Here is a 576,716-nt window from a genome sequence, read left to right as displayed (position 1 = left end):
TATATTGGTATTTGTTGATAACTGCCTACAAATAAACTGTTAGTATAATCTATTACTCTGAAACATCAATCATAGCTGCTGTTTAAGCCAATTATCCTGTAACCATTAAAAACATTCTTAGATTATGTCAATATTATACATAAGGTATCTCCTACTCCACTGGACCCCAATTCCATATTTGATGATAAAAAACCAGTACTGTTTTTCTTTAGGAATTAAATATAATCTTTGCTTCTCAGAAATTTTTTTTTTTAATGAAAGACAGTTTCCCAAGTGATTTTGAACTGATCCAGTTCTCCTGTTTTCTTGCTTGTAGTTTTCAAGAATAATTGCAGACTGTGTTGTGATTATGGCATCCTGTGATACCTGTATCTGACCAGAAAAGCAAGGGCTCTGCTCCATTTCCTCCTAGAAACTGGATGTCTTTTAATGCATCAGCCCTGAAGTCACATTTCTCCAGGGTTTTAGACTCAGGATGAGATGCTTTCTGGGGCCTCACAGCTTCATAAGTGGTTACACAAGCAACAAGACTCCATCTGCCCTGGACATCTTTCCTGAGCTTTTGAAGACTCAAATTCATAAATCTGAGTTATATGTCTCTTGCTGGCTATCCATGACTGATAAATCTATTTTATGGAGCCATTTGTATGATGGTATTCTCTCTCACCAGGTTCAGCCATGTTGGTAATCAATGCACAGTGAACCTACTTTATATCTATGCACACAATTTAAATATTAGCAATTTTTGTCACTCAAGTTCACTGTCTATAGCCTGACCATGTTGATGAAAAATGTATAGTCTCAACAATGTCCACCACAACATTAGCCCAGCCATAAGAAAAGAAATTAACAGATAATCTAGGAATGGCCAGAGAACTTGCTGCCCACCAAAACAAAAAACAAAAAACACAAAAAAACAACTTTCCCTATGGGACACTTCTGTTTTTCCCTTTATATTTCCAATCTACTGCTGTAAGCTTCTGTTTCTCCATTATTGTTATTGTGGGTCTTGCTACAGGGCAGGTACCTCTGTTAGGTGATCTAGTTATCATGTGTCTCTTTCTCCCCTCTATCTCTGTCTCTCCCCCTTCTCTTCCTCCCTCACACTTCCTTTTTCTCCCTCCCCTGCCCCTCCTCTTTTCTCTGTTTCTCCCTGACCTTACATTCTTCCCTCAGGAGTAGAGGTTTCACTGCTCTCTCTTATTGAACAATTGAGTTCTCCATTGGTTTCCAAAGTTATTTCACTTTCATCCATATGATACTGTGGTGTCTAAATTGCATGCTTGTGTTCGGTGAAATGAGAGAGTAGTATAGTTCAGTAGTAAAATGTTTGCCTATTATGGGAAAGGCCCTGTGTTCCATCCACAGCATGCAGGGGGGCAGTGGGGAAAGACAGACAGAGGGAAGCAACAAAAAATGCCATTGGAACAGCATAATTCTCACACACTCTCAAGTTCAATATTAAGAAAGTGCTACTCTGTGAAAATAATTGGGTTTGTACATCTGTGTGGTACATGTTACCTCCCAATCCATACATAACGTCTATGTACCTTAGGTTAATACAGATATTGCATCATTCATGTAGATGTTTATTACCCATTCTCTCTCATTTTTTTTTATAAAAAATAATAGTCCCATTGTTCTTCTTCATATGGAGAACCTAAAAAAACGTTAAGTCCATAGAAAAAAAGAATAGGATAGTTGTCACTGGAGGCAAGGAAAAGTTGGAGAGAGGACAGGAGGATGAATAATGAGTACTACAACATAGTCAAATAAAAGTAGCAAGTATTCATTTTTATAGAACAGTAGGGTAAATATAGTTAAATGAATTAGTGTAAATTTTCATTATAAAAAATACAAATACCATAAAATATATCATAAAGAACTATAAAAAAAGCATTAAAATTGCCAATACAATGAAATTATACATATTTAAGGAGAGGGATACACTAATTACCCTGATTATATCTTTATGCATTGTATATATGTGGCAAAGTATTATACTGTACTGAATAAACATGTATATTTATTATGTCAATTAAAATATATTTTAATTAAAATGAATACTTCCTAAAAATTGATGATCTTATATGAAATTGTTAAAGTCACCTGTGAGAAACGATTTAAACAGGAATAAAACTGGGTTTGTAAGTAAAGAAAGATATGTAAGTACATTAATGAGACTTGGCCAGAATTAAGGGATCCTTTATTATTAGAAGGAAAGCCACAGAGCTGAATGTTTACTCTGAACATTAAATGTTTTGTCAAATGAGCTTTTGGAACAAATTCTTCTATCAACTTTGAATTAATATTTATACTAATATTTATACTATTCTCTATAGGGTACTTGGAAAGTGATTTTTTATTAGCATTAATTCAGATGGTTCAGGATAATTACAAACAGGTAATATGATTTTTCTTTTAAAACGTGCCTATTCTAGAACACATATGGTATTTACTGCATTACTAAGTTCTTTTATTTTTGCCACTTGAAGATCTCATACAATAAATTTTACTTGCATTAATTCTATTAGAGCATTTCAAGATAATATAACTTTTGTTTAAAACAACATGCACCTATTGTAACAAGATGCTCCCTGAAACTTAGACTCAAAGGAAACAAGCATTTGTTCTACTAAATCTTATAGTAAGAACACTTGTCAAGTCGTTTGGGTACAAAACTTCACTTTTTTTCAATTTTTTAAATGCTTATTTAAAATGCTTATTAACTCTCTCAATTACATAACAAGTGGGTAGTTTTTCTTGACATTTTCCTCCACAATAGCTCATAAAAAGCATTTAAGTAAATAGCCTAGATATATCCAATTTAAAGATGATTGCTTGAAATTATTATTTTTTTAATATCAGTGATTAAACACACTGATTTAGTTCTCAAGATGTGATTTGAGCTGATGACAAGGTCCTTTATATAGAGACCCAAAAAGCTCCACCAGTAAAATTTATAGAAATCATAAACAAATTCAGCAAAGTAGCAAGATATAAAATTAACACGTGTAAATTAATTATGTTCATATACAAGAATGATGAATCAACTGAAAGTGAAATTAGGGAAAAAATCTATTCATAATAGCATCAAAAAATTACTTGAGAATAAATCTAACAAAAGAAGTGAAAGAAATCTACAAGGAAAGCTATTGAATGCCAAGGAATCAAACTGAGGAAGATCTTAAAAGAAGGAGGGATCTCCCATGTTCTTGCATAGGCAGCATTAATATTGTTGAAATGACAATGCTACCAAAAGCTCTAGACAGATTCAATGAAATTCCCATCAAAATTACAATGATGTTCATCATAGAAATAGAAAAAGCAGTCATTAAATCATTTGCAAAAATAAGAGAACTATAAAAGACAAAACAATCCTTAATGTGAAAAGTAAAGCAGGAGGCATCACAATACCAGACCCTAAATTATGCTATAGAACTATAGTAACAAAAACAGCATGGTACTGGCATCAAAACAGACATGAAAACCAATAGAACAGAACACAAGGCACAGAGACAAAACCACGTAAATACAGTTATCTCTTACTAGACAAAGGAATCATAAACATAAATTGGAGAAAATTCGGCCTCCAACAAATGGCACAAGAAAAACTAGAAGTCCATATTTAGCAGAATGAAATTTAACTCTCTCACCCTGTACAAAAATTTATCTCAAAGTGGATCAAGGACCTAGGCTTTAGGCCAAAAACACTGACCTACTGGAAGAACAAGCAAGCCCAACTCTGTCCTGTTGGCTTAGGAAACAAATTTCAAGCAACAACAAATAGTATAGTAGTAAACTAAAAAGCTTCCTTGTCAGCAAAAAAAAAAAAAAAAAAAAACAACAACAACAAAAAAAAAAAAAAAAAAAAAAAACAATCAAGCGCATGATGAAAGAGCCTAAAGACAGGAGAAAATTTTTTTGCCACCTACACTTCAGATAGAGCATTAATCTCTAGGATATACAAAGAACTCAAAAGATTAAAAACAAACAAACAACAATAACAAAAAAAAACACCCAATCAATAAATGGGTAAAGGAATTGAACAGATACTTCACAGAGGAAGTATAAATGGTCAGCATATGTATGAAAAAATGTTCAACATCTCTAGGAATTAGAGAAATGCTGATTAAAACCACACTGAGATTTCATCTCACTCCAGTTAAAATGGCAATAACCAAGAATACAAGTAACAATAAATGTTTTCGAGTGTTTTAGTCAGCTTTTTTCACTGCTATGACTAAAAGACCCAATCAGAAGAATTGTAGAGAGGAAAAATTTATTTGAGGGCTCAAGGTTTCAGGGGTGTCTGTCCATAGACAACAGCTCCATTCTTTAGGGCTGAGGTCAGCCTGAACATCATGGCAGAAGAGTGGAGCTTGGGAAGCAGGTCACATGATGATCAGAAAGCAGGGAGAGTAAGCTCAGCTCACCAAGCATATAACTCAAATCTATGCCCTCAATGACCCACCTCTTCCAGCCACATCCTACCCACCTTCAGTTACCACTTAGTTAATCCTATCAGGTGATTAATTTGCTGATTGTGTTAACACTCTCATAACCCAATCATTTCTCCTGTAAACCTTCTTTCATTGTCTCATGCAGAGCTTTTCAGGGGCACCTCACATTCAAACCATAATAGGGAGGATGTGGGGAAAATGGTACACTCATACATTGTTGGTGGAATTGCAAATTGGTACAATTACTCTGGAAATCAGTATGGGGATTTTTCAAAAAAAAAGCAGTAATGGAATAGCCATTTGACTTAGTTATACCACTTTGGGTGTATAACATCCTTTGATATATATACAAAGGATTAAAATTATCATACTACAGTGACACAGCCACATCAATATTTATAGCAGCTCAACTCACATTAGCTAATGGAACCAACTAAGGTGTCCTTCAATGGAAGGATGGATGGATGAATAAAATGTGGTATATATAAACAATTAATATTATTCAACTATAAAAAGAATGACTTTATGACTTTTGCTGGTAAATTAATGTATTTGGAGATGATTGTGCTAAGTAAAATAAGCCAATCCCAAAAAGACAAAGTTTGAATATTCTCTCTGCTATGTGAATGCTAACAGACACGAAGCAGGAGAGGAGAAGAATAGAAGTTCAATGGAATAGATAAACTGGCATAAAGGGAAGGGACGGGAGATAAGAATAGGAAAGACAGTGTAATGTGTCAGACATAACTCTCCTATGTTTATACATAAATATAACACTAATGAAACTCCACATCATGTACAACCACATGAATGTGATCCTAATTAGAATAAAATTCTATTAAAATTAGAATTAAAATTAAAGCTATAATATGATATAGTAATTCCGCTACAAGGTTTATATTCAGAGGAAATGATATCAGTTTGTCAAAGAGACATCTGGAGTCCCATGTTTATTGCAGCACTATTCACAATAATTAAGAAATGTAAAGAAACTTTGTGTCCATCAAACAATGACTACATAAGGAAAGTGTGTTAATAAACATGGTATTGCTTGCAAATGTGGTGTCCCCCAAAAGTTCATGTGTGAAACAATGCAAGTACATTCCAAGTAGAAATGATTAGGTTGTGAGATGTGTAACCTAGTCAAAGGCTTAATGCACTTATAGATTAACTAGTAGGTAACTGTAGGCAAGTAAGGTATGGCTGGAAGATGTAGGTCACTAGGGTTGTGCCATTGAGGTTGAGGTTTTATCCCTGGTGAGTGGTGAGCTCCTGTCTTCCTGATTTCCATGATCTGAACTGTTTTTTTCCACCATACTCTTCCACCATGATTTTCCTCTTCACCTAGGTCCACAGCTAATGTGTCAGCCATCTCTGGACTGAGACCTCCTAAACCATTGCTCCTCTACATGGTTTTTGTCAGGTCTCCTGGTCACAGCTATGAAAAATATGACTAAAAAAACAAAAAGGGATAATATTCAGCCTTATAAAATAATGAAAATATGTCAAGTGCAACAACATCATGGGAAGTGAAATAAGCCAAACACAGAAACATGAAGTGCTGCATGATCTCACTCATATGTGTAATCTAAAGTAGTCAATCTTAACAATAATTGAGAGTAAAAATTGTGGTTACCAGAGTCTGGGGACAAAAGAGGAGAGGGAAATATGGAGAAAGATTGATCAATGAGTACTAAGATACAATGAAACTGGAGCAAGAACTTCTGTGTGCTATTGTACAATACGATAACTATAGAAAACAAAAATAAATTGTTCATTTCACCATAAGGAAGTAATAATTGGGCCAGCTCAGTGGTGCAAACCTGTAATCCCAGGGGCTCCAGAGGATAGCAAGTTCAAAGTCAGCCTCAGCAATTCAGTGAGGCACTAAGCAACTCAGTGAGACCCTGCTCTAATAAAGTAAAAAATAGGGCTAAGGATGTGGCTCAAGTGATTTTTGAGTGCCCCTGAGTTCAATCCCCAGTACCCCCATAAGTAATAATTGTTTAAGAAAACAAATATGTTTGATTATTTTAACACTATATAATGTATACATTTATTGAAATATCGCAATGCCCCATGGTATTTTACATATTCTTTAAATTTTTATGTTTTTATATATCAGTTAGAAAAAATGCATTCTACTTTTATGTATACCTAAAAAGAACAAATTTTTAAAAAAATTAGAATCAGGAAGGAAAATGCAGGAAAAAAATCTATTTCTAATAAAATATATTAATCAATGTTTTTTAAGTAGAAGGAAAATTACCATGTGATGCATTAATCTCACCTCTGGATCTATTTCCCAAGGAATTGAAATCAGTATAATTTACCAATTACTTATTAATTCTTTAATTTTCAAGTAATGAAGTTTACTTAAGTATTTTCAAGTAATGAAATTTACTTAAATATTGTTTAATATTGTTTAATATTGAAAATGATTATAAAACTCAATGAAAAAAAAGAGGAAAAGTACAGAAAGAAAAACATTTTTGATTGCCATCAGTTTAAAAATATATAGCATAACCCTAGGGATCTCTTTGGATGCCCAACAATACATCCATTATTGGATATACCACACAAAGTTCAGAATAAATCTCAAGCAACTACTGTATATACTGACATCTTTTGTGCTTTATTATACCTAGTCCCCGCTTACTTTGCATAGTAACCAACCTTTTACAGTTTTAACTAGTTCTCCAGGGGATGCTCTATCTCATTATCCTGCACATAGCTGCAGGCCTATCAGTCATTACTCAGTCCACAGTAATTATTTCAGGAGACGGACATTTGGCCTGAAGAGATCCAATATGATTTTCCTCAATAAATTTATTTTAGTTTTGATATCTTCCTGTATGTTCATCATCTCTAAATTGCCCAAAGAACTATTTTTATTCATTAATTGAAACTGAGAACTAAATTATGGAAAAGAACTTCAATCCAAGTTACAAAGAAAGAGAGACAGTAATTTGAGGATATTGGGATCCTGGTTCATGAGTGATCGTATTTGATTAAGTCTTTGTATGTACCAGAGATATGGAAAACTGACTATGCTAAAGTGAGGGGGTCTTTTTTTTTGAAACTGAGAAAATCCTATTCAATATGATCTACTACTCATTTTGTCCACAAACTTATTTCTTCTCCTTCACTAATATGGAATTTAATATTGTCATCCTAGTTTTTCTTACTGAATACTTGTATAATCTAGGACAGTCTCTTAGAGGGTAAGGTACTTTGCTTATTTATAAAAGTGGAAATGCTATATTTGAATTACAGCCCTTGGAAAATAAAATAAGTTTAGTCCTTGCATTTTCAAAAGCACTGAGTTATTCAATCAGTGACAGAGAGTCACCTTTGATATTTTTGGCATCCATTCTTTTTAATCATTTATGTTTATATCTCTTTTAACCCAAGATTTCTTCACTCCTACTGATGCAACTTCAAGTATGTGATTTTTTTTCATTATATTATAGGAGTAGCAAGAAACCAAAATTAAAGTGGCCTTCAAAGCAAACATTTCTTTTTCCCCTCATGGTAGTTACCAGTAGCTGCTGTTATATGGCTGCATCTTCTGCTACATACATCTTCATGGTAGTATTCACACATTCCAGATTGTTTAAGCAGCCTTTGTTTGGTACACACTGTTCTTGTTGTAGAAAGAAATGAGTGTAAAGAGAATATAATCCAATGACTCTTAAAATATCTGACAGAAGTAACCCATTATTCCTTTGCTCACATTTCACATTAATATAACCAAGCCAGTCAGCATCCCAGGGTAGTATACTTTGCTGACATGAAATCACTGTGACTCATATAGCAATGTACAGGAAAATACTACTTTCCTAGAGTGTAGAATAACATAATCTACCAAAATAAGGTGCCAATCAAGACTCATCTGATTTATAGCAATGACCTCTTCAGAGTACTCCATGTCTTTACTAATTTGGGCTTTAATTCTGTTCTCCCCAAAAGAAACATAAGATACAAAGAGGAAGAATGACTTTTCTAGAACACAAATCTTTTTATACCAATTTATTATCTTATTCAGCTTAATAATCACCTTAAAATTAAAATTCAACTTATTGTGGGGAAAAATCCTCCAGTTTACTTACTTTGACCTATTGATAATATTCATATGTAGATTCTATCATCTAAATACTTTGTATTTATTTTATCTCAAGCCTTTACATATATAGTTCCCTCTGCCAGAAATATCTTTTTCATGTCAACTCCTTCTGTTATTTTCAAGGGACTAGAAGAGGATGAAAAAAATAAATCTCAAAACCAAGACAAATGTTCTTTTAGTGACCACCTTTTTGCCATCCAGTCACTGTCAGGCATTGAATCATTAAATCCAAGCAAATCAATGACCTCTATCAATAAATAGTGTTGAATGAGTGCTTATATCAATGAACATTTAGTACTATGCTTACCAAATAACACAATAGAATCCATCTTGGATCCTAGGAGATCATCTTGTTATTTTTTTGTGGTATAAAGTTGCCAGCTTGGACTGAAAATCTATTTATAGTTCCCACATTTAACTTGTCATTTTCCCTGTAAACAACTAGGGAAATGAAGTAGAGAACAGATTTTCATTTTTGATGTGACACTTGAGGAAGTACCATCTAAAATTGTCCATGAACTAATTGAGATTTTCAGTGTATGCATAATATAATTTCTTCCTCATTCTCCACCCATTTCCTGTGTTACTATTTTTCTGCCCTTGGTCTTCAGTTTCACTCAATTAACTGCTATTCTCACTATGAGTTTACAATGCAAAAAAAAAGGGCTCACATTTATAAAGAATTTACTAACTTGAAGAATACTTTTAATCATTATTATTATAAGTTCCCAAAACTATCTCATAAGATCATTTCTTTTATTACCTATACTTAATTGATGTGGAATTGACTAAAAGATATGTCAATTAATTTCCCCAGATCACACTGTTGGTAATCTTTATGAAGGGAGTAGTGGTAGTCTCTCAGGAGAACAAAGGACATTTTATTTTGTTTCTGAATTCTATTATAAACCAAGTGACCAATAAGATAAAGGGACGGTAGACACCATCTTTGTTAATGATAAAGTTTACAAAGCATAAGGTGAAGGACATGTGTTTGGTTTCAGTCATAAATGTTTCCTAAAACTCCTGTATTGAAGGCTTAATCTTAGCTGATGGTGCTATTGGTGGGTGGTGGAAAAATTGGGAAGCAGGCTCTTGTTAGAGGAAGTAGGTTATTATACACACACTCTTCGGCATATATTAGGACCCAGGTTCCCTTTCTCCCTTTGATTCCTGGCCACCATAAAGTAAAAAGCTTTGATCTACCATTTACTTTGCCCCATGGTATTCTGTCTCACTAGAGGACCAGAGTGTCAGAGCCACACAACTGCAGACTGCAACCTCTGAATCCATGAGCCAAAATAAAGCTGTCCTCCTTGTAAACTGATTACCTCAGATGTTTGTTCACACAGATGGAAAGCTGACTAACAGAACATGGCCTATATTTAGAAGCAAGTATCGTTCATAATAAACTCCAGTGTGGGATGATTCTACACATGAAGGATGGTAGTGAGGGACCAGGACAGATAAACTTGGAAGAAGATTTAACCCAATTACTTAATGCCATGACTGGGCAAACAAAAGAGATCACCTATTCACTTCAAAAAGATTACCCTCAGGAAGAAGTTCAGGTCTAACCGGACTACATATACCTAGTGACTTACTTCAAAATTTGGCATTACACTATTTGGGGTAAAAATGGGAGTTCATAACTCCCTTGAAACTAATGTTTGAAATATGATATGTTAAGAGCTTTGTAAGGTTTTGAACAACCAATAAAAAAAAAAATTTGGCATTACACAATGCTTGGCTACCTCTCTAGGAGTAGAATGAGTACAGATTCAGAAGTGAATCAATAGAGTCATGTGAAATAAGATTCTTCACATGAAAAAAAAAAAGAAAAGGAAAAGGAAAAAAAAAACAAACTCTAAGAGTAAGAAGTGCTGCTTCCAATGATTACTTCACATTTTCATTTTCCCACACTTTTCTACCCGACCTGTTATTTTTCAGCTGATGACTTTGCTTCATACTTCATTGAGAAATATAAATAGCTAACACTTACATTATCCTTACTTGGGCCAGACTCTGCTCTAAGAGCTTTACATATATTGAGTCTTTTAATGAAACGGAAGCAACCAGGCAGAAACTCCATGTATTACATAATGCTAAATCTACAAAACATATTCCCCTTTTTTTTCCCCTTCCTTCTTCAATGTTAGAGTGGGGAAACCTTTCTACTTTTAAAATAAATTTTAAATTCAGCAATAAGACACAAAAATCCAATTAAAAAGAAAACAAAAGATCTGAAAAAAATGCCTCTCCATTGAAGGTATATTTATAACAAAAAGCATTTGAAAAAAAAATGTTCAACATTATATGTACTCAGTGGAGTATTTATAAGCATTTAGACTCTATCATCATATCCTGCATTCCAAACTGAGATCCTCTAACCCACTAAAATAAAAGGTTTTAATACACATAGGTTAAGGCTTATATGTGAACAGAGGATCTGCTTAGAAGTAAACAGGACAGTTTGATTAAGAAGTCATTCTTTAGGAGGTGTTGTAGGTAAAAGGAAAATAAATGTCCCCAAAGACTCATTTGTGACTTGACCTATGTTCAGAAATGCTCTTTTTTTCCTTTCATATTCCACTTTCATTTAGAAAACAACTCAACCCAGTCTTAATTCAGTTTTCGCTCAAAGCTTACACAATCCTTCCTACTGCCCAACATCTCCCTTTCCTTCCTTGCATTGATTGGAGACCTGGGTGTGAAGGATAGATAGATACCCTGCCTTGTTTTTCAGACATTCCATCCATTCATGTTCTTTTCGATAATAACTAAGGCTGATTCTGTTCACCAGCTTCTCTTCTCTTTTTAATGAAATTTCTTTTCAAACGATACATAAAATATATAATTTTTACAAACTTATGGGGTACTATGTGATGTCTTAATACATGTATATATTGTACAATGTTAAAAGTGAGTTAAACATGTCTATGTCTTCAAACGTGAATCATTTCTTTATGGTGAAAACTATCAAAATTCATTCTTCTAGCTTTTTGAAATATACAGGACCTAAATATTATCTATAGTCACTCTACTGTGCAATATTTACTCCTAATGGTAAATTTGAGCCCACTGGTCAACTCTCCCCCTTCTTCCTTTTCCAGTATCTTCCCCACCTCTGATAAATACCATCTACTTTCAATTTCTATGAGATCAGCTTTCTTAGATTCCATAGTCAAGTGAGCTCATGCTGAGCACTGAATTTCTTTAGGGCTTTCCAGACAAGAGCATTCTTCCTTCTTTCCTGGTTAATATTAGCTATAGCTCCTTATGTCCTGACTTCTCTTCCAATCATGAAACAATCTTTTTGGCATTTTCCACAAGTTCCTTAAATTTCCTCTTCTACCAGCAGCATACTTACTTTTTTCTTTTGGTATTGTCATGTTATTGTTTTTTTCTCTACATTAAAATAGGATTCTTGGGTGGAGTTAGGTATTCATGAAGATTTTGGTTGAACTATAAATAAGAAATCTCTAGGAGAATAATTTGTGAAATTGCTTGAAATCTAATTTCCTTGTATCTATCATAATCTGATATCTATATAAAATTTCAATATATTTGACTTAGAATGAGTTCTGCTGGCCTGATATATAACCCAGAGACAGAAGTTATCTTGAGAATAAACTGGTATAGCCTGGAACAAAGTAAAACAAAAGAAATATTTTATCTCAGCTTGAGCATTACATGAAATAGCAATGCACTGCTAAAGTGCTATCAAGAAATGTATATACGTGAAACATAAATATGAAATTCTTCACATTGTTTTATTCATTAGACAGTCTCTTTGCTTTTTCTGCTTATGTGTCCTCTAGCAAAACTCAAACATTCATATAACTTTTCACAAGGAGGAGAATTTGCTCTGAAGGTAAAGGAATGGTCACTGATAACTTATTTCAATCAGTCTCTACACATAATATGGAGAATGAGTATCCGATTTGAAAAATACCGTCCCCATCTTTTGTTATATTATTGGTTTCGTTGCTTTTTTTTGAGATTTGCACTTTTGATCTTTTTGATTTTTCAATTAACCAATAAAAGTATACATATTTAATGTGAGCAACATTATTATTTGATAAAATATAAAATACAACATTATTTCCATAATCAAGTTAACTCATTCATCACCAATGGCTAGGTCAGGGTCTCTCACTAAACTCCTCCATGATGACTTCATTGAGTTATATGTAAAAAATTCTTTAAAGAGAAATTATTTCATCATTCATCTACTATTATATTAAATTATTTTCATTATAACATGCTTTATTGCACAGAGATATCAGACAAAGATTAGTTTACTTAATATTAAAACAAAATAAAAGGGATGGGATTGTGGCTCAGCGGTAGAGCGCTTGCCTAGCACTTGATTTAAATTGGTCATCCAGATAACTCAGAAAATATTCAGATGAATGTGTATATGATGGTCAAAAGTAAAATTACATATTTTATATACATATGTTAATATGTACATGTGTGTATCTTAAAAAATAAACTGTGAAATTTGGGAATCCCTCCCCACTTCTTCTCTCAGTCATTGGAGGATTGGTGATTTGGTTGTTAGTTATATTTCTGCTACTATACCAAATGCCTGAGAAAACAAACTTAAAGGAAGGAATGGCTTCTTTTAACTCACAGTTTTATAGGCTTCAGCCCACGGTAGGTTGATCCCATCATTTTTTGTCCGTGGTGAGAGAGTACTACATGATAGAGGAATGTGTGGCAAAGTTGCTCATTTCATGGCTGTTGTGAAGCAAAGGGAGAGAAAAGGAGGGACCAAGGTCCCAATATCATCCTCAAGGGAATGGCTCTAGTGGTCTAACTTCCCTTCACTAGACCTGTGGTTTTAAATGTTTTGTCACCTCCCAATAGCACCACTGGCTGCAGTACACACTTTTAACACATGAGATTTGGGGGAACATTCAAGTCTAGACTCTAGCAATTGGAAATGAAAAAAATAACATCCTACAACCCTAACCTATGTAACTAGCAAGGTATAAAATTTATAAAAATTTCTCTATAAAATGTGTTTTATTAATATTTGAAACTATGATTATGTAGCTGAAAGAATAATGCAATGATATGGACAGAATACACTTTACCAATCACATAGAAGTCACTATTTTACATGTTGGAACTATCTTGAGATATTTTTCACATTGAAAGAAACCATCTGAGTTACTTCCTTGCTTGAAGGATATCTAATTATCACATTGAAAATGTCAGAATCATTCATTCTGTCTTTAGCTGAATATTGTCAATTAAATGTGCCTCACCAGCAAAAATCTTGATTGGTTTGTATTTTAGATATGTTCTGGGACAGCATTAATTTTATGTCATCCAGAGCTATCTATAGTGATAGAATTAGGGGCAATTACATTTTTCTTAATGAGATTCTTCCTATGAGAGTTGGGTAGAACTTTTGTACAGAGAGATAAACTAGAAGATTTAATATGGATATTTAAAAAGATAAAATTACCCTGGGGAAATATCGTTCCTTCAAAAGTTTAAAATTAAAAAAAATTAGCAATAAAGTTTTGCCTGGAAGTATCTCTTCACTGTATTTTATACTTAAATATTAAGGTTATTTTAATACAATGAATGAGCTAGTTCTTCCTTTCATGAATTGGATACTATATATTCATTGAGATAACAGTTATACATTTCTATTTCACAGTAATTAAATTAATTGTAACTGGTTTTAAACTATATGCATATATATAAACAAATACACACGTATGTATTGCTTAAGCAATATTATTCTTTAGTTTACATTGTTTTGTAGCTTTACATTTACATTGTTTATGTATCTTCGAATTTTAAAGAACACTTAAAATTTGCAATAAAATGTCATGACAACAAATACATTTTGACTGGAAAAACATAAATGAAGAAATTGGATTAAGCTATCAAAATAATTTGCACATACTTATTTTTTAAATGTATTTATTAATTTTTTATTCTAATTAGATATATATGGTAGCAGAATGCATTTTGATTCATTGTACACAAATGCTGAAAAACTTTTCATTTCTTTGATTGTACATGATGTAGCATCATGCCATATGGGCAGTCACCTAGGTACCTAGAGTAATGATGTCCATCTCATTTCATCATCCTTCCTGCCCACATGCATCCTCCTCTTTGCCCAATTAGAGTTCCTCCTTTCTTCCCATGCCCCCCAACGCTATTATGGATCAGCATGTACTTATCATAGAGAACATTTGGCCTTTGGTTTTTTTGTAATTGACTTAATTCGCTTAGCATGATATTCTATAACTCCACCCATTTACCTGCAAATGCCATGATTTTATTCTCTTTTATTACTGAGTAATATTCCACTGTGTATATATGCCACATTTTTTATCCATTCATCTATTGAACGGCATCTAGGTTGTTTCCACAGTTTAGCTATTGTTAATCGAGCTGCTATTAACATTGATGTAGCTGCATTACTATAGTATGCTGATATTAAGTCCTTTGGGTATAGACCCAGGAGTGGGACAACTGGAACAAATGGTGGTTCCATTTCAAGTTTTCTAAGTTCAAGTTTTTCATTTCATGCTTTCTATATTGGTTGCACCAATTTGTAGTCCCACCAGCAATGTTGGAGTGTGCTTTTCCTCCACATCCTCTCCCACAATTATTGTTGTTTTTATTCTTGATAACTGCCATTCTGACTGGAGTGAGATGAAATGTTAAGGTAGTTTTGATTTGCAGTTCCCTAATTACTAGAGATGTTGAATATTTTTTTCATATTTTTTGACCTAATGTATATCTTCTTCTGAGAAGTATGTGTTCAGCTCCTTAACCCATTTATTGATTGGGTTGTTTGGTTTTTGGGTGTTAAGTTTTTTGAGTTCTTTATGTATCCTGGAAATTAGTGCTATATCTGACATGCCTGTGGCAAAAAAAAAAAAAAAAATGTGCTCCCAAAATATAGGTTCTCTCTTCACCTCATTGATTGATTTGGGCCTAATTTTTCCTCTGTTAGGTGCAGGGTCTCTGATCTAATTCCTAGGTCTTTGGTCTACATTGAGATGAGTTTTGTGCATGGTGAGAGATAGGGGTTTATTTTCATTTTGCTGCATATGACTTTCCAGTTTTCCCAGCACCATTTGTTAAAGAGACTACCTTTTCTCCAATGTATATTTTAGCACCTTTGTCTAGTATGAGATAACTGAATTTTCGTGGCTGTTGGTCTCTGTCTTCTATTCAGTACCATTGTTCTACTTGTCTATTTTGATGCCAATACCATGAAGCTTTTGTTACTATAGTTTGGTAGTATAGTTTACTTTCTGGTATTTTGATGCCTCCTGCTTCACTCTTCTTGCTAAAGGATTTCTTTGGCTATTTTGTGTCTCTTATTATTCCAAATGAATTTCATGATAACTTTTACTATTTCTATAAGAAATGATGTTGGAATTTTAATTGGATTGCTCTGATTCTGTACAGTGCTTTGGGTAGTATGGCCATTTTGACTATATTAATTTTGCCTATCCAAGAGCATGGGAGATCTTTCCATCTTCTAGCATCTTTTTTCAATTTCTTTTTTAGTGTTTGGTAGTTTTCATTTTAGAGGTCTTTCATCCCCTCTGTTAAATTTGCTTCCCAAGTTTGTTTTTTTTTTTTTTTTGAGGCAATTGCAAATGGGAGAGTTTCCCTAATTTCTCTTTCAGAGGATTCATCTCTGATGTATAGAAATGGATTTGATTTATGGGAATTGATTTTATATCCTGCTACTTTGATGAATTCATTTATTAATTCTAGGAGTTTTTTTGGTAAAGTTTTTTGAATCCTGTAAATATAGAATCATGTCATCAGCAAATAATGATAGTTTTAGTCCTTCTTTTCCTATTTGTATATATTTATTTTGTCTGTCTAATTGTTCTAGCTAGAGTTTCAAGGACTCTGTTGAATAGAAATGGTGAAAGAGGGCATCCCTGTCTTGTTCCAGTATTTAAAGGGAAAGCTTCCAATTTTCCTCCATTTAGAATGATATTGGCCTTGGGTTTAACACAGATAGCTTCTACAATGTTAAGATATACTCCTACTATTCCTAGTTTTTCTAGTGTTTTGAACATGAAAGGGTGGTGTATTTTGTCAAATGCTTTCTCTGCATCAATTGATATAATCATATGATTCTCATCTTTAAGTCTATTGATGTGATGAATTATACTTATTGATTTCCTTATTTTGAACCAACCTTGCATCCCAAGTAGGGAATAAGCCCTACTTGATCATCGTGCACTATATTTTAAATATATTTTTATATGAGGAGATTATCCAGAATTTTATTGAGAGTTTTTGCATCAATGTTCATCAGGGATATTGGTTTGATATTTTATTTTCTTGATGTGTCTCTGCCTAATTTTGGTATCAGGATGATACTAGCTTCATAGAATGAGTTTGGATGGGTCCCCTTCTTTTCTATTTCATGGAATAATTTGAAGAGAATTTATATTAATTCTTGTTTGTAGGTCCTGAAGAACTTGGCTGTGAATTCTTCTGGTCCTGGGATTTTCTTGGTTGGGAGGCTTTTGATGGCATCATCTATTTCCTTCCTTGAAATCGGTCTGTTTAAATTGTAAATGTCCTCTTGACTCAGTTTGGGTTGATCATATGCCTCTAGAAATTTGTTGGTGTTTCCGAGTTTTTCTGTTTTATTGGAGCATAAATTTACAAAATAGTTTCTAATTGTCTTCTGTATTTCTGTATTTCTTCTTCTTGTAGTGTGTGTCGTGATATTTTATTTTCATCATGAATTTTAGTAATCTGAGTTTTCTCTATTTCTTTTCATTGGGGTTTCTAAGGATTTATCAAAATTATTTACTTTTTTATAAAACTAGTTTTTAGTTTTGTCAATTTTTTGAAGTGTCTGTTTCAATTTCATATTTCATGTCTTCTACTACTTCTGGCATTAGTTTATTCTTCTTTTTCTAAGATACAATATAATATATGTAAGATATGAGACATAATTCTAGGTCATTTTTTGTTAACTTTTCATTATTTAAATGAATAAACTTAATGCAATGAACTTTCTTCTTAGCCCTACCTTCATGGTTTCCCAGAGATTTTGATGAGTTGTATCGGAGTTCTCATTTACCTCTCTGAATGTTTTTTTTTTAATCTTCTCCCTAATGTCTTCTCTTATCCATGCATCATTCAATAGCATATTATTTTGTCTCCAGATGTTGGAGTATCTTCTATTATTTATTTTATCATTGATTTCTGATTTTATTCTTTTATGGTCAGATAGAATACAGGGTAGTATCTCTATTTTTCTGTATTTGCTAAGACTTGCTTTGTAGTATAACATATGGTCTATTTTGGAGAAGGACCCATATGCTGCTGAGAAAAAGGTGTATTTGTTCATTGGTGGATGGAATATTCTATATATGTCTGTTAAGTCTAAATTATTCATTATTTTAATGAGTTTTACAGTTTCTTTAGTTTTTGTTTGGAAGATCTATCCAGTGATAAGAGAGGTGATTTAAAGTCACCCAGAATTACTGTGTTATGGTTTATTTGATTATTGTAGTTGGAAGGATTTGTTTGATATACATAGATGCCCCACTATTTGGGGCATAGATATTTATACTTGTTATGTCTTGTTGATGTATAAATCCCTTAAGCAGTAGGAAAATGTCTTTTTTTTATCCCTTTTCAATAATTTTGGTTTGAAGTCCACTTTATCTGATATGAGGATGGAAACCCCCCGCTTGTTTACGTGCACCATATGAGTGTCATGTTTTTTTCCCATCTTTTTACTTTCAGTCTGTGGATGTCTTTTCTTGTGAGGTGAGTCTCTTGAAGACAGCGTATTGTTCTCTCTCTCTCTCTCTCTCTCTCTCTCTCTCTCTCTCTCTCTCTAATTCAATCTGTCAGTCTATATATTTTAATTCATGAGTTTAGGCCTTTCCCATTCACAGTTAGTATTGAAATATGATTTGTATTCTCGGACACTTTGGTTTATTTTTGGTTTTTAACTTTATTTGGTTTCTTCTTTGATTGGTCTTTCCTTTAGTGTAGTTCCTCCATTTGCTGATTTTCATTCTTATTTTTCATTTTCTTTTGAAGAGAATGCTCTGTAGTGCAGGCTTTCTCCCTGAAATTCTTTTAAGTTTTGTTTATCAGGAAAGGTTTTTATTTTGTCATCAAATCAGAAGCTTAATTTTGCTCGATATAAGATTCCTGATTGGCATTCATTTTCTTTCACTGCTTGGTGTAAGTTGTTCCAAGATCTCTTGGCTTTGAGGGTCTGGGTTGAAAAATTGGCTGAGATGCAAATTGCTCTCCCCCTGTATGTAATCTGATTCCTCTGTTTTTCGGCCTCTAAGATTCTATCTTTAGTCTGTATTCTAGGCATTTTCATTATAATGTGACTTGGTGTTCATCTGTTGTAGTTTTATACATTTTGTGTCCTGTAAGTCTCTTGTATTTGATTTTCCAATTCATTCTTCATGTTGGGAAATTTTGTGATATTATTTCATTGAAGAGACTGAGCAAGGAATGATTTGAATCTCTGTGATTTCCTCTATCCCAATAAATCTTGGATTTCATCTTTTGATGTTTTACCATAATTCTTGGATGTTCTGTTCATGGTTTCTTACCATCTTCACTGTGTGGTCAACTTTATTTTCAAGACTGTATATTTTGTCTTCATTATCTAATGTTCTGTCTTCCAATTGATCTAGTCTGTTGGTGATGCTTTCTAGTGAGTTTTATTTGTTTTTTTTTTTCCTTTCATTTCAAGAATTTCTTATTTTTTTAGAACCTTTATCTCTTTCTTGAAGTAATCTTTTGCTACCTGTATTTGCTATCTTTTCTCTTTGTTGGAGTGATCAATTTTTCCTGTATTTGCTCTCTTATGTTATTCTTTAATTCAGAGGTCATTTTCATTATGTTCATTCTGAACTTCTTCTCTGAAATTTCATCAACTTCACTGTCAATGGATTCTATTACTGTAGTATCTTAGTTTGTTTGGGGCACTTTCTTCCCTTATTTTTTTCATGTTGTCTATGTGTCTTTCTTTCTTGCCATGTGGATCTGAGATATTGCAGTGTCTACCCTATAATCTTGTAGTGTCCCTGCAGATTACATGTACCTCACCTTAATATAGGGCTTCCAGTATCTAGCCCGGTGTCCCATGATGGATGCTACTGCAACTGAAGATGATGGGGGCAGTAGTGGAGGTAACTCAAGATAGTAGTGGGTATGTCCCAAGATGAATGCAACCACTTTCAGAGATGGGGCTGAAAGGCAGACTTTACAATGACTTTAGGCTGCCTGTTCAGAGATACAGTGCTGGGGTCTGCTGTGCTATGGGCAGCTGCCTCTAGGCCCTGTCTTTTGTCTCCAAGATAGAGGATAGGATGTGGGGAGGGCTATGGCAATGGCTGCAGTGTCTCAAGATGGAGGCGGGCTGGTCCCAATGGTCCTCCGCTCTGTACAGAGGTGGTCCTGGGCCTGGGCTCTCACATATGTCAGCAGAGGCGGTCCTGGGTCTGACCTGATCCTAGGATCTCATGTGGGTCTGCAGAAATAGTCCTGGGTCTAGGCTCTGGACTGACTGTATTTACTTATGACCAAAAGGACTGATGAAATTTTTCAGGTTAAACTTTATAAATAATTTAGTACATTAAACCTAAACAAATCCAATGTACATTAGACAGAACAGTGATATGAAGGTAACAGGTAAGTAAATAATGAATAAAACTCCAGGTAGTAATATGACTTTTACAATGTTCAAAAGTAGAAAAATGGGTGGCTGTTAAGAGTAATGTTGGAGTGTAAGCAGCAAATCATACTTGTGGCAATAGAAAAAAAAGAGCTCAAGTAAATGAAATAACATTTAAGAATTTTTGGCAATTGGCAGAATCTTCTACCTATTGCAATTTGTCTTCTAGCCTACCTCCTCCCTTCTTTTGAAATATTTATCAACAAGATCATCAATGAAGTCCTTACTGAAAAATCTCAGAATCATTGAACATAGTATCTATTCTCCTCTTGGAAAAAACATCATGGTGTAGTTTCTAGTTAAATCAGAATGATTGTTTTTCCAAATTCTTCCAAATCTTTTCATAAAGTATTTTCAACAAATTTATCTAAAGTCTCACTCTTGCATCTAATGCACTCTGTAAATAATGCAGGTATATAAAAACTAGCACCTATTCAGAGTATAAATCATACCTTGTGTTTAATGTAAATTTTCAAAATGACAAGTTGAGAGATTCACTGGGCTATTTATGATAACATAAATGGCTAGTGAGGACTGATTAACAATCCCAATAAAAATAAAATGACAGGGAGCAATGTATTTCATTCAGAAATATTTTTAGTTTTATCTTTTGTTATCTATCTATCATCATCATTTACCTCTCACCCTGCAAAAGAATGACAAAAGAATGACTGTCTATATCAAAAGCTCTCCTAAATCTCTAAATTTGTTCATCACTGTTATGATATAGCATAACACTAAAATTATCAGCTGTTTATATTGAAAAATGTTACATGTCAACTAAAAATTACCTGAATCAGTTGTTTGCCTTCTTCATGTATCTTTTATTTAGAATCTAGGAGTATATACTTTCCACCATAAAATTTCACAATGTAGGAAAAAGAGCAAGAGAACTGGTAGAAACACACAATGACTGTTAAATTATCTGTTCAGATGTGGTATAAGTTTTTATATCTGCTCCCTGATATGGATAAACCAGTGTCATTGAGGTAGGAATGTAAGACAATCAGTGCTATGGGAGGCTCTGCCCTTTTACTAGAAGAGAGAATAATAATTTGAAGAAGAAAAAATACTCTAACATTACGTACTCATTTTTTTCTGCCTATTTGTTCCATTTCCTGAGGGGAAAAATATTTTCCATAAGGGTAACATTTCTTGATTATATCTGAATTGATTTTTAATGATTTTGGCTCAGAGGATGTGTTGTAGTGATGGGATAGGCAGACTGAGTGCACTCTAGACTTATTTTCACGTAAAAGTACATGAAGTGAGGAAGCACGTGATAATTTCCTAAAGGAAATTGGAAGTTGATTTGTAAAGGAAGGAGAACAAAATAAAAATTGATTATTATAGTTAATCATAAACCACTGTTTTTTTACTTCCCCAAAAAAATATATATCCTGTGTTATTTACTAAAACATAAAAAAAATACAGGGACAAGCATGAGCATACATGATAGAGAGATATATTAGATATTTAGATAATACATAAAAAGAGACAGAGACGTGATGTTTTTATCACACAAATTTATCTAAACAAAACCAGAAAGTTAATCAGAGCTTCTTTATATGTAAAAAAAAAAAATGTTGAAAAAAATTCATTGAGAATTTTCACCTACAAGTTCTATAGATAAGCATGAAATTTTTCATTGTCTGTGTATCTTTGTATTTATGTTGAATAACTCAGAAAATTTCAGAAGACAAAATGCATATATTCAATAAGCAAATGTCTTATGTTTTAAGCATTTTCTGCAAGTATCTAACTATCTTTGTTGGCCTTGTTCAATATTTTTCTTTCTTTTTCATACATTTTTTTAACTAAATCCTCCATTTTAGCTAAAATATATTTTTAAAAAACTAATATTTCACACACATACATTAAATGCCTTCCATTTACACATGACTACAGTGGTAATACGGGCATTCTAAAAAATTGCTAAAAAATAAATATTTTTTCATAACATTAATATGACATAAAATGAAGCTATTTTTGTACATGGTGTTCAAATTATTATGCTATGTATATTCATCTATTTGCTTAATAAAAATATTTATTATTTATTCAAATTATTATGCTATGTATATTCATCTATTTGCTTAATCAAAAAGCTACCATATAAATTTCTTTTTTAGTCACTAAACATATGGTAATAGAGAAAACAGATAATCTTGATATCTTAGATCTTATATTGTAGTAGGAGACATCAAAATATCTTTTAAAATATGCCAAAATTCTAATTTAAAAGAATAAGTATGTTGTCTGAGGGAGCTTAATGATGCAACAGAGTGATTTGATGGATATTCTATACTGAAGGGTCAGAGACGTCTTTTTTGAATATATTGTATGAGTAAAAGAATACAAAGTCATATGAAAGCCCAAACTTAAGCAGCAGTTAATTGAAAAGAAAAAAAATGGAATCCAGATTTTTTGAGTTTTTGTTTCAACATTTGTGTTGATGGTAAGGCCATTTATAAAAATAGGAAAAATATAGGGAAAAGCAGGTTTGTGGGGAGGGTTATCTAAAGTATACTATGATGAGGCTAAAACCAAACAATTGATGGTACTAGGGAGTAGATAGAGGGAAAAAGTTATTTTGAAATATAATAGAAGGCCTTATGAAATGTTACATATGCTGAAGATAAATGCATTATCAATTTTAAAAAATGGAGGACAGTGGACCTAGAAGCATGTTCTGGGGCATCTCAACATTTTATTTTGGAAACAGAACACTGCAAAAAAGAATTTATTAGTGGTAATGGAGTGCAAAACAAAAGAAATACAAAATATTGTCATGTTAACATATATAAAGAAAAAATGTGTTTCAAAGTAGATGAAATGATAAATACAGAAAATTATGTAAGGTTAAGGAATGTACCCCCCAAAAAAAGTCTTCATAGATTTTGTCATAATGGAAGCTCCTGCTCCTGATAGGATTAATTTCATTGGATTACTTGAAGGGGAAGTAATTTGAGGTTAAATTAAAACCATAAGCTAGTTGAGGAAGTAGTAACAATGTTTTCAGTTGTTCTTTAAAATATATCATTTGAAAGGAAATCCCACCATTTGTAACAGCCAGAATTAATTTGGAGGACACCATAATAAATTAAATCAGTCAGACACAGAAAGACAAATACTGCAGAATCTCATGTATGGAAACTCAGAAATAGAAAATAGAATAGTGGTGCACAGGGTGTAAGAGTGAAGAGTTCTATTGTATAACAATCCAAGAGCTCTATTTACAACATGGTGACTGTAGTTAAAAACACCATAGCATATTCTTTACAAAAGCTGAGAGTAAATTTTAAGTGCTCTCAAAAATAAGTATGATCTAATGCATATGATAATTAGCTCAATGTAACCATTCTACAATGTATGTATATTAAAACTATTACATACTGTACACAATAAAGGTATACAATTTTATCTTCAACTAAAAATAAATTAAAATATGTAATTTGAGAAAAATTATTTTTACAAACTGATGTTATGACTACTCTTGAATAGTAGGTATGCTACATATATGTTCAACTGAATTGTTATTTCAAAGTGCAGAAAGTAGTCCAGTTAAATTAACAAACATTTCCTCTATAACTGGCATTCATCTATTTATAGAAATCAAGAAACACAAATTGATATAAGGAAAATGGTCCATGATGTAGTTTTTGTCATTAAAGATTCAGTGGTAAAAATAAAATAACTGTCAGAGTAAAGTTCTTGAGAAAAGTAAACGCAGTTGGGGTAAAAATATGAGCATTAGTTTGGGGTAGTAGAGTTACCCTCCTTTATTATTATTGTACATATGAGAAATGCTATTTTCCTTGAATTCTCCAATTATCTATAAAAAACAATAATTTCACAAACACACCAAATTGGCCTTATATAAAATCCAATTTGACCTACTTAAGTGTATAGAACAGATTGCTGTTTTATTAACATTTATTCATGTATTGCTTGTTAGACAGCTGAAGAAGATCTATTGCTTTATAATCACTATTCTTAATGGAGTTTATTATACCAAATGTCGTGTAATAAGATCAGAGAAAAAAATTAAAGGTGTTTAACTTAATTAGTTTGTCCATTAACACTAAGCCTAGGCTTTTGTGCAGATAATATAAAAGTTCTTTTTGAACTTCCTATATAACTTATTTTTCATTACTGATACAAACTGATGTTATGAATATATTCAACTGAATTGTTATTTCATAGTGCACAAAATAGTCCAGCTAAATTAACAAACATTTCCTCTATAACTGGCATTCATCTATTCATAGAAATCAAGAACACTGATTGATATAAGGAAAATGGTCCATGATACAGTTTTTGATACAGAAGCAAACATTTCATTACGATTGGTGTTCTATCTATCTTCCAACTTCACATCCAAATCCAAGTTCCACACTACTCTGTTCCATCACAATGAAGAAATCTTACTTGATATCTAGATACAACATACTGTGCATGTGTTCAAAAATACCATACATAGTTCTCCATGTATTTCTGTGAAAAAAAATAGTATATTAAATTTATGTAAAGAATCAATAATGGACAAAATCCTATAAAACTATGGATATTCTTTCTGTTACTTGGAATAGTAACAGATTTGTTCAATTCAAAAAACAGATATATTAAAACAAAAGTATGTAAAATATGTTTTATTTGCTCCCAACTGTCTTAAAAAATCTTAAAGTTCTGTTGAAGATGACTTTCTCAACACATTATGTAAAGAATGTGTAATAACTGACAACCAAAAGTCAAAATACCTTTACAAATTATGGGTAAAAACTCACAATATGATATTAATATTTGAAATATTTTGTCATAATAAAAATAAAATATTTTATATTGCTTATCTCTTTTTCTTTTTACAAGATATACCCTGCAGGAATAAATGTTAACACTCATGTACAAGAAACTTGTATATACACATTTTATATCAAGTGGCACACAGTAAACAATATTATATATTATACATATATATAATATTTAGCAGATATTTTCAAATTAATTTAAAGCAATGATAAAAATAATACATAAATGAAAAGACCATTATGTATAATTTGATTAAATAAACAAAAAGGTTTACATCTTAATTTGGATCAAATTCTGCTTAAGTTTTTAAAAACTTCAAAGTTTCTTTTTTCTTTTCTTTTTATCTCCTCCCTTTCTTACTTTTTTTTCCTCTCTCTTATCTTTTTAAAGACAGGCTATCACCCTGTTGCCCAGCCTTGGCTCTAGCTTAACTCTTGGGCTCAAATGATCCTACTCCCTTGGCCTCCTGAGTAGCTGGGACTACTGGCATACACTGTTTGGCCCACTCAAGTTTTCTTTCTTAGCTGAATTTATTTTTGTATATTCTTTGTGTTTCAGCAGTAATCATGTTCTAATAATTATCTTGCAATGCAAAAACTGAAAGTTATGGATTATTCTTTGTATATACTACTGAAAATGTTTATATGTAGAATAATGTCTAGATTGAATTTAAATATAAATCACAATTATTAAATAGTAGTAAACAAGCACAACTTTATAAAAAACTTAAATTTTTAGATATTAGAGGAATCAAAATCCACGATAAGTTTAGCAATCTAATTTCGACTACAAATACATTTTTGTTAATTATTATTAAAATTTGACCATGCTCTTATTTCATTAAATCAATATTATGTTAAATTAGAAATTTGTTGCTGACTATTGTCTTCTTCTAATACTTTTCTTTTTACCAGAAAACTGTTTTATGTCAATTTTACTTAATTTAATCCTTCAGACTTCATTAAATTCTGAAATACCATTATCTAACTTATATAAAGTTATAACAGGGCCTATTCCATGGGTTATATTGCTTCTGGCTATTTTTTCCAAAAGTTATTTTTATGGCTACTTTGAACCCACTCACATTGTCAAAAATTTGTTAGAAGTTATTTAGCAAAAGTTTGACAAGTGTGTGTGTGTTTTTTTAATAAATAATGCAACAAAGTGAAGAAATGGAGACATCCTTCACAGTCTCAGCAAAGTGTTCCATGAAGGTGTAAAATGTGAACCATCAGAAGGGAACAAATACACAATGAAGAGCAGCTTCATCCTCAAATAACTAGCATACAGAATTCAAATTTATAGTTTAGTTGTATTGTTTACCCTGGAGATTAATTTTATATTTTGCACAATACATATTTTTTATTAAGAACCTTTTATGCTCATCTCTTTGTTCCAATGCTGTTTTATTTCCAGTGTTAAGTTTCTGTAAACCTAATTTGGCAGAAGTAGTTAATCCTCTCTCTTCACAGATTTATTGAAACAACTTTTTTATATTCTATAGTATCTCTTGAATATCTCTCAAATACATCCTCATGTATATCATTATATATGTGAGTACTCCTTTTATTTGTTAAATATAAACAACCCCCTAAAATTACCTATTGGATGGTTTAAATATAATAATTCAAACAATCAGCATGAAAATATACTAAAATATTCTCAAGTCATTTGTTATATAACAAAGCAAAAAATGAAGAAATTATGCAAACATGTATATAACAAGGAGATTATGTGTGCATTAGACATACATTTTTGTCCTGGAAGTTATTAAACAAACAAAATTTTTAAAGTAGAAATATTAGAATGTTTACTACATTTTTCCAATGGTCTAGTCCCTTAAATTTAAATTGGCCCAATTATGAATATTTAGATTTTTTCATAAGTAGATATGTTAAAGTAATATTTTATCTATTCAGAAAGAATCATATATACATACATATGTATTTATTTATAGATTTATTCTGCAGCACTAAGGACTGAATCCTGGGATACTGTACAACTGGGATAAATCTACCACTCCTTTTTTTTTTGTGTGTGTGTGTCCTGGGGATATTGAACTCAGGGGCACTTGGCCACTGAGCCAAATCCCAGCCCCATTTTGTATTTATTTAGAGATAGAGTCTCACTGAGTTGCTTAGCACCACGTTTTTGCTGAGACTGGCTTTGAACTTGCGATCCTCCTGTCTCAGTCTCCAGAGCCACAATCCACCACTCCTTTTTATTCTTTACTTTTAGACAGGATCTTTCTAAGTTGCTGAGGCTGGTCTTGAACTTGCTATCTTCTTGCCTCAGTCTCCCAAGACACAGTAATTACAGGCATGTGCCACTATGCTCAGCTCAAAAAGAATAGTGTTTCTTATTCAACAGTACTCTGGGATGCTTTATTCATGATGAAATATTTTAAGGCACAGTGTGCTCCCAGATTTGTAGTGTTAATATAATACTGTGCTGATACAATTTCAAGTTAGGATTGTGAAAAGTAAGAATTTAAAACTAGGTAAATAAATCAAAGCTTCAATAATCATGATGCCCAACCCTCACTTGAGAGTATGTGTTTTTAATTATGAGAACAAAGTAATGGCAAATCTAAGACTTGAACTCAGATTGTCCAGAGAACTGTCTCCAAAAGAAAAAAAAAAAAAAAGGTTTTTCTTACACTTGTACTACACAATAAAGGTGGTATTTGTAGCTGCAATCTACTAAATTAACCAAGATTATTTTTACTATCTTGGTGATATAGTTTGGATGTGAAGCATCTTCCAAAAGCTCTTGTGTGAGACAATGCAAGGGGTTCAGAGGAGAAATGATTGATTTGTGAGAGTCTTAACCCTATCAGTGAATTAATCCCTTGATAGGGATTAACTGGTAACTGAAGGTGGGTAGGGTGTGGCTAGAAGAAGGGTTTATTAGGGGTATGGCTATGGGATATATATTTGGCATCTGGTGATTGGAGTTTCTCTCTCCACTTCCTGATCATCATGTGAGCTGCTTCCCTGTGCCACACTCTTCCTCCATGATGTTGAGCTCACCTTGAGCCCCAAGGAAAGGAGTCTACTGTCAATAGATTAAAACTTCTGAAACCCTGAGTCCTAAAATAAACTTTTCCTCCTCTACAATTGTTTTTGTGAGATCTTTTAGTCACAGCAGCGAAAAAGTTGACTAAATAGAAATGGATACCAAGAAGTGGGATCATTGCTGTGACTAACCTGAGCATATGGTTCAGAAGCTTTCTGAGCTTTTTGGACTGGTGAGAGGAATTTTGAGATGGTAGAAATAAAAGTGAAAGTTAGAAATGCTTTAGATTTTAAGTGGAGCTTAATGGCTAATTCTGATGGAAGCTCAGAAAACCAGAATGCCAATAGGACTGTGGGCATTGAAGACAAGGTTCAAAAGAGTTTGGAGCAAAAGGAGGACACTATTGGTAATTGGACTATAGGCCAAAATATTTTCTCTCCTCTAAAATTGTTTTTGTTGAGTCTTTAGTCACAGCAGCAAAAAAGCTAACTAAAACACTTGGCATTTGTTATGTCTTATAATTAGATATTTTGTAGACATTATTTCAATTTAGATATGTAAACTAAAATTTGATTTTAAAGAGCATGAAAGACAGGTTTCGTGTTTAAAGAAAATACTAATTTTGAAAATTCAGATTTTGGTAAATCAAATATAGTGCGTGTTAAATATCTAATGTGTGAGTATTAATGTTCATCAACAAATCTTTTAATTAGAACTTTTAAGTGGATAGTGACAAAGTTTACAAACTGTCCAGTTATTCTCTTTTTCTTGCTCTGCTCAGGGTCAGTTGAAGAACTCCTAGAAACAAATTAATTAATATTAATTATAGTTAAAGTTAATGATCTATTAATTATTAACAACATTTTTATTGTGACATATTTAGAATAACATATTAATTTTGGGCATTATACATTCCGAGTATTTGTACCATCAAGTATTCCAATGTACTTTCTCAAGTGTCGGGATAACTTTCCAGGTAGATGTAATAATTGCTTATTTTTCCCTTCTAACTTTTTAAAATAATCAGTTTGTTAAGATACAATTTTCTTTTCCCAAATTTACCCTTGGAATGCTAAAAAATTTTCACTTGTAGTCTTATTATTGTGTAACTGTTGCCACTAATTTTAGATTGTTTTATTCAGTCCCAAAAGATATCCTGAAACATTACCAGTCCTTTAGCTTTTATCCCTTACTTCCCTTGGTCCCTGGTGCTGTCCACCTGTTTTCTGCCTCTATAGATTCACCTCTTCTAGAAATACCACATCAATGACATCACTGAATATGTATAATTTGAGACTGTATTCTTTCATATAGAACATTCTTTCACCCATTACTCTGACAAGAGTATTCTATACCTTTTTTGTTTTCAAATATTATTCTATTTTGTGCAAATATTTAATATTTGCATCAGTATTACAGATGCCCTTCATAGGTTGAGGAAGTTTTCTTTAATTTCTAATATTTCAAGTATCCTTATTGTGAATGGCTATTGCTTCTCCAGCACCTATTGATAGGATTCATTGATTTTCCCCTTGGTTTCAATATTTTACATGAAAGAGAATGCCTTTTATGTGTTAAGTCAAACTTATATATCAGGAATTAAAGCCCCTGATCCTAAGTGCATAGGTCTTTCATACATGACTGAATTTAGTTTGCTATTATTTTGATAAAGATTTTTACATCTATATTCATAAAGAATATTTATTTGTGGTATTATCTAATTAATATGTCTTTAATTTATTATATCATGGCAAAACCTCATAGAATAAGTTAGAATAGTTTCTTTCCTATTAATACTTCTGGAAAGTATCTGAACAATTGAATTAAATATTCCCTAGGTGTTGGGTAGAATTCACCAGTGTAGACATAGGGACCTTGAATTTCCTTTGTGGGAAGTCTCAAATTTACCAAATTCCATCTATTTACCTGTATAGAACTATTCAAATATTATTTGTTCTCGAATAAGTTCCAAAAGTTTCACTCTTGGAATGTGTTCTTTTCATCTGAAATATCTGATGTGTCTTGAGGGGCTATGATAATTCACAGTATTCCAGTTTTAATTTTCATGAGATGGGCTTTTGTGAAAACTCAATCCCAGTCTACTCCCATGGGACACTAGTTTGCATAGTTACCTTTACTGAAACTGCTTGTTCAAGGCCCACCTGGAGTTCTGAGGGAGTCTGGAATACAGCAAGCTAAAAAACCTGACACTTTTAATTTTCATTTAATGCAATTTATATTAAAATTTTCTCCGGATATTCTATTATGGTAAAGGAAAACTTTTAGAAATGATAGGCAATAAAAAAATTGAAAGAATATGCATGAAATACAATATACTACAGCTAATGATTGACTTCAAAAAATCTTTCTTTCTTGGTCATCTGATATGATTACTTATTAAGACTCTTTATTTCAATAATTTTGGCATTCAAATTCTGAGATCTACCTTTCCAGATAAAGTTATTTCATCCATAGACTTATGATGATAATGAAATAAGTATTTTTTTAATTTAAAATGGGGGATTGATACTGACCAGATTATATTATTATATTGTGAGCATGTACAAATATGTAACAATGAATCCCATCATTATGTACTTCTGTATTGTACTGATAAAAATGTGGGAAAAACAAAACATGTCATATAAGCCAGGCACAGAATGACAAAAGACTACATCCTCTCATTCGTATATAGCACCTAAAACTGTTTGTCTGATTGAAGTTAAGAGTAGACTAGTGGTTAAAATACTATGGGCAGTAGGATTGGGAGAATTTCCTCAGTGGGTACCAAATTATAGTTAGAAGGAAGAATCTTTCTGATGCTCTAATGCAGTAAGCTAATATCAGCTAGTGGTAATATAAATTTCAAGGTGGCTGAAAGGGCAGATTTTTGTCCTCACAACAAAGACATAATAAACATTAGAGGTTATGGATTTGTATTTATCTATATTTGATCATTACATAATATACACATTATAGATTAATATGCAAATATCAAAATATCATACTGTACCCCATAAATCTGTACAGTTATTATTTGCCAATTAAAAATAAAACTTGTTGGGCTAAGTGGTGCATGACTGTAATCCCAGAGGCTTGTTAGTCTGAGAAAGGAGGATTGAGAGTTCAAAGCCAGCCTCAGCAACAGAGAGGTGCTAAGCAACTCAGTGAGATCCTGTCCCTAAATAAGATACAAAATACAATTTTGTATCTTATTTAGGGACGGGGTCCCTAGATGTGGCTCAGTGGTCAAGTCCCACTGAGTTCAATCCCCAGTATACATCCCCCCCCCAAAAAAAAAAACCTTGAAAAACAAAAGTAGGTCTGGGGTTGTGGCTCATTGGTAGAGTGCTCGCCTGCCTCAAATGTGTGAAGCACTGGGTTTGATCCTCAGCACCATATAAAAATAAATTAATTAAATAAAGGTATTGTGTCCATCAACAACAAAAAAAATTAAAAAGTAAACATAAATATGTGGATAAATATATAAAAATCTGTTTAATTTTTTGTATATGTACCATTCATTTAAAGACTTGGATGTGTAACCAATGTGATTCTGCAATCTGTATTTGGGGTAAAAATGGGAGTTCATAACCCACTTGAATCTAATGTATGAAATATGATATGTCAAGAGCTTTGTAATGTTTTGAACAACCATTAAAAAAAAAGAAAAAAAAACAAACAGCTAAAAAAAATCACTTATAATAGCAACACAAGCTGTGAGAAAATCTAAAACTAATATTAGTACACTTGAAATCTCTTTTAATCTGAATATCATAATGTGAAAAACATGAAATGAATGAGAACTAAAGCCCCTAAATATCTATGATTGTCAAAAGAAACCTTCACATATGTATAAGTAGAAATTTTACATAGTACCTTGAAATTACATCCTTTCTCAATTTTTTTATTTTTGTCATTGTACTCACAAGTTTCTAAATGTGAAAATTTAGTTTTATCTCAAAAAGTCATATTGATTGTTCATTTTTTTACTTAGAGAGAATAAATATTAATGATAAAAATTTTAAAAAAAGACTTGACTGTTTAAAGCAAAAAATAATACAAAAATATTGTAACAAACACAATATTAATAAAAACTATATATCTAGATTCACTACTCATAATCATTAATGTTTATCAATCATCTGATAAAAAATATATAAAAAAGACTAATGTGTGAAAGGAGCTTACTGTTTAGATAAAAAGAGTAAAAACTAAAATTTTAATTCCTATAATCCCAGCAGATAGACTCTGCTTATGTATGTTTCTGTGAATTTTGTCATAGCTTTTAATATTTGAAATTTTACATATAAATTAATAGGTGATGTGATAAGTGGAAAAACATTGGAGCACAAAAGGAAAACTATAAATAATTTACATTTTTATTTTGTTTCTCTCCATATAAGAAGTTTTCATTACATTTTTTTTTTACATTCACAATAGCTGAATGCTATTTCAGTGTATACATTTATCTCATTTTTTTCAACCATTTCCTCATTTCTTTTCCCTGTACTTTTAGAGATGGCTAGTTTCAAAAATTATAATGAGTGGTCAAAATCTTTGATCACACAACATTTTGCATTGTTTGCTTAGGAAAAATTTTCAGCAATAGCTGGTCAAAGAAATGGTTAATTTAATACTGTTGTTAATCCTAGAAAATCTCAAATTATCATGTCATTTTGCTCTTAAAGTTTGTTCTATATTAAGCTTAACATTTATTTATTTAAAGAGAAGGTACTATTTGATGACTAATTTTCTTTCATAGTTGTAGAATGTCATTTTGCTGCAAACTTGAGTCTATTTATATTTTTACTTTAAGATATAAGCACCATTTAAGTACTTTTTGGTTTTGTTGCTTTTTCCTTTCAAATTGTTTGTTAACAAATTTTCATATCAATATAATTTTAAGATCCTCATAATGTCTGTGGTTTTAATAAAGATACTCCTCTTTTAATTGCTGATATTGGTTACTTGTGCTATCTCCTTTTAATTTTTAAATCTATTCCTCCAGAGGTTTTTTAAAATTTTTACTAGTTAAGTAAACTCTAATATAAAATAAAGCAATGAATAAATAACTATATTTCTGCCAAAATAACTTAAAACACTAGGCAATAGCAGTGAAGTAGCAAAAATTGTGTACAGCACAGAAACTCAGGATGGCTATATGAGGGGGGTGGATCTCACATCTGTCATCACTTTCCTAGTCAAAACCAAGAGGGTCTTCCCCCTGAAGGAAAAAGTTAAGGAAGAAGATTGTAGGAGCCCCAGTATCACATACCCCTGCAATATTCACTATGTTAGTCCCCAGCAGTCCTCACAGCTCCTGAGAGCAGTCCAAAGATTGACCTTCCAAGAATGCATAAGCCATCCTGTCCCCAAAGATCTTGCACTCTCCCCACTACTGTCCCTGATCTATGCTTCTACTACACAAACCATCTTGCATCTGGAGCCACAGGGCACATCCTGCTCTGTAACTGAGTCACCATAGCACCCCCCCATTCCTGAGGCTTCAACACCATTGCGCCACGCCCATTCAGTTGTCTGCCATCCTTGATCAGATTACTGCTATACTTTACCCAAGGAATGAAGCCAAGCTATTGCTAGCATCTCTATGATCCCCATCCCAGTCACAAGTGCACCCTTCAATTAGGACCTAAGCTGAAGTGTTGGCCTGTATCCTAGATATCTGGAACCTGTAACTACCCCAGAAGTCACTCCCCCAGCACCACCTGCAGGGAAGCACTCAGCACCATGGGAACTCTGGGCTTCTAGCATAACATCATAGAGTTATTTACGAAAACTCAAAGCTAGCAGTATCACCAGTGAGTAAGAACTGAAAGCTTTTCCATAAATATTCAGTATAAGGCAAGAATTCCCACTCTTGTCTCTTATCTTGACCACAGTACTAGAAAGAAAAAGAGAAAGAAGGAAGGAAGGAAGGAAGGAAGGAAGGAAGGAAGGAAGGAAGGGAGGAAGGAAGGAAGGGAGGAAGGAAGGAAAGAGAGAGAAAACAAATTGAAAAAGCATACCAAAATCAGAAAAGAAGAAGCAAAATCATTTACATTGCATATGAGATGATGTTGTATGTCAAGATACCCTAATGATTTCAAACACAAGCACATAAACACTCATGCAGGAACTGTAAGAACTAATAAATTAATTCAGTAAGTTGCAAGATACAAATTAACACAAAATAGTACCATTTTTAAATACCAATAGTAACCTGCCTGATTAAAAAAAAATGTCATTTACAAAGTCATCAGGGTTAGGTATAAACAATCAAAAAGTGAAAGACACACTAAAAATTGTAAGATATTAATGAAGAAATTGAAGGGGACAAAAACAAATGGAAGATCTAGGAATAAAAAAAACTAATATTGTTAAAATGTCAATATTATTCAAAACAATGTATATATTCAATAAAATTCTTATTAAACTCCCAATAGCATTCTTCATAGAAATATAAAAACAATTATAAAAGTCCTGTGAAACATAAAGATCCCTGAATAGGCAAAATGCTTTTGAGAAAGAAAAAACTGATGGCTTTATATTTCAGGATTTTAATGATATTACAAAACTATTCCAATTTAAAGAATATGCTATTGCATAAAAACAGACACATACTAGTGGGACAGACTAGATATCCCAAAATAAATCCAAACATATGCAGATGGCTAATATTTAACAAATCACCAAAAGGATAAAATAGAAATATTTTAGTCTTGTTTTGGTCAGCTGTTTCACCACTGTAACTAAAAGACCCAGAACAATCATAGAGGAGAAAAAAAAATTATTTTAGGACTCCGGTTTCAGAGGTCTCAATCCACAGACAGCTGGCTCCATTCCTTGGGGCTCAAGGTGAGGCTAAACATGATGGTGGAAGAGTGTAGCACAGGGAAGCAACTCAACCACTTCCTTCAGCCACACCCTACCTGCCCTGAGTCACCAATCAGTGAATACCATTTGGGATTAATTCACTGATTAGGTTAAGGCAGTAACCCAATCATTTCTTTTCCAAATCTTGCATGGTCTCACACGTGAGTTTTGGGGGTATACCACATCTAAATCAGAATGAATCTCAAATGGTGCTAGGAAAACTGGATTTTCATATGCAAAAGAAAGAAAGTGGACCCTTGTTTTTCATCACATATATAAATCAACCTAAAATGGGATAAATACCAGAAATTATAAAACTCCTAAATGAGTACACAGGGGTAAAATTCCTGGACATTGACCTTGGCAATAACTTTTTGGATATCACATCTAAATCTCAGGCTAAAAAGCAAAAACAAATATATTAGACCACATTAAATAAAAATAAAAATAAACTTCTTTACAATAAAGGAAACAATCCACAAAATTAAATGAAAGTATACAGATTGGGAAAGTATTTGCAAATCATTTATCTGATAAGGTATCAATATCTAAAATTAACAAAAAACTCAAACAACTATTTGTTGGAAAAATCAAATAACCTGATTAGAAAATTGACAAAGACCTGAAAAGATATTCCCTCAAAGAAGATGTGAAATGTCTGACATATTTATGAAAAGATGCTTAACATCATTATAGTAATTTCCCCTACCTCATGAAGAATTGCTCCAAGACCCCCAGTGAATCACCAAATATCACCAGATACCACCAAACTTTAGATAGGCTGTGGTTGGTTCTTTCTATACATACATATCCAAGATAAAATTTAATTTATAAATTGGATGCTGTAAAGGATCAACAATGAATAAAAATACATTATAAAATTTAGATTAACAATAAGTAATAAAATATAACAATATAACAATAGACTATATTAAAAGTTATATAAATTTGGTCACCTTCGACAATATAACAATAGACTATATTAAAAGTTATATAAATTTGGTCACCTTCGACAATATAACAATAGACTATATTAAAAGTTATATAAATTTGGTCACCTTCGCTCTCAAAAAACTTAATTGTACTGTACATACCCTTCTTGTGATAATGTAAAATAATGACAGAATGAAACATTTTATGATTTCTTTTTGGCACATTCAAATTGCCAGCATTCTTATTTAGCTCTTTGGGGTAATTATTAAATAAAATAAAGGATTTGGGACACAAAAACTGGTACTGTAATAGCCAATCTGATAATGGATGGCCATTAAGTGATTTAATGTTTGGATAGAGTATACTGCAAGGATACATTGAACAAAGGGAAAATCTTAACTTGGGTTGCACTGAGTGGGATAGTGGGAATTTATCATGCTATTCAGAATGGCATGCTATTTAAAATTTAAAAACCATTATTTTTTGTATTTTTTTAATTTAAATGTTTCAGATCATAGTTGACTTTAGGTGAATGAAACTATGAAAAGGAAAACAATGGATGAGGGATGCCTACCATAACTATTGTGATAATGTAAATCAAAAACCACAATGAGATACCACATCATATCCATTAAAATGGCTATTAACAACAACAAAGTATATAACAATAAGGGTATACAGAAAAGAGAATTTTGTACATTGTTGTTGGGAATATACATTGATATAGTCACTAAGGAAAATAGTCCAAAAGTGTCTATCAAAAGATTCAGAAATCCTTCCAGGCATTTGCACAAAGAGAGTTAAATCACTACCTTGTACAGTCATCTGTACCTTCATTCTCATTGTAGTGTTATTTGTAATAACCAATATATGGAAACAACTTAAGTATCTATCAGCATATGAATGAATAAAGAAACAGTGGTATATATGCACAATGAAATATCATCTAGCCCCCAAATTAATGAGTTCTTGGTATTTGCTGCAACTTGAATGAGCCTGGAGGAACATGATACTAAATGAAACAAGCCAGAATTAAAATGAGGCACATTGCATGATTTTGCTTATATGATGAGTAAAAATTAAATATATAAAATAAAGCAAACATATGCAGACATTAAAACAGTGGTTACTAGGGTGCAAAGAAATGGGGAGATGTATGTCAGAGGCTACAATGCAGTTGATATGTGGGATAAACATACGTAAACTTTTAATATGCAACATATGTACTATAGGTAACATAATTATGTTGTTTTTGGGATTTATGCTTCTGATACAAAAATGGCAAGGTAAATATATGATTTGATGAATATACTAATTTAGTTTAGTAACCTTTATGCAATCAATCAATATATATATCATATATATGTATCTGTACATATATATGTACATATATATCATAATATCATGTTGTAGTCTTTAAACGTACATGATAAAATTTATTTTAAATATATAAAGAAAAAATAAAATGGAAAATGAGGTAAAAAGTGAAGTATTTACCACTTATTAGTCATATCAATGAATTATAGCTTAGATATTTCTGTCACAGTATGGTATTTGTGTGTTTTAATATCATATCCTGTGAATCTGACTTTGTTCTCCTTCTCTACCAACTGAGGGAGAAATATTTTTCCATCTTTCCACTTAATTACCTCAGGGTCTATATATCTCTGTTATAACACTTCTATTACTATGTTCTTTTTTATATACATATATGTTTTATTTCATATAGTAAATATCCAGAAGACAGTGATATAATTTTAAGATGCAGTCCTAATCAGGACCTGGCACATGACACATACTGAGGTGAAGCTGGAATGGAATGTTCCATTCTCCTTGACTTATTTATGGTTCTGATTTGGGGACTATCTTTTAGGAAAATCATGCCTGACTTCATACTAGAATCCCTCACTACTGCCATGAAAAGTGAATGGTTTATTTGTGTGATAAATTTTGGAGTAAGAACTGAAAATGAATGTATGTCTTAGTTTCTTCTTTTCCCTGTACCTTTACACTTCTCCTACTTACAGAAAACACATGCTCTAAGTTCATTGCTATCCGAAAGCTTTTGGAATAGACTGCTTTGGAAAGGCCTAAAGTAGAGTGTAATATTATTCTAATTGTTCAGCTCTTTATGTATCCATAAAGTTACATAGGTTCATCACCCTGGAAATAAAATTCTTACCATTAGAGATTGAGTACACCTCCCATTTCCAGGTGTCCTCTCTTTCATCTTTAAAAGACAAAATTACTTTTAATGCTAAACGACAGATTTAGGAATACATAAGTCCAGATATAAAAAATGATACCTCATCTTCCTGAGCAATTTGAAGTAAGTCAACTGTGGCAATGGAGAATGTAAATGAAATTAGAAGCAGCTGTAAAGCAGACTGCAATTTGCTCCTCTTTTCCACAAGCTACACTAAAAATCTTGCCTGAGTCAAGCCACTTCAGAAAAAAAAAAGAAAGAAAGAAAAAAGAAAGGCAATTAAAATGATGTATAATGTGAGCAACTTAATATTTTATTTTCTTTAATTTTAGGAATCCAGTGAAGCAAAACAGAGATAAAATGTGTGGGGAAAGATTTGGAGAATGAGGTTAGTAATGAGAAATTTACATTTGTCTATCTTCTTAACATTCAAACAAATTGAAAAAATAGTTTTAACTATATGCTATAGTCTATTATATCATAGATACGACATAATCTATAATGTATCATAAAACTATATTATATAATCCATAATTTCTTAATCTTAAATCTATACAATCTAAGAGATGTAAAAGAAACATGAGCCAATGACATGAACAGGAAATCCCCAAATAGAAATCAAATGAAAAAATATTTCAAATAAAAGGGGGTTGAATAAAGTGGTTCACGCTAGCTTACTAATGCACCCTAGTTTAATCGTTTACTCCCTTATCCATTTGCTAATAACTTTGTAATTACACTATTACATAAATCAAACTTGCATATCATAATGGAAAAGAGTAGTAACTCAAAATGTTAATTTTTATAGGAGGAAGAATCATTCATATTCATCTGCTAATATCTTAACTTGTATAGGTTTGGAAAAAAAGACATGTTCTAATTGTTATGTTTGAACTGAAACTTGTGTACTTTCTTTCTTAGTCTGTGTTCATTTATTGCCATTCTGTTTCTCTCACATGATATGCATTGTGCTTCAAAGTCTTACTGTTGTCTCTTTCATCAAATTCATCTGCTGAAATCTCCATTCACAGTAGAGGTGTAATGCTGATAAAACAAACTGCAAGCTATATTTTCTCTCTGTACTCTTCTTGAAAAGGACTTCTAATTTTCTATATGACAGTGGTTCTCAAATTTGAGCATAAATTAAAATCATTTGAAGGGCTAATTAGTACTCACATTGTTAAACATCACCCTCATAAGTTCCAGTCCCATAACTCTGGCATAGGGGCTGGATCATTTGCATGGCTAGCAATTTCCCATATGCTATTGATCCCTGTTAAGTAGAGAACTCACCTTTACCACCACTGCCGTATGGGATAGAATTTCTTAAAAGTTCTTTTTGTGTCCTTCTCTGTTATTTTTATCTGAGTCCATTATCTTCCTCTACATTGTGATAAAACCCTTATACCTATGATATTTTTGTCTGTCTTCAACCAAGGCCCTGATATTATTCCTTTGAAATAACAATGAAGAGCTTAATAACCCATGATCCTTTTGTTTCATATTGCCCACTTTAAAAAGGGATTTTAAATTTTATTTTTTAATAATTGATATTACTGCTTATAAACATTTTGCTTATTTTTTATATAAACATAGAATGCCATATACAAATTCATAAAATTTGCTGGAATTACAGTATAATTATCTCAGAATTAAGCTCAGAGTTTGTTTTACAGGAATTTGGGGACCATGTCTACATAAGATATGAGACTATTTTAATAGTTTCATAAAAATTCAGAGTTATAGTCTGTTAAAAACAATATGGAAATTTAAGTGCATTATTCACTGGAATTATAAGTATTGTCACCAGTCACTACTTCCCCAGTTACCTATCATACTCAGTAGCAAAATCTACTAGCGCCTAGACCTCAATAAACTTATGGTTTCAAATGACCACAGTTGATTATTTATCTTTTGTAGTATATAAGTATATTTATCAGTAGTATATAAGAGTGCTAATATTTTATTCTGGCATACTAATTGTATTGCTATTGTTTGCTGCTGTTTACCCAAGGCAAAATTTTCCACTACCCATTTTTCCTGGGGGCTCTGTGGTCTATTTTATTAAGTGTGATTTTTTTTAAATTAATCACACTGCAGACCTTCTAACAAACCCACAAAGAACACTTTAAATAGTCCCACTGCGGGATGGAAACACCAGAGCCGTTATCCATTAAGTATGATCTCATTTGGCTAAGGGAAGTGTTTGTGGGATGTAGCTATATGCAGTTTAGATGTTCTTTACAGCTTGTGGAAGTCAGCAAGGTATGCAACTATCAGCTCTGCTGTAGGATTCAACTCTTACAATGTAACATGTTATCCCAAACTTACTCATTTAAAACAACACACATTCATTATTTCATGTTATTTATGGGCTAGAAATTTGGACTTAGCTTACCTTGGCCCTCTGCTTCAGGGTTTCTCAAAAGTCTTACATCGAGAAACTAGCCAGAGCCTAAGTCATCTTGAAGTTCACAGAAGAATGCTATGTTTATGTGTTGACTCATATGGTTATGGGTAGAATTAAGTTCCTTATGAGATAATTGAACTAAAGGTCTAACTGAACAAAATGCCTCAGTTCTTATCTGAGTAATAGCTACAGGCTTTCCTTGGTTTCTCACTATGACCACTTTTCAGTGTGGTAGTTTGCATCATCAAAACATCTAAGACAAAAAGGCGATAAAGAGGGTCTACAAACAAGATGGATGTGAATGTCTTTTGTAAACTAACTGAAGAAGTAACAACCTACCACTTCATAATTTTTCATAGTTTAAAGAAGGTACTAGGCCCAATTCATACTCAATTAGTAAAAATATAGAAAGTTATGAACACTATGCAATAGTGCTATTGTGGGCCATCTTAGATTTCTGTCCACTGTCCACACATATTATGCTTAGATTATATGTGATAAAGAAATGTGATCCAGTGCATCAAAACATCTGCTAGAATGAATTAAAATTCTTTAAATGCTTTAATGTAGTAAATGCTTATGAATTTGCATCATTCCACATAAGCATATTAATGAAAACATTCAGATATATAAAGCAAATTAAACATACCTTCATATCATAATACTTGTTCTCCTCAGAAATGAAGACAAGGAAAAAAGAACACAATGAAAGTTATTTTTTAATGTATTTGATTTTACTTTATATAATTTTTGTTGATTATAGAAAGGAGTTATTCTCTGTATATTTTCACTGGGAGACTCTGGATTCCAGGGATTGCCTATAGTTTTAGTTTAAGCTAAGGGTTTACAGAACTTCAACAGGCACACTAAAACAGCCAAAGTAAAAACAAATAATAAAGCAATTTCTCAATATCATTACTTGATTACAACCAATTAATCATGGCTAGAAAAAAAACCTAATCAAAACTTGTGAAACAAATTATATGCTAGAGAGATTTACAAATGAGTCAATCTTAGCCTAGCCTTTTGGAATCCAAATTCTTACTGAAAAACATTTAGCCCAGTAAATCTAAGTAAAAGGCAAGCAGAACAATAAATTCTTCTGTTTTTCTTTAATGAGGGTAGAAGACTAATACAATGAGAGCCATGATTTATTAATTTTAGCAATGTATGAAAAGTAAAGTGCTAACCTTTACTTTTAGAAAATTTAAACAAAAAGCTGTATCTTATAGACATAAAAATAAGTTTTTCTAGAACTTGTCCCACAAATATTTTTCCTATACCTTGCCAGCATTTGGTTTGACTTAAAAAATATATATATATACACACACACACACACACACACACACACACACACAACACACAAATACCATGAAGCATCAACTTTATTTTCAATCAGCTTATTTATTGAATTCACAGATGGGAAATATTTTTATGATTAATTTTAAATTTTTTTAATTTGCTCTTTTTAGATATACATGACAATAAAGTATATTTTGACATATAATACATACATGTAGTATATCTTATTCTAATTTAGATATCATTCTTATGATTGTATGTGATGTGAAGATTCACTGTGGTATATTCATAAATAAACATAGAAAGTTTTGTCTGATGTATTCCAAAATACCTTATTTTCAAATTACTTTATTTGGGGGTTTTGATATGCTCTATTTTCACTATTTTATTATGGTGCTGGTATATTTTAGACAATAATAACCTATTTTCACTTGAGAAATGATACAATTTATTATTATAGTTAATAGTGAACATTTTAATTCAGATAAAAATTTGTGGATTTCTTTCCTGTCAGTACTAGACTGTGTTTTTCATAGTAAGCTGTCAATGTAAATATATACATAATTTTTCACAGATTAGAAATGCACATAGGAAATTGTGTTAAGACAAATTGTGGCACTTGGAAGCATTCTCTTGATCAATTTTTTTTTAAAAGGGGGAGTTTAAAAATAAGCCTGATTATTTTTTATTTAATGAAGAAATTAAGCTTTTAGAAACATTACAGAAGGATCATAATCTTCACTGGTTTTCTTTCATAAAATCAGTTTTACAGCTAACCTTCCAAAAAAGCATATTACTAGAGGTTACTGCTGTGTAAAGCCTGTCACAGGCCATTTTTCCTCATATTATCAGATACTGGCCACAGTTAGGGAAAAATAGATATTGTGACAAGAAATTTGGAATTCAGGAAATGCATGCTGGAAGATCCATTTCCCTTTTGTCTTGCTTCACCTTGCTCAAGTTCAAAAGAATAATGAGTTAATTAGTTCAGGAACTGATCATTGTGTTCTCTAAAATATGAATTAATTAGCTGAAATATCTAGAGGATAATAACTTAATTGAAATATTTGTTTTAAGTGTTTCTTTAATTTACTTTTAGTATATATTTTTAAGTCACACAATATAATGTTTTTATATATACCATGACATATTCATAGTGAAATGATGACTATAATAAAATATATTACATTACACATCACATTCCATAGTTATTGTTGCTTTTGTGGAAAGGACACTTAAACTTACTCTCTTAGCAATTTTCAGGATACAATACAATAATGCTATATGCAGTCTTCATGCAGTACACTGTATCTAGAGATTTTTTTCATTCTCTAACTGTACATTTCTACTGTTTCATTAACTTCTCCCGTATTTCTTCTTCTTCCCAGCTACCGGTAATCACCACTCTACTCTCTGTTTATTTGACATTTTTTCTTTAGAGTCCACATAAGTGAGATCAGATAGTATTTTTCTATTTGTGTCTGGCTTACTGCATTTAGTATAAAATCCTCCAGAATAATTAAGTTGTTGCAATTGGCAACATCTCCTTCTTTCGTGAGTTTAAATGATATTTCACTGTGTGTGTGTACCATAACTTCTTTACCAATTCATCCATTAATGGATATGGTCATTTGCATATCTTGGCTATTAAGAATAATGCTCTAATTAACAAGGGGACATAGAAGTTTCTATGAGATTCTGATTTCATGTCCTTTGGGTATTTACTCAACAGATACTTTGTTGGGTAATATGACAGGTTTATATTCAATTTTTTTCCTTTTTTTTTTTTTTTTTTTTTGCCTTTAGTACTGGAGATTGATCCAGGCATGCTTTATGCTTTACTACTGAACTACATACTCAGTCCTCTCTTTTCTTTCTTTCTTTCTTTCTTTCTTTCTTTCTTTCTTTCTTTCTTTCTTTCTTTCTTTCCTTCTTTCTTTTCTTCTTTCTTTCTTTCTTTCTTTCTTTTTCCTTCCTTCCTTCCTTCCTTCCTTCCTTCCTTCCTTCCTTCCTTCCTTCCTTCCTTCCTTTCTTTCTTCCTTTCTTAATTTTTCTTGAGACAGGGTCTCACTAAATTTTTGAAGCTGACCTAGAACTTGCAAGCCTCTTGCATCAGCATCCTGAATCTCTGGCATTTACCATGGCACTTTTATATTTCTTTATGAAGAAGGTTTATAATTTCTCCATACTGTTTTCCTTAATGTCTGTACCAACTTAACATTTCCCAGATAGTGTATATTTTTTTTCTCCACACCTTCTCCAACAATAGGTGTTTTTTATATTTTTGATAATAGCCAACCTAACAGGTGTCGGGTGATATCTTATCATGGTTTTCATTTGCGTTTTCCTGATGGTTAGTGATGTTCAGCACTTCTTCATGTACATGTTGACCATTTTTATATCTTGTTTGGAAAACGTCTATTTTCTGTGGTCATATTTAAACCATGTTTCTTGTTGATTTTGCTCAACTTTTGAGTTGGGAGAGTTACTTATGCATTTTGGATATTAACTCTTATTAGGCATAAGGTTTCCAAGTGTTTTCTCCCAATCCGTAAGATGCTTTTTTATTTTTAAAAAATTTCTTTTGTTTGTCTTTGTTCTTCTGCACAGAAGCTTTTTAGTTTGATATAGTGCCACTTGTCTATTTTTACTTTTGTTGCCTAATCTTTTCGTCTGATATCCAAAACAAGTGAAGGTCCTGTTTGTTTCTTGGGTTTTATGGTTTTGTGTCTTACACTTAGGGATTTAATCAATTGGAGATTTTTTTCTGTGTGATGTAATACAAAGGCCTAACTTCATTCTTTTGCATGTGGAAATTTTAATCTCTCAGCACCACTTATTGGAGAGTTATACTTTCCCTACTGTATCTTCTTGGAGAGCTAGTAAAAAATGGTTGAGTGTATGACCTGGGTTCATATCTGGCATGTCTATTTAGTTTCATTGATCTATATGCTCAATTTTATGTCAGCACCATACCATGTTGATTATAGCATTATAATATCATTTATAATCACAAAGTTTGATGCCTTCAATTTCATTTTACTTTCTTAAATTGCTTTGGATTTTCAAGTTATTTTGGGGTCTTGGGATTCAGGGGTGTGTGTCTATATGAACTTTTTAATTGCTTTTTCCATTTCTGTGAAAATTATCATAAGAATTCCAATATGGGTTGTGTTGAATCTGTATGGGCAATATGGACAGTTTAATACTAATTCTTCTGATTCATGAACACAGGCTTTCTTTCTATTTTGTTTACTTGGTTAAGTGTTTTACTTTTTTTTTTTGATACTGTCATAATTTGCCTTGTTTTCAGTGCTGGAGTATATCAGAGTACTTGCATGCAAAAATATATCCTATTTTAACAAATTGTATTAGTGAATGGAGTTTTGTTATAGAAAGTCATACAGAGTTTCATTTTAATGGCATGCACAGATAAGTTTACCATGCATAATTGCCTTTCTAATGTATTTTAACAAATAATAATTAGATTGTTTAACATATTTTAAAATTTTTAAGTTCTAAATAAATAAAAATACAAAATTATATTATTCAGTTTTATTTCACTATAACATGACATAAATATCCATGAAAGTAACTTATACATGAAAAACATTATTTTGACTGACAGATCTGGAGGTTCCCCTCAAGTGGTCTCATGACTACTGGCCTCATATGAAACAGCAAATTATATCAGGAGCACATGATTGTATTGAGAATTCTTCTCATGATCCAGAAAGCAGAGAGAAAGGGGAAAGGCCAGAATTCCATAGTTTTCTTCAAGTGCACAACCCCAATGACTTAATCACCTTCTAGGAGGCCCCACCTTCTAAAGATCCACATCATCTCCCAATAATGCAACTCTGTGGAACAATTCATTCGTGCATGGGCCTTTGCAGTCATTACACATATTCAAACCATAGCACAAGATATATCTAAGTTAATGTTGAAAATATTGTAATGTATATAATATCATATACATTATAATGCATACTAACAGATATTTAATGGTTAATATTTTATTTCAGTTTGTATATATGTATGTGCATTCTCCATGCTTACAGAGTTGCACACACGTGTGTGTGTGTGTGTGTGTGTGTGTGTGTGTTTAAAATTAAAACTATAACTCAATCCTGGAATTCAATTCATATATTTTAATTTCAAATTTCTTAACTTTTCAAGTGTTAACTGCTATGTTAAATTCGTAATCAATCTTCTATACAAGAATATAAAAATTAATTCATTAACTTATTTATTTCTTCTTTATGTATTAATATTAGCCAATTTTAAAAAAAAAATGCCCCAAATTTGCTCCAAAATGAGAACTTACTGCACCTATACAATGATTAAATGAATTCTAATGAGGGTCTTTAAATTTTGGATTATAACTGGATATTAAACAAAATTTTGTATGAACTGTATATTCTGCTTTTTTTCATTTTAGGTTTGTTTTAATTTAGATATAAGTTGTTCCCTAAATGCTCATGTGCATGACCACACAAGAAAGTTCAGAGGAGAAATGATTGGGTTATGAGAATCCTAACTCAATCAGCATCTCAATACCTTGACAGGAATTAACTAGGTGGTAACTATAGACAGGTAGGATGTGAGTGGAAGAGGTGGATCATAGGAGGTATGCCTTTGGGTTTTATATTTTGTTGGTGGTCTTTAATGTCTCCCTCTCTGTTTCCTGGTGGCCAAGTTCTGAGTATTTTCCTCTCCCAAGATCTTCTACCTCACCTTCCATTCAGATCAGTGGAGTTGATGGTCTGTGGATTGAGACCTCTGAAACTGTGAGCCCCAAATAAACTTTTCCTTCTCTAAAGTTGTTCTAGTCAGGTCTTTAAGTCATAGTGGTAAGAAAGCTAACTCAAATAGGCATCAACTAAAAGTAAAACTTTTTTTTTTTACATTTGTTAGCTGTCATGATTGTAATTTTGAGTTTTGATTCTTAATAACTAATTTATAGTGTCAAACTTTATATTATTAAATTCTTCCATTTGTATTATCCTGTCTTACCCCTCCTTTCCTCTTATATGTCATTTTGTATAACCCTGAGGATCGCCTTCCATTTCCATGCGATTTCCCTTCTCACTTCCTTTCCCTCCCATCTCTGACCCCTGTTAATGTAAATCTTCTTCTCAAGCTCTTCCTCCCTACCCTGTCCTTGTTTCCTCCCCTTATATCAAAGGATAGTAGAGAATAAGACAGACAGCAGAATACATCAGACACTGGAAAGGCAATATGTCAATCAATGGAAGGGTAACTGATGTGATACAGCAATCTTTATACGGGGTAAAATTGGGAGTTCATAACCCACTTGAATCAAACTGTGAAATATGATGTATTAAGCACTATGTAACGTTTTGAACGACCAACAATAAAAAAAAAAAAAAAAGTCCTACAGAAGTTTGCAGCAAAATTATTCTTTTGCTTAGCAACCCATTGAGCCAAAAGCACTGCCCTGGTCACAAATAAATTATAGATAAATAAAAAAAAAAATTCAAAAAAATATGAATGACACAAAAGGCAGAAAAAATATTCTACCACACTTAGTTTAGTACGAAGCAAATAGCACCTAACTTTTATTGTAACAAAACTGAGCCTACACATTAACATTATTCCCATTTTATTGGAAGGTTTTCTTTAATGATCTTCAATTGAAATGGTGACTTTTGATATTTATTCAAATGACGACTTTTTTTTCTCTATACTTAGTTAATTACTTAGAATTACATTCAGAGAATCACTCCTATTGAACCAAACAAATGATACATGCATAATCTCATGATATGATTAAAACATGTATTTACAGATTCAATATTCTTACACCTTTGTAAATTTGAACCTCAACAATGAAAATTTTTAGTTTATCCTCCACATTAGTTTATATCCCCTAACTCATTCCAATCTATTTTTCTTTTGTGTTTACTTTTAATACTTTTGCTTCATTATCATATCGGAAACCAGTAGCACTCAAATTTTGATCAAGAAAAAATTTAAGAAAGTGTTTAAAAACAAAAAGTCTATAAATATGTGGAGAGGATGCATAGGAACCACAAGTTGCTACCACATTAAAAACTAGAGATTAGATGATAGAGGTGGTGCCAAAAGCCCAAGAAGTTCACCTCTAAAAATGCATAGCTCATCAAGGAGGCTTCCAGGAGGAATGCAAGGGATTAGTATTCTGATCATTCTCTAATTCCTCCTTCAATACCATTCTAGGGCTCGACATTGCTAGGGTGTTATAAAAATAATCGAAAGGATTTGTTAATTGTCATATTCACTGCAAATTTGTAAACAAGAGTGACAATGTTTGTAAAAAATTTTGAAAATGTTTGTGTCACAGCAAATACTGCACCATCCAAGGTTAACCAGTTAATGAAGATTTAAATCAAGATTAATGAAATAGGTAAAGAGAACACAGAGAGAGGCTGAAGTGACCCAACTAACACTAGGCAGGAGAATCTTTAGAGTTAGAATGAGTGAGATTTTAGGTCATGTGTGTTTATTAATTGACTTTACCCAAAGTAAAAGCAGATTTTCTTCTATATTTAGGACAGGAAGTTAGTTTTACAGGTTGGAGTAAATTTGGTACCCTCTTAGGGAAACTGGAAAATAGGGCCATTATCTTCTTTGATTATTACATTTCATAGGATGGCTCTTGGGTCCTCGAGAAAGATTGCTTTGGGTTCAAAAACCCACCAGTATCTTTTTGAAAGTTGTAGATCCCAAAGCAGCAGATAAATGCTTTTTAATTACAAGCTTTTGAAAGTAAATATTCTAACAAAAGGTTAGAGCGTCTGGATTCTTTGAAGGCTAACATGAAACGAAGAATAAGAGATAGGGCAGGAAGAGACCTGACTAATGTTTACTCACATGGAAGGTAAACTAAGTCATCTAGGCCAATGCTCAACTCTTCCTCAATAGTTATTTTATTTAAGTTGAGAGAATTTATATTTCCTCCCTAATTTTTTTTTTAATTTTTAACATTCAGTTCATTTTCAACCAGGTATGAGTTGCTCACTGGAACCTTGCTGATCATTCTGTTCTGGCTTAGCCTTGTGCACAACATTCTATACCACACAGGTCAAGTGGAACTTGAGAAAGGCCCTCCGACTGAATGTCTGGGATGAAAAACTGGTAAGCCATGGTGTTATTTGATCTCGTTGGAACAATGATGTCAAGTTCTCCTGTGCTAAATTTCCCTGTTTATTTGCAACTGAGACCTCTATTGTTTTTCACAGTGCTTGGCATGTTTTTTTTTTTCCTCACTGTATTACAAATAAAATTAATTCTCTTGTAGCTGCAGAAGAGCTTCTTCTGGTCCTTAATTTTTTTTCTATATGTTGGGGAGAGATTAGCAGTCCTTGGATGAAAAATGCAATGGACTCAATCTTACCAAGACTCAACAGGTTTTCTTGGATACATAATGATCCTTAATTTCTAAAATATTACAGTTAACTGTTTTTCACAACTTTGTTAAGTCTTATCACTTCTTGGGGGATAGAATTAATGTTACTAAAGCTTCTCCTGTACTCATTCTGAAAGCCCTAACTCTTCCTGTTTTACATTGCTTTCTAAATCCACAATTCTTTGCCCTGAAATGTATAGGATATCCCTTACCCTTGAAGTTAGGAAGGTCATTAAAAAAGAAGTATTTAAATAAAATACCTGTTTTATTTTCTTCTTTTCTTAGCATTTAAATTTAATTAATTACTAAATGTTCTTCAATTATGTCAGTTCATTCCCTACCTCCTCATTTTAGAAAAGTATTATCTCTCCCAAATGATCTGCCTGCTTGATCTCAAAACAATGTTACATCTTGTTGCCATCATTTAATCTAATGAATATGTAAATATAACCATGATACATCCTTGATTAAATACTTGATAGGAACTTTGACACTATCCCCAAATTACAATATTCTGCTATATTTACAAACATCTACTTCTGTACCTCATCTTTCTCTGAATCTGTGTCTTATAGTTTATCTTTCAATAACATGTAACTCCTTGCTACATGTCATACATTCACATCTATGCAACATGGAATTTTAATGATATAATAGATCAACTACCTTAACATGTTTATCTCATTATCACTTAGGCATCCTTTAAGAATCCACAAGTACACATTCTTAGAATACCCATGTTTGACTGAGCTAGCTCTCTTTTCTCTCTCATAAACCCTTGTGCATACATGTAATATTTATTGTAATTTTGAAATAATTTTGTTAAACCATCTGTTCCTGAGACTACTTTAATCACTTATATATTTGATCCTCAAAGATACATAATCCTCTTTCCTCAATACTTAGCATAGTGCCTGACAAAGAAAGTTGAGTTTTATTAATATTTGTGAACAAAATCCAAGTGGTTTTGGCTGACAGATATGTATATTGTATTTTATTTTCCTAATATAAATTTGCATAAATCTTTTTACAGCAATCCAATTTTTCACATCAGTTCTATGAACATAGGCCCAATGATTATGAACTTTGTAAAATGGCAAGAATGGGCAGATGTATGACTCCATGAGCCCAATTATCTTTCGCCTTTGAGGAGAAAGCAAGCTGTCAAAAGGGGGCATTGGATGCCCCACTGTTCTTTGCAATGGGTTAGAAAAAAAACAACTAATTTCTCCATATGCAAGATCAAAACTGCACCATGTCACCATGTCACTGAACCCATGTGCTTCTCTTGGCTTTTACAGTTTCCCTCCAAATCCATTGCCTGGGGCACTAAGAGTATGCACAGATGGTGTCTACTATTCACATAGCAACCTGACCTGTGTTCGTTCTGAGGATTTTTATTACAGTAATTTTTAAGAGAATTTATGATACTCCTCTGAAGAAAGAAAAACAGTTTTTAAAACATTAATAATGCAAAACACAGTATTTCCTTCTTCCCTTCTATTATCTTCTTAATACTAAAGATTAAAATTTGAAGTTTGGGAAATAAATGTCTTCTTTATTAGTGACATTATAACAATGCAATTTTATATCTTAACATTTTTGAATCACTCTTCATTAATGAAAAAAGTAGAAAATATAACATCAGTGTATGATGTATTTGAGGTTAGAACTAGATCACCTAAATTATGTATCAGTGTTTCTTGTTTCTTAAAGATCAAGAAACTAGATAAATCATGACAAGCTGGATAAAATTCTCAAATAATGAAAATCTTCAAGGAAGGAAAATTGAACAAACTAATTCTGCACAAAGAACTTCATAAAGAATATGGGTCAATAAATTGGCCTCATTTCTTAGTTTATTCTTTCCTTTATTTAATCATTCAATACATGTCTCATCATTTAAAATATGATAATACTTATCCAGACATTGTAACTACTGTGATTTGGGGCTGGGGTTGTGGCTCAGTGGTAGTGCCTAGCATATGTGAGGCCCTGGGTTCAATGCTCAGCACCACAGAAAAACAAAATAAAGACATGTGTCCACCTACAACTAAAACATAAATTTTTAAAAAAGAAAATTCTGTATTTAAAAAGTAAATAACATTGTGATTTTGTGTTCTAAATGAAGAAATAATACATAATTTTACCCGAAAAAGTCACAATTAAGAATATATGCTAACAGTGAATCTGTTCAAGAATTTCTGGGTACTATAATATAATAATAAAAGACAAAAATATAAGTTTTATTGGAAAATAAGAGCTAAAACTGTCATTAATCTTACTGGATCTCTGTGTATATGAACATGATCTGATGTTTTTTTACATAAAAATCATCTACACAAAGAGTCAATAAAATTAATCATTAAATAATTAACAACCTCTTCTAATTTGAAAATGTTCAACAAACTGACCTAATTCAAATCACACATACTAGGGCAACTACTTCCTACCTACCAGTACTATGATAGATACAGATGGAGAAAACTTCTAAAGTTTACTGTTGGATATTAATGAACATCTTTTATTCTTTCACATATTGTGAAATTCCAATAGTTTAACATAAATACTTCTCACTCCTAGGAGTATCCACATAGAGCACTTCCAAATGCTTTTTGTGGCAGAATTCATGCAAGTTTTGACTCAGAAACCCAGACAAATTTCAATTTATAATTACAAGAATTTTACCTAACTAGAACTTTGGCTCATAACCCAGACTAATATAACATTTATACATAGATATATGGGGAGGTGGGAAGTATCTTTACTTATTGAAACTTTTCACCTTCTAGACACTAGACTATATGAAAGGGAAGCAAGTGAAACAGCAAAATCTATTATTACCACTATTAATAGATCCACAAACTTTTCATAGCACTGAATCAAATTGTCCCACTAAAACCCCCAAAATGTGAGTAGATAGATAGATACTAACAGCAGTGAGAGATGCATTATAAATAACTGTACTCAAAGAGTAAACAGAAGAAAAGGTGCTTCCTCTCTATTGAAAGTTTTCCAAATACACAAAAATAGAAATTTGAATATTAAGAGTAATAGCATAAGAGAAAATTCAAAATGACAAGTGATCAAATTTTTCCCATCTGTAATGAGTTGCTAACACTACAATAGTGATTGTGAATTATATTCTAAATTGGTAATAGTAATTATTTCATGCTGGTTCACCATCTAGAAGAACAAAGCATCATAAAAGAAATTGAAGTAGAACTTTTTCTAACAAGTTTTCTGCTGCAGTCTTGGCTGGGCACAAGAATCAGGAGCCACTCACAGCTTTGTAGATTCAAACAGCAATTCTTTATTCCGAACTCACACCGGCCTCCCAGTTCTCCCCGCCCAATTCACCTACTCCACGAGGCTTTTATCCAAATACTTTTTGAATCTCACAAAAACTCAATGGGAACTCAAGCAGCAGGAACGCCCTATTCCCAGCAGCAATAATCTTCAACCTCCAACTTCCCTAAAACCCATATTGTCTTAGACCGGGAACGCCTTAAACTTGTCTTAAACAGGGAATGCCCTAAACCCAAGGACTGGGATACTTCCTCAAACCTGATCAGCTCTAAACCCAGATCCGCCCTGGTCCTTGAGCAAGGTCACCTTTCTCAAACACACATGTAAGGTCATAGCCGATTTCCAAGGCAAGTCCATTTAACATGGGGTACTCTGGCAAGGAAATTTCGATGCGTCATTCCTACTTGGCAATGGCCCTCAGCAGTTTTCCACTTAACTAATGAATCATTGTAAAACATCTTCTCTTGTGGTGCATAGTAAATAAATTTTAATCAATATAATAAAAATGTAAATGAGGAAATGGGGGTAAACAACCTACTAACCAGGCCTACTGTTTCTTATACAAATTACCTTGTGCAATGTCTTTGGGGGAGACAAGAGATGAAGCTGAGAAAAAGCAGAAAAGTCTATCATTTATGACCACAAAAAATAACAATTCGGCATTGAAGTGAGAAACAGACATTGTCATTGAAATCATGCAACATGTACATATTTAATACAGTCATAAATAAGATCAATATAACAAGCATTCTACAAATAAAATAAATTTTATAATAGCATTAGCTGTGGTGTTTGTAATGAGATGTTTCATTTATTGTTATCATTTTACATTTTTTTCTACTATATTGTCATTCAATTTTCACATGACCTTTGATGTTGCATGATTCTATTATATAAATAAACTATATGGAAGTGAATATTTATAATGTATATTTACTATTCCCCATTGTTAAGGGCCTGCTACAGTTCTACAAGAATGCTCAAATTTGTGCATGTTGTGTATAGGTTAAAAAAATTAAAAGATATAGTAGCATTCATTTGCTAACTCTTATGGACTTATGTTTTGGCAGGTTTTATTAGAAGGAGTTTACACACATGAGTTTATTTAATTTTTCTAAACATGAAGTTTGTGAGACTATTTTACACTTAAAAAAAAATGGTTGATTGTTCCAGGTACACCCAGGATATTTAAGAAAAGTGTCAACACGGAAAGTTGGGCTCTATTACTTTGTGTTTAATTTAGAAGTTGTTTCTCAACAATAAAATAATAAATATTTCTTTAATACATAATAAAGACAACATTATGTGATTGTGTCTCACAGTTCTGTGGGTTGAGTGGAATCAGCTTGGCAGTTCTAACTTAAGGTCTCTTATCTAATTGAAATTCCATGGTCACTGGTGCTGAAGCAAAGACTTCTTTACTCATGTCTGGAATCTCCACTGGGACAGCCAGAACACCCTGGGACTGGTTAGGCTTTTCTCTGTTCAATCAATTTGGGCATTAATTTCAGTATCACAGGTAGCCAGAAATTATTCTGTTTCTATCTATCTATTATCTGTCTACCTACCTACCTGATTTTGGTACTAAAGGCTGATCTTGGGGGCACTTTACTACTGAGCCTCATTCCAAGCCCATTTTTATTTTGTATTCTGAGAGAGGGTCTCACTAAGATGCTGAGGATGGCCTCAGATTTATAATCCTCTGTCTCAGCCTCCTGAGCAGCTAGATTACAGGAATGTACCACTAATTGAAGAATACATTATTATTTATCAAAAATATTTTGCCTAAAAATTGGTCTTGATTATGATTAAATCTGTAGATCTAACTACCATATTGTGATTAATTTCAGGAAGAGAGAAATATATGAAGATAAACCACCAGGACATAATCAATAAAATACAGAATGCAGGAGATTTACAGCTCCCATGGACAAGTTGCCCATATATATTTGAAGGAGGAATAAGTGAAGAGGGGAATACATGAATTAAGAGATATAAAAGACATGCTAATCAGGTATATGAGCAAACAATTTTTTAAACCCTGAGATGAAGAGATTCCTATTACCTGTTTATATTTGAAAAGATTAAGGGAAAGGTTAAATTAGTTGTGAAATAAAGTAAGGTATGAAGTAATGAAGCATTGTTTTTTTTTTTTTTTAATAGGACCTAGCAGGAGGTCTTTTATAATTTTTGTATATCAATACAGCTACTTCATTACCAATTATTATTGCCTATTTATGTTTATTTTTCTTGGATGAAAACCCTGTTAATGTTTTTTGCCTGTTTTTCTGTAGAATTACTTATTTATTCATGGGTAATTTTTATTCTTATGTATTCTAATAGAGATAGACTAATTTCAACCAAAATGATTTATATAGATATTATATAAATTCTGAGATTTTCTCTGGAAATGTGTGTGTGTATGTATACATATATACATATATATATATATATATATATATATATATATATATATATATATTCTTGGAATATGTATATGACTACATTTAGTCCTTTTTATGATTTTTTTTAAATAAATTTTATCTAGCTTTGGGATAGCTATAATATTTATTTTCTATATTATAATTAGATGTGGGTATAGATTATGCACAGTATTTACTTATTGAATCTTCATCTCAATGGTTTACCAGATGCTGAGAGATTCATATTTTGAATCACATTTATATTATATACAATGATATATGTATGTTAGTAGTATTAATATATGTAAATGAAGGAGATGACATGTTTTGAATGGAAAAAACAATTGTCTCATTATTTAATGAGAGAATAAATAATCAATCTGTATTAGGTTATCTACTCTGAAAAACTAAAGGTGATATACGTATATAAATCAAGCATGATTATCAAGTGGATATTAGCATTTTCTTATTCTTAGAATGTTTCAAAGTACATTTAAAATGCTGATCAAATTATCAATAAATTTATATTATAGTATGACTTATAAAAAGTTGTTTTTGTAGTGTATGGACTTGTTTTTTTTAAGCCCCAAAGTCTGTTTTATACCAACATATTTAGAATTTAACAATCCTTTTCTAAATAGAATGAACACACACATACCTAATAAAAACAGCACAGGCACATGTTCAACACCATGACGCTCCTTTTTCTGGAATGCATCTTTTAGAGCAGAATTCAGAAATTCAATTCAGAAAATAAAATAAGTAAATATTATGAATTAATACTCTAAAACATGTATATTAAAATGAATGGTTAGAAGTTGTGGTGACTTATAATTTAAAACCTGATATCTTAGTGGGTATATTTTTTTTTATAATTCTAGTACTTTTCTTTTTGAAATGCCTACAAAATTGTTAATTTTAAAGAACTGGTGATTTTAAAAGATGGACTTTGCTGAGGGCCATTGCCAAGTAGGAATGAGGCATCGAAATTTCCTTGCCAGAGTACCCCATGTTAAATGGACTTGCCTTGGAATTTCGCTGTTGACATTGCATGTAAGGTGACCCTGCTCAAGGACGAGGGTGGATCCAGATTTAGGATGTATCCTGCAGTTTGAGGAAGTATCCTGCTCCTTGGGTTTAAGGCATTCCCGGTTTAAGACAAGTTTAAGGCGTCCCCAGTCTAAGACAATATGGGTTTTAGGGAAGTTGGAGATTGAAGATTATTGCTGCTGGGAATAGGGCATTCCTGCTGCTTGAGTTCCCGTTGAGTTCTTGTGAGATTCAAAAAGTATTTGGAAAAAAGCCGCCTGGAGTAGGTGAGTTGGGCGGCGGAAGAACTGGGATTTTCACCAGAATGTGTTTGTTGAAGGCCGGTGTGAGTTTGGGAATAAAGAATTGCTGTTTCAATCTACAAAGCTGTGAGTGGCTCGTGATCTTGTGCCCAGCCCAGACTGCAGCAGAACTTCCATTAGAAAGAATAGTTCTGTTTATGTAAGGTTATAAGAGCCTGACATATTCATTTGTTCTGAATTTGAGCACTCTTTGTACTTGGGCAAGACTGAAAATCATAAAAACAAATCTGATCATGGATTTCATATTTTAAACATGTACAATCACAGTAACAATGAGCAGCAGAAACACAGAACATCTAATTTACGTCCTTAAGTTTAATAACTCATCATAATTAATATATTTAAGAGTAAAATTTATTTTCCTCTCTCTTCAATCCTGCAAATTTTAGTTGTTAATATGTGCCTGTCATTGTGTTGAGAACTGATAAAATAACACTACATTGTCTGCTCTTATTCATCTTTTCTATTTTCTAATTAGGTAGAAGAGTAAAGAATAAGAAAATAAAATAAATAAATATTTAATGGCTACAGTGATGCATAGAAAACTGTTACAGGATGCCATCTGCCTCAAACACAATGGTCTGAGAAAGGGATATTGACGGTGAGATATTGTGTGAGAGATCATGCATGAGAAGAATGGTGTACGCTATTGAACAAACAACTTCAGGAGTTCCTTTGCTCTGAAATTGTTCATCATACAATCATCATTTCTGATTATATTATGCCTACTCTACCCCAGAGTATGTGCTTGTGCATTTAGTTGCTTTTTGAAAATAATGGACCATTATGAGAATGATTAGGCTCATTTTTCTGTTTTTACTGAAAATTAATTTTGAATACCCAAAATTAATATTTTAAGTGTAATTATCAGTATGTTAAGGTGTCTTCCTGTTTCAATTTCTTTCTCTCTTTCTTTGGTGTGATGTATCACAGCTGCATCTATCCCTTACTACATATAGTATACACAGTGAGTCACAGGAGACAATAGCTATGCCCTGTGTGGAGATAGTTAAAAATAAAGAATGTATTATGAAACCTTAAAGAAAAAAATAACGTTTATTTTATTATATGATGGTGTTGGATAGAGAAGGTAAGGAATGAAGAACAAATGTAGGCAATTTCAGGGGAAAGAAATATTTCCACTTGGGTGAATATAGCACATTTTTTCTTATTTACTTCAATAACTTAGAGCATTATGTTGCTAAAGGGAAGATCTGGGAAAGTGAACAAGAAAAGCATGACAAATAGAATATATTACATTTATATATTTTAAGGACAAACAGTTTACCCAGTGAAAAGCTGGGACTTATGAAACAATAAAGAAAAGTTTTGTTGTTGTTCTTGTTCTTGTTTTTGTATTTTTTCCCCAAAGAATTGCTAGCAAATAGTGTCAGTAAATAGAAAGGAAGAAAAATGAGATGAATGTGAAACTTAGATATTTTTATGCAATTAGCTTACTTTCAATTGGATATATTAGTTTGGGAGTATTTTTGTTCATTTGAATAAATTAATATTATTTTATATTAGAGTGCAAGAAATGGTGTGGGTTATTCCATGCACATGAATTCTAGCTGGCACTATAGGGAGTAAGAATTTGGTGAAAGGTTAAAATATATTTTCAAAATTCTCTTCCTTATCCAGCTCATATTTTCTAATCATATTGAGCATTCTAAAGAATAGATTATAGATACTTTTATTTTTTAAAAAATCATATTGCTGTAATAGGAAGAATCATACCAAATTGTCATTCTCCTTAAGTCATGTTTGCCCCAGGGGTGGTCATTCTCATGGACTGTATGTTCAACATGTGGATGGTTGTACCTGATGATCCTGGTAGTATTATTGAGTTCACATGGACCACAAATTGATCAATATTTAATAGCTGTCTTCATTTGCCTCTTTGAAGAAGCTAAGGTATTAAGTCATCATGCAGCAAGTTATCTTAATAAGAAGAATGTTCAGACCAAGAGAACATATGAAAGGTGAAAAATTGGCTGAAACACTACTGGAATTAATATTAAAGCACAGCAAGGTGGCATGCTACACAACTCTATGCCAATCAGTATTTTTTCAATTGATTAGAAATATTTTTCATGTGAATAATTTGCTAACAGATAGAGGGAAAAATCTACACCAAGTTTAGGAAGGAAGTTATTAAGATATATGCAAAATCTCTATGAGGAAGGTGATGTACATTTATTAAAATAGGTTTAATGCCATGCCAATCAAAATCCCAATGGCATTCCTTGCAGAAATAGAAAAAGCAATCATGAAATTCATGTGGAGAAATAAAAGATCCAGAATAGCTACAGCAATTCTAAGCAGGAAGAGTGAAACAGGTGGTATAGTGATACCAGATTTTAAACTATACTACAGAGCAATAGTAACAAAAACAGCATGGTACTGGTACCAAAACAGGTGGGTAGACAAATGGTACAGAATAGAGGACACAGAGACCAATCCACAAAATTACAACTACCTTATATTAGACAAAGGTGCTAATAGCATGCAATGGAGAAAAGATAGCATCTTCAACAAATGGAGCTGGGAGAACTGTAAATCCATATGCAATAAAATGAAATTGAATCCCTTTCTCTCACCATGCAAAAAAAGTTAATTCAAAATGGATCAAGGAGCTAGGGATCAAACCAGAAACTCTGAGTCTAATAGAAGAAAAAGTTGGTCCTAATCTCTATCTCGTGGGGTCGGGCTCCAAATTCCTTAATAGGACATCTATAGCACAAGAGTTAAAATCAAGAATCAACAAATAGGATATATTCAAACTAAAAAGTTTTTTTTTCTCAGCAAGAGAAATAATAAGTGAGGTAAATAAGGAGCCTACATCCTGGGAAAAATATTATACCCCTCACACTTCAGATAGAGCACTAATCTCCAGAGTATACAAAGAACTCAAAAAATTAAACAACAAAAAACCAAATAACCCAATCAACAAATGGGCCAAGGATCTAAACAGACACTTCACAGAGGAGGATATACAATCAATCAACAATTACACGAAAAAATGCTCACCATCTTGAGCAATCAGAGAAATGCAAATTAAAACCACTCTAAGATACCATCTCACTCCAGTAAGAATGGCAGCCATTATGAAGTCAAACAATAACAAGTGCTGGCGAGGATGTGGGAGAATAGGTACACTTGTACATTGCTGGCCGGACTGCAAATTGGTGCAGCCAATTTGGAGGGCAGTACGGACATACCTTGGAAAGCTGGAAATGGAACCACTATTTGACCCAGCTGTTCCCCTTCTCAGACTATACTCAAAAGACCTAAAAAGATCTTACTACAGGGACACAGCTACATCAATGTTCATAGCAGCACAATTCACAATAGCTAGATTGTGGAACCAACCTAGATGCCCTTCAACAGATGAATGGATAAAAACAATGTGGCGTTTATACACAATGGAATATTACTCAGCACTAAAAAATAACAACATCATAGCATTTGCAGGGGAATGGATAGCATTAGAGCAGATTATGCTAAGCGAAGTTAGCCAATCCCTAAAAAACAAATGCCGAATGTCTTCTCTGATATAAGGGAGGTGACTCAAAACGGAGTAGGGAGGAAGAGCATGAGAAGAAGATTACCACGAAACAAGGAAGAGAGGTGGGAGGGAATGGGAGGGAAAAGGGGAATTGCATGGAAGATGGAAGGAGACCCTCATGGTTACACAAAATACATATACAATGGTGTGAGGGGGAAGGGAAGAAAAGAAAAAGAGAGAGAGATAAGTGTCACAGTAGAGAGAGGTGATGGGAGGGGAGTGGAGGGGAGGGGGGATAGGGAAGGCAGCAGAATACAACTGACACTAGGATTGCTGTACGTATGCACATGGATGTATAACCAATGTGATCCTGCAATCTGTACACGTGGAAAAATGAGAATTCATACCCTATTTGAATCAAATGTATGATATGCCAATCATTGTATTGTCTTGAGCAACTAATAAAAAAAGATTTATACTTTCACAATAAAAATAAAAATCACCCCTAAAAATTTGCATAAAATGTCATGTTAATGAATGTCAATAAGTCAATATCTTTAAGATTTCAGTCCCACTTAAATCTGATCATGGAGTTATGTCACCGGAATAATATTACTGGCAGAATAGATAAAATAAAGAAAGAAGACTCCAGTTACTACCTGGCCCAAATGTTCCCAATGGTTTATCTAGGCCCTCATAATGTCCAAAGGTATAAACATGAAATCAGAGAAAAAATAGAAAAATGCTTAGAATACATGTGAAAAAGGATTTCACTGTACTTGTATTCAGAGAAATGCTAAGTAGGCAGCAGGAAAATTTATGTTTATTAAAACAACCTAATTTTACATATCTAAACTTGATATGGTTAAAAAAATGAAATATTTATTTTTCAATGTTAATATATAAGATCCAAGAAGTATTTTTGAAAGGTATCAGTGGATATGCAAAAACACTCAACTAATCCATTTCTAGATAGCTATTATATAAATGCAGATATATACAGGGATTGGTGAAGATTTTAATTGTAGTTCAGTTTCTAAAATTAAAATAGAAAACAACCACATGTTGTATTCATAAACTGACAAATGTGTTTGATTATACAAAGTTTGTTAAAAATTTAAAGGAATCTCTTAAGAAAGAGATTCTACAACTTAACTGGTACTTTACATTAAAACTTCAATGTCATTAAAGGGACAGCAGTAATTGGAGCATGTTGATCACAAGGATGTAATAATCCAATTAATTGTAACAGAATAATTTGGGCTAGTGTGTTCTCTTTGATAACACACGTCATCAACATAATACATAATAAATTGTTTTCAATTAATTTCATTCTACAGTACACACACTAAAATGTAGTTTATTTACTAGCATTAAAATATATCAATATGTGCTATTATGTTAAAACCAAAAAGGAATTGCCAAGAAATTAAAATATTCAACAACAAATATTTATCATGTGCTTACACGGCAAACAAGTGCCAAATATCATGGACAAAAATGCTGTTTTTTTTGAGAATATTAAAAAATAAACATTGTAAATAATGAACTGTATGTACGATGATGACAAGTGTTGTGAAAAAAAATAATAAAACCTGTGAAACATATGGAGGAGTGTGTAGTAGTGGGATTGATTGCAATTTGGTTGGGGTGCAGGGCAAATGTCACTGAGAAATTAGTATTTAAACAAATACTTGGAAGCTGGGCAAGGTAGTGTAGCCTATAATGCTAGTAGTGGCTCTGGAGACTGAAACAAGAGGCTCCTAAGTTCTAGGCCAGCCTTAGGCAGTTAGCAAGGCCCTAAGCAACTTAGCAAGACCCTGTTTCAAAAAAATCAGGGCTGGGAATGTTGCTCAGTTGTTAAGCACTTCTGGGTTCAATACCTGGTACCAAAAGAGAGAAAAAAAATACTTAAAAAATAGAATGAACATACAGATTTCTAGCAAAGAGGTTTGTGGGGTTTTGTTGTTGTTGTTGTTATTGTTGTTGTTGTTGTTGTTGTTGTTTTGCTGCTGGGTGAGTAGCAGTATAAAAACTCTGAAGCATGTTGTGTGCCTAGTCATGTGACAGATGAGGAGGAGAGATGCAGCTGCAGCAGAGCCAGTGGGGAAAAGAAAGTAGTAAGAGAAGAAATCAGTACAGAAGTAGAAATCAGATTGTCCAGAGTTTTGTAGATTATTAATAGGAGCCATTGTGGAAGGGAAGTGGGGAGGGAAAGGGAAGGTGCTGAGGAATAAGATTGATATTGTTACCGATGTTGACCGGTGAGGAGTCCTTGCTTCCCCAATGTTGAAGAATAACACCAAAGAAGCACGCCGAGGCAAGGTCAGAGTAGAGATTAGAAGTTTATTAAAGGACAGCAGAAAAGACTTCTCCCGGAGGGAGAAGGGGACCCAAGAGGTGGAATCCAGTTGGCGGACAAATGTGTTTCCTTTTTTATAGGTTTGGTGATGGAATGCAAGGGGGAAGGGTTAGGACACAGGTGGACCTAATTATCACCTTTTGGGATGGGATTATCACTTCTCTGGGATGGGCTATCTCCAAATCTGTTGGGGCTGTTTCCTGGGCTCCATTAACATTTCTTAGAGGTGGACTTTGGCCTTTTCGGGCTGAGTTGTCCTGTGTTTCCCTGAGTCATTCTCAGCATGGCCTCCATTTTAGATTTCACTCGATATTAGACCCGATTTACCTAACTACACTGACTACCTAACTTTAAATCTGGCTTCAATATCATGTTATGAGTATGTATGAATATGCCATAACAAATCCCATTACTATGTGTAATTATACTACACCAATAATAAATATAGATTGACATTGAATAAGACAGGATTGATAATAAAACAGGCAGACACTTAAGGAAATGCCCCGCCCCACCCCTGAGAGAGAGAGAGAGAGAGACAGAGACAGAGACAGAGAGAGAGAGAGAGAGAGAGAGAGAGAGAGAGAGAGAGAGAGAGAGTTCTCTAAATAAATAAGCTACTTTGGGAAATTAGAAATATTCCAAACATTCCAGGCAACTCCTTTGTTCTGGAGCATCAAGAAAAAAAAAAAAAAAAAAAGCAAGTTAGGACAGATCTGAGTGAAGGCTACAGATACAAGGGCTAACCAATAGCCTTAACATTTTCATAATATCTGTTTTGCACAGATTTTGAGCAATAGCCTTGGCACTTTTCCAAGACTTGACTAGCAGAGATATTGATCCATGCCCCTACTCAGTTGCTATGTAAGCCACTAGACCAGTAGTACACTTAGGTAGCAATGCCAAAGGATCCTCTCCTGACCTGCGGGAACTCTGTCTCTTTTCTTCTCACTTGAATAAATCCCACTCTTTTACATTCACTCTGCCTTATCTGTGGGTTTCATTCTTGGAATCTGCAAGATAAGAAGAAGGAAAGAAGGCAGGTAGGGTCTGCTGCAAGACTATAACAGCAGAGTCTGAAAATCCTGTTTCCACAGCATAGTCCTCTATCAAAACTGGGTATTTTTGAAGGTAAAGGTGATACAAAGATAATGAAAATACAATAATGTGCAAAGTATTTATAAACTGACACATATGTTTGATTATAAAAGGTTTGGTAAAAATTTAAAGGATTCTCTTAAGAAAGAGATTATACAAATTACTGGCACAATTTACATTAAAATGTGTCATTAAACCAGCAGCAGTAACTAGAGCATTTTGATCACAAGGATGTAATAATCCAATTAATCGTAACAGATCAATTTTGACTACTGTGTTGAGAATTAGCATAATTATGCCTTGGTAAAATGTAGGCAATCATCTATATACAGAGGTAGTTTGTACATTCTTAGGTAAGTGTCTGAAAGTAGGCATGAAATACTATCAACAAACTTCACCTCTGGAAAGAAGAACAAAATGCCACTTAGTTCCTAGAATTTAAGAATTTTCAATCTAACTTTGTTTACTTTTATAAAAGGGAAGTAAATATATCTAATCAGGACAAATGTCTGTGGTATTTTATTTTAGACCTTAACTATTTTCTTTCCTACCCATGGCCATGCCGCATATAAGGGGAATATACCTTCCCCTTCCTCTTGAATTTTGAGTTTGACTGTTTGATTAATGTAATATGAATGGGCATTATCTTTGCCACATGCAAGCATAAGCTTGAAAAGTGACTACACATTTTGCCTCCCATCCTTGTTAATCATGTTGCCTATGACAAATATTCCTGTTGGACCAAACTGTAGTCAGGCTTCTGAATCGTCTCCTAAACCCATATGTGCACTTCCATACAATACCCAATTTTAGCAAAGAAACTTGCTTGGTCACTTTAGCAAGAACCCCCATCCTCAATATTTCATAAGGTTCCTCATCCTCCATCATTCTAAGGAAAATGTCTGATCACAGGGCCCCTCTTGAGCAACAACCTTCTTAGGCAAGTTTAGCCAGAATCTCCCTTAACTCTGATGTCTCTTCTTGAATTGACTGACTCCTATGCTATACTAAGAGTTAGTAACACAATCTAGATAACCAAGTTGAGGAAAGAAAAGTGAGGTAAGGAATGCAGAAAATGTTGGTGATTCTGATGACCTTTCTATGTAAGAAAGTGTCAGAATTGTCTCTCCTTGTATGCAGATAATCTGATACTTAACGTGACAATACACAACTTATTCTGGTTGCATGCACAGCAGTTCTAGAGATATGAATGTATTCCTTTCAATTTCATAAAAAAATATAAATGTTCTTTACAGGAACATGAAAAGACAATTAACTTTGTTATGCCTTAGGGTATTTTGTAGATCTATTTCTCAATACAGAAGATTAGAAAGCAAATGAATGGATATGAAAATGTTAGCTCTTAGATTACTTACAAAATGTACATATTTTACCAAATTTAATTTATTTTTAAAAGGTCATCTATCCTGCTTCTTCAATAGGTTCACATTCTTTATTCGTGTTTGTCTATCTAGATAATATAAAGTACCTAGTTGTTAATTGGTATATGTCAGCTGCTTTCAGAGGGAGGAAAATAGAATAATTTCCTTTACCTAAGAAAGGAAAAATGGACAGTATTTATCTTACCCGAAACTGCATAAATATATAAATTATTTGATTGATTTATAATTCCTGAAGTAACCTTTTTTTAGAGAATATTATCTAAATAAGTTTATTATTGAAAACCTAAAAGGAGTCTTTATAAATTAATGCAAATATCAGAAAAGCAAAGATTAATAAGAAAAACAAATTCATTTTAGAAATCAGACCTGAATGTGAAATACAAGCTGCAAAGCATATTAAATTCTCTAGAGCTGTCCATCAGCCAGCCAGGACAGGTTTGAAGGTCATTGTTGCTGGCTATTTGGCTAAATATCAACTCAATTTCAGCCCTGATCAGTGATTCGAAACTGACCCACACAGATGGGCAACCATGTGGTGCCCCACTGCATATTAATCAGAAGATTCCCCTACTCCATAAAGGAATAGATCAGATGTTTAAAAAGAAACTGTGTGAGGACAAAAATGCAGAAGGCTTGAGAGATGTGCCAAACCATTCTGAGACATTTTGCATATTGATTCTTCACTCCGTGATGCCTTCTTGCCTGTAGGGAATCCAGATCCTATGTAAGTCATTTTTCCATATGTGTGAAAAAAAGCAAATAATAAACATCCAGTTCAAATGATTATAGTCATTTTAGTTTTATAGAATATAAGACATCCTAACTTCATACATCATTGATTCTCCATAGTAAAATATAGTTAGTTTTTAGTTATTCATTTGATTTTTGCCTGATTTTTTATTCTTTTTTTCCCTAAGGATATGGAGAATTGGGCTTGAAGTGTTCAAAGCATGAAAGGCTACAACCTGGAAAATTCCATCTTATTTTAAATGTACATTTAAATAATAAAAATATTGGCTTAAATAACTTTTAAATAACTTTGTTATTTAACTTAATAACTTAAATAACTTTGTTATTTAATTACAAGTATCTAAAATTGGTTTTTATTTCTTAAATATGCTTTGGTAAAAATAGCTATCTGTAGGCCAAATACATGATAGATAAAATAAAAAATATAAAATGCTATAAGTTATTTGCATGTTTTATTTGCATACATTCTTTTATTTCCATACCAGATGCACTTATAAAAAATAAAAACCAGTATAACTTTAAGATCATTCAATATCACACAACAGTAGGGATGAAGTTGTGGCTCAGCAGTAGACGGCTCCCCTAGCACTTTCGAGGCACTGGGTTGGATCCTCAGCACCACACAAAAATAAATAAATAAAAATAGAGGTCTTATGTCCAACTACAATATTAAATATTAAAAATATTAAAAGTATACCTTGTATATAACCAGAGGTATAAAAAATTGTGCTCTATGTGTGTAATATGAATTGTATGTAATGCATTCTGCTGTCATATATAACAAATTAGAATAAAAATAAGTAAAAAAAAAGTCACCCAACGAAACAACAAATAAATGAAAAAAAATTGTCATTACAGTATGAATAAAAAGAATAACAAAAGTAATATTGACTAACCACACATCTAACCACACATCTGTAATCCCAGAGGGTAAGAACATTACCAAACCTCTATTCTTTTTAATCTTTCCTTTGCAACAATGACAAAATACAGCAGCATTCTTAAATGGAAATGTTCAACCACTTTAACAGATTCTAGAATTTCTAACCTACTACATTACCCAGAACTCATTTTCTTCCTTTTACACTTCTTTCTTTGTATTGCTATTTGGCTATTTTTAACTTGTCTACTAACATTATAATTCTTTCATAATACATATACTAATATGATATATATCTATCTTGAAAACTCATAGTTTTGTATCTATGGTTTTATCATTTCTCATTTTGTATGATGTTTTATCATATTCTCCAACAAAATATGAATAATCAGGACTTATTAATTCTTTGAAAGCTTTCTCCTTGTGAATCAGAAAAAAAATGGGTAATCTGTGGTTCTGTCCAATTTGGAATCACTCAAACTTTGTCAGACTTGACTTGTCCTATTTATCTCCAAAGCATGAGTAGTAATATCCTTTGTCATTGTCTATGCTCTCGTATTTGTTCTTCACTATAATTCTATTTTATTCCACCATGAGACTTTGTTTCTCTTTTCACTAATTTATGAAGAGAAACACATGTTTGAATGCATAAGCTTACTTTCTATTTCTTCCACTTAATGCGTAGCTGCATATTAAAGGTCCTCTTGACATGCATTTATATTGTTCTTGGGAAAATTCACAATAATATGACTGTCACAAAGCATTTGGTCATAAACAGTTGTTGAATAAATGAACTGATCATTGGAAGCGGGAGATATTGTTAATATTACAGTTTCAGGATTTGAAGCATCCAGGTTTAAGTATCTTGCTCACCATTACATATTTAGTAAGTAGTAGATCTGGGAGTCTAGAACTCATGTGTTTCTGTAACCTAGGTGAATTATGAAAGCTCTTGCAGTTGAACCACCACATTAGTCTGTGCAGATAAAGGCAATTTTCCTTAACTAATGGCTTATCTTTGCCATGACTCTTTTCCCAGATCTGAAGTTTAGATTTGTTTGTTGGCTTATTTGTTTCATCTTAATCTCTTTCTTCTATGTCTATGTATCCAATGGTTACTTTAAGTCAATGACGCGTTAAACATTTTCTCTAATAATAGAGGCAAAAAATTTTAGCAGTTTAGTATTCTTTCCATTCTGAAACATTACCATTGTTTTCTTATAACACCTTTTTTTGGCACTAACATTATACAGAGCTTCCAAATTGTACTGTGTAAGTCCTTAAGCTTAATAGTTTTTCTGAAGTGTGGGGCAGAATGGGGCCTGACCAAGCATAAATACCCTACTCCTCAATTCCCCCAATTTAAATTGAACCAAACTGCTTTTAACAATTTTTTATTTTCACTTTTCACTACGTTTTCATTTGAAGAAAATATTATATACTGTCAGTAGTAGCAATAGTAGCAGAATAAGGAATAGAAATGGTGAAAATATTTTTAGTTAATTATCCCAATACTTAATAATCCTAACATGGGGGCTGGGGATGTGGCTCAAGCGGTAGCGCGCTCGCCTGGCATGCGTGCGACCCGGGTTCGATCCTCAGCACCACATACCAACAAAGATGTTGTGTCCGCCGAGAACTAAAAAATAAATAAAATTCTCTCTCTCTCTCTCTCTCTCTCTCTCTCTCTCTCTCTCTCTCTCTCTCTCCTCTCTCACTCTCTCTTTAAAAAAAAAAAAAAAATCCTAACATGGGCCAAAAGGCTACAGATTAACTTCCTTTATTCTAATTATTATTTTAATAAGACACATAAATATTTTGTGTCCCTAGAGTGCTTTCCTTCTATTCATGGCCACATTCTTATTCAATTCCACAAGTATCTGCAGAAATGAATAACTACTGCAGGGAGACTGAGGGGCTTTGGATGTCCAAGAACTTTGACATTTAAATCATATACTCTAATAGCATTTTTTTTTATTATTAAATCTGAGAATCTATCACTTAACATAATTGACAATTAATGCTCAGCTTACCTGATTTGTATTCTTGCTGACCTGAGAGTTTGGATTGTGCTTCTTTGGTGGTGGATGCTACTACAATGAATTCCAAAGCCCTGATGCTTCTCTGTGCCCAAATATGAAACTCAATGAACTTAAAGAGATCCACATATCACCAAGTCCATTGTTAAACTTTGGCCTTGCAAGACAGAGCAACATGAAATAGGAACTTCTAACTACACTGAGCTTTTTTGCAAAAATCTTGGCTTATATTTTGTTAACAAGAACAATTATAGTTAGGGTCTTCTGGGTAGGGGTCTCCAGCCTGCTTTACTTGTTTTACTCTGATAAGCATGCCTGTTCTTGTACCTTCCACTTTATTCTCAAATAAATTTTCAATAACAACTTTTTTTTTTTTAAAGAGAGAGAGAGAGAGAGAGAATTTTTTAATATTTATTTTCCATTTCTCGGCGGACACAACATCGTTGTTTGTATGTGGTGCTGAGGATCGAACCCGGGCCGCACGCATGCCAGGTGAGTGCGCTACCGCTTGAGCCACATTCCCAGCCCTCAATAACAACTTTTAAGAGAGAACTAGTAACTGAAATTTTGAACAACTAGTTAGTATAATGCAGCACAAATTAAACCACCTTCAACTCCCCTATAAGTTGGAAATGAAAAGTCTAAAGTAAAAAGCCTTCACTCTGCAGCCAGAAAAAACTGATGAGAACTATCACCCTCAAGTTCTATCATCAGCATCAAGACTGATTCTCAAATGTCTGAATCAGATCAGGAATTTGATTTCCAAGGAAAATTTTAATTTTACTTTTACTTACTTTTTCAAAAACCCTCTGTTTAAATAAATGTTGTGTGTGGCTTTTTCTTATAGAATAATTTTGTGCTTATTGGATTTGTCTTCATTTTAATTGTTTCTGTCTTTGGGAATCAAATATGAGGCATTAATATTTGGCGCTTGTTAGGGTCTATAAACAAGTCAGGATGGCGCCTGGCATTTTGCCAGAGGGAGTGGTTTGTGAAGTAACACCAGCAAGCCATTAAGTGTGGAGATTCCTTATTGGTTGACTGCTGTATCTAGTTTATGTTAATTAAGATAAGCTGTGTGTAATGTATATATACCCCTCCTGTCCTACAATAAAGGGCTCCCACTCCTGGTGTATCAATGTACACAAGTTGTTAGTGTCCCCCCCCCCCCCCCCCCCCCGTTATTTTGCTGCAGCCGGACTGTTGCAGGCACTAACATCATACAGAGCTTCCAAATTGTACTGTGTAAGTCCTTAAGCTTAATAGTTTCTCTGAAGTGTGGGGCAGAATGGGGCCTGAGCAAGCACAAATACCCTACTCTTCCATTCCCCCAATTTAAATTGAACCAAACTGCTTTTATCAATTTTATATTTTATAAAAATATGAAGGAAATAAAATAGTTGATTTTGGAGTTTTGTGATCATCAGTAGTGTCTGGAAACTTCTCATCACATTGAATACCAATTCCTAGTGATTGACTTGGGTTTAAGTTATTATCAACTGTAGTTAGAGATGTATTACAAACCCTGTCTCAGGGATATATTGAGGAATTCTAAACCTGTTGAGGTATGCTATTAATAGCTAATTAAGGCTAGTTATTAGTAAGTATTTGAAATGTCTCAAGGAATACGAATCATCATTTGGACTTGAATATGGCAAATAGTGACTATTTTTACCCAAATAGACCTGACTACTGGGATAATTCTACTGCAGACAATTGATCTTAGTCCTGTAAATTAGGTATAATGTAGTCATGTATGTCTCTTAAAAATGATGATATCTATAGTAAGTTTAAACTTAGACTTCAGGGCTATATCTATTTCTGTGTGTGTGTGTGTGTGTGTGTGTGTGTGTGTGTGTGTGTGTAAGACAGAAAGAGCAGGGAGAAGGGGATGCTTACTTTGGGAATTCTTTAAATTTGGTTCCCCTTTTATTTCCTTAGTGTTCAGTTTTCTATTATTCCTCCTTTGAAAAATACCATCCAATCACCTAGCTTTAAATACCATGACTATGGTAATGGTGTTTATACTTCCTTCCAAAACATAGAATTTTATAACCAAATGACCACATGAATTCTCAATTGATGATGAAGAGATATGTCACACTGAATTCTTAAAATCTGCACTTTAATCTTTGTCCTCTACTTTTTTCAAAATTTAGTTTCTGAATTCCTCTCTCATGCTCACTTACCTAGATGTACATAGGAAATAGATTGAAATATTCAGGATAAAATATGTGTGGATTTTGTGGAATCAACTTGTTTTCAACAATATTTTGTCTTAATTTAAAAAAATTAAAAACTGCTTTCTCTCTCTTTTTCTTTTTTTTTTATAGTGAGATTTTGTTAACTGATTAGATATGGTTAATGATTAACAAGTATTCAGATGTTTCAAGAAAGCAAGTCATTACTTGGACCTAGATATAGCAAATAATGCCATTATTTTTACCTAACAAAAACAACAAACAATGAACAAAATATTTATAAAAAAAGAAAACAGAATCACTGATTTTATAATTCTTCGGTTACCCGTTGTCTCAGGGAAATATTAATTACATGGAGTTTCTATTCCTGGTTACTGAGTTGGGTTAAAGTACTTACCAATTTTAGTCTTCTTTATATATTTGCCCAACCAAAGTGTCCCAAATATTACTTCAGTTATAAAACCCAAACTGACTAACTAATACTATAATCAATCACCTTCTCTCACTATTAACTTCCGACACAATAGCCATTTTTTCTATTTAACTTATATTTGTTTTGAGTTTCTATAACCATTTTCTTTAGCATTATTATATACAGAAATTTAACTAAATTTGGAAGGCTGATCATCTCATCCTGTAATATAAATTTTTGTTTTGATATGAGGAATTTCTATACATCACTGTATTTATTTCACTTTGAGGATAGGCATATTAAAAGTTATAATTAAGATAATTTAGTCCACATTTTGAGAATGATTTTGATTGGAACATATAATGTGTGTGTGTGTGTGTGTGTGTGTGTGTGTGTATGGTATTAAATATATATATATTGGAGTTTGCTCTACAAAGGCACAGTATGGTAGAATACTTTTCATTTAGCATCTGCATTCAAAGTAGAATAGTATCTAACATCTTTCCTTTTTTGTTTGTGGATTTTTGGAATAAATAGAATAAAAACAATGAGAATAAGATAAAAACAATGAAAACCCCATCACACTCAAGATCTTGGAATCACAGTAATCCTCACAGGTGCTGTGGTGCACACCTGTAATCCCAGTGACTTGGGAGGCTGAGGCAAGAAGATTGCAAGTTCAAAGCCAGCTTGGGCAATTTAGCCAGGCCATAAGCAACTTAGCAAGATCTTGTCTTAAAATTTTTTAAAAAGGCTAGGTATATGGCTCAGTGGTTAAGTGTCTCTGGGTTCAGTCCCTGGTAGTAATAAGAAAAGGTAGTTGTATATATAATAAATTAAAAAGTTCAAATAGTACATTTATTGTTCTGACAAACTGGCACAAGTGTGACAGTGAGGTAGAGCAAAGCAGTGAAAGTGAAGAAGTGTGTTAGAAGACTCCTCCTTGTCGCAGCTAAAAGCTGCAGATTACATTTATTATTGACTAGATGGAAAAACAACAGTAACAATCCTTCAAAACTACAAAGGTAGAGTTAAGAGTTAAGTACCAATCTATCAGAGCCCATTGTCATTTACTTAAATGTAGCATCCAGTAATTATGACAATTTCTTTTAAGTTTTTTTTTTTTTTTTTTTTTTTTTTTTTTAGCTAAGTATAGGTTCACAAGAGTTGCAAAGAAATCTGCAGATAGGTCTCATCTACCTATCTTCTCCTTTCCTCAAATGTTATCATCTTGTATAATTATACTATAAAATCAAATCTAGAAAATTGACACTGCTAAAAACCCCAGAGATTATTCAGATTTCAAGATTTTTACATGAACTTGTTTTTTTGAGGATAGGCATAATATTTTTATATGAGTCCCTGAGCTGTAGTACTATACAATGTTGGCATTTTGTCTTATCTATGGTTTTATATGACTACCACTAAAGATTCATTTTTTATTAGTGCATATTCATTTACACAGAATACTGTGTATCTTTGTGTCATATTTGTATATGCATATAAAACATATTTTATCATTTACATCCTCTACTACCCACTATTAGCCCCTGAATCTCTTCCTCTTCACTGCCTCTTTTCTACATTCCTATCACTCCTCTATACACTGCTCCAGCTTTCACATATGAGAGAAAAGATGTACCTATCTTTCTAAATATGGCTTATTCGGCTTAACACAATGATCCCTAGTTCCATCCATTTTCCTGCAACTGATATGATTCTGTTCCTATTTATTGGCTAAATAACATTCCACTGTGTATATACACATGTTCTTTTCACCCATTCATTTATTGATAGGCACCCAGGTTGATTGCATAACTTGGCTTTTGCAAATTATGACCCAATAAACATAATATGCAAGTATCTCTATTGTATGCTGACTTAGAATTTTGTATATATACTGAAAAGGGGTATAGCTGGATCATATAGTAGTTCTACTTTTAATATTTAGAGGAACTTCAATACTGATTTCCCTAGTATTAACATTCCTTACCAGTAGTATATGAGGGTTCCTTTTCTCTGCATACATGCCAGTATTTGTTGTTACTATTTTTTGATGATGCCATTCTGACTGTGATAAGATGAAATATCAATGGAGTTTTGATTTGCTTTTCCCTGATGTCTAAAGTTGTTGAGAATCATTTTTTCACATAATTATTGGTCATTTGTATTTCTTTTGAGAAATACAAATTTCAGTTCATTTGACATTTATTGGTTGTGTGTGTGTGTGTGTGTGTGTGTGTGTGTGTTGAGTCTTTACATATTCTGAATGTAAATTCTTGGTAAGAAGGGGAGTTAGCAAAGATTTTACTCAAATTATGAAGATTGTCTCTATACTCTGTTTATTGGTTTCTTTGCCATGATAAAACTTTTTAATTTTTTTATTTGTTCCTTTTAGATATACATAATAGTAAATTTACTTTGGCATACCATACATACATGAAGTATAATTTATTTTAATTAGGATCCTAATCTTGAGGTTGTACATGATGCAGAGTTACCCTAGTCTTGTATACAAATACAAGGATAGAAAGTTATGTCTGATTAATTCTACTATCCTTCCTATTCTCTTCTTCCTCCCTTCCATTAATTTCCCGTGCTCTGATCCAATGGACTTCTATTCTTACCCTCCCCCACCCTTTCTTATTAGCATAGTTAAGCTATTGTAAATTGAGAATCAGATGGGTATAGCTGTGTGAACCTTTTTTTAATGTCCTTTATTTTATTCTGTCTGGCTATGTACCTGTTTTAATGCTAGTAGCATGTGATTTTTGTTACTATGGTTCTGTACTAAATTTTGAAATCAGATATTGTTGTACCTCCAGGATTATTGTTCTTTTTATTTTCTTTCTTTCTTTCTTTCTTTCTTTCTTTCTTTCTTTCTTTCTTTCTCAGAATTGCTTTGGTATTTTGGATGTTGTTTTGCTGTTTATTTGTATAAATTTTAGAATTATTTTCTTTAGTTCTGTGAAGACTATCATAGATATTTTGACAGGGATTGCACTGAACTTGTAGATAGCTTTCAGTAGCATGGACATTTCAACAATGTTAATACTTTCAATTCATGAACATGGAAAGGCTTTCCATCTCCTAGTGTCTTCTTCATTTCTTCCCTTGGTGTTGGAAATCATCTTTGTATAGTTCTTTCACTTCCTTAGGTAGGTTTATTCCTATATTTTTTAAGCTATTGTGAATAGAATTGTTTTCCTGATTTCTAAGAGAGTTTGTTATCGTGTAAAGAAAATGCATTGATTTTGGGTGCTGATTTTATATCCTGATGCTTGTTGAATTTGTTTATCTGATCTAAAAGTCTTCTTAGATTCTTAACTGCACCATTATCAAAAGATTCCCATATGCTCTCCCCTTTGTTGCCATGGTTACCCTTCATCCCAACCATTACTCTCAGAAACAAGAATTTATTCGGTATCTTTATAATTATTCACAAATGTTAGTTAATTGAGACCATGTGATTGATTTTGTTCACTCAACATAATTTTCTCCTTTAAAATTTGATTCATTGAATTTGTGTGAATTAGTAGTTCATCCCTTTTTGTTTAGCACTATTTCACAGTTCAGATGCATTACAGTGTGTTTAATCATTTACCCATTGAAGGATATTTGTGAAATTTCCAATTCTGGGCTATTAAAGATAAAATTTGACAAAGGAAACTTTTGTTTATGCATTTTTAAAAATGAAAATAGACCTTAATTTCCCCATGTATATGAAATAATGTAATTGCTGGGTAACATGGAAAGTCTACATTTAGTCTAAAATGGCATAGTAAAACTGTTCTTCAGAATGACTGAACTCATATAAAACTGTTAAAAAAAATTGAAAATTTTAGGAACCTAAGACTAGGCAAAAACTTAAAAGAATGATTAAATAAAAAATAAAAAAAATAGAAACTGGGCCTTATTACAGGTAAAAACCTTTCCTCTGCAAAAGACTGTCCAATAGATAATGAAAACAAATTATGGGGGGGGGAGATTAAAAATCACATATCTGAAAAATAACTTGTGTATGAAATATAAGGAGAATTCTCAAAACTCAGCATTTAAAATTATCCAGTTAGAAAATGAATATGACACCTTCCACCAAAGAGGACATACATTAAGCAAATAAGAACTCAAAATAACACTTAGCACATTAGCCATTAAACAACTGAGAGTCAAAACTGAGTACAAATTAAGTTAGAAGTTATTGTATAATCTATAAGAATGTTAAAAATAAAAATAAATAAATAAATAAACAAACATGACTCACCAAATGAGAAGAGATAGGCAAATACTGAATCAATTATGCATTGGTAGTAGAACTTTTTATTAAACATTTTTTTTTTTTATCGAGGACTGAATTGTGTCTTTAACAAAAAGTTCATGTACTGAAACCATCATCTGCAATGCGACTAAGAGAAAGTATTTGTAGGTAATGATGATTTGATGATGTCATACAAGAGTGGTTCTAGTCTGACAAGACTATCGTACTTAGAAAAAGAGGAAGAAACACCAGAGTCAAATTTGTCTTCTCATGTGCAGTGGACTGGTCCTGTGAAGTCACAGAGAGAAGGTGGCCATCTGCAAAGGATCAAAAGGCCTCACTTCCAACCCTGAAACACCTTAATTTTAGAATCTTAGTTTCCATAGCTGTGAGAAAATAAATGAGTGGCATTTAATAAAGTCAAGCAGTCTGTTGTGTTGACTCACACAGCCCGAGCCAGCTAACATATTTTGTTAATGTGAACGGAGATGTCTATTCTCATTGTACCACATATGTGGAACAAGATGAAAGAAAGAAAGAATGGGTCCAAGGATGAGAACCAGGAAAAAATTAACAAAACAAAAGCTCTGTTTTAACTAAAGACTTACCTCTTGATAGATATTCTGCATTGTGTTTTGGTGATACATGCAGTTCTCATACACTTGGGCCACAGAGAAGCTTTACTTCTAGGTGGAGTGACCGAAGTCTAGAAATTATCCAGAGACATAAAGTGTGAACAAAACATGGATGGTACAATTGCATGAACTACACTTTTGTGTTCATCAGTAAAATTATCTTTTTCCTTCTGTGATTTTCTGGAAGGAAAAAAAATCCCTTCAAAAATTTAGTTGATAAATTATAAAAGTTGGAAACATGCAGAATCACTTAACATTAAATTTATTGTTTCCTTATTTTGTATAAAGACTTAGTGCAAAATATCAGTGAGGGAAATGTCAATCTCCTAAAGTTTTCTTCTGAAAATGTAAGCAACTAATTTTTAAAAAGATATAAATCTAATAGAAGTAAAATTGAACCAGTGGTATTAAAGAAATCTTATGTGTACCCCTGATCCTTTGGATAATTCTAGTCTACAGAAAACTTACTCCTAAGAATCGAGAAATCACCTGCATATAAAAAAACACTAGGACTTGAACTACTGTGTCAAACATATATCTAAGTCAAAATTTCAAGAAGAGAGTTGGCAAAATGATCCAGTTTCATAAATGTTTACAAGATTATGGATAAAAATGATGTAGTAGACAGCTGTGTAGAAAAGATATCCTTGATAAGTTCCTCTAAAGATTTGATCAAGATAATAGAAATATTGACAAAATGTTTAGATGTTTCATTAGAGGTTAAGAAGAAGAAAATTCAGCCATAAAAAATAAACAGGATCACATAGGAATGTTTTTAGATAATCCTCACAATAATTTACTCATATATTTGTGTGTACTGGTAATACATGAAATTATAAAGTAATTCTTGAACATCTTTTCAATAGTATGCTGTGATCAAAATTCTCCAGCAGATGGTAAGGAGAACAGAGAGTTGGAAAAGAGGCATGTTTTCCATCACAAAAACCATTGGTGTATGAAGATAACCAAATGATTTTTTTTTTCCATATAGGGTCAAAATTTCAAGGAAATAGTCAATTTTAAACCATTAAGTCAGATCATCTTACTAGAATTAAATTGCTAACATAAATCACTAACAGAGAATGGATCAGAATGAGCTAAGTTTCCTTATGAAACTTCTAAGTAATTTTATTCATTGGTGAATATACGCCCACAAATTGATCTTTTCCAAATGATTTTTTTTCCCAATATTTCTCTTACCTAGTTTGCAGTAAATTTTATTGGAGCTTAGAACTTGTAGTTAAGTTCTTTACTTCAATTTTACTGTTCCCTTGGTCTCTGAAAAATGTCACAAAATCATGAAATTCTCTCTATTAAAAGAATTCCAAGTATTAAATTTTCCTCAATCACAATTTCATTTTTGTCTTTTTCTGGGAATTTGTAGGAGAGGAAAACATATCACAAAGTGGTAGAGATATCAGTTTTCGCCCACTCAGTGACTTTTTGTGTGTTCATATATAAATTATTTAAAGAATTTCATTCTGGCACAGAAATGATTCATCTGTTCTCTTACCAGTAGCTGAAGATACTCAGTAAAATCAACGAATTGGGATTATCCCCCAAAATGTGAATTGTAAAATGTTGTGGAGAAAATGATAGCAGAGGAAATACTGTTCATTTGATGCTAATTTACTGAATTCTTTATAAACTTATTTGTTCTTCACAGTTATTTCATATTTGATTTTGATGCACCCTCAATGACTATATCTCTCCGAAACACTGCTGAAGTCAGAACTATTCTTTAAATAAGTCAATGCATATCTTTAGAAGGTTCAAATTAAATAAAATGCTTAATTTTAATAGCACATTTTAATATTGAGAAAACAATACATAATCTTCATTCCCGAATGCATATTGATAAGGAGCATGAGGGTTACTGATAAAAAAAAAACCATCAGGTGCACTTTTTTAATTTAATATTTTTTAATTTTTTGGTACCAGGAATTTAATCAATAGATGCTTTACCATCAAGTCAATCCTCAGCCCTTCTTATTTTTTGAGACAGGGTCTCCCTAAATTGCTTAGGGCCTCATTAAGTCACTGAGGCTAGCCTACTCTCAAACTTGCTATCCTCCTGATATAACCTCTTGAGTCACCAAGATTACAGGTATGCACCAACATGCTCAGCCTAACTCTGTACATTTTTAACATGCATTATAAACATTTTGAACTGCAATAAAGTCAATATCTTAAGTAACATGCTTAAGTCTAAATGATTTATTTTCTTAAATTGGACATCTTTCTTTTCTTCTTCTACTTCTTCTTCTTCTTCTTCTTATTATTATTATTATCATCATTATTTTAAATCTGACATTTGTTATGTATTCATTATGAACTATTAGTTCCAACTAGTGAAAGAAAATAATCAAATTCGTCAGTTCTTTGGTAAGCATGCTCTCCAATTGCCATGTGTCTCTAGTTGCATATCTTTAACTGCCTACCAGTTTTTTTTTTACTGATCCTCATGGTAGCCTGAGTTTGACATATGTGCCTTGAGACTGCACCAGACTCTTTTTTTTTTCTTTTTAAGTTTTCATGCTATCCTGACTTTTAAAAATAAATAAATTTCTGAAAAATTATGGACATACTATTTATCCATTAAAATCACTTTTAATGACATGGAAAAATAACTATGCCTATTATTAAGTGAAAAAAATCTAGAATGTAAAAAAAGAATGTAAACAATTATCTTGGTTGTGTAAAAGCTATGTATTGAAAAAGTGGAAAATATAAATATAAAATTGTATTCATACTTACCTAAATTTCCCATGTATTCTTTTTGTTTTTAAATTTTCTTGATTTCTACAATGAAAGTTTACTGTAATTATTATTGTTAATATTACTAGCTTATGGAAGCCTTGGGTTCAGGTTTTAGCAAAACTTCCTGGAGCTATGCAGACTGGGACAAATCTCTCAGTATCTTTTAGTCTGTAGTTGCCACAAGCAATGAATAAAATAGCTGCCCTAGCTATCATAAGAGGTTGCTTTGGGGATTGAATCTGTGAGATAATAGATTTATTTGATGGGGCTATTTATTTAGTGGGGCTATGTCAGTTGTAGTCAATGCACACAAATATCATCATCTTTCTACATCAAGTAGAACTCAACTGGAACTCAAGGAGCAGGCGCCTGAGGCAGCAGGATATGCCCTATTCCCAGCAGGATTCACCTTAAACTCAGATCCGCCCTAAACCCAGACCCTGAGCAAGGTCACCTTTCATGCAATGTTACTGCAAATGACCTGGGTCCAAGGCAAGCCCATTTCCACAAAGGAGAGTCCTCCCTCTAAGCAACATTGGGTAGGCTGACAAGGAAATTGCCATGCGTCATTCCTACTTGGCTATGGCTCTCAGCAATAGATGATACCTAATATAGTTTTATACGTATTTGTATGTATGTAATCCACAGATAGTTATGTTCCTTTTGTATTTCCCACGTTACTCCAAAAGAATCCTCTCTACAACTTCATTGAGTTACTTTGCTTTTACCATTCTTTCCTATTTCCACCCAGATATGGTTATAGGATCAGATCAGTAATATTTACAGAGATAGATGTTATTCTCAATTTTATACACAACAGAGCTCTTATTATTACTACTCCTTGCTCAGAGAGTAAGAATGTCAACTTCATCTCCATTGCAGTGAGATAGATGAGCTGCAGGCTGCTGAAGGACATTTCCTTTATTTGCAACATAGCCTTGGAGTCATCACTAATGGGAACTAAGAAGAGGTTGGTAGCTCTATGACGCAAATACCAGGCAAATGATAGATTAGGTAAAAATGCAAAATAGAAAAAAAATCAGCAGAACTAAAATGAAACTTGTCTCAACAATTTGCCCCTACAATGGGGCGCAAATTTTACTAGATCCAACTGTAGAGCAATTTATGATCCATGATGTTGTCAGAAATAAGAAGGCATCTGCTAGCTATTAGAGGAGATTAACCACAGAATATGAAACAACAGAGGCAGAAGAGCAATTAGGTTTAACTGGGAGTGAGGGAAAACACAATTGAAAAGACCCAGACCACAGTCACAGTCATATTATGGTGGTCAGGGAGACTTTGTGTAGCCCAAGACTGCATTTAGGACCATTACAGGGAGCACACTGGGGAAAGTAAATTTCACAAGTACAGTTCAGCCAAATTTCTAAATAAACAAACAAGCAGCCATTCCTGTCTGTCTTTCATACTTCTCCATACTTTTGTTTTTAGTAATTTAAATGAGAAATACTTAGCTGGAATAGATTGATCTCTCTCTCTCTCTCTCTCTCTCTCTCTCTCTCTCTCTCTGTGTGTGTGTGTGTGTGTGTGTGCATGTGTCTTGTTTCAAATTCTCTGTGATCATTTGTTTTTTAATTTTTAAAATTTTGTTACCAGGAATTGATTGAACCCAGGCACACTCCACCACTGAGCCACATCCCCAGCCCTTTTTTTTAATTTTTTATTTTGAGACAGGGTTTTGCTAAGTTGCCTGGGACCTCACTAATTTGCTGAGGCTGGCTTTGAACTAGAGATCCTCTTGCCTCCTCTTCCTGAGCTGTTGGGATTATAGGCATGTGTTACTGAACTCAGTGAGGTTCACCATGATTCCAAGATCTCTAGTTTGATGGGTTTTTCATTGTTTTTATAAAATTCTCAACTATTATATCTTTAGATCTTTTTCACCTCTTCTTTTTTTTAGGATCCCACTTATTTACTTGTTAAAATGTTTCTCCTCTTCCTCCTCCTCCTCCTCCTCCTTCGTCTTTTTTATTATCCCAAAGCTTTTGAATGCCTCTTCTGTTTTTCTTCATTTCTTCTCCTATATATATTTAAATGCAGTTCATTTCCAATGAATTATCTTTAAGTTCCATGGTTATTTCTTGAACTATGGTGCATACTCTTATGGGACTTTCAAAATAAGTCCTCATCTTTGTTGCAATCATTTTAATTCCTGCATTTCTATTTGATCTTTCTTATTTCCATCTCTCTCTAAAATTCCCAATCAAGCTATGAATATTTTCTGTCTTTTCTAGTAGAGTATTTAACATATCAACAATAGTTATTTAAAATTCTCTCTTTTATAGTGCCCCAACATATAAGTCTGATTTTGTCATATGCTTTATATCCTGAAAGAAAATTGAAATTATTTGCCCTTTTTAGTTTCTTGTAAATTTACACTGAATGTTAGACATTGAGTCCTGGACACAGAACAGCAGAGGCTGTTCTCAGGTAAGCAGCATTCATGCCTGGAAAAAGGCATGCTTCTCTGCTTGATGGATTTGGTGGGGATGTAGTCAATCTAGTCAAGAGTTGAACTGAACTCCTGAGTTTTGCTGTTACGATTCCTTTCAAAGCAACATGCAGATAAAATTCTTTCAGAGTTACCTTCTATAGCTAAAGATGTTAAGATTGAGTTTTTTAAAATTAGCATTCCTTCTCAACCCTCAGGCTTGCCACCTACGTCTAAGACTGAGCCTTGGTTCATCCTCTTAAACCCATGGAACAGTAGAATGACATCCTGTGTGACTGTCCTTGATGAGCTATTGAAGGAACATAGCTATGTTTTTCTGTTGTCCATTCCCATCCTCCTTTACAGGCAATCCCTGTCTACATATACAAATGGATATTTAAGATTAAAATCATATACAAATTCCTCCTTATTAAGAAGTTCTTTTTATTCCTCCTAGATATCTACTTTCTCTTTTCTGGATCTCATAGAACTTGATTTATCTTATTATTGGTGAGTCTCACATTTTATTTTGTGATTAATATTGATAAGTTATATCTATTATTGAGACTTTAAGATCTTACAATATTGTCCTGCATACCATAAAATTCCTAAAAGAGGTGAACACAATGAATTACCAATAAATGTCCAAAGAATGAAGTCATCTTTTAAATAACCAATTGTGTGATGCATATCTGAGATATTTGCATGTAGAGCTCAGTACTATTAGTTTATGGCTTAAAATACTCTTTCAAAAATGAATATGCTCATATATAATAAGAATAAAAATATTAGATGGAGAAGAGGCTGAAGATTGAGCCATAAATTCCCTTCATACGTTATTGGCTTCATATTTCAGGCTAATTATTTCATTAAATTAAAACTCTTGGGTCACTCAATATAGGGTAAGGATCTAACCTTTTAAAAGATACAGTTTGGCTGACTCTGCAACACTAACATATTTTATTTCTTCATAGGACACTCTTTTCAACAGCAATGAAAAAAGATAATATAATATAGGAATTGGACTGGTGTTGGAGGGACACTGAATCTTTCATAATTGGAAGAATTGAGCACTTTCATTATGGACTGATGCCAGAATTGCACACAGTGTATTATAAATTATGTATACTTTCTTTGTTCCTTTCCATTAGCATTTACTTGCTGTTCTATTGCGCATGGTAAATGTAACTTAATATTTTTGTTGTTAGTGATAAATTTTTGGAAGATGCAAAAATTTGCTTAAATCTCTTTCACAATCAATTTTATAGTCTACATTATTATACAGTATTAGGTGAGTTTTCTGTTCATCAAGATGGCCTGAGTGTTTGAAAAACACTGATTATGCTATGTATAAAATTGACCAAAAAATAGTGCCATTCTCAAAATGTTTTCAGCATAACATCAACCTATTATAAAATAAGAACCAAAATAGTCAAAGTAGTCAATTAACTTGTACAACTTCTAGAAATATTTTGTTTGTGAAATTAAATGCATAATTAAAATAAATGAACCTATTAGAAGGTTGGCATGCTTACTACTTGAAATAAAAGATCAGCTAATTTTTATTTAGTATGAAGACACATGAAAGAGAAATAAACTTTTAAGTGAATTAAGCTAGGCAATATTTAGAAGAATGAAAAATAAACTATAAACTGTATGTACATTATCTTAGATTATATAATATTATCTTACTAAAGCTTAATGAAGTTTTCTACTTTAGGTCTGCTATTGATATGAAAACACAAACATACTGATTTCCAAAAAAAAGAGATGTGTATGCACACACACAAACACATGGAGTTCTGTCATTTTTTTTATTACTTTCAAAATAAGTACAATAATTCTTGGATTTTCTCCATGTGGGAAGAGATTACCATTGTACAAAGACAAAGAGCATCACTTTAAAACTATTTTATATCTGTAAACTTATTTTTAATGTGTATTGAACTTGCTAATTTGTGTGCTTCACAAATCATACCTGTTTATTCCTTTTAGTTCTAGATTAAAACGTTTAAAAAATATTTTGTATCCAACATGTCCCCTCCATGCCCCTCTATTGGTCCAAACTTCAGGCAGGCTAGATGGCATTTTAATCTATGACAATACTCTTTCCATGAATGTGAGTTACCTATAGATGTAGCAGCATTTGGTGAAATATATAATCTTGTCTTTTGTAGTTATTATTCCTTGGCATTTCAGCCTTGATGAAATGGTCCAACTAATTTATGAATAGGCAGTTTGCCACTCAGACAGATGGCTCTGACTGCAGCCCAGAGACCATGTATAGGCCAAAAATGCCAGTGTTGACAGGATTTTCAGACATAAAAAAATCAAATGTCTGTCAGTTTCTTCTTAAGATGTGTCATCCCTAATCCACTATTTATTGGACTATGTTCTATTACATTTTTTTCCATTCCCAAAAGGAGTGATTCTAAAAAGAAGAATTTTAATGAAAAATTAAGAGGTTTTGTGTTCCAAATAAAAAAGCAGCATTTTGTCTCAAAAGGTAATATTAAATATAAAGCATAAATCTTGTCCAGCCTTTTACACTAACAGGCCAAAGCTGACCATGCCACTAAAATAATTAGGTTACTGACTTAAGGAAAAGAAATTTATCATAACTTTAAGGAATATTGCTTTTGTTAATTTTTATCCTTCACGAATGACAAACATTGTTAGATTCTTTTTTAGTAATACTAATTTTAATATATGGTGAATCTAATGATCATAAACTTAGAAATCCGTTTATTTTTAATTATTTAAAAAAATAGATTTAGCTAGAAAAAGTTGAAGTTTACTAATAGAGACCAAATAATAAGTACCTAAAATAGCAAGTTTTGAAGTCACATTGGCAAGATTATCAATATAATCTTGCAGCTTTAGAACAATCCTACGGAAAGCAATAATAAATAGAGACTTCATTTAAGAAATCTCAGTATACCACCTCCTCCAAGGAGCCAAACTGCCAATATGAGCAAGATTGGAGCTCTTTACTCGAAATAGAACTGCAAATATAGATATATGGATAATTTTTTAATGATTTACAGATGTTCCTATATGATCCTGTGAGAGAACAAAATGATAAATAGATTTTGTGCTTTGCATGTTTAATATCCCATTTGTAAAACAGGACACATATTAAAATGAAGATGTAAAGTCAATAAATGAAAGAGATATAACAAGAAGTGATTGATAATGTATGATCAAGATTATTATTCAGGAGTAAGAGGAAGTTCAAATACTTAGCAAAAAAATATTAAAATTAATTGTCAAGATTGGTGATTTCCAAACAGTTATTTAATATGAGTGAAACAAATAAAATTCTTAGTTGCACAACCCAAAATTCTGCAAATATATTCTTCCCTTCATTATTCACAATTGTTATATTACCACTTTTCTTTTGAATTATAAAAACTTTCAATCAAAATATAAATATATCATTTACACATATCAGTGATTTCAATTTACTTATATTAAATATCAACATTACAGTCATTTAGAATCATGAAATTCCCTATACTATACTAGGGATGTTTACTAAGGTCCTATCAGACACTTCTTGAAACCAGTTTCAGATATTTTGAACTTATTGTTTTTCAAATAGTAGTGGCAAGCAACAAATATTTTTCTTTCAAATTTAGGAAATAAGAAAATAGTATTTTAACTAGTTTAAAGAGTTTTACTTTACATAGCATCTTATGTATGCAAGGAGACCAAACTCTCCAACATTTTTGACCATAATATCTTTTTCTCTTGAAGTGTCTTGCCACATTTTTCAATTATATATGGACATTTGTGAGATTTCTTTAAATATGTGAAGTTAAATCACACACACTAAAAATTATATATTTGTATCAAAATATTGTTAATAGATTAAGTAAAATTAATTTCCATCTTAATGTTTCCAGGTAAGCTGTTTCTCTTTTAAACCTAAAGGTTTACTGTAATGTTTCCTTAAGACTAAGTAAACTTCATTGATTAAAAAAAAAAAAAGAGTTTTGCAAGATAGTTTATTTTGTAATAAAGTTTTTAAAACAAGAAAATTACTCACACCTCTAATTTTAAAAAGTAGATATAAAAGTGTTAAACTCTATATATGGTGTGAAAATATGTAAAGCAAACAGACAAAGAAAATAAAAAGGGAATGTATTGGGCTTTGTAATGTCAATGCTGCACAAATCCACAGGCCCACTTCCTATGGTAATCACAGCATACTAAGAGGGACATGAGATTAACAAATATTCTTGACATGCTTTGCAACAAAACTAGGAATAGATGTTACCCTGGATTGTAGAGAGTATGCAAGTTCTTCCTAAGAGAAGCAAGATCAGGAAAAAAAGAATGCAACAACAACAAAAATCAAGTAGCCTCCGAGAGCCTTATTTCATTTTCCTTATGAAAATGCTGCTCAGTGTCAGATTTCAGAAAATGTGTATAACCTAAAGAGAAAAAGATACATGCCACAGTTGGTTTTGTTAGTGGGGTATATAGGGCTGATATCAATACTCCACAGACATGTTAGGCTTCAAAATATTATAGGAAACAAGGTTATCAAAGAACATAGACAAACCATACTTGAAGAAAGCACTAATATGTGGTTCTATGTAACACTGAGATTCTGGAAATGAATCATCTTAAGACAATATTTTGTTACCTTACCTAAATTGGAATATTATTGCAAAAGTTATTCAGAAAAATCCAACTATTTTTGTTAATAATAATAATAAAAGACAGTGATGTAGTATCAGGAAATAAACATGAAAAAGTGAATTGTAGTGGAATAACTTATGTTCCATGCATGTATGATTATGTCAAAATGAACCTCAGCAGTATGTATAACTACAATGAACTAAAAAAAAATATTAAGAAGTGAATTGAATAACATCAAAGACTATGAATCAATGAGAAATACTTACCAACTAACAGATAAGCATTTTGATCACATGATATTTTTCTTGAATTCAAAATGGTCAATGGAATTATGTTCCTATCTATATGTGTAGGTAATAAACTAACCCAACTGCATAAATGACCATAGAAAACTTGATAAGTTACAATAGCAACAGCTATGAATGAATTATAAAAATCAAAGCACAATATGAAATCAAAACCCTGCCTCTTTATAAGCATTTAAGCAAGTAAGAAAGTCAGATATAGAGAAACTAACTTCATTAACAGAAAAAATGACATTAAAATGTGCTGGACCTTTTGGCAGCTTTCCTTGCCTCCCCTGAGTGTGCCTAAGTATGAAACATATAGGTTAACAGAAAACAGGAAGATTACAGTAGTAAGACAGCAGAGAAAAAGACTGGCTTGGTAACAACTATGAACACATCTCTCTGTCATCAAATCCTGTGACCAAACTCCCTTTCCATATTACCTAATGTTATCTCACTCTATAGACATTTTTGTTTTTGTTTTTCCTATTGTAAATTCATGGAATTTTTTTTTTAAATTAGTTAAATTAATTTTATTTATAATTTAAAATTAAATTTATTTATAAATGGTAGATGATAAAACATAAGAATAGTACACATTAATGGGGTGCCATAAGATGATTTAATGCATTTATACATTTCATAATGTTTGATGCATTTGAATTTTTCAATTTCACATTACTGAAAATCATCAAATCCTGTTTCCTCTTAGGCTTTTATTCTACTTTATTCAGTTTGCAATTATTTTCTCACAATTTACTTCCTAACATACATATTCTCATTTAACAAAGGTATTCATTGTCAAACTTGAATGACCCATCAATAGTGAGACTCTGAGAAAGTCAAGGTTGTGACATGAAGCTAGGTAGGTTATTTTCCAGGCTATCTTTAAAGGACATCATTTCATCATGATCTTTGGACTGGCATTGTGGACTGCACTATTGATTGTCTTTATGATCAACAGTTCAGAAGAGTATCCCGGAATATATGAAATATGTGAAAATACAGCAACTGACTTTTGATTTATTTTTTTTTCTTTTTTATAATGCTTTAGAATTTTCTTCTAGGTAGGAAGTTAAAAATTTCTCATTGTGAAGCCTATTATTGCATTAGGGAAGTTAGACAAACATTTCAATGTGAAGTCCAGTTTCTCACTAAGGAAATTAAATAAGTTCACCCTTAATATTTTAGATTTTTATTCTATACATTGCATTTCTATTTCAATTTCCAATTGTGTGTTGCTAGTAAATAGAATATGACTTAATTTTATATATTAATCTTATATCTTGCCAGCTTGCTTAAATCACTTTACTAGTTCTAGCAGCTTTTTTGTAACTATTTTGGGATGTTCTACATGAACACACAGACTATGAATATAGGCACTAAATTATTTCTCCATTTCCAATATGTGAAACTGGTTCAGTGTCTTTAGTTATAAAATATAATCAGTCATTATCTCTTTAAATATAACTGCTGTCCCAGTATCTTTCTTTTTACTGTGGAATTCCAGATACTCATATGCTAGATCACTTCATATTGTAGTTCAACTTTTAGATGTTCTGGGTTTGATTGTTTTTCAACATTTTCTCTACGTTTTATCAAGTTATATCACCTCTTCTTATGTTCACTGCTCCTTGATTAACTCTTTTTTACTTAAGTACTATCTGTAACAGAATGTTTCATTTCTAGCATCTCTATTAGTTGCTTTTATGGAAATTTTCCAAGCCTTGTTTATATTCCCCTTATGTTTATACATATTGTTCATCTGTGCCTCTTATCTTTAGCATATGAATCTAGCCAATCTGAATTCCCTTGTTCATACGGATCTTTTAAACATTAAGTTTGATACAGTTGTTTGCTTTATGTATCGACATTGTGGAGTTTATTTCATTACTTCTTTATGTATCTTGTTATGTTTGGTTGAAAGTAAGACATTTGTATAAATTGTAGAGGCTGAGGTAAACAAAACAAAACAAAAACATTTACCACTGGAAATTTTCAAATTTCTTCTTTTTCTAGAAATTTAATATGGGGTTTGAGTCAATTTTACAAGGAATCAAGCAGATTTTTTTCCCTGTTGTTGCCATGGTTACTTTCAGTGTTTTGTAGGTTTCAAATTCCTCTCTTGCTACCTTGTAGTTTATGGTGGAGGCTGAATTGCTGGGGCGGTTTTCTCAATATCTGTTCTACCTTCAGCTGTAGATCTTCCCTTTGTGATTGTGTTTGTAAAGAAAATCATTTTACTACTCTTTCTCTCACTATTTGTGCTTCTGTAGCTGTCATCCAGTGCTTGATAGCTGGGGGCCTGCACTGGTTGTCTGTCTTTGGAAACTGAAATGTCTCCAGGTTTCAGGGTAGAGGAATTCTCAGGAATTCCACCTTTCTTGACACATGATAGACAATCACAAATAATTGGGGTCAAAACGTTTTTTTTTTTTTTTTTTTCTGTGCCTCTCATATGGGGTAGAGGGTACTTTTTGTTTGTATAATTGTCTGTCTGTCTCTCTGCTTATATTTTCTCATCAGTTGCAGTGAGACTTTACCTGTTCCCTGAGAGAGACAAATATTCCTACCATTCCCTTGGTAGTTGAAAGATGTTATTCCATAGAGAGATGAGGTGAGTAGGAAGGAATTCAAGCAGGTCTTAATGACTTTCCCAAGGTGGAGGATACTGCCCCTTTGAATTCTGGGTCATAATCAAATCCTTCTCCAGTTTCCTGTGCTACCCTGGGTCGAGAACCAGCCATGGCCTGTGTGTGTGAGCTATGCACATTTGAGCATATGAGGAGACTGACCTGACATTACTTCATGATTGGGCTATGTGGTGTATGTTATGTGTGCCTTTTCTCTCGTTCTGCCTTTGATCCCACACAGCACCTGAGAGGGGTATGGCTTTCCAAGTTGCCAGTCAATCTGCTGTCCAAAAGACATCACCAAGCAAGACTACACCCTTTGAAATCCAATCCCTTGCTTTATTTGGGTAGAACTTTCTCAAATGTCTTTTTCCCTATAAATAGAAGGTTTCAGCCATGCTCGCTCTCTTGTTCTTTCCAGTGTTGTAGCTGACCCTTGGGTCACCAGGCGTCTGCCTTAGAAGTTTATGTTTGTGTGCTGCGTGGTTTCTTTGCTGTTTTCTTAGTTATTGATACAGCTAGCTCCTTTGAAACCAGGTCATATCACCAGCCTGGCCAATTGGTGATAACCTTGTGCCTGTCGTGAAGCTTCGATGAGTGGATAAAATTGTGCACAATAGATAAACAAATTCCTCAAATCAATAGGCAGAAACATGAAAAATCCCCTTGGGAAGAAATTACTTCTCAAAAATACATTGGAGTACTAGTCAATAGTCATGGTCAAACTACCAGTTTGAACCATAATGGAGCTAACACTATGTACCTGCATATAGGTCAAAGGACTTATACAAATATTCACAGAAGCTTTATATGTTATTTCAAAAAATTGGAAACCAAATGATATTCAACATATGTGTATATACATATACATTTTTAAAAAGTGTTAAAAATTTCTTCATAAAAATAATAGACAAGAAAAGAAACCCTAAAAAGAAACCCTAAAAGAAACCCTAAAAATGCATTAATTATACTTTCTGGTAAAAGAAAAAAAAAATTCAAGAACATAACTTTTGGAATATTTTCTGAAATTAAAGGTTTGAATTTGCATATTGAAATGGCATTTTTTTTCCTGTGAAAAGATATCCAGAACACTCAAAACTGAGAGATTTAGAGAAATGAATTTCTGGGAGAACCAAAAAATCATAAATATGAAGTCGCTTACCAAGGGAAACAGTCTTATTTTTGCTTTCTGCTAGGGAGTATCCACCTTCAGAACTTAGTGAAGAACACCCATTGGATTATTAACAGAAAAAAGCCCAAGTTGAGGACTTTGTGTGTTACACAGTCAGCCAAAGTTATTTTAAAGGCATAAAAAAACTTGGTAACACATTCTAGCTAAAAATTTAAAAATAGCATTTTCATATTTTGTTGAAAAGTGAAATTTGGTACAAACAGACAGAATTTGGCATTATTTATTAGAATTATAAACACTTATGCCTCTTGACCATGATTAATTCCTAGAACTAAATCATATAGTCGATGCTGATATGATGCCAGTTGAATTCCTCATACTCAATTTATATTAGAAAAATATCAAATTAATGCAGAAGTCACAGTAGTTCACATGCTGTTAACATTTTATGGAGTGGGGAACCAGCAGTTGAATGTAAAGCACTTACATGGCTGAATATATCAAATGCCAGAAAAACAGGTATTACACAGAGTCCATGGATCCCAAATCCTTCACTTGGCTCACTTTGTCTTATAATGTTCATTTGATAATTCCTACTGATTTTGCCCATCATATTTTTTGTCCCAAAATAATCATATACATTGGACTGGTTAAGTAGATTTTGTTACCTTCAAACATGCTCCTATTTGAAAAAAAAATCATGCACATATAGAAACAAAAATATTTAAGCTAAGCTATATTTTTAATTTATAAAATACAACTCAAAGACCATTTTGTCTTGTGCATATTATGTCAGTACTTATATATAAGCTATGATAAGGTATAGACAATTAAACTTTTTACAAAAGATCCAGAAGATATAATTGTGTGATGGTGGATGAGAGTGAGGGTGAGAGATTTTTTTTTTAAATTTTCTATTGGTTTTATTATAACCTTAAGTCATATATAACATATTTATATATAAAACTAAGGGAAATTTAAATTAAATAAGATAATTTTTTATTTATCACTTCTTGGTGATGAGGAATTTTTATTTTTGAAAATTTTTGTGGTTCTGTGTTTCTTAATACAGAAATTATATTTTAAAAAATATTTTACTGATATACTTCAGTATATTTCTTTTAAAAGATATAAAGTCAAGATTAGTCAGAGTCTAAGTGTTAAAAGACTTTCACACTTGAAATACCCACTCTGAGACCAAAGCTCTTTGTGCATAGTATGCATTCCTATGATCCATAATCTTTCACTGAGAGTGCATACTCATCCTGCCACATGTAGCGGCTATCTTCACTTCTCTCAAGACCATTTGACAAGCCCTCTTTTCTCTCACCTATTCTTGCAGGCTAGTTTTTCTTTAATATGACTTCAACAAAAACAATCAACTCCTATCTTCTCTCAAGGATTTTTTTCTGATCTAATATTTTAGATTTACTGTATTATAGTCTTCTCTCCTCTTGAGAGTATAACTAAACCAAATATATATATATATATATATATATATATCAGAAATGCAAGGATGGGGCATGGTAGGGGGCAGATGTATCGTTTCATGTCAAATCACTCAATCAGACAGATACTGCTGCCTGCACCGACATTCATATTAATTCTTAGAAGATGTTCAAGAAAAATATGAGAAAAAATAAAGCAACTGGTTTAGGGTTATATCTTTCTTTCTTCACTGTCATTTAGAAAGTCTACTTAATCAGGAAACAACTTTCTCAACATGAATTCAAGTTTCACATTAAGGAAGTTAGGTAACTTAATGGCTTAATTCAAGCAGTGACATAAAATTGTTGAAGGGCAACCAAGCACATAATAGTACATTAACTTAGATGGTTTGATAGACAGGAAAAGACATTTCTATACTTTGGTAGTTAATTTTACTATAATTAATGCTGACTTCTTTTGTGTTGCATTTTGAATCTTTTAATTCCTTCAATTATGCCACTCAAACTCTTGTATTCACAATTTTGTCGAGAACACAAAAAGATTGATTACCACCAGTGGATAATCAGCATCTTCCTGTTCAAATGTGATTTCTGAGGACATGATTTAGAATTCATTTGAAATCTCAAGACCAGTTCCATATTGTTTAGATAATTAAATTCTCAATAGCTTTTAAATTTCAAATGTACTGTGCATGTTTTATTTAGTTACTAAATATGGTGTCATAACCTGTTTTATCACATGAAAACCAGCAAAGTGCCACTACTGTAAAAGTAATTCTGTCTGCTTCTATACTTGCTCTAATTACTTTGAAAATTCTCTTGGCAAAAATGTCAATGGAACAAAGTTCTTATTGTTCTGAACACAGATACCTGGTATTCTCCATAATACAATAGGGGATACTTTCCTCTGAGTAAAAATAATTCCTAGGCTTTATACATAAGCTTGTATGTTCATCAATTAGTTTATTATATAATGGCATGCATTAGTTGCAATGCCTATTAATTTCTAATTCACAAAAGCCCATTTTTTCTCTATTTTCATAGGTATCAACTTTTACAGGAGATAGATCTCACCCATAGTTTCAGAGGGTGAGGATAGTTACTGACTGAAATTTCTTTCATTATAAGATGTCTTTTGCAAAAGTTATAAATATAAATATTGACCACATAAATATTTCCTACTCCTTTCATATTATATATATTGAAATTTACTAATGATCAAATATAGTAATTTATAAAGATAATTTTGGTTCATAATGATGATTATCTCATAATATACAACACATGATTATGTTTAATGATTCTGCTACTAAAAGAGTACCATGGAAATTCTACTGTCACTTATCTCTTACTTAGGCCATTCCTTTAATTGACATTACCTTACACTTTACCCAGTCAGAAATATAAAAGTGTTTAGAAAAATTGTATTTCCTCAGTTTTATATCTCACAATAATGTAAAAAGAGAGAGATTTGTACTTTGTGAAAATTTCATGTTTTAACTTTCAATATAAATATAGAGAATTTAATAAATGGCTTAAATTTCTTTTTAATGTGCTCATATTTCTATTTAAAATAGAAATTAAAATAAAACATTTCAAATATCTTCCCTGATACAAACATTTTATTAGATTTCTTCAGTACTTTCAATAGTTTAATGTTTGACCTAATGTAATTTCATGTTAAAGATAATAATTAATGTGCATACATATTCAGATTAAACCATCATATTGATTATGTTTACAAAATTTCCAAGCAATTACAACATCTTTTATAAATTGGAATAAAAAACAGATTTTTAAAATAAATCTAGAGTATGTATGATAATACTCAAACGCATCAAGTGAAAACAAAACCTTCATGTTTATCTGGAAGAACTTTGGGAATTTTGAATAATGAAGAAAATATCATTCATTACATGTCACTATCTTTAGTTAAAGATTTAACTGTAACATTCTTGATAAATGTTGTGAAGGCAAATATTACTATTATAACATTTTAAAGTATAGATCATTGTACATTTGTTATTTTAAAATACTTATAAATGTGGCAAACAAATACATATGTGAACATACACATAATACTCGGTGAAACCCCAAGTGTTATTAGCTTTGCCAGTTAAGAAACAATCATATGTTAATTATTGTATTTTACAAATAATTTTGTGTCACATACATTCATCACATTCTTCTTTGATTGAAGAACCTATTTAGGAAAATTTACCAAAAAAAAAAAAATCCTGAAATAGGAGAAATAATGTTGAAAAGAAAATAAAACTATTTGAGTCCAATTATTGATCATTTTAAAAATAATAATTCGAAAATAAAACACCAGATGACCTCAAAGTGGGAATAAGAAAGTTAAAGGGGAAAATATTTTTCTAAAATCTTGCTATTGTTCATGACTAGAAGTTTATGTATTGAGGATACATACAAACTCTAGAAATTTATAAAGAAATGTAAACTAGAATGCATGTCTTGCTACATTAAAAACAACTGTCAAAAGAATACACACACAGTATTTCAACAACTTGAAAAAAAACAGCATTACATAGACAAAGCAAGATCAATTCATTTAAAAGTATTTGTAAAAGGATCCAAACTATCAATATTAAATTCAAAATTATCAGTAACCAGAATGAATTTGAGTGAGTTAAATTTGTCTATTACAGGTAGAGGTATTTAGTTTATATAAAATTAAAATTCAATATGATACTTTGCAAAGAAATTCTGAAATTAGACCAAAAGAAGTGTAATGCAATAAAGATAAACAAGAAAATGAAATAAGAAGACATCAACTTCTATTTCTAATATCTTACTGTGGTTAAGTATAATATCAGATAGAATTTTATTTTATTATGTTTATTCTAATATCAGATTGAATAATAGTCTAGTATCAGCAGAATATATTTTAGATTAAAAACTTTCAAAGAGATAAATATAAACATCATACTTTGGATAACATAACAGCTTACAGAAAGATAGATTATGAAACTGACGTTAAAATTACTTAGGTCCCTATTATATTGGGCATAATGCATAAGTAGGTAGAACACTGATTGGTGAAAATTTTCTATAAAGGTCAGATAATAATTACATTCTTGCTCTGTGGACTATGCAATTATCTTCCCCAACTACTCTACTCTTCTGTTGTGCAGTAAAATAAACCAAAACTAATGTATAGACAAATAAACATGGAAGTGTTCCAATAAAACTTTATTAATAGAAATAGTGACTGGTTTTAGCTCCAGTCTACATAGTTTCCAATCTCTGATAAAAATTATTTGCACAATAAAAATATACTCAGAAAAGTCTAAATAACAATCGTGATTTCTCTGTGCTGTGAAGTTAGTTTTGATTTTTAAATGTTATATTAACATATAACACACTTTTAAATATTTCTATTGATTTTATTTTTAAATAAACAACAACAGAATGCATTACAATTCTTATACACAATTTTTCATATCTCTGTTTGTATATAAAGTATGTTGACCCCAAATTCAAGTCCTCATACTGTAATTTGGATAATGATGTTCCTCACATTCCACCATCCTTGCTAATCCCAGGCCACCTCCCTTTCCCTCCCACCTCTACCCTATCTAGGATTCATCTAATTCTCCCATGCTCCCCCTCCCTACCTCACTATGAGTCAGCCTCCTTATATCAGAGAAAATATTCAGCATTTGTTTTTGGGGGATTGGCTAACATCACTTAGCATTATCTTTTCCAATGCCATCCATAATTGGCCAATTATAAGTACCTTCCTTAATAAATTTACAAATGGAATACATCTGTATAATCAAGAATGGATTAATGTTACTTTATATTTACAGAAATTTCAAAATGTATCTATTTTATATATATTATTTACATGTAATAGACAGTAAAATATAAAAAATAAATGTACCTTGAAAAATACTCCTTGTATATTAAGTAATATATTTCACTATTTGGTCACTCAACCTTTGTTTTAAGGCGGAAAATATTCTAATGATAATAACAGCAAATCATTACAGATAATGTATTATTAAAATAGTCTCAGTTTCCTAAGATGGATTGAGTGACTTCTGTATTTCCTGAACACCACAAAATCAAATACTTTTTTGAGATTTTAAATATATCATTTGCTTATTGTTTCTGCAAAACTATATTTAAACCCACCCTACCATCTCCTATAAAGACAGTGAATGATTGTTTCCTGAATTACACCCCACCTCAGAGTTTCTCAGAAACTTCACTATAATAAACATTTTTTATTTCTCCTGAATATTCAAGAACTCTTTCTCAATTAGATCTTTCCCAGTAACTCTTAATCATGGTTAATTCTCTCCTGAATTCAGTAAAATATTTATCTTGATAGAGATCCTAGCCTTGCCTTATAGATACCACTTTATTTCTTGAGTTCCACTCAATTTTTTTTTCCACAGTTGACTGAAAGAGGTGTAACTTGCTCAATCACTAATTCAAATTTAGAAGGCAGACTATTCTTTATATTTAGAATGGGCTTCTAATTTCTGACTTGGATTCCCAAGTCTGTCTAATGACAGATAACTTCACTGCTTTCAGTTAAATTTAGTCCAAACCAGTGATTAATGAATCAATTTGAGATGTATAAATTAGTCACAGTCTAGTTAAAACTTTCCATTTTTATTCTCTACCTCAGATCTTGGGCTTTATTTTCAGAAGTGAGAGAAGTGAGTGGAAAAGGAAGTCATGTACCTACTGCTAACACTAGCATAGTGTCTAGAAAATATTTTGCCTATTTTATTTGCTGTAGTCAAAAACAGAAAAGGTTCTGAAGTAGTCTGGAGAATGCCGGTTAAGAGTTCCATGTAAGCCAGGTGTGGTCGAACACCTGTAATCCCTTGGGAGTCTGAGGCAGGAGGAGCCAGAGTTCAAAGCCAGCCTCAGCAAAAGCAAGGCATTAAGCAACTCAGAGAGATCCTGTCTCTAAATAAAACACAAAATAAGGCTGGGGATGTGGTTCAGTTATTGAATGCCCCTAAATTCAATCCTCAGTACCCGAACAAAAAAGAGTTCCAGGTGGTCTTCTGGTTCAGATCATCTCATAGATATCCTTAGCACTCCCTGTCCCCAACAGGCTACTTTACTGCATGACATTTTGATCTGTAAGCCTTCTTGTAGCCCATTAAACCCTAAAAATCTTTTAATTTGATCTCCTAACACCAGGAACTATTCTTAGGTCCAAGTTCACCATTCCAGCATCTCCTTTGTCCCTAAATATATTGATGTGATGTTCATATAATGGTTACCATGGTAATGATGGCAGGTTACCATTTTACTCTAGGTATGCTAAATATTATGAAGCAGGTGTGTGAAAAAAATAAAACTGCTCATCTGGTTTTTTTTTTTTTTTCTTCAAAAATTGTGTTCTGTTCTCTCTAGCTGAAAGTAAAGAATAAACTTGAAAATGAAATCCATTCATTTGGCTCACACAGATGTACAGTATTTCCTGCCTGTAAACCAATTTATTAACAATTAACTATCTCAAAAGTCAACATGCTAACAAAGTGGTTTTCTTGTCTTTACAACTGTATATCTCAATTCAACTGAACACATGCTTTATGTTTTAGAAGGATACTGATTGTAGGAAAAAAAACACTTTGAGGTATGTTTTTGAGGCATTGTTACCCCATTTACCTGATCATTTCTGTTTTTTAATTTCATTTGCCATTCACTTGGTATTAACTTGATACAATCATTTTTCCATTGCATTTCATAACTACAATATAATGACATGAAATACAATGGATGCCTTTCAATGTTCTTGAATATATTTCAGTTGAAAGTTCATTAATATCCCCTCCATGTTTTTTAAATTTTTATGATGAAAATTTTTCATTATATGTAAAAATATAACAGTATAATTATTTTTAGCCAATTTCAACAATAACCACTTCATGATCATTCTTGTTTTGTTTATATCATCACCTGCTATTTCCTTCCACTCAATTTTTTAATGCAAATTATAGACATCTTATCTTTTTTTGACCAAATACTTCCACAAGTATATCTAAGACAAAAGGAATTCTAGTTTATAAACATAAGTTCAAATTTTATTGCATAAATAAAAATGTTTAGAATCAGAATTCAAAAATGGGTGCGATTTTTGACTTATTGGTTCATCTCTTAAGACTTGGTTAATCTATAGGTATTTGTTTTTATTTCCCTCATATTTTTTGTTGTTGTTGTTAAAAAAATGTCCCACCTCTCTTCATCTTTATGTCACATTTTCTTCTTAGATTCTTGAAGAATGGTTTAGTTTCCTCCTATTTTTTAAAACATTTTTTAAGTTTTTAATCTTAACATTTATCTAGGTTCATAGGGCACTACTATTTGCATACTACTTGTGGTTTTCGTACCACTGATCTATAATAAAAATTTAGAGATGTTGCAAAAGCAGAAATTAAAAGCTATCTCAACAACACGAGCCCAGAACAAAAAAATACACAGTAGATCAATTCTCAGCCAAGCAATATCTACCCACATTCCTCTCCTCAAACTCAGATGACAAAATGCACAAAATATGCTATAACAATCATAGTCTTTATATTAACTTCTCCATTTACAATATTAAAAAAATAAAGATTAAAATTGTTTGATATGTTGATAAATACTATAGAAAAAAAGAAGGAAATGTCTAGGAACATCATGGAGGGAGTAACATTAGGAAAGATCTCATTTGAGATAGAGATATAGGTGAGTAAGAAAGAAGACAATAAGTCTACAAAAAAGTATATTCCAGACAGAGGGTAAAATTAAAGGAATAATGATTCCAGTCTGATAGAAAACAGTAAGAGGAAAAATTGAGTATGAGATCTAATATTTCAAGGCAAAAGCATATTTTAGTGGGGAAGAAAGGCTCAGGATATCTATTAGATATGCAAGTGGACATGTCAAGTGGAAAGTTGGATGGTTCTTTGTTAGAATATAGATCTGGAAGCTATTAGTGTACAGATGCTATTTAAATTCAAGAAATGGAATGATATCATTAAGAAAGTGGGAGGAAGAAAATAGAAAAGGTCTAATGATTTATTGAGAAAATATTACAGAGTTTGAAATGTTTAAGAGATGAAAAATAAGCATGAAAGAAGATTGAAGAACAGTTATGGAAAAGAGAAGACAATAAAGCCTTTATTTATTTATTTATTTATTTATTCATTCATTCATTCATTCATTTTTGCCTAAAGGCAAAAGAAAAAAAAAAGCTTCAGAGAGAGAGAGGGAGGGAGGGAAGGAGGCTAATCAATTGTGTCAAATTCTGTTAATAGGATTTACTAACTAGAACACTGATAATTGACTTGGATTTAGCAATGCAACGTGTGGGTTTTTGATGATTTTAACAAGTTCAATTTCAGCATCATTGCATCAATAGGTATTTACAGTGGATTTAGGAGAAAATGGAAGAATAATTGAAAAGTGTGAATGTGAAAATTCTTTTGAGGAGATTTTCTACAAACAGAATTCAAAAATATTGTGGCAATAATACAAGAAGATGGAATTAACTGAATTGTTTAACTTATCTTTTTCCTAAAGTATGATAGTTTCACATATAATTATGTGAAAGTTCTGATTGAAAGGGAAAGTTGATGTTTCAAAGAGAAGTGAAAATAGATTTGTACAGGTCCTTTCTAGAATGGGATCTCGTAACCATGTAGAATCTGATATTTAGTTGTGTATAAACACGATTTATCCAACGTAATAGAAAAAGAAATGGAATTTAGAGGCAGGTAGGTTCTTAGATACTAAAGAAACTTTTTAAAAATACTTTTTAATTTTTAAAAAATCTCAGAGTAAAATAAGTCAAGAGGTAAGCAGAAGTTTTTGGAAAACATGAAATACTTACCCAAGACAATAAGAAAGTGATTACACTAAAGAAATAGTGTACAATTATAAGACATCATGAAAGATCCACATGAAATTAATAATTATGGAATTAACATATAAAGTGTTACATTAATTGATCAGTTTTCTTCAGTTTGATATGTCTCAGAGGTCAAGTTTTATTTATATACATATAATATACATGTGTATATATGTTTATATATGTATGTGTGTATATACATAGGCATAGACTTAGTTACAATTTGATTTTTTCAAGAAAATATGAGAAGCAAAGAAGAAATAAATGGATATGAGGAAATTAAGTGCATATTCAAGATGGGATTGTAACTGACTACAATATTTAGATTCAAAAAGAAAAAAAAGAGAGAGAGAGAAAGAGATCATGAGGGAAATGAGAGATTGTAAAAAGTAGAGCAGATAAAAACATTATAGGTCCCAATGAAATAGAAGGATCACCAGATAATAGAGTATGAACCCATTAAGACATGGGTTCATTGAAATTACCCAGATTTTTCAATGAAAAACTTTAAGGCAAATTTTCTAGAAGGACTTTCTATGATGATAGAAATGCTATGTGTTCTTTCTAATATATTAACCATTAGTTATATAGGAATCTTGAAAAGTGAATATGCAACCATCAATCCATTGCTAAAAACAAATCTAGGAAATATATTTGGTTCCTTCTTTCATGATTTTGTACATGATGTTCCCTCACCTAGAGTACCTTTCTTTGGTTTTTAATATATTTTTTAGAGTAAGTCTTCCGCCTCATCACAGACACATTTACTTTGTCCTGTTCTCCTTTCCATAGGTGAGTTATTAGCCTTTCCAAAATGGTTACATAGTATCTATAGCATGCATTGTATTTTACTGATCACTTGTCTGTCTCCTTAGTTGAGAGGAAGATCTTAAAATTGATTGTATTTTAATTGTGTATTCATACCATCTATTATGACACTAGTACCTGAGAAGTACTTGTTAGGTATTTGTGTATGACAGATTAAAAATGATAGACTTGAAGACAGAAGAAGGGAAGAAGAGAGTCAAGAGAGAAAAAGAGAAGGAGAAAAAGAAAGAAGGAAGGAAAAAAATGAGGAAGGAAAAGTATCATGAGGTTTCTTTTCTTTTTTCCTCTCCCATATCATTTGGCAATACACATTTATCCTGACTAAGCTTTAATGCCTTCTTAGAATCCACTTATTTCTAACCCACTTTTGCATATCCAATAGTATATTATATAGTATTATTACTTTAGGGCATTCAGATGTATAAACACATATATAAAGAAAACCTCTCCTTTTTAGATGCAAAACTCTGATGCTTTCTTTAAAAACTATTGCATTAAAGATTACTATAAAGTTTTTAACCTCCTCATAATTTATATTTCTTTCCTTCCTATTAAACATTAATTAGTAAAATTCACTGTGTAAGGATCTACCACAAAAACAGCCAAAGAGAGTAGGCTTGCATTTACCACAACATAAATTTACTTTATGGAAATTATTTCACTGAATTACATTTACACATACACTTGACTGTGTACCTCAATATTAAGATTTACTTCTGGGCTTGATTAATAATTACTCAGAGTCCCAGTACAATGAAATCCCATATGCAAATCTTTTAGTAAGTCACAAAGTATGATATTGGTGCTTTCTAATGTCTTTGGAATTAACCATCCCTCCCTGACCAAAAGCTCATGATCATCTCTAGCTTATCCAAGTCTTTATATATGTTTCTCATTTAACACAGAGTTTAACAGTGACCTTTTATGTTCTTGGTTCTTTATCACCAAGCATATTTTAAACTCAAAAGTCACTAATAATTCAATCACATAGATATTCTCTCTAGGGCTGCCTTTAAAAATGAACATTCACCAAGGAACCTTTACAAATTTGTTTCTCCCTTAACATCCCAAGAAACTTGTTTTTTAGCATGTATATTTAAGTGCTGGAAATTCTTATGTATCTCATATAATTTACTTCCTTAACTAAATCTTGATGCCTCGGCCCCATTTTTTTATTGTCCTGTATGTTACTTCTACAAGATCCTAGGAGTGTATCTTTGCTATATGTGTGTGTTTGGGGTGGGAAGTAGAGTGAGGGAGGGTGTTGTCATTCCATCTCTTTCTTAATAAAAGAAACTTTAACACATCAAATGAAAACCAATTATAATCTTCAGTTATCAAATTGCAAAAAGTTTTTCTTATAATGAACAAAAAATGTGTTTTGCTAGAAGTTATAGCCATTGGCCCTAATTCTGCCCTATAGAGTTAAGAAAACAATCTAATCCCTCTACCACATGATTCTAATAAAAGTGTTTATTAAAAAGTCTAAATTTTTATTTTCTTGTGCTGTAAGGGAATACAGAGAAGTGCCCAAGGGAATTTTTTTTTCTGTTGTTTGCCTGCATGCCAATATAAAGCACTTTTTAATAAAAAAAAATCTGCTATAACATGGTCAGGGATCAACATAATGAATACTGGTGCTATAAAAATGACTGGTACATAGAAAACACAAAATCAAATGCAGGGGAAATTATCTGGGGAATTCAAACTAAAAGGAATTCTGGCTACCTAAGAAAATACAGTTCTTCAGGGGTTTCATACAAAATTCTTCTTATATTTTTCAGAGACAGAAAATCAGGGCAAGTTTAGTAGGAAACTTTACAAGGCAAGTTTTAAAAAAAATGCTGAAACGAAATAGCATGCGATATATTTATTGAAATATTTCAGTGAGATATGCATTACATAGGTTGTAAATAATATTTTTGCATTGTATTAGAAGTAATAAAAATGTTAAAGTATAGAAAGCAAGGCAAAATAATATTTTTGCATTGTATTAGAAGTAATAAAAATGTTAAAGTATAGAAAGCAAGGCAATACTATACATTCATGTTACATTTCTATGTGATTCATATTTACATTTTGTCATGTTTACTTCACATTAGTTTACATTAAAGTCTACAATATTACTAACAATTCATTTCCCAAGCTGTTCAGCCTGAATCCTATCTCATTTCCGTCTCTTAAAATTTAAGGCCCTTTTAAATTGGGTGTGGTAGTACACACCTGTAATCCCAGCCACTCAGGAGGCTCAGGCAAAGGGATGTCAAATTCAAGACCAGCCTGGCAAATTTAGCAAGCTCTCAAAAGTTAAAAAATTAAAAATTAAAAAAGGATAGGGATGTAGTTCAGTGGTAGATGATCCCTGGATTCAATCTCCAATACTGCAAAACAAAAATCTAAACAAACCAAAAAACAGCATTTTGAAGTTTGTTATATATTATTCATGATAATAGCATTGTATATGTAATTTTTACATTTATATATCCATAAAATCCATAGTATGTTTGGTACTTCAAAATTTTGAGGGGCAGTAAAATTAGTTTATTTATTCAATATTCTCCTATATGACAGACATAGAGATACATTTGCTTTGGTGCATTCATTTTCATCAATACAGATAGCTATAATGAATTTCTTTGTCCATTCAGTATATCCTTGATAGGAAAGTGGCACCAAAATATTGTCACTATAGATAATACTGCAACAGAATTTTTCTAACTTTTGCAATTGTATTAATCAAATAAATCTTTTTTTTCCAAATAAATCTTGAAACATATTTTTAGAAAAACATTTTTTTAAATATTTATTTTTTAGTTGTAGTTGGACACAAAGGTATTGTACCTTTTATTTTATTTTATTTTATTTTTATTTTATTTTTTTATTATTGGTCTTTCAAAATATTACATAGTTCTTAATACATCATATTACATGGTTTGGTTCAAGTGGGTTATGAACTCCCAATTTTACCCCGTATACAGATTGCTGAATCACATCAGTTACCCTTCCATTGATTGACATATTGCCTTTCTAGTGTCTGATGTATTCTGCTGTCTGTCCTATTTTCTATTATCCCCCCTCCCCTCCCCTCCCCTTTTCTCTCTCTACCCCTTCTACTGTAAATCATGTCTTCCATTTGTATTATCTTGTCTTACGCCTCCTTTCCTCTTATATGTCATTTTGTATAACCCTGGGGATCGCCTTCCATTTCCATGCAATTCCCCTTCTCACTCCCTTTCCCTCCCACCTCTCATCCCTGTTTAATGTAAATCTTCTTCTCAAGCTCTTCATCCCTACCCTGTCCTTGTTGACTCCCCTTATATCAAAGGAGTCATTTGGTATTTGTTTTTTAAAGATTGACTAGCTTCACTTAGCATAATCTGCTCTAATGCCATCCATTTCCCTCCAAATTCTATGATTTTGTCATTTTTTAATGCAGAGTAATACTCCATAGTGTATAAATGCCACATTTTTTTTATCCATTCATCTATTGAAGGGCATCTAGGCTGATTCCACAGTCTTGCTATCGTGAATTGAGCTGCTATGAACATCGATGTAGCAGTGTCCCTGTAGCATGCTCTTGTTAGGTCTTTAGGGAATAGACCGAGAAGGGGAATAGCTGGGTCAAATGGTGGTTCCATTCCCAGCTTTCCAAGAAATCTCCATTTATTTTTCTGTGGTGCTGAGGATTGAACCCAGGGCCTCAGACATGCTAGGCTATGGATCTACTGCTAAGCCACAACCCCAGCCACATGTATTGTAGCTTTTAATATGAGTTCAGGAGTGTGCTTTATATAAGTTGAGTTACATATTTATTTAACCAGAAATTATTATAACTTAATACGTTTCTACAATATTCTATATAGTTGTAGAAATATGCATTTAGGAAATACAAATCTTTAAGAGTCCTAATCGTTCTAAATTTGTGGTTGTGAAAGCATAAAGGGTTATTAATTTTCACAGTCCTTTTGAATAGTTTTGTATTTTTATATCCTTGCATACTAGATTATCAAGTTTATGTTAATCTAGGCATTGAGTATACAAGTAAAAGGATTTTACAACAGGAAACAAAAGTGGTATGATTTCACAAATGTTTTTCTGGCCTTGAATCCCTGCATCCAGCACAATGTGGAATATGAGCTAGGCAAACACTAAGAATGACTTGTAAATTAAGACTTCATAAGTTGTAAAAAACCTAAGGGGGACTGGCAGAGGTACAATCTTGTAACTGACAGTGTAGATAGTATAGTATGACTTTTTTGCACTTAAATATTTCATTGTTCAAATTATAACTCTGGCAATTATTATTTGTATGACCTTGTGTAAATAATTTTACCTCAATTCTATGATACAGGAATAAGGGTTTTAAATTTATCCAATGGTGAGTGACAATAGTAAACAATATGAATTAAATATTCATTCATTCCAAGCACTGCAGTATATGTTTTTAATGCATGCATTCATTTAATTCTTTAAGACCTTTATGAAACAACTGCATCAAAACTCCCATTGAATAGATAAGGAAATGGAAGTATATAGAAACAAATTGCTGAAAGTTACAAAGTTACCATATGAAAGAGGTGGAATATGATCCAAGGTATTCTAGATCTAGAGCTATAACTCTTAATCCATTGAGAAATTGTGTCTTTTGTACTTTGTGTTTAATTTCTTCATTTGAAAATGAATCATTTTAGTTTTGCCTGTCTGCAGAAACTATGAAAGTATAGGTCCATGAAGTACTTTTTAGTATAGTAATTCAAACAACAGTGGGGGTACCTAGTACTTTGGGAGTCCTACACTAATTCACAAAAGATTTTGAGAAATTTTCTTAGTAATTGTGAGTTTCAGATTTTCTCATTTTTAAAATGTAATAGTTGAAAACTTTAATTTTTAAGCTAGTTTAAAATGTTCAATAATTTTATATGTGTTTCATTAAAAAATCTACATGTTGTAGGTTCTCTGCTGTTTTTATAAATAAAATTTATAATTTACAAGTATCATGTATAGTCAACAAAACACAGCATTATTATATTTTCTTTGAAAACAAAATAAATCCAAACACAAAATAAATGAAGTGAAGTAAAAATAATGACTTCAACAAAAGAACCACAGATTGCAAACCAGAGATGTTTTGGCATTAAAATTTTTGTCACTTTGATGACATTTTTAAATTCATTTGTTGCTTAGACTTATTAATTTTCTGCTTAGTCTAAGTGATCCATAGTTAAATGTCTACCACACAGAACTCCACACTGAATTTCTATTTTTTGAAATAAGAAGAACATTTTGTTGCTACAGGGGAAATATATATCTATTAGCATGCTGATAACCTATTTTAAACCCTATTTGGTGACTAGTAAAGGAGTCCCATTTAATGATTACAGAAAAATAACAAGAAAAGATGAAAAGCGGCTTGTAATATTGTTACATGTTTATAACGTCAAAACTTTTTATTTGGTTCTTAATTTTGTTCATAAATATTCACTGAAGGTTAAGCACAGTGATTGTAGATATCCAGTTATTAAGAAGGTGTATAATTCAGTGTTTATTGTGATTTAAGTATCTGCAAAGTTTTAACAGTAATAATCTAGTTTTCTTTTAGTTTCATACAGTCATATTTAATTAAACATGCAAATGTGTTTTTCCTTTCACAATAATTTCTATAATATAATCAGCTCATTATCTTTGCTGAAGGCTTGTCAACATTATCATTGTTATGGCAGAGTCATAATCAGGTGGATAATGTCAGCTTTCTATTGCAAATAGAAAATATGCAAATGATATATAACATTTCATTTCGAATTTCAAAATCTACTTGACCATTATGAAATCATTCGATAATATATTTATTGTAATATGAAGTCTAAGCATATGTAAGGTAAATTATATTATAAGTTAATAATTCTTATACTTCTTCAAATGCTTTAGGACATAATAAGAATGATCAAAGTTTTCTCGGTTTTATTACTTCAAACTGAATATAGAAAAAGAGATACATAGATACATAGATAGATAGAACTGTCTCATTCTCTATTGCTTCCTATAAATGTAAGTTAACCTCATCTATTGGAGAGTTAATCAAGTGAGAAATATCTGTGAACATTTTTTTATCAATGCCAGGAATTTTCAAATTGTTGACTCCAGACCAGCAATCTAAGCATCCCCTGGGTATTGGTTAGAAATGCCAATTTGTGGGTCCATGGAGTAGACTTGCTGCAAGAGAGTTTCTGTTAATGAATTACAAGATCTGTATTTTACAGACCTCTGTATTTTGTCTTGTGCCCATGAACATATGGGAACCATTGCCCTCTGCCATTCCCCAACCCCAGATATGACAAGTTTCTAAAGGGATCTTCCAAATGATTCTGATATATCAATCTACAAAACGGGTTTTTCAAATGTCTTAACCATTTGACTCATTTTTTTAAAAAATTTATTTTTTTAGTTGTAGTGGGACACAATACCTTTATTCCATTCATTTATTTTTATGTGGTGCTGAGGATCAAACCTAGGGCCCTGCGCATGCTAGGTGAGCACTCTACCCCTGAGCTACAATCCCAGACCCTTGACTCATTTTTTCATATAACAAGAAATATTTTTCCATATTTTTACATTTACTGGCACAGTTAAGGATATTTGCATCAAAATTTGAACTTTGTTTCACTGTTTATTATCAAATGAGAGGGTTTTTTTTCTCAGTACTACTTAATGTATTAACTGAATCTTAACCACTTAATAATATATTAGGTTGTAATATAGCCATCTACTTTCACAAATCCATGGAAAGCAAAAAGTAGCAATTTATTGTCATTTAGGTAATATCTGACAACCCTCAGCATAAGACAAATTTAATTTGAACTTGGGAAGATTTGTCAAAAAAAGATATAGACACATGCTGCAAATGGAATAGGCCAGATATTATTAGCCCATCCTTCATATATATTTTGTCAATTTTTAAAGAAGGGTTTTTTCCTCAAAATATACTGACTAGTTGCTTTTACACCTGGCCACACAGAAAGTTGCCAAAGCCATGGAGGGTATCTTTCAGCAAAGAGCACAAAAACCATAACATATTAGCAATAAGTCCTATTTTTATATAATCAAAATAAATGGGGCATTCATTTGTAAGGGAAATTTGAACTAATTGTATGCTATCCTATTCTGAATTGTAGCACCAATAATGTGGCAATGATTTTTGCAGACACATCTTAAGGATTAGTTAGCCAAAAGTGAAAACATTATTTTAAAAATGAATATAAAATATCTGTAATGTAAATATAAAGGTATATTTCTCATGGTACTTGTGATAATGTTGAAGAATGTTTAAGAAAGCATATGCACGTTGATGAAATCAAGAAGCATAGGATTTCAATGCAATGCCAATCAAAATCCCAACAGCATATCTTGTAGAAATAGATAAAAGAATCATGAAATTCATATGGAATAATAAAAGACCCAGAATAGCAAAAACAATACTAAGCAGGAAGTGTGAATCAGGCGGTATAGCGATACCAGACTTCAAACTTTACTACAGAGCAATAGTAACAAAAACAGCATGGTACTGGTACCAAAACAGGCGGGTGGACCAATGGTACAGAATAGAGGACACAGTAACCAATCCACAAAACTACAACTATCTTATTTTTGATAAAGGGGCTAAAAGCATGCAATGGAGGAAGGATAGCATCTTCAACAAATGGTGCTGGGAAAACTGGAAATCCATTTGCACCAAAATGAATCTGAATCCCTATCTCTCGCCGTGCACAAAAGTTAACTCAAAATGGATCAAGGAGCTTGATATTAAATCAGAGACACGGCATCTGATAGAAGAAAAAGTTGGTTATGATCTACACGCTGTGGGATCGGGCTCCAAATTCCTCAATAGGACACCCATAGCGCTAGAGTTAACAAATAGAATCAACAAATGGGACTTACTCAAACTAAAAAGTTTTTTCTCAGCAAAAGAAAAAATAAGAGAGATAAATAGGGAGCCTACATCCTGGGAACAAATCTTTACTCCACACACTTCAGATAGAGCCCTAATAACCAGAATATACAAAGAACTCAAAAAATTAGACAATAAGATAACAAATAACCCAATCAATAAATGGGCCAAGGACCTGAACAGACACTTCTCAGAGGAGGACATACAATCAATCAACAAGTACATGAAAAAATGCTCACCATCGCTAGCAGTCAGAGAAATGCAAATCAAAACTACCCTAAGATACCATCTCACTCCAGTAAGACTGGCAGCCATTAGGAAGTCAAACAACAATAAGTGCTGGAGAGGATGCGGGGAAAAGGGCACTCTTGTCCATTGCTGGTGGGACTGCAAATTGATGCAGCCAATTTGGAAAGCAGTATGGAGATTTCTCGGAAAGCTGGGAATGGAACCACCATTTGACCCAGCTATTCCCCTTCTCGGTCTATTCCCTAAAGCCCTAACAAGAGCATGCTACAGGGACACTGCTACATCGATGTTCATAGCAGCTCAATTCACGATAGCAAGACTGTGGAACCAGCCTAGATGCCCTTCAATAGATGAATGGATAAAAAAAATGTGGCATTTATACACTATGGAGTATTACTCTGCATTAAAAAATGACAAAATTATAGAATTTGGAGGGAAATGGATGGCATTAGAGCAGATTATGCTAAGTGAAGCTAGTCAATCTTTAAAAAACAAATACCAAATGTCTCCTTTGATATAAGGGGTGTAAACAAGGACAGGGTAGGGACGAAGAGCTTGAGAAGAATATTTACAGTAAACAGGGATGAGAGGTGGGAGGGAAAGGGAGTGAGAAGGGAAATTGCATGGAAATGGAAGGCGATCCTCAGGGTTATACAAAATGTCATATAAGAGGTAAGGAGGGGTAAGTCAAGAGAATACAAATGGAAGACATGATTTACAGTAGAAGGGGTAGAGAGAGAAAAGGGGAGGGGAGGGGAGGGGAGGGGAGGAGGGATAGTAGACAATAGGACAGACAGCAGAATACATCAGACACTAGAAAGGCAATATGTCAATCAATGGAAGGGTAACTGATGTGATACAGCAATTTGTATACGGGGTAAAAGCGGGAGTTCATAATCCACTTGAATCAAACCGTGTAATATGATGTATTAAGAACTATGTAATGTTATGAACGACCAATAAAAAAAAAAAAAAAAAAAGAAGCATAGGATACTATTTTATACATTGAGTCTATTCGGGACTATTTGGTAGAGTTTGAGAAATCATTTGCTTTACCTCTCATCTTAATATAGAATATATCACCCTGGGTGTGTATATACAAAGTATGAATGCAAATTTGAGTGACCATAAAATATTTTCAAGGCTTTCACTTCTGTGCCAAGATGAGAATGTGTCCTAAATGAGTAAGTATATGTGTGAACTTCGTTGACTTGGTCCTTTGTTCTTATCATTGGCAGGCTGATCGACTGATGTGGCTGCCTTGGCAATCTCTGGAATACACTCCTACAGAGAAGTTTATTTCACTACAGGTGATGTAAGTAAAAAGCAAGTTTATATCAGATTTACAAAAATACAAAAATTTACAATTCACAATATTTTATATATCACTGTGACAGATTTTAGAATAAAGAGAAAGCAAGCAAAGTATAAATAAAGCAAACCAAACAAAAGAGACAAAGAAACCACCTTGAACTTTAAAACCTTTTAAATGGGGAAAGTGGAAGGAGCATAAAATAGAAAGGTGAATAAATAAAAGCCTGAGTTTTATATAGAAACTAGAGTTCTAATGATTTCATTGTTATTGTTAGATAAAAAGAAAATTTTCTAACCAAAGTGGACTAAAAATTATCCCTCTGCCCACTTAGGCTATATGATGGAAGCTTGTGATCTGAATTGGCGAAAGGTGGATTATCAGAACAAAGGACACAATTTATTCACGTTTGTGGAAGCTCACAAAGAAAGTGGCCCAAAGAAATGGCTAGAATTTAGTTTACATAACTTCTTCATAGGGGAAGGGGAAAGGGAAAAGAGCTGCAGAACAACAGATGACTTCAGGACAGAAAAATGAATCTTTAGGACGTAAGACAGGATGTAAGATCTTTGTATTCAACTGTATTCATTCTGCTTCTCATCCTGCAGCACCAGTGATGGAGACTTCTTAGAAAGTGAATTTATGTCATTTGACTTTCTTTCCCCTACAGGATCTACTTTTAGGCAGATTCTAGTGTAGGGTAAGAGGGGCAGACAATCTCTTTTTATGTCTGTTGATTCTGAATGTCTTTAGTTTAAAATGATTTTTCACCAGAGAGGTGTATGTTGGGTCCCTCCATCACTGTATCTTCTTGTGAGTGGAGTGCCAACTTACACTAGGCACAGTAAAAAAGAAGGGAAAGAAGTCCTGATCATACTCCTTCCTGTTATTAATCTGGGATGCTTGGCATTCATATTAATTGTATTCCTGTAGGGATTGCTAATCATATCTGTTAGTTATCTTTTAAATTTATTACATTTTTTTACATGGACCTCTTTCACTTTCCAGACATTTTGTCAACAGAAAAACCAATTTAAAAAAAAAAAGAAAATCATTCTTAATCTAGCAATCTATGTTTCTACTAATAGTTTATGGGCCTTTATTTTCAAACATTTATGTGAAAAAATAATTCTGATTAACAGAAGAAAATGATAACAATAGCATTAATAACAATGGTACAAGTTTATAAAATATACATAAACTTGAAGTGCATGCTTGAATATCCTTGCATTTATCAATAATTTTATAGTGCTTTAATCATTTGTATCATTCACTGAAAACATCAGTCACCAAATAAGACAGCCCTGATTTTTAGTCACTGAAAATAGAGTAATGGTATGAAAATAAAAGCTTGCTATTAACTTTCAAAAGGAAAATGAAATATAATAGAAGGATTTTTTATTTTCCTGTCCTTGGTATAGCAGTATACTCATAATATCAGAATTAGTACATCAGAGTGTTGCTTATTTAGTTAGAAATTGCTTGACATATGGAAATGGAGCCCAGGTAGAAATCCATTTTAGTCAGCTGGAGAGAAATCTATGATTTAATAGAATAATCCATTAATTAAAAATTCTAAAATAACCAAAAGAATTATTGAATTCTAAATTACGTAGTTTCTAGGCTTGAACAAAAACATTCTGAAAGCAATGTGATTAGAAACTCTCTTTCTTTTTGTGCCTCGGTGATTTCTGAGCACAATCAATTTGACACACATCCCATGAGTTACCCCTACAGCAGATGCTCTCTGTCCTGTCTCTATCATCTGTCCAGAGTGCTTTGAAAATGAAGATAAAACAATTTCACACTTGTCCTTAAGACTCTCAGACACAGTGTTCTATTGAATTATTTTCAAATGTAGGTTATTATTTTCACAAAGCAGATGTTGTTTTAATAAAAATATGTAGACATAAGAACAGTTGCATTGGATTTCAAAGGCTATAAAGCTGCTTGAAAAAAAGTCTAGAAACCTGTAACAGTGGCTTGTGGTATCTTTTCTCTAACTTTGTTATATGCTCTTTTTTCTAAACATAATATCATGAAGAATACTAATCTATTGAACAAATTAAATTGCTTCAAGAAATAGTTTCATTTCCTACTCTGAAACAATCCATTAAACAACCCATAATTTACTGAGGTAAATGCAGGGAAATTGCTACATTTTACTGCAAATACTTTAATAATCTTGAACATGCACCATTTTAATATCCTAACCTGTAGTCATACTGGCTTAGTGCTACCTTGGCAGACACAATAATGAGAGTATAATTAAGAAAATGTCTTGAATTTTTCTATAATCTTCAATTTATACATAGCAATAAATTCCATTTTATCAAAGCAGTAGATTGAGGGTGAGAGCAATTTTCAGAAAACATAGACTAGATTCAAAGTTTAAAGAAACAAAAATGTCTTTATAATGCAAAGAATGTCTTCAGCAATTTTAAGATACTTTTAGAAAAAGTACACTTAAGCTTTTGACATTAAATCCACATTACAGATTAAAATACATTAAAAGAGCAGAAATAAGAGTAGTTATTTGCAAGTTTCTTAGAGAAGTTTCTTACCTATTAGTACAAAACCAAACCAATTTCTAAAAATCAGCCAAATTACTCATATCTTTGAATTCCTCCTTTTACTCTTTGTAATTTATTCTTACACATAGAATAATATTTAAATAAATTTGACAGCAATTAATGAATTGAATTGGTCATATAAATGTATAAGTGTAAAACTTTTAGCAAAAATATTCTGCTTAGCCTATAATATCTTTTTTCCCTTTATACTTATATTATCAACACCCATTCATTCTTGGTTGAGTGCTATTTGGGAGAGAACAGTCTTCCCCTAGCTCTTGCAGCTTGACCCATATACAAGCAGCATGTCCTGTATTTTTCAGAGAAAGCCCTGTGTGATGACTCTTTTCGATGTCTCATTATGATTAGACTTCAGTCCTCAGTTATTCAGTTTAACATTCATGTAATACTGATATTAAGGGATTTTGCAGATGAAATCTGTACAACTCTTAGTTGACTTTAAGTAATGATTATCCGGGATTGTCTGACTAATCCTGACTCAATCTGTTGGAAGGCTTTGCAAATGTGCCTGAGGCTTCCCTGACAATGAAAATATTCTACCTGAACAAGAGCTTTTGAGTCCTCTAGCATGTTCCAGCCTGCCATGTTCTCTTTCTATATCTGCCTGTCCTATGGATTTCAGAGTTGCCTAGCTAAATCCTGCAATTGTTAAGCCATGCAAATGCCAAATCCGTATACATACACATACATAGTGATACGTATGTATACATGTACATGCATTCATATATCATATTTTTTTGATTGTATCCTGACTGATGTTTTCTTTGACAATGAAGCAAAAGATTCAGTTGATGACAATTAGAGATTGGGCTGATGTACACAGAGATGATGTGTCAAGAGGAGATAAATGGAACATTGGTAGAATCCATGAACTATCCAATTATATTCATAGCCTACATTAAGTTTATTCTATCTTACTAATTTTTCAAGATGACTTCTGGTGACATTCTCTAAAAAAAAATGTTTACATTAAAAAATATCATAGAACAAGCTACAGAAAATTCTGCTATTTTGGTCCTGAGAATGCAAGTGATATTTACCATATCTTTTGCCACCTACTCTACATACTCCTTGGCTTAACATCAGTTACTGCCCATGTATCTTTCCTTGCAGGGTAACCCAAATTGCATCTCTGCAGGGTTTAATGTTCAAAATTCTCCATTGAAGACACAGAAGGCTCCCTATTCCAAGTATCTTTACTTTCTTTACTTTCAGTTCCATTACTTTTATGGAGAACATATATTGAATCTTCAAATACAGTTTTTTGTTTGTTTGTTTGTTTGTTTCTAATATCCTCACAATCATATTTTCAAGCAGTGTTCTCCTCTGCAGCTGCAGGAGATGAGAGTCTCCTTGGTATACAGCCTTAAAACTTTAAGGCAGTGTTCTGAGTTCATATTTGGTGCTGGATTCATACTAATAAAGCTGAAGCAATATACAATATTTGGTAATAAAATTGATATTGTGAAATAATTCTTTATTGTGTTATATTATAATCCAGTTTTTTTTTTAGAAATTCAGTGATTTGTGGTTTATGTTTGTAGAAACTCCTTTAAATTAAGAAGACTGTAGATAGAATATTCCTGATCTGACAGATAAGATTTCTTTTACTCTAGGTTTTTTAAAATTGCAATCTTGTAAATTAAAGAAGGATAAGACTAAATGACAGAATTTCTTTTACTCAATGTGGATTACTTCTGGTCAACAAAGCAGATGGGAGGAACTCTGTGCCTAGAAATAAAATCAAGAAATTGGTAAGAAATTGACTTGACACTAATCTAGTTCTTAGAAATTTGCGAATAGAGAAGAGATATTATTTCTTTTAACTATACCTGTATGAGTTTTATTTCCATGAATGATTTTCTGTGTTGTGTGCTTGTGTGAGTTGTAAATGTTTCTCCTCATAATTGAGCTAACTCATGAGACAGCCTAAGGAAGCCAGCAAACCCTCCAGTCCTCTCAGGTGTTAAACAACTTATTCTTAGTGAATGAGGAGTCTTTTTTGAAAAGTATTACAGCATAAGGGAGAATGATTTAGGTTATCCAATTCTATGTTGTTGCTTATTTATTGGCATATGGAAGTGATTGTCAAAAAGCTGAACCCTTGGTGGTGTAGTCCTGTAATCTCAGCAGTTCAGGAGGCCAAGGCAGGAGAATCTAGAGATAAAGCCAGCCTCAGCAAAATAAAATAGAAAAAAGAGGCTAGGGATATGGCTCAGTGATTAAACGTCCCTGGATTAAATCCCTGAACCAAGATTAAAATAAAAACAAAAAATACAACTCACCCCCAATATTCTGAGGCAATAATACTCAGACATTGTTGCATAAAACCTTTGGAATGACACTTCTAAAATGTAGGAAAAAAAAGCGCAGAAAATTCACTGACACAAATTTTAATCACATCTTCAAAACAGCAAGTATAAATAATTGTGGATTAAAAATTAATGTCCAAGAAATAATGCAATGTTAATACGATATTTCTAATTATTTAAAATAAATATAATCAAGTATTAATCTAAGAGAAATGAGCAAGTTAGTTCAAATACACATAAAAATGAGTTTTATATACCATATTCTTTGTACAATATTTTTGGTTATTTATAAATTCATGGTTTGTTGAAGTTCTAATATTACACAGAGATTATAAAAGACTAAAAAACTAGAGTAAAATATCAAGTCTTTAGAAAAGTTTTCATAGAAAAAGCACTTAAACCATTCTTTAAAAATAAAAACTGTTATTAAAAAATAGCTAATTGATAGCTGCTCTGCTATCAATTGAGACGTCTCACTACAAATAGCTATGTAAGAATGCAGAGCTTATCATTCAACTAACAATGTATATTGAATATTAGTTCTAATATTAGTTCTAATATTCATTAATATTCAATATACATTGTTAGCTGAATGATAAGCTCTGTATTCTTACATAGCTATTTGTAGTGAGAAGTCTCAATTGTCACAAGCAAATAAAATTATTTGATGGGAATTTAATCAAATTTGAAACTCAGGCAATTTAACCAAGACTTGTAACCATGCCTGAATAATACATTAAATTATTTGTAAACATAAAAATTCTTCAATACTATGATTCATTCATTAAATATAATTTAATGCTAATGTTCTTTATAAAATTTATAAATGCCTTATTATCTACACGTAAAACACTGTTGCACAAAGAAAAATAGTTATATTCCTTAAGGTGAGAATTCAAAAGAAATTGATAGTACTGAAATATTAGTTATCCAAATTATAATAATTTTGAATAAAATTTTTCACATATGTTTAAAAAATTAAAGTTTTAAATTAGATCATTTTATTGATATTAGTGGCTATTTTTTCAAATCCATCCTAGTCTATCCTGACATACAAGTAAGTTCAAATGTCAGCTAGGCATTATGTTATCAAATAAATAGATGTCATATTTTAAAGGACACTTAAATCTTCTCTCTTTTTACTTGTTTGCACTCCTCATAAACTGACCTTATTATAAATGAAGAAATGCAAGTCATCTCTGCTATAAAGTAAGAATCGTGAAAATGGCCTAACCTCAATTAATATGATTTAAGTGCAGGGAACAGGCCAATTTTAAAAGGTAGATTTCTTGAAATTTTTGTAAAGTCAGCATGTATTAATAAAATGCCTCCCCCCCCCCTTTTTTTAGCTCTTCCTTCTACGTATCCATGGTAGCAAGATCTTGGCTCATTCCCAGAAGTCTCCTTTTTCCTCTTTGAATTCTCTTTCATCCATGAAGAAAAGTGATATATGACTGCTACCTGTACTTGGTTGAATGTTGGAGCTGCCATCTAAGTTAAACATTTGGGGGCACTGAAAGTACCTTGCTCAGTTTCATCATCTAGCTTTCTCTATTTCACCATCTTTTTATGAATAGATGTGTACAATGGCTTGAATGTTTGTGACCCCCAAATTCATGTGTTGAAACCTAATGACTAATGTTCTAGAATTAGGAAGTGAGGCCTTTGGAAGGGAATTGGGTTGTAAGGGATGGACCCTTGCAAATGAGATTAGCGTCCTTATAGAACAGGATTCAGAGCTTCCTCATTCTTTCTACCATGTAAGGAAACAGCAAGGAACCAGAAATTGAGCCCTCAAGAGACACTGAAAGTAGTAAAGTCTTAATCTTGGACTTCCAGCCTCTAAAACTATAAGGAAAAAAAAAATCTGTTTTCATCATCTTTCCATTCTAAGATTCCTTTTAAATATGAACCTGAGTGCAATAAGAAAGAAAATTTAGCATGGAGAAATGTGGTGCTATTGTAACAACTACAACAAATTTGGGGAAAAAAATTGATCTAGATAATTGGCACATGCTGAAAATATTTGGAAATACATGCTACAAAAACTCGGTGTTTCTGTGAATTGACTGTTAAGAGTGATTCTGTTGAGATCTCAGAAGAAAAGAGGAATATAAAGAACCTCAGGCTGTTTAAATAATAACCAAGTGGTGCTGAACAGAATGTTGGTGGAAACGGACTGAGAAGGTCATTGAAATGACATCTAGACAGTGATGAGGAATTGGCCAAAGCCTTGAAGTTGGAATTTGCAACCTCAACGCTATGGGAAATCAACTTTCATTTTATTTTGGTATTGTATCCTTAAGGAATGAGGAATAGATAAGTTTTTAATTTCATTGAAGGAAAAGTTTGAAGTCTCATGTTTGGACTTGGGTAAATTTACAAATTGAACTATTACTTTAACTATTACTTTTATTTTATGACTTTCAAACTGATTGAGCTAGTTAATTTTAGTACATTTTCTTTAAATTGTTCAGAGAATTTTATAGAGTTCTAGGATTATATTATGAAATGTTTCATAATGTAGTAATAAAGTGTTATTTGGCAAGTTTTGCCACAGTCCCTTATACATCTATTCCTTGAAGACATTCTAGAGAGGAAAGGTGGATGATTAAATCATATTTAAAATATCTTAAATTATTTGAAATATTTTAGAATAACTTAAAATTTTAGCAGATTGAGATAACTTTTGGTCACTATTTTTATAAACAAAGAATTATTCAAAGGCCAAAATAAATGATATTATTAGGAAAATGTGTTGTTTTTAAAGACATTTCACAAAACAAATATTCATTGTTATTATTATTTTGTTTCTCTACAGCTTGCCATTAATTTTTAGATTTATTGTGCATTTGCCATTTTGTAGATATTATGCTAAGTAATACAGGACAAGTAATGTTCTCACATATCATAATTATGAAGTTGAAATAATAAGAAAAAAATAAAATAAGATATGATAAGTATCTCCACATATCTCTATTATTATACCTTATGTTCATACTCTGAATCACAGAAAAATAATACCATCTTTAACACATTCAGTATTAACTTAAAGGGCTCAGCTGTATCATTGTCAATGATGCAAGCATGAAAATTGAGAAATAAAACTAAAGCTAGTGAAATTGAAGAAGCAGTCCCAGTGAGGTTCTGACCAAGAAAAATATCATAAAGGAAAAAAAAAATAGAATTTCTTTTAAAACAATCTTAAACTTTTAGCTTAACTTAATAATAAATGACTTTCCTAAACCTGACATTATTTAAAGTGATTACTTCCTTTTGACATTCACAGATACACAAGCTTTTTAATTTGAAAATAAGGTTTACTTGTTGTATCTTTTAGTGTTATATAAATAAAATAAGACCAGAAATGTATTTAACAAAATGAATCTCCTCTCAGTACTTTTTATGTGAAGTAAAGCTTTTTCATTCTTTCTTTCTCTCAAGGCATGCCATACAGTGCTTAGAATCCAGGCAAGACATGTAGAATCCAGAGAGCCAGCTTAGTCTGTGAGCCCACAAGGTAGTCTGTGAGTACAGCAAAGATTTGCAATAATCATTCAAGTTCAGCTAATGAGTGTTGGAGAGCACAACCAGGAAAGGCTAAGGCTTCCTGTGTCTATGCTTCCTGTGTCTATGATGATGAAGTTCATAATTTAAGGAGCCTGCTTCCTATAGAGTACATTAGTAGATTTCTCCTCTCTGTATGTATGACTATGGTAGCTGTCTCACATCTTTTGTTACTGAATATGTTTGAAGTAAATCAGTGAATTCCAAATGTTGATGTACATTACAATCTACGAGTGTGTTTCTCTCTAATTCATGTTGCCAAGTATTTACCCCCTAAACTCTCTGTCAAAAGACTACAACAGTGCCTAGAAATTAGCAATGGTATAAATATTTAAATGATTTTCACAGAAGTGGACCAAGCTCTGCATTAATGTAGATGACATCAATATGAACTAAGCATGGTTTTGGACCTCAGAATCACATTAAATATGGTACTTGTAAATTTTGGAAGTACTATTTTAGGAAAGAGTTTTGGAAATTTAGGACATATTATTCAAATACTATGTTTTATATTTTAATTATATTCCTGGAATTTAGATTATCTGATTGACAGTTCCCTTACACTTTAAATGGAAAGAGAAGTTTTTAGCTTTAAATATGGCAGCAAGATGAATCAAAATCCAGCAAGCAAGGCCAAACATAGTGGCACAGGCCAATAATCCCAGCAGTTCTGAAGCAGAGGCAGGAAGATCGCAAATTCATTCTGCCTCAGCAAATTAGGGAGTCCCTGAGAACTTAGAACCCTGTCTCTAAATAGAAAAACAAAAGGGCTGGAAACATGGCTCAGTGATTAAGCCCTCCTGTGGTTCAATCCCCAATACCCAAATAAACAAACAAATGAAACAGCAGCCTTGACTTAAGTAACATAAATTGAACCTGCTGGATAAAAATCTTAGTAATATATCAGCTCTCATAAGAGGAGTTGATTGCATTTGTTTTTTTAAATGGCAATAATCTGCAATATGAAATAAAATGACCTCCTTAATTCCCGGCTGTTCACCTAAAGTAGAGCAACTAGGGAACAGATATAGATGGGATGTTGTTCAGGTGTCTTAGACAACAAGAATGAATAAGTTCTCTAAGACACTACATTTTACTACAATTATAATTCTCATATTTGCTGTGTATTGCTACATTAAGAAAATAGAAAACACTTAAAACCACCAAGTATATGATTTTTCTGCCAAAATTAATAAAATACTTCCATATTAAGTGGTGTAGGTAAAGCAGGTAAATACCACAGAAACTTAGAGAACATACTGTCACACTAAGACAATCTGATTTCACCAATTTCTCATATTTGGTTTCAATAGAATCATCATCATGACCACCTTCTTTCACTAAAATTGTTTGCTACATATTTAAAGATAAAAGTTATTTTTAGATTAGAAGGTTTAAGTTAGCATTACTTGTTTTATTACCAATAAAATCATATCATGAAAGATGAACAAAATAAACTAATAAAATCAATGCCCTAAATTTATTTTCTCTAAGTAGAAAGTTAATTATACCTTTCAAATATAGCTACATAGGGTAGTTACTTTGCCAGCTATTAAATATTCTATTTTTAAAAAAAGTTCTATTCACAAATGTATGCCAAAATTATAAATTAAGATAGCTGCTATTCAGCTTTTCAGTGTATGTCTAAGTTTATATGTAAACTGTATTGCTTTCATTTAATCTCATTTGAATTTGCAAAGCAGTCTATCTCTATTCATTGCTAAAAACAAAATACTGAGCAAAAAATGAAAAATCACTTTGAAAAATTTAGTAGATTTCATTAAAAAAAGCAAGGGTGGAAGAGAAACTGACAAAGATTGTCTCCGTTCTATGGGCTCTCTCTTTTCACACCAAATAATTCATTAATTGATGTGCAGAAACTTTCAAATTTGATGCTATTCAACATATTGATGCTTGGTATTATTGCCTGAACTGTAGGAATCCTATTCAAGAAGTAAGGGCCTGTGCTTATATTTCCACTATGTTTTCATCTAGTGATTGCAAAGTTTCTAGGATTATACCTAAGTCTTTGATAGATTATGAACTAACTTTGTGCAAGGTGAGAGAAAGAGGTCTAATTTCCATGTCCTGTATATGGATATCCAGTTTTCTCAGCACCCATTTTTTAACAGCCAGCTTTTTTCTCTGATGTATGCCTTTGGCACCATTGTCCTGAATTAGATGACTCAATTATGTGAGGATTTGTTTCTGTCTTCTATTCCACTGGTCTATGTCTGTTTTACTTCCAAGATTGTGCTGTTTTTATTACTATGGTTCTGTAGTATAATTTGATATCATGTATTGTGATGACTTGAGCATTGCTCTGGTTTGCTTTAGCTATTCTGTGTCTTATTTTTTTTTCCACATTAATTTAAGGAGTATTTTTCTAGTTCTATGAGAAATGTCATTGGTATTTTGATGGGGATTGCATTGAATCTGTGGAGTACTTATAGTAATATGGCCATTTAACAATATTAATTTTGCCAATTCATGAACATAAGACTTTTGATGTTCTTGAGAATATAAAAAAAAACTCAAAAAAATGGACTACAATAACAATAAAATAAAACCAAATAATTCACTCAGTAAATGTGCAAATGAACAGAAAACTGACATTTCTCAAAAGAGGAAGTGAAACTGGCTCTTAACTAAAACAAAACAAAACAAAACAAAAAACAATGTTCAAAAGTTTTAGCCATTAGCCATCAGGGAAATGAGTCAAAATTACATTTAAATTCCAGTTTACTCCAGTCAGAATGGCAATGATCAAAAATACAAATAACAATAAAGGTAAGGATATGAAAAGAAATATACTCTTATACACTGATGGGGATAGTATAAATCAATAGAGCCACAGTGGAAAATAGTATGGAGCTCCTTCAAAAATCAAAAGTAGAATTACCATGTAATCTAGGTAATATCAGTACTTGGTATTTAAATAAACAAAATAATTAAATTCAACATACTTTCGAGATACAAAGCTACCATTATAATTGAAGCAAAATTCACAACAACTCAGATACTGAATCAGTCAAGGTGTTCATCAACAGATAAATGAGTTAAGAAAAACATGGTGCACAACAGATTTTTATTCAGCCATAAATAAGAATGGAAATATGCATTTTCAGAAAATGGATGGACTTGTAGAGGATCATGTTAAAAGATATTAAGGGAGGTCAAGGGGAGGTGCTGGGTGTTAGGGTCTGTAACAAGTCAGGATGGCGCCTGGCATTTTGCCAGAGGGAGTGGTTTGTTAAGTAATGCCAGCGAGCCATTAAGTGTGGAGATTCCTTATTGGTTGACTGCTGTATCTAGTATATGTTAACTAAGATAAGCTGTGTGTAATGTATATATACCCCTCCTGTCCTACAATAAATGGCTCCCACTTCCCTCCTCGCCCCCAGTTATTTTGCTGCAGCCGGACTATGGCAGCTGGGGAATGAAATCATCAAATTATCTATATACATGTATGAATATGCCACAATGAACACACTATTTTGAAAATGAATATGTACTATTTTTTTTATTGGTTGTTCAAAACATTACAAAGCTCTTGACATATCATCTTCCATACATTTGATTCAAGTGGGTTATGAACTCCCATTTTTTACCCCAAATACAAGTTGCAGAATCACATCGGTTATACATCCACATTTTTACATGTGTACTAAGAAAGAAGAATGAAAGTCATACAAAATTTTATATTAGAGTGATGAAAAAAAATTTGCAAGAATAGGAAAGTTTAAAAAAAGAAAATTATGAAAGGTTAATAAAGAAGAAAGAAGAAAAGTAAAGAGGCACAAAAGATAGAAGCACAAAAAAATGTAAAAAGAACACAAAATAAGTGAAAGTCATTTGGTCCTGTCAATTGAAGTATAATTATTACTAAAAAGGCTTTTAAGACTCTGCAAAAATACTTTCATTCACCTTACTGTTATGTTACAATATTAACATTTAAAAATTAAACAACAATAATAATGAACTTCTGCTTTTTTGTGAATAAACATGAATAGTTCCTTTTTATTTTTTTAATTTTTCTTCTCTTAAAATAATTTTATCTGATACATAAAAAAACCATAAAATTGTTTATATTTGTGGTGTACCATGTGATGTTTCATTTCATGTATACTTTGCACAAAGTTAAATTAGGGCAAACATATTGCCTGTTCACACATTAAACATTTTTTTAATTAAAACATTCAAAATCCTTTCTTCTAGCTATTTAAAATGACAGTACATTATTACCTAGAGTTGCCACACTGTGCAGAGCACACCAAAGCTTCTTACTCCTATCTAACTCTTAGAACCTATTGCTCAACCTGTCCATTCCTCACTCCTTCCTGTTCTTCCCAGTCTTTACTAATGGCAATTCTACTTTCAATTTCTATGAGATCAAGTTTTTAAAAATGATTCCTCATGTGATTAAGATCATGTGGTACTTGTCTTTCTGTGCCTAGCTTGTTTCAATTAATGTAATGATCTCTACCTCCATCTGTGTTGCAAATGATGCAATATTATTATATTTATGACTGAGCAGTATTCAATGGTGTGTGTGTGTGTGTGTGTGTGTGTGTGTGTGTGCGTGCATGTGTGTTACACACATACAGAAACATTTAGATTGGGCACTTGGGTTGTTCCCATTTCTTAGGTGTTAGTGTGCCGTAAACATGGGAGTGGGAGTCTCTTTGAAACGTTGATTTCCTTACCATTGTACATACCAGGCAGTGGAAATACTGGATCATATGACAGTTCTATTTTTAATCTTTTGAGAGTTATCCTTTCCATTTTTTACAATGACTGGACTAATTTCCACTCACAACAAGTGTCTGCAGTGTTTCCATTTTTCCACATCCTCCACAGTACTTGTTATTTTCAATCTTTTTGATAATAGTCATTCTTACTAAAGTAAGGTGATATTTTATTGTGATTTGATTTACATGTTTAATTCTTATCCAATTACTTTTCTAAAAGAAAATCACACTACTTATAAAATTACTAAGCATTATCACATGTGACCTTATAAATTTTTGTTATGAATCGTGTATGACTGGGAATATCTTATTGTCAACTATTATGGTTACTCATTGTTGGAATATTCTGTGTATACATTATATCTTGGTTTGCAGATTCATATTAATAATAAAATGATTGCATTTCGTGTTTTCAGATTCAAGGAGCCATTTTAAAATAACAGTAACATGTCTTTCATGTAACAAATATATTTTGTTACATGAAAGCACATCATATATTTTATAGCTAAGGTGGTATTTGAAGGTTCTTGTTATATAGACTCTGGATCATTTTACCAATAACTTTACATTATCTTTCTTATATCTTTCAGTAAATAATCAACTGGTAACTCATATAAGTTACTCATATAACTGTTACTCATATAACTTTTCCAGATAAGAAAAGTTTTGTCTATTGGCTCATACAGATTTAATATTGTATTATTATTTACTTTAATGGAAAGGAATGGGTCTTATAAAATACTTGACACATCTAGTGATTTAATTGAAAGTTTAAATATCTTTTGTCAATTTATTAGGCAAAATTAAGTATGCCATTGATTTAAAAAGGAATTTTATTTTTTCACATTTCATTGTAGCATAGCTCAGAATAATATAATGTCAAAGATATGATGATACAACAGGGGAATGTAAACAATCCAAAAATCAAAATAAAAATGATGGAAGTAATACATTTGGAATTTCAGAACACAAACATAGACCTATGAAAAACCTGATGGTTATTAACCATAGAAGCCCAACCTAAATCAGCTATCACACTCACCATGGGTCAATTCTTTCCCCTACTTTAGAGCAATGACTGCTTATTCTTTTTGCAGCAAATTTCTGTGTTCTCATTCTACTTTTAATATCACCTTATATGAAGTTAAGTAATTAATTTAATAATGACTTCTAGAATTATCTCTTAGATTCTGTTCCCTTCCTTCATACAATCGTATATTTTAAAACTCAGTTATAACACAGCTCCTAACTCTTAACATGCAACTTAATACATGATTGCTATGTAGGGACTCATTCTTCTAAGTGTTTTTATCTTTATATTTCTGTAGCTTTAGTGTCTCGATTATGTAATAGTAAAATATATGAGGGCAATGATGGCTGCCAAATATTAATTATAAATATAATTTCTTTATTACATGTGCAAAAGGGTATTGCAATGTTATAGGTATCCTGTTTCTAATAGGATTTGTCATTTCTTACTTCACCAAAAGAATGTACTGATTTGTCCAAGTGCTTAAGCAATCAAATACACATATGTATTCCTTACTATAGACCAAGAAAATATTCTATCCTTGCACATTAAGCATCTTCTTTTCCTTTTCAAACATTTTCATAACTTTTTATTTAGGAACAAAAGTTACCTATAACTTTCAATGAGAAAAATCATTCTTCAATTGTTCTCATATAAACTTTCTAAAAAAAAACCATGCAAGCTTAATTGTCTCATATTTCATGGAGGACATTTTGAATATTTTCTAAAGAAGTAAAGATACCTATATAATAATGATATGTGAATTTAAACTATTTTGTTTAAATTAGATTATGATACTGTCTTTTTTATTTCAGCTGAATTTGGTGGACTTTGATGAACATCAACAGATGAATTAGAAAACAAGTGAAGCAAAGTTTATCAGCTGATAATTAGGAAAGTTATCCATGTGTTAGGGCAGAGGGTATATGGGAAATGTCTGTAACTTTCACTTTATTTTACTATGAACATAAAACTGGCCTAAAAATTAAATCTGTTAAAAGAAGAAGTCATTGTCCTGAATCTGCAAGTCTACAAAAATCATGCAAGATAAATAAGAAACTGTTGCAGATTGAAAAAAACATTAGTAAGCTTTTCATCATTATAAAACATCTGACATAAACAACTTGAAACAGTCAAGATTTGGTTTGTCTCGTCGTTTCAGAGGTTTCAGTAGATGGTCACTAGACTTCATTGATACCAGCCTGTAGTGAGGCAACATCACAGTGGGGGAGGGTATGTTAAAACAAACTGGCTTACCTTACAGGAGTCAGAAAAGGGGGAGGGGAGAGGTGCCAGGTACAAAATAAACAACAGTCTTTGAAGTAACACAATATTATATAATATTTTAAAATATATTCTAAAAATCCCTGCTTGTCACTTATAATTTAAAACATAATCACAAAGTAATTATTTTCGTGATTGGATTTTGCATAATACGAGACTAAAAAAAAACAACATGCCCCTAATGACCTGCTTCATCCAAGTAGCTCCCCACTTCTAAAGTTTCTACAACCACTCAATAGTGCTACCAGCAAAAGAGCAAGCCTCCAACACATGAGCCTTTGGCAACATTCCAGAGCCAAAGTATAAGAAAGATTAAAACAAAGTGACAACTAAATGTAACATGTGACCTACATTGGATCCTTGAACTGTAAAGAAATTATCAGGACAATGGATGAGATTTAGATTGAATTATATTACTGAATCAATGCTACTTTCCCAACTTTGAGTGCTATATTGCACTGAAGAAATACAAACTGAAGTATTAAAAGGCAATGTGACGCCTTTTCTACAATTTATTCTCTAATAATGAAGAAAAACAATAACAAGTGAAGTGTACACAGTGATTCTGAAGCCAGATTTAAAGTTAGGTAGTCAGTGTAGTTAGGTAAATCGGGTCTAATACCGAGTGAAATCTAAAATGGAGGCCATGCTGAGAATGACTCAGGGAAAGCAGGACACTCGTGGAATGTTAATGAAGTCCTTGAAAAGGCCCTAGGCCAAAGTCCATCCCAAAGAAGTGATAATGAAGCCCTTCCTGACCAGATTACTTCTTTGGCCCACCTGTGTCCCACCCCTTGGGGCCTTTTCCAACCTACATTCCATCACCAAAACTATAAAAAGGGGAAACAACCGCACTTCCACGGATTCCACCTTTTGGGTCCCCTTCTTCCTCCGGGAGAAGTCTTTTCTGCTGTCCTTTAATAAACTTCTATTTTCTACTCTGACCTTGCCTCGGGGTGCTTCTTTGGTGTTATTCTTCAACATTGGGGAAGCAAGGACTCGTCACCGGTCAACAGTGGTAACAATTCTGTACTATTTTGAAACTGCCACCTTAAAGTTATTTTCAAATAACATTTTAAATATAAATCTGAAGATATTTAATTTTACTCCCTTGGAAAAACTCTTCTAGATAACTGTGTGAGGACTCTTCTTCATTGTGACAAATACCTGAGAAAAACAACCTGAAGGAGGAAGGATTTATTTTGGCTCTTGTTATCAAATGTTTCAGTCCATGGTCAGCTGGTTCCATGATAGAAATATCATGGCTAAAGAGTGTGGGTAAGGAAAGCTGATAAAGCTCATGGGAGTCAGAAAGCAGAGAGAAAAGTAATGGGCAGGGAGAAAATATAGTCCCAAAAATAATGCCCCTAGTCATCTACTTCCTCCTAACATGCTTCACCTGCCTAAAGTTTTCACCATCCCCCAGTTGTTTATTCTGTTATAAATGAAATAATCTACTAATGAATTTAGAGTTCTTCTGATCCAATCACTTGCAAAGGCCCCAACTTTGAATATTGCTACATTGGGGAACAATCCTTTTGCAGGACAGTCCAGATCTAAACCATAACAGTAATGATTTAATAACTGGATAAAATATAGCAGCCTCATCTACATTATATTACTCCTAATGTACCTTAGTAGATAGGCTCACAGTCTTTGAAGTAACACAATACTATATACTATTTTTAAATATATTCTAATAATCCCTGCTTGTTACTTATATTTTAAAACATAATCACAAAGTAATTATTTTCATGATTGGATTTTGCATAATCCATGATGAATTATTTAAATCTTGGTTTTATCATCTATAAAATGAGAATGATAATTCCTAGTTTATAATTTGTTATGGTGATTACATAAAATCATGTATATAATACCAGACCAGCACAGAAGTGGCACTCAGCAAGGGATTGGTACATTTGTGTTTATGATTATATGCATTAATATATAGATTCACTTGCAATACAATAATTTTAGTTTTGAAACATTCTTTTTTTTTTCATTTTGGATGTTTAGAAATATTAAGCATCCATTAAATCTTTAATGATGTTTGATGATTGTTTAATGATGTTTGACATGCATCATAAATCAATGTGTTCTCTAATTTTTTTGACTATTTTGTCATCAGAGTTTGAGATATCTTTCCATATAATTCTTCTAGTTGTTAAGATATGTCCTACAAGACAAAGTTTGACTTCTATACTTTCATGATTACACATGTGCATGCAAAGCAAAAGAAACACAAAAGCAAAAATTATTTGGTCATCCAACAAATGAAGCATGACTTCCACCACAGTCAGAACTGCAGAGACTGGAATACAAAATTCACTTACAGTGTTCCTGAACTACACATTATTGAACAGGCCCACTGCCAGTAAGGGTAATGGTCTATAATTCCTTTCTCACTTTTAACTGGGAACAGTGTGGTTGCACCCCACACAATGCCAGAGAAGTTTGTGGGGTTGTCCCTAGACACAAGTGACCTACAGTCAAAAAGCCAAGGTGGATAGGTAAAGAAAAGGCTGTTGTGAGGACAAGGAAATCTGTTGGAAGCTAATGAGGCTAGGATCAGGATGGCAAATGTAGGAAAAGGAATTGCTTACTGTCAACCTTGCTTACTGCAAAGTTATAGAAAATGTGAATTGTTTTGCACTCACCAGAAAGCCCTCATTGGAAGCTATCTGGCACACAAACTTAATAGCTACTCACAGGGTACAACAAAACTCACAGTTGGAAATGTACTCAAGGAGAGATGCCTAGTACAAATTGCAAATTACCACCATCAACAAAACCGCCTGAGAAAAGAAATGTGCTATAGTAAAGCATCTACAAGCACTTCACTGTGAATCACAGAGAGCTGCCAATAGATATTTTATTTTGTTATATTTATTTATCATGTATATATTTATGGTACTGGAATCAAAGCTAAGACCTCATACATACTAGGCACGCGCTCTACTGAGCTACTCACTCAGCCCTCCCCATATGTCTTTCACAGAGAGGTAGGACTTGCTATACCCACCAGGGGTGGGGGTTGAGGGACGTGAAAAAACAGTCATACACTCTCCAGGAGCCCAAGCAGATAAGCATGTCAAAAACAGAAATAGAAGTCTCTGCTTCTTCAGTATCCTCTTTTCCCCTGATATCATTATAAATTTCTACTGATATTGCTGAATATTGGGCCAAGTAACAAGGAAGACATATTTTAATGCTTTTATTAGTGTATTATAAATATACATAATAGCAGATTTCATTTTGACATAGGCATACATGCATGTAAAGGAGAAATACTTACATGATTCATCTCTATTATCACAGGACATACAAGGGATAGTGGATTTGAAACTCAGGTACATCATTCACTGCTCATTAAGTTAATACAAACCTATTGAAATTCTCTTGACAGTTAATATTTTTTTAATTGCAAGAAATTCGGGAGGCTTTGAAGAACCAACTCCATTTGAACCAAGTATATAACAACACCTTATTCTTTTAGCATATAAATAATTTCATATGAACTTAAATGCAATGTTGATTCAATAGATAGTTTTGAGTTTTTAAAGAGTTCATACCAACTTGATGAAAATATGCACAAATCAAACTCATAGTTACTTGCCTCACTCAGTTTGAATACAGCATAGATGGTATTTTGGAGGGAGGGTGCCAGGGATTGAATCCAGAGGTGTTTAACCCCTTATCCACATCCCCAGCCCGTTTTTATTTTTTTTTTTATTTTGAGACAGGGTCTCACTAAGTTGCTTAGGGCTTAACTATATTGCTGAGGCTGGCTTCAAACCTGCAATCCTCCTGCCTCAGCCTCCCCAACCACGGGTATTATATGTGCACCACCACCGCGCCCAACCTTATTTAGTAGTTTGAAGGTAAAAATCCATAAAAGCTATTTAACAGTTAAAAAGTCCTGTGAGGTAAGGGGGGAAAATTTTTAAAAAATATTTCTATTATTTTTGTTTTTCTTGGGTCCAATCTACCTGTCATAGAATGAATTGCCTCCCTAACTTTATATCCTGACCCCCAGTGTATGAATGTATTTGAAGATAGGACCTACATAAAGATAAGGTAACTAAATGAAGCCATAAGAGTTAGTATCCTTACGAGAATACTGGAGAACTTGTTTCTCCCTCTCCTTGTTCTCTCACTTGAAATTTTCTCCAGGAAAATCTATGTGAGGTCTAAAGAAATGCAGCCCTCTACAAGCCAAGAAGAGATTCCTCATTGGAAACCCAAATCTTCAGTAGTATGAAAAAAACACATTTATTCAGGATTTAGATTCAGGTTTCATTTAGTTTAAAACTGCACTATAATTCCTAGTATGATTTTGAACAGCACATATATACTCTGCTTATAGAACAAGGAAGATAAACAATCCTTTCTGAAATACAGGGTTACTCCTTGATACTAACTGGGATTAGTGCATGATACTACTACTATTTGACAAATATCTGGCTCAGGTTGGCATACAGTCATTCTCAATCATACTTGAATCTTTCATAAGGAAAAAAAAAAAAATGATGATTCTTCCCCTAGCATTCAAAGCTTCCTAATATTGTCAATGTGTCTCAAGAGAAAGAATGGTCCCAGGCAGTCATACATTGTTAGTACAATAAATTTTGTTAGTCTTTAGAAGTGAACTTACTCCATGGGATATTATACAGCAGGTGAAAACAGTGACTCTTAACCATAAGTATCACCATATCATAAACTCTCTCTTCAATGCAAAACTTTGGAGAGTGCTATGAGTCCCTGTTTTCCTGATATTTATATAATCCATTTCCAACAAATTTTTAATACTTTTCCATTATTTTATTAAATTGACTTACTATGAAGGAACTTACTTTCATTACAGGACATCAAAATCTTTCAGACTGGAGGATATATGGAATCAGAAGAGTAACGAGACAGTAACTACATGAATAGGAGAGAAAAATCAATAGAATACCTGCAAACACATAAACATTTATTTATCTACATCATTATGTCTTAAGTATACTATTTAATCTCTAGTGTTATGTGAAGATGAGAAATAATCCTAAAGTGTCCCTGTTTACCTATATCACTTAGTAACATTCACCTTATAAATGTTTGTCTCTCTATTAAGAGCTTATAGATGGGCTGGGGTTGTGGCTCAGCGGTAGAGCACTCGCCTAGCATGTGTGAGGCCCTGGGTTCGATCCTCAGCACCACATAAAATAAAATAAAGATATTATGTCCATATACAACAATTATTTTAAAAAATAAATATTTTTTTTAAAAAGAGCTTATAGATATTAACCATACAGGTGCACATTATAAATCTATTTTCCCTAAGTCTGTACCGTGATTGTAAAAATTTACTTGTCTACTTTTTCTTTGACTGACTTATACAAGGATGAAAGTGTATATTTGGAAACATTTTCCAATTGATTAGGTAAAGATTTTTAGTCATACAGGGCAGATTTATAACAGAAATCCTGAAATAATCATTCATTTCATGTAAAGCCACAACTAGCTATATCTTTTTGTGTGTGTGTGTGTGTGTGTGCATGTGTGTGTGGTGCTAGAATTGAACCCAGGGCCTTGTGTATGCAAGCCAAGCATATACCAACTGAGCTATATCCCCAGTCCACAAACTATATCTTAATGCAAGCTTGACAGGCTTCTGGACAGCAGAGAGCAAGTGGACATACACATTTTAATATAATTTTTGCATTTTCTGTGTTATATTTGTTCAATAATTTAGTAATATTAAAGAACAATGATAAAAAGGAAATCCTATCTTTCTCTATATGAAGTAAAATTAACTTAATATAAGAAGACTTATTAAAGAAACTTTATGAAAGTAAGTAAAATACTATCATAAAATCCTCTGTTATATTTCAGTAATTATCAATATAATAAATTCTACAGAATGCAAAAGAAAGATAACAATACGTGTTCCTCCTAGAGAATGTTCATAACAGGGTATTTGTAAAGACTAATTATTATTATTTCATCATAAAACCCTAAGGAAAACCAAATGTCTGATTTAAACAAAACTATATCTTATGCTGGACTCTATGACTACACTTTTTTCAAGATAGTGAAATTATTTGATCTAGAGAGAGATCATACTTTAGCTCAGAGTTGTATTTAAATTAGGATTTTTATTCTAATATTTAGTGTTATGTACCATCCCTTCATGGTAAATAGTTTAAGAGGAATAGTTGATATATTTAATAATGATAAAATCTTGGAATGATAGTTTGAGTAAAAAAAAAAAACATGAGTTGTAAATACAGAACTCAAATAAGATTAATTTTTTAATTTTATGTTAGTATTAAAGTTATGAAAAGAATAAAACAGATGTTGTAATCTGCAAGACCCAGACACTAGTATGGAAAATTTTACTGTGTATAGAAAAAAAAAGGCAACTTGAAGAATCAGCTGTTTTGATTGATTTGATTAGAGATGTGTTTGTCACAGTTGAATGGCAAAGTACTATGCAGAAAGGGAAAGACAAGTGAGTGGACCAGGGAGAAGGAAGAGAGAGGTGAGTAGAACGTGGAATCTTAAAGAAAATTTAAGAAAATATTCAGTCAATCAATGAGAATTCATCTCAAAACTCTTCCTATAGACCAAAATTTAGCTTGCTAGAACTCACTATTAAATGCTACCCATTACTTATATTTTTTAGAAAGAAATGAATGGGTTTATAAAAAATAAAAACAATGCTCAACATATAAAGTATTCAACCAAAGAAAATGTGTTTGTTAACATGTGTGATGTACCACTTAGGAATTTTATGCGAGTTAGAGATGTCTGACCTTCACTTTCTGTGAGCATATGTGAAGTGGTTTATTGTGGGGAATGAAAAACTGCTTCTGGCTGCAGGGCCTCAAGATCCGTGTTCCCTACACAGCTTCATTGCTCACATTGTTGGCCATTTTTATTATGCCAAACCATCTACTTTTATCCTGGGAATACAAGGATTCATAACGCACATGTGATATTAAATATAACCCTGATATACCAAAAGCAGCAAAATACTGGAAACAAACTATAAATAATTAGTTTCAAAAATTTTAGGATTTATATATAGTTTAAGTAAAAACAGAAAATAATGGGAATAATACTACTACTTACTTTAGGTCAGGTATATTTTGATTTAGGAGAAAATATAAACTGCTCAGAAAATACATGTATGATGGACTTTAGATAGGGAAATACTGCAAAAACCTGTCATGATGCCTCAGTGTACCAAACCTGCCATGGTGAAAGTGATGAAAAGTCAATGTACCCAAGGTGTGTAGTTATACTGAGCTTGTACTCTCTTAATTGTATGTCAGATTATTCTGAGTGTGCTTGGAATCGAGACCAGGAATAATATTCTACATCATGAATAGTCTTTTTTCAATCTGTTTCAACTTCTTTACAAGTAATAAAGGAATAATTTAAAGATAGACTAATGAATCCAATACACATTCCATTTGGCAAGAGATATAATGGTAGGAACTATTCTATCTGCAAATTTCCCAACAGACATGCTGTAGTAGAAACAGTCTTGCATTACCTCAGACAGAAAATTCACAAGAACACATTTCTGCTATTTTCCCATATGTTCATATTTGAAGTTACTTGGTAAGGAGTTCTGATTTTTTGAATTTTTGTTATGTTCCCTAGAAAGTTTGTCCTTGACAAGAATTATAGAGAATTATAATCTTCATAGAAATGTTCAATATTTCTCTTGGGATACTTGTCATTGTAGAAAGAGAGAAATCAGAAAGGAAAATTATTCACTTTTCACTTTTTCACTGATAATGAAAAAGAGCATAATCCTATTATCTGAACATTTAAATAACATAAGACAAGTACCACATAGATACATTTTGATGAATATGAATGCTTCTGTATGATATGTAGAAATTAAAATTAGGCCCTAATATGTGTGAGCATGATCACTCTAAAAATCCCTAAAACAATTAATATAGCTTGAAGAGAAAAGTTTAATCTTTCCAAAAACAGTTCCTTATTTTAGAAACTTTAAACTTGCACATTTTGTCAATCTGATACATGGCTATCAAAAATATGGATTTACCCCCTTGAGATTTTACATTGAATGCATTTATCAAACTAGATAGTTGAATAGAAATGAATAAAACAAACATTATCGATATGAAAAAGGAAATAGACATCACTAAAAAAACACCAACTTAAAAGGATAATAGTAGAGTTTCATAAACAAGTATATTCCAAAAATATGACAATCCATGTGAAGTGAACAATTCCTTTCAGGTCACAAACTATCAGAGCTTACTCAGAAACACATGACTGGAATACTTTTTTAAGAAAAATTATATCAAACATTCTTACAATACAGAAAGCTCATGTCCTAGAAGGTTTCATAAGAGAATTATATTAAAAATTTCAGGAAGAAATAATACCTAGTTTATGAATGCTATCTTAGAAAAGATGGAGGGAACTCTTTCAAACTTATTTTATAAAGCCAGAGCAGTCCTGTACAAACAAAAGACAAAGACATTACAAGGAAATATATATATAGACACATATCCATTATAAAAACATGCTTGCAAAATAAGACCTAATCAAATCCAGTAGCACATGAAAGAGAATACTTCATCAGGAAATATATAGATTATTCTAGACTTTATGTATTCCCCCTAAAATCAGTAACAAGGGGAAAGTATTTCATCTCATTACTATTATTCAGCATTGTATTAGAGTGTCTCAGGTACTCTTCAAGGCAAGGAAAATAAATAAATAAATTTCATTCAGATTATAACAAAAACTTAAGCTGTCTCTACTCACATACAATATGAATTACTGTTTATAAATTCAGAAGTTATGGAAAAACTATTAGAACCAGAGAAGAGGTGAGCACATTCACAGAACACAGAGTCTAGATAAAAATAATTATTTCTCTATATAGAAGTAAAAACTGAAAGTTAAAATTTTTAAAAAGTCAAATATATTCCAAATGGTTCTCTACTTATTCACTAATCTTACATATATTTGAAAATGTTAAAAAGAAAAGAAAATGATAGAACACCTATGCTTAAAACCTCCTTTGTATCCCACTTCATTAACTGTAAAAGTTCTTTAAAATGTGAACAAAGTCCCACATCAATTTTCCTTTTCCCATCCTGTCTGACGGCATCTCTGCCTCTTTACTCTGTTCCAAAAAAATTATTTTTGAAACAGAAAGTGTGGTCTTGCATCAGGGCATCTGTTGTGTGCACCTGGGCTAGAACACTCTTCTTCCAACAAATCATGATTTTTTCTTTTACCTTTTCTAGCCATTCTCTGATCTTCTTTAATTACCCTATCTAAATTAGTGCTCATCTCTCAAATCCACAATAACCTATCCTCTTCATTGTCAGATGGTTAAAAACAACCTGAAATTGTAGTCTGTGATATTTCCATTGAGTTTCTAATCATTGAGATTATGAGATACATTGACTTCTATAATTAAACAAATCAGTCTATACAAAACTATGCTTTCTCATATCCACAATCTAAAACATACTAAATATCATACTAAATGTTAGAAAAGGTACTAAGAAGAGAGTGGAGTTTCTCAGAACATGGACTAACTTTTCAAGGATTTAAATGTATCTTATACTAGAAATTCAATTGTACAAAGTAATCTATATTCTTGTGTTTGTTATCGTAACTTATCTAAATTTCCTCATTGTTTTCAAATCCAACTGAAAGTCTAGGGTTAAAAAGTGTGATAGGATCAGTAGATGAGAAGAACTTTAAATTGACTAATAATCTATCACAATCTCTTTTTTTTTTAAGAGAGAGAGAGAGAGAGAGAGAGAGAGAGAGAGAGAGAATTTTTTAATATTTATTTTTTTTAATTTTCGGCAGACACAACATCTTTGTTTGTATGTGGTGCTGAGGATTGAACCTGGGCCGCATGCATGCCAGGCGAGTGCGCTACCGCTTGAGCCACATCCCCAGCCCCCACAATCTCTTCTAATATTAAATAATTTTCTAGGTTTATTTTTCCCTTCATGGGTATTCCTTTCCCACTAGTGTCTAGGTAGAGCAAGAAATTTTAATTTCTTCATTATAAATACACAAATAATATATATCAGATTCTCATTCTATCTCTTCTTTCCCATCCCCTTCTTTCCTTCTCCTCCCCCTCTCCCTTCCTTATTTCTGTTAAGAACAAACCAAATTGCTCAATTTTGTGTCTAACACAGTCCAAGGCATATTGTCCCCCATGGTGGTTCCAGGAATCTTGATCATCTTACCAAATAGATCAGACCTTCCTGCAGTTTTTGATGTCTCCTAGATTTTTTTTTTTTAAGTCAAAACATGACAAACATTCAATATCCATGGCCCATTAAACACTGGACAAGGTTCTCCCTGCTTTTGCTTTTACTTTTTCTCTGCTATTATTTTCCTCCATAAAAGTCACATCCTCCAGAATCAATGCCAAAATAAAAGGACTGTAGGAGAAAAGAGGAAAATTATTTTTAAGTATTTCCTTTTTGGTATTCCAAAGAATCTTCTCCTCCTCCTTTCTATCCATTGATAACTGTTCTCTAACTAAATATCCTGCTAGATAGGTTGTGTACATGTTTTCTTATGATTCGGACACCTAGGCCTCATTCCAAATAACATACAAAGTAAGAGAAATGAAATTTACAGTGGAGGTGAGTGAAAGTTAAAAGATTTTTTTTTTCAAAAGACACTATTCTTATTCTATAAAATGATTTGGTGATAAATGAGCAGATTATTATTCAAATTATCCCAAATTCTTTGTTGCTACTTCTTCATTTTATATGTTAGCAGAAATTTCTCTTCTAGGTAGTTTTTAGTTCCTGCATTCTTTAAGAATAACTATTAAAAATTCTCATCATTCAAATATAACAATTGTTACAGTTTAGATGTAAGCTCACATGTGAGACAATGCAAGAAGGTTTGGAGGATAAATGATTGGATTACAGTCTTGATCTAATCAGTGAATTAATCCCTGGTAGAATTAACTGTGGTAACTGGAAGCAGGTGGGTGTGGCTAGAGGAAGTGGTTCATTGAAGGAATGGCTATGGAGTATATATTTTGAATCTGGAATGTGGCCTCTCTCTCTCTCTCTCTCTCTCTCTCTCTCTCTCTCTCTCTCCTTTCTGATCATCAGCTAAGGTGGTTCCCTCTCTCATACTATTCCACCACAATGTCCTCCCTCACCTCAAACCTGCAGAAATACAGCTGGCCTTCTGTGGACTAATACCCCTGAAAACCATGATCCCTCTAAAAATCTTTCTGGTCAGATCATTAAGAAAGCTGACTAAAATGACCATTTTTTATTTTTACAATTAATGAATACATAGTTCTATGATGCTTTGCGATATCTCAATTTTTTTTTTCTTGTTCTCAGCTTTTTTTTTCACATTGCCATGGCTTCATATGGATTGAAACCATGTTTAGTTTTTGGTGTGGTTCAATAATCATACATCTGATCAGTTCACAGAAATATTCTTCTTTTAATATGCCAGCAAACAGCTGCATGTTCATCCTAGGATTCCTATCTTAGTATAATTTACTTTAATCATAATTTTCTCAAATTAATAAATGCTATTCAAGCACCATTCTTAATAGACAATAAATATTTCCTGTTAACTTACAGCCAGAAAATCTAAAACATTTCTTATTATAATGGTGTACATTTTGGTACAATACTCAAATTCTCCTACCCTTTAATATTGTATGAATTACAAAAATAAAAAATGCTGATAAGACAAACAGTTCAGAGACTAGTATGACTTATATACTCACTGTATTCAGCAGAGTTCTCCAGAGAAACAAAATTAATGGGATGTGTATATGTAGAGAGATTTATTTTAAGGAATTGGTTCGCAGACTTGCTGAGGTACAAATAGAAAATCTGCAAAAACTATGCAGAGTAGACCAGTAGGCAGAATACTCACAGAAGAATTTCATTTCAAATCTAAACACAGTCTAGATTTTTTTTTTAAAAATCAAAAATGAAAAAGAAAACAAATGAAGGCAGTCTGCTGCTGACCAAATTCCCTCTTGCTCCATTTTTATTGTATTAAGAACTTTAATGGATTGTGTGTCACCACATTGTAGAAGGTAATCTACCTTCATAATATTGTCTACATATTTACATACTAACATAATTCAAAAACACCTTTACAGAAATATTTTTTAAAATGTTTGACAAAATATCTGGGCACAATGACTTGATATATAAAATGAACATTTCTTTAAGTTTGGTATGAGATATCCTCTGAAAAACTTATGTGGAAATGCAGGAATGTTCAGAAGTACAATGATTCAACTCTGAGAGCTATAACATAATCAGTGGATTAATCCATTTGAAGGATTAATAATTTGATTACTTTGCAATAATTGTAGATCAGTGGGGCATGGCTTGAGGAAGTAGGTCACTGGGGACAAGTCCTTAGGGATTATACTTTGTCACTGGCTGGTCATTTCCTCTCTGTCTCTGGGCTGCCATGAGCTGAGTAGTTTTCCTGTATCATGCCCTTCTGCCATGATATTTTTTCTTACTTTAGGCCCAGAGCAATGGAGTTAACTGACCGTGGACTGAGACCTCTGAAAACATGTATCTAAAATAAACTTTTCCTCCTAAGTTGTTTTAGTGAGGTATTTTGGTCACAGAGATACAAAGCTGACTAATACACCATTACAATCACACTGTTCCGAAACACTTTGCACCTTTAATAAGAACTATAAAAGATTACTTTATATATAATTATAATCATTTATATCTTCACTTCTTTTTTTATTTTTTGGTTTAAATAGTGAAATCTGTAAGACATAACAAGTTAGCTTTTCTTTACAACCTTTCAATAACAAAGGCCTTTTGTTCACAGTTCTACTTTGCAGAAAGTATGAAGTTGTTTTGCAAACATTATTTACATGTGCTAGATTCTGTTACTACTGTTTACCCTGAGTCCTTGCTTCCCATTGTTGAAGTATAGCACCAGAAAAGCACAAGGGTAGCCTGGAATATGGAAGGCTTTATTAAAGAATAGCAAAAAGACTGCACCCCCCCCCCCCCCCCCCCCAGTAATAAGGGGACCTGAAAGGCAGAATCCCTGGAAAGGGAAGCTTTTCCTTCTTTTATATCTAAGGTCTTCTTTTGTTCTCACACATTCCTGTCCTTTATTTCCCTCTATCTTGCATGTGATGGGGAATGCAGGTACAAAGATCAAAAGTTGGGAAACAGGTGGACTAGGCAGGAAAGGCCTTGGGTGGTTTGACTATCATTTCCCTGTTTTGCTGGGAGTTAATTAATTAACAGTTCTTTAGGACTGCCCAGAGGCCTTGGGGATACTAACATCTCAATTCCCCAGGTGTTGTTCTGGTTTCCTGGGCTCAGGTGAACTCCATTTTCTTTATGGACTCCATTTTCTTTATTAGACTGGATATAAGACCCGATTTACCTATCTGTACTAACTACATATCTTTAAATATGGTTCCAATTAGACACTATAATGGGTATCCAGGTAACACATAAGAGATTGTAGTTATACCAATCTATTTTCCATCTCTTTTCAAGAAAAGGCTTCAAATATTATCATCTACTGTTTGAAAGTTATTTCAAAACAAGTCAAGGAAATTTGCACCATTTGAATCTACATTATGATGCATTTATAAGCTGTTGCTACTTTACATTTTCCAATAAGGCCAAGATTTAGCCTAGGTGAATATACAGGAAGTAATGTGATTTGAGCAATCAGTAAAATAATTGATAGAAATGGTCTTGAATAAAGTTATGGTTTAGAAGTTTAAAAACATCTTTATGCAATATGGCAGTATATATATATATATATATATATATATATATATATATATATATATATCCCAGATAATTTTTTTCAATCATTAAATTTTATTTTTGATGTCAGTAAATTTCAGTGGTTTTCAAACATATTTCTTTCAGCAATGTAATTTCCAAGTCCCAGAAAATAATTAGGTTCTGAGCAACCCAGAGAGGCCATCGCCATAGAAACAGCAACTAGCTAGTGGGCTACTGGCTCTCATTGTGGGGGAGCTTATAAGGAGGAGAGTAGGGAAAACAGGAAGATAAATAACCAAATTTCAGGTTTCTCAAACTTTGAAGGAGAAGATTGAGCCTTTCTTTAAGATTTTGTCATGAAAGATTGCAAAGAAGCAAACAAAAATCTCACAATAATGTAACCACTGTGAGCTAATAAAAGACTAAAATCTGATAGACTAAAATCTGATACTTGCAATTGTGAATACTGTATTTTTTTCATTTTATCACAAGTGGCTAAAAAATTTCCAAAATATTTGTGAATTCTGCCTTATGTAACTAATAATTTCTGTCTTTTCTCCTCCTCAGATGAGCTGGCCCTTTCCCCTTGGGGATATACATCACATATTCTTCTTTAAAACTCATAGTGTTGCTAACATTTCTATAATTCCTAAGAATCAGAAACATTTAGGTAAGCGACCCTTAATACTTGGGAAGGAAGGTTATGTGGCAGTAATGTTTTGGGGCTCCTTGAAACATTGGAACATATTTTAAAACGTGGAATATTCCAAGGGAATATACACCTTTTGATAAAAATACATGTTTACATATATCTACTGTTCAAGAGAATTCACAAATCATCCACTATAATTTCAGTGATCTTCATAAATCCTTTGGAGTCCAGGGACCTTGTTCAAACATGGCAGACAAATGTTTAATTATCTTATATTCAAATGGCTTCTTTGGGCCTCCCAACAGCAGTGATAAAAAAAAAAAAAATCTGTGCCTCTTTGGGTTCACCATTATAATATCCCTGAGATCAACCACATCAAATACACCAACCAGGTTAAGCTCACAAAACACAGGATAAGACACAGGAATGAGTGGGGTAACTGTCCTGGATACATTTTGTTACCAAGCAGCATTACAGTTGAGAGCTTTTAAAATTTAAATTTCAAATAAATATTAGTCTTAGGCATATAAGAGCTTTACTACATGGGGAGCTATGCTTTCTGTGAAAAAAAAAAAAAAGATCCTGGTAGGTATTTGCTATTTAAGTCTTTTCAGGTAATTAGTCCCCATGGTGCCATCTATTTCAGGCTCCAGCTGTTCATGCTAATGAGATGTTAGATGGTGTCAGGAGTTCCCATCCTCCAGCATTAAGTGGTTAACCAGTAATGGAGCGCCTGAGAAGGTGCACACATAAAAGGAGGTGAGATACAACTTAAACTTAATTATCACCACTTTTATTCACACACAAGAAAAAAAAAAAGAAGAAAAGAAAGGCAAATTAGAGCTATAGTACTAGTAGTAAGTCTCTCTCTCATGAAGCATATTTCAAAAATAGAAGCAGGAAGAAGGAAAAGTTAACATTTCAACTGTAATCAGAGAAATGCTGTCTTTGGATGTACAGCCTGATTTCTGAAAGTATCATACCTATAAAAAAAGATCAAGTATTTATAAAACATCACCTTTCATATTTATAATATAAACATTAAAATTTCTAATTAGTTAATGTAAACAGAGGACACAGATGAGTTGTGAGTTTCATACTAAATATACCAAAACGTTAACACATTATTTTGCCTGATTTGCTTCACAGATGGGAAGGTAATGGGAAACACTCAATGTTAGCTGCTGGACAATTGTCTTACAACCGCTTTTGCATGGTAAATTCATAGTTGAACATTCTCTGAAATAGGTTGGAAGACTCTCATTCCAGAAGTTCCCTCCCTATAGCAGAAGGAAAGGAACATGCTTCTCTCTGAAGACACAGGGACACACTTTAAGAGTTATCCAGGTTTTGCAGTGGTTTGCTTCAGGGTAATGGTGGGAGGAGAAGGTAAGACTGACCTTTTGTTTCTGCTTTTTCCTCAAATACCAAGGTGCTATATTTTAGGATAGTAGATACTGAACCTCTTTGTTATGCCTTAGCTCTAAGGTGTCCCCCTAAAGCTCATGTGTGATACAAAGCAAGAATGTTCACAGGTGAAATGATTAGATTACGAGGTATTACCTAATCATTAGGTTAATCCACGGATATGGATTAACCATATGGCAATTGTAGGTAGGGTGTGTCTAGAGAAGGTGGGTCAATGGGGACATGGGTTTTGAGTTTATATTTTGTCCCTGGTGAGTGGAGCTCTCTCTGCTTCCTTATTGCCATATCTTGAGGTGCTTTTCTCTGAAGTGCCCTTTCACCATGATGATCTATCTCATCTTGAGCCCAAAGCTATAAAGGTGGCCATCTATGAACTGAGGTCTCTAAAACTGTGATTCAAAACAAACTTTTACTCTTTAAATTCTCCTATCAGGTCCTTTGTTCAAAGTGATGAAAAAGCTGACTAACACATGCCTCAATGATTTATTCACATAGAAACAATCTAGAATGATCTTAAATCCCTGAAATGGTGGGAGAAGAGACTTTTCACTCTCTGTCTCTGTCTCTTTATATCTCTGTATGTATCTCTCTCTCTCTCTCTCTCTCTCTCTCTCTCTCTCTCTCTCTCTCTCCCCTTTGTTCAGAGTGTTCTGTTGATAATGGTTTCAAGGTGACAGTTTTGTGTAGAAAAATGAAGGAAGAGCTGGAACTTTAGAGATTCATATAATCCAAGGATCTTTAATGTTCTGAGAAATCTTTTGTTTTATATTAATGAGATTTTGGAATAAATAATGACATTTTTTCTAAAAGGAAATGTAATCACCATATTTATATTTATATGTAGTTCTCCTTGAGAATGTAATGAAAGGGCAGGGAATGCCTGAATGCTGGATTCTCGATTAAAACAGCAACATTGGGTAGATTTTTATATCATTATAGCCCTTTATTTTATTTTAGATTAATTTAGTTGTTTAATTCAATTCATATGGGCATTTGCTCTTTTAAGGCCCATTTCTACAAACATTCTTTTTTTTTAAATATTTTTTGGTTGTCAATGGACATTTATTTATTTATTTATATGTGGTGCTGAGGATCGAACCCAGTGCCTCACACATTCCAGACAAGCTCACTACCGCTGAGCCACAGCCTCAGCCCCTACAAACATTCTTAATAGTAGAACTTTGTATTAAGAACTTTAATTCTTAGCAGATGTTCTTTTGGTATAGTTTCTGTTTCAGAGTTCAGTGATGGTTCTGAAAATTTATGTTTGTTTTTTTTCATAGCTTGTCAATTTTCTAAGGTTCTCTGAAAATATTGAACTTATGTTAGATGTGTGAAAGCCTGCAGATTCCCATTCTAACTGATTTGTATTTATTAAATAAATTATCTCTAATCTTAGTTCATTATGAAAACAGAAGACAATGAATCTTTTACATTAGTAGTTGGGGTTACTTCAAATCATGTTTTGAAAATTTCTGGTAGCCACTTATTAAAATAATAACCTGTTAGAGATGACCTTTGAAAACAGAGTAGTTTCTCTACGGAATGAGGAGAGCAGGAGAGTAGGCAGAAGCTACAAAAAAAGGTAGATAGTTAAAGGAGGATTTAACATTTGGGGCACAAGAATTGTGTGGGAGATGAATTAAAAGGTAGTTGTTTCTGATTGTTTGATAATGCCCCTTTTTAATTTCTGGGATTCTATTAATTATATTGACTTGAAGCTTTCAGAATGAAATCCTGTAATCTTGGTGTCACTTGGCAAGATAATTGCAGGAATTTGGGTAACAGTGAGAAAATGTCTTGGAGCAGACATTCTGCTCCAAGAGCTATGAATGAGAGAATCACTTTCAGTTGCCCACACAATCCATTATAGCCAGTTTTACCAATATTTCATGAAACCGTATCATGAACCTTGATTATTTCTGTAAGACTGTATGATCAAAAGCCCAGAAATTCTTACTCTACATCTTATGGATATGGGGAAGAAAGAAAATCTATTCACAGTCTTTTCACATAGTGGCTTTTCTTTGAATAATTGAGGCTAAGAATTTCCTCATTATTTTTTTTTAAAGGATTCAGGCAAAGCTTCTTGCAATTTAACAGAGCATGTATTGAGGTTAATCGCTTAATCCAGTCAGGAAGTGACCCAGTTTGGGTTACAATCTAATTTCTAAAGTAATCACTTCATAATGTCCAACACAGGAAATAATTATCAACATGAAAATATTAACATTTCTGAAATTTGGTTAAAATTCTGATAAAATAGGAAATGTAATACTTTACTATATAGAAATTTTATCAATTTATTTTGGTTACAGCATACAGAGCCTCAATACTAAAACAATGCATACAGGTATACACAATACTGAAATCATTTTTGCTCATATGTGACATGATTATTTAAGTAGACTATCCAAGTGAATCAACTAAAAAAAGATCCCTGGATCTAATACATGACTACAAAAAAGTTCAGGGTCCAAGACTAATTCATAAAAGCCAGCAGCTTTTCTATGTGCCGTATGTCGTAAATAATTATAATTTTAAATTTAAAACATAACACAAAATACTACAGAGTAGGTGGCTTAGACATCAAATATTTATGTTTTTTCATAGTACTAGAGGCTAGAGGTCCAAGATCAATATGCTGGAAGATTTATTTTCTCTTGAGGCCTCTCCACTTGACTGTAAGATGCCCATGTTCTCACTTCGTTTTTGCATGGCCTTTGCTCTGTGTGAACACACTCCAGCAATCTCTTTTCTCTTTTTACACAAGCACTGATCCTCCTAGATTATAACCACAATCAACTTTAGCTACCTCCTTAAAGGTCAAGTATAATGATGTTGAGGGTTAGGGCTTGAAATGAATTTAGGAAGGTGCTATTTATTCCATAGTACGCAAAATAAAAATAAAACATTTATATATAAATCTAACAAAATATATATAGGATCTATAAAAAGAATCACAAAACCCTGTTGAAAGAAACCACAGATGACCTAAATTAATGGAGAAATATTATGTTTGTGTATAAGAAGACAACATTTGTTAAGATGCTTATTTTCAAACTTGATCTATAGATTAAACAAAATTCTAATCAAAATCTCAGTAAGCTATTTTGTGGAAGTTGACACATTTACTCTAAAGTTTATATGGAAATCAAAAGATCCAGAATAGCCAGCACAATATTGAAGGAAGAAAGATTGGAGAACTGATACTAGCTGACTTTAAGAATTACTAGATTTACAGTAATTAAGACTTGTGAAAAATTAAACCATCTAAACAGATTAGAAAGCCCAAAGAGAGATGCATGCAAATATAATCAACTGATCTTTAACAAATTTGTTAAGGCAAATCAAAGAAGAGGACTTTACAAAGTATGTCTGGATTCAATCCTTCTTTCAAAAGCATGTCTTACAACAAATGGAACTTTAATAATTGGACATTATATCATAAAAAAGATCTCTACAGACAGGTTTTCATTTAAAGATAAATTGAGCACATATTACAAAGAGCTCCTAAATGTACCCCTTTGCTATACACAATTTCTGCTTTTATTAACATCTTGCATTATTGTGGTATATTGGTTACAATTAATGATCCACTATTAATGCATTATCATTAAATGAAGTTTAACTGTCTCTTATATAATTCTGTGAATTTTGGTAAATGTAAAATTCTATGTATCCACTAGTACAGTATTTTCAGAATAGTTTCACTACTTTAAAAACTTCCTTCCAGGTGCAGTGACACATGCCTGTAATCCCAATGGAGACTGAGGCAGGAGGATTGCTAGTTCAAAGCCAACCTCAGCAAAAGCAAGGTGCTAAGCAACTCAGTGAGATCCTGTGTATAATTAAAATACAAAATAGGGCTGGGAATGTGGCTCAGTGGTTGAGTGCCCTGAGTTCTATTCCTGGTACCCCTCAAAAAATTTTCTTATATTTTAGTTTTTTCTCTCCCTCCTCCCAGTGAACCCCTTGATCTTTTTACTTTCTGTGTAGTTTTTGCCTTCCAGAATGCCATAGTATCGGAATGATACAGTATGGAGCCTTTTCATACTGGCTTCTTCATATAGAAATATGCATTTAAATTGTTTGGTGAATTTATATTCCTTCATAGCTCATTGCTTTTTAATGCTGAATAGTACTCCATTATATGGATGTACGACAATCAAATACAAACATGTACCCTATCTACTACTTATTTAGCAGATTATCTTGAACAAATTACTTACCCACAGTTTACTCATTAGTAAAATGTGATGTTAAATATTTCTGATACTATTTATTATGAAGATAAACATTAAATGTAAGAATGTTAAATATGTTAACTTTTTAATAAAAATTATTTATCCTCAGCTAATGTTTGCTTACCTTGTAAAATATGCCCATATCCTCATTATATAGGCCAAACTCTGTAAAGGAAGATTTCTTTCTGCTGAAATATGTCAAAAAGTAAAACTCTGATCTCAGAATATAGAAACAGTAAGGAAGATTATTGTCTCCTACCCTAGGAGTTTCACAAGGAGTGGTCCCTTAAAAAAAAAAAAAATGACTGTTGGGTAGGCATCTAGGAAGTGTTCTATAATAAATTTGGTTTTATTCAATGCTTTAGTGTTATGTGAAATATAGTCCTCTTGTTATGATTTATTTCAAAACTACTTCAATAATTAATATATGTTTGCCCTTTCCTTTACAAATCTTCACAGTCACAGTGTCTATAATGCTCTTTATTTTAATCTCTTCATCTGTTTCTGACTCCAGAGAAAGAGCAGGTTTTCTGTTGACACACAGGTGCACTGATTTTCAATCATATTATATCTTGCAGTGGCTCAGTTGGGGGTGCCAGAGATTTATAGCAAAGTCAAAACACTATTATTAAATCTGCTACAGTTTTCCAAGAGAATCATGGGACTAGAGCTAAAAAGAGTAAAGCTATATTGCTTTTCTTATACACATTTCTTTTTCTAAATGATTATGACCAATGCTGTTATTCTCCATTCATTCACAATAGGTTTTTATTCCTAGACTGTCAGAGAAAGAAATTGCCCCAGGTGAAAGGAAATAAATTAGGATTTTGGAAAATTTATATTTATATTTCAGATAAGCTGCACAACTGTTAAATCCTATATTCCCATTTGTAAATTATAAAGACCAACAGAGACCCACTTAATACACATCAGGTACAAGTAATCAGTCTATAAAGCAACTAAAATCCCCTATGTTCTTAACCAAGACTGTGCCTGAATGTAACATGCATTATATTCCATTTACCATTCTGGGTATGTGTTCTCTTTTAGGAGACTTGAGTCAATTATTTTAAACAAAGTACTATATATATATATATATATATATATATATATATATATATATATATATATATCACAATTTCTCATTGAGAGTTTAAGTGAGAGTTTTAGAATCAGGACACAAAGTGATGGATGGAGATATAACTTGGAACAACTGTAATTTCTTGTAAAATGTGGTCCATTCATTTAATTAGGGATCATTTAATTCAGTTCCTGCTTATAATGAGGGAAATCCCTAAACCACAGGGAGGTCGCTTTGTTAAAGATCATGTACTTAGTTATTATAATAGCTAGAATATAAAAATTTCCTTCCTGACCTACTCTGAGTCTTTTTTTCCCCTCTACAAAATGAGAGTGTATTCTACTATCCTGATAAATGAATAAACAACACATGTTAGTTTATGGTCAGTGCATGTAAGGGACCTTTCAAAATTATAAGCTATCTTTGTTCATTTGTTTGGAGAATTTCAATCTGTAAGACTTTAGTCCTTCCTTTCATCGTATGTGTCATTTTCTCTATCTTTCTCTAATCATCTTTGTTGATATTTTCAAAATGAATGCTTCCCATTAAATTTCCCCAGCATGGCTTAGTGGAAAGGATTACAACCTATTCTGGTGTGCTTCTTTAGCCTTCTCTGTACCATTGAATACCACATTCTTATCCATGTGAGTTAGTACCTTGCTGTGGACTTGACATTCCTTGATACCCTGAGGTACCTTATGCTTGTCATCTATTAACATACATGCAATTAAATAAAAAGTTGCATTCAATAAAGTAATTTTTATAATTTTTGTTGTGATTAAGCAACATATTTTGAGACAGAAAAAATATGATCAAATATTTTTAAGTTACTATTTTCTTTGTTTGCTTGTGTTTTGTTCATGGGAAAGAGACTGAAGACTGTTGGAGAAAGTGACTAAAAAATAAGAACAATGTGAACCAAGAATAAATGACATAAGCAATTTTATGACAAATCCTTTTGAATCAAAAGAAGAGAAGGGTCTGAGATTTTACCCTACTCAGCATGCCACAGTTGTCTGGATTCTGACAGAAGTATGAAACTCTGATTCAAGATAAAGAGCAATATTTGTTGCTTGGATTTATCAACATTTTTGTACAGATTCTCTGAGCCTCAATTCTGCGAGGGCAATGTAAAAAAAGGCCAGGTGACACCTGCACACAGTTAGTTGCATTAGAGAAGAGGAACACTCATTTTACCACATGTGATTTAAAACATTTTTAAAATAATGGACAGTCAACATGCCTTCCTGGAGAGAGAAACTCTCTTCCAAGATTGTTCACTATTAAAACATTCTTGAAACATAAATTAGAGCAAAAAGCTTTCAGTATCTCACACGGCATGCAGAAATGTGAGAGCCACATGGAGAGTTACCTCTTGGCATCTACCTTATAAAATGTTTTCTCAGGATCTCCTTCAACAGTAGAATAATTTGTGGAAGCTTTTGAAAATAGAAGAAAATTTAAATAAATCCCATTTGAAAACAAAAGTGTTACAAGATTGTAATGATGTAAAAGTGTTAATGATAATACAGTAGAAAAAAAAGCTAGTGTAGCAGACACTGGAATTCTCTGGCTTTTTTGCAATTTTATTTCTAAGGGCCTGAAATAGCAACTGTCTTCAGAGACCTTTCATTGGGGTAGTGGTACCACTCACTTTTCTTACACTTGCAAAGAGTAGAAAGAAGCTGGGGGTTCGTTCATGTTCTCAAGACCGCTCTGAGCCAATATTGATCTAGATTTGTGTTGAAAGCTCACTGTGCTTCTAATCAAGGCCAATACTCAAATGGAACTTACAACTCCAAGTTTTTCAGAGGGGTCAGGCTAAAGTCACCTTCCTCCATAAATGACAACCTTCTTGATGTCTTCCATTTCCTTTCCTGTTTTTTCTATTATCTTCTTAATATTTTCTGGGAGCATGTTTTTAGTAAGTCATTTGCACACAAAATGTCTATCCCCGATTCTGTTTGTGATTAGTCATGTGAAGACAGGCAGGAAAGATTAATGAAAATGATCGCTAATCCTTATGAGTGCTTATAATATGCCAGCAGTGTGTCAGAATTTTATCTCATCCTAATAACAACACTATGAAATACTTATCATTATTATTCCATTTTACTTATGGACAGCTGGGTTCAGAGAGGTTAACTGATTTATTTAGTACAATGGCTAGTAAATGTTCAGTCTGCAAATTAGCTTGTTTTCTGTTGCCCATCACATAATGCTACTGACTGGGTGAATTGCATAGAAAAGAGGTCTGTTTTAGTTCATCCTCCATGGGTGCTAGAATGAGGAGTGTTTTCTAGTGATTGTCAGCTTTCTGGTAGAGTCCCAAGGTGGTACATGGCATCACATGGCAAAAAAAAAAAAAAAAAAAACAGGGAGGGTGTGTTTGCGTGTATGTGAGAGTGTGTAAATCTTGTGTTTCCTCTGCTTCTTGTAAAGTCACCAAGATTCAAACATGGCGGTTCCACTCTGGTGAACTTATCTCATCCTAGTCAAATACAAAATTCCCCACCTCTAAACACACTAGTCAAATTAAGTTTCCACTCTCAATACCTCACAGGAGGAGTTAAGTTTCACCATACAGAGTCTATGAGGACATATTCAAATCCCATCTGAATCACAGCATTATTCTCAGGCTGCCATACCCAACAGTGTGGATGTGCCCCTAAATATAGATGGCAAGTTCTAAGGGAGATAAATCTCTTCTATTTCCTCACACACAGTTTAGGAACTTTGCTTCAATTTCTAATCTCTGAACGGCAGGCCATTGAGATAAGATATGCTGAAGTGTTCCCAAACACAGTCTTACCAAAGAAAGTATACATTTCCAGAGGCAAGGCTTAGAGACTCAATCTGTCTTAGTATCTGTAGAATTACTTTATCTCAATAGAATTTTTGTTTAATTTCAGCTCACTGTTCTAATTGACACAGAAGCCAATTTCTTGATATATTTGTATCATCCTCAAATAACTAAAATTACTTTATTGATTTATAAATGAATGAATCTTATAGGTTCTCTTTATTCTGAGGTCAGGAACAGAAGAAACACAAATCTAGTGCTACTGCAACCATTCCACAAAGGATTAGAAAATGCAAATTGCTTCGTTGCATCTCATGGCTAACAATATTTATGTAAAATTAAAATTATTTTTAATAAAAAAATCAATTACAAATGATTTTATAACATAAAAGTGTTTTAAATTTTAGGTCACTAATTAAAAAAATCAAAATTGCAACAAGAACATAGGTAAAAATTGAAAGTTCCTGTTTTCTAAGAAATATGGCAGAAACCTAATCCTGCCACAGGAATCTGTCTTATTATTATCATTGGTCAATAAATAGTAAAGGAAATTTTTTAGTTATCATTAAATGGAATATGTTATAGAAAACTGAAAATGAAAAAAAGGATTTTGCTTTATAGATCATGACTGATTTTAGTCTAACAGATGATCTCAATTGAGTAATCTTAAGTGATAAAGGGTCTATAATATTGATTCTCATAATATGCTACTATGCAAAATAATTTTAGTACATTGAAATTTAGGTTCTATGTGAATTGTAGAATAAGAGCTATTCATCTAAATTTTAAATATAGAACTTTAAAAAATTCTCAGATTTTCTTGTGTTTATTTTCATATTATTCAAACAACGCTTTTGTATATGAATATTTTATAGTTCTATTATCAGGTTTTCTTACATGAGGCTCTTTCCTCACATTCAACTATAATCTAAAAAGAAAAGTGATACAAAGAAAAAATATTCAATAAATTACCTTTGTTTTGACAAAAAAAAATTCCCTAAAATTCACTGAACTTGAAAGACACTAATGTACAGCATCAAACTGCATTATAGTGTTTGAGTACAGAGGATCCTCCAAGTATATGTTCAAAAGACTTAATTAGCATGTGTAAGATCTAAATTGCACAAAAACATAGATGGCTTTGCATCTAGTCAAATCTTTATTTTAACTGAGACTTTGGACATCATTTTAAAATTTAAAACTTTTTTTGTTCTCTTTACAAACATAATTCCACTTCTTTTTGCCTCTTAATAGAAATTCTAAAATGGTTTGCATATGCTTTCTTGCCCACAAATTCTCCTTTAAACTCAAGGTAACATTAATATCATTAATATGGCTGCTAGGTCTTCCCTTGTTGTTGTTATTTTTATTTTTATTTTTTTTGTATACTTGTGGTTAAACTCAGAGACACTCAGAGACACTACTGAGCCACATCCCCAGGCCTATTTTGTATTTTATTTAGAGACAGGGTCTCACTGAGCTGCTTACCACCTCTCCATTGCTAGCCTGGCTTTGAACTCTCCTTCTTTCTATCTCAGCTTTAACAGCCTCTGAGGTTACAGGCATGTAACACTATGCCTGACTCTTCTAGGCCTTCCCTTCTATGAAAATAACTCATCAGCAATTACAGGTAATAATATGAAAAATGCGTGATTTGTATTTATCTGACTAACAATATTAGTAAATCTTAACATATGATTTATTTATAATTATTTCTTGTAATTATATCCATGTTGCCATAATTCTCTAGCTTACACACTTGTTCTATGAAAACTCCTCTCTGTTTTTTATTAGTTTCTTCTTTCTCAAATTAAATGTTGGTTGTTATATCCAGAATTCACTTCTATATTGATTCTGTATGTTTTTCCAGGGGGAAATTTCAGGCCTTCCAACACCTGGATCATATAATGAGCAGGTTGATAATTACAAAATATTTTTTTAGTACATACCTATTTTGAATTTTAGACCTAGTTGAGTTGGGTGGCACATGTCTATAAGTATGTGTTATAAAAGAAAAGAAGGCCAATAATTTAAAAAGTTAAAACACAAATTCAAAGCAAAAGAGACAGATCTGTAACACAATGTTGGTGAAATGCACATAAAATATAAGATAATATGAATAAATGTATGGTGCTTGAACTGTGGCTGTGTGATTTCCCATTTTAATCAAATATTGACAGCAAATTAGACTTCTTGTTTCAGAAGAGACCATTTCTACTACCTATGGAACTGTTTTATAAGAGTGGTGTATTTGGATATAATCTTGGCACCTCAAACGTTTCTTTTAATAATCCTATTGTATTGAGATTATTGTACATTCAGATGCATTTGTAAGAAATAATATGCAGATATCCCATGTACTCTTTGCTCACTTTTCCCCACCATGTTGCATACTGACTTCCATTTCTGTCTTAAGTGATTCCATTAATTGCAAAACACCACATAGATCTTATTACTCTGGCCAGAATCCTAAATTTACTTTTTAATTTCTCCTTATGCCTCTTCCCAAACTTCTCCTATAAAGTCGACTCCTAAGTTTACATTATTTAACCTTTAGATAATCTAATGATTTTTCATCCTAATTGTTAGTTACTGCTTAAAATTTTCATCAACACCCACTGAGAAATGCACACACTAATCTACTCTTTCTTTTTTAATCCTAGTGATATTTCTAATCAGCTCCTCTGATAAGGGCTGTTCACCTCATTATGTAAAAATTGCCAATGACTAGCATATTACCTATAAATATAGAATGAGCTCACTTTTACCCTGCTTATCTCTTGGTCTGATACATATTGGACATGAATGATTATAAGAGCTCTGCCTAAAGAAATTATTAAATTAAGTGGATGCCTATAAGATTAAAACACCTTATGATATTATTCAGGCACGCTTTATCTCTTTCCTCTCACTGCTAATCAAAACATGGAGAAATGAATTTGAATAAACGTGTGTTCAATAATTGGTAAAGTAGTTATGGAGTAAATATGTTTGCTTTCTTTATTTTCAAAAATCTAAGAAAACATGATATTTAGTAATAGTATGGAAAGGGGAGAGGTCTTACAGTTTTCTGTGCTGTTAGAGATTATTTAAGAAAAAAAACAAAACTATTATACACTGTGGTGGACTTGAGAGTACAGTCCACTGTACCTTTTGCCTGAGTCTTTGTACACACAAAGGGGAGCATGCTGTTAAGAACACAATGTCCAGGAATTCCAGTCAAAACTATCAGGAAGTTCTTGGGAGAGATGCGTGTACAGCTGTATGAGTGTGTGTGTGTGTGTGTGTGTGTGTGTGTGTGTGTGTGTGTGCATGTGTATGTCTGTGTGTGTTTACAAAGTTTTTCCAGAGGGAACAAGTTATCATGGTCACTGTGAAGTATCTAACTCTGGACTCATGGAAACGGAAGTAGTGAAATCCAACAGGCAGCAGCCTGCCTACCTTCCTTGTGTACTAACCTAACCCTAACTGGATGATTCAGGTTTCAAATTTTATTATTTGTTGAAATAATTATTTGTCTAAATACAAAGAAAATTTGAAGACAACTTGAGAAGGTTGCAACATAACTGAGGGCAAGTGGCCGGGTTAGGAACTAAAACTACCTCCTTGCAAATGGCTGTGTATATTACCAGAGAAAATTAGAAGTACTCAGTACCTGATTTTAACATTTACACTCAGCCTTTATAATCACTCCTCCTCCCTCAAATTACTCCAGCTGGTCTGTAAAGTCACATTCTTTTTCTTGGAGGTCATTACAGACAAGGTGGCATAGAAGCAATGCGACCTCTTTATTGATTGTGAAGACAGACAGCATCATTGCCAAGATAACAGTATCTACCAGTTGCAGGGAATTACTAGCAAGCAGAACAGTGAACACTGGTTTCTGGGACAAAAGGGAAAGAGTACTGCAAAGGAACTTCCACGAAACCAACTCATGAAATAAATGTTTAAAAAATTCATTTTCTGTCACTGAATTCAAAGTTTGTAGGTGAATTTAAATGTAAATTAGTGTGTAAAAATAATATATAATTTTTTCATGTAGAAAATTTTATTTTATACTCTATCTAAAAATCTATTTTCAAGTCAAATTTTAAGTATTTTTTACTCTTAGTAAACTGTCATTTAACTCAAAATGGATAAACCAGCTCTTAGTATCAATGGGTACTGAAATAGCTTGTCAGTACAACTACAGTGAACTTTAGTTGCTATATCTAACTGTAGATAGATTTATACACAAGCAAATGCATTTATGTACAGTCCATTCTATGCTGACACATTAAGGCAAAAACTGTCCATATGAAACAATACTATTATATCATATCAATCCTGGAAAAGCATTCTGATTCTCTATTTTGCAAATAAATCTTTGTTTAACAATTAAAAAGAATTGTGCAAAGTAGTGTTATACAATAGCACAACAAATTAGAAAGTGCATAATTAAAACTTGGATAGCAGGAAAGTCAATGGTAATTATTAATATCTGAATTGTATTTAAAATACTAATTACTGTTTCATGCTATCTAATAAATGGTATGGATTTATTTACCAAGGTCATGTTCTGGACAGATGCAGTGTAGGACAGAAAACAAAAGATTTTTCATCTCTATAGAATACGCTAATATTTCTATCATTTTTGTTCTAAGTACAGCTGTTCTTGAAATGGGCAGCTATTTAGTGAAACCTATAATCTCTTTTAGGCTTATCATTTTAATGTGAAGATTGATTCCCTGCCAACTCACATAAGTTAAAGTAATAGCCACTTGTAAAATCATTGGATTAAAAAATAAGCTGAATAAGGTAAGAAGATTAGTTGAAACCCAAGGCATTAATTTCAAACTTAGTTGTTTTTAAAATGTATAGGAATTTTAATATAAGATTCAAAATTAAGGACACTCGAATATGGGAATTTAAAATATTCATTCTTTTTGCATTTAAGATGTTGTAACTCATGACAGTTCAAATTAGAGATACAGTAAGAATTTGCTAAACATGGGCTGGGATTGTGACTCAGAGGTAGAGCACTCGCCTAGCACGGGCGGGACCCAGGGTTCGATCCTCAGCACCACATTAAAAAAAAAAAAAATTGCTAAAAATAGGGGGAGGTGTAATAGAAGACATTAAGTACCCAAGCAGCTATATAATTAACTCAGATACAGATGGAAGATTCAGCAAGTAAAAATAAAAGGATCAAAAGGGGTGGCAAATTTATGTAACAGCAAGAGGTCAGATCTACTGGGGCAACAAAACCAGGGCAAACCAGGCAGCAGGTGAATTCTGTGCATGAAGAAGGAATAAGCAGGGTGGCTCGGGGACTTTAGCAATGACAAAGTTTTTTTCAGTTAAAGCCCAGTCATTGAACTAACCCAGAGAAGCAAGACAAAAATGAATTGTGTTGAACACTTTCATACAAATTTTGTCTCTAGTTTACTATGTTGTAGTTCCTGTAGGGCATGATATAAAGTAAGGTTTGGTTGATTGCTGATTATGAAAATTGAACATTAAAGAGAAGCAAACATATTTGGAGAAACCTGAAGAGTTAATGTTAGGCTTCTCATCACAATTCCTTTCATAATATGTGGGCATTTCCCCAAGAATTTGTTTCATGCTTACAGTATTGAAAAACATATAAAAGAATAAAAAAATAATAATCAATTAAATTATTAAGTCTTAATAACAATGAATAATAATTAGATATAAAATGTGACAGTAGTAAACAGAATTTTTTAGTTAAATTGAAATATGACAAAATGTGTTTTTTTAAAAATGTAAAATATGCTACATAATATTCTCAATAGAGTGAAGATGGTAAAGTAATAAAATCATACTATGTTAGGAAGTAATTTACAAAAAAAAAACCAAAAAACCAGGTAAAACCACGATTTTAAGAAGGAAAATATTAGGTGTTATAATTTGGATATGAAGTGTTCCCCCCAATGCTCCTGTGTTGATGCAGAAATATCCAGAGGTGAAATAATTAGATTGTGAGAGTAGAACCCTATTCTGTCTATCTCAGTTTGAATGGAGTGATAGGGTGATAAGCGTAGGCAGGTGAGGTTTGGCTGGTGGAAGTGGGCAACTGGCATGTGCTCTGGACAAGGCCCCTTCCCCTTTCGCTCTCTCTGCTTCCTGGTCACCATGGGATGAGCAGCAATCCTCTACCATACCACCACTCCCTTCTACCATGATATACTGCCTCTCTTGGGCCCAAAGCAGTGGACTCAGATGACCATGGACTAAAGCTCTAGAACCTGAAGCCAAAATAAACTCTCCCTCCTCTAAATGTGCTTATCAGGTATTCAGGTCACAGTAACAAAAAACAAAACAAAACACTAACACATTAAGTAAATATGTAGACATATATATTCAAACTATTAACACAAAGAGATCCAATCAAACATATCTTTTGGTTATTTATAAGGATCTAAGAAATTAAAAGGCAATAATAATTGGTTATTAATGCAACTCATGTTTTCAAATGTTGAAAACTGAAGGCAGCTGCTATTCTACAAAATGCCTGTGCAAATAAGTAAAAAGATCTTGCTCTGGGCATTGGATTCAATAAACAATTGTGCCTTTGTGAAAAGAAAAATGTTGTCTCTTCCTCTGTGACAACACAGTCGGTCCCTGATGGAGAGAAGTGCTCACAATCCACAAGGACAGTAGATGGTGGCCTTCATTTTAACCATACTCAACACTTTGGAACAAGCTGCACAGTACATACTGCTGCCTTTATAGCAGGACTGTGGACCTCAATTTATGACATAAGTCTTAAGACTTCATTCAGTTTTATATACAAGAATGCAAACAGCTTAAGGGAAAACTTCTTGGAGGCAACATTGTCTTCCAAGGATAGAGAGGTGACAACGGCTTTGCCAGGCAAGAAATTAGAGGTGGGGCAGAAAGACAAGGGGATGAAGCATGGAGAACCCAGGACAGTGAGGAAATATCAATGGTGAACAGAAACTCAATATATATTTAACTATTTATTAATTAAATAGCAAAAATGGTATAAATAAATATAAAATTCTGCATGTCTGCTACTCTTATCTCCTTCAGTTATGAATAGCAGTTGTGCTCTATTCGTCATTCTAGCCCTAAAAGCTGGTTTTGTGTCTAATGTATAATTCCAATGTATGGTGACAGGCACTAACAGGGAGATTGAAAAATGAAAGTTTAGATAGATGATAGGTAAATTGGTAGATAAACAGACAAAGTGCGAGAGAGATGCAGTTAGATTTTGACTTCTCCCTAGGACCGGGAAAGGTTCAAGTTATCCTTTGATTTTATTTCTGGAGTTCTATTTTAAATACTTCAAAATTTCATTAGAAAATAAGTTCATTGTGCTTAGCAGCTTTTTGAAGTCCTGAGTTATTGGAAAATCAGATTTTAATTTAGGTTAATTTAGGACTAGTTTAGTACAGAAATGGATAACAGTTCTGGAAGTTATCTGCATAGATTTTAATTATATTTTCCCAACTTATTTTATTCCTTCATTCAATAAATTTTTACTGAGTTTTATTGTGTGTCACATACTACATTGACTCAAGGTGCTTTTAATCTAGTGAATGAGACATATGGGACAATATTTCAACACAGAGAATATTTTATAGCAAAATTTGTGCACAGCATGTCATATGAAGATAAATTATGGAAAGCTGTCTTATCTGAGAAGGGGGAACTTGGGGGACAGAATTCCTAAAAGAAAACTATAATCTAGTTGAGTTTTGGCTCATTCAAGTGGAAAACAGGTATGGAAAGGAAGGCTTTGAGGTAATAGAACATGCTCTAGCAAGCTCAAAGAGGATTGGAACTGTATACATTAGAATGGTTGACCCATCAAGTGGATGGAGGCTGGCATCTACTTCATCACAGATTTTCTGTGACATGCTCAGGACTTTGGTATTTATCTTTAAAATAACAGAATCCATAGTAGGTTTTAAGTGGGGGAACCTATCATATTAAGATTATGTTTTTACAATTGTGGCCCTGGCAGCAATGAAGAAGATGACTTACAGAGATGGGGTATTGGAGAGAATGAAGACTTAAATTTAAAACAGCATTCTTTATGAACTACTAGGAGAAGAACTGTAGAAAGAATGCAGTTGGAAAAAGTGGACCTAGTGGGAAAGGATTTTTTAAAAAAATAGAGCCAAAATGTTTCATGTATTTTTTTATGTGGGCATAAAACCTTGGTTTCTGAATTGAATAATAGATTTTATTATAAAGTTATGCACAGAACAAAGAACAGGTTTTAGGGGTACTTATAAAATCAGAAGGTGATTTTGAGCTCTAAGCACAAAGTAATTTTAAGATATTCAAGTTGAGATGTCATGAGAACGGTTAAATGTAGCTATTTCAACCCATAAAAGAAACTGGAGAAAATACATCACTGACATATGCATAATAGATGAAATTATGAATGTTCCCTACCTATTATCTAAAGTCAACCTTTCTGTTAGTTTCATACAGTTACTTTTCATATTCATATTTAATTCTATATTCCAATTTGTTTTTGTTCTTCTATCTACATTGTAACACATGCTATAGTCATGTCTGGAACTAGAAGACTAAAGATGTGTGACGATCATTTAAATTTCCCTGGCTTATAGGTCATATAATAATTTATGCCTGGAAAGAACTAGTATATTAGGTTTCAGATATAACTTATAGAGAAGCCATCAGCCTGTGTCTCAATGAGCTTCCAGAATATGCCTGCCCTACTTGCTTTGACTCCTGTTGCCACTAATGTGCTTGACCAGTGATCCTCTAACAGCCCAGTTTTCTGATGACTCCTTCCTGACCCCCTATTCATATGGTGTTCATTTTTGGTTTATAGCTCCTTGACCTAATTCCCATGACTCTGGGGTTAGTGTTATCAGAATAGATGTATAAGTGCTTCATTGTCCATTCATTTTGAGTTTCTAACACATAGGGGATGTCCAGACCATGTGAATAATATCTTAGGAAGGTGTAAAATATCTAGAAAAAAATTATGACCAGAATGGCTTTGATAATTAACTATGATTCAAGTTTCTTGTCCAGACATTGATATCCATGAAGAAACAATTACTTTATCTAACAAGCTCAGTTTCAATTAATCTTAACTAAGAACTTTCCTCTCCTCATGGTTTCTAGATATTTCTATTATATATCTCGAAATCAAACATATTATGTTACAAGTAAAAAGTGAAGCATGCCTAGCCATATTATTTAACAGCAACAAAAAATAAGTTATCCACATAATTTGAGGGAAAAATAATAATATAGAGAAAAATGGGAAAACACAACATATACCCAAATTATCTCTACAATGACATTAAAAAGAGAATATATAAAGAAAAAAATTATAGGATAAAAATAAGAGCTAAGAAATGAACAATCAGGATAACAGTCAGAAGATGATGAAAAAAGAGGAAATCTGCATATTTTAAGTGCAGTATCTTGGTTTGATTTTTTAATGGCAGAAAGAACAATTCTGCTTTGACAGATTAAAAACAAACTGGGTCAGTATTTCCCAGTAGATATTCCTTCTACTTTATCTTCAAAGAAAGTTTCAAATATTGTGCTTGAGGAAAAATTATCTGTTCCAATTTAAGTTCCCATTTTTGGAACGTATTATCATAAAGCACTTGAAATGGAATTACTTCCTTACTATTTTTATCTTCTTATTTATCAATCATAAACTGGTGAATTCAGTCTTTCACAAGCATTTTTCAAAAGAATATATAAATCAATGATCATTATGACAGATTATCATGAAAGTAAATGGCCCAGATTTTCTCCCTATCTTCTGCTAAAATCAAATTCAATACTGAGTTTTATGATATGGAATATAATTTTATGTACTAAATTATTAATATATTTCATTTCATATAGATTAATGTTTCCTTATAATGAAATAACATTTCCTCAGATCAACTCCATTACAAAATTGCTCTTTCTTACAAGGAGCTCTCTTGAGCTACCTAATGTTCATTACCCAGCTACTCTAATCCTCTAACATTTGCACCTCATGAGGTGATCCCATTCAAGAAGGGATGGAGATTTTTGTTTTATGGAATTGCATGGTCTGGAAAAGGCAAATACTAAAAATGTCCTTAGGAATAGTGTAATATTTCCTGGTTTTCTATTGAAAGATTATTAAAGTGTTGAGCAATTGAATAAAGAATACTGCAGAAATAATGAAGCAGGATTTGGAAAGGTGATGAAAATTCTAAATATTCTTGGCTGATTTGGAAATGGGATTAAAACACAAGCTGTAGAAAGATTTGCAGAAGGAAGGATTGTTTTTTTTCCTCTATTCCACTTCCAGATTCCCAATTAAGAGCATATCAAATATATATTCTGTTTAATATACCCTGAATAGATGTTATGTAATGAATAGTAAATTGTTAAAATTGAAACAATCCATGCAGTATTCTCATGTCTCCTGTTACATTTGAAAACAAACATGATATGTTTGAGAATTTTAATATTCAAAATGTTATATGCACACTTATTTGATTATTTGCCACTTCTATATGAGAATTCCTGGTTGGATACGACCTATTTTGCAAGTTTTTGAATTATTATCCTTTCAAATACTAATATTACCTGAGCATATATTTTCATGGCTTATTGTCTAATTAGAGGGCCAAGAAATATAGCAAATTATAAAAAATATTAGAACAAAGAGAAAAAAAAGTGGACCCTCTGTTATACTTAATCAGATAGATGTTGACATCCAAGAACTGGATGTCAAGAATTGACAGAGCTCCAAAGATATTTTGTTGGGCCTTGGAGATTCAGTGATGTAACTGGACTGAAGAAACAATGTAAATAGAATACAACCTGTTACTCACATTCTGAAAATAGTGAAAACCACCTAAAAACCAAAGTTGGATTTACTTAAATATTTAACAAAAATTTATTGCAAGAGTATTTTTCACTGAATTTACAGTTTCAAGGAACATGGTACAAAACATAGTGCCATCAGCTTTGTCTAAACGTTAAATAGGTGCAAATACACAAAGATTAGAAATAAAAACTGGAGAGCATACTTTATAACATAAATTACAGTACTATAAATATATTTTATGTACATTATACATACTCTTAAGACATCATTTTAATATACAGCATATATTGTATTGATTTTCAAACTATTCAGTGCTTTAATAATGTTATATATCAGAATTTATTTGCATCATTACACTTACAGTAAATGAATTGAAATCAATAAGGCCATATTTTGGCCAGGTTTTTTTCATCAGTTATACATCCAATTATTCATTGAGATGAATTCCCACGCATATAGCCATGGTTTTAATGTATTTTCTTTTCCTGTTTATGGTAATGACTAGAAGAGGGGTTGCAGAGGGATGACAGCTGGGTGTGGGGAAAGCAGTGAAGGAAAGAGCGCATGAGGCAAAGGCGGGAAAGCCAGATGGCTAGGATGAAGAACTGAAGCTGGAATGATTGGCATCTGAGGAGGAGCAACAAAAGTTGGCTGATTCCCAGGACAAAGCCTGGGTCCTACTGTTCCTACTGAGATCTGAGGTATAGATGTTCTGGCGAGAGCTGGGACTTGGGAAAGAAACTGTTGATGTGGTTGAAGCACTTTAAAGGTTCCTGCAGCTGCCGCGGCAGCGGCAGCTGCAGCAGCTGCAGCATGTTGCTGCAAAACAGTGTGATGGATTGTGGTTACAGAGGTAGAACATAAGGGCTGCTGCAAAGGCAAAGGCTGCAGAGGTGTGCTCGGGGGAGGGAGAGGAGCTGGAGGAAAAGTAAATTTGACCTTGTTGGCCAGCATGTTTGGCTGTATAATGTGCTGGTAGACCTCACACGGTAGATTTTTGAATTTGTCATGGTTTTCTAGTGGGATCAATAATGCTTGCTCTGGTAAAGCTAATGGAGCCAGGATTTGCTCTGTTGTTACAAAGGTATGACCATTGACATGTGCTTCCTTGAATGGTAGTGGTGGTTGTGTGTTAAGTATTCCTGAATTATAACACAGCCACTCTGTTGATGCCTCATTCATTTTTCCTTGTGGAAGGGCCTCAGCCAATTCATAATGACAAAGGTATGATTTAGGCTGTGACTGTCTAAAGTTCCTTTCGATATTAGGCACCTTGAAAGGAATTTGCTTTTCATTAATATTTGTAGTCTCACTTCTTTCTTTGTGTTCAGGCAAAGCATTGCCAATTGCTTCTTTCGTTGGGGCACTATCTACATAGACAGATGTGGTAGGAGCATTGGAAGCCCCTGACAGTTCAATAGAAGTGGCCTCTGCTACTAACTGCTCAGTTTCATCATTAGTTTCAGAAGGCAAGAGATTGCTAGGATGCAAAATCAATTTGTTTGTTCCTTGGTCTGGTTGTTCTGAGTTCCTTTCAATATTTGCAACTTCTTGTGGTTTTATTTCTTCATTTTTCGCTTCACTCATTATCCCATCTGGATGACTTAAAGAAGAGCTCCTTTTCATGGAATAATCTGTATTTTCTTTGATTTCCAAAGGTTCACCTCCAGTGTATAATCTGCTTCTTTTTCTCCTTCTTTTCTTTTTAGGCTTACAGGGAGCAGTTGAAGCTCTTGCTGGCTTCAAAAATTCTTCTGGTAAATAATTCTGACGATTTAAACTTTCATCTGAAGAATAACAGTACGAATGTTGTCTACGTTTTCGATGGAATCTTTCTGATTCATTCATGAGAGAATTGTAACCTCTCTTAACAGGCTGATTCTGACTCACACACTCTGTGTTTTTCTGAAGAGCTATGCATCTGTGGTCCTGACTACAGCTTGACAGTCTGGATTTCCAACAGCAGTAAGTTCTGGAGTATGTTAAATTATGCTTCCCAGAATATATCATTGTTGGATGCGATTGTCCTTTTAAAAGTATTGTGTTCTTTTTGCAATGGTTTTTAGAACTGATGGTATCACTGTTACTATATTCGATATTCCAGGTTTTACACATTTCTTCATTTTCATTTAAGTATATAGATGATGACTTAGGCTTTTTTTCAGGTAACTTATGTGAGTCTAATAATTGCCCTGCAGCTAAATATTGTCTTTCTGAAATTGGTTCCAGTGGATTTTTCCTAGTTCTATCAGGATAACTATTTTCCATTTCCATTTTGCAGTGACTTTCTGATTCTTTGGTTTTCTGCCCATGATGATGCTGACATAACTTTCTCCTTTTTTTCTTTCTTTTACTTTTATGGAACCAATGTTCATGAGTATCTTTCAACCGGATTTTATTGCATTTCTCATTCATAGTGTCATGCTTTATTTGATTTCTAGTAAAATGATATTTTTCTGTTTTCCTTGTCCCACAGGAAATATTTTTAGACATCTGACCCATATTCTCATGTTTTCCAGACTCACAACTATTGGGAAGAGTATCATCAGCTAAAAGAGGAGTGACTTGTGTGTATTCAGTTTTGCTGACACCAATTTCACAATCTGCGATTTCTGTAAGCGACGTATCCTTGCAATCAGAAACTGATCTGTTGCAAAAGTCTTCTCCCTTCTGCTGAGAAGAAAGGTCATTTAAGGTTACCTTATTCTTATCTAGATTATTTTTTAGTTTGGTGGACTTAAAGTCAAAACAGAGAGGATTGCAGCTATAAGAAATCGATGGCTCGGTATTTGTGTAAACCAGCATTTCTGATGGCCACTGAAGAACTGTTGATCCAAGTTTGTTGAGTACAGGTACAAAGGGCTCACATGGTCTCTTATATAGATCTACTTTTTTATGTAAGATTGTATTACCCTCTTCAGTATTTGAAGGGTCCAGTATCTCAGAACCATTTTTATTTTCAATTTCAATAGAGGGTGAATCATGATTCTTAATGTTTTCTTCTGTAATAGCTTGCACAGATATACAATCCTTAGACATTTCTAAAACTGTGGATTGATTTCCTAACAACTCAGAACTATTATCACTCACAGGTATGCCTTCATTAATACTAACATCTTCGAGTGATATTTGATCTGTTAATGGGACTGAATTTTGGCAATCTTCTGCATTGGAAGTAAAAGGGAGTTGAAGCTGGCAAAATGAAGGGAATAATAATGGGTCTTTTTCATTAGAAACTTCTTTCATCTCTTGAGTTTGAGCAATTTCTTTCTCAGTGCTCATTGCCTCTGGTGGAGGAAAAGAGTTAGCTTTTTCCCCAGAACTCAAAAGCACATCTGTTGGTGAAGATAGTTGAAGATGACAAGTGCTGGGGACAAATCTACTTTTTCTGCTAAATTCTTTCTCCATAGAGGCATCATCATTGTATTCAGAGAAGGCTGCAGCCGAGGACTCCAGCTTTACAGATGCTTTCTTTGGAAATGAAAAAGAGAAGCCGATTTTGTGTCTGTGAATTCCCTGGACTTGATCCCCAACTTGGTTATTTTTTGCTGTATAATTATTTGTGCTTTCTGGATCTGCAGCAACAGTGGTAACATCTTTAGTATTTTCTTCACTGTGGATCAAAGTATATTTGAAATCTTGCTGGTTGTTAGCTGAATCCACAACTCTTTGAGCAATTTCATTACAGTTTTCTTTCACAGTAACAGTTGTTGACTTGAACATGGGGCCACTTCCAGGAGCACTACAAAAAGAAACCAAATGTACGTTAAATAGGACACTTCCAAGGAAAAACACTGAGACTCTTAAATCTTAGAAATGTCATTAAAATATATATAATTTATTTTTAAATTATTGCAAGAATTATTTTCATATGCTGCAATTGCTTTCCACACTGTCACATTAGCTCTTAGCTATTGGTTATTGTTTGGAATAACTAGGAAATATGTCTTATAAACTCTTACAGTAAAAAGAGCAATGTCTCAGACACTCCTGTGCTCTCGGAACATTGCTTCTTGTCCAAGATTTTCCACCTCCACATCCTATTCAGTGACCTTTTGGAGTGTTACAAAATTCCTTAAAGTAAAATTATTTTTAATTCACAAATAGTTGACTTTATTGATGTTATATAGTTGACTTTATTGATGTTATATGAAAAATATGAAAGAAATTGAAAAAATCACACAATCATGACCTTAGAAATGTTGAGAATTTGATTTAACAATTCAGTTCAACAGCATTTACTCAGAGCCTACTATGGCCCAAGTGGTTTGCTGTCATGCAAAGATATCTAAGAAATAGTACTGTCTTAACGATAACTTGTTGCTAGGCTCAATATTAATATTATCCTGAAATTGTAAGTTACATCAGTAATGCAGGACAAAAGACCACTTTTTAAAGATGTGAATTGTATTTATTTGGCATTACAGTATGCCATAAATAGTGAACATTGATTTTAAAAAATATATGTGGTCAGCACATAAATATTAGAAATCCTTCCATCTTGTGCAGAATCTTCCAGGCTATTTTAAAAATTTAGTTTTTTGGAAGTTATAAATGACTAAATATTTTTATTGGGATATTTTCTGTAATCACCAATAAAATGTACTCTTCCTTAACTGCTACTATGTAACAGTAGTAGCAGCTACTATTTGCACATCTTTAGAAGCACAGAGTCAATGATAAAATTATGTCTGTTTGCAAATATTACTTCTAGAACATTAAATCACATAAGTTCCATGGTTCTCTATAATATTTACTTCAACTGTTATAATTTTCCATTCATCCTCTCATAGATTAAAAACATATATCTGGTTAGTATATTTGTGTATATATATATATATATATATATATATATACACACACACACACATATATATATATATGCACATGTGTGTATGTGTATTAATAAATATATATTAGTAAAAGCTATCTGGTTAACTTATGATATATATGTATATATATTTTGGTAAAAAGCACATATTTGGTTAGTGTGTGTATATATATATATATATATATATATATATATATATATATATATCTATATATATATCTACTATATACATGTGCCCATGTATATAGGATTCATATAGGATTCTAAATATGTTCAAATTTTATTTTAATGATTTTTTCCTAAATCTGGCATGCCTAAAAATGTTTTGGTGCATCAGCAAATTTCATAACACTATTCAGTATAAAATACATTTGTTATAAAATAACTTTGTTATAGACAGTAACAAGAGAAGTTTTATTTATCAGGAGGGGAAAAAAGCACACTTTTAAAAGTGGTCTTCTTTTAATAACATTGCCCTGGCTGGGATTGTGAGGTCTATATAATGATACTTTTGACATCTAATAGTTGTTCACTGTGAGAAGCAGGCCAAAGTTTAAGAGTTGCAAACTTCTAACAGTCCACTTATAGTTTATTCACAGTGAAACTAATTTTGATCTGCTTTTGGTGTGCAGAGCATCTTCCTGACCTTTTTTTTTAAATGTCAAAGAAAATTTCAAATAAAAGTTCTCCAAAATTTTGTTTAAAAAATAAGATCCTCCTAAAACTCCCTTTGCAAAAAAGGTCATAAGACAGTCTCTTACTGTCTTCTTCAATCAAATGTTTTGAATTTCACCAAGAAATAGGATAGCTTTCAATCCAGATAGCTTAAATGGCAAAATAATATGAATCTACTTTTTTATAAGATAAAATTATAGTAATTTTGGCATTTTTATAGAAATGTGCATTAAACAGGTGTTTGCATAAAATTCAAATTCAAATGACTGTTTACAGCCTACAGAAGGCCATGAAAACATGTGTGTTTTATTCTGGGTACAGAAATAAATAGATTGTGCCCTTTATTTCTAACTCCCCCAAGGTTTTTTTTTTTTTTTTTTTTTTGGTCATGTTTTAAGAAAACTTCACATTTCATTTCATACGCACCATACAGTTTCCTTTCTTAGCTCGGCCAGCTTGTGCAGGCGTTGGAGTGCCTTTTCCTGTTTTCTTTCATCTTTTCTGGATTTAGATGCTACATTTCGAGCAAATTCCCTTTGTTTCAGTTCTTTGAGCCTCTATTAAAAAAAATGGAAATGATTAATAGTATTTGAGTCTATGGCAATTTTAAAGTTCTATTGCTGTTGGAATTTCCCAATGTAACATTTTTTTACTTCATCAAAGGAAAAAAATAATCATCACAACCCATTTTTAACAAAAATATTTTCTTCCACCTTGGCTTGTGAAAGTGTACAAGATTATTGCTACATTACAACAAAAAGTATATCTGTAGCTTAGGTAAATTTGAAATGTAATTTTCTTCTCTTCATATTGATTATTGTTTGCTAAGTTTCTCTGCCAAATTTAAATGAAGCATTTTATAGTCTTACAAACTCTTAAGTTTCATACAACTTCAATTCACTGTATATTTCAGTTATATATAATACAATCCCTTATATTTTGATGTGCTCTATACTAAAAAGTTATCTGGTCCTTCTCATATTTTCTAAGAGTGAATGTCTTATATTAGTTCATAAGGCAAATTATGATATGATATAAACGAGTACCTTCTCTCAAATATCAGACACATTTCCCAAATAACTCAAGACCTTGGAAGAAAATTAATATTGTTTTATAAGGGTTCTTGTTCCCTTGGGCAGTGTTCTTCATCTGTATTAAAGGAGTTTATTTTCTTTGTTGAATGTTAGAAAAAGAGCATACTGAGTTGAACACAGTTGATAGAGAGACATATATGTAGTATGATTTAAGGGAAATCAAAGTGGTCTTCCACCCCGAATATTTTCACTATGATCTTTCATGGAGATGATGTACCGTTTTTAAAATTATTAAAGGAGTATTTTCCCCTGATGTTTTATGTTGCTATGTTAATTGTGATATGTCAGTCTAAGACCAGCATTCTAAGAAAATTGAAAAATACACTTGTCACATTTTGATGAAATTAGTGAATAAAGTTTTAATAAATGTTTTGTACATATACACTGATGTGTATCAGGGACTTAGAATAATGCCAAATATATAAAAATGCCTACTCAATAAATATTTGTTATTAAGTTAATTTATTATATCCTCAAAATTAGGAATTTTCTATTAATCTTAAGAAAAAGTTAGTCATTCTGATTAAATAACATTAGACTCCTGGTGATCCTGGATTATAACTGGATTCTGACTGTACCACTTATATAGAGCATAAACACAACTTCAGTTTCAAATAATTTCTAATATTTAAGTTTATAGAAGATACATGTGTATATATATTTAAGTATCTATAATTTATCTACATCTGTATGTTTATTGTTGAATTATTTTTAATTATACAAAGTTAATTTTGAGACTTTACATTCATTTACATTGACACATAAGTACAAAAGGAGATTTTGCAAAGTAGAATTTGACAAAGGACAAACAATGTCATAAAAGTATAAATTGAACAAATATGTCATATAAAGTAGAACATTGATATCATTATATCAATGTGACTAATAAAACTAGCTACAACTTTATAATGTACATAAATTATTTTTATCTTAAAACCAGATCTGGAATTAAAGCATAATAACTCAAGAAAAGTTTACTTCTCAATTATAAGAATTTATAGTTTTGGTCATTTATATTTGTTTAAAACTTTACATAGACTCAATAAACAATTATTTAGCAGTAGCAACAATTACTCTGTTAGATGTTTAGGATTTTTAACTAATATTTTTATCATCATAGAATATGTCTTTAAAAGTACCTGAGGGCAAGTGTGTGGATGTGTTTATGTATACTCTGCAGAAATAAGAAGAGATCATACCCTGAAAATGTTAGCAATCCCTTTTTGGGATATTCTTACAGTGTTACAGTGCCTAAACACAGAAAGGCATGTCCTAAAAATAACAAGGAGGGCTACTAAGGAAAGGTGACACCTGAGTTCCTTCTTGAACAATTCACAGCAATAGCCTGAGGAAGAAAGGTTAGACATTGGAGATGGAAGGGTATCACCAGGGAAAATAAACTGTTTTGTACAAACAGAAACAAGAACATGCATTTTCTAAAACATATCTATGTAGGGAAATATGTCTAGAGTGGGGTATATGTGCAGAAGTGATAAGAATGGATAAATAATTATCTAGTCAAATCATGGGAGATCTCATTTGTTATATGTTTCTATTATATTTCCTTCACTGAGAAATACTTTCTGTCATTGCATGAAATAGATATCCAATCAAGAGTGGTGACTAATTTGGTTGCTAGAAAGAGGATACTAAAGGAGAATTGTGAAAGGAAATAGAGACTAGGTTTACTAAAATAAGTACTTAAAAGAATTAGAGTGCTAAGTGGTACAGAGTCAAAAAGTTGCTTTACTAATGGAAGAGTGAATCAACAAAGAATCTTTTATAAAATAGTATTTTATTGGGAAGCTGCAAGCAACAAACAAGGAAGGTAGACTTTAGAGTTTTTAATAAAAGTTAATTTCATATATATATATATACATATATACATGTATATATATACACACACACATATATACATGTATAATAAATAAGATACATCTAATAATAGAATGTTAAAATTAGTGGGTTTACATTTTATTAATAAAAGTACAATGTTTCTAACGAAAAGCAAAGCTTCCATTCTGAAGCAATTATACAAAGTGCCAAGACTTTTATGAATTATTCTTTCAAATTAATCACTGTGATTTGAATTAATCTAGTTGCATTGACACAGTGATGACTATCAGGGTGTCATTTTGAAATGTCAATACTGTTATCTTAGCCTTAGTATGATTGGCTTATAGACATAACTGAGGCCTCTGCCCAAATGCTGATTTTGAAAATGGTGTGTGTTTAAAGTGTTAGTGTGTCAGGATTGCAGAGCTTGTCCAGAATCGCAGAGCTACATCCACTTGATACTGCTAATCTTCATCATATCTAGACACATACTTCTCTGAACTTGACACTTCTTGATATTAGGATTAACTAGCTCATGTGACATTTTGGTAATATTCAATTGCAGAGCTTACAGACCTGAACAAACAATTTGGAGAGTGTTATGGTCATAATTTACCAGCGTTGATATACTTTCATGTAAGTTTTTATAGCAAAACCAAAATCCAAATCATATTTTATATAGAGATTAATTCTGAAATACACGTAATAGAAACTAAATAAATTCTTTTAAGAATTCCAAATGGAAATAGTATAATTTAAGTTTCATGCAAATAAATACACAAGACAATACCCATGAGGTTTACGGAATGAGGTTTATGGAAATACCAATATTTCAAAAAGTTCCCCAGCAACTTATTGAAAATAACTCAAAAGAAATTCTTAGTGATATATATCAAGACAGGAATCTCAGTTAAGTAGAATTTTAAAATAAGAAAGATTATTAAAAAGAAATCATGTGAAGAAATAGTCTAAGTATCCTATTCCAAAATAAAGTGTAATGGACCATGACATATAATTTAATATATGTATTGTAAATATTCAATGAGAAAATGGCAAAGCATAGTAGATCAATATTCTTTGATATTATCTTCTCAGCGGGCCTACTCTATTTTTTTTCCTGAGTTACTAGGATTGGTTCTTTTTTCAATTTTTAGAATTTTTTTTTTTTTTGAGAGAGAGAGAGAATTTTTTAATATTTACTTTTTAGTTTTCGGCGGACACAACATCTTTGTTTGTATGTGGTGCTGAGGATCGAACCCGGGCTTCACGCATGCCAGGTGAGCGCGCTACCGCTTGAGCCACATCCCCAGCCCCACGACTGGTTCTTTAGAGAGCCTAAGGTCACCAGGGCAACACAGGATAAGTCAACATTAGTCCTCAAATATGTTCTCAGCAAACCCAGGAAATGGAAGTGTTGTGAAGATCTTGGTCTCAGGGTAGCAGATAAAGTTGAGAGACTGGCCAAAATGTTATTCAATGCGAGGAGAAAGAGTGATGGTGAGCAGTAGCATAGATTCCAACCAACAAATGAGAAAACATAAAACTTTATGTTAGATCACCAGTTTGTGCTTAAACAATCAAGTCAACCATGTTGAGTTAAAATCACAAACCAAACTTCCATAAACATTCTTGTATTTATACTTTTTAACCCTGCCCAGTCACAAGACAGGTTCCTACAAGCAAAAATTGTGAGATAAAATATGTGCTTGTGCTGTTTTTGAAACTTGTATTGTTTTCCAAACTGTTGCCCATAATTTTACACCATTTTTACATTCCTCCTAACATATGGAAGTCTATGTATCATCCCCAAACCTGAGAAACAACTCTCATTTTTCTTATGTGCTATATTGTTAACTTCTTGCCTATAATTCCTGTGTTTAATGGGGACACTAAAAAATATCTTCTGTATTTCTTCATTTAGAATTAATATTGCTCCTTAAAATGGATTATGCACTATTGTGTACATTACTTTGTTTTATTCTGAAAATAAATATGTAAGTAGACAAAGCTTATATTATGTTCCTCAGTTTTTTTTGTCAATATATCCAAAATAACTTGATAAAAACAACTTACAGGACAAAATATTTATTTGGGGGTCATGGTTTCAGAGGATTCAGCCCATGGTCAGCTGGCTGTAAGGCATAATCATGGTGGAAGGGTACGACGGAGGAAAGGTGCTCAGCTCATGGCATCCAGAAAACAGAGAAAAAAAGAAACAGAAAAAAAAAGGCCAAGGACAGACACAATCCCCAAGGTAACTTCCTAGTGACCTACTTCCCCCATGACGTACTTCCCCCAGCCACTCATCAAACTGTTGTTTCTACCACCTTCCAATGGTTCATTCATATTATTAATCCATCAAAAAGATTAATCCACTGAAGAGGTCAGAACCCTTGTGATCCAAACTTCTCACCTTTGAACATGGCTGAATTGACTAACACATGAGCTTTGGGGGGATACTCAGATCCAAAACATAACAGTACTCGTATTTAGAACTGAGAAAATTGAAGGCAAGCAAAGTTGTCCAGAGTCATTGTAAGTGGTAGAATCACATTGGAATTGGGATGCCCTGGATCATGCCCTTGATCTTCTATATTTACTCTGCTGTATGTTATTCGAGCTGTCTGCAGCTCTGAATGGTGTGTCTGTGATGCATGTATTCATTTACCCTTCATTGAGTGGCCTCCATTTATTTGTCAAGTGCTGTGCTAGCACGGTTGCTGTGACAAAGATGAAAAATGTTCTCCTCTTTTTCATGATAGTTTCATCATAGTTGACAGAGAGAGATAAAAACCACATAAATATGTTAGTTGAATGAATCATAATGAAAAGTGATGTGGATAGAACAAAGTTAAGCAGAGACAGCCACTAGGAACTCAGTAAGGGAAGAGATAGCATTTTCAAATACAGTGATTGGAAAAGGTGTATTTTTGTTGTTGTTGTTTTGTTTTGTTTTGTGTGTGTACATATAACAAATTACCACAAATTCATTATCTTAAAATAAACCACATTTATTTTCTGTGGTTAGTATGTCTATCCTTTGATCAATAAAGGTTTGGGGCTATATTTTTATCTGAAAACTTGTCAAGGAAAAAAAAATCCTAGAGTTTCTGGCAGAATTTATTTGGGTCATTATTGCAGGACGGAGAGCCTGGACTGCCTACTGACCACCATTCAGGGACACTCAGCATCTAGAGGCTGCCAATAGTCTCTTGCTTAAGGAACTTTTCACAAGCTCTTACACCGGAACAGAAGCTTCAAAGTCAGCAGGAAGAGCTCCTTTCCCATTCTGTTAAGATGAACTCATAAAATATTGTATATGAAGCAACATAGTCAATGGTGAGACCATCCCTCACTTTTTCATATTTTATCCAGTTGGTAACAAGTCATGAGTTTTGTCTACACTCAAGGGAAGCAGTTCACAAAAAGACAAGACACACTGGAAATCAGCTTTGGATATTTTCACCAGTGGAGATCACATTGAGATGGGAAAATTTGAGCAAAAATTTGTAGGAGGTAAGGAATGAACTATTATGATATTTCAAGGAAAAAGAGAGAGGGGGGGAGAGGGGAGGGAGGGAGGAAGGGAGGGAAAGAGGGAGAGAGAAAGAAAAAAAGAAAGAAAGAAAGAGAGAGAGAGAGGGAGGGAGGGAGGGAGAGAGAGAGGGAGGGAAAAGAAAACCTTGAGAGAGAATAACCAGGGCAAAAGTAACATGAATTGCAGTCCATTTATTTTTGATCACTGCTCCTGGTGGTTTTATGCCTACTTGGTTGCATTGATGCTCCAGAGATGCTAGTTTATAAAGGGTGGAGAAAGAAGAGTTATCCAAATTACAACATTGGGCAGGTGACAGTTAACAAAGGGAGGGGAAACTTGGACCTAGTTTATAGATGGTTCTAGGAGAGATGCAAGCACTGTCTAAAAGTAGCAACCTGGGGTGCTACAACTCCTTTCTAGGACATCCCTGAAGGACAATGGAGGTGAATCCTCCCAATGGGTGGAATCTCAAACAGTGAATCTGATTATTCATTTCTCCTGAAATGAGAAATAGCCAGATATGAAATTATACATCAATTCATGAGCCAAGACCAACATGCTAGGTGGCTAGTAGGGATTTGGAAGGAACATGATTGAAAAGTTGGTGAAAAGGGGGGCTGCGTATGTGTACTGACTTCTCTGAGAAAGAAATTTGTACATATTTATGTCCTATCTGAGTGTTCCTCAAAGGATGACCTCAGATGAGAAGATTTTAACAATCAAAGGAAAAGGAGACTGTTCTATGGAGCCAGGTCAGTCTCCTTCTCCAGTCACATATGTCATTGCCTAATGGGCTTCTGAATAAAGTAGCCACAGTCGTAGAGACAGAGGTTATGCAGGAGCTCAGCAACATGGACTTCCACTCAGCAAAGCTGATCTGACTCCATCACTGCTGAGTGTGCCCTTGGCCAGCAGCAGAGACCACCACTAATCATGTAGCTCCCTGGGATGATCAATCAGCTACCTGGCAGCAGATGGATTGCTTTGAACTACTGCTTCTATCATGGAAGGGGTAATATTATGTTTTTCCTGGAGTAGACATTTACTCTGGGTATGAATTTGCACTCACTGTCCACAATGCTGCTCAATAACCTACCATCCACATTTAACAGAATGCTTTATGCAAAATTGTGATATTCCACTTAGACCCTGATCAAAGAACTCATTTCATAGTAAATAATGCTCAGCATTGAGCCCAGGCTCATTGAATTCTTGGGTCTTGCCATGTTTCCCATCGTCCTGAAGCATTTAATTTGATAGAGAGCAGAACAGTGTTTTAAAAATGCAGTGTCAGCTCCGGCTACATGGCGATACCTTTCAGGATTGCGGCAAAATTCTCCAAAAGGCTGTAGATGCTGTGAATCAGTGGCCAATCTATGGTGCTATAAATTCCATCGCTGGGACTCATGGTTCAAGAGATCAGTTTGTGGGTGAACCTGAGAGTGGCACCACTCCTTATTACTCCTAGTGATCAACTAGTAAAATCCGTGCTCTCTATCCCACACTCTATTCTCTGCTGGCCTAGAGCTCTTGATTTCAAAAGGAGAAATACTCTCCAAGGAGACTTATTAATGATCCCAATGAATGAGAAGTTAAGAATGTACCTGGTCACTTTGTCTCCTCATGCCTCTGAATTGATAGACAAACGAGGGGAATCACTGTGCTGGATGGAGATACTGGTTCTTATTTCCAAGAGACATTGGCCTGTTACCCCACAATAGAAGGAGGAGAAGTATATGTGAAATACAGGTGACCCCTGAGGGCATCTCTTCAATCTGTGATTGAAGTAAAGGAAAACTACAACTCTATTCAGGCAGGACTAATAATGGCCCAGTTCTTTTAGGACAAAGGTTCAGGTCACTTCATCTAGTACAGAGCTGTGATCAGCTGAGGTACATTCGGAGGGAAAAAGAAATGGATGGTGGAGGAAGGATGTTACAAATATCAGCTTTGTGTAACCTATGGATAAAGAGGGCAAACTGTGGGTATGTGTGTGTGTGTGTTTGTATGTGTGTGCCTGTATCTATCTATATCTACTGTATCTATGTCATTTTTATATATCTTTATCCTCTTTTCTTTCTTTTCCCATTATCATAAAGGATTATTGAATAATATAAGCGTTTTGTTATTGCTAATTTTGCATGATAATATTTAAGTTACACGATATTAAAGAGAAGAATGAACATCACGTGATACCTTTGCCTACTATTCTGAGGAAGGGCTTAATGTGTTTTCTGTTGTACGTAAGGTAATGTGCCATGTTAGGCAGAGTGTCACCTTATTATTATGTTTCTTTATCAATGAAGTATGGTTTAAGGGGATGCATATAGGTTCCAAATTAACAAAGATAGACTTGTGATGGTTCATTTTATGTGTCACCTTGAGAAGAGCATGGGACTCAGAAAGTCAAATGCTAGATTTTGGTGTGAAGGTATTTTTTAGATGAGGCTAACAATGAAATGACTTTGAGGAAAGTTGATAGATTACTTGCAATAATGTTTGTGAGCCTCTTTCAATCAATTGAAAGGTTTAAGAGAAAACAGCAAGATCCTCTGAAAAAGGAAGAACTTATGTCTCTAAACAACCTTCAGATTTTCGCCTGAGTTTTTACCTGACACCCTTTCCTGCAGATTCTGAACTTGTCAGCCCCTACAAGTGTGCACAGCAGTTCCTTAAACACACACACACACACACACACACACTTTCTCTCTCTCTCTCTTTCTCTCTCTCTCTGTCCCTCTCCCTCTCCCTCTCCCCCTCCCTCTCTCTCTCCCTCTTCCTCTCATGCACACATATATCCTAATAATTTTGTTTCTCTGGAGAACCCTAATAGAAGATGAGTACTCCACTCATGATGTTTGGAATTAACACTATAAGTTCCTATCATATTATTAATTATATTGTTCTATTTCATTAACAAAATTCCTTTTGTGGGGACAAAAAGGCATTGAATTAAAGTAATAAAAGTCCTAGTCTCTCTTGTAAATAAAAGTGGATATGTCACACAGTCCCCACTAATAGAATTGTAAACAGATGTCTCTGAAGTAGATATCCCTTTAAAAATATCTCATGAGAAGAAAAACTTTCTGATTTTTTTTTAAACATGATATCCTGTTCCTTCCCATGTATAATTGTAAGTCTAGACAGGTAGCAGATAATGGAATGCTATTAGTTTGAAGAGGCCAAGGTGCTAATACAGAAAAATAAAAATGTTCACAGTCCATAATAGCATCATTGAATTACAGCACCAGCCTTGTGCTAATTATTTATATAGTTTGAAAACAAAAGAGACTTTGAGATTTCTCTTATTTATAGTTGAAAATACTCTTAACTTATATATCTGGTTAGTAGACATATCCCTGGATAGTTTTCTTCATATTAAGAGACCTCTCTCTTCTCAGATGATATTGAAAGTTCCTTCCTATACTTAACACTCTAAGAAAAATGTTTCCAATGCCATCTTTTAAAATGAAGTTAATTGGTATCAAAATAAAATATATTTAGAGTAATAAGAATTATATTGTATGTTTCCTATTATAAATAACTCTATTAATTTTTGTTTTAATTTTTCTGTTAATAGTTTCATATTTTGTAGTTAATACATTATCCACTATTAATGTTATCCACTATGAATATAATATTCACTATGATTGTTTCCTCAAATATAAATCTCCCTTTCAATCCTAGAGAGTTTTTTCTATCAAGAACTATTTTCATTGGCTCTTGAAAAATCTAAGTTTATGCTTTTTACCTTATAAAGGAATAATACCCTCAAAATATTACAACTCAATCACCACCTCCATTTCCTCAATCAATTTAGCTCTCTTTGAAAGAGCCTCTGCAGAGTGTTCTATTAGAATGTTAGCAAATATACTTCTTCAAAGAAGGTTAAAATATTCTAGTGGATGTTATCACATTTCAAGGTGTAATTTCCTTCTAGTCATTATTTAATCAATGGCATTATGCTGAGTGATCCTGTAGAAGACTCTTTTTTTTTTTTTTTTAAAGTTCTTCTCCCATTACTATCACGGATGGATATGTATCATTTGGACTTTTCTCCTGGCGGCTTTAAAAGCATCTAATCTCTTAATGGCATATCAGATCTGAACAATATCTTTCCCCAAGGCCTCTCATTCTTTAGATTCCATTAACTTAAGGTTCCTTTTGTGGACAAAAACCTCATTCTCATTCTAATATAAAAGTTTTTGCAATCAGTATGTGTTATGTCTAAAACTGATTTTCCGACCATTGAGTTCATTTTCTTAAGTGCTGGATCATGCATTGTAAGTGCTCAAGAATGCTTGTCAAATTGAATTGGCACAGGATGGCAGTGATTAACTTCTTTTTACAATAGGAGGCTTTGAAAATTTGCTAACAAAATCTGGATATGATCTTCAGCCGTATAGGGAGAGCAATGGAAACTTGATTGTAAGAGATATTGACACTATTTTTTAGAAATGTCTGAGCAACTTGAATGGGCAGACATTGAAGAATGGTTGAATAACAGCTAACTTTATAAGGATACACTATCATTATTACAAATAATGTTAAAAGTTGCCAAATATTTGTGATATGTTTGGATTCTGCTATTATTTTTAAAAGAATATGCCAATATTTTTACAATATAATAAAAAAGTATCTTCATTTATATTAATAGTATCAAAATGACGGAAAATATGCAAGTTGCTAATCCTTTTTTTCTCTGTAAGAAAAATCTGAATATTTTATTTTCAATTATATAACATTTTCCATTTTTCTCTTACTATTATGTTTTAATTGGATAAGAATCCTTAAATTTAACTTTGAAATATAAGAATGTGATGTATTTTAAAACTGAAGCAACAATTACTCTTATGTGAAATCTTCAAACATATGTTTATCTTAATAAGTAACTAGATTGTTCCAAAGATTTCCAAGAATTTTGAACATTCACAAGTAAGTCAATATGTTCAATAAAATGGATAAAATTGATCTGGCAAATTTTTTATATATTTCATTTTTGAGAGTGTGAAATATACCTGAATTGGTTAACATTTTTATTATTTCTTTAGTATAAAGGGAAAATAATATATGTATCCTGTAGAAATACTGGTATGTGGGAAATATACTATATAAATTTAAATCTATCTTTTATTTTTTTGACTCTCAAAATAATTTGTACAGTTATAATTTATTAAAGAAATTGTGAGTAAACTATTAACAAATGTTTTGTCATCTATAGAGGAATTTTCACCCTGTATAAAATAAGAGCTCTGTTTCTTAAATATATAATAAAGGTGAAATACCAACTATATAATAGAAAACTTTAATTATGATTACAAGTAACTTCAAATTGCATTTGGACTGGCAAGAATGTGAAGAATTTATTAATTTTTGGTAGGCAGTGATAAGTGAGACTTGAGAAAACTAGGATTATTACTTGGCCAGGATCTCAGAGTCTTTTATAAGACATTTGGTTCTTATTTGTGAGATGGGGCTTCTGAGACATAAAGACTACCACATCCATTCATGTGATCACATCTCTCTGTAATTAAATTATAACTGGAATGTTAAAAACCCAGAACTACTATGGGAAAATTCTTGCTAGATAGGATGTGAGATGTTAGCTTATATTCTTCTAAGAGAATCTAATGTTCAGTAATCATTCGAAAATGCATGCATGACAGAATGGCCCATGCCAAAGAAAGCTGTGTCCTCTGGGCACTGAAATGAGAGCAGTGCTTGCTTGGTTATCATGCTAACCTTTATACAATAGCTATTTCAAATTCTGTCTCACAGCTTTTGAGGAAACAGATATTCTGACACAGGCTGCCACAGAGATGGAACTCAAAAGTGATGCTGGAACATTTGGAATAAAATCAGCCTGAGGAGTCTAAAGGTAGGGAAAACATGTACTATGATTTCAATGTGTCTCCCCAAAAACATTCATTGGAATTTTAATTCCCACTACAACTTTGTTGGGAAGCAGACACTAATCAGAGGTGTTTAGGTTATGAGGGCAAACTGAATAGATAAATGTTATTGGAATGGGCATGAATTTGTTAACTCAGAGGTGGCTCTGTAATAAAGCCCAGAGTTGATCCCCCTTCTATCTTATCTCTCATCTTCTCTATACACTTCCACCATGGGGCAAAGCAGCAAGAAAAGCTTTTGTCAAGTGTCAGCTCCTGGAATTTGGACTTCCCAGGTCTCCAGAACTGTAGGCAATATGTTTTTATTTATTATAAATTACCTAGGCTGTGATGTTCTTTTATAGTAGACAAAATGGCTTCTGAATCCATGATTCTAGAACAGAATCTTAGCCACAATTACAGAGGGATACACTGTTGGAAACAAATCCGCCTTAAGAATGAAGTTGAACCTCTTTTCAAATGTTTAGAAATTATTATTCAGTGACATCAGTGAAAATGATGAAGTGGAATTTCCAAGGGCCTGTATGGCACCTCCACAGAAACATGCCCTTGTATTTGCATGCATGGGTACATACACACACACACACACACACACACACACACAAATTCCAAATACAAACACACACACACATACACCAAACACAATAGGATAGCTTTATGGGATATTCTCCCTTGTTCCAGTGCCAGACCTAGAAAATGAATACCAACCAAAAATACTCTACTTAAAAATATTATCTTTTGGTGCCTGCAAGTTAGGCGGAACTCTGACCACCGGCACATCAGGCCCAGTGGCCTGCTGAGGGGCAGGCCCGCCCCCTCCCCCAGTGCCTGCAAGTTAGGCGGAACTCTGACCACCGGCACATCAGGCCCAGTGGCCTGCTGAGGGGCAGGCCCGCCCCCTCCCCCAGTGCCTGCAAGTTAGGCGGAACTCTGACCACCGGCACATCAGGCCCAGCAGCCTGCTGAGGGACGGAGCCGCCCCCTCCCCCTGCACCTGCGAGGTAGGCAGACCTGCGTCCCACCGGCAGGTCAGGCCCAGCAACCTGTGGAGTGACAGAGCTGCCCCACGCGCCTGCAGGGTAGGCGGACCTGCAACCCACCAGCAGAACAGGTCCAGCGGCCTGTTGAGGGGCAGGCTCACCCCCTCCCCCAGTGCATGCAAGGTAGGCAGAACTGTGACCACCGGCAGATCAGGCCCAGCAACCTGTGGAGAGACAGAGCTGCCCCACGTGCCTGCATGGTAGGCGGACCTGCGACCGACCAGTAGAGCAGACCAAGCGGCCTGCCAGCGTGGTACACAGATCACCCCAACTGGAGGAGGATCACAGCCACTACCTGCCCTGCAAGGGAGTTTTTTCAACTATACAAGAGCAATATAACTAAATAGAGGGAAAATTTCAAAAACACAACAGTTTCACCAAGCAGAAAGTAACACGAGCAGTATGAAAAGACAAGGAAAGAAAGGACCACAAGCAATGCAGGTCAACTCAACTCTAGAAGAGGTAATAGCTGCAACAGATGGAATGTCAGACAAAGAATTCAGGATATACATGCTTCAGATGATCTGGAGTCTCAAGGAAGACAGGAGACAGCAAAATCAGACAATGAAAGATCACTTTGACAAGGAACTACATAAACAAATCCAGGAAGTAAAAGATCAATTTCACAGGGAGTTAGAGGTAATAAAAAACAAACAAATAGAAATCCTAGAAATGCAGGAAGCAATAAACCAACTTAAAAACTCAATTGAGAATACTACCAGCAGAGTAGATCACTTAGAAGATAGAACATCAGACAATGAAGACAAAGTATTTTAACTTGAAAAGAACATAGACAGCTCAGCAAGTCTGCTAAGAAACCATGAGCAGAACATCCAAGAATTATGGGATAATATTAAAAGACCAAACTTAAGGGTCATTGGGATACAGGAAGGCACAGAGCTCCAAACCAAAGGAATAAACAATCTATTCAATGAAATAATAAGAGAAAACTTCCCAGACTTGAAGAATGAGACAGATTCCCAAATCCTAGAAGCCTACAGGACACCGAACGTGCAAAACCATAAGAGATCCACACCTAGACACATTATAATGAAGATGCCCAACATACAGAATAAGGAGAGAATTTTAAAAACTACAAGAGAAAGGAAGCAGATTACATTTAGGGGTAAACCAATCAGGATAACAGCTGATCTTTCAACACAGACTCTGAAAGCTAGAAGATCCTGGAATAACATATTTCAAACACTGAAAGAAAATCGGTTCCAAGCAAGATTCGTGTATCCAGTGAAACTAAGCTTCAGGATGGAAGATGAAATTAAAACCTTCCAAGATAAACAAAAGTTAAAAGAATTTGCAGCTAGAAAACCATCTCTTCAAAAAATCCTTGGCAAAACATTACAGGAAGAGGAAATGGAGAATAACAATGAAAACCAACAGTGGGAGGTAGGACAGTAAAGGGGGGAAAATAATCAAAGAGGAAAACAAATCAGGTTTAGTAACATTAATAAACAAATATGGCTGGAAGAACAAACAATATCTCAATAATAACCCTAAATGTTAATGGCTTAAACTCACCAATTAAGAGACACAGGCTAGTTGAATGGATCACAAAACAAGACCCAACAATATGCTGCCTACAGGAGACACATTTGATAGGAAAAGATATACATAGACTGAAGGTGAAAGGTTGGGAAAAATCATATCACTCATATGGACTGCGGAAACAAGCAGAAGTGTCCATTCTCATATCAAATAAAATAGATTTCAAGCCAAAGTTAATCAAAAGGGATAAAGAGGGACACTACATACTGCTCAAGGGAACCATACACCAACAAGACATAACAATCATAAATATATATGCCCCAAACAATGGTGCTGCTATGTTCATCAAGCAAACTCTTCTCAAGTTCAAGAGTCTAATAGACCACCATACAATAATTATGGGAGACTTCAACACACCTCTCTCACCACTGGACAGATCTTCCAAACAAAAGTTGAATAAGGAAACTATAGAACTCAACAACACAATTAACAACCTAGACTTAATTGACATATATAGAATATACCACCCAACATCAAGCAGTTACACTTTTTTCTCAGCAGCACATGGATCCTTCTCAAAAATAGATCATATATTATGTCACATGGAAACTCTTAGACAATATAAATGAGTAGAGATAATACCATGCATCTTATCTGATCATAATGGAATGAAACTGAAAATCAACGATAAAAGAAGGAAGGAAAAATCATGCATCACTTGGAGAATGAACAATAGGTTACTGAATGATCAATGGGTTTTAGAAGACATCAAGGAGGAAATTAAAAAATTCTTAGAGTTAAATGAAAACACAGACACAACATATCGGAATCTATGGGACACATTGAAAGCAGTTCTAAGAGGAAAATTCATTGCTTGGAGTTCATTCCTTAAAAAAAGAAAAAAAACCAACAAATAAATGATCTCATACTTCATCTCAAAATCCTAGAAAAAGAAGAGCAAAACAACAGCAAAAGAAGTAGAAGGCAAGAAATAATTAAAATCACAGCTGAAATTAATGAAATCGAAACAAAAGAAACAATTGAAAAAAATTGACAACACTAAAAGTTGGTTCTTTGAAAAAATAAATAAAATCGACAGACCCTTAGCGATGCTAACGAAGAGAAGAAGAGAGAGAACTCAAATTACTAGCATATGGGATGAAATAGGCAATATCACAACAGACACTTCAGAAATACAGAAGATAATCAGAAATTATTTTGAAGCCTTATACTCCAATAAAATAGAAGATAGTGAAGGCATCTATAAATTTCTTAAGTCATATAATCTGCCCAGATTGAGTCAGGAGGATATAGACAACCTAAATAGACCAATATCAATTGAGGAAATAGAAGAAACCATAAAAAGATTACCATCTAAGAAAAGCCCAGGACCGGATGGGTATACAGCAGAGTTTTACAAAACCTTTAAAGAGGAACTAACACCAATACTTTTCAAGCTATTTCAGGAAATAGAAAAAGAGGGAGAACTTCCAAATTCATTCTACGAGGCCAACATCACCCTGATTCCGAAACCAGACAAAGACACTTCAAAGAAAGAAAACTACAGAACAATATCTCTAATGAACCTTGACGCAAAAATCCTCAATAAAATTCTGGCGAATCGGATACAAAAACATATCAAAAAAATTGTGCACCATGATCAAGTAGGATTCATCCCTGGTATGCAAGGCTGGTTCAATATGCGGAAATCAATAAATGTTATTCACCACATCAATAGACTTAAAAATAAGAACCATATGGTCATCTCGATAGATGCGGAAAAAGCATTCGATAAAGTACAGCATCCCTTTATGTTCAAAACTCTCGAAAAACTAGGGATAACAGGAGCATACCTCAACATTGTAAAAGCAATCTATGCTAAGCCTCAGGCTAGAATCATTCTGAATGGAGAAAAATTGAAGGCATTCCCTCTAAAATCTGGATCAAGACAGGGATGCCCTCTCTCACCACTTCTGTTCAACATAGTTCTCGAAACACTGGCCAGAGCAATTAGACAGACGAAAGAAATTAAAGGCATAAAAATAGGAAAAGAAGAACTTAAATTATCACTGTTTGTAGATGACATGATCCTATACCTAGCAGACCCAAAAGGGTCTACAAAGAAACTATTAGAGCTAATAAATGAATTCAGCAAAGTGGCAGGTTATAAAATCAACACGCATAAATCAAAGGCATTCCTGTATATCAGTGACAAATCCTCTGAAATGGAAACAAGGACAACCACTCCGTTCACAATATCCTCAACAAAAATAAAATACCTGGGAATCAACCTAACAAAAGAGGTGAAAGACTTATACAATGAAAACTACAGAACCCTAAAGAGAGATATAGAAGAAGACCTTAGAAAATGGAAAAATATACCCTGTTCATGGATAGGCAGAACTAACATCATCAAAATGGTGATATTACCAAAAGTTCTCTATAAGTTCAATGCAATGCCAATCAAAATCCCAACAGCATTTCTTGTAGAAATAGATAAAACAATCATGAAATTCATATGGAAAAATAAAAGACCCAGAATAGCAAAAAAAATGCTAAGCAGGAAGTGTGAATCAGGCTGAATAGCGATACCAGACTTCAAACTATATTATAGAGCAATAGTAACAAAAACAGCATGGTACTGGTACCAAAACAGGCGGGTGGACCAATGGTACAGAATAGAGGACACAGTAACCAATCCACAAAACTACAACTATCTTATATTTGATAAAGGGGCTAAAAGCATGCAATGGAGGAAGGATAGCATCTTCAACAAATGGTGTTGGGAAAACTGGAAATCCATATGCAACAAAATGAAATTGAATCCCTTTCTCTCACCATGCACAAAAGTTAACTCAAAGTGGATCAAGGAGCTAGATATCAAATCAGAGACTCTGCATCTGATAGAAGAAAAAGTTGGCTCCAATCTACATATTGTGGGGTCGGGCTTCAAATTCCTTAATAGGACACCCATAGCACAAGATTTAATAACAAGAATCAACAAATGGGACTTTCTTAAACTGCAAAGTTTTTTGTCAGCAAGAGAAACAATAAGAGAGGTAAATAGGGAGCCTACATCATGGGAACAAATTTTTACTCTTCACACTTCAGATAGAGCCCTAATAACCAGGGTATACAAAGAACTCAAAAAATTAGACAATAAGATAACAAATAATCCAATCAACAAATGGGTCAAGGACCTGAACAGACACTTCTCAGAGGAGGACATACAATCAATCAATAAGTACATGAAAAAATGCTCACCATCGCTAGCAGTCAGAGAAATGCAAATCAAAACCACCCTAAGCAGCCAATTTGGAAAGCAGTATGGAGATTTCTTGGAAAGTTGGGAATGGAACCACCATTTGACCTAGCTATTCCCCTTCTCTGTCTACCCTAAAGACTTAATAAGAGCATGTTACAGGGACACTGTTACATCGATGTTCATAGCAGCACAATTCACGATAGCAAGATTGTGGAACCAGCCTAGATGCCCTTCAATAGATGAATGGATAAAAAAAATGTGGCATTTATACACAATGGAGTATTACTCTGCATTAAGAAATAACAAAATCATAGAATTTGGAGGGAAATGGATGGCATTGGAGCAGATTATGCTAAGTGAAGCTAGCCAATCCTTAAAAAACAAATGCCAAATGACTTCATTGATATAAGGGGAATAACTAAGGACAGGGTAGGGACGAAGAGCTAGAGAAGAAGATTTACATTAAACAGGGATGAGAGGTGGGAGGGAAAGGGAGAGAGAAGGGACATTACATGAAAATGGAAGTTGATCCTTAGGGTTATACAAAATTACATATAAGAGGAGAGGAGGGGTAAGAGAAGAATAATACAAGTGGAAGAAATGATTTACAGTAGAAGGGGTAGAGAGAGAAGAGGGGAGGGCAGGGGAGGGGAGGGGAGGGAGGATAGTAGAGAATAGGATAGACAGCTGAATACATCAGACACAAGAATGGCAATATGTAAATCAATGGATGTGTAACTGATGTGATACAGCAATCTGTATATGGGGTAAAAATGGGAGTTCATAACTCACTTGAATCAAACTGTGAAATATGATATATTAAGAACTGTGTAATGTTTTGAACTACCAACAATAAAAAAATACTATCTTTTGAAAATAAAGGAAAATTAGAATATTTCATATAAACAAAGCCAGGAGATTTGTTTCAAGTAAACTAACTTATGAGAAATGGTACAGGAAGCCCTTAAGACTGAAATTAAAGGACACAGGGTATAATGTGAAGTCATACAAAGAAAAAAAAGTACAGTGGTAAAGAGAAGTGCACAGGTAAATATAAAATCAAAATAATGGCATGTCTTTTGCAACTCCTCTACGACACCTATGTAATTTGAAAACAAATATATAAACCAAAATTATAAAACTTATAATGTACATGTGATACGCAAATTATAATTTATAGTGATAACTTCATAAACAGGGAGGTGTAAACCCATGCCAGAGCAGCTTTTTAAAATAAAACTAAAGGATATTTACAAAAGAATGCTATTAGAACACCTACCTCATACTATCAAGAAAACTCAAATCAAAATAGATTGAGAGACTAAAACTAAAAGCTCAATCTATAAAACCCTCAGAGGAAATCATAGGCCTAGAATTTCAAGACCTCAGATATAGCAGTGTTTCTGAGCCCAGAACACTAAAGTCTGAAAGAAAAGAAAAAATAGATAAATGGGACTTCATCAAAATTAAGAAATTTTGTGCAACAAAGGACATCACCAAGTTAAATGAAAATACAACCAAGAGAACGGAAGAACTGTTTGCAAATAATAGAATTTAAAGAAAATGTTCTGAATATATAAACAAAACACAAACAATCCAATTTTTTAAAATTTGGTAAAAGACTTGGACAACTATTTTTCTAAAAAGTTATGCAAGTGGTGAAAAAGTAGAGTAAAACCTGCTCAGCATAATTAGTAATTAAGTAAATGTAAAGTAAAGCCACAAGTGAATACCATTTCAAACTCACTATGATGCCTAAAATTAAAAAATATAGGGCAATATATGTTGGCAATGATATGGAGAAATTGAAAAATTTTAAACTTTTTAAATTGGTGCATTATATTTACACAAAATAGTGAAATTTATTGCTACATATTTGTACATACACACAAATATAATGATATGATTTGGTCACTTTCATTCCCCAGTACTCCTCTTTTTTCTCCTTTCCTCTCTTCTCCAGTCTCTTTAATGTACTGGTCTCCCTTCTGTTTTCATGAGATTTCCCCCATACCACTTTTTTGAATAGCTTTTAATTATTTTTGGAAATGTACAATAGTATAGAAATTATTGAAAATAGTTTGGAAAGTCCTCAAAATTTAAACACAGAATTTCCATATGACCCAGCAATTGTATTACTATATTTGTACCAAAACTGTTTGAAAAATAGATATTCAAACAAACATTTGTACACAAATGACCAGAGCGGTACCACTTTCCATAGACAAAGTGTGGAAACAAACCAAATGCCTATTAATAATGAAGAAACAAATATGGTATATTTAAACACTGGGCTATTATTCATAAGGACATAAAAAGCAGCATATATTGTGTTATAACTCAAAAATATTATACTGTGGGACACAAGCTAAATACAAAAGATTGAATATTGTACAATTCAATTTATATGAAATTGGCATGATAACTGAAGAATAGATACAGAGAGAAGATTAGTAGTCTCTTGGGACTGAGGGTAAGAAAATGGGAAGTGACTATTGAAAAATCCAAGTTATTTCTGGGGTAATTAAAAGTTTTGTAAGTTGATAAAAATGTTGGTTATACCATGTACTAAGTGCCACTAAATTATACACTTAATTATGGTTAATTTTATGTTATAAGAATTTTATCTAAAAGAAAATGCATTGATTTTTTTCACATTTTCTAATATAATTATGATTTTATGTAAGTATTATTAATTAGTTAATCAAAATGAATAAATATGGTTTCAAGACCATCAAACAAAACTTCCAGTGGGGAGAATACAGAATTAAAGTAGGAAAAACATGTGAAAAAGCAAAAAAAAAAAAAAAAAAAGAATACAAAACAAAAACAACAATGACCTTTTAAATCTTTTTTTTTTGCTTACCAATTCCTTTATTTGTATCTGATCTTTGCAGAAACATTAGCATTAAAACTACTACTTTGTCTTCCCTCTCTTTCTTTTTAAATAAAGAGACATTTTACATTGCAGAAAACTGGTTTGACCTGAACAATTGCCAAGGTCATATAATATCTCTGTGTAGTCCCATCAAGTAATAAGCTAAGGCTAAATTACATGCTCTCCAATTTGTTGGAGAGGAAAAGGCTCATGAACAGTGCCATTTACTATACCTGAGGCTAAGATAATATCTAATCTACTAGCAACACAGCTTTCATAGGGGCTTCAGAAGACTGCTAGGAATTCCAGACATATTTAAAAAATCTATATTTACTGCCACTTTTCCTCATGAAAATGTAGGATATCTCCAGAAGGCTGAGATGTTTAGCATTTAACTGTAAATGATACTGTCCCAGATAAAATTGAAATTGGGGATATATCCAGAAAATGGCCTCAATTCTGCAACCTATATCCAAGATGATATATTGTTCATCTTAGCTTTCCCTATAAACTTATGTATGTCTCTAAAATAGAATCTATTTAAAAAAGAATTTTTAATGGTATTATGGAAAACTTATGTGTTTGGGAATATTTCAAGAGATAAAATTTGATCCCACCATTTTCTGTTTTTGTGATCCATAATAATCCTTTCTCCACCCATCAAATGGGCAAGAAAATACCTGTGTAAAGCAAATACACTACCCACTCATTCAGTAAATTTAGTATGCTGAGATGGAGTGACTTTATCTTCTAAACCTGTACAAAAACTCTGATGAAAATATTCTTTAGTCATGTTGCATAATTGCTTGAAGAAATAGATATCAATAATATTTTGAATTAAAGCAGCTTAAGTATGAATAAATGTCTCTGTTCATTATTATTTACATATATTAGTTGTCCAAATTAATAGGCTTCACTTTGACATTTACATTTATGCATAGATCATGCCTGTTTACCTTTGTTTCTGCCCTATTTTCTCTTCCCTTTCCCCCACTTCTACCCAGAACCCCTTCTCCTTTCTAAATAATCACTCTTTTACATTCAAGTGTGTGAATGTGAATGTGTGTGTTTCTTTTTAGTTTCCATATGTGAAAGAATACGCATAGTACTTGTCTATGTCTGGCTTATTAAGCTCAACATGATGCCCTTCTTTTCATACACATGACAAGATTTCATTCTTCTTTATGACTGATATTCCATTGAATATGTATGATTTATCCTTTCATTTGTTAAAAGGTACCTCACCTCGTTCTACATATTAGGTAGCATGAATTGTGCTGCAATAATAATGGTAAGAATTTCTTTTTTGTATGCTGGTTTCATTTCCACTGGATATATGCTTAGGGTGGTATGGCTAAATTATATAGTATTTTAATTTCTAGTTTTTTTAAAAGAGTATCTTCATACTCTTTTTCATAGTGTCTGTAATAATTCTCTCCATATCTTTCATAGTGGCTATAAATACTTACCATATTTTTGCCAGTATTTGTTATTCTTTTAAAAATATCTATCTATCTATCTATCTATCTATCTATCTATCTATCTATCTATCTATCTTCCTATCGATCTATCTATTTAGATGGACACAATACCTTTATTTTATGCATCTTTATGTAGTACTGAGGATCGAACCAAGGACTTCACAATGTGAGATGAGTGCTCCACCGCTGAACCATAGCCCCAGCCCTGTTATTCTTTTTATAACAGGCATTCTGATAGAAGTGAGATGGAATCTCACTCCAGTTTTTTGATTTATAGTTCTCTGATAACTAAGGCACTAAGCATTTTTAATATATTTATTGGTCATTTGTAGATTTTCTTTAGATCTGTTGAGAATATTTACTCATATTTTGATTTGATTATTTATTTTTTGATGCTGTTTTTTGAGATATTCATTTAACTGTAAATGATATGGAGCCTCTGTCAGATGAATATTTGGTAAAGACATTTTCCAGTTCTACAGGTCATCTCTTCACTCTGCTGATTGTTTCCTTTGTTGCACAAAAGCTTTTAAATTTGATGTAACCCCATTTATTAGTTCTCACATTTGTTTCCCAAGCTATTAGAGTCCTATTTAGGAAATCATGGCCTAGCCCAATATCTTGAGATGTTTCCTGTATGTTTTCTTTTAAAAGTTTTATGCTTGAGATTTTGTATTAATATTTTTCATTCATTTGGAGCTGATGTTTATACAGGTGTGAGATAGGGACCTAGTTTCAGTCTTATACAGATAAAACCAGTGGAGGAAAAGTCTGTCTTTGGTCCAATGTATATTTTTTGATACCTTATTAGGAATCATTTGGTTGTAGATAATTGAATTTTCTTTTGTGTGTTCTTTCTCATTCTATTAGTGGGCATTTCTGTTTTTATGCTAATACTATGCTGGTTTTGCTACTTTGTCTTTGTAGTATGTTTTGAAATCAGATGTTGTGGTCCTTCAACATTGATCGTTTTGATCATGATTCCTTTGTTTATTCAGAGTCTTTTGTGTTTCAGTATGCATTTTAGAAGGGTTATTTTTTTTTCTACTTTTGGGAATAATGTCTTTGGAATTTTGATGTTTAGATTGATTTTGTTAGTATATTTTAACATTGACAACATTTTCCAAATTAACAACATTAATTATCCAAATTCATAAATCCATCTTGTAATGTGTTCTTCAATTATTTTCTTTCATATTTTTATTTTATAATGAGGTCTTTCACCTGCTTGGTTAGAGTTTTTCCTGGGTTTTGCCTTGTTTTCATTCTTCTGTATTGTTTTGTTCTTTTTGTTTGGTTTTGTTTTTTCTTGTTTTGTTTTTGAGGCACTGTGAATGAGAAAAGTTACTGATTTTTGTATATTGATATTGTTTTCTGCTACTTTGCTAATTTTTTTTTATCAAATCACAGAATCTTTTCATGGAGCCTCTAGTGTTTTCTAAGTATAGAATTATGTTATCAGTAAACAGGGATAATTTGACTTCCTCTTTTCTTACTTGCATTCCTTTTATATCTTTTTCTTGCCTCATTGATATGGCTAAAATTTTTAGTACTCTATTGAATATTGAGAATGGACACCCATTTCTTGCTCCTGGTATTAAGAAGAGATACTTTCAGTTTTCCATATTTATTCATTGACTTTGGGCTGGTTATCATACCCTTCATTATGTTGAAGCATAATTCTTTTTTTAAAAAAAAATTAGCTGTAAATGCACATAATACCTTTATTTTATTTACTCATTTTTATGTGGTGCTGAGGATCAAACCCAGTGCCTCACATGTGCCAGGTAAATACCACTGAGCTACAACCCCAACCCTGAAGTATGATCCTTATATACCTAATTCATTCAGGGTTTTATCATGAAGAGCTGTTGAATTTCAAGTGTTTTTGTTCTGCATCTGTTAAGATAATCATGTGATTCTTATCCTCAATTCTGTTTATATGCTTTTGTACATATTGAACCATTCTTGTGTCCCTAGAAGAAAACCAACTTCATTATGGTGTTAGGTTTTAATGTGATGCTGAATTGAATTTCCAAGTATTTTATTGAAGATTTCTGTATCTATATTCATTAGATGTATTAATCTATAACTAACTTACTTTCTCTCTCTCTCTCTCTCTCTCTCTCTCTCTCTCTCTCTCTTTCTTATGTGGCCTCATCAGGCTATGCAAGCAGGGTAACACTGACTTTGTAGAATGAGTTTAAATGGGTTGATTTATAGAAAATAGTTTAGGGAGCATTAATGTTTGTAATTTTTTTAAAAAAAGTCTGCTAAAATTTAGTAGTGGATCCATCTAGACTTAGGTATTTGTTTGTTGACAGAATTTTATTACTCAATCTCTTTACTCGCTATTGATTTGTTGATGGGCCTGAAGATTTTATCCTCGGTTTAGTTACTGGTGTAGTGCAGTTGTGTCATGTGAATAGGCAGGGGTTAAGGCCACAGTTCCCTCTCTGTGCCATATACTTCTGGACTTTTCAGCAATGTATGGCTAATGCAGTATGGGTGCACTTGATGGCTGAGGTCCCTGGTAGGTGAATTACCTACAAGAGTTATACTATTTATTTTTAATGTTGCTATCGGGGTCACAATCCAGGAGCAAACCTTTAGTCAACCCCCCAACTGTGCTTACTTGAGAACATGTTATTGGCTGGGGCCTTTTGTAACCCTGATTCTTTAAGTTGAATTATCCACAAAGAATCACAAAGGACTACATTGCAGTTGGAGCAAGGTGCACCTTCTCTCAGCTGGCTGGGAATGGAGCCATTCAGCATAGCACCTGCCCAATGTGAGTGAGGTGCCAGGCTTAGCTCTCATTGCAACAAAGAAAAAAGGTCAAACAAGAAACTAGAAAAAATAAATAAATAAAAATGAAGTAAAACAACAACAGCATTGACATGATCAACAACAGAAAAAAAAGGATTAAAAAAAGTAAAATAGCAATAAAAACTAAGAACATATTTGAAAATAAAAGAAGATAGCAAGAGAAAGCATAAAAAATTATAGAAGAAATGCGGTCCAAAAAAGGAATGGTGAAGAAAAGCAATAAAGCAGGAAAAAGCAAAAAGCATAAGAGAAAAGTTAAATATTAAAGATAAGAAAATAAAGAGAAAGAAACACAAAATGGTGAAAAAAATATTAATAAATATTAAAACTTCCTCCCTGCTGTGGAGCTTCAATGACTGGGCAAGAGTGGATATTTCAAACCTATGGCAATCAAAGCTTCTCCCATGTTTTCTTAGTCTGTACATTCCCTGGACACAGCAAAGGCCGGGGGTCATTTACCATCCTCTTCTTTGTGTGTGTATGTGTGTGTGAGAGTGTTCTTCAGGTCACTAGCAGGAGTGATTTGTGGCTGGAGTAGAGTAGAATACCTTTTAGCCTCTTTGCATGGAGGAATGAGCTTGGGCAGAATGCAGAACACACTGATAAAGATTCTTCCTGGAGCTATATGGGCTGCATACTGTAAGAACAAGACATTGATATCACAGGAAGTCAGCAAGCTGGGGCAAAATGCAGATGTCCTGAAATATTCTCTGTGGAGCTTTTTGTGCTGTTTTCTCAGAGGTCAGAAGCAACATGAGCTCTGCATCATGATCCTTTCCACTCCCAGGATAGACAGAGTCTATGTAATCTTAAGTATCTGTGCTGGGGGATTAGAGCATGTTCTCCACTATTTGTTGCATGTGATTATGCCATTGCCATCCTTGGCTTCTGTGGGAAGTCATACATCACTACTCACTTTGCTGGTCCCTGATAACTAGACAAAGCTTTGATTCCAAAGAAAAGCACTTTTTTTTTTTTTTGTATCCCATGAACCTATGTGCCCCTGTCTATTCTCTCACAACATAGAACTTGCAAGGATTCTGTATCAGTCTGCCATGCCATAGGCCAACTCAGTGCTATTGCACTGTTCCAGGGAGAAGAAAATGCAGAGTCCATTGATTTACAGAGTACAAAGCCTAAACATTTCTTTATTTATATATGATGACATTTCATTGAGTAACAGATATCAAAAGATTTCTGAAGGTAGACGACATTGTCGAATGTACTTAATTCCTTTTAGAAAATCAATATCATATCTGTGTTACTTTTTCAATTAGATTTTTATGTCTGTTTTGTAGCAATAGTTCATACATTTACATTTTAAGAAATTTAAAATATTTATTAAGTGTTTTTTGTTTTGTTTTGTTTTTGGTACAACTGAGCTATGTCACTGGCACTTTTTATTTTATATTATTTTTTTTTATTTTGAAATAGGGTTTCTTTAAGTTGCTTAGGGCCACACTAAGATGCTGAGTCTGGTTATAAAATTTTAATACTCCTGCCTCAGCCTCCAAAGTTATTGGGATTACAGGTATACACCCCTGTGCCTAGAAAGTCCAGGTAAATCTTATGGGTTAAATCTATTCTTTTTCCAAAACATCCTGCACCTTTTTGTTATGCTAAGTTTCTGCTATAAATAAATATATCTTAGGTACTGTATGAATTTACTATTGCTTCTGTAACAGTTATCAGATCTCTTTGCTATTTTTCAGTTTTCAAAAGTCACCTTCATTCTTTAGAGCTTGACCTTTGCAGTCCTCAAAGCCAGCAGTCTCTCTCTCACTCATAAGCTTTGGCTATGACTCTCTTGCATGCTTCTTTCATTTATAAGGACACTTGAGATTACATATAGTTCAGAATATAATGCAGAGACATCCAGAAGACTGTCCCCTTTTCAAATTCCTTAAATTAATCACATCTACAAAGTCCCTTTGCCATGTAAAGTGACATATGTTTATGTTCTGAGTATTATTAGAACATGAACATTTTGGTGGGGTCATTATTTTTTCCATCATGAGTAACTGATTAGAACTATAAGTTAGCTAACTCAATAGGTTTTATCAAGTATTAACATTAGAGAACTTTGATAAAGAACTCTTCATCAAAAGCACTACATTTAAACAGCAGAATATATTATACTTAAAAGATGAAATGGCATAAAAATGTGCTTTATTGAATCTATTTTGTTCATTGAGGTAATACATATTTTTAATTGACAACCAGCCCTACCATGTACCATAATTCTGCAAAACTGGATTATCCAGAATACAGGTTGTCACTCCCAATTTGAGTTCAATGTTAGCATGTTTCATCAGATATCTAATAAAAAATAAGTAATAAGATTAGCACTGGAGTCCTAAATATAAAGACAAAAAGTAATACTGTACCATAGTCTGTGACTTTGAGCAAATTTATAGCAAATTTAAATGTTAAAGGTGCCAATATCACATTTTTAAAAAAATTTACAATCTTGTAACTTGAAATTTTTATTTTTATACAATAGATCCTTTGAGAACTGTTCTAACTCACAAACTGATCAAATTATAAGCTACTTTTTCATTAAGCCTTTATATAACTCATCTGTGGACAATTGTACTGTTCTATTAGTAACTGATCTGTTTTCAACAGAAAGCAGTAATAAGAATGACTTCATTCCATTTCATTAAGGAAAATGAAGCAATTAGCAGATAAATTAAGGAGATAACTTAATTCCTTTGTTAGCTTCTGAGAGGATTTTAATTTTTTTCTTTGTGGCTTCAAATGTCTGCCAGGTAGTGAACTCCTGTGATCCCAGCTAGTCAGGAGGCTTGAGGCAGGAGGACTGCAAATTCAAAGCTAGCCTCAAAAACTTCATGAGGCCAATATGATCTTATAGAATACATTGTAAAGAAGTATTTGTCCTCATTTATTTAAAGTGAGATTATTATGTTTTAGAATTTTTTTGCATATCAAAAATCATTAGTATAATAATATTTATCAAACTATACAATGTGCAATTTTATGTTATAACTGTTACTATTGCCATTATTTAGATGGTTAGACCTTTGATAATTTGAATCCACAAGCCTAAACTACTACCAGTATTTACTTTTTAGTCAACAGTGTAATGTTTTTATTCAAATCTTCCACCCATTTAAGGGATTAATTTTAACTTGCTACCATTTTTGTCTCTATGCTGTCATGGTTTAATTGAACAGTACGATTGTTTATTTCCTAGGTATATAGCACTATTGAAGGTGCTATGAAAGCAAAGAGATTGAAAAGCAATGCTCTCAGCAACATAAAATTTCACAGAACATAATATTTCATATGTGGATATAAAATGATATTTTTTCAGAAGAAGTTAAAATCATATTTCCAAGAAATAAAAAAAATATGAAAATTGTAAATAAGCTTTGGGTAAACTGTCAAAAACAAAACGAAACAACGGAAAGATAGAAGGGACACTGTAAGTAGTTTCTAAGTTAGAAACAGAGACATGAAAAAGGAGAAGGAATGCTTAGAGTTTAACATGATAAATTTACTATGGTGAGGGAATGTATCAGTTTTATATTGCTGTATAAAAATAATCACTGCAAACTAAATAGCTTAAAGTGACACACATTATTAGTCACAGTTCCACAAATTACAAGTGAGATACAGAATGACTGTGCTCTCCCTAGGGTACACAAATATGAAGTGAAGAGTGTCAGGCAGACTGACTTCTCCTCTGGAGACTATGAGGAAAACCTGCTCCCAAGCTAATTTTTGCTGTTGGAAGTGTTCTGGTCTTTGTGGTTTAGGACTGTGATACCTGTTCCACTGTTGGTTACCAGTCAGACCAGATTGCCTCATGCCTTATCATGCAGTTCTCTGCTCTGTAAAGCTCGAAATGGGAGCTTTGCATGTGTCAAATTTCCTTCATGCTTCAAATCTCTGACTTTCTGTTTATATAAACCAGGGAAAACTGTTTTTCAAGGGCACATGGGATTAACACAGACCTGAAGGGATAATCTTAAAGTTTGCTGATCTCTGATCTTAGTGGTATCTCCAAAATAACTCCATGGTGGAATATGAATTGGTAAGTAATTGAAGACATGTGTACAACAGGGCCTGATAATCAAGAAGGCCAATCTGGAATCCCAGCTACTATGGGGAATAAAGAAAACATGCGTTCTTTATAAAAATAAATGCTTTTCTCTGAAAGACAGCCTTGAATATTATATTCCAATGCTTGGATTCTATTCTATGAGTAGACATTTGGGGCAATAATCCCTCTTGTATATTATTTTCTGAATCTTTTTGAGGACACTGGCAATATCAAATGACTTGAAAAATATATCACACAAACATTTTATATTTTCTTTTTTCAAATTATCAAATAAGATGAAAAAATATAAATTATAAATATGTTCTTCAAACTAAGGAATTTAGCCAGAAGAGGACCTAAATGTTGGAAGAAATCCAGATATGGGATTGGATAGATTAGAAAATTAGATAAGGAACACAGCAGTCTGGAATTCTGAGTTAAGTGTGTAATTCCAAAGGAAAATCCAGAGAATCTACCTGCTGGATCAATACATTAAAAAATGGGCAATGGACATAAATGTAATTATGTAAAATTTAAAATGAAACTTTGAATACTAGAGCAGTGGTTCTCCTCTTGCTAAACCAAAACATGCTAATTTAGTAATAGTAGAGGGGCCATTTCCCTCTAGCTCCTCACCATAAATTCACCCCTCATGGAAACCCACCTATGAATACTTTGTATCTCTATGAAAAAGCCAGAGTCTGAACTCCTTTTCAAGGAAGGAATACCTGGGAAATAGATATTCCACATTTCTGTACAAGTAACACCAGTTCTTCCAAAGGAAAACACATCTAAAAGAAGTGAGAATGAAACTGAGATAATCAGTATCACTGAATGAGACAATCCAACCAGAACTAAAGAAAACAAAAATCCTACATATTCAAATAGGTGAAGAGATAACATTTAAATCCAAAAGTCTACCTGGACTGAGGTGTGGTTCAGTAGAAGAACATGCTCTATGTGTGCCAGGCCCTTGGTTGAATACCCAGCAGGAAGGTAAAAACCATTATAATCCAGAATTCCATAATCAGCAAATGTAAAAGCAAAGAAATTATTTTGAAATATGCCAGAACTAAAACATGTCATATGATTATTCTAAATATGTCATCTCTTGCCAGGGAAGATCACAGTAAAAAAATTAAAAAGAAAAATAGAAACATAAGAAAAAAAAGCATGAAATATATGAATCAGTGGCTTGATCATTGTCAAAAAGAATCAAATAAAGCTCATACAAAGTGCAAAGGAAGTCGTTTGACTCTTGAAGGCAGCATTAGTCTCTTTCAAGCAGGAGGACTTAGTGACAAAAGACTACATTTCCCTCTTTATGTGTTCTGTTACTTGCTTGGTTCTGTAAAAAGAACTGACTTAGTCACCGTGACATATATACTGCTGTTGGATGTAAAATGATTCAACATAGAGACAGTGCATTGATGACTTAATTATGATTGCAGAATATAATAAATGTAATGGTATTCTTTTAACATTTTCAAATTGTATAACACAAATCTCTGAAGAAAGTAGGAATTTTAAATGCAGGCATACTGAGACTTTATCTTTTTATATCAATAGATCAATATATAATGTGTGATACTGATGAATCCTGAAGTTAAAAAAAAGGATCAAAGATTACTAGAAACCATAGAGATAATATATTTGATGAAAAAAATCATAGGTGGTTGCAGAAAAAATTACTAGGTAAGAGAAGTAATTCTTCATTTTCATAATGGTACATCAAGAAGCAGTTTGAAATTAAGTTAATGAGATTATATAGTGTATTTGTACACACATGTATACACATAAGTATATTAAGACAAGCATTTTTAGAAATCGTTAAAGTTGTTACCACTTGAAACTGAAAATGGACTTAAGAACAAAAGGGCCAGACTTATATATTATTGTGGGTCACTCTACATATTTGTAAATATTTATATATTTTAAAATTTGTTTTACACATCTACAACTTTAAAGTCTGTTTTACATACAAAAACTAACCCTCCACAATTTCAAAGATGGTCCAGGAAAAGTTTTGGAACATTAAAAAATAAATTAGGAGATATGATATGGTAGAGTTTAATTATCCCTGTGGAATACTAGCTGTTTTTACTACCTGTTTTAAAACCTGATAAAAATGGATGGAGTTTTATTTCTCAGTTTCAAAGAAAACTAATGAACTAATACTGTAAGAAGCCTGCCATTTAGTCTTACCATAGGACCAGTGCTAAGACTAAATCTTGACTCAATTAATCATGATTTGATAGATTTACAAGAAACTCAAGATAATGTTGTCATCCTTTTAAGGGCATTTAGATATGATTAGAATATTTGAACTCTTCCTGACAGACTTCCTTCATTGACTCAAATAAATAGATTTTATACCCTTGGTATTGTGCCATGACAAAGATAATGCTGTAATCATGCTTGTGAATCCAAATGCATATTTACATTCAAATTTCATGCTATGGTCAAAAAATTTAACCAGCTGGTTAGTTAGAATCCACAGCTCTAAATTGTCATCTGACAATGGTAAACAATGTATGATTAGATCCTAGTAAACAGTTGTTCAAACCCTCATCTGTAAGATTTTAACTTTTTAACTATTTCCCTTATCTGTAAGAGAAAATTTTATATCTACTTAACAAAAGACAAAAAAAAATTAATGAACTCTCAATTTTGTTCATTGTCTCCTTTACAGTTATCACTTATTTGTCTGCTTTAATTTATTTTATTGGTGTTTTATTATTTTCAGTGTATAAATCATTATTATTTTTAATGATATTGCTGCTGAATTTTTTAAAAGTTTATTTTTAATTTATTGTCAATGGTGATCACCACTGAAGGATTCATTTATATTCATTTATATTCATTTATATCACATGGATAAATCCTACTTGGTTGTAGTGTGTGATTCTTTTAATGTGCTGTTGAATTCAATTTGCTAATCTTTCACTGAGGACTTTTGCATCCATATCCTTCAAGGTTCTTGGTCTTTAGCTTTCTTCTTGTGTAGCCTGTGTCTGACTCTGGTATCAGTGTGATATTGGTCTTGGAAAATGAGTATTCTCTCTTTTAAAATTTTTTAGAATAATTTAAGAAGGATTGATATTAATTCTCCCATAATGTTGTCAGAATTCACCTGTGAAGATATTTATCTCCTAACTTTTCTTTTTGGGGAGCTTTTCACTACCCATTCAATCTCAGTATTGGTTACTGGTTTGTTCAGGTTTTCTATTTTCTCGTATTTAAGTTTTGATAGGTAATATGATGCTCAACAATAGTCTGTTTCTTCTAGTTTGTTCATTTTGTTAGCAAATACTTACTAGTAATTGTCCCTTATGATCATTTTTATTTCTGTGGCATCAGTTGTAATATCTCCTAAAAAGTTTCTGCACTGCAAAGGAAAACAATCAACAAAATGAAAAGGTAACTTACAGAACAAGAGAAAATATTTGCAAAGCATATATATGATAAACAGTTAATATTAAAAATATTGAAAGAAATCCTATGACTCAATAACAAAAAAATAAATAAATAAATAAGCAAAGGAATTAAACACATAATTCTCCAAAGAAGACATAGAAATATCCAACAGGTATATGAAAAGTGCTCCATATTAATAATTATCTGGGAAATGTAAATCAAAATGATGTATTACCAAAAACCTGTTAGGATGGCTATTATCCTTGTGAGGATGTAGATAAATGGGAAATCTTACTCTGCTAGTGAATATATAAGTTAGTGAAATCATTATGGAAATTGATATGGAGATTCCTTTAAACATCAAATACAGAACCATTTGATTCAGCAAGTCTAGTTCTGAATATGTATCCATATAAAAATATATCAGGAACTGAAAGAAATATGTATGTTCAAAAGTTCATTGCAGCATTATTTATAAGAGCTAAGATACGAAAACAGTTAATGTCCATGAATAATTGGAGGACTAAATAATGGTACATATACATAATGAAATATCATTCTGCCTTTAAAAATGAAGAAAATACCACCATTTTCAACAGCACAGATAGATATGGAGGATTTTATGTTAAGGCAAATAAACTAGATTCAGAAGGACTAAGAGTATATAATACTGTTTGTATGAAGAATCATACATTCATAAAAGCAGAAAATAGTAAGGTTGTTGTCAGGGACTGTAGTGGAGGAGGAAATGGGGGAGGCATTAGTTAAAGAATCTACTTTCAGTTATATAAGATGAATACACACACACACACACACACACACACCACAAACCCACACACATATGTAATATTTATGGCTTTATATGTCAATAGTACCTCAAAATGTTTTTCTGGATTTTTGTTTTGTTTTAAGTAAAGGAAATTGTGCCATTTGTAACAATCTGGATGAATCTGGAGGCTAGTACGCTAAGTGAAAGAAGATAGATTGGGAAGGATAAATACTACAAGATACCATTTTATGAGGAATCTAAAATAACCAAACTCAAAAGCAGAGAGTACAATGGTTGTTGTTCTGGACTGGTGTAAAAAGGGGAGACAAAGAATAGTGTGTACAGTTAATAATACCTTATCACGTCCTAAAGTTAGATCTGATGATGTATACTCTTATCACACATCAGAAGATAATAAATAAGGAGGGCAGATGGAAATTTTGGAGGGGATGGATATGTTTGCCCCACAGGTTGGGTTGGTGGCTACACTGTATATACTAAACCATTTAAAAACATTTAGTACAGTTTCTGGTGGAGAATAAGAACACAGAAATGTTAAAACTTAACACTATTTTTAAAGCTACCTTCATTCTTCATGCATGCATTTCTAATAACTCATATTTGAGAGCATTAAATCAGACACATGAATTTTGGGGGAATGGTGGAGAATAATAAAGACATAAAGGCTGGTAAAAGTAGAACAGTATAAATATGTGTTGTAGGGAAACCAGCCTTTTACTGTCATTGAGACATGGCCAAGCTGTAGCTGGTGACAGTCTATAACCTCTCTTAAGAAAACAGTTGGTACTAAAGTTCCTCACAGTTTCTTCTACTGCTTACTCAGTGGGGAATGTGTAATGCACAATATTTTAAATCTGATATAACTATGTACAATGTTTTAAATCCTGTAACTTCATTCCTTAGCTGAGATTAGAAGTCAGGTCCAGAGTACTGCACTAGCACATACTGTTCAAAAACAATAAAATAAATTATATCAAATGAGTTTCAGGTTGCTCATGAATTGGCTTTAAGTCTATAATATAACCAGTGAGGTAGGAAACAATATCACATGCAACATTTATGGTCTCTGTAAGGTAAGACAAAAATATTCAAAAGGACAACTCCATCTGAGCCTGAGACCAGAGATTTTTTTTCCCCTGCTTGGATTGCCACAAAAATGGCCCAGAAGAGCATAACTGAATATATCCTAGACACGACAAAACCAAAGGAAACTGAATTCCAAGATGGCACTGAAAGCAAAGACAAGAGCTCCTGTCCAAGCCACAACAGCTAAAGCAAAGCCTTCTAACACTGACAGATGTCCACAGTCATGCGCTCCAGAATGCATACACAGACACACACACTCACAAGATCAACCTCTCACCCACCTTCCACCCTAAAGCTCCTAAAGGAATCCAAATGCATCTGCCAAAGAGTGCTCCCAGGAAAGAGAAGCTTGATGTGCCATCAACAGGTTCAGCCATGACGAAGATAAGGACAATCACACACTGTGCTATTGCCAATGCAGAGTCCAACAAGCATCAGATCAAACAGGTGGTGAAAAAGTTCTGTGACACTAAGCTGGTCAAGGTCAACACCCTGATCAGGCCTAATGGAGTTAAGATTCATTCAACTTACTCAGGACTATGACACATAAATATTGTCAACAAAACTGGGATGATCCACACTAAGTCCAACTGGCTAATTCTATATACAATTATTTAATCACAAAAGTATTAATATGCTTTCAGAAATTTTCTCAGAAAATTTTTATATGAGTTGCATTCTGGCATGTTCTTATGTGCATTTATGTGTGAATGTAGCTAAATGTGTGGTATCATTTAAAAATTTTTAAAAAAATCAATATATGTATACATATGGAAAAAAAGTGGTATGAATATATATATGTGTGTGTATATATACATATACACACATCTATACATAACACAGACATGGATTAATTTCTTAGAATCTCATTTCTACGTGGCAATATGCCACTCTTATCTAACAATTTCCATGATAACATGCACAATCAACAAAACATACCAAAAAAATACAAAAGAGGGAAAATCGTCATTGCATCCAAGATTATTGGTGCATATGAATAGTTTTCTAGAGTTCACAAAAATTCTTACACCATTAATATTCATTGATATTTTATTAATCAAATAAGCCTTTCTTATCATAACAACCTGTCAATCACATGAGAAATTATAATTCACAATAGTGATCATGAAAATTCACTATTCAAATCTGTAGTTGAGGAAAGTATAATTTACCAATGGCCCCAGTTGCTTGCCTTCGAGAACTATGCCATGTTCATGCTAAGGACATATTCCCTGCCCCCTACTTCTCCCCTACTTTTCTGAGCCAATGACTAAGCATCGTATCTGCACCAGTGTAGGTACATTCCTTTAACACCTGTGGCTCCTGTTGGAAATGATCTTGAGGCAGAAGTCCCACATGTGTCTGGTCTAAACTTTCCAACATATCTCCTTACCACTGCTTTCTTTCAAACAGGTTTTAGTTCTGCATAATTATCTGTAGAAGCCAACCTTCGTTCAGTTCCTCTGCTTTATTTTTTATAGTCATTTGCTCAAATTCATATATTTCAGTTCTAAATCATTCTTAGAGTGAGATTTAGGTAAAACCAAAAGTTATTTTAGGAGTGTTCTGAGAAAAAGGTAGTAAAATAGAGTTTCGTCACACTGCTCAATGGATAAAGAACATGTCATCTTAAAAAGTTTAGGGGGTATAGAAAATTCTTGGCATAAGAGGGGAGCTTAATTGCCAAAGACAGAATATTCTGCTAGAACAGAATGTTCTTCTCACTAGAATGCTTCAAGCTTTTGGAGATGGACTGAAAGACCCCTGCAAGGACAGAATCACCAGCCAGTTGCAACTAAGTTGTTTTGAAGTCCTGTGGAAGGATAATGAAAAAAAATGAGGGTCATTAACAAGCAGTTACAGGCTAAATGCTCAAGCCAGAAGGTGTATTTTGTACTACACAGACCAAGTTTTATCTCTTGCTGTGGAAGAATAGCCAGAGCTACATCAGATAGAAGATTCCATGGACTCTTCAATGTTTTCTCATTTTGTTTCTCTTTCTTTCCCAAGTCCAAATTCTATACCCTGTTTCATATTCTAAAAGTTACTTCTTACGTCTGTAAAGCATTTTCTTATTTGAGTATATTGGAAAATATTTGTTTCCACTTCTTTAAATAAACATATTTAAAAATTAACATGTTTCATATTATTAGATGTTTAGATACACTGCCATACAAGTTATATATAAGGTTGGATGCTCTAAACCAAACCCTAAATTGCAAATCACATAAAGAAGACTGGAGAGGCCAATTGGTTTATGCCAATAACTGCAGACTCTAAGTATACAGGATAGGACAAATACTCACAAAACTGCATAACACAAAAAATGATTTAAACACCCACCCACACCACACACCCACACACCCAAAATATATGTACATAAAATGTATCTTATGTGGAAGAAATTTTAAAAACTACATGTACACTCTCATGCCTCTCAAATCTGTGGAACTCACACTGACCTCAATAAGTGATATCTGTATATGATATAAATACCAAAGCCAACATTTGATTTCTACATATAGTCACATATTCATGCATAGACACAAACATGCACACACACACAAACATATATACTCAAAATGTACACTTGTATTTAATAGACTATATATAAAAGAGGTTGTTAAGAAGTTACAGCCTCTGGGGTTGTGGCTCAGTGGTAGAGCACTCTCCTAGGCACATGCAGGGTGCTGCGTTAGATCCTCAGCACCACATAAAAATAAAATAAAGGTATTGTGTCCAACTGCAACTAAAACAAAATTTAAATAAAAAAGAAATAAAAACTGCTAATAGATTAATTAAAATGTTAACAATGAACAATGTGTTAAGTGAAATCATTTGAAATAGTGATTGTCATTATATGCAAATGTTGAATAATCTTACCATAGAAATATTAATAAATGTAAAATTAAACATATATATTTAAATAAAAAGTAAAATGTTTAATTACATTTATAATATAAGATTATTACTTTATTATTACCATGAATCATAGACATTATTTAAAAATAAGTATGCAATAAGAACTTGGTCAATTTTCATGAAAAACTTATATTGGTGACAGCAATATTTTCAAATTTGTCAATTGAAATGTCTCAATATGGAGGTACTTTCCTTAAGAATTTTTATCTTAAGAGGAGTTAGGGGGCAAGAAAATCATAAAAAATAATATTATCTCTATCTAAGCAAATTATATCCTATATAGAAATGAACTATCAATTATTTTCAAACTCTGCACTTCTATGCCACTTAAATCTGGAAGATTGTGAAATATAGACATACTGAAAAGATTTTTGAAATCTTCTCCAGTCTCTTTGTGCTTTTATTGTATATAAAGATTGCTTGTACTTTGTGACATAACAAGCAACCGAATAAGGAAATTGTTATCATCTTTCCAGGTCTAGTTTAGTTATGAACTGGAAAGACAATAAATTCAAGTAAGAAAACTGGTACTTTGCAGCTGATATTCTGTATTAAATTATGAGGTGAAAGAATAATTTTTAACAATAGTTTTCCAAAGTAAAGAGCTATTGAACTAGAGAATGGTTAAAAAAAATTCTTGTTGTTCATTATGGATGTATTCACTAGAAAGTAACTTTGTATTTTTTCTGCAGGTTATACAATGTCTGAAAATATAATTCACCCATATTCAGATATTACCACAAAAGCACATATAAATATTTTCTAATGCTCTACCATCCTTATTTTTTTATTATAGTGATCTTCATTAACCATCTTTTATGTAAGATTAACTGTAGTATTTTTTCAAGCATAAACATTGATCTTTTAAGATGCTAAATTAAAATAACAAAACTTTAAAATGGTTTATGATTTCATCCACAATATACAGTGAACACTTAAACTTTTTCAGTACGAAAACAAACCCCAGAATTTAAAAACTGGCAAAAGAACAAGCATGCTGGTGCACTGCTCTCTCTCAGCTATCAGCGAGGCTGAGAGATGAGAATCAAAATTTCTGAGGATGTAGTTCAATGGTAAAGTTCCCCTGTGTTCCATCCCCAGTACTCAAAACAAAACAAAATCAAAAAATAATACAAAAAAAACCCAAATAATAAATGAACAATGATCTAAAAAGACAACAAGTGAATTCAAATGACAATTATTTGAAAATGTGCTCAACATCTTTTGTCATTATGGAACAGCAAAATAAAACAATTAGATACCTCTGTATACAGTTAGAAAGACTCAAATCCTAAAATCTGACAAAACCAAATAGCAATGAGGACACAGAAAAACAAAAAGACCTCTTCACTCCTGTGGGAAATATAATGTCGTGCAGCCACTTTGGAATATAATTTGTGGTTTCTTACAGAAACAAATAACAACTTAACATAAAATTTAACATCCACATTCCTAGATATTTATCAAATCAATTGAAAATGTCTATTCAAAATTCTGCCCACAGATTTTTATAAGGCTTTTCTTTTGGTCACATCTGCCCCAAATGTGCAACAACTAAAATGTTCTCTAGAAAACTGCACTCAATCACAGTACCCACCTGCACACAAACTTGTAGTGTGTTCATATAATAGAACATTATTTCACAATAAAAATAAAAATTAATCAATCATCAAGACACAAAAATATATGGATGAACATTAAATACATGTTGGTAAAGGAATGAAGCTGGTCTGAAAAGTTACATAGTGTATGATTCCAATTACAAGACATATGTAAAGGATAAAACCATAGAGACAGTAAAAGAAGTGGTCATGAGGCATTTGAAGTGAGTGAGAAAAGAATGAGTAAATGAAACACAGGTAATTTTTAGTGCAGTGAAACTATTTTGCATGGTATTATAATTGTAATGCTGACATTAGGAATTTTCCAAAACCCAAATAACTTCACAATACCAAGAATGACCATTTAAGTATAAAAACTTTAAAAGTTCATTTAGGAAATTAAAGGATTGAAGAAAAGAATGCAGACTATGTCTAGAAAATCTAACAGCATTATACACATACAAATAATCTACCTAATTGGTATTAGAAAAGAAAAAGGTGTTTGCTATGGTCTGAGTATTTTCATCCCCACCAAATTTATATGTGTAAATCCTAACTTCTATGCAGCTATATTAAAAGATGTGTTGTTTAGAGAGGTGACTAAATCATGTGTATTGAGATGTCCTGATTGAAATTAGTGCCCTTATAAAAGAGACTCTAGAGAGCTGCCTAATTCCCTCTCAACACAAGATGACAGAAAAAAAGTAAAATTTATGGATTAGATAAGCTCTCACTAAATCTAAATTTGCTATGTTTTATGTGAGTCAGACTTAAACTAGCCATTTCAAAAAAATCTGAAACACTCAAAAATATTCATTTAATTATAGACAATAGGTAGAGAGTTATTTGAAGAATGCTATTGTTATTTTGATGGATATTGTTAAATCTGTATAGTGTTTTTGGTAGTATGACATTTTGAAAATATCTATTCTGACCATCCAATAACATTAGAGGTCTTTCCACCTTCTAAGCTCATCTTCAATTTCTTCATGTTCTATCTTTCATTCTTTGGTTAGAGTAATTCCCAGATTATTTTTTGTTGCTGTTAATATCTTTTTGTTGTTGTTGTTTCTATGATTATTGCAAATGGGATATTTATTCTGAGTTCCTTTTCAGAAGAATCACAGTTGAAGGTTAAGAAAGCAATTATGTACTGAGTCTGATCTTTTATCCTGGTATTTTGCTGAATTCACTTATCAGACGTAAAAGTCTTTGGGTAAAAAGTTTTGGGTATTCCAAATATAGGATCATATTATCAACAAACAGATAATTTTATTTATTCTTTATCTATTTATTTCCCTTTAATTTTCTTCTCTTGTCTGATTGCTTTGTATAAAAATCAAGACCTATGTTGAATAGGATTGATGCAAGTGAGCATCCTTGGTTTTTGTTCCTGATTTTAAAGGAAATACTTTCCGTTTTTCTTCATTCAGGAATTCATTTGAAAAAGATAAGAGACCCAGAATAACCAAAAAAATCCTGACTGAGCAAGAAGAGCAATGAAAGAGGCATCTCAAGTTATACTACAAAACTATAGTAACAAAAATAGCATTGTACTGTTATCAAAATAGGGATGAAGATCAGTGGAATAGAATAGAAGACACATGGACAAACCCACATATTTACAGCTATGTGATACTTGACAAAAGCAAAAAGTATTTGTTGGAGAAAAGTAAGCCTTTTTAGCAAATGATGCTGAAGAAAATTGGGTAGTAATATATAAAAGCATAAAAGTTGACTAATATCTCTCACCCTGCACAAAAGGGAACTCAAAGTGTATTAAAGACTTGGGAATTAGACAAGAAACTTTAGAACTACTAAAAGAATATGTCAACAATAAATCATATTTGTGCATGCACCAAATTTCTCATCAAGAACCTTAAAGCTCAGAAATAAAACCAATAATCAATAAGTGGGATACCATCAAATTAAAAAGTTTCTGCAGAGTAAAAAAAATGATTAAGATTGTAAAGAGAGAGCCTACAGAATGGGAGAAAATCTTTGCCATTTATTCCTCGGATGGGATTAATTCAATGAAACATATAATCTAAAAAGCTTAATACCAAAACATAAACAATTTAATGACAAAATGGGCAAAAGAGATAAAGACATTTCTCAAAATAATAAACACAAATTACCAACAGATATAAGAAAAAATTCAACATCTCTAGCAATCAGAGAAATGCAAATTAAAACTACATTGAGATTAATCTTACTCCAGTCAGAATGGAAATTACCAAGAATAGATTTTATAATAAATTCTGTTGAGGATGTGGTGAGAAAGGTACACTAATACATTTTTGGTTAAATGTTAAATTAATGCAACCACTCTGGAAACAATATGGAGATGCCTAAAAAAAATAAATAAATGTAGAACTGGAACCATCATGACTCAGCTCTCCCACTCCTTGGTATTTATCCAAAAGAACTAAAGTCAGCATTCAATACCAATACAGTCACTGCAATATTTTTGGCAGCATAATTTCCAATTCCCAAATTATGATACCCCTCCAAATGCCCATTAATAGATGAATGGATTTAAAAATGTGTTATATATACAATAGAGTTTTACTTAGCCATAAAGAAGAAGAAAATTATATTTGCCAGTAAATGAATAAAACTAGAGAATAACATGTTAAATGAAGCAAGCCAGACTCAGAAATTCAAGGGTCAAATGTTTTTGCTCATATGCAGAAGCTATAGCAAAATCAACAGAAAAAAAGGAGCAGAAAATCAGACAACATAAAGGTATAGGGAAGATCATTGGAATAGAAAAATGAGACTCAGAGGGATAAGAAAGGGGAGGAAATAAGAAATGAACTTAACAAAATCATACTTTGTGCATGTATAGATAAAACACCAGGAATTCCACAGTTATGCATATATAAAAGCACCAATCAAAATATATATTTATGAAAGAAAGACCAGTATAGTAGAGGAAGAAGAATGGAAAAGGGGTGAAAGGAAAGGGGATGGAGAACCAAGACTGAAATAGAGTAAATGAAATTCCATGCATGTATGACTTTGTCAACTGTTATGTATAATATATTAATAAAAGCAAAGCTCTAGGGGATTGTGAGTGATTTTTCACAATTTCCTCATGATTTTAATAAACTAGAATTTTCAGTATTTTGTCACACTGTTTACAATATCAAGAATACAATGTTTTTTATTTTAACACATACATGTTTAGAATTTTTTTTTTAAATTTTTTTTTCTGGGTACAAGGAATTGAACTTAAAGGCGTTCATCCACTGAGCCACATCTCAGCCCTACTTTGCATTTTATTTAGAGACAGGGTCTCATTGAGTTGCTTAGCACCTCATTTTTGCTGAGGTTGGCTTTGAACTGGCTATCCTCCTGCCTTATCCTTCCAAGCTGCTGGAATTACGGGTGTGCACTACCATGCATGGCTAGAATTTATCTTTGTTGTTACATGTCTAAAAAAAAAAAAAAGCTATATGCTTTTAGAAAGAAATGTAATGTCCATGCAGTCTGTGCATAGGAAAAACATACATTTTATAAGAGAAATTTTATTAAGGAGTTGAATTGAAGATCACATTTTTAGATTTATCACAGTGAGCTTGATAAAACAAACACTTAAACTGGACACACAAGAAAATGAAGGTATAAGTGAAGCCCCATTGTGTTTCTCTGCTAAGGCTGAGAATTTCCTTCTCCTAGTTCAGAATCACTTTAATTAAATGACCTGACAGTCTTCTGGGAAACATTAGCCACAGTTAAAACTGTGCTTTCAGAGTAGTATAGGGAGAGAAAATGACACAGCTTCCTCAGAAGTAATGTATCTTGCTGTTTATTCATTTCTGTTTTATTGAGCATCTAGTTGCCTTTCTATGTTTGTGCAATCTCTCTGCTTTGTTGAACATGTGGATACCCAAAGGGTGAGATGACCTTATTAATACCAATTAATTCCATTTAAAAAGGCTTCTCATAGATTCACAGGTAACTTATTAAATAACTGCTTACCTATGCTTTGAAGGCATTTTTTGACTGCTCAAATACAGAGAATTTTTTAAAAATTAGTAGGAGAAGGTGAATATAAAAAACACATGATTCACAGGTATACATGCACACACACACACAGTCTGATACTTCTGATAGTTGGATTAAAACATCAAGTGAACAAGTGAACATGTTTTTTTTGTTGCTGTTCTTGTTGTTTGTTTGTTTGTTCTATAAAGAGGAAGAACTCAAATTCTAGGCAACACAGACAAGTAGGTGTGAGATTGTATAGTGTCCTATCCGAAGTACCTGATGTAAAGACCTTGATTTGAACTCAGAGGAAAGAGAAAGTATATTATTGCAATTTAGTCTCCAAATTAAGTGCCATAAAAATTAAAAGAAAGAGGAAGCATGTTTGAATGAGCTGTTGTTGTTATTGTTGGTACAACCAAAAAAACCTAACAAGAACAATTTTAGAGGAGGAAAAGTTAAATCGGTTTACTGTATCAAAGGTCTTAATTCATAGATGGCCAATTCCATTGTTCTGTGCCTGAGTGTAGCAAAACATCTCAGAAGAGTATAGCAGAGGAAAGCAGCTCAGGATATGAGCTTCTCTATCAGGATACAGAGATAGCTGTCCTCACCAGGGACAAAATATACACCCCCAGGGGCAATCCCACAGTGGCCCACTTCCTTCATCCACAGCCTACCTACCTACAGTTACTACTCAGTTAATCCATTAAAGTGGATTAATGCCCTGATTTGATTTAGACTCTCATAACTTAATCATTTCACCTCTAAGTTTTCTTGCATTGTCTTACACATGAGCTTTTAGTGGATACCTTATATCTAAACCATAACAAAGGGTTATCTATCTATAGCTAGACCATTTTGTTTATGGAAGAGTTCTATGTACATAATATATTCTGAACTCTTACTAATCATTGGGAATCTATTTTTTTCATATTCAAAGATTATCTAGTCTTTTAGAAACATGAAGTTATAGAATAAGTCATCAAGCTTCAATTATATACTACTCCAAAGAATAAAATGAAACAATATTTAAAACATCCTACAAAATGCAAAGAAGAGTAAATACTTAAAAATGAATACATTCTCATCAAATTCTTTTCAAAATATGATCTTCAGGTATGTATTAAGGCTCATTCAATATGTGATTTACAATTTAATAACTTTTAATGTTGTATAATTTACAAGGAATTTACCTCTTTTAAAATTAAAAATATAATGAATTTATTAAACACTTAAAACTGTATGGTAAAATTTGGTTCCTCCGGGAAAATCACAGGTCATGTCAGGGCAAGGAATGGGAAACTATGAATTTAACTGATACATAATAATTTTAAAAATATACAATTGAAAATGTAGCAATCCATGCATATTTATCTCTTGCAATAATCCTAGGTCTTAAATTATCTCACCAAATTACAAACTTAAAAATGATTATTCAATGTACATCTACACCAAGAGAAATGAATATGATAAGCGTATAAACTCAGTATTTGCAAATTTAAAATTCAAATTAAGAAATGATTTTCAGAAAACATCATAAGAAATCATCTAAATATTAAACAGCAAAAAAATTAAATACATAAACAATTAGCAATTTACTTTGAGGCCTAAGTACAGTATTTCCAATGATAAAATATGTTATATATTACAAATTTCTCACATAGCCTGGAGTGAATACATTTTGAAAATATCAACAGAGAAGTGTATCTATTTCTTAGTTAATACAGAGATTTTTATTTATTAGAATGTTGAATGTTTTAATATGTATATGTTGATAACATCCCTTGTGATTACTAAATTTAACAAGGAAAAAAGCAATAAAAATATGTTCAAATATGTACTGAAAAATATTTTATATTTTATGAAACTTATATATGAAAATTTACACTTATCCAGTTATAACTGAAAAAAATGATAGTTTTGTCAACTCAAAAGGTTGCCCTCTTTAGGCAACTTTCTTTCATATTTATTTTATAAAGAAACATAAAGGTAGCTTACTGTACAGACATATGCATGCTCATGTTTATAGCAGCAGAATTCACAATCACCAAGTCATGAAACCAGACTAGGTGTCTGTCAACATATGAATAGATTTTTTTTTGAAAATGTGGCATGTATACATAGTAGAGAGGTTTTGGCCATAAAGAAGACAAAATTCATGTCATTTGCAGGAAAATGGATGGACATGAAGCACAACATGTTTAGCAAAAAGACATACTCAGGGGTCATGATTATATATTTCTTCTCACATTTGGAAGCTATGGAGAAAAAATGAAAAAAATAAGGAATCTCATTAAAATAGAAGGGAGATCAAGTGTAGTGGAAGGAGGTAAGTGGTGGGAGGAGGGGAAGACAAGGCGAGGTAATAAAGATTGAAATTAATCACGTTATGTTTGTGTGTGTATGTGTGTGTGTGAATATACCACATGGAAACTGACTATTCTGCACAATTAACATGCATGTGTAAAAATATAAAAATTCAATTAAAAGGAAACATTGGAGATATGATTCAGTGATTAAGTGTTTGCCTGGCATGCTCAAAGCCTTGGATTCAATCCTTAGTACTGCAAAAAACAAAAAAGTAACAATGAAACTGTCAATATTGATTATAACAGTTAATAGTGAACTAAGTATAATCAGAGACACAATCAGGCAGGATTTAAGTCCCCTTATGATTGTAGTAGACAGTGCGAAGAACTTCAGGTAGGTCTTTCATGTTTATTTCTAATGAAACAAACAATAGTATGAGGAAAAGAAAGTGGAGGAAATGGCTTGATGGTAACTTTTCTATCATTTCTCCTTCTCTCATTCACCCCATGCAGCCTTTTAATAATGCAAGAACTATGCATTAACCTTGTCTTTTCCTGACTTTAGCTCCTGGCACATCATATGGCTTGCCTCCCCTGAAATTAGTCAGTAAGGATCAGTCATTTCACAATACTTTTTCTACTAAATAATTTTTATGTGCTGTAAATTTGAGAGCAAATTATTTTATATGTGACATATCAATGTTATTTGTAAAAAGATCTCACTGAAAAAAATCAAAATTCATTTAAAAATGTTGCCTTGATTTTTAAAACCAATATACAAAATTTAACTGATGAGGACATGTAAGGTGACTTCTTGCAGAGGAAGATAATGTATAGAGAGGTCAGCCATCATCTGTCAAGTAAGATTTTTCCCCATTATAATTATTTTCTGCAATTGAACTATTTTTATTTGTTTTTCAATTGCAAGCAGTTTGGATTTTCTCAGAAAAGTTAGCTGAAGTCATTTTTTTGATTTAGGAAAACATTGTAATGAGACAAATACTTTGGTCAAAGTCATGTCAATGTATAATTTAGAATTACTGATTTAAAGATCTCTAGGATGGATACCATTCATCATAACAATGTAAATAATGTTCATCATGAATATCTTTATTTTTGCCGATTATTAGATATATGAAGAATATGGATAGGACTTAATAATATTAAGACAGTTTTTACTATTACTTTAGTAGAGTCTGGGTAGAAAGAAGATGGGCAAGAAAGTAGACCCTTTCCCTACAAGGAGACACTAAGAAAAACAACAATAATTGGTGAGTCCCTGCACAGAAGGTATCAGGAATAATGTGCTAAATAAATTTCAACTATATTTTAGTTTGTAATTCATTTTTATAATTCTTAAATAACAGAATTCATAAAGTTTTATTAAGCTTTGCAGTCTACTTTTAGCTAAGTGTAGGAGACTTCAGCAGGGCCCTCTGCCACCTTTGGTATAGATTGGCAATGGAGAAAATTTTACAGTCAAAGGAAGCCATTCTTAATTTAGATTGTAAGAGTAAATGTGTAGTTTAGACCAAGCCTGAAAAGAGAAGGTACAATCAGAATAGATGCATAATTATTGAAAAGTTATTTAGAACTCACTAAAATACTTAGCAGCAGGAAAACAAAGCTTACTGTAGTCAAGCACTTGGGACCTATAAAGAATGTCAACTGGGCATTGAAGACAGTAATTTATAAAGATGTAGAAACAGATTTCTTAGTTATATTGATTTGAAATTTCAATATAAGTTTTAATTATAGAAAACATAAAATATATACAAAGATTATAGTAATAGCATATGCTATTTAATCATTTACTGTTCTTATGGCATCCATAGTGCATAATCTCTCTTATTATGTATGTCTGTGTGTATGTAAACATAGAATGTATAAGCGTAACATACACATATTATATAATATATAAATCACACATATATGATATTAAAATAATATTATTGTTATATAGTATATGCTATAGAGTATAATAATGAATAGAATATAAGATGTATATAATAAAATATATTAAGGATTATATTAAATATCAACCTTTTTTTAACTAATGAGAATTTAAGAAAGTATTAGTTTTTTTTTTTTTTTAAAGAGAGAGTGAGAGAGGAGAGAGAGAGAGAGAATTTTTTTAATATTTATTTTTTAGTTCTCGGCGGACGCAACATCTTTGTTGGTATGTGGTGCTGAGTATCGAACCCGGGCTGCACGCATGCCAGGCGAGCGCGCTACCGCTTGAGCCACATCCCCAGCCCCCAAGTATTAGTTTTAAAAAGAAATCAACAAAACTAAAATTCTCAAGAGTGATGGACTATTATTGATGATTGCTATTGACCATTATTTACAGTTCTATCTAAGGTAAAATAAAATGTCAGCATGTTATCAGATAGTTTTTCATTGTCTTAGTATGATAACTTAATCAATTTTCTGAATGTTTATTGATTACTGTTTTAGTTCCTGAACTAACTAGCTGTGTTTTGGAGAAAATTTCTCACAAGAAAAAAGGTGGAGATATTTAAATTAGAATTAAAGCCAGAATTATCGTGATTAGTTACAGCAGCAAATGCAAATTAGAAAATAAATACTTAGCATATTTATAGTTGTGTAAGAATGGCCTCTTGCCAGAGACATCTAAATTCTCTGTGTGCTTGCATTTTTTATTATATGTTCTCAAGAGCCATTCAATTGTATGAAGCACTTGCTTCTGAGTAGCAGAAATTGAACTCACTTCACTTTTGCATCCTTGTATGAACCTACTATACTTACTTGAACCTGTAGTTGAGCATTCATCTCCATCATTTCACAAAAACACTCCTCTCAATTTCTTCACATTTTCGAATCCAAAATCAAGTAATCACCTTTATCTTTAATCCAGCTCTTCACCCCTTCTCCTTGACAGTTGTCTTGTTTTCCTTCCACCCTACTGTCCTGCCCATTCAAGTCCCATAATTATGCCGTCTTCACTCTCCCAAATTATCAATATGTGGAGTTTTAAGGATTCATCGCTCTTACACATCTCTGTATCATTGAATTCTCTGGATAGCCATCAATTTTTACTTTAAATACCTGATTACTATGTTTAATTACATACTCATAAAGTCAATATAGGAAAACTCAAATGTGACAAGTCTGTAATCTGATGCCTGACTCTGAACCCTTTGTAATTTTTCTTCAGCACCCTTCAATCAAATGCTGTGACAAAAACTTTGATGAACTTTCTTTCCTTTACATCCAGAGTCCAATCCATCAGTATCATGGAAATCCCGATTATGTAACTCAAATGACTGTCATGTTCGCCCTGGATTATAGCAATAGCCTCCCACTGATCTTGTTTCTGCCCTAAAACCCCCTCTTCCCAGTCTATTCTGCACATAACAACTAACGTGATTTTTTTTTTCCTGAAAAGCAATTTAAATGGTGTTACTTCTGAGACAGAACTTTTACAGTATCCAAGGGTATTTAAAAATAAATTCTCAAATCATTATTATGGACTACTAAAAGTTCATTAATCTGGGCTGAGTTTTCTTTTTTTTTTTTTCTTTCTTTTTTATTGATTGTTCCAAACATTACAGAGCTCTTGATAAATCATCTTTCATACATTTGACTCCATTGGGTTTTGAACTCCCATTTCTACCCCAAATACAGATAGCAGAATCACATCTGTTACATACTCACATTTTTACATAATGGCATATTAGTGACTGTTGTAATCTGCTACCTTTCCTATCCCCTACTATCCCCCCTCCCCTCCCCTCCCACCTTCCCTCTCTGCCTCCTCTGCTGTTGTTCAATTTTCTCCCTTTTTTCCCCCTCCCCCTTGCCCATCATAACCTCTTATACTTTTGTGTATCATTGAAGGTCTCCTACCATTTGCAAATCCTTTCCCTTCTCTTTCCCTTTTTCTCCCCCCATTCGTCTTTGTTTACAGTTAGTCTTTTCCTCATGCTCTTCCTTCCTGTTCTGTTCTTAGTTGCTCTCTTTATATCAAAGAAGACATTTGGCATTTGTTTTTTAGGGCTTGGCTAGCTTCACTTAGCATAATCTGCTCTAATGCCATCCATTTCCCTGCAAATTTTTACAAATTCATTTCCTATTGATTTCCCTAGCCTGCACATTTTGCTCATATTGGCTACCACCTAACCCCCCTCCCTGCTCTTTGTTTGTTAACTAGCTTTACTGAGGTATAATGGAAGGACAGTTACTCCTCCAAATCTGTGGATTATGCATTCATGTATTCATCCAGTTGCATATCAAAACCATTTTAAAGAACTGTATATGCACTGAACATGAATAGACTTTTACTTGTCATTATTCTCTAAATATAATACAGCATGACTACAATTTGCACAACAGTTGTGGAAAATCAGGTATCATGACAAATCTAGAGATGATTTAAAATATGGGAAAAGATGTGCCCAGGTTACTGGAAATACTATACCATTTTATGGAAGGGTCATAATTACCCCTAGATTATGACATCTGTAGGGCAAATATGGAACCAATTCTCCTCAGGTACCAAAGGGGGGCTTATACAGATAGATGTATTTATTTAATGCATACAATTCTATGTATTTAAACATTTGCAAACGCCTGTGATACCCATTACTCCAGTCAGGTTATAGACACATCCAATATGTCCCAAAGTGTCCTTATGCCTTTCTTCTACTTTTTGTGGTAAAAATAATTAACAAAGGTTTGTTTTCTTAAAAATTTTTAAATAAACATAACATATTCTTAATTATATGTACTGTCATATGTATTGGATCTGAAGACCCTATTCATCTCTCATAAAAATAATTCTCTATTTCTCCACATCATTAAATTCTAGTGACTTCTATTGTATCCTGGGCTTCTATGAATATAATCATAAGTAGAATAATGGAGTATTTTGATTGGTTTATTTCCTCCAGGTTCATCCATTTTGTCACAAATGGCAGACTAAATAGGCATCTTTTTGTTGCTGAAAGAATCTAGGCACAATTCTGCTCCAGGACATTCTATAGCATCCAGGAAGTACTCCTTTAGATATTTTTTTTATCACTCATTCACTTTATGTTTCTGCAATATCATCCCAGTGGTTTTAACTATTTCATCTAAACTTGCCCTACCTTTCATTCAATTTCTATCATCTTTTCTTCAATGTTAATAATATATAACCTTATATATTGAGACATTGAATTGTTTTTTGACTACCTTCATGCCACCAAATGTAAGTTTTTTGAAAGGAAACTTTTTAATTTGTTCATTATTGATATCACCTATGTTACTTTCTTATTTTTAGTAGGAATGTGTATATGTAAACTTATGTTTCATTACATAAAACAATTATAAACTTATGTTTATTCTCAATTTGTAGACTAAATGTGTATGGGAAGATGGTGTATGTGTACAGGCATATCTGTGTATGTCTAATGTATGTATACATACATACATATGTATGTGGGGAGGGGGGAGAGAGAGAGAGAGAGAGAGAGAGAGAGAGAGAGAGAGAGAGAGAGAGAGAGAGAGAGAGAGAGAGGCCTATCTAAGCCACACTCTGCCTGGTTTATTTTCTCTTCACTTTTTTTTTCTGTGTGTGTATTATTTTAAAATGTTTTCATTTTCTTTCCTAGTTTTCTCAATGAGAATTAGGGAGAAAGTGAGTTTATGATGATAGCACTGAGATGGACAGCTTTTTGCTCCTATTTTCCTTAATCATAATAAAATTGAGTCATTTTAAAGAACACATATTTTCTGCGTAAAAAAAGATGTTTCAGAAAGTATATACCATATTAATATGATATTTATGTCCATGTTTTTTGAATATATTTATAATATGCACCAGTTCTAATAATTGATTACATATTTCCTTGTTTTTTTAATTGATTTTTTTATGTATGACAGCAGAATGCATTACAATTCATCTTACACTTATAAAACACAATTTTTCATATCTCTGGTTGTATACAAAATATATTCGCACCAATTTGTCTCTTCATACATGTACTTTGGATAAGGATGTCCGTCACATTCCACCATCATTTCTAGCCTCCTGCCCTACTTTCCCTCCTGCCCCTCTGCCCTATCTAGAGTTCATCTATTCCTCCCATGCTTTCCATCCCTACCCCACTATGAATCAGCCTCCTTCTATCAGAGAAATCATTCGGCATTTATTTTCTTGGGATTGGCAAACTTCACTTAGCATTATCTTCTCCAACTCCATCCATTTACCTGCAAATGTCGTGATTTTATTCTATTTTATTGCAGAGTAATATTCCATTGTGTATATATGCCACATTTTTTTATTCATTAATCTACTGAAGGGCATCTAGGTTGGTTCCACAGTTTAGCTATTGGGAATTGTGCTGCTATAAACATTGATGTGGCTGTATTCCTGTAGTATGCTGTATTTAAATACTTAGGGTATAGACCCAGGAGAAGAATAGCTAGGTCAAATGGTGGCTCCATTCCCAATTTTCCAAGGAATCTCCATACTACTTTCCCTATTGGCTGCACCAAGTTGCAGTCCCACCAGCAATGTATGAATGTACCTTTTCCCTGACATCATCACCAACACTTATTGTTATTTGTATTCAGAATAGCTGCCATTCTGACTGGAGTGAGATGAAATCTCAGAGCGATTTTGATTTGTATTTCTCTAATTGCTAGAGATTATGAACATTTTTTCATATATTTGTTGATTGATTGCATATCCTCTTCTGAGAAGAGTCTGTTCAGTTCCTTGGCCCATTTATTGATTGGATTATTTGTGTTTTCGGTGTTTAGATTTTGAGTTTTTTATATACCCTAGAGATTAGTGCTTTATATGATGTGTGAGGGGTAAAAATTTGCTCCCAAAATGTAGGCTCTTTGTTCACCTCACAGATTGTTTCTTTTGCTAAGAAGAAACTTTTTAGTTTGAATCCATCCAATTTATTGATTCTTGATTTTAATTCTTGTACTATAGGCATCTTATTAAAGAAGTTGGGACCTAATATGACATGATGAAAATTAGGGCCTATTTTTTTCTTCTATTAGATGCAGGGTCTCTGGTTTAATTCCTAGGTCCTTGATCTACTTTGAGAGACAGGGTGTTTAATTTCATTTTGATGCATATGGATTTCCAGTTTTCCCAGTACCATTTGTTGACAAGGTTATCTTTTCTCCAATGTATGTTTTTGGCACCTTTGTCTAATATAAGATAATTGTAGTTTTGTAGTTTTGTGGTTAGTCTCTGTGTTCTGCATTCTGTACCATTGGTCTACCACTCGGTTTTGGTGCCAATACCATGCTTTTTTTGTTATAGTGATGCCACCTGCTCCATTCCTCTTTCTTCCATACTCTTCCACCAGGATATTTGGCTTCATCTTAAGCCCTGAGGAATGAAGCCGACCTTCTACTGAACTAAGACTTCTGAAACCATGGAACTTTAAATAAACTTTTCCTCCCTATACAAAATAATCTACATTATTTTCATACAGAGTTTTCTATATAGATCATTTTTAACTGGATTTTCTCATGTTTTCTATACTTTTATTGGATTTCTGTTTTTCAATTATGTCAAATTCCCAGCATTATTTTGCTTGTCTTAGTTTTTGATTTTTCTCTTTCTTTCTTTTATTCCTTCTCTTAAATTCTATGTTGTCTGTATTAGCATATCCTCCCCAGTTTTTATGGTTCTGATTAATTGGAACATCTTTTCTATCACGCTACCTATTTGTGTGCCAGAAATTAATATAGCTTATAGTTTTTATCTTTTTTAATGTAGTCTTACAATTTTTGTCTTTTATTTGGAGTATATAGTACATTTATATTCAAAATATCATGATATTTTTTGCAATAAGGTTTGTCCTTTTTGATGTGTTTTTTATATGTCTTCTTCTTCCTTAGATACATGGGTTAGTCTCTGTGTCCTCTATTCTGTATCATTGCTCTGTAGTATAGTTCAAGGTCTGGTATAGTGATACCTCCTGCTTCACTCTTCCTGCTAAGGATTGCTTTAGCTATTCTGGGTCTATTATTTTTCCAGATGAGTTTCATGATTGCTTTTTCAATTTCTATGAGGAATCACATTGGGATTTTGATTGGAATTGTATTAAATCTGTATAGTGCTTCTGGTAGTATGGTCATTTTGATAATATTAATTCTGCCTATCCAAGAGCAAGGTAGATCTTTCCATCTTTTAAGCTCTTCTTTGATTTCTTTCTTTGAGGTTCTGTAATTTCATTATATAGATCTTTCATCTCTTTTGTTAAATTGATTCACAAGTATTTTATTTTATTGAAAACAGGTAGTTTTCATTTCTGAGGATTTGTCACGGATATACAGAAATGCCTTTGATTTATGGGTGTTGATTTTATATTCTACTAGTTTGCTGAATTCATTTACTAGTTCTAGAAATTTTCTGGTGGAACTTTTTGGTTCTTCTAGGTATAGAATCATATTGTCAGCAAATAGTGTTAATTTAAGTTCTTCTGTCAATTTTATTTATTTTTTCTCAATGAATCAACTTTGTGTTTTGTCAATTTTTTCAATTATTTCTTTTGTTTTTATTTCATTGATTTTAACATTAATTTTAATTATTTATTGCTTTCTACTTCTCTTGGTGCTCATTTGTTCTTTTTTTCTAGGACTTTGAGATGTAGTGTTAAGTCATTTATTTGTTGACTTTTTCTGCTTTTGAAGAATGAACTCCAAGCAATGAACTTTCCTCTTAGTACTGCTTTCATAGTGTCCCAGAGATTTTGATATGTTGTGTCCATGTTCTCATTTACCTCTAAGAATTTTTTAACCTCCTCGTTGATGTCTTTTGTGACCCATTGTTCATTCAGAAGCATATTGCTTAGTCTTCAGGTGTTGGAATAATTTTTAATTATAAAATTTCTAAGTTTATTCCATTATGATCTGATAAAATGCAGAGTAGTGTCTCTGCTATTTTGTTTTTGCTAAGAGTTGCCTTGTGGAATATTATATGGTATATTTTAGAGAATAATCTATGTCCTGCTGAGAAGAAAGTTATTCTCTTAATAAAGGATGAAATATTGTATATATGTCAGTTAAGTCAAAGATATTGATTGCATTATTAAGATCTATAGTTTATTTTTTCAACTATGTTTGGAAGATCTATCCAGTGGTAAGAGAGGTGAGTTAAAGTCACCCAAGATTATTGTGTTGTGGTCAATTTGACTCTTGAATTTGAGAAGAATTTATTTGATGAACATAGCAGTTCCATTGTTTGGGATATATATATATATATATATATATATATATATATATATATATATATATATTGTTATGTGTTGTTGGTGTATGGTTCCCTTGAGCAGTGTGAAATGTCCTTCTTTATCCCTTTTGATTAACTTTGGCATGAAGTCTATTTGACAAGAGGATGGAAACCCTTGACCTTTTCAGCTTGGCTTATTTCACTTAACATAATGGTCTCAAATTCCATTCATCTTTCTCCGAATGACATAATTCTGTACTTCATGAGATTCATGATTTCACATGTTGAAGAAAAGGTAATATATATAATACATACACACATATATGTATATATATTTATTTCTGAGAAGTACTCCAGAAAATATTGTTTGTTCTCTTTTTAAATTATTTTTCCATAAAGATATTGTGGCTGAACATAAACTAAATAAACTGTGTGTAATATTTTCTTTGAAACATCATGTTTTTCAACCTTTTGATAATAATGATTTATTTTTCTCTTATTTTTTTTCTCCTGTGTAAACTATATTTGGATTAAAAAATTTATGGTAATTTCTTATGGACTTCAGAGTGAAATAGCTTTTGCAGCCCAAAACAATATTTGGGGTGAAACAAAGTTGGATTTAACATTTAGCAAATCATAATTTCTTTATGATATTTCAGTTAAACACTTAGCATTCATCTTTGTTAAAATGAGACAGCACGGTGACATATTTAAATTAAAAAGAAATTATCAATATGCTAAAAAAAGAAGTTGTTACTATTCTGCAGAGAATTTTGTTAGGAATTTTGTGAAATAAATCACACCTTCTTGCTTGGAAGACATCATTCTGATGATTTGACTTCACCTTTGGCTCTGAGGAATATCACTACAGAGGCATCAACTTTTTCACATTAATATCTCTTTATTGCAAAAATACAAGCAGCATGTACTCCTGAGCTGCATACTTAGGCAATATTTTCAAAATTGGTTCAAAAGCCTGAAGGAACATTTTAAGCAAATGTAAAGATGGGAGAATATTTTAATTAGTAATTTATTATATATGGCATAAATCACATGAATAAATTGGTGTGAAATTTAATTGCTAAAATGTAAATAACACTTTAAATTGATTTCATACTTGTACATCATATTTATAGTGCACTGAACATACGCATGTTAGCATGAATACATTTTTAAATACGTATGTGTATATATATACACTATATATACTATATTTAAGATGTGTGTTTGTGTTGATGAGAAAACCGTTGAAACTGTAATTTAATATTGTTTCTTATTCATTTGTACACCTATTAAATATATTTTATCCAATAGGCACCATAGAATGCATACAAAATACATTAAATTCAAAAACTGTGAAAATAAATATCTTAATATAGATTATTGTCTTCATACAATTTCCACTAAGTAGGACACTTTGTTATATTACACAGTATTCCCTACTCACAGTCTATATTTTCTGTGATTTTTTTTTTCATTTCAAAATCCTCCAATAAAGCAATCAAATAAACACTAACAAAGTCCTTAATGTTTCAGTGCCTGAAACACTGCTTTCTTTTGGTAGGCATCTAGCAGGACTGGGAGAGATTCTGGACTGCATGACTGTAACAGAGATGTTTAATTTTTATAGTAGTGCAGCAGATATTTGGGTTAGATTATTCAAAGTTTACACATTGCCTCTGGGGATTAGATTCCTATGGTGAGAATACACATCATAATCAGAGAAATAAGGATCAGCTAAGCAAGAGATCTGTCTTGGTAACGGGCCTGCATAAGCTTTTCAGTGGGCACATACATGTGTTTCTACACATTTACTTTTCACCAACCAGGCAAGGATGAATATGAGAGGTAGAATGTTGGTTAGAGAAAATTCAAGGACAGTTTCATTTGAAATTCTGCTTTAATTCTAAGGATAAACTTTATCATTACTTTTATGTGCTAATTATCATAATTTAATACTAAGTAATGACATTTGAATATATACCTAGGTACATTATATGTAAAGTAATTTTTACACAGAGAAATATTGGTTCTCTTAGACTCAAAAGATTTACAGTATGGCCTGAAAAAAATCTAACTCTCTGACAAGTTCACACATATTACAAGCACCCCCGATTTTTGGACTACAGCTTGAGAATCGGTGTTTCAATGACCAAGCAATAACAAAAGAAAGATTTGACATGTTTTCATTATCATATTTCTAAAAACATATAGAGATTGTATATGTTACAAATTCAGATAAAATAAAAGTGAAATAATTCAGTAAAACAACTTATTTAAAAGATACACTAAAATCTGATATATATATATCTTCTAAGGATCTAAGAATTTCAAATGTGGAGCATGAAATCACATTGTTCTGAAAACCACTTGGAGGGAACCAAGAGAAAGAGAAGTCTATCTACCCAATTACCCTGATTCCTTCCTGTCCAGGATGGGACCTATGCAATTTATCTTCCCAGATATTCATGCCAGCAATCTAGGCACTAGATTGTACTTTCTTCTTTCTGTCTTTAATGCTCAATTCATTTGTAGTCGTGTTGCTTCTACATATAGAATATTTCTGCTGGATATTCACCTATATCTCTCTCTACTGCTACCATAACGATCTGAGGCATCATTGAAGATCTATTCCTCTTCTTTTCCCATCATCTAACATTCATTTTACAAATAAACCAGAATCCCTTCATTTACTCATTAACATATCTCTTCAATGAACACTCATTAAAGATCATCATGAGGTAGATATGACATCAAAGGGTTAGAATAACATAGTAAGCAAAAACTAGAACCCTAGCTTAGGGAGTAAAAAGGGAGTTACTACTATTTCTAGGGATGGTCATTTGAGAATTGTTGAGATTATGTTTTGCAGCTATGAATAATTCATAGTATTAAGCTTATTTCTTACATTTTAGAAAAAAAAATTCTAGCAGAATCACCTTGAGGTCTATGTAACAGTATTATATTAATTGCACACTGTTCTTTGAGTGTTTGTCTCCTCCAAAACTCAAGGTGAATTTTAATTGCTATTGTAACAGTATGATGAGTTGGTCCATTTAAAAGGCGATTAGGCTGAGTGGGATTGACTCTGTGCTAGGGGAAGAGTCCAGTCCCCTCTTGCTCCTTCTTGCTTTACTGCCTTCCATCACCAGAAGAGCAGCAAGGATATTCTCAACAGATACTGGTGTTTTGTTTCCTGGATTTCTCCACTTTTAGCCCAAAAAATTCTGTTTATTATTAATCACTCAGATTTAGGTATTCTGTTGTTTTAGCATAAAATGGATTAAGACATATGAAATCTCAAATTTGTCCACAGAATAATGATTACTGTGATAAAATAAAATTTCAGCACATAAAGAATTGATGACAGCATGTCAACACAATAGCTTGTGCTTGCTAATTTCATAACTTCTCTGAAGTCCAGATTAAATTTTAAAAACATTTATACCTATGGCTGCCTCTGAAAGCATTGATGAGCCAAATGTTCAGTAAAAACAAAAGTCATTTATTTCAAGAAAGAAAATGGTTATTACAAATGGGATTTCAAACTTCACTGTGTTATTTTGCCAGAAGTTATGATAATAATCATGTAGCCAATTTCATGTAATTATTGTATGTTAAATATTTCCAGAATTTTCCTTTGTCAATGCTGCTTGCAATAACTAAATTACACTTCCAATACTAAATTACTAAGACTGCAAATATTTTTATTCCTGGGTTAAGGAAGAATGTAAACTGATTGCATATATGTATATACTCAAAATGTATATACATATATGTACTACATACATAAGTGATTATAAATGTGATATGCATACATATTTATACATTCATCTTCTTATTCTGTCTCTAGTCCTCCATGAGTAATGTTTTTCTTTCAGAAATAATAGCTGGTGATCTCAAAAGGTAATAATTCATCTAATGGCTAAACATAGGCAATTCTAAAATAAGCTAGCATAATGTAAATTACTAAGCATTATTAACTATTCATAGCCTGTTTACTTTTTATATATTCATGATCAAGTATGATATATTTTAGTACATTCTGGAAATTTGGGTATTGTCATAACTTAAAAAGCAAAATAGAATTATTGTTTATATTGTTAACAGTGAAATGCAGATTGGTAAAATATGTAACAGAGTGAAAAATTACTATTTGTTGTATCTTAACTTCGAAAAAGACATTTTTGCTTTCTTATTTTCTAAACAAATAACATTCCCATCTACCTGAACTATCCCAAATGTGTAGTAGAAAATGAATAGTATTTCAACCTATATAGAAATAGATTGTTAATGACATTTTTATAGTATAGTTGGTTCCTATTTATTTTCCTTACTCCAATCCAGATATTCTTAGTTACTGGGTATATATGTGCGTGTTGGGTGACAGGTGGAGTCGTCTTACATATTGTTTAGACAGCTGAAATTCACACATTCTCCATAGAGATTATCTGTTTTCTCTAATCATAGACAATACTAGTGCCTCCATTTCTGAAGTCAACGCCTAGAGTGTCCCACTGTATGTTTTTTATACCTCTAATTGAAGACTCATCAGCCTTCTGTTCCAAATTAGTTTCCTTTAGCAAGTCAGACATCTCTCAGTTAGCCATCCTTTCTGTCCTGCTCATTGACAAAGGAATCTACTTGCATCTCACCCCCATCTGTGGCAAGATCACCAGTTTCCAAATAGTTCCCTACAAGAGGGCAGCAGTAAAATTTGAGGTGACTTTATCGCATGTTTAAAGTAATATCCTAAAAAGCTTAACCAAACAATTTGTTTCTTAAATTCATTCTGCTGCTAAAACGTATTTGATATTGGCTGAGTTTCAAATAGATGTGGATCAAGTAGCCCCAAAGGCATTCTCTTTCCAGGGTTTCTACTTTCTCTATTTCTTTGTAGTACATTTATTCCTCTATAGCTCATTGTTTAAGAGGGAAAATCAAAATCTAGTTGTTTAACTGCCTGTCTTCACCCTCTTTGTTTCTCACTCCATCTTCTTTACATTGTTATAAAAAATTGTTTTGTAACCAAAAGGATTGCAATTTAGCTATTCTATATCCTCTAGACCACAGAAAGACACAAACATGTTATCAGAGTTCCATGTAATATTAACTTTACCACCCTGGCTATCCCCATTCTATTTCTCAACAGTAGCCTCATATTATAATTATCTGGAAATCTTCCAACATGAGCATGAGCCATGGATCTATACCAGACTCTGGAATTCTATTTTTAAAACTCTGGTGATTTTAACATTCAACTAGAATTAAAGATTTTTTGTTGTTGTTCTATACCATGACTGCCTCTTACCACAGAAGCAGAAATACTGAAGTCTTAGTTGCTAAAAATGCAAGAAGGATCTTGAAATATATTTTGAGATAATCCTTTCAGCAGATCATGCAAAGTTTGATTCTTGATAGGATTAGCAGATGAAAATTTTGGAGAGAAAAAATTTATATTCGAGAGGTGCTGCTCTGGAATCCTCACATTATGTTAATCTTAGATTTATATATTTCTTTTTTTCCCAGATGAATTTTCTTCTAAGAAACCTAATTAAAAATAATTCCTGGACTGGGAATATAGCTCAGTAGTAGAGCACTTACTCAGCATGCACAGGACCTAGGCTCAATTCCCAGTACAAAAACAAACAAACAAAGAAACAAACACCCAGAAAGTTTCTCAATTTCTTAAAAAAAAAATACTAAAGAAAGATAAATCTTTGCACACAGTAAAAATATATAATTAATTTGTAAATTATTTCTCAAAATAGATGTAATCACACAAAATGTATTTATTAGCAAAGTACTATAAAATAGTATGATAAAAGAAAAACATGCAATCTCATTGATAACACCAACCAAGTTGTCAAACAAACAATAAGAAGGATAAATTTGCCATATATGGTGGCACATGCATGTAATCCCAGCAGCTGAGGAGGCCTGAGGCATGAGGATCTCTAGTTCAAAGTCAGCCTTAACAAAAGTAAGGCACTAAGCAATTCCATGAAAACATGTCTCTAAATACAAAATAGGGCTGGTGATGTGACTCAGTGGTCAAGTTACCCAGATTTAAATCTTGGGTTCCAAAATAAGAATAAATAAATGAAAAAAAAAATATATATATATAGATAGAGAGAGAGAGAGAGAAAGAAAGAGAGAAATTGTCACCAAAAGTTGAATGTTTTTAATGAATTATAATGGCTAATTGACATTCATAAAATGAAATCCCTATAATTAGCTGTATTTTTCTCTTATGATTGTTTTTCAAGTGTTTTTCTAATGCACAATTATATTTAGGTAATATAGGTCAGAAACATTTGCTTTCAGTTTTTTTTTTTTTCCTGCACTCAACACTGATTGACTGAGTTCATGTTCCATCATCTCAGCCCGATAAATGATGGATATTAGAAGGGAAGCAAGAAGACTTGAAGTTGATTGGGAGAAAATTTATAAAAATGACAACCATTCAGATAGTAGAAATTATTATTTTTATCCAAAGTTTGGTGAAAACTCAAGACAAAACCTGCAGTTTAGTGCTGTATGAATCATGAGTGGCTTTAAATAAGAAATGTCAAAAGAGAACAGTAGAATGATGATTTATGTTTTATGATATATGTATGTATAGATAGATATATGCATACTTGGGACAATCATTTGAGGTTCTGGAGGTTGTAGAGGAGCGAATGATATGTTCTTCCTTTAGACTAAGAAAAAAATTTCAGAGTAATTTTTTAAAACACTAAGAAAAAAAGCACAATTAAACTGAACTACACAACACACAAGCACAAATAATGAATATCTCATAGAAGATATCTGAAGTGACTTTACTGTGTGTGTGTGTGTGTGTGTGTGTGTTGTATTCATTTTAAATTAACCATTAATTGATATGTGCTTTTATTCCACAGGTGAATATTTACACAAAAATATCAAAAAGTAATGCATTTCTCCAGTGTCATATCGCTGAACAGCAGTTTAAATTATTAGGAAATGTTCAAATTGAGGAATAAAGCTATTCCATTTCTATAGCAGTAGAAGTCCCTGGAGGAATAACACATTCCAACAACCCAGCCTGACCTTGACTTCCTCTGGGGCAGAACAAAACAGCAAGCAGCAAGGTACTGAATCCTGACTTGCTGAGGTGGAGGGCACTTCAGTGCCTTTTGGGAAGTATTTCAGCCACATTGCAGCCACTAAAGCAAAAATCAAGATGTTTGAGGGACAGTAGCAATAAGGCAATCATTCCCTTTTCTATCTCTTCATAGCATCAGTATGACAAATCTCTTACAGCGAAAATAGCTCTGAATTGCCCATAGGCTGCCAGGTGAGAGGACAGACACTGTGTGGCTTTACTTTAAGGGCAGATGAACAGGTGAAATGGTTTAGAGGAAAATCTTTTCTTTTACCTGATGCTGATTCTCTGATCTTTTTTATTTTTTTTTAATCTCAGTGACTAGAATTCAGAATGATATAACTTTACTAGAAACTATTTTATTCATCTTTTCACACGAGAGAATCAATTGTAAGGTGTGCAATTGAGTATATATGGATAATTTACAATGATGCATAGAACTTATTATTACACTTGACAATTTTGAATTCTAGAAATTGTGATCCAGACAGGCCAAAGAAAACCACCTCAACAAAATCCTCTGTGTATAGACACAAAAATAGAACTCTGAAGAACTTAAATAAAAAGCTCTGTCCATAAAGCAGTTACTGATAGAGCTACTGTGAGCTACATAGGTGTCTGGACTCTGCGGATGAATTTGTTCCACATGCAAAGATATGTTTATGTAATTTCCTCATGGATACATATAAATATAGTAACAATATGTTCTTTTAGATTTAAAATAACATTTCCTTTAACATTCCAGAGACTGGATAAATATATAACTAGAAAGAAAAATGAGGCTTGCTAGACCATTGCCTTTAAACTTCCACATTCATTAAATGTCCAAAAATATTGCTACTTTTCAATAAATATACATATTCTAACCATATTATTAATTACCCAAAGGGAGGACATATAAAAATTAAGCCAGGTCAGTGGGTATAAAGTGATACTGTTCTAGGTAAGGGGAGATATGGTTACATTAAAATACTGAGTTTATTATTACGTAAAACTATTTCCTATGTTTTAAAATAATAAATCAACTATTTTGTGTACATAGAGAAAATAATGATCGCATTTAAACTGTCATTTTTTTTTTTTGCAGAGTATTGAATTTTACATGTGTTAATAATATTACTTGCTTTTCTGTGCCAACGCCTGTGGCCTGAGCTGTTGGAACTGTTAGCTAAACAGCAAAGTAAACCTCACCACTCCTCCCACAGCAGCAGGCAGCAGAGAGTAGAATAAGACTCCACCTATGGAGGAGAAGGGCATGAAAGATAGCGCAGAAATTTGCCTTGCAATTCAGTGCTTGGTCCTAGCACAGTAAGACCTTGAAACAAAAAGAAATCAAATGGCCTTGCATAATGTCAAGACAGACTCAGGTTTTGACCTGCATCATCGCCAGCCCTGAGTGGTCATGGGAGCCCTCAAATCTCAGAGACTGTGCACATCCTTGTGACTGTGAGACTTAAGAATCACCCAACATAGTGTCAGCCATGGTAGCCAAAGGACTGTTGTGAAGTATCATCTAAAAACCTTAGACAGCACAGCTATCCCAAGCCAATACTTATATTGACAAAGCATTTAGACTTGCTCTTGAACCAGACAGACTTCTTCATCATAATAGGATGTACTTGGGGTTTAGTCTGCATCACCAATATCTATAGCATGGGCAAAGATATGTTCCTAAGACTATGCACATCCTTGAGACTGAGATCCAGGTGTAATCCAGCTTAGCATGATCTTTGGTGGTCTTTACCAATCTCAGACACCATACTGTAGAGCAAGACTCGATTTGCTAGGAGTAGGACAGTATAGTAAGCCTAGGACTTGCTTTGGAATTCAGTGCTTAGCTGGCAAAATCTAACACTGGTCAGCTTTTAATGGCTCCTATATGGACGAAGTCTTTGGAACAGGTGTGGTGCCAGGTTCCCCTAACTGATGGCAGTGTTCCCGGGTCTTGAGTCCATCTTAACTGTAGGCAATCCCATAGACTGTGGATTGTTCCAGCCGATATTGCACTGGACTTGGTAGAGTATAGTAGGCTCAGTGCAAAATACAGCATTGTGTAATCAGTGGCCACAGACATGGCACAGGGGCATGGAGTACATCCCTCCATATTGAGTCTGCCAAATGCTGGCAGAAAACAAATCCTGTACTGCTTAACCATAGGCCAGTAATTACCTTAAGAGGCTTATAGAAATAGATTGCTCTTTTTAGGTAATTCCCAAGTTCATGTTAAACAAGACACTGATGGTGGATTTGGGACAAATTGATCTTGGAGTTTTGTCTAGTGCTGAGACAGTGACCACTCATCAATGGTGAACTCCTAACAAACCTGTATATAAGCCATCATCCCATGCTGAAGTGAATACAGGCTCAAAGAAAACAAGCAGAGCAGCCTGCTTAGAATTTTTGAAAGGCAGGATCAAACAAAGCCAGATTAGGATGACTGGAATAAAAATTTAATCATTTAGTGCCCAGTTGACTTCACACACCAAGACATATCAAGAGATTTGAGGAAATCATGACCTCAGCCAAAGTTCAAAATAAAGGATCGGAAAGAGATCAGATATTAAACAGTATGCTGAAACTCAGAGAATTTAAGTCAGCTGTTTTAAGGAAATACAATGAGCCTGAAGAAACCACAGAGAAACAGTTCACATTCCAAAAAAGAAACTTTAAAAAAGAGATGGAAGCAACTTAAAAACAGAAATCCTTGAGATGAAAAATATGTGAAGCAAAATTTTAAAATGCAATAGATTGCATAGAAGAAAGAATTAGTGAGCTCAAAGACCAGCTATTTGTGAATGCAGCCTTGAAGGAGAAAGAATGTAATATATAGGATTGAAGGAAGCTTACAAGAACTTTGCATTATAGGGATTTAAGAAGGAATTGAGAATGTCAAAGGGATAGAAAGCTTATTTAAAGGAATCATTACAGAAACTTTCACAAAGCTAGAAAAAGAGACAAATAAACATATATAGAAATCAAAATTGCTATTTCTATACTCTCTCCATCAACTTTCACAGAGTGACTTTACATTTATTTCTCTTGTACATTTCTTTTGTTGTTGTTGTTGCTGTTCCATATGCAGACAGGTTGTTTAGTGAACGTAATCCTAAAAAACCTAATTTTCAAGAGTTACATCAAGCCTTATCAGACAGTAGGTAAACTTTTCTATGTTTATTTGTTTTTAATGTATCCCAACCTTAGGTTTTCAATAAAGAATACTCTAAATTGTCCACCTCTAGCCAGTTTCTGGTTCTTCTTCATTTAAAGTATCCAAGGAGTTTGGAATCAGGTGTTAAAAATATGGATAGCTGTCATGGGGTGACACATTTTTTCCTTAAAGGGAGAGAATTCCCTAGCCAAACACCCTCCAAGATGTACCCCTATCCTAAAGAGAAGGGACATAATGAATATATAGATTTTACATATTTTAAGCTACTATAATATCATCTCATGACAAATTGATCAATTGTAACAATGCTATCTACCAGAACATTTTGGAAGTGTCTCTCTCTATCTGGCCTGATGCCCAGAGTATTTTCAAATGTGAACCTCTGGCGCTTCAAAGTAACAAGATGGGTCCCCCTAAATTCCCTTAGCTTATTTGTATAGAATATATAGTAGGCCAAGTTTAAAAGAATAAGGAAATATAAAGATCCTCAGGATAATCTAAGTGAGTTTGACCTTTATGAAACCTTATAACTAAAATGTTATAATCTATTGAAAACCGTATTAATAGCTTTTAAAACACCCTTAAACAAACATATACATTTCTAAATACTTACTTTACATAATGAAACATATGTGTAACAACATATCTTGTGTTCTCAGATTCCTAGGAAAAAACAAGAGAACTACTTTCTCAGATTTGCCACCCTAGCAACAGATTGCAGATTATTTTGTGTGTGTATAAAATTAATGCCAACAAATTTAGAAAAAAATCAATACTACTTCCTGATGGATGTTAATGTTCAAATCAAGCAATGATAAATTTATATGTGTGCCTTTTTAGTAAGAAAGGAATATTTTTTTATATTTCTATTTATTTAGACATTACCAGAGTGCTAGTGGATCTACTACATACCAGGAGAAAAAGCCAAGGGCTTATTATTAAGCTAAATGTTCATTAATTAATCACTACATAATTAAAGGCTAGTTTCTCCCTTCAACAGCCTCCCCAAAGCACAGTTTAGTTAGTATGAAAAATTGATAGCAAAATAAAATACCCACAATTCATTTATAAGCATTGAAAAATGTGATCATTTCCCCCTACTTTTCCTTATATTAAATACATCTGATTTTATGGAATGGTCAAAGCTATGCCTTTCATTTATATCCAAATGAGTTCTTCAGTCAGTCTTTGTAGGTGATGCTTAAATTAGAAAATGCTTTAAAGTAAAGCAAAAAAGGCTATCATATCACTAGCAAAAAAACAAACAACAACAAAAAAATCAAAGTTGAATTGGTAAACGTAAAGCACACTAGAAAAATGAAATCTATATTAACTTCATGTCTAACATAATCACTATTTTAAATGCATTTTTATACAGTGTTACAAAATCAATCTTAGATTTACAATTGACAGAAGAATGCAAGAACATTAAAACAAACTACATTGTACACATTATATACTTATTTAATCCATAACCCTGGACCATTTGTAGCACACAGATTTCTATTTCTTTGTTTCCATGGTAGTTGAAACCTAAACTGCTTTCTATAATGAGCTACAATCAGGAGCTGTACAAATTTGTCAGTGATGAATGGCATGTGAAATGATGGCTGTCCCAAAAGATTATATTGCCCAGTGACTTTGTAGATGTCTTTGCCTGTGTAAGTACATGAGGATGTTTGTCTGATGATGAAATTGTGGAAGGACTCATTTTTCAGAACGTGTCCCTCATCACTAAGCAATGCAAGCATGTATGTATAAATATGTATTTACATTTGATGAATATGACATTGATTTAAATATTTAACACTTAATATATTTGAGGACATTTAGAGGATCATCACTTGTATAATATTGTTTTCAAGACACCAACACTCATGAAAAGGCAATCAAATGAAATTTTTTTACATTGGTCATTGGTTTCAAACTTTGTTTATGATGCTTTTTTTAAAAAATATATTTTGCTAAGTATCATCAAAACCTCATCCCAGAATAATATCTTTAAAAACTAGAGATCAGAGAAAAATTATAAAATATATATTCATATTTTACTGTCTACTATTCAAGTTCAGAAGTGTCAGCTTTTTATGAAAAAAAAATTTCTTACCTGTTTGTGAGCATGGTCATATGAATTAATGTGGTTGTCAAATTCCTGATGCTTATAGTACTGCTTATCACAGAGTTCACAGTAAAAATTAGCCTTCAGATCTTCCAGAGCTTTTGCTATGGTATTCTCCTTCTCAGCATAGTCCTAAAAAATAAAATTTCAGGGAAGTTAACTCTCTCCCCTGAAGTTTACTGTATTTTGACAGTTGTCAACTTTAGTATACTCATGAGAAATAGAAACAGAATATAACAGTGAGAAAAATAAAGCAATTGAAATTAAAAGAAATTATGAGTTTAAAACTTGCATATTAAAAGCAAATACAAAATATTTATTGTAAAAAAACAGCAGAAACATGGACAATAAAAGAAAATCCTAGGAAGAAATATAAACTGTTGATTTAAAAGTTTGTATTCCATGTTAGGATAAAAAATGAAACTCATACAGCTGTTTTGATTTAAGTGTAGATTTCTGGCAACAGCTTAGTTAATATAAAACTTTCCTATGCTGAACATCTAAAATGTATCCTTTTCAAAGTAGTGTATACTGGTGTGTATACATTTAATTTTAGAATGTTTCCTTTAATATCTATATAATAACTTATTCATCTAAGCTAGATTTCACTTGACTAACATTTTCATCTTTGCCCATATAAATTTTGATTGAGATTTAAAATGTCTTCTAGTCTTTGTGGAAAAAAGCACTTTTCTGCAAGTCATGTAAGTTATTTACCTAAACTAAATTGAAATAACCTGTATAGAACATGCATTCATGACGGTTATAGTAAATAAAGACAACTATACAACCATACCCCTGAAAAGAGGAAAAATATGATCAGTTATCATTAGCTTTTGTTTAAGAACCATAAAATAGCAAAGTGTTTGTGGCTTTAAGATTTTCCTAAATTCGAATTTACGTGCTATTTCATGCCTGCTTAACTGTTAATGTTGCCAGGCACAAATGAATTTTACATGTTGAAACACTGGCTGATTTTTTTCACTAAATTGCTGATGTGAGGAAGATGTAAACTGCAGTCTGCACCACAGGAATATATTATGTTTCTCACTTGCAAATTCTCTTATATACACCTCCTTTAAAATTCAAAATAACTATATAGTCAGTCCTCATATGCTTCCACAAGACACTTTCAGGCACTGGGACTTGGATATGAAATGATGTTACTCTGATTGTGGCAATGATAACTGTCTTCTCTAATATACAGGCTGGAAGGGACTCATAGTTTGAATGTTTAACTTACATGTTTCCATAAAGTCTGAAAGTGGTTTGCTAGTAATTTAATGAATGACTGATATTTTCATATTGTGTTATAATATATATTTGTGCAGACAACACATATAAAAATAAATTTACCACAATTTAGGGTGCATGCTTTAGAGTAATCAACCATTTTTCATAAGCTATAAATACCTAGCCTATTTCTCATTTAAGACAGTTTCCCATTGTTAAGTTTTATGAGAAAGAGATGATAAATGTAAATTGTTTATGTCTGATCCCATCGATTTCAAAAATTAATTTACCGTTTCTCAGCAGATTTTTAAACTATTATTAATTATTCAATTTCATTACTTCGAAAATAGTTTAAATGATGAAAATGAGTCCTGTAGATCTAAACTGCTTACTGAATGTTCATTCAATTTTCAAAATAACACTTTGTGGGAGAGTCAATCAGAATGAAACAAAAATTAAATAATACAATTTCATGGCTGAAGTGTGTGAAACAGAGATAGCATTCCAACCAGTATTGGAATTATGCTAGAATGACAAAAAATTTCAGTTCAAAGCTGAATTAGGGCTCAGAAAGATTTTGAAAGAACAGAAATTTCTTGATAAACTAGTTGACCCTCCTCATTAATTGTAATTTCTGTAAAGTCATTAAAGCTTCCTTCCTCTGACTAAATATTTGATTACTTCTTATGGCATAAGGGTTTTTTTTTTTCCTTTTTTAATATTGGCAGTCCTTCAAAGAAGTAGTAATTGTTTCTTAATTGTTCTACCTAGAAAAGTAGGAAAAATTTAAGTGGAAAAGAAACTGATTCAGGGCTGGGGTTGTAGCTCAGTGGTAGAGCGCTCTCCTAGCATGTGCAAGGTCCTGGGTTCGATTCTCAAAACCACACAAAAATAAACAAATTAAAGGTATTGTGTCCAACTACAACTAAAAAAATAATAATTAAAAAAAAAAAACTAAAAAAGGGGGGGGGTCTGGGGTTGTGGTTCAGTGGTAGAGCACTCCCCTAGCATGCACAAGGCCCTGGGTTTGATCCTTAGCACCACATAAATATATAATAAAGACATTGTGTCCACCTAAATTTTAAGAATAAATATTTTAAAAACCTCATTCTTAAGTAAATTGCATTCTTCAAAAATATTAGTAATGGCATAGAAAATGTTCTTTCAAATGAAATTCTGATTCCTAAGTATAATTCATATTGAAGAACACTTACAGTGACTTTGTTATTGTATGTGTACCATGAGGGAAAGGAGTCATGGGTATGACAATTAATTGTGCATTTGTATGGACAAAACCAGTCCTAGCTGGGCTGAGATACCCCATAGCTACTTTCCTTCTTTATTATGAATATTGAAACAGCCATTGAATGACTATAAATACATTAACATATTAATGCAACCATTCCACAATTTATCAAAACCATTCCACTGCAAGGAAAGAAGGATGATTTCAGAAAGATGGTGGAATAGGACACTCCAGTGTTCATCCTCCAGAGAAACATTAATTTAAGCAAATAGCTACCATTAAAAATACCTTCACAAGTACTAAATAAATGAGGCAAAAGATTTCAGAATATGGGTATAGCACAGAAATAGAAAGTGCTGCTTTAAAAGTGTAGAAAAGACAGTTTTACATTACTCATGTCACTTTTCCACCAGTTCCAAGCACAAACTATGGAGAGAAATATTCTTAGAAGTGGAGAGGGAGTGTGAATATCAAACTTTGCCTCAGATATCAACACCAGCTTCATCTTGTCCAAGTAAAATCTAGTACAGGGAAGACCCCCATTACCCTAAACTCCAGGTCAGTACCTACAGACTGAGCTTCCAGGCTCAACCTGGTGCAAGGATGGGTCTCAAAACCTTAGGCTACGGGACTCTCTGATGAACTGTATCATCAAAGCTACCCCAATGCTGGGCCAAATATGGATGCCCCAGGCTCCAGTCCATACCCAGCACTGGACAGTACCTAGCAGCTCCATACTTTTGGCTCAACTCAGCACCAACCAAATTCCTATACAATCATGCTTCAGGACATACATAGTTATCAGATTAATCCCTACAGATTCAATCTCTAGGTCTGCCCTTAAAGATACAGGAATTAGGTCTACACAGGCCCATGGGGAAATAGTCTTAGGTCTTTCCTATTACGAGCTTGGTATTTCTTGCTTAAAACACCAAATAGGCACTTGGGAATCACAGGCTTACACATTACAAAACTGAACCTTAAACACTTTCAGGCCAGCCTCAGAAGCTGGATTCTCCAGATCTAGATCTGTCCCAGTAAATTTTATTACTGAAAGGCTCTCATGAACCTAGGCTTCAGAACCATGCCATATACCCTGGTCATGTGTTGTTCTCCGAGGCCTCAGGACCCATGCCAGTCTGTGGGGCTATATCCTCTAAACCAGCACCTGTGCACTCATCCTACAAACCAGCATCAGTGGACACAGGCTATATACTGGTCTCCATAACCTCAAACCCTGAAGAACCAGGAGACCAGAGCTGCTCCAGAAAACCCAAGTAAGACCAGACCCACGATAGACCCCAGTACCAGATTAACGTATATAAACAGAAAATTATATATACATATAAAACCACAAAATTATGTATAAATATATATATATATATATATATATATATATTCATGTTTATAAATATATAGAGAGAAAATTCTCAGTTTAAAATACACAGAATGAAAGTAAAAAATATATTATACACCATCAGTAGCAGAATTGAGCAACTAGGGGAAATGTGTGAACTCAAAGACTGGGCATTTGAAAATATTATAGTTAGAAAAAAACACATTGAAAACAATGGAAAAGAATGAAGAATGCTGTTGGGATTTCGAGATCGGCATCAAAGAGGGAATATTAGCCAAAGAATTTTGTGAAGTACTGGAAAAAGAGCAGTAGGAAAATTTTTAAAAATAAATAATAACAAAAATATTCCAATTCTGAAGAAAGATATAAATATCCAGGTAAAGGAAGGTCAAGAGTCTCCAATCAGATTCAATCTCAACAACCTACAGCCACAGAAATTATAATTTGTCAAAATAAGACTGAAAAAGGATCCTAACAGCAGAGGAAAAAGAAGCGAAAACTACATAAGATAGTTTGAATAAGGTAAGCAATGAATTTCTTTCAGGCCTAGAGAGTGGAGTAAATTTCTTAGGATGTTGAAGAAAAATAAACAAATAAACAATAACAAGAAATCAATAATGTTGTGCCCAGTACTGCTGTCATTTGTAATAGAAGAACTAAATATTTTTCTAGAAAAACAAAACTCTGAGAGAGTATCTTATAGGAATGCTAATGAGAGTTCTCTAAACTGAAGAAAGGGATACTAATTAGTAATGAAAAACATGTGAATATATAATATAGATAAAATTAAGTACTGTAAAAGTAAGTACGAACTCAGAATACTCTAATACCATCATGTTCGGACGTAAATCACTTATAACTTTAGTAGGAAGGTAAAAGGCACAGTAAAATATAATAACTATAATGTACATAAAATATATAATTACAAATATAATTATAATAATAGGTCAAGAAATATACAAAATAGATATAAATTATGACATCAAAAATATCACAGGTGATGGCATGAAAGTGTAAAGGTTTCTTATGGAACCAAAGTGGTCATTATCTAAAGATATCGTATTATTAGTGTAATCTGTAGTTTTTAAACCTCAAAAATCACCACAAAGCAAAACTTTTGTAGTAAATATAAAGCATATAAAGTTAGAAATCAAAGAATATTATTATAGAAAATTATTAAATCAAAAAAGATGGGAGGACAGGAAAAAAAGGAACAAATCTGGTTCCTGAACACAGAGTTGTCATTGTTTTTTATCATGATCTTATAGATTAAGCTACCCACTTAAAATAACATTTCTGAAACTTTCCTAACCATATTTCCACTTTCATATCTGGAATTGATAATTTTTCTTAAAATGTTCTTATTCCAGATGTTTTCATTAAACACTTATTTGGTTCTTGCACAGATCTGCTAAAATGTCATTTGCTCTATGATTATTTTCCTTATCATTCTTCTAAAAGAGAAATGCTTTTTATTCTTTGTCTTTTTCTTTTATCTTTTCTTACAATAAAAAAGAAGAGAATATTTATTCAGGAAGAAAACAGTGACAGAAGACCTTTGAGTGTTCAAGTCTCAAAACTATATTAAAAATAAAAGAGACAGTCCTAAAGAAGGGATGAGGAAAAGTGATTATTGCACTGTGGTATTATAAGAAATATATATTTAGTCTTTGGCCCTAGCTCCTTGCAGAGCTTCTAAAATCCTTGGTATCTCCAGAGTGATAAGAGTGTCTTGTAGTAAGCAACACATATGAGTGGTGGCTGGGAGTCCCTAGAAAACTTCAAGATGGGGGCTGATCTCTGGAAAGACCAAGACATGATTAGAGGGTCAAAACTTTCAACCCCACTCCCCAAGCCCTAAGGAGCTGTGAGGGGTGTAAAGATTGAATCAATCACCCATGGCAGATGACTTGATCAAGCATGTCTATATAAGTAAACCTCCATAAAAATCCCTTCAGAGATCAGAGAGCTTCTGGTCTAATAAACACCTCAGAGTACTGCATCACCCAGAGAAATCATGGTAGCTCCACAACCCTACTCAATATTTCCTCTATGCATTTCTCACATCAGGCTGCTCATGAGTTATATTCTTACAATAGACTGGTAATGATAAGCAATCATTTTCCAGGGTCCTGTGAACCATCCTAGCAAATTATTAAACCTGAAGACGAGGTCTAGGTAACCCATGAATTTCAACTGTACAGGTGACATGGATTTGGACTAGCATCTGAAGTGGGGACAGTCTTGCAGAATGAGCCTTTAACCTGTAAGGTCTGATGCTAACTTTGGATACAGTTAGTATCAGAACCCAATTGAACTGTAGGACACACAGGTGATGCCGAAAGAGTTATATTAATTAGTGTGAGGAAGAATTTCTTTGTATTTGATGTCTGAAGTTTTGGAAGTAGAAATAAATCCTACTAGTACTGATGTTAGTCTCTATCTGATTTAAATCCTTGCCCTATTTGGCAGAAAGTAACCATTTCTGGGTAATAAAAGCCTAATTATTATATCAATATACATGTCATTTTGCTTTGAAATGCCAGGTTCTGTTGCCACAAAGACTATGTAATGAATCACAAAACACTTTGAGGGAGTTCAGGAGGGAAATCTAAGGCTTGAGGCAGAAAATCACAATTTTATTAAAAATCACAGATTCATTGAAAGGATTATGCCAGAAATGGGCTTATAAAAATTTTTTGTCCTTTTTTAAATTTATTCTAATGAGTTATACATGGCAGTAGAAAACATTAATGCACTTTGATATATCATACATAAATGGATGTAAGGATTCTGACTGTGGGAATATTCAGAACAGTGTTTCTCTGGTGAGCAGACTCCTGTAGAAAAACAGACACCCTGTTTCCTACTGCTGGAACACTCTGCAGTTTTTCCCAGGAACTCTTATAATAACCAATGTATGCTTAGCTGGATCACATATCCAATCATAAGCAAAACATCTTACATTGTTACCTAATGAAACCTATTGATATAAATAAAGCCAGCAGCTCAGATGAGCAGCCATTTTGCCTTTTAACCATTTTTCCTCTGCACCTTGCCTCTGTCTCCTTTTGATTTCTTTACACAAGGAGTATAATTTCTCATTTTTCTGGTTGTACATTTGGTAGAATCACGTCAGTCATGTAGTCATATATGTACATAAGGTAATGTTTGTCTCATTCTAGTATTCTTCCTACACTCCTCTCCCTCCCTTCACTCCTCTCTACCTAATCTAAAGTAAGTCTATTCTTACCTAGCCTCCCTCTTTATTGTGAATTGGCATTCACATATCAGAGAGAACATTTGGCTTTTAGTTTCTTGAGATTGGCTTATTTCCCTTAGCATGATATTCTCCAGCTCCATCCATTTACCATTTAATGCCATAATTTCTTTGTTCTTTAAAGCTGAGTAATATATTACGTGTGTGTGTGTGTGTGTGTGTGTGTGTGTGTGATTTTCTTCTTCCATTCATCTGTTGAAGGGCACCTAGGTTGGTTCCATAGTTTTGCTCTTGTGAGTTGAGCTGCTATAAACATTGATGTGGCTGCGTTACTGGAATATACTGATTGGTGTAAACTGAGGAGTGAGATAGCTAGGTCAAAGGGTGGTTCCATTTAAATTTCAAACTTTTTTTTTTTTAAAGATTCCACATAAAGTCAAACTCCTCTGACCATGATCAAAGTGAAAGCAGAGACTGAATTCTGGAAGGGCTGTACATTGAATATAATATGCCTATGGACAACTCTGATGAGCTCAATTAAGTACACCCCAACATCAAGCAAGAAGTATACCTCAAAGTTCACATTTCTGAGAAATGGAGCAAGAAGTCCCCCCCTCCTGCCTCTTTGGTGGTATCTGTTTAATTATTTTTTCCTTTGATCACTTGAGTCCTAACCTGTGACCAGTACTTGTTGAACTCTCTGATCAATTTAAACCAGTAATTACTGCAGCTCAGGAATGGATGGGAAAAACAAATTAGACTTTTTATTGGTTCTTTTAGTTATACATAATAGTAGAATTTATTTTGATATAATTATACAAGAAGGCAATATATCTTATTCTAGTTAAGACCCAATTCTTAATGGGGTGGGATTCACTGTAATGTTTTCATATATGTACATAGGAAAATTATGTCATATTTATTTGAATTAGACTTTTACTCTCATGCTTAGACAAATTATTTTAAGAAGAGGCTCAAATTTGAAACTGTCCTGCAGTATCAAGGTTGAAAGGGTGTCTCATCTTTCAAGGAAAATAAGAAAAATCATATTACATTTTCAAATCTGAATGCCAGCTGATGTGTCTTACAGTTCTAGTTCACACATATAAAATACCATAAATAACATTCCCCAAATTAGAATTGCATAGAAACAGACCTTATAGAGTCACACTATGAAATATGAGTGATAGTTATCAAGGGTACTTGTTTCACTATAGGAGTCTCTTAAATGACATCTGGTGTGGTCACACACACCTCTAGTCTTACCTCCTTGAAAGTTAGGAATCCTGACAAGACTTTCAAAGTCAGCCTGGGCAACTTAGGCAGCCCCTGTCTCAAATAAATTTTTAAAAACTCTGAGGATGTAGCTCAGTGGTAGAGCTCTTTCTGAGCAAGAGCCCTTTCAAACCTTAGTACTGGAAAAACCAAACAAAACCTCTTAATTTCTAGGCAGCATCCATTTTCTCTGAAAGGTAGAAGATAGGCATGTAAGGATGTAATGTGTATCTGTTGCTTTCTTAGTGGTCTAGGGTAAGATAGAGTTGTTTCTCTGAGTAAATTGTCTCATGTTGATACTAGATTAACTTCTTTCAAAAATAGAGACTGAGATAATGAGCTTAAGTGTTTATTCTAACCATGTGAGTTTAATTGGTTTATTTGGAATCTCAGGAAATATTGGTAAAAGAATGCAAAGCGAGCTTGAGTAGGAAGCAGATAAAGACCTGTGATTCCAACTCTGTGCGGAGCTTAAGAATCAACATTCCTATGTTAACACAAAGAAATCTGAAAACCACTTTTTTTAATTTGAATGATCAGAGAACAGAGACCATAAGGTATAACTCTACTTCAGACACTGGAGAAAAAAAAAGCACAATCAAAGAAATATAGAAAATAAGATCTAATTATTTGGATCAGAAGTGACTAGAGCCAAGAAATAGTAGGGTCTCTTGAATGTTAACTGACAAATTGCTGTAGGCAGACTGTGTTCCATTGGATGAGACAAACCCTTTGAAGCCATATCTTAGGGGAATGCCCAATATTTTTGTGGCATTTATTTATTTTTTATTTATATTAACAAATCCCATCATATTCTCCTAATGGTGATCAAAGAAAAGAGATTTTTGTGTCCTTGGCAGATGGATTTAAGATTAAGTGTTGTCAAATAAACCAGTAATAGGCTCTTCTCTGATAGAGACTTCCTTCTAAAGGATAGGGACTTTCCCCTTTTCTTTTCAAAGACCATGTACCAGCCAGAAGAGAGGATTTATATCCATTCCAGACCATGTAGGCTTTCTATCTTACCTATGTTGGGATGGGGGGGTAACACTGTCAACAGAGATCAGAGATTCAAGGACATAGATTGTGATTCTGCAGCTAAAAATTGAAGTAGGAGTCTGGGAAAACAATACAAAGTTTTACTACATTGAAAACAACAACTGTAACAGTCCTGACACTGAGACAAGACTAGTATTTAATCTTAATCAAAAGGTTATAGAATTTTCCCCTGTCCTACACAACTTACAATCAAGCAACAGAGCTCTGGTATGTTTTATTAATGCATTATAGAATGTAAGAAATAAATGTGGGAAAACAAAAAATTAAAAGGTGCTCAAAATCAAGAAAACAAAAGGGATTTAAAGCCTCCTGCAGTTGTAACTACAGAAGATATTAAACACAATCCAAGAAGTAGCCAGACGAGCACAAATGCTTACACTAAAGTCCCTCTTACCTCAGTTTCTATTACCTAACATATGTCAAGACCTAATAAAAAACCATGATAAATGTTTAAAAAAAATAAGAGTCTAAAGAGAAAAATCAAGTGTCAAGCTTTTATAATCCAAAGATATTGGGATTCAGAGAGTGAATTTAATGTGCTAAGGTCTTTAAAGGAAAAAGAATAGAGGAACTTGCAAGAATAGAGGAACTATGTAAACAGAGAGATAGAAACTCAAGAAAGAATAAAAGGAAAATGTTAGAAATTGAAGCAATTACACTGAAATAAAAAATGCACTCTTCAGTAAATATATTATGACTGTGGAGTGATCAGTGAACTAAAATGTGTCAACAGATTCTTATCAAACTGAAATGTAATAAGAAAGTAGAGAAGGAAGCAAGCAAGCAATAAAATGAGCAGAAGAGATCATTCAGTAACTATGGGATAATATCAAAATCTGCAACTTTGATAGTATGCATTTAGAATATCAAAACCAGAAGAGAGAGAAAAATGGAGTAGAACTAATATGAAATAATTATGGGTGAGAACTTATGAAAATTAGTAATAGACACTAAACCACAAATCCAGGAATCTCAGGGGAAACCTTAAAAGATAAATAACAATACAACACCAGGAATGGAAAACACATAGCATATCATATTCAAACTGCAAAGAGAGAAAATCACAAATTTATATTTAAAAAAAATGAAAATAAAAAAGAAGTAAAACCTTACCCAAGGAGAAACAAGGATAAGAATTACAAATATACTTCTCATTAGAAATCATGACAGAAAGAAGACAGTGGAATGAAATATTCAAAGGATTGAAAGGAAAAGCAACAACCTATAATTCTATATCCAGTAGAAGTATTCTTCAAAATTGAAGCAGAAATAGACTTTTCCCACAGCAACAAAATTCCTGAAATACATTTCCAATAAATCTGCCCTCCAAGAAATGGAGAAAGAGAAAAAAAATCTTTATTGAGGAAATTAGATTCACAAAGTTTTTGAAATGAAATAAGTGAAACTAAAGTGACACATTTTATTTTAAAAACTTTTAATTCATCCAAGAGAATAATTTTTTGTAAACAACAATTTTAACAATTAAGTAGGTGGTTATAGCATATGAATAAGTGAAATGAATCACAGCATGTAATAAGTGACTGGAGGAAAAATCAATAATACTTTCTTACAGGGAAGTGCATTATATGTATTCATAGTATTATGAGAAGTTAGATTTAAATTAATGAAATGTACAATGTAAATTCAACACTAGCCATTAAGTTGTATTAAGAAGTGTAACTGATAAACTAAGAGATAAAATTTAATCATTAATTGCTCAAAGAATACAGAAAAAAATCAGAAAAAGTTGGGGATGGGGAGAGAAACAAACAGCAACCATAATAAATAGAAAGCATTACAAACAGCAGATATTACTCCAACATTTCAATAATTGCCTTTAAAAATGAATGTTCTAATTATATTGATTAAAAGACAAAGGTGGTTAGAGTAGATGAAAAAGCCAAGATAACTACCTGTTATCCACAAGAAACCACCTTAAATGTTAAGAAAACAGATAGGTTGAAGGTAAAAAGTATGGAAGCCAATAAGATGGTGTTATCAAGGAAATTATTACAAAAGGCAAATTGAGCTTCCCCTCAGGGAGCTCTGGAACCCAGCAGAGGACATAAACCTTGTGCTTTTCAATCTACAGAGTAAGGCAGCTATGTCCTACATCCAACAAACTCCTTAAACATTATTTGATCAATGTCCATAGGGCATTAGCATCTCAGAACTTGGAATTTTTTGTGTTCTAGAAGGATGAAGTGATCCTTGGTGCCTGGAATAAGGCAAATAATTCCAGTTGAGGGGATCACAAGATTCTTTTCAAATAATGACTTATTCATTGAAAACTGAGAAAATATCAGAAGATGAAAGAAGGGTATAGTGGATTTTATATTCCAGAAAAATGAACAGTATGTGTAGAACCATGAAATATTAGAGTTTTGAAAAGTTACAAGGCATTTGATGTGGTTAGAAGACTTGGTGCATATTCTAGAGCATGGTGAAGGACTGCTGTTGACAATGATAGCAGAGGCCAAGTCAGACCCTGGAGGTGTTCATATCTATGCAATGAAGTATGATAAGTATAATCAAAGCTGATAAGAAAACTGTAAAGAATTTTGAGTAAGAAAGGAACAGATTGGCATTTTAGGCAAAAAAAAAATGGCTGTAGAGTAGAAAATGAAACAAGAGTTAAGACTGGAAGCAAAGAGTCTAGTAAGGACAATATTTTCCAGGAGCCAAAATATAAAATACTTAATGGAAAGAGGCTCAATCAGGACAAAGATGATGGAAAGGTACTGGGGATCTGAGAGACAACATGACATGAGAGTATGACTGATAAAATGAAGGTTTCAGAGGAGAACAGCTCCAGTTGAGTGATGGGGACAATTTCTTTCACAATGAAGAGTGATTGGGAGGTGAGATAGTAGATGTGCTATTTAAAGTATCTACCTTTAAAAGGGAATGAAAAATATGAGATTGTAGCAACTCATTTCTGGGGGGACCACCCTACTGAATTCATAAAATCAATCTAGAAGTTTTATTCTTTATCAAGATTTAAACTTTCCAGTGTTTAGATATGAGCTATTTAATCTTTTCTAACCCTTACTCATCTCATTTCATTCAATTGTAATGTTTATAAGCTATTTATTGCTTTTTGAAATTATTAAATTATTAGATATTTTAGCATAGCTAAGATAGTTTTAAAAGTCTGGAACTGTTACTTAATTACCATATTTTTTAAAAAAATGTTTAGGGCTGGGGTTGTAGTTAAGTGGTAGAGAACTTGCCTAGGACATATGAGGCCTTGAGTTTAATCCTCAGCACAACAATAACAACAAAATGCTTAAAAGACATAACAAATATTTCTTAAAATTCTAAGTACCCTGAAACTTGTTATACCTATTCAATAAAGATATTTTCTCTCTCAAGAAGGATCTAGCTAGTCTTACTTTGATCCTTGGTCTGGACTCATCCATGACTCATTTCAGCAAGGATTATTTGCAGGTCAACATTGTATGATGAGAAACTTTTGGATTGGATGAGAAATTTGTATATTTTCCAATATTGCCTTTTGGGAAGGGAAAATCTACAAAGTTTTATATATTTGTCAAATTATATGTTACTCTAAAAGATAGTTATGTGAAAATGGAGCAGAAAGCAGCTGAACAAAACATCAAATGCAGATATACAGCAATTGTCTATCATGAAAATAAAAAGATGGATTCCAAATTAATTTGAGACTAGTTCTACTGCTTCCTAGAATCATAAATTTCCTTTTCTCCCCATTTCCTGTCTATGAAGTGAAACTGTCTTGCTGAGAATAAAATAAGATAAAATAATAGTCCTCAAAACTTTTAGCTTTATGGATTTTTAGAAAATATATTATCAAAAAACAAACATGACACTGTCGGTGTCATATCACAGAGGTTTCCCAGATGCCTTATAAAGATCATCAAGCAACCACAGCTCCCATTATAAGAGGAACAATATATGGAAACCTGCTGTCCCTCCCATTAATGCCTGCAGGCTCTGTCCCTGTGGTTAATTCTGCTTTGTCTTGAACTCCAAATGGGAGTGACAGTCTGTGCATCTGATACATTGTTAGCTCAGCAGGGAAAGCCCATTTGAAAATAACCATATATTTCAGATATCCAAAAGAAAAGGGATATTTTGAAAAGGGAAACATTTGAACTCAAAAAACTTGCAACTAAGATATGAGTAGAGAAGACACAGTGAGGAGGAGAAGGACATTAACATTCATTGGTTGCTATAAATGACAAATACACTTGAACTATCTTAGCTCTGACAATGTGAACCCTTGGGTGAATATTTTTAGCTCTGTACAACACATGATGAAAACAAGACAAGAAGGAGGAGGATAATTTGCTCAAAATCATATATCATGTAATGTTGGATTCTGACCTAAGTTGACAATTGCTGACCCACTCACTAACCCTCTTCCTATGCCTGACATTGTTTCTCCATTGAGAAGAATCAATAGTGGCCAAAAAGATTAGCAGAAATAGGGGAAAAATATTTACATATATACAACACATATATAAACATATATATACACACATACATAACATAAATATCATAGATTTTAAAGCAAACTAAAATTTTAAGAAAAATTTACTTTGCTAAATGCAAATTTAGTTAAAATTTGAATGTTTGAAATATAAAACACTTAATCCTGCCTTAAATTAAATGAGTTGCAACTGGTCAGAGAGTAAATATTAGAAAAACGACATTTTAATAACACTTATATAAGATTAAGTTATCTATATAGTACAATAAAACTACTAAACCTGATAAATATATAAGGCATACAGTTTCTCCTAGACTTAACAAGTTATTAAAATAAATGTGGCTGTACAACCAATGTGATCCTGCAATCTGTACATGTGGAAAAATAAGAATTCATAACCCATTTGAATCAAATGGGTGATATGTCAAGATCATTGTAATGTTTTGAGCAACTAATAAAAAAATTCATTCATGAATATAAGGATCATAAATTATAGTAACATCAATTAGATAATAGAAACATGATAGGGGTAGAAGACATTCATAAATTTTAGCGGTAATTAAACACTAATCAAAATGTAGTAAAGAAATAACATTTTAAACTATGGAATTAGGATTCTGTTTAATAAGGATACTTACTGAGAAGATACACTGAAAACCTCTGTGGTGAAAGCAGATATTTTCCCACTATTCCTTTCCCTAGTGTTGCTGGAATGAACGAGGCTGAGGAAAAGGCAGGAATGAATTCCTTTTCCTCAAGAAGAGAGACATTACATTTCTATGGCTTGAGTAAAGAAAACAGGAATAAATTAAAAAAAAAAAAAAACTTGGAAGAAAGGGCAGGAATTCTACTGAGATGATTATGACAGGATTCCTAGGAATACCATGTACAGAAAGAGACTCATGGAGTTACAGATAACTGAAAAACCTTCATGAAATGGAAATTCTCATATTGAATTTTCAATTGTTCACTTGCGGCACTGGAATGAAACTTCTCTTAATTTATGCCAGGTTACAGTAAAATTCAGCTAGAGACATATGGTCAAAAATTATTGTATTTCCAGGAAAAAAACAAGAGTAAACAACTATGGTGTAAATTTGAATAGACCTAAGGTCAGAAACAAGAACTACTGCATAGAAAGCAAATAATTCAGAAGACTAGAAGCTGAAAAAGAGATTGCTGAAAATAACAAATTTCTTCTTTTTCTGAGATGTGTTTGCATGTGTGTGTGCCTGTTATAAGGGGGATTTCTTTGCAGGGTTTCCTGTTGTTATGAAAATAACAGGTCAGTAAATATTTTTGTTGGGTTTTGCTGAAAGTAAGAATTATTCCAAGATATTGGGGGACTTGCCAAATAACCAGCATTTGGTACATGAACTATAGATAATGTTTCTGTTTTAGAATATCACTTTCAATTCAGCTTTCAATATGCTATTTTCAGAATTATTGGTCATGAAAAATTTGAGTTTCAGCTAATTTATCAGAGAAGCACAGAAAAGTACTTGAAACTTGAGTCTCATTGACTTAATAATCATAGAATCTATTTTTAACTCAAAGGTTAGGCAAATAAGTTTCAATAGATTCATAAAGTCCATGCAATTACGACAAAATTGTCATCAGGGTGGATTAGCAACTGTGAAAGCAACTGAGCTATGGATTCAGGGGACTCCTAAATCCCAGCTTAAAATGTTGGGTATGGTTCCTCAAATCGATATTTTTTTTAATTTAAAATTTCAATCAGACCATTTTCTAAAAATGAACGAACAAACAAAAAAACCCTTATAAGTAATAATTACTTAAAGTTGGAAAAAAATATCTCAATTTTTACAACTGTCACTGCATAAAATTTTCAACCAATTGGATGCTTTTCCTGGAGAATATTACTTATTTATATTAACTGCCCTAGGTTAGAACAAGTATTATTCAATAATATAATGGATTCATTGCACAGAGCGTTACATGCATGCACATTTTTAACTATATGTATTCGATTCTGGTCACTATTTTTTTGTCCTTTAGTCTGCCAAAATTATTCTATGCTATAATCTTTTTTGAAAGACAGGTTAAACTATTTTTAGATTCTGTTCTGTGAATCAGTAGAAGTCAGCAGTGAGGTAGGCTATTAATAAGGAAATATAATTTTTTAATTATGGATTTATATTTTACTTTAGGAAATACATTTTAAATTAAAAATAGTTTTTCAAATTTTGAAAATGTATAATGTGTAATATAGCAAATTTCATTTTAAATTTGTATTCAGAATCTTAAATTGCATATGAATCACTAAAAACTTCATTTTTAAAAAATGCCATTATAACCTTATACAATACAATATTGTGCAGCTATAAAAATGATAAAGTACTTTTATTTATTTGGATGTATAGATGTAGTATGACTTCATTTACTTAAATTATTTGCATGTATCTATGTATGCATGCAATTTGTTTCTAGTGCTATATTTGTGCCTTAGAGTTGTAACAATTTAGATCAGTCTTATTTTTTTTTCTGTCTTTTAGAATACTTCTTATTCAGTGAATACATGTAGCAACAATATGAGAAAGCTAGATTGAATAGTGTAGCAAAGATGGTATGGACTTCAGTGATCAAAGTTCTGACCACTGGAAAAGGTATCATGTGACCATCATATATCCTTTAAATTGACTCACATTGCTAGGCAAATGAGTCAACTTCCTTCTCCTAAAATAGGAAAAAAAAAAACAACTATAAAAACAATGTTATTGATAAAATCAATTTATATGAAATATTTTATATCTGTATTTTAAGAACAAATCATATATTTGCCTAGTCAACAACTTCTAATAATGCTTTATTATTATTATTTTTATTAGTTGCTCAAGACAATACAATGATCTTGACATATCATACATTTGATTCAAATAGGGTATGAATTAGCATTTTTCCACATATACAAGGCTTTATTATTTTAATATGAAAATGTTCCAAAGCTTTTGTTACTTTTATGATACAGGTGTCTGTATTGTTCTCATTCATTCTGAGTAAACATTTTAAATAAGACATATGCAGAAAAAATCAAAATACTATAGGTTGCATTTAATAAGAATGATAATATGCATAGATATTGTTAACCATACAGTTACCAAGTGACCCAGCAATTTTATCTAAGAGAAATGATAACATGCCCACACATAAACTTGTATATAGATGTCCATAGCAGCATTATTTATAATAACCCCAAGTGGAAAAATGCATCTATCTATAAACTGATATATAGATATTCAAAATGTGATGGATCCATAATGAAATGTTATTCAACCATAAAAATTCAGTACTTATACACATTACAATGAGGGAAAACCTTAAAAACATTATGATAAGTGAAATAAGCCAGACACACACACACACACACACACACACACACACACAAATCGATTTTACAATTTAATTTATTTAAAAAATACAGAATACACAAATCTTTACAGAAAGAAATTGGGATGTTCTTTGTTAGGGATGGAGAAATAATGGGAGGGGATAACTGCTAATATTGTTTGTTTTTTGAAAGGTGAATGAAAAATTCTAAACTAGATAATGGTAATGGTTACACAGCTCTGTGAGAATATACTAAAAAATATCCCACTGTAAACCATAAATGCATGAGTTACATTGCATATGAATCATAGCCCCGAGAAACTGTTAAAATGACAATTTAAATTTAAAGTATCATTTTGGTGCTGCTGATAGAAACTTTATTGTATAAAATCAAAATTAAAGTACTACTGTTATTCAGCTATTCAGGCTGCTATAACAAAATACCACAAACTAGATATCCTTTAAATAAAAGATTTTTTTTTATACTTCTTATGGTTGGACATTCCAAGATCAAGATGCCAACAGACTTGAGTGCCCATTCCCTGGTTCGTAGGTGGCTCTTCTTGAGTTCTCCCATGGTGAAAGGGGCAAGGTAAACCTGGAGCCTACTTTACACAGGGGCTCTACTCCCATTCATGAAGCTGATGCATTTTTCAAAGCCTAATTAACTCCCAAAGTACCAGCTCCTAATACCGTCCTATTGGTAATTAGGTTCCAATATGTGAATTTGTGGAACACAAACATTCAGAATACAGAAATGCCTAACTATTGCCTCAGATTGCATATGAATTCTGTCTCATTGAGAAGTAGCTTAAAAATGTTGCCTTTAGAGATAAAATTTCTTACAAAAAATATGAGAGAGTTCAGTTTAAAAACTCCATTTCTGCTGGACATAGCGGTACACACTTGTAATCCCAGCAACACGGTAGGCTAAGGCAGGAGGATCACTAATTCAAGGCCAGACTCACCAACTTAAGGGGTCCTAAGCAATTAGTTATGTCTAGTGTCAAAATAAATAAAAATAAAATAATAAGGGCTATAGCTGAAGCTCAGTGGTAAAATGTCCCTGGGTTCAATCTTAGGAACCCTCTCCCCACAAAAAAAACCCTCCGTTTCTGTGAGAAAAACAATACTGTCAAACTATTGAGTTTGGGAATCCTACTGGAAATAATAGAAATGCTGGATAAAATATCAAAACCTCCTCTATAAAGCACTGCAGAGGTGATAAGATGATGAGAAACATTTAGAAAATAAATTTTAAAAAAACTTAAAAAGAAAAAAAAATAAATGAGAGTATAAAAGCTATTTTGCCATGAGTGCATCCTCGATATCTCAAGAACTAGGACTTGGTGTCTCCACAGCAAGATGTGCCATCAGAAATCACAGCTCCAGACATGTCCAGGTCATAGTCTCATAGGGGCTCCTCTGTCTACAAAGACTCAACCAGGAAAAAAAGCTTTGGGACTGGGGCTGACACTCAGCAGTAGCGCACTTGCCTGGCATGTGTGAGGCACTAGGTTCAATTTTCAGCACCACATAGAATAAATAAAAAAAAGGTCTATCAACAACTAAAAAAATATATTAAAAAAAATGAAAAGAAAGAAAAAAAGCTTTACCATCTGGATAAAAGTAAACAAGAATTGTCAGCAACTCAAGAGTACTGCAAGAAAATTTTCCTTATCAGAAAGCATAAACTTTTAACGAGAAACCACCTTTACAGATCCTTTATTAGTACCCCCAGGTTCCTCACAAAAGCAATGATAATTCTTGTTTAGAGATAGATAACATTACCTCAGGACTCATATAAATTCTTCAAATTATTACCAAGAGAAATAGAGTTTCTCAAATTAAAAACAAGAAAATAGCAAATACTATGTCTTCTTGGAAAATAGGCTAGAATTGAATACATCTGCATGAATCTTTTCAAGAGAGAGCCAAAGTGGGTGAGGAGAGAGGAAGGGGGGGAAATGCAAGTGAGAACACAGTGTGTAGGATACACGTATTATCTAGCTCTGCCTGTTCAATGAGAGCTTAGAAAAAAAGGTGTTCTGGCAGAAAACAGCCTACCTCTAAATTTTTTGAGGGCACCTTGGAAAAATTGCTGTTTCTAGGGCTAATAGGAAACATGGATCTGAAATATCATGTGTGACAGCAAGAAAGAGAATATCTGAAGAATGAAGTGACATGTCAGGAATTTATAGAATTCAGCTTGAAGGATCTCCCACTGATTAAATGATAGATGCATTTATTATCAAATAAACAATTATATTTGATGTAGAATATTAACCAAAATAGAAATGTATGACTATATTAACATAAATATATAAGTGAATAAATACATATTGTAGATGAAAACAGTACCTTTTAAACATAATATGATGCAAGCTAGTAAATGAAGAAAGGAGTTTGGACCTGGGAAAAAATGACTATTTCATTGCTAGGTGTGGTGGTGCGCACCTATAATCCCAGCAACTTGGAATGCTGATGCAGCATAATTGCAAATTTCAGACCAGCTTCCACAACTTTGGGAAACCTTGTCTCAAAATAAAGATGAGAAATGATTGGAAATGTAGTCAGTGGGAAAACACCCCTAGATTCAATCTCCAGTACTAGCAAAAATAAAAATAAAAATTACCATTTGACCAGCATCACAATAGTAGTCATTAATAGTAGTAACACAAATGAGTGAATGTTAATTAAAAAACAGGATTTTATGTGGTTTCAAAATATCTGTCCAGAAAATACTCACACATACAAGGGAACCATACACATTTTATAGTATAGATCTTTGGCAGGTAACACCTAATATATGATCAAAATTAGTGAAAGAACTGGTGAGACAAAGTGACACCATGTGCCCCCAGGTAATATCCAGGGAGAAGGAAATTTTATTGCTTCAATGATATTCATGTGAAGGAGTCAAGATTAGATCAAAATAAATAAATTGCATTGAAAATAAAATGGTTTAAATTAACAGATGATAAAAAATATTATCCAAAACCAACAAGCATCAAGATTCAGAACTGCATATAAAATATTCTATAGTCACTAACAAAACGTGACTAGGGATGTTTTAATCTACTATTCATTTAAAACAAATAATATATATTTTAAATTAAAATATATACACTTTAAGTCAGAATGTCTGCATTTCAAATACTAAACAGCTCAATGTAGATGTGGTGACAGTATGGGATAGCACAGACAGAACATTTTCAGTATTGTTGCATAAATACTGTTGAACAGCTGTGATCTACAACTCCATCCAAAAAACCCAGGAATGCAAAATCACTTGAAACTGAACAGAAAAGAAATGTCAATAAAGAATAATAGGTGGACTACAAAAGTGGGAGGTCCCGATGACTAACATGGAATATAGTACAAATTAACACAAAAATAATACAACATAGAAAGTAAATATTTTAAAAAGGAACTGGCGATGTCAGTGCTATGACAAATGTGGGAGGACAAAATTCTTGCACACTGTTGGGTTGTTTATAAATTATGAGAGTTACACTGAAAAACAATTTTCCAAGAGCATTTAGCTAAGTTAATTATGCATTTGTACTACAACTTTGGGGTTGCATTGCTGTGGGAACATTTCAGATATGTCTGACAAGAGCCCTATAAAATTTTGGGGTTGTTTATGATAGCATGAAATTGGAGGCAATCTAAGTAAAATATGAATGAATTCTGTTGACAATATGCAGAAGGAGGAAGCATGAACTAGTTATACAGAAAAAGTATAAATAATAAAATTTGGCACAGTGGTGTTTATATACATTTAAATATGAAAAGCATGTATCAAAAATGCACATTGTAAAACACTCATGTATATTTAGGAACATTTATTGAGCAAGTTATAATAGATGTCTATTTGGGGGGTGAAAAATGGTAGTGAAGATCAAGGATGAAAAATATAGAACTAAACAAGTGTGAGATCTTGCATAAATAAATGCTAATGCACTGTGCACTGGGAATATGATTAACTTATCTATTGACATCTAGGTCTCAGAATAAAAGGGGAAAATAACTGAAACCAACATTTAAGTGAGTAGTTTTTAAGACTAATGAATAATCATTCTGGTTGGCATTAACTGATTTTATTATAAATGATTTTGTGACACATTAAAAATAACAAAAAAAAGTGTTAGGCCGGCAAAAATACCCATTAAGAATATGCATTTAAAATCTGACATGGTATAATAACTTCTGGAAAGAACTTAACTTTTCTGTAAAGTAAGTTCTAATTATAGTCTTCCCACTGATCTTTTATACTACACAGACTTAAAATAAAAGTTGAATCATAAAGGAGCCACATAAGTCCACATTCTTTTAGCACACAGAAAATTCCTGCTGTGTCCATAATTGACAAAACAGTAGCTCTGTGGATATACAGGACCACCAACTGGCCAAAGAAACAAGTTTTGATAGGCCTTCAATAGGTTTTATAGACTGAAGGAATGGATGCTTGATTATGATGTGGATGCAAGAGAATGATAATTTGCATAAAGTTTTAGGAAAGCCCAGAACAGTTTGATGAATTTATAGATGATTGAAGTGAGAGAGGCTTCACAAAAGCCCTACAGAGAATAAAAATATTCTTGATTAACTTTTCATATTTGAGCCTGATTATTTTCTATATATGATGACGGCAAAACTGAGTTTTCTCTCCAGTCAAGTGTAGCTTCTGGTTTTAAAATCTCAGAAAGAATTTCTAACTTCCATAACAAGAAATTCAGCATCCCATTTATGCTCATGTCGTGGCCCAGGAATTTGAAATTGATGGAATATTTTCAGTGGAGGATGAAACTCTTTCCAAAACTGCCCTCTTTCTATTCCCCTTAATGACTTTTTGTTGTAGTCCTTGTTTTGCTGTGTCCCGTGAAGCCAACTTGCCATGTGAGAAAATTCCTTTTCTTCAAAGACGAGTTATTAAATCAACTGCTGACTATTTATATCATATTTCAAATATGAATATGCCCAGGAATTAGCTCTCAACATGTGGATTATGATTCATAAAGCCTGGCCTGGGACCTGAGATTCTGAATTTCTAACATGTTCTCAATCAACACTCATGCTACTAAAATGCAATTTGATGGGGAAATTAAAATCACTCAGACATCTAATATGTCAAACACTTAAAAATTTTCAGAAAGTATTTAAATATAATAAAAAAACATTATTATGTTTCTGGGTAAAACTTCTAACTAGCACAATTAATAATCAGTTCCATTCAGAAAATTACAATTGAATTACATGAGCAGGTGTTATTTGTTCTAAAAAGAAATTCAGGTGTATGTGTGTTCTATTTGTGTGCATGCACGTGTGTGTGTGTGTGTGTGTAGACACTTACAGAAACTTAAAGGAAAAACTGAGGAAAAAAAATCACTTTTCAAAGTTTCCCAAGACAAGGGTTTATTAACATTAGCTCTAAATATTAAGGTGAATAAAAATTACTTTTCTGTAATATGCAGGCACATCTATGCAGGTGTATAAATGTGTGATGCTGTGCCTTTAAAGGAAAATCTTGCTTTTTTATCTTGTTTTAAAAAACCAAGTATGCTTTCTTATTCTGAATACAGCTTTAAAAATTTATGGAAGGTAGTACTGTTTTCTGTCAGTATATAGAGATTACAAAGCATACTTTGTTGCAGAGTTTTATTCTAGCAAATAACTGTATTTGTGTTTCTTTTCCCCCAGCTTATTCCTACACATTTGGGCTACAGTTAAAAGAGAATTTACATTTCATTGTGTCATGTTAGTTTTTCAGGAGTATCTGGTAAAAATTATAGCCATTTGTACATCCAAGCAGGATTCCATCATCTAGTAAAAAGGTTTATTCTCATAGAAAACTTTTCAGTGCTACAGATAACCAATATAGTTCTTTAGGATCCTGGAAGGTGACTCACCATGAAGTACTGATATTAAAGTTTGGTGATGAGATCCTGCAAAGTACTCTCCATTGTGTACTAAGAGTTTTCAATTTACTTCTCACTCATGAACAACCAGACAACTCAGCTATTTGACCACTTACTAAAATGCAAAGTCCTATCTTAACATTCAATTAAGTTATTGCCGCACATGAATTCCTCATTTTAATCACCTCACAAGAAAGAAATCTGTATCAAACAACAAAATATTCTGGTAAACATCAGTGCAATCACTTCCATCTTTAATAACAGTAACAATTAAAACTGAACCAACAGTACATCAAAGAAATCCCCAAACCTTATCACTGAAGAAAACATTTCTGTTATTAAATCTGGGACTGGAAATCCACCAAGCAGATCACATATTATATCTCCAGGTAAATTATTGGTTTATATCATTTTGAAATTGTTTCCATCCAGACATCTCACAGTAAATAAATCAGGTGAATTTCAAAACAAATATTAAGTGACAAATTCACTAATTACCATATTTATTAATAGGCTGAATCTGAAAATAAATATATATTTTCACATTACATTTGTGCTTTATGTAATTAATATTTATGAAATAAAAAGTTATTATTCAGTGGTTAAATAGGATTATTCTATTCTCTTTCAGAATAATCCTATTTAACCACTGAATAATAATTTTGATCGTTTTGAGTTTCCAGAGATAAAAAAATATATAAATTGCCTAATATAACTAATAATTTATGTAAAATAATTTTTCATTTTTTCTATAAACTATTAGTCTATATTGATTTATATAAATATATACAGATTTATATAAAGATTTTCTTTTACCTGCAAATTGATACTTCACTGAAGGCTTTTTGGAAACAGTCTAAAGTAAGTATCATCTAGGAGGGGAGATTACACATTTTTGTAAGGCATCCTGTTCATATAATAAAATATCCTTTCATATATAGACAATGCTGTTTCAAGTACCCAATAAGACAATTCTTTTTTCTCTTATCTTTGTAATGACAGTGGCCAGCTCAGTAGAAAATTTAAGAAGATAATCCAAAGTTTTCTATTTTATTAATATTATATGTTACAACACTTAATCCTTAAATATTGCTCTAAAAATAATTTCACATTATAGAAGTACTACATAAAAGATTATGTTATTTCTTTTTGGGGGGTGTACCAGGGATTGAACGCAGAGGCACTCAGTCACTGAGCCACATCTCCAGGCCTCTCACTGAGCTTCTTAGTGCCTCATTTTTGCTGAGACTGGTTTTGAACTTGCAATTCTCCAGCCTCTGAGCAGCTGGGATTATAGGCGTGCACCAAAACAGGAGGTTGTTATTTCTTATAGTAGCTAATTAATTGTATAAATAATGCTCATACACATACAATCTAATTCTAAATCTACTGCATATAAGTTATCATATTAATAAAGAATTGTAATAGAATATAGTAATATATTAAGTATAAAAGATAATTCATTATTATAATACCATATTATAATGTTATATAATACATAGGATATTTGATTTAATGAATTCAAGTTTAATTATCTCCATTGTTGTTTTCAAGTATCTATGAAAAAAATTACAATCACTAAATTTTAATTGACAGGAAGTATTTAAAGTACACTGTGATGCATTATGTATAATTGACCATATTTAAGAAGACCAAATTTATTTGAATCTAATATGTGAAAAATTCTTCTTTTTTTTTTTTTTTTTTTTTTTTTTTTTTTTTTTTTTTTAAAGAGAGAGAGAGAGAGGAGAGAGAGAGAGAGAGAGAGAGAGAGAGAGAGAGAGAGGATTTTTAATATTTATTTTTTAGTTCTTGGCGGACACAACATCTTTGTTGGTATGTGGTGCTGGGGATCGAACCCCAGGCCGCACGCATGCCAGGCGAGCGTGCTACCGCTTGAGCCACATCCCCAGCCCCTGAAAAATTCTTCTTAAAGATGAACATTTTTAGTGACCTAAGGTTGCATTTTTTTTCTTTATAGGTCTATTAGTTGGCTCTATATTAAACATTTTCATAATAATAAAAACTATTATTAATTTTAGACAGAAATGGTAAACCACTCTAAACATACAATACAATAGAACCACTCTATAATAGAATAGCCACTCTAAATATAAAAGTAGTACAAATAGAAACAGAAAAATATTTACACAGCAAAATATCAAGGTAGTTAATAAAAATTTATGTATTAGGAAATAAGTATTGAAGTATAGTATTTAAATTTATAAAAGAAACCAATAAACAAAGCATAAATAACAGAAAATACTAAAATAAAGAGCACAAAATTTGGGAAAAAGATATACAAATCCTTTTTTATTTTTTTGTTTTAATTAATCAATTAATTAATGTTGCAGTATGTTTGATTAAACCTAGGGCCTCCTGCATATAAATGATCACTCTACCATTGATCTACAATGCCTATCCAACCTTTTAAAATTTTTTAAAAAAATTTGTTCTAATTAATTATACATGACAGTAAAATGCAGGTTGATAAATCATATATAAATGGATTATAATTCTCATTATTCTTTTGGTACATGATGTAGACTACCATCTGTTGTATAGTTATATATGTACATAGGGTAATAATGTCTGATTCATTCTACTATCCTTCTTACCCCCTTACTATCCTCGCCTCCCATCACTCCCATCTACTTAATCTAAAATAACTCTTTTTTTCCCTACCCCACATCCTTATTGTGAAATAACTTCCATGCATCAGAGACAAACATTGCTCTTTGATTATTTGGGATTGGTTTAATTCACTTAGTATTATATTCTCCAGTTCCATCCGTTTACCAGCAAATTCCATAATTTCATTCGTCTTTAAGGCTGAGTAATATTCCATTGTATATATACTATATTTTTTTAATCCATTCATCTATTGAAGGACATCTAGGTTAGTTCCATGGTTTAGCTGTTTTGAAGTGAGCTGCTATAAACTGATGTGGCTGCATCACTGAAATATGCTGACTTTAAGTCTTTCATGGGTCAAATGATGTTTTCATTTCAAGTTTTCTGAGGAATCTCCTTATTGCTCTCCATAATGTTTGCACCAATTTGCATTTCCACCAGCAGTTTTCACCTTGCCAACATTTATTGTTGCTTGTATTCTTGATAATTGCCATTCTGACTGGGGTGAGATGACAATATTAATTCTGCCTATCCAAACTTTTTAAATACGGGAAATTTTAAATCCATTGACAAATAAAGACCTATTTGAATAAGGTATTATTTATAATTTTTGCAATCAAAATAATGAAATATTGGAAGAGTAGAAGTTTGTTCCCTCTGGAAACAGGGAAGCAATATGAAATAGGAGATTTGTTTTTTTTTTTTACTTATAACACCTATTTCTATTGTTTTATGTTCTTACTCTTTTGTTATTATATTATAATTGTATGCCACCAAGCCTCTACTCTTCTTTGTCTGAGTTACCTAGTCAAGAATAGCTTTTTCAAATTCCTTTCATGAAAATATTAATCATTTTGAGATAAAATAATATGTCAAGCCTTTCTTTTATAAGTCTGCTGATTATTCATTTTATATGTACATTAATTTTTGTATTTGAATTATGTCTGTCTCCCTGAATGAACTACACATTTCAAGTAAAAAAGAATATATGTCATTTTCAAACTAGTTACTGTACACAAGTGGACCCTCTCTGGATACCAAGTATAGAATGAGAATAAACATGGTCACATTCATATCTATAACTTTCCTCTATTGCCATAATATTCGTTTCACTGATTTAAATAAAGGATACTTTGTTTTGTTCCAAACCAAATTGAATGACAATAGAATTACTTTACATTTCAGTTAAATTCATATGACAATTATGTTGGAACTTTGACTCTACACATAGCAAGTGCTTATCTTTGGATTTTGAATAAAGTGTGTAAAGAGGCAGTCAGATTGAGTATAAGGGTGTAGTTTGGTACACTTATTAAGTCTTTATATGTGAGGAATACTTGGTACTAAATGATTCTTTTTTAAGAATATTTATTTTGCTAAGCTATTGTGCTTATGTTTATAATGTTCTTATTGCTATTTCTGCCTAAAAATGAACTATCTCATATTAGTAACATAAAACAGCACCTTTTTATTATGATTCTAAACTCTGATCGTCACATATTCAGGACGAATATGGTGGGGATGGCTGTCTCTGCTCCATCATGTTCTTGGAATGAATCAAAAATTGCTGGCTGGACTTCTCTGAGTGCTTATTCATTCATACCTCTCTCAGGTGAGACTGCCTGGCAGCCAGAGGTTTAGTCAGAACCATCTGCTAGAACATTGAATGAGACCTTCCCTCACAACTGGTAACTGAAATAGGAACTGTTATTTTGCTTTTCTGAAATACAGGTGCAATTTTGACATATTCTAAAGAATACACAAACATTCACACACACACACACATCATAAAGAATATACTTTCTTTGAATCAAACTGAATTACCCTAAATAGACTTTATTTTAAAACTATTGTGGCTATTGAATATCCAAAATAAAATGGTTTAATGGAGCAGGAATGGATTTATCACTACATATACTATATTTATCACTATATATACTCATATATCTACTTGCTTATTTAGACTTGTGTTCTACAGGATTATCAAACAAGAATTCTACAACCACAAAATTCATCAACTTTCCTTACCCAAAGATCTATCTCATCTTCTAGAGTAGATTTTAAATGAAGATCAGTTAAGTTAGTCCAAGATTAAAATGAATATCAAGAGGCTAGACAGTACTCCTTCACTCACCTCTTAAATTCAATGTCATGCACTCAGCCTACTTAATACCTCTCCATTCACCTTCAAACACTGAACATGTTAAAAGTTGTCATTAATTAGTACTGAAGATCAAATTGTAAAGGAATCATGAAAATTGGGGTAAAAAAGCCATTGAATAATTGTTAAAATAAACACCCAGTAAAGAAGAAATTCATGAACCTAATTTGAAGTAGAGCAATCTTTCACAATCTTATAAGTACCTAAAAAGAGACAGAACTCACTTCTTTTAAACCTTAAAAAACTCCAATGGTGAAAATGACAAATGATAGTTGCTGCCCTCCAGAGGTAAAGGTAAATTCCGAATGCAATCATCAGGCCAGTGCAAGAAACCAGTTCCCATCCGAAAGGGCAATTTGGTGCTAAAGAGACACAAGTCACTGGGGAGATTATGCATCATTGCTGTTTAGCAGTTTGCTGAATCCATCTGGGAACAATTGCCATGTTCTTTGTTTAAGCTAATAAAGCTGTGGCCTGAAGCTGTGTGCCATTAAGGCATCTCTAGAGTCTGATTGCCTGAGGGGACCTGGAATCAGGAGCCAGGAGAGTGGGATGGTTAGAGATGTGCTCTTGGCTGTGTTCCCAATGCACTTGGCAAAGGGCAGCTTCTGTATGGCACTTGTACGTTTTTAAATGACATTTTAGACATTTAAGGCACTTGGTGTTTATATGTATCAAAACAAGAAAAACTGACAAGAGGCTGTAAACTAACATGCCAAAGTGACACGAATACAAAAAAAGTTTGCAGTCTTTCTAAAAAAAAAAAAAAAAACATGCACACAGTTCTCATTTCCTCATATTGGCAATGCCAATTTGATAGCAATGCATTCATTATAAGGTATTGACTCTGTTACATGGTACGATTTATATAAGTATTAGCATATTCTAGAAATTGGTAACCGCTGATCAAAGCACTAACATTAGTATTACTTACAAATTTTACATTGTTTAGATTGGATAATTTCCTCCAGCATAATTTTAAGATTCTAAAGAAGAGGCTTCCTATGAGGCTATAGGACTTCGAAAATGCCAGGGATTCCATAGATATGATTTTTTTTCTTGTACTTAAAAATCCTACCTAAACAAAGGACATGCTCAAAACCATATTTATTAACCCAACAGATAGGCGAGAACAACTACACAGGTGAAAGGGATCTCATTTACATATGTCAAATTAAGTCCCCATGTTCCAAAAAGATACCAGAAATTTAAGTGGGTTTTAAATAGGTCAGAAAAATCTACTCAAGTTTAGAAAGGCCTCTCAGCTACCAGACAAGTGATTACAACCCAGGCAGCTCTTGAAAGCCAGAAACTGCCATGCTGTGCTGAATAAATTCTCCTGAATGACCTTTCCATGACAACTTTCTCATTTCCTATAATGTGGAGACAATTAGGTGTTAAATTACGTGTTTGTGGAGCAAAGCAGCAACCTTTGAAGCAGAGGTTTCACTGCAGAATGTACTGGGTGGATGTGTAAAAATAGCTCCTAACAAGTAATATAGTTGTACAGTGTCCAGTTCCTTAAATTAACAAATGAGAAAACTGATGTCTAAATAATTTCACTGAGTTGATGAGAGCAACACAGCGATCATGAATCTGAGTAGCTCTGAAATTCACAATTAAATTCTGAAGCTGGAGACTTTTTTACCAACATGATAGGTTTGTAATTTTAAGTGCTTCCAAATTTGCCATTTTTCTACCCAACCAAACATTCGATTAATGATCGTTTAATACAGATGAGACTATGGAGATTAAAGGAAGCACATGGCATTTTCTAGCTTTCAAGAGATTAATAAAGTAAACTCTCTACACTCAAGGAGGTCAGTCCTCAGTCAATAGATAGACTTTTGAAAAAAAAAAAAATTGTACGTAGGCCAGTACTGTCTATAAGTAGTGGGATAGAGCAGTGAGAAAAAAAGAAACAGCATAACTGTCTAATTGAGCTAACCAATAAGTCTAAGTTTGCAAAACATGCTTTATTTAAAGTATCCACTAAGTGTTTCACTCACTTAGAGGTTAAAGAATTTAAGACATATACTGAATGCATGAGAAGGAAGAAGGTCAAAGGAGAGCTTCATCTTGACAGGACCAAAGATAGAGGCCAAAGCAAAAAGGTAACCCCAGGAAAGAAGTACCAAGGAGAAAGAGCAAGGTGTGTTTGGGTAACCATAATATATTTTGAGTGATTATCAGAATGATACATTGAGAATTCCAGGAGAAACACCTATAGAGTCAGGCAGTTGTCATAACTTTAAATCTTGCCTTAGAAGGCAGGTGGTTAAATGAAATAGCAAATAAATGACAAAGTAAAATCACAGATTATCATTCATTTATTAAATTTCTATTTCAATCAGAACAAAAAAAAAGAACTTGGACTAGCTCTCTTCAACTCTAATTTTCATTCCTTATTTTTTTAAAAAAAGTTGTCAAGTTAGACAAAAATCTTTCGTAAGTTGGCCAAGGAAGTTGTCAAAATCTTTCGTAAGTTGGCCAAGGAAATATTCATCACAATATTTTTTTCTTTCTAGAAAAAATATTTTTCTTTTAATTTTCCTATTAATTCAGTCTTACCAAATTTTTAACACCCAGCTCAAACCCTAATTCTCCCCAAAACTTCTGTGCTAACCATTCAGAAATGAGCAATGTATTGTTACAGGTTTCCTCACATTAGTACTCTCTACGTGACAAACACTTATTCCACAAATATTTTAAAAGAGCTTAAAGTTAAAGACCAGCCTCACACATCTTTTTATTTTCACAAAGCCTGCCATGGTACAGTACCTCTAATCTGCAAAATAAAATATTTAACACTTTATGAATCATTAGTTTTGATAGAAATGTACAAATAAGTATAAAATTCAACTATCTTGTGACTTTGACATTATTCTGTCACAGTGGACTCTCAGATATGGATATTCTGTTTAGTTTCCATGATGTTAGTCATATCACAATAACACAAACAAGAAGTTTATATGATAGAATGTTTATTTCAGCAAGAGTGATGAGATTAGGTCACTTGCATACTGGTGCCACATTTTACTTAAATTATTATTTTATTATTTATTTGATTTTATATTTACTACTGTTATCAATTTTAAAAACCTATTAAATTGATGTTCACATATTCTGGAGAGCAGAGGAAATTGTATTTCATTCTCCAAATAGCCCAAATCGGTCAACAGCCTCATTGTCAAAAATAACATTCTTATGTTTTCTTAATAATATATTTGCTCTTTTTCCTATAAAGAAAAATACTTAAAAATTCCAAAGGCTGCTCACGTTGCCTCATGTAAAGCCATGAGTTTGCCTCTATTTTAGAGGACATTATTAGGAATTTTGTCTCTTTGGCCCTCATATATGAAGACTTTGCTGGACACTGCCTGCATACTTCCTAATGAGAATCCTTCCCCCTCATTTCTGCTTAGTGATCTTCCGAGGTCAAATTTGTCAAATTAAGCAGAGAAAAATAATAAAAGATACTTTACTCCAATTTTTAAAATCTTTATAATTATTTAATAGTTCCTAATTCTGGAGAGGGTAGGGAAAGAAAACAACAAGAGGGTAGGGAAAGAAAACAACAAGAATTGCTTTTGATTCTCCTTCTTCCTTATGGCCCAGAGATATCCATCTATTGTCTCCTTTTAGAACTCAGTCCAGAATTCAAAGAAAATCCCACCTACAGTGTTCTGTTGGGAAACTGGAGTCAGCAGAACTAGAATGTTGTATGGTTCATTGATAGGCCATTTTCCCTTTTTATTGGACATATTATTAAGCTGGTAGGCAGGTGACTGACTTTCAAATTTGCATGAAAGTGACTGGCTTCCTAAACAGACTTCAAGAGGCAGCTTATCTTTACCATTAGCACCTGTTATCCTTCAGGGGTCTTGATTTGCATTTTATTTAGATATTTGAGTAGGCCATGAATGACTCCAATTACATAAAATGAGTGGTAAGTTGGTCCAAGTACAAGAGAACTCCAGTGATGGCAATATCGTTCTCATCTCTTCAAAAAATAAATAAATAACATTTTTTTTGGTAATGTTAGTTCTCTGCTGAATTAAACTGTAAAACTAGGAAACAAACTTTTTAAATGATTTTTGTCTGTTATGGTGTAAATTTTGTATTATCAAAATATTAATTAGGTAGAGACTGGAATTTTGTATGGATTAATTCAAACTAAATTTTGATACTTAATCTCTAACTCAATCTTAATATTATGATTGATTTATTGTTATGATTTACATATTGTAATTCAAAATAAGAAAAGTAAGCCAGATATATATTAAGTGTGTAGAAAACTATGATACTAATACTCTTAGTAACATTTATTGATCAGTTTTAGGATAAAACTGAAAATAAGTGATTATGAATTTCCTTGATTTAATTTGCAAAAATTTAATCTGTTACAATTAATTTAATCTGACATAATAAATTTAAGCTGATTTTATATGTAAAAAATTTTCAAAGTTAATTGCTAGTTGAGACTTCTGACAGGTCAAGGGAATGATGACTATGTCATTAGTATGCAGCCCAACTGGTGCTCTTGTATCATTTTCTTGTCAATGATTTTGATGTTACACACCTGATGGGCTTGGCTGAATACTGGCATTTCATTGTAAACATAATTTGCCACTTCCATAGTGTGCCATCCCCAAAGTGGAACATCTGACAAATGTGCAAACAGATTTTTTACTGCAAATTTGTAACACCTCAGTGCCTGTTATTGAAAAACTTATCTGCAGATCCGATATCTTATTATTATTCTATGCTTCGAAAGAGTCTGTAAAAAAATAAAGTTTGAATGGGGGAAAATTACATTGTAAAGGAAGTATTGGTAACATAAGATATTTAATGAACATTTCCTTTACTAGTAAATACACATTTTCAGAGATATTTTTGCATATAAACACTTTCTACCTTTCTAATTCTGGTGGAAATTCACACAGTAGAATGGTTATCATTGTACTGGATCAATTTTATGGGAGTAACAATATCTCTAATATTAGAGAGAAATAATCATAAATATAAATCAACTATCCTTCTCAGGTTGAATGTTAAATATACAAAAAGGGAGTATGTGTTTTGTTGTTGCTGTGAACATGTTTTTACTATATATGCAACAATTACATGCATTAATGGAAGTAACAGCTGTGAACACATAATTGATTTGTTAATAATCTAAAATACAAATAATTTGTATCACTGAGTATGAAAACCACCAATAGCAAGAACTAGCAAACTCTTTGTAAAGATAGAAAATATTTTACACTTTGCAGAACATATGATATTTGTTGCAATACAGTAAATTTGCTATGGTCAGAGAAAAATCAGCCATAGGCAGTACACAGGGAGAAAAAATAAAAGGTATGACTATATTTCAATAAAACTTTATTTTTCAAAAAAACTGGCTAGCCCTAGATTATAGGTTTCTTATGCTTGATCTGTACACAAAAAGGAAATGTGTTTTCTACTTAAGAAGGTCAAACATATAGTGAGAATTCATTGCCTTAATCTATTTTAATACTATTTCTTTGTAGTATAGTTTAAGGTCTGATATTGTAATGCTTCCTTATTCACTCTTCTTGCTAAGGAATGCTTTGGCCATTCTGGGACTCTTATTTTTCCAAATGAATTTTGTGATTGCTTTTTCTATTTATATAAGGGAATAATATTGGGATTTTAATTGGAATGCATTGAATCCGTATAGTACTTTGGATAGGATGGCCATTTTGACAATATTAATTTGCCTATCCAAGAGCATGGGAGATCTTTCCATCTTCTAAGGTCTTTGTCAATTTATTTCTTTAGTGTTCTGTAGTTTTTATTGTAGAGGTCTTTTACCTATTTTATTAAGTTGATTCCCAAGTATTTTATTTTATTTTTTTTTTGAGGCTATTGTGAATGGGTAGTTTTCCTAATTTCTCTTTCAAAGGATTCATCACTGATTTAGAGAAATGCATTTGATTTATGTTATTGATTTTATACCCTGCTACTTTGCTGAATTCATAAATTAATTCTGGAAGTGTACTGGTGGATTTTTTTTTTGATCCTCTAAGTATAGAATCATGTCATCAGCAAATAATGATAGTTTGAATTCTTATTTTCCTTTTTGTATGCCTTTAATTTCTTTTGTCTGTATAGTAGCTCTGGCTAATGTTTCAAGAAGTATGTTGAATAGAAATGCTGAATGAGGGCATTCCTGTCTCGTTCCAGTCTTTAGAGGGAATGCTTCCAATTTTTCTCCATTTAGAATGATGTTGGCCTTGGGATTATCATAGATAGCTATATTGAAGTATGTTTATACTATCCCTAGTTTTTCTAGTGTTTGGAACATAAAAAGGTGCTGTATTTTTTCAAATGCTCTCTCTGCATCAATTGATAAAATCGTGTGATTCTTATCTTTGTCTATTGATGTGATGAATTAGATTTATTGATTTCCATACTTTAGACCAATATTGCATCCCTGGAATGAATACCACTTGATTATTGTACACTATGTTTTTAATGTTTTTGTATGCATTTTCATCTTTTAATTCATTGGAATGTTTAATTGGACAGTTATCATAAATAAAAACTCTATATGCTTTTTGGAAAATTAGAGGTTTTAAAATGAAATGTATGCAAGAATATCTAAATGGTTTAAATATTGATGTCATCTGAACATTTTATAAACTACATGCATAAATTATCAATATAAATATATATATATATATATATATATATATATATATATATATATATACACAGGGATGTTTTATTATGACATTTTGAATGCCTACACTAGAAAGTAAATACTGATATTGACTATATTACTATGAAATGTGCAGTATATGCACTAAATCATACATATTTTATAAAGACTAATATTGTATTTGCAGGTAAAATATTGGCATGTGAAAATAACAAAAAGACTGATCATTGAGGATTCATAAAATACTTCAACATGACATCTTCATTACCAAATGAATAGAGCCAGAAAAACTGAATTTTCTAAATACATACATTGATCACATTTTCCACATTTCTAATCTTCATACCTACCAGTAAGTTCAAAATAGTTTATTTTTAGTTCAAATTGTTTTATATTGGTTTGTACCAGAAAATACTAAGCAGTTTTTTCCCTGCATTCATATTCTATTCCCTCTTTCTTTTGTTGGATCACTTGGACTTACACAAAAATGTTTAAAAATTTAATTTTTAAGGGCAAGCCATCTTGTAAGGAAATAGTAATAGAGAAAAAAATACCTAACTATACTCCTTAATTTGGGAGAAAGTACTATTAAAATATTTTATAACCAAGGAAGTATCCATATTTTGTCCTTATAAAATTCTATCCTTTATATTTGTCAAACCATAGCTTGCATGGGATATTTCTTCTGTGTAGTTTTTCATAAAACATTGTGTAACAGATACTCTCTTAGTGATAAACTACTTCAATTCTTGATATGGGTATCCAAAATATTCTATAGAGGTTTGATTGCACTGAGTTTGAGTTTATAAAACAATAGCTAGTACAATGTTTTACAATATTTTAAGAAGTAAAATTTTAGGAAATCAGAACACAAGTTTTTCATGTGTGTTTTTCTAAGAGAAAGACATATGTCTAAAATGAACTGTTAAAAAATATGCTTATGGGCATATGTGCTAGAGATGGAAAACAAAATTAATTATTACAAATAGATAATCATTTAAACATCAAAATTCACTATTTTGCTCTATTTTGTAAAGCATTTTTCTTAAAATTAATGTTTATTTCTGAATTCTAAAACCTGTCTTTATTGAACATGTGGGCTTCACATTTCCCTTGACTACTTTCTAGTTCTTCCAAAATTAAGGATTCAGTATGTTTTATCTATAGAATATATTAGTGCAAAAATTAAGAGTTTTTAAATGTAATCTATTTAAAATGAAAAATAAATTATATGTCTAATCATTAAGATTTAATCTAAAATTTCATATATGCATTATTCTGAATGATATCTCTAACCCATGAATCTAAATATTGAATTCAAGTCAGTGACATGCTACTAATGTGGTTTGCATTTCCAAAAATAATTTAGCTCTTTATAGTTAATTATTTAGTATCACTTCACCCCAAATCATGGAATTGTGTAGATACAAATCCAATCTTCCATCCATTATGGTTTGAATGTGAGTGTCCCTCCAAAGCTCATGCATGATACAATGCAAGAAGGTTCAGAGAATAAATTATTGGGTTGTGAGAGCTTTAACCTAATTGGTGTATTAATCACCTGATGTGATTAATTAAGTGGTAACTAAAGGCAGGTGGGGTGTGGCTGGAGGAGACCAGGCATTGGAGGCATGGCTTTGGGATATATATTTTGTATTTGGAGAGTGGAGTCTTTCTTTGTTTCCTCATCTTCACAAAAGCTGAAACCCTCTGCTACATTTTTTACCATGGTCTTCTGCCTAACCTTGGAACCTAAGGAATAGAGCTAACCTTCTATTGACTAAGATCTCTGAAACAGTGAGCCCTCAAATAGCTTTTCCTCATCTACCGTTGTCTAGGTTGGGTCTTTAAGTCACAGTGTCAAAAAAGCTGACTAAACAGAAACTGTTACCAAAAAATGGGGTTGTTACTGTGCCTAACTTGACCATTTGGTTCAGAAGCTTTTGAGCTTTTTGGAATTGGTGGGAGAAATTTTGAGGTGTGTAGCAGTGCAAGCTAGAAATGCTTTAGATTGTTGTAAGTAAAAATTAATGGCCAATTCTGGTGGGAGCTCAGAAGAGCAGAATGTCAGTAGGACCATGGTCAGTGAAGACAGGGCACGAAAGGGTTTCTAAAAGGAGGACTCTATTGGAATTTGGAATAAAGGCCATTCCTTTTATGTTCTGGCTAAGAAGTTGTCTGCATTATGTCCATGTCCTGAGACTTTCTGTGAGGCTGATTTTAAAAATGATGGACATTTTAATCTGGCCAAAAAAAGTTTCTAGGCAGCATAGCATTCAGGAAGTGGCATGGGTATTGATGGCACCTTTTGGCCAAACATCATTTATTGCGATGTTCAGAAGTAGAAAGCAGAGCAGAAAGATGTGGAGAATGTGGACTTGAAAGGCAGGAATAAAATAAGGCTAAGGAAGTTGCAGTTAAAGACATTATTGCCACTAAAGAAATGCTAAAAATTTATCCAAGAGATAATAAGACAGATGGCTTGAGGGCATCTCAAAAGCTGGCAAGATCACACCCATCTCAAGCTCCTGGGAGTAAAAGTGAAAATTCTCTTAGAAGAGACTAGTGGAGCACCCTTCTTGCATAAGGGGTCCTAGGAAGATTTTTTCAGCATTCTCAGCTACCCAGTCACTCAGAGGCTGCTACAGCCAGGGTCCCTGGTGGTTTGGCTACTGCTCCAGATGGTGGAAGACCCTGGTGTCAACCTTGTGGTGCTAATTCTGTAGGAATGCAGGATCCTGTAGTTAGGGGCTCATGGAGGCTTCAACCAAGATTTCAAAGAAAAGTCTTGGAAGCCAGACAAAGTGCAGCAGGGTCAGAGTCCCTGTGGGCACTCCTTGAGAAGGCAAGGTGTGAAGATTTGGGGAGGAAGCTGAAGCTGCAGTGGAGACCCCTGAGAATAAGAAATTCCAGTAACATGGGACATTGTCCTAGGAAAGCTGTGGGAATTGAGCCTGAGGAACCAACAGAAAGGTCACTTGGGCAGCAACCAACAAGGGCACAGGGGTGGAGCTAAACTAGTCCTTTGGAGAGAACATCATTAAGCTGTGTGCTGCAGATGCCAGACTTGGAGCTATAGAAGTTTTTTTTGTTTTGTTTTGTTTTCAGTTTCACAGGAGTTCACAATGAGATTGCCTTAAGCCTCAAAGAGGAATTTGGACTTCAAATTTGAGTAATTTCAGAACTGTTGACTATGGGGACTCTCAGAAATGAGAAAAAAAAATAATTTTGGCATTGTGAGATGGTTGTGAGATTTAGGGGACCAGGGGAGGAATGTTATGGTTTGGATATGAAATGTCCCCACCAAAGCTAACGTGTGAGACAATATAAGAAGATTCAGATTAGAAATGATTGGTTGTAAGAGTCTTAACCCAATCAGTGATTTAACTCCGTGATAGGGATTAACTGACAAACAAAGTGCAGCAGTGGTAATTTAAGTGGAAGAGTATAGCTGGAGAAGGTAGGAATTAGGGCCTGGCTTTGGGTATATATCTGTATCTGGGGAAGAGACTCTTTGTTGCCTGATCACCATGATATGAGCTGCTTTTCTCCTCCATACTCTCCTGCCATGATGTTCAGCCTCTCATTGAACGCTGAGAAATGGAGCCGACCTTCTATGCCCTAAGATCTCTGAAACTGTAAGTCCTCAAATAAACCTCTTCTCTACAGCTATGCTGATTGGGTCATTTAGTCACAGCAGCGAAAAATCTGACTAAAACACCATCCAATGAAAACTAGACAAAAAATAAATAGTATTTTTTTTCAAATAACAATTTTAACTTTTAATGAGCAGAGTAAAATATATTTATATAATTCTAAAATATACTATGCTATGAAATAGAAATTAAATCTGTATTATATAATAAAGTGTGATAGATAAAAAATTAAAGTATTTAATTGTACATAATGTTCTTATATATTAACTAATTAATGTAAATTAACATTAATTAATATAAAATATTATAAGTATTTTCATAATATTTAGATGAGTGAAAAATATAAAAGTCTATACAGAAGTATTTGATAGACTCATATTATCAGTATACATTGAGTTATTATATTCATCTCATCAAGTTAACAAACATTAGCTTTTCATTGCTACTTCTGAAATTTGAAGGAAATATATTTTAAAAATATAAACAAGTAATAATAATTCCATAGCACAATGCTCGAATCCCAAATTTATTCTTGCTTTCTAAGTTAATATTGAATTCATGTCCATTTCTTGCTCTTTCTCATTAGGTAATATTGATCTGTGTACAAATATGCAAGGCCAAAAAGAGTAGCTAGAAAATTGTGTGACTTAAAGAGTGCTTTTTGTAGGCTACATTGCTATAGTGGAAACTTAATTATAAACAACACAAGTTACACTCCACAGTGACAATCCTACTCATCAGTTCATCATTCAAATAGATTGGGAGAAAAGACTCTGTGGGACTGGTTGTGTATAATTTCAAAAAGAAGAATTTTTATGTAATGTCAGGTGGGCTTTCTTGCACTCTATATAATAGCATTTTCTTAACTTCAAGTTGAAATTGGATGCTTTTACCCCCAATTTTGAGGACAATAAAAAATCTAAGTTCAACAAACAAGCATTCATTTATTCACCATGCTAAGATTATTTTCTCATTGCATTTTGATAGGAAAAAAAAAGCCTTTAGACGTGTCTTTCAAACAAGCAGCTAATTTATCTACCCTTTTTCCCCCTCCTCTTCCTTCTTTCACTCAAAATGAAATGGCGAGCAATTAAACCAGGTTGCTATATTTGGTGCATCCAAACTTCACAAGTTGATAGCATAATGATTTTAATAACCACTTTAAATGTAACATGGTGACAAGCTGACACCTGAGGTTTGTGTCCTGCAATTTTATTTTCTACCATTCTATTGTTACACTACAGGAATAGTAATATGACTAGACTGAAGGATACAATGTTTTATTTGCTTCTGATTTAGATCTGATATACATAGTTAGCATACTTTTTAATATTCAAAGTAAAATTTATGTTAGGTTGGATGGGGACTATCTGGAAAAAGCACAGGCATTGTATGTTAAGGACAATTCATACCACAATTTTTTCTTTATTAAAAATAAAATATATAAACGTCATTTATTGATGGCCTTTGACAACTGAGAAGAATTTCACAAAAATATGACAATGCAACTACTCTTCTATTTAAATGTTTTAATATATTTAACCTTTACTTCCCTTTTTAGCTACTAATGATCTTGTGAGAAAATTTATTTTTTATTAAGGAAATAATAATCTTATTAGAACTTCAGTTTTGTACAATGTCATAGATGATCTTTTAGTACTTTTGTAAAAAAATACTTTGGCCTAAGTGTACATGAATTGTGTAGATGTTATATGTCACATATGAGTGTAAACACTATGTATTATTACACTGTCATGACAACTTGTTCTATTTTAGCTTGCTTGAAAAAAGATTTTGCTCATCATTCTTGATTGTGATGACAAATTAGCAGGATATAGAACAATCATCACTGAATATATTCTTGTAAGGAAATTGATAAGATTCCTTACTTTAAAAATGTTAATGAAATGTTTTCATGCAAATTAAATAACATAAATAACACATGATTTTTATATCTAAAGTTGTGTGCATTTTGAGGGATAATTATACTGAATTTCAATATTTATACTAATGATCTCTTAGTTGTTAAAGATAAAGCCAAAGCAAATATATATATCGAAAAATGGATAAAAAATATGACTCCTCTGCCAACAGCAATTATAAGTTCATTTTTCCCCTGTCATTGTTGGTCAGTTTGTCAGGGCTTGTCCATTTACTTATTTAGTGTTATTTATTAAATGCCTTCTAAAGTCAGTAGTAAGGATACAAAACATAATTACTTCTTTGCATCCCAGGGATCCAAAGTGGGTGTTTTCTTATTCCTTTTGATGTGAACTTATCTTCTTTGTTTGTATGGTTCACAAGTGATTAAACATTTTCAGCCTTAGTTCAGTTTTGTGATTCTCCACATTATTGTAAAAGATAAGTGCAAGTGCTACACTTCCTAATTGTTAACATAATAAACATCTCTTTTGGTTAGACTCATTATTTCTTATAATAGACTTATTATTTCCTGAATGTTTTGGGAATGACAAACTCTGTCTTCCATACTCACTAACTCAGTCTCTCTCTCTCTCTCTCTCTCTCTCTCTCTCTCTCTCTCTCCTCTCTCTCTCTCCTCCATCTATCTACCTATATTTAATCCCTTTCCACTTGTGAATAATTGTCAAAATCTCAAACTCCTCAAATATTTGAACATCTTTTTTTAATTGCTAATGACTTCCAGCCTTTAAGCTTGAAGCATCTATTGTTAAAGCATAAAATCTTTTTAGTAAAACTATGTTTCATTTTATTTCAAACTAATTCAAACATTTTGACCAACATAATGAAGTGCTTATATTTTATCTCCTGAAATCTTTTTACTTTTCTTTCAGTGACATCCTACAAGAAGGTGCTGAAATATTCAGAAAATATTTCTGATTGGATAATCTACTATTTCCAATTAAATTATGATAGGTAGTCTAAGATTGCATTCAGTAGCATTCATTTAACAATCCTTTTCCAAGAACAGGTCTCCAGCCTAAGTATCTGACATTGACAGTTAAGTACATACCAAGATACAACATTTCTTAAAATGAAAGACAGAGCAGGGCATGATAGCACATGCCTACTTTGCCTGTAACCCCAATGACTTGGGAGGCTGAAGCAAGACAAGTTCAAGGTCAACCTCTGCAATTTGGGGAGACCTGCAGTCACACAGTGAGACCATATCTCAAATTGAAAAGGTCTGGGATATAGCTCAATAATAAAACACCACCAACTTAAATCCTTAGCACCAAAAAGAAAAAAAGAAAATTTGAAAATACTGATAGACTATTAGGAAGCTGAAGATTTCTCAAGGAAGTTATGAATACCTAATACCAAATCTTTCATATCTAAAATTCCTTTTCATTAGTATATCTATATGCTTATTCTAAATAACTATAAGCAAAACATTCTCTAAATATTATCACCATAAACCAGTATCAGTTTTGCCTGGGGACATGTTAGGTATGAATCCTGTGGGGCCTGCCCCACCCCTCCTAAACCAGAAATTCTGAGGGTCCACATAGAAATATGTGTTTTCATACGACCTCCAAGTGAGTCTTAGTCGTTCCAGATCTCTCAAGAATCAAAGACAGACATAGCTCATTCAAACAAAGCTGTGGTATTTTGCTTGCCCATACTGTTATCTGTTCTAAGGTTATTTTCTTATTCCTATAACTACATGACTCTCACAGTCACAGGTCCCCCCACTACCACTATAAATTATCTGGGTTGTGTTTTCTGGATTCATTAAACTTCCCACTCTGTTCACATTTTCCATTTTTGTCAGTTGCCTGCCACCTGTTTTCATAAATCTTGCAGTATTTGTTGTTTAGATTCCAATTCATTCTCGCTCCTTCATTTTCATGTTGCTTAATTTGTTATCCACTCATTTCTACATTTGGACTTCTCCAACTTTAATGTGCACATGAAGCAAATAAGGATCTTGAGAAATTGCATATTTAATATTTAAATCAACTGCATGACTATGAAACCTGAAATTCCACATGTTCCCAGATGGTGTTCAGGCTGCAGATGCAGAGATCAGACTGTCAGTGGCAAACCAAATATGTCAATAATGTCCAGACACAATCCAGCAAGGGCTTAAACAATGATGTCAAATATATTCTCTGTGGTGGATTGAATGCTCACCCCCATAGCCAAAGGACATGTCTTCCTAAAGCTTCCAAATGTGACTGTATTTTTCAAAATAGTTCTTGTTGCCCACAAATTGAGGTCATTTTTAAAAATCATGAAATGAGATCATCTGGGATTACCTGATCAGGTACTAAATAGAGTGACAATTATCTTTATTAGAGACTAAAGTGAGGAAGACAGGCATGAAGAAGAAAGCCATGTGGACACAGAGAAGCAGAGATTAGAGCTTCAAAAAAGCTGGAAAAGCAAGGCAGTGTTCTCTCCTAGAGACTGCAGAAGAGCATGGCATTATGACAACTTGATTTTAGACCTCTAGCATCCAGAACTGACAGAACAAATATGATTGTGTTCAGTCAAAAGTGTATAGCACTCATTTTATGAATATCTAAGGAAATTAATACACTATCACATGTCCATGTTCTGTAAATACTTCTTTTGTATGCATATTATTGTCCAGCAGTATTCAAGTTTACATCAACAAGTTATCCAGCACATATGATAAGTCAGATATTGTCCTAGACAATGTTTACAGATATTTAGATCGATTACCCTGTGTTCATGTACTTTAATTTAAAAAGAAGCATGAAGACATTAAACATAATAAGATGAACAATGCAGAATGTTAGATAAAAACAAATGCTATGGGAAAATGGCATATTAGCAATAGAGGATATCAAAAGTCCAAGAAAGGATGATGAGTACTCCTTTCAGCTTTACAAAAAGCATTCAGGTTGGCTTCCATGAGAATATGACATTTGAAGAACACTGGAATAGGACATGAAGGAGATGATGAAGTTATTAATAGCATTATCTTGTGAAGATAACTCAGGTGGAGGAAATATTCATTCTGATATCTGGTGATATTTTCAAAGGTCCCTGGTATATTCAACAAACAATAGGGATCAATGAGATTTCTAGAGTGAGATTAATAATAAAATTAATCTTAGGAACAAATATTAATAGCTAATACCTATTTGGCATATCTGCTAGATGATCCATGTACATTATTTTATTGAATCTTACTCTACCCATTAAAGACTTATTTACACTCATCTGATGATCAGACCTGATGAAGAAAAATCACTTCTTAAAACCAGGTGACTAACAACAATTGTGTGAATCACTTTTTAATTAAAACTGACCATAGAGCCCATCTTGTGGATCAGAACACATTGGTTATTCAAAATTGGATGAAGTCAAGAAATATAATTTATTTGGAATATGAGTGGCTGGCAAGTACTTCAGAGTGAGTAATCAATTAAAATGTATGACCAGAGAATTTCTGTTTTAGCTCTGTCAGGTAAAGAGCTTGAAAGACACCATTCAAGAAGGAAAAAAAAAAAAAGGGAACAAACTAAAATCAACTACTTTCCTTGGACTCATCAGAGAACTGGAGTTGCAATGCAAACTGCCAACCTGAAGTCTGGAGATAGAAATTAATTCAAAGGGCCACACTCCAGATATTACCAAGAGTACCTGTCACTAGAGCCATAAACTGGGATGCTTACTCACTTCAGTGGTAATTTTGATAAATTGCTAGAGCTTGCACGTGAAATAGCACATGAATGCAAAATTTCTGCAGGCTTTCCTCTTAAGAGTTTCCCCACCATTTTTGTGTGTTTTATTTGAAGCTCCTCAACCAGATTCTCAAAATAAAGGAACAGGAAAGAATGTTGACTCAACTGAAGACATTCTGCATAACAAAGGTCTACTTGGCCTAATCTCACTGGAGAAAGAGCATTTCTCTAATTTCAGCCCCATCTATCTTCAAATCTCATGTAAATTGGATAGAAGAGGTAAGGGGGGGAAAAACTTGTAAAAATCAAATAATAGGGTCAAGGGACAATTAAATTACAAAGATTGAATGGGAGATTATATTCTGTAGCCCCTTTTCAGTACTTTACACATGACAATGGGTCTCCTGAATACTAAAAATAGATTGCAGCTGAAAGAGATACAGAAATCAGTCTACCTTTGGAGTGGTTGTCAAGGAATCCCAAAGACAGAGAGAAATAATAATAATAATAATAATAATAAATCAAGGAAATTATTAAACTTTTGATACAACAACATCAAATAAAAAGCACAACTCAACTCCTAGCAAGATTCACATAAAACCTCATGCTAAAGACATGTTTCTAACATTATGCCTGGATGTCTTCAAGAAATTACAATGCATACAACAAATCAAGAAAATCTACACTCTGAAGACAGAGAACAAACCTCAGAAGCATACTAACATGAGATAGAGTTTGGCTTTACCAAACAAGGAATCTGAAATAACAATAATTAAGCTGTTAGTAAACCTACTGGAAAAAGTAGACAACATGAAAAAAACAGAGAGTCGAAGTAACTGTAAGAATTACAAAGAAATGCTAATGTCATACACCATTACACAAATAAAGAATAACTGGTCAAATTATTGGTAGACAGGAAATACCTAAGGCAAGAATCAGTGTGCTTGAAGATAAATCCTTAGTTGCAAAGAGGAAAAACAAATAAAAAACAAACAAATATCTAAGAATTATAGCAAAATAAACATGTACATTAATTGAACATAATAGAGAACCCAGGAATCAGTACAAATACATATTGTCATCTGATCTTTGTCAATTGAGCAAAGGATTACTTTTCCAAGAAATTCTGCTGCAAAAATTATACAAATAAATACAACAAAATGAAGCTAAATACAGATCTCACATCTTTCATGAAAATTTACTCAAAATATATAAAACTCCAATGTATAAATTGCAAAGCTATCGAGACTGTAGAAGAAATCAAGAAAGAATTTATGTGACCTTGGGTATCCAATAAGTGTTTAGACACTACCTCAAAAGCATAATGCATAAAAGAAAAGTGATAAATTAGACTTTCCAAAATTAAAAAGTTTTTCTCTGAGAAACTCTGGTAGAGACTAAAAGAATGAGCCATAATTAAAGAATATAGTCTAAAAACACATATTTTACAAAAGTCTTATTTCCAAAATATACAAAGAATCCTTAAAAATTCAATAATGAGAAAACAACCCAATTAAAAGTGAACAAGATGTTTGTTCAGATTGCTACCAAAGAAAATATACAGATGGCAAATAAGCATATGAAAATTCAGCTAATATAAGTTGCCATTAGAAAATTACAAAATACAACAATAGTGACATACTAGTATACTTCAATTAGAATGGCTAAAATGCTAACCACAGACAGTATCTATTGCTAGAAGGATGCAGAAAAAACAACAGAACTCAACAGTTTCTGTGAAAATGCAAAATAGTATAGCTACTTCAGAAATCAATCTGAAAGTTTATTTCAAAGTTTCATATAATTTTAAGATGTAATATAGTTATCACACTCTTAGATATTTACTTAACTGGCTTGAAAACTTGTGTCTCCAATAACCTGCCTGTGATTGCTTACAGAAGCATTATTCAAATAGCTCAAATTTGAAGCAACCGAGGGTGAATGGTTGTTGTTGATGAATACACCTAAAGGAATAGTATAAAGCAATGAAAAAAAGTAGTTATCAAGCCATAAAAAGACACAGGGTAGTCTTATATAGTCATTGCTAAGTGGGAAGGAAGAAAGCAAGTCAACAAAAGCTCTTACCATTTTATCCCTATTATATAACATTATGGAATTCACAAAACTGTAAGGGCAGTAAGACCATCAATGGTTGCCAGGGTTCAAGGGAAGGGTGAGAGGGCTGAGTAGGTGAAATGGAGAAATTTCTATACAGTAAAACAATTTTCTATGAGAGTGTGATTGGGGATATATAACAGCAAGTATTTGCCTAAATACATGCATACGTATTCAACTTTACAGCACAAAGATTGAAACTTAATGTGTGCAATTCAAAAACGTATTTGTACCATAGCAGAATCACAGCACAGAATGCAGAATGCAAAATAAATCAAATTCTAACTGCAATATGAATGTATATAAGAACCTCACTGAAGGAAGTGAGAGAAAAGATGCCTTGCATCCTTTGAATTGACTGCAGTCTTAAAGATCAAAAGGAAACAAAACTACATATGTATTGTGTTCTCCAAGATAAATACAAATGTCTTATTCAGAAGCAAACATTTGGCACAGAATAATCCCAAATGTTTTGCATGCGTATTCTGCCCTCCAAAATAGAGATTATCACTACCAACTTTTTATGTGTGGACCATATACAGTAACTATTTTATGGGGGAGAACAATCCTGAATGAATAAGGAAGGAGGGGAATTAACAGTGCAGTGGCTAAACCTGGAAATTACTACTTCAGCCAGTTGAACAAGGTCAAAATCAGCAAAGATTGATCATGAAGATTGTATGTTGCTTTGTGTTGATGTGATGAAAATGATACCAGACCTCTGTAGCATTTCTTCTCCTATTTATCTCAGTCTAATCATGACAAAAATAAAAAAAATAAATAAATAAACAAAATCCCAGACAAATCCCAGTGGAGGTACAGTCTATAACACACAGTTGATTATCACTCCTCAAAACTGGAAAGATTATGAAAAAAAAAAGAAGTTTGGGAAACTGCCACAGCCAAGAGGAGCTTAGGGAAACATAAAAATTAAACATGATGCATTATTCATTGAGATCCTATAATAGAAGAAGAATTTTAGTTAAAGCTTCAGAAACTAGAATAAGTATAGAATTTAGTCAGTAACTCCATATTAATATCAGTTCAGTAATTGTGTATATGTGAACCATATTAATGTTAGATAGTAGTAGAAATTGGCTGTGTTGTATATGAAGACTCTACTATCATCACAATATTTCCAAAAATCTAGCAGTGTTCTAAATATAAAATTATTTAAAATAAGGAAATGTATTAAAGTTATGATGAAATTTGAATTTCAAATAAGAATTTAAAAAACTTAAAATTTGATCAGTAAAATTCATATGGGAGAGTAATTGATGCTGTTACTTTTGAAAGAATAATGAAAAAGGAAACGATTGACCCTTAGGAAATTCCTGATGAATTTTTCTGTTCTAGTGAATAGTCAAAATATGAGAGGTAAATAGATTGGGGAAAGGACCAATGTTTGGATTTTTATCAACTTACATTCCAATTCGAACTGCGATCTCTGAGCTAAATTAAACAAATTTTTGAAATTCACTATTTTTACCCAATGCAAAGGAGAAGATGGTCATTTTCCTTTGTGGCATTATGGTGGCTATTTAGTTATATACATTTTAAAAATGTTTAGTCATGAATTTTTAAGTGCTTAGCATTTATTCAAAATACCTATCCAATGTTGGTTATAGGTATTTATTTTAACTTATATTATTTTCCTTATAAATATAGAAAAAATCATAGGTAATTGTTTATGAAATGTTTTTTATTAATTTTTAAAATTTATATATGACATCAGAATGCACTACAATTCATATCACACATATAAAGCACAAATTTTTCACATCTCTGATTGTATACAAAGTATATTCACACCAGTTTGTGCCTTCATCCATGAACTTTGGATAATGCTGTCCTTCACATTCCACCATCATTTCTAACCCCATACCCTTCCTTTCCCCTCCCACCCTTCTGCCCTACTTAGAATTCATCTATTCCTTCCAAGATCCCCCTCCCTATGAAGTGTTCTTTATAACTGAATAACAGAAGAACACAAGAACCTGGATGAAAGAACTTAATTGGATTGAGAATTCCAAAGAAAAGCAAGCTTTCAATTTTTTTCTTCAGTTCTTTAATGTTTAGAAATGATATGTCGGAAAAAAATATTCAATGTAGAAAGTTAAAACACTACCTTATGTGAACTTTATAAAGAGCTACAGTCTTTTAATACCTCCTGAGTTAGAATTTTCTCTGGAATCATAGAGGTACTTTTTCATGGATTTTCTGAATTTCGAATCACACACTTTTGCTGATGTTCATACATTTCAAATATGAGATGCTGCTGACCTCAGATAGATCCACCTCTGACATCAACCAGATTACACATAACAAGTATTGATCATTTGTACTCCAAATTTTGCTGACTATCCCCGACATGAAGCATCCTTTCTCTCTGAGATGACAAGGTGATACAAATCTAAAAAGAGGAGCATTGCCTAAGCTCATTTTAATGAATTCTATATATTTTAAAAGCTCTAGTGCCAATAAAAGTGTATATGTGCCTACATGTATCTTCATATATGCATCTGCATGTTTATTTGTGTTATGTAAGTTTTGTGCATATGACTGTACTGTGTACGTACATATATATGTATTGTATATATATTTATTTTGCCTTTTGTAGACTCCTTGCTCTTTAGTTTCAGCCAAACTTTAATTTGATTTTCAGTTAATGACAAATAACCTGGCTATGTAGCCCGGCCATTCAAAATTTAATATAGAACTTAAAATGAAAAAAAAATAGACTATCTTCAGGTTAAAAAAAATTGTTTTAAGGATACTGAGGATTTAGCCCAGGGTGCTTTACCACTCAGCCACATCCCCAGTCCTTTTTATTATTTATTTGTTTGTTTGTTTGTTTATTTATTTTGAGACAGGTTCTCCTTAAGTTGCTTAGGGCCTCACTAAGTTACGGAGGCTCACCTCAAAAATGCATCCCTCCTGCTTCAGCCTCCTGAATGGCTAGGATTACAGGCATGCCGGACCTGCCCAGCCATCTTAAAATTTTTTTTAACAAAATTAATGTGAATTATACCTCCACAATAATACATGGGAATCAAAGGTGTTGATAAAAAGGTGGTTTTAACTGATGATAGATTATAGTTATTCAAGGCATATTATACTACCCAATGTGTGGTTGGATTTCATTAGTACTTCATTATATTAATTACACTTAAGAGCACTTAAAATAATCACAGAGTACTCGTGATTGGACTGCTTTTTAAATTTTTAAAATAAATTTATATTAATTTATGTAAATTCATATGTCAAATACTTTTTGGTATATTGCTGGCCAGTAATTACATTCCCATTGAAATTAGATTTGTAAATATATAAATAACAGATGAAGAAAACAGTTCACTTATAGATATTTGGTGTGTGGGGGAATTAATCCTTGAGAGAAAAATCCTAAAATAGCAAACTTGTGGGAATACCAGCCCAAAGCTACATAAATTTTCATGTGCGATAACAATCTTTATGTGGAGACAAACTTTTGCCAATGAATATTTATACACATATATTACATACAATGTAATATATAATATATAATATATTTATATATAATATGAAAAATAGAAATTACCACCCTGACCTGCCTGTTTCCCTGCCTTTGACTCAGAGGGTATATGATAAATAGATAATGAAGCCTACCTCTCATTTGATTTTGAAGGCACCAAAAAGTTCTCACCTAATACACAACTCTAAATTTACCCACCATTGATGTAGGACTTAACTGTCTTACAAATTATGTCATCATTATTTTTGCTAAAATGTGTCATACTTAAGAAGATATTTGTTATAAATGGAGAATTAATACATTTTAACTAAGCTTAAATATTTGAGAAAGTGTCAGTAATAACACTGTGTCAGAAAAACAAAATGTATAGGAAACCACAATATATTCCCCCCAAAAGGGAAAACTGGTATATTAAGACACTTTCTCCTACCCTATAGTTTTGTCCAAATGAAAACTTGGAAGATCATCCTAAGTTCCTTAAGATTTGTTTACTTTTGCAGCTGTTCCAGTACCTGCAGTTGCTGAAATAGAAGTGTATTCTCCACAAGCTTACATATTAAAAACAAAACAAATAACAAAAAAACTTTTTCAGAGACTGCAAAGGAAAACGAAGTAATGGGAAATAAAATATGTGCCAATCAGTCCTCCAACAAGAATAATCTTGCTTTTGTATTATTGACTTCATGATACCTATTATTTAATTCATATTCCTGTAACTGTGGGATATCTAGGTAGGTGGGTAAATAGATGTAAAAATACAGATGTACTTATATAAGCTTTCATGTGGCAAAAATGTCTTGCTACTGAAAATGTTTGAAATCCAGTACTATACTAGAATTATCTCAGAACACTTAATCTAAGATTGTCTTCAATGCTTAAAATGCAATAGACCTCACCTTACCAAAATCCTATGGAACTTGACATAAGACATGAAACAATGATTTCTGAGGAGCACCTTTTCATTTGAGTTTCTCTGTGGACCTGTGTAGTAGTTACTCTCTGATAACCATATTAGATGTTTTCATAATAAGAAGTTTACCAACAAAAAATATCTCAGAAAAACACTAGAAAATTGATGACCTAATTCTGGCAATAATATAGAATATTTAACATTTTATTCAATGAAAATATGGTGATTGCTTTGAATTATTTTCATATGGCCATACAATACTGCCAAAGAGGAAGCCTGTTTCTTTAGAAACTGACAAACCACCTTGTATAATTCAAACAACAGCAGCTTCATGCCTTAACAAAGAAGGGACAACAGCGATGTCATCTCTTTGGGAGCTACTGGTGCAGCAAGCAAGGAGAGAGTCCCAGTGGCTACACGTGTTGGGCGGAGGGCACTGTGGAAGAGGTGGCTCTGTCAGAAGTAAAGTGATGCTACAATTTTAGGACAAGATCTCAGAGTCTTACAAAGAAAAGCAAGAGAATCTGACTCATGAGAGGTTTCCTATTTGAGGTAAACCAGAAAATCATAAAGAAAATATAACAAGAGAAAGAAAAGATGAAAGGTAATAGAGATGAAAAAGACAGGGTTCCCAGTTTAAATGTGTTATGTAACATGAACTCACAGTTCTATAGAACTATGTTCTGTTCTAAAAGGGAGAAGAATTGAAATAACTTACAATTTATTTATAATGATTATTCAATGTATCTTTGTACTTTTTTTTCTAAACATATCCCATAGAAATGTCTTATCTTTAATTTCCATGGTCATTGTATTTTTGAAAGTACCTAAAGAGAACAGAATAAAGACATCTTCTTATTTTATATTAAAAGCCTGGAACCATGTGGTAATCAGTAACCTCATTTTTCTACATCACTTTTGGGTTAATTTCCTGTCACATCCTTTCCTGCACCCTACAAAGCAACTTAAAGTATAAAATGATTGCCTTGAAAAGTATTACATTAAGAAAATACTATTTATTCTTCTTCTTATGAAATAATTTTTAAAATATTAAATAAATTACTTTTTTTCCTAAAGGTTTTGAACACAAATCTATATTCATACTCTAGTGGAAAAGAGAGTATCACTACTAGAAACAACATGAACAATAAAGCAGAGTAGAGGCAAAGTGGAGAACACTCTAGGTTATCCAAATGTAATCAATACAAGTCAAACATATGGCAATTATAAACTCCATAGGCCAAGAAATTTGAGAAAAAAGAACACAGTGGGGGAAAAATCTTCATGTTGTAGAACCAAATATCAAAGTCCTCTACTATGAGGTAAATTATGTGTCTCCCAAAATTAATACTTTGAAATCCTCATACCTAGAACCTCAGAACATGACAGCATTTGGAGACAATTTTTTAAAAGGGAATTAAGGTTACATGAGGTCACTGGAGTGCATCCTCATCTAATGACTGGTTTCCTTTTAATAAAATATTTGAACAGAGATACATACAGAATGCAGATAATGCAATGGGATACTAATTAGAATGTTATACTCCATGTATGCATATGTCAAAATACACTCTACTGTCATGTATATCTAAAAAAATAAATAAATGAGAGAGAGAGAGAGAAGAAGAAGAAGGAGGAGGAGGAGGAGGAGGAGGAGGAGGAGGAGGAGGAGGAGGAGGAGGAGGAGGAGGAGAAACAACCTAGATGCTGAGAAGATAGGTCTCAGAAGATTGAAGCCATTTCATTGACACCTTGACTTTGTACTTCTAACCTTAGAAACTGAGATTATAAATTTCTGGTTTTAGGCTACTCCACTGATAAAATTGTGTTATGACATTCCTAGAAAACTAACAAAAACTCTTTCATGTTCTTTCTCTGTGCTCTTTTATTGCAAAGGCAATTTTTAGAAACACGTTTTCTCTTGTTCTTAGCTGATGCAAGAAAATACAGTGAGCAAAAGCCTTTGCATAATACTCCAGAGTTAGTCTCAGGCCAATCAAACTTCTATAAGGTAAATAGAGTCAGTATCAGAAAATATGTACATAGAGCATCTTTGACTTTACCCAAAGTATAATGAGGTAACCATGGGAATTTAAAAAACAAGAACTTCATCCAAAGAATATTTTCAAGATTTTTCTTAAACAAGAAAGAGCACTTAATCCAATATTGTATTATTGAGAAATAATTAATAAAATGTTACTTCATCTTATTTTTTAAATGTGATTTGATAGAAGAGATAGACAAATTAAATATATGTTAAATATTATTGAATAGTTATTCTTCCCTGTGGAAAAGTGTAGCAAGTTTTTCTTTATTGTCCAAACACAGCATTGTCTTATAAAAGTTTAGGATCTAGGGGAAAAAAATAAAGCAGCATGTACTTGGCCCATTAAAAAGCCAAAATAAAACAGAAAACGTCAGTCAATTAAGATAAATTTTCATGCAATCATATGCATTGGTTTGCTTCCTGCAATGACATCCCTGTTTCTTCAAAATATCTAGAGTTCCAGAATGAACAAAATGTATAATTTGATTGGCAAGATTTAAATATCAGTGAGCAGGGCTTCTGTTCATCTCTAAGGATGAGCAACTGCACATTTCTAATATTCCCAGGAAGAGAAGGACAAGGACTTAGAAGACATCTTCCAGGGTAAATTCCATGTAATTTATATCTGAGTTGTTACTATTAATCTGAAAAGGACATGACCTACTAAACTTTCAGAATTTCGGAAGGCAACCCCTCACCTAGACAGAAATTCAAGATTCGGTGGGGGGGTGGGGGGGAGTTAACTGATAGTGTTAAAGGACAGATTGTGACTAAAATCCAAGCGTCTAGCCCTTCAGTTCTCTACACATAATATTTTCTAAATGCTTAATCCTCGGTTAAAGAAAATTTTTAAAGATTAACCAGGAATTTTAAGATTTAACATTCCTGGTTTCAGGATAATGAGGAAAGGAATAATTTCCCCAAGATAGAAAAGCTTCTCTTTGTTCCCCTTTAGTTAGTGCATGAAACTAGTGTCAAAAACTGGCTCCAGAGTGTGCCTTAACTCCCACAAGGGTTAGTCTCTGAATTTTGCATCACTTTTCATTTTTCCTTTGATCCATTTAACCCAATCTGTGAATAAAGTTTATTCACAAACAAACAAACTAAAAACTTGGAAAGACTCCTATAAATTATTTCTTAAGTTTCGTATCTATAAAAGAGAGAGAATAATTTATATCTTAATCATCTTCTCATTTATTTTAGTTTTAAATAAAAAAATTCAGAAATACCACATAGAAACTGTTATATTCTTAATTCACTGAAAATTAATTTTTTTCCATGGTGATTTAGACTGAATCTTGCTAGCTCCTTTTGTTTAGCTTATTGTTAGTGATTAGTTAACAATCAGTTATCCTTAATGGCCCCACAAGCCTCCTGGCATGACATTTTCACTCAAGTACCATTTTTTGGAGGAACAGGGGCTACTGGGGATTGGATTTAGGGCACTTGATAACTGAACCACATCCCCAGCCCTATTTTGTATTTTATTTAGAGACAGGGTCTCACTGAGTTGCTTAGCATCTCTCCCTTGCTGAGGCTTTAAACTCTTGATCCTCCTGTCTCAGCCTACCAAGCCTTTGGGATCACAGACATCCACCACTGTGCCTGGCTTGCTCAGGTACCATTTAACATGACCAGTTGTAATACCTGACACACTGTAGGGGAATGTTTTGCAGAGAATATTGTCAATCAGTATTAAACTACTTTAATAAGAAGCTCAGATATTTTATATTTTATTGAAGAAGTCATATCCTGAGCTGTCCGTGAACAATTCAGAATGTCTAAAATGGAGACGAGCATCTGAGGTTCCTAAACCCAGGAAACCAATATATCTAATTGCAAAAATAACTGCAAAATTTATTTTTAGTGAATACTGTATTCCAAAATGAAGTCTCTTAAAACCTTGAGAAGTATACTATCTACTGCTGTATTTTCTACCTCTTTTGCAGTTAGGAAACTCAGTGAGTAAATTGGATCTGTGTAGCTAATTCCAGTATAATTTTCCTATCTTAATACAGCTGATTAACAACTTTAATTTCCCTTTTTTATGAAACCTAACATATTCATAGGTCTGTAAATTATGTTGTGGGCATCAGAAATGGTCACTTTTCCTCAAACTTATGGTAGAATACTTAGTAAAAACAACTCTAAAGCAACAAAAATTAATAGAATAGCCATAATAGTAAATATTTTGCTAACAAGAAACAAAAGTCCAAGGAAAATAAAATGAGACTGAAGGTTGAAGTTGTTTGGGACTCAGTTATAACAGATGAGAGACCAACCCAAATTCAGGCCCACACTGGCTATAATGTTCACACCTGGGAAGCCTACACAACATCCATTTTCAGTTTCAGAAGGCAAAGTGACCTGAAAAATTCAAGGATATTTTTTAGAAGAAAGAAGAATGATATCATATGGCAAGTCAGAGAGACTACAAATGAGAAACACTAATGAAGTTTTGTTGGTGAATGCTGAAATAGAAATTTACTATTTGCTTACTTCTCCTGATCATTTATTCTTTCCATTGGTTCTGCAGCCAAATAACAGTCATGGACTCAGAAAATATAAAAGATTCAACCCCTTTCCTGATGGTGATGATTTAGTAGGTGTGGGATGCTGAGATGTAAGATGCCACATTTGACAGGCGCCATCTAATCATTTAGTTCTTGAGCTTCTTTAGTTCAAGGTCAGATTCATTTTACTCTGAACTTCCAACATCAACCACAGAACCCAGCACATTATAAGTACTCACCAGTGTTAGCCTAATGACTACGTATAAAAGTACATTATTATAGAGCGCCTGACATGGCCTTGAAAAAGGGTTACATATTAAAAGGTAATTTCTGAGTATGGTTAACTATTCACAGATCCCAGGAATCCAGACAAATTCCTGTCAATGTTGACATTTAAAAAATCACCTGAGAATGATGAAGCTGGTACAAAAGCAGGCATACCCTGAAAGCTTCCTCCATAATAAAACCTATACCCTACCTTTCTCAGTCCCTTTGTCCTCCTTTATTTTTATAAACACTTGACACATGTGTCAGTTTGTTTATAAACTCCCTCTCTGCTACAATGAAATGAAAGAAAAAGCAGATATTATTAAGCATCTTTACTACTGTTTGCCTACCCTCTACAACAGTGCCTCCTTAATGGCAGTTACTCAAAGAATGAGAAAGTTATATATGATAGAAAAAAAAAAACATTATAATAAAAACAACCTGCTGCTATTCTGTGCATAGGAAAAGCTTCCTAACTTAACCCAAAGCAAGAAATACTCAAGAGTTAGGAACTTTACCACAGTTGCTCTATAGCATAATGTTAGCCACAGGCTAAAGCAGTGTATACATTCTTATTTGGATATAGATTCCTCTAAAACTCAAAGGGACATTTACAAGAAAAAAAGGTAAAATAATATTAAAAATATCACTTCAACTATTATTTTGTAAATTAATTATTAATTTATTGCATTACAATATGCTGTTCAGTCTATTACATTTTAATGCTCCCTGAATTTAGCTGATATTTTTAGTTAACTCATCAAAATCATTTTTTTGATGTAGATTAACAATGTAGTTCCTCAAACCACAGGATTACATCTGAAAAGAAAAAAAAAAAGAAAGACAAAAAGACTACAGGAAGATCTATAGGACAAATAACCCCCAAAATGAACACTTTATATAAAATCATCCAATATACAAAGAGTGATGAAAAAATAAATGCAAGTGAAACATTAGATTAATGACTTAAGAAACATTTCAACATCAACTTTTTGGGGATTCTGAATGGTTGCATGTACTTGTTTTGTTTTTAAAATAGTAATTAGTCTTCTTTATATTTTAGTAAAGAAAGTAAATATAGTAATTATTCTAAGTTAGGATATTTTAGGCTGTACAGATCAAGAGAGAAGTGCAAAAAAATCATGGTGATGCTGACAGAGAAACTCAGATATTTTATCATGCCATACAGATCACACAGAAAAAGAAATAGCAGAGGGTTAAAATAAAGATAATAATCTGAAAAAAAATAGATTTCAAATCTTTCTAGGAACAGAAACAGGTATAGTGACTGTATAGATGCAGACATTAAAGGATAAGAATTTGTTACCAAAAATGACTTTATGATTGTTTTTCCACAAATGACTAAGATTTTTGAGATTAGCTTTTACATATGAAAAATATATTGTGGCTTATACCAAACAACCAACCAAATATTGATTTCAAAAGTGCCATTTATTCACTCAGTAGAGAGGAGAACTTTTTAATAAAACTGAGAACACATTTTTTAGACTGGTTTTTCTGCACTGTTATCATTTTAGTCCAAGCCACTGCCATTCTACATTTGTTCTTCTCGTCATCCTAATATTTGTTTCAATGCCACACTTCTGATTCTTCCTCAAATAAACCTTCCCTGAATCATTATATTTCCACTAAGCACTTCCTATCACAATACTCTGTTTCATATGTCACCACAAGTATACTATATTCATTTATGTGTATATATACTTGTTACTGTTTATCTGTTCCCTTTCTGAAGAAAAATTAAATTACCTTACTGTATCAATACTGTCTCTCTTTCAGTGTTATTTAGAATGGTGCCTAGCAAAGAGAAGATCCTTAGTAAATAAATATTTGTAGAAAAATGAATGATTCTAGTCCTATCAGTATTATAAACACCATCAATAACTATAATAAAATACAATATTATTTCTAAGTAAAATTCTTGTGGAAGACTATAGAAATGCTAGAACTTTGTAGTTGTAAAATACTTATATATAAAACTGAGCGAACATTTATCTTCACACCCAAACATCTAGTGCTCCACTTTATTAAGCCATCTTGTTTCCTGGCTCAGAATGGCATTCACCATGGCATTATAGATACCAAGAATTCAAGCATCTGTGAAGAATTAACTGCAGGAAGTAGCTGGAGGCCAGTCGTCCAAGAATAAGAAAATAATAATATTTTAAAACTCATCTTCCTAATTTTCAAGAAGAAAACTCCTTTCTATGAATGTTTATTAAAATGAACTCAAAGGTTTATATTATGTTCACGTCCGATGTTGTTGTGTTCTCTAAATTAGGGGCATAGAACCCAGAAATGTCAGCTTCCACTTTCTTACTGCACAGTATGCAGCTAAGAGACCCATGTATAGAATAACATGTGCTCATTGTATGCAGTAGTGGTTTTCCTTTAAAATAACTTTCTTTTATGAAAATTTGGAGTCTGCTAACTTAGATACTTTTTGCACATGATTTCATATCATGGCTTTCTAAACTGGATCTACTTCAGTTAAGTCAGTTTTCAAAAAATTCTATGACTTTCAGTAAGATATTCATATATATTAATTGATATGTTAAAATTATTGCCTAAGTAAATATTTAATGTTTATTATAAATTCAAAATATTTTTATATAATATTTAGAAAATTATAAAAATTAATCATGGCCATAATTACATGTTTACATGATAATTTAAAATAACTCATAAAGAAATGCTAGGAAATGCAAATTAAAATAGCTATCTCCAAATTGTTCTTTCATAAATTATAAGGCAACTGTATCATAAACTAGAGTATTTTTAAATTTTATTTCCATATAAAATACAAATAAACAAAATTGATAAAGAGGAAAAAGAAAAAAGAGAGGAATCATTTTTTTCCCTCATAAGGTGTAGACACTTCCTTTTTGAATTTATGTATGTTTCAAGACATCAATAATGCTATTGACATCCAGAGGACATAACCACAAGGCTTTTAACTCCTACTGATTTTCTTCACACATTTTCATAGTCATTGATTCTTTCTTCTTTCATTAGCACTACCTCAAATAAGGCAAAAATATATTTCTGAGATTAAATGCTCTTATACAGAGTCAATACTCTTAATAAAAGAGTTAAAAAGTACAATCAATCCTCCAGTAAAATCTCTCATTGATGATATAATACATGCCATCTTTTTATCTTAACATGCAAAATTCAAACCTTCATAAACTTCAGAAATGGACCTTGGACCTTGAAAGAGCTATTAATGTTACAAAAAACAATCAGTTCTGACACAGTGAAAATATGCTGAAATCAAAGTTCCTCTTTGGAAAGGAAGGATCCCTTTTCACAATCTGTTGCCAAACCAATAAAACAAAGGAAAACAAGAGGTTTCACTTTGTTCAATTCTTCCATGACAAGATTTTGTTTTTTAGCTTCTTACTTCTGAAAACTATTCATAAGGAAAAAATGATATAGGATATAATCCTATATGATCTTGGAGTAAAGAAATACATTGTAACACTGTATGCTTTTCCCTTAAATGGATAGGAACAAGATACACCTTATCTGTGCATGATTTTTTTTCCAACTGTTATTGTTACCACTGTTTTATGTAAAGTACACATATACAGGAACATTATGATACATGCTAATTTTGTACATATTTGTGATGGTTAGATTCACCAGCATATATATAGTGAAATTTTGTCTATTCCTCTTAATATCTACTGAATAATAAAATACTAGGATTTTCCCCCAACATTTATCTACCTATTATCCAAATACCTCAAAGATTCAGGATTTCAGAGTAGTTATTAGGGCAAACAAACTTGAATAAATACTGTTAAAGACAATGGATTGTATATTTTCCTCACTTTTATAGAACACTGCTCTTGATGGAGATTCAATGTGTTCAGATAAACTGAGTAAACAGATGCTTCCTAAATTCTGACACCTTTCTCCTGGCTTTATGTTTACTCCAATGTTAAAGTGCCATATTGTGTTTTCTGTTTACTCTTCCATTTTCCTATTTCATACTAAATTGTTAGTGCTATTAGTCTTACTCCCTTACTTTGATTTCCTTCCTGATTAACACTCATAGGTTTGTTCTTTTCTCTCCCATTTCTTCTCCTTTTGATTTTAGTGAAGCATCAGGTGGAAGAGAGAGCAGAAGCAATTACTCTCTAATTCATGCTAGTGTATTCACACAGCAGAGGTGAGATGAAGCTACTGGTTGGAGGGAGATGACAAGAAAAAGTAAAAAAAAAAAAAAGTTGAAAAAACTATAGTATTCATATGGTGTGGATCTGAGGAACAGTATTTTTCTATCCCTCCCTGCACAAAAGAGTGCCTCAACCATGACACTGTTTTTAAAATAGTCTAATGAATCATAACACCACATCAAAGCATTCAAATCACAAGTAATACAATACATTTTCACGCAGCATGTTCATTTTTAATCAGTCATCAGTCTAACATGAGATACCATTTTAGATAACCACAGTGAGATACCATTCACATCCACTAATCATAGTGACATATGATTTCATGTTCACTAGAAATCTTGTAAAAAAGATGGATAATAACAAATATTCACAAGGATTTGTACACTAGAACCCTCATACAGTACTAGTGAAATGCCAAATGGTACAACTACTATGGAAGGAATCTGACAATTCATTAGAAGTGTAAAAATATTAACATAAGACCTAGCAATTTCTTTTATAGGTCTATGCCAAAGAGCCAAAAACACATCCACACAAATGTTGTACACACATGGTCAAAGCAGCATTTTTTGTAATAGCTAAAATGTGGAATTAATGCACTCTAATGACTGGAAAAACACATACTGTATATATCTATATAGTGTAATATTATTCACCCATGAATAACATATCCTGGCTGAAGCATGGATAAGCCTTGTAAATACACAAAATGAAAGAGGCAAATGGCAAGAGATAATACATTGTGCAGTTATATTTATAGAGCATAATAAATACTGATATAACTGATTTCCAGGGCCAAACACCATGAGATGTGATTTCTCCTAGGAAGAGAAACCACTTAGGAACACAACAACATCCTCCATGAGAAAAATGTGTGGCTGGTTCTTAAGCAAGTTTGGTCGCCCTATCAACTTCTCTGAAATCCTCTATCTTTGAGGTATTTGGATATTAGGTAGATAAATGTTGGGAAAATAATCCTAGTATTTTATACAGTAGATATGTAGATATTAAGGGGAATAGACTATATATATATATATATATATATATATATATATATATATATATATATATATGCTGGTGAATCTAGCCATCACAAAAATATTCAAAATTAACATGTATCACAATCTTTTTTTTAATTTTTAAATTTTATTTATTCTCATTTGTTACATATGACAGCAGAATGCAAAATTCACATTACACAAATAGAGTATTTTAATGTTTAAAGTATTAGTTTGTGTGTTCATTGTTTGAATTAATACACCAAATTTTTTGTTTGCTTTGTTGTTGATTCCCATGAGGTCTTCCATCATATTCATTATATTCCTCTGAATATTCTCATCCATATCTATGGCTTTTTTGAAATACATGTAAAAATGCACACACTTCTATATGATACACCTATCAATGGAAATTTTGAGTCAAAGAACAGAGAGTATTCACACATTCAGAATTGCTAAAATGGCCAATGGTATTTCAACTCTTCTCAGCAGGATATGAAAATTTGAGCTGCTGCTTATATTTGAGTTGTTAGCTACTTTTAATTTTATACATTCACAATGTTAATCTATAATTTCCACAAAATAACTGCTACAAAATAACACATTTTTATGTTTACTTATTTGTTTATAATTTATCTTTCTCTACTTAAACAACATATTCTCATCTGAATATTAATTCTGTCTGCTTTTCTTACACTTATTGTTCAGCATTTCATACCATAGCTTCATAAACAACTGATAGTTGTTAAATGAAAAAAATTAGTCACTCATACATAATTAGTCATTCCCTTCCCCATTATGCAGTTTTTAAAAGTACTTCTACAGGCAAATTAATAAAAACATTTGTATATTAATGCTTTACCAGCTTAAATTGCTGAAATTTCCAGTTAATTTTGTCAAATTTTATAACAAATTCAGTCTCATGAAACTTAAAATTTAAAGAACTGATATACTAAAATATGTGTATTATATTGTTCTGGGTACTTTGTACTTGAAAAGTGGTAGATTCTATATATATATATTTAGCAGGCAAGAGAAGAAACAAAATCCTCAGACATGTTATCATTGTAAGTTTCCTCAAACATTTGTGTCACATATTTCTGAGTAATAAAATTGTGCGGCTGGTCCTTAAACAAGGTAATTTCTAACATTTCTTTCAATTGTCCTCTCTGTCTTTAAATATTGAGTGGCATAGTACTATGTAGGTTGATGATACAGAAAATACTAAAACACATGTATGTATGTATATATATATATATATATATATATATATATATATATATATATGTGTGTGTTTATTTACCTAATTATAAATTGTACTCATTTCACTAATTAGATATATTGTCACTTGAAAATAACACAAGGGCGCATTACTTTAACTCTGTCCTCTTTGCTTCCTTTAAAGGAAGAATCATGTCTCTAGTTTTCCAACAACATGTACTTGTTCTCTTAAACTTGGCTTCTGAAAAAATGGCATTTTGAAGGTAATTAATGATATCATTTTATTCATTCTTTTTAGTTATACATGACAGTAGAATCCATTTTGATAAAATTATAAAGGCATGGAATATATCTTGTTCCAATAAGGATCCCATTCTTGTCTTGATCACTCTCTGAGCACTGAATAGCAGGCCTCATTAATATCAGTGTAATGCAAATTTAACTATGTATCCTCCTTTCTATTAGTTTCATATTTCTGAGAAGTGTCCAGGTCTGCTGGGTATGCTAGCTTTTCTTGCTCTCCTCCGACTTAACCGGTTGCATTACTTTACAAGATGGAAATGTCATTGAATTTAGGTGCTATTCTCTCCTTTATTATTTGCCAAATAGATGAATGATCTTGACCACTATCCTAAATATTGCCTTAGATATATCATGACTTCAATTTCTTCATGTAAATAAATAGAAAAGAAAGAAGGAGCAATGAAGAGTGAAAAAGAAAGAGAGAATGAAAGAAAAATAAAAAGATCATTGCATGGGGCTTCCCAAGTCCTTTCAAACTCTGTTATTCAACACTGCCTTGGTAGGACATCTGTTGTGCTCCTGCTGCATTTTCAGTTAATTCATTTTGGTTCCAGAAACAGAAAACATTTCCCCCCTCTCAATCCTGGGCTACCATGGCTCTTTTTTTTTTTTTTTGAGAGGAGTATGCATAAATTGTCCTGAACAACAGTGAAGACACTGGTCTGAACAAAGTTGAGACCATGCTAAAAAGGGTGGACATGTTTCTGGGAGCCTGTTGCCAGTACCTACATCCTGCAGTACTGACTTATAGTCGTGTATTCTTTCCTTAAATAAAGCAGAAAGGAGTGTTGCAAAGAGAGCATGTGTCATCACTTAGCAACCAGAAGGAGCATAGACAAGGTAATTGAAGACAGTACCATATCCTGTACATAAGACCTGGGGGCTGTATAAAATATTTGAATAAAACCATGATCAGAAGAAAAGTATGATACCTGAAATTTGATATATCAACATAAGATTGACATATTATTCATTTTGTAAATTATGGTGATGATTTTATTTTTGCACTTGTATACATGCAGTTAAAAGAGGGTGATTAAGAATATTTACATAATAGATGCATTTATTAGAAAATATGTAAACATCTACAATGTAGATATTTTGATATCCTCAATTGGAAATCATCCATTTTTAAAATGATTAAATTCATGTGTGAATATAAATTTAATTATTTTGGTAAATATAAAAAAATTTCTATAAAAATTTCAAGAATGAGAGCATTTTACTTCAGTAAGATATGTTTGAATTTTTATGACTGAAAACTTACCCCTTAGTATCTGTTTCTATTTTCTGTGAAAGTAGCCTAAAACTGTGCTCACTCAACTAATAGCATCAGTATCACTTAGAAACTCCCAAAAGTAGTTTTAACCCCCACTACAGGCCTAATGAAATAGAAACTGAGGAAGTTGATCCTGTGAGTTTTGCTTTAACATATTCTCTAGATAATGTTAAAGCAACCAGACAGACAAGTAAACTATTATTTGAAAAAAAAAAATTTCATCTTTACATGTGCCAGAAACTCACAACTGCTTATCTTTGAAGGATGTATTTTCAATATTCCATAAAATTCACTAGGAGTTGTGTACTAGTTTTGATTAAAATGCACTAGTAATATTGATCACTTTATACTAGCTCTATATTTGTTTCACTATTTATATTGATATAACTAGGAAATTCATTTTTTAATGTTTAATTTTAGAAATGCAACAACTTGTGACATGTGACAAAAGGAATTATAAAGGATGTTTTATTGGTGAACAGATTTGAAACTACCACCAATCACCTTATTAATTTGTAACAATCTTGAATTTCAGTTTCCACTTATGTTCTTTCACTTTGATATTCTTTAAGGGTTGAACTTCTGGACAAAAGGGGCACACAATAGGTTTTTACATTTTATTTGAGCTGCTTTTGACTCTAAAGACTGAAATTATTATGTAATTTTAAACACCAAAACGAAAGTGAGAAGAGCAATACTTTAAAGGCTCATCAATAAGTAGAATGACATTTTTATGATGTAAATGCTTACATTTCTTGCTTTTTGATAAATACAAATGTCATGAAATTTACTATCTTGACCACTTTGAACTGAAGAATTGAATATTGTTCCAAACACTTATGTCACTGGGCAATCTCCAGAACTTTCTCATTTTGCAAAACTGATATTTTTTATATGGATTAAGCAGCTCTCCATTTCCCCTTTCACAAACCTCTGGTAAACACCACTCCCCTGTTTCTGATTTTGACAATTTTAAATAATTCATATAAGTGAAATTCTGTGGTCATTTATTTTATTACAGGCTTATTCTATTCTGCACAATTTCCTTAAGGTTGAACCATATTGTAGTGTATATTAGCTTTTTTGTCCTTTTTAAGGCTAAAAAATATTCTACCATGTGTATATGCTACATTTTGTCTATTCATTCATCAGAGGATATCTGTGTAGTGTGTTAGTCAGTGACTGGGTAGAGCAAACAACAGAGTTTTTGGTTGGTTTTGAATCAGTTTTGGAGGCTGGAAATCCAAAACCAATGTGCTATTAGGCTCCTGTTCCTGCTCGGAGATGGGAGACTCCTCACTGTGCCTTCATATGGCCTTTTTTTAGTATGTGCAGGCACTTTTGGAGTCTTTTCTTTTTTTATATTAGGCACCCACTGGATTAGGGCCCTATTCTTATGACTTCATTAAATCTTATTACTCCTTAGATACCTCATCTCTAAGTAGGTCTCATTTAGGTATTAGAACTAATACGTTTTAAGGGTATACAATTCATCCCTTATAAGTTGTTTTCAGCCTTTGGCCACTGTGAATAAAGCATCTATCAACATAGGTATACAAGAATCTTTTTCAGGCACTATTTTAAATTCCCTTGGATATGTACCCAGGACTGAAATTACTGAATCATATGGGCAATGTCTTTTTTTTTATTTTTTTGAGGAATGATCACATTATTTCTCATAGCAGTTACACCATTTTTTATTCCTGTCAACTCAATTTCTCAAGTTTCCAATTTTTCCGTATACTGACAATACTTTTTTTTTTTTTTTTTTTTTTTTTTGGTGAGAGCCATCCTAGTGAGTGGGAGGTGCTATTTTATTTTTGTGTTTTGATTTTTGCTTCCCTAATGAAGTGGTTTTTAAAATATTTTATTTAGTATTAAGTGAAAATGACTTCATGTCACTGTTTAAAACACAGAAAGATAAATATTTTGAGTTAAAACTGAATATCTTAAGCAATTCACTATAGATTGAGTCTATTGGTTAGGGCAGGTGGTGAATTTAATAGAAACTGCTCTAGAATGCTGTAAACAGACTTCATCTCACAACCTCCCCTGCAAAACTTACATTATTTGTTCCTTATATATAGCTTGATTACCAAGAAGTTTTGGTAGTCCCTGAATGTTTCCCCTCTTTAGCTTGAGAGGGAAGCATAATTGTCAATTACTGCCAACTTCACCCTAACATTGCGACTCATCTTAAGTAGACTTTGATTTCTTTAGAATTTCAGAAATTTTTGAGTTACAATTAAGAAAAATGAGCATGTTAATATAGCAAAACATTTCTCACTTATAGCCCATATTTATAAATTAGTGATTAAAGACCAGTTTCTAAATTAAAAACTGTTATGGTTTGGATCTTGAATGTTACCCAAATGCCCTGGTGTTGAAGGCTTTTTACCCAGTCTGTAGCTCTATTTGGAACATTTAAGAGATAGGACCTAGTGGAAAGAAGTTAAGTCATTGAAGGCAGTATTGAGATCTTTGCCCCTTCCTATTTCCCTCTTTGCTTCCTTCCTGCCGTGGGTAAGTAGCTTCCTTTGTCATGTGCTCTTGCCATTATGTACTGACTCTCCACAGGCCTAAAAGCAATGGGAACAATCAATATTGGACCTCCGAAGTATAAGCCAAAATTAGCATTCTGTTTCTTAAATTATCTCAGGTATTTTGTTACAATAATAGATGACTAACATAATACCTAAGTAACTATAGATAAAGCATTGTTTAATGTGTTGAATATTGTACTTTAGTGAAGTGTTTTAACTAGAAATTTTAATTGCAATACAGTTTTAAAAATATATTTAATTACTGTGCTTTAGTGCTATTTAATCATATTAAAAAGTTTGTGATGCATATTTCAATCATCTTTTTTCTAAAAGAAGACATGTAATTATGGTAATAGCCATTTGAGAAAAATGTTTGCTGATTTGAACTATATGGTAAGGACTTAAAAATATAATTTATTTTAATTTAGCTAATTAATAAAAAGATTCCAATTAAAAAGGAAAGCAAAGGAGTGATATCATTAAAAGTGAGTTTTTTATATTTTTCTTATGTTCAGTCACCATAATACCTAATTATATATCTTTTTGGATTTTTGTGAATATATGTTTGTATGTCTCTGTGGGGATGAGACAACAGTAAAATCAACATTATCATTTCATTTAATTAATAAAAAATATAGGGATTATAATTACAGGATATGCACAGCAGGTTTCATCTGAAAGAATCTGTTTGCAGTTTCATTCTATAAATCTTCAATGTCCAAATAGCTGTCATGGCTTGTTTCAGATTATGCCTTCTTCCCTCACAGTTTTTTCACAATGCTTCTATAAATCATAGAATAATCTCTAAGGGTAGAATCAAGATAAAGTAAATTAAATTTTCACTGAGTAATTTACATTTCCACAGCAATTAAGACCACATAGTTGGGATATTTATCGATACTATGCTGTACACTTTGTTGGATCATCTTACTGGGTCCCAAGTACTCAAAGAACAGGTGGATTATGCACTTTAAAAGAGAATCCTCTATTCGCCTCTTCGCCCATACTTATGCTTCATAATAAAAAATGTAACAAAAAATATCTTAGAAACCTTATGAATATATTTGGTTAAATGTGTTTGTTTTGGAATCAAAAGTATTACTTTATTTTAATGAGTACCAACTCATTATTTAATCCCCTTTTCTATCAAATATCAAATGATTTCTATCCCAGGAAATACATGTACTTTTGTTGGCCACAATATAGCATTCAGATATTACCAGAAAGATCGACATAAAACCTAGGTCCAATGTTAGAGTCAAGTAAATATTCATACTAACAAGCTAGTTTAGCTACCTAGGACATTTCTTTCAAAATTTAAGTCTAATGATGGACTCACTTAGGTCCTTATTACATGACTCTTACTTCAAATGTCAGATCATATGAGGGTTCTACCAGACGATAAATATTCATCCTAATTTTGCATCCAAGAACAAGGAAAATAATCACTTTTCAGGGTTGTGAATTCATCAGGCCCATTCTGAGAAGGAACTGAGCCACAAATACTTTACTCACTCATCTTCATAAGCCTCAACATTTTTTTTAAGAAAAAATGATGGGACTTCAGAGCTCCTATATCAGCTCCAGCTAAGGTACTTCAATTTTTAGCCCTGAATATCAAGATATAACTTGCTCCCTGTGAATTTATATTTACCTGTGGCCACTTCATAACTATATTTACCTGTGGCCACTCCATAATTAATATTTACCTGTAGCCACTAATAACTATTTATAAACATTGGCATTTCTTACTGATGATGAAAATGAGTCTGTATAAGTGGCTTTTTTGCATGTTCCCTGTGTTAAAAAAAAATAGAAGAATAACTATGGCACATGTTTGGGGAAGGATTGCAGGATACATTCCTTAAGGATATCCCACATTCTATTCAGTTAGTGGGCTCTGGTCTGTGAACTGGATTGAATATAGAAAAAAGAGAAGAATTATGGCTTTTCATTTCAGCTGATGTTATGAGTATATTTGTGACTCCCTTGTTTAGCTCTAGAAACAAGGAATTGTCATTTAAATGATTTCCTACAAAAGTTTCAGAGTATAACTTTTACCAATTAATGTTTTTATTTATTAAAATTAAATTACCTAAATAATCCTTCTCTCATAAAAAATAATCTTGATATGACACCATAGAAATAATAATGTACCAATTAATAAGTATGTTCAGTAACATAAGAATTCCAGTAATCTAAACTTAAAAATAAATTAATAGGCAAGTTTGGGTATGCAAATACTTTTTACATGGTATGTTGTGTGATCAATAGTTTGGAGCAAAATACTGGCCACTTTCTTCAAATAAAATGGCACTTCATTCCTACAACAAAAACTTGTTTCCCTACTTTAGCCAAATAAAAAAGAGGCAAGTGTTATACTGAGTTTTCTAACTAATGTTTCAATAGAAAATATAATGGATACAGAACTCTGTTTGAAACTGTAAATTCACTAAGTCCTACAGATACTGTTCACTGTGGCAAATACTTTTGTTCTTTTCAATGGTATGTCAAGTAATAGAAATGAAATGAAATGAAATAGAAATGAAATGACTTTCAGTGTCAGTTTCTATCTGAAGTTGTGTGTTCAATCATGTTCCAATGTACTCTTGAATGTTTATTTGGTAAAACTGTTTTTAATATGCTACTGAAGTTGAAGATAAAAAGTTTACTCTTTTACAAAAATTTAATGATTATCTACTAAAAAAATCAGTAAAAAATGACTTCACCAAAACTATCTTTCATTCTGATTAAAAGAACATTTCAAAATCTGACTTAGAACTATTTATTTGTGGACTTGTCCCATATCAAAGTGAATTCATACACATTTTCTTAAGGCAAAGAAATAGACTTTTTAAAAAGATTTATTTTTTTCTGAATAAAAATGATTTAGCAATTTCTCTAGTAGCTTTAAATTTTCTTTAGTTAGATTTTTTTCTTAAAAAAGGAATGGCATAAATTGTATTAACTACAACATTCAGAAAACCAAAACACTATATTTTGCACATACATCATTTCTTGCATAGGTGATTATGATGATTTTAATTTTAGTTGTTAAATTTGCAATTGACACTGTTAGTGAATGATTTATCACTATGAAAATAATTTTACTGTTTTATGCCTTTATTTCATGGATAAACCATTTATTAACATTGGCATTTCTTACTTGTGATGAAAATGTATCTGTATAAATGGCTTTTTTTGCATGAATTCTGAATGACAGCAATAGCTTGCTTATGTCAGTCACAAACATTCAGCTGATGAAGTATGGCACTTGGTGTCTCAGTAGGGGCAAAACCCGGGTGATGACCATTTTTATATGTGCAGTTTGAACCTCCAAGGTCACACTTTTTCCTGTGTGTATATTTTATGGTTAATGACTTCAGAAAATTGAAGCATATTTATAGGAATCAATAAGGAACAGACTAAAACATATCAAAATCTCTCCAGTTTCTTTTAAATATTTTTTAATGCAAAGCATCGATTTTGATACATTTTTGGCTATAAATCTACCTAACAAAGTATGTATACAAACTTATGTTAAGATGGATTTATGGTTACTTTCATAAAATTCTATTTATTATGCTGCCATTAACCTATAGATAAAAGATATAGTTTCTGTGTTTGTCTTTACTAAAAAGTTGTTTTGAAATAATTCATTTAGGATTTCCCAGAAGTAACATGTGAAGCCTTGCAGTATAGTAGCCTCAAATTTACAAATTACTTTTCTCATTGTTTTTTTAACCCCCCCAAAATCAAGAAATATTGTGACTAATTTTCAAATATCTCAACATTTTGGACAATACTAGACTATCATTAAAGAGTAAAAACTTAATAAAATTCAAATGCTCCATTTAAAAATAAGGTGACGTGAATTTTACAAGGTTGTTTTGATTCTAACAAAGGACTTCTGAATTCTCTTGAGATTTGTATCATGGATCCATAGAATTCAACCAATAAAAAATAATTGAGCAATAATTATGTGTTTCAGGTAAAGGATTCAACATAGGGAAAACCAGACAATGTTTTCATGTGGTGGGGATGAGGGTGAGCATCATTTAAAGATGTATGCCATCAAAGAAGAAAGTACTCTGAAAAGAGACTAAAATAATAGGCAGTGGTGGAGAGGCACCCAACATGAGATATCAGAGAAGTAAATTAAAGTCCCTAGTAGTCTAGGGTTCATCTGAGCTGTTCTTGGAAGACTAATTTGTGCATACTTGGCAAGATGTGAGGGGAGGCAGTCGTAACAATGATATATAGAGAAAAATGTGCTTCCCATGAGAGAGAGAGAGAGAGAGAGAGAGAGAGAGAGAGAGAGAGAGAAATGAAACAATCAACAGAGGCTATACTGAGTCAGGGCAGTAAAACTTGCTTTCTTCACCTATTTCCTCATTAATAGTGCAGCACTGAAAAGTGTGCAGGATTATAAAAGAAATCATAGCCCTTGTGAAATCAAATATCAATTTAAGCATGTACCAAACACATTACCATTTCATTCATTTTCCAGATTCTGTTTGAAAGTTGTTGAACTTAGTTGCATATGATTTAAAATTTTGCCAATCCTACCTTATCATTAACTTTTAGTTAGAAGCCAATATGCTTACTTTGATAGATTAAATTATTAGTTATTATCATGTTGTTTTGGACAATTAACATGCAAAACTATTGTATGTATTTGAAAAAAATAAATCATTATAACTATAAAAACAGTTAATTATTTCACTTTTGAGATGGCCAGTTCATAATTTTATTACATTATCTGTTTTATATTAGCACTGAGTTATAAGTAAATAATACATCAACTCTATCTCCTCAAGCAATTTTACTCTCTCAGGAAGTATTGATATTTTCCCTCTGTGTTTCAGATCCTGTGTTCTGACTTCTTTCTAACTCACATTCTGAGGCATTAGGGATTCAGACTTCAATATATTTAGGAGAGGGTACAATTTAACTATACCATCTTAGCTCTGGATGGAATCTCTGAGAATTGAGTCAAAGAGGAAAATTTGAGAAGCTGTTAGGAAGAAGTCTTCATACATATGACAATAAAGACAATTTTTAAAATTATATGATGTATTTTCAACACTTCTTAATGATAAAATGGTAACACAAAATATTTATGATTTTAAAAAGAGTCAAAACATTCAGGATTCCCTTCATACTAATTTAAAAGATGTACTTTGAGCTTTTTACCTTGAGACTATATACTCTTGGACCATTTCATGTATTAGTCTCTTTTGAATATTTGTTTTAAAGTTTATTTCCTTTTTGCTTAGAAGTAACTGCAATATTGAAATTGGGCAAAACTGAATAGTAATGGTTTATGTATGATGAATAAATTTACACAATTATTGTTTTATTTGATCATTGCACTTCTTTAGATTTTTTGATACAATTCAGGTCACACATGTTCCCCAAATTTTGTATTCTCTTTAGAATACTCATCTTATAGACAATTCAGTCATCTCATTAATCATGTATTTAGGAGTTTATTGACTGTGTCAATGTCTGAGGATGATTTTGGATATAAGAGATAGAAACTATTCAAAGAGCAATATTTTTTTTTACCAAAAACAAAACAAAACAAAAACTAGACTTTAATCTCAAGATACCTCAAAACACTTATATCCAGTTAAATGATAATTATGTGTGACAAAAGAAGTAGTTGATGGAATAAGTTAATTTTCCTTGAAAATCAGACTCTTCCGATATATTAGAAATACATGGAATCCTATAAAACAAAGAATATCAGCCAGGAAAATATCATTCTTAATTCTTGTTATATTTTTCTTTTTAACACGTATTACCTTATGTAGTGTATTAAATTCATTTAGATGCAAGAGTATAAAATAATTAGTCTGTTTTGCATACTACTATATCCCTATCATTAATAATAGTAAATGTTAAGTAAATATTTGTTAAATGAATAAATGAGTCAATGTACAAAAATACCATTTCAACATTACTATACAAAGCAGAGAGATGAGACTAAGATAGACTGTGGGTTTGAGTGTAATGAGAAGAGCGAAAGAGAGGTACTGAAGAAAACAATCTGGAAAAGAAGAGTTCATTAACTGTGACAGAAACATCTTCCTCCATTCTTCCTTCAGTATCCACACTATGTATCAGTGGTTTGAAGGAAGACCTAAGCTAAAGATTTTGCTTTCATTGGATGGAAAGATTGAGGAGACAGCCTCCTTGAGAAGCTTGTGTCAGAAGACCAGTATTCCAGTCCCCAAACCTCATCAGGAGCCTAACATAACTAACTACAGGAATAATATCACATTCCTCCAACATCCCAGGTCCACCTCACTTCTAGGTCATAGAGGCTACCTAAACATCCTTGAGCCAGTCTCAGAAACTTCCAATGTATACACATATATACTTTCTTCAGTGTTTAAAAATACTTTTATAAATTTATTCTCACATCTATGTGATATCTAGAGAACTGAAAACTTATTTTATTTTGTTTAGGTTTTTGTTGTTGTTGTTGATGTTATTTCTCACTTGCCCTCTAAGGCCTTGAAAGTGACTAGTGCCTAAAAGATTCAATAACTAATTGCTGAATTGATTTTCCCATTATATTTTAAAATATGTACCAGGATAGACTGTTATTAGTACTAAATTGTATTGACAAAATTTCCTTAAAAAACTTGCATTGCTATTATAATCACTTTTTGTACTTCAAACCAACCTGTGCATGCCTCAAAGAACTCTTTAAAGCTTTAAGCTTCTGGTTTGAGCAGGATCTGCTTGAACACAATTTGATTTACAAATGTATCCTGAAATTCAAAGAAACAGATAACAGAACAGGGGGAAAGCAATTTTTTTCATAAAGCTTTACTCCATTTTTAAAAATGCAAACTTGACAGACTGAAAATACCTCAACTGTGCTTTGCCTGTGTGAATAATGCCTTTATATTACTTTTATGTTTGTCAAGATTTCTGAAGAAATCACAAACCAGCTTTATCTCCCGACTTTCCAACCTAGCTTGAGAAAAATATGCTGAGGTAGTAAAACCTAATTCAAGTTCTATGAAAAGTATTTCTATTAAGAATTTAAAAACCAAAACATAACCTGGCTTTTCAACATACTATCTAGCCTGATATTAACATAAAAATACAGCTGTAGTTAAACAATAAAGAAAAAAGTAAATTAAATGCAAGCCAAATTTACAATAGTAGCTAAAATTTATGCACATTCTGTTTGCCACGCAGTAAATTAATCCCTTTATAGATGGGAACAAACACAAAGTTAAAGGTCTCATGCATGTGAAAAGATCTTGGGTTTTGAAGTCAGGCTATTAATATGTTATAGTGGGAACATATGTTTAAGTAGTCTAAGAAACCCAGAGAGAAGCAAATAAACTTTCTAGGGTCTTTGTTATGAGACTCATTTAGCTTAAGGCATCTTTCTTTCACCTGTGTTATTAAATGCAGTCAACACTTGAAATAGCATCTCTCTTTTGAAGCAGAAGACTAAGTCATGGCTTTGGGATGCATTTTCCTGGTACAATATTCGAAGAATATATTTGGCTAGTGTAAGATATGGTACCTTGAAATTCTTACTTTATGGCCACTTAAACTCTCCCTTTAATACATACTATTCTTTTAAAATAATCTTGGCAACAGAGTAGAGACACTATTTAGAAATTAGTTTTTCACATCTGTGTTCAGCTACAATGCCCAAATAAAAAAAAATCAATAATTAGAAAGACCATCAGTGGAGGAAAAGGAAGAAGGAGAGGATAAAGAGGGGTTGAGAAAGGGCAAAATTCTCAGACTGAATTAGAGCACATTATATTCCATGCTTGTATAATTATGTCAATATGAAACCCAGTATTACATATAAGTATAATGCATTGATGAAAAAAATAAATTTTTAATACAATTATCTGAAATCCATCTTAGTTCTATTATCTCAATAGAAAATCCTACATATTTTATAAGTATACTTTTATATTACTTCCTTTGACCCACACATCACATTATTTTTAATTTCTTATGTCACAAAATAAAATGGAAATAAACTGATATATTTAACTGGTACATAATATTAATCTCCATGCAATTCCTTAAGAATCACCAGAAACATGGCAAGATGCAAAAGAGATATCAAATCTCCCTATACTTGTATCTAAACAACTTATAATGTTTTCTTTGAAAATTCAATATTTTGATAAACTTTCCTTCACAATGTTGAGCAATGACTCATACCTAGCTTTGCAATGTTTGAAGAAGGAAAAGCCAATTTATAAATTAAAAAAAACTATGAGGAATCTTCAAAAGTTTTCCCAAGAAAATCAGGAAAATCCTATATGAAAGCAAGACTTACATATTTACGTACTCATCATCTGGAGAGGTCAGCTTACATTTGAATTTTGCTGATAAATATTAATATGTAAGTGAATATAATTTATTGCTGAATTTAAATATGGTAATTTGGAAGATTGTAACTGAACTGTACAATACCCCCTCCAGGCTGATTTTTTTTCTGGAGAAGAAGAAATAACCAAACTTGTTGAAGTAAGTCATGGACACATTCTATAGACAAGACTTAAGGTAAGGAGTATTGAGGACATTCTTAATGGATCAAGCTTATGTCTCAAGTAAGGTTCCCAGACAAATACAGGATGTTAACTAAATTGAAATTTCAAATTATAAATATAAGTATAAAAAAAGAAATGTTAAAAGAGAGAGGGGAGGGGGAAGCAGGAAAGCAAGTTAGTAATCTTTGGCGTATATTTATACTAAAAAGTATGTATGCCTACCGTACAAATTTAACTGGATATTTTGAAGTTTTAATTTGGTAATCTGGCAACCATACCCTCATAATACTTAACAAGGAAGAATGATGAGATTTATTCTTCTTGTATATGTTAGCTTGAAGCCATAGACTTCAAGAAAACATCTGTAATAATATCTTCTGTAAGATCTTCCATAGCTTTGAATTTTTTTTCAAACTAATATTGGAATTAGAAGTTGGATTTAAATAGAACGTACTGACATTGCTGAGTTAGATGGTTACAGGTAATAACAGAAGGTTGAGAGACCTTTTTGTCATATACTGGAGAGAATATTATGGAGGTCATAGAGTATAACATACAGTCAAAGATGGGTAATTCTAGTCCCAAGTTTCACTAATTATCTATTTCACTACATTTTAAAAATGATGAACAGTGGTGCATTTTTATAAGTTAATGTGGAGCTTCGCAGTACATTGAGTAGAAAAAAGTAATATGATATGCATTCAGCAATTACATATTGTTATGTTTAAGTTTGTATGCATTCTAGGAGGTTATGTAAGAAAGAGCCCTCTGGGATTTTTTTTTTTTTTTTTGAGAAGAAAACTTTCTCAGGTTCAATAGACAAATTTAAAATTAGCTTCACTTTTTCATATATTTGTTGATCAATTTTATTTCTTCTTCTGTGATGTATCTGTTCAGTTTCTTTGTCCATTTATTGATTGTATTTGTGTGTGTGTGTGTGTGTGTGTGTGTGTGTTTTAAGGTTTTTGAGTTCTTTCTATATCCTGGAGATTAATGCTCTATCTGCGGTGCATGTGATAAAGATTTTCTTCCTTTCTGTAGGCTCTCTCTTCACATTATTTATTGTTTCCTTTGCTGTGAAGAAGCTTTTAGTTTGATTCTATCACATTTATTGATTCTTGATTTTACTTCTTGTGCTTTAGGACTTTCTTGTTAGAAAGTCAGTTCCTAAGAGACATGGTGAATATTTGGGCCTATGTTTTGATTAGGCAAAGGGTCTCTGTTCTAGTGCCTAAGTCTTTGATTCATTTTGAATTGACTTTTGTGCATATGTGCTACATATGGATTTACAGTTTTCCCAGCACCATTTGTTAAGGAGGCAATATTTTCTACAATGTATATTTTTGGTGTCTTTGTCTAGAATGAGATAGCTGTATTTATGAGCATTTGTCTCTTAGTCTTCTATTATACAACATTGATGTATGTATCTGTTTTGGTTCCAATACCATGTTGTTTTTATGACTATGGCTCTGTAGTTCAGTTTAAGGTCTGGTATTATGATGCCTATTACTTCATTTTTCTTGATAAGAATTTTTTTTCACTATTTGTGATCTCTTTTTTCTCATTCCAGTCAGAATGGCCATCAATAAGAATACAAGCAACAATAAATAAGGCAAGGATGTGGGGGAAAAGTTACACTCATACATCCTGGTAGGACTTCAAATTGGTGCAATCATTATAGAAAGAAATATGGAAATTTCTCAGAAAACTTGGAATAGATCCCCCATTTGACCCAATTATCCCACTCTTGGGTTTATACCCAAAGGACTTAAAATCAGCATATTACAGTGATACAGCTACATCAATATTTATAGCATTTCAACCCACAATAGCCAAACTGTGGAACCAATCTACGTTCCCTTCAACAGATGAATGGATAAAGAAACTGTGGTATATGTATACACAATGGAATATTACTCAGCCTTAAAAAGAATGAAGCCATGACATTTGCCAGTAAATGAATGGAATTGGAGAATATTATGTTAAGTGAAAAAAAGCCAATGCCCTAAACCAAAGGCTGAATGTTTTCTTTGATATGCTGATACTAATTCCCAATAAGGGGTGGCGGGGGAGGGTGTAGAGGTAATTTAGACTAGACAGAGGGGAGCCAGGGGAGGGGAGGGAGCATGAGGATAGGAATTATAGTACAATTAATTGAATAGTATTTCCCTACGTGCATATATGTTAAATGATCTATAGAAGTCTACATCATGTACTACCAGATGAATGAGAAGTTATAATCCAATTATGTATGATGTGGCAAAATGCATTCTACTGTCATGTATAACTAGTTAGAATAAATAAAAAAGACAAATAAAAAATAAAATTATCTTCAATTTAAAAATATTTTTCTCAAAATAAGAAAATTTGACATTCAAAATTATTTAATTATAAAGGTAAATACTACAGCTCCAAACAAATCATCATCTCACCATCAATTAATCTCATTCCAACAGTAATGGAGTCATTATCTCTACATTATCAATGTAGCCTACAATGTTCCAAGTCATCATTTTTATTATGTTAGTGCAAATATGCTATTTTCATAGTAGTTATACCAACTTATATACCCACCAACAGTTTACAAGGGTTGTCTTGCCTTCACATCTTTGCTAATTTTTATCTTTTTTCCCCCTCTTTTTACTGTTTGGTTTTGGGTTTTTTGTTTGTTTGTTGTTTGTTTGTTTCTAATAATATGCATTTATTAGGTTTGAGGTGCAATGTCATTATGGTTTTGTTTTCTATTTCTCTGATGACTAGTGACATGAAACAACTTTCCGTAACCATTTCTGTATCATTTTGTATCTTTCTTAGAGAAATGTCTATTTGGTTGCTTTGTCCAACCAACAAAGTAAAATTTTATTTAGAATATTTCTTTGCTATTTAGTCAATAAATTATTTATATATTTTGAATAATAAAACTTTGTTAGATATATGATGCTATAGTTTGGATAAGGGTCTCCAAAGGTTCATATGAAGAGCCTTCATCCCCAAAATGGCAATATTGGAAGGTACCATCAACTTTAGGGGATGGGGCTGACTTAGAGGTTCTTAAATCATTGGGATTGTGCTTTTGAAATAAATTGCAGGACCCCACCTGGCTTTTCTCTTTCTGCAACCTGGTTTGTGATGTGAGCAAACATTCTCACGTTCACTTTCAATACAATATGCTGCCCTTATCAAAGAGTCAAACCAATATGGTCATCTAGTCTTGTACTTGAATCTCCATAACCATGAGCTAAAATAAACTCCTGTTACTTCATAAGTAACCTATGTTAGGTGTTTCACTGTAGTGGCACAAAGCTGACTATTTCAAATGATTTGCAAATATTTTCTTCCATTCTGTTGATTAACTTTTCATTTTGTTGATTTTTTTTAACTGTATATAACCTTTAGTCTGATATAGTCCCACTTGTCTATTTTTGTTTTTTATTCCCTGTGGTTTTGGTGCTATATCAAGAAATCATTGAAAAATCAATGTCTAGAAGATTAATCCTTATATTTCTTCCAGGAATTTTCAGATTCAGATTGTATGGGCTAATCTCTCTTTTTTTTTAATTGATACTTGTACATGGTGTTTGGCTTTAAATGTGATATCTGGTTTTCCCACCATGATTTTGTGAAGATGTTAGAGTCTGTAAACAAGTCTGGATGGCGCCTGGCAAAATCCCAGAGGGAGTGGTTTATGAAGTAACGTCATCGAGCCATTAAGTGTGGAGATTTCTTATTGGTTGACTGATGTATCTAGTTTATGTTAATTAAGATAAGCTGTGTGGAATGTATAAATACAGCTCCTGTCCTACAATAAAGGGCTCCCACTCCTGCTGCATCAATGTACACAAGTTGTTCGTCACCCCCCGGTTATTTTGCTGCAGCCGGACTGCGGCATGAAGAGACTAGCCTTTCTATGTTTTTCACTTTTGGTGACCTTCTGAAATAATATCAACAATTAAAAATTGGAACATATGGTTTAACAATCCTTTAAATTTTGTTATGTGTTCAAAGGTATTGAAATTCAAAGGCCTTCAAGAGATACATGCCCTTTCAAGTTCATTACAGCAAGACAAGCCAAGACATTGGAAGCAACTTAGATATCCACTAATGGATGAATGCATAAAATACTGGCATGCATATACATATAATAAAATGCTATTCAGTCCTTCTATTTGTGACATCAATTAATCTGTAGGACAATATTAAGTAAAATAAGAAAGTCCAGGGCTGGGGTTGTGGCTCAGTGGTACAGCGCTTGCCTAGCATGCATGAGGCACTGGGTTCGATTCTCAGCACCACATATAAATAAGTAAATAAAATAAAGGTCCATTGACAACTAATAAAAATATTTTAAAAATAAGAAAGTCCAATAATATATCAAATCACTTACATATGAATCTAAAATAGGCAAACTCATAGTGGCTGAGAGTTGTAGAATGTGGGTTGCCAACAGCTGGTAGGAGGAAGAAACAGGAACTTTTTATTAGTAAAAGTTTATAAAGCTTCCATCATACCAGAGAAGCAATTTCTAGAGATCAACTATTTACTCCTATAGTTAAAAATATTTCAATGTATGCTTAAGGTTTTCTAAAATGTGACATTGTGTTTTTATCAAAAATAATAATAATAATTAAATATAAAAAAGAACAGGAAGAAACTTTGGGAGGTTATTGAATTATTTTATGACATTGAGGATTATGGTTTCATGGTTATGTACTTATCTCTAAACTCATGAAGTTGTATACATTTAAAAAATTCATGTTTTATGTATTATTCATACCTCAATAAAGCTTTTTCTTAAAGAATTAGAATAAACATTTACATATGTTGCCAGGTTTTTAACTCTCTAAATCATGTCCCATTGTCAATTTATTTCATGTGAAAATCAAATGATTTTTTACAATGAGATGTAAAACAGTGAATGGCATAATATAGCATATGGACACAATATTGGACACATAATATTTTTACACTTAAGATTTCAATAATTTCTGGTGCTTATTCAATGATAGCTAAAGTAAAACTGATCACTGGGCTGTGAACTGCAGCATTTTAATAATGATAATTTTTGTTGTCATTGTTATGCATACTTGTTGATTTACAGGCTCATCTAAAGATATTAATAAAGTGAAGTTTTCAGTCCTCTAGGAATTGAAAATTAAAAATCTTAAAAATGAACACACACAAACATAAACCATAAAAGTGAAATACAAAGAAAGAACAGCACATTGCACACTGTGTCTATCCTAATTTCAGTAATTTGCAAATTTTAAATTTCTTAGAAACCATAGTATTTTAGAAATAAATTCAGAGCTAAATAACATAAAAATATTTGGTATGTTTAGAGAAACCTTAATAAGATACTGTAACACCAATGAAAATTATCATCACTTTTATACTTTTGTGAGAACCTTAATATTTTGCAAGTTATTTAATATCAAGGTAAATCAATGAATAAGTATCTCTAGCAAAATCTAGAAAAAAAATCAATAGCAGTTTTAGTTGAAAACAATATTATTTTAACTTCAGTAGAACTTAGGAAGTCAATGTCATAAAGCCATAATTAGAGAAATTATTTCTCCTTCTAAAATGTAGTTGATATATTCCAAAGGCTAATAATAAATCTGTAAAATTGAGACCTATCCTTATTTATTATCATGTCAAAATACAACATAGGTATATATTTTTAAGATGTAGATACTAATAATCACAGTAGAATTCCTAATGTTATACATTATCTGAAATATCAGTAATTTGTGTTTAAAATAAATAAGAAATTATTTCATTAAATTTAAAACTATTAAAATATATCCCTCTTTTTATGCCTGTGTATTTTAGATAAAAGAGCTTCAGTTGTTTACAAGCTATGTAAAGGTATAATCAGTTTATTTAACATGTACAAAGTATACTTTAGAAACAAAATCTAAAGTCTGTAAAAATATATTTCAAATACTGAGAGAAAACTTTTTATTCTAATTTTATAATATTCACATTTTTAGAACTTGTTTTCCATTTCAAACATTTCCTAAAAATGCATTGTTGCTTTGTTTCCCTGTAACTAATTCTTCAAAGATTCAAGCAAAAAAAGGGGTGATCAGTAGAATTTTTCTATCCCTTTGAAAGACATAAGTGAACTTTTACTAATTTTACTGCTGAATTGGCTCATGAAACTACTAAAAATGGGAAGATACTGAAAGTATTTGGAAGGCTATGAAAACAAATCGTGAGTCTAGAAGAAGGAATTGGATCTTTTTAGTCAAGCTTTGAGTGAAGCATGCAATCCTTTGTGTAACTGAAATAAACTGAAAACTTCAGGTTGAGTCATCAAAAATGTATCCTTTCAGTTTCATGATGTTTTCTGGAGGAAAAAAAAATAAAGCTAAGCTGATTAGCAAAAGTACAAGAACAAAATTTTCATTTAATAATTATAAAAATTCTTATACGCATTATAGAAAATAATATCAGTATATATACATTGAATGATTCATGTAAGATTTGATATTTTAGATGGCATACACTGATTACCTTCCTTGTTATAATTTATTCATCCAATAAACATTTTACATTATCTGTTTTATCCCAACCATTATGCCAGGACATAAGGGCAAAATATGGTTAAGGCATGGTTCTTGCTTATGATTCGTTATAATCCAAGTAATCATTGTTGTTTCTGACATTGACTCCACATCTGTGCTAAGTAAATTAAATATTCTAAAAATGGGTTATTTGTTACTGCCTAGAGAAGAAAAATTAAATATGCATGAGTTTATGTTCTCTTTGTACATTTGGCTGAAGGACATTTTTTTCATATAAATAGGACTTTAGGCTTTTGTTCCTGATATCCCACACAAATAGCTTAAATATGATTCCTGAGGGGTTATGATAATTACGTTTTTTTAAAAAAACATGTCAGTAGAACATTGTCTTAGGCATATTGAAAACAAGTAAATAGTTGTTTCTGAAAAAGTTATGAAACTTCTAATTGTTCTTTAATACCGAATATATTAGCTAGTATTAAAGCAAATGGTAAGCAAAACTTGTATTTATGGAGTCAATCCATACACACAATTATTCCTGCATTATTCTTTAGAGCAGGCTTACTCTTATTAAAATCTTTTAAATCACTTCCAATTTGATAGCTTTATATTCAACGGTAATATAATATTAACAGCTAATATTCTTCAGTAAATACTGAGTATAATATATGCTATTTCTATTTTGTACTGCATTGACATAAAAATAGCTATAATACAGTAAGCATGTTTTTATGCACATGAAACAATGAAAAGTAACAGTGTTATATAAAACCCAACCCTTCAAAGAACATTTATGTAAAAGTATTGTTTTGTTGAATATATTTGATAACATTTTTCTTCTTCTCAAAAGACTTCATAGTAGACAATATTGCAATCCATGACTTTCTGAATGTACTGCCTGAGATATTAATACTGTTGTTTTCTTACTCCCAGATGATTATGTTTGTCCATGGGGCCATACAATTCAAATAAACCTAAAGTAATAATTGATAGTTAATTATAAAACATGTTAAGTTCATATTTATATGGAAACTTATTAGCTGAATAGATTATGTTTGGAATGAAGATCACTTATATCTTGGATCTACTTAATTCAATGTTTTACACAATAGTAAACTAAGAATTACTTGGGTTGTTACTACTTTGTTGAAGAAACCATATTATTTTTTAAAAATAGCTTCTTAACCATAGATGGTATTTCTGTTTCCATATATGGGACAAGGGGCAAAAGCCTACCTTGGGTATCTTTTATAAGAACACTAATCCCACTTAGGAGTGCTTTACTCTCATGTCTAAACACCTTCCAAAGTTTACCCCTCCTAATTCCATCACCTTTGTGGTAAGGAATTCAATGTAAGAATTTGCAGTGATAGCATCATTCAGATCTCCTCAATATACTTTTTCTAATTCATAGTGTTTTCAAATTTCTTCTGCTATAAACTAGAAAAATATCAGTTAAGAATAAATTAATGCATATACATATTAGGCCACCATTAAATATTTTAAGATTTGAGAGTCTCTGATTCTCCCAAGTTAAAATTTTAGTATTGTGTACGCATTCAAAATTGTGAAACATTCTTTTCCAAAATTTGACATTTATAGAGCCTATTAACTGTGTTATCATGCAATGAATTCTGTTCATATTTTTTTTTAATTTTCAAGGATGTTTTTTGCAATTTGCTCTTAATATTCTTCATCTTTCATTTATTTCAAATTGTGTTGCCCTTTAAGAAAAAAATAAAATAATGTGGGATATGCATGGTTAGATCTGTCACTAGGAAAGTCCCAAGAGTAGAAAAGAATAGTACATTTTAATTTATATCCAAACCTTAATGTTTAAAACTGTTCAATAAGACATTGTTTATGAGCAATATTGATAAAAGAGTGAAAAAGAGTACATATTTTAGATACATCTGAAATAAGCTCTGAATACAGAGTTGACAGAATTTGCTGACTTAGTGTTTATGTTGAATGAGATGGTACTGATTTAAACAAAATGGTAAAGAAATATAACTTCTGATTATAAGTGACTAAAAGGCAACAGTCTCCAAAATAGGTTTACTGTTAGAACATCATACAGTAACATCCCTCAAATATGAAACTAGAACCTATAAGAAATCTTTATTTATACATGATATGGTTCACTCACACCATGTTGTGTGAGATATGTTCCTACTAGAAACATCTCAGAAACTGGAATAGTATCTATTGTTTTTTACAGAACCCTATATATTTTCTTCCTAGGATCTAGTTAGAGAACAGTAAATGTTTCTAAATGTTCATTAACCAAATGGATAGAAAACATGTGCAGAAGCAGGTGAATTCAATGTGATAGTTAAAAAAATAAAAAACTTAAAAAATAAAGTAGCTACTGCAGTTTCATGCTATTTTTATCTAAGTACCATATAATACACAAAAATATCTTATTCTTTCTTATCACATGATAGGTTGTCAGAATCAACTTTGTTCTATCCTTTTTTTTTTTCATTTCTACCCCATACTTTACTCTTTTCAAATACCTACAAAACATATTCAAAGGCAGCTGTCAGGTACTTTTGTCTGAATACAAAAAATGAAATTGAATACAAGAAAGGGAATATATTACCTTAGAATTTTAAGCCATAAAACTTTTTCAGAATTATGGTAATTGAAATACTTGCACAGGTTTAACAATACAGAATAAGAAATAGAACAGCTTTTATCTCTTTAAGCCTATTATCATAGTGATTGAAATGAATGTGCAAAAACACTTGTCTGTATAGTTACACACCATATCTAAGACTAAATGATTAAAAAGAAAGGTTATTTCTTTCAAAATGATATGTAAATTAGTACTTTGCCTTTACACCAACAGTGCTGCTTTTTAAAAAGTACCCTTTAAAACCTATAGATAAAAATCAATACCGAAAACTCAACATAGAATAAAAAATAAAGATTAAACTGAACATATCAATCACAATGCTAAAATGTGTTATGCAAGTACAAAATGGCAGATATATCGTTTCTCAGTAATTTGAAGAATGTCATTTGGTATCCAGAAAGCAAATAAAATTCTAATTCATTATACACCATAGCAAAATTATTAATGCACAACTAATATTTTACTTCTAAAACTGACCAATTTATCTCAATCAAAAATCTATGACAAATGCAGTCTACTAACTACCTAACAGAATAGTCAGCAGCAATTTAGTGATTTTATTTTTGACTACAGGTTTAAATTTCCATATTGAGATGCTGATATTAGCATTCAAAGATTTGATAGTATTTTATCCTGACTCAAAGAGAGATCTTCCCTTTGTCATGGTCTTCTGTGAGGTAATCCATAAGCTTTGAAACACACTGCCTCCTAAAAATACCTTTGTTTGGGTAGACTTCATTCTAGTATTCTGATAATATGAGTTATGATAGAGTATTTGAGTCAAACTGCATCAGCTCTACCACCTGAGGGGCTGGAGTCTGGGGTTAGCCATTCCAGTTATCAATCATGTTTATGTGACACATCTATAGTAAAGGACATGGAAACCAAGGTGCAGTTAAGCTTTTCTGCCTGGCAATATTCCTTGAATATTATCACACATTATTGCCTGGAATGTTAATACTATCTGTGATTGTAGTAGGAAAGAACAACTGAGAGATGCATGTGTGTTACTTTCCTGTACTCAGCCCTATATATACTTTTTTTTTTTTTTTGTACCAGGGATTGAATCTAAGGGTGATTTACCACAGAGCCACATCCCCAGTTCTTTAAAAAAAAATTTCGTATTATTATTTTGACTCAGGGTATCACTAATTTGCTTAGGGCCTTGCTAAGTTGCTGAGGATGGCTTTGAACTTGAGATTCTCCTGCCTCAGATTCCTGAGCCACTGGGATTACAGGTGTGTACTATTGTGCCTTTATTACTTTTCTTGACTGATTATAATATATCCTTTCAATGAAATAAATGTAACTGAATAGAACAGCTTTCTTTTCCTTCAGGGAGTCCTTGTCCATTATTGAAACTGAAGATGGTCATGAGGGACTCTTAAAGTAGTACTTTGTGTCACAAGTAGTAATCTTGTGTATATTGAGTTTACAATTGGTGTCAGAGTAAGATTGTACACTAACTTTTCAAATATTAATATTACTTTATTTCTAATCTTTCTATTTCTATTACTAAGATTAAATATATTCATTGAAATTTAGTCCTTATCATACACTTCTGAGTTAAGTTTTCTTATTAACTCTATTATCCAGATGACACAATTTAAATAGCTGAATAATTTTCTATAAGTCTCATAATAGTTGGGAAAAATTATTTATGCATGTGTGCATGTATGTATATATTCTTTGATACTGGGGATTGAACCCATAGGCACTTAACTACTAAGTGACATTCCCAGTTGTTTTTATTTTTAATTTTCAGACATAGTCTTCCTAAGTTTCCCAGACTGCCCTTGCACTTGCAATCCTCCTGCCTCAGCCTCCTTAACACAGGGATTACAAGTGTGTGCCATGCTACCTGGCTCAAAAATGAATATTTAGTTCAACATGAATTACTTATTAAACTTTGTAGTTAAAATGACCCATACCAATTTAGTGATGCTATTTAATTTTGTGCACAATGAAATTATTGAGTTAGGCATAGGTAGAGTATGTTAATATTACTAAAATTTTAAATTTACAACATAAATTTCAATCTCTTATTAAAATAAACAAACAAACAGCTGAACCAACTCTTTATGAAAAATGTCTTTCAAAAAAGTTTCCTGAGGTTTTTAATAATAAGGAAATATAATTTGAGAAAAAAATGATAGTTTGATTAGCCAAAAAGTTGGCTTCTGAAATGCTCTGTTTTGAGACATTCTCCAGAGTCATCAGAAAGTCAGAGTGCAGCCTTTGTATAAAGTTCAATTAGCCCAGATCTCAATTCCCAGATCTCCCTTGCTTAAGGAAACCCCTGAGTCAATTGAACATTTCCAGAAAACACTAATCTGGTGTTAATCACATTTAATATCTGCAACAGAATGCATATAAGCCTTATTCTGGTTGAAGGTAACCTGGAGAGTCTTGAGCATCTACAGGAAGTATGCAATCCCATTTTCCCAGTTTGACTGGGACAATTTTGCAGTGTAGCTTGAGATTACAAATCCTTGCAATATTGATTTTAAAGCAGTGTAGAATGAGTGTCAGGCTTCATTTCCAAGTCATAAACAAAATCACTAGTGATCATTGACTAAAACACAGAAAAATAATTAGTGACACATGTAAGAAAGGAATTAAGTTTCATTCTATTTCAACTAATTAACCAATTCAAGAATTGAGTTAATTAAAGAAAATGTGTTCGGATATAGCCATGTATGGTGAGGAATATTTGCATTGACTAATAGTCAAATTTGAGATATTTGATTATGCTTCACATAAAAGAAAGGGCTGAAACATACAGGTAGAGATAAAAGGATAAAACATAAAAAGTTAACAAAAACCCCCAAAACAGTAGAGATTAAAGTATTGGGACATAAAGTGGTTGTGTGTACAGGGGAAACTTGTATTTTTGCATTTTACAATACTACTTCAAAGAAAAGTCATGCAAACATTGATCTTATTTGGTAATCACACAAAATAGGAAAGAATTAATAGCAAATAATAATTTCCTATACCTTTCAAGTTAGCACATAACTAGAGTACAAATTAATGTTTTATTATATTTGGTGAGTAAATGCCTTTTTTTTCTCTCCAAGTGTGTAATTGATTATATACATAATGCATGCAATAATGGATCAAATGCAATCAAATAAAATTGATGTAAAGCTTACAATCTTTGTTTATATAACAATATTTCAAAATAATTATGTTGGTTAAAATAAGGTCTCAATCTCTGAGGTTGTTCACTACAGTAAAAGGTTTATTGGGTCACTGTTCTTACTATGTACTTACAATCAAATAACAGAATCATGGGTGAAATGACAACCTTATATTTATTTGCTAATTACAATTAATTATCAATTGAACTAAATATAACAGATAAATGAAGTGCTCTAATAATAATGAAAGGGTTAATTGAATTTTAATGTATACTGATTTTCTTTGTTCTATCTCTGTGGAAATTAGTCTTCTTATATCTACACAACAGAGATAAAGTTATAATAGGCTTAGTGATTCCTTTTACCCACAATTTTTTTTCAAAAAGTATTTCTTCAATATTTTTAGTATATAGTTCTACATCTTGTGTTTGCCCAATTTTTCATGAACAAATGATATTTCAATTACTATAAAATTTTAGAATGAGTATTTTCCTGAGTTCCACTTTATGGTCTTTGAGATACTCACCAAAGGTGAAGTTATTGGAAATCAGATTTTAGATGAACGAAGGGAAAAATGCAGCAAATGGAGCAAATGGGAAAAAAAATACCTTAATGATAGGATGGTCACTGGTGCAAAGTGTAGTATATGCTGAACTACTAAAATACCTTTGTACAGTAACTAGTTCATTGTCCTTAGATAATGCAATTATCTATAGAAAGACATCAGAGATAATTTGATTTCAACATAGTCCATGAATTTTTAGTTCCCCAAAGTTCCTTTAAACCTCTACAACCACTTCTGAATCTGGAAACCCTAGAATGACAAATCCACACTTACACATATAAAGTCTCTGTTCTGAGAACTGATTATCCATCAATTTCTCAAAACTGGTCTTATCTTTCTGTTAATTTTCCTTGCTACTAATCTTTATCACACATTTACCAGCTATAAGTTTCACTTCATTATCTTCCACTTCTTGTTTCATCTGATATGTCCTTTTCTTTAAGAAAATACACTTATTTTTTAGTTTTATTTTTTCTTTCTCTAGTCTCAAATCCAGTTAATATTTATTTTGGCCAAATAGTTAATTTATCTAGGCTGGTCAAATGGGCATTGCCACTTTTAAAACACAGATCATGAGTGAATATTTATTGCACTGTTTTTCATATGAATGCCATGGACCAATAAAGTTTCAAACAAATGTTGAGAACAGTAAGTATATCTATTAATTAAAATTAAGTAAAACCACATCCTTGGAGCATATATTTATTTATCTTAAAGGCTCACTAATGATAAACATATAAAAGTATGCCAAAATCAAAATAATAATTTCTAAAAGCAGCTATCATTACAATTCATGATATAATAAAGGAGGAAATTAATTAAATAACATGACAAATTTTATTACTGTTTCATGATTTTTAAAAATAGAATACTAAAGGTAAATGGAATTTATCCTAATTCTATATAAAGTAATACCAAAACCTTTGCCAAACATCAAGTTTAATAAACATCTGTGTGAAGTATTCTCTTTAAAACTGAGAAAAAGGCAAACATTTTTATTAACACTACTGTTTAGTGTAGTGATGGGGTCCAGGTAATCACTTTATGGGAAAAAAGAAAAGAAAAAAGAAAGAAGGAGATGGAAGGCAGACAACTCTTAATTTGTAAATTATGAAATCATCTAACTTGAAAATGATTTAGTCAATGTAAGATTTCAAATATAAAAAGGACCACAATACTTATTCTTATTTCTATAACTGCATAAAGGGATGATCATTTAAATGTCAAAAATAACAAAATATAATTTCAAGCAAAAGTTATCAAGAAAGTGCTGCTGACAAAATTATCTCACTAGACTAAGAGATCTGTGAGATTGGAATTGCATCTCAATCACTTTGTCCTAGGCTATTTTTATTTTATTTTAATTTTTTCATGAAATAAGCCATCCATAAAGAGCTGAACATGTAGCCTAAAAATAAGAGTCATATGCATGTTTTGGAATAAATCTCAGGGTAAAATGAGTATAATAAATGTCAGAATGGAAGGAGCATGAAAAGTTTTATGTATTCACACAACCAAGATTTCATTCAAGGTTTGCTGTATTACCCAACTTTGTGGATATTTATATTTCATATCATATTACAATAAACTAAAATAAAAAAGAATGAAATTTTCATTGTATCCATGCATAGGTCTTAGATCCAGAGGAAATGCAAGGTAATGAAATAAATCTTATGCTTTGGGAAATATAGTTTAATAACAAGGAATGTTAAAACAAATATTGAATAAGTTTTGATAAATTGATGAATAAGCATGTTCAGATAAAAGGCTTTAAATTTTTTATTTAACTTAACAGTGTCTCTAACCTCAGAGACATGGATAATGCTTTTCTTTATAAATTTTTGCTTTTCAATTTCCCAAAAAATTCTTCTATATTTAGTATTTCCTACTAGTAAACTATGTATATATTTATATTATGTTCTTCAATTGACTTATAAAAGGAAATATGGATCAATACTGATCTAAGTATAGCTTTTGGATAACCAAAATATACTGTCATGATAGAGAGCAATTTCTTCAGCACTGATTCTCAAATATCATTATATTTTACCTTCAACATCAAGCAGTAGAAAACTAATATAGTAGCACATAAATTGCAAGTAATATTTTCATGTGTAATATAATTATTCATTTTATTGATCAGCTCCTTAATTGTTCTTATAGCCTGACTGAACCTGTACAACAAGCAGTAATAATAATTTTTAGAAATTAATTGAAAAAATGATGTAGAAGATATTACTCTAACCATATCAGCAATCACTGTATTTTATTTTTTAATTATTTTTTAATTTGAGAGTAGAGTATATTTTGAAATATTATAAATACATAGAATAAGTATAACTTGTTCTAATTAGGATCCCATTATTATGGTTGTACATGATGTGGAGTTACATTGGTTGTGTTTTTATATGCGAGGATAGGAAAGATAAATCCAATTCATTAGCAGTACAAAGAGGAAAGTTTCTAGCAATCAATACTCACATCAAAATGTGCAAAGATCTCAGATAAGAAATCTATCACTTCATCTCAACAAACTAAGAAAATAAAGACAAATTAAACCCCAAAAGTAGAATTAGAAAAATAATAAATATAAGGGTAGAAGTAAATGGAAGAGAGATTAAAACAAAAAAAAAAAAACAAAAACAACAACAACAAAAAAGAACTAGTCCCTTGAAAATATAAACTAAATGGATAAACTCTTTATATAACTAAGAAAAGGAGAGAAATCTCAAATAAATAAAATCACAGGTGAAAAAGGAAACTTTATAACTAATGCCACAGAAAAATAAAAGACCATTTGAAATTATTATGAACAACTACATGTCAAAAATATTGAAAATATAGAAAAAATGGACAAATTCTTAGACACATGCATATTACCAATACTGACTCTGAACACACCAATAATAATTAATGATATTTAATCAATAATTAAAAGTCTAACATCAAAGAAAAGTCCATACCAGATGGCTTCACTGCTGAATTCTACCAAACATCAAAGTAGTAATATCAAATTCTCCTTATGTTATTCCAGAAGGAGGAGGAGGAAGAAGGAAAAGAGGAGAAGGAATTCTTCAAAATGCATTTTGTGGTGGCATTTTTAATCTTAGAAAAAAACCAGATAAGGACATACACTCACAAAAGTAAAACAAAAGGCTAATATTTTTGATGAACATTGTTGCAACAATATCAACTAACTGACTCCAACAACATATTAAAAAGATAAGTCACCATGATAAGTATGATTCATTCCAGGGATGCAAAGAGTGTTCAATATATGCCAGTAAATAAATGCAATGCACCACATCAACAAAATTAAGAACAAAAAAAAAACATATGGTCATCTCTACTTATGCAGAAAAACTGTCTAATAAAATTCATTATCACTGCATGATAAGAACACTGAATAAATTAGGTATATAAATAATATACATCAAATAATAATGGCCATTTATAATAAACTAACATCTAGTATTATATTGAGTGGGGGTATGCTTAAAGGTTTGTCTCTAATATCTGGAATAAGATAAGGATGTCTCCTGACACTGTTTTTACTCAACACAGTGCTGGAAGTCCTAGCTAAAGCAATTAGATGAGAGAAAGAAATGGAGATATCCAAATTGGAAAACAAGTCAAATTTGTCTTTGTTAGTAGATCACATGATTTTATATCTAGAAAAGCCCCCAAATTCACCAAAACTATTACTTGTAATAAATGAATTCAGGAGAGTTGAAGGATACAAAAATCAATATGTAAAATCAGTAGTTTTTCTATATGCTAATAGCACACTATGTGAAATAAAAAATAAGCAAGTAATTTAGTTTGCTGCAGCTACAAAATCAATAAATAATACCTAGGAATAAATTTAGTCAAAGTGATGGAAGACCTTACAATGAAAATTATAGAACATTAATTCACCAAATTAAAGAGGATACAAAGCTTCTGTAATTACTAACATGGAGTGATATTCCATGTTCATGGATTGGAAGAATCAATTTTGTTAAAATGTCCATACTACCCAGAATGATTTACAGACTGAATGCAATACCTACCAAAATATCAATGGTATTATTAACAGTAATAGGAAAAAAAATCACAAAATTCACACGGAAGTACAAACAATCCCAAATATACAAGCCATTTTCAGCAAAAATAGCAAGGCAGAAAATGATCAGTAAACCAAAACAAATGTGGTCAATTGTTCTTTACTAAGATTCTAAGATCTTATTTTGAAAAAGGACAGTCTTTACAATAAATGGGGTTGGAATAATTTGATATCCACATGCAAAAGAATGAAGCTAGACCCCTGTCTGTTACCTGTTACAAAAATGAACTCAAAATAAATTAAATACTTAATCAACTGTGAACATACTGGAATAAAACATAGTGGAAATGATTCAGGATATTGGAATGACCAAAGAGAAAAAAGAAAAAAAATCTACAATAAAAAGAAAAAAATGGTTAAATGTGATTGGTAAAAAGCTAAAAAGCTTCTGCAAGACAAAGGAACCATTTCACAGAGTGCAGAGACAACTTATAAAATGTGAGAAAATATTTGTTGTGTACATTTCTAATGGGGCTTTGATGTTCAGAAAGTACAAGATGCTCTGAAAATTCAATGGCAAGTAAATGGAATCATATTCCATGCTTGTGTATAGGAAGGTTCAGTATTGCCAAGATGCTATTTAATCCCAACTTGATCTACAGATTTAAAAAGTAATCCCTGCAAGTTTTTTTAAGGGTCTCAACAAGCTTAAATTAATAAAGAGAGAAAAGCAATCTTGAACAGGCAAAAATTTTTTAAAAATTGCAAAGAGCAAAGTTAGCAGACTTATACTCCCTGACGTAAAGGCTCATTATAAATCTATAGTAATGAGACAGTAAGTATCTGTGAAATAATAGCTGAATAGACCAATGGGACAAACTACAAAGTCCAGATAGAGACACACATAAGTTTCACTGACTGATCTTTGACAAAAGCAACCAAGACATTCAGTTGGTTAATGGATAAATAAACCACAGCCCATCCAGACAATATAATATTATTCAGTGCTAAAAAGTAATGAGATATCAAAGCACAAAAAGAAAAGAGAGAAGCTTAAATATGCATCACTAAGTTAAAGAAGTCAATCTGAAAACTCTACATATTCTATGATTTAAACTATGTGCCTTTGCAAGAAGACTTGGAGACCATAACAAATACCAATAGTTCTCAGGAGTTAGAAGGGAGGGATTAATAAACACAGAACAGAGAATTTTAGGGCACTAGAACTACTCTATGTGATTGTATAATACTACATGCTTTTCAACATAAATTTGTATGAAGCCATAGAATGCTGAAGTCAAGAGTGAACTTAAATGCAAACTATGTAGTCCAGGTGGTGATGACACATTTAAGCTCAGCAACAGTTGCAAAGACGCTACTCTGGTGGGACTTGTTGATAATGAAGAAGGCTATGTGTAAATGGTGACAGGGCTGCATGGTAATTTTCTATTCCATCTGCTCAATATTGCTGTGAATATAAAACTGCTCTAATTATAAAATCTATTTAAAAGTAGTAACCAAGTTAGTGAAAATTGTCTTGTATTATAGTCAAGTACCTAGAGCACTTTTTAAAGCTTCTGTAATTACTAACTTACTAAATTTGAAGAATGAAGGATATCTTCATTCAGAATTTCTGAATTTTAACAAAATCTGAATTTTATCAAAGATCTTTAGGAGTTTGTGCAGCTCATGGTCACCATATTGGTATTTACACTAATAGTAATAGTTATCATTTCTTAATCACTATGAGTTAGGGCTAAAGGTAGTAATTTCCATTACATATTTTAACTACATGGGTACATAAGACAGAAATGTAAAGAGAATGTCACATTATGATAATCTAATAATAATATCCAATGTCTGATCACAGGGTAATTTATTTTTGTGTTTGCTTTGAATAGCTCAATGTGCCATACGGTTTTCTATAGCCTTGGCCAGAAAATATAGTGTTTTATGTTGGCATAACACACTTGTCAAGATATAACAGATTATACTAATAGGTGTTATATAAATACATAGAGTTAAGGAAAAATGTGTTGCAAGAAAATTATTTCTACAGTATATGTTCAATATTTGACTAAACATAGTTCCATCAGCTGAATAAATCTTTTTTTTTTAGTTTCACATTCACTGATTTATACGGCAACTTTAATTTTTAGATGGGATAAACACTTAGGTTTATAAAAATTAATATCGAGTATATTAAAATCCTGAATTATGAGAAGAGAAAATTAAGTATGAACCAACAGACTGATTTAGAATCATGGGTTCCATTTTGAATGGTCTATTTTTATTGATGGATTCATTATTGATATATACTCATATGTTTTCCTGAGAGATCATGAAGTGTTCCTACTTGGGCTAAGCCCCCATATTTTATAAAATAACATATTGCTTTCCTAAAAAAAATCATTTATTTTGTGACAAGTAAGATATTTATGTATATGTATATACATACATTATGTATTTATAGTGTACAACTTGATGTTTTAGTATATGTATACACTACACAATGACTAAAGAAAACTACTTGAAATATGCATTACATACTTAAATATTTTCACGTGAGAACGCTTAAAATCGACTTGGAAATTTTCATGGATATAATATATTTTTATTGTTTTACTCAACAAGATGCACAATAGAGTACTTGAAAATTTTCCTCATAACTGAAATTTTATATCCTTTGCTTTCATATTCTCAACCTCCTCTCACTTCCAATCCCCAGTAGTTGTCATTCTCTCCTCTGCTTCTATGAATTCAGCTTTCTCCTTTCACATATAAGTAAGATCATGTGGTATGTGTCGTTTTCTGTCTGGTTTATTTTACTTGACTTAATGTTCTCCAGGTTCAATCATGTTGTAGCAAATAACAAGATTTCTTTCTTTTTAAAGATTTGATTATATCCTATGGTGTGTAAAGAAAATGTGGTATATATAACACTTTACTTTTAAAGGGAAGCAAAAGAGATTAACACACTGTTATTATTTTCTTTTTTTCTAAAGCAAGCTAGATCAATCTCTCTTTGGAAATTATGCTGTCTTATTTTCATGTTTTTTTTTTATTTCAGAAGAGAAAAGCTTTCTCAAAAAATAAAATAATTACAGCAGTTATACACTTCTCAAATCTGCACTGAAGAATTAAAATACACCCATCTTCAGATACTTGTCACAATGAAACAAAACTGCAGGTGCAAAGTCCTAAAACCTCCTTTATTAACTACTTTGAAATCTTTTTTCAAATAGGCTTAAATATCAAAACAATGTTGATATTTTCTTGCTTTTGGCAGAATCTAGTTTAATAAGGCATAAAACCAATATATAATTTATAATTTAATAATATGAATATCCCACCTATTGTGATTAAAAGCATCAAATTATGGCATAGCTCAAAGTTGGGGAATACACTGTAATTTAAGTGTACCGTCCAATAACATTTTATTACTATTTATATCCTATAAAGTCTTGTTCACATTAGGCATTTGAAAAAGATTGAGGGTTTTTTTTTTTGTAAATTCTGATGATTTTAAGTATTATGTCTATCCTTTTCATAAAGAAACACATATTATAATTCTTTCTTGATTCTGTCTAACTCCTCATTATTTTATTTGAAGACAATTGCACTTCTTGGCATTTACTCAACTAGCTTATTATTAGGTTTGCACACTAAACTGCCAAGTATTGGTCATTTCCTGTCACTGCATCTGGTTGTTGATGACCACTGAGCATACTGAATATATTCCCAATTTACAGATCATATTTGCCATTTACCAAAAGAATATTCTTGGGCATGTAATTCCCTGAGTTTTTTTTCAGCATCCTGCAATAACAAAGATTCTGAATAGAAATCATCTAAGATGGCTCTGATACATTATAGATGATCATAAACCAATAATTTCTATCATTGTATTTGATGATAAGTAAAACTGTTTAGTAGTATTTTATGAATAGGATTTGGCATTCAAATATTCACTCTTAAAACACAAAGCATTGCAAAAATTGTTTTTGTTCTAAAAATCATTAATTTCTTGGTATAGAAATTACTTTCAATTTATGTTAAAATTATTTCTTCTGGGATATTATCACTAGATTTGTAAATTATCAGGAGATTCATAAATCTAAAATAACTGTTAGATGTTATTTATCAAATGTACACAAACAGGTAAATAAACTTAAAAGTACCTTATACACAACTACACGAGTACATCAAATAAATTAAGCATTATGAGTTAGTTCAAAATGATGAAGCATAGAAATGGTCAGATTATTACTGACTGTAGGAGTCTCTTTCATTCCTGAGGGAAGAGTCCAACAATATTTAATGATTTTAATATGTCTAGCAATATACCAAGACCTTTGACTTTAATTGCTTTGATTAAATTTTAGTACTCATACAATTCTTTCCTATTGCTCCTACTATTTATTTAATGATTAATACATTCTCTTAGAAAAAATATATCTTCCATGTTATGCCAAACTCTGCTAGAATGGTTAATGTGATATTTTATAATGCTCAAAATGTGTGAGATAGTGAAATTCTATTCAGGCAACAGAAATGCCAGGGCATTTTTAATAAGACCCTAGATGAAATGCTAACATATGTTATGAAAAAAAGTTCCTTTTAAGAAAATGCAAAATAAATGTTATGTTTTCTTATGTTATTTCGATTATAGATAAGATTTACTTTGGTGAAATCACCGAGGAAATTATTTTCTACTTCCATGTAATTCCACTGTGTTAGTAATGCTAGAGCACTCAATTTCTAAGTCCTACTGCTCTTATTTTATATTAATACATTCTATATTAAACAGAGCTGTTCTTTTAACATGTCTTGCACAGTCACCCATTTAAAAGAAAAATACGAACTGCAGAATTTGAATCTTTGGATTTCAATACTGCTACCACTTGTCTATTTTCCTAAGACTTAAAATATTCACCCAAGGAATATAAATGTGTAACCTTACAAAAATCTTTTTAAGATCTGTGTTCACAGTATAACTTCTGTAAGTAGTAGTATGGTGAGAAGATGGAAAACAAATGCATTTTGGTACAGAAAACACTGTTGTTAGCCCAACTTTGAAAAAAGTTGTCTAAAAGTGAATATAATATTATTTTTCTCATGAGAATATTAAATACATTAACTCTATTCCCAGAGTCTTGTTTCAATTTTATCACTTGAAATGTATATGTTTTCTTCCTATTTCCTCAGTTCTTCAATAATTCAGAGTAGAATTATATATATTTTTCTAGATTTCAACTTAATAATCATTTTAAGAAGACTAAAGGTTTTATGCCCATTCATAAATGTTATTATGAAATTTAATATTTTCATTTGATATAAAATATCTTACTATTACAATGAAGTATCACTGGACACCTGTTTGGAATGTAAAATTGTAAACAAAAGGTGACAATACAAAATGCTAGCAAGGATCTTGAGACACACATGTCGTTAGGTAGGAATGTAAAATGATTCAAAAATAATTGGCAAGACTTTTCAATACCTCAAAAATACATGACTCAGCAATTGCACTTCTCGGCATTTATCAATAGAAACAGAAAACTTATGTCCACACAAGTATGTGTGTGTGCACGTAATATATATGTAAATATGGATATATATGTGTGTGTGTATGTATATATATTTCCTAGCAATTCATTTACAATATTCCTGAACTAGAAACACCCAGTATTTCCTGCAATAGGTGGATGATTTAGTATATTGTGGTACATCCATATCACAGACACTATTATTCAGACCCTGTCTCAACATTTAAGAACAGGCTGGTGCTAAGATGTTGTTCAGTTACCAAGCACCTTTGGGTCCAATCCCCAGTATCACAGAAGGAAAAAAATGTTGTGTAGTGGAAGACTATTTTTGGAAATGAGAAAGTTTGTTAAGATTGATGTTATTTTCATCGATCTATATTTAAATTTACTTTATATAATGAAATATTATACTTAATGAAAAACACATAAAACATATAAAATTATATTATATTCAATAATAAACTAATGATAATTAGTTTTACCACTTAGAGAAGATAATGCTCATACTTACAAAGAAATATGATTTTAACATGTTCTTCATAATTAATTATATAAGTTATTTTGTATCATCAACTCTTACATACTTCCAGCAGTATTCTCTATAGGTGATTACATATAAGTAGTATTTTTGTCATGTAGAAGTTAAAAATGAATTTAGACAAGCTAATGAATATCCAAATGTCATTCTGTTTTTAACAGGTAAAGCTAGGACTGAAATGCAGAAATATCTTATTCTATAGTTACAGTATCCAATTATTTTATGATATTCTCACATTTGATGATGAACATTTTAATTCTTAAAAATAATTCTAGATATCCCTAGGCATAACTCTACATATTAAATATTTTTTAGAAAATACTCTATTACATGAAAAAGAAATAGAATTGTTTTACACTAATATCATAATTTAGACTTTAGCCTACTTCCCTAAATCTATCACATTGTTCCATATCTCTAACTAAGCCTTTTCTGATATCTTCATTACTACTTGAAAATTACTTTCCTATTTGTCTAATAAGCTTCTTTCCATTCTCCACCTTTTCTTTATCTGTGTTATATTTGTAGAAGTTACACATTTTTAATGTTGCTCGAATGTGTTATGATTCATTTCCTACATGTCCCTCTTATAGTTAGGTGGTAAACTCCTACAGGGGTGTAATTACTTCCTATTCATGTTTGTACAATCAGAAATCAGCACAGGTATATGTTCAGCAAGATTTCTCCAGGTTACCATTATTCACTTAATCTACTAACATTGGTATCAGTATCTTTTCTGAGTTTGTTATGTAGCACATATCCTCTCATGTTGTTTTATGCTTCCATGCATTACTGGATCAGAAGTCTCTGATTATTTGCTTGAATTCATTATTCTGTTATCTCACCATATCCATGGTGTTCTTTTTCTGCTTTCTAGGGGGAAATGTCATGATTTCAATGTCATCTTTAAAATTGCAGCAACTGTAATCTCATCTTAATAAATGCACATAGAAAACACACAATCATTAAGAGTACAGTGATACATATCTTTTAAATACTTCATTTACTTACACAAAGTAATAAATATAATACCAAGACATTTCTTAGTCTTTAAAGAATGTTTGCACATAATTTTATTAATGTGTTTCTTTGACTACATGTTGCTTACTGCAATAACACAATGAAGTTTTTCTGGAACATAGCTTAGAAAAATTTTGTTCATATATAATTGCTAAGAGATTTCGAAGAAGAGAAGTGAAATTAAAAGAATACGAGAAATTGTAAGGGATATATAATGACTGACCAAAATATATTCAATCTCCCAGGTGCCACATTAGATAAGAAATTTCATCAATTTTAATGTTATACATCAAATTGTGATAGTTTTTAAGTCAGTATGTCAACAAAACTTTTGAAGAATAAATTTTTAAAATTCATCATCTATCCAACAAGGGAGCTAGCTGGATATGTTTAAGAATAAAAATCTTTACATTGTAGGAATTTTTAAATAATGAATTACTGATATCACATGCTAAGCAACTATTTCATTGTGATGTGGCATATGAGGATTCATAGATAAAATAGAGGCTATCTTTATAATCTATCAATCATTTATGAATGAACAAAAGCAAAATAAACATTTTCTTGAATGTAGAAATCCCCGAGCATCTAGATTATTGCAGGCCAACCTCGTGATCAAGATATTCTTGGAAACACTGTAAGCATTAATGCTAATCATTATGGTTTGCCTATGAATTATACAATATTGCCACTTAACCGTATGGAAAGCAGTTGCTGTTTTCACAGTTATTAAAATGCGCACTTAACAGAGCAAAATGTGTGGACTAAAAGCAATAAGAAAAATGTATCCGAAAGAAACAACTTATTTAAGAAATGTTTTCATTAAAGTAGATCTTTATTCTTATGATTTCAATTTAAATATTAATAGAAAATCATTGAAAGGTACATTTGTAAGTTAATGAGATTGATATTCATAAATTCCAATATTTGTCATTTTATTATGCCCTAAAGTAACTTCTATGGTCTAAGAAATAAATAAAATTTTAATACAAATAGACCTGTTTCATTTCTTTGCTTTTTTAAAGTTTATGCAATTTTCAAATAATTATATGCTAATGTTGAATGATAAAATGACTATTTCTCCTTATATACCAATCACAAAAAATAAGTAAATAGGTTACCAAGCATGTGGTATTATCAGTAATTCAGTATTTTGAAACTCTTGTAAATCTTTTTATATTTAAATGTATTATTGTTTTAAACAGAGATTTTTGAAATGACTTCCTATTAAAAAAGAAATATTTTCTAATGTGCTTATATATCTACTTTATTTCTTAAGCTTGTCATAATTTTTAATATTATACAGTGTTAGTTAAGAGATTATTTGTTATTTGATTTTTTTTCTAAAAATTCATAATAAAACAAACCCTGCCCCCTAGATTCTATGTAATGCCAGATGGTATCTTCACAGTAATATGTTCTTAAATTGGAAAATTTCTTTAATAGACTCTGCAAAGTAACACTGCTTTGAATCGTTGCACACTGTAAATGAAGCTTAAACTTTCCTGTAGGGTAAATACTATTAACATGGAGCAATTTTAAAACTATTCTATGATCTCCATCAGTGCTACAGTTTCACACTTTGATGAAACTTTTTTGGGGGGAGAAATCTTTTTGTAGAATATCAATTTAGTTCTAAACTGACGATCAATCTAGGAAAAATAAAGGAACATTTCACTTCTCTGTGAAGAGCCATTTGTATCATCAAAGTTATGGACAAACAAATAAAAAGTGATAATTTTCATTTTTAATACATATCAATGGCATCATTTAACTTCCAGAACACACATTTAGTCATTTCATATGTCGGTATTGAGTTTGCATTGTTCTAACTACTCATTACTAGATGGAGTTTAAATTATTCACCCACAGACATAGGTGTTAAATACATATCACTTAAGCACAGTATGACTGGGACAGCAGTGGCAAAACTGGTTTGATTTTCATACAAGCATTTTTATGATAAATTATATTTGAACATTTGACTTTTTTCTTAGAAACATCACTTTAAGGGTCAGGGACCAAAGCAGTCACACTTTACTATTAAGAAAAATCTTCTCTTAGTCTGTTGCTTAACTTTCAGGTTATTTCCTAAAATACTAAAATACACAAAATACACACATTCATGAGTATATAACTGAAAAGGATCATGGGTTCCTTTGTCAACTTACATGTAATGTAATGACTGATTTTCAGCAGTTCCTGAGATGTGTGGTAGCAAAAGAGAAATGTATTTGTGTGAATTCAGAGCATTCCTTTTCTCCCTGTCTCATTTTCTTCTAGTAAGAATTCTAGCTTTGCCAAATTGGGCCCTTGGCATCTACTGTGAATCTCTAAAGGGCACTGTAATGACATGAAAGTTTCTTTCTTGATTTAATTTGGAAAGGCATTAAAGGATTACTGGTGAGAAGAACAAACATCAATAATAACATCAGAAAAGTCTTAAAGAAAGTTGATATGGAGAAAGGTAAGAGAAGTCAAAATAATTAGAAGAAATTGGGAGAAATCTGGAAAAAAATGGAAAGATTTCAGGACACCTGCAACATAAGAAACTGTTTCTGTTTCTTAAGAAAGAAACAGAAAAATTTAAGAAGCTTTAGCATGATATATGTGATTCCCTTTTACCATTTTTCAACAAATCCCAGTAAACAGTTATTTCAATGATTTATTGGTATTATGGTTTAGCTAAATGTGGTGTCCTCCAAAAACTCATGTGTGAGACAATGAAAGTTTAGGTGTGAAATGACTGAGTTATGAAAGTGTTTACCTAATCAGTGCATTAATCCCTGGATAGGGATTAACTGGGTGGTTACTACAGACAGATAGAGTATGGCTGGAGGAGGTGGATCATTGGGGCATGCCTTTGGGGTATATATTCTGTGCCTGGTGAGAAGTTTCTCTCTTTGCTTCCTGGCCATGTCCTGAGCGAATTTCTTCCACCACATCCTTCTGCTATGATGTTCTGCCTTACCTCAGGCCCAGGGCAATGGAGTCAGCCATTTTTTGACTGAGACCTCTGAAACTATGAGCTCACAACTAAACTTTCCAGTCTCTAAAATTTCTCTTATGAGGTCATTTGGTCACAGTAGAGAAAGAGCTGATTAAACCATCAGTGTCTAAACCCTGGTTTGCCATTTTATCTAAAACCCTGCCTGGGTTTTAGATAAACCTCAGATAACTACAGTGTTTGTGGTTTGCTGTGCTTTGATTTTAGAAGAATTATGGGAGGGTTTCCTCATAGGTTTTTCCAGAACATCCCTTATTGTGTGTAGAATAGAAAGATGGGCAGGGGTAGAAATGTTCCTTGACTTGATAGGGCTACATTCAAGAAAAACTATTCTGCAAAATTATAAATCAAAATGCACTTGATATTCCTAACCTAACAAACAGCATAGCTTAGCAACACTGTAAACTGTAGAATAATTGGTTGTTTACCCTCAAGATATCACAGCTGGTTGGGAGGTATGACTCATTACTGTGCCCAGCATTGTGAGAAAGCATCATAACATATATCATTAGTCTAGGACAATATAAAAATTCAAAATTCTAAATTCAGTTATTACTAAATGCCTATTGTTATTACACCATTGTAAAGATAAAAAAAATAGCCATTGTAATTTGGGGACCATTGAAATAAACTATAATAACATATAATATATCTGATATTTAACACTCATTTTAAATTTCTACTTCACTCTTTCCAGTCACACTAGTTAAAACACTAAATTTTTTACATGTGTGTGCAGTCACACGTGTATACATGCACACAAGTCAACCACATTTTTTATTAGATTCAATATACTGGGTGACTAGGTAACAAACATTGAATAATTCCATCTTTATATTATTCAAAAACTAATCCACAATAAGGGGTCAGGGGATGAGGAATAGAAGTTCAGTGGATTAGACAAATGCAGATGAAGAGTAGGGAGGGCAGATAGAAAAAGGACAGATGTTGGAAGGAACCTGATATAACTTTTTTATGTACATATTTGGATATGCCCCCGTGAATCTCAACATTAAGTACATCCATAAGACATTAATTTTAAAATAATAATGACTATAGGTAAATGGCAGACAGACCAAGCAAGGGGTAGGAAAAGAAAAGGGGAAGGGGAGGTACCGGGATCTTAGTTAAAATAAGATATATTACATGCTTGTATAATCATGTCAAAATGGAATTTACTGTTAGGTATAACTAAAAAGATGCAATTAAAAAAACTAATGTATTTTAAAATGATGATATTCTTCCCTTATATCTGAGATCTCAATTCTATTTTCCTCTGTTTTATTCAATCCTACAAACTATGAGCATAGTATTGCCAGGGGTCACTGAAAGAGAAATTATTTTAACCCCTTCTACATCACAGATATTTTATATGGTGTACCAATTTTTTGGCGGCTTGTAATTTTAGTGATCCATAATTTATGAAAAATTATGCAACTATTATTTTATTAAGATATTATGGTATTATTTAAATACATAATGACTAAAATTCTTATATTAAAACATTAGGTAGAAAACAATATAAATTTGCATTTTTAAGACCATTACAAAAATGTGGGGACAAGTGCATGGAGTACTGCATACATGGCATACGTTAAGGGTGTCTAAGTGGCAGGCCACTTACCCGGTAGGCACAGCCCTGGGCTTGAAGCCATGTGTTGTATTCCCTGCGCATGCTCCATGGCCCACTCCTAGATTGGTCACTGCAAGGACAGTTAGCAGACACTGCATTGGTAGCTGCCTGTAATCTTCTTAGCTACTGCTTGAGTATATATACATGGTAACTGCACAATAAAATCAGACCTGGTTCCTGCTTGGTCTCTGGAGGTCTTGATTAGTGAACCTGTTCCGTGGACTTCCTTGCTGGATGAGAGAGAGCCCATGCACAAAATGTGAGGGAAATCCTTGAAAGTAATACTACCAAATATTAGTAATCATAAGTATTGGTAAAGTTTATGATAATAGTTATATTTCTGAGTTAAACTTTAGCTACTCCAGAGTCATATTTCCTTGTTTTTCAAAATGGTTGTAATCCCATTCACTAAATTTAAAAGTAACATAATCCTTTTTGAAAATTTTCCCAATAAAATAATTTTAATTCAACACAGGCAACAACTTAAAAGTTACAGATCTAATAGAAATCATAGAATTTTGATGGGCTTGTTTGTACAAATGTTACCCTTATCTTCCTCTTGGAATGAAGCAAAGTATGAGTAACTGCTTGAATATAGTCATTCAGTAAACTTGTATATTTTTATTGCCTCTTAAGTGCCCAAACCTGTGTGACACAAAGAAGATTCAGTGAAGAACTACCAATGTGAAAACCTTCTGGTTACATATTTGTCCAAATCATATATATATATATATATATATATATATATATATATATATATATCGGCAATGTTTCTTTTATAAACACAAATGTTTATCAAGGCACATGTAACATCCTGGCACACTTTTTAAAGAATATGATATAATTGCCTTTTAGAAAACAGTGCACTTATATAATTTATTCTTATAGTCAATATTAGGAGCTACAAATCTCAGGGGCAAATTTGGACACATTTCCAGAGATGAGGTGAACACTTTGATTTCTCCTGAAGCATCATAGAGATTTATCAACTGTGTCTGTATCATGTAGTCTCCATTACCTAAAAACAAGAAGGTCTTCAGGTTACACTTATTCTACAGGTCTACAACTTCAATACCTTGCAGAGAAGCATTGGCTTTGGAGGAAAATATAGTAGAAATTATAAAACTTAGAACTCCTGCTTCACTCTCTATATAAATAGTAATGTGTATTTAATATTTTACAATCATTAAAATAAAATAGACATATTTAAATGCTGGCAGCAAGTAATTGTGCTTGTGTAACTTGTTTGTGTCAATGTGTGAGTGTCGGGGAATAAGATGAACATGTAGGTGGAATGCATTTGAAACTTCCTGGGTGATTTTAATATTTTAACTCAGACAAGGCTACCATTCTGATCAGATAAACCATTTTCCAACACAATTTAACAATTAGACACCCTATAGTATACAAGTAATTCTAGTTAATCAGAGGCGTTTAAAATTAAAATGTTAAACTAAAGTTGAATATTTATTACAACACTTAAAAATTTAATTCATTTAATCTCTGCACCAGAAATTTTAAACAAAATACTATTTGCTTAGCCTATTTAGTAAGCATCTGCATATTGCTAAAATGTCTTTAAATGACCTTATTTAATTTCCCATGTGTATTACCTTGAATATGGGATGACCCAAATAAAAATTTAATTTTCATTTGAAATGACACATTATCTCCTTTTTTGCATTATGACACATTTTTCCTTGCTTTGAACTGAACATATTTTATACAAATGGAAAAGGGAAAATAACACTATAAAAGTTAGTACTTAACACTTGATTCTAAAAAACCATTCAGTTCAAAATGCATAATTGACATTTTCATTATCTAAGCTATTTAGTAATAGTCTTGTAAGGCAACCTCACACTTGCATTTTCTCTTAAAATATTATCTAAAAGCATTATCAAATACACTGTATGGTGCACAACACTGTATAGTACATCATTGCTGTGTTTGAAACATTTATGATCTAGAGGGGAAAAAGTAAAATTTATGTGTGACTACATAGATATCATTAGGGTCCATATATGCCATATATAACCTACTGTCACTAATGGAAGAGGCTTTTTAGACATTTCATCTAAAGTCCTACATAATGATGAGACTTGAAGGGTAAGTTAGATAATTTGTGTAGTTAACATCAGTTGCTAAACAAAAAGAAATCTAAATATATAAAGCAAATAGGAAGTTTTAGGAGAGGGACATAGGTGCATATTAAATCAATGAGAGTAGGAAGGATTAACTTATTGGGAAATGGTTCCCAAAACAACATATAGAGTTGAGGCCATTCTGGTCACAATCAAAAAGCTGGGAAATCATGTCAGTATCCCAACTACAGACACAATACCATACCACCTCAAACCATAAGAAAGAACCTAATTTTGAATATAGTTTCATGAACACAATGGCAGAATGGGAAATGGCAGCCCTTGATTACAGATATTACAACACTGAGAGTAAGTGCATTGAAATGAATAAGAAGGTATCACAATTCCTGATTTCAAACTACATTGAAGCTACAGTAATAAAAACAATTAGATAATGTCATAAAAACTGACATACCTACCAAGGTAACAGAATAAAGAGCCTCCAAATAAATCAACACATAGCATCAACCATTCTATCAAAATAATCCAACAATCCTACTCCTGGGTACAAATTCAAATAACTGTGTGGTTTTCAAACTAATATTTTATTGGGAGCAGAAAGACAAGTACCACATAATCTCACTTATATCATTTTTGACGTCATAGAATTTAAGAGTAAAATAGTAGTTACATGCAATAATAGAAGACACAGAGGACAGGGAGAGATTCATCAGGAGGTACTAAATTACACTTAGAAGAAATAACTTTTGGTATTCTATGGCATAACAAAGTAATTATGATTAACTGTAATATGCATCTCAAAGTAGTTAGAATGAAAGATTTTAAATGTATTCCCCATATGGAAATAAAAATTAAGATTATAGCTACAGTAATTATCCTGTGTTATTATTCAATGTATACATGAATAAAAACATCATATTGTACCTCAAAATACTTACAAAAATTATGTGTCAGACATACAATACCTTCACTTTCTTATGAATGTAGCATTATTCACAAAAGTCTAGATATGAAATCAAACTGTTGAGGGCTGTGATCAAGTCAAGATGGCGCCTGGCAGTTTGCCAGGAGGAGTGGTTTGTGAGGCAACACCACCAAGCCATTAAGATGATGAGGATTCCTTATTGGCTGACTACTGTATCTAGATGATGCTAATTGAGACAAGCTGTGTGTAATCAGTAAGGTATATATACCTCTGTTGTACTGCAATAAAGCGGCTCCTGCTACCTTGAGTTCCTGCTCAGTTTCCCTGCAATAAAGCAGTTCCCGCTTTAACCTTCAAGTTGCTTATCACCTCCCGGTTATTTTGCCCAGCTGGATTGTGGCATCAAACTACATGTCCACTGATACATAAATAAAGGAAAGAGTATATTCATGCAATGGAATGTTATTCAGTATTAACACAGAAAGAAACAATGCCATATGCAGCAACATGGTTGCTGGAGGAGATTATGCTGAGTGAAATCAGCATGTCATAGAAAGACAAATATTATGTGATCTCGCCTCTAGCAGAAATCGAAAATAGTTGAATTCAAAGAAATACAGGGCAGAATGTTGCTTGTCAAGGATTATGTTGAGGGGAAAATGGAGAGTTGCTCTTCAAATGATATAAAGTTTCAGTTTACAAGAGGAATAAATTCTAGATTTCTTCTGTACAATGTTTTGCTCATAGTTCTCAATATGGTACTGCAGTCAAGATTTTTAAAAGGTAGATTTCATGTTGTGTTGAAGATACAAAAGGCTAAATTCAGATACAAAATTTAGATACAAAAGGTCAAAATCAGATACAAAAGGCTAAATTCTTTACAATTTCAGAAGAGGCAAACAACTAAATAGTAAAATTAAATGAGTGGTTTCTTGAGAATTTGAGGCTGACACCATTTGAGGGAAGTCCTTGTAAAGGGGTACCAGGTACATTTGAGGGTGGTGGATATGTTCATTATTATGATTTCAGTGATGATTACACCTATGTGTATGTATTTCAAAATTTGATTTATTCTATATACCAGATATGCTCTATTTACTGGGTATCAATTATATTTCAATAAAACATTAAAGAAAAGAACACTTTGAAGATAGTAACTTAAGGATTCTCCCTCCATATTCAAAAATGAAGATAGAAAAATAAATATATAATAGCTGTATTTGTGGAACTTCTTTTAATAAATGCTGTTTGAAATTCTGATATGAAACCTCTAAGATGATATCAATATTGTATATTTGAATAGAATGAATTATGCAAATGAATGTAAAATGAACAAAAATTCATAAAATTTTTACTTCTTAGAATATTATTTTTATATAGGCTTTTAGGTTAAAAATGTGTATTAAAATGTGTAATATTAAAAAAAAGGAAACTTGTAAAAAAAGTGTTATGTACTATAAAGTTTATGTTCAGAACCAAGAGTTAAAAATGAAAGTTCCCTTCAACACATAAACTTTTAGTTTTTTTGAAAGTCACATTTAGGGATCTTTTATTATAACTTCTTACCACTTAAAATAATTATTTTTCATCTGCATTTAATAAAGAGCATCAGTAGTATTTTAAAAACACATTAGTAGTGTAATGTTCACTCAAATGTATTCAGTATCATTTAAAAGTTTTTAAAACATAGAAAAGAATTAAGTCTTTCCTTTCTAGAACTGCCTTCCAAATAACAACAAAATTACAGGAAAACCAGATGTAAATATGTACATGCTCAGATAATGAAGCCCAAGAATATTCTCAACGTAGCATAACAATTAATGCATATCTACCTGTCTACATTTGCTTTATGAAATTAAAAGAAGTTCCTAAAGAACTTAGTTTCCAGGTCAATGCTTTAGTCCCAGAAAGAAGGCAGGCACTGATACTTGAGGCCCACTCTAGTCTGAGGGCAAGATTGGGCTGTATACCAAAGGTTAACACAAAGTTTTTCCAAACTTTCCTAATAACAACAAATAATACCAAAGTAATATCATCTGATAATACATTCCTCAAAAAAAGTAGAATAAGTGACATAATAGAAACTGGGTGTTTGGTGATTAGATTTTGTAGCCAGGAAAGCCTTGACTGGGGAGATGACATAGCATAGAGAACTGAACAACAAGAAGAGTCCAGGAACATGCAGGCTCACAGTGGAAGACTGTAGTTTAGAGGGTGTGAAGCGGATGGTGGGATAGCAGTAGTAAGCAGATTGGAGTGATGCATGTGTAGAGTCATAAAACAAAAGTATCAGTGCCATTTCAACTGCACTGGGAGAACTTAAAGCAGGAAGGAAACCTAAGGGTGCATGCTAAAATCCCATTGGGCCTTTTACTGAATACACAGAGACTTCTTTTGTATAATTTATGTATTTAGATAGCTAAATATTTCCTTGTAATAAATCATAAGACTACACACTTATGAAATGATGTATAAAAAATTCTCTGTGTAGATGTGTTAAAAGTATTCAGATTGATAATCTTCAGATAAGGCAAGAAAGCCTCCATCCCAGAAATGTTAAAATACTTTTAAGTTAAAACTTCCGTATAAGATTTGGATATAAAGATCATTCCTAATGAGGAAATTGGGGTTAAAATCAGTATAATATTAGTATTCCTCAATCTATTATTGCTATTAACTTAACAAATCCAGCATTGAGGTAAAGAATTCTAGCAGAAGTGGTAATATATGATGATATGGTCAACAGAGATGTTTTACTAAAACAATTGAAAGGCACATTTAACTCTGCTTGGTTTCCTGCCAAATATTTCTAGTTCCATTTTGTAAAGGAAAACAGTAAGTGTGCAGAAGATTGTGGCACATTCTTGGAAAAGTTCCAAATCATTAAATATAAAATGTACTCACACAAAAGTTGGATGCTGTGAAGACAAGATCTCCAATCAAATCAAAAACACACATTGTAAACAAAATAATTTTTGCCTTCACATATAGCACTAAAACATAGTTGTCCATAAGGTCAGGTGTTAAAAAAGAAAAAAAAGAATGATAATCTGAAGCTCCCCTGACCTCTCATTGAAATGCCAGGAAAGGAAACTCTTTCACCTGAATGTCATTAAAGCCAGATGCTGTTATTCAACCCACTAAGCCATAAAATCGGAAATGAACAGCAGCCCATCATATGAAATGGAAGAACTATATACATGATCAGGCTTAAGAAGACACTGAAGGAACAAGTATGTTACATGAAGAAAGGCCCAGATGCATAGCTCACACAGCTGCTACACTATTTTCTTCTTCAAACCTATATCCACAGCCTCAAAAATTAATTAACAGAGGAAGAGGAGACTGGGACTTGGTTTATAGATGTTTCTGGACAATATGAAGGAAACTTCTTAAAGTGGAGAGCTGCAGCAGTGCCAGCTCCTTCTGGGATATCACCCCGAAGTAGAGCAGTTGTTCATTTTTCTTGGAAATAGAAATAGCCTGATATGCAATTATATACCAATTTGGGGGCTTTATTCAGTGGTTTAGCTGAACAGCCAGAGAATTGGAAGGAACATGGCTGAAAAATGGTGATGAGTAAGTGTAAGGAAAAGGTTTATGTACAAATCTTTCTACGTGGGTGAAAACATGAAGATATTATTCCCATGTGAATACTCACCAAAGGATGAACTGAGGAGAATTTAAGTAATCAAGTGGATGGAATGACATCATTTGTGGAAGCCAATCAGCCACGTTCCCACGACACCCCTGTTATTGCCCACAGATTTGTTAAAAAAAAAAAAAAAAGACCATGGTGGCAGGGATAAAGATTGTCAGTCTTTTGTTCATTGCTCAGTTAAATTCCATGCAAAAATAGCCACCATCTTTTGTTTTTAAGCTCTTAATCACATTTTGTCTCACACCAGACATAAAGTAGTCATGTACCAAATTGCATTAATATTGAATTTGTGTGATTCTGTGTGCATAAGGTGTATATTTGTGTGTGGAGGGGATTTGCTTTATATTTAATATTCTGAATAAACATGTAAGTTCTTTGAAATGAACTTTTGATCATGCAACACAATCCTACAATTCTGAGAAGCAGAAATAATAGAGGTCATTATGCTTTCAGAAAAAATCATCCCCTGACCCCCTGGGTTATTGTGCATATGGCTGAAGTTGTGATGGTGATTGGATTCTGTTAAAAGAAGCAGAAAACATATTTAGCATATGTGCAAATGAGAATACATTCTATATTATCTGGTTTGCTAGTCTTTCTATATGCATAGTTAAACACTTTACTATCAAAATCAGAGCATTTAATTCAAAAAAACCCTAAAAAAATTTAGCATTTAACATCTACTCAGGAAATAAAAAGTCTCAGCCATAAAAATAATTTCTTTACTGAAACAGTATCACTACTCAAATCAGGTTTAAATATTGTGATGTATATTTGATTCCTTTTTATCTTCTCATATCTATTCTTCTGTTAGACTCAGAATTTTTTTCTATACCATTGTGTGGCATTTTTTTTTCTTACCTTTGAAAATACCATTATGATGATGAATGCACAATCTGACACTGCTTAGGATCTTGTGGAACTTAGAGTCTAGAGGAGCAGGGGTGTTACCAACTCACAAATGAATTTTTAACCTACTGTTTAACCAATGCAATTTGAGAATTTGTTAAATCATTTTTATCTTTCCTCTCTGTGAGAAAAGTCCTAATGTAATTCTCATGGACTCTCAGGAATTCCCTCAAGGTCAAACCAATTATTTACCTTTAGTAAATCTGCTTAATTCAAGTTCCCTTCTCTAGCTTCAAAGCTTTGCCCCCATTTCCCTTGTTTTAGATGCAGCCACTAAGAATAATAACACTTAAGCTTTTTCCTGTCTTTGCTTTCTTAGGAACTCAGGTTAAGATATTTTTCATTGGAGTTTTTCATTATATTTTCAAAACATTTTATTAAGAAAAATCAAGTCCCCTAATTCTTTAATTCAACAATTTTTCATCAACTAAGGACTCAGTATTTTTACTTAATTTTTCCACTATTCATCCATAAGAACAACTTACCCTATTATTTTGAGCATTTTTCAACACAATCTATATTGATTCACCAATGTTCTTGCTCCCTATTTATTTTTTAGGACTCTGACCTATCTTAGAAGGACTCATTTCCATGTCTTTTTAAAAGTGCTTTTATTGGTGCATTATAGTCATACATAATATCAGAGACTACCTCTTTTAAAAGATTTTTATAAAATCCAATCTTGACATATTCTGTCTCTTCTCTAAACTCCAATAATTATTTGTAGATTTGCTTATAGGCTATGATCTTATATTAAATGTAGAAAAATCTAGAATATGTTTTCACCTTTACAACTCTCTTTAAGTTCCTTAATGTGAGGAATCATGTTTTATAATTCTGTCATCTTTGATATAAGACTAATTTATGCCAAAATTTTTTGAATTTTTAAAAAATAAGTACACACTTCTGAACTTCATCATATTAAACATCTAGTTTTGTTTAAAATCAAGAAAGTTAACTTGGATTCTGGATTTTATATACATCATTTTATAGTTGACACTTCCTTCCATAAGTTAAATTCACCCTGATCAATCTATGTAATAACTTAGATACCTAGAGATAGTTGCTAGAAGACCTAAAATATTAAAATGCATATAACTCCCACCACCAATACAAGTTCTGAACCTAAGTACCAGCATTTATTAATATCATTGACAATTTAAGTGGGAATTTTTTATTGTTTGAGAATGTCCTGAGCATCCTTGGGCGTATAGAATTTCAAGTCCTTCCCACTAAATGCCCCTAGTAACCCACACTCATTGAAAATCCAAACATTTCCATTTACAGGATGATACAATATTGGTTGAGAACCGTTGCCAATAAAAGTCTTTCCTCATAAAAATTCAAGTGCATAGCTAATCCAGATTCTTGTATATTTCCCCCCCCTCTGTAGAAGTATTTATTTTGTTTGAGTAGAGGACTAAGGGAGAGGTATATACCTCCTATTGTTGGCAAGTGACTTAAAAACACAATCCCTCTCATCCTGTCAACATCAGGGGAATGTTAAGAGAAATAAATCATTAAGCAATTTTATCAAATGTAATCATCATAGAGTGCACTTATCAACCAGGAAGACAATACCATCTTATGGTACCACTATCTTATATGGTCTATCATTGAGAGAAATATCATCATGTGATATATGATGACATATGTTTATGTAAGTACATAAATATACACAAAATATAAATCTACATAAATATAAATATTTACATTTGTAGTGTATGCATGTTCATGGGTATTTTATATGCATATTTAATATATACCATATATATCACAATACAGCTAATAGTTATTGTTATTTATTTATTTAGAGACAGGGTCTCACTAATCTGCTTCAGGCTGGCCTGGAACTTGTGATGCTCCTGCTTCATTTTCCTGTTTATGGGGTTGCAGGTGTGCACTGTGCCTGGCTAATTTATCAAATTACTAACAAATTGTGAATTTATACCAGAATGAGAGCCTGGATATTTTGGAAGCAAGACAGATTTCTAAGCTTAAAAGCACAGTGTAATTTTGTTCAAAAACTGAAACACAGTGATATACTACACGGACTTCTAAATGTTACTTTTTCTAGTTAAAAATAATTGTGACTGGGAAAAACCCAAAGATTTGGTAGCTAAGCCTTTTCTGAGTTCACTGGATTAGGATCCCCAGAACTTAGAAGGAGCCACTAAAACTTTGTTTGAAAAGCACTGGTGTATGTCATAAGATTACTTCTTTGAAGCAGAAGAGATATGATTTATTTTCTATGAATAAAAGTGACATTACAGGGGCTGGGGTTATAGCTCAGTTGGTAGAGCACTAGCCTCACATATGTGAGGCACTGGGTTCAATCCTCAGCACCACATAAAAATAAAATAAAAGGTATTGTGTCCATCTACTAAAAAAATATTTTTTAAAAAGTGACATTACAATACAGAGATGAGTGACAGTGTACATTAGCTGCGTAGATTAAGTTGAAAGTCTTGTTTCTAGTCTCTTACCTGATGGACTTCCTCACTAATCCCAGAACCTCTCTATATCCTTCATTGTACTCTACCCTGTTTCTAAAATGATCTTTCTAACATGGCAGCTTAGCATTTCCCAACATAAATATTACAATGGCTTTTTTTTTTATCATTCACAGAATAAAAGCCAACATTGTCAACATTTCATACTATGACCCTGATGATCAAAAACTTATCTATTTTCCGAACAGTAACTGTCACTTGTCTGTCTCATATACTGTTTCAAAGCACTATAAAACACGGGGTTAGGTGTCATCTTCCCAGAAGGCATTTCCTGCCAATGAAGGTTAAGAGATTTTTTTCTCTACTTCAAACTTTCATCATATCACAACTATGACTGTACGACATTGTATCATTATTATCTAGATCTGTTTTTCAAATGGAATATAAGCTAACTAAAGAAATGCTTAGTGACTCACATATACAAAGTATTAAATTTATCAATGATAATTATATAATTTGCCTCCTATAAATTTTGGTAATATCTCCTGAATTTAAAAGAAATTTCTTGATCATATTGAATTTATAGTAACCATAGTCATAAATCTGATTAATTGAGGCAAAATACTAGATATTATATTTATTCTTGGGGGATAGTAGACAATAGGACAGACAGCAGAATACATCAGACACTAGAAAGGCAATATGTCAATCAATGGAAGGGTAACTGATGTGATACAGCAATTTGTATACGGGGTAAAAGCGGGAGTTCATAATCCACTTGAATCAAACCGTGTAATATGATGTATTAAGAACTATGTAATGTTATGAACGACCAATTAAAAAAAATATTCTTGTTAAAATTCTTATTATTTCAATTACATTTTATCAATAGGGATACTCATGATATTAATTCTATCACTACTTGTAAAATTCTTCCTGAAAACTTTGATGAAACTTGTTCACAGGCCTTTGTCCATAGTACTAATTCAAGTGTTAAAAGAAAATGTCAAGGCCATAGATTTGAGAAGCTATCAAGTAATATTAGAAAATGAAAAGTTTTTAAAAATAAAAATATTGGGCTGGGGCTGTAGTTCAGTTGTAGAGAGTTCTCCTAGCACGTGTGAGGCACTGGTTCAATTCTCAACACCATATAAAAAAATAAAAATAAATAAATTCTTTGTGGACATTTACAAGTAAAAACTATATTTAAGGCTGGGGATGTGGCTCAAGCAGTAACATGCTCTCCTGGCATGCACGGGGTGCTGGGTTCATTCTTCAGCATCACATAAAAATAAAATAAAGATGTTGTGTCCATTGAAAACTGAAAAATAAATATTAAAAAAATTCTCTCTTCTCTCTCTTTAAAAAAATATATTTAAAATAAAAAGATTATTGTTTAAAAATATAGATTTTTTTCCACAGGTATTTATAAACATATTTTTTTAAACTTTAGTTTAGCACAAGATTCATTTCTGAGGTTTAACTGAAATGAAACATACACACACACACACATACAAAGAGAAAGAGAAACATATAAATCTTAACAAATGAACCCATTCTTTTATCTTTACTGGACCCTGAAGCTTCAGAGTTTTGCAGTAGTTTTTGATTTGTTCTTGTGAAGTGTTTCATTTTTTTCCATTTCACATGTGAAGTCATATTTCTGTAGTATGTAACAGTTTTTAAATATTTTCATCCCAATTATCTCCTTAAGTCAAAATTTGACAAAGACTAATGAGGGGGATTGTCATGGATCACAATTATGTCTTTGAAGTTATTAAATTAAAATATATCAATGCATTAATTAAATAAGTATTTCCATACATATAGATACTTAATTTTTATGCAGACATATAAGCAGTGAAAAAGATGAATTTTTTCTGGTAAAAAAAATGTAGAATTTATTTTTATTCTATGATTAGCTTATAGAGAGTGATTTTTCTTAAAGCTCTTACGATAGAAATGCTGATGAATTCCTCAAAGGACCTATAATTACTCTGGATTTATGAGAATCTAAACTCTGAAGAACCTCTTTTGACACCAACGTGCTTTATCAAATGAAAGATCATTAAGTATATCCCTTTCCCCACCTCAGAGAGTCTTAATATTAAAGCAAGGAATGCAAATCCTGGGATCAGATGCCTTTAGTGAGGTAGAGTGGCCTTACAATACCACTCAGGTAACTCTGATTGCAGTAATTTGTTCGTGGTTAGCAATTCTGCACTAATAGAGTTTTCCCAGGGAGACTGTTCTACGAATTTATAATGTTTCATTTGCCTTCAAAGTTTTAAGATATTAAGTTAGAGAAAAAAATTGTACTTGATTTTGAAGAAAATGAAGATGTTAATGCCCACTTGATTATTCTAGAAATCTAGTGGTAGAACGTTTTTTTCCCCTCCCCAATCTCCACAGATTAAATGTTTCCTCAGCATTATAAAATGGTGCAAAGGACTGACAGCAAAGGTACTAATTTCATTTGAATCAAAGTACATGTTAATTTTGAGTCTTCCCAACAATCTTAGACACCAATATAACATGACTAAAACAATTTAAATAAAAATGCTTATATATATATTTTTTCCGAAACTTATTTTAGAAAACATTTTGCGATTAAAAGAAATAGAACATTTATTTGAACAGAATAACAAGAGCTTCACTGCTGTTTTCTGTTGTCTTATATGCAACAAGTTTTTAGCTATTCTCTAAAATTTTACCATAGAAAGGCTTCATGCCTTTGGCTATATTCTATGTAATCTTATTTTCAAGCTTCTTGATAGTACATTCACAAAAGCTCTAGTGATTTTAAAAGGATTAATCATTAGTTTACACTAAAACATACAGTTATAAAAAGTAAAAATATTGCCTTTTTAATCACCTTTCCATCTGAACAGTGATGGAGAGAGCTTTTCAAATTATGTGTACATAATTTACCCACTGTTTATGATTTCTGCATGTTATTTGCTAATGCTCTGTTAAGTAGGTTCAGATAACCATGCCCCATGTTGTGAGAATCACCTTTTCCCCATGTTTAATACATTTCTGATATCACTTTCTATCAGGGTTTTTTTTTTTTTTGTATTGTTGTTTATTGTATTTTTTTCAGAAATTGCTATCTTCTGGCTGTCTTTATATCATTCCAGGTTGTCTTCCAATGGATTTATTAGATAAAGCTCAAGGCTGCCCTGATGACATTTCATAACTCTTTGTGATTTAATCTTATATCAAATACGTGGTGCTAATTTTTCAATTGTCAATATTTTATTTTATATTTTCATCACTTTCAAGTTAACATGTTTTCTACTATCTGAATTTGACTATGGAATGCCTAGAGGCTTGGAATACAGAGGACTTTTGTGAGATGAAATTATCCTGAAAATGAACTTTCACACAGAAAAGTTTGTCATTAGATACCATAGTACTGATAGAAGTTTGCCTAGAAAGGATTTGTTTGTTACATTTTGTTTTAGTCAGTTTCTTTTCTGCTGCAACCAAAATACCAAAATACCTGACAAGAACAATTTTATAGGAGGGAAAGTTGATTTGGGGGCTCATAGTTTCAGAGGTCTCGGGGCATAGACAGATGGCTTTGTTTCTCAGGAACCCAGGGGAGGCATAACAACATGGCAGAGGGTGTGGAAGATCTAGCCCCAGCAGCATAGAGGAAGCTCAGCTCAACAAGGACAAAATACATTCCCCAGGAATTATGCCACCAATGACCCACCTCCCCCAGCCACACTCTTCCTGCCTCTAGTTGCCACCCAAATCCCTAACAGTGGATTAACACACTGATTAGGTGAAGGGTCTTATAACCCAATCATTTCACCTTTAAGTTTTCTTGCATTGACTGTAGAGAAGCTTGTGGGTGACACTTTGCATCTAAACCATAACACATTTCTTTAGTCAAACATACATTCAGCAAGTCATATATTCAATTTGTCCAATTAAATGTCTGACAAAATGCTTGATAATACCTTTAGGAGAAAATTAATGGCCCATGTTTAAAATAAATTTTACAAAATTTTATTTTGGAATATTGCCATTGTGAATGCCAATTGCCCCATAAACTTTTGCATGTTCTATAAAACTATGCAATCTGGAAATGGATGGAGGCAGCATGGTTTAAAAAGGTTTTATTTAGTGGTATAAATAAGCAGATGCTGTTCTTTGAACAGAAAATATTCACTATTTAAATTTCATACTAAAATATTTAATATAAATTCATTTTATATTTTCTTGAAGAATAAAAGATGCAGTATTTGTGAGAGTCTTTCTTGAGTGCTTAAAGTTCCTCTCATTAATGAAACCAGTTATTCTTATTAAAACCCCAAGTTTCTTCTCTTTTTTTTTTTTTGGTGACAGGGACAAAGTAGCACTGTATTAATGAGTATGTAGTTCCCAGCACCACATGACTCCAGTTTTCACGTCTTCAAAACGTTGATAATGATAATAGCATGTACCTTCTATTTTGCAAACCTTTTGTTCACTTAGAATACTGCCCAACAATAAACTACAAAGATGCATTAAATAATGTCTTTCATTTTGTATACCTCTATTTTGTATCTCAGTTGCTTTCACCAACCTCTGCAGTGGAATTATTTTGTATGATGACCATAGCAACAGTAGTTTAATTTTCAGAATTACATTATTGGTTATCCTGATGTGTCTCTCAGTTAACGTACAGGTCTCTGATAGAATCACTATGGGAAATACCAGAGCTGACTCAAAGGAACAGGTCCACATTGACAGTGAAGGCATGTATTTTGGCAGCAGCATTGGCCATCTTCTATGCAAAATTTCCTGAGGTCATTTGGTTACCTGGATTCAGACCTTATTTTTCTCTCTAAGCAATAAACCATTTAGTATAATGATTTCTAATATTTAACTCACTTAATACAGTTAGATTATTGATACAATGCAAATCTTCCATATTTTTTTAAGTTGATTCCAAGAAAAGTTTTAATTGTTAGAAAAAATGTAGGTAAAAATGGCCAGAATGATATTTAAGAACTCATTTGGCTTCTAATTAGATTTCCTTTGTCTGATCTCATTATCTTTCATAATCTCTGATTATAAATCTAGAGGGATATTGCTAGCAGTGTGTAGTGGACAGGATGATTACTTAATCATCAACTATTCCTGATCTCTCTTTAGTTACCATGCTGCCTCCATCCATATCCCATGCAGCACACATATAACAGTGTGCTTCATTGCAATGTGAACCAAGAGCCAGTACCAAGATATGACATGGCTGACTCAGTTAATCAATCTGCCTTGTCATTGACTGGTACATGAATGTACATGTAAACCAACTCTAACCAATCAAATATGACAGCAGTCAGCTGGACTGCTTCTTACAAAAATATTCTTTGTCTTCTCTGAGAAAATTATAAGAAAACATTTTTTCTTCCTATTGAACTTATGAGACACCTAAAATTTTCAGATTTCTTATTACCAGCCAAGAATATAGCCAACCCTGGAGTGCCAAATGTAGAGATGGAAAGATTTGAGGTCACACATGACATACTTGAGCTGTGAAATCCACCCACTGAAGAGTTATAATATGTATAATAATAAACTTCCTCATTGATTTAGCCCATTTATACAAAGGTTTCTGTCATTAGCCAGGCAAAGCATCCAAAACAATTTAGGATGGAGAACAAGTTAAAGATCATCCAGGGCTGGAGTTGTGGCTTAGAGGTAGAGTGCTCGCCTAACATGTGTGAGGGCCTTGGTTCAAAGCTCAGCACCATGTATAAATAAATAAAATGATATTTTAAAATATCATTTTATTTTAAAATGATATTTTAAAATATTTAAAATCATATATATATATAAATCTTCCAATCTAGGCCTTCCCTCATAATACAGAGAGATTCAGGCAGAATAAGTTACCTCTACCAACAAGAATCTTTATTTTTAGACTGAGAGATTATAAGATTTAAATGGTAGTAGTAGTAGTTGATTTCTTTTTTCAGCAATATAATTGAAACTTCTTTTACTTCTATAAGAAAATATATCTAAGTCTATAATTTCTCCCATCTATAGAAATGAATTTAGGTGATTAAAACTGTAACTTGAAAACTTTAAGAATGTCAATATTTTATACTAGTTGAACAGCTTGTGCTCTCCATATATCAAACCAGACTCTGCTAACGTATACATTATGACTTAGTGGGGAAAATATTGCCCTACATTTTTTGAGGATTCAGGTTCTAGTGTCAGTTTAAAATTAGCCAGGGTATGATATTGACTTGGACAAACTTCTAAGGCTCTAAAATGTAGCCTGTCACACATGCATTCTTCACATACAACACTGAATTGGTTCAAATTAAATTCACATTTTTCACCTCTTTTTCAATCCAGCTAAAACATTTCATTTTTTTTTCTGAATAACATTTCATTCAATAGTACACATATATGAAATACAAAAAAGATTTGCTTGATTCCAGAGAAAGCTGGCCACCCAGAGCCACTCAGTGAATATCACCATCAAACTCTGATGTCTCCAAGGTGAAACTTTCTGCTTCACTAAGGAAAGTTTAAAAACCACTGACCCAGATGATCTCAAATCCCTCTTGGAGCTTTCAATTGTCAAGTTCTAGCAGTCAAATGATAAACTAAGCTTTAAAACACTATAAATTGCAATGCAAGCTTGACAGTTTATGTATATTTGTTATTTTTTAGTGGTAATTGCTCACATCATTTAATTCTAGAAGAACAAGTAAATGCTCAGTTTGGTTTTGATAACTATTAGCTCTTCTCATCTTTCTAATAACCTACATTAGCCAATTTATGAAAACAATATCCAGCATCTGTTTTAATATAATATTTTCTTGTTCTAACTCCGAATTTAGATTTATATATTAGCAGATTAGATAAAATTATAGAATTAATATATTCTGATTTTCCAAAATTTAACAGAAGTGGAGGTTGTTAATTATCACCTGATTCATGGGATTTTGCAATTGTGTCATACAGATTATTTACCTAAAAACAAGGAGGAAACTGCAGGGAGTGATTCCACTACTTTTTTACTTCTTCATTCCTTCTCTAACAGAAAATTATTTTCTCAAGTTTAATTTTCCCCTTCTCAAATCTCATAGGCTTTTGTCATTTGTTAATGACCTCTTAAATCAATGCCATGTGCTTTTAATACTATATTAAATGATAAGAGAAATTTGCAACTTTTAAAATGTAGCCTCCATTCACACTTGCAGGGATTATCATATTTAATTTCCATTGTAAAATATAGTAATATTTCACATTAATAAAGTTCATACTTGATTACTGGAAACACCACTGATTTTTAAATGTTGAATAATAATACATATCCTAAATTACCACAATATCAATAGTTATTTTTAGGTTGTGAGTTTCCAGGTTATCTTTGTTTTTTACATTTGTTTCTATAGTTTTAAAATTACTTGTGAAAAAAAAAACTTTTTTATAACCAGAAAAAACAGATAGATTATCAATATAATTAATTTTATTCAAGCCATTTGATTGCAATTTATGAAAATAATATGCACAAAAGAGAGAATAAAAAAGGATTAACAATTATTATTTTGGAGTAATTAAATAAAAAAAGGTTTTCCTGTGTACATTCATATTTCAAATTTCTGTGAAAAAAATATATATTCATCTATAATAAACTTGCATTATAAATAAGTTTAGAGATGGGTTCATTGATTTGCTTGAATTATATAAAACATTATTTCAATGAAAAGTGTGTTGAATGGCATTTGATTAATTGAAAAAACAAGCAATTTCTTTATGTGTGAGGAGGCATCCCCAGAACATCTAGCCCTTTAGAACAACCTAACAAGACTCAGGATTCCAATACATAGGCAAGTCTCAAACCTTTCTGCAGATCTCAGTGATCAGCCATTTATTTATTTATTTCTAACCTGTTCTCATCACTGTGCATTGTCCCTCTTAGATTCCAAACTTTGATTCTATATGCATAAGACTTCAATACTAAGAAGAATTTGATGTTTTTTTTTTTTTTTGCTGGGTTTGCTAACATTTCACTTTTGATTTTTTTTCCAACCTGTATTAGAAAGTATTTTTTATTTTTGTGTGTGTATGTTTTATTTATTTATTTATTTTTAATTTTGCCACTTAAAAACTAATTCCTTATTCCTAGCATGGGAGACTCATGTATGTCTCATATTCTGATAAAAGAAGAATTTTCTGTGAAATTATCATTATTATGGATATGTAGAAATGAAATTTCTTTATCAATAGTAATATAACAACCCAATCGATATTAAAATGTAATTGGTTACTCCAGTTAAGTTTCATATTTTGCTTAAAATTACCATTGATTTATAGAGTACATAAAGACTAGGAGCAGATAATGGTCATCTTACCCTGTTCAGCAAATGGCACAGTATAATTTCTGTAGGAATAACAAGTGGAGGAGGCAACTGTCTCAATTATTAGCGAAAAATAGAAAAATACTAAAAGAAAAAGAGATAATATCATGAAAACAGGAACAAGACAAAACCTGTCTTTTGGTTAAAAGATTCCTGGATGCTTACTAAACAACATGTTCTTTATGTTTTCTTGATTATCTATATATTTACATATATAGAGAATGATAAAACAAGTTATTTTCAATACATGGAAAAGGAAGCATATTTTGCAAATATGCATGCAAGAGCACATAAATAGGTTTGTATATAATAATTATTATCCACTAATCATTCAAAGCTACCACCTTCTCTGGAGAATTACCATTTGCTGAATGTGAATTGAAGATTATTCCCCCAACATGCCAATCCCACCCTCTGCCTCAGAGTCTGCAGAAAATAACTGAGTGACAATGGTACCAAGGGCCAGCCTAAGGTGGGACTAACTTTATAGTGTAATTAGTATTTCCAACAGAAAAAGAGCATTCACATAATGAGGATGAATCTTTGCTTAGCTCCTTTTCCTCCTGTATATTTTCTTTTCTCCCATGAGGAGGAGTAATTTTGCTAGATAAAGGGCTCTGTCATTAATTTGGATTTCAGAAAAAAAAATGCATGTTGCTTCAGTATAAATACAGTGAAGATATTTGTATTTCAAATTTTATTTTATGTGCCATTTTTAAATATGAGAATCTTATTCCTTAAAGAAATTTTTAGAAAACTATATTTTCTTGCATTCTTATCTCAGGATCTACTTCTAGGGAATCCAACCTTAAATAATGCCAATTATATATTGTTCGGTTATTTTTAAAATGTATTCCAAACTATTTTACTATATATATGTATGTGCATACATATATATTCTCATCAGTTTATATAAAAGAAAAAATGTATGTTATATACCAAACATATATGAAAAAATATATATATATATATATATATATATTATACAGGATAGAAAAAATAAATTTGGGAATAGTCAATACCAATCTGCTAGAATAAGTTAACTCTAATCAAAGAAAAAGGATTTGTGAAAGAATTATTTTCGGTGGCCTCCATTTTACCTGTCATTTGTATTTACTTAATAAGAGAACATCTTAATTGTAGTTACTTGGACCATTGATTTTATTCTCATAGTTGTTGAGAACAGGTCAAATTTTGATTTTCTTATTTTGTTACTTTTATGTTATTTATTAACTCCAACTAATATTTATGTAGTGAAAAGTCCATGAAGATAAACAGTTACAGAAAAAAATAATTTATCAACAAAGAAACACCAGATATTTATAGTAACATTTTAGAAAAAGGGAAAGAGGGAAAGAAGAGAAATGTATAAAAATAAATGGGAACTATTGATTTTAAGGTAGATTTAAAATATATGTCAGTGCTAAGCCATGAATTCACAGGAAGTCAACATTGGGAAATTAATCTTAAATTTTTCTCCTGGGAAATAGATAAGTAGTACCATCTAATGGTATCATATCTTGCATGTGTGAGTATTTGGTTTGAAATTGAACTTCAGAAAAAAAACAACATGTGCATGTAACATGAAAACAGATAAAATTATGAGTATGAATTTCTAAAACACAACATAAATAGACATAACCCTAGACTGAGAGATAAATGGTATGAGATCTGGCTTTCCTACTATCTACATCAGGTGACTTTGGACAATCCTTTGTGAATATTTATTTGGTGTTTGTAATATATGTTTTTTGAAGACCCTCCACCTCATAACGTATAGCTGAGAAAGTCTCATTTCAATAAATTATTTTAGTACTGGAGTTTCCTCTAGTAATAAAGCAAATATAATAATATCAAAAAATAAAAATTTTACATTTTAGTAAAAGTGTTTGTAAGAGTAGTAGAAATAATAATAATGTCTAATGAGAGGGTGAATTATTCTACTTACTCCTCTAATCTTACATGATTGTCCTTATTCTAAGACTGTGGTATCATATGTGAAGGTTTCTACTCTTATAGGAAAAATACTAGCACAGGTATTTTCATTTATTAATATTCTATGAATGTAAGAAAGTCATAGAATTTTATAAGGAATAATAACTCAATAATTAAATCCTTCATTTAATGTAAGATTATATATATATAAATCATTTTTCTGCAAACATACTTATTTGGATCTTATAACCACAATGGTCTAGAGATTTCTGGTATTGGGTACTTATGGCTAAATGTCATCAATCACCATTTATTATTAGAATGATATTGGTAAATCTTTAATGTGAATTTAATTGGTTAAAAATAGATGAGATTGTTAAATGGAACTTTCAATGAATAATTAAATACACTTACGAGAAAATCAATAAAATAGACAGATTTCTAATGCCAGCATCCTTCAACTTTCTCTGAAGCTGTAAAATCTCAGGTTCTACTGTGAGACATTAAAAGGACATAGGATACTACACATAAATCCTGGGGGTTGTCACAAAACTAGAGTCAAGTGTCAGTAACTGTAAACCTCTGGCTTTACTGACTAGGATGAATGCTTATTATTTTTAATGCACTGCTATGAGTTATTTCCACTGGATAATTTCTTATCTTTGTGCTCACAACCAAGGCTAGACAGACCGTTATGGGTGGTTGGCAGTAAATCTTCATCTATGAATAAATTCTCTTGGGATCTTATGAAAGACTGTAATGAATTCAACACATGATTTTAATCCTGGGGGCAACCACATTCACACCATGACAGAACACACTTAGGTTTCTCTAATAAAAATTAAGTGCTGAATCAGTATGTGAAGTGCTGCTGCTACCAATTGCTATGCCCTGAGTTTAAATACACATGAAAATGCATACACATACCACACACACACACACACACACACACACACAAACATACACAAAGTTAATGTTTATAAAGACACATATTGTAGAACAACTGTCACTTGTCTGCTTTTGTCTCCTAAAGTACAATTCGATGCCATTTTTTCCTAGATAAATATACTTAATTGAATATCAAGTTTTTAGTTATATATATTACATTCCATTTTAAGAGGAGGCAAAATATATTACCTACTGTTAGCAACTGTCATTCTTATAAATCAGTTTGCCTACATGTTATCTAATGGAGGAGGTACGAAAGCCTCTGATTTCTTCTTCTATCAGAAACTATGGATCACTTTTCTGAGTTCTTTTCTGTTCTACCATCTCCAACTGGTATTTCTGACAGTATAGAAATCATGGTTCTCTCACAGTTGTTGGAGAAATATATAGAAGGAAAAAGTGTATTCTGAAATGCAAATAAATACAATACAAAATAAAATATTTAACCAATGCTAGAAATAAGCAAATCTTTCCTAATTTTCCCTTATTTTTATTGAGACAAGAACAAGTACTCCTTCAAATAGTTTAATTAAATTAAAAATAAAAGTCTATATTATTATTATATGCAATTAGAGTACCAGAATTTATTTTTAGAGACAAAAACATATTAGTTTATAGTTTGTATATTTGCATATGTGTTTATGTGTAGGTTCACTTTGGGAAACTAGTCTAGAGACGACATTTCCTAAATAGAAATTTAATAGTAAATAAAATCTGATTCTTTATCTTAAATATGAAATTTGGTAATATATATTTATGTATACTATATATGATTGTGTATTTCAAAGAAATTATCTCAGGACAAAATGACCTAAACCATGTAGCACATGGATTTCTTCAAGTATTGGCAGCTTTTTAAGGTTTGGATGAAGGGCACTTCTAGTAATAAAGATGAATGAAAGGGCTTGAAGTTCTATACTGAGCAAAATTTGTACAATTAGAATGAAGGTCTCACAACTTCTTCTTTGACATATACTTGGAGATAAAAACATGGGCTCTAAAATATTACCTAGTCAAAGTTACACTGTGGGAAATCATTAGCATCCCTTCCAAAGTGCTGACACAAAAGTGGCTTGCACGAATGTGTCATACAGGTGGAGTGGGACTCACTAAACATACATTATTTTCACAAGTTAATCTCACAAAGTATCTTTTACTTAGCATATTTTAATATGCCAACAAATATCTTTTACCTTAATAAATTATTGAGGAATTTTTTTCTTGTTTGCTTCACAAAGTCTGCATCATATTTTTTCCAAATTTTTTTTTTCAAAGAAAAACTTGATTAGATTTACCTTTTTGTACCTGTTTACCCAATATAGTTTACCATGGAAGGTCACAGAAGTAAACACTAAAAGTAATAGGAGTGATATTTTTATAAGTCACTCAGATTAAAATTAGTCATATTTCCAAACAAATGTTCTTGTTTCAGCAGATGGCTACATTTGGTGATAGAATGGACTTAGATTTCTTCATTGATGATTGAGGGAAAAACAATTTCCAACCTCAAAATTTCTATTTAGAATTAAAATTTTTAACCAAAAAACTAGTTGTTAGTTTGTTTCTGAACAACAGATATTTACTATGTACTTGAACTTACTAAACAGTAGTTTATTATTCACATATTTCCATATGAACCTGTAATTAAATGAGTAAAATACAATGCATGTAGGAATTTATGGATGAGTAGAAAGTAATAGCAAACATACTAAATAATGAAAAATTCCTCATATCATTGCAAACTGCATACTTCTTTGATAATCAAATTATGGGCCCAAGAAAACAGCAACTATACAATAGCTTGGAATCATGTGCTCCTCACAGATTCATGATAGCTTTAAATTATTCATTATAGAATATTTTTTTTTACATTGAGAGATGCTTAACCTAAGGTACATTAAGTATAGACATATTAATTTTTTTCAACATCTTCCTATGGATATTGCTTAAGAAAATGTATGCTTCTAGCTGGATGCAGTGGTACACATCTGTAATCCCAGTGGCTTGGGAGGCTGAGGCAGTAGGATTGCTAGTTCAAACCCAGCCTCAGCAATGGTGAGTCACTAAGTAACTCAATGAGACCCTGTCTCTAAATAAAATCCAGAATAAGGTCGGGGATGTGACTCAGTGGTTGTGTGCCCGAGTTCAATCCACAGTACCAAAAGAAAAGAAGAAAAAAGAAAATATGTACTTTTTAAGATCCACATACCTATGTGTGTACATACTATCAATTCTATAGAAAGTTTTATTTCACAATAGCCTTACTCCTTTGTTTTCAATTCCTAGTTTTTCATATACATACATATACGCATATACACATACATAAAATTTCATATTTGTATATAGATATATGAATATATAAGCTTTATGGTTACCAAACCCTAAAACATGAAGTTTTACATATTTACAATTTGAAGAGCTCATAACTCAGTTATAAATTCAATTGAAATTCATGTTATTAATTAGAATGTCTATATATGTTTTGATTTCAGTTATTTTAAAAGATAAGTACATTGATATGGATTATCTTATTAGAATTTTTATAAAATTCAGAGGTATTTAACTTTTAAATATAATTCTTAGAAAAAGGAAAATTATGTCATTTATTGGCTAACTACTTCATTCTTTTATTCTTGAATTACATGTAGTTTTACTTAGAGCATCACAAGACATCTTCCAAGGCCACACAGTTTAGGAGGAAAGGATCAGATGTTAACAAAATTCTAAGGAATATTTCCAAATATCCAATTTCAATTTTGGCACTCAGGTTGAAGGGCATAACTTTAGTTCAAAAAATAATAACTAATGAGGAGCTAAAGATTTTGTGTTCACAAAAATCTCGTTAAATATATCAAATTATATCACATATCCAATTAGAGCAAAGATTAAATCACCAACTTCTACAATTAAATACTTTCCTGTTGTCCTAAAGCATGTCCTAATGTTATATTTAGTAATTTTTAAGTAATTCTATCATTATTAATATTTTTGGTACTAGGGATTGAACTCAGGAGCACTTGACCACTGAACCACATCCCAGCTCCTATTTTGTATTTATTTAGAGACAGGGTCTCATTTAGTTGCTTAGCACCTCACTTTTGCTTAGGCTAGCTTTGAACTCTTGATCCTTCTGTCTCAGCCTCTGGAGCTGCTGGGATTATAGGCATGCACCACCACGCCTGGCAAATAATTCTATCTTCTTAAAATAAACTACTGATCACTATTTTCTTGTAAATACATTTTCTTATTATGTTATTAACATACATATTTAATAGTAGCTGTAGTTTGTAAAGTCAATGTATATCCATTGGTTACATAATTATTAAAGAATAAGTTCAAACTTCAACACCAGATTGCTAATATCAGATTTATTTATTTTTTATTGTGAGAAATATCAAATCACTGTCAGTTGGAAGCAAATAATATGGAATAGAATTGTATGAGAAATCCTGTTTTTGTAGGATTGTATTTTATATGAATGTTTTAAGGTAAGATATTTATTTTTGCAATAACTGGAATAGAATGAAATGGAGAAGTATTTGACTTTTAGAAGAATTAAAACTATAAAGCAACATACTCAATGCAAGTTTGATAGAATGACAAAAAAACCTTACAGGAATTGTGTTCTTTATAATCTATAAGGTGTATACATATTATGAAAAGTCATTTAATTATTTTTTCATATTCTACATTCTATATATTAATAATATTACTTGTATAACTCTATAAATTTATTGGTTATTATGGACCAAAGTTCTAGATCTCTCTGTATAAATCCTAAGTATTTCAGTGGCATCAGGTATATGCTATAGTCTATAACTCATATCTCTTCTTTTTACTAAAAATAGTCAAATATTTAGCTTTATTTGAATTGAGATTTTCAATACTAGTTTAAGAGGATTATTAAATATATTTTACTTTTAAACTTTTAAGAATATTTCTTTTAACATGAAGACATCATTATTTTATGTACTTGTTACTGACGCTTAATCCATTAAAATGAGTTCTTGCAGAGAATAAAAAGAATTTTATACCCCTAGATATACAAACATAAAAAATATTTTAATGCAATATTTACTGGGGAAAGTTTGAAGCATGAGTTTGTGGAAAGCCGTAAAAATAGTGAAAAAGGGAAGAAGGGTAAAGCAATCCTAACTTTCACCTTGAGAACTGCTGTTGTTCTAAGAGGGTATCCGAAGGAAAGAAAGCAATTTAGTATCCGTAAATCATGTTTAGTAGAATTTTTGAGCTTATTCTTCAAAATACAATGAATAATGTATGCCAAGTATTAAAACCTATTGCTGTACTTTAGAGAGAAAGGATAGTTCTCCATTGGTACATAAATTTTGCCTACACATCCTGCCTAGCATCCTCAACAGAAATGTGTTGGAGTAGGGATATAATGTATGTTGTGACCTAGAAGTGCTTAGTGCTTTTTTATTATGTATTCACAAAATTTTCTTTACATGTAAATGGCTGTCTGAATATTTTTATTGGGGAAAATATGTGTAGTATATAATTTACGATTTAAACTGCTTTAAATATAAAATTTAGTGACATTAATTACATTAATAATATTCTATCTTCATATCATTATTTCCAAGTCTTTTTCCTTACTCTGAAGAGCAACTGTAGCCATTAAGCAATATCCTTTCCCATTTGTCCTTCCTCTTAGCTCTCAACAAATGCTGATGGCTGAATTTTACAATTTCATTTTTAAACAAGGTAGGGAAATTTAGTCATTGTACTATGTCTTTTTTTAAAAGAAATAGAAATCCCAGTTTATATTCTGTTTCCTCAAAACCACAGCATATTCACATCTTTCAGATTCACTATTGCTTTACCTGTTGTATTCACTAGACTCAATAAATATTTAACAATGACCACAAACACTAAATAAATAAAAATAATTTATGTTGATTCTTCATAACTTCCTGTAATATATGCAATAATATTCCTCTATTTATGAGCACAAAATATTCCTTCAATAAATTCCAGGGTTCATATATGCAATAGACTGTAGAGTTTATTTGCAATGAGTTAAATGTTCCCAATAAAATCCGTTAAACTCCATTAACTCTTTAACTACATAAATTTAGTTTATTTAAAATTTTCAGTCATGCTAATTGCTATGTAACTTAAGTTAACAAAGGTATTATAATACTTCACATAAACTCAACTTTCTACTCATAAAATCTTGTTTATGAATTCCTCTGCCAGGAAACCCAGTATTCACATAGAAACTAAGGCTCTTTGTTCTTAAATTTCAGTGTCTTTGCTAAATTGTTTTTTTATTGTTTTTATTATTATTATTTTTTGCATGGGACTGAAGGTATCCAGGTGAAGCCTACAGGTCATTCATACTGCCTTGGGCCAGAATGACTGTAAAGCCCTGTTCAGAGTAAGTCAATTCCTTATCACAAAAGAATCACTTAAGAGCCATCTGCCTGCTTGTACTTACATCTGGCCAGACTTATGTTTTAAAGGAATATCTAACTGAATGAGGATCAAGCTAATAGACATTTCTGGCAGACAATAAAAGGTTACCAAGGAAAAATATTCACACATGCTACAAAAGAAACTGATGAGTACAGGATGTTATCCAGAGCAAAGGACAATGATGAGGCCCCAATTAGATGTTATTGATGACACTAAGAGGAACATATGATAAGAGTTCCAACAAGATTGGAAGTGACATAAACTAAGATGTTGCTATGTAAAGGAGAAACATTATAGGTTATTAACCTTATATAATTATTAATGCAATTAATAAAATGTTGGTCTACAGGCTCATATCCTTGCATGTGCTTATAATGCTCTTAAACCTAGAATTCTGCAATTTTATGTTTTTTTTACTCCTACCTATTTTTATACGTATTTCCATTCAGTAACTCCAATTTAGAAACTGGTCTCGCCATTGAAGCTAATCGTAGAGGGGAGGCCATGTAACATTGTGAAAAAAAAAATCAAAGTCTGAGGCGATGATGTAGGAAATTAAGCACAAACAAATGTGGAATGAAATTATTACAAAAATAGGTTGAGGGGCTGGGGATGTGGCTCAAGCGGTAGCGCGCTCGCCTGGCATGCGTGCGGCCCGGGTTCGATCCTCAGCACCACATACCAACAAAGATGTTGTGTCTGCCGAGAACTAAAAAATAAATATTAAAAAAAAACTCTCTCTCTCTCTCTCTCTCCTCTCTCACTCTCTCTTAAAAAAAATAGGTTGAAAATGAATTATTCTTTTGTCTCCAAGCATCAGGTATACATTGCTTAAGTGGAAAAAAGCCCTAAAATTCTGTGTTATGTAGTGAATAACCCTTACCTAAAATTTGGATTGGACAACAGAAGTTCAATTGGAGTATTTAAAAAGAAAATAAAAAATTTAACGCCTCATATACAACTAAATTAAATCTAGTAGTAATCATAAAATGAAACAGTAATATGGATAAAAATATAGATATTGCATTGCTGATTTTATTGAAATACACAGTCATTTTAGATTCTGATAACATCTCCATCACTGTGTGGACACAGTTACATGGTGAGTATAACAGATAGGCATAATATCATGCCATGAAAATGGCAAAAAAATAATGAATAGAGGCTAAAATAAATATTTTAGCTCAAATAAGAAAAAATTCAGTTACTTTTAATTACATAAACAAATGGATACAGAAAAAAAAAGCTTAAGAAAATGCTTCTGTATAAATTAACTCCACACAATTTATAAGGTAATTTAAAGGTAGAATGACAAAGTTTGAATAATTCATGTTCTTTTTTTCCCACTGCTCTGCCATTGCCTATTTAGAATCTATTTTAATAAAAGAGAATGCAATGTCACTAGGCCTGAAGGCATTATCTGAGTCTTGAAAGACTTCCACCCACATGAATTAATTCTCAAAAGAAAATACACAACAAAAAGAATCAGAGTCAACTAGTTATATGTATGTTATACTTTGGGAGTTCTTCAAATTTACATTCACATACAATACATTCGTAATAAATGATATTATCAACACTCAAACATCACAATAGTAATTTCTTAAAACTTAAAACAATAAAAGATACTAGGAGGAGTAAAGAACTTCAGGCTTATGGGCACAGTAAAACAATTGTATCTTTTGGCTTTAATTATTACTAGTATTCTCCTAAGACTATGCATTTCCTTATCCTTGTATCACAGGTAATTCATTCCCTCAAACTCATCCAAAGAACACAAATATTGGATAAAAATAAAGTCACTTTATTATCAGCTGTTTCTTGGTGGACAGAATTCAATTTAGACTCCTAGCATCATTTGGACTCTCTTCAATTTCTGCATGGTGACATGAGAATGACATTTCAATATTTTTTTCCACAGAGTCTGCATGTAATAGTGTTTTCTTTCTGGCATATAGTACTGTTTGAAGCCTTTCAAGGCCCTTAAATCTTGATCATGAGTTATTTTTGTGTGTGTGTTACAGTCAAGTGCTGCCTTATGAAGACTCAGTCAAAACTGGAGTACATATATTTCACTGCTCCAATAAGACTATAATGGAGCTGAAAAATCATAGAGATTGTACACTCATAGTGCAATGCTTTACTAAAGTGTTTGTGATGATGATGATGATGATGTAAAGAAACTGTGCTGCCAGTCATATAAGGATACAACTCATACAATTATGTAAACTACATAATATTTGATAATGAGAATATATGACTATGTTACAAGTTTGTATGTTAACTATAATATACTTTCAATCATTTTATTAGAGTGGATATCTTCTGCTTATATTTTTAAAAAATTAATGTAAAGGTTAATGTAAAATATTACACCATGTGATGCCAGCCAACAGAAGCTTCATGAACTTTTTTATTGCATCATTTTCTTTAGTGACATTTTATTTTATTTATCATGACCCCTCTGCTTACAAAAGCCACTGCTAGTATTGCCAAAAAGAAGTCACATCAAATGATTGACCTGGGAATGAAATCATACATGATTAAAGATTGCAGGAGAACTAGTGATTATTATTGCTCACTAGTGGCACAAGCTCCACTCCACCATACCTAAGATCTTAAAGAAGAAGTACAACAATTGAGAAGAGACTATATCAGATACAGAGAAACTGCTATTGAAATATATTGAAGAACAGACATGTACGCTTATCTTTTTTGACACCAAAGCAAAAAAGTTTGATTGCATTGTTAAAGCTCTGAGTGATTTAAATAACCCAGGAATTGTTTTTCATTACATATGTGAAAGTGAGTAGTGAGACTATAAGTGCTGATGTAAGGGTAGGTGAAGAATTTTTGAAAAGCTACATAAGCTGATTGTGAAGGAAAAATTACCTGTCAGAACAAATCTGGCAAGAGCGATATGGCAGAGCAAATCAAAGCAATCTGATAGAGAAAATTTGGCAGAACAATAGGCTATAACTTACAGTATAAGTGCATAACACCTTACCATCTAGGTTTGTGTTAAGTATATTTCTTGATGTTTACATAATGATTAAGTCACTGTGGACTTATCCAATGATAAATTTATCAGAATATACCCCCATTGTTAATTAAGTAAGGCACTACTGGATTTTCTAGTTAGTGTTAGGAAATCACTCCACCTAGCCAGGTGTCTGTTGCACATCCCTCCAAGTAAATACTTTCCGTTTCATTTATTTTTAGTGTTAATCCACAGCTATATCTTCATCTATATTCTCTTCTAAGAGATTACTGGAATGACAATTGGACATAAATTTTTGCTTACAGAGTTTCACTACATCCCATTGCTGCTAGACATTTTTGTTTTAATTCAATTTTCTATTATTATACTTAGCCAGAATTTTTAGTACCTAGACACATTAAGTTTAAAATTATATGCATAACTTTGCTTGCATATTTTGCATTTACAGTGTGTTTTTCACATCTGCATACATATCTGAGTCTATAAAAATATATTACAACAGTCTGCCTGCTTGCTTTCTCCAGAATATCCCTGGATCTTCCTAAACTGTTTCCATTCGAGGGTTGTCCATTGCTATTGGTTAATCCATAGCATTCACCCACTCATTTTAGCTCATGTTAATATTGGATTGTGTCTCCTAACAGTTCTTTAATATCTGACTTTGAGAGGTGGGCTGATTATTTAGAGAGAGATCGTTGGTAACTGTGGTTTCAGTCAAGAAAGATAATGAAATGCTCTTTTCTAACATCATGTACATATCTTTTGGTTAGCTATTCATTTCCAATCTGTTCTGAAACCAGGATCTTTATCTTGAAGAAGACATGCATTGTGCTCCTTGGTCTTTCATGTCCTTTGGGTACTTTTCAAATCCTACAAAGTTATTATCATGAGTGTTAGATGACAATATTTTTTAAGTTAACCAGAAAAAGTGAACAGTAGAAAAAAGATTTGAGATATAAATGAGAACTATATAAAGCCAACCTGTCATTAAATTTAATGGTTTTGTATATCAACACTGAAAATACCAATGTAGCATGTAGTCTGGTTTTCAGAATGCTTGCAATCCCGATGACTCAAATAAATTCATTAATTTAAAATTATTTTACATCACATAAAACTCATCTTTTTTAGCATTGTAATCCTTAACAATTTAAATGTCTTACACTTAAGAAATTGATTTTTCTATGGGGGTCAAGAGAGCACAGTAGAGGTTAATTTCTCAACTGCTTGGTGTGGGACCAGGAAAGTGGACAAACAGCTTCTCTTTGAGGTCATTAAAAGAAGACAAAAGGAAAAGAAAAGAAATCCTAGTAGGTTTCAATACTGGACTCTTAGCATGGTTTAGCAACTCAGTGGAAGAGTACGGTTAAATAAATAACAGTTGTTAATAAAATTAGTTAAGTGTAAAACTCATTTAAATTTATCTTTATGGTAGACATTTAACAACATGTTTTTTTTATAGTGTAAGATTTGCTGAACATAAAAGTATTATACTTCCACTTCCATGCTTCAGTACTCTCTAAAGTACAAACATGAGTGTCCCAGTGAAGTTTCAACATAGCATGGATCTAGAGGTTTTGGTTGCAAGTTTACTGGGAACATTAGTCATGGGAGAATACACCTGGTATTTTTATTTAATAGATTACGGAATTGACACATTTAATATAACGTGTACGGTCTCAAACTTACTGGAGAAAGCATTCCAATTACCATGTTTCATTTAGATCTATTTTCTATTGTATAGAATATTATTTATTTTAAAATTATGATCCTATTGACCCAATTATTTTGCTTTAATCATTTACTTTTTCAGATTACTATATTTTTAACTTTTATATTAAATAATACATCATAATTTATAGTATAGTTGATATGTGTGATTAAACAAATGTTTCAAGAATGGAAAATATGTTCAACTTTTTCTTTTAAACATTTTTTTCAAGAATGTAGAAGAGAATATATTGTATATGTTAGAGATTTATGCTTCTAAATGTTTTTAAATATTTTGAACATTTGACCTTTCAGACTTGAAAAAGGGTAGAATAAGGTATTCTTACTAAATAATTCATATAATAGTCATTGTAGAATATTTAATGCAACAGTAAACTTCATTTGGTATATTTTCTTAGCATATTTTTAGTAAAATAAAACTTCTAAACAACCTCAGGGGATAAAATTATATAAGTTTTAATCTAATAATGTAAATTATTAATAAGGAATATTTATAGTGGTATAGTCAGCTGGATCCAGCTATTGTTAAATAAATATGCAAATAAGAATATATGTGGTATAAGCATAAGTCATGTGCATATTATTACTCTTCCTGGTCTTTCATTATTAAAAGAATAACAAATACATTGTATTTCATACATTTCTTAATGTTTTAATGACATATAATAGCAATTAAGGCTAATATATACATTGATACATTTCCTTATAAAATTCAATAATAACATTTTTAAGCTTGTTCACTTTTTTATAGGGAGGAATAAGCTCATCCAGTTAAAGGATAAATGGCAGAAATGACCAAGGCAGAAAACTGATAATAAAAACAAAGTACCTGGTTGGAGACAGAATTTTACTTTCTCTTAGGTGTCTATCAGTATATTATTAAATATGCCTGTACCTCATTTTCTTCTTTTGAGAAATGAAGAGTAAAGTATGTACTCATCTAGCAGTCACTGTGAGGATTAAGAGACTTAATACAAGTGAAAAATAACCCCGATAGTGTCTGGCACACAGTAAGGTCCAAACATTTTTATATTTTAAAATGATATCAACAATAGTGTAGATATCTAATTTCTGTTCTATAAGAAGTGAATTAACTTATTATAAAACATTATCAGAAAAAAATAGGCATTGTGAAACATACCTGTAATCCCAGAAACTCCAGAGGCTGAGGCAAAAGTATTGAACTTTTGAGACCAGCCTCAGCTACCTAGTGAGACCCTAAGCAATTTACCATGACACTGTCTCAAAATGAAAAAAATTAAAAGGACTAGATGTAGCTCAGTAATAAAGTACCCCTCGGGTCCAATCCCATTCAAACCCGTCACACACACACACACACACACACACACACACACAATGTGTATATATATATATATATATATATATATATATACACACTAAATACATATAATATATATATATAATATATAATACAATGTATATAACCAATACATATATAGTGTTACATATATGTAACCAATATATATATATATATATGTATGTATATGTATATGATCACACAGAGAAAAAATTGTAATCTTTAATAATGTTAGGCTTGATGTGTGTGTGTGTGTGTGTGTGTGTACACAAATATATTGTTTTATACTGTGGAGAGACGATATAACAGTTGTTAATAGTAAAAGAAGATTGTTATAGATTGAATTTGAGGTATCCCCTGAAGTGTTGTTTGAGAAAAGGCAAAAATATTTAGAGGTACATTGATTGGATAATGAGAACTTTAACCCAATGGGAATGTCAATTGTTGTTGATTGGATTAACTGGGAGTTAACTGCAGAAAGACAGGGTGTGCCTGGAAGAGGTGACTCACTGGGGGTACTCCTTTAAGGCTTATACTTTGTCCCTGATTAATGGAAGTCTCTCTCTGCTTTTTTGTTGTCATGTCCTGAGCTGCTTTCCTTCTCCATACCCTTCTGTGTGATGCTCCTGCCTCACCTGGGGCCCTGAGGAATTGAGTAAACCATCTATGAGCTGAAACTTCTGAAACTGCCAGTGCCAAAGAAACTTTTTCTCCTCTAAAATTGTTCTTGCCAGGTCTTTTCCTCATAGTGATTTTAAAGGTAACTAAATAAAGCTTACAATGATAATAACATGAATTGATGTTAACAATAACAACAAATACATGTATTTATTACTTTCAATATCAAAATTATTTTGAATTTTCATTATATTATGATTTTTTCTAATTTAGAGATGAAAAAATTGAAACAGTAGAAAGCAAGTAACTTGCCAAGACGACCATATTACTAAGATATGCAAATATCAGTTGTAGCCCCACACATCCACACATAGGTGAGTAAATATAAATAATGTGTGACTTCACCTGGTGGGTTTCCACAGACCATTGATATTCTATATTTATCATTGACTCAACTTTACAGATAAGACATTTTCTTAATTTATTTTCCTTAATTTCTTGAGTTAAGAAAAAGTTTGCCTTCAGTAGATGAATGGATAAAGAAAGTGTGGTATTTACATATACACAATGTAATATTACTCAGCATTAAAAGAGAATAAAATCATGTCATTTGCAGGTAAATGGATGGAGTTGGAGAACATCATACTAAGTGAAGTAAGCCAATCCCTAAAAACAAATGCCAAATGATATAAGGATGCTGGTTTATAATGGGGATATGGGGCGGAGGGCAAGGGAGGAATGGAGAAAATTTATATAGGGCAAGAGGAGGAGAGGAGAAGGAAGAGGACATGGGGGGAGGAAAGGCATGGGATGAGATAGACATCATTACTTTAAGTACATGTATGAAGACACAAATGGTGTGACTCTACATTGTGTGCAACCAGAGATGTGAAAAATTGTGCTATACATGTGTAATATGAATTACAATGCATTCTGCTGTCATATATTAGAATAAATTTTAAAAATAAATAAATTACTAAGCTTTTAAAAAAGAAAATGCTGACATAGGGTTTATTTTTAAAGCACATATGTCATATTCTTTGTTTTTTAAATTTATTTTACATTTAGAAAATTGTCTATAATTTCCTTTTACAATATGTGTTCCTATTCCTTTATTTTCAGAATTAACTTGGAATAAAAAATGTCATTTTTACGTAGAATCAGTGTCTTTTTTTCTTCACATTCATGACATTTCACGGCCATCCTCTATCCTCATGGTCCTGCTCCACCCCCTCATTCTCTTCATCTTACACTTGTATGTAGTGAAATCCTCTCATTCCTCCTTGACTTACCAAAACAAGTTTCACAAAATTTGGAGTTTCCTATTATTACCAATGCAGCTTTGATTTTCTCTTTCAAATTTTGTTTTTTGCTTCTTTGTTTTTTGTGACTATTTAAAAAAAAGTAACAGGTTTGTTTGTTTGTTTGTTTTTTTTTTTAGAGCAACCTTATTATCACAAAAATATAGAAAGGAAGGTACAGAGATTTACTTATTGTGCTGTGCCTTTCTCCACACAAGCCTTCTCACTGATTGTGGTAGAACATCTTCTGCCAGAACATCTTCTGGCCAAACTATCCTATGTACATATACAACTAATGAGCCCAGGTTGACATCCTTATCAAAAGTCCACAATTTACATTAGAATTCACTCTTTTAAAAACTTTTATGAATGCATTATAATCATATGTGTTCATTTGAACATATTATACAATATATAATTTCATGTGCTCTAATTCAGTCCCCAGTATTTCCTCTTACCCTTTTCTCCTCCCTCTCCCTTCTCTTTCCTCTATTCTACCAGTCTTCATGTGTTCATACACACACACACACACACACACACACACACACACACATATATATATAAACACATATACACACACATAAATATATATGTATAATTAGTGCATTATAAATATGCATAAAGCTAAAATTTATTTAGTTTAAAACTAAAAAAAACCTGAAAAAATTAATAAATTGGCAAATGATCTAAACAGACACCTCTCAAAAGAAGAAATACAACTGACCAACAAATATAAGAAAAAGTGTTCAACATCTCATCTTCTATTAGAATGACAATCAAGAATACAATAGTAATGGGGGCCAGGGTTGTGGCTCTGTGTTAGAGCACTCACCTAGCATGTGGGAGGCCCGGGGTTCGATCCTCAGTACCACATAGTGATAAATGAAGGTATTGTGTCCATCTACAACTATAAAAATATTAAAAATGAATACAATAGTAATAAATGCTGGTAAAGATGTGGCAGAAAGATTAAATTATACACTGTTGGTAGGACTGCTAATTAATACAAGCAGTCGGAAAAGCAGTATGGAGATTCCTCAAAAACTAAGAATGGACCCAGTTATCCTCTTCCACTGTAGTTAAAAGAACTAAAAATCAATATATTATAGAGATATAATCATACCAATATTTATAATAGTGCAATTCATAATAGCCAAGTTATGGAACAAGTCCAAATGTCTATCAACAGATGAATGAATAAAGAAAATGTTGTATTTAAATATACAATGAGGCTTTATTCAGCCATAAAGAAAAATGTAATTAAGACATCAGCAGGTCGATGGATAGAGTAGCAGAACATCATGCAAAGTGAAATAAGCTAGACTCAGAAAATCAAGGGTCAAATGTTTTATCTCATGCAGAAGATAGAGCAAATGGAGGATTACAAAAAAGCAAAGGGATTCTATAAAAACAGGATACAGATCAATGGAGGGGAGGAAGGGAAACAATGGGGAGAAAGGAGGAGAGGAAAACAGAGGAGTGGTGGAATAAAACTGGCCAAACTATCCTATGTATACCATTTTCTAGCTCTAAGTCATACTTTATATGTCCATTAATCTCTCTTCTAAACTATGAATGAATGGGAAATAATCTCATTCTAGATTACAGACAGGAAACTGAGCGAAGAGGAAAAAAACACTTACCTAATAATGTTAATTTTAGATTTTTTTCTTTTTTCTGATGTATTTTTTTATTCTTTTTAGTTGTTCATAATACCAGGAGATAGATACCTGATCTAATCCAAAAAGCATGCAACACAACCCAATTCAGTACCCAGCACTCCCTGCCACTGTTCCCCTCCCTCTCTCCACCATTCCCCTTTAACCCATTTACAGTTTACTGTCTCCTCCTTTTATTTATGGTGTTCTGTTCTCTTTCTTCATTTTCAAGTCTATACACATTACAGAAGTATGTGTTGTAGTATTTTTGAAAACTACACTGTTTCTATTATGCTTGAAGATTACTATCCAAAGGCTGGGGATGTGGCTGAAGCAGTAGCATGCTTGCCTGGCATGCGTGCGGCCCGGGTTCATCTTCAGCACCACATACAAAGAAGTTGTGTCCACTGAAAACTAAAAAATAAATATTAAATTCTCTCTCTCTCTCTCTCTCTCTCTCTCTCTTTAAAAAAAAGAAGGTTACTATGCTATGGCAAGATACAATTTAAGCCAATTAATTATAGAAAGTAATAGATAATAAAATAAGCAAATATTAAATTTTGACAATATATTATTTTACCACACTTTTAGGTTTAAACTGTTGCCCTGAGATGAAAAATATAGAGAAATTAAGGAAACACACCAATCATAATAAATTATTTTAAACCTTCAAGTTCATAACAAAAACATTATGTGACAGCTGAGAAGAGCAGAATTTAAACTCTCAAGTATCTTCCTTGCATTTAAACAAAACAAAATCAGATCTGACAAGAATAAATCAGTAAAACTACAATCCTGTCAATAGAAGGTAAGATATTTTGTGTTGGCGTGAGTAACATAAACTGTCAAAGTAAAACTATTGATTTTAAAATAGAGTTTGTCACTTTATTACCTATTTTGCTGTAACATTTTAGTGCAATGCATTTACTTTTTTTAAAGTATGTATTTGGAAGTAGTGGCAGAAATCCAGTTTATCCTAATAAAGTCATTTATTTTCCTCCAAATTGTGAAGTTATCTTTAGAGTTTTCCCTTTATCCATTTTTCTTTGGCAATCTGTTTTAAAGGTAGTAAAGCATAAAGCAGTAAAAGAAGCAATAATAGAGTAAGAGACACACAAAGTGATACTTAATGGATTGTCAGCTCATGAAGGCAATTCACATGCTGTAGCAAAATGAGTTCTATGCACAAATATAATCAATACTTATTGTAGCATCTTTCCTGCTACATGCAATTTATCAGTAAACAGGATCTGTCACATCTCATAGGCCTTGGAAAGCTAGTTGCTCTCATGAGCAATATTTATTCTGCAATGATTTCATCACAGATGAATCTAATTTAACCCACTATGCCCCAGACTCTCATATATAGAACACCTATAAAAAGAAATTTAGCAACAAAATTGTGACTATTTACAACCATTTCTACCTGCCACATATATAGGATACGCAAAATCTTAAGCAATGAAGTTAACTTTTCATTATTTTTGTTTCCAACAAACTTAACTTTGTTGTTCAATATTTTAATGGGAAGTACACAAAATGATTTAAAATGCATTTGAGAATTGAATAAAAAATTATCTTCTTTGTTTTTTAATTTTCAACTTTCTTTTCCTTCGTCTTTCCCTCCCTATTTCTTTTGTATGATTTTTCCCTCCTTCCTCATTCATTCACTCCTCCTTTTTGCCTTCTTCTTTTCTTTCCTCTTTATTTTCTTTTACTTCTTTGTTTTCCTTTCTACATTTTTCCTTTTTTCGTATAATTAAATTTAATGAATACCTATAGAAAGTTTTCATCTGCCTTTAATGTTATTTTTAAAAGTAGCATCCTTATTCATACAAAACTAGCACAGAACTGATATTTAAGGAATAAATATAATAAACTATAATGCTTAAATTTGTAGCCATAATCTAGAATTCAGAAAGTTTATGATTAATAATATATTGATATTATATGAAAATAGTATCATAAAATTAATAAAATAATTAATATATATTCATATTTTATAATATTATCACAAAATATATCCATAGAATTGGTGATTGATGTTTCTAGGATCTGTGTGTATCTGGGTGCAAGTCTATAATCAACAATTTTAAATAATTATCTGTTAGGATTTAGAGCACAGTGTAATCGCAGCAAGCAAATATGGAAATAACTTTAAGAGTTGCTAATTGATGAGCTATCTCTTTGCAAGATCTCTCCAGTTTCTTCACTCTGATTTCAGATTCATGGTCCAATTCATCTGTGATTTCTCACACTAATTTGTTATTCTGTTTCTGCATCTATTAGGATCATAGCATGTGAAATACTCTATGGAACAAGCACGAATTTAACAAAACTGCCTACATTTATCTTCATACTTTGACACTTCTCGTGTTATTCAAGAACTCCAGTCACATCACTGAGCCTGTCTTTAGTGACATTAGCTTAATTTTCATACTTGTAAGTAACTTTTGGATAATTGGAATGTATTTTTCATCACTTATCACAGGTGCAGTATCATGTTTGCTGCACCTGGCTTTACTGAGCTCCATAGGGGTTCAGAGAATGTAAATACAAATCCATCAGGCAAAGCAGAAGAGACTTGAGAAAGAAAAGAGAAATGCAGACACACACACACACACACACACACACACACACAAACACACACACACAGCTAAGATACATCTATAACTGGAATCCTAAAATACAATAAGAACAATTAAAATTGAAAAAAGATAATCAATAGCTGCCATTCTGACTGGAGTGAGATAAAATTTTAGAGTAGTTTTGATTTGCATTTCTCCAATTGTTAGTGATAATGAACATTTTTTCATATATTTGTTGATGGATTGTATATCATCTTCTGAATAGTGTCTGTTCAGATCCTTGGCCCATTTATTGACTGGATTATTATTATCATTATTTTGGTGTTTAGCTTTTTGAGTTCTTTATATACCCTAGAGATTAGTGCTCTATCTAATGTGTGAGGGTTAAAAATTTGCTCCCAAGATGTAGGCTCTCTATTCACCTCACAGATTGTTTCTTTTGCTGAGAAGAAATTTTTAGTTTGAATCTAAAAGAGAATGGCATTTGCAGGTAAATGGATGGAGTTAGAGAGGATAATGCTAAGTGAAGTTAGCCAATCTCAAAAAAAAAAAGAACTTAGGTTTTCTCTGATATAAGGAGGCTGATTCATAGTGGGGTAGGGCGGGGGAGCATGGGATGAATAGACAAACTCTAGATAGGGCAGAGGTGTGGGAAGGGAAAGGTTAGGGGCATGGCGTTAGAAATGATGGTGGAAGGTGATGGACATTATTATCCAAAGTACATGTATGAAGACAGAAATTGGTGTGAATATACTTTGTATACAACCAGAGATACAAAAAAAATTGTGCCCTATATGTGTAATATGAATTGTTATGTATTCTGCTGTCACATATAAATTTTAAAAATTAATAATAAATAAAATAAAAAGATAACCAATAAAAAGACAATAAATATGTCTACTCTGGAAGATACTGAAGTGTAATATTAAATGGCTTATAAGTAAATCTCTCAATATATGTTTTTCCACACAAATAAGGAAAATTTGAATTATACTTAACAGTTTATAAATTAATATGTGAAAATTTAATTATTAGTATATAAAACATGAAATCACTTTAGTAACTCACTATATAACCATTAAGGATATTACAAGATATCCCACATTTATGCTCATACTTCTGCTTTTCTCCTGTCATTTCAGGACTTCCACACCAACCCTATAATATCTAAGACTACCATAGTCAAAACAGGAATTAGAGAAATAAAATACAGAATAATACCCACAATGCAGGGTACATGAATAAAGGAATAAACTATGAAAATGTGTGAGCATTGGAGTTAAGTAGACAAACTATAGTATAAGCCTTAACAGAATTTAAAAAAAAAATGAAAGAGGCAAGAGAGAAGTCCTTCTATTAAAAAAAATAGTTAAGAATTTTCTAGAAATATAAGTAGAGTATTTTGAATGCAACACCATGTACTGGGAAGGAAAATTAAAACGACCTAATCATTGAATGCATTCAGCTGATCATACATACATTCTGAAATGAAAAATATATATATAATGCTAGAAGATAGAAAGTGTGTATTTATTTAGGAAAGAAATATCAATTATGCTGAGAATAGACTACTCTTGCCATAGAGACAATGCCAGAAAATTATGCAGTAAAATCTTTAAAATGCTTCACGAAACTAAATATTAAGCTATAATTTTAATCCTGCTCTACTGTCTTTCAAAAATTAGTGGAAAATAAATAAGTTTCCATGTGAACACACAGTAGACTAGTCTGAAAGTGACAAACCATCACTGAAATAATTAACAAAGAATCTAACAGCACAGAGATAGATCAAGAAAACATATTGTGGGGCTAAAAAATACATTTGTCACAGAAATGTAACACAAATATAACAGTAACACAAATTGATTTGTCCTAAAAATCTCAAAACTACTTTAGGCAATAATAAATCATTCTGAGTGTGACTGATTCTCTGTGTGTGACTGTACATCCATGATTCATTAAGAAGTCAGGTTCCTTCTCTGTAACTTATGACTAGTGTGATAATTACCCGTATAACATTCTCCATAAAATTTTTGTGTTAAATTACAAAATATAGTTTCCATGTTTAGAACAATTTCTGACACTCTGTAATAATTTTAAAAACAATCCTATATATTCCACTTGTTGAAGAAGTATCCATTTCCACTGGAAACATGGATTAGAATGCATTATCAACTTTACACAAGATTGCTTTACTATATATTTGCTTTTTGATCTTTAAGAATCATGTCTAGTTTCATTGATAAATATCCTAATATATGGAACCAGCAGTAGGAACAAAGTCATCTAAGAAGACCGTAGATACAGTTTGAAGACAATTCATATGAATTTAAAATCTTGTTATAGAAGAGTTTGAAAATAATTCTATTATTGAGTTTATTAATCTACTCAGTTATTCTGTGGCTGATTGTTAGCCATTTTCAATATTTCAGTGCTGATAATGGAAATAAAAGAATGACAAAGAAGGAAGTTATGATATATTAGAATTCTTTTTGTCAGTCTTCCTTGTTCTATATAGTTTATCTTAAGAACTCTATCTTATTAATGTGATTCCATAGGAAGGAAACTGAAGCTCAGAAAAGGAACTACTACCAGAAAGAGGTAGAATGTGATTTGAAATGATGTCTAGTTTTTTTTAGAAGCCACAATCAAGAAAAGAAAAATATAGACACTTCAACAGCAAATAATTCTACAATCTGAAAGAATTCCATTTCTATGGAACATTTTATGTACTTGCTAACTAATAAAGACCCAGCACCTCATATAGCTGCATTTTAATAAACATAGTAATGGTTACTTAACTTGTAGTTACTCCATCATAATTATTTTTGCATGAATTGTTGTATAGTTTATTTTATGTTTCATAATACTCTTTGTTCATAAAAAACAGGAAGAGGCTAATGTGGCTATATAATTTTCTGCAACCAAGGGAGGAAAAACTGAGCAAGGTACGTATATGCCATAAACCAGACACGGGGCTCAGCATCTCTTTAGCAAAACAGATGAGGCAATGGTGTCTCTTAGGTGTTCCACTTACCCAGAAAGACAAGTCAATTTCAAATCCATAATCTAGTCTCAAAACCAATTAATTCTAGGGCAAAATTACTTACAATATTAGTAAACTAAATTCTCAAATTACATTAATGTTGGTATGTTATGTCCTCTTGAGTTTGTAGATAAATTATTGTTCTCCCTTGGTGTTTTTGATAATGAACTTGGGAAGGACATTTGACCTTTGGTTGGTACTCTACACTCTTGGTCATTTTAATGAAGAAATATAACTTTCCAAAGAGCTGTTAAAATAACTATATTTACTTTCCTCAAGGATCCACAATAGAATATCTCGTGATTTTTCAGATGTGAGTATCTCATGTTGCTTCTAGCAACTAAATTTCCTGCCAAGGTTTTACTGTGAAGAAAAAGAAAATCATAGATTTCTTTTAAAAATTGGTGGGTGGAGGGAAATAATAATGTTATTTCATTTATATAATCAACTAAAGGGTTAGTATTCCATTTTGGTGAAGTGGTAAAGAGGAAAAAATAAGCAAAAGGTCATTTTATTGTCTTTATAACTTTTTATAATCATAGAAAATAACAAGTCTCCTGAGATGTTTCTGGATCTTACAGATGTTTTGATTATTAATCTTTTAAAATTTATGTCTGAGATAACTAAAAGACCTTTATTTTTTAAAGCTGAATCTGTTGCTTTTTAAATAAAATTTGAACTAGATAATACTAAAAATGAGTTGACATTCCCAGAAAGCACATTGCTTCAAAAATGAGTATTGGTTGTAGAATGCTTGATCTCTTGATATTATGAAAGATTTAAAAATAAGTTAAAGACATTTTTATTTTAAAAAATTGGTTGGATACATTATGCAATAGCTCTTGAAAAATGTTAAAGAATTTTCACATGAAACATTTAATTTTACCCTTCTCACTAGAATTTTCTGATATGTGAATTAACATATGAATTACATATACAACAGACAAATAAATTGAGATTTAATTGTTTTTACTACCTTGATCAAGTTACAGATGAAATCTTTAAAAAGCTCATTTAATTCACATAAATGGTTGATATTGATTCAAATAACTATTCCTGTTTTTCTATTTGTATATAAATAATTGATGGTCAGCTTTATTATGCAATCCTCCTAAAGGGCAAATTTCCACTGTGTGATGCATTTATATACTCCTTTTGTTTCTAGATCAGTATGTTCTACATAGTAGAACCCAAAATTTCACATGAACTAAATCATTATATGCCAATATATGTGTAGTGAGCTTTACACAACATAAAATTTAATGTACTGACTAACCAGGTCAAAAGAAGAATGTTATTTTTTTAAACTATGAATTACTCAATAATGTTTCACAAGTGTTGAATGTCCATTAAGTAGAAGAAATAAAGTTACAGAATGTTAATAAAAGTCTGTATGCCATATCTAAAAAACAGTCAAGAAAACTTTAGAATGTGTTTTAACAAGTAAAGACAATTTTAATGGATGAATAATAATAGTAAAAAATAACTAAGTTAATAAGCAACACTTATTAAAAATACAATATATAGCACTAAGATTCAAATTACAGTTAAACTTTTAATTTCCCACCCTGATATCATGCATTTTATGGTAAATACTTTTGCAAAAGAGCTTAAATTGCTCTTTGGATTATTTACCTTTCTATATCTTCAACGTTATAAACATGCGAAAGTTAAATGCATTTTCTTTATAACTAAAACCAAAATTCATATGTAGTTAACAAAAATTATGTTCCATGAAATTATTGTGTAGGACTATTTTCTAGATGGCCAGTTTTCTGCAATTCAATTTTTGTAGCAATGTGTTTTGTAAACAAACACTTTGCTCAGTTAAGATACACTAAAAATTAAATTCTGATATTGATGTGAAGAGAATTATGACTACATTCCCCATGCACATGCACAAAATGATAAGACTACTGTAAATGCAAAATTAATGTCTTAAGTTAATTTGCCTCCCTCATGTCTAGCTAATTAGCAAAAATTAAAATTTATGCTAATCTGCATGAGAAGGTATATACAATTTGGAAACTGAGAATTTTTGCTGATCATGAGAAAACATATTCATACAAGTGGTGCAAATACAAAATTACCACAAAATCATTTTAGCAGTATTTAAAAGTATTACACTTTATGATTACAATAGAGAGTGTAAGGAAATATTTTATCTTGGTTATTCATTATTTTTATTTGCACATGTTGTTTCTAATGAATCTTAGTAGCTAAAGATTTAGAATACATGGATTTTGAATCTGGTGTAATCCATTAGCATGATGGACACATATGATATACTTCTTAGTAAAATTTTGTGTGCTTTGAAATGAACCTGTCTTCCTAGCTTCTGATATATTGTGACACTAGTTAAAAGAACTATTTTGAGGAAATCAATTGATATAAAGTATTAAATCGCTAATAAAATCTATATTTGCATTGAATTATATTTACTCATGCACTAAAATTGCTCTATGTATGATTTTAATTGGATAAAGGAAACAATTGAAAATAAACAGTATGCTGTTTCAAATGTACACATTCCCTTGGGAAAATAATCACAGTAGGCAGGATTTTGGCCCCTGTGATTTCCACTTCTTGGTATTACTCCCATGCTTATGTTATATGGCAAAGCGAGGTTGCAGATGTAACTAATTATACCCATCTATTAAAAATAGCAAAATTATTATGGATTATCTGGGTGTTAACAGTGTAATTCCATGATGCAAAGTGAAATTTTATATATACAAGAGAGAGGCAAAATAGAAAGTGAAAGAAATGTGATAGAGGGAGAAATCAGAGAAATTCATAGCACAGGAGGGAATCATCCAGATTGCTTTATCTGGTGTGAAAATGAAGATTGGACATCTGAGAAACAAACACAAGAATACAAGTCAGCTCTCAGAGCAGAGAGTGGCCCCTGGAGCACTGTCAACAAGGAAATAAGGATCTCAATCCTACTGACTCAAAGAATCTAAATCAGTGAACAACTTGAAAATGCTTGCAAGCAGATTTTTCAATCTCAAATTCTCCAGCTAAGAGATGAGCACTTCTGATTGACTCTGGTTCTGTGAGACACTGAAGAGAGAATATAGCCATGCAGCATGAGAATGTAGAACTATGGAAATTGTGTAATAAATGAGAATCATTTCAAGTTGCCAAATGTATTGGTGTACAGTAAGAGAAAACTAATATAGTAACTCAAGTCAATATCCCCAAATCCATCTTTGAGTTCTTTCTATTGGTGAGCTGTTTAGGTCAAGAGAGTGAATTTCTTTTTCTTCAAAGAAACTTGAGATGGAAGTACAGAGGTATCGTATTCCACACAAGAGGTAGATTCCTATGCATTATAGTTTCCTCATAGTAAGCTTTGTGATCATAAAATATTACATAAAAGCAGCAAGCATAAAATGAAAATAAACTGAACATTTAATGTTATTCATGCAAAATAATAAAAAAGAAATATTTTTAGATAATTTTCTTTGTGCTGAAAGTAAGTTTGTTATTTAAAATCAGTCAATATAAAGGAATATTAGAGGATTAAAAGTATGAGTAATGGATTGGGAATAAGTTTATCAATCTTCCAAACAATTTCAGATCAGAATTGTTATTTAAATTTGTATTTAGAGGGCTGAGGTTGTGGCTCAGTGGTAGAGTGTTCACCAACCATTTGTGAGGCCCTGGGTTCAATCCTCAGCACCACATAAAAATAAATAAATAAATATTGAAGATATTATGTCCCAATACAACTAAAAAATAAAAAAAATTTAGATTACATTTAGAAATAGAAATACTATTTAGATTCACTTGCCATATAACTGTGTCAATTTGCTTGTATTTTAATTGATTTACTTAGGCTTTATGAATCATTGAATATTTTAAAAATTCAAACACCAATAGAAATATTGTTATTCATCTCTGATTTATTTCATTAGCATTTTTCAAACCTAAATGAACATCCTCAAAAATGAGGTAGACAAGATAAATAAAACATGCCCTACACAAAGATCTTTAAATATGTTCCTTGAGACAAAATATATCTTCAAATTTGTCAAACTGCTTTGCGACTTCTATAGCTGTTTCTAAATCTTCTGGAAAAAGTTTTCTTGGCAATGTCTTACACATTCTCTAGTTCCATATGTATTCTCTGTATTTTGAAGATTGTTGAATTAAGCAGTGAAGGATACTGAGATTAATGCCTCCCAGATAAAACATCCTTTCATCTCCATTTTACAGTGTGTGATGTCTATCTAAGGAAGAGAACAAAGGAGTGGTAACATGTATGCATTTGCCACCTGACAAAGAAATGCATGCATCAAAATACCCTTGGAGTTGTGCCTTAATCACTGATCTTCATTCAAACTCAATGTAGTTTCCAGTTAACAATTAATATTTTATATTCAATACATGTGAAGTATTAATCTTACATCTCTATATGAATATATATGCACATATATACTTTTAATATATATATATATATTCATATATTATGTACATATATGGATATATATATATATATACACATATATATTCTCTTTTTCCACTAAGATCTGAGAAAGATTCAAAGAAAAGCTTGGGGTTTTGAGAGTTCATTAAAAAAACAGATTCAAGCCAGAAGATAAACAGTAATTTTCCTTACCTGATGTCTCAGTTTCATTCATTTCATTCATTTTTTTTCAAAAACAACATTCTGATGCTTTGTTTTCTACCAGTTTAAATATGATATGCGGTGAATGAGGACAGCCATCACTGTGTTGTGTCTACTGCGTGGTAGAGTCATCATGACAAGACGTTGGAGGACATAAGGCAGACAGCAATCCCTAACTTTACCTGGTATTAAAAGATACCTCATATGTGACTCACCTAGGTTGTAGCATCAAAAATAACATTGAATATGGGCAATTGTTACTATTTAGTTTAAAAGATGTTGCAAGTAGTCTGAACTCATGAAAGATGATTTGTTCCTGTTTTCATTAGAAAAGAGCTGGGAGGCTATACTACAAAGAGGGGAAGTGAAAATAAAGACATATATAGGTAAAGAAGAGTAGGCAGACTAATAAAGATGGGATGTATCCCTACATTCTCAGGATCCAGGTACTTTTTCCTGAAAACAATTGGACTTAATGCCTTGTCCTTCCAAATATACTTATTTTGAACCTCATTTTAGCAAGATCCTATTTTTTGACATCTATTTTAATAAACATGTCTAATAAAGTATATCAGTATTTTAATCTATTTGAGTAACCTTCACCATTTTAAGAAAAGCCTCCAACCAGAGTTTTGAGACTCATGTGATAAATACATTACCAATGGTTGGTATCAAAAGAAGAAAGGAAACACATTAAATCTAAAATACACCTACAATCTTATTCAGGATCTGAAAATGTTTTGAGAATAAACAGCACACACCCAAAAAATAAACCCTGAACATAAAATGTGATCTTTTGGGCTAGGGTTGTGGCTCAGCAATAAAATAAATAAATAAATAAAGGTATTGTGTCCAATTACAACTAAAAAATAAATATTAAAAAATGTAACTTGTTATTGAAATCAATATCAAACAAAACAAAGGGAAGGAAAGCACAAAAAAGGTACAATTTGGAACCATTGAGATATAGGTAGATAATAGATCATAATTACATACACAGATGCTACATAAAGATGGTATATTATTAGAACAAATACTACATCAATGTTAAATACTTAAAATGTGTTCATTTACAGTTACTTCTCTGAATGATCACAATTTTTGAGATAGATATTATAATATTTAAGGATGAGCTGGGTGTGGTGGAAGAAACCTGTAATCTCAGCGGCTGGGGAGGCTGAGACAGGAAGATCGCAAATTCAAAGCCAGCCTCAGCAAAAGTGAGGTTCTAAGCTATCCAGTGAGACCCTGTCTCTAAATAAAATAAAAAATAGGGCCGGGGATGTGACTCAGTGACTCAGTGGTTGAGTGCTCCTGAGTTCAATCCCCAGTGCCAAAAATAAGTAAATAAATAAGGATGAAGTATATGAAGTTTTCTTCAAATGGTTCTGCCCATAAACACATATAGATTATACATATATATAATATATATTTTATAAATATATTCATTAATATTTTCCTACCTTTGTTCAAATCCTCTCTCTGAGAGAGAGAGAGAGAATTTGAACAAAGGTAGGAAAATATTAATGACTGGATGATCTAGGTTAAGGTATATGAAAGTCTCTTGTATTAGTCATGTAACTTTATTGGTAACTTCAAAGCTTTTCAAAATAAAACTTGAGGAAATGAATAAAATATATACTAGACAAATTTTCTACGCATATCATTCTAAATAGTTGTCAAAATGTTTTTAAATGTTATAGTATTAAAAATGAATTGAAACGATTATGAATTAAATGTTTTCCCATGTATGTTTTTTCCTCCAGTGGGTTTGGTACTAGTTTACAGAGAAGTTATTCACTTCTGTATGTTGATTTCCTATGCTGCTACTTTTCTGGTAGAGTTTCATGGGTCTTCTAAGTAGAGAAACATATCATTTGCAAACATAGATAATTTGATTCCTCTTTTTACTTGTATACCTTCAATTTCTTTTACTTGAATACCTTTAATTTCTTTCTCATGACTAATTTCTCTGGCTAAAATTTCAAGAATTATATTAAATAAGAATTTTGAGTGGATATTCTGGTCTTGTTTCTTATTTTAAGGAAAATGCTTTAAGCATTCCTCATTCAGTATGATTATTGGCTTGGTTTGTCACATGGCTTTATCATATTAAGATAAGTTTTTTTCATCAGTGTTTTAGCAGAAATATGTAGTGAGTTATGTCACTTTTCTGCATCTATGGAGATGGTCATCTGACTTTTATTCTTAATTATATTTATGTGATGAATTGCATGTTTTGATTTGCAAATGTTGAACCAACTTGCATTCCTGGAATGTAACCAAGTTGATTATGTTGTGTGATCTTCTTAATATATTTTTAAATGTAGATTATTAATATTTTATTAAGAACGTTTACATTTATGTTCATCAGAGGTATTGGCCCGTGATTATCTTTCTTTTCTTTCTTTCTTTTTTCTTTCATGTTGTCCTTCCCTAGTGGTGATATCAAAGTAATGTTGGTTTCACAGAATGAATTTGGAAGGGTTCCTTCCCTTAATTCTTTGGTATAGTTCAAGAATTGCCATGTTGTTAAGAGTCTGTGAACAAGTCAAGTTGGCGCCTGGCATTTTGCAGAGGGAGTGGTTTGTGAAATAAAGCCAGCGAGCCATTAAGTGTGGAGATTCCTTATTGGTTGACTGCTGTATCTAGTTTATGTTAATTAAGATAAGCTGTGTGTAATGTATATATACCCCTCTGGTCCTACAATAAACGGCTCCTACTCCTGCTGTATCAATGTACACAAGTTGTTCATCACCCCCCAGTTATTTTGCTGCAGCCAGACTGCGGCACCATGTATGCCTTCTTGAAAAGCTGTTAAAATTCAGCAGTGTGGGGCATTAGTCCTGAGTCTCTCTTTTGCTGGGAGCCTTTTGTTGTTGTTATTGTTGTTACTGATTCAACAAACTTATTGTTTGCTTATTGGTCTATTCAGACATGTTATGTTCTCAGGGTTTAGTTTTAATAGGTTGTATTGCATCTACTTTATCCATTTCTTCTACATTTTCTAATTTGTTAGGGTATAGTTGTCCAAAATAGCCTTCAAATATCCTTTGAGATATTTGATTCTGTGACATTAGTAATAATGTCTTTTTCATGTCTGATTCAATTTAATTGGATCTTCTCTCCTTTTTCCCTCATAGACCAGGTAAGACTTTGTTGATAATTTTTCATTTTTTCAGAATGCCAATTCTACTTTATTTATTTGTACTTTATTTATTTTGCTCTAATCATCATTATTTCTTTCCTTCTACTAATTCGGTGTTTGGTTGGTTCATGATTTTCTAGGCCCTCCAGTTGCATCATTGTTACTTATTTAAAAATCTTTCCTTTTTTATGTGAGTGTGTATTGCTATGAATTTACCTCCTAGTGCAGTTTTTTTCTGTATCCTTAAGTTTTCATATTATGGTCTTCCATTTTCACTTGATGGATTTTTTTAAGTTTCTCTTTTGATTTCTGCAATAATCCATTTACTTTCAAAAGTGGGTTACTCAGTCTCCCTGTATTTGTATAATATATAAAATATTTTTGTCTCTATTTCCTGTTTCAATTTCTAATTTTGTTTCAATATGGTCAGAAAACATACAATATATGGTTGATTTTTTATCTGTCACACTTATTTTATGGTCCAGTAGATGGTCTATTAAGAGAATCTATATGTTGAAGAAAGGAATATATGTATACTCTACATTGTGTTATATAAAATGCATGTGAAGTTCATTTGATCTGTAGTATAGTTTAACTCTGATATTTTTTTTTTTTTTTGGTCTGGATTATGTGTTCATTGATGAAAGTTGGGTACTGAAGTAGGTCACTATTACTATATTTCAGCCTATCACTTCCTGTAGATTTAATAGAATTTTCTTTATAACATTGGGTTCTCTAATATTATTCCCATATAAATTTTAAGTATATGGGAATAATATTAATAATTATATATTCTTATTGAATTGATTCCTTGAGTAATATATAGTAAACATTGTCTTTTCTTACATTTTTGCCTTGAAGTTCATTTTGTCTGATATAAGTCTAGCTATCCTCATTTCCTTGAAGTTTCCATTTGCATGGAACATATTTTCTCCATTGTTTTATTTTCAGTAAATTAATTCAGTAAAGCTTCAGGACACAAATCAGTATACACAAAAATTAGTAATTTTTTATACTAGTAGTAAACTCTCTGAGAAATCAATAATAAAAGTCATTGAATCATAATGACAATACTATAATAAAATATCTTAGAATAAATTTAACCAAGAAAGCAAAAGAAATCCACAATGAAAATTACAAATGCCTCTAAAATGATAAAATAAATTGAAAACACATATAAATAACAGAAAGACCTCCTATGTTCATGAATCAGAATAATTAATATTTTTACATGTCCACTCCACCTGAAGGAATTCATAGAATGAATGCAGTCCTCATCAAAATAACAATGACATTATTCACAGATTAGAATAAATAATCCTAAAATTCACATGGAAGTAAAGGATCCCAAATACCAAAACAATCTGGAGCAAAAAGAGCACAAAGTTGGAGGAATTCCAACACCTGATTTCAAGATTAGATACTACAGTTCCATCCCAGCTGAAGAGCATAGAGCTGCTGGCAGCGTAAATCTCACCAACAATTCAGGGGTTTTTAGAACTTTGGCTATCAAAATAGGCAGAATTTTCCTTGATCATATTGTTGGTACTCTCTCTGTTTTCTTGTGCAAACTGTAACACAATCCTGACTAACCGCTCAGAACTCATCTTCACTTGGTTCACAGGCGCCATGGGTAGAATGTTTCTTTTTAACAAGGTAGTTAACCTACAGTACAGTGAAGTTCAAGATCGGGTCAGGCTTCATGGGCAACACATGATTTGTAATGTGATCTGCAAAAACTGCAAGAGCAAACTCGGATGGATCTATGAGTTTGCTACTGAAGACAGCCAGCATTATAAGAAAGGCCATGTGATCCTGGAATGTGTTCTAGTTCCAGAGATTGAGAGCTTTGAATAGAAGGTACCCTCTGATAACTCTTGAAGAAAAAGAGATAAATCCATCTGTTCTCAGGTCCCCTTCACTGAAAACAAAAATCTACTTATACACTGTCTTCTTAGCATCAGAGTGGGATTTGTGAACTGCAGAACAGAGGTTGTGAGAATGTTAAGTTGGAACCAACCTTCCTTCTTTCCTTCCTTCCTTCCTTCCTTCCTTCCTTCCTTCCTTCCTTCCTTCCTTCTTTTTAATTTTGTATTTTCCATCCAACAGCAGTGTGTAGAGAGAATACTATGCAGTTGCTTTTAGTTTTTTCCTCCTGTGTTTACATCTTGAGGCTGAAGAGTCTCTGCAGCTAGATGGTGGGCTATGTGGAGAAAAAAATCTGGGCTATTAGAGTTGAAAACATGTGTTTTCTGTAAATTTTGAATGGAGCATATATCCAGAGCATGTTTTTAAAACTTATTTGGGTTTCGTTTAAAATTTTTTTTTTTTTTTTAAACTCAGTGATTTCACTTGATTTGCTGGCTTCAGAGATGCGAAATCTAAGCTCAGCATTAAAGGCTCAGGGTTAGCCTGGCTTGTTCTGGCCCCTGTGTTCGAGATGAACCCTAGCACCAGAAGCCATTCTTCCTTGTCAGTCTTGATCTGAAGATGTCACCATTCCTACTCACTTGTCACCACATAACTCGTGTTGATTGGAAACATTTTCTGAAATGAGGCAGAACTGATGGGTTGTCTTTTTCCATGTAACTTAAGCATAGTGATATAAATAAAATAATAGTTGGGGGGAGGGAAGATGCACTACCAAAACAGCATGATACTGCCATAAAAGCATACACAAATCCATAGAACAGATTAGAGATACCATAAATAAATAAACACACTTAGAGTCATGATTGTCAAGAAAGGTATTAAAAACAAACTCTGAGGAAAAGATAGCTTCTTAAATAAATGGAACACTGAATATGCACATATAGAAAATTTAAATTGGATTTTACCTCCCACTCTACAAAAATCAATTCAAATTGGATCAACGCCTAAAAGTAGGACTTAAAATTACAAGAATACTAGAAAGAAGCATGGAAAACACTTCAAAATATTGGTAGAAGCAATTATTTTCATATGACCATAAAATCACAGGAAATAAAAGCAAAATTAGACAAATGGGATTATATCAAGCTAAGAAGCTTTAACAAATCATAGAAAAAATATCAACAGAATGATGAGACAACCTAGAGCATAAGAGAAAATATTTGACAATATTTGGTTATTGTCACAAAAAAAATAACAAAAGAGTTTCACTAATTTATCATTTGGTGTATTAAAAGAAATAATGATGTACAGAAAGTTATCCAGACTTAAAACTGGAATTTGATAAATTTTAAAAATCAATAACAATAAGCAATGAATAATTCTGTAATCATGGTTTGGCTCTAAAAATGATAACAATCATAGATAAACACTGTCATTAAAAAGCATTTTTAATGTTTGTTTCACAATGAAATCTAGATGCTAAGCAGAAAAGGCTATACATATACCCTGAGGACTGAATACTTTCTGTGGATATTTAAACATTCTCTTGATATAATTTGAATAGCCAAACAAAAAGGGAAATTTATTATGCATCATAGGGTGAAACAAAGCTTTGATAGTTTCTAATAATTCCAAGCAATGCCATACACTGCATATCACATTTTCAAACATACCATCTTAAAACCTTAGCTTCTATGTCAAGTATAAAATGAATATAGCAACATGTCCTTTCAGAACACGTAACAAATGATGTTACTATTTCTGCTTTGGAAGAGCAACAGAACAAAACATTCAACTCAGAGTGATAGGTTCCATAGATTTTCAGAATGATTTCAAAAAAGTACCACAATCATACATTTAAGCAAAAATATCCTCATTAAAATGCTTGAAGCACATAGGAGTTAACTAATGGTTTATTATGTAACTGAAAGTTCTCCAGGGTTCTCCCTCAAGAATGAATTATTAAATGTGTTCAGTTCCTAAATTTTTAGTATTTGTTTTAAATAAGTATACAACAGAGTTAATTTTTTAATATTTTTAAAATTTTATTGTATTTTTTTCATTTGTTCTAATTAGTTATACATGACAGTAGAATATACTTTGATACATTATACATAAATGAAGTATAATTTATCATTCTTCTGGTTGTACATGAAGTAGAATCACACTGGTCTTGTAGTCACATACGTACACAAGGTAATAATGTCAGATTCATTCGATTTTCCTTCTTACCTCCATATCCCCTCCTTTCCTTTCACTCCCTTTTACTTAATCCAAAGTAACTCTATTCTTCCCTAGTGCCCCCCACTACTTTATTGTGAATTAGCACTTCCAAGAAAACATTTGGCCTTTGGTTTTATGGGATTGGCTTATTTTGCTTAGCATGATATTTGCAGCTCCATCCATTTTCTGGAAAATGCCATAATTTCATTCTTATTTAGGCTGAGTAATAGTTCATTGTGTTTATATACCACCTTTTCTTTATCCATTCATCTTTCAAGTAATTTCAAATTACATGCAGGACTACAGAAGAGAGTTAAAACATACTGGTTGAACAATGGTTTCAACATAATATGATTAGTTAGAACACCTAATAAGTATATTTCATAAATAAACAATAATTTTGTTCCATCTTTCATTTAAAATTAAATAGCTGCTTTTACTTGTTGTCTACTGATTCATTCTAAACTTGAATGGAAGATTTAACTGATTTTTAATAGAGGACATAGGATCCCTTGCATATATGTGGAAGAAATTCTACCATATAAATATTACTCAAAAGAGTAATCAAAGTGATAGCTCAAAAACCATGCTAAGGTGATACCAGTTTAAACTCAGTATCTATTAACAACTTGCTAGATTCTGGTGCCTCTATGACCCACTCTTTAACAAGAATTCAAGGTGTCTTAAGAGGCTTTTTCTGGACAGCTCAGGTGTAACAATTATTCTTGTGTATTACACATTTTATGTTTGTATCTTTTACTTGTGTTTGAGAACACAAGTAGGTTGGTTGTTCTTTCTAGGACATTTGGCATGTTGTAAGAGATTAATAGAAGATTATTTAAAATAGAATAATTGTGTTTGGGACTTAGTCCGTTCACTAAGTTTGTAGTATGGGGACAGAAAGGAGAAAAGAGTCATTGTAAAATTTTCATCAAATATTGAAAGAGTGGAAGAACCTGTGGACTTGTTTTGTTTCTAAAAAGTTTAATAAGACAAATGTATGATTGATTATAGGTAGATAGATCTTTATCTAACATTTCTCAATATCTTTAAAAACAACTTTCAGAAATCATATAGAACAGATTAGATAAAGAATGCCTATTTTCAAGTAAGGACATTTATACTCTGACTATGTAAATTTGGAAATAATTTACCTATTTGCCACATGTAGACTAAATGTAGAATGAATTAAAAATTTCTTAAACAAATTTAATTTACAAGTCAACAAAGAAATTGACCTAATCACCCTCACCCCTCCCGTTTACTTTTGTTTTTATTTTTTGTGGTACTGGTGATCAAACCCAAGAACATTATGCTTCTAAGAGACATTCTCAGTCCTGTTTTTATTTTGAGATGGGATCTCACTAAGTTGTGGAAACTGGGCTTGAACTTGCTATTCTTCTGCCTCAGCCTCCTGAGTCACTGGGATTACATGTGTATGACATCATACCTCACTGACCTACTCATTTTTAAAGATTCTGAAGTGAATACATTTTCGCCTGTTCATTTCTGTTCCTGGAATGACATTAGAACTGCAAATTACTAATTAAGCACTTGGTAACCTGGAGGTGTTTCTTTATGTACTTTCTATGTGTTATCTATTCATTCAGTTTTATGCCCAACTACATTTATATGTAATATGATGATTAAATGCTAAAAGGTGGTAATGTTAAGCTGTATGTATGTAAAGAATATATATTTTTTCACAGGTTATCAAGGAAGACACCTTACAGCCAGCCATTCCTGGGTTTTGTTATTATATCACCTCCTAATTTATAATTTTGCTTTCAGAAATTTATATACAAACACACATATATGCCTTGATGGATATATTTAAAATCTCAATAAACTTAGAATAATAAGATTCATATTACAATAAGATTTATATCATAATGTATTTTATAAAGTCTCCAACCATATAGTAGTTGTTTGATAAATGTCAAATATTATTGTTATTATTGGTATTAGTACTAAGAAAAACATATACAAATGAAGAATGGCTAAACCCTATAAGACAACAGAATTCTAAATGCAATCTCTGCAACAGCCAGTCCAGCAAGCCATACCTCCAGCTCTGCAACAATCAGCCTGCTATATGCAGGGCTGAATCAATGATTGCCAATTTCCTTAGGTTTTGCCTTTGTTTCCAACTCAGGAGAAACCAGGAAAAGCCAAATACTCTCCCCAAGGAACCATAGTTTCTTAATTTGAACCTGACTATCAGTTCCTATGTGTTTAGCAGTATTGGTATTATCAGATCATTACTTTATCTCATTCTTTTGGGATAGTTTGTATTATACTATCTGGAGTACATTTGTTTTGGGGGAGTGTTGGAAGTTGAACCAAAGGACTCACTCAAGCTGCACAAGCACTTACTACACCCTGCATCCCCAGCCCCAAGTGTCATGCTGTATGGCTGTCTGAAAGTGCTGATTTTCATAAGGAAATGTCTAAGAATTCACGAAAAGAACTTCTGCACCTGCTCTCTGGGCTTTCAGAGACAAACTAGTTTGAGGTTCTTAATAGGACCAGTGTCCATTCAGATGAATTTTGCTATAGATCACTCATAATACATATATTCTCCTCTCCTCACTTTCCTCTCCTTGCCTCACCCCTCACCTTGCCTCTCTTCCTGCCCTGAAATTTAGGTTTCAATCCTTAGAGAGCATTAACTCTTACTTTTCAACTTCTAGGAAATACAGATTGTCAGGTTTGCTCTTGGACAGAGTTAGATGCCAGGTTAGTGAGTCAGTTTATGAAGTGCACAAGCATTAATTTCAACCAACCATTGTCAGTTCTTACAGAGCAAATCTAAACTTTCTTCACCTATTTGGTCTAAGTCTCTTCACAAAAGATACAATTCATTTGGGTCTGTGTGACCTAGAAATGGTACACATTGTTAGAAATCTCAGGTGGTAAATCCTGTATTACAAAAAGCCAAATGAAGTTACCCTCAAAGGGATCTCCAGAATCACTCCCTCCTAGTGAAAGAATTAAGGAAAGAAGGGAGGAAGGGGTGCAAAGTCTATTAACAGAAATGGCTTAAACATTTACAATAAAAAACAAATGAATCAAATTCAATCACATATGGAAAGAAAGTATGAAACTTATGAAGTTTTTCAGGGTAGATTAAAAAATGCTTTTCAATGGCATTCAGGAATTAAAGGCCTCAATGTTTAATGTCAGCTTCTCATCTTATTTTTTAAATGAACTCAAACCTGAAATCAGAGATCTGATTAGAAAATGAAAATTAGAATGAGAATCTGTTTCTTTACCTCAGCTACAACACTTTACAGAATATTTTGAAAGGATTCTATAAAAGCAGAACAAGACCCCTAATAAATTTATATTCCTTCCCCCATAGATCATCCAGGACACCTATAGATAATGAAGACTGAAGGGACACTGAATAAAAGACATCATCCTATATCAATAAAACAAAGATAAAGATGGAGAGAAATGTCTCAATTTGAATGGTAAGCATGTTTTGAGAAAAGAAAACAAATGCGATATGTGCCTTACCTTGAACACTTAACATGAACTAACTATAAACATAGATGTTCAACCTTATAAATCCCTGGTAGATGTGGGAACACTACTCCTTCTCAATTAAAGTTAGTCACCCTTGCTCAGAATCATCCTAGAAGTAATCATGAAGCTCTGTGGGTGTGTGTTTGTTTGCTTTTGTGAGATGGTAGGTATTTTAAATATCCCACAATTCTTCCTTATTTTTCACATATTTGTAATCTTAGGGCCCAAAATAAGAAAATATTCTTCCAAGCTGTATGATACTACTTCTATAAATCAAATAGGAAATGTTTTACTTTGCAAATGGAATTGTAACATTATATGCCTCCTGCAAGGTTTGTTAAGGTTCCAAAAGAAATATATAAATATAATTTGTGTGTGCTGTGCATATATTTTTACCTTCGCCATTATATTTAATACATTCCACAGTTGTTGATCTTGACATCATAACTTTCATTTTCTGGGTTAAAAAATACTACTAATATAGGAAAAATTGATTACAAAAGAACCCACTAAAGTTCAGAAATCTAAATAATTAACTAATAAATATTTAATTATTTGTAGGATAACAATATATATCTAATTCCTAGTATGATTTTTTTAATTGCTTTACATCTATGAAAATTTTACCTTCAAATTTTCCACAAACCAACACTTATTATCCACCCTTCATGGTTCTTTTTCTTTTTTTGTTCTTCTTTATGATAACTATTAGGACAAAACATACTTACTCTAATGATATTCTTAGACTGTCACAAATAGTAAAAACTGCCCTTAATCGTGCTGCCTGCTTGATGCCATCCAAAGCCTGATTTCTGTGATTAAAAACAACAATAACAACAACAACAAAACCCTCTAGAAAACTCAATTCTCATCAAATTAAACCAGAGGGAATTACATCCGCTTGAACTTAAATCTACAGATTAGATTGAATAAATCAAAATGTGACATTATTGGACACTTTCTTCCAGAAAAAGAATCAATTCTAGAATACTAATCAGACCCATAAATAACACTAAATTTGAATCCGAAAAATATTTCTCCGACATGAGCCAAAACTTTGCCACCTGGTACACATTAATAGAGATTCAGATAGATAACCAACCCTCTCTAAGGATTTGGATGAGACCTCATGCTGTGAACTATTCTTTTTCTGTATGTTCATATTCCCCTGTCCTATACTCCTTCTTTTGCAACCTAACATTGTTTTCCTCAAGGTAACACCTCGTTAACTTTAGCAACAGCATTCTGAGACAGGTGCACAGAACTACAATTTAGCAAGACTGAAATTGGTCATGCAAAAATGAGCTCCAAAATGATATACTCTTGATTTTATTGTTCTTGGAAGAATAAGTGACTTGTTTATGCAAACAAGCAGAGGAATAGTCCAAATGTGATACTCATACAAACAGGGAAATCTTTAAGAATTATAACACTAACTCTTTGGGTGTGTGTTTATTTGCTTTTGTGAGATGGGGTCTCCCTAAGTTGCCCAGGCTAGCCTTGAACTTGTGATCATTCTGCCTAGAACTCCAAGTAGCTGAGATTATAGACATATGCCACCCCCCACAACTATATTTGATTAACTCTTACAGAAGCTATTAACAGTACCACCTTTGCCACAGGAAGAATCTTATTTACTCTCAGCTTAGAGGAATAAATAGAGATATACAGTCATATTGCTCTAGATTTCCTGTTGACTAGTGATGGCATTTGTGCTATTGCAAATACTTCATTGTTGTACTTAGCTAAATGAAATAGGCAAGGTAGACCACCTTGAGAATAAAGTTAGCTGTTACACTAGGATTGGTCCTCACAATCTGTGAAATTTGTTCTCTTTCTACTCTCTCTACCCCCACTACTGTAGGGGGAGGGGAGGGGAGGGGGGATAATAGAGGATAGGAAAGGCAGCAGAATACAACAGACATGAGTATATCAATATGTAAATCAATGGAAGTGTAACTGATGGGATTCTGCAAGCTGTATATGGGGTAAAATGGGAGTTCATAACCTGCTTGAATCAAAATGTGAAATATGATATATCAAGAACTATGTAATGTTTTGAACAACCAACAATAAAAAAAAAAAAAGAAATTTGTTCTCTTGACCATTTAGATTCCTACTCCAAAGAGCTTTACAGGGATTATAATTGTTCTTATTTTGACATAATGATTGTGACTCTGCTTCACTTCATTCTATCCAGAATCAACATGCTTCTTTGCAGCTGTTTTCAAATGATTATAATGAGGAGAATGCAAAAAGAAATTCATCACAAAGTTCTCATGATATTTTTCAATAGAGGCAACTGAATGCCTACCAGCAATAATCTGTATACATAGATTTCCTTGAATTGATCAAGGAAAAGCAAATGACACTGCACATACAAAAGAATAATATCCAGATCAAACATGGCAATAGAATTAGACCATTATCTCTGCATTGAAGAGCACAGGAAAACAAATCACAATCTTGACAATAATCGACCCAGAATGGACAGGACTTGTCCATGACAGTTAAATTTCCTTTTCCTCTCCCTATTTCAAATCAGGACCAAGCAGGAAAAGCCAAATAAAATCCCCAAACAAATTTTGTCCGGTTCTCTTCTTACCATTAAGGTGCCTCCAGCTTCCCCATACCATCAACCTCCAGCAACAACACAAGACCTTGCCTTTTTTTCACTATAAATGTTTCCCACTTTTTTGTTTCTCTGCCTTTCTTTGCATCTCTGTCAAATACTAATGATGATATCTGAATCAATGGCTCTAGCAAAAGCTGAGGGAATCTGCTATATTTATTTCTTCTTTATTTTTGCTGATCCTCAATGACTGTGTAGTATTCAGTAAAATGTACATATTTAAGTGCTCAGGAAATGTGTGCATATGAATATTCAATTTTCAGTTTAATTCAAAGATCATTAAATAAAAACACCTGAGTACTGAGATTCTAATCAAGCAAAATTATTTCATTTGCCATTGTACTGATATATTCAAACATTAGAGAAAAAGGTAGAGTTACAGAAACAGATCAGAAAATAGATTAAACAAAAACAGGAAGAAAAATGCTTGGATAAATACTGAGTTAGCATAAAATTTAACAGAGAAATACAAAGAGCCCTCTTCAGAGATACTTTATTTTAACTGACTTAAGAATTAACCAATCGTAAAATTTGAGCAAAACCCTGTATTCTCAATCTCTGATAAATTAAATAATTAAAATGTTCCAAATATTATTTTAGTATCTTATTATGATAACTTATAACATCTACTTATTTGCAATACTCTAATAGACTAAGAAGTTTTCTAATTCAGCTTACATTTTCCCAACTACTTTCACTCTAGATCTTTATTTTCTAAATCATAAACAGCTATAGCAAAAAAAATTGATATTTAAAAGCAATTGGCTTCTCCATCTATGGAAAAGAAACAGCCAGTTTGTCTTGATAATTCACTGGTTTATTTGGTTACCATATCCTTAATAATATGCCAGAGAGAACTTTTTGTCCTGTTGATATTTATAGTATTAATGATTTCAAACTGTCTGCAATGTAAAATACAAAATTATGTCAAAAGTATCAATGGTGTTTAAGAAAATCTTATCTAAAACCATGTTTTTCCTATATGGATAGTGTTGCTTTTAGCATAAATGTCCAAGACATATATATGGGACAGAAAAAAAGTTAGGGTTAATATAATTGTATTAATATAATGAATGTTGCCTTAAGAATTCTTTTCTTTAGACTCCCAAATAATTGCTGATACATTCACTGAAAACAGAAGTAATGATTTGTTTTAAAAGGAAAGAATATTGAATACTGACATGTAGAAATTGTTTTAACAGAAAAAAAATGTAGAAATTAGTACAAATAAAACTATAGAAACCATCATATTGCCTTTCAACTTTGATTTTAAAATAAATATGAAAGAGATATATTAATGTGTTTATATTCTTTAAAGAATGTTATTTATGGGATGTTCATAAATCAGAAGGAGCTATGTATTAGCATCTTACACTTAAATTTTACATGAGTAATGGTTTTGAAGTCAAATCTAGGAAGAAATGTAAAACACATTGATTGCTAGCCTCTCTTTTTCAGTTTTTAGTTGTAGATGGACACAGTACTTTTATTTAGTTATTTTTATATGGTGCTGAGGATTGAACCCAGTGTCTCACACATTGGAGGCAAGCACTCTGCCACTCAGCCACAATCCCAGCCCTATTACTAACTAACCTTTTAAGTTAAAGCCAAACACCAGGTACTTGTGATAGACTTTTATTTAAGAAAACTAATCTTGCTGACTGCTGCCCCAGTGTGGTGCAATATTAAACATCAGAGATTTGAATATTAAAAATGAAGAAAAAAAAGCATGTATATGACACCTTTCTCTTCCATGGTACTTTTTGATAATATAAGAAATGGAAAGCAAACTAAGAAGTCAAGTTTTAAAGCTCTTTGAGACACCTGCATATTTTTTTATGTTTTCACATCACTTAAAAGCTTTCAAATAATATAAGAGGAAGTATTACTACATTTACATGTCATGCTAAAAAGGAACAAATTTTCCTACCTTAGGTGCAAATATTAAATATTTGTGTAAGAATAAATGAAGATGTCATTACAGGGCATAGTATGTTAACACAGAATTTTTTCAAAGATAGAATTTGAAGTTGTCAAACATATATGCATATATTTAGTTGTTTTATTAATAAATAGAATGAAGTTTTATGCATTTTAATATTTTATTTTGCAATTAGTTAATTTACAATTAAGAAATATGGGTTTGAAAAATGCTTAAACATAAAAAATGAAAATATACACTTTGCTTTTGCATTAGTATGTATTATATATATTATAAATACTAATTACATAATATATTTGATTACTATCATTTGACTAAACTTTATAAAATTTATCAGGTGTTATTTTACATATTATAAAATGTATGCTAAATATTATATATAAATACATATTTAATTGTATTTTAGTTTTATTATCCTTTGTAGATTCTTTCTGCCAATGATTAAAATAATACATCTTGACTCTGAGTGTTAAATTTGTGCCTTTTTGCTTCAATGTTTGTTTTTAGAAGGTAAGGAAGGGAATTTTATTATCCAATAAAAATAAACAGACAAATTTATATGATACACCTTCAAGACATTTAGTAATCTTAGAACATTATGGTAAAATAGTGTTTGAATCATGCCAGCTTTGTGAGTTATTTGGCATGAACTATTTTTGACCCAAGGGGACACAGTTGTTTTCCTTTCTTTTTTAATTATTATTTATTTTTAATTCTTATCTATCTATGTATATACAAACTTTTATGTAGATATATGTACATATTTACATACAAATATAATATGTACATAACAAAACTTATGGAATTATTTTGCTGTCTACAAGATGAATATTTACTCAATATGAAATATTAAGATTAGAGGAGAGAACAATAAAATTATTATTATTGATTTTATATTTTTCACTATGGGAAAGGCAAAAAATCTGTCAACATAATTTTATTTAAAATGCCCAGTAAATATATCATTACATCTTAGTTAATTATCCCAAGTATACTATAAAAAGAATTTCAAATCAAAAAATTAGCAGCATCTAAATTGTGTCTTTTTTAATTTTTCAAATAAATTTATCAGGAATATATTTCATGTATTTCATCAAATCACTCTGAGAAGACTAGAAAATATTTTTATTGTTTTATGTGGAAAAAGTAATCTGAGTTTTCATATATTTAGATGACTTGACCAAGATCTTATAACTAATAAGAGACAAAACCAAGGTTGGACCTGGATTTTCTACTTTCCATTCTATTCATTGTGTTACAACTTGCTGATCTTCATTAGAGAAAGAATATAAATGAAAAAATAATAAGTAAATGCTCAATACCAAAAAGAAAATAAACAATAAGGCATTTTATAATCAGAATTCCATTCTCCATGAATTGTCAAAATAACTAAAGTAATTTTCTAATGTAAATTTCTGTGTCCACCAACTTTCATTTAGAGTAATTATTCTACAAAAGTGTGTTCATTGTGGAACCAGGAGATGAACAAGACTATAATTGTTTTATGTTTATGTTAATTTCATATGAGGAAATATATATTTTCTTATATATTATATCTTGACATCACCCACCACCATATCAAGAAAATGTGGAAGCCATCATTCTAAAGGATCTTGGCTTTAACTTATAAAGAATCTAACTTTCTTAGAATGTAGGAACAAGAATTAAGCGTGGTCTTAGGTATGTGTTCAACTTCTTCCACCCTTGGCACGACAACAGCAACAAAACTTTAAAGATGAACTAAAGATACTGCCAGAGGCACTAATGATTCTTGGCTTGGCAAGTACCTGGTTGCCATATGCTCACAAAAGATAATGATGAAAGAGGGAAAAAAAGAAATAGAATGGAATGGGAAAGAAGTGAATATAACACCTTACTTCTACAGTTCTTTTTTTCTGTTATATTCTGTGATGTCTTTTGAAAACTATTATAGTTTGTTTTAGAAGATTTTCACCTAAAAAAAAAAGCAAGCTGCACTTTTAAAAAGATGTTTTAAAGCAAATATAAAGTAGCATCCTTTTTTTACAAAGAATAGTTATACAGCCAAGCCAGTACAAAAATTCAATAAATAAGAGAGTATCCATTGAATGGAAAGAAAAGAAAATGGAGGTAAGGTTTGAATGAAAGTCAAAGATGTTGGATGATGGCAACTTGAGAACACATTAAGAATAACTAAAAAGAAACAACATTCCTATTAGTAACGAAGTTAGGGGACTCAATAAAACATTTTAATACCATAAAAACATCAGTAAGAAAAACAAAACACAAATATATAATTTTATAATTAAACTTAGTATCAGAAAAACAATAGTACCTACAGACATTTCAATTTGTAGATTTTTTTAAAATATTTCTATAATGGAAGAAAATCCTTAGTCATTGAAGTGGGAACCACATTAAGAGTGTGAGTGTGCATGCACACACATGTATATATCGAGAAGACAGACATTAAGAATTAGAAGAGAAATCACTCCGATTATAAAATCAGCCAGAAGGAATTTTGACTTTGCTCTCAATGTTCCGAAAAAACCCATTAGACAAGAGATCCACTTTACATAATATGGGAATATGTAATTTCTAATCCCACATATTCATCAAAGGCAGGAAACCCATTGAAAATAACTTATCTCTATGATGAAGAAAACATCTCCTCATTATTTTGTATGTTGCAACTGAATTCTAGAAAGCTATAAAATACTGTGTAAGATGAGACATGCTATTACAAATCTTTAATATTTAAGAATCATTTGGATATGCTCTTTCAGAAATAATTTGCTTATCAAATAGGATATATAAGTGGACATATTCTTCTATAGTAGAAAAAAACAATGCAATTTCTTTTTTAAACATTCTGAAGTGTAATTTAATATAAAAAATACAGTTGTTCTAAGCATACATTTCTAAGCATTTTGACAAATTTGTACACCTACTCAATCATCACCATAATTAAGATGTAAAACATTTCCTTGATTTCATATAGTTCATTTATTTCTCTTCCTATTCAATTTCATCTTCATCTCCAAGCAATTACTGATGTTCTTTCTATCTTTTACTTCTATTTGTAAACACTTTTGCTCAGTGTAATTTTTAAAAATTTTTTTTTGTTGTAGAAGGACACACTACCTTTATTTTATGTATCTATTTTTATATGGTGCTTACGATCAAACTCAGTGCCTCATGTGCACGCTAGGCTAGCACTCTATCATTGAGCTACAGCCCAAGCTATTTCAAAGTCATTATCATTAATGAACTTAGTGCTAACCTATCTGCTTATTATAAAGGAAGTATTAAGTAATTTTTGGATGTTAAACCAATCATGTGATGACCCAAAGTAGTCAACAATGTCATTACGTTATCTTTTTCATTTATTGATGTGTTCAATTGTTTATATTTTATTAAAAATTTTCATAACATTGCTAATAAGGAACATTGGTCTGTAGTTTTCTTGTAATATTTTTGTCTATTTGTTTGTTTGTTTGTTTTTTACATCAAGGAATTACTGACTTAATAAAACATTTCCTCCTTTATTTTCTGAAAGAAGTTGTGTGGAACTGATTTGTATTATTTATTTGTTAAATGATGATAGAATTCTTCTTAAGTCATCTGAAAAATGTCTTTTTCAGATTTAAAAACAAAAGGAATCCCTAAACCAAAGCACTTTATGCAAAAGGAAAAGTTTTTAGTAAGGTCATATGAAGTAAAATCGACCATTTCTTCTCCTATTTGGTAAAAATGTTAACAATATCTCTTTTCTAGAATAAGGTTAATTCATTTGTATTTTGATATATATTGGAGTTCAGATCTATGAAATTACCACAGCTAGATTTGTATGCTGTAATCTGTTATCTTGATCCATACTTTTCTATGCTGCCCAAAGAAAAAATTCAACAACTTCAACACTCAGAATACAGATGCATTTTTAAAAATATCTTAATTCTTACTACTTATTAGTTTTAAAATATTTCCTCTCCTCTTCTTTTTCATTAGTTTATTTAAAAGCCACTTTTTGATAAATGTGATAGTTAATAGAAATTCAATGACAAATTGCCCTTTTTCAAGAATATCAATATTAATGAATCAAGGAGCTGAACAATTAAAAGTGCATGTTAATAACAGTGGTAAATTTTTCCAAAGCATATTTCGGTGACAAGGGGCAGTTCATTCCCTGAATTTTTAAAGCTTAAAGACTTCCTAGAGAACATGATACATGTGGTGAGTTAAAGAAGATACTTAACAAAGAGATTGAAACAAAGCTTGTGGAAATTTGTTTTGATAAGAAGGAACATAAACATATGCATATGAAGGGGAAAAAATGGGAAGAAACATAAAAAATCCCAGAGTGTCAATGTGGCTCAGAGCTGACATACATTGTTCAAAGCTCTGTCCTTCAAAAGCATCATTTAATTCTGGGGTTAGGTTCCATCTTAAAAGTAAACAATTTCTCCAGCCTTGAGGTTTCTTCTGGGCCTGAGAGGGTTGGAGCCTCTGGGATAGTCATTTAATGCAGTAACATATCCTAGAGTCTCAAGAATGCATTTACTCAAGTATGCATTTAAAAATGTATTATCTTTTGCAAATTTATACAAAACACTTGAAAATTGAAGTGTTATAGGTACAAATGGGCTGAAGGTAGTCTGTCCACTAAGAAACATGAAGCAAGGGTATGAGAGGGAGAGGACAGAGTGGGCTAAAGAAATAAGCAATTTTCAAATTGTGAAAGACTTTATAATTTGTATAATAAAGCTTGGATTTTTTTAATAACAAAAGTGAAAAATTGAATACTTTTCAATTTGAGTTCCCAGTTGAACGTTGTTTCATTTGGGAATCACTAGAGGCAGGAATGCTATTTAAGACCATTTTCTCTCCAGAAAATAAAAAGCTCTCCAGATTTTTTAATATACAACTCAACACAATGAACATATCTACATGTCTTACTGTTTGGAGACTATAAAAGACAAACTGTCATTGTGCACAATTCATTTCCCTTCAAGTACTTCATCTTCTAATGATCTTGGTCATAAAAATGTGCACATTAAAAATCTTCTGACCTAAGTAAGTCAGACAAAATTATTATTCATCTTCCCCAAGATTTCCTGAAAGCCTATTTTTTATAACTTGAGCCTTTCAACCAGCACCATGAAGCTTCCCTTTGGCTCATTAGTAATTTTAAAATTAAAACACTTGATTATAATGAAGATATATTATTACAGTTTGGATGTGAGGTATCCCCTGAAAGCTCATACATGAGACAATGCAAGAAGGTTTGAAGGAGAAATGATTAGGTTATAGCTTTACCACCAATCACTGGGATTAACTGAACTGGTAGGGTGTAGCTGGAGGAGGTGAGACTTGGGGCGAAGCTTTGGTATGTCTATTTGTATCTGGCAAGAGAAGTTTCTCCCTGTTCTTCCTGTTCCTCATGTAAGCTGCTTCCCTCTGGCATACTCTTCTGTCAAGATGTTCTGCCTTGTCTTGAGCACCTAGAAATGAAGCCAGCCTTCTATAGACTAAGACCTCTGAAACTGTGATCCCTCATAGAAACTTTTCCTACTCTATGGTTGTTCTGGCCGTCTTTAAGTTACAGCAGCAAAAAAAAAAAAAAAAACTGACTAAAACATATATCCTATTGATAGCATTTATTGGAAAGAAACATATGTTGAAACAAAAACAAAAACAATAATTATTTTATTATCAGATCATTCAAGCTAGTATTATGATTCCTATTTTAGGAAGATCCATATTAAAATATCTGTGATGCATAACTTTGAGGTGGAACGAGGTTTCTGTGACTAGATCTGCTTTTTCTGTATTGGCCTTACTGGAATTAATGACTCCAGAAGAGGAGTGAAGGAAGATGAACATGAGCATGTAGCATCCAGGAATATGAATGGTGGATGCTGAGCCTCAATGATGAGATGAAGATAGAAATATCTATCTTGTTATATGACTCAAACATCAATTATTTCTTTTCTTCACATAATGAGCAAAAGAGAGAGAGAGAGGGCATTGGAGATGAGTTTAATAAACCATACTCAGTGGCAATATATGATAGAAATCCATGAGACTATATAAGTTAGCTAATTAACTATCTATTTAATTGAGCTAATAAATCATATGTTATTATATAGTTTGCTGTATTCAACAGTTATGAATATATAGCTAAAATTTCAGGGAAATTCTTTTAAACTTCAAATCCTAAAGTTCATACTAACTTAAAAGAATACCCATAAAATGATCAGAAATGTATCCAAAGATCTAAGATATTTCACATGTGGCCCATTATAGTCTCCAAGAATAAGAGACCCAACTTTAAATCCTCTGGAAGTTTGTCCAGAACTAATGAGTCATAAAAGCATCAATGAGCCTTTGTGCAAGCTTAAGCCACACAATAAAATCTGCTCATTGTCAAGTACAGATGATTATTTTTTCCAGTAATGAGGATTGCACCCAGCGGTGCTCTACCACTGACCTACACCACCAGTCTTTTATATATATATATATATATATATATATATATATATATATATATATATTTAGTTTTAGACAGGGTGTCCCTAAATTGCCCAAGCTTCCCTCCAACTTTGTGATGTTTCTGCCTCAACCTCCTAAGTAGCTGGGATGACAGGTGTGCATCATCATGCCAAGTATATAGGGATGATTTTTTGAAGCTACAATTTGTCATTCAAATTGTTTGCTAATCATACCCAAATAAATTTATAAGTATGGGTTGAGAGAATATAATAAATAAATAAAATGAAAAGTGTCAAAATCTCTTTAACCTTAAGTTCTACAATATTGTATCAAAAATATGATCAGAGAACATTTGACAGAGGGGAGATAATAATTAACACATAGCAAATTGAGGAGCAGCAAATTCTGCATGAGCCAATTCTAGATAGGTTCTCTACAACACTCAGGACCTTAATGGACTGAGAACTCAAATGACCACCACTGGAAGTAAAAAAGAAGGAGGACACCATTCTCCAGTTACCAGGTGTTCAAAATGAAAAACCATGGATTAGTATAGAAGAGGGGTTCTTCATTTTTTCTGTGTGAGCACTAAATAAGAATGTTTGATTTCTGCTTTTATAATTTTGTTGCAGACTCAGGATACTGTGGCCCAGAGAAAAAACTGAATGTGAATTTTGTAAGTTTAGATTAAAATAGTTCAAACTATATAGCTTAATTATTGTTAAGCACCATTATTCTAAAATCTATTCAACATACTCCCTTCTAAAAATAGAAGGCTGTGTTATGCCTACAGAGTATTTTATAAGACATTAATTCTGTGTAGTAATGGACATCACATAAATCTGATCAAAGTTATTGCTCTGCTCCCATTTCTTCTCTGAACAGAATTACTAGTACATTAGGATCCTGGCCATAACTCATTTCAGATGAGAGCCCTATATTATCTCATTTTTTATATTAAGAATACCATAATAAAATGTTAAATAGTTATTGAACAGGAACAATCTTTTTTAGCAAATATGGAAAAGTCTTAAATATAATCATTCAGCCTTTATTAGAAATGTTCTTCTAAGTTTTTGTCTCTACAGACTATAAAGTAGTATGGTAGTTTTTACTCTAGTTCTGAGTTTCTTTCTGCCTAAACTATGTTGCAAGGTTGTGAAAAACACTTCATTAAAAAATTCACGCCAGCCTGTAATCCCAGCAGGTCAGGAGGCTGAGGCAGGAGGATTGTAAGTTTAAAGCCAGCTTCAGCAAAAGCAAGGTGTTAAGCAACTCAGTGACACCCTGTCTCTAAATAAAATACAAAATAGGGCTGGAGATGTGGTTCAGTGGTTGGGTGCCCCTGAGTCCAATCCCCAGTACCCCAAAAACAAAAAGAAAATTATGTCTTTGTGTGTGTGTGTGTGTGTGTGTGTGTGGCACTAAGGACTGAACTCAGGGCCTCTGCATTCTAGGCAAGCACTCTACCAACTGAGCTACATCCCTAGCTCAAAAAACTAGGAATGGAACAACCATACAACCCAACTATCCTACACCTTAGTATATGGCCAAAAGTTTTAAAACTAGCACACTACAGTAATGCAGCCACATCAATGTTTATAGAAGCACAATTCACAATAGTCAAATCATGGAGCCAACCTAGGAGCCTTTTAACTGATGAATGAATAATGAATATGTGGAATGTATACAGTCGAGTATTATTCAGCCATAAAGAAGAATGAAATTATGGCATTTGCTAATAAATGGATGGAATCAAGGATTATTATGCTAAATTAAATAAGCCAGGCCCAAAATGTCAAAGGACAGATGTTTTCTCTGATATATGGAAACATCCAAAATAAGGAGGGCAGGGATGGAGAAAGGAAAGAATAAAGGAATGGAAGTCTCATCAAAATAGACAAAGGATCAGTAAAGGAAGGGGATTGAAGAGGAGGAAGGAGGATGGGAAAAGAGAAGAACAGTGGGATGAATCTGATGAAACTTTTCGTATGTATGTACAAGAATATAGCATAGTGAATCCCAACTGAAGTATGTACAGAAGACACTAATTTTAAAAATACTAAGAAAGGTCAGTAGAGTAGACAGAAGGGAGCAGGGGGTGGGAAAAAGGGAGGAGCAAAGGGGAAGTCCTGGGGTCTACATTAGAGCAAATTATTTTCCATGCTTTTGTGATTATGTCAAAATACATCCTAATGTTTTATATATCTAAAAATCATCAATAAAAAATCACCTGGTACCCTATTAAAATTAAGTAAAATGTAACATGAAAAAATCATATATTATCCATTCCTCACTTCTATCTAATTATAATGAGTTCTAAAAGAACCACCTACAGTAGATGAAAATTGGTCTCTTAAACAACAAAAAAATGCCCATGCTTCTAAAACTAGATCTTAATTTAGAACTCCATCCAATCTGATTAACACAAAACAAGACATGCTTGAATAATTGGTAGGTTAAATAACTGATATTGTTTCAGAAACTATTGAAATCACTTTGTTACGCCATTATGAAGCAGTTTAAAAATATTCTAAACATTATTTTAAAATGCAATTAAAGTCAAATAGCAATAGTGTTTATTAAGGAGAATGGTAATTCTGATCTGATATTATAATTTCTGAAAAGTAATATCCATAATGAGTAGATTAATCAGAAGAGTGTTATGATAGTGAAAAGACTATATGAAAACATAAGAATGGCTCTACATCATTATATGTCAAACACCACATGAGGACATTATAGCAGATGCCATATATGACAGTGGTCCCATAAGATGATAATGATGGGGCACAGAGAGGTGTGAGTGATGGGAACTAAAGTTGAGAGAATAATTCTATAAAATTAGCTCACTGTCCTGTTTTTTTTTTTATTTCATGTCAGTTTTTCATTTTCATAAAATTTATTTCCAATAAATTTTGTATTTTATTATGTAATATCTTAAAGATATTAAAGTCTCAATACATTTTGAATTTTGACTGTGAAACTTTTAAGTATTCACTATTATTGAAGATTTTAACTAAAGAACAAAGATAACATTTCTTTACCTCTTCCCAGACTGGAATAAGAAAAAGTGTACTTCAAAGTAATTGTTGTTCAAAACACCTGTTGCTCACTTCCACCAAATATACAGAATAAATTTCTCTATGGCCTAATGTATACGACTTCTTACTTACATAGTAATGCCATTGATAGGTGGGATAGATTATTCTATTTCCACGTTTTTCAGTGCAATGCCACACTTTCTGTAATATGAGCACCTTTTCTTCAAAATGCTATATTCTGGTTTATATACAGGCAGTAATCAAATGACATTCCATTCACTGAAGATTCTTTTTTTAAATCTGTTTCTAAGTTCCAGTTGCTTTATCTTCCTTAGTTTTCTTTTATGCTTATTTACCTAAATGACTCTCTATGTTTCTCAGTTCCAGTTGCTTTATCTTCCTTAGTTTTCTTTTATGCTTATTTACCTAAATGACTCTCCAGGAGTAATTTAAAGAGACACTCTTAATTGATCTTAGCACACACACATGTACATAAAAACACACATGCACACATGTTCTCTACAAATCAATTGTTTTGTTTTCAGTGTTTCTGTTTTGTTCCTGTACACTTTATTTCATTGTGTTTTATAAAATCCACTTAAAACTAGGACCTGAAATAAATAATTTAATATTTCCCCAAATATAAAAGATATGAATGGGTTTCAACAGAGTAAATTTCTATTGAAGAAAGTAGGCAAGAATTTTTAATTTTTAATATATGTATTTTATGATAGTATATTAATTTTCATCGAAAAGGTGAGGTTCTTATTGGTGTAAATAATTTTTCTCACTGGACTCCATTTTGCCAAGTTTTGTTGCAGTTCTTAGCTTATGGAAAGGTTTGAATTTATTTTTTAATTTTTATTTGTTCTTTTAAGATATACGTGACAGTAGAGTGTATTTTGATATTATACATATATGTAGTATAACTTATTCTAATTATGATCTATTCTTCTGGTTGTACATGATGTAGAATTTCACTGCTGGTATGTTCATAGATGAACATAGGAAAGTTATTGGAAGGTTCAAATTTGATTCAATGTTTGATCATAAATCAAACAACATTGTAAAAGAATGTAATCAGAAAATTATAAACCAAAAGTGTGGGAAATGTGTACTTCACAGGTAGAGAGACTGCCTGTGTCTCACTGTCATGTTTTTGTTTTTTTAAAAAATAATTAAAACCAAAGAAAAATAAACAAATAAAATAAAGGCATTCTATCCATCTACAACTACAAAAATATTTTTTAAATAATTTATCTGCATCACTAACTGACTTAAGTGAACAGAATACGTAACATTTCTCAGTGCCTGTTATTTGCTGGAGAATTGCAAGCCCAAAATAATTCCAATAAAAGAAACACAGTTACCCTGAAGGTGGGACTCAGGTGATTTATACGCAGACCAGATCCCAGAACTAAGGGATATAAGATTAATTCCTCTTAACCATAAAATTTGTAAGAACATGTTTCAGTTAGACCTGGTCATCAGGGCCAAAGTGACCTAGAATTTCCATGGTAGTGGGAACTTGAAACGCTGATATCATCCTGTTGACAGTAAAAAGTCAGTAGGTGAACCTGGGTAAAACACTCTGGGAATTTTCCTAGGACCCCCAATAAATTGGAAGCCAGGAGAAGCACACTGTTCTCTCCTTTCTGAGAAGATTCTCTCCCTTGAGAGTGTTCCCCTTCCTCCTTTCCTATCCCATCTAATAATCCCATACATGTTACTCTGAGTGACATGTCTTAAATTTTTATGACTTGATCACAAGAACTGGGGTTTGAAGGTGGGGGTGAGCCCATGCTGCTTCAATTTCCCAGAAAGTACAATCCTTTTAGCAATAGTAGAGCTGAAAAGTTCCTGTTGCCTAGGCTGTTATAGCTATTATAACTCCATGCTATGCTTTGCTTGTGTTTGTGGTAACGCTTATATACATAAACTTACCATGCTGTTAGTCATATAAAAGTTTAACATACAATTATATACAGTAATAATATTTGATACTGATAACAAATGAATATGCTAATGTTTTATGTATTTATTACAATATACTTTATCATTGCTTTATAGTGTAATTCTATATATAAAAACGAGTTTTCTGTAAAACAGTGTTCCATGTTATGCCAGAAGTAGCCTCATACATTTGGTTTACTGTATCTCTTGATTGTATCAAAGCACTAGGTGGAGTGATTGACTTATATCACTAGGTTTGTGTAAGTACACTCTATGATTTTCATACAATGGCAAAATCATCTAAAAAGCATTTCTCAGAATGTATCTTATAATAAAGTTTTACAAGGCAGTACACTGGCCTAAACCCATATAACAGAACACCAATAGTAAAACCTAATGAAAATAATGCAATCTGGGCAATAATGATATTTCTCTCTATTTAATACTTAATAATTGTCTTCATAATGAGAATCATTGAATATGCTGCATACAGAAAATAATCTAGAATAAATAATAGATAAAAGAAGAGATGAAATGGAAGATACTTCAGGTATAGTTTACATTGTGTTTGGAGAAACACTCTTTTACCTCTGGAACTCATCTTTATTCTGCTCTTCCACAAGCACTTACTTGGGAATCAGAGAAAAGATACATTTATCATAAACATATCTCAATACCTAGCTTTCTGATACTTTCATATACATGACAGCTTTTGAAAATATGCTATACAAGGTATACCAAGGCAAATTGGAAAATCTGGTTTAGTGGAGAAAGCCAGATTTCAAATTGAAGAAAGCATCTTAATTTCTCAATCTGTCCTCAAACATTTGTTAGATCTTGATCAAATCATATAAACATTGGTAACACAAGTTTCCTAATCTCATGGATCAGAAGCCTAGAAAAAAAAAATAACTAAACTTCCTCTATTTAGAAAATCACTACTTTAAAAAGAGAAAAAAAGAGCACATACATAAACTATTATACTTTTCAAAATGATTATAATTCAATAGTAAACTCTAAGAAAATTTCCTGATATCTCAGAGTGGCAGTGTAGGCCTCTGATTCTATACCTTCACTCCCATAAAAACAGCTTCCTGGTCACAGAAAGCTTTCTCCTTCACTCTTGCTATTTGTCCTCTAAATAAAAATTGACTGCTGCACACTAATTCCTTGAATCGATGTCATTCTTATGTTGCCAATGCCAGTTGCAAATGTGAACAATATAACTTAGCTGGAAGAAAAGATAATATAATTAAATTCATAATATAATTAAATATAATAATATAATATAATTAAATTCATGATTACAAAGTATGAATAGATTCTTCCATAAAGAAATAATTTCCTTTCAAAATTATAAATTGGATAAAGAAAGTAAAATAGCTTCAAATACGAACTCAAGTATTTCAGTGGCTTTTACTACAGTGAAGTTTAAGAAGCATAGTGTTAACCAGATGCAGTGGCACAAGCCTAATCCCAGCAGTAGGGAGGCTGAGGCTGGAGGATCACAGTTCAAAAACAGCCTCAGCAATTGGTGAGGTCCTAAGAAACTTAGACACTTTTTCTATAAAAGATTTAAATGGGTTGAGGATGGTCTCAGTGGTTAAACACCCTGGATTCAATCTCTGGTACAAAAATACAACAAAAAAGAAGTGGGAGGAGGAGGAGGAGAAGGAGGAAGAAGAGGAGGAGGAGGAGGAGGAGGGGGGGGGAGAAAAGAAAGAAACCATTCCTTTCATTATACATATTTTTTTCGTTTAAGACCAAGCATATAAACTGAGAATGTACAGTGTTTTTTGGTATCCCGTTAACATGTCATTATTTATTAATGATCTCAATGAGTGTATACTATGTGTGTGACATGAAGTAACCTATTTGCATATTTTACTCAAGGTGTTTTGATAAAGATAATAAGATATTTAAAAATTAAATTCAGTTATAATACTTCAGCAATTGAGAATAAAATATTGAATTATTTAAATTAGCCAGACCCCATTTTATTCCACTCACTATTAACTAATTCAGATTTACTAAAATACAAGGGGTAAGATTGTTGAGAATATATTTTATTTGCTTCTTTAATAATACTTTCACTCTATAAATATAAGATTCATTGTTATTGTATTATCTCCCATACTGGCTCTCTATGCAAGGTGATTATAGTACCTGAACAGCAGTAATTAGTTACTTTACTGTAGTGCTTAATGACTTCTAAATAAAAGCAAGTAGACAGGTTTATAATGTTACTGCCAAGCAACTCCTTATTCGTGAAGTGGAACATCTGGTTTGACTTAATTGTTAAACTTCCATAGGAAATCCTTTCTGGTGTTAAAAACCAATATGTAGTTATTTCAGATAGAAAGGAATTATTTTCTTGTGTGAAATAACTATTTTGTTGAGTGTACTTTATTATTTGCCCAATGTGTACATACAATTAAAGAAGAGAGTGATTTACACTCTGACTTTCGTCTTTGAAAAAGTATTTCCCAAAAGAATTATATCTGCTTTATAAGTATAATATTGTAATCATTTTAAAAGAAAAAAAAAGATGCAAAATTTAAACAGTCTTCTATGCAAGGAAAGATACAACCTCTATAAGTCTTGTTGCAAATACATCTTTCTAAAGAGAGAGATCACAAAATTGCTAGTTCAAAGTTTCAAACTGAATGATATTGATTTCAATGAAGAACACCAATATTAAATGGAAATTTAAGGCTGACAAATACCATAAGCTTTTTTTTAAGGTTCCTATTAGTTTCCTATTGTTATTGATATATATTATCACAAATGTGTTGGCTTAAAACAAACACACAGGGCTTGGATGGTAGCTCAGTGGAAGAGCACTTGCTTAGCATGCACAAGATCCTAGGATCCACATGAAAATAAGTTCATAAAGTAAAAGATATTGTGTCCACCTACAACTAAGAAAAATTTTTAAAAAAGAAAAAAGAAAAACCCACCAACAACACAGTTATAGCAATCAGAGATCCAAAACCGGTTGTATTTAGCTTAAATCAAGGTGTTAGCAGGGCTGCCTTCTTTTTAAGAGCTCTTCTGGAGAAACCATTTCTTTGCGTTTCCTGCTGTTAAAGACTACCATCTTTCTCCACCTCTGTTTTCAAAGTCAACAATACAGCCCCTTCCACTCCCTTCCCCTACCTTTGCCCTAGGGGTTCCCACCACACCCCTATACCTTTGCTTCTTTCCTCATATCACCTTTGCCTATGACTCCTCTGCCCCACTCTTCTTATAAGGACCTATGTGATTCCATTAAACCCATTTGTATATCCTAGGAGAATTTCCTCATCCGAAAACCATTAAATTAAACATACACAAATGGGTTGATATTCCCATTTAAAGTAATATATGCACAAGTTTCAGGTATTGATATATGGACATTTGAGGGTGGCAGCCAACAAGAAGTTTTCAGGATTTGTTTTTTCTAAGACCTTTCTAACATAATTAAACTTGGGTATTGTTGATAATTCTTTGTACAAAATTAATCATAAATAAAGGTATGGAAAAGAACAACTAAAATGAATTGGTGACATATTACTACATTGTATTGGGCTATAAAATTCTATAAGCAATCTACTCTTAGGATACATCAACTGATTTACTGAAAAATTCAGGAACTTGAAAATATCAAATTTTTGACTTCAGTGTTTTCCTTCAGTCCTCTTAACTTATTGATAATTGTTCATGTTCTGTTTGGAACCATCAGACTATATACAGTACAAGAAATATTGTATATTCTAAGATATTCCTTATATTTGGTGAGAACTGTGAAGAAAACATATTTAATTAATTGCAGCCAAAATATCTTATATTTCCAAATATTTACAAGGACATGGCCATATAAGAAAATAGAACTGATGTAGTTTACAAGCTCACTGGTGGCAATGGCTATGAGCTTCCTGTCTGTGAAGCAAACACCATGGTAATAACCACAACTTGGAGCATCTTTCTGAAATCCTGTCATAAAGATCTGTCTATAGGGAAAAGGACTTCCAGAATCAAGATATTCTGTAGCTCATGGTCAGCAAAACTGAAGTTGAGTTAAAAACACAAAATTTTATCTGATTTATTATAGAATCATCTATTAAAACTATCAAGCATTATCTAAGAATTCAATTTCAACATCAGTCTGTTTGCTACCCAGAGGCAAATGTTGGTGGTCAATGTTAGACTGAAAACCTTTTACATGTGACCATAAGACCACACATCTGGCCAAATAAGGAAAGGGACACTTACTCTTTTCCTTTTCCCTGTTCTCATACCTAACAAAAGCGGACATCAGAGATTTAAATGGGAAATGCATGATAAAATTTAATTTGAAAACTATATTGACAATTAAAATCCAGTGGTACTTAAAATAATAACTAAAAGTTACCAAATGTAGTAGAATCTGCCAAAGTGGTCATTAAAGGTAAACAAAAGACAATTGACAGTAATAGTTAAACTCATTAATTGAAAGTAGACAATTATATAGTATTTATATCTCAGTGGAAACATACTACTCAAACTTTTATAACTACTATTATTTCTGAGTTACAATGTTAAATATTCAAAAAATTTCACAGATACATCTTTATTTACTTGCCAAAAAAGCAGTATTCTCATTTACTTCTACTACACATTTTTAATAGTATCTAGTTCCTAACACCAAAATGGAAATTAGGTTTTTATGTCTGATATTCCATGATTACTTAAGGCAAGTAGTTAGTTTTTACATCTTTATATTTTATTTTACTTTATACACCTGCTTCTACTGCTTCTACATGTTAGTTCTTTGTATACTTTATCCCTTTTCATGGCAAATTTTTGTTGAATCCAACCAAATAATTTATATTGACATTCTCCAAAATCAAGTGTCCTTTCTTAGTGATTAGCAAAAGTTGAGTTCTAGTTTAGTGCCCCATCCTATATTTAAATGCAGGCAATACATTTTTTGATGATTTGTATTTCATAAATCAATTATCAATTTTCTTGGAAGGGAAAACAAGAAATGTATGGATTAAAACTAAAGATCAATTTACTAATGAGATTTTCCTCCAACATTTCATGTAATCCATCTTGAAAATAGTGAACAAATCTTTATATCTTCAATCCTGAAATGAACTGTATTTCAAGTATATGTTATAAGCTATCTGTATCCACAGTATTTGGTTAGTACCAGCACTGTCAATTGCTCTTGACCAATATACTGAAAATTTTCTCAAATTTAGCATTAAATGAGCCCAACTAAATGTTAAGCATCAATTATAGGTAAAGATGCTTTGTGAATAACTTGTAGTCTTATTAGTTAGCATAACATTAATGAAGTAGGCATAACAGTTTGCAGTTTACAACTCTCATGGAATAGAAATTTAATGCAATAATGAGTAACTCCAAACTGCTATGTTAAGCTTTGTGATAAACTTCATGTTTTTTTTTTTTCATTATTGCTTTTGCTTTTACTAGGGGACTGGAGAGTGAATGGAGGTGCAGATTTTCTATCCATGCTTTGCTTTACCTTTGTAAAAGGTAAAATTTGTTTTCACTGACTGGAGACACACTTAATTCAAAACCTAGAAATATACAAGGCATACAGTCAGTTTGGGGTGCTTAATACCAGCCAATGTTTTATAAAATGTGTAGACAAGCCATAGTTTATAATCTAGAACTATTTTAAAAATTATCCAGTTATACTAAATGTTAGTATTATTCACTTCAACAGTTATTAGAATGTTTTCACAGACCGAAACATTTTCTTTACTTTTATCACATAGTTCTTAAACCTGATCTCTGATGAAGACCATAAATTGTGTCTCTCAAATTTAGTCAATATTTAACAATGAAATATTTTAAAATTTATTTTTGTTTAAAATGACTGATATTGTGAATGCATTATATGTTTAAAAGTGAATTTCTGAGCTACTCAGCAGCTCTTGTGATATTTAAAGTTTATTTTGTCATTTTCCAAATTTAAAGTATTTTATTTTATTGTAATAGCTTTATTGCAGTTCTCTGGATCTCCAGGCACTTAGCAGCCCAATACATTCATTGGAAATAGAATTTCAAGATGACGAATGGATCATTAGTTGCATAGCTTCCATTATAAGTGATAGATGAGTAGACTAAACCTTGGGCTTTTATAGCCCTTAGAATTTCTTTTTATGTCACTTTTGTGTGGGATTGCATTTAAAAGCAATTCTTTTTTTAAATGAAGGAATTTTGGAACACTTTTAAAAATTTGGAATGACGAAACACATAAAGCATTCTATAGACATTCTTATATATCTACATATTACTACTAAATGGAAATAAGAGGTTAAAGTGCTAAGCATTCAGAAGTTCTTGTCAAAACTCAAAGGGAGCCTTTAGTGTAGATTTCCTCCTCCTTATTAAAATAATCTGAAAGGAGATTGGAGGTGTCTTGACCTTAAGACTTACTAACTAATGTACTTGGACAGTCATAGCCGCTCCCTGGACATCAGTATTTAAATTTTTGAATAGAGGTTGAAAATTATCAGTAAGTTCTTATCTAGGTTTAAATGATTAGGAAAAGTATAAAATCTCCCAGGACCACCCTTAACAGTCCTTATCAGTCATAATAATAGGGATATCATAAGTATTCAGTAAGCCAGAACAAATTATTACACTGCACACTCTCTCATAGTCTTTCCTTCTGTGCCCACAATAACATGCATGTTTAATAAAGCCAATTTATATTTTGTCCAGCAAACAATCTAAGAATATTTAATGCATTTGTTACCAATAGATAGATTATCATCCTACACTTATTGGTTTTAATATTATATCTTGGACTAACTAACATCAATAAGCTTTCCATTTTAATACCACATATAATTCAAAATTTGCTTTACTTTGAAGTATCCATTGTACATATATATGTAACTATATTCTCTTATTTCCTCCTCTAACAAATCTTGGTATCCTGAAGTTACTCATATTTTTCTCATCTGTCTAGTTTACTATCAAATTGTGATATTCAACTTTTAAAAAGGCAAGAGGCTGAGGCTATAGCTCAGTTGGTGGAGTGCTTGCTTCACATACACGAGGCCATGGATTCAATCTTCAACACCACACACGAAGAAGGAGGAGAAGGAGAAGGAGAAGGAGAAGGAGAAGGAGAGAAAGAGAAAGAAAGAAAGAAAGAAAGGAAGGAAGGAAGGAAGGAAGGAAGGAAGGAAGGAAGGAAGGAAGGAAGGAAGGAAGGAAGATGGATGCAAGAAATCCTCCCTAGACTTTCAATTTTGGAAATTTCAGATGATCTTTATCAATGCTATGAACTTCCCTCTCAGAACTGCTTTTGCTGCATTCCATAAGGAATACAGGAAAATTATTGCTAAATACAGGTACATTATGTTTTAAACTACTGTTTGACAAGGGACACAATAAAGCAATTGGTAATGTAAAAATTTTCAATAATGTCTATGAATCAGTAAGAATAAGACATATTATTCAATGTAGCAAAAAACAAGTGAAGAACACCAACAAGCAAAAGATCTTTGTAACATTCTTCCAATTAGAAAAACTTAAATACTTAATAAAAGTGAATGTCAAAAATGACAGAATGAAAATAGGAAAAAGGAAAATTATAGTCTTAACAAGATTCCAATCACAGGCATCAAATAAGCAAAACTTTAAATACATTATTTAGTATGTAACAGGACAGACTCTTTCACTTTCTACTGACAGCAAATAGTATTTTCTCTTTGGAAAACATTTTCTACCTAATAAATTTGAATGTGCACATAACATACAACCCAACCATTCTATTTCTAGGTATTGAAAAAGCACAAGAGCAAGAGATGCAGGAAGCACAGTAGATTAACCTAATCCCAGGCAGCCATGAAGCTTAAACTAAAATTAGCCCAAACCATGACAGGTTGCTCTCCAGAACAGAGCCCAGCCATCCAGAAGAGAAAACATAAGGTTTTTGGGTCACTAAACAGTCCTTGACACACTTTGTACTTTACACTTCAGTGCAAGTTATCTCCAATTCAGGATGACTCTCAGAATTCCAGGGCATTCATTACCATCTCTATTCATTGTCATCTATATACCTTCTAAAACATCTTTATTCAATTTCAAACTGTCCTCATTATTGGTGTGTACCTCTATAACAGACATATATATGGACAAGGCACATACTCCTTAACTGCCATGTATTCTTCATTCTGCAAATAAAATGATGCTTTAAAAACACCAAAATAATTGTTTCATTCTGATGCTCATAATAACTGAGGAATGACTTTATCAAAAACATTGTTAGGGAAAAGTAAAATTATAGAGTCATTTGTATGTGATTTTGTTTATGTGTCTATGGGAGGAGGGTCCTTTAAAATCAATAAGACTCTGTTTTTATTTACTTCAATGACACAGACTTTTTCTTTTCACCTTCTCAGATAAAGCATGCTCTCTTCCTGCTCAGATATTTTCAATGATGCTTCATTCCTTCCATTTTCCAGCTATTATTCATACTACCTTTACTACCACTTATCCTTGTGCTATTGTATGTAGTATAACTTCAACAGAATTTAATGATCTCCTTGCTATAGGGAATCCTATTCTAAGATCTTATACCAAAGACCTTCCTTTCTGGAGCTCTTATAACAACAGAAATTATAAGTTTGCTTTGGTAATTATTTTCAACAATTAAAATGATTCAGCAGATCCAAATACCACAGGATAGGCAGGAGTAGGGGCTATTTGTGTTCATTATTTTGTTCTCAGAGCCTGTGACAGGTAAACATGAGAAATTCTGTATTTAATAACTATTAAGTAACCTGATTATCCTTCTTCTGTTGACTAATTCCCTCTAAACTCTCCTAGAAAGTTGAAGGTCATTTTACAACTATATTAGTTCAATGAATTAGGAATCCTAAAACTGGTAGTTCCAAGACTTGGATTCTTAACCTAAATGAGACACTGATTTGAAGAGCTTCTTAGAACAAACCTGCTCCTAATTTCTCTTAGACACCAATGCAATTTAAAGGATGTTTAACAAGGCAGCAGAATACAACAGACACTAGTATGGCAATATGTAAAACAGTGGATGTGTAACCGATGTGATTCTGCAATCTGTATAAGGTGTAAAAATGGGAGTTCATAACCCACTTGAATCAAAGTGTGAAATATGATATGTCAAGAACTATGTAATGTTTTGAACAACCAACAATACATTTTTTTAAAAAAGGAACTTTCCCAGCCTACTAAAAAAAAAAAAAAACAATCATGGCAAAATTTGAAATCACAGTGGTTTATGTAAACTATTTAAATAGAATATTTCCCCCTAACTTTATACATTCAGGATGCAAATACAAATGAATAATATATTTGTTAATGAACTTAATAATACCTAACAAATTCCAAGCTCATAATAATTAGACAGATTCAGTGTAGGCAACTGTAGATGCACTTCATTTCAAGGCAAGATCTTTGTCAAATAATACAGTTTGGTTAGAAGAAAAGAATGAAACACAGATATGAAAGTTTTCATGAAAAAAACAAAGTGCTCAAGTAAAAACGTTTCTGAATAACATTGGAGCTCTTCAGAAGCAAATCAATTAGAGAGCTAAATAATTAAATGAAATATAAACTCATCTTCATCTAGTTCACAATAAGGCAATTTTTTTTTCTTAAAAAGGCCTAAATACGAAATTTTGATATACTGGTTAAACTCAATTGTATTATGATTCACTTTATGTACTAATGAATGTAGTCAAGACAGATCATCATAATGATCATAGATGACAATAAAGTGGTAAACAGAGCATAATTAATGAATATCCTATTTAGCGTTCTCTGGTATTGGCACTATTCCAGACTAGATTGCATGCAATAACATCTTAAAGTGCATGTTTTGTTTCAAAATAAACCTATATGTTTATCCTCTGTAGTAGGATCTAAATTAGATATTGAATAACTTTTACTTAGAAACCTGAGATACTATAGTTTTATCTATGGTAGTTTGCAATTATTGTTAATCTGTGTTAATTCTTCTTTCTTGATCTTATATACCACATAACATCATGGATTGAATATTTTTTTTCTAATATTCACCTTAATTTTCAAGAAACTAAACTGATCACTTCTTTCAACTGTTCATTTCTTTCTTTCTTTCTTCCTTTCTTTTTATTTTTTTAAAATTTAAATTGTTTATTGTTTTCAGCCTTGAAGATTTAGAGAGGGCATAGGGGTATGAACTGTTAATTTCAACAATGGACATTTAGAAGAAAAGAAAAATAGTTCTGGGTATTCTAATTTGATTCTATAAAAAATATTTCTAATGTTCACTAATTGCTAATTATACAGTTGTGTCTTATAAACACAACACTCTAGTAGACACAGGGGCTGGGGACTGTGCTCTCAGATATAACACTATATAATTTATGGATTTGGTATTACAAAAAACTATTAAGAGTATAGCATGAATAGATAAACACAATCATTTTTTTTATTGAGCACATATTCTAAACATTAACAGATAGTATATTACTATGTAATTCAGATAGATCAATACTAATATATGGTAAAATGTATATATCTACCTGGCTAAAAAAATTATTTTCTAAGCTCATTAAATTTTAGATAAGGTGTGTATTTTAATTTCTCTCAGGTAACAAATAGCCAAAAATAGCTTAAAATTTTTCAGAAACATGAATTCTCTCAATAGTTTTTATTCAATCTTTAAAAGAGCTTTTAAAAAGGATAGCATACTAAAATGTATTAAATAAGCAAATTTAACTCCCTCCACAGTTCTAGAAAAACACTACTAAGGCTGCTCTAAAAACACAACTTAATCAAATCAATGAAGTTTAGGATATTATAAGAAAAGTGAAAAACTACCCTGCTCTCCATTTATTATACATTTAGAAATTTTCAAAGTTCAGACTGTTTATTGATATTTACTTGGACTAAATTTTAAGTATAATAAAGTTTATTTAAAATATTCACTTAAATTCATCTCTAGAAAATTTTAAGTAGTACAATATTAATAATATTGCTCATAATAAATTGATGAATAAACACTATTCACTGAAGAACTAATAATGGATATAATATAGTATAAATAATTCATTCCATTTACCCCCTTACTACAAAACCAAAATAGCTTGAAACAAGATTTATAAAAACTCTTGAAGAAAAAATTGCATCTTTCAGGTAATTATTTAACCACCTGATATATCTATCCATATATATTCTGCTGACCACTGTCAATAAAAATTTATACTGCATTCCCCATCATTTAATGAAAAATACTAATTTTTCTAGATTATTTTGCATAAAGCATCATTATGACTTGAAGAATGAAGAATACAGGTAGTTAAGGAGTATGTGTGTTGTCCATCTATATTGCCCTTATAGAAGTAAACACCAATAATAATCCCAGATGCAGATGATTTCTACTCTTTATCAATCTGGATATAAAATATTACTTAATAATTTTTAAATTTTCAGGTTGGTTATAATTTTCAAATGAATTTAGCAAATATGACTATGAGAAAGAGTAGGCAGAAAAGCAATAACAAACTGTGTAAGCTTTTGTATAATTTAAATGAAAGTTTTGATAAACTCATGGATGAAGATTTTATAAGCTCATGGATGAAGATTTTATAAATTTTAATACAACATGTAGAATTATATTCCTTAATTATTCTAGTATTAGGATTGATGTTTAACAAAGGGAATTAAAATAAATTTATTACCTTTGCTGTCCCCTCCCCCAAAACCTTAACATTGGAGTGCTCTTGAATTAAAGATTGAATTGTTTCAGTAACACCATGAAGGCCTTTTAGTTGTAATCAAAGAATCCTGTTTGGATAGGATAGAAGTAATAGGAGAATGTCTCCATCAAAGACAGAATAATTACTTACTGATGGAAGTAACATAATACTAGAAATTCATTATGTAGGTGCAGTTTGCATGCCACTCACTCACCAAAAAAATATATTTACAAAATGTATTCTGTAATATGGCATCACTTAATATCACTATTAATGCTGCTTTTTTTCCTGCATATAAATGTCAAAAATTACACAGAAATCAATTCTGAACGGAAACCAGTTTTCATGAAAAAAATCTGCATTATTAAAATAAATGTGAAATAGGTGTTTAGAAGTTTATGTAGAAAAAATAATAGTATCCCTCAAAGAAAGAAAGAAATCTACTCTACTATTGTGGAAGTTAGAATACTACAGGTGGAGCACCGTTTTTTAGCTACAACCTGGAACCTGTGTTATGAATAATTCAAATTTATGAAAATGTGTTTTCTTCACATTGTAAGCCATCCAAGTTGGCACATAAACTCAGTCAGAATATTCTACAATATAATCATTACTGCTGCTCTGAAAAAAAACTATGACACACAATCACAGAATCCTTCACATGAAGACACACATGTGCATATTCACAGGAGCACTGGAATTTATATACCTAAAATTATGTTTTTACTGAAGTAAGATGAAAGACATTTGCAGAAGGCTAGATAGATTTTGAACAGGTAATCTATAGTTTTCTATATTAATTTTTGTTTTTGTTATTGTGGTAAAATATATAACACAAAAATTGCCATTTTAATGATTTTAAGTGTACAACACATTGACATTAAGAATATTTGCATTGTACAACCATATTAGCAGTATTTTTAGTGAACATTACATGCAAGAATATCTGCAAATAAGGATACTAATTCAGCTTTAACATATTGGCAATTACAAATAGATCAATGACTCAGCAATATACTAACAACCCTTGTCAATCAATGAAAGGGAAGTTTAACATGCTGTAAGACTTTGATGGATTTACCTAAGATTTCTCAGTCCAAATGACCAATGTTCAATAAATACCAATTTCATCATACTATTATACAAGTATATTTTGATTGTGCTTTCCCCTTAAAGTCAGGTTGTTTATTAAAATTTTGAGGTTTAGTGAAAATGTTTTAAACTTAGTAAGGATGATTTGCATTTATTCAAACACCTTAATTAATAATATTGATATTGATATTTGCTATATATACTACATGTGGAATGTATATGTGTGTGTGTTTATAAATGTGATTCTTTTTTTAAGACCATGAACAGTGAAGTAACAATCACATTTTAAATGTAGTGAGTAAACTTCCTTCAGTGTTAAATGCTGGCATGGATGTCATCTTTCAGAACGTGATTTTTGTAATATTCAGCACTTGTCATTATGCACACTTGGAATGATTTTGATAACCATTAATCTGATATTAAGTCAATAAAAGAAATGATTCTTAGAATAAACATAATGAGAAATATGAAAAAGTGACTTTTACTTGTTTACATTTTTTATGAATTTAATAGAGTTCCACAAAATACTTAAGAAGCCTTCAATAATTTCTGTATTTTTTCCAAATCCTGTCAACCATCCATCTTACATACAACATTTTTCTCTAAATGTTATAGATATATAGTTAGGAAATATTTCTGTTTATTTTGCATTGGAGAGTTTGTTTTTATTTCATGCAAACCTCAAAATGAGCATTCAGTTTTATTTCATGTCAGTTTTTCATTTTCATAAAATTTATTTCCAATAAATTTTGTATTTTATTATGTAATACCTTAAAGATATTAAATTCTCAATACATTTTGAATTTTGACTATGAAAGTTTTAAGTATTCACTATTATTGAAGATTTTAATTAAAGAACAAAGATAACATTTCTTTACCTCTTCCCAGACTGGAATAAGAAAAAGTGTACTTCAAAGTAATTGTTGTTCAAAACACCTGTTGCTCGCTTCCACCAAATATACAGAATAAATTTCTCTACGGCCTAATGTATACGACTTCTTACTTACATAGTAATGCCATTGATAGGTGGGATGGATTATTCTATTTCCACGTTTTTCAGTGCAATGCCACACTTTCTGTAATATGAGCACCTTTTCTTCAAAATGCTATATTCTGGTTTATATATAGGCAGTAATCAAATGACATTCCATTCACTGAAGATTTTTTTTTTAAATCTGTTTCTCAGTTCCAGTTGATGCTTATTTACCTAAATGACTCTCTATGTTTCTCAGTTCCAGTTGCTTTATCTTCCTTAGTTTTCTTTTATGCTTATTTACCTAAATGACTCTCCAGGAGTAATTTAAAGAGACACTCTTAATTGATCTTAGCACACACACATGTACATAAAAACACACATGCACACATGTTCTCTACAAATCAATTGTTTTGTTTTCAGTGTTTCTGTTTTGTTCCTATACTCTTTATTTCATTGTGTTTTATAAAATCCACTTAAAACTAGGACCTGAAATAAATAATTTAATATTTCCCCAAATATAAAATATATGAATGGGTTTCAACAGAGTAAATTTCTATTGAAGAAAGTAGGCAAGAATTTTTAATTTGGCATAATATATGTATTTTATGATAGTACATTAATTTTCATCAAAAATATAAGGTTCATTTTGGTGTAAATAATTTTTCTCACTGGACTCCATTTTGCCAAGTTTTGTTACAGTTCTTAGCTTATGGAAAGGTTTGAATTTGTTTTTTAATTTTTATTTGTTCTTTTAAGATATACGTGACAGTAGAGTGTATTTTGATATTATACATATATGTAGTATAACTATTCTAATTATGATCTGTTCTTCTGGTTGTACATGATGTAGAATTTCACTGCTGGTATGTTCATATATGAGCATAGGAAAGTTATTGGAAGGTTCAAATTTGATTCAATGTTTGATCATAAATCAAACAACATTGTAAAAGAATGTAATCAGAAAATTATAAACCAAAAGTGTGGGAAATGTGTACTTCACAGGTAGAGAGACTTCCTGTGTCTTCATACAATGTAAAGACGCAAATAATGAAAAACAGATTAAAGGTTCTAACACCATATTGATTTCCTAATCTGATGAACTTGATGCGTGAGAGACAGACTATAGTAATATTTTATACATGTATATTACACGTACACAGTATTTTCTTTCTAGCTTTCTGAAATTACAAAATTGGCAGAAGTGAATATCTGTTATATTTGTCTATTACTTTTGTCTCTTTTGTTATCCATCATTCTTGATGATAAGAAATTAAAGATAAATAAATGCCATTGAATATTCAAAACACCCAATTGTGAAGCACAAAACCTCTATGTTCTTATTTAACATCTACTACAACTGAAAACTCAGTGTACATTCTTCATGGATACTGAAATCATAAAGATATTTGTAGGAAAGTTAAGTTTATAATTGAAGAAATTGATCAAATAATTATGATACTATACTTTTTATCCTAACAATAATTGTAACACTTCTCTATATAATATTTATTATCTCTCATTTCATTTACTATTTTGTCTCCCATCTTAAATTATCTCTTCCTGTGTCTCTCAATTTATTGCAATATTATGTTCTTCTTGAGCATGACTTTTGACAGACTCAAGCAAAGAGGATATGTGTAATCATACACCCTGATGATTAAGCAACTGCAGAGGAGAAAGGGAGACTAGCAGTTCATGTTATTATACTGTTTAATTTATTTAAAAGTAAACAATACATTTTACTTATAACTATGTAGGAAACTTAATTATACTCTTCATTTTTATAACTTGTGTAAAAGAAAGTTAATGAATTTTAACGCAATATTTAGAACAAAAAAAAACAGATTAGATGAATTTATAGACAAATATTTGACAAGTTATCATTAAGCATGATTACTCCCTAATTTTTAAATGTTTCCAGACAAACTCTTTTTAATAGGTTGTATTTTAAATTTAATGGAATAATTCATTATTAATTATTTGATAATCCCATATAATTTTAACATAAAATTTGTTGAAAAGCTTTATATACTTCAAAGTTCAACTTACACCCTTATTACTTGGGAAAATACATATATATACACAAACACACACATGTACACACACATGTATATATATGATTTGAGATGTTTTTGTGATTCATCATAAGTTGTTTTTAAGAGTAGAATATAGATTGTGTTTTTCAAATAATATATTAAATTTGTATTGTACGACTGACCTCTGACTGTCAATTTTATTCTTCTATGAAAAGTGGTAGTATGCACAGCTTTATTATTTTTATAAAATCAATATAAATAGCTTGCCCTTATTGTAGTTATGATGAGAACATAACCTAAGACAAATTCAGTAGAAAATCTTTATGGCACTTCATAACCAAGAAGTACTTTACTGAACACAGTTCCTCTTCAGTAAGATGGTGCTTATAACAATATCTGCCTGATTAAAAATCACGAGCCTTTTGTATTATAAACACATATTTATATAAAATGTAAATTTACATATATATGATTGAGAGACTTGATATTATCTTCTGAGTTTCTATTTTTAAAGATATTTACAATTAATTTTATTTTTTATCATGCAGTGTTTCTACCTTCTCTTTTGCAATGAACTATGTTGACTTCTTTCATTCTCTATCTCAAAAGTTATTACAATATTTTATTTGCATAAAGATCCTTAACTCTGGAAAATGATCCTATTTTACAAGCTAAGAACATTCTAGACCATAGAAATACCCTAAGTAAAAGCAAGAAAAAAAGTCTACAACGTGTTTTTTAAAAAAATAAAATAAATATATCTAACAACATTTAAAGATTTTTCTATGGCTAAATTAGTCTTGGAGAAGATGCATGAGGACAGAGATGATAAGAATCCTCTTTACAAATCTCCTCAAAGGGCTGCTCAAAGGCTTCTTCCTGATTCTTCCCTGTTCACACATCACAAGGTGCTTTCTTCCTCCCTCTTCTCATTCCCTATTCCTTTCCTCTGCAGCACAAGCACCAATTAGGAGAAAGTAAATTTAGAAGCACCATCATCTTACCAAAAACCCATATTAAAAGGCTTGAGACAGTCACCTTTCTGGTACTCTCCCTGAAAATAATCTTCTAAGAAAGATGGAAGGGTAACCTGTACATTATGAACTGTCTCAATTTGAAAGTCATCCTTCTATAAATGTGTGCTGCCAAGCTCAGTGATTAGAAAATGAACAGTTTCTTTTATTTTATTCCTACAAATGGCTAACCCAATAATATATTCGAGAAAATGATGCTGCACTTACAGCTATAAACAGCTTACAAATAATTCTCTCCTTTAGGAAGAAAACATTTATGACTCTAAATAGTAAATACAATACTGCAAACACCAAGAAAAAAAATGCTGAAAGAAAATGGCAAAATGGATTGAAAGTACTAGAAAAACCTTTTAACCTTTTAACCCCTGAATTTCCCTGAAAGTGTATCATCTTTTATTAAATAATATTTAGTTATTCTATATCATGGAGATATATAATGGCCATACAACATACCATTTGGTACTTGACTTAATCTAATTCACTATCTTCTCTTCAATTTTCAATATTGAGAAAAAATGGAAGCATGAAAATGTATTTGATAAAAACATTTTGATAAGCTAATAAATGAGTAAAAATTGCAATTTTAAATCAGTATCCAGATTTGGTAATAAAAATAGGAAAACAAAGGGAGAAATTAAAGAAAAAATGTTTACAAATAAAATCCTGATATTTGAAGACAATATTTAATTATTTATATATATACATATATATATATATATATATATATATATATATATATATTTCTTATATATGGTCTATATAAAATTTTATATGCACATATATTTCTAAATTCTAAACATCTATAGTTTTATATAGTCATTTTTTTAGTTTAGAAGGATATTACTTGTGTACAAAACAAAACAAAATTAAATAAAAATGGACATATATATGTTAAAATCTTATATTCATATGTATTCTTTGTAGTGTCCACAAGACAGATTTAATAACAAAGATGAACATTTATAAGATAAAACTTCTAAAATTGAAGTTTTCTTATGTGTAAAACAGCAATTGTTACAATACAAAATTAAATAGCTATTATGATTAAATTACACAATTAAGTAAATGTTTAGCCCTAAACCTAATAACGAATAAATACTAAATAAAAATATATATTAATTGGTTTATTTATAGGACTCAAAAATATAGTTTAAACCTGAGCTTGAGATAAGATTAGTACAGCCATTTCAAAGATTTAAAAAAGTACATCAAATAGCTGGCTCAACCAAAAAATTATTAATGTAGAACTTATTAGAATTGTAATCATAAAAATTCTAAACAATGATGAAATGAGTCCCTATATTCAAATAATGACTTTAGAGTATCAATAAAAAATTTTTAAATAAAATAATTTTATTCAAATTGGAAAGGATAATTGAAATGTGAAATCATTTGATTTTTAAAATATTATTAATATGCATAATTTTATTTACAAATCCAGGATGTCAATTGCTGAATCTTTGATACACTTTTCACAAAGTACCTAATGTATTACTATACATTCATAAAACTATTCATATTCAGATTACCTGATATTTATCTCAATTAATTCTTTCAATCTTTTGCTTTCTTATTCCATACAATGATTTTACAAAACAGCATATATTGAAAATTATTAAAAATTGTGAAATGCATTATGTTATCTAATTTCTACATGAATTCATACATTCCAAGGCATGGATGAAAATGAATTTGAACAAGCTAACTAAATTTTCTTTGGAAAGTTAAAACTACAAATAGATTTTTTTTCTTTTTACAAAGTGCAGTCTGACATTTTTATCACTTCTGTACATTTAGAAGATGAAATTTTAAAATTATGTCTTTTATGTTCTAATTAAACAATTTTTTCTTTCCTCTTCTTTTTCTTTAAAAAAAACACATGGAACAAATACATTACTTCTAGCTCTGTTTTTGGTGGGGGTATTGGGGATGACTCAGGGGCACTCGACAACTGAGCCACATCCCCAGCCCTATTTTGTATTTTATTTAGAGACATGATCTCACTGAGTTGCTTAGCGCCTCACTTTTGCTGAGGCTGGCTGTGAACTTGTGAGCCTCCTGCCTCAGCCTCCAAGCTGCTAGGATTATAGGCATGTGCCACTGCACCTGGCCTTTCTAGCTTTCTGAGGTTCTGTTGTAGAGGGTAAGAAGTGTGGGCAGAGAACTTAAGAAAGCATAGAACAAGGCTTCATCTCTCATTCTAAATACAAATATGTGATGTCCAAATTCTTCTGGAACACGTCCATTGAAACTCGGCCAGATGCATTTCATCCTAGAAAAGTGAAAGTCATCTGGGAACTCTTACAAAGCTAAATTCCTGGACTGCATCCACAGACATTAAGATTCAGTGTCTGTGATATAAGTTTTAAAATTCATTTTCTGTACCTTCAGGTAATAATTATCTATCTAGGTTTGAATCTGTGCTCTATAGAATTTTAGTATTCCTGCATAGAATAAACAAAAGTGTCTACTTACAGTATATATGTGTGTGTATATATATATATATATATATATATATATATATATATATATATATTTATATATATATATATAAATGCTGAACTTTTCCAATCAACTCTAGGACCTTAATTTCATTGGTCTCCCTTAACCACCTATTTCCTATTCTTTGGCATCTCATGTTCTATTTGACAAGCACACATTTATGCATTAGCTTTGGAAAGAAGAAGGACAAATCTCCTTTCAAGATAACTATATTTGTAAAAATTTCAATAGCATTGATTATGTGCCAGACACTGAAATGGACACCTCCCTTAATAATCTTTACAACAAGCCTATTCACCCAACTTACTCAGCTTGAAGCATTTCAGTCGTAATTCTATATGAATTAAATAAAATGTTTGATAATTTAGTATACATCAGGGATTAAATCAGTTGAAGTTCTGTTATTGATAAAGGAACAGAAACTAAAGTCAAATGACTGATCCAGTTTGGAAAGTCAAAATTTATACCTAGCTCTTTCTAGTTCCAAAGGCTTTAATACTTTTTATTAAAGAAAAACTAAAAAGGAAAATGGCAGGAAGTGACAGAAGAAGTGAAACAATGTGAAAATTCTACATAAAACCAGAAATTTTTGAAAAAAAAATTCTATAGTTATCCTAATTCTCTCCAAAATTAGCTTATTAAGTGAAGCATAAAAAAATTCTTATTGAAAAAATATTAGGCTACTGGCAGATTCAAAGGTGATCTTGTTGATCCAGGTTTGTTGGGGAAACAGAACCATTCATATTTGGGCAAAATTTGGCCATTGATATAGCCTGAAATAACAGTGACTATTCAGCCCCAGGAACCTCTTACTGATGGAGTTATTGTGAAGCCACTGGACACGCACTATGGTGCTCTCTTTACTATGCTTCATCTTCCTAGGATGAAATGCATCTACCTGGAGTGATCCCCATTGACACTGTGCGTCAGCATTATCCTGTCTTTGAATGTCTCTTCTTCTATTACATGGCTAAAACATGCCAGAAGGTAGGGAGAATGAAAACTACATTCCTTGCTTCACTGCCTACTACAGGGCTTGAGGTTGTTGAAAAAAATAACCAGATATCATATTAAAGTCACCATTCATAGCATTCTCATGTGAAATCTACAAATCCTCACAGAATGCAGAATTCCAGCTGGGTTAGAGAATGGGGAATCATTTTTGGCAGATTCCTGTCACTGTGGAAGTTTCTGTATTTTACAGTGTAATGGTATAATTTTTCATACAAATTTGAATAATTTTGAGAATTAAAAAGTTAAAAGAAATGCAACTACATTCAGGAAAACAGCTTAAAGTGATACTGACTCAGGTAAGTTTGTATGTATTATAATGCAATTATTTAAGTCTATATACCTTCTTAGCTGACAATCTGCTTAATTGCAAAAGAAGAGTTAATAACAATCTCTCCCTCTCTCCCTCTCTTTTCTCTCCCTCTCGTCCTTTTCTCCCTCCTACTCTTTTTCTTTCTCAATTTCTAGGATTATGATCCTCCAGTGTAATTTTGTCTATTGAGTTACTTCATATTTCCCCCAAATCTTACCACTATTATTTTTAGATCTCTGATACTATATCGGGTGGACACATAAATCATTGTTTTGATTTCTGGTCCTTGGACAAAGAAAGTAGGGTGCTATGGACTTTCTGACAATATATACTCAGGCTGAAGAGTGAAAAGCAAAACCCTCTACCACTATGGGATATAGAGAGAGATGGAGAGAGAAGAAATTCAGGGAACAGTGAGGGTGGCAGAGGCAGAGAGAGAAAATATGAGTGATTTTGCTATATGTTTGCCTATCTGTTTTGTCTTGAGCCCACAAATAGACACTGTCCTTATTTTATGTAGGGTACTGAGAGAAATCAGGAGTCTCTCCACTGACCTGAAACTATGGTTTTTATAGTTGCTAGAATTATATTTTCACTTTAATAATAATTTAAGATAGTAAGTATATTTGGATTCTGAAATGCAACTAAGTATTTATCCAATATCATATGTGAATTGAACATAGGCATATTTTAATTAAAGTGATTGGATATCTTAAGAAAATATCCTCAATTTCTCTTACATCATGAAATTATGCTTACACTATGCTAAGCACAATAGAAAGAGAATCAATTTGCTTAGATTTACTATTATTGTTTACTTCACTAACTTTTGCTGAAGACTAATGGGAATAGACTGCCTTAAATACAACTCATCAGAGCAGCAATATGTAATACATAAATCTGAAATTTTATTAAGATCAGTGTACCTGAAAAATAGCTTAATATGATTTTGAAAAACAAAATGTATCATTAATAGCAACTTTTCTAAGTCTAATTTATAAAAACGCATCTTTTATGTTGAATTAATATATCCAGTAATTGGTAATACAAATGAAACAGTTTATGCTATTTTATACAATCTAGACCTTTTCCCTAATAAATGTATTGTCAATTATTATGGAGGAAACACCATTATACGATAATAAAACTTCGATATTTGAATACCAAATATTTTTTCAATAGTTATCACTTGTGGCAATCAAGAAAATATAGGATGAGTTTCAAAATTTTACATAAACTTTATTTAATATTTTAGCTATTCTATCAACAAATAATGGTTATCACAGTTCACCTTTATGTTGTTTAATAGTGTTCATGAAAAGTGTCAAATTTAATTATAAATCAATTATAAAATGAAAAGTAAATTTGGCATTAAGAGTTATGAAACTAGTAGACTGGAGTTACTACTGAGCACCTAGAAACATCAACCTCAATAGGAAAAAACTGATACTTTTTCAAACAAGATCACAGTCTACAAAGATGTAATAAGTTACCAATTCAATGCCAGAATGTCCACATACTTCCCAAGTGAATGATGTGAATGAGGAAGAGTAGGATCAAAAATGATTACTTGGTAAAGTATAGGAACTGAGCTTGTAGCAATCACATCAAACCAACATCACAATTCCAAACTGAATTTTTAGATAATGAAGTTTTAGAGCGACTTTTAACAAATAAGACTGTGGTAACTATGTTTGATAAATTTATTATCTATGGTTATTTGTTCTGCCTATCTATATGAGAGAAACAAGAAATGTTATGCTGCCCCCTAGTGTAATATTACTTTTGTAATATCAGAACTGCAGTGGTCAAAAAACATTGCAAGGGAATCACATAGGATTTATTATTATAGATAGTTAAAAGAAATTCTAATCTTTCTTAAAGTTTCAGTTTCCTTTAGTTTTATGAGTTCTGAAAGACAAATAAATTACTAGTTCTGAACATTTTCTTGTGATTTTCATCTGTTTATCTTCTAAAATATTTAGGGGCCAGCCTAAGGGAGGAGACCTGGTACATTACTGAGATAAGTATAAGTAAGGGTATCATGAGTAAACTGGGTGCTATGGCACAAATTGTTTTTAACCACCCAGAATGCACATGTAGCAACCTTAATGCCAATGTGATGGTATCAGGAGGGGAGGCCACTGGGAGATGATGTAACCTCAGGAGCAGATTAGTGCCCTTGAAATGGAGGGCTAAGAAAATCCCATTTCCCTTTTCTTCCATTTGAGGTTAGAAAAGCCCATCTATGAGGAAACACGCCCTCACCAGATACCAGATTTGCTGGCAGCCTGTCCTTGAACCTTCCAACCTCTGGGTCTGTGAGAAATAATTTCACGTTTTATATAAGACACCCAATCAATGATATTGTGTTATAGCAGCACAAATAGACTAAGACACTGAGAAAAAAAAAACTAATATGGTTCAATATTAAAGGTGTTAGAATTATGTCATGTCCAGATATATTGAATTGAATGATAGAAATTCCAGTTAAAGAAAATAAATGATACAGCAAGAGATACTTGCAGTAGTTACCACAACTTATTGCAGGCTTCTATGGCAAATATTGTACAATCCAATACTTATTTATTATCACATTTGATTTGCAAATTAGTTTTCTACATAGGTATCACCACAGTTTTTCAATGTTAACATAACTGATAATGAAATAAGTGAATCTTACCAAGGTCTTAAAGCTAGGGACTAATCATGGTAGATGTCTCTTGTCTAATTAATTCCCTCTTTTTCTTACTAACCTAACATTGATTTATTGGAATTAGTATTGTGTTAGCTTAATAAACAATATTTTAACCTTTTCCTCCACTTAGGAATGGTTTTCTAAAACAGTTCTGGACAAAGAGATATAATCCAACATTATTGTGAAGAAATCATGCAAAGCAAACATTACTTTTTGTCCTTCCTCCGTATTCCTTTTTTTCCCTTCATTTAATAGTGTAGATGTGATGGCTAAAATAGTGACTACACTATAATTATAGGAAAATGCAAATAAAATCAGAGAATCTTTAGCCTTGACATCATCAAACCACTTAATATATCTAACTGCAGAATTCTTATATGAAAAAAAATATATATATATGTGACTAAGACACATAATTTTTATTCTGGGTTTGGATTACAGGCAGTGATCTTCACTATTTACTAATATAGAAGTAGAGATAGGATTTGAGTTCAGATCTATCTGGTGATAGAGTATTTGGATTTTCAATCATTTTGTAAATAAAAGGGAAAGTACTTTAGACATTCTAAGTTGGATGCAAGAGCACAATTTTGTAGTGAAAGTACTCTCTACAGTGAAATCACTTTGTCCATACATTGAGTGTCTTCAACAAAAAGCAGAGATTTGCTCAGCATCAAGTTTTGAAATGCTTATTATCATTTATATCTTTGTGTGTGCATGCATGTGTGTGTGTGTGTGTGTGTGTGTGTGTGTGTGTGCGTGTGCACGCGCTGGTGATACTGAGGATTGAACCCAGGACCTCATACACACTAAATACATATAGGCTAGCCCTCTATCATGGAGCTATGTGTCCAGCCCTAAATATCATGATCCTGCCATTCTGTCCTTGACCAGCACTAGAAAAAGAAAATTCTGACCCCTACAGCCTTTCTTTTCTTCAACTAGTCTCCTGAGTAACTTATTATGCAAAATTTTCCTGCTTCCCATAACCTAGTTAAAGTACTTAGAAACTCTCAAGAGTACCACACTTTATTTCTAAATTTTCTCCAGACAAAATTTAACTACTCCACATTAATATTCTTTAGGTGTTTTCTAAGGGACACATGTAATCTGATATGGATGGGTGATGGGATTTCATGTTTGTGTCTTCCAAATGCATATGCTAAAATTCTAACCCCCAATGTGCTGTGTTAGAAGAGGGGCCTTGAGAAGGTAATGGTCATGAGAGTGCAACTCTCATGAAGGGGATCTATGCTCTTACAAGAGAGAGGAGAACTTATCTCCTCTGTTCTCTAACATGTGAAGATACAGGCTTATCAGAATCAGGCATATCGTATTCTGTACCCTCAATGATGTTGATCACAAAGAAGCCCAGAACTCCCAAATTATCCTTCATTTCCTAAACTTCAATACCCATATGTTTAGGTTACATCCTCTTTTCTGACATAACTCTCTCTGTTTCCACATGTTCTAAAACTTTTGGTCTGTTTCCACTTGAATTCATAAGTTCCTATAATCAATCAATTTCCACAGCTTTAAGTTTTTTACTTAACCTCTTTGCTGAAAGTTTGTTTCTCTTGGAAACATGGTTCCTCTGTATCTGTCTCGGGAGATGGAGGTGTTTATTTTTCCAAAATCCTCTATTAATGTGGTAATATGGGGCACGCATCCTCCATGTTCCACCTTCATGCTTCTCAATCATTCGCCTACCTCACTCATCCCTAAGTCCCTAGCTTTGAATATCATTTCCCTAAGTTCCCCATTCTCTTATCCTCTGATCACCTCCGTTCTCTGATCATCTGAAACCTGGCTGTCCTTTCCATTAGCCGCCATCCATTCCATGGTCATATCTGAGAGAGAAAAGAGCAGCTGCTGAGAACTGTCTGTATTGAAAACGAGAGAAATGGTGTTCTCTTATTATGCATGAACAGTTTCAGGGTACACTAACATCAAATGAGGTCATTGTATGATAGTGATAGAGACAAAAAAAGACTATGCCTCAATCATGACTGATCACAGACAAAATATAACATCTGTTTTTGATACCAACTGTTTTTGTTACCCAACATCCCCATCTACCAGCCAACATGAGCAAAAGTAGATTTTCTACCGATAACAACTTTATATCCTCTCTGTTCCTTTTGCCTTCTATTTAAAACGTACTAAGAAACCAAGAGTAGAAGTGGCCTTTCTTTATCATAGTACAAAATCCAGAAATAATGATTTAATAATTTACCCACAGAATTACCTCACAAAATCCCAAATCCTGTAAAACTATTCTTCATGTCTTCTTCATGAGATGTTGCAAGGCTCCCCATGATGAACAATTTACCTCATTCCAGCAAACAGCAACATACTAATTAGATTAATTAGAGTTGCAGTCCTGGCGATATTGGCTACTGGACATTAACATAATTCTGTATGCTATTCATGAGAATATTCTGTTTATAAAACATAAATTCTTTATTCTACATAACTTCATGTAAAGCCCATTTTCTTAAATTTGGGATATCAAAATGTACACTTCTGAAATTGTATTGAAATATTTCTCTCATTTAGTGATATACTAACTTTCTTCAAGTACAATTAATGCATAATGAAGTAGAACTGATAAGAATAATTATGATTTTGCATAGCTATAGCAGTGTATAACATTGAATTTTGTGGAAGCGAGATTGAATTAGAGATAGATTGTAATCAAGGCAAATATTTCAAATAATTCTCAATTTGATTATGAAGAAAAACAGAAAATGTTTAGAATAAGCTCCATCAATTTTGAATCTATATAGTTATCAACATCAACTCACCTATTTCCTATTAAATCCAAATAGGATTCATATTTCCATCATTTAGCTGTCTTACTGTAAAAATGGTATTATAAACTTATGCTCTGTATCAGAGTTTTCCAAATAAACAGAACCAATAGTGTGTGTATGTGTGTATTTATTTTTAGGAATTAACTCAGTAACTGTAGGCCCTAGTAAATTTGAAATATGAAAGGCAGTTGGCAAGTTGGAAACTCAGGAGTTGAGACAGTAGTCTTCAGGAAAAATTTCTTCTTCAAAAAATTCTAATTATTGCTGAAAGAACTTTCAGCAGCTTGTGTAAGGTCAACTCATATTATAGAGGGTAATGGTCTTTAAAGTTAAAGTCACCTGATTCTAGTGGTTAGCTGCATCTCCTTCAAATACCTTCAAAGCAGCACCGAGATTAGTATTTGATGAAATAAACAGTTACTATTCTAGTTAAGACATGAAAGTAGCCCTCAGACTCAACTTAGCTCAATTTTCTAAAGCTATTAAGAACAAAAAAGTTATCTTATAGTTTGGACACAGGAATACCATCATAAGTAATTAGTATCTGAGAACTATTTTCATTCATTGAGAAAAGTATGTAACTTTCCTACAGTGGTGCCAAACCATTATGAAAGAGTTCTGGGTAGTACATCAGGTAATGGACTTTGTTTACTTTGACAACTAGGATTAAATTTTAATTATTTATTATCCCCACTTTATCTTACAGTGTGCTAGGAAGTGTACTATAATACATTTATAAAAATTAATGAATCCTTGCTAGCTGGAAACATTGTCATAAATATACTATATATTGCAAGGTTTTCTCAGATGCAATGGATAATTTAAAATAATACACATCAAGCGATATCAGGCTAAAAGTTTTAAAAGCTAAAAATAACAAAATTACACATCTTATTTTAATAGTTAGCAATATAAAAATGTAATAATTGGGAATAATTTTATGAATTTTGGCTGCAGTATACCACAGAGGATACTTGCTATTTTTTTTCCTCAAAGGATTACTTAAATGCTTAACACACATAAATCTTCTTCAAAAGAAGTATCACAGTCAACAGGGTCACTGGAGAAATCACTTCAACATTGTATTAATATCACAGATATAATTATTTATACCATTACCTTAAAATAACATTTCTGCTACCCATAATACTTTTTCACCTATGATACTTTTAATAAAGCATTTTTAAAATACTTTTTGTGACCTACGCATGTTTCAGTATAAATTAAAATTATATTCAAAAATTTATAATTAGTCTTGAAAAAGACAAAAACAATAAGAAAATACCCAAACCACCAATGTCTTGAATAAAAAGTCTGCAATTTTATTTTTATTTTGCTATTTATTAGTTTATTTATTTATTTTTGGTGGTGGGAATTGGATCCAGATCCTGGCACATCCTAAGCACATTCACTCTACCACTGACATGTACTCCAATCCCAAATTTGCAATTTTAAATGAAAAAAAAAAAATCTATTACCCTCAAATCTCTAAGTGGTTCCTCTTGTGCTAGCATTTCTAGATATTTGATTTGGGGAATACTGTTAATGAGTTCAACTAATATATAGTAAACAGTTAAGGAAAGTGTGAATATGCTGAAAATTTTGAAGACCGTTACTGTTTTGAAAGTTGGTACCTGAAGGGTATATTTTAAAAAATAAAAATACTTCTATATTCTCATAGGTAAACTTTGACTTTGACTTTAAGCCAGGAATAGTAACTTTAAGTTTCCTCATTGGTTGAGAAGGCAACATTAAAAAAATTAAATATCTACATAGCAAGAAAAAGCAGAGTAGAATAGTGGTAAATTACGAGGATAATTCCTTCAATGGCATCTAACCCCAAGTATTGTAAAACACTGTAAATACTGAACTCTTCCCCAAGCTGTGTTTGATCCAGAATAGGATCTTCTGAAACCTTTGGATTAGATGGGCCTTGAAGCTTTTGCCCATCTGTATTTTGAGTACAAACATAATTGTACCCACCAACAGCCAAGAAGACACCAGTGCAGATCTAATAAGACAAGATAATATGTCACTATTTGAATTTCAGCTGTCTAGAATAAATATTTAATAAGCTATCAAAGGTATGTAGGAATCATGGGTATTAATTAACAACATTCCTCTTTAAAATATTTCCTACATTTTTGAGTCATGATTACAAAAGTCCAACTCTCTCAGAGTTTCTTTAACTTGAATAACATGTTCTAAAAATGCATATGCTGTAAAATTTCACTTCACTAAAAAACAAATAGAGCAAAGAAGAAATGGCACATTAAGTTCAGGAAAATGAGACAGAAGATAACTTTTAATACTGAAGTAAGAGTTTGAAGGAAACTTGGAAGAATATATAACAAGATATTATATGCACAAGTTCATAAAGTGGGGAATTTGGTGATATATTAAGATAGCACATTAATAATTCACCATCTCTGCTAAACTCCCTTGAGGCTGTTTATCCAATAATATTAATTTTTTAACAACAATCAACAATCGGTCTTTTACCAATCATAATTGAGTTTGGGTAAGTGGAGAAACCTTTAAAATTACAATTTTTTAGGAAAGACTATGTGTGATTGAAAAGCATGAATAATATAACATTCTATAATGATAATTAAAACAAAAAGCCATATAGTATATTTCAAAGGCCTACCTAAATAAATTTGTGATTTCCTGTCAACACAAAGGAAAACAATTTTCCTACTTTCTAAAATTAATACACAAGAAAATATCCTGAGTGACAAGAAACCCTACAAGCATGTCAAATATATTTTCAACAGAATCAAAATGAACAGGAGCATCACTGAATAAATCTTAGCACGTAATATTTAGTATGTAATATATAGCACCTGTGGTGCCCATAATAGTGCCTTACAACTGAGGCACCTCAACAAAATCAAATGAACTAAACTACAAATATGTTGAGAACCAACTAATAACACTTTTTTCTTCCTAAATCTGGTAGTTCCTACACTGAAATTGGAGAAACGGGGCCTATATCAGACAGAACTTAGTGATGTTAATATATATGAAGATAAGAAGTAAAACAAATTTAAATTCAAATTATTCTATAACTCTGGTACTATTCTTCCTTACCTGGAGGCAAATAGAAAAGTAAAATTCCTTTGACAAATAGATTAACCAATACTATCTCTTAATCATACTATGATACTTATCCTTATGGATTCCAAAATTTGGATTATGTCAGGAAATTTGTATTATACTATTGACTCATTCTGTGACCTCAAAACTACCATTCAGTGAAATAAATGTAATGCTATTATATGAGAAACCAAAATGCTGATCAACAAACAGAATTAAGAAAATTAATAGTAACTTCCAAAAGACCAAGGGCAAACCCCAAATTCTATGTTACAAGTGATAGTGATTAGAAATAACTTATTCCATGCTAAATATATATTGCATATCTGGATAGCTGTTTTAAACTCTATAAATAAGGAAAACAAGCTTTTTGGCTCAATTGCAAGAAAAACTATAACTTAATGGGTCTATCCAAACAGCAGTTGCTTACACAGCAGTGGATTGAAAAAACTTAAAGAAAAATAATAAGAATACATAGAACATAAACTTTTTTCATAGTCGTTAAACCTTATAACTTATCCAGAAATCCTAGGGCTACTTTGTTTCATAAAAGTAAAGCTATATCATAGATATGATACAATTTGTAATAGAAATCAGGATAAGACATTTCTAAATGGAGATTTATATATTTTTGCTTAAAATGGCCAAGTGGAATATATTTAAAAGTTCATGAATAAGTTCAAAATTAATAACAGTCTTAATCTTTAAATGTGCTTCTTTTTTTCAAGATTTTATGTATGGGTGATAGATGGAAAGGACTGCATAGTTTGATAATCTCCTTAATATGAGTGGCAGGATTGCATTCTGAATTTAGGACTTAACAATTGATCAATGTCACTGAAACCTGAGTTACACTGGTTATTTATGCAAGTAACATTTTATTCATGACAGAATACTGTACTAATAGATATATATTATCTTAAACTAATCTTATAAATTTGTGACATTTTATAAAATACTTATTAATGTGAATTTAAAAATAAGTAAAATATTCATTAATTATCTAGTAATTGAAAATAATTCAGTTTCTTAGGGTAAAATAGTTTTGTTAAGTTGTGCTTTCCTGAAATAAGAAAAAAACACTTAAATATGTTAAATTCTTTTGAATTTAGTGTATATTTAAAATGCAGAAATGTGAAGATTTTTTAAAGGTAAAATTAAAGTATGTCAAAATCAAAATATAAAATAAAGTGAAAAAGTCTCATATTATTACTCCACAAATCAGAGGTTAAAACAATTGCACATGTGATTTTGTGTGTCAATTTTAAAATTTGAAAATACAAATTAAAAACATGACATGCATAAATCCTTACTTAATTTTAAAAAAACTTGACATGTATCTATTTTAAGTTAATATTTGTGCTTCTTATTAAGTTGTTAATTCAGACATTTGAGCTTCAATTTTCTATTTTTAACTATTAGCAAGTTTTAACTTTCAGCAAATCCTCACAACACCCTATGTGCTTTAAAATAGTACATTTTCAGGTAAGTATGGACAGCTCTTTTTCATATGTAAAATTATTCCTTGATGAATATTTCCCAATATGTAATTCTTAATGTTAGGCATAAATCTCATTGTCTTCAATAACAAAACTCATAAAAAATCTAGAAAACATACATATATATTATCAAGGAAAAAATAGTTTCAAACACAATTGGATCAGAATATAAAAATCTATATAATTTCAGTCAGTATAAAGTCTTATACAGAAGAAATACAAACTTGGGCAGTTCATAATCAACTTGGAAGGACTATCATGAAAGTTTCTGTAAGTCTCTTTCATTATAACTAAGATAAATATGGTCAAATATATTATCTGTATCTGTTAATTCTGACATTTACCTACATTTCAGAGTATTCATCTCATATAACTGACTGTTGTTATCATCTATTTTAACAAGGTTACACTGGCAAAATTAGACTTTAACTTATCTTTTGTTAATATGAGTGATAAAAAGAACTAGTCAACTTCAAGCATATGACAAAGAAGTCAGAATATGCAAACTCAACCATTGTTAGAAACCACAAGTTGACTTATAATCAAGATTAATAGCATCTTAACAAGAGGAGGTTGGGAAAATAACTATTTTTCTATGAACTCTAAGGTATGCTTTATCACCTGCACCATCACAGTAACTATGAAAATGAAGTCTCATTCAGTAAGTTTGCCTTTTCCCTCAGTGATACTTGATTTAAAAAACAAACTTGTGTTTACTTTATCCAAAATGAAAGTCTTTCCCCTCCCAATTCTGCCTTCCCTCCTAGTTGAGCTCTCTGGCCAGAACAATTTTAATACTCTCTTTAACCTCTGCCTACTTTATATGATACTCCAATAATGAAGTCACCAGAAGAGTGCTATTTACTTTCTTTTGTTCAGCAACAAAAACAACAACAGGCCACATCCAGAACAACAAAAGCATCAAACTTGCCCTGGCTTTTTGAGTCTTAAATGAACTGAAAAGAAGTAGATAATAAATTCAAGGGGAAAAGAATATATCAATTAATGCCAAAGTTCACTTAAAATTTTAGATGAGAATTTCTTATCATTGGAAAAAAACATACCACATTTTTTTTAATTCATGTAGTAACACATTTTGAGATATATTTAGAAAATAGATTAAGAATACTGTATTTACTTTTTATCTATTTGGTCCTTAAACTTCTATTCTGCACATTCAGGCTAAGTAACCACTGTGTGAAAAGCAGAGGAGAGGCTGCTTGCTAATGGGCCCAGACTTAGTGTATCAGACCTTTGTATATTGCACCTTATCTTACTCTCTATAGTGTACTTCTTTTTTTTTTTTTTTCTTTATGGATGTGTATATTTCTCCAGACATACAAGTACATGAGAGTTATCTGCAGGCAGGTTTTGTAGCCACTGGAATTTGGAAGGAATGAAGGAGATATCACCCAGCACTATTTCAGTGCTCAGCACATCTTCTCCCACCAATCAGGAGTGCTGTTTCTACTAGGATGCTGAAAGATGAAGCGTTGTGGTCTAGTGAGAACCTTCCAGCCACTGCATGGATTCTGTTTGTCTAATATGTTTTTTAATGATTCTAATCGTGATATAGCGATCGCCCTTCATGCTTATCCCCAACCTGTTTAGAATAACAAGCTGAAAGCTGACAGCATGAGTTTTGGAATCATTTTTAGTGTTAGCTTAGTACTGACAACTTCTCATGAGAGAAGTTTGCTGACAGTTGGTCCTTCAGGGAAGAGCCCCAATACAAACTCTTTCTGAGACCATCACTCAGTCCCTCCACTTCCTCTATGCTACCAGCCACATGGCTCCCTGCCTCCATCAGAAACACACATCCTCATTCACCTTCATCTTCCTAAATCAAAAGATGTTATGGGGTCACTTAGGGTTAGGGCTCCTTTCATTTCAAAAAGATCCTGTTGACAAAACATGCTTCAAATAAGGAAGGATTGTGATCATCTTCAGCATTATGGAATGAGGTGGAGAGAGTCTGGAGCGTTATGGAAGTGTCAATCAAAGCCACGGATCACAGCTTTACTGAGATTCCTTTCTCTTTCTATCTCTAATTATCACCCCACTCCCATCAGGTAAACAAATTAATATATTATAAACCAAATTGAATAGCAGCACTTCCAAAACCTCTCAGTAGTCTCAATCCTCCAAATGTCCTCTTAGATGAGAGAGAGAGAGAGAGAGAGAGAGAGAGAGAGAGAGAGAGAGAGAGAGAGAAGCGATTACCAGAGTTTTGTTCCCGTTCTTGCTGAGAGGGCCCCGGAAAACTCCCTTGATGTTGCGAAAGTGTCCGTTGCTGAGATGCGTGGAGCTGATGACAATGTAGTAACACTCCATGGGGCAGCCGCCGCCTCCTCCACCGCAGCCGCCGCTTCCATGCACCCCGCGCCCGCAGCCGCAGCGCGTCAGAGCCCGGGGAGGGTGGGCTGGGGACCCGCCAGGAGGGCAAACGGCCGCCTCTCTTGCCTGCCCTGGGGAGACAGGATCTCTACACCCCTCTGCCTTGCGCGCGGAGGCTCCTGCGCCTCCGCATGCTCGCTGTGCTCTCCCTCTCTGTGAGTGTTTCTCTTCTAATTCGCGGTGGGACTAGGAGCCCCACGGGAGGATCCTGGGAGGGGAGGGGTCCGAAGAGGCAGGACCAAGCCCAGGAGAAGTCAGTGCCCGTGCGGCTGCCGAGCGGAGCCGGGCAGCGGGAGCCGCCTGCGCGGCAGTAGCAGCGGCGGCGGTGGCAGCATCCCCCGCGCTCGGCGCCCGCACTCGGAGTTGCTGCTGCTGGCAGGCATGAGTGTTATTATAGTGAGCGGCGTTGCCGGTCCATTGCACTGAGCCAATGGCAGGGAGCCACTGGGCTGATACTGAGAGCTGTCAGAGGAGTACATCTGTCACCCGCTGCCTCCCCCCGCCCTCCCCCGCCGCCGCTGGGACCCACGGCCGCGCCAGCCCTGGCGCGAGTGGGAGCGCCCCGCACAGCGCCGCGGCCGCAGAGGGCCGGGGAGGCGATGGCCACCGCAGGCGGGCGGCACAGCGGCCCGCCGCCGAGAAGTGGGAGACTCCTGTAAGGTGCGGGCGGAGGGGAAAATGAAGAGACCGTGGTTTCTTGTCTACCAGTTGGGGTGGGGGTGGGGGCGAGGGGAAATAAATAAATTAATAATTCAATACCAAAGCCAATCGCTTCCAACTGCAGCGAATCCAGCCGCGGCTTCTCTCTCCCTCAAGATAATTGCTACCCGTTGGGGTTGGTTTATACGATTCTATTTGTTATATATATATATATATATATATATATATATATATATATATATATATATATATATATATTATGAAGATTGGTATCCTGTTCAGAATCTTAGAAAAAGGAGAGGGAAGAAAATGTCCCCCGCCCACCACCCCCACCCATTTATAGAAATCATATGTGCTGATAGTCTGGGGGAGGGGAGTTGTGGCAATGTGAGTGGAAGTGGATTGAAGGTAAAAACAGGGACTCCTGATTTATATGTTCCCTGTCCTGGCTTTCCCTTCATCCACCTCCTCTGGGAACGTTGGTTCTTCCTAAATTGCCAAAGCTGAGAGGAAAGGGATGCTTTGCGGCACATGAAGCTGCAGCCACAAGCTTGCTTTGCATTTCTCTCTAGTTCTTCTCCCACTACAGAGAGTGCTAGTGAACAAAAGCGTTCGCCCTAGAAGCGACCTGAATGGAAAAATCTCCCGCACAGGAACTAATGGGTTTGTCATGGAAAGTAGGATATGGGGTCTGCTGCTTTCCTTGGAGACAAGACTATTGGGCTGAGCTTTAAGGGGTCAAGGCAGCCATCAGCCTGGTCCTCCCACCCAGTGGATTCTCTCTTTGTGTAAGTTTAGCTCCTCTGAGGTGGTGGAGTGAGGGCATCCCATCAGGTACAAGCACACCATAGATCTGCTACTACTATACGACTCATTAAGCGGCACTTAAAAAGATCGATAATGGTCAGTGGGAGGCTGGGAGATGGTGCCTTCAATGGATTTACCTAAGGCTTTATTTTCCTTTTGCCTTGAAACGCTTAATTGGTTAAAACAGATTCCAGACATTCTGATGCCCCTATGTCAGAGTAAACTGCAGTTTGTTACAAACTGTGTTTATCTTATTATTTGGAGGTCAAAATGCAATACAGTCCCTTTTGTGTATCCTATATGGGAATAATTTTATGTAGCATTGACCCTGCAAATCATAATATGGTCCTTAATAAAGGTAACAGTTTGATTTCACTTTTTGAAGAAAGAAATAGAGAAGAGAAAGAGTCTTAATAAGAGAACCAGTATTCCTGTGAGTAAATTATAAATTATAGGTGATAGAACAGGGGAATGCTAGATTCATCAAAAGAAAAATTCTACATGCATCATGCTTTAATCTAAAAAAAGTTGATGTGGATTGATTAAAGCTCATTATAAAGTGCCAGAGTTATTTAGACTTACTTGGCTAAATTTTTCAGATATCCACTTGGGGGAGTCTGGAAGTCTTGAGAGAGAAGTGATAATTTACAAAACTTCTATACTCTGTAGAAGAACTCACCCAATGATTTGTTAGAATTCAGTATGAACACAATTCTACTGGGAAAAAAATTTCAATTGATCCCCACTAAATATTGCATGGAAATTAAATCAATTCCTGGCTCTTATCATTACAGTTTTTTTTTCTCTTTATATATTGAACACACAAGCATTATCTGCAAACATCACTTTGGGAAGAACTGCATGATTTTATGTCTTTTGAAATTTTGAAAACTCATTTATTAGACAGGAGAAAACATCTTTACTACTACTGAGCCACACCAAGGAGGTTCATAAGAAAATCGAAGAAGTATCCTATGTGAAAGGAAGAGATAATGTTGTTTTATGAGTGTGTTAGTTCGAATAATCTAAAGGGATTTTTTTGAAGTATTTCTGAATACTTATGACTAGATGTTCAAACCTTTGTAGCATGAAATCTCAACTTCCAATTCAGGAAACAGGGAATACAGTTATAATCACTTATGTGGAAATCCATATTGTGTTTCTAGTGCCAAAGTTTTTATCTGTGTATCCTGTCTGTGTGTGTACATACACATACCAGATAAAAATACACTTTAATGAAATCCCTTAGCCATCTCTGATAAAATTAAAAAGTTAGAGAAAAATATACCTATTCTACTTATTACTTTAATGATAAAGGGTGGCTTTTGGTCATATCTAATCCTATACATAAATGGTAACAAATATAACATAAATCTGCTATTAATCTATGTTACTAATTAAAAAAGAAAAGAGGAATTTTTGCATACAATTTGTTATTTTTCTCTCTATATAAGGCAATCTACTTTAAAATTAACTAACACTAAATGTGATCTGCAATAGTCTATGTCTAAACCTTGAACAAAGACATATTTTGGAAGAGACTTATTTTGTGCACCCTTATTCAAATTTAGAGGTCACAGCAATAATGGTCATTAAAATTAAATTACTGATTATGCTAAATGATAATCATTATGCTATTACCAAGTGAGCTCTGTTGCTAATAGACTCTTCATCACATCAACCTTAATGTTCAGAACAATAAGCCACCACCATGTAGAATCTGGTTTCTAACTTTAACTAACAACTAATACAGACAATAAAATTCTTATATTTAAATACAAAAAGTACTCTTTTAAAATTATTTTTGTAAAAAGAAAAAGAAAAAAGGAGGAAATGAGGACTTTCCCATCATCTCAGAGAAGAGATTATTTTTTCTGCAGCAATAAGTTAAAATCAGTAGCCAGTGATAAATTGTTGTGCCCTTGCATCTTGTTTTCATTTCTTTCTTTTTGTCTTGTTTTCAAGAGATTAAACACCACATGAATAAGCATCTTTAAATTTCTTATTGTGTCATAAGCTTTTATGATCTCCATGATACATTCCTATTACATAATTCTGATATCTTTAAGACTGTTGATAACTGTTTTGATATGAATTATTTCTATAAATCATGCCACCTTAATTTTATGAATAAAGTTTTTTATATGTATAATTTGGAAATCGTTTAATATATAACTTCTTATTATAAATATGTAGAATCAATATTTTTAATCAGTCATTTAATATTTTTGTAGAATAATGATAGATCACATGCTCAATTTGTAACTCTACAACTGAAAATATGATTAAAATTTGAAGTATAAAAGTGTCATCAGTCTAAAAATTTATAGTTCATTTTTGCCACCACTCACTTCAATTTTGTCCTTTATACAATTGTATTTCAAATCAAGATCCTTTGCTTTGTGTTTATATTTGTAAACTCCACTCTTTGCCCCTTATTTTGCTTTGCTTAACCAAATATGGACATTATGTTCATGCTCAGTAATTAAGCATTGCTCCTCATCTGTTCTGGAATCACACAAGATTTCAGGACAATGTGGTTTTAATATGTAAAACCAAGTTCATACCCCCTTTCCCAGAGGAGTACCTGGAACCCAGGGTCTTGAATCCTAACCCTAATCCATTCAGGCTAGTTCTTTCTGAGTGAGGTAAATCTTCCCTGAGTTTGCCTACTGATGTGTGATTCCACATGCTATAACCTCCAGATGTCTGGACTTTCTACTCCCTGTCATAGCAATCTCTTGTTACTTTTGTTATGTTTGTCCATATAACTCCCCAACATTCACTGAATGACCCCAAAATTAGAATGACTTCTAGGTTCCAGTGACTCAGCATTCCCTGAGCTTGTGTGAACTAAGTTTTTAATCTATTCGAGTACTATCTTAGAAAAACAACCAACCAAGTAAAATGCATATCCTGGTGTTTTTTAAATGTGTTTGTGATGCATTTTTAGTTGTCACTGAGTTCAATATTGAGATTCAAAATTTTTCTTTTCAAATCTATAGTAATCTTTAAAAAAAGGATATTTTAGATCCTCTATATGCCCATAAGGCTAGATAATTTGTAACTAAATTCTACCTGTCTATATTTTTGGTTTCCACTTATGTTTATTATCATATTGGTACTAAGTATTAATTTATATTATTTTGTGCTAATGAGGAAAAATCTTAGAATTTAATATATAAGAGATTAGTTTGCTCTAAGATAAGGTCAAGAAATATTAAGGCATGCTGATTTGATAGTGTTGCATAGTTAAATTGGAGCAAAGTTATAGAATGCTTCACCATAGAACCAGTAACCATAAACTTAATGCATGCTGAGATCAGTATTGACACACAAACACTCATAAACAAATTCATGTTTCAGATAGGGTTTGATTTCAGTAATGCAACATCATCTGTTGTATTAAATTAAGATCGTAAATTTGGATATTCTGCCTGTTGTATTTTCATTTGATTTCTATTTTTTTGTTTTGTGTTTACATAGTGCTATAAGCATATGGGGTGGTATAATTAGTTTGATGCTAGCATATTTAAGTAAAATTATGCCACAAGTAAACATATTCTGTGCTAGGGAATCTTTTAAAAAGGATCTATATGTATTCAAGTATGAGAAAGACTGGTATATACTAGTAATGAAAAATGTATTGAATAACTAGTACTAACCTTACCTTCAGGTGATAATGGTAATGTATAACTTAAGGGACTATGGCAATTTGTAAGGTATTTATTAGATTACTATTACCTAAAAGTAACCCTATATCCATGTTCCTGTTTCTGTACTATAATTCTACTGTGTTGAAATGTGGGACTTGTTACAAATGAAGAGTATACTTTACAAATGCAATTCCCTATACATTTTAATAAGTGCTTTTAAAAAAAGCCTCCACTATGAATGAAAACACACTGCCAATTAGCTGCATGAAATAATCCATCATGTGGCACCAATCATAAAATTAGAGATCTTACCAACTCAAAGGCATCTTAGAATCAATGAAGTTTAGAAACTGTACTTGGGTAAATACTATCACAAGTAGCACCTTACTCCAAACCACTTTAAGGCATCTCCAACTAAAGCAACTTTGTTAGAGATTAATAATGACTTAAACTCTCTTAACTTCAGTTAATTAACCTGTAAAAGAAAGGGCATAAGCAAGACCTTATCCTGTATGTTTTCAAGCTTTAATTTCTGATTTTGAGAAAATATGCTTACAGCTGATATTGATCAGTCCAGACAGAGGAGAACAATAACTTAACATTACTTGAGAATGTAAGTCTTGATAGCTGGTGGAAATAGGGGAACTATGAAAATAGATAAATCAATGAATTATAAAAATCATGAGAGAAATTTCAAAATTTTCTTTGGTTCAATCTTAAGTGAATGAAAGAATTTATATTATGCAGTTCTTTCACGTCTTAAAAAATGATTGCCTGTTGTTCTATATAATATATTTAGCTGATATGGATATTGATATTCTCAAAATATGTTTTTCCCCTCTTACTTTTCAATTCTAGTAAGTAGTTTTGGGATAAGTGCCAAAATAGTGCAAATTTAAGAGCCAAAATTGTATTTCTAATATGTTGCCAAAGAAATTAATGTAATTGGATGACACATAACTAAATTAACAAAAGAAAAAACATTGAAATATACTATTATAAATACTAAAAGAACAAACAATTATTACATTCCTGTTTTACAGCTTTTTGAAAGCAATCTGGCAATATAAATAAAAATTAAAATTGCATATAAATTTAAATTTTTACTTACTCATTGTGTTCCTGGGACATGGTACAGAGAAGTACTAGTATATAATGATATTTACAAGACCGTTTTATATATCAGCATTCAATTGTGCATAGTTATAAAAATTGAAAACAAGGGAAATGATCATCAATAAGTCAAAAGATACAAAAATTGTGTTATATCCTTTGATGCATCTGGTAAATAATAAAGCAAATCCATACTTATTGATTTGGTAGGATTATCTAGTTGTTTTATTATATAAAATGGTAAGGTTGACAGAACAAAGAGTATAAAATATGATTTGGTTGGTTTGTATAAAAACAAGAGCAAGTATATATTTTGTAAGAGAACTAACAGGCATAAATATAGATAGGAAAACACATGTTGTTTACATGGGATTTTTAGTGTCAGGTAATGAGCTCGATAAAAGTAACAAAAAAGATAGAGAAAGCTGGAAGAGGGGGAGGAAAAAAGATAAGCCTGACTTGCAGAAACATACAAACACGGATCTGGATAAAAGCAAAGAAAAGTAGAAGAAATTATGGAGATATACTTGGGAAGGAGAAAGGAAGATTCAGATATCTTCTCTACTTCTCAGTATGTGAATAACTGATTATATGTTAAAGCAAGCAGAATATTTAGAAATATTGAAATGAAAGCAATTGGTCTAAGATGGAAGAGGAAAGGGAAGTAGGAACAATGTAGGAAAATACTTCGGAGCTACAGTTGATGGGATTGACTGATAAATAGGGTGTTACATGATAGACTAATGAAATATTTCTGAGAATCTTGACCCTCGCAAAGGAGGGGTTGCTGATGGAGTTTATTGAGATGGGAAAGTATGGAAAAAAGTAAACTGGGGAAAAACTAACATTTAGATTTTTTTTTTTAGTAATATTTGGATTCCTTTTATACATGTAAATACAGACAGTGGAGATGGCCAGTCTGGAGTCAGGAACAGATATTCATTTCAAAGTGAGGGGCATATCAGTTCCATTTAAAAACTAGACCTGGATGAGGTAGATGATACCTTCATTTGGATAAAAACTCTCAGCTCAAGGTTTACCACAAGAACACAAAAAATGAGAAGCCAAAGAAGATTTTAGAACCAAGAGTTTAAAGCTGGGTGTGGTGCTGCATGCCTATAATTTCATCTAGTGGGGGAGGCTGAATAAGGAGAATTGCAATTTTGAGGCCATTCTGGACAACTTAATGAGACCCTGTCTCAAAATAAAAAGAATTTAAAAAAAAAAAAGAGGCCTAGGGAGTGTAACTTCTTGGTAAAGAGTCCCTGCTTTGATCTTCAGTACCACGAAATATGAATAAATAGTTAAATAAAAATAATAAAACTGAGACATTGGAATGCATCAGAAATCATTCCCTCCAAAATAGGGATTGATTTTAAGGAGAAGGTGTTCAAAGGTAAGGAATGTTAGTGGCTCAAATCAGATGAATCAGAAAAATGATCTCAAGTTGGCAATCTTGAAAGTGATTTGAGAAAGCAATCATTAGAAAAAAAACACACTGTAGAGAATTTACAAAATTAAACTACAATACAACTAAGAGCAGGTATTCACACTGCTCAAATGAGATAAATTTTGTGGCAAAGATTCTACATATATTGCAGATGTGACCGGGTTTAAGAAAAATATAAAAGATCAGTACTGAATACTCTCACCTAACATAATATATGTATTTCATACCTCTCTTTTCTAGCACATCTCTTTGTGGTATGAACTAGAGGACATGGATGCTTTCCATGAGACTTCAAGCTTATGTTTACTTATATTGACTTAGAACCAAATAAGTGCAAATTAAAACCATATAAATTATATTACTCATCAAAGTGATGCATGTCTTAGTAACTTTAAACTGCTATTATAAAATATTGTAGACTGAGTATATTAAACAACTCCTTTCAGTTCTAAAACCTAGGAAGTATAAAACCAAGGTTCATTCCCACTGATTCAAAATCTGATGAGGCCTCTCCTGGTTGGCAGTCTGATGCCTTTGGCTGTACAGTCTCTGTGTTTTGCTGTTTCACACAGCCAAGAGATCATCCCTTCCCTTTTTTCTCAGAAGGGCACTAGTTCCATTCATGAGGACTTTGACCTCATGACCTAATTACTTATGGAGGCCTCACTTCATAATACCTCTATATTAGGGATTACGATTTCAAAATATGAATTTTGGGGGACATAAACATTTAGTCCATAGATTAGAAATTAGAAAAACATGTTTCTCAGGGATTTATCAGGGCTCAGGAGGTAATGTGAAATGGACACCTCATAAAATTCAGATAGGGATTTTATGAAAACAAATTTGAAATTATGCATAATAAATTCCATTCCCATTTACAATCATCATAACTTTTATTTGTCAAATCACACAATTTCCTTCCAAATTGTTTTATCTGTGGAGTGCTCCAGAACCCACCAAGTCAAAGTGGCTTATTCTGAATTTTAGGATATGACATGGGCGTGGGCTTTTAGAAGCTCAGGAGAAACTGAGCTATTCCTATAATGTACTCTTCCACTTAGGTCAAAGACGGAGAATGTTCCTACAGACATATTCTTAAGGTCGACTTGCTTTTACATGTTGTTTGTATGTGATACCTATGTCTCCTTTTAATAAAAATACTTATTTAAATTATTATAAATTGGATATATATAATTTATTGAACCTATAACATTCAACTTTTAAACTTGTTTATAGCATCTGAACTATAGTTACACACATTTAGGAATAAATCAGATTTTATTTTTGTTGATGTATGAGAAGCAAACAGTATAAATGAACTGAAATTGAAACAACTAAAAAAAAATGAATCACATAGGTAATCCAAAAGATATATTATTATATACAACATTAACTATGACACATGACATGAAATTATATGATCATATTAAATAAAATGCAATATACAATCAAATATAACATTTGTAGGTCAGAGGATAAAAATGGGGGGGGAGATACTTATTCAAGAGGAATTTGATTGAGGATCACAAATATAAGCAGTCAGTAGATTTGATTTCAATGATACAGGAAATGTAGGAAATTAAATTTGCCAGAAAATTAGGTCTCATGGCTGTTTAACATACCATCAAGGACCAGAAATCCTCAGTATAAAGGAATAGATAGTCCTGGGATGTCTAGTTAGGTGAGTGCAAACATTTAGAATGGTAATGAGATGGGTGGGGGGTTGATGTGGGAGAAAAGAGGCCAAAGCTGAAGGGTAAAAAAAAAAAAAAAAGAGGAAAGAGGAAGGGACAGAAGAAAAAGTAAATCCATATCAGTGATGTTACAAATTGAATTAGGCTCCTTTGAAGGAAATTGAGATTGTTTTGTTTTGTTTCTGGTAGTTATAATAGTGCTATTTAAAATTCAATGAGAATAAAACCCTCAAAAGTTTATAAGTAAAGGTTGACAAAGGGGCTGGTTTCTTTAAAATTTATATAAATTCTCTAAGCTATTGAGTAAAATATGGAGGTCTACATAATATAAGACTTCTCCTTTTATATAGAAATACATAGTATATTCAGTATAACATGGTAATACACGTGGAGAGGGCTGTAGTGGGTGATGAATTTAAGTGCACATCTATGATTTTGTTATCTTGAGATATAGTGATGTGATTTACAAACTTAGATCAGCTTGTCTGTTATATTTCCAATAAGTACTTTAGGCATTTCTCAAGCATCTATATTAGACTATTTGGCAATATGAGGAGGAAAAGGGTAGACATAAATTTTAGCAACAAAGCATTGTTCTCATGATGCCCTGTATTACCAGCTGATTCAGCTAAAGCTTGGAGGTAAGACTCAAAGCTGCTCAAAGGAAAGGCTCACCATTCCAATGGCCTGAGAAATCAAGAGCCATCAAGAAATTATTCCTGAACTAAAACATTTCAAGCAATTCAATGTTTTAAGAATTCTAGATGGTCCTACATAGTTTTGTTTGTCATTATTGACTTTGGAAATTAGTAGCCAGACTTTTTTGAACCAAGGCAGAAATATACTAAAATAGTAACCAGACTTAAAATAAAGGAATGGTAGACCTTCCAAAAATGTCAAAAAATTAGAATAAAATAAAATATTGCTGAAGAACAGAGAAAAGGGTCTCAAGAATCAATTGTAGTAGAGGGTAGTATGATAATTTGATAAAAAGTAAATTAACTTTTTTATCATAAATAAAAAATAAACACTTGTGATGATAAACTAGAAAGTGTTACTTACATTGATGCTATTACCTCTACAGATATTGTTGTTTCTAGTGAGGAAAATGTTGTCATCTCACATATCTGAGTTAGGACAGACATTTATTAAAAATATAAAGAATCACATAGAAATATTCCAGAATGACAACCAAAAGAAATTTGATAAAATTCAAAACTAATTAAATACTGTCAATGTCAAATAATGTCAAATAACATACCCATGCACAAAAACACAGCACCAAAAGCACATGTAGAAAGAGTAAAGGCAAAAATAGGAGAGGTAGCTGAAATCCAACCTGATTTACCATGAAAACACAGTAGATGCAAAAACAGTAGAAAAGTCCAGGCATTCATTTGTTAAAAACAGTTCTAGAAACCCAAATTCCAGAGATAATTCTTTGGAGAGTCCAGCCAATTGCCTACATTCTCTTCTAGAGTAACAAAGAAAGTCCTAGATGATTGTAGATATTTAAGATAGTAAGAAATTAATGCTTATAAGCATGTTAGAGTTTCTTGAATATCTTCTTGCAACTTTTCATTAAAACATTCTTTCAATACTGTCATTAGAAAATAACCAAAAAAGCACAAATTGAGTCAAATTAGCAGTGCATCAAATATTGAATCACAGGGTTGACAAAAAGTTATTCACTCAATTTAATTTCATTCTACTTCCTTGGTTTGGTTTGAGTTAAAAATGTTCAATTATGTTCCCCATGATATAGTATAAATAGATACATAAACCTACAATTAATGTTGAATGGCCATTTTGAAATTTCCAGTATGAAAAAAGACAGTGTCTACAAATATCCTGTAGTTAATATCATTCCACAAAAACCTGGAGGGAGAATTTACATTTTTTTTTCAAAGCTTCATAAACTCTTTAGAAGTTATTGGTTTCTTAAAAGAAAAAAATGCTATTATTTCCATATCAATACAAAGTTTCATTTATGGTATTCAAAACATACCACAGTTGTCTCTTGCCATTTTCAAGAGACTACACTTTTAATTTATGCCTGAGCAAAATAATCTACTTATTTATTCAGAATTACAAGATAGTTTAATATTAGGAATCAAACAATCTATTGAATTAAAATTCAAATTAGAATACACTTTTCATGTAATATAACTTATCCTAGGAAACTTGCTAATGGAAACATCATTTATATATAGTCTAACTACAGTATGGCATTCTAGACATAATTTACCATCTAGTTAAGAAATAATTTACCTGCTATTATTAAGGATTTAAGCTTCCTAGATAAGTAAATTTTCAATACCCTTAAATTTTTAAAAACCTTATTAATTTTAAACATATTACATACTTCACTGACTTAGTAAACAGAGTATTTTAATAAAATTTGATGTGCCTATAAATTTAGAATTGTCATTTTGAATATTGATTGCCATGCTCTACTACAATAAAAACTTTGGTCTGTTTTTTCTGGACCCAATCATTAACTGCTCTGCAGGACAAAAGAATTTTTTTTTAAGAGAGAGAGAGAGAGAGAGAGAGAGAGAGAGAATTTTAATATTCATTTTTTAGTTTTCAGCAGACATAGCATCTTTGTTTGTATGTGGTGCTAAGGATCAAACCCGGGCGAGAGCACTACTGCTTGAGCCACATCCCCAGCTCCAGGACAAAACAATTTGAAAAAAAGGATGAGAAAAGTATAGTTGATGCTAGGTGAGGCTACCCTTTCTTCTATGTTGCTCCTTGTTCCACTGTCATTTAAAGTGGATATGTTTGTGTTGTTTCCTCAGTTCTAATTCCAAGAGATCAAAATTAATGACTCTCATAGGCAAATAGGAAACTTCATAACTTTAATTACACTTTTATACTTTTGAATAAATTTTAATTTACACAAAAGTTGTGACTGTACTACAGTCTTTCCATAGACAACACATTCCATATATATGTTAATATTTTAGATTCAATAATCCTTCTGTCTTGAAGAATAAACACATGTTGATGCATTATTATTTAAAAAGTTTATGCTGTATCCTGGCTTCTTTAATTTATATCTAATGTCCTTCTACTATTCCAAAATTCTACTCAAGGGTACCACATTAAACTTACTTATCATGTTTCCTTAGATTCCTTTTGTCTATGCCTGTTAACTCTTTCTGGTCACATTTAAGTACAATGTTCCTATTCAGGATTTATTTGATGTGTTCATGAAGAGTAGAGTGAGAATATAAGTTTGGTGAGGAAGACCACAGAGGCAAGTTCTCCTCTCATCATAATTTATTAAGTTATGTGCTGTCAACTTCAATTATCACTATTAATATTGACCCTGATCACCTGATAGAGGTAGTGCATCTCATGGTCTGCACAGTACACTACTCTTTTCTTGCCTTTTCCATACTGTTTTTTTTTTTTTTTTGAAAGATGTCACTGTGAGCAACCACACTTTAGGAGTGGAAATTATGCTGTATATCCTTAACCAGGAAGTATCTACATCAATTATTTAGAAATCTTTGGTGTGGGGAAATCATTCTCTTCCATGAATTTATTTAATTCTGTTTTGTATCATTGTGGATATTTACTCTGCATTTTGATTTATGCAATACTATGTTGTATATTGCTTCAGCAATGGCCATTGGGAAGTACTTTCAATTAGCTCTTCTGTCACTCTGAAAGAGGTTTTTTATTACCTGTTTTTTCTTAATGGCATTTCAAAAATTTTCAGGTTTATCATGAGCAAATGGTACAGCAACCTCAGAATTATCTATTCCTGCATGAGCTCTGGTTCCTTTTGTTTCAGAATGGATATTAATATTTGGTTAGGTAGGAGATCAAGTAAGTTCTTATGTTCTGTTGCTCATTAGGGTGATTATATATAAAAATAATCAACTGCATATTTTAAAAAGGTTATAAATATCCTAGACAAAAAGGATTTTAAATATTTTCACCATAAATAAATGATCAATATTTGAGGAGACAGATTTGATTAACCTGGGTTAAATATCACACTATATGATGTTTCACATATATTGAAAATTCACATGATGATGTAAAATTTTCATGCTTTATATATTTGTTAAAATAGAACAAGTAAATTAACAAAAATTTGTATCTGGACACCAGTTGTGCTCATTGCTCCTGAAATATTGTTGCTTGTTTGTCTTCCTAGCTGGAAGAGCAAGGGAATACATGTGTGTATACAAACATCTGTGTACTCACATGTTTATGAAGATTTTTGTATGTCACCATGATTACCTATATTAAATTAAACTTGGTTTTATACTAATGACTTCAGTTCCAATCTAGTGCCACATTCCCCTCTTGCTTATGTATATAATCTCCACACCAACAGTAAGAAACCTAGTCTCTAACATTTGTTATTCATTTACTTACTTGTCTAATTTCATTTTGTATAGTTTGTTGTTTCAGAGTTGTTAACTCTTACTCAAGTGGGAAATAACTTTATTAACTATAATACAGCATTCATGTTCGGTTAATTTTGCCTGTAGCCTTACAAAATCAATCCATTTCCAAAGTTACTAAGGTAAACACCTATTTCCCCACATGAGTAAGGCTTTTCATGCATTTATAATACAAATATATTCCCTTTTCACATTCTGCATTCCATTTTAGAATCTCAGACCTCCTTAACGACTTCTAAAATTTCAGGTATTAAATTACCTACAAAACTCAACAAGGCAAACACTGCCATGTATCCAATTGTTGTCATACAGAAATTTCATCATTGTAAAGAATCCCCTGTGCTTCTCTGACCAAATTTCCTCCCACTCAAATAACTGAAAACCACAAACCTATGTATTCTCTTATACATAATATATAAAAGAGACATGTGTTATCTTATACAGAATTTAGATAACTGAAATGGAAGTATATATAACCTTTTTAGACTAGCATCCTTCTCTTAGCAATATGCACTAAAGATTAATCCATGTCTTTGTTAAAACTGGATGTTATTCCATTATATGGATATATCAGTTTGTCTATTTACCATCAAAGGACATCTTGGTCATTTTCAGTTTCTGATAATCATGAATGAAGCTATAATAAAAATCATATGCAGGTCTTTGTGGGGACACAAGTGTTCAACTCTACTGGGTAACTATGTAGGACTGTTCTATAAATGTCAATTAATTCAAGTTGATTGATAGTGCTGTTTTAGTCTTCTATATTCTTACTGATTTTCTGTCTGCTTGATATATCAATTAATGGAAGAGGAGTTTTAAAATCTTCAATTGTAAGAGTATATTTGTCCATGTCTCCTTATAATTCAATCATTACTTTATTCATGTCACATTATTGGACATTTGGATGCTAGTTACATATATGTTTAGGGTTATTTTGCTTTTTTGGAAAATATATTTCTTTCTTATTGTGCAATGTCCCTTTAGTCCCTGATAATTTTCCTTCCTTAGAAGTCATCTTTGTAATGATTATGGACACACCAGCATTCTTTTGAGTTGTGTTACCATTACTTCATTTTCCATCTCTTCACATTTTATCTATTAAACTTTCTTTATTTAAAGAGGATTTCTTGTAGGCAACATACAGTGTCTTCTTGGATTTTTAAAAATAAATTTTGGTGATATCTTTTTAAATTGCTATATTTAGTTCATTTACATTTAAAATTTCACATACTTGTTTTAATTTATAACACTTTTTGCTTTCTCTTTTGTTGTGTTCTTTATTTAGTCGCCTCTTTATTCTGACTTCCTTGTTTTTAACTAAGTATTATATATTATTGAATTTTTCCTCCTCTTTTAATAAAACAAATATACCTCTTTCAAAATAATATTCTCAGTGGTTACAACTCCAATGGTAAAATTAATTCTTCCTTCCTTGGTTTAGACCCATATTTCTGACCTATGTCATTGTCCTTCTAAAATTTCCTCTCACCATCTCTTGTAGGAATGATCTACCTGCAATGAGTTTCTGCAGTGTTGGTTCAGCATGGAATCTTTATTTATCTCTTAGTTTGAAAGATACTATTTCAGTATATGTAATTCTGGATCATTGATCTTTTTTCACTTCACTTTCATCCTGCTTGCATAATTTTTCTCTAGAAGTTCACTGATCCTTATAATGTGTAAGCTGACTTCTCAACTTATTCATTAATCTTTTTTTTGTCAATGGTTTACTGTAGTGTGAATAAAATATGCTTCAGTTTGTTAGTTTCTTAGACTTGGTTTCTTGATTCTGTATGGTCTTGTTCTCTGGTCATGGTCATGAGCTTCATGGACCTGGGACCTGATTTTGTGTCTGTCATTGATTTTGGAATATTCTCAGTTACTAATACTTCCAATATTTCTTATGCTTTATTCTCTCTTTGTTCACTCTTTCTCTGGTATTTCAATTACATTTATATTGAGTTTATAACATATTACAATATATTATATTTCAGTTGCATAATGTTTTGTGCATAATATATTACAATATATTTTAAAATATATATTGTTCTTGAATGCTCTCTATTTTTTTCATTCATTTTTCCACATGCATTTTAGTTTGGGGAGCTTCTTTAATCTACTTTTGTGTTCACTGATTATTCTGTGAGTTATGTCAAGTCTGCTGATGATCCCCTTATAGGCATTCTTCAGTTATTAGTCTTTTTCATCTCTAACCTTTCCTTTTCATTCTTTCTTAGTGCTTCCACCTCTTATATCCAACCCAATAAATGCTATCCACTTTTTTCTCTATGCCCATTAATGCATTATCATGTTTTTTAATTCTCTTTTTAATTATTCCAACATCTCTGTCACATCTAAGTTTGTTTTTGAGAATTACTTCATTTCTTCAGAATGTATTTTCTTCTCCTTTTTTTTTTTTTTTTGGCATGCCTCAAGGTTTCATTGTTGCTGAAATCCCAGGCATGAAATGTAGTAATAAGTAATGTCAGGAAATGGTGAAAATTGAGGGAAACATATTTTAGTGTGCAGATTTATGTTAATGTGGCCAGGAGTCCAGCTGTCTTTGTTTGCTGTTGCAAATAGCAACTTGAAATTCCTTTATGGCTCTTGATTTTATTTCCCCTCTTCATTTTAGGCTTCCCTAAGTACTTTTCCTCAGATAAAGATTATATCTTGTTGTTATCTCAGCTATAACCACTCTTATTTAACTGGAGCATTTGTTGTAGGTATAGAGGTAAGAGCTGAAGGAAAAGCATAATTGGATAACATTGCAGTCAAATCCCAGTCTCTTGTGGGACTAATGTTTCAGAGGTTGGACCCTGATCAATGTTTCTCCAGTGATCTAGCTATCTTCGCTCTCTTTGCCCCTACTCCCTTACTTGGCTATAATGTTTTCAAACTATTTACTTGAAATATGTTAGTACTGACATTTTTTTCCATTCCTACTTTTATGTGACAGTGGATAGGAAGAAAGAACAAGTTGGAGTGAGAGGCATCCTTTTCCCAGAGAGGACAATTCTTTGGTAAATATTTTCTACTAGTGGGCAGGCTTTTGTTGTAGACCAGACATTTTAACACAGGAACATATTTTGCACTTATTATTCTTTTCTTCTTTATGAAGTATCAACACGAAGGTCTTTCTCAGATTCAGTATGAGAACATTTGTAGTTAAGTTGGATGTGTCAAGTTCCATATTCTGTTGGTTGGAGCCATGATAAGAAGCCCCCCCCCCCGCCTTTTTTTTTTTTTTTTTATAAGAGTTGATGTCATTTTACAGGAGTGCCTAAAGTATGTGTATTTGTGTGGTGACAATGAGTTAGGACCTGGCAGTAATGGTTGTGAGCACAGGAGTAAGTAATTTGATACTATTTTCATTGAATTTGAAACATTTGACACTAGTCTTAGATAATAGCCATTCTGAAATCACAGAATGTCAAAAAACTGATCATTGAAAACACATACCATAATGGAACATATAATTTTACACAAAAACGTTTTATCTTTAAGGAGCTCACTCATTAAAAAATAAAAAAAAAAAAAAGCTCACAAAGCACTCTCTATCTTTGTCTCTCTCTGTTTCTGAAAAATATAATGAGAACCTCTAGGGGTAAGGAAACCCAGTGAATAAAACTAACACATCATCCTTGAGCATCAGTTTTTCTTAAAATTTTGGTAACTTTCTATTTTTCAATTAAATGTGTAAATATTATGTATAGAAGGAATGCAAACAGTAATATGAACGTTGAAAATAAAATATGAGTCTAGGTAAGTTGTTTGCCTTGATATGTACTGATTATTTCACCTGTGTTCTTAAGAATATTTTGATAGAAATTTTGTGAAGTATTAGCCGATGAAATAAAATAGAAAAATTGTTAAGTGATGGAACCACTTTAATCTCCCCAATTACTCTCTTCCTTACTTCAATATAGTCTGCATTGTGACACTATCAATTTTACTCTGGAAGAGAGTAGGTTTATAAAATTACTCTATTATCACAGTTATGAAAACCAAAAATATTCATCTATGCATGCTTCACTTCTTGCCAGATAGACCTATTGAAATTTTTGATCAAATATTTTATTTATATAGTTCATTTCATTTCAGGATCTTAAAGAGGTAAACAGTATTTTTATTATGTATCTATTTTTCACTTTTCAATTTTTTCCTTGCTATAACACAACATTGCACAACATACTATATCCAGGGATATTTTAAATTAGATTTTCATTTGTCCTTATTCTGAAAATATCTTTCTACTTTGTTTGATATTTTGAATAGAGTCCTCAAAATTTTTGAATTCTATACAAAGTATAGCAAAAACTTTCTTTAATTTTACCTAGTAAGGAACAACAAGCAAAGAGATTAGAGACAGGAATAAGAACAAGACATTCTTTCCCTGGTATTGATGTACTTTCCAAATAGACTCAATTCTTGAAATGTTTCTGCTTATTTGTGGTTCCTTGTTATTGACAGTATCTAAGAAGGAAACACACTTTACAAATATAATTTTATCGAAAGCTTCAAATAAATTATGAATTATATTAGCTTTTATCAACCTATGTGGACTTTATACTCCATTTAATTTCTTTCTACTTTTTCATTTAGTTTTTATGATAAATTTTAAAACTGTAATGAAATAATTTTCAGTTCAACAGAGTAAGTCTCTATACACATTAGAGTGATGGGGGCATAATATTAAAATATATAGAACAACTTATTAATCTTACCTAGAAAAAGGACCATTTTTCTTCATTCATATATATTTAAGAAAAGTAGTTTACATAAGTTACATGGCCTAACAGTCCTGGTGTTGGAAAAACATGTCTGAAATAAAGCTGTAGAAGATACATGCTTGTCAGAATATATCCTGAAATGATTAAGCTCAAAAGATTGAGGCTCATTGCCTTCATTTAAATAGAAATGTATGGGTATTATTATCACATTATAACAAGGTGAACTATTTGAATTTACCTGTAGCAATTGTACAGTATCAATTTCTGCTTCTTTTGCATTTTATAGATACTGAAGTTTTGTTCTGAGATTATGATAGGCATAATGGTAGAAGAATCATAGGACAAATTAGGCCAAGGTTTGGTCAACAGTAAATTAATTAAGTTAAAGAGTCAGAAAAAGTAAAACAGTTTGGGGAAACACTTAGCAATAAATAACACAGAGAAAGTACAAGTGAATATAAACATACAATACATTATATCCAGAGAAAAAACAAAATCCTGGAATTCTTTCTTTAAAGACTTGGGAGATAAGATAAAAAGGGTAAGTTGTCTTTGCAATCATTACATTGACTTTAGCAGAATGCTAAAACTGTCTTTTGATGTATTTGGCTAGTGTACATGAGACTGAAGGCCATAATTTGTAGGGAAAGAAAAAGAAATTACCTCAGTAATTTAGACCTGATTCAATCAGTTTTAATACCTGAAATGCAGAACTAAGGCTGCCCTGCTGAAGAAGAAATTCTACTCCAGATAGCCACTTTATGCCATTATGATCAACCTATAAAATTGCTAAAATACATTAAAATAATTCCCCTTGTCCTTTCTCCATCAAACATTACCTCCACTACTAGCAATTAAAAAGCATTAATTTATTTTCTGTTATCATAGTTTAGTCTTTTCCAGAAATGCCATATAAATAACATTGTACAATATTACCTTTTATGTCTAAATTATGTTAGAAGAATTTGATCTTGGTTCAATCATGTTGTTAGAACATCAGTTCTTTGTATTTTAGTGTAGAATAGTCTTCCATTGCATTGATGGTTTGTCTAGACATTTCCAGATGAAAACAATTTAAATTGTTCCATATGTTTTTGCAATATTTTTAAGATGTTGATATACCTTTATTTTATTTATTTATATGTGGTTCTGAGAATTGACCCAGTGCCTCACACATGCAAGGCAAGTGTACTACCACTGAGCCACAGACCCAGCCCCAAGTTGTTCCATATGTTTTATGATCATAAATTAGCCCTTATAAACAGGCTTTTCCCCATTGTCTCTTGACCATATTCATTTATAAAACATCTACTATGCTCCTGTTTTTTGAGTAGTTTTATAGCACTGGGTTTATAGAGATGTATAAAGAAGTTACAGCTCAACAAGAACTTGTGGTAAACATGGATAAATAAACAATAATTCTGGAGGTGGTGGATGCATAGGGTACGTGAGGATCACATAGCCACAACACTAAGTGTAGCTTGCAGATTGAGGGAACAATTTCTAATTATGTGACCTTTTAGTTGATGTCCAAGGAACACGAATACAAATCTTAAAAACCAAAAAAAAAAAAAAAAACCAAAAAACAAAAGTTCTATTCTTGGCCATGACACATAACATTTTGTCAAGTCCTGAAGCTTACTAAATCTCAGTTTTCTCACTTGTAAAAGGAAAATGTTGGATAAGATAAATTCTATAGTTCTTTTCATAGCACTAAATGTTTAGATTTTATACTCTGTTATAATGGGTCCAGGTAATCAATTGAATGAAAGTAAATTCAAAGGACTTTTGTTAATAAGAAAACAAATAGTGCAAATTTTCCAGAATCTTAAAAGAATACTATAGAAGTAACAGGATCATTATAAAATTCAATTGTAGGATGTTGATACAGAACTTTGAACTGAAATCAACATTTAAATCCCTGTCTCTCAATATAGTTCACAGATGACTTGTTTTATAGAGGTATACATGTAAGTATTTGGGGATAATTCATTTTCTAAACTTTTAAGAATGTCTTTTCAGGGAACAAAAAATTAGTACAAGCCTTAAAATACATTCTGAATCAAATTTTGAGGCAGGCAAAGTGCAGAGTCTGTCTATTTTGTGTGTGAGGAATCACATTTTTAAATATTGACTTTGCCATAAACTAATGTATAGAAGCATTCCATATAAAACAATTGTGACATGGCCTTCAAATTCTATAGGATCCAGAAGAAAAGAATACATTTTTCAGGAGCAATTAATTCTTGTCTAGCAATTTTCATCCTTCAATAGCATAGTTTTTCTCTATTTCTGACAAATATATTTTTTCAAAAGCTTCTTTGCAAGTCAAACTTCAAGGAAAAAAATTAGGTAGGAACAAAGGAAATTCTCAGTCAGAACTTACATTATAATGTGTCTACAAGGGTATATGTAAATTATATAATACATATCCTGTACTAATATATCTCAATTACATTAAAAACATTGCTTGCATGAAATTTAAAAATATTTATATTGTAGTTTATGAATATAATAAATTTGAAATTTAAAAGTATTATAATTTAAAATGCACATTTTAAAATAAACCTGAATATGCATACATAATTTAAATAAAATTTGAAGATAAGAAATATACACTGGTCTTCAGATCATTTTTTTAGTTCCCTATTAATTAAAATCCTCAAGGTCTTACTAATAAATTTCTTTACAATTTTGTTCATTGTTTGTGCTTAAACAGCCATTTTAAAATCTTTTCTTAGAACTTAAAACTCATTTTCTTTGGATACTATGTTAAGTTTGTTTTAATATACAGTATCAAACAAAAATATTTCATTCTGTGTCTCCTCAGCAAGCACAGGTTTTGGACACTATGTCTGCCTTGAACAACAAAACTAATCAACTATAATTAATTATATGCATATATTAAGTGCATATACATATAAACACCTGTGTTGTGTGTGTACATATGTATGTATGTGCATATATATGTATATACATATACATATATATGAAATCACCAAAAATAACTTCAAGATATACATAGATTTTATTTCCAAGTATGTGTGTAATATATACTTTCTCAATCATTGGATATAAACTAGTTACTAATAAATGAAAATCAGAAAATTAATAACAGAATTTGATTATAAATAACTAATGTATTAACATTATAATGAAAATTTACAATGTATTTAACTAAAATAAAGTATAATATATAAAGAGTAGTGAGATTCAATAAACTCAGGCTCAGAAGAAAAATCTTCTCAGTAAATATCAGAAAATCTGTCAGGAGTTTTTTTCTCCACCTTAATTTCATCTCTTAGCACTACAGAATAACTTAAAGTTTGGGAGGTGGTGTGTTCTTCAAGAATTCTTGTCTCAGATTCAGAGCTAATATTATTAATGAGTGTCTCTTGGGGTGGGAGGGACTCAAACTAGATATTAGAGAATTTGGAGGCATTTTAAATAAGTGGAAGAAAATAGAAAAATTTTTCTATTCAAAAGTAGGAGAAAGAAAAATCAGTAAAACTTCAGCTTGATTAAAGCTAACAGATTATTTTTTAGAGTAATAGGACAGCAGTTTAGACAATGAAGGTAACATCAGATAGGACAACACAGAATTCCAATGTGGAGAATTTGATTTGGTTCTGAAGTAAATGAGATGGATGAAGTATCCCTTTGGAGACTGAGCAGAGAACAATTCCAGTAGAGGCTGGCTGTAGTCAAAGCATGATTGGTTAAATACATAGGTGATTATAAATAATGTAATATTTGACAAGTGACTGAACACAAAGAATTCTGGGACTTGCAAATTACTGGAAATTTTAAGATTTTAAGTAACTTAACTGAGCCAATATCTTTACACAACATATTCTCTCCATGAAGCGTGCTCCTCATTTTCCCTTGTCTGCTGATTATTTCAATGGTAGCAATTTTACAAACATTCCTAGTTTCGAGTGCCAAGTTAGCATCCATAAGCCTTATTCTTCTGAGCTATGGAGGAGAATAATAATGTTTATCCCTAAGACTTACATTGGATATAATTTACCATATGATCTCAAGTAATTAGCATAATACACAAAATATTATACACAATAATTGAGCCTCAGAATTACAAATTTGTTCATTGGTGATATGTATCTATCTCTATATTTAAATGATGTTAACTATATCAAAGTAATAACAGGTAACTTCTATTGAACAAATACCATAAGCCAGTCATTGGAACTACAATATAATGTATGGATATGTAAATACCCATTTTACATGTGAAAAGGCTGAAGCTAAGAGAGTTTGAGTGACTTTTCCAATATTACAAAATTAGTAAGCTCTACTAATTTTGTAATATTAAGTTATAGAGCTTGAATTTGAACTCCGAGCTACTGGGCTTGCACACTATGTAGAATCATATACACTACACTTAAAATTTTATTCAGTTTGGCTTATAAGATTTCTGAACTGTACAAAAGAGTATCCATGTTTCCTGTCTAATGTGTACCTAATGACTCCCACATAAAAAGTGTTCAATGTGTTAGTGGAATTCAATTTAACTTGGGGTCAAATAGCAATGAGCTGCTGCACTTCTTTTTCCAAGGCAGAGGTAGTTAGACATTGAACATCTACTCTGGACTTTCTTATGATATTACAAAAATGATTCCATACAAGTGACAAGCATTGATTAAGTATACAGTTACTCAATGTATACATATAAAACTCTTAACAGTTTTATATGTTAAGAGGCCAATATCATGATAGTATTTTGCAAATGGCACACTTAAGTAATTTTCTTTTACCCCAGAACTAAGCCTCAATAATACAAAGAAATCGGGTCAATTTAATGATTTATTCAAATGGATCAAATACAAAGTAAAACACAAATTTCTTCGTTAAAAAAATAAACAAAAACTTAGAGTGACGAATAATTGAGAAACTTATCTGTAAACATGAATTCTCAATGCTTACTAACCCTAAATATAGATCTTGTAGTTCTAAAATTATATTTAACCAACTCTTAAATGAAACATAGATCTTTACTTTTTTATTAATCTTCAAATATTTGGTTTAATGAAGTGAAATTATTTCCCTTTGTCTTATTTGAGAATTTCTCATGATGCTAAAGTCATTTATCTTTTAATGATATAATTTAATATTATGTGGAAGAATCCTATAATATATCTGGCACTAGGTATCTGGAAAACACCATCAAACTAGTTCAACAGTTGCCTTTAAAATACACATAAATTCTCAATATTTTAAATAAAAGAAATAGTGGCTGTTGATTGAGAGATAAAGTAAGTCAATTCTGCTTATCAGAGTTTAAGAATACTAAAATAAAAAACAGATTCCAGTTAATCCAATTAATTTTGTAGAAAAAAAAGGAGATCGAGTTTTCCCACAATAATGATTGAAGCCATAAAGTTTCAGAATGACTGTAGATTGTAATATATATTTAAAAATTATAAATTCCCCTTTATTCATTAACATATAAACCTGGTTAATTAAATTTTAAAAAGGATACCAGAGGAGCAATCCTGTCAAATAAGTTTATATTATATATTTTACTTTTTTAGTTGTATGCATTTAATTTTCAGTTAATGAAACAGTTTCTTTTGTCTATTTCTTATAATATTATTTTACATATGAAAATTATCCTAATGAGAAAAATGTTTATAAAATGAGAACATGTTTATAAAAATACTACTCTCTAGTCTGTAATTTTAAACCAGATATAAAATAAACAGTTAGTATGCTGGGGTTTTGAATAGAAAAATTACCCTTAAAATTGTTCCAAGTGGCCCATGAATGTGCAGTAAAAAATTTCACTCATTTAATGGATAACAAGGGTGAAAGAAATTCCCATATTTCTTTTGTGCTTTAAGTACCAATCAGTTGTGTGAATTGTAAATCTTTCCTTACATTCCGTTTTCACAGTGCCAAGTCTGCTCAGGAATTAAACATTGCTCTCAGAGGCACCCTCAAAGTGTGTACCCTACATCTTTGATTGTATCCATATGCTAGTAAAGGGCTGTTTCAATGGATATAGAACATAGCTCTTCCATCCACAAGAAAAATTTGCACCTAAAAAAATTATTCAAGGCAATGCTAAAAAATGATAGCTCTTAATGGACTGTCTGTTCCTTCTTCATTCTAAAATTTTGTGTTACTATATTTTACTATCATGAGACTTTATGTCCTTGAAATCCAAATGTTCTAGTTAACACTATAAATCAAGATCCAGAGACTATTGAGCAAGTTACTGACGTTAAAATATCAAATCATTTGGTTTAACAACTGTCATTATTATATTTTTTTCAGAAAAATATGGTTTTGGAGATCATGCTTGCAGAACATACTCATGATTTCAAACCCACACAATATTTTAATTCCATAAGGTGTGTGGGTGGTTATTTCAAATTGACATAGTTTTGTGTTATTTTTTACATGCAAAATTATTATCAGATCGAGGGGTAATTAAATATTCTGGATGTGAAAAAAACCTCAGTGTTCTTGACTTATATTACCAATTTTTAAATACTGCTAAATTATATCCATTTTTAGAAAATGAACAACCTTAGCATCAACTTAATAAAAAATAAAAATAGAATTTTGAGAAAACATTCAAAAGGAAATTCTTCCATTAAGTTGTTAGATGTATAAATGTTATCTCTACTTCTATCAAAAAATTCACTGATACATAGTGAAAAAATATTTTATAAAATTTAAAGTTAACTTTTACATAGGTGAATATTTTTAGGTTAATTGTGATATATTTTGTTATACATTTCAATAATAATAATGTAACATTTTATAGAAGATTTAACCCTTATTTTTCGGTCATTGGATGTCAGAGGTAATCAGAAATTAAGTGTCTTGTCAAACAAGGTTATCACAATAACCTACCAAAAACCTAACTTATAATAATGTAGGATAAATTCAACAATTTTTAGTGTCTATTGTTATAAGTAAACGAATGTATCTCATATTGTACCTGATATTTTGTCAGGTTATCATACATGTACCATTGTTTTTTGAATATTAGTGAATTTATAAAATCATAGAATTTTAAAACCAATATTTCAAACACTATTAGGGAAGATATTTTATACTATCATTGGCAGAAATGGAACTTCATATTCCAGATTACTGTGCTTTTCTATTTTAAAGATTAATTTTTTTTTCCTAACGTGTATGGGAAAAGAGAGTGTATTATCAGTGTTTTTTTATTGTTTTTGAATTCTAGGGAAAGGAATTAATTTCTTGATTTCCAATATTTTGAGATTTTTTTCCCCAAAGCTTTATTTTGTTACATCTTCTGTTGAATGCCCTTTTTATACTTTAAATGTAAATTTTCATTAAATTGTCCTATTTTATTGCCATATTGGAGTCTCTAGCTATGTCACAAATTTTAAGTCCTTGTTTATCAACATGGTGAAGCTTTTTAAAAATTCTCTGTAAGTCTGTAGACAATTAACTATCCAGAGCAGTCTTCCTCCCTGTGCATGAACCCTCCTCACTAGTCTGGAAAACAATATCACAGGTTCACCCCCAGACTATTCCAGGGCAGCAGTGACACCAGAAAACCTATCTCTAAGTATCACTAGAGACATGAGATTCCTTCTTTAAATTCTCAGGTACTAATTATCTCCTCATCCACTAAACAACCAATGTGTGCATCTGCCAGTACAAGAAGGTTGTGTCATCTGTGTTCCTAATCTTCCCAGCCCTTCTAAAATAACCAGTCATCTTTAATGACTAAACTACTTCCCAAAATTCAGATTCCATTTACTGAGATGTATTCAAGTTATCATCTTTACTAAAGTCCTTAATCATCTAAATGATTTTAAAAATAAATTTAAATCTTTGCTTTAAAAAATAGAATCAAAAATTTAAATTATATTCTATAATTTTTAAATTTGCGACTGGGTATTGAACCTGGTGTCTCAGGCATACTAGCAAGTTCTCTACCTTTGAACTATACCTCCAGTGCTCTACTATTTCTTAATGAATGTATCTTTGTTAGATTATTTAACAAAAAACAATTTTAGAATTTATGCAAGTATTCTTCCATGCCCTGAGAATGTTGGCTGCTGGCAGCTTTCAGCTAATATCTTTTTTAATTTGTTTTTTCAGTTGACCACTATTGACAAATCTACCATGCCTGTGCTCAGGTCAACTCCTCAGGAATAACTCCTTGGTTTCTTCCAAATTTTTGTGGATATGGGGTTTCTTTTTCCCAACTGGGACAACACTGCAAAGCCATCAAAGATCCAAAATGTCACTAGAAATTGACTGAGGGTTTGAGTAGTTTGCACCCCATCATCTCCCTTTGTCCAATTCAGTTTGTAACCCCTTCTCATATATATTGATATAATATTGAGATCATTGTACAGTGAATTCTTGAACTTAAATCTGTATTTCAATCTATTTGATGGAAACCTGAACCTAAAATACAGCAATTGCCAATATTAAACAACACTGGTACTATGTGTATTTTGACTTCCTATTATTATTCTCTCAAATAAACCATATTTGAAAGCAGGAAAAATAACACACACAGGAGCTGTAAGTTAACAAAATAGCCTCATAGAACAAAAAATGTAGTAGTCACTACCAAGAATAGCATGAACCAATCACTATCAGTAGACTCACTTTATAACATAATAGAGAGTCGAACAGCTATTTATCAGTGTTACAAAACATAGAAGTACCATTCAAGAGTACATTTTAAACAGTAGTTTATCCAAATGCTTCTAAAAGAGACCTTACAAAAAGAATAAAACCTTTATCATCTAGCGGATAATTATCCAAATCAGTCTTCTAACTTTAATAAGGTACAAATTAAACATATGTAATATTTAACAATGATAAAAACAAAAGTGAAAATATCCTTATGAAAGATTATGGGTTGTATAAAGTTGACATTCTGGTTTAAACTAATTTCACAATTTAAGGATGAAATAAAGTGTAGATATATAATAAAAACTATGTTTTAATTATATAGATACATTTATAGTTAATAAATACATTCAAATGTAATACAATAATAAATAATAAAAATATAATTAAACCTAAGTCAAGAATGATTTTAAAAGTCTGATATAACAAATAAAGTATAATGTTGAAAAAGTTAGCATAATCTCAGTCTAATTATAAATGACTTTTTTTAATTGTAAATTTCTTTGAGAAAAAAATTAATGTGGTTCTGGGCCCAGAATAAAAATCAGTGGATTGATAATCCATGTCCTATAAAGCTGGCTGCTCGGAAGTAGTTAATCTCTACATTTTCTTGGAATATTACTATAAAGTAAAGTATCAAAATAAATATCTTTAGATATTTAAGAAGTTATAAATGAGACTATATAAATACTGAGAATGTCTTAAAAAGATAGACATTTTAGAATAGGTTATAGTAACATACCATGTAAGAATTACCTTTCTTTATTTGTTCTCTGCTATTTAGGATATTATATATTCAAAATAACCAAACATATTAATGAATTCCATTGTAAATAGCTTAAGACAGCTAATTGTTGAAGTTTATTTTTTAACTTTAAAATTTTTACTTATATGTATACACACATTTAGTAAAGTATACATGACAATGCATTGGAATTACAGTATAGTATGTTCTTGTAGGTTATTTTCTTTAAGTATGTAACTTTTTGAAGATTAATTCATTAAACACATGAACATAAGCTTTCTTTTAAATTCCTTTATACATTCACATATATACATATTATTAGAACCTAATTTGCATACAATTTATCATTATTATACTAATATGATAATAGCATACTTTCCCAAAGCACACTTTTAAATCTTACACTGAAAGACCCTGTCTTAATGCTGGCTAATATATTTCTAGACTGAATTGGAGGCACTCACTTACTAGTTCCATTGTATTCTCTGTCATTTCTTGACTAAAAACTGCATCTTTTCTGATATTCAGTGTTTAAGACATCCTAATAAGTGCTAACTGAAAAATTTCTCAGTTAGTTATTGCTAAAGCTCACTTCTCTCTTATTTTCATATTTGCTGTAGAAATGATAGGATTACCAATTTGCTCCTAAATGAGTGTTTTTCCATCAGGCACATTACAAAATATGAGTATATTGGGAACATTTTAAATAATAAAAGAAGAATATAAGCATGTAATTTTTTTCATGTAACAATGCAGTCACAATTGATAAGCTAAAATAAGTTCTAGTACATACCAAGCTTCAGAAGCCTTTATCTGCTCTTTATTACATCCTGTTAACATCATGCTTTGCTCCTGCCTGCCTAATACAAATAACTGTATTTTATCCTAGCTCCTGATCACTGGAATTTAATGAATCACATTATATTTTTCAAGCAGGCTGTATTTTTCTGGGAAACAATACCATAGTTTATAGTTGAGTTGATGTTTTAATTAAAATCAAGTTTTGAGATATAAAACATTGACATACAGTCCAAACTAAATTATTTCTGTTTCAATTAACCTTAATTGCTGAAATCTATTCCTCTTAGATTCTATCTCTTCTGTATTGCCCTTATTGGATTCACATGTTGTCAACTATCCTTTCCAAGTTATGAACAAATCTGTCATAAGAATTATAGTGAATTTCATTATTAAGATAGGTGCCTGCAAATGGGTTTTTATTTTGGGGGGGGAGGGGTTACCATGGATTGAATTCAAAGGCGCTTAACCGTTGAACTTCATCCCCTGCTCTTTTTTTTTTGCTATTTTATTTGGAGACAGGGTCTCACTGAGTTGCTTTGTACCTTGCCATTGCTGAGGCTCGCTTTGAATTTGAGATTCTCCTGCCTCAGCCTCTTGAGCTGCTGGAATTATAAGCATGCGCCACTGCACCTGGCTAAAAGGCTTTTTTAAGAAATACAATCTCACTTAAGTCATTCAAGGGGGACAACAATATGTTGGGACAGCAGAGGAATTAATGTAAATACTAGCTTTAACTCTAATTACTTTGGACAAATATATAAGCATTTCTTAAGCCTTAAGGTATTAGAAATAGGGACTTTAAAATAATCAATAACATATAGGCATTTAATATCTTTTAGGTCTATTCTAAACAATTTACATGTATTACTTAAACTCATGACAACTAAAAGACTGAAATTATTATATCTATATTTTCTAAATGAGTAAATGGGATAAGAATACCTGCCTTAGGGTCTGGTATTCTTATCTCAGTTGGTAGAGTGCTTGCCTCACATGCACAAAGCTGTGGGTTCAAATTACGCACCACACACACACACACACACACACACACACACACACATACTCACACACATAATAATAATAATAATAAGCCTCTCATACTCTTTAGAATTTCAGAGGAAACAGATTTTATTAATGTAAATGAAAAATGTTCTTTCAGGACCAGGATATAACACCAACATCACAAAAGAAAAATAATCTTGTTTCTCCTCCTGCTTCTCCTTTTCATCTCCAAACACTCATCATGTTCATGAATTTATATATAGGGTATATATATTATATATATAATATATAATATATATATATATATATATATATATATATCCATCCTATAACACAGCTTCAATCTTCAGAGAGAAACAGAGAATCAAGGTGTCTCAGCATCACAATTTTGCAAAGCATTCTTGGATATTGAGGGAAAAAAGATATTAATAGAATAAAAAAGCTTGAACCCCCAGCACAGAAGACCAAACATGAAATTTCTTTAAGATGCACAAGTGAAAGGAACAATATATGTACCAGCACCACCCTTCTTTTCATTTTTCAGGTGAAGACTCTCTTTAGAGTAAGACTTTGATACTAAAGCAAACAGATAGAAATTCTAGCAAAAAATGTGTATATTTGGGTTCCTTCCAAGTGAACATATTGATCATAACCCAAAATAACAGTGTTTGTTTGCCATCATCTCAATACTCAATATTTACGGTTTCACAGCCTGCTTCTGTACAGGTGTGCACACACATACACACACACACACAGTACAGATAGGAACAATTTCTCTAATGCAGAGAGTCTGAGCATAAAATAGTTGTTAGTAAATACGAGGAGTAATAAATAAAGTGGTTATTAAGCAATTGAAAGCATCTTCAGCAGAAATTCCTAATAATTCTGTTCCTAAGATAAAAAAACACTTTGCTTTCATTAGTGTTAAAGTGATTCAGTACTAATGTCAGAATGGTTTTATAAACTATCCCTATAATGTTCTTAAGCCAGAATACTACATTTACAGGTCCAGAAATACAATTTTATTTTCTATTTTTCTTCTTAGGTATTTGAAGTCTGGGACAGATTTGTACATAATGTAATGCGAGTCTTAGAATTGAATTTACAGAGTAAAATACATCAGTACAAGAAACATCCATTCATGTGTTCACCCAGTAACTAATTATTATATTATTACTTGTGTCAAACCTTTTGCAGGGTTCTAGGAAAACCAACTGGAGAAAGTCATATCCCTGAATCAAGAGGCTCAGAGATTAATTTAAGTGGCCAATATAAAACAGAAACTGTAAAATAATGAGGAAAGAAGCAAAGTGAACTTATGTACAGTTTGTGATACGGTATTTTTCTAACCATGGCTAAGGGCATGCTGTTGCATCTGCTTTAGTGAAGACTTCTTGAGGAAGGTTCTATTTGTGTTCTATCAAAAGATGCAAGTTGCTGAGACGGGCAAAATCTGTAGAGTAGACATGGGCAGTGCCTGAGCTGGCCAGGAAGAGAGCAAGAAGTACAGTGGACAGGAAAGCAAGAAAATCATTATATTTGTCAAATTATAAAATGTGCCTCTGGAGCAATGATGAAGTGTGAAGCAGGGAGGGGTGGCACTCGGTGTCTACTGGGTTATAGTTCAATACCTTAGCATTGATACAAGAATCTTGTATTGTCTGCAGCTCAATCTCCTATGCTTCAATACCCTCTATCTTTTAACTTTGGTCTCATCAATCATATTCAGTTACCTACTCCCTACACTGGGTTTTTGTCCATTGTGTCCCCTCCACCCCAAAACCTCCCTGCCACTTACTTAAAGCATTGTCCTTCAGATCTCAGCTCCAGTGCCCAGTTTTACAGTGAATATTCAGATAATTCTCTTCCCAGTGTTACATTTATTATATGATCTCACAGAAGGGTATTCTTTAAATTATAGTTGGATATTCTCTTCATGTTTATTGCATACAAGAATGACTTCCTCACTAGAGCATGAGCTCCCTGAGAACCAGTGCCAAATCTGACTTTGCTCTTTAGTTTTTTAATCTGGAGGCAAAAACAGAGTGAGAAGTCAATGAACATTTGCTTAAAGAATAAAATTATAGTTTCTGATATAGTGTCTGGTCCAGTTCATGCACACATAATACATAACACAAAATGCATAATGTAAAATATTTAATATATTTATTTAGTATGCACATGCTATTTAATATGCAAAAGGAAAAGATTTTTCACAATCTGCATGATAGATATTTATATTTCAGTTTTATTATAAAAACCCTAATTTTATTGAGGGTAATGATTGTCTGATTAAAATATTTTATTCTTTTGTCTTTCTTGCATTTTCTTGTAACACAGGATATACAAGTGTGTTGTCTGAGATTTCCTGGAAAGTTTCTTAAAGGCAGCTGACTCAGCTGAGTAGTCTTTATTTATTTTTTTATTTTTATGTTCCTCCTCATTCTTTTTCTTTAGAGCTACTTAAAACTTGCACATTATGTTCTAACTTATTTTGGATTATGAAGTATCCATAAGAATAGGAGCCATGGGTCAGAATTTGACAACAAAACGATACAAAGAAACTGGACCTTATAGATCCTGAGAGTCATTTTACCAGAATCCCTCCTTCTACTTTAGTAATTATTTATGTGAGAAATAAACATAGACTGATATTAAGAAACTTAATTCAGTTTAAATGAATATCTACCCTGTAATAGGAAAAAATGATGGAGGAGAAACCAGTAAGGGGATATTTTAAAGAGTCAAGTAGTGATTTAATGATTTTCTAGATTAGTAAAGAAAGATGTGCTAACTACAAGAGCTTCATGAAGAAATGACCAAAAATACAATATGATTTGTCAATTTGTGAAAGCATTGAGGGACTCATTAATTGTATTTTTTTCTAAGAGAATCATTACAGTGATACAGACTTCTAAGGATATACACTTTCTGGATAAATATGAAGCTTTTAAAATATGTTGAAATTAAAATAATAGATGGTTGACAAATAAAGGTATTCTACGTTTGCATTGGGAATGCTAGAACCTACTAAACATGGCATGTCAGTTCATGACAACTTTTCCCAAAGATTTTGACCAGCAATATAAAGAGGAGTTTAGTCCAGATAAATACCCTGCCTGGTAAATCCGTGCTCACTAGTCCTCTTGAGAAACTGCTTCTGTATTTTTTAGGTTCTTTTTTATTGAGGTTAAATTCATATGGCATAAAATTAACTACATTGAAGTGAAAAATTCAGTAGCATTTGGTACATTCACAAGGCTGTACAGTCATCTACTCTATCAATATAATCCATTGTGACCAGTGCGATGGATGGACAGTTAACTGACAGGCAATGAGCCAGATTGAAAAAATTAATTAGAAACTATAAAAATAAGAAAAAAGGCTCAGTTATTAGAGAAAAGCAGGGGCTCTGTCAGATGAACTAGCACCAATGGAGACTGGATCTAATAACTAAATGGAGGCCTCACAGTTATGTAACTGTATGGGTTGGTACATCAAGGGGAGTCAGTGTGAAGAATTTCTTCAAGAAAAGAAGATGAATATGGCAAAAACAACTTGTTTGGGGCTTAGCAAGTTACTTCACCTCCAGGCAGCTACATTTGAATGTAGGGCTGCTTGAGCCAATGGGTAAGGTGTCAGCATAATCTGAGCGGTCTCCACTCAGTGGATTCACTGAGAGTTCCCAGAAAAGGTATCCCTCTGCCTTGGGATGCCTCAAACAAACTCTTAATTCATTCACTGCCCCCGACATCTATCTATCTCTAAGGGTTGGGAATATAGCTCAGTTGGTAGAATGCTTGCTTTGCATGCACAAGGTCCTGGGTTCAATCTCCAGCACTGCCAAAAATAAGAAATGTCTTTCTTATTCCAAAATAAATTCCCATAGTGATTCAACATTCACTCCCGAATTTTTATCCTTTAACAGCTGCAAATTACCAATCTGATTCTATCTTCATGGATTTATCTTTTCTGCGTACTTCATATGAATGGAATAATATATTATGTGTCCTTTTATATCTTCTTTTAGTGGAGATTAATATTTTAGAGGTTCACCCAAATTGTAGTATATATCAGCAATTCATACCCTTATATGGTTGAATGTTCCTTTACTCCTTAAACTCTCCTCTTGATTTATATGAGTAATAACATGATTTTTTTTCCTTAAAATTATTTTATTTTACCTAGATCCATCAAGTTCTCCACTGCTGTAGGTATAAAGTATATTTATTTCCTATCTCAATGTCTATGCTTAATGCCATGCTAGTAATCTAAGGTCCCATCCTCTACCACCACAATTTGAATATTCAGACTTTTCCTATGCTAACATAGATAGTTTTTATTCTATATTTTCCAATGAATCGCACATATTATTTCTTGGAAAAATGCACTGTAATAACTTCTTCTGCCAATTAAATGTTTTTGAGAGAGTATGTCTTATTTCCATGTCAACTGAAAGCTTATTATGGGGAGAAATAATGGAACTTATTTCTACATCACCGTATATATAGTTTCATATACATTGCAAATGATTCTAGAAAAAGTATAATTTATACACTGTTACAAATATTAAAATTACTTTCCTATTTATGAAGTAGTTGCACATATTTCACCTCAGTTTACTTGTAGTTTCCAAGAAGGTAGGCAAGTCGAGGCTAATATTTTGTTTGATTCAGACTTAAATTCTGATTTAAAGATTAATTTTTGATAGTAAATGGCAGGGCTGAGGTTGAAAACAAGTTTCCCCTTATTTGGTGGGCACGTATCTCAGTCCAAAAGCTTGGTATAGGGAATGTATAATTGATTTCCTTTTTCTTTTTTTTTTTTTAAACTTAATTTACTCGGAAGGCTTTTTGACTTAAATGCTATAAACTCAATTAAACTGAGATCAAGGGACAAGATATACATGGTGGTAGTTGTGAATTACTATTTGTTCTTAATTTCATACCATCCTGAAGCTAGCTTCAGGGATTTCCATCATTTTATTGATGGTCTCCATAAATAGCTGCTTACTTATCTCTGTTCCTATCCATAGAATTCCCTCAGATCTCATGGTTTAATATCACTTCCCAAGCCCACTCTTGGGAAAGTCTGACCTTTTAGTCCTTCCTCCATGTGGAAACACACACACAAAAAAACAATTTTCAAGCACCTCAGTTGCTTAGCCACCTGAGGGGACATCCCCTTTAGTGTGTTGCAGGCTGATGTCCTTCAGGCATTTGAAAAGGTTTGTGTTAACAGCTCATAATCCTATCTTGAACATGTGGTATGTATCCATAGGCCTAGTACCTAAAAATGGATCTACCAGCATTTATACAACAATTTCTTCTTTTTGAATTTCCACATCTCCTTTCTCTTGTGGATTTTTTTTTTCACTGCAAACATGTATGATAGAGGATCATGGTGGGTAGAAAGTTTGTTCATCTCTAATGAACATTTTTTCTAGATTTTTATTCTAAGCCATTAGTTCTTCTTAGTATTCTGGAAGGATAAACTTTTAAAACCCTAAGTCCAGAAGAAGAATACTGCCTTCTGTGTTTTTGCTGAGGAATATCTTCACATATACAATGAACTAAATGTTCTTTAACAAGTACCTACATTAGGAAGAAAATGGTACCAATTGAACTATTGATAGAAGACAGAAATCCATCACAATTAATATAATCAGTATTTCAGACTTATTGAGCCTTGAGCTAAGATCGAACATTAAATTGCCTTTGCTTCTTTGTTGAAAATCAGATGATGTGATATGTGTGGGTTTGGTTCATGCTCACAGATCCATAGATCTGTATCTATTCTTTTTCAACACCATGTTGACTTGTTATTATAGTTTTGTAATAAGGACTAAAGTCAGTAGTGCCAAACTTCCAACATTGTTCTTTAGTATGTGACTATTCAAAGTCTTTTTGATTTTCCATGAAATCTTTAGAATTAGTTTTAGAGTGCTAGCAAAATAATTTTCTGAGATTTTGATTGGTAAAATCTGTACGTTAAGCTGACAAGAGCTGACATCCTGCCAGGCACAGAGGCACATGCCTGTAATTCCAGTGGCTTGGGTGTTTGAGGTAGGAGAATCACAAATTCAAAGCCAGCCTCAGCAACTCAGCAAGGCCCTAAGCAACTTAGCGAGAACCTACCTCGAAATAAAACAAACAAATAAATAAATAATAAATAAATAAAAAGGACTGAGGATGTAGCTCAGTGGTTAAGTGCCTCTGGGTTCTATTCCTGATTACCCACCTCCCTGCACCTCAGAAAATAAATGATTGACATCTTATCAATACGAAGTCTTCTAATTCATGAATATGGAAAAAGTATTGATTTTGTTCATTAAAGTTTATTAAATTTATGCATCTAGGTCCTGAATATACTGTGTTAGAATTAGGATTATAAGTATTTAATTTGCTAATGCTACATAAATATTATATATACACATATAAATATATCAATTATTTTTTCATTACTTAGGTAAAATAGGCCAATTTCTTAAGAGATACAAACTATCAAAAGTTGCACAAGATCTTAAAATCTTAATAGCTAATGCCTGTTAGAGTATTTGTGACAATAATTTATAACCTTTGAAAATCAAAACATACTGCCTAGTGGTTTTATTGGTAAATGCTACCAAACACTTAAAGGAAAAACAATATTGGTTATCCACAATCTCTTACAGAAAATAAAGGCAGAGATACATCTTTCAAAACATCATGTTGCATATATTTAAAAATAAGCAAAGCAATGTGGTAACTCCTGTCATCCCAGAAGTGTGGGAGATTGAGGCAGAATGATCACAAGTTCTAGGCCAACCTGTACAACTTAGACCCTGTCTAAAAATAAATGAAATAAAAATGGCTGAGAGTGTAGTTTAGGGTTATAGCAACTCTAGGATCAATCTCTAGTACAAAACAACAAACAAACAAACAAAACCAAAACTGTATTTTGCTGGGATATAAGAAAGCAATTAAGTTGTGTATTTTAATCTTGTGTCCTTAGACTTTGCTACCAGACATATTTATTCATGTCAGTAGTTGTTCTGTTTTCTCCCCTATGTTGAAAATCATGTAATCTGTGAACAAAACAGTTTTATTTTTTTATTTTTTACTTTCTAATAGGCTTATCCAGTTGTCTTCTCTTGTATTTTTTACACTAGAAAAAATTCTAGTATGATGAAGAATAAGAGTGTTAAAAGAGCATGTACATGAATTTTTCAATCTTTATGGAAAATGATGTCAACTATTTTGGTTTGGATCTGAAATATCCCTGACAAGCTCACAATTTGAAGACTTGATCCCAATACTGCAATGATCAGAGGTGTTTTTTTTTTTTTTTTGAAAAGAGTGTGCATTATGAGGGCTCTAACTTCATAAGGGGATTAATCTATTTGCTGTAGTAATAATCTGATGGACTACTGGGAGGTAGTGGAATCTGTAGGCAGGTGGGGCATGGTTGGTGGAAGTAGGTCACTTGGGTAATGCCCTAGGGGTCTGTATCTTGTCCCTGGTCTTGTCTTTACTTCCAATATTTTAAAATTTCTCTCGAGACTTTTCCTTTAATCTGCATATTATTTAAAAACAATCTTTAGTCTTGAAATATTTTCAGGCTCTTAATTTCAGCTTAGTCTCATTGCAGTCTGAAAACATATATTGTTCCTGTTCTTCTGAATTTCTTAGGATATATTTCAGCCTACAATATTGTCTATCATGATGAATATTACATTTGATCTTGAGAAACCTGTGCAGTCTGTTGTAAGATGGGTTATTATGTAAATGTTAACTAGATTAGGTAACATATTATTTAAAAAAACTATGCCTTCACTGATTTTTCAACTTTTTGATCCTTCAATTCTGAGAGAGGGATGTTGTTGCTCACTGAGTCATCAGCCTTGCCTCTCGTAAGTTGACTTTTCTTTTGTACTACACACCTATTTAAGTTTTAGGCTTTTTTTTTTAACATCTCTTTAGTTAATTGACCCTTTAATTATTATATTCTACTTCTCTCTGTGTTTATTTCTTTCCTACTTTGTTAAATGCCAACTTTGTTGTTAGTAAATTAAACATATACTAAGTTAAAGCTTACTATTGTATGGTATTGAACATTTGAATAATAAAGAAAATTTAGAAATTAATATTTTCCTTCAACAATCCCAGTATTTATTTATAAAGAAGTTCCCAGAGTATAAGGTTTAAGAGATCAGTAAACAGGAATATATAAATGAGATTGTAGACTAGGCACTGATACCTCTTTTCATTGAGGAAGTCAGAAGTATCTTAGACAAATGAATTTTTAAGAGGTATAACTTCAATAAAACATCAATAAAAATTTCATGAATCACTTGTCAAGACTTGCTAGTTGCAAAATTATTATTCATCATTTCACCCAGGTGTACTGAACAACAAATGAACTGTGGAACACAGTCACATATTAAAGAAACATATATGAATGGATAACTTATGAAAAAGAATTTTTTCCATTACACATATCATTTCTTTTCATTATTATTTTTAAAAATAAAATTTGAGTATAAGCCTAATCTGCTTTATCTGTGTCAATAGTATGGTTTAACAACATCAATATGGTCAATGTCGCTCAATTTAACTTATTTAATAATATACAACATGTGTCACACTTCATGAAAGAAGTCATGACTGCTAACAGACTAAATAATTAGATGAAATGACCTTATTAGTAACATGTAAATTCAATTATCTATATTGATTTGAGTTAATAAACAGAAAGATGTGTGGAACCAATAAAGTGTACTAAATATTTTTAAAATACTACTCCTAATTTTTTTCTGATGGAATGCTTAAGTAATGTCATCTAAATTATTTAAGTGTTCACTGTATATTGTATAAAATTTTATGAATATATATATAGTGTGCAATATATTTCTACACAACATCCCAGTTACATATAAAACTAAATTTATAAATACAACAGTGTATTGGATTATGTCATATAAAAATAGAAAGGTAAAAAATATTCCTTTGGGAGACTTTTAAATTTAATTTACCTAAGCTAGAAGTATATTATAATTGGTATGAAATAAAAGAACTGTTCAAAAACATGATATTAGTGAGAGAAGGAATTCAGATACAAAGTACTACTAAATAAGTATAAAAGCTAAAAAAAACAAAATTTTATTTATTTCTTAAAAATTTGTAACACATTAATCTGTAGTTCTTATTTTTTGTATTTATGGAGATATGTAGAAGCACAAAAATCATATTTTCATTAAATAAATTCAATTACAAATAAACTTATAGTTTCCTATGTTGCTAATATTACTAATTATTTTTTCATAAGGAAAATATAATGCTTAATATTTATGTATAGACTATCAATCAGAAAAATCTTGCTTTAGCAGGTAGAAGTACAAAATTGTTGATATTATGATCATTTTCATTTATATATTTTTTCAAAGAAACAATATTTAAAACAGACATATACACATATAATAACAAGAAGTATTATCTTCCTATTTTATACAAATATAGATTGTATATTATCTTGTGTACAAATACAGCTTATATATATACAAATACACAAAATAATCTCTTAGTTATAATGGCTAAAGTTATATAATTATATATAGTAAAAATTAATTATCCTTCCAATTATTTCTCCTATAGTTAGGTTTCAGATCAATATTCACAATGTATATAAAAAGTTTTCACTGGCAAAATAAAAATTAGATGACAAAAATTCATTCTAAAACTATAAGTAATAATAAATTAAGAATGTCTATAAGATAAATACCATGCATAGATCTTAAACATTTCTAAAGCAGCAATATTAGTTTTAATAATACTATTAAAAAAAACTTATTATTATGTTTTATAACAGAAATAATCACTTTCAGCATAGATTTTTTAGCATTTATAAGTCTATTAACATTTTCATTCAAGAAAAATGGTTTCTTAATCATTTAAAGTCGGGAGGTCTAGAATGAGAAGTTACAGAAAACTAGACTAAAGCAAAATAAAACATATTATAAAAAGATATTATAGTATCTTGGATTAGTAGTTTTTGATCACAGATTGATAGAATCATCTCAAATTTTTTTCAGGTAGAAGTATCAGTTGTTAATTTGTTGGCATTAGGTTTTTAACTTCAAAATAACGAAGTGAAGCATGAAGCCAAGTTTTATTCAATAATTTTTGTCAGTATATCACCTAAATTAAATTGTGGTATGTTGGTTGTGGTGTGCATACCTGTAATACCAGTGACTCTGGAGGCTCACGGGAGAATTACAAGTTTGAGGACAGAATGAGCAATTTAGCAAGACACTCTCGAAATAAAAAATAAAAAATTAAAAATTAAAAGGACTGGAGGTGCAGCTCAGTGGTAGAGCATTCATGGTTTCAGTCCTCAACACACACACACACACACACACACACACACACACACACAGTAAAGAAAATTTTAAAAAAGTGATGATACTCTCAGTTATTACAGAATGGCATTTACTGAACTTAGACTAAACTGTATTTCACTAAATGTATGAAGTTAAACAACAAGTTCACAGGCATATAATTTGTGAAAGTTGAAGGTTGATTTGGATTCCTTAATTTTGACTGAGTTCACTGAGTTTGAAAAATGTCCTCAAAGACTGTAGAACTCACTTTGATCCGAAAGTCAAAGGACTGTTTCCTGTAAACAAGTAAAATATAATAATAACTGCTATTAGCTGAATTTTTGTCCCCATAAAAAATGTTTACTATCTAATCCCAGTATCTGTGGGTGTAAGTACACATAGAAAGTGTCTTTGCAGACATAATCAAGTTAAAATGAGGTTGAAGCCAGTCCTAATCTCATGTGATTACTGTCTTGTAGGAAGAGGGAAATTGGTACTCAGATACAAAAAGAGAACTCCATGCTGCAATGGAAGAATAGGTGGAATTTACAGAGGTGCAAAACAAGAAAAAGGAAGGATTGCTCCAGCACCGTGGGAAGCTGAGAGAAAGACACAAAACTGCTTCTCCCCAAAAACTTCAAGACAGCATCGCCTGCTAATACTTTCTTATGGACTTCTGACCTTCAGAATAAATTTCTGAGTTTTAAGCCAATCAATTTGTGGTATTTTGTTATGGCAGCCCTAAGAAACTAACAGGAAATCAAACAGACCTACAAAACACTCCATGGAAACACAGATTACAGATACTTTTCAAGTACATTTGGAATATTTCCCAGGATAGTTTATATATAAGGCCATCAAAAAGGCCCCAATAAAATAAAAAAGGTTGTTTTTATCAAACAAAATACATTTCTTCTTCACACAGAAACGAAAGTAGAAATAACAGGAAAAAAATTGGGAAAATTTATAAATACATGGAAATTAAGTAATAAATTCCTAATTAGTCCAAGGTTCAAAGAAGAAATCACAAAGGAAATGAGAAAATACTTTGATGTCAATGAAAACGAAGGCAAACATAACCAAACTAATGGGATGCAATTAAAACAGTGCTCAGAGGGAAATGTGAAGCTGTAAATCCCCACATTAGAAAAAAAAAATCTCAAGTCAATAACATAAACTTCCACATTATGACACTTGAAAAAGAAGAGTCAAATAAACCCGAATCAAGCAGAGAGAAGGAAATAATATAGATTAGTGTGGAGTTCATGAAATAGAGTATAGAAATACAACAGAGAATTAACAATACTGAGTTGGTTCTTTATAAAGATCAGTGCAATGGAAAATTCAGAGTGATCAAGAAAAAAGAGAAAGAAGGTTCAAATTACTAAAATCAGAAGCACAATGGGGGACATTACTGATGATGTTACAAAAATTAAAAGAATTATAAGGGAGTACTGTGAACAGTTATGTACCAAAAGGCTCTAAAAGTCAAAGAAAAAAAAAAGAATCATGAAGTTACCACTACTGAATTAACATTTTACATGATGTAATATAACCAAACTAGCATTATTGTACTACTCATTTGTTCAGCATCATTTTATTTCTTCAAAGAATTTTATGACTCAATATCATAGTAAGTTAATTTCCAATTTTTTAAAAATTACACATGTAAGTTTTATCAAAACAAAAATTGTGAGTTGTTCATGTTTCTCAGGATCTTGCTCCAATGTTTGTTTTCAGAGAAACAAGTTTTCTATGATAAGCAGGTTTCCAAAACTTCATCCTTCACAGTTAGAATCTGTCCCTGGAAATAGTCTTTGTTAAGTTGCTCATGACTAGACTGTATCCTATTTTTTATATCAGGGGTGGCATCAAAAACTTCTAAATTCCTTACCAAGGTAATTGTGGAATCGATTTCCTCCCCTATCCTTATTTTTCTAAAAATTTGGGTCACATTTTTCTCCTATATGCAACTAATTAATATTAGGATAGAACAAGGACTTGGTATTCTAGGGAAGAGATTCTACTTACTAAAGTTATAAATAGATTGGACTACATTTAATACACTCTGATCCAGAACAGCACAGGTGATTCTGGGAAACATGAAAGCAAGAACATTTATTTCTTTTGTCTTTTCTCTTTAATTTTGAACTTCTTTCTACACCATTTCATGAAAATGATATGAACTCATGGTTCATGATAGGAAAGCTTGAAAATTTGGAAAGATACTCAAGACAAAAAATCTCACTTTCACCTGATACCAATGCTGTTAACATTCTACTACTTTTAGTACTCATTTTAATTCTCCCACTTCGCTACTACACACATACTCACACAACAATACACTCATGGATACTCGCATACATGATTTTGTATAGATTACCCTTCTCAATTAGCCTGAAAATCATGTTTCCTATCCCATGGAGATACTTAAAAATCATTAAAAGCATTAATCAATATTCCAATATATATTACTATTGTATATCTCTAATCAGAATTTTTCTTCTTTCATTTTTTAGTTCTTATGAAAGCTAACAGAAATAAGATAATAGAAATATCTTATCCCAGATATCCATAATGTGTAATCAAAGGTGAGTAAACCTGAAAATGGAAAGACAGCAAAGCTGAAGTTTTATCACTGGGATCTCAATGTAGTTGCTTACCTGAAGTTTGGAAATAAGGATGTTGATTTGGGCTTCAGTACATTATAAAAACATTCCATGTCAAGATACCCACCTGCAAGTTCAGAGCCCAGTTTGGTAATATGCCCCAGGATGTTTATCTTCCACACTTCTCCTCCCTCTCAGATCAGAATAAGGGATGTTTAATTCTTGATTCATCTCTTTAATGTTATTTCATAAAATTAATGGACTTCTCATTGATTTTTTTTCTTAATCTGAGGAATAAGGCTTAATTCTTATAGGCTAATTAATGGCATTTTGTTTTAGAAGGACACAGCATTTGGAATATTGTTAAATAAATTACCTTTTTTATCTTTCAAATCATAGATAATCATATAGTTAAGTCATATCTCATGTCTGCATGTTTAAATCCACTCTGCACGAAGCTCTACCCTGATCTTGGTACTGAGAGGAATGTTCATTCTGCATTGTCCAGATTTCTATATATCCTGGCTTCCAATTGACCTCACCCTCTCAATAAATTTAAGAAACATTTTTTATCTTTTTAAAAAATTATATATCTTTTAACTTGAAAAAAATTAGGTAAATATTTGTGTCTGCATATAAGGTGCTCCAAAATTATGCTATAGATTAAATTGCTTTACTTATTGTTAACTTTGAGGGCTACTTTGTATCTTGCTACAGATGTTAGTTTTCCTCTTACTATTTTTTATTATAAATCTTATTAAATATGTGTTATATATCTTGTGAGATTCTAGACAAGAATATAAAAACTATAAAATATAATTGTATTGTGTCCTCTTTTATGACAGCAAAAAATACTAACACTCTGGAAGCTAAGCCTCAAGTCAATGGCTACAGCATAACTGCCTACAAGGGTCTTTAAATAACACACAGTAATGAGAGTCTTTTCCAGAGACACACTGGATACCTGTACTACCAGAACTATCTAAACTTCTCTAATAAATTAATTTAGGTCCCTTTTTAATTACATACTTCCAATTCCCTGAAGAGATGCATTTTCTGGATTTTAACAATATTCTTCTTTTCATAGTATTTCTGAAATGGAAGTAAATTAAATAAATTATCCAAGGGAAATATTATAATTATATTTAACTAAAAAATTAATAATAAATATAATATCTTGATAAGAAAGATTGAAAGAGGCTTTTTGCTTAGTTTGATATTACTTATATATTTATCCATCAGTAAAAATTTGTAGAGTTAAATTTCAATTACTTATATTTTTAACTACAAACAATTCAAGCTTCTTTTTAGTTGAACAAAAATGTTTCAATTTTTTGTCTCCCATTAGTTGTCAGGAACTAGGAGGTGAATCTATAGCCAAATGTAATTGGATCAGTCAGTGACTTGTGTACCTATGTTTTTTTAAATTTTTAAATAAATTTAAATTTTCTGATTGCTGATGGGATTTCTTGAAGTTGTTATGGAAATCTTTGCATGCCTTTGGAAAAGTTTTGTATTTATTGTTACATTTCAATTTTGAGAAGAGTTGTTTCAGTGTTAGAATGAAATGATACTTAAAAAAAATATTGTTTCTGTGCATATAGGATACTGATCTCACTAGTTTGAGAGGCTGGGACAAAATCAGAATGAATAGGGAAAATATAGTAGAGGTTTCAGGACCTGCTAATAACTAAAAATAAGTTGTTGAAATAATCTCCGATTTCCCTTTTTGCTTCTAACAATGGAATTCTCTGCTATCTTCAGTGATTGTACTTTAGGATATTGTTGAGCTTCTAATACTTTCCATAGACAATGCCATCATATCAAAAGAGAAACTGCAGTGAACAGAGCTGAGGCATTATGTTTAAGAAGAAAAGGAAAAAGTCAACTAAATTGTAAGATTTTATGTTCTTTAATTAAAATTCCCTGCAATTTTTCTTCTGCAGAAGGAAACATGTTTGAGACATTTATACTTCTTATTAAGCTAACAATGTAAATAGGAATGATTGATATCTGACTCTCTTACTTTAAGAACTGTGAACCAAAATTATATGGCATTGCATCTGTTGTATGAAAATTTCCAAGGAATTTTGAGATTCAAAATGTCTAAAGATAGAATCCAGCAAAATATTACATAAATGTACTAAAATGGGTTCCATGCTGCCACTAAATCAATAGGGACATTCAAGAACAGAGGAAATATATGCTCACATAATTTAAAGTAAGGGAGAGATCATATATAGTGTGTAGTGTATATGTCTGTTTTAGTACCAGTGTATATTTTTTCACCTCCTCAAACAACACTTACTTCACATCTTTCTTTTAATGATTCTTACATTTTGGGGGAAGCCCATCAAGGTATACACCCACCCTGCCTGCTTCCTTTACAAGGAAGCAAGTTTATGAATGAAGACATACTATACTTATCTCTTAATCTATTGAATATCATAGAGAGGTTTTTTTTGGAACATACAGTCTTATTATAATTTAAAACGTTTTGGTATTATGAAACCTTGGACATTTTGCAGTCATAGTACTATAAGACAAATTCTGTGAGCCATATAGCATGATAAGACTGAGCAAAAAAAAAAAAAAAAAAGAAGAAGAGGAATCAAAAGAAAATGAGGAAATAGAAAAAGAAGAAGAAAAAGAAAAAGTTGATGATAATATGTCAGCTTTTGGTGACAATATATAAGTCTTTGGATGGATTTGATCCAATCCACATAGGTTCTTCTTACACAAGAAGCTCATTCCTTGTTTTGCATAAGTCATTTTTTATTCAAGTTCACTTCCGTTTGGTCAGATAAACTAATTGCTCTATAGTTATTTTAAGCAAGTAAAGCCTCCTGGTATTCTAATAATATGTTACTTAGGATTCATTATACAAAAATTAGATTAAATTAGAGATGAAGAGTAAGTGTAGAATACAAGAAATGAGAAAAACTCTTATCTGTTTCATCCTCACAACCGAAAAGTGTTTCTCGCACCATGGTAAAGTCCAACTGATATCTCAATATTGAGCATTAAGGGTTGGGGCTCTGTAAGGGTTGGGGCTCTGGCTCAGCAGTGGAGCACTTGCCTTGTATGTGTGGGAGACTGGGTTCAATTCTGAGCACCACATATAAATAAATAAATTAAAAAGTTTTAAAAACTAAATACTTAAAAAATACAATGAGCATTAAAAGCACTATTTTTATCATAAAATAAAGTCATACTAAAATCAATTCTATTTTGGACATAGGCATCCTCAATACAAGGGTAATTATATACTACTAATCCAGGGCAAAAATCCAGAATCTTCACAAATAGAGAGACTCATGGACATTTATTGCACACCCATCTTTAACTCCATATTTTATTTTCTTTCTGCAAAAACTGAGACTTGCAGGTCCCTTTTCTCTATTTTCAGTAGACTTCCACAGCTTCTCTGACAAATATATTTTGTAAGGCTTAACCTATTTGAAACAGTAAGTTAACATGAAATAAGATTTGCCTAAAGGAGATAAATATACTAAAACAAATGTTTAGAAAACTGATCTTTAAGTATCTCAGAAAATCTGGAAAATAACATTCAAAATGCTAAACAAAATAATTGAAGTTTTCACAAAATTATTTCTTAGATTCTAACTAAAATTAGCATAGATGTGTTGGGATAAAGAATAATATGTACTCTCTGAATGCCTTATGTGTTTTTATTCAGGGATCCACAGATTCCCATGGAGTTTTATTCAGCTTTGTGTGATTGTGACCAAAAGACTGTGATCTGTCAAGAACAAATTAGAGGAAGAAAAGTTTATTTTGTCTCCCACTTTCAGTAGTTCATTTCATGGCCATGAAATGAACTTCTGGTCATACCCTAATGGTCTAGATTTAATACCTAGTTAATTGATATCAGTGGATTAATCCACTGATTAGGTTATAGCTCTCCTAACCTATTTATTTCACCTCTGAACATTCATGAGATTTAGGATGACACTTCATATCTAAATGATAACACATGGTATCTCTGTGTGATCACGCTGGTATATATAGCAGAATGCCAAAGATTGGGTAATTTATAATGAACAGAAATTTATTTACCTCATGGCTTTATTGCCTAAGAAGTCTAGGATCATCATGTTGGTTTCTGGTGGTCACATTATATCATAACATGATGGAACACATTACATGGTTGAGAGAGAATTGAACTCACTTTTATAATAAATACACTTTCTCCATACCACATTAATCCAGTTATGAGAATAGAGCCCTCATGACCCCTTAAATTTCCTTCCTGAAGACACTGTTGCACTGCATATTATGTTTCTAATAACATGAAATTTGGGATTTATATTCAAACCATAGCAAATGGGGTCCCTGAAGAGAATTGAGATGTTATATAAACTTCTAGATTTACTTTTAGCTATTTTATTGTCACGAAGATCCTAGATATGTATATTCTTTCTCCAGTAGTGGGAGTGGGAGGAAAAAGAAGAGGGAAATGGAAAAGAAAAAGAGCATTACATTTACATGTTCATTAACTCTATCTGAAATTGTTTTTAAAAAAATGGAATCAGAACTACCTGTTCACCAATAAAAAATAAGAGATATTTTCACACCACACCATAAATTTTACAGATAGCAAATATTTTCTTTCTTCACATACAAAATCATGGTAATTTATGGATTCAATTTATAATTTAATAAATTATTACAGGAAACACATAAATGGCTATATTAAAATGTTTTTAAATAACATTTTGTTAAATTCCTTTAAAATTGATTTCCCTATGAAATAATATGAACTTTATTTTATCCACTTAAAACATTATTCTGAGAAAGGTCCACACTATTGGCAAAACTGTCAGTCCATATCCCTAACCTAAATAATGGTTAGGTGTCCCTTAAAAAAAAGAAAGACAATGTAAAAAATGTATTGATATGTGTCTACACACAATACTGGAAGGCTTTACATGTACCACTTTTGTGCCAGCTGTTGATAATGGTGAAGCTTACATATGTGTGAAGGCAAGGAGCATGTAGAAAATCTCTTTCATTTCTCTCAAATTTGCTAAGAGCCAAAAAATGGTCATGAAAAGTCTTACAAAGTCACTTTCTAAAAAACAGTAAATGTAAAATAAATTCCAAGTTATCTAATGGTTTTGAACAAAATGTAATGTGGTCTCAAATTCTAGAGTACACCAAGTCTTCAAGAATTTACTTTTAGCTATTTTATTGTCACGAAGATTCTAGATATGTATACCATTTCTCTGGGAATGCGAGTGGGAGGATAGTGAAGGGGGAGAAAGGAATGGGAATTAGTAAAAGTCTTTCGGGAGAGGTGGCTCCTAAAATAAAATAAATTTTATCGTACTTTTCCACAGACAGATGATTTTCTTGTTCTTGGAGGATTGTTGTAGTTTTGCTTTAGAGTACTTTTGAGTTTTTTCTTTTGACTTAAAATTATTTTAAATAATCCTCTTCATTTATGAACTGTTGAAATGGTAAATTACAGATAAGAAAATGACTGATGTAATTTTCTTTTCAGGCAACTATGGTTACAGACTTTGAAACATTGTTCTAATCCTTCATTTATTTATGAAATTGTAACACTGCTCTCCACTAATCAGCATGCTAAAATACTGGGATGGATATATATATATATATATATATATATATATATATATATATATATATATATATGATTTGTTCTGAGAAAATTACAGATTTAAAATAGCACAGAGAGACTCTATGTGCCCTTTATTTAGTTTCTTCCAATGGTAAGGAAAATTTATTTTAGTATCCAACCAGGAGGTCAGCAGTAGGACAAAGTCAGTAAATGTATTTCCATCATCATAAGCATCTTTCCTTTCACCCTTTTATGAACATAGACACTTCTTCCTTGACTCATTTGGTCCTTAAGCCCTCACAATCATTAATTTGTTCTTTATTTCTATAATCCTGCAGTTTGAGAAATGTTATATAAATGGAACCATATAGTATATATCTTTATGGAATTAGCTTTTCAACTTGTTTTCACTCAGCATAATTCTCTGGAGATATATCTAAATTGAATCAATTGTAACTTCAGAGTACTATTCCATGGTATGGACATAGCATAGAGAGGTGAATATTTTGAATATTCAAGTACAGTTTCTCATATGAACATGTGCTGTAATCTAACTGGAATAAATGTTCCAATGTATAACTTATTGTATGTATGGTACCCTATTTATATTTAATAGGAATGAAATAAATTCTTTATCTTCAATTCATCAAAATATTTACTAAATAAATTTTGCATGTTTCCAAGCAAAAAAAAAATAGTTTTGTCTTCTATAAAATTAACATTTAAGACTACAGAACAAATATTATATCTATCAGTGAACTTTGAAAAATATTTTGGTCATATCTGATAAAGGTAAATGTACATTCTATATCCCAGCAATTGCTATCCAGAAACATAACTAAAAGTAATGAATATGTCTGCTCTAAAAATGAAATGTGTTATATTGCTTATAGCAGTTCAAAAACAAAACAACAAAACAAAATCTGAAAAAAACTACTCAAACTCCCATTAAGTTTAAAATCAATTAATAATTTATGTTCTTTGCATGCAATAGACATTTATATGCTGAAGAAAATAAATGACCTTTATTATAAATAATTAAGAACATATTTCCTAAACACAATTTTGAATATAGTAAGTGAGGTAAAAGTAAGTACACATCTTGTATAATCTATTTAAATTAAATGCAAAGGTATAAAATGGGTGAAATTTATTTATGCAGTTAGGAATTATGAGCGTGTACCCTTGCAAGGTAGTATTAGGATTGGAAAAGATTCCCTTGTAATTTTTCTTTTAGTTTCCCCAAATGTAATTTGTTTTGTGTGTGTGAGAAGATGCTGGGAATCAAAATCTGTGCCTTATGCATGATAAGCACTCACTGTACATTACCTAAATGTAGTTCCTTAAGACAACACATAACTCTTTTCTTGTATTTTCTGTGCATGAGGAACCGGGTGGAACTTTGTTGAATTTGGTGCTTCAAGGTTTCAGAATAATGTACCTTCTAATTCCATGAACTTGATATATAATTTTATTTAGTCATGATCTATACATTTTAGTATCCAGGTCTTGTGCATACATTTTAAATGTTTTATTACAAACATGTTATGTAAATAACTTTTTTTACACTTCAATAGCCAATTATTTATTATTAATACAGAAGTACTAAGTGATCCATATTCTGTGACCACAACTTAGCAATTAGCTCTAGAGTCATCTTTGAGGGCATCACTCTTGGCAGGCATTACAAACTCTATGAGGGATCCTATGTACAACCCTCTGGATTTATTTCTCTTTGTAGTTCCCTCTTCTTTTTTTACTTTTCCTCAAAATTTCCAGCCACTTTGGCCTTTCCAAACACTAACTTCTGTCTCAAGGTAGAAAGTCTGCTGATTCCTTGATTGAATTCTCCCTTCTGGACCCTCATTTTGGAATTTTCCTCTAGGCAGAAAATCATGGTAATCATACTTCTCATTTCAATTATTTCCCTTATTTTAGGGATCACAATTCTGTGATGTCTGTTGTGCTGTTTCTAGAAAAAAGTTATTTTAGGTATGTTGGACTCTTTTCCAGTTGCTAAAGTTGGAAGGGAAAACAGTCTTAGCGATCTGGAGCTTGAAGTTGAATAATTGATTCATGTGACATAATCGTCTGCATGTCTGCTAGACATCCCCCAATGTGGGAAGGTAACATAGTTAGCAAAACTTCTTTTATAGGAAATCTGAAAGAAATGAAGATGCACTTCCTACCTGGAAAAATAATTGTTTGGTTAGAAGGAATTGTGGGGTAATTGTTTTAAAGTAGGATGCTTGACAAGCAACTAGGTTTCTGATGAAATTCTTGGGGATGGAGGAAGGATAGGTGGTAAAAGGTATGTATAAAGGGTCCAGAATTCTGTTCTTGTTTTTTGTGAGCTATGAACCCACTCCATACTTGGGACTGTCATACTTACCAGTTGTGATTTGTATTTTTTAAAAACTATTCTGAAACTTTCTGCAAATATGAACTGTGGACAACGATACTATTAATAACTGAAACATGTCCTTACTTGGCAATGTGTTTACCCTGTGCTGAGTACATAGTAATACTTTCCATGTGTTAATTCATGTAGTTTTTACAATCAAAATATTAGAAGATGTGCTAGCATTACCCTATTTTACAGATTCAGAAACTAAGGCATAGAGAGATTACATAAATTGCTCAAAGTTTATGTTGATAATTGGTAATAAGCAATCTGGCTCAAGCACATGTCTTACCAATTATAACGTATGGTAAAAACACCTGGAGGTTTCTTGAGGAATATTTGAGATAATCCATATAAAAGACTTAGAAGACGGGCCTAGTACCTGGTGCTCAAGAAATGTTAGTTACTATGTTAGTTATTTTGATGTGCTTCTTGCCATCTCTGGTCTTTCCTACCTTACGTTTTATGATTAAACCATACACTACATAGTCCCTTGAGTTTTCATGTTTTCCCTTATTCCTGGGTCTCTGTAATGTTGTCATCCTCTCTTTTACTTCTTTTTGCCTAGAAAAACTTTAATATTTCTTGGTTAATGTTTTACAAAAGGAACATGTGAAATAATTTTGTTATATATTAATTTAGGCACATATCCATAACTTCATTTAAATAGCTTCCTTATTTTAATTCTCTGCTAGTTGCAAAGTGAAGCAGTAATTCCCAGTGCCTTTAAGAGGTTGTGTGTTGTTTAGGTATTTAATGAGAATGAAACTGATGATAAATTCTCCTTGAAATAGCAAATGGGCTCAGGCTAAAATTATTTTCCCCTTAAAAAGTTAGTGTCATGTTCATAGTATGACTTATTTACACTTTTATATGCTTATTTATTTACCTATTTTTACTAAGAAATGCAATCAAAATGATATACCACAAAATTTTATAGAAAAATATAAAACAAAACATATTTATAAAACTTTAAATTTAAGAATTTTCTGTCAATTAAACAAGAATTAATCAGCATAATGTAACAAATAACCTACGATTTTAATCAACCAAGAGGTAAGTCATTGTACCACCAACTTAATCCTTTGAGCTACCTGTGTTAAGTATAAGTTTCATTTGAGTGAAACTACCTCTTTTGAATACCTACATCAACCACCTAATAATATTCTATAGATATTAATAGTATAATGTGATTAAAAATTGTCTCTCAAATGTGAACAGTAGTACTTAACATATGCATTAAAAAATTGATGTGTATTTTCATATTTCTTTATATGTGTATGTATTTATATATGTATGTGTATGTATTTCTTTATATATGTGAGTTATAGGTGATCACAGTGCCTTTATTTTTATTTATTTATTTGTTTTTTATGTGTTGCGGAGGATTGAACCCAGTGCCTCGCACATGCTCCTTGAACACTCTACTGCTGAGCCACAACCCCAGCCCCTGCATATTTACATATTTCACCATTTCATTAAAGTAACGATTCTAATGAAAGCGAGAAATATACATCAATAAAATATATAAACTGAAAATTTTTGAAATAAATTGCACTTTATACAAGAAGTCTTTCTATCTCCTCTAGATTGACAGTTTATCAGAGCAGGATTATCTTTCTCATTAACTTACTTTATTTAGAACTCCTTTTATACATTTTATATCTTTACCATGTACCCCCTGGAATAAATATAATCTCATTCAATATGCATCTTTCTAGCTGTGCTATAGGTTCCATGTCAGTGTTCTTTAGTATAGTATTCCATAGCTCAAAAGAGCATCTATCTCATAGAAGATCATCAGTAAGTAAATATACAAATAAAAGCAAATGTTATTGTTATGGACTAAATTGTTTTTCTCTGCCTCCAGATTCATATGTTGTATGCCTAACCCTTAAGTGACATTATTTAGACATAAGGCCTTTATGGAAACTGTAAGGAACTGGCGAAACATCGGAGGAAGAGACCACAAGAGACTGGCTTCATGCAAAAAGCTTAAGGGGATTTTTATTGAGGACCCGGATTCAGCACGCTGAGACTCTAAGCTCACTCAAGAAGCAAGAGCAGCCCAGAGCCCACAGCAGGGGTTGAACAATGCTTAAGTACACCTTTTGGGGAGGGGGGGTGCTTTGCATACATCACAGTCTCCTTTAACAAATCACCTTACACCTCGGGAAAATCAAACAATAATTCTTAGACTTGATTAGTACATTTATTGGCGGGAACAGGGCTGTCTGGAGTGATAGGTCTTTCCTGAGGAGGGGGTTACATCTAAACTGATTGGTTCGGACCCTGAATATCTACTTGACAAGCTGCACAGGGTCTTGAACGCTTACGTGAGGAGTTACAAGGACCCCAGGCCATAAATCACTAAATGGCCAGTAGGGCCTTGTCCTAAATGCCTCAGGAATTTAACCCATGCTTTGCAGTTTTAGAAGCAGGTTTAAAATGCCTGGTCCTTTACATTTTAACTCAGGCTTTGCAGCTTAGAAACTTTACCCTTTCAGAAACACCTAGTTAAATGAAATCATAAAGGGGGCCTCATAGGACTGAGGTTTTGGAATAGAGAAATACAAGTATCTATCTCAATGACCACATGAAAAAGAGATCACGTGAAGACAGATTGAGAATAAAGAATAAATGTAGAAACTAGGAAGAGAAGCCTTAAAGAAATAAACCCTGAACTTGATCTTGGACTTTCAGCCTCCAGAACTAATAGAAAATAAATTTCTGTTGACTTAGTCACCCAGACTCTAGCATTTTGTTATGAAACCCTTGAAGACTAGTACAGATAATCAACAAATTTTATGCACTTTTGTTTTCTTGGGAAATATATGAGGTTAATAGTACCATGAAAAAATATATAAATATATGTGAACACACATTCCTAACTAATTATTAGGCATGTTTTCCTCTTTCCAGAATTTATGCACTATCAGTATATATATATATATATATATATATATATATATATATATATATAGATAGATAGATAGATAGATATAGATATAGATATAGATATAGATATAGATATAGATATAGATATAGATATATATTTAATACAAATAGCAATAACTCATCTAAAGTACTTTGATTACTTGGTAAACCATTCTAAAAATATTCTTAAGGACTATTATTTAATAAAAACTTGGTCATTTGGATTCAGAGAATGACCAGGCTGAAAGAAAAACAAACAAAAAGTTTATCTGTTTACTTTGTGTTGCTTGTAACCTCTATTTTTATTTTTATTTCTTTCTGAACTACAATGGCCTATAAACTAAAATTACTTCTAAAAATAGACTACAATGTGATATAGCAAGTTTACTTTAAAATCTCAAGAGAGCTACAGATAAGAATAATGATTTTCACATAATAAAATGGAGTTGGCATAAAACAATGTGAAACTAAGAGCCAACTGTCAAAGCTATTTTAAAAATGTACTTTACATTTGAATAATAAAACCCCAGTAATCATGACAATTAAAAGGCAAAATATTGCTCTTGAACAATGTTATTATTCTCAGAATGAGTTTAGGCCAAGGGTACCTGAGTAATTTTATTACTCCAGGGATACAAAAGGATATTATTATTTTATTCCACTTTTATGGAAAGGCTTTTTCCTGTTGATATATTTGCTACAGCTATTAAAGTCAGAAAACATTATTTCTATTTCTTTTCTTTAAAACTCTATTAATCAACAGAAGCAATGACCCATTTTGTATATTCCAAATAGATAACCAAGTATCAACTTTAAAAATTTATGGCTAGAGAATCTAAGGATATATTTTATCTAGATAAATTTCACCCTGGTGTTGCTAAGCCTTTTGCTGCTTGAAATAAAGTCAAGTTTACAGTAACTTTGCTCTGAGATGCTTTCTATCCAATAAAGAAACATCTTTATTATTTAACCATAAAATCCAGGTTGTTTATAGAATTGATAATCTTCAAATTGGAATAAATCACACCTAACCAACATCTTGCTATTTTGAAGTTGCAGGACAAAAGGCAGTCAGTGTAGGTAATAAATGATTGTGTCAGAAAGATGGGGAATGATTCAGGAGGAAATAAAATGTTAATACCTTCAGGAGACTTGCCCTCTCCTCCACCTGTTGCCAAAATGACCTGCCTCAGGGAATTGTTCCTCTCTGCAGGGAGTTGTAGGGGTTGTTAATCAATGCCTCCTGGTCTGCTCCCTTTCTGCCTGGATCATTCCACCTTTGGCAGGCCTTCTGGCCACTAATCCTGTAGGCAGGATGGAGAGAGGAGAGATCTTGAGAACAAAGGAAAACTATAAAGTATAAAAGGGACAAGACACCCCACTTCCTTGCATGCCCAGCTCTTGGACCCCTTCTCTGCTGAGAAGTCTATCCCTGTTCTACCCTTTAAATAAAACTTGCTTTCTATGCTTGCCTTGGTGTTTCTCAGATGTTCAGTCTTCAATATCTGGGGAAATAGAACTCAGCTCTTATTTATTCTTATAACTGGCATCAATTTTACATAAGCTCCAAATATGCTTTGTGCCATATATTTTTTGAGGCAGTTTACAGATAACTTCTCCCAAAATGTGTAGGATATGAATTATCTTCCTTTTAGATGTAAGGTCCCTAGGATAATCTACTTAAGCTGCAAACTTATTCAGCAGTAGGGAATGAGAAAGGACCTAAATATAATATTATTGCATATTCTTACTAATTATCAAAAGATAGTGAATATAAACATCATATTACCTCATATTTCAGCTGAAAATCTATCTTCATGACTGGTATAGTAAGACCTTTTACAATTTCTTCAAAATTATTTTATTTTAAAGTAGGTATATATATATCTCAAACTACTCCTGTTGTACAGGCACAATTTCAGATTTTTTATTTTGAATTTACTTTCTGTTTCTGGCCTGACAACCACAAACACAAATGCACTACTTCATCTTGATTTTAATGTGTATTCTACTCTATTATTTCCCTATACATACTCATATACTTTATGTGTATTTATCAATTATAATTATACATACATTTGGCAAAAAAAAGAAATTGCAGCATTAAGTTATAGGACATTAAGAAGAAGATAAGCTATATGAAATGCAATCAAAGGAGAATTATTGTTTTTGTTTCTCTTGAACTATTTCCCTGTGTCACTTTGAATCATTATATACTACCTAGCTCCTGGAAAGATGTGTCATGTTTAAATATTATCTCTGATGAGAACATATTTTAGGAACTTAATAGTTATAATTTCTTCCATTTCAAAATATCTATGTTATTTTGTTCTTCTAATTTCTTCTACTCAATTGGTGTCCTTGAATTTAGAAACAACTTTTCTTTGTTATGCTTAAAAAAAAAACTTCATTGTTGTCAGGAGATAATCATACTACATGGGCATGCCTTTGTGTTTATTCATTTCCTCTAAATAGAGTAAATTCTTTTGAATATAGGCATTTTGAAGATTTTATTTAGTGACTAGAGTGTAAACAACAACTGTATTTAAGATCCAGTTGGAAAATCATTGGCATTTATTCATAATTTTCTAGTTCTAACTCATTACAATATCTTTGTTGATAACATGAAAACATACTGTTCCAAAACTTTTACAAACTTAGAAATCAACTTAAATTATCACTTTATTATAGAGATACTGTTGTAGCATAAATTCTAAAATGGCAAATTTTACCTTTTTTTTTTTTTTTTTTGAGCAATTCCTAATGCTATAAGAGTCTCAGGAGTTTTAGATATCTGTATCTCAGATGAAAACTTCTGGCATCTAGTGACATTTTGAAGTCTCTAATTTGGAGTTTAAAAACAGATATTTTCTCTCCTGATGATTGGCATGTATTCCTGGAAAACATCCAGACAGATGATATTAGTCTTCAGCTTCTTTGTCATATGGCATAGAAGAAGCTAGTTGGGTATTTTTAATAGAAATTTATCTATTCAGAACATTGAGAAAATGAAGAAGGATCTTAATAATATTAAGACTTTATTCTATAACATAAACTGTCCATTAAACAAATATTCATTGAAGACCTAGTAGAAATCCTAAGCTCTGGAGATAAAATAATGAAGAAAACCACTAATGAACACTGTTCCCATTGAGTTTATGGGAGTTTATGAGTTTATACTGAGGAACACAGATATAAAACAACTAACAAAAAATGCCCAATGAGACTCATTTCATATTTCTGATGTCCTGAACTGTGTGATAATGTCTGTTTTGCTTTAGGCCACTAAATGTGTGTGTGTGGTTTTTTTTTTGTTTTTGTTTTTTATAAATGTTCTAAAAAGATTGAATAACTTAACTGGAAATACTATCTTAAGTACACATCAAAAACAAATGCAGACTGATTAAATGATGAAAATATTTTGTCAATGACTATCTAGTTTTTGGTCTGAAAACAAAGCTTATCCCATATTTTAGGTTCACACTTTCTGGAAATATTATTTGCATAATATCAGCAATTTTTTTAATGAAACCACTTCAACTCACCTTGAGCATGTGTGTGTGTGTGAGTGTGTGTGTGTGTGTGTACACAAGTAATTATACATGTAATTTTGTGATGGCAATATTTTATGCTACTTTTATTTTATTATTACATCTAACTTTTCTTTTTAGTTTTCTATTTATTAGTAGTGATATTCAGATGAAATGTGCCTTAGAGATTCACCTAATGAAAATGAAGGGGGATCTTGAATGTTCTCACTTTCAGTGTTCAATTCTTGAATATTTGGCATTTTCATAACATACAGAGACTTGCCAAGAAGTAAATCATCTTAAATAACTGTCTTGGAAAAGGCATTAAAGGTATTATTTTGCCTCTTTCCCATTTAGTCATTCTACCAAAGTGAATACACTTAAAATACAATAGTGAGAAGTATGTTTCCACAATCCTATCACTATGGCTTAATTCGTATAGTTGTCAACAAAGCTTTTGTTTGAAGACATATTTATTTTGTGATTGTGCTAATAATACAAATAATACTGATTATTAATTTTCTCAAACTGTTATGGGGAAAAAAGAAACCTCACAGATATGGTGGCTTAAAGCAACACAAGATTATCACATAATCCAGGACATCAGAAACAGGAAATGTCTCTTTGGACCAAAATGAAGCTAGTGTCAAGGTTTTAGTTTTCTGCAGACTCTAGATTTCAGTTCCCAGTCAGTTTGAGTTCCTGGAGAGTGGTGGCATTCCCTGACTTGTGAACTCTCTTGTGCTATCCAACATGGCTCCTCTAGTCAGCAAAGTACATGAGGCTGTTTTCATAGCTCCTCTCTCTTAATTCCCATCGACCTCCTGTTCCACATTGAAGAACATTACATTGAATCCATTAAATAATTCAGGATAAAGTCCCTATTTTTAAGATCAGCTGCTGATCAACCTTGATATCAACCATAACTATAATTCTCCTTTTCCATATACCTAACATTATCACAAATTTCAGGCATTAGGAAACGGGAGTCTTTGGGGGACTTTATTGTGCCAATAATAATAGAATAATGCTTAAATCCCAAAGGACTCATTCAGATTAATTCAATGTATCCTTTGATCAACTATTTACTAGCTGGTCTAGTAGTTAAATGATAGATGTTAAAACAAATTATTCTTTTGATGACCTTTCTATTTAGTGTGTTTCACATGGTAGAAGAAGTTAAGAGAGTGCTGATCCTACATAATTTGTGGCCAAAATTAATAATTTTTTTCAAAATGCTTATATAAAAAAATCCATAGCACATGTATAAACAATTTTTATTTATTTTTTATTTGTTATACATGACAGTAGAATGCATTTATGCACTTTGATATATCATACATAGATGGGATATAATTTCTCATTTTTTTTAGTGTATATGTTGTAGAATCATATTGGTCATGCAATCACACATATACATAAAGTAATAATGTCTGTTTCATTCTACTACCTTTATTATCCCCATGTCCCCTCCACTCCCCTCTCTTCATTTCTCTCTTCTTAAATTAAGGTAATACTATTCTTCTCTAGTGCCCCCCTCCTTATTGTGAATTAGCATCTGCATATTAAACATAGGGCTTTTGGTCTTTTGTTATTGGCTTATTTTGCTTAACATGATATTCTGCAACTCCATTCATTTACTGGCAAATGCCATAATTTCTCTCTTTTTTAAAGCTAAATAATATTCTATTGAGTATATATATCACATTTTCTTTATCCATTCATCTAGGGAAGGATACCTAGGTTGGTTCTTAGTTAGTTTAGCTATTGTGATTGAGCTGCTATAAACATCGATGTGGCTGCATTACTGTAAGTCCTTTGGGTATAAACCAAGGAGTGGGATAGCTGGGTCAAATGGTGGTTCCATTCCCAATTTTCTGAGGAATCTCCATACTGCTTTCCATAGTGGTTGCACCAATTTGCAGTCCCACCAGCAATGTATGAGTGTACCTTTTTCACCACATCCTTGCCAACATTTATTGTTGCCTGTATTCTTGATGATTGCCATTCCGACAGGAGTGAGATGAAATCTTAGAGTAGTTTTGATTTGCATTTCTCTAATTGCTCGAGCAGTTGAACACTTTTTAACATATTTGTGGATTAATTGTATTTCTTCTTCTCTGAAGTGTCTGTTCAGCCAATTTATTGATTGGATTATTGTTTTTTTTTAGTGTTAAGTTTTTGAGTTTTTTAATATATTCTAGAGATTAATGCTTTATCAGAGATGCATGTAGTAAAGATTTTCTCCCAATCTGTAAGCTCTCTCCTCACATTATTGATTGTTTCCTTTGCTGATAAGAATCTTTTTAATTTTAATCCATTCCATTTATTGATTCTTGATTTTACTTCTTGCATTTTAGGAGTCTTGTTAAGAAAGTCAGTTCCTAGGCATACATGGTGAAGATTTGGGTCTTGTTTTTCTTCTATTAGGTGCAGGGTCACTCTTCTAGTGCCTAAGTCTTTGCCACTTTGAGTTGATTCTTGTGCAGAGTGAGAGAGGTTTAATTTAATTTTGCTACATATGGATTTCCGGTTTTGCCAGCACAATTTGTTGAACAGGCTATCTTTTCTCCAGTGAATGATTTTGGCACCTTTATCATTTTTCTTTGAAAGATCTGTCCAGTATCTAGAGAAGTGTGTTAAAGTCACCCAGTATTATTGTATTGTGATCTATTTGACTCTTGAAATTGAGAAGGATTTGTTTGATACATATAGATGTCCCATTGTTTGGGGCATAAATATTACTTATATATACTTCCCTTAAGAAGTACAAAATATCCTTCTTTGTCTCTTCTGATTAACTGTGGTTTGAAGTATATTTTATCTGAGATGAGAACTGAAACCCCTGCTTGGTTATGCAATTCATATGAGAGATATGTTTTTCCCCATCCTTTCACCTTTAGCCTGTGATTGTCTTTGCCCATAAAGTAATTCTCTTACAGAGAGCATATTGTTGGGTCTTGATTTTTAATCCAATCTGCCAATCTATCTTTTGATTGAGCAGTTTAGGCCATTAACACTTAAGGTTATTATTGAGATATGATGTGTATTCCCTGTGATTTTGATTTGTTTCTGGATATTGATTTGTCTTACTTTCCCATTTGGTTGAATGTTACTTTAGTGTAGATCCTCCCTTTGCTAATTTTCAGTTTTATTTTTCACTTCATCCTCATGAAATAATTTGTTGAGATTGCTATGTAGTATAGACTTTCAGGTTGTGAATTCTTTTAATTTTTGTTATCATGGAAGGTTTTAATTTCATCTTCAAATATGAAACTTAGTTTTGCTGGATATAAAATTCTTTGTTGGCATTCATTTTCTTTTAGAGCTTGAAATATTATTCCAGGAACTCCTAGCTTTAAGGGTCTGGGTTGAGAAAATCAATTGAGATCCAAATTGGTTTCTCCCTATATATAATCTGATTTTTTTTCTCTCACAGCCTTTAAGGTTTCATTTTATTCTCTGTTAGTAATTCTCATTATAATGTGTCTTGGTGTGAGTCTGCTGTAATTTTGTACATTTGGGTCCTGGAAACCTCTTGTATTTGATTTCCATTCCATTCTTTAGGTTTTGGAAATTTTCTGCTATTATATCATTGAAAATATTGTGCATTCTAGGCTGGGGATGTGGCTCAAGTGGTAGCGCTCTCGCCTGGCATGCGTACAGCCTGGGTTCAATCCTCAGCACCACATACAAACAAAGATGTTGTGTCCGCCGATAACTAAAAATAAATATTAAAATTCTCTATTTCTCTCTCTCTCTCTCTTTAAAAAAAAGATTGGTTTGGTTTGTATCTCTACTCCTTCATCTATTCTAATTATTCTTAAGTTTGGTCTTTTCATGTTATCCCATAATTCTTGGATGTTCTGTTCATGATTTCTTTTCTTCTCTGCATGGTAAACTATACTGTCAACATTATACATTTTGTTATCATTGTCTGAGGTTCTGTCTTCCAAGTGGTCTAGTTTGTTGGTGATGCTTTCTATTGAATTTATAATTTGGCTTACTGATTCCTTTATCTCAAGGATTTCTGCTTGTTTTTTTTTTCACAATTTCTAACTCTTTATTGAAGTGATCTTTCACTTCCTATAATTTTCTTTGATTTCACTCCTTATACTATCCTTTACTTTACATGTATCTGTGTACAACCTGAACTCCTTCTTGGACATTTCTTCTACTGTGTTATTAGCGGCTTCTGTTGTTGAAGCATCTTGGTTTGTTTTGGGCACCTTATTCCCTTGCTTTTTTATGTTGTTAGTGTATTTTCCCATCAAGAAGTATGGATCTAAGGTAGCATAAATTCTACACTGTAGATCTATAGTGTCCCTGAAGGTTTCCAGCACCTCATCTTTGATGATGAGAACAATACCCGCAGTACCCAGGGTATACAATATATAGCCTTAAACCTAATAGTTCCCACTAAAGCATCTACTGCTTTCTTGTATTAAACCAAAATGATGAGTTGAATAACTATCTATAGTATAAACAGAAAATTTGTTAAAATGGCTTACAATTTCAAATGGTGAATGAGAGAAGAGAGGTAGGGTAGGATGCAATATTCTTGAGGGAGGAGGAGAGAAGCAAGAAGTAAAAAATTACAGAAACCATGGAAGATGAGCTGACAGCGATTGCCTGTTGGTTGGAGAAAAGTTGAAAGAAAATCCAAGAAAATAGACAAGAAAGAGGAAGAATATGAACAAAGGGAAAAAATTAAAGACAGAAGAATATAACAAAAATGCAAAACACCCTTCATATTTCATTGCCCTCCACACACTGATGCATAAAACACATCTTGTTCCAAATATGGTAGAGAGATTAGCAAATGGAAAAATAAAATAAAAGAAAATAAATCTTGATGGAAAGTCAAAATGTCTCTGTCAGTGTTCAACAGTTTCTCAGCCCTGTCTCTGATGCCTCTTGGGATCACCAAACGCAGATCAGCCCTCACAAATCCAGTCACTATCCCACCAATTCATCTGGGCTTCAGATACCTCAGGCTAGGCCTCGCTATAGTCACAATATCTCAATGCTGCTCCTACTTGCAGAGAGACCACAAGGGATGCACTCATACAGAGGAGCAACTTTGAGATGCAGCAGCAAGACAAGGGCCACCAACACTCTTAAAAGGAAGACCCCAGGCACCTGCACACTGGACCTGCAGGTCCCAGCTAGAGTCCCCAGACAGAGTGTCTTGTGTTGGCAAGCCTGCTGGTGCCTGGATCCCAGGCCCTGGCTGGTGTCCCAAAATGGGTTCACCTATGTGCAGTCAAACCTGGAGTGTCCCCCACAGCAGTCCTCTAGGTCCTGGTAGCAGTGGTAGTAGCAGTGGTTGTTGGCATCAGGCAGCTGGTCCACAGCAGTGGCAAATGTAGCTATAAGGGCAGCATCACCAGGTACTCTCTGGGGGTCAGTAGCAGTGTCAGCTTCAGTTGCATTTGAGGCAGCAATATTTTCTGTGGCAGCAGCAGGCAGTTGCAGCTGCAAGGGCAGCAGCACCCAGAAAGACGACCTTCAGTGGACCTCAGGCTGGCAGCAGCAGAATCAGAGGCAGCAGTGATGGTGGTAGTGGTAATAAACAATTTTGAAGATTTTTGAAAACACTTCGACATTCTTTGTTTCATTTAGTCTTCGGAAAATATGTAAAATGGACAAACAAAAGAAGTATTACTACTTTAATACTGTAGATAAAAAGCAAAAGCTCACAGAGTTTCAAAAACTGCAAGTATAATAAAAAAAGAATTAATCTTTCTAGACATTCCACAAAACTTATTCTATTAAAAGCCTGTCTTGGCTTGCTTTATAGTTAATTTAATCTCTTAGCAGCTAGAGAGAATGATGAGAGGGATTTTTATTTTGTACTAAATTCTAACCAACAAAAAGTAACTGACTGGCAGGGAAATTGAAATGACAAAATCTGGAAGAAATTCAGTTTGAACTCTTGGAGTTTATTATTGTCAAGGTTGTCTATTTGGGCCTAGACAAATATACACCTTTCACAAGGACAGGCTTTACTAATGATAACAGATAAACAAGAATAAAAATGTTTATGGAAATTTTGTGCATTTATCGGGTAGTTCAGGATTCCTTAATAGGAAGTTTTAGCAATAATAATAGGCTGCTTTCAGAAACAAATTTCTGAATATGCAACAACAAAAAAGTATATAAAAGACAGAAGAAAGTATAAAATTCAAGGTAATTTTAACAAATGGACCTGAAGCTATAAACAGAAATTTTCAAAGGAAAACTAGTATGAAATGCTCCTTCTAAAAACGTTAAAATGTTGATAAATGACACTTAAAATTATATTTGCTATAAGCCAAAGTGCTTGTAACAAACCCCAGTTTACTTTAAACTAATGTTTTATTATAGCACATATGCATGACATTCTGACGTGGTGAAAGTCTACCCAGACCATAAAAACTAGATTCAAGATTGGTAAAGTGTATTGAAGCCAAGGATAGAGAAAATTTTTTTAAATATATTTTTAGTTGTCAATGGATATTTTATTTGTTTGTTTATTTATTTATGGTGCTAAGGATTGAACCCAGGGCCTCACACATGCCAGGCAAGGAATTTACCACTGAGCCACAACTCCAGGCCCCTAGAGAAAAATTTTGGGACAGATATTTTTAGAGAAAACTTTGTTGCTCTATAAAAATGTTAATCTCTTGGCCGAGATGACATCCATTCACGAATACTAAGAAAGAAATTGAAAATGAAAATTCTGAATAGCTGTCAGTTTTCTTAGAAATATTAGAAAGAATAGAAAGGTGGAGAGATAGAATAAAATGATGTCATAATTTTATGTGAAAATAAGATACTATTTTCTAAATTTTAGAATGTGATTTATTAAAATAAAGCACTAAAATATTTATTATTCAGTTTTGATTTTATCACTTAGAATCACTTTTTGAAGGTCTAGTTGACATAAAAAGTTGGACATATTTAATGTATGCAATCTATTGTCTTGGAAGTTATGCATACACCTGTGAAACCATGAACAATGTCAAGATAATGGGAATCCATAACCTACAAAATCTCATTGTGGCTCCCCACTCTATTTGGGGTAAGACTATGTAATGTGAAACATATCCTCTTAAATTTTTAGTTGAACAATATGGTATTGCTAAATATATGAACTACTTTGTGGAACAGATCTTTAGAAATTACTCATCTTGCATAAATGAAGCATCATACCCATTGAATATAATTCATTTTCTCCTCTCCCTAACCAAGGGTAACTACCATTCCATTCTCTTTCTGTAAATTTGCTTGTTTTTGATACTTTATATAAGTGGAATCTAGCAATATTTGTCCTTCTGTGTCTAAGAGTCTGGGAACCATTAAAAAAGACAAAATGTTAACAATTGTACCTTTTTTTTTTTGATACTAAGAATTTTACCTGGGGGTATTCAAGCACAGCACACCTCCAGCACTTTTTTTTTTTTTTTTTTTTTTGACAAAGGGCCTTTTAAACTTGTACAAATCCTCACTAAATTGCTGATGTTGACTTTGAACTTAAGATCCTCCTGCCTCAGCTTCCCAAGCAGCTGGGATTACAGGTTATACACCACCCCACTAGGCTAACAATTGTAACATTCTAAGTAATATTAGTTTATTATAAAAAACAAAATGCTAACAATTGTTACTTTATAAGTGATATTAGTTTATGATAAAAATGTGTTGCTTACTGATAACACATAATGGGAGTGTTTAAAAGTTTAATGTAATGATTAATAGGAGATGTACATGCTAACCACTACCTTTTCTTTTACATAGAGCCAATGCATGCAAAATCTTGCCTGGCTTAGTGAATATCAGAAGTGATAGACCTCACCGTCCCCAAACTCAGGAAGCAATCTGATGAAATTACTCTCACAGTTGTTGGATACAGCATTGTATAATAAAAATGGAATTCCAAGTACAATCCAAGCAAATATATTTATGAATAACCAACATACAAGTGCAAAAACTTAGCATTAGAATAAGTAAATAATTTTAGTGTTTTTATAGGAAAACCAAAAAAAAGGAAGAATACAATGAAGTGTGGGGAAAAGTTATAATTAGGCATGTTGAACGAGCCAAAATGACTTCAAATATGAGATGGTCTACTTTATTAGTAATCAGAGAAATATAAAGTAAAACAGGACTATCTTATTATTTATATGTAAAAGAAAAAGGTTGGCAGTTTTTAATGATAGGAAAGGATTTGGGGAAAAAAGAGGAATTTCATTAATAAATGGTGAGAGAAAATTATTGTAATCATTCTTGAGAGATATACAACACCTAGTAAACTAATAAGTGTAAGTACTGTGCAATGATTCCATTACTGTGAACCTGCTCCAGAGTCTTTTACTCCAGTGAACATGAATGCAAGCACCAGGATTGACTCTGTAGCACTGCTCTTTTTCCATAGCAAAAAAGAAAAGAAAAAGGAAGGTTATATAATAATTTTACATTATGATATAATTTACTATATTATAATAACTAGCAACATACAAATATTGAAAAATATAATGATAAGATATAAAAACAAGTTATAATTGACTCTATGGAAACACAAACACAAAAATATACAAAATTATGAATATAAAGTTATGTAGGACAAGTATAAACCCTTGAAAGGCATTAAGGATTATGTACTAATAGGTAAGGTTTTATTATGAAACAGAAAAAAGGAAAATAATTAATAAAAGTATAAATCCAAACAAAGTAAAATATTCAAAGATTTGATTGCATAAATAAAACCTAATGCTGGAATTGAAAAGACCAATAACATTTGGTGAGTCCAGTTGTAAGCAGAAAAAATGTCAAAAAAAGATTGTTAATATTAGGAATAAGGAGACTGATAAAATTTTGTGGTATTGTAAGAATAAGACAAAGAGTTATGCATATATTATATTGGCAGCTCTGAGGGCATTTGGTGAATTCTTTCAATATGGAATTTTAAAACATGACAGAAATGCAGAATTGTTAGAACTCTATTTGGTAGTGTTCTGCTGACTTCTGAATGTTTAGTGATGACTAGGTACAATAGGCATTAAATGTTATCCATATAACTCGAAGAAGAATTAATACCAAAAGGAATACATTATGGAAAAGTTTATGTACTTAATATAACTTTAATGTTTTAATTATCTTTTTATGAGAAAATAAAGCTATTGAGTTGTTCAAGGAATAAACAAGCAATTTAAGAAGTGATTGACTTTTAACGTACTTTCCAGATCTGACATTATTATTTCATGAATCTGGTTTCTGACTAGTATTCATCTTACTAAACAATGTCAAGCTAGTAGAGGTTCTCTTTCTGTAATATGCAGGGAATTTGTAACTCCTGACAAATTTATATAGTATCCTTAAGGACAACTGTAATAAATAAAACAACAAAATATTGTGTTACCTTTCTGTCACCATGGAAAAGTACCTGAGATAATCAGCTTTAAAGGATGAAAAGTTTATTTAAGCTAACAGCTTCAGAGATCTCATTCCTGGCCATTTGGACCTGTAACTTTGGCCTTTTGCAAGATAGAACATCATGGCATGGAGCAAGAGATGAAGCAGAATTGCTCACCTCATGGTGGTCAGGAAACAAATAGACATGAGGAGCCAGCATTCCAATATCTCCTTCAAGTTTTTCCCCCCAGTGGCCTAACTTCCTTCCACAGGTCCTATCTCCTAAAGGTTCTATTACCTTCCAATAGTACCATCATCTGGGCACCAATCCTTCAATACATGAGTAATAGGAGGATATTTAAGACCCAAACCATAAAAAATGATGTTCACTAATATATTTGGACTGTATAGACATCCTGTGCATTCTTCATGTGAATAGAAATCTTCTGTGAAAACAGAAATAGTTACACATCTCAGGAGCAAATGAAAGATTAAAGAACCAAAGGATAATCTTGTATGATGGAAGAGAATTCACTTTTGAGTCAATATAATGGTATATGGAGGATTCTTTATGGATAAAGGTTATCTATGCAATCTGAACATCTGAATAGAGGAGTCCTTTGATTGTATTTGATACTTAAGAGAAATTATTCCTATCAGGGTCTGTGATGTCAAATAGAAGGAGAATAAAGGGAACTTCTGGTTTTACAATCAAGAGGAAGTTTATATTCTAATGAGATCAGCATTCATATTACTGGTTAATCTTTATACCAGGTTATTTTATATACTGTTATATTGCCCATAAAAGACTCACTGTTTTTGAGAAGTTAAACTTATAAACATAAATAACTTTGTAATAAGTAAATTTAAAAATATAGACAAGGAATTGTAGAGCTTTTACACCAGAACATCAAATACTAATTTCTTGATATTTAGGAAAATTTTAATCATACTTGATTTTTCCTTTGTCTTTTGTCCCTCATCCATATGACCACCATTTACTTTCATTTTGGTAAGTACTAAGTGTACTTACTATTTGTCTTTTCATTTGCACACCGATCATACGATCACTTCTTACCTATAAATACAGTGTCTTCTTAAGTAGGATTATTGTACTTTCAATTTGGCTTCAACATAGTTGAATCATCCTGGGAGATTTCAAACTGATCTTTACAAAATAAGTCTGAATATATTGAATGCCTAATTAAAACCTTTCAGTAGTTTATCATATGATTCTGAGTAAGTATCCAAACACACAAAGTTATTTATCACCCCATCTTGCTTCATATCATCATGGAAATACAAGCAGTATAACATTTTTAAATTATTTTAATTTCTGTACATTTTTGTCTTTTCCAGCTTATCTAGTTGGCTATGTTTTAGTGCTAGCTTATTGACTTATAGCAATGCCTAGCAGATAACAGTGCATTATTATTGGAGAACTGAGTATTTGAGTATATAAAAACCTGAAGGAATGTTTTTTTTTTCTACATGGCATAATAAATAATACATATTGTTTAAATTATTTTTATGAAATAATAAACTTAATTTAATAAATATTTTAAAGTCAAATATTTTATAAATTTATCTTTTCATACAATATTTCACAGTCCGTATACCTTAATACAATTTTGTGTTTCAAATATATGGTGGATGAGATGGCCATCATGAGATGGACATCATTACCCTAAGTACATGTATGATGACATGAACAGTGTGAATATACTTTGTATACAGCCAGAGATATGACAAATTGTGCTCTATATGTGTAATATGATCTGTAATGCATTCTGCTATCATATATAACAAATTAGAATAAAAAATGTTAAATAAATGCCTCATTACTCTTCATCTAATCTTTTAGGAGAAAAAAATGGGGGTAACATCCCTTTTAAACAATCTTATTCCTTGAACATGGCTTTAAAATCACACATTTTTACCAGATTCTAGCCTGCAGATTAATTTACCTCATGGCTCCTGAAGGACTATAGCATAGGACTAAGTCCCTAGACAGAATTTTGGAATTGCAATAGAATTTTGATATAAGGAAAAGACACTTCCTAAGCTTCTTCTATCCACAGTAGTACAACTTCTATATAAGGGAAGAATAAAGCAGCTCTGAGCTATGTAGTCTCATGTTACATGCTCTCCATCTTCTAAAGTCACAGTGTTCTTTCAGAATTCTAAAATGATATTTTGAAAGGTGAAAGGTCACACTTAGTTCTGTATGCTTCTTCTATCTTCATTATGTAAATACCTAAATCCCCTTCACTTTGTTACATCCTGACCTAAATAAACTTAGAAAAATGAAAGATGTAAATGATTTTTACAGATTTTTCATGAAAATATGAGCATTTCTGTATCATAGCACATGCAAATTCTTTTAATTTCTATACATTTTTGTCTTTCCTAACTTATCTAGTTAACTGTCTTTTAGTCCCATCTGCTTATAAAGTAATGTCTTGCAGGTAATTTTACGTAAACAACTTTATTAGTTCTCTTGACTTTTACAGTATTCACAAGATGAATACCTCATGGTAGGACTTGGTATTTTTACAGGAATATGTGTGACTTCTGGGTACAACAATCCATAGTATTTATTGAATTTCTCCTGAATTTATTAAGCGTTTAAGGAATAAGATCATAATAGGGATAATTACAAGAAATTAATATTAATTTTAAAAATATAAGGAGGCCACCATTATGGGAAAATATTGTGGTTTCCCCCCCAAAACAATTAAAAATGAACTTGTCTTCTGAATCAGGAATGCAATTTCTGAGCATATTTCTAAAATAATTGAAAGCATAATTTGAAGAGATATTTACATACTTATGTTCATAGCAACATTACTTGTAATAGACAAGAAATGACTGCAAACTAAATGTTAAACAAAATGCAACATATACATACAGTGGGAGAGTACTCATTTTCAAAATGTTAAAAATGTAGAAAAATTATATTGCTTCTTACCATATGGATACAACTTGAAAATGTTATGCTAAGTTAAATGAACCAATCATGAAAAGGAAAAATATGGTATGAGGTTACTTATAATAAGCATCTGAATTAGTAGAATTCAAACAAAGAAAACAGATTGATGGTTGCCAGACACAGGCAAGAGGCAAAATGGGAAACTATTCATTAATGGCTATAGAGTTTCACTTCATTTAGATTAAAATGCTTTGGAGGGAGATATGTTAGTCAACAATGTGACTATATTATACGACATGACATTTAAAAATGGCTAAGATTGTAAATTTGATGTTCTTTATTTTACTATAGTTAAACATTAAAATATACATGATGTAAATATAAATGTATGGAACATATAGAAGTACTCCAAAATTGTAAAATGTAAGAGTTGAATAGGGCAAGTTTATTTTTCCATGTGACAAACTAACAAGGAGAAGGTGATATGCTTTGCAGAAGAGCATGTATTTTTTTATCAGATAAATTAAATCCAAATGCAGATCTCTTCATTTGGTCCAAATATCTCTATACCTTACTAAGATGGCAATTCTTTCTTTTCAACACTTTTTAAAACATTTAACCTGAATAAGAAGCTTTATATTTTCAATAAGTTTTTCCCCTGATATATTGAATAAACTTAATTTCACTTAATTTTAATATTTTTAAGTGAAAAATATCTGTAAAATATCTTTATTTTTCCATCATTCTGGTAAAATATGAAAATAAATATTTTTGCTATTGCAATTTTTCAGAACTCCTCATCACATTTTGGATGTGTTTTCTCTTCGTTAATTATTTCTATTCCTTTGGCATAATTCATATGAAAGTGAGTTTCACAATGTCAGGTGTTTGCCTACAGAAATTCATTTCTCTCACTCCTCCCTAACAGTAGCAGAGATGATTCAACATGAACAATTTCAAATTTGTACTGAAGGGAAAGAAAAAGGACATATCTCCATTTTTGAAACAGATATCATAACAAATTTTAAAAAGAAAGAGTGCTGAGTTCTACAGGATTTAGTTGGATTTAAGATTGTAATAAGTACTGCTGTTAACAATAGCAGCAACAAGAAATCTTTGATCTCAGGCTAATCAGGAGATCAAGTGAAATATATCCTAAAATTTTATAACAAATTTCTAATATATGATACACAAAACATGTATGTTATATATATATATTAACATATGTATTTCAGTATTATTATACACTTTTATTATTAACTTCATGCAATCTCTCCTTTGAATTTTTTAATTAATATTCTCTTTTACTCTATCACAATAAGCTAGAAAATTGTAAACTGAAAATTGTGGACTCCAGGAAGTAGGAGATATGTTAAATGGAGATCAAATGTAAATAATACTACAGACTGCCATTTACTTTACCTTAAATTTTAAAGCTGTTTCAAACTACATTTCCCAATCACATATATATAAATTTATGTATATGTTATATGTGATGTAATATATGCATAACATATAAATTCATGTATATATTATGCATATATTACATCAGATATAAGATATAGATTTATACATTCAATAAACATACTCAATAACTATATATATAAATTTGTATATTTATGTATTTATGTACATATTTTATGTGTAGAAATGTTTATATGTATATATATTATATATATATTATACATATATATATATTACTCAGGCATTTTCTGTTCACAAGAATTGTATCTTTTCTTCCTTTCTTCCTTCCTTTCTTCCATCTTTGCTTCTTCCCCTTTATTAAGAGAATAAGAGAAATTTAAAAAGGAAAGTGTATAAGTATGAAGACAGAAGATGTGTTCCTGAAAAACTTGGACAAGATTCCTGCAGATGGACTTGGATCAGACTTGGATGATGTAGTGAAATTGCATTTGGGCTGCTCTTAAGGAGCCGATTACAGTAGGACCCTTTATTAGAATTAAGCATGGCCTTTAACAAGTTAATATTAAAAGCAGAGTGTCTTTCTTAGGAAAGAGCTATACTTTTTATTGAATAAAATTGGAATTTAACTGGGATTTTATGAAAAAAACACTTGTAGATTGCAGTGTTGATTGCACGTTTTAACAAGAAACTTGATTTGTATTTTAATAAACCAGAGAAAATCTGCAAAAGATATAACTTTTTGAAACATCCACGCAGGGGCTAAAAAAGGGCAGGACTGTAGCGGATGAATCCAGATAGAAATAAGTTCTAGAGCAGAAAACGTAGAGAAAATTAGCACAAGGTAATACAAAAGTACAATGTTTTCAATGAGTGTCTCCAAATTATTTGTCACTCTTTAAAAAAATTGTTACATAAAAATATCTCAAAATCTGTGTTCACTGCTTCCTCTTAAGACCATTGGTATTTGCTGTATTTATTCCCAAAAGCTCAGCTCTCAAATTTATTATAATTTACAAATATGAGACTCTGTGGTTCTCAGTCTTTATTAGCAGAACCAGTCACAGAAATTTCCTACTGCATGTCTTTCTTTAGAAATCAATCTTCTACCATGGTGTATGTTTTTTTTTTCCATAGAAGCAAACATGTTTCTTTATCCTCTCTGAAGTTCAGAGTCCTATACCTTCATCCATCTTCCACTATTAGTAGAATTACTATTTTCACAATATAATGATTTTTGTAGATTTAAATACAACCTTCAATAATGAAAATTTATTTCATTATTGAACACATTAACTCTAAGATTGGAAAACATCTAAGCATGTATATTTGGCTTATTTTGCAAATTTGGAACCTATCAAAGATTAGAAATTATTTCTCAGCCTACACTCATAAAAATAAGTTCATGGATATATATAATGGTCCCTTTTGTCAGGGTCAATTCAGGCTTTCATTAAATGTATAAAAATTTATACTTACACAAAAAACTCTCCTTGGATGTAATTATACTGTCCCTGAAAATTAGGGTGAATTATTTTACATAATATTCTGAAGAGGTAAGCATAGTTAAAGAAGAAGAGGAAAGAGAAGGAGAAGAAAAAAAATAGGAAGACAAAAGGCTGAAAGAAGCATAATATATGCTATAATCATTCATAAAACACAATCTGTAAATCTATAGGTACTGTGGTGGATCAGTTAATATCCACTGAAAACAAATGAAAAAACATTAATAAAAAAGCATCATAAAAATTTTAGACTTTGGGAAATATCACATATGTTCAAAATTTATGTGCCTATGTCTAGTTAAAATTGGTATTATGACCTTAAGTTTTCTTTTTTTTCAGTTTCATTTGAAGAGATTCAATTTGCTTCTGTTTTGTTTCAAAACCTTTGTCAAATATTTTGCAAATGCAGGAGGGAGACAGTCTTGGGTGGACCGCACTCGATTTAGTCAATCTGGCAAGGATATGGTCCTTAGTCTCTCTCAGGAAAGTCTGGATAAGACCTGCAGCTTCCAGTTCTGAGATTAGGAGCAGGAGAAGTAAGGACAGAAACAGAGGTAGCAGGGCTCTGGATTTAGAACATCCCGGGAGATGTTCAGACACTCTCTGGTGCAGAGGTTCTTTCCTTTTAGTTCCATTTGCTTTTTGAATTTCACTGAACTCATTTCCCCTTGGTATAGCTCCTACTTTCTGGATGTCTCTTTCTACTGTCTATCTTCTTCCTGTTTAGTACCTTATTTTTGCTTGTCTTTCACACCAGATAAGGACATGTGTTACATGGTTATGTGTACTTTCACACCATGCAATTTGCAAGGTGTTTGAATGGCTGCAGTAATATGTGTCTCCAATTCAAATGTAAACTCTTGGAGGTCTTACGCTTGCTTTATCTTCAATTATATCCTTCACATTTGCATATAAAGTTCCCTAACATATAAGATATTTAGTCAATACTTGTTAAAAGCATAAATAAAATTGCTTGAGTAGTTTGGGCATTTAGAGTGAAATACTGAAGATTTGAGATTTAAAAGATAGTTGGAGAAACAGAAATCCACAAAGCACAAGAAATGGAATGATTTTCTATTATTTAATCTCTGGATTGAGAATGCATCTTAATTTCAAGAAAGTGACAACTTCAAGAGAATGGTATATAAATTAAGTTTCTATTTTATAAGAAAAGTGATCATAAAAGGCAATTTAAATGTGGTTATAAAAGATCCAAAGCTAATAGCTAATCATTCAAAAATTTGGTAATTTTGGGGAAAATAAATATTGAAATTGTAAGAAAATTTTCTCTATAAAGTCTTAATTTTACCTTAAATTTTGGCAGGATAAGAGGAACTAATACTAGTATTTCTTGAAGAAAAAAACATGTAAAACTAATTATTAACATAATTTTTAAAGTAAAGTAACAAACTCAGCAGTTTAATACTGTGATAGCATTTTTTAGATTTTTGACTTCCCATTTTCCTTCTTCAGATGATGAATATATGTATTTTAAAAATAAAATATTTTGACTCATAGTGAAATCCAGGTGATCATAAAATTAGTGAATAGATGGGTTATATTCCAAGTATAAATTCAACTTAATTTATAACTCAAAATAAGAAAATTAAAAAAAGAAAAATGACTTTAAGATAAAGCATGGGTATTGTTGAGATTAAAAAATGAAGAAAGTATTTTTTTAGTATGTTTATCCAATAAAACTAAATAGAGATATATGTAAATAATATCAATTCTGTAATTCAAAACTGCTTTTGTTCAATGCAATTTTACAAAACTGAGGATAAAATTTAACTTTTTAAAGTTTTGTACCTGTTTTTACAAACATCCTCATGAAAGGCATACTCCATCAGGAAATGTGAACAGTTGGGGATTTCCCTCTTTTTCTTCATAACCTTGTTCACACCAGGATTTTTTCCCAGGGCAGTGAGGTCAGTTATTATCACAAACTATTTCATGAAAGAGAAATCAATGCATACAGTTTTTCTCATTTGTTCCAAAGGTATTCACAGGTATGTACCCAGGACCCAAACCTGAGAATGCAGACATGAAAGAACAGGATCTAAAGACAAATGAGAATATAATGATATGAGTTAAAATAAAATGGTTGCAAACCCATACACTATAGAGTTGTGTGTTCATGTGTGTGTGCATATGTGTGTGTTTATGTATCTAGACTTGCATCTACCCAGATATCTATGACTCTCGGTATCTCTATGTCTGTAGCACTTACTTTAATGAAAGATGGGAAATGTGGAACTGTTTCTGGTCTACAATGGATCAAGTAAGAAGAACTCTACTTGAATAATAGGTGGAATAGTGAAATTGGAAATAGTCAAAGGAACCCCTGAATTAATCTATAAATTAATATACACATTTAAAAATTCCCTAAAGGAAGAATTCACTCTGAAAGGAGGTCATGATTGCTAAAATTTTTAACCACCTACTAGAAACACTGATACTACTGAATCTGTTCTTTGTCAAGAGCTACAACAAATAGCTGTGGGGAAATTCTGGAATTTATTGCTTAGGGAATGAGTATAGTAGAAGTGCACAACAGGAGGAGATAAATAACAAGATCATCTTGTACTCTACTTCTCTGGAGAACTTTGATTCATACAACATGAGTAAGAACCTTAGGCATGGATGCAAGGGCCTTTGGTGTCAGAAATCAGGCCATCTGCACCAACATCCTTGTTAGTGACCTAACTTCTGTGTTGGCCATGGCAGTTCTAAGAAGCATTTGCAGCAAGCAGAAAATAAGTGGAGAAGAATCACAGAGGATCAGAAACTATGAAGAGGTCTAACTGAGGGAATGAATGGAAGCCTTTTTTTGTATACTCTAAACATGTCTTAGGAATTATTTAAGGTGGAGTATATCAGTTGTTCACACTCAGTGAGAAAGTGCTGAGCCACAGAAATAATGTTTTCAAAAATTTATGATTTGTATAATTTTTTCTCTGAGATAGTTTTGAACTGAGTGAGGCCAGAAATATAGATGTATCTACAGGGAGAAGGAAATAAATCTCTAAGCAATGGAGGGTTCTGCCTTATAAATGGAGAAGAGAATAGAAGAGTGAAATAAAACACCAGTAATGGCATTTGGTAAGGAAACAGACTTGTTTTCAAAGAAGCATTTTTATTTTAAAAATGTATTCTGGTTTGGGACAGCCAAGATAAAACATTTCAGGTTCACTGATGAGTATGATCCCACATTGGTTGTCAAATATTTGGAACATAAGAATACATGAAGTTCATATACATTTATGAAAATAATAAAGCTATAAATAAGGATAATCAATGAAAGTTAAAATAAGAAATTAAATAAATCAGAAAACATTAACTATTAGGAGAAAAATGCAGTTATAGCAGAAGTCAATATATATTCAAGAAAAGAGTGACAAAGTGATTAAAAAGCTTATGATGATAAAACTGGAAGTAATGAATAAGTTCTATGAGAAACTCATTCATGATTTTGGAAAGGTAAAATAAAATAGTTCCTAATGTATTAACTCTCAGATTTCATCTTAGACTATGTATTATTGTTCACTGATTCTATCAAACAAGATAAGCTTATAGAAGATTCTCTAAATAGTAGCCTGAAACCTGGAATCTTCACGCACATTCATTGGGTGTGAGAGATATATAATTTTAAATGTTCTCTCAACCAGTGTGTATTAAGCTTTTTTGTTACAGTAAGTTATTGTATCTATTCTCTGTTTTTATTGTATCTAATCTATTATTCAAATCTATTCTAAGAAAAAGCACCAAGTACAAAAGACCTAACCATATTAATAAGATATGTTGTAAGATATTTTTAAATGCATAGCTGATCTGGTAAATTAAATATATGAGTAAACTGAAGACTAAGTCAGCAACTTCCTTGTGATATCTATGGATGTCTAACAACCCAATCCATTTCTTCTTAGGAAACACATTATGACAGAAATCATGTCATGCCAGGCCAGAATTCAGACACAAAAATAAGATCCTATTAAGGAGTAAAGTACAAAATATTTTTTTTTAAAATGTTCCAAAAAGAGACATTTGTTTTATCACTCTTACTTAGTGTTCTAGATATATGAAATAAAAACAAAGTTTTAACTATATACATGTATGTCATATAGAAGCACTCAGTACTGGTAAGACATAAACAAACTCAAATGAAAATTAATTAAGTTAATCATGTTAGTTTTTTGTTGATATTACATTCATATGGATGAAAAAAAAAGAGATACAACTTCTCTGTGAGGAATACATGTTAAATCTAAGCTTGAAAAAGTTCCTGCAGTTAAATTTCCAATGACCACAAGTTTACAGTAAGGAATGAAAGCATAAAAGGAAAAATACTTCCAGAGGAAGAGTTAAAAGAAAGCATCGTGCCATCAAATATCATAAATATTATGCATTTCAGACACATAATATAAAATAGTTATACTTAACTAATTTAATATATGTTATATATAATATCATAAATAGTATATTTGAGAAAAACTCTAACCATGCATATCTATAAAGAACCAAATAGAACTTCCATAACTGAAAACTATAACAACTGAAATTAGACATTCTGTGGATTGAGTAAAAAGCAAGTTAGAAATATCTAAAACTCCAGGATTGATGAAATTATCCAAAACGCAAAAGAGGGAGACAAAGAGATGGCCTCTGTGGAAGAGAGGTTATGACATATGAATGACAGGGTGACATATGTAAAATAATTTTAAGTGAAATTCAGAAGAAATTAGAGACATTAGAGAAGGAATGAAATTTAAAATAATTGCTGAAATTTTTTTCAGAATTAATGAAAGATACATTTGGAAACTGTATCTTTGGGAAATCACTTCTAAATTTAGGGAGTAAAATACAAAGCTGCATCCAGACTAATTGAATGAAACTAGGCAGCCCCAAACACAAATAAAGATCTAAAACAATTGTATGAAAATGATAAACTATTTAAAGGAATATTCTATAATATTAAATATTAAAAAGATGGCTAACTTCTCTACATTAATAGCTTGAACCAGATAAGAATGAGACAAATATTATTATATGCTAAGACACAAAAATTATCAACTTAGAAATTTTAATCCTGCTCCACATTAACATACAGTAGTGACTATGACATAAAGATCTATTTCAATAAAAAGGTAACTTCTTACCCACAGTTGTAAAGAGTTACCTTGGAAAGAAAGAAGACATAATGCACAAGAAAAAAAATGATGAACTATACAAATAATAAACAGTGTTGAAAATATAAACATAAAGACTGCATAAGAAAGTATTTAATTTGTGTTTTTAAAAGATTTATTTAACGTACCTGACAATAATGCAGCATAAATCAGAGAGGGCAATTGGATTTAGAGGATGTGGAAAATGTTTAGATGTTGTATTGTTAAATGTATGTATTCACATTCCCTGAGTAACCATCAAATAATGCAGACACAATGTATAACTTAAAAAAAAAAAAACAAGAAAGTAAAACTGAACACCACCAACACAATGAACATGAGGTCAGAGAACAAAAAAAAAAAAAAAAAAGAAAATAGTATAGATAAATGCAATTACTCAAGTAATGTAATTTATTTTAATAAGTTAAATTTTTTAAAAGACAAAGAATGGAAAACATTCATGCATCTGCTATTCATAAGAGACATATTTAAAGTATTAATAAAAACGAATCTAAAATTATAGATTACATATACAATGCTAAAATAAATTTTTAAACACCTTATAACTATATCAATATTAGACAACTTAAACTTTGGGGAAAACTAAGTTTTATGGTAACATTACTAGAAATGGGTAAATATTTCATAGAAATTAAATGTAAAAGACCAATCAAAACATGAAAATATTTTAGTAATCAGAAAAATACAAAGTTAAATTACAGTAAAATAAGTGTTCCATAAACCTTTCTCTTGCTAAAATTCCATCAACAACATAATGTGGTCTGAAGGATTATTTCCGAGAATTCAGAGCTTTGGTGATGAAACAGATTGATACCTCTACTTGGAAAACAAATGGGAATTGTCTAATAAAATGAGGAATGAATATACCTAATGGCTTATCAACTCCAGTCTCTTCATTAAAAGAATTCCATTCATTTGTGTAGTTTGAGATATTTAAAGATCATACTCTTATGGTGTTCAAAATAGCAGCAACTGTTAGGTACCTAAATACACAAATGTGCACAGACAGGAAAATAGATAAACACACTGTGACTTTTTACCATGGGATATTTTGCAGCAATGACAGGTAAGGTATAGACATCACCTTGGCCAGAGGAAGAATTTAAATATTTTTAAGCGAACTGTGAAGAAATACCACATTATTCTAAACATATATGTTAAAATAATAAAAAGTGAGTAGTGTATGTGTGACAAAGTTTTGAATAAAGGAAAGGAATAATAAATACAATTATATTGGTTACTTCAGGAGAAGAGGGAGAAAAGGGAACAGCATGGAGAATGGAACATGACAAATATGGTAAACTTACATGTAATATTCATAATTCTTATTTTCAAATGTGGGAAAGTAAATATGCTAATTTTGTTAGAGTCTTCTTTGAATCAAATATAAATTTTGATATGTTCAATATACAGATTATCCCAGATTGCTTGACTTTTTTTTTTTTAACTTTACGATGGTGTCAAAGACATTCAGTAGGAAACATATTTAGAAGTTTAATCTTTTCCTGAGCTAACAATATGTGGTGTGACACTTTTGAGATATTAGGCAGTGGTGATCAGCACCAGTTAGGATCCAGCCATGTGATAACAAGGATAAACAAATGATAATCCACAGTATACTCTAATGTTAAGCTATGTATTCAGGTTAGATGTATTAAGTGCATTTTCAACTTAATTTATCAACTTATCCATTTATCAGGACAAATATTCCATGATAAGCCAAGGAGAATCTGTGTTCTACATAAAAATATTTTTAAAGAATTAATGCATACATGTATAAATGCAGACACATTAAAGCAATACAAGATAGATGATTGATGTATTTCAAACTTTGTTCTCAAGAAAGTGAAAATTATGTCTCTTGTTCTCAAAAGAGAATTACTACTATGACACAGAAGTCTTCCTAGTGTACATCTTCCTGGCCCTATACAATGTGTCTCCAGTACAGATTTCTGCTCTTAATACAACACTAGTAGATTTTGCTCCATCAGAAAGTTGAGGATGCTAGTTTTCCTAGAGTCAACTACCGTCTCCATTTTGACTATCATGTTCCCAGTCCTGAAAAGTTTAGCTTAAATCTTATGGATGAAAAACAACATTAACACCAACTAAGTAAGAGAAAATCTAAAGTTAAAACTTTTAATTATCTATGACAGAAATAAACATGTTACTAATAGAGAGAAATGTACAACCTTCTTATAAAACACTATTTTAGACAATTCAAGAAAGCAATTATCTTGCAAAATAAAAATTTTAAATAACATTTTAAAGAAGTTCTCCTAATAGAATGTCTCTTCTCTTCTACAAGTGTTTAACTACAGCTTTAGATGGATAGTTTGGCATTTAAAATTGAAGAATAGTTAGTTCATGAAACCAATTACACCAACAGCCATTGTTTTTAATGAACAACCTCACTCTAGTAAGTGATTCAGAGGACATAAAGTGTTTGGAAACAGCAAATACATAAAAAATTCTAATAAAGCAAGATTTCCTGTGGACTTCTATGAGTGTCATAATAGATTCTGATAAAAAAATGCAGAGATGCAATGAGATGTTTTTCTCTCTCTTTTTTTTTCACACTTAACATATACAGGGCTGATCTTCTAGTCTCTATTACAATTTTTGATTTAATTAATTATACAGATATTAAATAATTTACTGGATTGACAAACTACATGTATATATATATAATTTTGTATTGACTGAGATTTTAAACATGCTTACATTGAAGATAATGCACATGTGTGTGTATTTGCATGTATACATGAATACATATGTGGAAGGTGTTTATTGGCATAATTCTGAACATAGTTGTAGGCAATATGGTTGAGGAGATCAGAAGTGAGACAGGGTGAGGGTTTCAAAGTGTTCTCTTGTATTTTTAGGATCTTTGTTGTTGTTGTTGTTGTTCTAATTCAGTGCAAGGGAAAAGAACTGGAGAATTTATAACAGGGTTTTTAATATATACTAAAATTGTAAGTAAAGGAAAAGTGTTTAAATAAATGTTTAAAAAAGATTCAGGACAACTGACATTTTTCCTGTCTTCTAAATTCTCAAGATTATTTTAATGGACATTTCTAAATGTAGTACAAATATGTGTACTTACAATAATTTTAACCTAAAATTTTAATAAAACATATTCTTTCTAATGAAGAAAATAAGGTAAGTCCAGAGAGTTTAAAAAAATGGCAATGTTAGGGCTGAGGGTATAGTTCAGTGGTAGAGCACTTGCCTAGCATGTGTGAAGCACTGGGTTCGAGCCTTAGCACCACTAAAAAGAAATAAATAAAATAAAGGTATTGTGTCCATTGACAACTAAAAAAAAAGATATATTTTTTTTAAATGACAAAGTTGGATGTAAAAACAATTTTTTTTAAAGTGGGAATTGAATCCAGGGGTACTTTATCACTGAGCCATATCCCCAGGGCCTTTAAACAATTATTTATTTTTTATTTTGAGACCATGTCTCACTAAGTTGCTTAGGACCTAGCTAGATGGCTTAGGCTAGCCTCCTACTTGTGGTCATCCTGCCTTAGCTACTGGAGTCACTGAGATTACAGGTATGATCCAAAGTAACCGTCAAAACCAGATTTCTTGATGGCTCATTTAGTGTGAACAACGTGTTTTATCCACTTTCTATAGGAGGCATAGATTAATCCACTTATATTTATTGTAGTAAGTCATCACCATTGTCCAAAAAGAGTGCCACATTAAAGGCTTACATAACACAAATATATCTTGGAGTTCTGTAAGTTAAGACTCTTAACGTATGCCTCAGTGGGTTTAAATTATGTAAGTGAGTCTGCATTCCTCACTGAAGAATAGGTGGAAGAACCTACTCTCAGGTTCATTCAGGGTTTTTGTAGAATTTAGCTTGGAATTGTTGGCTGGGGCATGTTCTCAGTTTCTGTGTGTTTTCTATAATATTCTATTCTATTATATATATAAAATTATATTGTATTATATTATATTACATTACTTGGCTTATGGTCCCCAAATCCAAAGCCAGCAATAGTGGATCAAGTATGTTTCATACCTGGAATCTCTCTGATCTCCCTTTTTGTCTCAGTTCTCTTTTGCTTTCCTTTTCTACAGCATCTCTCTGACTGTGACATTGGTGTCAGTGCTAATTAACAAGAGCTATTAGATAAATGTCCATTATTATTATGACTGTAATTTTTTTCTTAGAATTATCTCAAAGTAGAAATCAATTCATAATTTAATTCCCCCAAATATTTTTATTCTAATATTTTCTTTTAATTTGTTTGTCCTAAATCAAGTAAAGTTCACATCAATTGTTTCATTCCTGTTCAAACTGTAATAATCAAGAATACAAATAGAAAATGCCAGAGAGGATGTAGAGAAAATAGAACATTTATATGCTGTTGGTCAGATTATAATTAACATAATAATTATAATTAATACAACATCTATGGAAATCCTTCTGGAGGTCTCCCCCAAAGACTAGCTATGGCACTCCTTAGTGTTCATACAAAAGAACTAAAGTCAGGCTGCTGTAGCAATACGTGCATATCCATGTTTATAGCAGTGTAATTCATGATAGCCAAGTTGTGAAACCAGATTAGGAGACTGTCAACAGATGAATAGACAAAAGAAAATTTGGTATGTCTACAATCTACACAAGAAAGTCTTACTTATAAAGAAGAATAAAATTATGACAGTTGCAGGGAAATAAATGAAACTGGAGAGCATCATGTCAAGTAAAATAAGCTATTCTCAGAAATTCAACATTCGCATGTTTTCATTGGAAGCAGAGAGAAAAATAGGGTTTGAAAGGGGATTTTCATAGAAAGACTTGGTGGCTCTCCTCTGTAATCCCAGAGATTCAGGTGGCTGAGGCAATAGGATCACAGGTTTGAGATCAGCCTCAGCAATTTAGGAAGACTATGTCTCAAAAAAAAAAAAAAAAGTCTGGGAATGAAGCTTGTAAAAGAGAGTGGGGGCCAAGGGTGTGAGATTCATGAAAATAAAAGGGAGACCATTAGTATAAAGAATGGTGATTATGTGGAGGGAGGAATACAGGGAAAGCAGAGCCAAAGAAATTAACCAAATTTTGGGCACATTGAATATATCACAACAAATCCCATTATTTGGAATGATTATAATTCATCAATAAAAAGAGAAACAAACCCTGTTCTTTAAGAAAGAAATAAAATAATTTTGAAGTGTATAGAAGTATTAAATGAAAAATAAGATTACCTCCTTCTTCATTGTATTTTCTCTACTATTAACAGTTTGTTGAGTGTTTTTGAAAAGGAAGGCAGGTGTAACACACACACACACACACACACAATCAGGCATCACATTTATGAGAATGTAGGATTTCATTTTCCAACTATAAGCAATCTTTATTTTGTTTAAAATGATTCCTTATATATACTGATACTGGAGTATATTATGGTTTTGAAGCTTGGTGCTACTTATAAAATATATGGGGAAAAGCTTTTGTCTTGGCTTTCTATGAAGAGTTTGGAAAAAAATATAAAAGCAAAGATATTATGCTATTGATTTTTATGGAAGTGTCTTTTCACTCTACACAATGTACCTGGAAATCTCACTTGTATCTATGATTTCAACAATCATGTAGAGTCTTCAGAGTTTCACTATCATGGATTTCTCTTCTGTGTTCAAAATGCAGCAATAAGCTTTCTAAAAACATTACCATTCAAGTGTTCCATGGGCACATGGGTATCTTCTTGCATCCCTGTTTTTATGTACAATGTATAATCTTCCTGATTGCTTAGTAATCCCAAAACTCAGAAGCTTTTGCCTCAAGCCTACCATTTTCAGTCTGCACCTCTTCTTTTAGTTCATTAAGCCTCAATGTTCCAGATGCAGAACACCTGCAAAAACTTAAATTGAGCCACAACTTCTACACTTAGGGTAATTTTGAAATAAGTATTATGTTTTATTAAAATTATATTCTTTTGATAAAAGTAACAGATGAATAATTAGAGCATTTGAAAATGTGTGTATATAAAAATGAACAAACATATAAAGAATAAATAAGCTCTAGATTGTGATTTCAATCCTATTTTAATTGACATACATCAATTTCATTGTAATATTGGATGAATTGAAAATTCAAAAGTTAATGAGGTAAGGAACAACAATTCCATGCTCACTCTAACTGTGGTAGGCCTGTAAATCAAGTGACCCCACATTGTCATTATGAGGAGAGATGTGATCTAGGGTTATTGAAGGATATTTCAGATCTAGTGGTTAGTCCAGAATGGGAAAAATGTCCCCATTTCAGCGATATCATAGGATAAAGCATCATAATTTTCATGCTAGAGTCACAGCAATAACCTCCTGTTATTACTTGAAAATAAAGCCCAGACTTTGAGAACAGAGCGGAGCATTCCAATAGAGTCATGGTAATGGGTTTCACCTCATCTGAAAGTCAAAGTCAGCCTTTGGAAATGCAAGTAAAATGCACTAGTAAAAGACTCTTATTTCTTGCACTGCCAGAAATTGGGTTTTTTGAACTTGTCACTTAAACATCTTTAAAAATACATCCAATTAATCATAAATTCTAAATCTTAAATATCTTCAAATTCTGCACCATTTCTCTGATTGTTTAGCCTTCTTACTCCACTGTTGCTAACACCTTGCACAGCATCCTCTTCAGTGCATGCAATACATTGTCTGTAGGGTAACAGTGTGTGAGACTCACGCGCCCATAAAATTGCATGCCTATGGGTCAAGCCTTTTGCTTACAGCTCACTCTTGCCATCACTTAAATCATAGTGAAACTGTTAAACTCTTCCCTTTTGCTCTTCACTAATCTGTGCTTTTGCAGGAGTGGCTCATTCTGTTTATGAAGCCCCCATATTAACCCGTATATCCATCTGACGAATAGCTCCCCACCCAAAGAGCTCTGGAGAACACTCCCCTTTTCCCCAGGTACTTGTACATGTACTGCAGCTCTACAGGCTCCCAGTGCACTTTGCATATTCTTCTCATACAGTAATAATTTCTATAGCTGTGTGATGATTGCAAACATGGGTTGAGTTTATTTATCCTTTCTTCTAGCACTTAATGGATATTTAAAAATAAACTGAATAAATTAAACAACTGTATAAAGGCCTAACTATCTAATAAAATAACTTGCACTGGATTCTAAATGAATCATGAAATTAAAATTGAATGCTTATTTGGATAAAGGGGATTTCTGTGAGATGAAGATAGAAGGCAGATTTGACCTTACAAAATTTAATAAAAAGCAGCTTGTGATAACAGGCAAAATCCCTGGATTCAAAAGAAGAGAAACTGGATTCAAGGTTAAGATTACCAACATTACTCCTCATCTGACCTTGGGCAATCTTTTAATCTTTCTAAGTATTAATTTCCTAAATGGTAAAAAGGAAAAGATTTCTGTCCTACTTACAATAGGATTATTGTGATAGAAAGAGATAGATATAGTGAAGACACTGGGCAATCTAAAGAGAATTATACAAATGTAGGATATTAATAAATTATGAAGGTAGAAATTTAATATACTATAAATGTATCAAACAAAGAAATGGCCTGGTTTCTCAGGCTTCTTAGGGAAAAAAGGTATAAAATATATCAAATGCATGAAGATAGGGGAGAATCAATGTATTTTAACTACATAATGATAAAACAGAAGTTTTCTAAACATTAAATTTAGAGATATAATGAATGTTTAATAATTGTTTTGTGGAAATTTTACTTGTTGTGAATATTAGAAAAGCATTTCTGGGTATATGTAAAATTTGAATTAATATAAAGACCTATTACAATATTCAGCACTAATCAGTTGACTGGAAATATGGAGATTTTATATTACCATATTGCTTATTTTAAAAATCACTTGGATATTGTGAAATATAATTGTTGCTTCAATTGATAATAGTCTTGCTTAGGAACAAACAATTTTCTATAAATGTTTATTTTTAAACTTTAGTCACTACATACCATATATAAAGATATAATAAGCACATTCACTGCAATATATTTGAAATAATTAAGGACCATAGGTAAGTACAGAAAAGATAAAAAGGAATCAGGAATATAATAGAATATATTTATGCATTGTCAGTATGAAGTTACAATTTGGCTAGCATACATTACTTTTTACTTATTATTTAGTCTCCACAATCAATAATCATTTTCTTTTGAAGTTAGAAAACATAAATTGATTCTTAAAAATATAATCTGGTCTTCATGACAATATGTGAATCAGTGATGTTTGTCATGGTAGCACAATTTGAATATGACAGTTAATGACAAGCAGAACTTACATGAAAATAATTTTACAATTTTTTTTATTTCCATGTTTCCATTTTGAAATCAAAGTGAAAAAGTTATTCTTTGGCAGAGTTAGGAGAAATTGAACAAATTACAATTTAAGCAACAAATAGTTATTAAAAATTCCATATGCCAATATACCATTAGTAAATTATATAAACCAAAACACTGATGGACCCTGCTTCAATATCTATCCAGCACCAAAATCACATGTGGACATCAGAAGCACCTGGGTTTGAGCTAATGCTGAATTAATAGTGTGATTTTGAATAAAATCCTGGTGTTTCCAAAACAGAAATTCTTCATCCATAATGGAATTAAAACTTATACCTTAAAAGGTCACATTAGAAGAAGTAACACAAACATATGAATAACTGTAAAAGTATTATAGTAATAAATAAAAGATTGTTTCATTTTCATAAATTTTAAAACATTTTCATGTCTTGTTATTTACTTAGATTATAGTGCCATAGTTGGCTCCTTAAGAGATATTGTGCACATGATAGAAATTATCTGGAAAATGAATGGAATTGCCTTAGCAGTTATTTTCTTAACTCTTCTTCCTAATTATGCATCATCAGCTTTTATTTCTATATCCATGATCATCATCCTCCAACTAGGTTTTATTCAACTAGTCATTAATTAGGATATATTGTGTGCTGGGAAATATCCTAGGTCCCAGAGAAGAGCAAGAAAGTAAAGGGGAAAAAACAGAACACACACACACACACAAAATAATTTCCTGGAATTTATGGGGCAATGATGAGATAACCATTCATAAAAACAAACAAACAACAACAACAACAACACCTCATTAATCATAAAATGCAGTGATAATCAATATATGAACGTAACTATTAAGTGACATCTTGTTTCAAATGAAATCTGACCTGGTTATGAAGATTAGAGAAGTCTTAAAAATAAAATAGTTAAAACTGAGATTTTTAAAATATACAGTAACCACATAGGTGAAAAGGAAGGGTGGTAAAAGGAGGAGTAGTGTTCCGGGAACCAATAGCATGCACTATCCTTGAGCTGAGCTGTGTTGTGATGAACTGAAGATAACTGTAGCTGGAACAGAAAGAGGAATGGTACAAAGGGAGAATGTTTTACCCTAGTCAATTAATAATAATTGACAAATTATTATTCAACAAAATTTTGAAGCATGCAAAATCCTTTATCCTAATTCTACACCACAATTTCTGCTAGTCACTCATTTTCCATCATCCACTGAGCATCATTTCTTGGAAAAATAATGTTTCATCTAGGTAACATACGGTCACCCTATAGGACTAGATCCTTTGTGCCTTTCATAATGTTTGGGTCAAGATAAGAAGCAATGGCCTAGTCACAGTCTTTTCTCCTCTTTCCTACTTCAATGCCAGTGTATGAAACTCCATTTAAATATTATTTGGCCCAACTCCTGCTAGTGAGAGTATCTTTATGCCTGACAAAATTCATTTCTTAAATGCAATAAAGCTTTCTTTTTATGTTTTTTTTTTTCAAGGAAGATAGACCTGTCAACCCAAGAAAATGATGAACATTTTTGCCTGTATTTGCTACAGTTCACTAAATGTGTTTTGCTTTTGTGTAGACATAGTCAATACAACTATAGGAAACTTCCCTAAGTCTGATATATTGTTACTTATAGTAAAGTTGATTAGGCCCTTGAAACCAGTAGGTTTCAAGTGAAAACCAATAGGTCCCTGTTTTCCTTAGAGGCAGTATTCTCTAAACCATGATGGGAATAAAGAGGGAGATGGACAGTCCTGTACTCTTATATTTGTATATTTAGCATAACTTGGAGAAATGTGGAAATAATTCTGAATTCTAGTAGGGTTATGACATCATGCTAGTGGGAAAACAGTAAACTGCATCATCTTTGATGGCTTCTCATTAAAGTCCATTCTCTGGTATTCCTGGTTATGACAATCTATGCCTTACTTCTTACTTGACTTCAAATCCACCAGGAATAGCATGCCAAGTTACATCAATACCTAATTGATTAATAATAATTGAAAAATTATTATTCAACAAAATTTTGAAGCATGCAAAATTCTTCTTTAGTGTCCCTATAAACCAAGATATGCAAAATTTGCATTCTCTCATGAAACTCTCTCCTTTTCTCTGAAACCCCAGTATGGGTGTTGCTCTTTAATAAAACTAATTTCATATGCCTGCTTTTAGAACCCATCATTCTTTCTATACTTATTGATTGAATATCTTCCATTTTAAAAAGCCCTTCTTAATCTCAAAATGAATTAGAATCTCATTGATTCTTATTCTATTCAAGAATCTTATTGATTCTTATTCTATTCAATGAATTAGAATTATTTAATAGCACTATTTCAGTGCCCAAATTGTCCCAAGTTTGCCCTATGAGAACCCCTTTAAGTGGTCTTTGCATTCTCTGATATATACTCATTAATCTAGGATACTCTTGTTTCCTTCTGGCACAATAAATATATTACAGGCATAGTTTTTACTTTTCTTGCCCCACTACTAGAATCACCTGATTCTCATAATAATATTGATACAGGAAACATTATTAATGAGTGCCAAAACTAGTGCTTAAATTTGGGAGAATAATGATATATAGGCTCTACAAACACCCTGACATAAAATGTTTATTAATTACAATAATAAAAATTGTGTCCTTACAATGAAGAGAATGATACACTGCCTTAATGAAGTAATCACAACTAGTCAGTGACTATAAATGCATGAACCAACAGGAAGCATCATAAATGTGTGATACTTTTCAAAAACACTTATAGGCACAATATGATCATTGGAAAAGATCAAATAAGTCATATCTAAAGAATATTTTATAAAATAACTGGCCCTCTTTGAAAATGACAATTTTATGGGCTGGAGATGTGGCTCAGCGGTAGCGCGCTCGCCTGGCATGCGTGCGGCCCGGGTTCGATCCTCAGCACCACATACCAACAAAGATGTTGTGTCCGCCGAGAACTAAAAAATAAATATTAAAAATTCTCTCTCTCTCTCTCTCTCTCTCTCTCTCTCTCTCTCTCTCTCTCTCTCACTCTCTCTTTGAAAAAAAGAAAAAAGAAAATGACAATTTTATGACACTCATAAAAGAAACATGTTTGTTCATTAAGAAAACTGAAAAACACAGCAACTTAATATGAAATTCATTATCTGGAAGTTTCTTTTTTTTCTAGTACAAACACTATGGGAGTAATTGTCAACTCTGTTAAGTGCTGAGGATTATAAATTATTCCATCTTTGTTAATTTTATGATTATGATAACTGGATGAGAATTAAGTTAAGTAGTGTCTTGATTTTAGAAAACAAAAAATAGAATATTTAAGATAAATAAGGACCCTGTCAATATTATTTTCAAATGCATTTTCAAAATTATTCAAGAATATGTTATGTAAAAATATTGACATTTTGAAAACCTAGGTAAAGAGCATATTCTTATAATGTTTTGTAACTCTGAAATTGAATATTGTATAACTATAATCATAAAAAATACAAAGAAAAATATTTAAAGTCAATATTTTCTAAATGTTTCATTTGCTCCTCAAAATGCATAAACTATGAAGCTGAGCATAACAGACTGCTTTTTAAAAAATTTCCTTTATATAAGTAATAACCCCAAAGATAGCTAATCATGAGTTCATCCAATATTTAAAAAATTCTATCAGTGATGAGCAACTCATTTAAATTGCATGTGGCTTTAATTGCAACAACATTGCAATTTCAGGGGATTTTTAAAAAGATTTTCATAAACTTAAAAATTCAATAATTGGAGCAGGTGCTGAAGAAAAACATGAAGGAAACAGAAATGGTTACTGGCGACTGATTTCAGCATCTTACTGACATTAGCAGACAGAAAGACCTCAGAAGGAAGTTTGCTATTAATTATTTATAATTCAAGGTTTCAAAGTTAAAAAAAATGAACCTAAGATCAACTTCAATCAGGTCATATTTCTCATTAGATTCTCTTCCTCCATTAATGATGGGTCATATTTTCTTCCTACTTACTTTCTATCTCTTTAAGTGCTGAGTCCTAGTGGACATTGATGTCATTCTCCAGGATAACCTGGTCAAAAAAAATGCTGAATTTTAACAAACGATTTGAATTTTTTGTTTTTAATATATGGAGGAAGATACCTTATTCATTTATGTTTTAAAAATACTTTCTCAATGCATTGCCAATCATGAAGTAAAGATTGTTAAGTCACACACTTTGGTAGTAGGTGCTTGGTTAATAGTTGGAGATATTTCAGCCTACTATTTATAACAGTAAAATATATGAGAGGGTGTTTGAGTCTGAGGAAATTATGAAGAAAATTAAGAAGTTAGAAAAAAAAGAAAATCAGATAATAAGGCAACAAAAGTAATGATTATTATCCTCAAAGTAATTATAATCGCACATTTATTATTGACAATGAATTACACATCTATATATAGATATAATATTTTACATGTATAATATAAACCTATAATGACTCAGAATATATTTTGAAACTTATTTCCTTTGGTGGTTATGAATATAATAAATATTAGTATATATATGCTTACTATAACCAGTTATTGTTTTTGCCCAGTTTCACCCTGTTAAATATTAATTATTTTAAGACCTTTAAAGGCAAGTAATAATTTTTTCTGAAAGCATATTAAGATTTACATAAATTGAAACAAGTTTCTAACATCTTGGCTCTAATTGTTTAGCTTAATGAGGTTTCTTTTAAGTTTTAAAAGTATAACAATTACTGAATAATTAAAGACACATGGCATCCTTACAGAATTTGGTATTAATATATATTTATCTGTATACATGTTGTATTCCACTCTATAATTTAAGTTGATTTTTTTTCATTTTGCTTAAGTTAGTGGTTCATTCCCTGCAAATTTGATTAGATAGAGCAAAACTTTTATCATAAATATAGTAAGGAAATACCCTGTTTTCCCTGTATTTTTTTACTTTTTCATAATAGTTGGCACATTTATGACTTCATAATTGTGCCATCCTTCATCCTCATAATCATGTTCTGTTTAGGTGTTGTTTTCTGAGGAATCTTACAGTCATTTGGCATAAGACCTATTTTCTAACATCAATCAGACAATGTTGGCTTATAATCCAGATCCATATGGTGATTTTTATTTTTTTTTTTTTTAAATTCAGGGTAGGAAAAGTAGATGTGACTCTCTGGAAGTATCAGTGAAAGTGAAAAGGGAAAACTTTTTTCTCTCTTTTTTTTTCTTTTTTGTTTCATTCGAGAAGAAAAAGGCTAACTCTAGAAGGCTACTGAAGAATTTTTGCAGAGGATAATGAGAGTTAGTTTAGGTGAGACTACATAGAGATGCTCTGACAGGGTCAAGGATAAAAGTGCTGGTGCTGGAAAAGAGAAGTGGGTAAGTCCAAGAAGCCATGGTGCAGAGGTTTTAGAGAAAACAAGAGAATTGGCATAGAGAACACATGGATTTATAAGAAACTATGGAGTCTAGGTTCAAGTCATATAATATGCTAAATGATAAATAATGACTTTGATCTTGACTGTTGTGAGTTCCAGCAGAAATGGAATCGCTTAAGTATCTTTAGAAAAAATAGGGCCATGAAAGTATGATCTGGAATGTTTTATTGATAGTGTTTTCTTTGGGGTCTTTGTACTTTGTACTGCATACAGTAATTTGTCAGTGATACTGAGTTTCCTCTAATTTCTTGAGATGGCATTACCAAAAGGAGAGGGGCTATGCCCTGAGATGGGACAAGGAGGTTGATATTTCAATTTTGTTACAGAAATTCTCACTTGCACTGACTTGTGTCTAACAGGTAGACTAAAGTTCATCTATTGCAATGCAGCATGCCTACATGGAATTCAACATCATGCTAATAATGGATTCCCAGTGCTACACCCTACTCACTCCTTTTATTGAATCTACATTGTGTAATGCACAAGTGGTTGCTATGCAAAAGTAATTTCTCTCTCTGCCCCCAATCTTCTCTCTCTTTTTCTCTCTCTTCTCACTTGCGTATCCAGCTAATGTTGAAAAATAAAACAACAGTCTGTATTACAATATGCTTCTTAACATTGTGAGTATACATAGCTGAGATATCAAACAGTTTTTGATTTATGAGAGAAAATAAAAATGCCTTGGCCTTCACGCACATAAAATGACCTTTATATATGTCTTGCTACCATTTATCTAAATGCCGTGAGGGCAACTATTTTATGGTTGGTTCAGATTCTAACAGTTTTGGAATTTTGTTTTGAAAATGAACACCAGGGAAATTATTTCTTTAAACTACAAAATATTTGAAGATATTGCTTTTCATCATGCTGAAATAATAGGTAAAAACATTGCTTGTTGATTCAGCTGCTTCTGGAGCATTCTTATAAATTACTTCTCACATTATGTTGAATTAATACTTGAAATTGCCTTGAAATATATGTGCTATCTTCTTAGTAGGTGCTTTAAATGTGGTCAGATACCACATAATAATTTACTAACAAAATCAAGTAGATAGATGTTTCCACAAACTGAGGATAAGATTAAGGAGCCAAGGAGGATAAGATTAAGGATTCAATAACAGGAAGTAAAACTTACTGTAGCCATCTCCTTTTGATTTTTACATTTCCAAAATGAACAAGTCCCTGGTAGGCACTAGATTGAGAGAAAACTTAATATAATTATGTACCTGTGAAGTTATTACCAGTTTTGACAGAAATACCCCTGAGAAATTTAACAACTTAATTAATGTCAAGGGATCTTATTTGCCTTTTATAAAGAGAAAAATCCAGAAGAGGAAAATCTGTGCATGTTAATATTTTTGCATTTTAAAATCACTAACACATTGATTTTCCTCCTGAAACTATGATTGAATATGTATTATATAACATAAATATAGGAAGAGAACATGAATAGAGTACAGAGTTTTAAAAGAATTAGTAGAAATTTAAGGAAAATGACCAGTCAAGACACAAAGAAATCAAAGCATAATTTCCAATCAAAGCAAAATTGAGACATCTATTTTCTGGGTAAATTTCGTGTAACCCAGAGTTTGTGTGTCAAACAATAAAGTTTCAGAAGTGTCAGTTTTTCAGCTTTTTTTAAAATGTATTTTCAAACATGGGCTCAATCATTGCAAGAGGCTGATGTGGATTACTAAAACAATATTTTAAAAGCAACACAAAATACAGACAATAAGAGTTGTAACAGAAAGGGAAAACTATTTTTTGCTTAACTCAGTACAACTATTTAGGAAAGCAGATCAAAATACAAAGAAAAATCATGTAGTTAAATACATAAACATAACTGTATCGTACAATACAAGAAAAATTTCAAAGACCTAACATGTCCCCAGATCTCTTAAAATAAAACTTAGTACCTTTTTTGAACTAAATGTATGTGGAAAATTGGAAGTGTTAATTTAACAAAACTCACATCCTTAGAACACAATTACTACACCCTTACTATACCATCTTCCTCCCTCTGTATATCCCTCCTTTGCCTTATTTCCTTCCTTCTTTCCTATGTTCCTTTTTCCTTTTCTTTTTATTTTGTTTTGTAAAATCATACTGTCAAGTATGTTCTTACTTTATTGTAAGTGTTCTTTGCTTCTGCATACCCTTAAGCATATTGCACACCAACAATTAGCTTTTTCCATCTATCTTCTTCACAAATAATACTGAGCTATAATTTTATATCTGCTAGGTCTTTATTTCTTTTTTTCATGTCTAATACCCAAATTCAATAATCTCAGTTAACTGTGCTTTGATCAAAAATTACTTTGGTAACTATTGGTAGTAAAACAAAATATATTTAGTAAATTTGAATCTTACCTTAGGCTCTGATGTAGGTGTGATTAGAAAGCCATTACAGGCTGCCTATCAAGAGAAACATCATCATGCAAATAGTTGCACAGAGGTTTTCTTGTTATTGTGAATAAGTTAAAATAAATTTTATAAGAGATGGTGATATGTAAGGGATAGTGGACCAAATAGTTACAGTTACCATTTTTTCTTCCCTTCTTATACCCCTTGTCTCTGTCTCCACTTACTTTGGCCAGAGGAATGTGAAGTGTGTCAGTCCCAAACTGATGCCTTAAAGGGTAGGTCAGATATCTTTTCATTCCTTTCTCCAGCTTCTTCCCTAGGAAGGAATTGTATTGGGAAGTGTCTTTGTCAAGTGGAACAAGAGATTCCATAAAGATGTCTTCTCTGACTTCAGTATTCTCACTGAATTAAACTTATCCCAAGATAGTCAAAGATTTGTAAACATAATAACAAATGTTTACTCATTTTAACAATGACAATTTGCCTATTTTTATATCAACTCCATGTTTTTATTATACACATGGAGAAAATGTAATCTATCATTTGAGTGTTCCTCATGAAAAGATACTTGCATCAAAGTCAGGCATGGCAGAGTGCACACCTTTAAGGAAAGAGGATTGTAAGTTCAAAGTCAACCTCAATAACTTAGCAAAACCTTGTCTCAAAATAAAAAAATTAAAAGGACTGGGGATGTCACTCAGTGGTTAAATATCCCTGGGTTCAATCCTGGCTTGCTACTACTACTACTACTACTAATAGTAATTTAAAATTAAGAGTGAATGTGGTTTATATTAAGTATACAATAATTATTTATAGTTTACCTTTTGACTATTTTAAATATTTTACTTTTTGACATTCTTTCTTTCATACTAGCTATATCAAAATGATAGGTGGTTGATTTAAACAACACTTTAAGCAGTTTTCTTGTTTCTTCAATTGGAGATTTGTGGATGTGAGGAATCATTCTATATTAGTTGTAAATACCACAATTGAAATAAGTTCTAAAGTGCTGTCTATATAAAGGCGGATATTAGAAAGAGATTGAATGATATGTGCTGTAGGCAGGGTAAGCAGCTGGGACATAATAAAAATATAAATCAGAATATTTTTATGGTTCATGATCACTGATTCGAGTGGGTCCTCTATAGCATCCAGAAATTATACCACATTTTGCTAATGCATTCTTTCTACCACTGTTCCAGTGATCACTTTATATATATATATATATATATATATATATATATATATATATATATATTTTCTTCTAAAGTGCAACACATCCTCATGCTCAGCACATTAGTTTCTTTCTGTCTCAATGAGAACAGAGGCACATTAAAAGTACACAACTTCTGACTTCCACACCAACCTCAGACCTGTGTCTGTGCCTACATTTTGCATCATTTCCAGAATTAGATATTACTTGTCCTTATTCTTAAGACCAAGCCACTGTCTTATTTCACCTTTTCTCCCCAAAACAGACCTTAAAACAGTAGACTTCTTGGCAGTCTGTTTGGAAATGTTCTTAGGAAAAAAAGTAAAGAAACGAGAAAGTAAAGAACAGGGGAAGAGCAATGTTAACAAAAACATTTAGAGGAGCTTGTTACTACTCTGGCCATACAGGGTCAATCCGCTGGCCAATCTTTCAAAAGTCTGTGTGAGGTGTCTCGGAACTGTTTCACAGTAACAATAGAAGATGGAGCATTGACCCATACTCGTCCATCCAAGGTTATCTCCTGATATGTCACTCTTGCACCTTGTTTCATTCCCACTATCTCGACACCTGCAGGTCAGGCCTTGTTTTAGCAGAGAATCTTCTACAGCACCAGAAAAGTTTGAGGAAGAACATGCAGGGTCTACTATATCTGTGCACAAACTCAGTAGTTGGAAGGATAAAGATGAGTAGTCAATGCTCTGCTCCAGCATCTGTTTGTATCTTCCTCCTGTTCCTGGCTGGCTACTCAAAAACACTGCTATAGAAACTCCTTAATTTTCAATTTATTCATTCTTCATTGAATCACTTATCAATTTACAATAAGCTAGTAATTCTCCCTCAATTTTTTTTCCTTTCCCTGACTTTCCTCTATAGCAACTGGACTCTATGCCTGCCCGCACTGTTAAGGAAGACTGCTTGAAGCACTTTCACATATGTGTTGTCTTCAGTTTCTTTCCTCCCAGTTTTTCTAAACAGGAAATCGCTTTACCAAAAATTTAGCAGATGCTTCTGACTTATGTGTTGAAACTGGATTGCATGGGACCAGAGGCTAAAGCAGGGAAAAACATTGGAAGCTGCTCCAATATTCTCGAGGAGGTAGTGTGGATGGTGGCAAGTTGGTGGCAGTCCAGGTTTTGATAAGTAATCCTATCTTAATATATTATAAATTTAAATGTGACATAGTCAGCTATAACATAAACAAAAACTAAATTCTGTCACCAGAAATGCTCTAAGTCATTTATCATTGGCCACTTTCAGTATTAGTTCCCTCTGTTCCTTTTATTTGACTCACCAGTGCTTAACATAGACCAAGACTCTCATTGACAAAATAATTTCTATGTTTCCTTAGATTCCACAATTTTCCAGTTCTTCCTTCTTTCCTCGTTCCTTCATCCTTATCCCCACCCAGATCACATTTTCTGCAGAGTCTCTTTTCCTGAACTCCCTTTATTTTCATTTTTAAAATGTGTGTTCATTTTTTAAAATGTATGTAGTTATCTCACTTTAATTAAATAACATCAAATTATTTAATTAAATAACATCAAAATTAAAATGACTCCCAAATATAAATATTCAAACTTCTCCTGTGAACTCCAGACATGGTTATTTAAAGCTTATTTGTGAGTGGGCAACATGGAGGATTAGGGTGTGGCAACATTTCTCCTAGTTCCACAACCCCAAATTCAGTAGAGGAATACTGCATGTGCCCAAGGATTAGAGTGAAAACTCCTAAGTCTGGAGGGCAATCTCCCCTAGATGAACCAGAGACTGTTGGATTCATTAAATAAATCTTTAAAAAGAAAAGTTCCCTGAGTTTATCAATCATCCCTGGAGAACCAATGCAAGAACCATCTTGGAACTGCACCACGGTAGAACAAATGGAAACTAGAAACTCAGATCTGTGAATTTGTGGCTAGGTCTGGGTGGGCCTGTCTGAGCCTAGGAAGGACATGGCTCGGCCTAGAAAACCCATGGAAAATCAGAAACTGGGAGTATTTCACTTTGAGAACACAGATTGGAAAAGCTGGAGAGAGCTGAGCTCTCCCCAGCCCTGTGAGTCTTGCAGCTGTGGGGGCTGACAGGGCTAGCTAAAGCAGTTTGAGTGGCTGGAAGGGTGGTTGTGAGAGCATTTGGCACTCAGCATGCCCATCCAGCCATTGACAGTAATCCAGCATATGCCCAGGCCCCTAGACGCTGTTCCCCAAGTCCCCAGCTCCTGACCAGGCCTATTGCTCTGCCCACTAGGTCCATAGCCTAGCTTGCCAGGTTGACACTTAACCACCAAGCCTGACTGGCTCAGCACACAGCTTTGCCACCCAACTGCAGGACCCTGGCTCAGGCCAGCTAGAACCAGGAGACATGGCCAGCTGCTTCTCCACTCAGCTTCAGCCCAGCCTGACTGGTCCACAATTCTGGGACCAGCACACCATATTCAGCTCACTGCTTTGCTGCTTGGCCAGCTGGCCTGGGGCAGCTGGGTACACCTAAGAGGCTACTGCACTCTCTGCCCAACCAGCTGCTTCAAAATAGGAACTATGTACTTAGTCTATTGCTATATATTATTTGCTTAGATTGTTGCAATCATTGGGCTCCCCCAATCTGTGAGGTACTAGTAACATACAGGGACACTATGAATCATAAGGCAGAAACTATAGTTTCAGATCGATCCAGTTAGATGGATAGACACACAAACAATGTGAAAAAATCAAAAAACAAGCCATCCCAAACAACACAAAAATAGACAATAATATATCCCATTGACACCACAGTGGAGGAAATATCAGAGATGAAATTCAAAAAGTTCATAGGTAAACTGATATATAAGGTAAAAGATGATATAAGAAAATGAAATCAGAGAGAAAATACAAAAAGTGGAGATCCTGAAGAAGAATCGGCCAGAAATCCTCAAAATAAAGGAATTAATAAACCAAATTAAAAACTCATTAGAAAGCATCACCAGAAGATTAGAGCACTTGGAAGACAGAGTTTCAGGCAATGAATACAAAATATATAACCTTGAAAATAAAGTTAACCACAGAGAAAAGATGTCAAAAGATCATGAATAGAACTTCCATCAAATATGGGTTAACATGAAAAGACCAAATTTAAGGTTTACTGGGATAGATGTTAGCTCAGAGATACAAAACAAAGGAATGCAAATACTTTCATTATCTTTTCAATGAAATAATAACTGAAAATGTCTAAACCTTCAGAATGAAATGGAAAATCAAATACAATAGAGGCTTACAGTACCCTAAACATAAAAAATTACAACAGACCCATATCAAGGCACATTATTAAAAAAATGCCTAACTCACAGAATAAGGATAGAAGTTTAAATGCTACCAGAGAAAAATGACAAGTCACATTAGAGGAAGCCAATCTGGATTTCAGGTGATTTCTTAACCCAGATCCTCAAAGCTAGGAGATCCTGGAATTATATATGCCAAGCTCTGAAATAACATGGATGCCAATCAAGAATACTATATCCATAAAAATTAAGCTTAAGATTTGACAATGAAGTAAAAAATTCCCATGATAAAGAAAAGTTAAAAGAATTCACAACTGGAAAGCCTACACTACCAAAGAAGAACTTCATCAATACTCTTCAAGATATTTTATGAAGAAAAAATTAAAAATAAAAGTAAAAATCAGCAAAAGGAGAAACTGCACTAGAAAAAATAGTGAATCAAAGGAGAAACTAACTCTAATTTAAAAAATAAATAAATCAAAATGTCAGGGAATAAAAATCATATCTTAATAATAACATTGAATGTAAATTGCCTAAACTCATCCATCAAAAGGCATAGATTTGCAGATTGGATTTAAAAAGCAAGACCTAACAATATGCTGTCTCAAGAAAAATCATCTGTTAGGCAAAGACATCAATAGACTGAGGGTGAGAGCATGGGAAAAAACATATCATTCATATGGAACAAATAGACAAGAAAATAGACAAGCAATGTTTTTTATCCTCTTATCTGATAAAGTGGACTTCAAGCTAAAGTTAATCAGAAAGGATCAAAAAGGTCATTTAAATACTGCTTAATGGAATTATATATCAACTAGACATAATAATCATAAATATTTATGCCCCAAACAATGAAGTTATCTATATACATCAAACAAACTCCTCTAAATGTTAATAAAGTAGACCAAAACACAATAATACTGGGTAACATTAATATGCATCTCTCATCGCTGGTTAAATCCTCCAAACAAAAACTAAGTAAAGAAGCTATAGAAACTAAAAGATACAATTAATAATTTAGAACTAACAGACATATAAAGAATATTTAATCCATCAATGACTGAATACACTTTATTCTCAGCATGCATGGATCCTTATGGATCCTTCTCTGAAATAGACCATATCTTAGTTGCTTCGTTTCCTAAGCTTATTCATTAAGCTTATTCAATAAAAAAAATAGAAATTTGGCAAATAAATAACCTAACATCTCAAATCCCTATAAAAAAGAAAAATAAATCAATACCACAAACAATAGAATGCAGGAACTAATTAACATAAATGGAAAGGTATCAAACTAAAATCAGGACCAAAATAAAAGAAACCGGAACAAACCAATAAGAAAAAAAAAGTAATTCAAAACGATCAATCAAATAAAACTTGGTTCTTTGAAAAAATAAATAAAGTTGATAAGCCCTTCTCCAAGCCAATGAAGAGAAAGAGAAAAAGTCAAATTACTAAAATTCATGATGAAAAAGAAAATATTACCACAGACACTACAGATTACAAACAATAATCAGAAAATATTTTGAAAACCTATATTCCAATAAAAAAGAAAATCATGAAGATACTGACAAATTTCTAGAGATATATGACCTACCCAAATTGAATCATAGAAAATTTAAACAAATCAATTTCAAGTAATAAAATTGAAGATACCATCAAAAGCCTACCAACAAAGAAAAGCCCGGGACCAGACAGATTCTCAGCAAACTTTAACCAGACCTTCAAAGAAGAACTTACATCAATACTCTTCAAATTATTTCATGAAATAGAAGAGGAAGGAGGCTGATTCATAGTGGGATAGAAAACAGGAGCATGGGAGGAATAGAAGAACTCTAGATAAGGCAGAGGGGTTAGAGGGAAGGGAGGGGGCATGGAGTTATTAGTGATGGCAGAATGTGATGATCATTATTATCCAAAGTACAAGTATGAAGACACGAATTGGTGTGAATATACTGTATATACAACCAGAGATATGAAAAATTATGCTCTATATGTGTAATAAAAATCATAATGCATTCTGCTGTTATATATAAATTAAAAATGAAAAATAAATAAATAAAATAAAAGGAAGGAATCATCGGCTGGGAGCAATAGTGCATGCCTGTAATTCTAGAAGCTCTGGAAGCTGAGACAGAAGGACTGTCAATTCAATGCCATCCTCAGCAACAGCGAGGTGCTAAGCAACTCAGGGAGATCCTGTCTCTAAATAGAAAAGGAGAGAATCCTTCCAAACACATTCTGTGAAATGAGTATCACCAAAACCAGACAAAGACACATCAGGAAAAGAAAACTTCAGACGAATATCCCTGATGAACATAGATACAAAAGTTCTTAATAAAATACTGAAAATACTGGCAAATCTCTCTCTCTCTCTCTCTCTCTCTCTCTTTCTCTCTCTATTTCACACACACACACACACACACACACACATTATTAAAAAGAGTTAACAATGATCAACTAGGGGAATACAAAGGTGGTTCCACATAAGGAAATCAATCACTGTAAATCAGCCTATCAATAGGCTTAAAGAAAAGAATCACATAATATCTCAATAGATTCTGAAAAAGTATTTGAAAACTTCAGCATTTGAAAAGCTAGAAATAGTAAGAACATACCTCAACATTGGAAAAACTATCTATGTTAAATTCAAGGCCAACAACATTTTAAGAATTCCCTCTAAAAACTGGAAAAAGACAAGGCTGCCCTCTTTTATCCCTTCCATTCAACATAATTTTTAAAACCCTAGCCAGAGGAATTAGACAAAAGAAAAAAATAAGAGAATATGAATAGGACAAAAAGAGCTCAAAATATTTCTATTTGCTGATGATATATTTCTATATCTAGAAGACTCAAAAAGCTCCACAACAAAGTTTCTAGAACTAATTAATGAATTCAGCAAAGTAGCAGGATATTAAAGTAGCACCCATAAACAATTGCAGTCCTATATACTAATGATGAATCATCTGAAAAAGAATTTGGGCAAATTATTCTATTCACAATAGCCTTTTAAAAAAAGAAATCTTGGGAATCAATCTACCAAAAGAGAATTAATGTTCCCCAAATGTCCATAATACCAAAGTCTATAGAGATTTAATGCAGTTCCAATTAAAATCCCAAGTATGTTCTTCATAGAACTAGAAAAAGCAGTCATGAAACTCATTTGGAAAAATAAGAGAACCAAAATAGCCAAAAAAATACTTAGCAAGAAAATTGAGGCAAAGGAATCACAATACCTAACTTTAAATTATACTATATAGCTATAATAACAGAAATGGTATTGGCACAAAAAATAGAGAAGAAAGCCAATGGAACAGAATAGAAGACACATAGACCAACACACACAAATAGAGTTATTTCATATAGACATAAGCACTATAAACATACATTGGAGAAAACATATTCTCTTCAACAAATGGTGCTAGGTACACTGGAAATCCATACATAGTAGAATGAAATTTGACACCTATGTCTCACTCTGCACAAAACTCAACTCAAAGTGCATCAAAGAACTATTTTTTTCAACCAAAGACCCTGTGCCTACTAGAAGAAAATGTTAACCCAATTCCCCATCATGTCAGCTTAGGAACTGACTTGCTCAGGAACACTCCTAAAGCACAATAAGTAAAATCAAGAATCAATAAATGGAAGTTTACCAAACTAAAAAAAGCTTCTTTACAGCAAAGGTAACAATCAATAATGTAAAGAATAAACATACAGAGTGAGAGAAAACCTTTGCCATCTACACCCAAAATAGTACATTCATATCCAGGATATATAAAGAACTCAAAAACTTAACACCCAAAAAACCTCCAAAACAAATAACCCAATCAATGAATGGGAAAAGGAACTGAACAGGCACAAAACAGAAGAAGAAATACAAGAGGTTTAAAAAGTATATGAAAAAAAAAAAAACATTCAACATCTCTAGAAATTAGATAAATGCAAAATTAAAACTACACTGAGATTCCACTTAATTGCAATCAGAATAGTAATTATCAAGAATATATGTAAGGGGCTGGGGATGTGGCTCAAGTGGTAGCTCACTCGCCTGACATGCGTGTGGCCTGGGTTTGATCCTCAGCACCACATACAAACAAAGATGTTGTGTCCGCCGAAAAATAAAAAATAAATATTAAAAAAAGAATTCTCTCTCTCTCTCTCTCTCTCTCTCTCTCTCTCTCTAAAAAAAAAAGAATATGTGTGACAATAAATGTTGGTGAGAATGTGGGGAAAAGGTAGATTCATACATTACTAGTGAGACTGCAAATTGATGCATCCTCTCTGGAAAGCAGTATGGAGATTCCTCAGAAAATTGGGAATGGAACCACCATTTGACCCAGTTATCCAATCCTTGGACTCCAAAGGACTTAAAATCAGCATACCACAGTGATGCAACCACATCAGTGTTTATAGCAGCTCAATTCTCAATAGCAAAGCTATGGAACCATACTATGTGCCCTTCAACAGATGAATGGATAAATAAATGTGGTATATATTTGCAATGGAATATTATTCAACTATAAAGAAGAATGAAAATATGGCCCTTACCAATAAATAGATGGAACTGTAAACTATCATGCTAAGTAAAATAAGCCAGTTCTAAAAACCAAAGGCCTACTGTTCTCTTTGATATATGGAGGCTAACACACAAGATAGGGTGGCTGGGATAGAAGTTCTTTGGATTAGACAAAGGGTAATGAAGGGGAAAGGATGGAAAGAAAAGGTAGCAGAATGAATTGGACATAAATTTCCTATGTTCAAATATGAATACAGGTATTGTGAAACTCCACATCATGTACTACCACAATATTGGGATCATAATTAGGATAAATCATACACCATGTATGTACAATATCTCAAAATAAACTACTCACATGTATAACTAAAAGGAAGAAAAAAATTTAAAAAAGAAGTAGTCTTACTTGTCCAATTCAGCTGAATGTCTACAAAAAGGATCTCAAATTTCACCTGCCAAATTTAAATTTGTAAAGCCCCTTTCCCTCCCATTCTTTCTCTCTTTTACACACTCTCTCCTTTTTCACATCAATGAATAAAATATCTAGTGTTTAATTGCTCAGATGGAAAAAAAGGCAAATTTGATTATGTTTTCTCAAAAGTCACATCTAAGATATTGGCAGACTGCATCAAATTTGAATTTACAATATATTAAATTAATATATTTACAGGGCTGCTGAGAGCCATTGCCAAGTAGGAATGAAGCATCGAAATTTTCTTGTCAGCCTACCCCATGTTGCTTAGAGGAAGGACTCTCCATTATGGAAATGGGCTTGTCTTAGACTCAGGTCATTTGCAGTGACATTGCATGTATGCTTGAGTAAGGTGACCTTGCTCAAGGACCAGGGCGGATCCGGGTTTAGGGCGGATCAGGTTTTAGGGAGTATCCTGCTCCTTGGGTTTAGGGCAGTTCCAGGTTTAAGGTGTACCCTGCCGGGAATAGGGTGTATCCTGCTGATTAGAGCCTGGTGGATTTTGCCCAGAACGTGAATTTTCCCCAGAACCTGTTTGTAGAGGGCTGGTGTGAGTTCGGGAATAAAGAATTGCTGTTTGAACCTACAAAGCTGTGAGTGGCTCGTGATTTTGTGCCCAGCCAGGCTGCAGCACAGGGCCCTTCCCCCCCCCTTTCTTTCTGAGGTCAATACTTAAATATCACTTTTTCAATGAGTCCTTCCTAGTCATTTCAGCTGAAATTCCAGAGTCTCCACCCATTCACCAATACAACCATCATTGTGTACTGTTTTATTCCTTCACACTTACTGCTGTTTACCATGTGTTTTAGTCTGCCTATTCACCACTGTGACCAAAAGACCCCACAAGAACAATTAGAGGAGGAAAAATTTATTAGGCTTACAGATTCAGAGGTCTCAATCCTTAGGGTTGACTCTAAAGCTCTAGGCTCCAAGTGAAGCAGGATATCATGATATAAGACTGTGGCAGAGAAAAGAAGCTCAAGAGAGTCGGGTAGCAGAGAGCACTGGCCATCACAAACAAAATATAAACCCTGGAGGTTCACACCCAGTGACCTATCTATTCCACCCACACTCTACCTTCCTATAGTTACTGCCCAGTTAATCCCTATCAAGGGATAAATGCACTGTTTAGATTAAGGCTATAATAACCCAATCATTTCATTTTTGAACCTTCTTGTATTATCTCACACATGAATTTTTTGGTGATACCTCATATGTAAACAATAATATTGTGCAAAAAACAATTTATAAATTTATACATATATATTCATTGTGTTCATTTTCTGTTTCCCATATTCATTTTCTGTTTCCCACTCAGATACACGCAAGCACACACACACACACACACACACACACACACACATATATATATATACACACACAAACACTCAAAATAAATGAATAAATGCATAAACAAATGGAAATATAATATTAACAATTGAATGAATACATGGATTTTCAAATTCATTATAAAATTGTTCCTAAACTTATTTTTAATCCCCTTGGTGTCTGTAATTATTTTTTCTGTAATATAGATTGTCAGTAATCTTTTTCTTTTTTCCCCTAGGCTAAACTTAGCAAATATTTTTATTTTATTGACCTTTAATGTTTTTTTTTTTGTTTATTGCTTTATATATTGGAAACTTCTGAATATTTGTGTTAGTTTGGATACACAGAGAAGTAGACTTGAAAACAAGAGGAGCTCTACAAAAGATTTATTAGGACAGAGTCCATGAGAAGAAATGGAAGGGAGTGAAAGAGTAGTCCAGGAAAGCCATCATACCACCATGGAGATTCAATTGCAAAGGAAGAACAAAATGTAAGGAGGAAGCTTGGGTTCAAGTGTTTTGGATAGACTGCATGGAATTCTAAGGAAGATTCCACAAGGCTGTCACAGAGGAAAGTCAATAAAAAAATTTTAAGTTCTTGGAACCCAAGCCACCCCTCAGGGAAGACCATCTCCCACAGGAACAGACTTAGTATCCAAGTCATACTAGGCCATTAAGAGCAGCCCCTGCAAAGCATGATTTCTGCAGGAATGTGTGGATTTCAAAGATAAGCAATGGGGCCACTGAACGTTCAACTTCTGGCAAGGCAGCCACAGATCACTGAGGTACATTTCCATGATCACAGCATACTGGTTTCCTATTACATTACATTTTGCTTTCAAAGAAATCAATGAATTTCTCAAAATTCTCTTAAGTTAATTTTGTTGTTGTTTTCATATATACTTGAGTAACATCTTAGAATCAAACATGAAAAGTTGTTGCACTACATAAATTTAGGTCCCTGAAAGACTTCCGTTTTGAATAAAAATAAGGGTGGTCAGGTTGTCCTACCACCTACCCTGAACAATTCTCTACCATTTCCCTGCCCTCTGCCCTCCTCCATAGTCTGTCCTGTCTCAAGTAACATTAATAACTGCCTTGTCTACCTTGTGCAGTTGTGGTGATAGTCCGGGCAGTGCAATTCTACAGGCTAACTCAGGACCTTACTGCCCAGATAGATGACTCAGCTTCTGTGTTCACTCTTTATCTAGGGAAAATAGGTCATGATGAAAAAGCCATTTCCCATTCAAGTCGTCCTTCTTGGAAAACAGGTGTGATGCCTGGATTCAGGAACAGACATCTCATACCCATGAGGTGAAAAGCATGAAGACAAAGTCTAAACTGCAAGGGAGATGGAAGAGAAAGAATTGATCTACACTGACAACTGTGAATAAGAATTGCAAGCTTCAACCAACAAACTCAGGATTATTTTTGCTTTCCGTTTATAAAGTTGAATGCATCCTTAATTCATACACTAGTGTGCTGCAGTCTGGCTGGGCACAAATCACGAGCCACTGAAGCAGGAACAAACTTTATTTCTGAACTCCACCAGCACACTCCACACAGGCTCCCAGGAACTCTCCCAAATGCCACGGGGCTCCTCCAGGAACCAACAACTGGAAATCCCTCTTCCAGAAATCCCTCCTCCTGCACTTCCCCAAACAATGGGAACTCTCCGGGATTCCCCATGAGAACTCCAAAGTAGCATGAGAACTCCAAAGTAGCAGGCCAAGGTGGACAGTAAAGATCTAATATACAACCGAATCAATCCAGCATCATCTTAATGGCTTGCCTCTCAACCAATACTATTGGCAAAATGCCAGGGGCCATTCTGACTCCGCTGTGGCTCTCAGCACTAGTGAAGTAATAGATCATATTATTTAGGTAATAATAAAATGAAATTAACATTTACGTGTTTGAGGATTTATATTATGATGTCATTGTATTACATATATACACATGTATATACTCAAATATACATACATATTAGAATTACAATTCTAAATTTTTAAACTCAAATACATATAAAATGATATTATATGTTATGGTAAAATGTGTGCATCTATACATAGATAAATAGATAGATCCTTAATTATTATACAGTAGCATATTGTAAAAACATTACGTCAGAAAAAACAATCACAGGAAACTATCATGGATTTCCATCCTAAGTGATTCAGTTGAGTCTAGTGTCTGGGCCTCAATTCGCCTTATTATCTTTATGAAAAGTTGTATTTATTGTGGAGTTATACACAGAAAAATTAATCTTCTTTAAATGCAGAGTTTGGTGAGTTTTCACAAATGTACAGAAATTAGTGATGTAACAAAGATCATCACATATGATGTAAACTATATCATCAACCCCAAAGCATCTGTGTTTCCATTTGCAATCAAAACCACTGTCTTATTTGGGGGTTTCTGAAGCGTCATATAAATGGAATTATTTAGTATGTGGTCTTTTGTATCTGATTTATTTCACTAGAATAATTGTTCTGACATGTTCCTGATCCTTAATGCTCTGATATTTCTTTCATTATCATTGCTGTGTAGCATTCCACTGTAGTCCAAGTTACTTTATGCACTTATGCAGGCATTTCTGTTTTATACTTTTAAAAGTTAATGATGTCTGATTGTTTCTACTTTAGGGCTACTATGAGTGGAACTGCAGTTAAATATTTGCATACAAATTTAACAACAATAAAAACCAAAACCTAAAAGCAAAATTCAGGATCCAGCCATTGGCGCCACACAGGCAATTTAATATGTACTCTTAGTATCAAATGATGGGGAGAAAAAATTAGGGTAATATTAAGCAACTTTCCTGAATAGTGGCTAAAACAAGTATGCAAATTGAATGGTGTTTCTAAAAATCTGAATTTTAAAAGAATTATAGTAAGACATAGTTGAGAAACATGCAAATATTTGGTTAGCTTATTTATTATAAATATTGTGTATTTATAGCACAAATTCAGGGCACTGTGCTCTGAATTTTTTGTCACTACCAATCACACAATATGGCATGAATAGGGAAGCTGTTTATATTTTGGCACTTAAACTTAAATCTGGACTTTGAGTGTAATATTAAATATTATTACTCTTTCTAAAAATCTATAAGGATTTAGAGACATGAGTTTTGTCTTAGAGAGGAAATAGTGTACATGAAGATAGATTATGCATAAGAGAAGCAAAAATAAAGATGAGGAGAAAATATATACATCCTTTCTGCAAACAGAGAACAGTCCTAGCAGAAAAAGTATGTACATGAGTTTGTAACTTTTTTTTAAAGTAACATCTGGCTCCAGGTTTGACTGTTGCATTTCTAACTCACAATATACAAAAGTCATATGATATTTTAGGTAAACTGATAACTTTACTGTGCTTAAAGTATTCACTTAGCTTCATTAACAATGAAATATTAGCTAAACTTGTGTGAAAACACACAAGTCAGCATATATAAAAAATGATGATGTGCAGGTGTGTCTGAGACAGGATCATATCCATTGGAGATGCTTGGATGTCAAGTTCCCATGCTATATGTTTATATTCTAGAAAATGCTTCAAAGTCTATATATTTTTTTTCTGTTTACTATTTGAAGCTGACTCTTAAACTCTTAGATTTGTGTTCTACTTAGTTTTACCTTTCCAACACATTTTAATATTTCTTTTGCTATTTCCTTTATAACAAAAATCATTACTTAGACATATACATAACAATTTCCAAATGATAATATTTTAAGCAACGAAGCATGCTCTGAATATTTTTGCTTCCAATTTTTATTTTTACTGCACTCTTGTCAGATTATATGGATACTATGATTCCTGTTTTTCAAAAAGTAATACATTATTATGGCATTTATATAGGAAATCTATGTGAACAATTTAGAGAAAATGATTGTCTCCAATGTTTTCCCTTGGACACAATTCAAAATACATACATGTAGTGAATTTGAATCTCAGGCTACAAAATCAAGTGTACAAGAAATGCCACATTATTTAAATTCTTTTTCTGTTGGAAAACAGAAAACAAATTACTATTTTTGTGACTTTTCTCCCCCACTTGGAAACATAGTCAGGGGTGGTATAGAGCTATGGTAGGAAATCCTTTGTTCATTGGTTGTTTATGTCAATAGTGGAGACACCTATGACTTCATTTTAAGACCGAATTCCCTCCTGTTTCATGCCACACAGAGTAGATTATGACACTGAGAACATAAAGTGTACAGAATAACATTTTAGAACATGATGCTGTATTAACCCTACTAGAATCTTCACATTCCTGCAAACAAAGTTGGCCTATTTTCCAAGTGTTTCTAACCTCTAAAATATCTTGCAGATATCTCTGGCATTCTCGTACTTTCCATAGATGAGTAAGGCATAAATCAGCATGTTATTCATTTTTATGACCCTCATCATAATCTCCAATGGTCTGGAATTATTTTCTATTGCCTGGAGACTCCCTTATACCACTGTCCCTTAATCCCAGAAACTTAGTCATGAGTATATCAGAAATTTAATTAAGACAGAATAATCCTAAAATGAGTTATTCTTATATTAGTAAAGAACAGATGTCTAACTTACAGGAAGCTAGATGCAGTGAATTATTGTAGAAAACACAGTGATTGTCAATGAATGCCTACGGAGCATCATGAATTTAGAAAATCTTCACTCCTCATTGCTCATTAATTCCAAATAATCTTCAAACATACCACAATTTGTGCTCTACAATTTGCAGAACATTTCCCAGTGTGTTCAGTTCATTATGATATTTTTATTTTTCATAGAGACATGGCAAAAGGGAACATGTGCTTTCCAAAATTCCTGGTGGGGAAGAAATGTTTCAATCTGATATTGGGCAATTCAGTTTCCAGTGTTAAGAGATTTTCCATGGGATTCTAATTGAACAAGTTATACTTATTCTATGTATGTATAATATGTTAAAATACACTCTAGTGTCTTTTATATCTAGAAAGAACAAATATAAAAAATGTCTAATAGACAACAAACAAACAAATAGACGATTAACACTTAGTAGAAAACAATTGCTGGAATTGTTGAGCATGTTAGGCCCAATGTCATTAGTTAATTATGGTAAACTGAATGAATTTCCCTGGTTGTTGATTAGTCAATAAATATTACCAATATTGCTAAAAAAAGATTTTTCCAGAGATAATTTCTTTATATGAACTCAAGAATGGCATATGTTTATTGGTTAGCATATTAATAGAGTTGCTTCATTTTCCCAGCTGGTTTCTAAAGTTCTCAAGAGGTGGGGTGCTCTTTGCCTTTTCCAATGACTACAAGAATTGGTCAGGACATTTAATTCCTGAAACAAATCTCTGTCTTCCAACTGGTACTGTTAATAATAACAGATGTAGATCGAATGCCTAGCTCCTCTTATTAATTAACCTAAGAAATCACCCAATACTATTCCTTTCTTTCCTCCCTTACTGATAAAGGCTGCATATGTTGTACTTGCTTTAGTCAAATTTTAAGTGGAGCTCATAAATGCCAGCTCTGAATAGTTCAGATATGTTCATTCTGAGGTTAAAGCTCCTTTGACTGGTGGTGTTACCCTCCAGAAAATAATTTATCTCTTTTGGAAGTCATAATAATAGAAAAGAACCTTACAATTCACTTTCTATAACAAAATCTTCATACATATTCTGCCTGAAATGAGAAAAAAAGCATACTATAACAAGTCTGCAGTATTCTTTATTTTTCTCATTCTGCAAATCCACACTTCGTCATCCAGAAGTTTTAAAATACTTATCAGTACTCATGTACAATTATTCTTATACTAATCCTCTAGCTGCATCAATAGCAGCAGGAACTCCTAGATCCAACCTCATAGAGGATCTTATTACTCTTTTAATATTTTTCTCAAGGTAAAAACTAAAATATAATATAAAAGGAGAATTCTGTCTATTCACATTTGATGCAACATTAACAAATTTAATTTTATTATTATTTTCTTTTTGAAAATCCACCTGTTTTTCATTCCTACAATGATAAATATGTAAAAATGAATACCTTTATTTTTACTGCTCTGTTTGTATTACATACTAGTGAATAGCAGATGAAAATTATTTTAATATCTCTTCAAGGGTCATTTTTACCTCTTCAATTATACATTTTCATTTATACTAACATAATCAAATTCAAAATTATGTATATGTAGCAATAAACTTTAGTTCTCTTCATCTTTATCAGTTTAGTAAAATTTCTTTAAGTCTCTTTCTCAGGGAGACTACATAACAAACTTACTCTTAGAATCTTCATACTTACCCAAATAACTTCATCATCTAGATGGATGAATGATGCTTTAGATGGGCATGAGGTTCTTGCATATATATTTTTTCCTTTCTAATCTATAGATTTTCTTCCTCATCATCTTATTTTCAATTTTTAGATAAAGAATCAGCAAATCTAAATTCAAGTCAGTTTCAGATGATGCCAAGCTGACTCTTATTTAAGTAACTTGTTATGAACTTCTAAATGGTTATAAATAAGCCTACTCTTTTTTGTTCCAGGAATTAATGAATACATACATCATATTCAGGCAAGAGCATGTGTATCTTGCCTGAAAATGTGCTTTCCACAGCATATTTTCTGAATGCAGGAAAGTTTTTTTTTTCTAATATGAACTTATAATATATTTTATTCTTTACTTAACTTTAAAAAATCAGTATTATTTACTCCAATTTAATTTAAAGCTACAATTATCACAATGTTAGTTGTGAGAATTGTTTTAAATGCAGAGATTTTTTTCCTTTACACTGTAGTTTGAGTAAATTAATTTTGTCTTCCAAGTTGCTAATTCAAATACACTGTAACCTACTTCCATATCAACTAAAATACTGATTACAAAAATTTTAAGATTATAAATCATTAGGTTAAAATTCAGAAAATCTTGAGCTTGCATGAATGGCTGTGTGTGTGTGTGTGTGTGTGTGTGTGTGTGTGTGCATGTATGTATGCTTTGTTTCTATCTCTTAAATTCCTATGGTATATACAATCAAGGATTCATTGTTTTGTTTTGTTTTCCTAGCAGTTCATGTCATATTAACAATTCTCTGTGTGGTCCATTTGATCTTTCCACAGTAGTTATTGAGTCCCATAGATGACTTTTACTTTCCTAAATGTTTGCTCACTGGTGATCAGGGTATCTTCTATCTGGGCAGTTTGGTCAACAGTCTCTCTGCCTATGTAGGTCAATAGTGATGCAGAGTGTGAGCTGTGTCATCACGCTATATGTAGGGAGAGGGCTTTGTCTTCAACTTCTTCACTGCAAATGCTTCAAAGGCTATGCATTAGTCAGAAACTGTTTAGTATAGTAACAATCACACGACTTATTTCAAAATAAGTTATTTAAAACAATTTATTCACTGGTGAGAGGAGGCTGAAAGATCCAAAAGACAGTGAAATAATTCAGAGTAACAACTTTGGGTCTGCCATGGGTAGGATGGCTGAGTCGATAGTTTCTTGCAGCTAATATGGCAGAATTAAGGGGTACTGAATCCTTACATGTCTAATGTACTACTAACGTGGAAAAGAATCAGAAATGGGGACAATGTCACTCTCACCTCCTTCAAACATAGTAGTGGATCAGAACTAAAAACAAGATGGTAAGGGAGTCTACTCCACTGTTTGCCAGTCTCTGGACAGTGTCACTCTCACCTTCTTCAAACAGTAGTGGATCAGAACTAAAAATAAGATGGTAAGGGAGTCTACTCCACTGTTTGCCAGTCTCTAGCCTCAACATGTGAAGCACTTTTGAAAGTTAGGTCTGGGACTAAGAAACAATACACTGAAATAAAATGACCATCAAAAACTACAAAGACTGCAGGGTTTTTTGATTGTTTGTTTGTTTGTTTGCTCTAGCTTCCACATATCAGAGAAAACATTTGACCCTTGATTTTCTGAGTATGGCTTATTTCAATGACTAAAAGGTAAACACTCTTCTACTGTCAGAAGAAAGTGGATACCACAAAATATTTACTTCTTGTAAGTTTCTTCAAGAGCAGAAAGACTTGCTAGTTCATCACATTCATTTTAGGCTCTTTTAGAGAACTAGAGAAAGTGGAAGTTCATCTACTATATCAAGATAAATACCCATTTATTCTTTTCCTGCAGAGTCTAATAGCAGGTATGCTATATAAAAATATTTGCATGTTGAAAATACAAGAGATAGAAATATATAAATGTATTGAAATAAGTAAGAAATTATGTTTCTATGATATTTTGATGGAAAATGTCTTATTAATCATCTCAGTTTGAAAGATATGTCATTACATATATGCAAATGAATTCAACTATAAAGTTTTTATCATAGTATCGCAGTAGGTTTTTTTTAATTAGAGAATTACAATTATACATAGTATTTGAATACAATTTGACAAAATCATACATGCAAGGAATTTGATTTCAATCTCTATCTCCCCTTTATTTTTCTCTTCCTTGTTGGTTGGTCTTATTATCCCTCTTTTACTCTACTAATCTTCCTTTAACTCCTTTATTTTTTTAACTTTTGATTGATACTTATTATCATACATAAAGATGAAAATATCTTTGGTACCTTTATATGTGTATTTAACATGGTTTTGTCAAATTTATTCCATGTATCTCCCCCTTTCCCTTCCCTCTTCCTCCACTCTGTTCTCCTTCTTCTACTCCATTGATCTTCCCTATGGTAACCTGTTCCTGCCCCCACTACCTTCTTTCCCTTATTTTGCTCTACTTTCCACATAACAGAGAAAACATTTGACCCTTGATTTTCTGAGTATGGCTTATTTCACTTAGTATGATTTTCTACGTTTTCATCTATTGACTTGCAAATGCCATTATTTCATTCTATTTACTGGCTGAGTAAAACTTCATTCAGTATATATACAACATTTTCTTGATCCATTCATCTATTGACTGGCATTTGGTTGGTTTCCATAATTTCGCTATAGTAAATTGTGTTGCTATAAACATTAAAATAGCTGTATCCCCATAGTATGCTGATATTAGATCTGATGGGTAAATACAATGGAATGGGATAGCTGAATTATATGATTATTTCATTCCTAGTTTACTTAATAGACCAAAATATGCTTTAAAATATATCCTAAACACTAAACTGAAAATGGTTTTATATAATTATTGAACTAAATATTCAAAGAAATACTTTTGAAATAGTGTTGGCTTTCCATCACAGTGGCTTCATTTAATTGACAGCTTTTGTGTTAATTTGTATACTTAAAGATATCAGTCCTCAGATGCTGCTCACATTCCCCACTTTGTCCTATGAAAAACTGAGGAAATAAATAGGTTGTTTTTGATGTCTTAGGAAATATGAAGAACGGTGATGAATCTTTTTCAAATATGCATATTTGGAACTCCTTTGTAAAAAAAAAAGGCTATACCTGAGTTTATAAAAAAATATTAACGTGGTGACCATTTGTGCCTATGTCAATTTACTGATCACTTGTACATCATTTTATTTCTTCTATAGTTCAGTAATAGTTCCAGTGTTATATATTTTAATCAATTTTTACCCAAATTGTCAGTAAAAACCTTTATCTAATATTCCTCAGGGTAAATGGATGAATGAGTAGAAAGGGAAAAAAAGATATAAAAACACATGATGAAATAAATTAAGTGCATTTTGAAGAAACTAAAATTTCATTCTTGGGTTACTTAATTAGTAAAGATTTTCTTTGGATTTTCCAACTACTTTAACAATACTCTGTTAAACATAATTTTACTGTAATTCTGTTAAAATATTAGAAAAATTAAGTAGAAGCTATTGATTAAAAAGAATCATATTAATTATTTTTATTTTTTAAATATGACATGAAAATTGATGTTGTCTATTTCATATATTTATACTATGTGCTTATTTATGATGAATAAACTCATGACATACACATTAGTTAAAGGTTCTTTTTGATTATTCCTTAATTTACTAGGGTTCTCTTTGTGTGCTTGATAAGGGATACACATTCTTTCCTCATTTTTGTGGTGCTAGGGATTGTACCCACGGCCTTATGAATGCTAGGTATGCACTCTACAACAGAATGACTCTATCACTGAGCTATACTCTAATGTTACACAGAACACCATTGTGTGCATTAAATAAATATTCCCATATTTAGATAATTAGCTTATACGTTTTAGCAGTATTGTATTCAACATTGTGATGAAAAATGTACACATACAATATTCAGCTCTTATTCAATTATAAAATTAGAGTAATTTCTTTAAATGGAATTAGCAAATAAAAATGTGTACATTTAATGCATATGTATATTTAGTGATAGTATGTTATTAAACTGTATTACTAAAGAAATTTATGAGTTCAGTCCTCAAAAAAGGGTGTATAGTGTGCCAATTTTACTCTACCTTCATCGATATTCTTTTTAGCTAATTCTTAAGACCAGTATTTATTAATTTTAATACTACCAATGTTTGCACCAGATAATTTTTTTTGTAATTTTCAGATAAAAAATATAATACAAACATTTTAAACTTTTGTGTGGTAACTTTTATCATTTTTTCCTTTTTCTCATTTTATTTGGAACATACACATAATAAGTTCAAAATTATAAAATTAGAACCTATATTTAATGTTTTTATTTATTTCATAACATTGTTTTTTTCCCGTTTTTGTAAGAATACAATTAGTGTCTTGGTATTTTACAAGTAACAACAAATAACTACTCAGTTTTATCATCACCAATGATTAAAAGGTATTATTCTCACACATGATTAGAAATGGCAACATAATCATACTCTATATATTTAAGGCTATTTTTTAACTATATACTCTACTCATTAAATTGTCTACTTATTCTGAAGAAATGCTGTAACATTTTAACTACTAAAAACTCATTTTTGTAATTTGATTACTATGAGATATTGCTTACTGAAAACTGATATGTCCTAATAAGATTGTATTGGCTTTATCCTCATTGCTATAAAGGAAAGAGAATTAGTTGTGTTTCCATGACTGTGGTTATGCAAGTTTTATCATGTTGTATGTTGATGTTGGAAAAAACTTCTTTTTTCTTAAGGAAAAATATCTGTCACATTTCAAGAATAACATTTTAAATTTAGAAGTGAGGTAATTCCATCTGTATGTTAATTTCCATGAATAATAAAAATATATATTTGAAGTTAAAATTTGAAAGAAGTATGGTATGTTATTCATAAATAATAAATGAATTTTTTCAACCAGAGAAGCATATAATTCAGTATTCCCACATTTCAAAAGCACTTGTTTTCCAGGCCTATTTCTTCTTCAGGTAAATGTATACACCTTAAACTATAATTTCAAAATTTACTTGTTCTTGGGGCTATGTTGGTGGCTTAATGGTGGAGCCCATGCCTAGTATGTGTGAGGCACTGGTTTTGATTCTCAGCCCTACATATAAATAAATAAAGGTCCATTGACAACTAAAAAATATATACAAAAAAATTTTACTTCTTCTTGATGAAGCTCTTCATGCAAGTGAATTATCATGCATTTTATATTCAAAGAAAAAATTTGGAAATATATGTGTCTGTATCCACAGTGTTTACACATAAATTAACACATACATATTTAGATAATGCGAAAAATGTTTCTCAATATTAGATTTAGGTCTGTGTATCTCTTTTCAAGAGTTTCTATTTGTCTTTGGTTTTCTGCAGTTTAAATATTATATGCCTTGGATTGTGTATGTGATGGTGAATTTTAATTTTTAAACTGCTTCATGTTCTCTGATGTTCCGAAATCTGTTAATATTTGTGACTAATTATGGAAACCTTGAGACATTATTATGTTTTTTCTTCTGCCCCATTTAATCTTTCCTGTCCTGTTGGTTTTCTAATTACACTTGTTAGACATTTGGAGGCTGTCTCACATTTCTTGGATATCATGTACTGCTTTCAATTTTTCAGTCTCCACATTTCAATTACTATCTATAATACAAACAATAGGTTTGCAAAAGAGTCTACAGTTTCTGATAGTGGACAAAGAGAGAACTGGGAGTGGGGTATATGATGAAATCTTAAGGAGGTAAGAGGTGAGAGTATAGCATTATTGGATCTTAGGAAGATGAAAGAGGAATCAAAAGATGTTGGCTGGTAGCCGCAGGAAAGAGAAAAAGAGACTTTGCAGAGACAGGTAAGTGAGAAGAAAATTAATAGAGAGAGAGAGCACAAAAATATATATAAATTATTAAGAAAAATAAAATAATGTAAAAATAAAAGATACAAGAATGTGCCACACAACTGTAATATACTATTCATGCATCCCAGACCTCAGTAGCCTAATGCACAAAACATACTTGGTTTTACAAATGTTGGGGATGTAAGGGCAAAAAAAGAGAGACAGAGGAAAGAATTTTTAAAAGAGAGAGAGAAAAAAATCTCAAAGGAAAATTAAAAGATTGTTTCTTCACAGTTCAGTATGTTTCCTGCTTCCCTTCTCATCATGTAGATGAGGTTGTCTGTTTGTTGTTATCTCCACCCTCAGTATGGTGAAGGTTATTAGGGTGGGAGGGTTTGTCCTAGAAGCGGAACTCCTGGAGGTGAGGTATAGCACATGCTGGTCCCACTTGGTAGATGGCACATCAAGGATCTTATTTAGGGCCCGCTCATGTGATGTGGGTACCTGGTCTTATTCCCTTATATTGCCTGTAGGTCCCATAATTCCTGATCTCTATTTTAGTCTCTAAACTGTATCTCACTTACCCCCTCCTTTTCTATTTCCCAATCAAAAACCTCTTTCTATGCAAGTTCTGTGCACTGCACCCTGGGGCCTCTGCACCTGTTGCAGAGAGCTGTTTTGTATTGGGTAGATCAGGACCTGGCTATGCAAGCTAAGGGATGGCTACATGGCTGCAAGTGCTGTGGTGGGTTAGTGACTGTGTGTGTGTGTGTGTGTTAGGAGGTTTGAGTTGGGGGACTTAGTTACCCTGATTTTGCTTGTAGGCCCCAGCTTGTGTCTCAGGAGGAGAGAGTTGTCCCAGTTGATAGGAGTGACAAGGAATGCAGTCTTCCTCTAGTGCACCATCTTGGATCTCCCTTCTACTTTCTTTAGTGTTCTATTTTTCTTTCGACTTTTGACTTTGGACTATGGACTACCCTGAAAGAGATTTTGTACCTTCCAACTCTATTATCTGTATTCTACTGCTATCATATCACAGCACTGTTGTACTCTGAAAAATAGAGGGAGAAATGGGATGTTTTATAATCATCTGATTACTTCTCAAACTTTTAGTGAGCATGTATGAGAGAGCTGCTATCCTCACAAGTGTTTTTTCCCTTTAATTTCCATTCTCCTTTTCCTGACAACAGAATTACTAATACAATTCTTTAAAAGTTGGCACCTGCTGATGGTACTCTATCTACTATGTAAAACAGAAAGGAGACTGATGGCCTGGGAGGAATTCTTATAAGGGGCCATGATTTAGTTATGACAAAGTCATATTCTCCAGAATGTATGCTTTCTCTATGTAGAAAGTTTGGGGACATGTATCACTTTAATTACTCTTTCTCTCTCTCTGTCAGAGCTGAAAGAGAATTATTCTCTGTTCCTAACAACAAGAATTTGGTGAAATTGAAAAGAGAAAAACTAATGAAAGAATGTCAGGGTCCCACTATGATTTTAGCCTCTTGGAGACTTTCTCTCACCCACAAAACCCTATTCAGCCCCCCCAAAATTCATCAAAATGATTCTGGAATAAATGCTCCTACCAATTTATATCCCCAGTGGGATTTGTTCCAGGTAAGCAGATCTTAGCCATAGCTGGATTTTCTTCTCTCTCTCTAGATTTCAAGTTGTAGGCAATTTGACCTACGCCCTATTTCTCTGATGAGTCTAAGATAAATAATTGATTCATAACTTTTTCCTGTTATTAAAATGGACGTCATAAAACCGAAGCTCTTTATGTATCAGAGTGAAACTAATGACCTTTTTTTGGAAACTTTTGACATTTTTGATAATTTGATAAACGGAAGGAATTTTTGCTCATGGGAAAAATATATGTACACAATATTTTAAACAAAGTTTTGAGATGTATAAGAAATTTTTATACATGAAATTTTTATAATGACTTGGTCAGAGGAATGTAAAATATTCAATAGATTACTACTAAAAAATAATCGCTGGTATATAGTCAGAAATTAAAATGTAAGGAAGAATCATAGTAATGTAGTAGAAGTAGAACCAGAGACAGATCAAAGAATAAAAAAGGTGAATCAGGATGCTTAAAAGAGAAAAACATGTTGAGTTACTGTGCAACTTTTTACTATAGACACTCTAAGTCATACTTATTTCTATAAACAAAAAAGTTTTCATTTTCTGTTAAAAATGTTTTTCCTAACACTGAAAGATAAGTATTGTATGCCTTCATGCATTTAATTATATTTCAAGGAACTTATCTCTGTAGTTGAGATGAAAACACATTTGAATCTTACATCTTGAATACAAATATACACCCATGAAGTGAAACATATGTTATTCTAATATAAACTGTTCAAATATATTTTGGGTATTTGCATGTAAATGTTTGAGTGATGAGTCAGCATGGTTACACTGTCTACAAATATTATTTAATGATGTCATGTGAAATAAATTACATCTTAGAAAGATACAGAAAGACATTTGGTATGCTTTCTCCCACATGGAGTAATAAAATGGGCTATGTATTTGTAAAACACAGTTTCATTTGTTTAAAATAAACTTAATGTTTGTAGAAAGTCAAACATAGCTGCTTATAATGGTTCTAAATATCTTTAATTGTATATATAATAAATCCGAACATTTTTAGCATGACTAAGTATAACATTAGTGATTTTTAATGATTTAAAACAGTTAGAAGCTCAAAAAGTAAGAGCATGCACTGTACATATTTATGTTATATTTGTCTTAAAGCAAGTACATCAACATCTAAATAAAATACATATAAAATATAAATAAGCTTATAAAAGATACCAAAATATAATACTATAGATTTCTACAAGGAAGAATGATGAAATTGAAAAGATTGGTATGATAAAATAATTTTTATAGGATATGGAATTATGATGATATTTATATTATGATGATGCATCTTAATACAATCTTCAGATTATCAATTTCAGAATTTTTATTGAAAAGTCAAGATTTTATATTTTGTGATTTTTAGTACTTATATCTTCTCAAATTTTTCCTGAGGAGGTAATTTCATATCTTTCAAAATTACTTGACTAAAATTTAATTTGGATTAAAATGTATAATAAATAAAATTTAAAACAACTTACTTAAATATTTATTAAGTATAGTCAAGTGTATTTTCAGAAAAATACTCTTTGAATATTAAAAAAGATTATCTAGAATTAAATTCATTCAGTAAAAATAAGTCTGTCAACACTGTTACATGACAGGAAAACAATTTCTAAAAACTATAAATAGCATAAGATATTTGTGTCAATTAAGACACACACTCGTGGAGATATTTTGTCTTGTATAGATTATTAACAATTTTTCTCTTGCTGGTGAATTTCAGGTGATTTTTTTCTTATCTTTATATCTTAAAGCATTATTAATATACAGCTCACAGAATATAAAATTTACTCATGTAAAGTGTATAACAGTGATTTTTAATCTAGTTGTAGAGTTATAAAACTATTTCTTATAGTTTCATCATTTCAAAATTAAAAAAAAAACTTATACACCTTATAAATCATTCCTCACTCCTCTGTATCCAAATGCTTGGCAACCATTAATCTACTGTTCATCCATATGAGAATTCTCTATTTTCTGATAAATGTTTCTGTAAATCTAAAACTGCTCTAAAAATAAAATCTATTATTCTGAATAAATGAAATTGCTCATAGGCACATTACTTCCATATAAACAAAGTACAGTTCATTGGGCAAATGAAATATTGTGTACAATGTATAGGTTAATATAAATATAAGACACTTTTAAATATTGTATGAAGGCAAAAAAGAAATGAACATTAAAATTTAGAATAATAATTAATCTCCATTGTATATGCTTAAACTCATATTCTTAACTCCAGCAATTGACCCCTAATTTTAATTTATTTACTTTTCTTTAATTGGCTTCTAGTCATTCACTGCTTATTCCCTGATTTTGAGCAAAGCAGTACCTATTAAATAGCTAATGAATGCTACTTAAGTACCTGATTGTTAGTATGACAATATAATTAAATGGGGTGGGGGAGACAAAATCTTTATGATTACACATCTTCAGGGACTCTATCACCTATGTGATTGTTCAGCAATACATTAGTTAACAGTAAACTAATAAGCTGTACAAGAGGTTCAAAATTCAGCATACTTGTAAAATCAAATAAAAACAATCTGTATCTTGGAGTGTTTTTATTGTGAATATATAACTAATATTGCATTATTAGAAAAAGATACAAGCTTAATTAAGATATGGAGAATTCAGGCTTACTAACTTTATCTAATATTAATAAATTAGATGATATTGACCAATTCAGTGAGGACTTTCTTTTGTGTTGAGTAGTAGCAGAAGAAGTTATTTTTTCCAATAAATACTAACTTTTAGTTGAAACTGAAATAAAGCAGAGGCAAAATTTAGTTGAAAAACTAAATTTTCTCAAGGAAAAATAAGTGATTATATATAAATTCAATTATAAGTACTGAATTGATACTGGAAATAATAAAAAAGCCTCATAACTAGAATAAAAGGCTATGTGTCATAAACCATTATATCATTAAGTGAATATATATGTACATTATATGCATATGTATATACAAACATATATGTATATGTATATATATATATATATTTGATTTTAGGAAATATCCCCTCAAATCACCATATCATTTATTATTTTTTTCAAATATGAACTAAATTAAACATGTACCTATTTTTTACATAAAAGAGCCTATATATTGTATAGTTGTGTCTTCAAGCATATGAATTAATGAGACAGGTGGTATTATACTGGACAATTTAAATAGTCAACCATGTGCAAACAAAGATTAACTATAGCTTTCAAACAAAAATTTTGAATAGTTAAGAAGTTACATGTTTTACAGAATGAATTTGTAATAAAGGTGTGTTCAGAAAAGGCAGTGAAAGGATCATAAAGAAGTTCATGATAGAGCTGGCAAAAGAATCCTTGAAGAGAAAAGGAAACATTATCAAGTTTTGAGATCATGCTTATAGAATTAAGATGGATGTAACAGAGCATAAAATTACATATAAAAAGAAAGATTAGTATATTATATAAATAAAAAGAGACAATTTAAGACCTAATTTTATCTACTAGTTTTCAACAGAAAGGAATAGGAGCTATTTAGGATATAGAAAAGACTGTAGGTGGAAATGAATATGGCTATGCAAGAGAAATTATCATTGAGTTTGACTTTCAAGTTTCTAATTTGAGAAACAAGGATTGTGGAGTCACTCACCACGATGGGATATGTAGAAGAATAAACAAGTAGAATTGATAGTGACTGAGACTGAGGTGGGCAATAGGAAATAGATGACAGGACATGAAGAAGGATACAAGGCAGATACAATTTTTAATTTTCAGTCTTGTTAGGTTTTGAAGCACTCTGCTTATTTTTGAGAAGCTGTGTCCAATAAGCCATTGTATGTAAGACACCTGAAGCTACAGATTTGAGAATCATTAGCATATCGATTGTAGTTTAAGACAGCAAAATCTTTACATGTGAAGAAAGGATACATGAGAACAAAAACTCATAGAAATGGCATTGGTGAACATTGAAAGAAAAATGTACAGTGATAGCTCTAGTCTCTCAGAGAAATAGGGGAATCACGGTGGAAATGTTTTACCAATTCTGAGAAATAAGAAAGCTTCAAAAAAGTAGTCAAGAACATCCAAATACCTTATAGTCTAGTGAGATAAAAACAATATGAGGATTAAAAGAAGGCTTTTTCTTGTTAACACAAAAGTCATGAAGGTCTTTATTTGTCTATCATCATAGGCCAGTAAGACTGGCATGGCACTGACCCAGTCCTTTTCAACTCTCAAAAATGTGTACATACATTTGTGCACACAGACAAGCCACAATTATGGAAAATGTATTACAAGTACCAGAGTTTTGTTGGTGTAGTGAGGAAACCATACTACAATTCTGATGAAATGATAAAAGGTGAATTTTATTAAATGATAAAATGATATCAAAATGATAATTTTGATGTAATGATAAACATTGAATTTTCAACAAATTTGAAAGTTATTATAAAGACTATGTGGAGTTTAAAAGAGAGAATCAAAATATAAAGGAAATCAATTATTCAATTATATTTGCATAACTTGGTCAGTTTATGAAAGAAATAGTATGCATACTTCTATATTCATATTACATATGAAAATGTATACTTAGTGATTTAAATAATGCTATTTTTAAACCTCTTACAGAGAAATTATGTAAAAAATATGAGTGAATTCTCTTAAAATTTCTAGATGCAAAGGACTTTTCCATAAATATATATGGGCACACAAGAAGTTATGAAAATTCATTATAATACTTCATACATTCCCAATAGGAACATTATTAATTACATTTTTGTTCATCCACTGAGTTAAGCTCATAAAACACTAAACTTTTAAAGTAAGAAACTAATTAATTTGAACCCGGTACAGTAAGACATGCCTATAACCCCAGCAGTTAAGGAGGTTGGGGAAGGAGGATTGTAAGTTTGAGACCAGCCACAGCATCTTGGCAAGGTCCTAAGCAACTTAGCAAAACTCTGTCGCCAACTAAAAAATTAAAAGTACTGGGGATGTAACTCAGTGGTAAAGCACACCTGGGTTAAATTCCCAGTACCACAAAAAGAAAAAATAATAATCAACTTGTTAAGTAGTCAAAGAAAATATTAAATGAATAAACATGCTACATATACAATTTTATAAAGTGATTCAAAATTTATCATTTCATCCAATTGATATGATTCATGGAAATAACAAAGAAAGTTTGAAATTCATAAGGTTCAGTGTAGCATCAAGAATACCTTACTTCAGCTTATTAACAAAATGGGTATGTATTCAAGATCTAAAAGAGAATAAAAACTGGAATGAGTGAATACACAATATGTACAAATATATCTGCTGCAAAAATTACACAAGTCTCAAAATGTCATACTATGAAGAAAAAAACAAATACATTTAATAACATGAAAAATAAAAAAGTCTACTTTATATTAAAGCATACAAAGTGAAAAGAAAAGCCAGAGAGAGAAAAGGGGGAATTCAATCCTTAAAAAGATGAAGTAAGTATTTGGCTATTAAATGACTTCTATGAAGCAAAAGAGAAAAATCAAATAATCTATAAGAACCAGGCAAGGGACTAGGGTTGTGGTTCAGTGATAAAGCGCTCACCTCTCACGTGCAAGGCGCTGGATTGGATACTTAGCCCCACATAAAAATAAATAAATAAAATAAAGGTATAAAAAATAAAAAAAGAACCAGGCAAATGATATGAATAATCAATTTATGGAAAATATATTTAAAACTAGTAAACATGAAAATGTACTCAATGTCACTAGAAATTAGAGAAATATATTTAAAATAAAAAAGATCTGTCTTCTCACCAATTACTTTAGCAAAATTAAAATTTACACAATAGTATCGTATCAGTGATTGAAGGTTTGGAAAAAAAATATTTATACATGTTTTGGAGAATGTAATTTGATATACAAATTTGTAGAAAGTTTGGCCACAACTAGTAAATTTGAAGCTGTTTATACTCTATGACACATAAAATAACTCTTTTGGAATTATTTTTAATTGAAAATAAAATAAATAAATTCTTGATTATTATTTCCTATGAACAACTAAACTATGGTTTATTCACATCTTTGAGAACTATTACCAATCATTTAAAATCTCTGAAATCGTAGTGAATGTGAAGCCATAAATAAATATCAAAATATTTGGGTGAAAAATGAACTGAAAAATGACACATTTACTGTTACGCTATCTATGAAATTGTAAAGCCTAAAGTGATATTTTCATGTGTCTATACATGCATATACATATAAGAATGTTTTATAAATATATGGGAGAAATTTATATTTACCTCAAGTAAGAACTTAGATACAGGAAAGAAAGTTTTTTTGGGGGCATGGAGAAGTACCAGGTATTGAACTCAGGGACTCAACCACTGAGCCACACAACCAGCTCTATTTTGTATTTGTTTAGAGACAGGGTCTCACTGAGTTGCTTAGAATCTCACTCTTGCTGAGGCTGGCTTTAAATGCATGACCCTCCTGTCTCAGCCTCCCAAGCTGCTGGGATTATAGGCATGCCCCACCAAGCCAAGCCAGAAAGAATTGAGAAATTATAGTTACATTTGTATTCTTTAGTACCAAAAAATATTGAAACATATGTAGTAAAATATACAGGACATCTAATTTCCATACTTCTTTATGTGATCTATTCCTATGTGGTGTGTTATAATTACATAATATTTGCTAATGGTATCTCTTATTTCCATTTGATATAAAGCTATATCATAATTATTAGTACATGCATGATATAAACAATGATTCATATTCCAAGTTCTTTTTATCCTTGCACTTACAGACTAGTGAACACATTTTACTCTTTTATAATAAGCAGACACAGTAATAATAATAAAGTGTGATACATAAACCCCATGACAGTTGGCCTGAATTCCCAGTATTTTTTATTGCACTCAGAACAGTGTATGGTATACAATGAGGGTAAAAAAAAATAATTAATTAATATTTCCTGTGTTCTCAGAGTGGTATAAATCATGTAGTTTGTCAGAAATATTCCTTACCTAAAAGTAGCTGCTTTATAAAGAAAAATTTCAGAACTCAATAAAATAGTTCACATGACATATTACAGAGTAAAAAGGGGCAACTGTAAGATTGTGATGGAGAGGAACCATGTGGGGAGTAATCGAACTTATTGTCTGCTTTCTCACCTCTGATGATATAAAAATGGCATAAAATAAGGAGAGGTGACTGTATAAATAATAGAAGTACTTAGGGATGACAAGTATATTTCATGTTTTGAAATGTTAAATTTCATAAGATGTTCCATTTCATGGGGAAAAAGATGGAGTGGATATACTTTCCAAACTGAGGTGTGGGCACATCACTTCCCTGTAATCTGCTTGACTGTACATGGATGCCATCGTACCCCGATCTGTGTGCAGCACTTGATACCTACATGACTCACTGTACAAATGGTTTTAACCTTTCCTTATTATAAGAAATGGTTATTTTGGGTTGCATATATTACCTCTTCATCTTTTTTGGGACACAGTAACATAGAAAAGGAGACAGTGACTTATGTGCTTTAAAAATAAGAGCACAAAAGAATGGATAGAGAGACTGAATCAGAACATTCTGAGATTTAACAGAGTGAATTGCAGGTGCATATTTTTAAACTGGAACATCACCTCAGATTAACTTGCCTGACCATTTCCTAGCATTCATGTCTCTTAAATAAAGAGTATATTGATGAATTCTCTTTGTCTGTTTATATTTTATTTTAAATTTGGTTAATGATGATTTGTCAAAAAAAAAAAAAAAGAGCAAAGCTCATGATGTTTGAATCATGCCTGGAAATAAAGATAGCTCTTGGAACATTGGACTTTAAAGCTATTCAGTACAAAATTGATGACTTGGCCTTTGACCTAACCTTCTATATTATTAGTAACTTTCATTAACACTGTTCTTCAAATGTATATTTGTGTGCAACTGGAGTCTGTGAGTGTCTCTATGTGTTTGGGTACAGCAGGGAAGGGGAGAATTTCACTTTGACAAGAAAGAAAGAGCAGCTACATCTGCTAAGTTTCTGTTTCTATAAAAAGAATACCTGCTAGCCTGCTGACATGAGGCAGACTAAACTGCAATGTTGGAAGATTAAGGCCAGCTGGTGTTTTTCCAGTTGATTTGCATTTTTGGGGAGCTCAAGGTGATCCCCTTTTAATTTTGATGGCTCTCCATGATTCAGAAAGTTGGCATCTTAGGAAGTTAGTAAAGTTATGTCTGTTTTTTAAAGATATAAGAAATCAAGTCTGAAATAACACAAATAGAAATGATTAACATCAAAGTAGTTAATTTGCAGTAATTGCTACATAAATGTTTACCTTGTTGATTAAGTCTAACTATTTATAAATGGCCTAAATATAGTCCATATCCTAAATATGTGTGGTAATGATATAAGAATATACATGAAGACATTATATCCCTACTTAGAAGGAAGGAAACTTTCCAAATCAATGAAAGAGAAATTTGCAATAAAAAATGGACTGGATTCAAGAAAAACAAGTTCCATAAGCCCATTAGGCAAAATATCACTTTCTTAATTTCTCATACAGATGATTACAGCCCATTTCCTTCATATTTGTCCTCCCTCCTTCTGCAAATACCTACCACCACCACTATCACCACCATTTTTAGGCCTTAACTCTCCCCTTATGTTACTTGTATTCTGAGAAAAAGGTATTATTTCTCAACATTTCAAATGTCTATAGAGGCTATTTGTTGTATGGTTGACCTGTGCTCATCACATTTTTTTTACTATATATTTATCTGTAATTGCTGACATACATAAATAATTTATTTAAGTAAACATTATGGAGACTTATTTGTGTTTAGTTTTCTCAAGATTAGTCTTATATGTACATCACATAAACTTATAAGACATCAAAATCATTTTCATTATAAAGTATGAATTATAAAACCTAACAATTATATTGATAAAGACTGTCAATATACACATAAAAATATATACTATTGTTTAAAAGTATTTTAAAAGAATAGTCATTCCTACAAATGGCTCAAACAATCCTATACTAAATGTCAAAAGTTAGACTTGGAGGTATTATTTTATAAATTTATTTGTATTAATTTTATTGAAGTAATTTACATTTTTAAAGGACATGGTAGTATGGTTTGGAAGTGAGGTGCACCCTAAAAGCTCGCATGGGAGACAGTGCAAGAAGTTCAGAAAAGAAATGATTGGTTTACAAGAGCTTTAAGAAAATTAAAGAATCAATCACCTCATGGGATTAATTGTTGGGTGACTGAAGGCTGCTGGGGAGTGGCTGGAGGAGATGGAGCATTGGGGTGTGGCTTTGGGATATACATTTGTATCTGGCAAGTGGAGTATCTCTGCTTTCTGATCATCATGTGAGACACTTCCTCTGCCACACTATTCTGCCATGATGTTCTGCCTCACCTTGAGGGCCCAGGAATGGAGCCAGCCTTCTATGGATTAAGACCTCTCAAACCGTGAGCTCTCAAACTTTTCCTTCTCTACAGTTGTTCTGATCAGGTCTTTTAGTCAGGGCAGCGAAAAAGCTGACTAAAATACATGGCTAAATTTGTTTCCCTGCTGTTCTGGTATCACTACTTAGGAAGTCACAGAATATACTTTCTATTTACTGTGAACATTTTTAATTACTAAAATATGGGACAATACTTTAGAGGTTGTATTCCTGTAGAAACCAGGTAGACCAAGAAGTGAAAGAAATTTTATTTTTTCTTACTGTACTTTCAGTAATTGATCTTATCAAATAAAGCTCTTTGTTTAGTATTATAAGTACTTAGTTACAAATTAGTTTGCTCATCTGAGACTTGGTCTTTAGCCACCATATTTTAAACTATCATATACTACTTGCACAGAAAAATATGAATTACTTCGGCTTGCATTTCGGGAATTTAACCCTTACTTTAGGCAGTTGTCATAACTATATACGGAGTGATTTGACTCCATGAAAAGTCTTCTGAAGTCAATCAAAGCTATGAGTCTAACATATTTATGAGATCCTTCTTATTTAATCATGTCTTGAAATAAGAATAGTTCTTTGCATACAATTCAGTTAATTCTTGTACTGTGGAATAAAGTTTATATGTTGATAGCTAATATCTATATACTTGTTCCAAGAAATAAAAGAAAAATATAAAAACACAAGCTTATTGATTCTAGTAATTATTTCATTATAAAGAACGTTCATTTCAGACTAATATGTGTTAAATAGTTACTTAGAAAAAATAAGTTGGAATTAATTTAATATAATTTAATTTATAATAGAACTGAAGATAACAGATAAATTTAGTCATGATCTATTGTAGGTTTTAGACTTTGATGTCAATAATCAAGATTTTTGTAGGTTAAGATTAATTATATATAAAATATTAATAAGATACTTGAGGTCTTTTTAAAGTGGTCTTGTGATAACCTCTAAATAGAATTATTTGAAAATCTGGGACTATTTACTTTGAAGGAAAGCAATTTAAACTGCAACATTGAGTATAGTGTTCCTAAGTTGTAACTTGAAAGTTATTATACACTCAATAAAACTATGACTTCCTGCAATACAAAATCTCACCAAATAATTATATAAGTATTTTATGTACTAATGAACTCTTTAAAATTGAATACATGTAAATGTGTATTAAGGGATACATAAAAGTGAAGAAGAGTGCTGAGAAAATAGACTTTAATGGTTATTAAGGAACCATTTTTGTTTATTAGGTAAATAGAGATATTAAAAATACCATTAATATATACTGCTGAAAAGATAAAAAGGGGAATATTTTGTAGCACTCTAGTGTAATGGAAACATGGACAAGGTTGTCTCACTAAATTAGCTTTCAACAGCATTTCCTCAAATTACCTACCTCATAAGCTGAGCAAAGTTAAAACAGTCTGAGTCACAATTCTGTCATTTATAAAATAGCACCTTTTCATAAAACTTTGAGAACAAAGTTAGATAAAGTTAAAAGTGTTACCATAGTGTTAGTAAAATAGTCAAAGCTTAATAAATATTTATTTCTTAACAATTTAATGTTAGATAGCAACTTAGTTTTAAAGTTGAATGTTTATTAGAGTAAAGTAGGTGCTATTCTAAACTAGGTGAATTCTTATGATTGCTAAACTAAGAACTAGAAAGGAAGATAGGTAGTCAAAACAATGAAAACACAAAATTCAAGATATTAATACCTTAGGTTAAGAGGCAGATATATAGAATTAGTAATGTTACACTTTATATCATAATTATCATATTATTTTGTAAATTATATGTTGTTATAATATTCCATCATAAATTTTTTAAAAATTAAAAACAATATTTTTACATTAATGAATATTAAGATCTTACAAAATCTATGGGACACTACTAAAGCACAGCTTAGAGGGATATTTGTAGCTTTAAATGTTTGTAGGATAAGAAGAAAGATCTCTATATTAAAATTAAAGTTACTATGTTGAAAGAAAAAAATGAGTAAAAAAAAAACAAAGACTCATGTGGCACACAGAAGAAATTATTGAAGCAATTATCAATGAAATTTATAATAAAAAATAAAAATCCATCAAATTAAAAGGTAATTTATTGAAAAAAGAAAAAGCTTAAGACAAAAATAACCAATGCTAGGAATGAAAGTGAACATATCACAACTGAGCACAGAAAATTGTGTAAGCAGTGTAAAAAGCTCTTGACCATCACGTTTACAATTCAATATAAGTGAACCAAACATTTCTTGAAAGGCAGTATCAAAATTCACTATATTGAATATATTCAGTCTGATATTTACTAAAGTAATTAGATTTCTAATAAAATATTTTTCAAAAAAGAAAAATACTCATATTTGTTAGAGTCTGTAAACAAGTCAAGATGGTGCCTGGCATTTTGCCAGAGGGAGTGGTTTGTGAAGTAATGTCAGGGAGCCATTAAGTGTGGAGATTCCTTATTGGTTGACTGCTGTATCTATTTTTTATTAATTAAGATAAGCTGTGTGGAATGTATATATACCCCTCCTGTCCTACAATAAATGGCTCCCACTCCTGCTGTATCAATGTACACAAGTTCCTCGTCACCTCACGTTAATTTGCCCAGCCAGCTGGGCTGTGGCACATATTCACATATTTTCACTGGAAAATTCTATAAAATGTTATGAAATCCCTAGGAAATTCTATTAAATAACAATGACAGCACATAATGAGCAAGTGGAGTCCATTTCAAGAATGAAAGTGTTTGCTCAGCGTTAAGAAATTGATCAGTATCTTTTTTTGTTTCTTTTGAATTTTCTCACTCTTTTTACATCATTCCTACTTTTTTCATTTATTAATTTGTAAAAATTATTTATAACTTTTTTATAGCATTCTATATTTTCCCTTTCTCTTTGGTTGATGACGGTGTTGTTGTGGTTGTTGTTTTTATTTGGTTTCTGCCTTTATTATTACTTTTTTTCTCTCATCTTTCTTTGCATATGAAAAGGAGAGAGCCTTGCTCTCTGAGAAGGGTCACTAAATTCTCTGCTACTAAACTACAATCTTAGCTAAGAGGAATTGAATCTTGCTCTAGTTATGACCTAGTCCCACTCAAACCCTTGCAAATATATCAATTTGAAAAATTGAGAGGATAAAAACTCCCAGCCAATGACATGACCCATCACAGACATGGAAAAAGGGGATTCTGAAATTCTGCCCTTGGACACTCACCTCCCTAGCAACAGCACAGAGAAATAAAACAATTGTTGGAGGTCCCACACCCAGAAGGGCCTTCAGCATTAGGTGTTCCCATACCTATCAGATCGTAATCTGATGGCAAGAGTGCAAGTGAGAGTCAGAGAATGAAAGCTGTCAACCTGATTCCTGCCTCTTTCTGTGAATCTCTGACTGTACCAGTGTCTAAATAGAGGATAAAAGAAGAAAAAAACAGAACAAGCATCACAATTAGAAAACCCCATAGAAAATCCTGTATATGCCCCAGGAAACCCCACAAACCTGATAGGGGCTTCCAATCCCAATGTAGGAGTAAGAACAGAGGGTTCACACTCCTACATGCACTGTTGTCTACATCACACCAGCCTTAACTGCCAGAGGGACTCCACTCTTTTGAAACCTGCAGAGAAAATGAGTCCCTCATGCTGCAACACAGTATGTTCTATGTAAAAAGTCACTAATCACAGCCAGAGCCACAGGGATGCTGTACTATGAAATCCACCTAGTATTACAGGATACAATGTCAAGAGAAAGCTATTTAGTAGCAAGACCCTATGTAAGCGGGGAAGAGATATCCATCCCAACAAATGTGAAAACTCCAATATAGAGACAAGGGAAATATCAAAGAGTAAGGCAACACAACTGCCAAAGCTGGTAACAGTGCAGGAGGATGTCAAAGGTAAGGACGGATGGAAAATTTCCATAGAATCCAGAGAATGCCAACAATAGCTGAATAAATAAAGGAAGACAAAACAAGGTATAAATGAACACTTCTGTAAGAGAGAGACATTTCAAATAAGAAACAAATTGAAATCCTGGAAACAAAAAGATGAGTAATTCAGATGAAAATCTCAATTGAAAGCCTCAAAAACAGATACAATGACGCAGAAGAAAGGGTATTGAAGCTAGGATACGATTCAGCCAAAATAGTACCTTCCCACAGGAATAAAGGAAAAACAATGAAAAGAAATTTAAAAAGAGAAAGAGAGAGAGTGAAGAGAATATGCAGATCTCTGGGACATATTTAAGAGTTCAAACACTCAAATAATCAGCATATCAGAGGGAAAATAGCTATAGGCTGAGGGCCTAGAAAACCTACTTAGTGAAATAATAGCATAACATGTCACATATCTTCAGGTGTGACAATTCAGGTGCAGGAGGCATTTAGAAAGGCAACAGACAGACCCTGAAAAGAACCTCTCCAGGACACAAAGCTAAAGTGCCAAAATACAGAACAAACAAAGAATGTTAAAAGGGACTAGAGAGAAGTGCCAAGTTGTATTTAAAGGTAAAAGCATTCAAAATAATATCATGTTTCTCAACAGGAAAATCTAACTGCCAAGAGGCTGTAGAATGATATATTTCAAGTGTGGAAAGAAAATAACTGCCTATCCATATTACTATCCTCCAACAAAAGTTCCTCAGAATCAAAAGGTGAATAAAGGCTTTCCAGATATTCATGAACTAAGGGAATTTATGTCTACCAAAGAAGTACAGAAGATGCTAAAGAAAATTCTATACTCAGAGTAGGAATAAAAATTAACCTAATCTTAAGAACTTGGAAAAGAATAAACCCCACTGGGAGAATAGGCACACACATGAGAAAGAGAAAAGAACTTTATCAATATGGTAAACCCTCAAATATCACAGATAAATAGGAAAGAGAAATGAGCACAGAATATTAAACAACCTGAAGAAAAGTAACAAAACAACAGGAAGAAATGGATAATTACAATAATGACTCTAAATGTAAGCAGTTGAATCATCAATTTATAGATGCAGACTAGATGGTTGTATTGAAAAACAAGATTCAGGAATATGCTGTCTGCAAGAAACTTGCCTCACTGGCAAAGACATAAACAGATGGAAAGTGAAAGGATGCAATATTTCAAGCAAAGGGAATCTGAAATCAAGCAGGAATACTGGTGCTTATACCCCCCTGCAATATATATATATATATATATATATATATATATATATATATATATATATTAGTTAGAAGAGACACAAAGAGGGTAATAATATAATGATCAAGAAAAAGTTCTGCAAGAAGATAGACTGATTACATGTGTGTGTATGTGTGTGTGTGTGTGTGTGTGTATGAAATATGTTTAACAGTTAATAAACACTACCAGATATATTACAAGAGATAGATGCCAAACAATAACATTGGGTGACAAAATATCACTCTCAATAATATGTGTATCATCCAGACCAAAAATCCTATAATAAAACATCAGATTTAAATTTCATTATATATCAAATGGACTTAACAGACATTTAGAGAATATTCCATATGACAGCTTTAGAATACACAAATAGATCATATGCGAGGACATAACGCATGCTGAAAAATCTTGAAATAATTTCTTGCAGATTAATTCTAGAAATCAAAGGATAATTAGGCACTATTGAGGTAAAAATAAAAAGTGTATGTCAATAAATCTGGAGACCTTGAAAAAATGGAAAAATTTCTGAACTCATGACATTTCCAAATTGAATCAAGAATATATAAAAAGTCTAAATAGATAAGTAACCACTCAAGATACTGAGGCAGCCATACAAGCGATCCAAACAGGTAAAATGAAATAGATTCACTGCTCAATTTTACCAGACTTTTAAAGAACTAATACAAGTCTTCCTCAAAATGTACGATAAAATGAAAAGTCAAAAAACCTTCTAAACTCATTCTGTAAATCCAGTATTGCCCTGCTTACAAAACCCAATAAGAACAATCTATGGATGAGTATCCCTACTGAACATGTATAAAAATTGTATAAAAATTGCAAATTGAATTCAATAGCCCATTTAAAAGATTATACACCATGATTAAGTAGGTTTCATTCCAGGAATGCAAGGTTGATTCTATGCATACAAATAAATAAATTTAATACAGCCAATAAATATAATTTAGGATAAAATCAAATAAATATATCAATAGATTCAGAAAACTCTTTTTTTTAAAGAGAGAGTGAGAGAGGAGAGAGAGGAGAGAGAGAGAAAGAATTTTTAATATTTATTTATTTTTTTAGTTCTCGGCGGACACAACATCTTTGTTGGTATGTGGTGCTGAGGATCGAACCCGGGCCGCACACATGCCAGGTGAGCGCGCTACCGCTTGAGCCACATCCCCAGCCCCAGAAAACTCTTTGAAAAAATTCAACATCCTTTTTTAATAAAAAACATTCACAAATTAGGCATGGAAGTATCATAATAAAGCTCCATATATTAAAACCTATAGCTAACATTACACTGAATGGGCTAAATGGGATGACTGAAAGCATATCCTCTTAGAACAGGTATAATACTAGGCTGTCCACTCTCACTATTCATTGTCCGTATAGTACTAGAAAATTTAGCCACAAAAATTTGGCAGCAAAAAGAAGTAAAATAGACTCTAATTGTA

General features: G+C 32.1%; 1 protein-coding gene and 1 pseudogene across 1 annotated transcript; one reads left to right on the top strand and one right to left on the bottom strand.

Annotated features, from left to right (window-relative positions):
• Positions 1–160,394: 160,394 nt before the first annotated feature.
• Positions 160,395–442,253, bottom strand: Znf804a (zinc finger protein 804A). Its single transcript, XM_026400733.2, has 4 exons — positions 442,143–442,253; positions 232,576–232,719; positions 165,826–165,956; positions 160,395–163,635 (listed from the first exon to the last, which is right to left on the bottom strand). The coding sequence occupies exons 1-4, from the start codon at positions 442,251–442,253 to the stop codon at positions 160,395–160,397; spliced, it is 3,627 nt and encodes a 1,208-aa protein (XP_026256518.2).
• LOC113191100 (protein yippee-like 5 pseudogene) lies at positions 386,772–387,321 on the top strand (annotated as a pseudogene).
• Positions 442,254–576,716: the final 134,463 nt, after the last annotated feature.

Source organism: Urocitellus parryii, chromosome 1, assembly GCF_045843805.1.
Source record: "Urocitellus parryii isolate mUroPar1 chromosome 1, mUroPar1.hap1, whole genome shotgun sequence".
Classification (NCBI taxonomy): domain Eukaryota; kingdom Metazoa; phylum Chordata; class Mammalia; order Rodentia; family Sciuridae; genus Urocitellus; species Urocitellus parryii.
Note: the sequence above shows the minus strand (reverse complement) of the source record. Positions and strands in the feature narration are given on the sequence as shown.

Excerpts from the sequence above, each read along its gene's own strand:
- Znf804a (XM_026400733.2), bottom strand. The coding sequence starts at position 442,253 with ATGGAGTGTTACTACATTGTCATCAGCTCCACGCATCTCAGCAACGGA. Across the intron at positions 165,957-232,575 it reads ATGACCATGCTCACAAACAG|AGGCTCAAAGAACTGAAACA; the intron begins GTAAGAAATTTT and ends TTTTTTTAATAG. Across the intron at positions 163,636-165,825 it reads CTAAGAAAGGAAACTGTATG|TGCTCCTGGAAGTGGCCCCA; the intron begins GTGCGTATGAAA and ends TTCTTTTTGTAG.